The following is a 576,716-nucleotide window of genomic DNA, read 5'->3' on the forward strand; positions in this document are numbered from 1 at the left end:
CACTGCAGGCTGAGTGCTGGAGGGAAGGCCTCCCAGAAGACGGAGGACCTTAGCTGGACACTGAAGACAGAGGTGGTACCAGATGGCCGGTAAAGATAGGACAGGGAGTTTTAATCAGTAAACATGGCTGTATGATTGTGAGTGATAAAGACTGGGTACAGTAACATAAAAATGAAGTTTATTGAGAGTTAGCACAAGGTAAGTTTGGGGAAATATACTGCAGTCTGACTAGGATTTATCCATTCTCCACTCTTTAGTGTGAAAAATCTCAAAACAAAGAAGCATGCAGTGCTCTGTGGGATGAAGTCATTCTGGCAATGGTATTAATTGCTTATGTTTGTAATTTTCTAATTGTATTATGGATTTAAAAGAATATAAAACTGAAAAATCAGCTTTCATGACATTTTCCATTTTGGGTATTTTTCCTACAGTAAATAAATGCTAGCTTTGTATTAATAAAACCTCTTGAAGTACTGGACAACATTAAATATCAAATGAAAATAACTAATAATAATTTTGTACAATATTATTAGTCTGACAATCAACAAATATTCATTTGGCACCTACTATGTGCCAGGCTCTGTGGTAGGTGTTCGAGCAGATACAAACAAATGCTTTTGGCTGGAATAAGAAACACTAGCTTTCAAACCAAGAATAACTCAGTCAATTAAAATATATAAATAGGCCTTTCTGATAACTAAAGGATGTTGCAATTTATACATATTTCATCCCAAAGAAACCTGAAAATATTTTTAAACTTGATTTATTAATACTGACTCTGTCTTGAGATATAACAATTAATTCCACTAAACATATACGTTTTTATACTCATCAATACAGGATATATATGTAAATTATGTTAATTTTTCCTAGCTTAAGAGATGACCAAAGTTATCATGTAACTATTTCAAAATAACCACTGATTAGAAGGAAAGAAATAAAAGTCTCATGAATGTCTGAACTCCTTTTCCCTCATCCCCAAAACAAGAAGCTGGTGAAGGAGTTCTGCCATACCCTGCGAGAAAATTTTATATCATAAATTTGACAAGGCATAAACCCAATCCCAACAATTCTCAGAGTGTTTTTGGATTTTTCTCGTAAAAACAAAAACTACAGCTGCAGGCACACCCAAGGCTAATTGCAACAGCTCCTTCTCGGGGAAGAATTTGTTAAAGGCAATAGATTCTTAGGAAGACATGGTCCTTTGGCTTCATCTTCACATCCCTTCCCTCCCTCACCTCTCAAGGACTTTTCTTCTGCCATTGTACTCTCTCAATCAACAAAAATGTCCATCGGTTTTCTCTTACAAGTGACTAAATGTTCAAATTCTAATTATTTAACCAAAATGTTTAATATCAATCATCAATAATGGTGACTACGTGTAGGGCGGCGGGCAAGGCTAGGAAGATGGGAGAGAAGGGTGCAGACTAGAAAGCTGAGGGACAGAGACCAGAGAGAACTGCTCACTGTATATTTTTCCAGTGCTTTTTGGTCTTTGAAGTACATAACTAAAGGCCTTTAAAAATCCATCCATCCATCAGTCAATCAATACTCAACAACAACGTACCTGGAAAGAACAAAATTTGTTCTCCAATCTCCGAGGATTATTGAGAGGAGCTCTGTAAGAGCTGTTAACATGAAGTAAAAGTCGCTGATTAAGTGTGTAAATTAGACACGATACTTCAATTGTGGACTTTTTCCATAAAATATTTAGCTTCTGCATTTAAAAATTTTCTGCATATTATGGTTTTAAAATCTCTAGCTTGCCACGTCAACAGCATTAGCCCATCTTTTCCCATGTGAAATGCCTCAGACCATACTGCTGTCCCTCTTTACATTTACATGAAGAGCGCCAACCCGATTCGTCACAGCTTGAACTACGAAGGCTACTCTTCATTAGCTCAAGGTATTGCAATCATGTATCGCGTTGCAAACTTAATTGGTATCTGGATTCAGGTGGCGGAGCGGGAGGGGACCGGGATGAGACGGGCCTGCGTGGGCAACGGGCCGGCCGTAGGTCAGGCCCCCCGGGACCATGGGGCTGAGGCCTTGAAGACAAGGGGCTCTCTGTGTCCATGAGGACGAGCGACAGCTCCGGCGGCCCTACCTTCTCCAAAGTCCTGGAGGCCACGGGCCTCACGCCGCCCCAGTCTGTGCGCAGGTGACTTCAAGCAGACGGCCTGGTCCTCTCAACGGGCATCCGGGCTTCGAACACGCCAAGCCACGGGCCCCTCTGCGGATCGGCCGGGAGGGAGCAAACGGGCAGAGCCTGCTGTCTCGGCGCGGCTGCCCGGCTCACTGGGCCCCGGGCCCAGAGCTGTCCGGAAAGCCGGCTTTCCACGTCCACCAGCAGCTGCCGCGAGCTGGGCCACGTGGCGTCTGCGGCAGAGAAGCGGCCTGGCCCCTCCCGGACGGGCTGCAGGCCCCAGGACCTCGCTCGGAGAAGCCAGCGCTGTGCGGCGGCTGCGCCCGGGCGAGCATCCTTTGCTTGCCGCTGGCCGCCGTCTTAACCGGGCCTGCATGGAGCGCCGCTTCCACCATCGCCTCGAGGCCCCGGCTCATGGCCTCACCGTCGGACTCTTCACTGTCTAGGCCTCTGACGCCGTCTCCTCCTGCTGCCCCGCCTTTGTGCCCTGAGCGGAGAAGGTCCAGCTGGGAAGTGTGCCCGAAGAGGCCGGATGCGCAGGGCTTCGCCGGCGCCCAGCTCTCCCCGCTGGAAGCCGGACTCCTGAAGAAGGTGACAGAGAGATGCCATATGACACAGGCCGGGCTGGCAGGGCCAGAGGCAGCTTGGAGATGCCCCAGAGCTTGGAAGGATGGAAACTGCCTGACCCGTCCTGAGGGCCAGAGTGCTTCTTAGCCTGAAGATGCCAAGCACAGCCGTGTGAGGATATTTTCGGGTGTGTGTGTGTGTGTGTGTGTGTGTGTGTGTGTGTGTGTGTGTGCGCGCGCGCGCGCGCGCACTGTTGTACAAAAGGAGGGCAGATGGACACAGTCCTGGGTTTTGGAGGGAGCAGGCACCCCCATCTCATTCTGAGGACCAGCTGGCCCCTTCCAGGGTGAGACAAGGGTGCCCAAAAGGCAGGAGATCCCGCAAGCTTCTTATGCTTCTCTGCTCCAGGGAGGCTTGCTCTCCGGGCTCCCTGGACTCTATATTACACCGCGTTTAAAAAACCCACCCCGAATGAATAAAAGGACTCCTTGCCTGGGAAAAAAAAAAAAAGTTCAAAGTCAAGAGCATCCATACATCAGTCAGGCATGATTTTGCATATGATAATTGACAAAATCAACGTTGTCAATGCTTGCTTAAAGAAGAGAGGCATCCTTCTCATCATATTATTACATACTGTTTTTCTAGTGAAGAGAATATTTTAAGGACTTTTGCCACTTATGGCCTCGAAGAAAAGTGCTTGATAAAAAGGACTGGGTTGGTTAATGTAGCTGCTATCATGCTTCACATCTCTAGAAAGCCTACATATGAAACTTCAAATACATCACATTTACAGTGTTGTAATACTATAACATCCACCAGAGTCAGTAGGGAACTAAATTCTCAGAGAGAACCCTTATTCAGGCACTTTGCTGATGACATCTGACCACAGCGCAGAGAGAATGGCTTCTGCAAGTATGGAAATGAGTTCATCTATATAGGATTAGTCAGTCATCTTACTATTTGAGAGGTTCCCTACTCAAATACACATCTTTCCAGAGCCTCTGCTCAAGCTGAATCCTATGGCTGGTCTGCCTTCTCCCTGGTCATCATTTTCCATTAGGTACCACAGGAACAGTGCTTGGAGGCTATGAGTTTTCCAAGAGCCAAAGCAAATGTCAATGGGGACAATATATCATACCAAGTATATGAAAAATAATCACAAAAATGAATTAATAAACATTTCATTCATTGTCGACAAAATGTACATCTTGTCAAATACAATCCAGCTCATGTGATTATGTAGAAATTATAAAGTGCACTTTAATGTCTGATATGGGCATGTTTTAAAAATGCTTGATATGACATTAAGCACTTCAAAGAGTATCGAATTTATAAAGAAACTCTTCCCCAGGCCTACCTTGAGACAATTATTCATCTGTCAAATACCAGCTTAAGTGCCACTTCCTCTGAGAGGCTGTTGGTTATTCTGCATTTCTGCTTTCTCTAGGCTAAAGCAGTAAACACTTTTTTCTGTGTCCTGATGATAATTTGTTCGTGTTACTAATACATTGGTTTATTAGAGTGTTCGATTGTTTGCTGGTTGGTTGGTTGCTTGGTTGGTGGGCTTTAACATGCTGCCTAGCTACAGGGACCAGGAGTTACTCATCTCTATATCCCCAGTATTAAGAACAGCACAGGTAAGAAGGCAGTTGCCCTGTAGCTGTTTATTGATTTAAATTCCTTCTCTGTGTAGAAACCAGAGCATCGACTGTTACAGTTACACTTTAGGGGTGGGCAGGAATGCTTCTCATTAAATGCACATTATTTTGGGACTTACAGTGGGAGTGTTTTCCCTGGATCACTTTGCATACCTGATAGTTTTTCCTAGAATGGAGCAGATGTAGAATGTTAGAATATATTTGATCATTTAATTTTTCCTCCAAGTATGACAGCTAGCCTGAAACTTCCCCAAAGTGCTCCTCACTTCCATTCTCTTTTTCTGTTTCTTATCTCCATCATGTTTTTTTTTTTTCCTCTTTATTCCTTCCATTTTGGACCTACCAATAAACATTTTACTTCGAATCAATTTTCTTGAGGGTTATTTATATAACAACTCTGAAGACTCAAGCTTTTCTTTTCTATAAGCTTTTTCATAATTTACTGATACTTCCAGGATGTTTGTTTTCTCTTTTAGTGGAAGGAGGGGAAAAAGAAAGAGAGAGAGAGAGCGTGCTTATCTCGTCTTCATTCTTAATATTTTTACACTTTCCCATTCTTGATTAATTACAACGATACGCTGCAGATGCCCAACATAAACTGGACCATTTAATGTGTAATTACACCTTTTAGATGAATCCCAGATCTATTGCTGTTATTTTCCATGGACTGGAGCAGTTATGTGCCTGAACAGAATTAAGTCCCCATCATCCTGTGTCATGGGATATTATCTCATGAAAGACAAGAGTGACAAAGAAACTAGCTTGAAGAGAAATTGTTCTTATAATAGCAAAAGTAGCACTTTGGGAACATTTTGAGGTTCCTGAAAGACAGGAAACTGCCAAATGCCACTATTAACTCATGTAAAAAATAAACTCCGTTTTACAGATGATGAAACTGTTCACATGAGTAGTGAATAATGCCACTAGAGGGGTAGGTTTTCAGGAAATGATGTATCATGCACTTGGTGGCAAAATACTGTTCCTGTGCTTAACTTTCTTCATATAACAAGAATACTTATCTTTAAGACCCAAGGGGGGAAAATGTAACGTGGAATGCATAAAGGGGTAAAAACAAAGTCTACGTCGTATTTTTTTGCTTCATTTTAAACTTTATCATATGGCATAGAGCTAACTAGATGTGTTTTTCTTTAAGGGTAACTGTTACTCAAGACACTACTGAACATGTCTGGCTAAGTTCTTAGAGATAACAGTAACCTTTGAACATTTTGATTGATTTAATATCATAACAGCATCAACACCAACTCTGAAAAAATTCAACACCTGTATCTCCAAAATATTTAATTGAATTGTGTGCTTAACACCTAAATTTGGTTGTAGATTATGAACCTTTGTCTCCATCTTGGAGATTTATTTTTGACGAGAGTAATAAACTACTGATATGCTTTCAAGGTCAAGAAGCTTGTTCATCAGAGCTGCTTTCCAAATGCAGTATTTCATAGAGCTATTTTATTGAGGTCCAGGGTAAGTTCCAAATAAGATGAATGTTGAGCCACTGAGTGGCAGATTTGATGTGGGAGAGCCGCAGGCTAAGAGTCAGAAGCCAGACCTGCAGGTTCAGATCCATAACTATAATTTGTGGCTGATCCTAGGTAAAGTCATAAGCCTTATAAAGTTGGGATGATAATACCTGCTTCAAAAGATGACTTTCTGAATTTTACAAGATGATACATGGGAAGGTACTTTGAAAAGTGCAAAATTACACAAATTTCAAACTCTAGGGTTTCTCCTGCTCTGCTGCGCAAAGTATCAAATTTAATCTGAAGTTGAAGTGGTTTGTTGTTGTTGTTGTTGTTGTTGTTTTTGCTGACCCACAAAAATGTACCTTGAAGCACTCCTTTGAACTTAACTTCAAATACATTATATACTCTCTCTGGATGATCTAATTCATTTCTGTTAATCCAAATAACTTTAAAAATAAATAGCAACATAACTGTCATTTATTCAGGCACTGCATATATCTCATTTAATTGTCCACTAAAGACTATGAGGTACTAGTATTATCTGAGTTTTAAAAATGAAATTAAAATAACTTGCTTAAGAAAACCAGTATGTAAATTTTTTGCTTTCAACTTCACATTGTCCTGTATTACCTGCTGTTTATTAAAATCCTCACTGGGATATCTAGGTTATTCAGATTTAATATGTTTAAATCTAAATTGTCATTTTCCTTTCCAGATCAGTTTCTTTCTCTTGCATCCCTAATTTAATTGATTATATCAATATCTACTTCCCAAGCCAGAAACCAAGGGCCATTTTACATTCCTCCATTTCCCTAACCTATCGTAGCCTACTAAGCAGGAAACTGGCAATTATCCCATAAAAGTGAGTCTTAAAATTTTTCTATCCACAGAGCCATGTTTTTTAGTCCAAGTCCAAATAACTGTTGATACATATGACACCTTTCACATTGGTCTCACTGCCACCAGTTATTCCCTATCTAAAACCATCTATTGCACTGAAACCAGAGTTATTTTCCTAAAATAATAATTTTTAAAATGTGGTCATGCCACTTCCTTGCTAAAATAACCACCATGAGTGTTCTGGCTAATATAGGCTAGAATCCAAACTCCTTATCAAGATGCAGTGTCCTTTATTAATTTGCCATATCTTATGATTTCAAAACAATTGTATAAAGTAATATGTATATAATGTACTATTGGGCTTATAACATAAAGAAATGTGCCAATAACAGCACAAAGGATGTGGGTAGGAGTAAAGGTGTACTGGGCTAAGGAAATGACTAGATTGTAAAGTAATCATTACAGTAATGTATTGTTGGGTCTGTAATATTAACAGACTTAATAAGTGTAAAATTAATACCTCAAAAAAGTAAAAGCAAACAGAGCTGTACAGGAGTAATATTTATGTATATCACTGGAATTAAGCTATTATAAATAAGAAGCTGGTTTAAATAGGATATTTATGGTAAGCTCTTAGCAGCTACTAAAAACAAAAACAAAAATAAACCCCCTCAAAAATGTAGTGAAAAAATAATTGAAGAAATTGAAATGCTACATTAGAAAATATTCACTTAAATGTTTTTTAAAAATCAGAAGAAAAAAGACATAAGAGATATAAAAAACAAACATAAAAATGGCAGATGTAGGTCTGTCATACCAGTAATTACATTCAATGTGAGTTAAACTCTCCGTTTAAAAGGTAGGGATTTTCAGATTTGTTTGAGAAAACTGACACAGTGAATATTCAAAGATACAAACAGATTGATAGAAAAGATAAAAAGATATATCAAATAAATGGCAACCATATAAAAGCTGGAGTGGCTATTCTGCTATCAAACATAATAGACTTTAAAATAAAAAATACTAGAGATAAAAAGAGATGTTTTACACTGATAAAAACAGTCCATCAGGAAGATCTAAGGATTATATATATGCACTCAATGACACTTTACTAAAATATAAGAAACAAATACTGACAGAAATTAAGGGAGAAATAGACAGTTTAACAATAGTAATCTGAGACTTGAGTATCTCATTTTCAATAATGGATAGAAAAATTGGACAGAAGATGAGCAAATAAACAGATTTGAACCACACTATAAACCAACTAGACCTAACAGACATTTATAGAATACTCTCACGCACCTCCCCCAACAAAAATAACACACTATACATTCTTCCCAAGTGTACGTGGAACATCCTTCAGGATGTACCATATGCTAGGCTGAAAAACAAAGCTCAAAAAGTTTAAAAGGAAAAGAAATACAAAGTATGTTCTCTGGTCACAATGGAATGAAATTAGAAGCCAATACCAAGAAAAATTTGGGAACTGATAAATATTTGGAAATTAAACAACTCACTCCTAAATAACCAGTGGGTCAATGAAGAAATCAAAAAGGAAATGAAATATTCCGAGTTACATAAAAAGGAAGACGATGTACTGAAACTTATTGGATGACACTAAAACAGTGCTTAGGGTAAATCTGTGGTAATAAATCCCTATAATAGGAAGAAAGATTGCAAATCAATAATCCAAAGTTTCACCTCAGACACTGAAAAAGAAAGGCAAACTAAACCTAAAGCAAGCAAAAAAAAAAAAAAAAAAAGTTTAGAGCACAAATGAATGAAATACGGAATAGACAAACAATAGAGAAAATCAATGAAATGAAAAAGCTGGTTCTTTGAAAAGATCAATAAAATTGACAAATCTTTAGCTAGATTGACCAAGAAAAAAAGAAGACTCAAGTTACTATAATCAGAAATGAAAGAGAAGACATTACTACTGACCATATAATAATAAAAAAGATTTTAAAAGAATACTATGTACACTTGAATGCCAACAAATTAGATAATTTAGATAAAATGGACAAATTCCTAAAAATGTACAAACTGCTGAAACTGACTCCAGAAAATAAAAGGCAATTCTACTAACTTATAAAGAGACCGTAGATATGCAGGTTAACATCTGAACTCTGAATCCACACAAAAAAGCCCACACCCAGTTGGCTTTGCCACTAAATTCTGCCAAACATTCAAAGTTAGAAAGAACTAATCACCAATTCTTCTAAAAATTAGAAGAGAAGGGAAACGTTACAACTTTCTATGAGGCCAGTATTAACCTGATATCAAAATCAGATTTAAAAAATTACAAGAAAAGAAAAATGCAGACCAATATCTCTTACGAATGCAGACTCAAAGGCTCTCAATAAAGTACTAGCAAACTGAATCCAGCAGGATGAAAAATGAATTGTGCACCATGACCAAATGGGGTTTATCCCAGGAATGCAAGGCAGGTTCAACATTTGAAAATCACTGAAAATACTATATTACAGTAATATAATAAAAAATAAAATTTAAAAATCACAAGGTCAGCTTATCAGATGCAGAAAAAAGTTTTGACAACTAATACTTTTTGATAATAAAAGCACTCAAAAAACTAGGAATAGAAGGGATCATTCTCAACTTGACAAAGGGCATCTATTGAAAAAACCACAGCTAATATCATACTTAATGATAAACAACTGGATACTCTACCCCAGATCAGGAAAACATCAAGATGTCCTTTCTCACTATTTCTGTTCAACATTGTACGGGAGGTTTTAGTAAGGGCAACTGGGCAACCAAAAGAAATAAAAGTCATCCAGATTACAAAGGAAGATGTAATACTAAACACTCTATAGTCAAAAAGCTAAAAGTCAATGATAAGAAGAAAAATCTAGAAAGCAAACAGAAAAAAAAAAATACATTACATAGATAGGGACAAAGATAATGACTTCACCAGTCTTCTCGCTAGAAACTCTACAACCCAAAATAATATGGAATGACATATTTTTCACTCTTCAAAGTAATGAAATTTCAAAGTAATAATAGAAAATCTTTCAGCACACCTTTTTTTGTATTGTCAACTCAGACTTTGATACTCAGCAAAAATATCTTTTAAAAAATGAATGCAAAATAAAGACTTTTCCAAGTAAAACACAAGGTGAAAGAATGTACTGCCATCAGGCCTATGTTAAAAGAAATGCTAGTTACTTAGGCAGACAAATAGGATGTCAGACGGAAATTAAGATGTAGCTAAAGAAATCGTGTATTGAAAAGGGTAAAAATAATGGTGTTCATGTATAACTGAAAAATTGTGCTCTACGCTGGAATTTGACACACCATTGTAAAATGACTATAACTCAATAAAAAAAGTTAAAAATAAATTAATTAAAAATGAACTTTTTAAAAAGAGTGTCATTACTATATATAAAATAGATAAAAACGAGGACCTACTGTATAGCATGGGGAACTATAATTTCTTATAGATTGGAAAAGAATATAAAAAAATGTAAATTATAGTAGATGTTTTTCAGAATTTTAATTGCTTTAAAAGATAATGCAGAAGTACTAACAATGTATTGGCATGCATAGATGTAAAAATTACAACAAAAACAGCATATAGGATTAAGAGTGAGGAAATGGAAAAATGCTATTGTAAGATCCTTATGCTGTACATGAAATGGTATTTGAAGGTTGGCTGTGATAAGTTAATATACATTCTATACTTTACAGCAATCAATAAAAATACAATTATTTACCTATATAATACAGGAAATCTCTAGAATAAAAAGTGCTATGCTTTAAAAAAAGCCTTGTTAATTAATGAAGACCTGATGTTCTCTTCTTATAAAACATTAGTTATAAATTGAAATTACAAATTTATTTTAATATGCTTCATTCTAAAGTCAATAAACATCATCCGTTTTTCATGCCATAGTCTCTCTACAAATTCAAATATAAAATAACTAAGATTAATATAGTAAAGAATCCAGTGGACAAGGTAGACAATATTTTGTTCTATATATAGTCTCAGCAATATGAAAAATAATAGTAGAAGTTTTAAAGTATTTTATTCTATTTATTCAGCCTTAAAAAGGAAGGAAATCCTGACACCTGCTACAACATGGATGGACCTTGAGGACATTATGCTAAATGAAATAAAACCAGTCATGAAAGGACAAATACTGTGTGTTTCCGCTTATATGTGGTACCTAGAGTAGACAAATTCTTAGAGGCAGAAAGTAGAATGACTGGGGCCAGGGGCTGAGGGGAGGGAGGAACGAGGAATTTAGTGTTCATGTGTACAGAGTTTCAGTTTTGCAAAATGAAAACGTTCTGGAGATTGACTGCCCAATAATGTCACGATACAAAATACCACTGTACTGTATGCTTAGAAATGGTTAAAATAGTACATTTTATGTTATGTGAATTTTATCACAGTTTTTTTAATTAAAAGGTTTTAATTTTTAAAAAGGTATTTTATTCTAAACAACAAGCAATTAGATGAAATCTTCCACTTTCTATTCCTTGCAATGGTAAGGAGAATAATAAATTGGCACTATAAAATCACCTTCCAGGGCATCATGTTTCAAAATATACCACTGAAAATTTACAATCAGTGTGGCGCCCCAGGCAAGAAGTGGAATTTTTAATGCAGAGCTTTCAATGGGAAGAACACTGCTTAATTTGTTCCTAATACTTTTTGCTTCATTTTCACTTACATTGATATTTTGGATCCAAAGACATAGGGAAAATAGAATATTTGTCTTTTCAGTTGCTGTAAAACACATTCCATTCCAATAAAACATATAAATAAAAGAAGTTGAGATTTTAATACTAATGTGTTCCTATTTTTTCAACTTTCAAATTATAGTTACTGGTATAATATGGTTGATAGAAACACATCCAGCATGGGCCGTTTTCTTGCATTAATTGAACTCATTCATTCTCATCTTTGGCTTGGTGATGGTTTATGCTCCACATGGGAATGAGCAGCACTGGGCTGGGTTTCTGAAATCTCCTTCCATCCCCCTTTCTTTCTTTTCAGTTCTGCCTCTAGATGCTGCAGTAGATCAAAGCTTTTCAAATGCAGCAACGTGCTCATTGTCTTTCAAGTCATGGTGTGATAGAGAGTGACGAAGAGGAACAAGGATGTTTGGAGCAGCTACAATGGTATCTATTATGCATCAATCATAGAAGGACGAGCTGAATTGTGCGGAATTGATATGTGCCTATTGTCAAAGCTTTTTCTGTAACATCAGATAGAAATAATCATTCAGAGGCAGGCTTTCCTTGGGAAGATACCCTCTCTCTTTCTGACATACATTTCAGTATGGTAGGTGGTGCTGCAGTTAATGTAAAGCACATCAAATGAGTAATTCAGTTTCAAAGAATTGATTTTAATGACTGTGGCAATACCAAATGATCAAGCATTGAAATGTATTATACCAAGCATGGAACTGGAATTCCTTTGAATTAGAAATTGTCTATTTTCATATTTATATCTGGCAAGCAATTTGAGTGTGGAGAAATGCAGATGCTTCAAGGAACTGCAAATGGGTATCTGCCAAATAGGTATCCATTGAGAGCAAAATGTCTAGTGCTCTTGAGAATCTTGAAATTCTTTTTCAGAAATCTCTAGGTCATGATAATCCTGCTTGGCACAGGCATAATTTGTCTTGTCTTCATCATACACAGGGCAGAGGCTACTTTGCACCATTTTCTTCTGCTAACATTTATAATTTTAAATGAAAATTAAATATTTTATTCTATTTAATTTTATAGTATAATATCTCTGATTATGATGTACTTCATCAAAAGTCCTTCAAAAAGTGAAATTCCAATCTTTTTCTGATAAAAATTTCCCGGGGGATTCATGTGGTAGGAAGATGTATAAATTAGTCACAAACTAAGGAGATTTTTGTAGCTTTCTAGGCACTACAAAAAAAAATACATTTTCTAATGGGCACATTATTAAGTACGTAAAGTGACCGATATTGAATTAAAAAAGAAAAATCTTTTGAGAAGTTGTTTTTAGCTTCTGTGTAAGTTCCTTAACATTTTTTACATGGAGGGGAAAGATCTGCCTCTAGACTGTTACCGTGGGTTTTCTTGAGGAACAGAGTGCCATGAACCTAAGAACTGTGCAGACATAGAAGTGGCCACCAGACATTCTGTCTTGGCTCAGCTGACCCTGTGTGGAGAGATGACCTCTTCCCATGATGGCCATGGTCAAGCTGTCTTAATTAGACTAGAATGGATTAAAAAGAGGATAGCAAAAGAAAGGACTTAGGACTCAGTCTTATAATTTAACACAAACTAGAACAATATGCTCTCTCTCTTTCTCTCTCTCTCTATTATGTGTATATATGTGTATATACATGTACACACACACACATCTATATACATGTGTCTATATCTACAGCTACATCTGCGCCTACATCTATATCTATGTATTGTTCTTAAGAGCCTAACTTGTATCAGTAGCTTGTTTGCTCCACCATTACAAAGCTCTCTGTTGGACTGCACATTGTCCGAACATAAGGACTTTTCCTTTCTCTCCAAACAGTGCAACATCTGTGTATACATGTAGGGTAGGATGATACATGAGTCTGAGTGTGCTACTTACCTACCTGGACAGAATTAATGCCATTTAAATGAATACATTTCCTAGTTATATACCAGGGAGCTCTCAAAATTAAAGAAAAAGAACAATCAGAACGTGTGAAAGATTTGAAGCAGAGTTGCTTTGAGCATCGTAGTGGCAAGAGTAAGATCACCATCTTTCTAGGCATTTCCTTCAGATGTCTCAGTTTCTATTGCCTTCAGTCCAGCCATCTTCCATTTTCATGTGTCTTTGCTTAACATGCAACTTCCCATCAGAGAGAACTTGGCTTGCTTGGGAGTTGGTAAAATTTAATGCAGGATTTTTTTTGTTGATTTTTATAAGTACATGAGTCCAAATTACTTTTTTCTTTGCCATTTTCTAATTTTGTTAACATCATAATGTAGGTGTTATGATTAAAATTGGGAATGATGGCTTAGAATAGTTTAAATAGCATAGAACTCTGTTTCTATAAGATTTGAAATAATTTCCTTTGAAGCCATCCAGCTTTTTGAGTTCTCAATTCCTCCATAATTATTACTCCATGTTTTCTGTCATCTCTTAAATCAATTTTTGTAATTGGCACTTCCCTAGAAAATCATGAATTTTATCCAGATTTCCAAATTTGTTAGTATTCAGTAATATAAATTACTTTTTTATAATGAAGAATTATATTTTTAGTTTTATCAAAATATAATTGACATATAACATTGTATTAAAGTGTATAACATAATGATTTGCTATATGTATATACCATGAAGTGATAACCACAATAAGTTTAGTTAACATCTATCACCTTGCATATTGAGTTTGTTTTTCTTGTGATGAGAACTTTTAAGATTTACTCTATTAGCAACTTTCAAATGTACAATACAGTATTGTTAACTACAGTCACTGTGCTGTACATTACATGTCCAAAAATTACTTGTAACTGGCTTCTAAAGCTTGATATTGTAGTATTTTTGGTTGTAAAGATTTCTGTCTTTTTTTTTTTTAATATCATTATCCTCTTACTATCTGTAGGATCTGTGATGATTTTATCATTTACATTTCTGACATTGGCTGTATATTTTTTTCTTTGACTTAGAGCTTTTTTATTTTATGATTTATTTCCCCAAAGTTTTTTGTTTGTTTGTTTCATCAGGGGTTCATTACTCTTTTTTAAGGGCCAACACTTAGTTTTAATGATCCACTTTATTTTATAAATTTTTTATTTTATTAATTTCCTACTTGGTATATTTGAAGAAGCTGGGGAGAAGAGTTTTGAGGTCAGCAGCGAGGGGAAGACAGAAATCCCAGGTGGGACGAGGCCACATTACATAGCGTGTTTGTTACTCAGATCTCCTCTCACTGTCTCACTGCCTTGTCTCACGTCTTCCACTATAAATATTTCTTTACAAATATTTGTTGAACAAATTAATGACAAATATAATTACCCTACAGTGACTAATTTTTTCTTTAGCCACTAGTTTATGGTTAGTGATGGACTAAATGGTCAATATCTGTTTGGGGAAAAAAAAGCTAGCTAGACAAACAGCAAGCTAGACAAATAACAACCTTGTTTGTTATTCCTGATCTGTTTTGCTGCATTTCTTTTACTGGCCCCAAATTATATACTGACTGGTAATTCCCTCAGCTGATTTCTCAGTAACACAGCTCTGGGCAAATACTATAAAACTCCAAGGAACTTGTCTTGAAAGGGACTAGAACTAGGACTAAATAAATACTTCAAAAATTAGGAAAATAAAACTGGTCTTTATTATTGCTTCCATGTTCTAGAGAAAAAATGAGTTCTTTTTTTTTTTGAAAATGAGTTCCTTTAGAGCATTTCACTCTCTCAGGATGTTTAATGACATGTACCAGAGTGACTTTTAAGTGGATCCTTAAGTATTATAATCATTAATTCATTTTTTTTCATGCATACTTCAACTGATTCATAGTTAGAGTTTTTTAATTCAGGGTGTGGCATGTAACCAGTTTCACTGAAATTTCACAAAGTGGATGATTATTACAAAGTGGTGCCTTCACTTGTAATTATTTAAAGAGCAAAGTCTTGGGTTTGATGATTCTTATTTTAGATAATAACACTTGCATTGGTTTTCTAGACATATCAGCAGTGAAATCCCAGGTGTTTTGCAAGTTGACAGAAAAGGATAATAACATGAAGACTTAGCAAGCTGTCATTGTTGACACAGTGAAATATATACTTGAAATCTTATTTTTTAAAATGCTTTTTGGAAAAAAAACACCTCAGAGTCCTTTTATGGATTTCCCCTGGTTTTTATTTTTAAGAATAAAGTTTAAGACTACTTATTGAGGAAGACATTGGCATGAATATAGTAGTTGGTTTACCTAAAGTACTGCCCTTTAAGGCTAAATAGAAGGCAGTTACTATTTAAAGGATTCATGAATCTTTAGTTCTTGGTGTGCTAAAGGTGAAAAATGACTGACAGTCAAGAAGATGAAAAAGGAAAAGCAAATTCTTACACATTTTTTTCAAAATGCCATCTAAATGTAGAAAAAAATAGGCAAAGATGATTTGGGTATAATAGAATGATATGTTATATTTATATGCCAAGAAAGCACTATTAAAATAAACTTCTTTATCACATTTGCTAGTTTGCTTATAGCTAAATATGCCTTGTCTTATTTATAACTTACTATCATCACCATGCTTAAAGTGGCTGATTCTAGTTAAAATACACATCCTGAGAAATATTTTTAGTGCTTATTAGATTTATGGAGATTACTGCTCTACTATTTATAGGAAAATGTTTCGACATTGCTCTAAACCAGTGCTTTCTGAGAGAACTTTATGTGATGATGGAAATGTTCTCCTTGTTACCTAACACAGTGGCCACAAACCACATGCGGCTGTTGAGCACTTGGAATGTGGCCAGTACAACTGAAGAAATGCATTTTAAAATTTCAGTTAATTTTAGTTAAATTTCAGATTAAATATCCACATGTGGCTGTCTACCATAATGCACAGCACATTATATCCATGTTCATGAGAGAAGACACATGGAATACTTAGAACAGTACTTGGCAGATAATCAGTACTTATTAGTTTGTTACTAATATGCTTAAAGTATATTTTGGGAAAGAGAAGGTTGGTCATGTGAATCCAGACAACAATAAGATGCTGTCTTAAATATTTGTGTTCTTAAATCCCTGAGAATCTGTCAGCACAACTCACTGGTATCCATTCTCCCGACATTTGCCAGCTTAAAAAAAAACAAAACAAAACAAAGCAAAAACATTACTTTCAGTAAATTATCTGTCCATTGTAGTATTTGAGATATTTTCATGATTTAAAGCTGAGTTATGTAATTTGTGAATCCTGTATGCTTCCTGTTGTTCCTTCCTCTATTTTTCTTCTTTTGCCTATTTTAAAAATCACAATGGTACAAATTTGGACTTACATCAGAAAGTTTTCAGAGGAAGAAAGATGCAAATAAAAATACATTTTTATTGCTAAATCTCACATTACATTATGAAAACAACACAGGCACCTACCTCATCTACTTATTGAATAAGAAAAATCAGTTTCATTCTTTCAGTTTCATAGAATTGCTGTGTGTATTTATAAGACCTCACAAATGTTTGATTTAAACATTTTAGAGGACATTTAGCTTGCACCTAAAGAAAATTTTAAATACTCTTACGAGTTTCTTAATTTCCATCTTCTGTAGATTTTCCGTAATTAGTCGCAGTCAGGAGCTATGTGTATGTTATGAATTCCTTCAATGTGCCTGTGAAACATGCCAACTTAGGTTGGATTATCATTTTTATTATTTCTTTTGTAAGAAAGTACACTTTCTCTACATGTTCCATGCAGTAGGTTTGAGGTCTTTGCTAAAACTATACCTGAATTTTAATTCTCTGCTTCTTTACAAATCCTGTAAGGTTACACAAAGATCCTCAACATATTTCGATGATAGTTTTAAGCTACAATAAGTGAAACATCCCAAAATGCATATGTCCCACAATGCCAGGGGCATGACTATAAACAACAAAACAACAGCAACAACAACAACTGATGCTCTTGGGTGAATTTTTCTAAGGTCAGAATTTTGTTGTTAATAGAAAAGCAGCAATTAGAAAACAAGATATTCATAGAAAGCAAAGCTAGAATGCAGTTAATGGGGCTGAAAAATTCACTTGGATAAAATTTCAGATTAAGTTTATTGCAAGTTTAATGAAAAGTAGTATTTCTCTCCAGTCTGTATTCTCAGAAAAGGCACTAATGTTGGTAGTGAAACTTACAGTGTACAACTTCCCCTATAGTGAGCTCAGAAAAGTCCCAAACATAGCGAGAGAATTGAAATTGTAAAGAATCAGAGTCCTTGCTGAAGGCACAAAGCTGTTACAATAACTAAGCAAACAGATGCCCTAGCTCCCAGTAGCCCAATTTGTGGGATAAAAATTGCCACATTGTTTAAGCTGTTTGAGTAAGGAGGTTTCTGTTTCTTGCAGCCCAAAGCTGCTGCTTTAAAAAATTGTAGATTTTACGCCACTTAAAATTATTACAAAATAATGTCTGTATTTCCCTATGCTGTGCAATATATCCTTGTTGCTTATTTATTTTATGCATAGGTAATTTGTATCTCTTAATCTTCCATCCCTATCTTGCCCCTCTCCCATTCCCTCTCTTCACTGGCAATGCTAGTTTGTTCTTTATATCTGTGAGTCTGTTTATTTTTTGTTATATTAATGTCTTAATTTTTTAGATTCCATATATAACATAAAGCATTCGTCTTTCTCTGTCTGACTTACTTCACTAAGCGTAATACTCTCTGTCCATGTTGTTACAAATGGCAGAATTTCATTTTTATGGCTGAGTAATATTCTATTTTATATATATATATAAAAATATATATATCACATCTTCACTATCCATTCATCTGTGATGGACACAGGTTGCTTCCATATCTTGGCTATTATAAATAATGCTGCTATGAACAATGGGGTGCGAGTATCATTTTGAATTACTGTTTTCATTATCTTTAGATATATGACCAGGAGTAGGATTGCTAGATCATATGGTAATTCTATTTTCACTTTTTTGAGGAATTTCCATTCTGTTTTCCATAGAGGCTGCACCAACTTACATTCCTACCACCAGTGTACTAGAGTGCCCTTTTCTCCACATCCTTGCCAACATTTGTTACTTGTAGACATTTTGAGGATAGCCATTTTGACAGGTGTGAGGTGATCTCTCATTGTGGTTTTGACTTGCGTTTCTCTGATAATTAGTGATTTGAGCGTCTTTTCATGTGCCTGCTGGCCATCTATATATCTTCCTTGGAAAAATGTCTATTCAGGTCTTTTGCCCATTTTTTAATTGGGTTGTTTGGGGTTTTTTGAGTTGTATGAGCTGTTTATATATTTTGGATGTTACCCTCTTACTGTTTGTATCATTTGCAAATATTTTTGGCATTCAGTAGGTTGTCTTTTCATTGTGTCAATGGTTTCCTTTGCTGTGTAAAAGCTTTTAAGTTTAATTAGGTCCCATTTATTTTTACTTTTGTTTCTTTTGCCTTAGGAGACAGATCCAAAAAAGTATTGCTACAATTTATGTCAGAGTGTTTTGCTAATATTGTCTTCTAGGAGTTTTGTGGCTTCAGGTCTTCCGTTTAGGTCTTTAATACATTTTGAGTTAATTTTTGGATATAGTGTGAGAAAATGTGCTAATTCCATTCTTTTACATGTAGCTGTCCAGTTTTCCCAGCACCATTTTGTGAAGACACTATCTTTTCTTCATTGTATATCTTTGCTTCCTTTGTTGTAGATTAATTGACCGTAAGTGTGTGGATTTATTTCTGGGCTCTCTATTCTGTTCAGAACAAGAAGCTTCTTAACATATATTTTAGCATTATTTTTATATCTATGTAAAGATAGATGTTAAATGTTTATTTTTGTATTTATATTAAGATAGATGCTAAATGATTATTTGAATGAAGGCAAGTTTAGGATGGTAATTTGTCACATTTTTTTCCAAAATGCAGAAAAAACTTTTACTCATGGTTATGTTGATTAAAATTATGTGATTAGTTCACTCCTGCTAGTTTGTATACTAAATCAGTTCACTTTTATTTCTAAGCCCGATGGCATAGAAATAAGCATTTTTAAACTTCTTTATATTCAGGATCTGAAACGATTTGATTCACCATTTAAAAAATAACCATAATAAAATCAAAGGAAACCAAAAAACTTAAGTGGAATATTTTATTAAAATATTTGGATATGTAATGAACATAAGGTTCTGATTCACATTCCATGAAAACATTCAGTATACTCAGTAAGAAAAATCATTTGTAAATGTAATAATTAGAGTGGTATTCTGAATCCCTTCTATTGTTACTATTGCGTAAGATGAGTTTCTATCAGATTTCACGGACTGGAATTTTCTGTAAACGATACACACGAGATCGTACTTGATCTTGATGGCGCTATTTGAGATGATTCGATATGGTCTCCGGGCTTCTTGAAGTTGCATCATATAATGCATTTGAGAAGGAGTACACAGAACTCTAAAGAAAAACACATTGAAAAAGTTACAATTTTGCATGAAAATAAGAGACTTCCTTACTTGCAGGATGCAGTGAGTTTTTAGTGGATTTTCACTGGAGGAATAACTAGAGCTTCCCAACTCTCAGTTCAACACCTCAGTTCACACTGTCTGCACCCCTGACACAGGCCTCGCCTCGCTGTCTGCTCAGCGTCCTCTGGGCATAGGAGCCACTGCCTCCTCCCTGGCCTGTGGTGGGCTGGGGAATGCAATGCAGTGGCCGGGATTTTGACTACTTCCTTCTATGGTGCTGATTTCTCTAAGTCTGCTATTTTGATTATAGGTAGGTTAAACAAAGCAAAACAAATATATATATATTTAAAAACCCAACAGCTTTCATTTGGGAGAATTATATTTTGCAGTGTATATTAGAAAATCTAAAATGTGGTAAGTTGTACAGGATAACCAACCTGATTCCTTCAGCAAATAAATTGCAAGGGAGAAATAAGAGAGAATGAAACCTAGAGATTAAAAGAAACTTAAGAGACGTGTCTGTGGATGCATATACCTTATGTGGATCCTGATGTTTAAAAACAACAGTAACAAAGTATAAAACCTGCTATTACTTAAGAGATAACTGGGGTAGGCTGAACCCTGACTGCATGTTTGATTTTGTCATGGAATTACTGTTAAGTGTTTAACTGTGGCTTATGGTTTTTAAGTTCTTATTCTGGTACAAGTGAAATCTTGACTGGTAAAATCAAATGATATCTGGAATTTGCTTGAAAACACTCTGGTTGACACCAAAAATGAACCATAATGTAAACTGTGGACTCTGGGTGATAATGACATGTCAGGATAGGCTCATCCATTGTAAGAAATATACCCCTCTAGTGGGGGGTGTTAATAATAATGGGGGAGGCTACGTATGTGTGGGGACAGGGATATATGGGAAATCTTTGTACTTTCTGCCCTGAACTGAAAACTGCTCTAAAGAAAATAAAGTCTGTTTTGAAAAATATCACCACCATTGTGGTGGGTGGAGGAAATGAGTGGCAGGAGAGGTGAAACAAGAATGACTGTGGGTTGATTATTGTTGAAGTTGGATGATGGGTACGTGTTGGTTCATTGTACTAGTCTCTCAATTTCTATATCAGAATATGAGAATTTTCTCTAAGACTGTTTAGAAGAGTATTTTTGAAGAAGTCTCTTTCTCTGTTATAATGTCAGGGAAGGTGCACTTAGTTTAATTAATACAAAGTCATTTGTTTCTGAAACAGTAGAAATCAAAATAGTGACAAAAGTCAAGTGATATGACAGGATTTCTTCTCAAGCCATTCTTAATGGAAGGAAAAAGCATATAAAAGAGGAATGATTAATAAAAAAAAGTGAAATTTAAAACATATTTTAATTCCTTACATCATTATAACTTTCAGATACTAAAAGTTAAACTAAGCTAAAGATTAAATTTTCTTTTCTTTAGTAAAAAAATGAAAATAGGTTTACATTACACCTTCCTACTTTGTCAAGAGGATACATTGCATTTGGTTTCTTAAATATGCATTTCTTTCTTTATTATCCAGTAAGTAGAGCTACATTTCCATTTTCACTCTGTGTCTTGACTGAATTGACAAAAAATCATCCACATTAATTCTCTCTGTGCTCTGGGAAATACCTTGCTTCTTGTCTTCATTCCCAGTGAAACAATACTAAAAGTGTGTATGATGTCATTATTGAAGATGTAACCCACTTTAATTTCTCCTTTCCTCTTCTAAGTTATCAGGTAACAGAAAGCAGAAAGTCAAGGGTTATGGTCGACTTCAACCACATCACTCAAAAATACTAGAACACACCTGATCTGACACCTTTGCTACTCATTTCCAGGACCAGTAACAACTGTTTATGGCCTATTTTTATTTCTAAAAAATAGGGGAAGATTAAAACTAGCTTTCTAGATGCTGACTTTAACAAGAGAATGAATTTGATACAATATTTCTAAAATCAGATGGAAGGAAGCTTTCAGACATAAGGAGCGGTGTGTCATGACTACGCTGTTTTATACCCAGGTGGAGGCCACGTTACCCAAAGAAGGGGAAGAGAGGTTTTGCTTCCCATTTTCTCTCTTGCCTACTTCACACCGCACTGATAAGGAGGAGCCCTAAAAAAGGCCATGCAAGACGCAACGCACTTTGGTTTCTCCTTTTTCCTTCTAAGCGATAAGGAGGTGGCCCCCGCAGCCCACACCCGGATTGAAGTCAAGCACTGAACGTTATCCTCCTTTTTGTGTTTGGGAATAAAGCATGAAGAACAGTCAGTGAAGAGTTACGGTGAGCAGCTGACTCAACTCTGTGGGTTAAACTGATACTTCCCAGATTTGTCAGCTCTCTTCGGGGATAAACAGTGACCACAAAGCCATTGAACAGTGAACTGTGTCTACAAGCAGACTGAAATGGAAACTGCTCATTGCCTGTTTACTAGAGACTGAAACTCTTTCCCATCCCCAAATGGAATACCTCCACTAAAACCTATCTCTGAGCCGTGATGTGGGAACATGTCCAAACAACACTCAGTGTGTGTGTGTTTGTGCACATTTGTGTGCTTGTGTTCCCCATTCTGAAACAATATGGTTGCCCATTACCACTTACCTCTGTTTTCTCTGGGTTGCTCCCGTTCCCGTAAACTGGATTAACAAATGCACAGTGAACACTTCTTTTCCTTTTCCTTAAAACACACAGGGCCACAAAAAGAAAAATAAGTACCGTACTGAAATGCACCAGAGGACATTTTCAGGTTGTTATCTGGTGGAAACCTTTGAGAGACAAATTGTCTAGCGAGTGTACTTATTTTTATGAAGGCATTTCCGTAAGTAAAGACTTTTTTTTGCAGGACACCAACGCAACCACGTTCCAGAAAGCAAATGCAATTTGATCTCTGAATATTTAGATCCAAATGAACCCAAGCACGTAAAAACGTTATTCTTAAAGTTGATTTCTTAAATATTACTCAAGTAATGAAAAGGGTACAACATTAGAAAGAACAATGTAACATAAAGCCGAACAGGTTATAAGGAAAGGCCACGTTGAGGTCCCACAGACTTGAAAAGTGTCAAACTGTCTTGTGTATTGTGTGGACTCTTCCACGACAGGGTCCATCATAAAGATCGTAGCACAGGAGTCATAGTAGTTAACATTTTAAACAGCAGGTTTAAACATGAGTGTTTCTAAGAGATCTTTATGTTAGTGTTTCCTTTCATGAATCACAAGGAGACGTGCCCTTGGTAACTGCACACATTGGTCTAGATCTGTGTAATTTACTTTGATTAACTGAGCTCCTAAATGACCATTTCCTTCCTATACTTTAGTTATTTACGAGTCAACAGACTTATTGGAAGACAACGAGCCCTGGCATAGTTGGTCACAACTGATGAAGAAAAAAATGCTCATCACAGGAACGAAATAAATATAACCAGATAACTACATACACCCTGTTGAAGATACAAGGAAAACCCTACACATGCACACGCACACACACATGCACACACACACACACACGTACAAATACACATAGTAGAGAATGGAGGACCAATTCCAGAAAGGTTGCCAGTGTCTTGAGGAGGCAGCCAGGAAGAAAATAAATACAATGCATGAATATTTTTGCCTTATTAGAGTATAAAGACAATATTTGTTAATAACATACTCTTAAATCCTAAAAGAATAGGTGGTAAAGAGGAAGCTCTTACTGATGTACTCTTTGAAAAGAAATTATCAGAGATATGACCTCTTATTTCATCTACCAAACTCCATGGTCCGCTCCTAAAAAGTAACGGTATTAGCGAGCCCAACAGCGTAAACCTGGGTTATTGGGTTGGCTGGCAATGCATTCTCCCTGTAGATTCAGTGTCTTCTAAGCTTCCTGACCTCCACTGTTTCTATGCAATTGGCTTAAATATTTAATAGCTTAACCAGTTGGCCCTCATTGCATCTACATTTTGGTTAATGATGAAGAGGGTCATAGCAGCCATTTTTGTGTGTTATTTTGTTAAAAAAAAAAAAAAAGCAGCAAGGATATAATTTTAATTGGATGAGGCAACAAATAAATTCCTTAACAACTAATTGAAAGTTTATGAGTTGCTCTAATTAAATTGAATAAGTGGTGTTTGATTCTTGGCCTTTTCTCTCTCCAAGACTAGTCAGCGTTCAGGTCTCAGAGCAGGAAACTCAGTATGTGGCAAAGTTAGGGCATGAGCCTAGACGGGGCTGCTCTCAAAGCTGAAACTGGGTGGTAGGTGAAGGGCCATTCTGAAATGTGTCAAGATGTGAAAGCAAAGGCTGGGACAGGAGAGACTGAACATGGAGGGAGGATTCAAACAAGTGGAAACTGGGAAGGAGTTAAAGGTGGGACAGCCACAGACACCGACAGCTCAGAAAAATTAATCTCGACTGAAATCAGGAAGCAGAAGGAAACCCAAACCATAAGACGAGACAGGACAGATGGTCCAAAGGCTGGGCAGGCCACCAGGCACTGAAGGGACAGGCTTGGCTGTCAGCTGGATAGAAGTGAGGCACAAGCAACACAAAAGATCTTGATGTGAGGTGATTATTTTTGCCTTGAATTGCTGGGGCCCCAGATGACCTAAACCAAGATTGGCAGGTGGAAGTCAAGTAAATTGATCAATTTTCCAATCCTATTAATTCAGTATGGAAGCTACTTTTCTTCCAGAAGGATTTTCAGTCTTAAATAACTTTCTATTAAAATGAAGTGGCCAGCCTTTAGGGACTGGGTGACTATAAAGAAAGAAGGGTGATATATAAGTCTAAGGACATGGAATTGTCATAGAAGAAGAAAGGGTCATGGGATGAGTAATGGAAGGTGAGCAAATTATGTTTACTTCAAGTTATGTTTATTGGCGATCTCAAACTTTTATTCTCCCAGGTCACGGGTATGTCTCCCAATAAAGGAAATCTCTGAATTGTTGGGCTTGCTTATTAATGTCTTTCCTACTTAAAAGGTAAAATATTACCTACTACCCATAGATCGACTAATTTCTCATGTCAACTCCATACATTTATTATTTCAAGTTCTATGATATTAATTTTCCACCTTCATCAACTATATAAAATTAATATTCAAACATAAACAATTTTACTTAAAATGATGGATCCTGATACGCGGAAAGCAAAAATGTCTGATTATGAAGTTTTCCTGCCAGTTCTGTGGTGCAATGATATTAGGCTAAAAAATGCTATGTTCAACTTACTGTACTTGTCATTAGGCAGATGGCTCTTTAAGAGCTGGGATTTCCAAGAATGGAACCACCTCCTAGAATGAGCAGGGCACTGACTTAGAAGTTCAAAGGAAAGGAAGCTGCCTGGATCACCTGAGTTTTCCTCACTTAAATTATCAGTACCTTACATTATGATTAAGCTCCGGCTACATCCAGTATGTGCAGGCACTGTGTAAGGTGACATCTTTAGGAGGCTAAACAGAGATACATCAGTGCAGAACTAGGATAATTCCGATGTGAGTTTCCAATTTAAATTTAGTGTGCATTTGGATACCTCCAAAGGAATTGACTTCATGGCTTATTAACTAACAAAATTGTTTTAGCGTTGATTAAAAACATGAAAGTATTTACAGTAGATATCTCAAATTATTGTAGATGGGCAATGAAGAAAAACAAAAATAAGACAAATATTCACCTATGTTGCATTCAGTAAACATGGCTTTGAGGTAAATGCTTATATTTTATATGTTATAATAGATTTATTAAATTATAATTCACACACCATACAACTCAGCCATTTAAAGTATATAATTCAAAGGTTTTTAGTAATATTAATTTTATTAACTTAATTATTAATTTAAAAAACTGTGGTTTTATATATATATAACAAAATTTGACATTTTAACCATTTTTAAATGTTTACAATTCAGTGGCATTCATTGCATTCACAGTGTTGTGCAACCATCACCATTATATATTTCTAAAACATTTTCATCACCACAAGCAGAAATCCTATAGCCATTAAATAATAGCTCCCCATTCTCCCCTTCCTAAAGCCCCTTGTGACCTCTAATTCACTTTATATCTCTATGAATTTACCCAGTCTAGGTACTTCATGTGAGTGGAATCATACAATATTTATCTTTTTATGTCTGGCTTATTTCACTTAGCATCATGTTTTTAAGATTCATCCATATTGTAGCATGTGTAAGAAGTTCAGTATTTTTATGGCTGAATAATATTCCATTGTATGCATGTGCTACATTTTGTTTGTTTATTCACCTGATGTTGGACACTTGAGGTGTTTCCACCTTTTGGCTGCCAAGACTAATGCTGCCATGAACAGTTGGCATGTAAGTATCTGAGTGTCCATTTCAATTCCTTCGGGTAAATAATTAGGAGTGGAATTGCTGGGTTATATGGAGATTATATTTTAGGTCATGAGGAAGCACCAAACTATTTTCCATGGCAGCTGCACCATTTTACCTTCTGATCAATAAACTATGTGGGTTTCTATTTCCCCACATCCTCACCAACACCTTGTTATTTTCTATTTCATTATTTTTGCCATCCCAAAAGGAGTGAAGTGGTATCTAACTGATAAACATTTTTATCTCTAGTTTCGTGGAGCTATAAAATCTTCACTAATTAAAACTAAATTATAATGCTAGTGTATGAGAAAAAATATTATGCCAGTGTTTGGTCAGTTTTAGGGTAGGAGTCCAATTGCCATTTAATGTAAACTTCTTTAGATGAAATAAGTGAATAAAACTTTATCTAGGTTAAAAGAAAAACAAGGTGACAGTGAGCATAGATATCACTCTGAATGTTGATGAATGGCTATCAGGGGAGTGACAAAGCAAGAATGACAAGACAATGCCTGAGTTGTTTTTATTGACAAGTCTACACTTCAAAATAAACATCTACTTATGTGCTTTGCAAGTTTATTAATTAATAATTTTAATCTACTTTTATAATTTGCTTAATGAGTATATCTTATTAATTTTATTTACTAATTAATTGTTATTTTTGGTTGTTCTTAGTGGTTTACTTTCTTTTTATTAACAACAGACATGTTTTTCTCTAACTTACTAGTATGTCATTTTTGTGTGCCTAAGAAACTGGTCAGGCTTCACAGTCAAATCCACCAAACACCCAGTCCTATATTATTAACACCTAGTATTGTAAAATTCTACTGTAAAAAAATCTGTCTACTAAAAAGTATGAAGAACTACACTTTCTGAAACTGGGCAATCATAATGCAACTATCAAGGTGATTTGAAGGGATAAATATGATCACTGATTTCCCAAAAGATACATGCTGGGCATGTGTGTATGGCAGAATTTGCTCTCATGCTTCCACTAAAGAATTGATTTCTATATTTGTTTCTAAATGCTGAAGAACATTCTAAGGTCCAAGAGATAACTGTCCTAAGTGCCTGAAGGAAAATGATGTCTATGATGTGCTGACCCACTCCTTAAGACGGCGGGATGCTAGAATGCTGATTATGTTATTTATCACTTATTTATTTAAATTTATCCAGCATTTCTAGGACATGTACTATCTATCGACCAAGTACTGTGTTAGGTCCTGACTTACAAACTTGATCAGTATATGATTCCTGCCTCTAGAATTTCTTTTTTAGGGGGTCAGCTTACCAGGTTTCTGTCTCTTAGATGAAATTACATTTTTTTTAAATGCCTACCACAAGTAGATGCCCACTAATAGTCCAGTGGTGTTCTCTTTAACTTCTTTTCCCCCCTCCTTTTGCCATTTATATCTTCTTTTAAACTTCCTACTTCTTTCTCTTGACCCCAAAGCCCTGGATCTATGAAAGGACAGTGGGATAAAGGAAAAACATAAGGAAGTGGCAAATAATATTCACTTAAAAAATAGATTTATTTATTGAGAGTTAGCAAGGACCTTTGTGATCATCCTATTCATGACTTTTTTACAGATGGGGCAAATGAGATTCATTCCCCATTAGACTGTAAGTCCTCCAGAGGAGAAAGACCTTGTCTAGTTTACTCTTCTCTCCATCACAGCACCTAGTGAAATGGGAATCAACTGAATGTTTATACGAAGGATAACTTAATGAATGCATATAGTCCAAAGACTTAATGATGGAACAAAATCCACTAACTCGCTCTCTGCCCTGTTCCTCCATGCCCAGCAATATACTTCATCAACACCCAGGCAGAAAAGACTTCCATTTTCACTGTTGTTATCGTGGAGTCACATTTGTGTTTAGATCTCTTTTCTGCTTAGCCCAAGACTTTAAGTGGGCTGGGAACCTACTTTCGCCCTCTCTTTCCATTTTTTTTTTTTCAACTAGTTAAATGTCAGCCCACAGGAGTAGCTTGGAGGCTTTCCTGAAGATAAGCAGAGTAGAACAGAACAGGGATGGTCCTTTTATCTATTTTATATAAAAACAGAAAAAGTCATATTATTGGAGAAAAATCTAATTGGTTACAAATAACTCATTTTACAATATTTGAAGGATAAAGGCCTGTGTTCCTAATATCTCATACGTATCTCTGAAAAAATGAGAGGTTTGAAATATGCATGTATGAGTATCAGGGTCTTGACATGAATTTTTAGACTATGAAGTATTTGAGTTGTTACTACTGGGGAAAATGTTTTCCAACCATAAAAGTACATGTGACTTTTAAAAAAAAAAGAACAATCCATCTAAATTATGAAATACAATCATTTGACTAGTGGATATGGAATTCATTTATTCTGGGAGTCATGCCTATTATATTAAATTTTGCTTAGCCTGATTATGGTGAATCTGGGGTGTCCCAGAGAAGCAAATCTCAATTCTACTCTACTCATTGCTACCTCTGTCATTTTAAACTCTTCAATTAGTTTTTTCCAAATGTTTCCAGTCCTAAGACTTTCTATGAAGTCTTTGTGAGTGTGCTAATCTTTCAGATAAAAGGAAAATGTATTATAAAATCCTAATTAAAAATAAAATATTTCTGGTTCCTACTTGTACTCATATCTATTTTGAACGTTCATTAAACATATTCCTCTCTGTCAAGAAGACATATTTTTAGAAATGTTTGTTTCTTAGCCAGAGTACTAACAATGTTTTTCTCTGTCTCATTATAAAACTTAATGAGTGATGCTCTTTTTTTTTTTTAATTTGTTTCCTGATTTTAGAAACTATAAAAATGAGTTTTTTTGGTTTGTTCATTTTTAACTTGTAGTAATAGGAAGAGACTGGTGTACCGTGTGTCTTGTGTAACTGTCGATGCCTCATGATTCACATAACCATCTTTCTTTTCTCAACCTTAGACAAGTTTTATTTCACACCTGGTCTCTGATCATTTCCAGTCCAAATTTTAGCCTGTTTGAATAGACTGTTTTTCAAGAGAGGTATCATGGATTTTAAAATTTAGACACTATTTTGTTCCTTTAATAATGAGGATAGATTTCTGGCAGTTTGCCGAGATAAGCACATAGAGGAATATAAGACAAGATGAGAAGTAGATAGGAAGTTGGAGAGAGGCACTCTGAGGACTGGGAAACAGAGCTGAGCCAGAGGTGACAGTACAGGAAATGGGTATGCAAATCTCCACATTCATTTAACATAGGACACAACTTTGACTTTAAGAATCTCTAATGCAAATTGTAAAAATTTAAGCAAGACAGTAAGTTACATTTCAATTTCACTTTCAAAAAAGCAAACATAAACAAACCACGTGCTTAGACGCACACCATCTCCAATTCAGGTGAGAACACCTTTATGATATGCATTCTGTCCCTACAACCTAGGCTAATAAAGTAACAAATCCCCACAGCATTATTTTGGAGAAAGCAGCCATAGATTCCACTAGGTTGTTTCAACAAATATCTTTGAAAATATCAGACTGAAACTATACCAGATGGCTGGCTCATCAGTAATAACTATCTAGGTGAAGATGGGAGCAAAGAGTCGGGGGTGGATGTAATGGAACCCCCGAAGTACCACCGTGTCTTAGAAAATTTGATTGGGGGGGCATTTTCAATATGTTTGTGTTTTTCATAAAAAAAGCCAGCACTAAGATTACAATCTGTGGTGCATAATTACAGCATGGCACATTAAATCTGTTTTAAGAATCTATAGATAGAATAAAATTGCACAACATCATGAGGCATTATAAGAAAGAATAAATTGAGTCTATTAAATCAGTCTTTTCTCATTGAATGTATACTCCTGTAAAATACTGTTATTATCTGACCACTATTAAAGAAAAAAGGGAAGAAATCATGAGGGGTAGTAAACAAAACTATTCAGATCTATAATGGTCTCTACTTTTGGCAAGATAAAGACTTAAAAAATAATGAAAACAAACAATCTGTAAGAAAGGAAAGAAAGAAAAGCAGCAAGCCAGCCTGACAAAGCAGGGATAATTTAGAGGGCATGTCCATGAGCTCAAGTTTTCATTTTCCAGTCCTTAAAAAAACAAGCTGAACCAAATGTTTTGGGTGAAAAAGTTCAGAAAGAATTGGGTTTGCAAACATAACCAGAAATGCCACAAAAGGGAGAGGAAAGGATTAATCATCCAGGGTCACAAAACCAAACAACTGGGACACCAAATTTTGCTAAACTCATTCACATGATACAGCAGCTGCCCTGTTTTTCTCCTACTCTTTTCAGGCAGGAAATAAATATCACTGACCACAAAAACCTGTCACTGTTAATGCGATCTCACTGTGGCAGAGTGCTTAAGTGGGAACATGCCCAGGAATATGGAGGTAATTAGTATGAATAAAGCTGACCCAGGTTCCCGTAGCTTAACCCCGAGGAGACCCCATGCTGTCAATGGGCGTGCCGTCTCCACCGGCCTCTCCTCCTCTGACTGCAGTGTTAGCACATTCACAACCACTTAACGTGACCCAGATGCAGAGCTGCAGCAGCGCTTTGGAAATACATTTGATAGCACACTTTGAACATTTGTCTTGACCTGGCAAAACTACTAGGAGTCAATCCTTAGGAAATAATTAGAGAGGAAGACAGAGATTTATACAGAAAGGGGCTCATCACAAATTATTGATAATAAGGAAAAATTAGATACAACCTAAATGTCTAATAATAGGAAAATGGTTAAATGATGATACATGTACTAGAAAGAGTATCAGACCGCCCTTTCAAGTAAAGCTTTAAGAATGTTTAGTGGTATAAGGACAGTGCTTCTCAAAGTGTGGTCTGTGGATTGCTGGAGATCCTCAGACCTCTTCAAGTAGTGTAACAATTTAAAACTATTTTCAAATAACAAAAAGACCTCTTGGTCTAAAATCAAAAGATCACTCCTAGTGTAAGATAGATCAATTAATTTTTATCATGACAGCCTTTTTCAGTGTGTTGATATTTGCACCAATGGTGCCAATGCATTGGTAGGTAAAAACTGCCAGTCCCTTAGCAGGAATCAAGACAGTGCTACCAAAATGTACATTGCAATCTTCACCATGTGCTTGCAGTTAAAATTTTAAAAGGTCAGTTTTGCTTCAAAATGGCCTTGAGGAAGCAGAAAAAATTATTATAACTACTACATATAAAGTAGATAAACGTTTCTTCTGTATAGCACAGGGAACTAAATTCAATATCTTGTAGTAACCTATTATGAAAAGGAATATATGTATGTATATGTATGACTGAAACATTATACTGTACACCAGAAATTGACACACTGTAAATTGACTATATACTTCTATTTTTAAAAAGTAAAGCAAATTTAAATCTCAACTCCTCAGTACAAGTCTTTTTAATATTCTGGAAAGCATACATAAAGCATTTTTGTACCATTTTAAAGTACAAGTTGTCTTGTGAAAACGCATTGTGAGATTGAGTTGTTTGCTAAACTAGCCACTTTTATATGGAACACCATTTTTATTTGAAAGAATGACTGGCGGACAATCAATGGTTATTCAGAACAGGGAATTTGGCAGACATTTTCTTAAAAATGAATGAAGCAAGGCTGTTAACATCAAACACCTGGCAATATCTCTTGCCAATGATAAAATTCAAACTTCCAAACAAAAATTGGAATTTTGAAAACCTTGTGTTGTTCACCAGGAGCACAATAGCTTCCCAGTACTTTAAAGATTTATCTGATGAGTTTTTTTCTTATATTGCATAATGAAGTGTTTCAATAGTTGACAAGCTGCATAACTCACCAAATCAATATTTTCTAAATGAAAAATGCAGTATTACCAAATTAAACATGAGTAAATGATCCATTCAAAGTGGAAAATAGACCAATGAATTTTTAATTTAACAGAACAAAAATTTTATTGATACAGTTTTAGATCCCACAGTACAACTATACGTTAGAAACTACCACAGTGTCATGTTTTGGTGTAATATAAAAAAAAAATCCATGATTGCCTGAAAATCTATGAAAATGAACTTCCCTTTTCAAAATGCATCTCTGTGAAGTTGAACATTTTTTTATTATACTTCAATCAAAACAATATAGCAAAAGTGTTAATGCAAACATAGATATGATTACCTAGCGCCAGCACTCACTAAAACATCACTTTCATTTGCATATCTCTGGTCCACTAAACACTGGTCCTTTAAATATGAGTACCTACTCATTTACCTGGCTAACATATACTTTTCTTTAATAAGTTTTTCTAGCTACTTCTTCTGAAAATGTTTCTTTTCTTTTCCTCTGTGAATGTGATACCTTAAAATTCCATAATTGGTAAAGGTCATTTCTCATGAGTTTTTAATTTTTTATATTACACCTATATATAAAATACATTTTCAAAATATATGTTGGTTAAGATGTAAATTTATTATTATTTTAAATGAATTAAGCAATATAATTTTAAGTATTTCTTAGTTTTAATTTTTAATATGTTAAATTTTAATAGTTATAATCTTAAAAAGCTCTTTTCGGGTTCTCAACAATTTTTAAGGGTAAAAAGTACCTTGAAAGCAAAAAATTTGAGAATGATTAGTATGGGGAAACAAGGAGAAAAATATTTCATAGAGAACAATTCAAATTTCAGGATGGAAGGTATGTGTATGTTTGTGCACACTGATAATAATTTGGAAGAAAATTTATCAAAATGGTAATAGCCTGTACCTCTGGGCAGTGACATTAAACATAATTTTTAATTCTTTTCTGGCACTTTGTTGTATTTCCCAAATCCTATTCATTAGGCTGTTGTGTATCAGAATCTTGGGGGGTGGGGTGATGGATTTACAATTTTGAAAAGATCAAAAGGCATTTCCCCTGCATCAGTGCCTCACCTCCACCCTGCCCTGGCTCCTTGTAAATCATTTGCCTAAAAGATAAGTTCCCTGCCCCTCACAATCTTCACGTTTCCAGTCTCCTCTGACTCCTCTCTTTTAGCATTTCTTCTCAATGTCTACCTGCTTTCTCTGCTGCACTGTTGAGGGGTTTTGAGTATATAATATTTTCCCATAATTCCTGCTCCTGCTTTTAAGTGCCCTCCTCATTGGTCAGTGCCTTTGCTGTCTCTGGAGTCAGATAAACCACTTCTCTTTGCACTCCACTGGGCACCATGCATTTCACTACCAGGATATATGATGGTATTTTTGTTAATTGGAATGAAATATTTTTCCACATAAATTGTTTCGTATGAAAACTCACTCTAATCTTCTTATTGAATTCCCTTAGACACATAATCTCTTTGCTTAAAAACTGATTGCAGTATTGAAGTTAATTGTCAGACTTCATGATTTCCCTTCACATCACCTAGCAACTGGCGTCTTTTCTAAATCTTTTGACAATTAAAATAGACAACACTATGTAAGAATCTGTCTAGAAAAATGAACTTAGTTGCACTTTTATTTATATTCATGTCTCTCCCACTTGAATGTTAACTTACTATGGGCAGAGCTAAAATATTTATTTTACAATTTATTTAGGAAAAGTTAGTTGGGTCCCAAATATGTACCATGTACTCTTTTACAGAGCTACTGAGAGTATGATTTATGTATGGTTATGGTCTTACTCTGTTCATCTTTCCATGATGAGGTAACTACAAAAATTGAGAATAGGTGTTTAGAAATGTTTGTAGCTGTTGAGGCTAAGAATGAGAAATTTGGACTAGCATTTTGTGTGTCTTTTAGCTTCATTTTTCCCAGTACTTCTTACAAAAGCATTGGTATGTGATGGATTGAAAACAAAACAAAACCAAACACAGCTGGTCCTTCATCACACATAGTTTGGATGGCTCTGTCCTGCTAACACTAGGGGTTCAAATATGAGTGAATACACATGAGAAGCCTGGCTGATTTCTACTTTTCGTTCACTAACTTTTTACTAGCTGTCTCTTTTGATAATATTTTCTCTTCCTCTCTCCTTAGGAATGTGATATCTCAAAGTCCCACAGTTGGAAATGCCCAAGTACTATTTAAGTTTTTTAGATCAGAATGAAAATGTTTTTTCATGTAAATTGCACTATATGAAAACTCACTCTAATTTTCTTATTGAATTCTCCTAGACACATAATCTGTTTGAAACTGATTGCAGTGTTGAAGTTAATTATCAGTCTTCGTGATTTCCCTCAGCAATTGCCTAGCAACTTGCGTCTTCCTAAATCACTTAAGACAATTTAAAGTTGACAACCCTGTATGACAATCCATCTAGAAAAACTGACTTATTTCATTATAACTCACAAATACCTACAAATTCTTTTAAATATACCTTATTTTGCATTTATTAATACATTTACTTAAAGCTCTCTTGGATCTATGAATTAGTTCAGTTTATAAATTTAATATAAATATAAACTTAAAAATTGAAAAAAGCAATAAAATTGTATTTTCTTGTTGTGTTTGTAAAACAACTTATTTTTAAAACAAAAAGAGAAATTATAAGCATATAAGCAATTAGCATTTTATGTAGATCTCTTTAAAATAATCTCTCCCTGTTGACTCCCAGTAAATTTCCTGTTATTGTTTCTTGCCTGACCTATGTTTCATTCACACTAACCACACCTGTTCTCTGTTACAGTTTGTATCTTGACACAAGTTGTTCTGTCTTCTTGAGTTGTTCCTCCTTTTCATCTGGGGATTTCAATCCATAAATCCAGACCAAATCCTTCTACAACCTCCCCACCAAATCCTACTACAATCTCTCTACCATATTATTTTCACCTTTGATGCAGACTTGACCTCTCCTTTCCTGTGTTTCTCCAGTGCTTTGTAGGAAGTGATGGCATGTGCTTCATACATGCTTGTTGAAGAATTGATATTTGTTTGTCAATATGCCTTTTCCACTAGAGTGTAAATTGTTGTTTATTTCTATATTACCAGCCTAGCATAGCACTTACCTAGCATATAAAAGATACTTAATAAATGTTTGCCGAATACACGAATGAATTGCTAAGAGTTTCTGACATGTTGTTTCTTTTTATAAAGATGAAAATAAGCTGGTCTTTCAAATTTTGTTGTCATTCTGCTGTTTGATTCATTAGTGAGCTAGAAATTCTAACACAGTAAACAGATTGTTGAACTTGTAAGAGTGTCCCTAAGGATGCTTTTAAGGGGAAAAATCGTGGGCAAGACGATTTGAAAGCAGAAAAGAGCCTGTGAGGAGGATGGCAAAGCAGTTAGTGAAGAAAAATTATGAAGCTGGTCCCCTCTTTCAAATCCCCTGCCCTCTAGTAACTTTAATAAAGAACAACAGTTTAGAATTCTGATTCTCCAGCAAAAGGGGCTGAATGCCACAGTAGAGCTAAATGACTTACTAAAATAGCACCCACCTCACTCATCTTTACTGCCTTCTGGTCCTTCCTCATTTAAACAGGTTACATCTTTCAAGGAGCAACTCTGATTTTCCTACAACTCATTCTTCTGCTCTAATTGCTTGGATACAAAGAAACAAATGCAACGTAGAAATATATCAGAGACTGAATTGCTGTCTTACGGCTAATGTAAGATTTATAGTGAACAGAGAGAAGATGCTAAAAAGTGCCTTGAATCCCACCCTGGAGACTATTTCTGCCAAACAGTCACCTGCATTAAAATGGCAAAATGGCTATCTTCAGATCAAATAATTAGAACATGGGACTGTTACACAATAAAGTGCTCTCTCTATCTATATATTTTTAAACAGATTTTATCTATTAGAATATTTGGAATCTGTATCCAATGACAATAGATTTGAAACAACTTGGGACAGTTAGCAATGACAACACACATACATACACACCATGAAGCTTGCATTATTCCAGACTTATATTCCTGATATATTGCATGTAAACTGACTTTGCATAGTTAAATAATATCGTAAGTGCTTAGGGGACTGGTTAAAGAGCTACTGCTAGTTGGTAAAAACAGCAGATCACTTTGAAATTCATGTGCAATTTATAAATTGTTCATTTGATAAATATGATTCTTACTTTCTTGAAAAGAGTTAATCTAGATACTCATTTGGAAATGATTTCTTTAAGAAAACAGAATGAGAGTAATAACACCCCTATAGGTAAAACTGGTAATTAGATTCCCAATTAAATTGAGTAGGTTAGGTTAGGTTATCAGATGCCAGGCATTGTTTTCAGAAACTTCAGAGTGAAATCTGTCACACAAATAGATATTCAAATTAAATGGTATAGTGTGAGGTCAATGTTGGGAAGCGTGAACACAATTACTCTTTTAAGTAAATTCAGTTTCCTGCCTCCCTGAAATTTTTGATGCTTGGTTTCTTCCTTGGATTATGAATGTTCATACCTGTAGGTTTTTGGTATTCTCTAATGTCCTTCCTTAATACTCTAGGATTTAAGCTTCTGTCTATGGATTAACTTTGCAGACCTTCATGGGCCCCAATCACGACTCTGCTAAGAGTCTTCCATGTAGGCATCATTTGGAATTCCTTCATTTGCTTTCAGCTTCTATAGAATGGAATGAAGGTCAGTTGAGTTGGACTGAACTTCTTCAAGAATATCCAAGTGATATCTCAACTTTTAGAGTCATCTGTAAGGATTCTGGTATGAATAAATCCTGGAACATTAAGGCCAAAGAATCTATTTCTTAGAAGAGAAACCATTCATTTGGGCTCAGACATCCTACTGCAGACAAGCTGAGAAATCTAATTTAACAAATATTTACTAAAATGAATTTCTAAGTGTCATTTATTGAGCTTAGATATAGAAATATAAATAGGACAAGGATCCTGCCATCAGGAGGCTCACAATCTGTTACGGGAGACATCAAACCAAAAGTCAGCGTGGCTAGTGAAAAACAAGGCTGAGAACAAAGTGGTTTGTAAGCTCAGAGGGAGGATAGGTGTGCTTTCTTTCATCCAAAGTGACCTAGGAAGCTTCACAGATGTCACAACCTCTGCGGGTAGCCTTTGTGAAAGTTTTCCCTTTCTCTGTTTTATTTTTACAGTTAAGGAAAAAGTAAACCTAGCACTTCTGAAAGTTTGTTCTCTCTTCCTTTGACCAATAAGTTCCTCTTGGCCATTACAGTCTTGAAAGATGGCAGCTGGCATCACTCATTCTATGTCTTGGGCATACTCAGCCCATAGAGACTGAATTTCAAGACTTTGATGTATTTCTGCAAATCTGCAGATCCCAGCCATCTTATTTTTCATCTGCCTACATGTTATTTATGAAATGCACAGTGTGTTGGGCAAGGAGCAGCATAAACAACACTGCTCTCTCTGCTTCCCAGAGATTCATCAGCAAATGGAATTACAGCTGAGGCCCAGATATTGCTGCTTTCAACCATCAGTCAGTTGCACGGTCAAGACCACCATACAGACAGACTCGCCAAATGTCTGGTCTATTGAATTGTAAGTTGGACACTTAATTTTTAAGAAAAATAAGCATTAACTTTCTTGGGGAATTGCAATGCAAAGATAAAGGTCGGACACGACTCAGTCAGAGAAAAGGCACTCTGGGAGCTGACAGGCTTCATGCAGTTACATTTCAACCAGGGAATAACTCTGAGCCCAAAGGACCAAACTCTAAAATCTATCTAAAGATAAATAGATTATGAAAAAAATAATAGTAAACATGCAGAGTCATGCCCTAAATTGTAGGGGTGACCTATACATGACAGATGGTTGGGAAAACTGATTTGGTTCAACCTCCTCATATAAGAAAACAAATAGTTTCAAAATAGTTTTCTTTCCTATCGCCCAACCTGTTTTTCCTCCTGGGTTTTTGACTCTCTGTTAGTGACATTACCAACCATGCAGTCGCCCAAGTATAGTACCCTCTGATCAACTTTGACGCTTGCTTTTTCCTCACCTCCTATATTAGGTCAGTCTCCACTGCTCAAGTTCAAGTTCTCATTGTCTCTCATCTAAACCTCCGAAATGGGCTTATATCCTCTAGATGGCCCATCTCTTTCCGAATCTTCCCTAATCTGTTCTCATGCTCTGCCTTCTCTTTTAAACCACAGACATGATCTTGTCATTCTTCTTACATCCTTAAAACACTTCTTGTCATTCTTAAAACACTTTCCGGGCTCGCATTGTTTCAGGCCCTCGCAGGAGAGAGCTGACATACTCAAATTGGAAAACATGAGGAGTGTTTGATACAGTGACAGTTTGCAAAGGTAACGGTGAGACTATAAAGAAACCATAAGGGATGCCATCAGGCCTGTTACCACCCTCGGCTGGAAGGAGGAACACCAAGAAGGGCAGAGCTGTAGTGTACACAGGGGAACCATCACTGCCTGCAGCCGCTGAAACTGTGCTGCAGGGCGGAGCCAGCGTTATGAATACCCAGCCCCCATCGCTTTCCTCCCTCAAGGCGCTCCACCTTAGTCAAACATAATACAAATTCAGATGACAAGGGAGCCCATTAATGCAATCCATAAAGGTCAAGTCTTCAGATCCACCTTCTACCCTTTTCATTCTGGTTTGGTGGAGAAGGGTGGAGGGTGATCTGGGGGTCAGACAGAAGGTAGCCAGCACTCGGCCCTATTTTTTTTTTAAACAAATCGTAATCTTAATAGGTATTCAAAACCCTTAACCACCTCTCTAACCACCACACAATTTTATAAGTATAATTGGATTTGTTTTCCCTACTATATTCTATAACTATGTCAGCCAGTTCAGAACCATAAGCTTCCACATTTTTCTTAATTTTTTGAATCCTCTTTCATCATCTCTGCCTGGTTTCTTCATCCTTCAATTCTCAATTCAGATGCTACCTCCCCTTTGCAGGCCTTTTCACCCATCTGAATTGCTGGCTTCCCAGAATACGTCACCTCTGTGTGACAGACGAAGGCTTACCCTGTGCACCACGCTCTCCACTCCCAATCAGAGGAGTTCTGACTTCCTGAAATCCCCGGCCGCAGGGCAGAGCATGGGGCTCTTTTGAGGGGACCAGAAATGTGAACAACCTGGGGCAAGTGCCGTTTTTCCCTTAAGGCCTCTCTCATGGCCTGTTCTGCAATCTCAGGATGAAAAAACTAAGGGGAAGATTAAGGGAAAAGTAACAGGAAACAGGCTGCGTAGGGTTCTCTTCAAAAGAGAAGAAGAAAAAGAAGGAAGAGGAGAAGATGGAGAGAAGGAGGAGGAAGAGGAGGAGCAGAAAAAATAAGCGGAGGAGGAAGAGGAGGGTCGAGGATCATTATCACACGTGGTCCAAATCCATTTTAAAGGGGACGATTTCAAAACCCTGTTCTCAATTTCCCTTTTTAAACTCAAAGTAACCACTTAGCAGGGCTGGCAGAGCATGGCCAATATATGTACAAGGGTCTGAGGTTGGGGAATAAGGTTCATGGATCTTAACAGCTGTACTTCTTGTGGGCAAACACACACGTGGAGACAGCAAAGGTTTGCATGCATTAAGAGATGACCTGAGTCATTGCCTCTAGTGGAACTCCAGTTTGCTAAGGCTAAGTATTCATTTGTGGGACCAAGGCAAACTCACTAGTGACACTCTAGCTGCAAAAGCAGCTGAATGCCTTGAGGCATAGAGTAAGTATGGTTTGGAGTTTGGTTAAGGATAAATATTCATTGCTGGGTGCACGTTAGGTCTGTTCAAGGATCTTAAACTAGAAGAGAAGAAAAACTTCTGCCTCCAAAGCACCACATTATCCTACAAGGTATCAGCAGTGGGAAAGGGTCTGGGAGGAAGGATAGTGATACAGAGATAGATATTTCATTTGGAGGTCAAGGGCACTCATTCGTGAATCTCAGCCAAGAGCATCTGTACCTCCTGTGGGCAGCTTTTGGGATCCTCATCGCCTTCTTTCTTATCAGAAATATACACAACGATCATTCTCTTGATGAGCCTTTCCTTCCATTTTCCCCCCAAAGTATTTTGATTTGCATTTCTACCATTATACTTGCCAGAGTCAGAAATATATTATAATGGAGTATGAGTCAGAAAGCTTATACGATGCTAATCTTATGGATCTTTGAGCTCTCTCAAGACTCACACACAGAAAGTCTTCATAAATGTTTGTGGAAGTGAATCATGAGGCAGCCCCAAGATCACTTCCAGGTCTCATAATTTCCCACCATTGCACATACTTACTTACAATCCTATCAAATTATATAGAAAACTTTTTAGAAAAGACAGACACATCTTATTTTTCAGCATAACTCTATGAAACAGGTTTGTTAATTTTTCTCAGTGGATTTGTTAAATTAACACCATCTTTTGGGAGTAGTGCCACAATGCTGCATGATAAACAGCTATTTACTGCCTATTTTCCCCCAGGCAAAAATGATATAATTCAAAATAGGAAAGCAGTGAGTGTTCTATTGCTTCAAGTGAGGTAAGAAAAAATAGTCCACTATTTATTTGTATTTTTTAATCTTGACTTCGAGGTGTAGGTTTGATTATCACATCTAGTTTCTGTTAACTACAAGCAAGTCTAGAAGGCTGCCATATTTGTTGCTTCCTCTAAAGTATTAGGAGGAAAAACCTGGTGGATTTTGGACCACAGGGACAGGTGTAGTAGACACCTTTCGGAGACCTTTCACGATGACCACCATCCCCACCAGCACAGTGCCTTGTATGGGGTCCCAGCAGCCATGTTTGTCTACTCGTCCTGCCCTGTATCTCACCCAGAGTTAATATGACCAGAAACAGGATCTTGACCCAAGTGGGCTAATCAGAGGGTCTCCCTTTAGAATATGGAATAGAGTCATAAAGACAAAGATACAGTCTCTCCATAGTCTGAGGCCATGACGAGTAAAAACATCCATCCTGCAGGCAACACCTTTTTGTTATACAGACAGAGAGGAAAGGAGATATGTCTTCAGAGGCAGAAATGCCAAACAGAATAAAAGCAGCAGAGATGAGAGGCAGATGAAGAATACAGCTGGGTCCAGCCCTTCCTGAGGCTTGATCTCTTTATTCCTACCCTTGAGCTCTAAAAGACATGTGCGTTGTTAGACTAAATTCTTTATTTTGATTAAGGCAGCTTGAGATGCTTTCTTCCCCTGCATTCAGAGTGTGTAATACATTCGGTGGCAAGTACCTAACAGAAAGGTCACAGAATGTATAATAAAATCCAGGAAAAACAACTTTAAGAGGCTCGTGGCTGTGCTTTGCCTTGTCTGAGCATGCACTGCTCCTATGTTTTTAAAAAATTAAAACAAAATGTTTCTTTCCAGTCAGTGAAAGGCCTCTTGTGCTAGATTCTTTTTACAAAATCTAATGAAAAAAAATCTTAAGGTTAAGGTTTATTTTGAGAGAGTGATGAATTTCTTGCTTCCATTAATTCCTGCATATCTCAAAGTTTTGGTCTTATTTTCAAGGCGAGTCACTGTTATTTCTTTTAGCCATCCCTCGGCCAAATATAACTTGCTTTTAGGGCTTAAAGGATTTCATGCAAAAAGATTTTTTTTAAAAAGTTGATGTGCGACATTTTAATGTAAATGTAATCGGCAGACATAAGCAATGTTTTGGGTGATGCTCAGAAGTATTGATAATATTCAGTAATGTATAGATAGTCTTCAATAGTCATGTTTTGGGTATAAATTATGCATATGCTAGAAACTGGAACTGTAAAGATAAAGACTGGTTAATATGGAAATTGTTAAGTAATAACACTACATAATGCAGCTATAACTGTCTTCTTGAGGACAACATTCTGACAACTCTGACTAACCTGGAAGGAATGCCAGGATATTTTTGCTTAGTATCAGAAACACACGGGCTTGGGTAGCTCTGCCAGACAAAGAGTGTGAAAAGCCACGTGCTTTGGGGGCATGGTAAGATTTTCCCCAAGGGTAGGGTGTGGAGTGGGTGGGGAAACTTGGTGCAGTGGTCTCTGAACGTTGCCGCGTGAGTTTTTCCGAAAATAATTTAGAAAACCTATGCATCTCCTTTTATATTTTTAAGTTAATATCTAAAATGTTTATGGTAACTTTGGTTTTTACAAAGAATATATATGAAATATTTTTATTTATATTTGGATTTATATTTAAATATATCTGAAATTTTTTATATTGCATTCTTTAAAATTTTGGAATTGGTCTGCCATCTCATCTAAATGATAAAGCCAGTCCTGCTAGCCATCCCATCAACCAAATCAAACTTACATTTCCAGAAACAGACTGACTTCGTTGTTCAACTCAAATACATAGGTTAAAATGTGTCCCCGGGCAATCAACTAAATTAATCGTAATTTCCAATTCTATGTGAGGAAAGAGAGAAAGAGAATGAGAAAGAGGGAGGAAGGGAGGGAGACAGAGAAAGACGGTGATTGGGAAATTGGGAAGATAAATCTGGCAAAGATGTATCTCCTGCTCCCTTTTCAATATTGCTGCTCTCAAATCTCTTCTTTTGCCATGTGAGTCTCATGTGGGGGCTGCAGTCTCAGATTCTTCCTCCGTTGCGGCCCCGAGGGGTATTCCCCAGCCCTTCCCCTTGCAGCCTACTTCGGTAAGTTTCAGGATGGGTGTGAGGTGGTGAGGACACCTGTGGAGGAAACAGTCAGAGAGAGGAAGTCCCAAGACCCGGGCTGAATGCACTTTTCTCCATCAGGAGAGAATCCATGAAATTTGAGCATCTGCAAATTGACTCCCTTGAAACTATTTGCACCACAAACGTTGGAGAAGTCTCTGAGGCCTCAGGGTCCTCCTCCCCTTGTCTGAAGAGCCCTGGCAGAGGGAACGGTCGTAGCTCTGGGTTTGATCTGCCTAGTACTGGCCAAGGCAGGTCTGGTTCCATTGATGGGCCTCCTCTGTCTTCAGTCCCGATAGTGAGAACTTCCTCCCCGTGGCCTCCAGGGCTGGGTGTGCAGTGAGCAATTCGGGAGATCACTGACAAGACTGAGAAGACAGTCTTGAGTGATACTTGTTTTGATACTTGTAATAGGGAATAAAACCTCTGACTCGAGATGGTGGAGATCAGAAGAGAAGGTATTACGGAGACGGGAGAGGACAGGGCAGCAAAGCAGAGGTGCTGTCTTGGTCTCAAGCACTGGGCCTCCCCACCTCTGTTGGGAGGAGTGACTAAGGCTTGGTAACTGACTGAGGTACCTCAGGAAGGGAGTTTAAAAACATGAAAGTGTTTCTCTCTCTCTTTGCAATCATTTATTTCTACCATGTTCTATCAACATCCTTCTTTCTTGGACCACTTCCCCTATCTTAGGCAAATTTCAGAACTGTATTGCCACTCAGGATGATTCAGTTAGTTTTTAATGATTAAAACACAGTCCAGCCCACTTTAAAGCTCTGAATAGTATCAGATTCTAACCTCTATTTATCTCCTGCCCTTTTTCCCCTTCAGACTGGAGATCTGAGCATGGCTGCTGCTTGGAGTGGGGAAGAGGATGAGGTCGTGATCTCATGATCTGGCTTTTTTTCCGCCCCCCCACCCTGCCCCCCACCCCATTCTCAGGGCTTAGGTCTGTGGTGCAGACACAGAGAGAAGGGGATACGAGAGGCTGGAATCTTTGTGTAACGAGTCATCTGTCACGGTAGCCAGGTGCCCCCCCTGCACAGTGGGGGTGTGCAGTGCTGACTTTTCTTGTGGACTTTTCTCTCGCCATGGTCTCCGTGGTGAAAGCATATGGATTGTGTGTGTGTGTGTAAATCACCTCCATTTGGGCCCCTTCTATGACTGAATACCTTTTAAAAGGAAGGCAGCTATGTCAACCTTCAGCTCAGCCTTGCCCCCAGTACCCTTTCCAAAATGGGCATCACGTCACTGAAACTGGCAGCTGCCTGAATGACCTGACGGTTGAAATTTATCTCTATTCTCCATGCTTCTTCAATGAACTGAAGAAGGACAGTCTGGGTTCTCTTCTGGACCTGTGGAGGGTCCTGCATAACTGGGATACAGTATAATTTCCATCCCCCGCCTCTGCCCTGATGATACCACAGTTCTTTTAAGGCCAGCTGGTGCAGTTTTTTCCCTGTACTCTGCTCTGATGAGCACCAGGAAGCAGATTCTGCATGGTTTTCACTTTTTTTCTGGGATTGGGCATCGCCTATCTTAACTCTTGGTTTATGGGGGGGGGGGCTTCCATCATTTGGCTTGGGCAGGGCTGGTGGGATCTTCCTCCCCTTCCTCACTGGGAAAAAGGTAGAAACTTCTCAGCACAAACACTGCACTATTCCAAGGAAAATGACTCCAAAACCCTTGTCTTCTCTTTTCCCTCCAGCCCTCTCCTTACACACACTGAGGAGATGAAAGAAAGGGTGATGGCGGTGTGGATGGCTGTGCATTAGCAAGCTTCAGTGGGCTGTGTCTGACTCCAGTTATTGGTAGTGTTTGGCAATTCTTTAAAATGTATGGTACTTGGAGCCTCTTATTTGAGGAATGAAGCCAATTTTACTCAATTTCTTGTGAATTTTGTGCAAGAGGGGTTATGGTCAGATGAGAGTGCTAGTGTTCCGGGAGGATGAGAACGAAGCTACATCCAATGGCGATATTACCCTTTATTTCTAGGACCTCAAAGGGATGTTCGAAGATACGGAAATGACGGGCACTAACACCTTGTATGTTAAAGTCAGTGTATCTAGATAATGTCTACGGAGAAGTTGAGCAAATAGTTGAAAGCATGGTATGGATTTGGAGCTTGGGACAGAATTTCAGTTATGGAAAGAGATCATTTGAAGCCATTAACGTATGGATGGCATCTGAACCTTTGGGAACGAATGCCATCTCCCACAGATGACATGTAGAGTGGGAAGGGTAGGAGGTAGAGAGCAAACCCGAGGGAGGATCAGTAAGGGAGAGGGAGAGAAGAAGAGACTAAAAAAAAAAAAAAAGGCAGAGAAAAGGAAGATGAAGAGGAGATGGACAAAGACATAGGGGACAGGAAAATGAGAACAGAGTTTGTCAAAGAAAGAGGATGTGGAGCAACGAGGAAGGGAAAGTGTAAAATGGCAGAAGAATGACAGCAATGGAGGAGAGAAAGGAGAGGTGGCTCTGTCAGGCTGTGCCGTGGGGCCACCAACCACAGCCTGCCAGGCCTCCCCGGCCTCCCCATCGCCCCGATGGTACAGCTGTCCCACACAAGCCTGGACAAGGTGTGAAATTCAGGGTACTTCCTGGAGACTCTCGTTGGTTGTAGTAACATGACGACTTATTTATACACTGTGATGCTGACCTTCTGTGTCAGCTGGCTAGCTGAGGTGCCCAGGTGTTTGCGCAAACACTAGTCTAGATGTTGCCATGAAGGAATTGTGAGCTGTGATTAGCGTTTACAGCCAGCAAATTCTAAGTAAAGCGGATTACCCTCCGTACTGGGGGTGGCCCTCATTCACTCATTTGAAGGCTTTACGAGTGAAGACTGAAATTTCTCAAAGAAGAAAGAACTCTGCCTGAAGGTTGCAACATAGAAATCCTGCCCGTGTTTCCAGCCTGATAACTTGCCTGGCAGATTTTGGACTCAAGCCTGCACTGCCAACTCTTACTTGAATTTCCAGCTTGCAGGCCTGCCCTGCGAGATTCATGCTTGCCAGTTCCCACTAGTGCATGAGCCAATCCTTAAAAGAGATCCTTCTCTCTTAATATGCTATATTATTATTTTATTAATATAATTAAAATATTGATTATTTCATTACTATTAATATAGTCTGTGTGATTAATATTACATAAAATTATCAGTATATAATTCTTTACATAGATATATGTTAATTGAAGATATTTTAATATATTGTATATTATATACTGATATACATTTAAACATATTAAAATACAGTAATATAATAATATTTATATAATAATATTGTATTGATTTTATGTGTTTTATAGTATAGTATGTTAATACATTAAATATAAATACATTATGAATCTGATATTTAAAGACAGTTATATTCACAGAGAAACAACAGGATATCTAGCTAGCTAGCTGTCTTTCTTTATCTCATCTTTCTGTTTCTCTGGAGAACACTTACTAATACAAGAATATTCTAGCACAAAACCAGTATTTCATTTAGTAGCTCTGTGTCTGTTTTTCCCCAACTCGATTACAAACTCCTTTAAGTCCAGTCTGATTTTCATTCATGTTTGTATCCACGCTGTCTGGCATATTTTAGAAACATAAAAAACAATTAAAGAATTAACAGATGAGTAAGATCTTCTTAACAGTAATGGATTAAAATGTCATGTCTTTTTTCCTAATGAACACCATAATAATTCTGTAATAAATTTGCCTTAGTTGATGATACCAAGATTGGTATCTGCTGATTAACAAGACTGCAGGCTGGAAGAAATCTGAGGAGAATTCATCAAGTGGGAAGCACACACAAGTTGGCACCAAGGAAAATGCAGCTCTCCAGTGCTCTGTGACACCCCGGTGCTGCAGCCAGGCTGAATCTCTGACCACAGACTCAGGCGTGCAAGAGATGATGCATTTCTTTAATTTCTTAAAATTTCATTAAATCTCATTCTGAGCCCTTACCTTGTTCGGTCCCTGGGCAGTCCGTCACTTTCGTTATTGGGGTGGTGTATATCCCATAATGGGAAGATGGGGATTGCAGAGGAAGCCCCATGACCCCTAACAGCCCTGTGGGTTGTGAGGTCCTAGTTATGCACGAGCCCAGCCTGCAGAATTCCTTCAGGTGCAGCAGCTCTTAGCCTCTGTTCTGTTCATTGTCTAGAACACGGGCATCTTGGCCTAGAACACTGGTGCTTAGAGCCAGCCTCCCTGGGCACGCCAAGAAAGTATTGCTTTTGCAGTCCTGCTGCCTTCCCTGGGTGCTACCAGAAACTGGGACATCCATCACCTTGTGCCTTTTTAATCTGTGAAGATTGTCATGTCCTGTTTTCCAGTATCATCGAAAAGATTCCTGTTTACAGTGTGTCAATTTCTGGTGTCCAGCACAATGTCCCAGTCAAGCACATACATTCATATATTCGTTTTCATAGTTTTTCCATTAAAGGTTATTTCAAGATACTGACTGTACTACAAAAAAAAAATGTTCCTAACGTAACTGAAAAGTAAACTTAAGGCTTTTAACTAACAAAAGAAGAAAGATTATCATTAAGTAACCCCTGCTTTCTGCCCAGAAAAAATAAATCCATAAAGTTTGGAAAACTGAAGTTGTCTGTATGTAACATGGGATGAAAGGAAAATATAGCAAATGGAAGGTCTCAGAAAATTGGTCTGCCACAGTCTATTTTATCCAGCAATCCAAGGCATCACTTACCTTACTGGCACTTTTCTGTTGGCAAGGAAACACAAGACCGTTACTGTAATATGAGTCGTCAGGAAAGCTAATCCAACACCCAGGAGGGTCCATATATCTGGAATGTCAAACCAATGAAAAATGTAAATATTCACTAAAAAATATCAGAGGCTCCAATACTCAAATGATCGGTTTAGTCAAAATGTCACCTACTGTTCTGGGTGTTCATGAACTCAGCCGGCAGAGGGTTAACCTTGATGTGGCAACGATTTCCCTTCCATCCTGGTCCACATCTGGAAATAAGATAAAATGTGACAGTTGGCAGGAAAAAAAAAAAGAAGTGGAAACATATTTTAACAGTACCGTCATGGAATAAAATGATGAATGTCAAAAAACAATGAGATACCAGGAATGTGGGTAACTTTGACCAAAAACCAAAAATGTTAAACCAAAGCAAAAGCAAAATTAAATTTTATTATTTTGACATTATTGTATAAGAGATAAGTCTTTTCTCCCCCAATATTTATTCCCTTCTTGACTTTATCTGTAAAGGGGAGAACTTGGTTTCTTTATTTATAAAGTTCATTTCTTGTTTTCAAAAACTGACTTCACTTTTCACTAGTGTCCAATATTACTTTATTCCTTTGTCTCAAACTCAAAAGCAAGCCTACTTTTCAATAGTGAACAGATTTAATTTCTTTCAGATACCAATAGAGAATATTCAAATTACAGAATTAACAGGAATACAAATCAGAGAGCATTCTTATTTCTCATTACAAGGGGATGATCCTTCAAATTCATAGATATGGAATCAGGTTAGTAATCTCATTGGATGTACCATCCATCCTACAGGATTTCACTACCTTTGCTTTATTTTAGGGACATATGTGATGAAACTTGTAACACTGGGAACATCTCTGATATGGACAGCCTTCAGACAGTTCAGAATTGGAGTCTAGCTTGTACCTCAAAAGGAGATGAGGTTTATTTCTAAGCAGTAGGCATGTCACAGTTTCCCTGGTAGTATGTGTTTGCATGTGAGTGTGAAAGCTCATGTACACAGTCTTGTTTAGCAGAAATAACAGGATACAAATTAAGAAGGGTTTGGTTTAATTTCCTGCCAAGTTCAGGCTGCATGCTACAAAACAGGATTAAAAACTAGCTTTTGAGTGTGTGTGTTTGAAAGCTGAGTGTTAGAAGCAGCGCTTCCTCAGCACACAGTTAATATTTTTTTCTCAATCTCTCTTTTGAATTTGAAAATTTGAATGATCCATAGCAGTGCCTTCAAAAACGCAACAGCTTCTTTAAATACAAAAAGCTTAGAAATTCAAGGAGGTCCAAGAATGCCTTCTTTCCTTAGTAAATATTCTTCACAAAGTAAAAATGTAAGACAAATTGTTTTCATGTCTCTGACATTCAAATGAAAATAAATGAGAACTGTTTACGACTGGAGTATTTGTTTTTTCTTCTCATAACCCTTCAGATATATTCCTTGTCAGTTCTCAGGTAGCAGTGTGAATCCACGTGTATGTCTTTCACATTGTGCCCAGACCCCCTTAAAACCTCCCTGAGTGGAGTGGGTTCTCAGCCCTGGTCTTGGACCACCGAGACCAGCAGTGATGGTATGCTAGAATAGCTCACTGACGTTCCACCCCCTAAGAGCGACAACAGTGAAAGGAATTTCTCTTGTCGCATCTCCCTGAGGACTGAGAGCTGGAAGGGTAAATAGAGACTCCAACTGCTCTACAGTTTGGTGGGACTCATATCCTCCAAGATGACCACAGATCTCTACTAAAGATCACTGAGATGTTTTAAAAAGAAAAGGCTGGTCATTTTCTCTGTTTACAAGTGGAGTCTGGGTAGGGAGGCTTAGATCTCTCACTCAACTGTTTCTCATTAGCAAATCAGCAGTACTAGCCTACAAGTGAAAAATAAGAGCATGTCTATTCCTGAATAGGTAAGGCAAAGATTGTTAGTTTTAGTAGTAGGTGTTGGGGATGAAAGGTGAAGGCTCTTGAGATAGAGATCACATAGAGAAAGTGGATGAGATTTTGGGAAAAGTTGGGTATGCTTTGGCCAGGCAGGTGCCAGCCAGGGGAGACCAGTCCGGGTGGGGCAAGCTAGGCGCAGCTGGGAAGCCAGGTGGTTGTTACAGTGGGGTGGGTGTGGGCAGCGCTACATAATTATCTGATGCCAAGAGCGAGATCCATAAAAAAGAATAAAATACTGCCATCCACAGCAACATGGATGGACATGGAGATTGTCATACTAAGTGAAGTAAGTCAGACAGAGAAAGACAACTATCATATCCCTTATATGTAGAACTAAAAAAAAAAAAAACAAAACACACAAATGAACTTACTTACAAAACAGAAACAAACTCACAGACATAGAAAACAAACTTATGGTTACCAGGGTGGGAAGGGGAGGGTGGAGTGAAAAGTTGGGAATTCGGGGTTTGCAGATAATAACCACTGTATGCAAAACAGATAAATAATAAGGTCCTACTGTAGCACAGGGAACTGTATTCAATATCTTGTAATAGTCTATAATGAAAAGGAATATATATGTGCATAAATGAGTCACTATGCTGTACACTGGAAATTAACACAACATCATAAACTGACTATACTTCAATTTGAAAAAAAAGACTAGATATGCAGGAGAAAAGGAAGATTAATGAGTAGAATGTGGACTACTAAATGTTACAACATTTAATAAAACTATAATAATTTTTTAAAGAGTGAGATCCATAAAAGAACAGGGCAATGAGATTCACATTATTTGCTTGACCGTTGAGGACTAGAATAACCTTTTCCAGGTAATGTTTTAGCCATTTTATGACTAAACAAGACTGAATGCAACTGTGGTTTGACCTCTTGTATAATCCAAAAGAATCAATAAGGGTGATAAACTTTATATGATACTTGTGCTAAGACAAGGATACCTCAGTCTAAATTAGATGCTTGTTTGTTTTGTTTTAATGTCAAGAAAAAAGAAATGTCAGATGTGATGAAATTATTTTGGAGGTTTTGTTTTTCACAGTGAGTCATTAGAATCAGTTTAACCCATAAAATTAACTGTTTAGCTTAACAAAAGGGAAAAAAAGGACTTGTTTTATTCAGAAGGTATCCATAAGCAAAAAGCATAAGAGAAAAATCGGATTTCTTTTGGGTTAATCTGAGGCTGTGTGTTTTATCACTTATTTTCTATACCTAATGAGTGTAAGTCTAACACTGGAGCATTTCAGACTTATTTTTAGAAGAACAAAAGTTCAAGCTATTACTCAATTTTCATGCATGTTGTGATTGCCTCCCCCAAATTCAAGTAACCACCCAGGCTCAGTCCCTTCCCTCCACCAAATCATAAGCATTACTATGGTTTGGTTGAGACTGAACCCCAACCTGATTTCTGGGGTTATCTCATTTTCCCTGGTGTAGCATCACCCAGGACTCTGTTCATTACTGGATGGCATTTCTAGTCAACAGGGATTGGTTCATAGAGAGACATGGACATTAGTTTGTCCAGTAAGAATTTTGTCACCAAGGGGTACATTTTGATGACTATTTATGGTAAGAAATCTCCTCCCCCAGCTCTGACATGAGAACGGAAGGGTATAGCCCTATTAAGCTCAAGCAGGCCTCTTGTTACCACTTTGCTACAAAAGCCAACCTGAGGGTAAGGCAAACTAGTAAGAAGACAGAGCTTAGCAACTCATGGAGAAATGGAGGAACAACCTTAATGGCACTGCCAACTTTTCAGTCCATTCCTGTTTCAGGTCTGCTCTGCATTTAGACTTTTCAGATACAAGAGTCAATACGTTCCTTCATCATTTGAGCCAGTTTACGTTTGGTCTTCTATTACAGGCACACACACCAAACTAGTTCTCCTACTCTTCCGTTTTGATCCTTGAAGCTCTCCTGATTCAATCAACAATCCCTTATTCAGCAAATATTTATTGAATGTCTACTATGTACAAGGTAGTCTGCTACATATAAAAAAGATGGACAAGATATGCTTGAGAATTTGTAGAATAAACTCAGGAGATTAAAAAAGCCACATTTGAAAATGAATAGGAGAAAAAGTCGAACATAAAATATATGAAATATAAGAAAGGTAAAGAAAAATGCTAAAGGAGAAAATGAAAGAAATGCTTCAAGAATCTATTGTCCTGGACCCAGAGAGTGAAAAATGTGCCAACTTAATGAGACATGTATGGAACAGCTGATGTCTTAAATTGTATTTATTCCAAAGCATGAAGTGTTTATGTATTATATAACAGTGGTTCAGGAAAAAATGGTCACCTAAGTTTATAGAAATCATCTATGACTGATGGGATCTGGAGAGATACGTTCAAATTATGTTCAAATTGTCAACGAGATGCTAAACCGACATCTAGATCTCCCAACTCTTTACTGCAGTATATTTTTTCAGTCCTGCTTACTCTAATTCTGTAATTTTTAAGTCTGGTGAAGGGAAATCCCTTCATAAACAGCACACACTTTGAATATATTCCAGATTAGATTCATCACTTAGCCTTCTAGAAGTAGACTTGTTTTTCTTTTTATTAGGCATGTTTACAGCAACATGGTATGACTATTAAAACCAGGTACATCACTTTTGTTTATAGGAGCCAGTATCACTGTACATTGACATACATGCTTCAGAAAAATCACAATTTATTAAGCCGGCTAGAGATGATGATTGAACACCTGCTATGTGCTAACCAATATTCTAAGTGTTTTAACATATTTGTGTCATACAATAATGTTACAAGATGGGAGTTTTTTCCTCCATTCCATAGTTGAGGAAATAAAGGCACAGAGAGGCTGAGCAGTAAGTCACCAGAGGTACACTCTGAACTAGATTGTAGGGCGAGGGGATAGCTCAGTGGTAGAGCGTGTGCTTAGCATGTACGAGGTCCTTGGTTCAATCCCCAGCACGTCCATTAAAATATATATATATATATACCTAATTACCTCCCCCCATGAAACAAACAAATGAACAAACAAAAAAATGAACTAGACTGTAAACTACGTCTCTTTGGCTCTCAGATGATGCTCTGTTCACTACACGGTTTTGCTTCCCATGGTCTTCCTAAGATTGGAATACTGTTGCTTATAATGGCACTTAACTTCACAATTTTTGTCTGTTAGGAGAGAAACACTGGGATATATATCGTTTTGATCTTCTTGGTCTGAAAATGTCCATTTATCAGATGAACCTTTACCATGGAGACACCTAGGTGGAGAGGAGGCAGATGCGGTGCTGGGAAAAGAGGAAGTAGTTACAAGTCGGGGCACCTGGACTGCAGGTTAGCGTCTGCTACTTTCTAGCTATGTGGCTTTAGGAGAGTGAAATCACTTTCATTTCCTATTTATAAACAGTTACATTATAACTCGCTACTAACTACTACATATAAAATAGATAAACAACAAGGTCCTACTATATAGCACAGGGAACTATATTCAATACCTTGTAATGGCCTAAAATGAAAAAGAATATGAAAAGGAATATATAAATATATATATGTATATATCACTAGCCATACGTCAGAAATTAATAAAACATTGTAAATCGACTATACTTCAATTTTAAAAAAAAATACCTACAGGATGTGTAGGAGAATTAAATAAAACAATGCACGTGAAACTACATTGTTAACTGTAAACTGTTATCTCTCTCAGGCTTTTGGTACTGTCTTTTGTTTTCCAGTGTAAATCATGGTCATGGCTGCTTCCTGCCAACATTATGTGCACCTGCCCTAACACACTGGCCCTCCAGGGAGATGGCATCTGACATCCACCCTGTCTCCATCCTTGCCTGAGCATCAGTAAGACATAGGAAGCAGCAAAAAGCCACTGGCACAGCTTCTATTTTCATGACTTATTAATTATGCCATTTAAAAAGCCTTTTCGCATTTGAATATGCTTGGAGGTTCTTGATCCAGTTACACAAGCAGGGAAAGAGAGAGCAGGTGTTTGAGATGTTCAGTGCTTGCGATGAACATTTCTTCCCACCTCCATCCCCTGTGGTTTCTACCCATCAGAAGTGCTCCAAGGAGGCAGAAAGCAGGGCTGTTTCTCAGCTTCACATGAAAGCATCTGCTCAGACCATGTGTTTTCTGAGCCCCGAGTTCAGCCTGTACTAGGAGAAGGGGAGTGGGACCACAGAAGTAAGCCCTTAATGAGCCATCTTTATTGTCATGGGTGAATTCATTTTAACAGAAAACAAGAAAGCAGGAGAAACCACTAAATAATCTCTGAGCCACAAAGCATTGAAATTCCACATTGAGGACCAGTGATGAATTTGCCTGGACTAATTTCCTCCTTGACTAATTAGCTGCAGCACATTTTATAACATTTAGAAGGATTAGGTAGAGCCCACCTGAAAGAGAAAGATAAACCTCCCACTCCAGCCGTGCATAAAGGCCTGTTTTCTTAACACAAACAGGAGAAAGAGAATATAATTCAATTCTTTCAGCCGAAGCCAACACCCCAATCTTTACTAATTTCTAACAGGTCTTCTGCCATTAGCAGGTAGTAACCGAGGCATCATAAAATAACAACTTGTTTCTGGTGTGCTTGGTACCACCCATTCATTACGCATGAACACCTGGGACAAAAGAGCCTCCCAGCCTTTCTGTCACTTGTGTCCAGGCCTCAGCTCATCTGTCCCATCGCCAAGAAACACAAATGAGGAGCCACACACTTTCTAAGCATGTGTTCATGGATTAATTAATTTGCTGGGAACCGTCAGAGGGTTTACTCTGCTCCCCCACCTTTTTTAAAAAAAACTACTTGAATTGTTCAAATAAGTCTAAAGTAATAAAAAGACAAACTACGTGCTAATGCAGAGGCACGGTTATTTCGTAACAGGTTGATATTTGAGTATTTCAGATTAGAAGAGGTTTCAACCAGCTGGCCCGATCCAATACTTTACACTGATTTAGGGTAATGGGGGTTGCATTTTTCCAGACAATTAGAAAACCCCTTTAAAAAGAATCGTAACCCTATTGTGAAATATGACATTCTAAGCATCAGAAGTAAGAACTTTATGTTTTAAAAAAAGATGGATAGATTCAAATAGTTTCTGAATCCTCATATCCATTCCTCCACTTCATCTCAGTCACCAGAGTGCCATCAATTTACCGGCTGAACATCTCACACATATGCCCTCCTGGCCCATCCTGCTTTGGCCACGTGGCCAAAGGCCCTCGTGGCTCTACTATCATACCAGGCTCCTACCTGGATTTCCTGCCTACAGGCTGATGTCACATCATGGAACTTCCCCGACTCAAAGCCTTCACTGCTTTTTCCCTGTCTGGATAAAGTGATTTCACACAGAGACTCTTCTCTGATACGGATGGCACAGTGGGCTTGAACTCAATTCTCCCTTTGCTCACATACCCTTTACTCTTATTTGAAACCCTTTCACCTAAGATATATGATCTTTCACAATCCTACGACTTTCCAGGACATCTATTCTCATCAGCCAGAAGATGGCTTCACTCCTTATCAATCTAGCTAACTCACACTGAGCCTTAAGGACACAGACCAAATTACATGTCCCCCTGGAAGTCTTCCTTTGTGCCCTAATTTGAATTTCCTTATCAATCTTTCTAGACTATACATTTTTCTAAGGTAAGGACTATACCTGTTACACTCTCGTATGCTCCTGCTCATTAATGTTTCCTGAAAATATTCACTGTCATCCCAAAATAATGGGAGTTACCATGCAGATAAGGTACCACAGTTATTCAAAGCACGTTCATTTTGTCTAAAGAGTATCTTGTTTAACCATTGTTAACAGTCATTTACAACTTTAAAATGCATCAGAATCACCCGGAAGATTTGTTAAAACAGATTGCTGGGCCCATCCACAGAGTTTCTGATTCAGTAAGCCTGCGGTGACCCCAGAATTCCATCTCTAACAATTTTTCAGGTGATGCTGACGCTACTGATCTGGGGCCACACTTTATGAGAACCATTGCTTTAGGACATTCCTTGAGGTTAAATGTTATTGCTCCCAGTGTACCGAGAGGAAAATGAAGCTCAGATAGCAAGGGTTTTGTAAGTGGCGAGTTCAAATTGCTGAAACTGCTTAGCTTGTGTTCTTGTCATTGCACTAAATGAATATTTACAAAATTCTTACTATAGTCCACTTCCTATCAAAAAGCAGTGTAAACGTGATCAGATTTTGTCCTTTGGGGATGGTAACTTAAAAATGCAGGTCACCTGCTCCTGTGTGGCTTTTACTGCAGTTTCACTCAGACTGGTAGTCAAGCTGCAGAATTGCAAATGTATAAGAGAAGCACATTCGTATGTTATTTCAAATTATTGCAGCACAGAATAAACAACTTTAGTTACTTTGGAAACAAAGTAGATAAAAAGTGTTCTGTTTTCCTTTTGTCTACACAGGTCAGGTGGTAGTGTAGCCAATGTGATAACTAAAAATAACCTAGAGAATTCCTGAAATTGAAGTTTTGAGCTTCCCACTTCTGTTTTTTTTTTTCCAACTGTTATGAAGCAGTATTTCCCTGGAGTCAGATGGAAGGGGAAAGAAAGGAAGAAGAAATAGTGAAGAAACTAAATAATTCACAAACTGGGCAATTGAAAATGGCTGCAAGTCAATAGAAACTAGTCTTGTTCTAAGATGAAGAAGATAAAGGAGTTAAATTTTTGCTGTGGAGTGTAAACTAGCAAGGAATAGGCTTTTGAACTTTTTCTTCTGTCATCCTATGAAGTATGAAAGAATTTTCCTTTAAAACATAGGTTCTGACTTTAATTCCAGCAAGGCCTTATTCTTGTTTTGTCTCCTTCGCTGAGTATACACACATTGAAATACACACAAAAACACACAAGATGGTAAGGACTGAAAATTAGAAAGAACAAACAATGAATTGCAGGGCTCTGGAAGGAATGTCCACTAACCACAGGACCTGCAAAGGCCAGGGTGAGAGAATTCATGGGTGTTTAGGACTCATTTCGATCTTCTGGTGAAGTAACAAGGCCCCATCCTTGCTCAGTACAAAACAAGGAATCTTCTAATGACTTTCCACCCAACTGAGAAAAATGTCCAAACTCTGCACTCTTTGTTCAGAGAGGACTTACTGAGCACCTCCTATATGCTGGGCTGAGTTCCAGGTGCCATCAGCGTCTACTAGACCATACCCTGTCTGGTAACGCTCTTCCCTAAACACACTAAGCCTGCCCTTGTCTCAGGACTTCAAGTTTCCTGCTTTTTCTGACAGTTAAGTAGTTTGCCCAAATCTTGGACTATCACTGCCATTCCCTCTTCCTCATTTCTATCCAGCAATCTGCTTGCCCTAATTATTTTTCTTCATTTTATTTGTTACTACTCAAATCTGATGCACACGTAAGCATATATATTGTATAGGTATGTATAAAATATATTTGTAAGTATAACCATGAATGTATAATATATAGGTTATATATAACTGTACATAAAATTGATTTATTCATGGATTACATATACACATATTTATATATCAAACTATATAAAAAGAAGCTTGAAAACCTCATTGAAATGAATGATTCTGCAATGATACTATAAATTATACAATTAATGTAAGCAGTAGAAATTCCAAGTAGTTCAATAACACATGTGATATTGAAAAAGCCTTAAAAATGGCTTCAAGAGCAGGCTGTTTGGCTGTTCTGTACTTTCAAAGGCTCAAGAAAAGGTATTTCTCATGCTTTACATGCTGTTTCTGAGAATAAAAAGCTACCTAGTTTACTTCAGGGAGCTAATGCTTGCCTGGTAATAGAAACTCAAGAAATATTACTCAACAGAAAAAAACCTGGGAAGGGTGTCATTTATAGATGCCAAAATCCTAAATAAATTACCAGCAATCTGAATACAAGAGGATTTATTAAACACTTTCTTTTCCCTGGGTATATAGTTACAATCCACGAGGAAAAGGGAAAGCAATCTGTGTGACAGAAGTAGAAATACAGTAGAAAAATCTATTGTTTTATTATCCTATTATTATTTTAAGTCATCCACAGATTCCTTCCAATAATATTTCTACCTCTCAATCACTGTACTGATGAATTTTTCTCAAGTTCTTAACGAATATATAACCCTCCTGTTATATAAACTCTTCTAAACATATAAAGTGGTTAATCACAATAAAACCATTTTGTTATTAATGAAAAATCTCCTATTGTATTTCCCAGTTTAGATCAAATTCATGGTGAATTCTCTTAAGTGTTTAATAAATGGATAATTCCCAGGTTACACCTACCATTCTAAACATATGAAAAAATGAAGTTGAACTAATTTGTTCCATAAAGCTACGTATCTCTGCTACATAAATCAAGTATAGCACATCCGTAAAATTATAGATCAATCTCACTCAAAAGATGTGCAAAAATCCCAAAATACAATATGGGAAAATTTTTCTATTAAGGAGTCTAAACAGTAGACAGTAGTATAAAAAGTATATGTGTGTGTTCACATATATACACATATATTTCCACTGGTTTTTTGAAAATGGTATTATAACATTTTATTTCTATAATATGTTGTGCTTCCTCTATTGTGTTTTATGAAATGTGTAGCATTATGATGACATATAATTATATTTCTTTTTTAAAAATTTCTATTTTTTACATATCTTCATTCTTAGATGATCCCTTAAAACATTACACCCTTGGACAAAATGAAGAGTGATGGTCCTTCCTGTGTAACACCTGGTGAGGATGGAGCACCGGATGACCGGCTGGAGTTGGCCCAGAGGCGGAAATCTCTGGAATAAGAATAGGGTGGTGCGGCTAGCAATGGAAGAAAAATGACTCTGTTAGGGGCTATTTCACCCTGTGAAAACCTCATAAATTTTAAGTTTAATAGGTTGTTAGCCACCTGGCTGGGGAATAGTCTAGGTACATAGTGGGAGGAAAAAAACTGGAAGAAAAGAAAAAGAAAAAGTCAGGGCAGGAACAACCTGGTGGTGCTGATGAGTCTTTACTAAAGGATGGTACCTCATCTCTCCCTGGGTTTCAACAGTTTCTGCTACAGTAAATCCTGACATTAGATGATTTTTACCATACTCCATCTACAGAGCAACAAGCATTTCCCATTAAATTTAAAATATATAGGATTTTAATTATTTCTAAGCACCTTACTACATTTACAAGGAAATAAACATGCACAGAAAATTGGATTTGGGGCAGTTAGAACTGACATGTAGCATGTATTGACTGTGATTATGTTCCTAAATATTTAGCTATTTTTGCAGCATGTTTCATTTATATATATAATATAAACAGACTGGTACAAAATAGTTAAGCATATCTTTTCATTTGATTTGCATCACAAATTCGTATTAAGTCAATTTCTTTTTTAAAAACAGTATTCAAGTGATTGTCATACTGTGTGTTCTATATTGTGTAGTGCACGCTGTGTGCTAAAACATTAAAAACCAATCATTGCGGAGAGGGGAGTGTACAGCTCAGGGGTAGAACGCATGCTTAGCGTGCATGAGGTCATGGGTTTGATCCCCATACCTCCACTAAATCAAAAACATATAATAAATAAATAAACCTAATTACCTCCCCCAAAACAAAAAAAAAATTTTTTAAGCAAATCACTGTGTTCTTTTGAAATGAAGATTTTATGCTTAATTCATTTGTTTGAAGATATTTATTGAGGGCCAGGTGCTAAGTCCTAAGTTTATGGGAGAGCTGCATAAAGGCCAATTTCTGACCTCACAAAGTATACATTTTATTGAGGGATGGGGGTGTGGAGAAAAACCCTAAGCGAATATATAAGTAATTGTGTTCATGGTGGAATCAGATAGGTTGCAGTGCCAATGGAAGGACCCAGCTGGAGACAGTGAGTGTGGGCAACACTTTGAAATGAATAAGATGGACTTGTAGGGAGCTGGAACAGAAAGGGGGAACAAATGAAGGTTGTTTGTCTTTTTTTTTTTTTTTTCAAGGTACGGCTACAAGAGCATGTTTGTTGATAATTTCACAGATGAGGAGAGGCTGGTGTCTGATCAAGGAGGTGATGGGATGGGTGGGCGATGAACGAGAGATTCTTGGGATGAGAAGGAAAGGACCCCAAGGGAAACAGGGTCTTTTCTGGGAAAAGATAATAGAACATGAGAAACGGTCATTTGTTTGTGGAAAGACTTTCAAGTTCTCTGCTAATGAATCTTTTAAAGAAATTTGAGAGTAAGTAATTGGCAGAGCTGGTACTCTGGGGTGGAGGAGCCTGAGGAGAAAAGGAGAAGGCATGAAATTGGAGTAATTTCTGATTCAAAAAGCACTCAATCTGGCAACATATAACAGCATGTTTAAGAGTGCTGAGTGATTATTTGAGGTCATAAATGTGTGTGTTTGTTCGTGTGTGTGTCAAAAGGGCCTTTTTGCCATATTTATATTTTCATTAAAGTATTACATGCATATTGTCCAAAAACTTAAGTTGCACTAAATGTCTTAAGCTCCCAAGACAAATACTTTCAATTTCCTTAACTGTTTCTTCTAGTGTGAGCCTCCATTTTTATCAGAGATATATGTGTGGTGTTTCCTGATTTATCTATTTTATTGTTGTAGCTAAACATTCCACTGTATTATATAACCAGCTGCTCCTTACTCACTGCCTCTTAGAGCCCTCCTTCCATCACTCCATATAATTAAAGCCATACTCAGGGTTTATAACATCATTACTACATAAATGTTGCTATTAACCGTTAAGCCAATAGTGTACAATGAATAACCATCCATTTACTATTTTGCCTTTCTTCTGGAGCTAATTATCCAGTTTATTTTAACTTGTCTTCTATACTTTGTGGCTAATTCTTAAACTCTCCAGCAACAACTCAATACAATTTTCCACTAGATTAAAATATCAGACGGACTTTTAGGATACTATTTCTTTTGGAGACTCCGAAGTCCCCTTTGGGTTGATTCCTTTGTGCCAGCCTGGACCACTTACTCTCTCAATCTGCTTTTCCAAAACCTCTTGGGCTTTTCTTCAACATCAGCTCTGTGTCCTGGGCCGATGTCCCATTTTGTCCTCTTCCTCAGTTTTCTCCCTCATTTTGCTAGGGCACAGTGTGCATGGGACGTTTTGGGGTTTTTTTGGTTTTTTTGAGATCTTTTGTTTGAAATACTACACTCATATTCAATTTTTAGTTTGGAACTCAGGTTTGAAAACCATGTAATCTAGCGAATAAGCCAGAAAATGCATTATCTCTAGATATCTCCCTTATCTTCTAGTTTCCAATATTTCTCAGATTAGTCCTCATTCTTTGCAAGTGAACTGTTACATTCACAACTAGTGCCGTCATCCCAGGTTTTCTGAAATTCCCCTGGGGACACTCTTTGTATGATCCTTTTTTCATTCACAGTACCTAACACCTCATCAATCTGAAGAAGTTTTTTGCATTCTTTCTTTGACAATTCTCTCCCTGCTTTGTTTTCTCTGCTCTTTCTTTCTGAAACTCTTATTTCTTGGATATTACCCTTCTGAATTGATCCTTAAATTTTCTCATTTTTATCACTTATTTTCTTTGTCTTTATGTTCTATTTTTAGGACAATGCTCAGCTTTTTACTGCCAACACTTTTATTAATGTTTTAAATTTTTCAGAGTTAGGTTTTAAATTTCTTTAAGCTCTCTTTTCTCTATTTCTTTTTCATAGACATCAGGTGTAACTTTCTGAGCACAATAAATAGAATTAAACATTTTTCTTTAGATCCCTATGTTGTTTCTGTTTCATATGAATTCACTTTTCTATTTGAATCTTTGATTTATTAGTTTTTTCTGTCTTTTACATTAGTGCCTTTCTTCCACATTTGGTTATTCTTAGCTTTTTAGGTGTATTTAAGAGTAAAGCCCTAAGAAGATGATGACTGGGTCTATGGCATGGGCTGAACTGGTTGACGGATGGGCTACATTTTAAGGCAACAAACCTCCTTTTCTTGGCACTGCCCTATTATAGAATTTGTAGGTCTTAATTCTGGTGTCATTCAACCTCTCAGTTGAGGGAGACTTCAATCTTTCACTGTGTGGTGGGGTGGAAGTTTGGTGTGGGGAAGATGTAAAACTAACTGCTGGTGTGCTGGGGGCTGTGACGTAATGGGAAAAGAAAAATCGGCTTTTCACCCTAAAGAATGTAAGCCTGGCAGTTCTCGGAGCAGCACCTCATGCTGTTCTCTGCTGAACCTGCTTTTCTTGCATCTGTTGTGTTTGGCACAATTTCTCCAGCAAACAGATCTCCTGAAGGGGTGGGTGCAGTTGGGGTTTGGAGGGCTAAGAACTCCTTACAGGCTTTCAGCAAGTGGTTTTCCAACCTGGGGCTCCATTCCACCGCTGAGGTACTCACTACCTTCAACTGTGGGGCATTGCAGGGTGTCTATGGGGTGAATGCACTTGTACCTCATTCGAAGCCCCTTCTGCAGAGGCTTAAGTTTTAGCTTTGTTCCATTCAGATAAGTCATCCTCCACCTGTGTTTACCTCCTAAAATGTTATCAACTTCTCTTGTCCTTTGTCTTGATATTCATCACTGCCTCGCCCTTGTGGATTTATATGGCTTTTATTCTTTGTTGTTATTTCAGTGAGTCTGGAAAATAAATGAGGCAAAAGGCATATGCTCAACCTACCAGCTTGTGTGATTTTCTTCACCTTCATTTAGTTGCTCAGGTGTATTCACAGAAAAGACAGGCAGCTGGGTACATTCAGAAGAGGAGCTTTTCCCCATAAGTGACACAGAGAGAAATGTGAAAGGGAAATGATCATATTACCAAGAGAATACTTTTAATAATGGACCATGGAATTTAACTTTGGTAAGAATGCAAGTAAAGACCTGAGGAAGATGATAGAAAAACTAGTTCGGAGTCATCAGTTTGGGAATCTGAGTAAGAATGAATAACATTGCAGTGACTATGCCAGAGAGATTGTGCGGTCTGGAACCATGGGGCATGAGTCAGAAACAGTGTTGCTTGAAATCTAAGTAATGGAGCCGTAGGTGGTGATGATGTCCAGGACGTGACCATGAGAATGAGCAGATCTGCACGCACAGAATAAATACAAGCTAACTGGGGAGAAGTCAGAGAACTGAAAGGGCTGAGAGTATTCTGAAGATACACTCCCTGACCCCCAGGCCACTAAGAATGATTACAGAACTGGAAATGAATACAGCTGAAAGCCGCAATCCAGTGCAGGGAGGCAGATGCTTGGAACAAGAAGGAGTGGCAAATGTGACAGCCAGAGAACACAGTTCTCAACAGACACACTGTTTCTTTGTTGTGCCAAAGAGGTGAGGAAAGCCATTCTAGAAGGTGTTGAGGCTACGGGAAAGTTTGTTGACTACACGTCTTGAGATTGGGGGACAGAAGGAACGAGTCTGGGAAAACAGAGAGAGGTGGGGGATGGATCTAGATTTGCAAATATATCTTACAAAATTGGATTGAAAAATCCTTGGCCATAATGGCCTAGGAAGGAAAATGTAGAAAAACTAAAGTTTAAGCTGAGGCACCAAATGCCTTAGTTTTGATAGCTGCCCCATTCAGTTAAGAGGATGTGATGTGTTGCAGGAGGAAAAGAATTAATACAGTCAATCCTAAATAGATGCTTGTTTATCTACCAAGAGTCTAGGTAATGACCTTTGAATCAAATCCAAATGCTGGATGATATGTGAATAATTAATATTTTTAAAAAACAACTTTTGAAATGAAATGCCAAATTAGTTTATGATAAAATGGAGAGTACAAAAAGAAACATTCTGATGGTACACAGACAGTATGATCTTAATTTTTAAATGTATGTCAACATATTAATTTTGATTATTTTTGAGGTTTTTCTCGATGTATTTCTGGATTCTAAAATTTTTCTATAATAAATACATTAAAATGCTGCTCTTTTATAAGAAACAAAAAACAAAAATCTTTGAAAATATAGCACAACACTATAAATTGAATCTTTTCTTTTACTTAGATGTGTGCTTCCTTAAAAAAAAAAAGTTATTGTATGAAACCTTTAGATTAATAAACCAGTTTGCTTTGAGACACACGAAGGCCATGACACTTGCAGCCTAAAACTGAGCCACTCAAACCAATGATCTCCAAAGTGGATCATCATTCACTCCCTCTTCTGAGAGCCCATTAAACAGCCCAGCCATGTTCATCCTCCTCTTCTTGTGAGCTAACGTGCCGCGGAAGACGAGTAAGACCGCTTCTCTTGACTTTTTCATGAGCAATCTCATCTCCTCCACCCACTTATCTGCAAATTAAGGGCTATCACCGAGAATTTCCAGAGTAATTTTGACTCCCTTTCTTTACCCTCCCTGCTTTTGTGATGGAGGTGACTTTTCAGTGACAGACAGAGCTTCACCTTGAAGAGCCATAATTGGGAATCACCTCTTACTAAGTTTCATACAGAACTGTACAAAATTGTAACACATGAGCAGCACACTGACAACACGTGAGCAGCTGGAAATTTAAAAATCCGACTTTTCTCTTTCCTTGGATAACTGGATGACCTTGAGTAAATCACTTAAACTCTCAATACCTTAGCCTGCAGATACCCACAGCATACTCTTTAAATCTCAGAAATGCTACAGATACATAATTATTTCAAGAGTGGGAATATATTTTGAATTCTTCAAAAAGAATGATACTATATGAATGCAACAGGAATGCTTGATTTTGTTCAATAACAAGTGATGAATAAAAGGATTATTTCTCTTCGCTTCTGCAACCTGCTACTCTGAAATCTACTTGGTGTGCCTTGTCACTCTCTCCTCCAAAGAGCAGTTAGGTAGACACTCAATGAATACTTTCATCTTACAGGTCCTTATATTTCCATTTAGGCCTTCATTGTGCTGTGTGCACTTTGTTTCAAAGGATGTTAATCTACATGCATTCAATTATAAATACAATATAGTGCTGGTATTAAATAGTACCTAGTCAATAGTAAAAATTTATGATAATGCCTCGTCCAATTAACTTCTTCTCCCTAGGACTTAAAATAGTATGTACTAATTACATGCTTTCATATTAAAGGAGTCTGTGATTATATTAACAGATGCTACATTTTTAGATACATTTAAAAAAAGGGAAAGAGTGAAGGAATACACTGAATCCATTTGTATGTTGGAAAGTTAATTCAAAACCTCAAATTCTCCATCCAAAGCGCCTATTTTGTCCATTGTGGTGCTAGCCATGGTGTTGAATACACACATTGTTTCCCACAATAGCAAGTGAGGCAGTTTTGCTCACAGTAATTATATTTTTGTTAATATTAATCTGTCACTTGCTTTCCTTTTTACCAAAGAAGAAATGTTAGTGGGTTAGGAATAATGACACTGGAGTAACTGAAGGATCTACCGCCTCCTCCCACATGGAAACAAAAGAACCTGGGGAATGATGGTTTAACAAGAAAGCATGATTGCAGAACAGTTCTTCAGAGAACTATGATCACTGTAGCTAATTAGTTTTCTCTTTTGTGAAAATGTAAGGGAGTAGAAAAAACCTTCTAGAATGAATGCCACTCTTTTCATAGCGTGCTATTCTGTTTGGGAGCTTATGGGAGAAAATATTTGATGCTTTCAAGTGACTACAATTGCTGTGAACTCTCAAAAGCAAAGCAAAGCAATAATAATAAAAAAAAGAACTGTTTTTTTTCCCCACACAAAGGCAAAGGTAGCTCATAAACTCATATGGGCATTTTGAAATGATACCTGACTACCGCAAATACGCCCAGGAGTTTTTCTTCCACTTTTAGACACTCATCACACATACATAATAAATGGTTAAGGGCGTGTTTTCTCTCCTAATCTCTAATTCCATGAAGGCAGCAGTAATGTCTGTCTTGTTCACTGCTTTATCTGCAGCCTGAGACAAGAGGCACTTTGTGGTATACACATGTTGCACTAAACTACACTGAATGCTTATATCTTTGCGTATGGATATCTCTGATGATCCAGAAAAGAAGAAAACCCAGAAACCCCAAACTAAGATTGATATTCCACCTGTTGCCAGAGACCAGGAAAAATTTCTTCAAATAACAATTCAGGCAGATTAAAACAAACGTACCCAAGCTTCAACATCTCGTATGAGCAGATTTTAATTGTAAATTCACAATCAGTGCCCAGCAGAGAACAAGGAGTCATTTTTGTACTTCCAAGGTGTGCTTTCATCTCTTCATGTCTTTACAGTGGGAGGAACCCCTAAAAGCACCATGACCCAAAGATATTGATTTGGGGGCACATGACGTCCTGTGAGAGAAATTCCTCACAGCTCAAGCCACTGAAGGTGAGGATGGAATTGGGGTGAAAATCCTCACAAAAGTTCAGGCTGTGCAATGTATCTTAGACCTTTCAGCATCTATTATTCATCAGTTTGGCAGATCCAAGGACCACTTAGCACTGTGGGGTTAGAGCTGAAAATGGAATTGCTTGTTCTCATCACCCTTCCCACCGTTTGATTTGAGTTGGACTTCAAATCACCCAGGCAGAAGTGGAGTGGGGACATGGGCAACTTCTACACTCTGTTTATTGACCTCAATCCACAAGGGAAAATAAATGTGCCACCTTACACATTATGCTAGGAAAAGGTGAAAGGAACATTATCCTAAAGACCCAGAGAATGATCTACTGTAAGAAAAAATGGCTTCTATGAAACAGACAAATGGAGAGAGAGAAGAAATGAAACAGATATAAACAGGAATAAGAAAAGGAAGATTATGTGGACATTTAAAACAATAGAGGTGCAAAAATTAGAATTAAAATATATGTTGGTGGTAATGAACACAGAAATAGGCATTTCAAAAAATAGCTTATTGATGAAGAAAATAAACTTAAGACTCTCATCCAGGATGTAGAAGAGAAAGATAACTCCTTAATCAGTTAGTGCTTCAGTTTCCTCATCTATAAAATACATAAACTTAACAACACCTGTCTCTTAGGGCTTAACTCACTTAATATATGTGAAAGTGCCTTTAATTATACCTGATACATATTAAGTATCCTATGAATGTTAGCTATTATCAGAAACCTTTTATGAAGCTTCTAATATATGCAGTGTGCAGTGCTAATTATCAGAAATATAAAGGCTAAAGGAACTGACATATTGATGAAAAGTTCATCAAATGACTAGCAGAGCAAACACCAAAAAGACTGAAATAGATGGGAGGGAGTACCCCGTCCTAAAATAACAGTGATGGTTAAAGAACAAAGCGTAGGAAAATACACAGACAAGCCATTTTTATGATCAGTTCAGCAAACAGGCAGTTTTCGGCTTTGCCAATGAAAACATTTACAAGATAGCAAACCATTTGTCTTCCAAAGGAAACACTGGGCTCAACTGATTTTTCATTTCTTTTTTAAAAAAAACAAATGATTGTTTTTAATGGCATCCCTCTAACAAAGTCAGTGCAGTGATATGCTTACGTTCAGAGGTAAACCACCAAGAGAGACCCAGAGGTTTTTCATCTGTGGCCAACATGACAGTGAAAAATAACAGTATGAAACGAGAGGCCGTGCCAAGTGCCATGGTAGGAAAAGAGGAGAAGGTGATAAAAATCCACGCTGACATGGCCTTTATTAGCTCTTCTGGTCCAAGTCCCTGCCCCCATTCCCATTGACATAAGGAAACTGGGGCTCAGAGAAGTAAACAGACTGGGTAGAAATGAACTGGTTGCTGATGGCAGTCATCAGAGCCCATAACTCTTGACCCTCAATATCAGGGTCTCCGTAATTTTCCAAAATCTTGTGTTTTAATTACCCTTTGTTTGAAAATGGGATGCAAAGGGAAGAAAATTTCAATGACTTCCTCTAACACTCGTTATGGTTCATTACATGCCTATGTCTCAGAATTAAGCCTCTGTGATATGCTTACTCTCAGGTTTTGTTGTGAACTGGCCAGGATAGCAATCGTGTATGTGAAAGATTGAAAACTGACCACACACATATAATGTGGCTCTACTACTTTGATGGTGCCAATTCTCAAATCTCTTTTGATCTTTTGTAAAAATTCTAGTATCTTATACTTGGCCTGACTATCAAAATATAGCACTCACATACCATCAGTGTGAGTTTCATCAATAAATATTAGCTGAACACCATGAGAGGAGCAGAGTGGATCCCAAAGAGTGTAAGAAATAATCTCTTCTCTTTCAGAAACTATTTGATGCTTTATATTGAAGTAATAGAATTTACAAAGAACTTCTGTCCACATTACTTTATCCAGTTCTCAGGACAGCCCTATGAAGCAGCCAAGACAAACACTGTAATTCCATAATAAAGATGGAGAAATCAGTGTTTCTAGAAGTCTCACAAGGAATAACAGCCAAAGACAAGCGTCACCTAAGCTCTTAGTGAGGGAATCATGGAGGATTTTAATGACTCTCGACTTGTACAATTTGAAATTAGTGGTATATTTAACCAATTGTTGAATGCGTGTATAATCTGTAACATTGATTCCTCTCTCTTAATTCCTTTATTTCTAAAAGAAACAAATGAACAAATGAAAACAACTCTATTTTTGTCCTGGCAGGCATTTCTTGGTGACCAGATGGGGCTTCTCCTTGACTAGGTTTCCAGACCACCAGGACAGACGTCCTGGATGTGGACACTGGGAAAACGTTTTCATTGAGTTTTTCTGGAGAAGCCACCCTGAACTCTGATTTCTCAAGAAAGAAGAAAGCAAAGGCCTGAAGATTGTGTGGCAGAGTGTACACTGTTAGGATGTGGAAGGGAATTAATTCAATGAAAAGTAAAAATCCAATGAGAGTAAAGGCCAAATCAGTCAACAAAAGTTGAAGACAGGTTAAAGCGAAAAGGGATTGGATTAGATGATCAAGGGTGGCTGAATGACTGTGCCAATATATAAAAATATAAAGGGTAAATGTGTGAAAATGTCAGCAGAGAATGAGCTAGCAGGCTGGATGCACAAATGCAGGAATTGAGTAATGGAAGGTAGTAGGTTCACAAAAGCATCACTAACCATTTTGCTCAAACATCACTTGACCTATATATATACTGGTCTAATATACAGATTCGCCAGCAACTCTTCTCTGAGATCTTATAAATTAAAAAAAAAAAATCTGGAGAGATACTTCCCAATAGAATAGAACTCCAAGTGTTTTCGTAAGCAGAGCGAAGAAAGCCAACTGAGCAAAAAAGATTCAGGATGACATAAAGAGAATCCCAAAGGAAAATGTTTCACAAGAGCAGTATTGGGCAACCTGATGGACAAACCCAGTGACACTGCTGTCTGCTGTAAAGCCATCACGCTACTCCTAGAGCAAGAATGTAGCTTAGAAACATTTCCTAGAATGCCAATTTTCTATCTATTTGGGAAGCTTTTATAAAATTACATGGAGGTTACAGATAAACAAATGCATAGACCTGAAGGTTAGTTTGGTCAGACAGAAAGAACAAAGTTCCCTGGGTGAAATATCGCCAGGGTTCCCTGGGTCACAAAGAGCAAAAGAAATACAGAGAATGAATGGTGGCAATTCAGCAAGAAGTCACTGGCCCTTAATAGTGTTTTAAATTCTACTTAATAAAGAAAAACACTTATGGGTAGATTAGTAAATGGGAACTTTATGTGAATATGTCTCATTATTGTTCTCAAAAAATATTAGTTACAGAAGCTATGTATTGGCTCTTGTGAACAACATCAAATAAAGCATTCTAAGAGAACTGATCTCTTATAAATATGTTTCAAATATGAGATGAGAAGTGACTAGCATAATTAAACATAAAAATGACCTGGAATGCTTAGATACTCCAAGAGATATTAGATTTAATATGCTTGGGCCAAGACATCAGATACTCTCATTTTTTATAAGCTCTGTTAAAGGGTAGAATTCTTTCTTAGTGCCCATCCAACAAATAATCATGGCACCTGCAAGAATCTAGCACTTGCTATGTACTTGGCATCATTTTCGATGTTCTACCAGTGTTAACCCATTTAACCTTTATACCTACACTCTGAGGTGGGCTCTATTACCATCTACAATGTACACATGAAAACAGTGAAGAGAGAGTAATTAACTCACCCTAACTCTTATAGCATCAGAGCCAGCATATCAACTCAGACACCCTGAGTCCTGAATTCTATACACTTAATCATGGCATCCCACTGGCGTTCTCGAACCAAGCTCACACCCAGTGAAGGTAAGTGTTTGGCCCTCTAGCAGAGCAGAGGTGTGTGGAAACTGTAAGAAGGTAAATCAGAAATATGGTAATAAGTCTTCCTATTAAAATCACCACCTACCATAAATAAATTATCTTTATCCTACTGGAATTGTTTTCAGCAATTGGTATGCCATATGTCTAGATACACCTCACAGAGCAATCACTTTATCTCAGGTATAATGGGGATAATTTTGGATAACACCATTGTCTTTTCTCCACAAATATGCATGATTTCTTGGGGTCTTTAGGTTTTTGATATTAGGTGTATATTCCAATCATCCATAGTCACATTAAAGAAAGTCAGACCCAAAGTGGTAAATATATGCTGAAATCAAGGTCCAAAATGGTCTAGAAAATCTTTTCTCTTTTCCTGCATCCAAAGGGCAAACTCCTGAAACAGACCCTTCTGCCAAGTCTCACTGCAGAATTTTAAAAACTCTTCAATTTGGGTTTCACTTTTAAAATGAAGCTGACCAGAAAACTGCAGAACTACAATAGCAAAACCCCAGACTGATGCATGTGTTTCTTTCTGATCTCAAATGCAGTTTCTATAACTTTCATAGCATTCTTCTGTCTGCAAATCCCCACTGTTTGCAATTTTTAATCCCGCAGAAGGGGGCGAAATATTTACCAGCTGCATTGTTTTCCACTCTCTAAAATGAGTCTTAGGTCCGCATCAATTCTGTGATCATTTTAAAGTTATTATCAGAGGAGAAGGACTGATTCCTTTCTGTTAGATAAACAGGAAAAAAAAAAAAAAAAAGTTACAGTTCCTTACACTCTACAGAAGCCAAATACCTCAAATCTCCATAAGACTTTTATGTGGCAGGTGGGGCAGGAGGCTGAGCCAGTCCATAAATATTCAAAAACTCCGCCCCAGCACACGCTGCCATGTCTCTTTCACATTTCCTCAGCACATCTAAATCTCTTGATAGTCACTTCCTGATTTCCCCTCTGTATGGAGATATTTTCCTCTTTAATATTCATGCTATCTCATTTTCTCTCTTACTGTATTCCACGACAAAGGTAGTTTCTTTGGGGAACTTTGTTCCCTAACCTCTTTTTACCTTAAGAACACTGAATTTTAGATTCAACTGAAAATTATTTGTTTGCAATTGGGAGTACGTGCAAGCAAAGAAATGCAGACATTTATTACAGCAAAGGTTTCCTTTCCAAAAATATAGTGAGAACAAGAAACTGCAAATATTTAATATGACACTCCTTTTGGGTTCACCTATGTAGAAAAATGGATAATGGTCATTTGTCCCAGCCAAGAACATTTATATCTTTCTCTACTGGTGCTTATCTTATAAATCAGCAGAGCATGGATAACATTAAACAGGCCTTCATTTAAAGGTCTGAATGATGACTGTGTTTGGTGAAATGTGTCAGGCTACACATCTTGTTAATAAGATGCATAAAACCATATTTTTTTGTGATGAAATTCTTTTCTGTCCCTTTTCTTAATCTTGGCCTAGTCTTTTATCCATCAAAATTGTTTGTTCCCACTGAAGGGAGCATGCCAGGGGGAAACATTACTCCTGCCAGGTGGGTGGCAGTGCATATGGGAAGTGATAAATCATTTTGTCATTTTGAGGAAATCACAAATTCGTCTGCTCCCACAGGAGACAATATTATACTTTAAAGTCTATGCCTGCCTGTCCTTAATGCTGTACATGTCAGGAAGCCACTCAGTGTATCAATGATAACCCTGCTCATCGTTAACGAAGAGCTTAATTAAACTGTGAACATGTGATTATACTTCCACTTGGGTTTACCCATCTGATGACTGCTGGGTTCCAGAATCATTTCTCAGCAGCAAAAGAAGGCTCAAACCCCTCTCCATCAAGGTTCCAAAAAATAGAGGAAGGAAAAAAGACCAAAATGATATTTTGAGTTCCTTCCTATAGTCTACACAAGTATTTCTCTATATTTCTATTCCCCTGTTTCATTCATTATAAAGCTAATTAAACAATTAACTAACTAAACCCTGCACTATGAAATGGTGAAAAAATAAAAGAAGTAACATTTATCTTCATGATTAGTTAGTACTTCAGTGAATTGAGAGGCCCATGAGTAATGGAGTGAGTTACATAATTTGTAGAATATTCAGAGTGTCACAGTAAAAGAGACTAGCTAAAATCTTTAGACCATGAGAACTTTATCATGCATAAATTTGCATATATATTCATAATGATAATTACGAGTCACAAGCCACGGTATGGAATTCAAAAGTTTTTTTTTTTAAATAATGGAAAAACTATATTAAAATGGATCACCATGGGCCACCAAAGAATAACCTAGGTATTATTCTGAAGTTTACATAGAATATTCAGAAGTTGCCTTTGAATTATCTGCATAAAATTAAGAAGAACAAAGTCTTCTTAAAGCACAAAGGAGACAAACCCAAGTGAACAAAGGAAAACTTGAACAGAAGAGGGCAAATGAATGTTCAGCTCTTTCCCAAGAATTCCTCTCTGCTGCCTTTTTTTCTTTTTCATTTTTAGACCAATAGAAAATGCAACTTGGAGGAAAAATCGTATTCAGTCATTAAATAGGTTTACGTGTGCGAGAGATCAGAGGATTCTTTGCATGTTTTAAACTGAAAGTAATTTTCAGTACTCCCATCTTTAAGAAACATAAGTTCACTTCTAATATTTACCCCACATGAATTGTTTTTGAATCACTTGTCAGTCCTGTATGCTATGTACCATCCTAATTCACGGAGACTGTTCAAATTAAGGTTGCTGATAGCATCTTAGCTGTTCACAGCAGATAGTTTCCAGACCTTCCCTTGCTGGGCTTTTCACCATTGGAGAGTTCAGATGACATGGGCTGAAATTCTCTAGGATTCTCTGGCTGAATCCGCCCTAATATTTCATAACACCAACTTTCCCAGGTATTGTCCTTACTCATATGCCTTCTTATATTCTTTTATTCACTCTGCCTGTCCCTTGTATTTATACACTGATGATTCTAAAATTAAAACCTCTAGTTCTAAAGGTCAAGAACTATCTGCTTAATAGGTATACATTGTGATTTGTACACATTATCTTGTTCTTCATGCATATGAACCTTAGAAGTAGAAGTTATTCCCATTTTATAGTTGAAAAACTGAGGTCTAGAGAGTTTAAGTAACTTGCCCAGGTCATAGACATTGTACCTTTAGGCACTAGAGTGGTGTATCCTTTATAATACACCAGTTATAGCAAGGAAAGTGGTTTCCCAGGTTCTGTGAACTGTTCTAGCAAATTCTTGAACTTGAGGTGGGGGTTGTGGGAAGCCCTGATTTATAGCCAGTTGGTCGGAAGCACGGATGGCCCAGCACTTGTGACTGGTATCTGAAGTGGTGGTTGTCTTGTGGGACTGGGCCCTTTAGCTTGTGGGATCTGGTGCTAATTCCAGGCAGACAGTATTAGAATCGAACTGAATTGTTGGCCACCCAGTTGGTCTCTTGAGAGTCAGAGAAGAGGCTTGTATGAGGAAAATACCCACACGGCTGGTGTCAGAGGTGTTTTGAATAAAAATAGTTCAGATCTGGTTTCCTTGGAACAGTTTTGGGTAATTTATCTTACCTAATTTGTGCCCCCTTTCACATTCAAATATGTTCCAGTTAAAAGAATAAATTCTATGGTCCCTTACTTACCTATATATCCCCGCTCAGGAGCAACCAATTCATAATAGTGACTTTCCTACAGGAAGTTTAATTGCCATGTACTTCTAAGAAGACTGGACATGTGAACCATCTTTAGGTTGGTGTTATTTGAGCAGGTTGGTATAAAAATAGTATGCTAAAGAGTATGCAGAACATGATAGAAATGTCATACCTAATTTGTGGGCATCAGTTATACCAAAAAAGCCTTGAAAAACATTGTATATGTGGATGCACCATGTATACATTGCAGATTTTGCTAAGTTTTTAAAGATAAAACAGGAGACTATCAGCAAATTTCACCCTTGCAGCAATTTTCTTCAAGCTGAACTCCTAAACTTCTCCACGGATATGCCTTTGTTTCTTTCTGTTACTAGGGCTCTTTTGATGGGAGAAGAAAAAAAAAAGTTTGAGGAGCACTTACTTCTAGGTCACCTGAGGACATTTTTCAAATCTCATCCAGCTCTTAAAAATTTTCTCTGTGCCTTTCCTCTGTCCACCCAATCACCTCTCCTAGATCTTTTATCACAGTGCTCAGCACAGCTCTCAAAATTTTTCTGTTAAGAACAACATAAATAACCAGCACATTCTCTGTCTTAAACAACAAAGCAGTACATACTTATGTCTCTCTTACTCCTGAACCAGGGAGAGCAAAAGGCTGTACATAGGTTACCTCAATCAACACAAGAAAATAATTTTAAGAAAAATGTATTATCATTGGCTTTATTTTTTTTTTAAAGCACACATGTGCCAAACAGTGCCAGGGACACAGACTTAAACAGTACCCAGCTCTGTTCTTGAGAAACTAACAGAGGAAGCTTTAAAACCAACTTTAAACCTAAAATATTTTATATTCTACAAATATTTTGGGTCACTGGTTAACCAAAGTTGGAAACAATGTAGCAGCTGAGACAGTGGAATGAGTTTTCATATTAATAATCCCAGCCAGCAACCACATGCCAGCACCCTCCCTAATGAACGGCTGGAGAAGGAAATACTAACCTTTGGATGTGTCTCAGAGAAAACAGACAGAAGAAGAAACGGTGTCATGTTTTAAAAAGAAAAGAAAATCGAGGGGAAATTAGACCCACATTTAACCCAGCGAAACTTTGCTTTTCCATATTTACATGAGCTACAAAACTTGCATTTAGTCAACAACAAAAAAAATGCAAATAGAGGAAAAGCAGAACTTGTTTTTGTAGGGAAGAAGATACTTCGTTGCTTGATGAGCTATTTAGGAGCTAAGAAAATAATTTGATTCCTATCCATTTTTTTAATATACTTAATTCAGAGATCACTAAGATTTTACAAGATATAATGACTCTAGGAAACAAGTAAAAAAAGAGGAAAATTATCTGATAATGTCCTTTCATTAGAACTGATCCATAGTTTATTCCAAGTTATAATCAGTAAGAGATAATTGTTTATATATTGCTATCAAAATATAACTAATTTTTACTCACCAAATGGACAATGAACAGCTTTATAAATGGTTGCTTTTCTACATATGCACTAGGAGGCTAATTATGAGGGTTAACAGTTAAGAGAGTATTATTTACAGTCACAATGGGTTTACATTCCAATTTTGCTGCTTGCTAGCTGCAAAACTTTGTGAAAGATACGAAATATGTTCTAGCCTCAGGTTCATCATCTGAAAACAACATCCTCATGGATTTTTCTTCCTTAAAATGAAATGAGACAGGGCTACCTGACCCACAGTATTCAGAAGCAATGGTGATTTATAGTATGTCCACTAACACAACCTTTTTGGTCTTGTCATGGGATCTCATCATGAGATAAGATCTTCTTGCTAAGTTCTAATCTGTAAGATGATCCTCACTTAAGTACTCCATTTTGTTACTTAGCATCAGATGCTGTCTTGCATAAAAGCATAAAGGTTACATGTTAACATAAGCATAAATAGCCCCCCATCATTACGCATGAATCAGTTAAATGGACTGCTTCCTCTTGGCCATCTCTGATGCCCACAAATTAACTGGCGTGGCAAGTTCCTTTCGATAAAGCAGGTTGATAAAAGGCAGTTGTGATGAGCATCTGCTAAGCTTCGATCCAAACTTCCATGTCTCTTTCAAATGACTAAGTATAGAGTTTCTTTATCAGGTCAGGTATCTAAAATGAGTTTAGGAGGACAGTATCCCACAGAATCCCCGGTTCCTGTACTTGAGGGATCTCTACGCCTACAGAGCACTGCCGTTGAACCTTCTCTCTCCTTCAAATCAAGAGTTGAGAGGGGGATGAGTTCAGTTAGGGTTTTGGCAGAAAACAGACAACATAGTCCTTTCAGTTCACTGAGGAGGGTTTACTTAAAGAGATGCTATACAAAAATGAAGGGGAAGCTTAGGCAAGGCAACAAGCATAAAGCAGGGTGTCAGGGCAGGTCATAGTATGAGAAGCAGAACCAGAGCAGAGGAGGGCTCCCAGGCAGAAGCTGTGTTTTAGGAGGTACGGTCAGCCTGCCGCAGTCCTGGAGGGAGGGGTCCAAGAAAACAGCCTCTTTCTCCTTCTGCCCTCTGATCTCTACCAGTGCATCCTCCTGGCTGAATTCAGTCAGAAGCCAAAGGGCAAGGGAGCCTGCCGATGCAATCCGGGAAGGTCAGCATCCCGGGAACAGAGCGTGGGAAAAGAGAGCAGAGAATAGATGTGGGGGCAAGCACAATACCTGCGGCAGGGAGGGCCAGAATGTGCAGTGCTTCCGATCTTGAAACCGCATGCTAACAAAGACACCTCTTCTCAAAAAATCCTAATGTCAGACATTTAATTTGATCTGTAAGTGGAGCCAGGGGCTAAAATAAGAAGAATGAGTGCTGATTTTCCCCTTCTACTATCAGAATTAATATGAGGTTACATTACAAACTACATTAGAATTATTAGACAGTTTAATCAAGTACAATTCTGGTTAACTGAAGAAATAACACTCAGGCTTATCCATGAAATCTTACATAATTTTTACCTTATTTGAATCACTAGTAATTATCACACTAGTTGGTATGCAAAATTTTTCCTACAAGGGCGCGAATACACAAAAGAAATGCAAAGGGAAACTGAACTTGACCATCACCCGCAAGGAGATGAAAAGACGGCTATGTTCAAACTAACTACAAAATGGCTATGGCTGGTAAGTCACCATATGAATCAAGTTCAATGAGATCCTGAAAGAAGAGAGAGCTTTCTGGAGCCAATGGTACTGGCTTTGTTTGCACAAGTCTATCTGAGACCACCCCCACTCTAACCTCGCAACTGCACCCTCTCTCTGAGTAACACATGGATGCCAGTTACCTTAAGTTCTTTCACTCTAGACTCTCACACTCGAGTCATCTAACCTAGGACATCAAATTTTAAAAGACCCAGATCTTCTCACAGAAATGTTAACCTAAACTGATCTCTATGCAGATTGTATTTTTTGTTGTTCTTACTGTTCTTAGATCTTTCTAAATTATTCAGACTGTCGCACCTTGCCTTAGAAATAAGTTTGTTCAGTTGGATTATATGCATATAATGATTATTTTGATCTTTTTCTCCTGCCATTCAATTCAGTAAATTTCTAGCTTGTTTTTATATTGTTTATTCTACCTTTGTTTTTCCACTTTTTACTCAGGGACTGGAAGTAACGATATAGGAGAGTCAACTATGTAAGCAGGCTGAGTTTTACATTAAAAAAAAAAAGAAACCTCTCCATAGTCTTGGTTGTTTAGGCTTGCTCTTTGTAAGTAATTTCTATACCCGTAAGTGGATTTTAAAAGAAGGGGCACCAAGCCCCAGTCAAAAATGTACACATTTTGCTAACTCTGAAGATCACAGAGTTCAATACTCCTTCACAGAGGAGTGATAAGATGTTAAGCACTAAGACAGTTCAATAGATTTCCTGGAATAGTCTGTTATCCTGTTTCCACAAAGATTCAAGCCAATATAGGGGGATGTATAAATATACAAGTACATTGTTTCACTGACATGTAACCCTGAAAAACAAAGTATGTTGTAAGGTTTGAATAAATTTAGTTTGGGGTTGAGTTTGACATGTATTATTGAAAACCATCTTTAAAAATATGCCACCCATGACCAAGATTAGTTTTAATTTTAAGAAAAGTACACATTAACCTTTATTTACTCAGGGATGGTCTCCAGTTCCTGTCATTATGGTCTTATTTGTTATTATTAACAATAAAAGGAGAGGGTTTGGATGTATGGACTGTAACAAACTCAGGTCATTTAATATATGTTGAATTTACAATTTAGCCCCAAGGAGGTCATGTCTAGTGGCTGGGAAATATTTTGTAAAGTATACACATAATAAAAATTTGTACTAGCTATTAAATATCAACCAATGAGTTTGCCTAAGAGACAGGCAAGCTCATGTTAGATTGTAAAATAGCTACATTCTCTCCTGACAAAGGCTTTTCACTCCAAGAATGTAACGAATGGTTTCTATTATTCCTTGAAGGTCTTACTTTTTCCATAATTTGTCTGTTGGATCCTACAATCTGCAATGGAGAATTAAAGCACCATAAACAAAAGTTCTAAACAAAACCTAATACTGTACTGAAGAAAGAAAAGTTGGTCAATAAATAAAGCAAAATTATTAATCTGTCTCAAGATGATGTCTTTGCTTGCAAGAAACGTACTCTTTATAAAGTATTATCTGCTGCCGTTTCCTTTTGGTATTTCAGAAGGCACTTTTTCCTTTTGCACATAAAGCCTTTGTCTGATGATCAAAAAGTAGTGAGTATACATATAATTATTGCTTGGTACTCTAATACATACAGTTTCTTTATAATATTTTTAGTGAGATTCATTATTCACTTTAATCATTTTATCTAACAGACTTTGAATGTTAATTCTAGAATGCCCTTATATATTACTTGCTGTTTATCAGATTCATCATACCATATATGCTGTCATATAAATGCATAACCCACCATGGTGGAGTTTATATTGTACTACATTAAACATACCTTCAGGATGTTTAAATCTGATAAACTTATGATAAATATACATTTGGGAAGTTTCAATCTGATCATTTTAGCCTTTTTCTCTTAGGTAAGCCTATTTTTATCTTTCTTTGGGACCATTAGGAAAAATGAATGTCCAAGATAAAAGAATACAGATGGTATTAAGATGACAATAATATGAATAGAAAGCAATTCCTAGATGCTTTCTACTTGGATATGAAAACAAAATGAAAACCAGGTAGCACTAATTTTTTTTCAAAGACAAAACTCTGAAACACTCCTTTTTTCCTTTTCATTTGAGAAACAAAAAAATTTCCACATTTCAGCTCTTTTGCTGTGTGATACCATGAATACAGTTATTTCTGGATTGTGTAGAAAGGGGAAAGGAGGAAACTAGATAAATTCAAGAAACCAAATGACAGGAACTTTTTAACCACAGAGTAACAGTGACCCAGGGAGATACAAATTACAATTAGATGCTGTTGGGTACCACATTTTCCAAAATAGTCTAGAACTATGAGGCTCCATAAAGTATCTGACTCAGAATATGGTTAGGGTAGAAAGGAACATTAATAAAACGGCCAATGTTAAGTTTCTTTTTTTTTTTTAATTGAAGTATAGTCAGTTACAATGTGTCAATTTCTGGTGTACAGCATAATGTCCCAGTCATGTGTGTGTGTGTGTGTGTGTGTGTGTATTTTTTATATTGTTTTTGACTAAAGGTTATTACAAGATATTGAATATAGTTCCCTGTGCTATAGAGAAGAAAACTTTTAATCTTTTTTTGTATACAGTGGTTAACATTTGCAAATCTCAAACTGAGAAATTTATCCTTTGCCATCCCCAAGTATTTTCTTTCTTTCTGTCTGTCTTTCTTTCTCTCTTCCTTCCTTCTTTCTTTCTTATTGTATTATCTAATTATTTTATTTTGGCAGGGAAGGGAGGTAATTAGGTTTATTTATTTTTAAAGGAGCTACTGGGGATTGAACCCAGGACCTCTTGTATGACAAGCATGTTCTCAACCATTTGAGCTATACCTCCCCTTGCTCCAAAATAAAGCTGTTTCAATTGTGTTTTTTGAAAGACCGCATAGACATTTATTTATTTAAAAAAAGTCAAAAGCCTTTCTCTTCCTCCTCCTTCTTCTTTCTCAGAATTGGAGACACCCCTTGGTACCACAGTGGGACTTCAGGACACAAGGAAGCAGTACCCTGTGGTGGGCATCTGATGGGGGAATTACTGCAATACCTTAAAGTTGAGGTGGGGGGAGGTGACCAGAGCTATTTTCAATTTAATTTACCCTGCTCTACTGTGAAAATAACATTCATCTTCACTGCCACCATCCCTGAAAGAAATCCCATGTGTTCTGATATATGTGATACACAGACACAAAACCCCATACTGATTCTTCAGGGCAACGGCAACTCTGGGGTTTCATTGATGGTGATTCAAACTATATCCTGCCTTGTTGAGTTAAAAACATTCAAATAATCCGTGTCCTGAACGTGATACCACCATATCACTTAGCTGCTGCTGGAGACGCATACATTGCAAATATAGAGTAAATACTAATGTTCAATTATTATACACTCGCACTCCCTTATTTAATTCCTTCTGCCAATAAAATAACTTGTGTCTGTCGTTTCTCACACTGATTTCCCAGCAGAGGACTAGAGACGTAAGCTGGGGTTCCATGCATAAAAGGAGTGGAACCTGAGATTTCCGCGACCCCTTCCGAGACACTGTGGGGGCCAAACTCGATTTTGAAGTGTTATTTATTTATTTATTTTTGAACACTTCTCATAATGCATGGTGTGCACTGGGGGGGTTATTTTAAAGGGCACGGGAGACTCCAAGTGTGATGGGCAGAGAGTTAGGAGGCGACATGCCTGTTGAATCTGAGCTACTTCATTTCAGCCATCTTTCTAATCAAGATCATGTAGAGATTCCAACATCCTGCCAGCATCCTAGAAACAAACAAGCCCATGAGTTTCCCCATCTGTCTCTGTACAGCTGAACCCTATTTAGTGATGCAATGGATACTTTCTCTAAAATAAAAGCCCAGCGTCAAGACTAACTTTTTTTTCTTTGCTATACAATTTCTTTTAAGGAGAATAACATTCCACATTTTTGACATTGTATCTGTCTCTGTATTTGAAACCGTTCCTCACCTCAACTTCGTAACCTTTACCCTCTGTGTAGTTGTACACCGTACAGAGCTCTGAGAATTTCTCCCCTAAGATAAAGCAAAGTTTAAGAATTTAGTTTTCACGAGGCTTCAATTAAGAAGAAGGAAAAAAACAAAAACAAACAAAAAAAAAAAAACCCTATCCTTCCTGTTACTCCGGTCACCCACATGACAAAAAGGAAGTTAAACTGTTTGCTGACATGTCTCTTATGGTCTGAGTCTGGGCTTCCTTCTCTAGGAGTCTTGCCAAACACTCAGCTTCCACAGACAATCTTTTGTGGGAGGTGACCTCATTGGAATCTAAGAGCAAAGGCTAAAAAAAAATGCCATAATAATTGCAAACAAACCCTAGCTCTGGTGAAGGAGTGCTTGGTTCACATTCCTGAAGGAGCTGGAAATATACTTTCTGAAGAGTTGAACAGAATAGTAGGTCTATTCTCTTGAAAACAACTCTTCCTCCAGACACTTAAGTTCCTGTTTACGGTATCACCATGCCCCAAGTTATTAAAAAACGGTTAGGGTAATCTTTCATTCTTCCTTCTTCTTTCTCATACACCACTCATATTTAATTAAGGATTAAGTTCTAAATTTTCTTTTCCAAAATTAACTTTCTGCTACTCCCTTAACGCAGCATCACTTTCCTTTTAGATGCATGGTGTGCCTGTAGCTATTATGATTCATTTCGGTCTGTAAGCATTCTCTTCACTTTCATCCCCACCGAATTTTTTGTCCTGTGCCTTTAACACTTCACGTTGTCATAATCCGTGGAGAGAAATCCCCAGGGGGAAAAGCGTCCTCTGGCACGTGACCTTATTCACTGCCTCGGCTTAAACACTTAGTTTATACATCCTTGGCTCCCTTCTGTTGATCTTTAGGACTAAAACTTTCGCCTTCTCTCCTGAATTCTTTGATCTGTTATGTGATGCTGTCTTCCTAGTACCAAGTGGTTCCTCTCCAGGAAGGTGACCTCAAACTTGTTTTGGAGATTGCATCTAGGCAGACCAGTCCTGTGACTTAACCCTAGGTGCCCCCTGCCCCCAGCACATGGCTGGTATGTTTGCTCATTCATTTCTAATTTCTGCAGGGATGGGACACTAACCTTCCTAAAACAGAATATTGATCATATGACTAATGTGGATATAAACCATCAGTGACTCCTCTTTGACTCTGATCTGGGATCAGGGGGGTCTCTATCCAGTTTTGTCACTCACTGGCACAGTGGCAAGCTGCTAAATAAACCTCTCTAGGAATAAGTTACTTTATTCTTTCACCAAACTGGAAGTACTTCTGGTAATGATTCTTCTATAAGAGTCAAACATCTAGTCCAGTATGTCCTTGTTATAGGCCTTTTTATTTGGCTCTCACTAACTCACTCTCCGGAATCAAAATCTTATTAAATTTTTATAGCTTACCTACTTTTTAATATCATTTCTTTTTTCATAACTGTGTAGTCTTGTTTGAGGACCCTGGGTCCAGTTCATTCTGCTCAACCTGCAGACGAGGTCTATGGAAGAAACTTCTGGGCACCTACCCCATATCTCCTCTCTCCTTCTTCCTTACCAACAAAAGCCCTGAAAAACACCCAACTGAAAAACTATTAAACTAGTGCACTGCACAGACATGGCTTTTGGAATGCAATAAAAATAAAATGAATTTTGTCTTCCAGAGTCTTTACATTTGCTACATATAAATAAAAATTCCAGTAGGCCTCATGACTTCCCTGCTCACTTTAGGTAAATCAATAGCGTGGTGGTCTCTAAGTGACAGAAGTCTGCCCTGTTTTGGTGACTTGAATGCTTACTCTTATGTAATAATCAAAACCCCAAACTTAAACGTGTTTCTTCCTCTCCCTTAGCAGGGGCTTCAGGAGGGCTGGCCACCGTCTGAGAATCAGTCAATTGCATTTTCTTTCTTCTTCATCTCCTCCTCTCCCAGCTGCCTCTGGTCCACCTGGCTCTGGAGTCCAGGGAAGGCCAGGGGAAAGCAGATGAAGATGCTCTTACTTGAGCTGTTCTTCAGTTCTCTGGGCCTAGTACGTGTTTAAAGAATCCATGGATTTTTCAGAAGGCTGTTTTGGAGTCTTTTTACTGTGGGGTCCCCTCAACCTGCAGCAAAACCGCCTTGAGGAAACCTTTTTTAAAACCACTAGGCAGACATCATGAACATGATAGAACATTCTGTCTCCAGGATTTGTATACTTCTGACCTACTTCTAAGAGGATGCGTGCAGCTGTCTTCCCAAGCCCCTCTATGCTCACTCCGCCCTGCTGCCCGAGGCCAGCAGCTACCACCAACCACCTTTAGTAACACATGTGCGTGACAAACACCAGTCTGTGTGCTCTTAAACTATAGGAGACCTACCAGTGCTCTCTGAGGGGTCTGTCTGAAGCCAGTTTACTGTGCTTTGCTTTGAGGGATGGAGAAGAACTCAGCGTGGCCACGAAATCTTCATACATTCACTCCCTCAAAATTCCTCTCTCAACACTTTTAAAAGCCTCGATGCTGCACAAAGCGTCTTAAGAAATCACAACATCTTACAACTTGATAATTTTACTGATCTTTATTTCATTCATCTAAACTTCCACTGAATATCTTGTCAACAGTCCATTTCTTAGGAAAATGAGACATATGTGGAAATTGGTGGAACTTCTGGTTAAGTCTCTTTTTCCCTTCTATCCCACTTTTTTTTTTTTTTTTTTTTTTTGAGGTAACTGGAAGGGGTTACGATGGAATACCAGGTCCAGAATGTAAGGTCAAAAGAATGACGGGTTTAGTTTTGTCATCTTTGAATACGCGAATCAATGCCAGTAGTTACTTATCTCTAAAATATTACTATTAAGAATAATTTTAAAGTGACTGTAGCCAGGCCTGTATTACTAGAAGCTAGATGGGTTTTCTAATGGAAACGTACACTGTGGTAGAGAGAGGCTAGGAGATTTACCAAGGTCTCTCTGTCTCTCACTCCCTTCTCTGCCCTCATCTGGGGCCTGGGAGAAGCCTTACATATTACATCTTTGTCAGTGTTCCCTTGTTGGTTTTCCGCTGCGTCTAGCCAATGGGAGACAGGAGCTAGAGTCTGGAGGATGGGAGAAGAGAGAACGTGGATATGTTTGACTTGTAGGTTTCCTCCAGCTCCTCTGCCAGGGCAGGTGCCTCCCCAATGATCATTCCCTCTATGAGGTCCCCTCCCCCCCAGTTCCAGCTGTCACTGGGAACTGGGTGTCCACGACCTCCTCCTTGTCCCCTCAGTTTAGGCCTTCTACTTTTGCTGCTCTCTTGTTTCTTTACCTTGCCCAAACCTTCATTAAAGTAAGAGTTCTTGAAAGTGTTGCTATTTTAGCCATCTGGGGTGAATTACCTTTTCTGTTGGGTCCCCGGCTAATACTGTACATAATTATTAAGTGTGATCAAAGCAGATCTTCTAAGTCCACTCTTCCTTCTCTTGCATGTCACAATATTTCATATACTTGACGTTCAACAAATGACTACGTTTTATATATTGTGATGTTTTACCATAAAACAAATAAGGAAACTGAGGCAAAATACTTGTCAATGTGGATATGTATTTGTTCTGTATGGTGATATATCCTAGTGAAAAAATATACCTTAAAAGGATATATTATATACCACTTATCAATATATACCTTTACAGGTATATAACTTGTATTCACTTCACATCATAAAACCCACAACTAATAGGAAAAGACAATGCATTATAATTTACATTGCTACAGAAAAATTTCTTATGATTTTTAATTTCAACAAAAAGAATAATCTATGTAAAGCCTTATTTCCTGTTTGAAGTCTTTATTCAAACTAAACATATTTGGATTTTAACATTCTAAGAAGAAAATAGTGTTTTTCAGCTTTTATCTACAAAATGAAAAATGGAATTATTAGAAAGTATTCTTTTTCCAAAATTAGAACTCCCCATACATATTCAGAAAGCATGCCACTTTAGTCCCCTACATCGTCAGATAGTGGTGACACTAAAACAAAAGCTTTGCTGTGAAGTGATCTTATGTGTTTCTCTTCTGGATCCCCGAGCAATAAATTCAAAAGGGATGCACTTCTCTTTATTCATTATTTAAATGCATGTTCCCTCCTTTTATCTTTTTTTTTTGCTGCCTCCAATGCATTTGTGCGGTCAGTCATTGCCCACATGAGGAATGACAAGGTAAGGAGTTCTGCTAACACCATCATACTTTGCATAAAATTATTTTTCCATATTGTGTGTTACTTTTTCTAGTTTTCCTATATCTGACTCCCACAACCCTTTATCTTTCAATACACAGTAAACAGAAGGATAATGTGGACCTACAGCCTTATAGTTTATCTAAAATCTATCCACCGATCATGAGTGGTCATAATTTAATCCTAAACTTGGAGACAAACAATTTCCATCACCCCATTCTTCCTCCTGGTGAAAAGAAGAAAATGAAACAAAGTCTTTCTACGGAGTATGCAGAGCAATGCCCTACATCTCAGAGTCACAGATGGACAGCAGATTAAGGCAATGACAAACATAATCTAGGGCTTTCAGACAACAAGAAAAGTCCCAAGGGGGTTTCAAAATTAAAATGCACCAAACTACTCAGATCTGTCAACATTTCACTAGGAAGAGGGATAAGTTCAAAAAGTTCTACCTCATTTGCTGGATTGTGTTTCTGTAAAGCACAGATCAGCCACCTAGCAACGGCACAAAAGAGTCTCCTCCGACATAGTTCAACTCCTGCTGGCTGAGCAGGAAGAAAAGCTACGTAAGATCAGGGCAGAGCTGGATGGCCCGCGGCTCCAGCGCCACTAGGGAGCCTGGTTTGGGAAATTGTGAAATTCAGACTGAGGAATGACTTTCTGTCAGCATTCTCCGAAGCTCAGGTCTCCGAGCGCCTCCGCTGGGCTCTCTCCCCCATTCAATAGAGTGCATTGAACACATACACACACATCAACCATGGCAAAGAAAGAAAGGATGTCATTTCCAATCAGCAGCCACCCCATTAAAGTTCCGTTGTGCACAGACTAGGAAAAGGGATCAAGTGAAAACTGTAGATGAAAAGGGAACATCTTCTGATGCAGCTATTTTAGGACTGGTGAAGCAGTGAGCTTTTTCGAGTTCCTGATCTTTATAATATAGACAGTTATCTCTTGTTCTCTCTTTTCAAGCCAGTCCTTTGGCATTAGATACTGCCCCAGAAATAACCCACCACTTTTCTTCCAGGAGAAGAGAAATATCTACTTAACAGTCAGGTCATACCAGAGACTTTGGAAAATATCTGGATCACAAATCGCTGTCAGCAATGACCAGTGAACGGAATCTGGGCCGTGTCCTTCCTCGGAGGGTGCCCTCCCTGGATGAGGCAACAGGTCATTCAAGAGGCACTGACATCAAATGGTCAAAGCCGTGCAGTTTTCAGCCGCGAAAGCTTACGGCTGGCACGGGCAGTCTGAAAACAACCGGACAGTTAAGTGCACAAACACATCAGGAGGCTTTCTTTCTGGGAAAGAGGGAGAGAAGGAAAACTAGGCATTCCTGTGCTTTTGATTTTCCTGACGCTCTGGGCATGTGCGATCGGAGAGGAATCCAGCTCTGGGAAGGAGGCGGGGAGGGAGGCTTGGTGAGAGAGGCTATTTGCTTCATCTTCAATCGCATTCCTGGTCTGCCTGGCTTGTCTGATTCTGCACGAGGCAGAAAGTGTGTAATGCTTTCTGACAACAGGGGAGGAAAACCGACAGGCAGGCCCATTTCATCTCAGAGATGCTGTTAAAAGGTAGACAGTTGGCTCTGCCTTTTACTGTAAGAGGTGTTTTTATCTTTTAAATATTGTAACCATTCTTAAGACTTTTTTTGAAACATGCACTTCTAAGCTACAAAAGCAGCTCTTGTTAAACAAAAATGCAGAAATGAAAATATGAAATTGCCCTTTCTCCCAGAGCCAATCTCCTTCTAAAGAGGTCACTCACAACTCCAAAAACTGTGATGTGTCTGCTGCTACACTAGTTTTTCATTTTCACATACGTGTGTTTCACACACTTTCTCCCTTGCATCGGATTTTAATGTGCATGTTATTTTGAAATTTGCATCTTTCTCCTAACAATACAGATACTTTTCTATGTCAGGAATTATACTTCCATTGAAAAATTATTATATAATACCCCAATACACTGTTTTGAACATTTAAATTTGTTTTCAAAATAGTACTGCAAAATCCCCATATCAACACATTTATCTGTGTATTTCTTATTAATACGCCAGCAGGCTAGTTCCCTAGGATTGAGGTGGCTGAGTTTAAGACTGTGAATATTAAAAAATCTCGAATGCATACTGCACTTTACCTCTCCTAAAAGTTCATTTTTCTAAGTATACAGGTTACATTCCCATAATCTGTGTAAAAGTGGGCCAGTGTTTCTACATTGTCACAAAAAACAGATATTACTAAATTTTTTATTTAGTCACCTTGACAGGTTAAACCAAGATTTCAAAGGTTTAACTTTGCACTTATTTATTAAAGAAAGCTGACATTTTTCAGATATGGGTTGACCATTTATATTCCTTCTTTGGCAAATAATCTTTGTCTATCATTTATTGCACAATTTTTATTGCTTTGAGAGAACACCACATACGGTATAGCTAGTCCCTATCTATAGCATATATTGTATATCTTTCTTATGGCCTGTTACTGTGTTTTGTTTTTTTTTAATTGTTTATGGTGTCTTTCACCATTACTGCAGTTTTATTTCGGTTTAGGAACAATCAATGTGGTCAAATGTCCAAACCTGTTCATCTTTTCTTTATGGCTGCTAGGAAGCTTACAAATGACTTCCAGTCTTCAAGATTTAAAAATATTCCCTTGTTGTATATTTTCTGTAAGTATTTTTATAAGTTTTCCCTGTTTATACTTTCAATAAATCTGGGATTAATTCCTTGGGTATAATGTCAATGACCATTTATATTTTAAATAAATGGCTAACAAATTGTTCTAATACCAATTATTACACATCCAACCCATCCATTCTCACCAACTTGAAATTCTACCTATTTTAGATTAATTTCACATAGCTACACCAAACTTTGTGTAGGCTCCTCCTTTTGCTCCAATAGTCTATTTGTTTATTTCTGTCCAAGCTCAACAATATTTACTACCATGACTTTATAGCAAGCTTTGATACCGAGTACAGCAAATACCAATCCTTCATTTTCTCTTTAAATATTATACTTATTTTTCAGGGTGAACATTAAGATCCACTGGTCTATTTCAAAAACAAACATCTAAAACACTAAAAATGCCCTTTGCTATTTGTCACGTGTGCACTATTGAATATTGCTAATTCTAGAAAGTAAGTTCATTCACTTTTTTCTTATCCATTTCATCAAGTCTTTGAGTATTCTTCATCTGAGACTTCATTTTTTTTTTATGAAGGTCTTAAACATTTACTGTTAAGTATAGGCCTGAATGTATTATAATAACACTGCTATTTCAGAATGGAGCTCTTTTCTAACTATCTTGTTCAAGTATTGTTCTTACTGGTGAAAAGGAAATTTACTTAGTCTTGCGTATTTATTTTGTATCCATCTACCTTGCTGGACCCTTTTTTTTTATTATTATTCTAACAGTGTCACGGTTAATTTGCTTGAATTTCCTAGGCCATGAATATTTGCAACAGTATTTGTGTTTCTTCTTTTTCAATATGCTTATCTCTTACTTCTTTTTGCTTGTTCCTTTGGCTAAAACCTGTTGAGCAAACAGCATAATCTCAGTGGCTGTAGATTTTTTTCCCCCTTATCCCTAGCTTTATGGAAAAATATTTTCAGTTTTTTAAACAGACATACACACTCAAATTTTTGGAAGACAGGGACTACATCTTAGACTTTCAAAATTCTACTATGTCATTCAATCTACTCAACTTTAACACCTCTTCCTGGGCCAAATTTGGTGATTTGTATTTTCTCATAAAATTGTCTCTTCCCTGTGTTGGATATGAAAAAAACACAACTACACAGCCTCTTAAGTGTACTACACAAAGGATATCTAAATGCCCTCCTCTTTAAATTGACTTCTTAAAACTTTGAAATAATTTTCATTAACAAAGCCTTCAAATGTTATTACAAACATGTTAGCGTTTAACACTTGAGTGCTACATTTGAAAAAATAACAGAGGCCATGATCTTAAATTTTGATAATTTGTTCTGTATTCTACCAGTAAAGAACCATTGTTGGTTGCTATGGAGATAATTTCAATGATGTTAAATAAGAAATTGATGAACAGATTACTAGTGCTTCCCACTTAGATACATTTTAAAAAGTGTTCTTAAGTAAATAAAACAATTATGAATCATACATTTCAGCAGTACAGAAGTTCTTTTCAACTCATAGCTCCATCATGGCAGAGAATTTTGACTTTTTAACAAATGTTCATTTTTCTCCTCCCCCCTTAGAAAAAGGGTAGGTGATTTATTCAAAGTCATGGAGTTAATTAAGTGGTGAATGGAGTTCATGCCCAAATTCAGGTTTATCTGGTTTTAGGGTCACAACCCTGTCCTCTTTTTTTTTTTTCTGTCCTCTTTTGTCACTGCATACAGGATATGGCTCATATGCATGTGGGTTTAGAGATACAGAGAGGAGGTTCTCTATGAGCTGGGACGTAAAAGATGAATCTGAAGTTTTTCAGGTAGTCAAGCTGAGCAAGTGTAAAACAGTCAAAAAGGGACAATATGAACACTCATAAGAATGGAACTGCATGGTGTGTTAATGAACAAAAAACAGCCGAGCGCAAATAAAGCTTAGTTCTAGACTTTCTTCAGGCATTTGGTTCAGATCTGTACTCGGAACTTTGCAATCATAGAATCACAAGCCACCCAGTCAAATCTCCAAAGAGGCAACACACCATGAGGGTTGATAACTCAGGAGGGCAGAAGTACTGGCCAGAAGACTGAGGGCTACCATTTAAATCAGAATGCCAACACAATCTTTCAGAAAATTACTTAATGTCATGGCCTCATCTCCTTACCTGCCAAATTAGACACTATATCATCTGCCCTATAGGTTTATGTGAAGGCCAGTGGCATGCCAAACACTTAAGAGGTGCCTGACATGTGACAACAACACACCTCAGATTTTTAACATTCGATTCAAATGAAAGAAAAGCTGTAGACTAGTTCTAGAAACTATAACCACATATTTTCACTTTTCTTTAGCTTGCCCCACATCTGGCCGAAGGGACATTTCTCACTGCTCCATATTCCAATTATACTCTGTTGTATGGATGGACCATAGGTTATTCAGCCATTTTCTTATTTATGTGCATTTAAGTGGTTTCCAATATTTTAAAACTATAAAAATGCTTACAGCGAGTAACCTTGTGGTCATGCATTCTCATAGTGTTGAAGCTGTGCCAACAGTATAAATTCTAGAAGTGTTAGGTTCAAAAAGTAAATGAACAAGTAGTTTTGTTAGATATTGCCAAATTCATTTCCATAAAAAGTATATCAATTTGCATTTCCACTAGCAAAATGCTTGTTTCTTCACATCCTTACCAACAGAATACGTTGCTAATTAGACAGGCGGGAAATAGCATCTTAGTATGGTTTTAATTCATCTTTATCTCATGAATGAAGCTGAATTTTTTTTTCATACATTTAAGTACAATTTTATATATTTTTGAACTGATCATTGTCTAGTTTTTAATATGCTTGGGCTTTCCCCGTATTTTAAAATAGTTCTTTAAGTATTAGTGGTATTTATCCTTTTTCTGAGATATATGATACAGGCATTTTCATTCAGATTGCCTTGTGCCTTTTGATGTTGGACATGGTATTTTTTGTGCCATGCAAAAGATTCTCTTTAACCAAGTTTTTATGTAGTCGAATTTCTCAGTATTATATTTGATTGCATTTGGACATGTAGAGTATAGAGAAATTCATCATGTATTACTCTAGTATGTGGATGGTTTCACTTTGAATTCTGATCTACCTGAAGTTTATTTTTATGTGTGTATGGTGTGAGGTATGGTTCTAATTTTTTATCTTTTTCCAGATAGCTATCTAGTTGCCACTGATTGCAAGTCCATCCTATCAAGTGATTTCAGATGCCATCTTCATGTTTATTAAATTTCCATATGCAATTGGGACCTTTCGCTCTGGTCTGTTAGTGAGAAATATCTATAATGTCCTGTGCTGTATTATTTTAATAATGAGGCCTTAATTCTGTTTGTACCAGTAGGGCTACTCAACCTCTTACAGCTTCTCTTTTTCAATGTTTAACTAGTTTTCCTTTCCATGTTTATTTTTCCATATGAACTTTAATATCAAATTGTTTACCCCCACAAAAAAACTTGGGAGTATTTTTGTAGAGGTTGTGTTACATGTACAAATTAACCTAGGGAGAACTAAAGTTCTTAAGATGTTGAGTCAGCTACCCAGAAAACAAAATGTTTTTCTACTTGTTCAAGTCTTTTGGGATTGTTTTTATCCTATAGGCTTGCTTTTGTTTTTATTAAATTTATTTTAATTTTTTGTTTGTTTGTTTTTGTTGTTCATAGGGTTTCCTATTTCATTTTCTTCTTGAGTTTCGTTTGTGTACGTAAACTATTGCATTTTGAATAATAATTCTATACCCTCTAGCCTTAATTACTGAATTGTTTCTGATTTTTGAATGAATATTTATGATTAATTTTCTAGGGCTTTGCAGATACACTATCATGATAATTTAACTTACTTCCTAATTCTTATGCTTCTTTTTTTTGTTTTGTTTTGGTTTGGTTTTGGTCAAATTGTACTGCCTACTGCCTCCCATACAATGTCAGTGAAGACAGTGGTCATATTTGCCTTGTTCCTAACATCTTAATGGAAATGCCTTTTGTGATTCTCTATGAAAGCAGATCTTTTGCCCCTTTCCTGTCTGCCCATTTCTGTCCCCCTCTAACTGTGAAAGAACCTATTTCTAGGAATGAAATCATTAAGCAATTTAAACTAACTCCTGACTTACACTCTCCTGAATGCACACCATGCCTTGTCTAACCTGTTGATTCTTTCCCCAGATAAAAAGAAGTAAGAATATGAATTACTAACTCTCTCCCCCAAACAGATTCCTTAGCAATCCTACAGGCAGATCACATGGGCAAGATAATATCTGAAGAGGGAGTCAGACAGTCTTCATGCAATGGAGAATGATGCAGAACCCAACCTCCTGCCTCAATGACTCAATGAGATTCTTCCCCAGCTTTTTCCCTTTAAAAACTGTCATGGCTGAGCAGAACCCTCAGAGTTCATCTCAGACATGAGTCCACCTTCCCAAATTGCCAGCTTTTCTGATTAAAGCATCTTTCCTTTCTACTGACACTTGCCTCTCAATTATTGGCTTTTGAGTGGTGAGCAGCCAAACCTGTGTTAGGTAATATCTATTAAGATGCTGAATTTAGGAATAAGGAATTTATATTTTATCATATTAAGGAAGCAACAATTCATATTTTCCTTAGTGCTTTTTTAAAAATCAGGACTGGATATTGAATTTTGTCAAAGACTATTCTTTTTTTTTTTACAACTCTGGAGAAAATCACAATGTTTCTGTGTCTCTCTGCTTTCTGAAGTTAAATGCTTGACTAATCCCTTGTCCTTATTATTTGGTCTTTTTCCCTAGAGGCTACGAGGATATTTTTCTTTGGTTTAAAGCCTAATATTTTTACTTAAATATATATTAGAGTTGCTGGGTTTGTGTCAAATTTCCCAGGTAACTGTTGGCCCTTTCATTAAGTAAATTCAGGTCTTCTTTCATTTCTGAAAGTTTTCCTGGATTATATTTTTAAATATTAATTATGTTCCATTATTTTGTATTCCTCTTTAGGGACCGAAAATCCAGCTGACTCTTGAACAACTTCGGTTTTAGAGGCGCCAACTCCTGCACACTTGAAAGTCAGTGTATAACTTTACAGTTGGCCCTTCGGATCTGAGATGCCACACCAGGAATTTAATCAGCCATGAATTGTATAGGACTGTGGTACATCTTTATTGGAAAAAAGCTGCACATAAGTGGACTCATGCAATTCAAACCCATGCTGTTCAAGGGCCAGCTGTATATGCATGTTCTTTATCTTCCATTTCAACTACTTTCTTTTTGACTCTTTTTATTTTATATTTTCCTTCCTTGGTTATTTTCCCACCTTGGCTCACAATTCCTTAATAAATTTAATTTGAATATATCCTCCTTTGGGAAAATTATAATTTAGTTTTTCTTTCTTTTTTATTTACTTTTTTTCCTGAGTTCAATCAATTCTTATTTGATTCAGACTTTGAATTTCTCAATTAAGATTTTTTTTTCCCCATATCTCTAAATTTTTTTTTCTGACAATATTTAATTCAGTTTGGAGTTGGGATCTTGGAGTACTTTCTTCTTGGTTTCATGTTTCTTTTTTCTTGACTTTTTCCTTTTTTTTTTTTTTTTTTTGGTGGGGAAAGGAGAATGTTTATAAGCTGAGTTTTATTTTAAATAGTGGCTTTGTAGAGATAGGAACTGCATTTCCTCTTCACTTCAAGCCTAAGGTTGAGGATTTGAGACAGTTTACAAGATTCCTAGTTTAAGAGCACCCTCTTCTGTCATTGTAGTAGAGTTTCTTTAATGAGTGATTTTTTTTTTCTTTTTTTGTATTCATTCTGTCCTACAAACTGGAGAGCAATTTCTTTTTAGTATAAGAAGCACAATATACTTCTCACTGCCTATATAGAAAGTACCCAGCAGTTCCTTTGTGGTTGGTAGTCTGGGTTATGGTCATTTGTTCATCTCAATAATTTAAGAACATATTTAAAAGTACAGATACTTTTCCTTAAAATTTCAGAACTTTCCATTTATATTCATTCATCCATCCTTCATTGAATATATTATTCAAATAGCTCCTACAATGTCAGGTTTGAATTTGTAACTAGTCATTAAAAAGTATGGAAAACATGACCTTTATTTTCTAGGACAATGGTCTTCAAAAGTTTTGCTCACACATTTCCCCAAACATTTTTGAAAAACTCTGCAGTCCCTTTCATTTTAAGTCAAAGTTAATTTTTTTTTTATTTTAACTTTAAGCACTTGCAAAGAATATACTCCCCAGCCTACTATAAATAAAACTCTTAGACCATTCTTTTAAATGTAGACATTGAAATGTAAATTCTATGGTGATTGGATACACATTATCTTCCAACAAAAAATACGTGAAAAAGTTTGTCTTTAATAGCTAGAATTTTTAATTGTTCCTTTTCTTCCTTAAATACTATTTTGATTTCTCTTTCCAATAGATTTTTATCTTAATTTAATATATTTTAAACTGTAAAGCCTTTGATTATGTTTAAACTTATTATGCAGCAAAATACAGCTTTTAAAAATTTTTTTCCATAAAAAAACTACTAGAGCTGATAAAAGAATTCAGCAAGGTAGGAGGACACAAGAGTAACATACAGAAATCAGTTGCATTTATTTACACCAACAATGAAACATCAGAAAAGGGAAATAAAAGAACAATCCCTTTTAAAATTGCATCCAGAAAAATAAAATACTTAGGAACAAATCTGACCAAGGAAGTGAAAGACATATAAGCAGGGAACTACAAAACATTGACTAAGGAAATTAAAGATGACTTAGAGAAATGTAAAGATATCCATGGTCCTAGATGGGAAGAATTAATGTTGTTAAAATGTCCATACTACCCAAAGCAATCTACAGATTTAATGTGATCCCTATCAAATTACCTGGGACATTTTTCACAGAACTAGAACAAATAATTCTAAAGTTTATATAGAATCACAAAAGACCCAGAATTGCCAAGGTAACACTGAAGAAAAAGAATGAAGCTGGAGGAATGACCCTCCTAGATGTCAGATAATACTAGAGAGCTACAGTCATCAAAACAGCATGGTATTTGTACAAAAACAGACACATAGATCAGTGGAAAAGAACAGAGAGTGCAGAAATAAACCCACAACCTTTTGGTCAATTAATCTTTGACAAGGGAGGCAAGAACATACAATGGAGTAAAGACGATCGCTTTAGCAAATAGTCTTGGGATAACTGGACAGCTGCATGTAAAACAGTGAAGTTAGAACACTCCCTCACACCATACACAAAAATAAACTCAAAATGACTTAAAGACTTAACCATAAGACAAGATACAATAAACCTCTTAAAAGAAAACATAGGCAAAACATTCTCTGACATAAATTGTAGCAATGTTCTCCCAGGGTAGTCTACCAAGGCAATTGAAATAAAAGCAAAATTAAGCAAATGGGACCTAATTAACTTATAAGCTTTTACACAGGAAAGGAAACCATAAACAAAACAAAAAGACAAATCTATGGAACGAGAGAACATATTTGCAAAGGATGAGATACACAAGGGCTTAATTTCCAGAATATATAAATAGTTCATACAACTTAATAAGAAAATGACAAACAATCCAATCCAAAAATAGGCAGAAGACCTAAGTAAGCAATTCTCCAATGAGGACATACAAATGACAAATAGGCACATGTAAAAATGCTCAATATCACTATTTATCAGAGAAGTACAAATCAAAACTACAATGAGGTATCACCTCACACCAGTCAGAATGGCCATCATTCAAAAGTCTGCAAAAGAGAAATGCTGGAGAGGCTGTGGAGAAAAGGGAACCCTCCTACACTGTTGGTGGGAATGTAGCTTGGTGCAGCCATTATGGAAACAGTATGGAGATTCCACAAAAGACTAAAAAGAGACTTACCATAAGATTCAGCAATCCCACTCCTGGGCATATATCCAGAGAGGACCTTAATTCAAAAAGATACATGCACCCCAATATTCACGGCAGCATTATTTACAATAGCCAAGATACATAAACAACCTAAATGTCCACTAAAGATGACTGGATAAAGAATTTGTGGTATATTTATACAATGGAATACCACTCAGCAACTAAAAATAATAAAATAATGCCATCTGCAGCAATATGGATGGACTGAAGAATGTCATTCTAAGTGAAGTAAGCCAGAAAGAGAAAGAAAAATACCATATGATATCACTTATATGTGGTATCTTAAAAAAAAAGATAAACCTATTTATAAAACAGAAACAGACTCACAGACATAGAAAACAAACTTATAGTTACCAGTGAGGGGGAGGGGATAGGATGGCTAAATTAGGAGCTTGAGATTTGCAGATACTAACTAATATATGTATAATCTATAAACAACCAGTTCATAGTATATAACACAGGGAAATACATTCACTATCTTATAGTAACCTATGGTAAAAAAGAATATGAAAACGAATATATGTATGTCTATGTATGACTGCAGCATTATTCTGTACACCAGAAACTGACACAACATTGTAAACTGATTATACTTCAATAAATATATATATTCAAAAAAAGATTTTCAATGACCATAACTGTCCAAGAGTTACTCTTACGTATAAAACTAGTAAAAATTGAGCAAAACAGTTTTGATAGTCATAAAAGATAAAATTGTATTAGAAATATGTTTCTTAATAGGATAGACAAGGCAGGTTTTCTATAGGTAATTTAGTAAAACAAAGACTTGTAAAATAACGTAATGAGGGAAACAATAGAGAAGCCCATAAGGAACAATGAGCCATTCTCCCCGGTTGATATGGAAAAGGATTCCCAGAGAAAATGCCATTTATACTGGATCTTAAAGCATTAAAAGGCATCATTTGGGAAAATCAGGTAGAAAAAGAAAACTCTAGGCAGAGGAAACAGTGTGCGCAAAGCTTGGAGAAAGAGGAGAATACGGCCTGTCTAGGCAAAACCTTTTTGGACGTGTTAATTTGTGATACCTGTTAGATAGATACCCAGATGTAATCTGGTGTCTTCTTGGCAAGTGAGTTTAAGAATGTGGAATTTAGCGGAATAGGTCACTGATAAACTGTATGCCAAAAGTCAGTAAATTAATCCAAGCTTATATCATGCAGTAAAATGAGGGTAGGCAGAAAAGAGAATGATTTCAAGCACTGAGGATTGGAGCACTCCAATATTCAGACACTGGGGAAAGAGAAGGAACCAGTAAATAACAGTGAAGAGGGACGGCCAGTGATACCCCAGAGTAGGTAAAGAGAAAGAGGGACTCCCTACCAAACAGCACCATGTCGAGAAGTTGAGAAATGAGAAGTCACCATTTTTATTGTCTTTTAAATTCCAGGTTAAAGTGCCTTTCTAATATAAGAGTTTCCTATTCTACATTTTGAAATCCCAGTCTGTCCCTTCCCACCCCCACCCCCTTGGCAACCACAAGTTTATATTCTATGTCTATGAGTCTGTTTCTGTTTTGTATTTATGTTTGTTTTTGGTTTTGTTTTTTTTTAGATTCCACATATGAGTGATCTCATACGGTATTTTTCTTTCTCTTTCTGGATTACTTCACTCACAAGGACATTCTCCAGGAACATCCATGTTGCTGTAAATGGTGTTATGTTGTTGGTTTTTATGGCTGAATAGTATTCTATTGTATAAATATACCACAAATTCTTTATCCAGTCATCTGTCAGTGGACATTTAGGTTGTTTCTGTATCTTGGCTACTGTAAATAGTGCTGCTAGGACCATTGGGGTGCAGGTGTCATTTTGAAGTAGGGTACCTTCTGGATATATGCCCAGGAGTGGGATTCCTGGGTCATATGTTAAGTCTATTCCTAGTCTTTTGAGGAATCTCCATACTGTTTTCCACAGTGGCTGCACCAAACTGCATTCCCACCAACAGTGTAGGAGGGTTCCCTTTTCTCCACAGCCTCTCCAGCATTTGTCATTAGTGGCTTTTTAATGATGGCCATTCTGACTGGTGTGAGGTGATACCTCATTGTAGTTTTGATTTGCATTTCTATGATAAATAGTGATATTGAACATTTTTTCATGTACCTATTGATCATTTGTATTTCTTCCTTTGAGAATTGCTTGTTTAGGTCTTCTGCCCATTTTTGGATTGGGTGTTTTTTTTGTTGTTGTTATTAAGTCGTATGAGCTGCTTATATATTCTGGAGATCAGGCCTTTGTCGGTTTCATTTGCAAAAATTTTCTCCCATTCCATAGGTTGCCTTTTTGTTTTACTTATGGTTTCCTTTGCTGCTCAGAAACTTTTAAGTTTCATTAGGTCCCATTTGTTTATTCTTGCTTTTATTTCTATTGCTTGGGTAGACTGTCCTAGGAGAACATTTTTGAGATGTATGTCAGATAATGTTTTGCCTATATTTTCTTCTAGGAGGTTTATTGTATCTTGTCTTACGTTTAAGTCTTTGATCCATTTTGAGTTTATTTTTGTGTATGGTGTAAGGGAGCGTTCTATCTTCATTGATTTACATGCTGCTGTCCAGTTTTCCCAACACCAATTGCTGAAGATACTGTCTTTATTCCACTGCATATTCTTGCCTCCTTTGTCGAAGATGAGTTAACCAAAAGTTTGTGGGTTCATTTCTGGGCTCTCTATTCCATTCCATTGGTCTATATGTCTGTTTTTGTACCAATACCATGCTGTCTTGATGACTGTAGCTCTATAGTATTGTCTGAAGTCTGGGAGAGTTATTCCTCCAGCCTCTTTCTTTTTCTTCAGTAATGCTTTGGCAGTTTATGAATAACTGAAACATTGTGCTGTACACTGGAATTTGACACAACATTGTAAAATGATTACAACTCAATAAAAAATGTTAAAAAAAAAGTTTCCTAGATTTACAAAATGTATTCTTTCTTTTGTCATCACTCTATTTTTGATTCCTTGCTTTATTAGACTACAGTTAATAAAGTGACAGAGACATAACACCTAGGATTTTATTAGGGTGTTCCTTTTTGGTCAAATAACTGATTATATTGACAATGTGTTCCATAGAGTTAAGAAAATAACATTCTTTGTTTTAAACAAAGTTATGTGAAGTATAAAGTGATATATATATACTCACATGCATACATATAAATGTGTATATATGCATATGCACATAGTTTTCTGTTTTTTTAATATTAAATATTTTAAATTAAATACTCTCAGAATATTTAGAAATTTTTGATTTCTGTATTTTGTTACTGTATTGTTTGATTCATAGATTCTTGCCTGTTGTAACTTTTTAGAGTGTATCATTTTAATTTAACAATACACCCTTTTAAAAGTGTGCCTATACTATAATTTTGTGGTTTTTTTATATTAATAAGGTGATTACTGTTTATTTTACTTTCATTTGCCAAATCTTTTGTCTTAGCTTTTGTTTCAGTTCTTCTTCTAGATACAGTTCTTGTTTAAAACTAAATATACATGAAACATAAACATAATATATAATATTTATATCATGGAAATACATGAAATAAATATATAATATAATTATATATGTATTTTAACTTGATGCTGTTTCCTATTTCTCTCTTTTAGCCTGACTAACTTGACTTTTTTTTCTGTCTTGTAACTTCTTTCCTGCCCTCCATATTAGTTTGGAATTTATATTTATAGCCCAGTCTATTTTTCTAATATATTAATGTATCAAAATAGTATATAATCAAGCCTCATTAGAGGAGGGATAATTTACCTCCTTTGGCTCATGCTTTGCTTCTTCAGCCCTCAAAGATGCCAAACTGTTGGGAAGCAATGGGAAATCATGGTTCACCTAGTAGTTTCTACTCTGTGGATAATTATAGCTCCTAGCAACACAAATGACCTTATAAAGTCTCTCTTCTCTGGGTATAGATTAAAACCTGAAGGTTCTTTCTCAAGTCACCTTAGATCCCAAGAGGAAATCCAACAGCTTTTGTGATTGGCTTCCTTGGGGAACCATGAAATTCTTGTGTTCACAATGGCCTGGATGAGAGGTGAGCTTTGGTCTTCGTCCTTACTTCTTTGGGTGACAAAGATAATGAATTCCCACTCCTGGGAATGAGAGAATAGGGTTTGACATAAAGCCAACACCTTCCCACAGTGCCCGAGAGTTACTCTAAAACTGTACCCTAAAGCTGTTTTCATTTAATCTTAAATCCAAAAATGAGTGCCTGTAATTGACAAATGAACTGGACATGAAATGTAATTGGAAATGAATCTGACACTAAGTGCAATTAGAAATAATTTACACTGTTATTTGACAGTTTAGTAAGACATGTTATGCTTCAAAGAAGGAGTTGTGCAAGGTAAGTCAAAGGATGGGTATTGCAAGATGTGAAACAAAATATTTAGGAACCAAACAACCATTAGTAGGATTAATAGGGTTAATTAAATGATGACAAGCCTATATATTAAATGGTGTATAACACACAGACTAAAATCAGTGACATAATAATACTGATGGCTAGATTTTCTAGAATGTGTTTTATGTGTCAGAACGTCTTACACATATTAACCCCTTTAAATCTCACAATGACTTTATGAGGCAGGTGCTGTTATTTTCTCGATTTTACCAAAGAAGAGATGGAAACAGTCTGATGAAGAGTTTTACCCAACACTATACAGCCAGTAATCGGGGGGTACATGCCTGACACTACACAGCCAGTAAGCGGGGGTCTACACCCAACACTACACAGCCAGTAAGCAGTGGGGCTAGAGTCATGTTACTGACATGGAAGAACAGCACGATATTTCATGAAGAGATTAAAAAAAACACACAGTTCAAAGTGTATTATAAAGCATAATTCACATTTCTGTAAGAGACACGTGTGCTTACATGTGTTGGTGTTTGTGAAAGGAAAACCACGTGGATGGAAGGCATAAAACTGAAAAGTGGGATTTATATGCTGAGGTTTCTACTTTTTGCCTCATGCACTACTTCATGTTTTTAAAAGACTTGATTACAATGCACATGTATCACTTTTGCTGTTCAGTTTTAAAGAAACGAACATTTAAATGAAGAGACTACCATTTTACAACATGAAAAAGAATTTTCAAAAGTTATTTTTTCACCCCCATGTAAGTAGATAGCCCTCATTCCAGACAGTCTGTTTATATTGATGGCAATGACAGCTATTTAGCTATTTGGAAAGCATCATTTACTATCAAAAATAATATATTAAAATATTTGAGTAGCTTTCTGGCGAGTGAATTCTGTTACACATTTTGCTGCACTGATTTCCTTTCTTTAGTCCATTTTTCTCTCAAAAGTCCTGTCCCAGCTTCCTCTCCCACATTAGAGTTTTCTCACTTGAGAGAAACAAGTTTTGGACATCACCATCTGGATTTCAATTTTTAAAGTTTATTTAAATACACAAAGCTGTTGCCAAGAATGTAAAACTCTGCTTGCTCAGCTGAGCCTAACTACGGTCGGGAGCTTTCTTGCCTAGCAAGAAAGAAGACAAAAACATAAATAACATAAAGAAGACAAAAGTTCAAGCCTCCTTACTGTAAACAGTTGACCCTAGGTAACATTACCCACTCAGCTGCTGTTCAGTAAACATTATGCCAACATTCTCAATTTCTCTCAAGAGATTTTTAAAAATTAACATTTACGCATCCCATCTTTCCATCGAGTTATAGTTTGTGTTAAGTTTAATTCCCATTAAAAAAAATGATTCAGGGAAGAGTACAATTTCGTTAAGATGTTGTGGGATAAATTATGTCATGAATATGAGAGCTAAATACTTCAAGAAACCCACTAATATTTCCATTTCAACAGTGTTAAAACAATGTCTATCTCATCATAGAATTTTTGGTTGCTGTTTTAATTGGTAGAGGTTTTTGCTTTTTTAGGGATAAACAACTTTTCCTAAAATATGGTTGTTGACTCAGAGGATATAAGAATTTAAACAACTATTAATCAGTGTTTTCCAGAGACTTCTGCATGCTTTGTTACGACTTGTGTATCAATCTGCAACCATGCCTCTAATAAGCAAAGTAATATATCCACTGGTCGGCGAGATTAAAAAGTCATAAACACAAATATAATGGAATATGCATCACTTCCTTTGGAATTTATGACACTGCTTTGCACAATTCCCTAAAGGTGAGAGAACAAAACTCAAGCCATCTTTGATACGCAATATAAATAATTCCCAGAAGAAATCACAAAAACTGGTTTTTGTTTATTTTTGCTTTAAGTATGCAAATGTATTCCTTATCTGTACCTTAACTTCAGCTACTCATAAACATCCACTGAATAAACCTAAAAAAGATTTTATTTACGAATTAATTTTATCCTGCTCGTTAGAAAAGAAAAATCTGGAATTTGAAATAAAAAGAGAGAGGAAATACAGACGCTAAGTTCACCTCAAATAGGATGATACCCACATAAAATCTTTTTATAACCTGACATGAATATTAAAAACAAGGAATAATGAGTATTATTAAAACTATATATCCCGTACAATATAAAATGTTGGGAGACATAAAAGCATGTGAAATAATTGGTATTTTTGTAAAATACACTCACATCTTCCTTTCTTATTCAGGCAGATAAATGTAAATAGTGCCATTAGCCATTATCTTTACTTCAGTAACTGTATGTTCATTGATGTTCTGTTGTATCAGCCTCAAGAAAAATAAGCCAACTATAATAAATGTTAAAAAAAAAAAAAAAAAAAAAAAGGCAATGCTTCTTACCGACACATAGGACCGATTTTCTCCACTATACAAGTCCCGCCGTTCCTGCAGTAACCTCCTGGACACTCTAAAAGGAAGCATCACAAAAACCAGTTAATTAGAAATATTATTGGGAGGAATGGGGACATGTTACTGTTAGTCATTGCATTAAGTCCAATCACTGAGGGTAAATTGCTTCCTAGCTGCTAGAAGCACAAGAATTCAGGCTATTTCCTGTACCCCTCAAATTCATTCAATGGCCCCTGCTGTCCTGGACATGTTCATGTTCTTTACAACCCCAGTGCTTGATCACAAGAGAAGACTTTTTTTCTCTCCTGCATTAGGGACAATCTACTTATTTAGAATGTGTCTGCAGGACATATCTGTGATTATACTGAATTTTTTTTTCTTTACTGAAACATGTCTTCAGTTCCACCCAGCCGTCACTGTATCACGGCAGACAAGTGCTTCACGTGGGTGACTTGTTTTGATAAAATGTCACTCGTGTGCACGCACATGTCCGACCTCCACGTCCATGATGGACATCAGCACAGCTCAAATTGATCCTCTTTGTCTGGCCCTGCTTAGTCTGCTGCTTGTATCATTCTCGAGTTCTAGGTTAGCACAAACACTTATTTTCAAAGATGCTTTGTTTGTACATTAAAAAGAAGCTACATATTTTCACGCAGTTATGGCTGTAGAAGTGGTTAGTGATTTCTCCTCGTGGTGCTTTCCTTTACACTGTCTCTTTTATCATCACTACACAATCCCGACCCCCTAAGACCTATCAATTTCCCTACTCATTTAATCCCCTAGTTGCTCTTCTTGGCTTTTTTTTTTTCCCAACACCTTCTCTCTTGTAAGATACCAGTCTTCCCTGGTGGGACCATCATAGCATCAATATGTCATAGATACTTCTGCTGTTTTTGATTTGTAATTCAGCACATCTATTATGAGTCCTGATTCAATGTGTGGCACTCAGCTAGGCACTGGATACATCATAATAAATAATACAGGTAGCTTCCTTAGCTGTGAAGGCTGCAGGCACCAGAGCCAGACCACCTGAGCTGAAATCCCAGCTCAGTTTATTAGCTGTGTAATATACAGTAGGGTAGTTAATCTCTCAGCCCCTCGGGTTTCTCTCTGTCAAATGAGGTTAAAATAGGGTTGCTGAGATGAAACCAATCTCGTAGGGTTGTTGAGAATGTTAGAACGAACACCAAACTCACAGTATATGTTTAAGAATATGTTATAGTATATGTTTATACTATACTCCATGTGCCTGGAGGCCAAATAAACTCATAATTAACTACATGGAAACATTCTGGAAAGGATTCATGTCCAATCCCATTCTGGGACAATCAGGAAATCACATATAAGCTGGACAAGTGATCAGTATAAAATACAATAGTGACTTTTAAACTTAAATCTAAATAATTAGCAATGAGACACACACACTATATATATATATACATATATTTTTTTTCTTTCTCAATTGTATGAAGGCTAGGAAAGTGATGGCTATTCCGTGGTGGATTGCTGGGGAGACTGACAGCCACGTGAGTCCTGATGTTTCCCTCTGGGATACCTGGCTTAGTTAATGACTCATGTTGGGCTGGGTACTTTAAGTATAAAACTTTCCATGTTTAAAGTGAGGATGACCTTCTGTATAGGACTTCTGGGAGGATAAAATTAAGTTTATTTATCCACTAGCGAATGGTATGCGTAAAGTAGTACATGATTGTTCTCATCCATCTCTCTATATTTGGGGGTTCTTTGAGTTTACTGAGAAACCTAGTATCTATTACCATCGCTCTCTTCAAATTCTCCTCCTTCTTTTAATTTCTCCCTCTATCATCAAGATCACCATCACCACTACCGCTTTCTGAAGACCTGCTCTATGTCAGAGACTGCCCCAAGAGCTTTACCCGTGTTACTTCATGTAATCCTCATAACACTATCTGGTGTATTCCATATTTAGCCTTTTTCATAGAGGAGGAAACTGGCTAATGATATAATTTGCTCAAGTTAATAGCAAGGAAGGCAGCAGATACTGAACTAAATGCTGGTCCTCTAACTCCAAATCTTGTTAGTTTAAAAATGTCAAAAGATCTGCTATGCAGTTCAGAATTTCTATCACTCCTTGGATTTCTTAGTATTATGGGATCAGGAACCCCCTTCTATTGTATGGTATTTATACACTGTCATGGATTAAATATACCTATACACAATAAATTGCATGTTTCAGGAGATCTGTGGATTCTAAGAGTTCACCAGAAGCCTGTGCAGCAAATCAAATTCCCAGCGGGCAGAAATCATTTTCTTTGTCTGGAAATCTCAGCATAGGGACTGCAGAGGGGATTAACCATATTGCAAAAACTTGAAATAGCTCCATAGTACCTGTACGAGAAGTTTTTGTGTTATGTTTTGGTTTGGATTTCAAAACGTTCTGAACCTTTATCAAGCTATATTATTATTATTACTATTATTATTCATATATCCAATTAAATTCATAATACCCTGTCCTATAGTTACATATTTTAGGGCCTTTCCCTAGTTCACCTTCTAATATATGATTGTCATAACTATAGTATCACCTTAATATAACCTTTCTTAGCCTCTACTACTGCAAATGACTAGAAAAAGACTTTCAATTTAAATTAAAGTGGGCCTAGTCTGTTCAATAATTTTCTGTTGCATAAGCAACCAAAACTTAAAAATAACATGCCTTTCCAATGTAACTTGGGAACAGACAGGACTCACTGAAATATACTTAACCTGCAACACTCACGCATGGCCTGGACTTGATGTTTCTGGGAATGACTTAAACCTCGAGGTGAGGGGAGACCAGAAGCTCACCATATGTTATGTGACCACTGGGAGGATTACTGGATGCTGAAAAGACTGGACTCATAAAAGTCTAAGAAATGCTGACCTTAAAAGAATATGATGTTTGGAAAGAAAGAGAAAGGTATAATATACATTGACACATCTTAGCATGGATTAGGGTTAGACATTCTTGAAAACAGAAGCCTTGACTTTATCAGATTTGATGGACAATCTAAAAAGCATAGAAAACATAAGTAGAGAACACATAATATAATAATAAGGATTTTATTTCTGAAAACTGTTTCACTACTTTATTTTTACTCGGCAGTATGACTTGCACTTTGAAAATGAACTGCACGTGAATTGGTGAGTGGCTGAAATGGTGGACAACAAAAATGTGTTCTGTATTATTACCTGCAGGTTGTCTATCACACAGTATGAATGACAGGTCTTGTGTTTTTCTGACTGTATTTTTAGAGGTAGAACATGTCAAAGTAGACAGTGAACCATAACACGTTGCAATATATTTGTTCTCATATAGGACTGTCTTGAAGAAAATCTCACTTTTATGTAAATAAATTTGGGTACTAGACATAAGTGCTGTTGTCTTGACAGTTTCCAAAAATGGGACTATCTCATTAGTATCTTTCTTACTCTCTGGAGAGAGTAAGAGTATTTTCTTTTGCATGTCTAATCTGATGTATATAAGCATGCCTAGCAGAGAAATGATGCCAAAAAGCATTCATCTTTGCATATTTTATGGGATCGGATTTGCTCACTTCTTGATTTCCCTTTGCACTTACAAAATTCAGTGTTGTGCGAGTACTCGTTTTTAGCAGCATAAAAAAATAGATATTTTTGCAGTATGATTTGATTATAATCATCATACTTTTGTCACTTATTTTATAATGTTCTCTCTTGAAAGATATGAAGAATATGTTTTTTCCTACTTTTGATATGAAATATTTCCAATTTACTTAGAAAATATAATTGAATATATCTTTTATCACCAATTTATATTATCTTTTAGTTTACATTGCCTCTGTCTTTCATTTTATATATCTCCTGCATGAAATAAAAATTCAGTTTCTCAGCAGAGAGATGCTAACAATGGACTACAATAAATTAGAGAATATTAAAGCTGTTTTGATAAAAGCATAATCACAAAAACATATTATCTGTCCTTACAAATGTTCCAGGGTCAGAAAAAAGAAAAATGTTTAAAAGTTAGCCTAAAAATTTGATAAGTTGACTTTTAAACATGAATAGATCATGCAAACAGGGAGCTCTTATGAAGAAGTAAGAAATTTAATTTAAAAAATTAATAACAGATTATGTAGGGGTTTCCTTATTATAGAAACTAGCAATTTGCATAGAAGAGATTATTAAATACTAATAATCTTAAACTATATTCAATTGAAATTAAGTGTCTGATATTTATTTCATGAACATTGTTTATATAGAATCAGCATGAATTCATTATATTACATACTTGTACACATTTTATAAATGTAGTAAGTTAATGTTAACATTCTTCCTGCCTCCAAATCAATAATAATAATTCAATTATTCCATGCTTGTCATTATTTAGAACTTCAAGTTTTAATATCTTTATCCAGTGCAGGTTACGTTACCGGCTTATACTGCAAAGAATACGTTAATGATACACAGTACCCAAGCAGCTGGACTCATCAGGCTGTAAATCCAGGCAGTCAGCAAAACCATCACAGCGCTTGTGAACTGGGATACAGCTGTTGGAGGAGGTGCACAGCAAAGCTCCATCAGAACAGCTCTCATTGGCTGAAGAAAAAGAACAATGTCACCTTTTTTAAAAGAATGAATTTTTTCTAATAAAATAATAAGACAGTTTATTGCTTTACCCCTCATTTTCTAGCCCTATATTTAAATGATATATTAGAGCTCTATATGAAGAAAATGTAAATTTATTAGATTGGAATTTATTAAATTGAAATTTTTTTCAAAAAAATTTGTCAGCAGAATCATCTCCCAGCTGTGTGTTCTGTCATGTTATACACGTAGGTAGGGAAGTCTGTCAACACGGACAATAAGCATAGAGTCTGAGATATGTTTTAAATTTCAATGTTTCTAGAAAAAAGCCACTTAGCAGAGAGTAGGAATAAAGTCCACAGGATGGGAATCAGTAAGTTTGATATTGGACCAGTGAGTAAAGCAGTCTGCCTTTGGGGAGTTTGGGTAAAGAGGCAGTTCAGACAAATTTAAAAATGAGGCTGAGACCAAACAGTAGAAATGGCTAAGGTTCCAGGAGAAGAGATGATCTTTAAGCTATTCTAAAGAGTAAATAGTTTTAGGATATACGCTGACGAGGTAAATCATACTGCAGACCAAGTAAATTAAGACATAGAATAATTTTCCAACCCTTATAAGATGAAGAGATGTTTGTAAAAACACGAACGTGTAAATACATCCATGCATCTATATATCCATGTATGTGTGTATACATAATGTTTATCATTGTTTTGCACTGAAGGGGCTGAGAGATCATAGAAGGTAATAGTTTTATGGATTTAAATATGTTGAAATTTGTACACAAAGATGATAGATACCCTACTTGTAAAGCATTATTTTGGACCCTTCTCTCAGAAATACTGATTCATCCATATTCTTTAACACAATTTCCAGTGTTACTCTCGGCTTATTTTCAAGTTGACTACACAATGAAGAGTTCTAACATGTAAGTGGTATAAATGCTCAGCTTTGGCCCAAATAGCACTGAGACACATTTTTTAAAAGAATATAAGAAAATAAATGATTTCAATTTGTAAAAAGTTTTACGTTTTCCTTTTTATAGAAAGTTTACAGTTTAGATAGTTAAAAATTGACCTTTTCCTTTATGAAATCGGAAACTAAAATCTTAGTTTCTGTGGCATTTTAAATGGCATAACATTTCCTTTCAAAAGTAGGTGGAAAATAAATCCTGCATGCAGTTAATACTTCGTGACACTTAGATAGCAAAGGACTGAACGCAGGGAAACAAACTGGGTCATTACTTTCTTTTTACCCTCCATTATTAATATACAAACAACAAAAACATTTTCCAAAATTAGTCCAAATAAGCTATATATAAGATTTATAAGAAACTCAGGTTTCAAAATGTTTCTTTGGACAATACCCACTTTTGCCACACTCTCTCTCAAACACTGTATTTTAATGTCTATAAAACTACCTATTTAATCTGCTGTCATCCTAGAGGTCGATACGCCTCACCAAAATAAGCTAAGTAACACATAGCATTTTATGGCTTTTAGCTCATTTGCTCAGGTAGATGATACATTAAACAACTCATGAATGGTTCACTGGAGTTACTGCCCCAAAGCAAAATCCCTTTTGAAGATGATAGTTGCTGCATAGAACACATACACAGAAGTAAAGCAAGCGTGACTATGGGTGTGTATCCATTTCCTATTACAATGAAAATTCAAGTGTGGCAGATTAACATTTCTAACAGCAGAGGAACTACGGTCTTGAACCATGAGAAGGAAGGCTACGAGCCCTTCCAGGCATGTGCACACTTAGCACAGAGCAGGATGCATGTGTGCTCTATCCCTGACCTAAAACCCATCACTACTCTTATCGAAATAGCAGCTGAAATAATTCTGGTAAAACTAGAAAGATAATTTAATGGGGAAAGGATAGTAATTTATTATGTTTATATCATGCACTTTACCATATTAATTCATTTCATTCTCCAATACCTCTGTAAAACAGGCTTAATCACCCTAACTTTAATGTTGAATAAACTGAGGAACACTTTTGTAAGAAGCTGTCAAATGCAGAGGGAGACCTTTGCACTGTCACTGAGAAGCACCAAAGGATGCTGGGATCATAGCTAACAAATGGAAAGGTCAAAAAAATCAAAATGTTGATGATAAAGGTTGATCCCCAAGTCTTAAGGGCATGATCCATTCCCAGTCTTCAGAAGTGGCACTCAACTTCCTAAGACACTTCAGTTACTATTGGAAAATAAATTAAAATTGCGGAGCAGGAAAAATATCTACTTCCCTATCTGTTTTTCACTGTTGTATCTATCATGGATGGATAGCTTCCATGCACCCCTCCTGATCCATTCTCCCCCTTCTCTCCCTCAGAGGTTGAACTCTAAGGATACATCAATGTGCTTCTTTGCCTTCTAGCTTTAGTTGGGTTTGGTTGATGGGTACCACCACCAGGAGGTTAATGCAGAGAAAAGAGACTGTGAGATTACCTGGCTAGAGCTCCCCATAACCAAATGCCACATCTTTTATCAAGTAGCTCTCTTTGACTCTAGGTTCAGACAACTGATTCCTCCTCTTACATCCTTTGCTCTATGAGTGATAAAAGGCTCTGCTGTTACTATTCCTTGTGGTTTCCCTATGCATATTATTCCCCTAATGATAATCCCTTGATTAAAGCATTCTCAAATTATATAATACCAATGTGCCACCTATTTCTTGCCGGGATATTGATAGATACATCTGATAAAGTTGAAATCTTCTTGGTGAATAGATTGCTAACAGAGGAATATCAGTAAGAAGAATGTGCTTGGTTTTGTGTGATTTTCCCATATAATTAAATCATGCCTACTTTCCCACCTATTTTAGGGAAATGGGGCATTTTTGGTTAACAAAGTATTACTTCAGTTTATTTCAAAACAAGTTTCCAATAGAAAGACAATATTAAATATGAATTATTTTTAAATGTTGAACTCACTACAGGTTTGTTTAAACATTCTGATCATTGAACTTTAATTTTCGCAAGAATAAAAGGCCTTCACATATTAATTGCTATTGATTTTTCTGCTTAAAATTGCCAACATCTCAGAATTCTATTCCTGCAACACTAAAATATGTGCAAACCTCTCAAAACAAACCAACAACCAAACCTCTAATTTTGTCCTACCTCCCACTCTAAAAGCCAGCTTCTTGAAAAAGTTTTCTATAGCTGGATTCCCTCTTTGCCATCTCCCATCTTCTCCACAAAAGACCAACTTCACAACTCTGCCCTCCCACTCCACAGCATGTTCTCTCCCCAAGATCACCAGCAACCATTTTTTTATTTTTCCCTGTCTGTTTTTTTTTTTTTCTTCCTCATCTCACATGATCACTCAGAAACATTCGCACCTGTGAATACTCTCTGATACTTAATCCTTTTTCCCTGATTTAAGATCATAACTCTTCTGGTTGTCCTCCTCTGTCTATGACCACATCTCAGTGTCTTTTCATGTTTGGTTTTGCCTAACTGTCCTTCAAGTGTTCATTAGGGTTCTGCCTGCCACCTTATTTTTTCCCTCTCTCTGTTATCTCATTTATATCCACAGCTTCAATCATCATATGCTGATAGCTCTGTATCTTTATATATCTTGCTTTATCTCTTTCCTGAGCTCCAGACACCCATCTTTGAACACTTCCATGTGGATGTGTTACTGATAACCATAAACACATGTTTAAAAATGAAACCATGTTCTGATCCTAAGAGGTCCTTCTCCTCCTATGTTTCCCAGCTCAAAAATTGGAAGATCAGCTTTCTTACTGCCCAAATCAGAAACATGGTAACAATTCTTGATTATTTTCTTTTCCTTTTCACATGACTGTCTCTTACGTCTATTCATAGTCTTTACATCATGGCATTGATCTAATCAATTTCTTTATCTTTCAACTGTAATACCTCCTCACCAGTCCCTCTTCCACACTCCAGTCCATTCCATGTACTATACTTAAACACTTCTGTATCACTGGCTTGATGTGGGAGGACTCTTCAAGACCTAGTCCCTGCTTCTCTCCCGACTTATTTCTACATTTCTCACCACAAACTCTACTCTAGCTAAATGGAATATGTTTCAATCAAACTTCTTCCCTATTCTTGGAATATTCTTTACTGGAATCAAGAACCCCTACCCTACTTGCCTAATGATTACCTGCCTTTCCAAATTTGGCTCTGCAATCACTTTTCTTCTTAAATCGTATATGCTCACTAGCACCATTGTTAGGAAACACCCTATGTATTCTATAACGTTATGTTTATCTAGGTCACAGAACTTACCATATGGTGTCTCCAACCATCACTTACTAATCTCCTTCAGTAATCTGGAATGTATCTAGCAACCTGAGCTGGCACCATGCCATGGCCATCTGTATCACCCACGCCCAACACAATGTATGACACACATTACATCCTCAGTGAAGGTTTGTGAATGAATGAAATTAAACGAATGAATGAGAGCTTATAAACTACCACTCTAAATCAATAGATGAACCTAGAAAGAAACTCTTATGCTTTCAATTGTTTGGTCAATTATCACCATCAGATACTGCTATTCTCTTTTTTTTTTTTTAAACATTTTTTATTGACTTATAATCATTTTACAATGAGACACTGCTATTCTTGTAATTTTGCTCTAGCACTTTGTTCATAGTTTCACACAATTTTCCCTACAGAGTTATAACTCAATAACTATTTTAGAGATGGAGAGAAACAATTCTTTCATGATACCAGTCTATTCCTCATATGGACTTATTTCCTTTTAAGAGCAGAACTTTGTATATTACTATCTCATCAAACACCAATTTTCCAACATATGCCTAAAAGTATTAGGAGCAGTACTTTCCTAAGCTTCTTTTTAAATGACACTGGGGTCAAATATCATATGACTATATTGAACTGAATCTGATTTCTCTCAGCCAGATTCCACTAGAGCCTTGACGGGAACAGGGATAAGTAACGTGGCTTCCTCTTCCTCATTCCCCTCCATTTGTTGAACTTGCCTCTAAGAAAATATTATAAGATCTCCCAAATCAGCTTTAGTATAGAAAGAATACACATGTAGGAAAAAACAGAGAGATAGAAGTCAATTTCTAAACCTAACCCAGGAAATAAGCTCACTGATTTCAGGCTAAAACCTTCAAATATCCAAAAACCATCTTCCTTTTCCTTCATTCATCTTCACGTCTTTTCCAACAATTATAATTCTGGATACTCACTCCAAACAGGGAACTGAAACAGCCTTCTATTTCTTCCAATATCCCCCTCTTTCAGCTATATTCCAAACTGCTTTTTTTTTGCTCAAAAAAGTGGCCATAAACATATGGCTTACGAAGCTCTGTCACTGCGGCCCTTGACCAAATTTATAATACAGTATGATATAACATGAATCCAAGCCAACAAACAATTTAATAAAATGTTATTGGTGCTTTGACTCCACCATGATTATGGGCGCACCTTAAAGATGTGTGTGATTACTTAACAATCTTCCGCCCTTATCTGACACAGGCTAATTATAATAAAGGCAGAAGCGGCTGAATGCAGGACTGGGGGCTTTGCTGCATTCTCTCAAACCCTCACAGCCCTGGAAAGTAGGTATTACAGGGACGGTGAGACTGACTCAAGTAACTTTCCCAAGATCGTACAGGTAGTAAGTGATGTGGATGAGGTCAAGCCCAATGTCCTACAGATTTCCTGTTCCATCAACTCTTAATGGCATATCATCTACCCAGGGAGTTGTCCAGGTCCACCCGTAACTACCTCTGTTCATTAAAATGGATGTTGGCCCATTTGCTTGAGTCATCTTCACGAACACGTATGGTGGGAAGAAGCTGCAATTACATGTCTTCAATTCATTCCCACAAACATTTGTTAAAAAGATAAGACACAGACCATCCCCTATACGAATGACCCGGATGTAAATTAAGAAACGAAATCAGAGAAGTTTAACAGAGATCAGAGTGACTACAAACAAAATATTTCCAGAAATGCTAAGCAAGGAATTAGACTCTTTGTCTAGCAACATAACACAACTACGTTACTGATGATGCGACCATCGTAGGACTCCAGAGAACTTTGCTTTATCTGTCAAACTCTACCATTTCCAAGCAGTGCTTTCTTCCCTGGCACACTGAGCGAATGAAAATAACTCACAGCAACTGGATTCATCCTCATGAAAGTGACAGTCAGGCACTCCGTCACACAGCAGGAGGGACGGGATGCAGTTGCTGGTTGAGCACTGGAACTCCATTTCACCACAGAGCTGAGGAGAGGGGCTGGGGGAGCAATCCATTTCATCAGATCCGTCTACGCAATCTTCTTGTCCGTTACATTTCCCCGAGAGAGGGACACACTGGAGTGTGTAGACACAGGAAAATTGATCAGCTTCACAGGGCGATGGCTGTATTGTGACAGGACCTAGAAAGAGAGCAAGTCAGGTCATTTTCACATTAGGGGAGTTCTCTCACTCTCCAGGGTTGAAACATTAGAGGATGCTTTCATTCCTGCATAAACATGAAACATTTTGTTAAGTAAATGAATTTCCAATTGGGAATAATGTGAACCCTAAGAAAATATGCCAACTTGATTAGAGAGTATATCTTCTCTTAACCTCAGAAACAACATTCTTATTATAAAGGGCATCGTTGTCATGAAAAATGACACTTTCAAATTAAAGAAGAAATTTTGATTTGTGTTCTTAAATTTGACCCTCAGATTTTCTTTGAGGAGTAAAGATACTTTTATACAGTACTGAGGCACTTTATAAGTTGCACTCACAATTTGAGAGCTTCAGGAAAATTGGCATTTTGTCATTATATCATGAGACAGTTTATTAACTGTTTTTTCTTGGCCTCCACTTGGGGAATTTGGCTCCTGAGACCTTACGGAAGGCTGAGTCACAGAAGCAGAGGTCTGCTGTGGATCTGACATCTTGCTCCTTGTCCTGGGGTCTTGATGACATTTCAAAGGTCCTGTGTAGCCATATGTAAAGTGCAGGTGAAGTCATAGTTTAAGCCAAGATATCACGCTAATGGGAATCTTCAAGATAATGTGGTTCACACCCAACCAACCCATTTTACAGATGATGATACTGAGGCTCATAAATGTTCAGTGTCCAAAGACACGACGTAAATGTAATGAACTCTTCTCATGTGAAACTATTCCACAGCAATGGTTTAAGTCAATACTTAACGCATGAGCAAGGAGTGTTGGCTTACTGTTGTTTCTAGAGGTCAGAGAATATCTATGAATATACGGAACTACACTAATTTACTGGAACATTATTAGTGGAATGGTTCGTGTACTTCATATCATCTCTGTGACAGATTTTGATGGGCACATCAGTATATTAAAGAGAAAAGGAAACAGTCAGACAGTAGGGGGGACCAGTCCAGGAACAGTTTATTTTGTGTTTTTTACATTTCTAAACTACTTTCATCTATGTATTATGTGAGACGATTTGTTTTACACATAAATATGGAGTTGTGAATTCATTTCAGAAATGAGATGTAAAAGTTCCTCTCTCTCATCACTCACTCAGTAGTGCAGTGGCATATCTAGAATATACTTGGATTCAAACTTTGTGGTGGAAGCCATGTATCTGAGGGACTCTTTGTCCATGGAAACAAGCATATTTCAGTAGGGGGGTCAAATGTGTGACTTTGAGACATTAGTATCATGTTTTTATTGACCTTCCTAAGGTCACAGCAACACATACAAGTGCAGTGTTCTGATATAAAACATTCTGAATTGAACATTAGAAAATAAATTGGATTTAAAAGTTTATGCCTTTATATATATAATATATATCTTTTGATTTTATATACATATATATTTTGATATTTAACCATAGTCAAATAGTTTCTCTTCATTCTCTTTATTAGATTATTCTCACATTTAAGAGAGGGCAGACATTGTTACTTTCATTTTTTTCTCAAATATTTTATGGACTCAACTTTTATCTTTATGAATTCATCTCAAGGTTGAACCTCAACTCAAGGTTGAAAAGACTGAATAAACTTTTTGCATATAATGAAAATCCAGAACCACCCTTAGCAATACACCTGTAACTTTGCTAAGCTAAGGTACTAACCTTTTCTGAAAAAACATGAGGGAAATAATTTTCTCTATTTCAAGACAAGATTCTCCCCATTCAAAATGAGCTGTATGTGTGTTCTTTTATATTTTTCCTTATATTAAAGAAGAATAAAATTTTCTCTTATTTGGAGGTAGCAATTCCATTAAATTTTAGAATCATTTATATCAAAAGAGATTCAAATTCACTTGTTTTAGGTCCTTCTTTATAAGAAACCTGCTGGGCTTATACTGTCTACAGTGGATTCTGTCTTGTGCTGTTCAGATTTTTCTGTCATGATCAAGACCTTCATTCCCCCAGCTGCTGGGATGGGGTGGGTAGTTATCAGATGGCAGCTCACCTCTAAGTCTGGCTCTAGGCTTGTCCCCGTAAAGTTACACACCTGCCCAGGATTAGCTCCTTTCATTGGTAAACTGGGGATAAGATGACCCAGTCCCATGCCTCAATTTGGGACCAAAGCAGCTCCTAAGCTCCCTGCTGGCATCAGCATGAGGCCCCCTATGGCATCCTGCATCACAGCTCAACCCTCCCTCTGCCCAGTCCTGCTTTCTTCACTTCATAGGGATTGTTTCTGGGAAAATTTCCATAAACCTTCTGCACATGAATCTGTGCCTCAGAGTCCACTTCCTTGGGAACACAATGTGAGATACCATCCTTCCATCAAAATGTGTCTTGTTTTCAATTAAATGCCCTCTCCCCACCACCAAGTCATTTCTTAAATTTTCCACTGAAATACTGAGGCGAGAGGAACTCAAACTCGCATCCTAAAGGGAGTCTTGGCAGACTCTTAGGAGACGGCAGTTCCCCACAAGCTCAACATTTCCTGTAAGCCTCCTGCCTTAGCTAATGAGAAGTCTGTATCCTACGACGTAATGCACTCAAGCATCTTCAATACAAAAGACTTCCTCCAGGTTTTCAGGTAAAATGATTACGCCTAGAAGATGTACCCTGTTTGTCTTCTGAATTGAACGCATTCCCCCTCTTTGAGAAGTTGAGTGTCCCTAAAATTTTAACATCAATGTATTTATTCTCGGGTGTCACCCACGGTTACCTAATTATTATAGTTAACATCTTTCTCATATAATTCTCTGAAAAATGAACATTTTCTTTTACTAACCTGCAAAACGTTAGTACTACCTTAAATTACTGAGTGAAACGAGTCAATCTGGAAGGGCGACATATTGTCTTTCTCCAACTGTATGACATTCTGGAAAAGGAAGAACTGTGGATCTGGTAAAAGGATCAGTGGTTGCCAAGGGCTGGGGGAAAGAGAGGAGCACGGGGAGATTTTTAGGCAGTGAAACTCTTCCATGTGGCACTGGAAGTGGGGAGACATGCCATGCAACAGACTCAATGTTTGTGATCTCCCATATTTCATATGTTGAAACATAATTCCCAGTATGATGATATTGGAGGTGGGCTTTGGGGAGGTGACTGAGTCATGAGAGTGGAGCCCTCATGAATGGGATTAGTGCCCTTATAAAAGTGACCCTTGCCCCTCCCACCATGTGAGGACACAGCGAGAGGGCACTGCCTATGAGGAAGTAGTTTTCCATCAGACACCAAATCTGTCAGCATCTTGATCTTTATCTTGGGCTTTCTAGCTTCCAAAAGTGTGAGAAGTATATGTTTGTTGTTTGTAAGCCACCAAGTCTATGAGATTCTGTTATAGCAGCCTGAACAGACTAAGACATGCCATCACACATTTATCAAAACTCAAAGAACTTACAATACCAAGAGTGAACCCTAACATAAACTATGGACTTTGGGTGACAGTGATGGATCAGTGTTGACTGGTCAATTATAACAAATGTACCATTCTGATGCTGGACGGTTGATTAAGGGGGAAGCTGTGGGTGTGGAGGGAGACAGGTATATACAAATTCTATGTAATTTCCACCTAATTTTGCTCTACACCTAAAACTGTTTTGAAAAATAAAGTGTGTGTATGCATATATGTGTGTGTATATGTGTATGTGTGTATGTATGTATATATATATGTGTGTGTGTGTGAATCTTACCACCAATATCCCTTAGAACCTCAATTCTAGCCTGTAAGTCATGTTTGATACTTTTCTTTTGAAATTTCTACATTCTATTTTCTCCAAGTCTCTTTTAAAATCCCACATTAAAAATCCACAGCACTTAAATAAATGTAGTGTGCATTGGTCAAGCACATTGGTCCATTTTTCATCATGCCCAGTGAGCTGCTTAGTCAGGGTTTAAAACCAATGGAACTGAGGTGCAAGGGCAGAAATGCACAAGGGAAATGGCAGCGGGTCAGTCTTAGCCCCGGTTAGCATCCCTGGATGTGAACGTGATTGTTCATTACATGACAGTTACTCTGTGGGAGAACACACAATGATCAGAGCAAAATAAAAACCTGTATCAGGAAAGCAACCTGAAATATACTCCAAAGAGTATGGAAGGAAGGAAGGAAAGAAAGAGGGAAAAATAGACATGGAGGGACATCAGAAATGGTGACTGTGTCAGAGGGAGAGAGAAAAGGAGGAAAGAAAGACACTCCAAGAAAATGTGGGTTCATTTTGACACTATGTTTCATTCTTTAACTTAAAGGTGTTGTTTTAATTGTTGTTCAGCCAACATTTCTCAGACTGTATCTGATTAGGGAAATTGTGTAGACTTGAGGCTGGGAGCAGAAAGAAAAGAGACTGCTGTGAAAGCTTAGTATATTTGTATACACACACACACACACACACACACACATCGTATTAGCTTTAGGGGGATGTTTCTCAAATGAATCTCAAGTCTAAAGTGTGCTGGGTTCAACAATAAAGTGTATCTCATGCTGTAATTTGCACTGATTTGTTTATTCTTTGTATGTAGGAGTTGACTCAAAGCTGTACCAACAATAAATTGATGCTCACTCACTTGTATCCCATCCAATATGCTTTTCCAGAGGAGAATAAGGCCATGGATTTATGGCGATCATCATAAATTGTACACACGTCACTGCTCTCTTTTCTCTACTGTACACAGAGCATGAAAAGCACGTGACAATTAGTTCCCATGTGTCTCAACAGAAAATAGGTAATGAAGTGCTGCTTTAGAGTAGAAGGGATTTATATGTAAATTAGTTTTAAGAAAAGTGATTCTGAAACCAATAGAAAACCCCACAATCAAAGCCATAAGTAAGCACCGGCAAGAAATTACAGTTGCATCCTTGGAACAGCATCTTTCCCAGGTCTTTACTCATGTTTTGCTCACAGAATGTCCAAATTCAACATGAAGTCACAGCTAACTCAGTCAAAGAAGTTTTACCCTCCCTTTGATATAGTACAGTGACATCTTAATGCCTAACAGAGCTAATGGCATGAGGTATGTTTTCAAGGAATATTTCTTCTATTGATGACGAATCAATCAATGATTTAATTAGTCATTTTACTTTCCAGGATAATTCATATAGAGTTAAATAACCAAAATGGGTAAAATAAGGAATTTTTTTTTAAACATTTTTAAATTGAGTTATAGTAAGTTTACAATGCTGTGTCAATTTCCAGTGTAGAGCACAGTTTTTCAGTTACATGTGAACATACACATATTCATTGTCACATTCTTTTTCACTGTGAGCTACCACAAGATCTTGTATATATTTCCCTGTGCTATACAGTATAAACTTGTTTATCTATTCTACATATGTTTGTCAGTATCTACAAATTTTGAACTCCCAGTCTGTCCCTTCCCACCCCCCTCTCCCTTGGCAACCATAAGTTTGTATTCTATATCTATTAGTCTGTTTTTGTTTTGTATTTATGTTCTTTTTTTTTTTTTTTTGATTCCACATATGAGCGATCTCATATGGTATTTTTCTTTCTCTTTCTTGCTTACTTCACTTAGAATGACATTCTCTAGGGACATACATGTTGCTGCAAATGGTGTTATGTTCTCAGTTTTTATGGCTGAGTAGTATTCCATTGTATAAGTATACCACATCTCCTTTATCCAGTCATCTGTCAATGGACATATAGGCCATTTCCATGTCCTGGCTATTGTAAATAGTGCTGCTATGAACATTGGGGTGCAGGTGTCTTTTTGAAGTAGGGTTCCTTCTAGATATATGCCCAGGAGTAGGATTCCTGGGTTATATGGTAAGTCTATTCCTAGTCTTTTGAGAAATCTCCATACTGTTTAATAAGGAATGTACTGATGCTGACTATTTCCATTGATTTAATATGCCACAAAATTAATATTGCAGGTTAGAAAAACAGAAACTTGAAACTCTTTAAAAATATAACTTTATGATGTGTTTTAACATAAATGTAAAATTTACTAACTAAAGTTATCATTCATTCATATGGGTTTACCAATTATTTCTGAAGTTTTATGGGATTTCACACAAAGGACTTTTGCAAACAATACTGTATGTATATAAATGTGTGAGAATAAATGTGCCTTTTTATTTTATCATAAATCCTGGGAGAAAGAAAAGGAAAATATTTAAGAAAAAAAGCCCACCTGGGATAAAGGGGTTTTAGGAACTGTCTTTGCTCATATTCCCAGGAACCAAGCCATTGCTCTGATGTCCACATCCTGCTTTATTCTGTGCTATGCAAAGAGGCACAATTTCTGACGTTTATGGGTGTTTCTCTGCCCTCCTACAGGATGTTGAATTTCATTGTTCACTTAGTTTGGGCAGCAGTTGAAAAAGCTTCCTTATAGCAATAAACATTATTTTATACTGATAATTTATAATGAAATACAATGAAACAGTCTCATGAATTTCAAATAAGTTCAGTGAAAGCTTAAAGTGCCCAAGGAAAATCTGATGGATTTTTATCTCTATGATTAATATGTTTAGTGAAAGCAAAATTGACTGCCTGTTTTCAAAGGAAAAAAATATATAAATATGCACAGGGGAACTTCAGTTTTAAAGAGAGGGAATTAAGCTCTTGCCAAACCTTGTCACACTGAATGACATAAATGGTAAAATGCTCATTGTAAATTATAATAACAATCAGTTATAAATGGGTAATTGTTTGTTTTTGGCAAGTACTTCATTAATAATCCTCAAAAATGCCACAAAGGTGGGGAGGGTATAGCTCAGTGGTAGAGCGCATAATTAGCATGCATGAGGTCCTGGGTTCAATCCCCAGTTCCTCCTCTGAAAATAAGTAACTAAACCTAATTACCTCCCCCTCAAAAAACAAACAAACAAACAAATAAATAAATAAATAAATAATATTACAAAAAAAGCTACAGGAGGGGAAGAAGATGGTAATTTTTCCCCCCAAACTTCAACTCCTCAGAACTCTTGGTTTGAGGTTGTTTTAAATTACAATTTTAGTTTCATATTTTCATACATCCTTTTGTAAAGTACAAAAGCTCATTACCTTTTAAATTAAAAACAGTCATCTCTAATGTGGAGTCATAAGAGAGTCATTTTGATCTTCTTGTTTAATTGCAATATCTAAAAGCTTAAATATTCCTAGAAAGACGGGATGGGACTTAAAGAAGAGTCTGACGCTTCCAGAGAACTGTGGGGAGCACGTGGAGTCTGTGATGGGTCAGGAGGGCTGGTGCGGCTGCTCAGAAAGGCTACGCAGAAGAGCAAAGTCAAGTCGGACAGAAGAGATGAAAGGAAAGGAAATCTAAACGTTTCCAGGAGCTGAGTCCAACGTAGAAGCTGGTAAGTCTCTGAAAAGAGATGCTGGAGAGAAAGTGGTCATCATTTTCAAAGTGAAAAGCTGCAGCTAGTTAAGACCAAAGGTGAAATAAACATAGGAACAGAACGAGACACACAAAGTAAACAATCTTTTAGTCACCGTGGGGAAAGGGGGTGGGAAGGGGTAAGTGAGAGTCTGAGATTTGCAAATATTAACTGGTATATATAAAAACGATAAACAACAAGTTTTTTCTGTATAGTATAGGGCACCATATTCAGTATTTTGTAGTAACCTATCATGAAAAAGAAGATGAAAATGAATACATGTATGTATATGTATGACTGAAACATTATGCTGTACACCAGAAATTGACACAACATTGTAAACTGACTAGACTTCAATTAAAAAAAAATCTAGAATTAAAAAAATGATAGAAGAGAGCTGATGGAAATTCAAAATTGATATAGACATACATACACACACATATATATATATATATATATATATACACACTTATGTGTATTCATGCACCTTTGTGCAAATATTGTGTGTACATGTGGACGAGGATGTGCATGCACACAGAGACACACACACAGAGGTGGTGATGGAAAGGCTGGAGCAGAGAAGCTGGGCAGCAGATCTCAGTGAGAGAAAACACAAGGCTGGTGGAAGGCTGAATACCCTGATTCTCAGAGCTCCCCAACCCAGCACACAGAGGCTTCAGACTCCAAAGAAAATCAAGAATATATTTTCCATACCAGGGAAAATCAAAAGCTGAAGAAACAGATATTAAGAAGCCCCCAAGGAGTCATCATTTTAACTCACCATCAATATTTGCCACGACTATAGTGAATTCCTTCCTAACTGAAAATTGTGATACCACCACAAATGATGGAAATTGCACACATGAAGAATTTTCTGCCTTCATGTAACCTCAAATGATCAAAAACGTATGTGAACATGGAAGCATATAAAAATATATGAAATGTTAGAGCGATTGCTGGTCATTTCTTTCTTGTCATGAGGTCTGGAACTCAGGGAGACCCTCGTGGATAAGAGATACATTCCTCTTTAATCACTTCCAGGTGGAACTAAACAACAGTTCCTGGTCTGACACGTCTGTGCTGGTGAGGCCTCTATTATACGCAGTGTTGGACCACGTTATGTACTTGACCTGACTAAATGCTATATTTCGCTGACAGCTCTATCCCATATTAACTGCAACTTTATTTAATAGTCAAAGAATTCCCCAAATGTTGAATTCTTGACATCTAACTCTAGGGCTAATATTAGTAAATACAGTCCCTTTTTTTTTTTCATTGAAGTACAGTCAGTTACAATGTGTCAATTTCTGGTGTACAGCACAATGTCACAGTCACGCATATACGTACATATACTCTTTTTCATGTTATTTTCCATTAAAGGTTAGTATAAGATATTGAACATACTTCCCTGTGCTATATAGAAGAAACTTTTTTTTAAATCTACTTTTATATATAGTGGCTAACATGTGTAAATCTCAAACTCCCAAATGTATCCCTTCCCACCCCCTTTCCCCGGTAACCATAAGATTGTTTACTATGTCTGCGAGTTTGTTTCTGTTTTATAGATGAGTTCATAGTGACATCAGGAAGATCAAAGGAGAAACAGGTGATTTACTGAGGTGGGTGGCAGAGAGGACCACTCATAAGTTAAATATTATTCCTCAGTGGGCTTTCAGGGATCTCCCAGCTGTCATGCCTCCACTGCCTCTATGATCCAACCAGAGAAAGTAGCCGTGATACCAAAATACCCAGTTAACAGGGTACTGGCTCCAAAGAAAGACAAATACGTCCAGCTGTTTAACTTAATCAATATTGACTTTTGAGGACTATGAATAAGTAAGCAGCTTTACCTAAACCTTGGATATTCTACATGATTGAATTACTATTATTTTTAAAACCACATAATTCATAAGACTAATTTCTTCCTTTCTAATAAAGTAATTTAAATGATTACATTAAATTGTGCTGGGTTATCAAGGCCCACATGAAATCCCACAGGAGGCAAGCAATGTATTCATCATGGTACAATCAGAAAGAACAAAAAGGGAGAAAAACACAGTATGGTTATTTTAGAACCTGAACTGACCACCTAATTGATCAGTCATCTGCTCCATCCAGCAGAGATGACCAGCCATGACCTGTCATGCCACTGGACCCCCTTTTTTTTTTTTACCAAAAGTTGGTTATTTCTCCAACCACATGTTTTCTATTTTGAGCAAGTTTATTTTAGTGAAAATGGTAACTCATATATGTACACCCATTTATTTACTCTTGGTGAAGCCAAGAAAGTTGTTTTTGTTTGTTTTCTATTTTTCCATTTCCAACTATTTCCACAAAGAGTAACCCATCTTTTCTGACTAAAATGTTCTCACATGCCAATAAGATGCAATCAGACAAACTGGTCATTCTCTTGAAGTCACTTTTTTTTCAGTGAAAAAATAAAATCTTTTCTTAAAATAGATTTTTTTTGAGATGCAATGTCACATTTTTATCCTATTTTTGAGGCAAGAAACAAGCTTGTTTGCATAAAGTCTGGATGTTTTCACAGATAACAACGTATGTGTTCCAGGCAATCGAGAAACCGGTAATAGAAGTAGATTCTAAGAGCCCCAGAGAACAGAACAGGGCCAGAGCGACCTTGGCCATTGAAAACTTCCCAGAATCCCTCACAGTTGGCCTTGTAAAACAGTTGGCCTTCTGGGTATTTTTGAGTGAAAGGGAAAGAGCCAGCCAAGGTCATGATAATTTTCACAAGTGGTAAAGAAATAACCATATCACCACACCATGTTTTATTTTACATATAGATATATGTTTACATACTATGGATATGTAAATATATACGTTTATGTGGTGAACATCATATGAAAGCATTCCCCTTCAAGACAGAGAGTTAGGACAGCGAATTATGGTTTAGCTTCAGATTTAATACGAGGCACTTGTCACACCCAGGCTGACGGGGTACGATTCATACTGGGACTGACTTTTCTCTGGTTGTCATTTGGATTTCTTCCCCCTAATTCAACAAAATTCCTTCCAGCCTGAAGATCAGCAGGGAACCAAGTAAGAACCACCTCATGGTGTAACAGACAAGCTTCTCCAAATGTAGTTAAGAGGGAATCCAGCTCCTACTCCCTTAAGCCTGCTTGGTATTAGCTTTTAATGCCTTTTTCTGGTTCTTCTGGTTTTGGGGCTTTTTTTTTTTTCCTTCTAATCTAATATCCCTTTCAGGAATAAAGAGGAATTATCCCATCATTTGACAAATTGTGAGGACTTCGTGATCTGGATAATAGATTTAAAACCTAATAATATTCTATAAACCAATAAGTGAACCAGGACTGACTGATTATCACTTTCTTTCAGTTTCTTGTACATTCATCACTATTCATTTTTAAAGTAGGCCCATGAATCGCCAACTAAATCAAAATTATAAAAATGACCCAAGCTTTAAAACCATGTTATTTATCTAAAATTGCTATATCATTTCTGAAATAAAATGGGTATCTGTTCTATATCATATACTTACTTGAAATTTATATTTTTCTCAATCAACCCAGAGTTAAAGAGCACTGGTTCTCACTAAAATTTCTTCAAAAAAAAAACCAAGATAATGACAATGGAGAGTTTTTAGTGGAGAGGAACTGAAAATGACAGAAAACAAGTTCCATATATCACAAAGTATCATGTCAGATGTACTATAGGAGAACCATAAATTTAGGACTAAGATAATCTGGAAGAGAGTTTGGCTTCCTGTGGGGAATGTTAGGGATAAATTCATGAAGAAGGTGGCTTTTGCTCTGCCCTTGAAAGTCGAAAAGGATTTACACAACAGAAGATGAAGGGCAGGACATTCCTAGCCAGAGAAGCAGAAGATTAAAGTCAATGAGATGAGAGGAGAGAAGATGGGGCATGAACAGAGAAAGGCAAGAGGTCCTACTTTAAGGGATCATTTGATAACCAGAGAGAGATGGATAAGACAGGAGTTGCAATAAAGGATAAGAAATATATTTAGTAGGTCAGTGAGAGCCTCCAAGCATTTTTCTTCTTCTTTTTAACTTGGATGAATTTGTGTATTTTGATTAGTCTCCATTTTATTTCCTCTCTCACCACTGAAGCATAGACAGACAATTTATTGTTACTGGTCATCTTTATAAACTGGTCCATATGGTTGCAGAATATCCAAGTTGGATTATGATTTTTTTAAAAAAAGAAGAGCGATGGTCATTACCCAGAGATGGATGATGTGAAAATTAGACATGAAGGAGTAACTAAGACGACTTTGAAGTGTGAACAGATGACTTGGGCTTGGTCAGTAGTATGCTTCCAACCAGCTTTTCTAGTTCCAAGGGAGTGACAAAGGGACAATTAGAGATTACTTATAATGCTGGCAGGGGAGTAGAGGGCCCAGCTCTGAAGGAAGGATTCATAGGAGTGAAATTAGGCAATTTTACCATCTGATTTATCAGTCTGACTCGCTTCCCTCTCATTCTTTTTGTCTTAGATTCTCAGTTTCATATTTAATTTTTGGAGAGGCCCAATATTCTTTCAGTAAACTCATTTTCTGCCTTTACATTGGCCCGAGTCAGATTCTGTTGCCTGCAGTAAAAAAATTATTTTTTGTTATTAGGGTGATTAAGAAAAGTGCAAGGTCTACTTTTCTGGAACTTACACTACAGTAGGGACTAGAAGATTAATTTGGTAGTTACACGTGTGAGTAAATTAGAGAAATCAGTTATGCAGCCATAACAGAAATTCTGATGAGTTATAAGAAGACCCTGAACTAGAGTTTGAGCCGTACAATGGAACTGAGGGAGAAAAAGAAGGCAAAAGCGACAGCGTTTGCTGCCTGACGTACACCTGGAGTAAGAAAATGGAGCAGTAAACATACTGGTTTCAAAGTGGATATTTACATAAAGATAAAAGCACTACAAAAAATGATGGCATCGCTTTATGGTTTATTCACAACCAAGAGGTTTTTGAGTTTTTTTCCTTTTTTCTTTTTTAAAATCAACTCATACAAATGGTGCAAATATCCTTCCTATGGGGTAAGTTTTCATTAGCAATATTCTTGATCCATTCTGCTAAGTTAACGTGCTCATTCTTTGCCTTGAATTATAGCCTTAGTTTTAGCCCCTTTTCCAGCTGGAAGGAGGGTTGGCACCATGATCCCTGAGGCTCTGTCCTCTGGCCCGGGATGCGCTCCAGCCCGTGTACTGCTTCCCCAGAGCCGACTGGGCTTCTCTTCCCGCGTCCACCTCCAGTGATGTCACACTGGCAACGTGAAACCAACCATGCTTGGAGTATTTACACCAAGGAAATAGGGAGATGCTACCAATCAGGGCTATTTTCTTCTCCCTTGAGAGCCAGTTTACCAGCACATAACTAAGTATTTCTCATGAATATTCACTGACGGCTCAATCAATTCTGTATACTTGATGCTGCCTCCAAGTCAGATGAAGTCACCTTAGAACAACAGTTCTCAGAGCTGAGAGAGTTTCAAATACACTTTGTACCATTTTAAACTTTGACGCATGTATTATTATCCCAATATTTTCTTAGACTGGAGAGCTGGTGATAATACTGTAGGCGTAGACGACCTTCCAATCTAAATCCAGGGCAGCGCACAATAGAGTCTCAACAAAGGTAGACTAGATGAAGGGCAGACCTACTCAAGGTCACAAGTACACCAAGTAGTGAGAAATCTTCTGCGCCTTACAGCAATGACATTTCTACCCTCTGAACTTCCTGCTCATTCTCTCCGGACTGTCTTCAGTTCTCCATCATTTTCTGTGCCTTCCTTCTGTTTCCCTGACCCTCTTTTACAAAGCCAGTCCCATATGATCATAAAATGGTGGACCTGAAAGCGGCTTAAGAGATTGTCTATTTCATTTCCCTTGATGACAAAACATGGTTTGGGGAGTTTAAAATATTTTCTTAAATACAAGTATTTATTTGCCCAGTCATGATTTACACTCATCTCCAAAATTTTAGTCTAGTTGTCATCTTTCTACCATTCAATGCAGCCACACAGAATCCCCTGGAAATTCTCTTTCTTCTCTCCCAAACAAGTGTATTTGAGAACAAGACTGGAGGGAGAGTTCAGTGTTGGTTATGAAGGGAGGTGCCATATAAATTCAGCTTATGACTTTTACTTACTCATCTATTCATTTAACGTACTCATTTCTGTATTCATAGGACACATTTACTGAGTATCTACTATATAACAGGACTCTTCTAGGCATGTAGAATACACCACGGAAGATGATATAAATGATGAAGGTGATCAAAACAGACAAATATCTCCAGCTTTAAGTAATTTGCATTCAAGAGAATACACCTGTCCTGGAAATGCTCCAGAGTAGTACCTGCTGTTCAAATCCAGAGATGTGAAAAAAGAATGCGAATCTCTATTCAAGAATGCAGCGAGACCTACTGTCGTTTAGCGGTGATAATATAAATGACGAGAACTTGCGGCCGCCCATGCCCCTTGAATGCCTCATGAATCTCATTATTTTGTTGGGCACCTTGCTAGTTGCTGTCATTTTTTATTTATCAAGTCAAGATAAAAAGGATGCCCTATGATAATACTTCTTTTCTCTGGAATTGCATTCATTCTCTGAAGATCTATTTCCTTTCGATTTAACAGAAAAAAAAAAAGTCTAGTTGGAAAGACTACTCATAAAGTTAATCCCTAAAACTGGAGTTTTCTTAGCTTTTAAACACATAGCAGCATTCCTTGTTATTTACTGTGTACATCCAGAATGCAGCATCAGACTTAGCATATTTCGATTAGGAATGTTCATCCGTAGAACACAAGATGTTGTAGGTTACTTAAGAATTATTCTTAGGTTTTCTGAAGTTAATCCTCATTTGCCTGAAATAGTTAATGCAACTCTTTCAGAAAAGGCACGTGCCCTGCATCTTGACACTAATCATTTTATGGATGAGAAAAATCAGATCAAATGAGTACTAAATGTTTCAGTGATGATTTGAACTCAGTTCTTGATTGTAAAGTAGACCTCAACGTTTCCGGATGTATTCATTTCTCAGGGCTTCCATAACAAAGTGCCAAAACTGGACGGCTTAAAACAACAGACATGCATTCTCTCACAGCTATGTAGGCCAGAAGTCTGAAATTCAAGGTGCTGACAGAGCCACACTCCCTCTGAAGGCTCTCGGTGAGACACAAGTCCATTCCATTCTCTGAGCATCTGGTTTCGTGGGCAATCCTCATCATTCCTTTGCTCACTGATGCATCAATTCCATCTCTGTGTCCCTCATCACATGGTGTTCTTCCTGTGTGTCTGTTTCTGCGTCCCTTCTCCTCAACTTATCATGACATCAATCATATTGTGTTAAGAACCAACCCTACTCCAGTGTGACCTCATCTTAACTCACATCTTAATTACATCTGCAAAGACCTTACTTCCAAATAAGGTCATGTTCTGAGGCTCTGGGAAGGCCATGCATCTGGGGGAGGACATTATTCCGCCCAGAACACCAAGATAACCTGCTTCCGTCCATTTGTGTCTACCAGCATTTTGCCCCCTTATTAGTCTCTTGACAAAGCTATATAGATATTTACCCTATCTTCAAGTAGGTTATATTTTCTCATTCATTTTTGCTCCAAATACTTTACAACTTCTTACACAGTTTTAAAGGCAGCAATGTCCTATCAGCCCTGTTAAATGATTTTTCATCAGGGAAAAAAATATGTTCTCTTTGTGTCAAATTATAGAACAAACAGAAAACACCTTTCACCCTTGGAAACTCCCATGGTTCAGTAAGACAGACTCCGTGAAAATAAATCCATTTCTCCATGGACTCAGAAGTACTGGAGATGTTTTATTGTGTTTAGGATGTCTCTATTTAAAAAACGTTGCCCTGGGAAACCTAAAGCAGTTAAAAGAAGGATAGAGAAGTAATAATGCAGAAAGTAAGGATGATTGGGGAGCAGGAGAGGATGCTATTACAGAGCGATCTTCTAAATGGGAAGAAGACTACAGGTAACTTGTAGTGACAAGTGCTATGGTTCTACATCCCTTCATATAACAAGCGTGTTATTTTATTTGGGTGGGGGGACAGGGAGGGTGGCCCAAACAACACAAAAAACCAACAGGAAGTTGAAATTATATTGAGAGTTAACCTTATGATCTTAGGATGTTAACGTGGACATGAGAAAAAATGCTATGCTAAATAAAAAAATCTGATGTCTTATTATAAGATCTGGAGAATATTATCTAACTTAATTTAACTGCATTAGCTCCTTTGAATCTAGACTGAGTAAACTAAGAGGAAAAGATGGAAACAGCAAGTAGATTTGATGGTATATTATTTTTCACATTCTCTCAGCTGAATGAAGAAGGACACACATAGATGAACACTGGAAAAATCTAATCTTTCTCTAGCTTTGTTCAACAAATAATCATTGTGGCAGGTCCTGCACTATCCGAGTTTTTGCATTTTTAACAACTATACTCCACTGGAAAACTGTGTCCTATCCTGGGCATTTTTATTCAATAAAAATAGAATTATTTGGAGAGAAATTTATCAAAATTTGATAAATTTTAAATTTTATGTGATAATAATGCTTCCTTTATCCAGAATTAGTAGGAAATGAAGTTTTCGTTGCTAAGTGCTAACACTTAAAAGATTATTTTTATGAAATGTTTCTGAGACATAAATATATAATTGCTATTTTTTCCTTCTTGAAAATCTTTAAAGATTCTGCATGAGGAGAGTGACGTCCGAAAGGTAACAGAACAGGAGGTCCCTAGCTCACAGTGCCTCAACCCCAAACAACAATCTAGCAGCCACCCATGGACAAAAGTGCCTTTAGTGAGAGTTATAGGATCGTGGCAGGAAGTTGTGGAACTCTGGTGAAGCCCAAAACCAAGGTGAGCTTCTCTGAGAAAGCAGGCCCAGGCTTCGGTGGCAGGTTCACTGAATATGGTCCTGGCTACAACCCAAAAGTAGCCTCATCCCCCAGTGAACTCAGCTACAGCCCTGCTTGGCCAGCCCTACAACCAGCCCCGTCTGCCAAGAGACGTGGGAGGAAGCAAGACTGTCTGCGCCGTCATAATAGGCCAGCTGATTTGGACTTGACTGCAGACCCCGAAGCAGTCCTGTGACCCGGTTCCAGCCCCGCTCTGCTGCATTCCAGGAGTTGGTCCTGTGTAAGCATCTATTCATCCGTGCCCCTGGAAGGAGGCCCAGTGACATCAGTCCTAGCTGTGGGCCCTGGAGCATCTGTGACTCAGTTCTCACCCTGCTCTACCATGGTCCAGGGGCAGTCCTGCTCACTCAGGAGCCAGCGGGAAACATGCCTCTGTAGGCCTGCTGACCTCACGCTGACCTCACCCTGACCAAGGTCCTTGAGGCAGCCTAGTGACCTGGCTTGAATCCTGCATTATGTGATTCCCCGAGGAGGAGAGAGAAAGATAAAGAGGCAGAAAGCTTATTTTAAGAAATAATGGCCCCAAACATCCCAAATCTTGAGAAGGATATAGAAACCCAGATTCATGAAGCTTAAAAATACCCAACAGGATCAACTCAAACAAGTCCACCTAGATATACACTATAAATAAGTCACTAAACGTCAAAGAAAAGAGGGAGCAGCAAGAGCAGAGTAACTGGTCACATCCAAAAGAACCTCCCTAGAGCTATCAGCAGATTTCTCAGCAGGATTTTTCAAGGCCAGGAGAGACTGGGATGATACATTCAAAGGGTTAAAAGAAAAAAAAAAACTGTCAACCAAGAATACATTACACAGAAAGGCTGTTCTTCAGAAATGAAGGAGAGATAAAGACTTTATCAGACAAACAAAAGCTGGGGGAGCCATCACCACTAGACCTGCCTTATATGAAATGCTAAAGTGAATGCTACAGGTTGAAAGAAAGGATGCTAATCAGTGACGTGAAAACATATGAAAATAATAAATTCACTGGTAAAGGTCATTATACAGTCAAATTAAAAATATTCAAATACTGTAATGATGGTGACTAAATCACATTTAACTCTAGTGTAAAAGCTAAAAGTGTTAAAAAATAACTATAGCCACAATAATTTTTAATAGATATGCAATATAAAAGGCTGTAAGTTGTGACATCAGTAATATGAATTATGTGTGTGTGGGTGAAGAAGTATTTTTTGTATGCAATTGCAATTAAGTTGCTATCAATGTAAAATAGACTATTGTAAATATAAGACATTTTATTTAAGCCTCACAGTAACCGCAAAGCAAAAATCTACAGAAGATACATAAAACATACAGATAAAGGAATCAATGAATACCACTATCAAAAAAATCATAAAAATCACAAAGGAAGACAGTAATGGAGAAATAAAGAAAAAAATGAACTACAAAACACCTAGAAAACAATGAACAAAATGGCAATCAATAGTAAGCCCTTACCTATCCATAGATAAAGCTTTAAATGTAAATGAATTAGATTTCCCAATCAAAAGACATGGAGTAACTGAATAGATTAAAAAAATAATAAGACACAATAATATGTTGTCTACAAGATACTCACTTTAGCTTTAAGGACATATGTAGAATTAGACTAAAGGGATAACAAAAGATATTCCATACAAATGATAAACAAAAATGAGCAGGAGTGGCTATACTTTTATCATATGAAATAGATTTTAACACAAAAACTCTCACAAGAGACAAAGAAGGTCATTATAGAATGATAAATGAGTCAATCCAGTAGGGAGATATAACAAGTGTAAGTATATATGCACCCAATATTAAGATGCCTAAATACACAAAGCAAACACTGAAGATCCAAGGGGAGAAATAGATATCAATATAATAACAGTAGAAAACTTCAATACAGCACTCCTTATAATGAACAGATCATCCAGGCAATATGAAAACAGTGGACTTGAACACTACAGTAGACCCAAAAGACATACAGAATTTTCCACCCAATAGCAGAGGAATACGCATTCTTCTCTAGTGCACATGAAACGTTCTCCAGGATACAACAACAAATCCTTAAAAATTTAGAAGATTAAAATAATTCCAAGTGACTGCACTGAACCCAATGGAATAAAATTTGTGCAAAAGCAGTTCTATGAGGGAAGTTCATAGCAATAAATGCCTCCCTGCAGAAATCATCTCTAATAAGTAACCTAACTTTACACATCAAGGAAGTAGAAAAAGAAGAGCAAGCCAATTATACTCAATGGGAAAAGAATAATTTCTTCAATAAATGGTATTGGGAAAACTGGACAGTCACATTCAAAAGAATAAAACTTGATCGCTATTTTATGCCATACGTAATTACTTAAAAACAGATGAAAGACTTGAACATGAGGACTGTAACAATAAAACTAGAAGAGACCACGGGCAGTACGCTCCTTGACGTGGGTCTTGGTGATGATTTTTTTTTTGACACTAACACCAAAAACAAAAGTCACAAAAGCAAAAATCAGCAAATGGGACCACATCAAACCAAAGTTTTCTGCACAGCAAACAGTTAACAGAGTAAAATAGGCAGCTGAAAGAAACCCTGCCATTTGCAACAACATGAGTGAACTTGGAGGATTTATGTTAAATGAAATAAGCCAGATATAGAAAGACAAATACTGTATATGCTTACTTATATGTGGGATCTAAAAAAATTTGAACTCAACAAAGCATAGAGTAGAATGGCAGTTGCCAAGAGCTAAGGGATGGGGGTGGGATGGGGAGATATTGATCAGAAGGTACAAAGCTTCAGTTTTGCAAGATGAGGAAGTTCTGGAGATCCAAAGTACAGCATGGTCACTATAGTTACAAATACTGTATTGTATACTTGAAATCGGCTAAGAGATTTGATCTTAAGTCTTCTCACCACAGACACACCAAATCCTAATTATGTGAGATGACAAACATGTTATTTAGTTTGGGATAATTGCACAATGTATATCTATGTAAAAACATCATACTACACTGTACCCTTTAAATACATACAATTTTTAATGAACAAGTGTACTTCTAAAAAGCTGGAAAAATACGACATTAGTTTGTTGGCTGCATTCTGGAAACTTCAGGCAACTGGAAGAAAATTGCTAACGCATAACTAATCCTGGATGACTCATTCTTACACAGGATAACATTTTCGCCTTAGCACAGCAGGAGGAAAATCAGATGCTTCAACTACTGGAAGAACAGCTCACCCATAAAAGTTTAATCTGTCTGATGTTTCCTAACCCTGGCAAATAAAAAGAGCTAACGTGTAATACATTTTCACATTTCTAAAATAGTTTCAACAACTGGGTTATTACTTATTGTAGTGCTTTATTTAATTTACTGTTTAATTTATTGTAATAACTATTTGAAAAACTATGAGACTGAAAATAATAAAAGAAAAACAGCCTATACTATAGCTCTCATATTACTTCTGATAAATAATTCTAGTTAGGGAAAGGTTAAAGTAATTACTTTCCAAAAATAATTAGTTCTTAATCACATATATTGTGACCTTACAACTTTTTAAAATAAAGTTATGTTATTGTTGTTTTCCAATTACAACCAATATTGTTTTGAAGATACGTTTATAAAAACAGAAAAAAAAAAAAACCTAGAAGAAGACAGAACTCATGCACATTTCCATTTCCCAGAAATGGATGTATTTTATATGTTCTTGCAGCCTTATATTTTCTTGATAGATGATAACTTATTAAAATTGATTTCATACTTTATATATATATTTTATACATTGAACAATATATGCTTATATGATTTATGTCTTGTATTAATGATACCTTTCATATTCAACAATATTTTATGGATATTGTCAATTCTATGACACCATTTTTCAACGGTCCAATCACTTTTCAAAGCACTTCCCCAACTTTTCCATCATAGTACCTCAAAGCGCCATGGAGAAGGCATAAGTACTAGCCCACTGGATCAACATTTCTTTAAAGCTTTATGCTTAAGTCTGGACTTCCACTCCATAAATTAACTCCAAATGTGACACAATACTAAATTTAACTTCCCTAAATCTTCAAGGAAATACAATGAAGCTGTATCAGGTTTATTTGGCAGTATTGCCCACTCCCTGGCACATTACCATGGGGGTCTGCATAGCCCAGTTTGAGAAATACTAGTTTAACTGATAGTTTTCAAAGAGCTTCTGCCTGAGCCAACTATGAACCACGCCTGTAAAAACTAAGCTTGGGTATCCTGGACTTTGGGTGGGAGTTTGATGGAAGTATTTCTACATAAAATTAGGAAGAAAAGACAGTTCATGGTTTAATCCCAAGTCTTGCTGGTTTTTTTTTGTTTTTTTTTTAAATTATCCTTGACGGTTCTACAACATAGTGGGCAAAATCCAGCTTATACTTAGGCAAATGCTAGAGCTGCTACTCACACAATCAGTTTCAGTTGTAATTCTTGTTATTTAGAATAATAGTAACTTTTCAGCTCTAATTTCCTAGTCCTTCTGTGAGGTTCTGCAGATGAAACAGACAAGCTCCTCTTGCTTTTGAGGAGCTCAAAACTAGTGGGAAAATGTGCATGTGTGTGAGGGAAGAGAATGTGTAACGGAAGGAGAGATACTAAGATATAAGACAGAAAAGACTTTGATGGAAGAATGACTGGGAAGACTTGAGAATGGAAGTGACCAAAACAGAGACTTATTCTTGGAAAAATGGAAGGGTTTTTTTTTCCTGAGACAAATGGTGACAAGAAGATTTGGTTGCAGATACAGGCACATGGGGAGGAGAGAAAGAGAAAATTAAGGAAATTTATTAGGAAAAGGGCTCTTTTTTTTGTTTGTTTAAAGGATATAAAAACATTGGCTGAGAGAAGAAAGTTCGAGGGAGAGATTGGAGGATTTGAGGAAAGTTGTAGAAAAGTAGTGCCAGGGAATGATCCTAAATGTGAGTCTAGGACTCTTGAGAGTTCAGCTAAGGTGATAAGTTGAAATTTTCTGTGGCCCCAGTAAGTGTGACTGGCATCAGTTTGAAAAATGCAAATGCTTATAGTAAGTCAATTTCAAAAATAGATACAGCCAGTGTGACTGAACATAAGCCAGATAACTTCTACCTATCCTACAGGGATGGTCTGATAAATCAATGTGCTAATACATGCAAAGTACTTAGCAGAGTTCCTGGCACATAATTAGGACTCAAATTTATGTTAAAATGAAATAATAAAGGATGTAGAATTCAAAGTGCTGATTAAGAATGGAACTGAGGTGTTAGATCATTAAATCTGAGAATATTAGGGAAAAAAGTAAAAAGAGGTTGCTTTATAGAAAAAAGCAGGAAATATTGCAAATCTAGAATTATTTTTTTTTTCTTATTATGTTGACATACAGGTGTAGGAGGAGTGATCAGACACTAGAGAAAATGATAATTAGATCAGATTTTCAATCCTAAATTTTCAGAGGAGATGATAAGGTTCAGAATGTAACTATGGGAGCTGGTTCATGAGGAAAAACTATTTATGAAAGAGACTAGAATATAAGAGGTCAATGATTTACATAGGTTGATTCGCCTGGAAGTTGAGATTGCCCAGGACTTAGGATCCAGTGGAAAACTATGAGAAAAATAAGAACCCAGGTGGCTTTAAAAGAGAAGACATTTTTGAGCAAGGCTGTAAGAACAAAATTCTGAAAGAGGCCTGGAGTAGTCTGAAAGGCAGTGACCCTACCATCTAACGTTGAAAATGTGAAGACTTTACCAAAGAACGAACAGCCACTTAAGTGGAAGCATTTTAAGCAACAGAAATTCAGATTTCAGTTAAGGGGATGATTTCTTAGAAAAAGAGTTAAAGACAAGGTTTTTTTTTTCACTTACGCAACAGAATAAGAGCTCTAAATTGTAGAGTGGAAACAGAAGGAAAATGCCCCAGGGAAGGCGAAAGGCTAATATGGGTGGAAAAGACAGTCTGCAAGATGGTGGGTGACCAGAGGGATCTTTACCTGCTGCAATTATTATGAACCTTTGGAAATAAAAAAATGTAGACAATAAAGCTATATTGATGGAACTGAATTTCCTCTGGGTTTCTTAAAGAACTTTCATCAAAGTGATTTTGTTGCCTAGAGGACATGAAAATTCTGTGGTAAAACTTCCTGAGCAGAAAAACTTCACCTCCCACAACACACCCTGCTTTTTCTACAATGTATGAATAGGTCTGGACATGAAAAGGAATGCAATTCCTTAGAAATTCCAAATTCTTCTAAATTTAGATATTAAAAACAATACTTGCACATTCCATTTTCTGAAGGAATCGCTTACCTCCAAATGCACATTCTGGGGTAAAAGAGATGTCATCGAGGGCGATAAAGATGTTCTCATTTCCACTCAAATCAGCTTCAAAGGCCACCTTAAATGGACTGTTACTGGAGAGAGGTGTATGTCCATACAACCAACCAGTTCTTTCACTGCCAATCATGGACCACACCAGGATGTTTAGTCCAGATTCCTCAATAGTATACACCTAATAATGGGGAATAAAAACAAACAAAAGAGAAGAATTCAGCTTATTATATTCTGGATGTTTGAGGAATATGGGCAGCCAGGTTGTTGGTGAAAGAATGGAGTCTAGCAACACAACAGCTCGATTATAATAATTTCAAGTGTCCTTGACAGTAGAATCCGCTCTGTGACATAGGGGGCAAGATCCAGCTGACACTTGGGCAAATTGCGGTTATAAGTGAGCCTATGACTGCTGTATTTTCTTTGATGAATTAGACATTTGTTTAGTTTCATCATATTGGTTTCTGTGTATCAAACTGGACATGCCCCCAGATTGTAACTATCTTAAGTGTCTAAAAAGCTGGAGGAGGTGTACAATTAGAATTTTTTGTATCATTAACTACTGGAGAAAAAGGAAATCCTCATAATAAATGAACAGGAGGGTAACACAAGTCATTTCAGAAACCAAAGTAATGTGCAGCAAATATTTAACATTCTGACAGACAGAAAATCGACCTGAATTAACTAAAATCAGTGTTTAGGACTTTTTAAAGTATGAGGACTAGCAGGTTCAACAAACAAGAAACGAAATAGAAATGGACTTGGTTTTGAAACCAACCACCATGATGAGTTCTAATCATTTTTTAAACAGTAAAAACAGTTCAAAACAAAACAAAAACAGTCATTCCCTAGTGCTTTTCAAAAAAAGATCTGTTTGAACAAAAAATAAAAGTGTTGAAAAGATATTTTTTCTATATTTTTGTACCAAACTTTTATAATTACAATTTCCTTAGATGTTATGTATACTTATATATATAGATATGCTATATATGCTATATCACACCATTAATATAACAATTGTCAACATCATATACTATAAAACAATCATTGTTCTCATGATTTTCATTATAAAAACAAAAAGGTATTCAAAGAATATATAAATGTATATTACAATGAAGTTTATTATAATCAAGTATATGTTATATTCAAAGGGATATTATAATCTAAGCTTATAATGTAGAGCAGGAAAAACTTAAAGGAAACTTGCTAAATCAAAATATAGACAGTCAAAATAAAATAATACACCATTTAAATATAAATATTGTAACGTTAACCAGTTAAATTGATGTCAAGTATCTGAGAAAGCACATCTTCAGCATTTATTTAGAATGAACATTCCTCTGGAGGAAAACATTCAACAACAGATAATGAAGAGGTAATAGAAAATATGAGAGAGAATGATTAAATTCCATAATAGTATGGATGGTGGAAAACAGCTACTTCAACAATATCCACGTATCTAGGTTGTGCAGGTGAAAAATTGAAAGAACTCAGTCAGTAGCTTTTCCTGAAGTTCCTCTCCTGCAACTAGTCAGAATTCCTAGGTTCCCGAAACATTGAAGGCAGGTCACTAGTGCTGATTTAGAGATTCTGAATGGACACTTGTGGGTATCAGAAACATTTTATCCATTTCATTAAGTATTTAGCTTATTAAAGTTAGTATGTAAAATGCGTCAGTGAGAGGAAACAGACAGATGGACACTCTAAGGATGAATCAAAAGGAAACGCTAAAAATCAAAAAAAATTTTAAAAAAGAACCACTCTAACAGAAATGAAGCATGACTTTGATGGGTTCATCAATAGACTGGACACAGCAGAGTTAAGAATCAGTGAGCCTGAAAATATGTCAACAGAAAGCTCCAAATCTGAAATGCAAGGGAAAAAAACAAACAAAAAAATAGAACAGATCATCCAAGAACCGTGGAATGGTTACAAAAGGTGTGACACGCATCAGGTGAATTACCAGTAGGAGAAGAAAGAGAGAAAGAACAGAAGTATTTAAAGTGATAATAAGTGCTATTTTTCCAAAGTTAATGGCAGACAACAAACCAGAGTTCCTGGGAGATCTGAGAACACCAACAGAATAATTAACAACATTGGTATTTGTCTACACCTGGGCGTATGATATACAAACTGCAGAGAGTCAAAGACAAAGACAGAATCTTGAAAGAAGCAGAGGGAGAAAAAAAAAATCTCACAGTTGTTTGCTTTTTTAGTGAGGAATCTGTTAGGATATTTTTTGTATTTTAAATTGGGTTGCTTGTTTTCCTATTTTTGAGTTTTAAAAGTTCTTTGTTTATTTTGGTTAACAGTCCTTTTTCAGTTACATATTTTAAAATAGTTTCTCCAGTCTCTGGGTCACCTTTTCATCCCAAAGATTTTTTTCCCTTATTTCCAAAGGTTGTGAAAATCTCTTTTCACACAAAACCTGCACATGAATGTTTATCACAGCTTTATTTATAATTGTCAAAACTTGGACACAACAAACAGGTTTTTCAGTAGATGAATAGGTAAGACTGTGGTACTTGTATACATTGGAATCCTATTTGCTAATAAAAGAGAAATGAGCTCTCAATCTGCAAAAAGACATGGAGGAAACCTAAATGCAAATTCTCAGTGAAAGGAGCCAATCTAAAAATGGCTACATACTGTATGATTCCAACTATAGGAATTTCTGGAAAAAATAAAACTGTGGACACAGTGAAAATGATCAGTGGTTTCCAGGGTTAGGGCCAGGTAGGGGGAGGGTTAGGTTGAGCACAGGAGATTTTTTAGGGCTGTGAAACTATTCTGTATGAAACTAAGGGTACATACCATTACATAGTTGTGAAAACCCATGGAATGTACAGCATACAGAGTTGAACCCGAATGTAAACTATGGGCTTTAGTTAGTAATAAAGAGCTAACACTGGCTCATCCATTGTAACAAACACACCACAGCAATGCAAGATGTTAATAACAGCGAAAACTTGGCTTGAGGGGAGAGACACAGGAACTGTCTGAGCATCCTTGCTCAATTTTTTTGTAAACCTAAAACTGCTCAAAAAGACGATGTCCATTAATTTTAAAATTATTTTTAAAAAACCCAACATATACACAGTACAGAATGATAGAGCTAGTGTGGAATTTTCCTCATTTGCTTTGATCTACTCAATTCCCTATTTTGTTGGAAAAACTCAATTAATTGCCTCACTCTTTTCAATGCCAACTAAAGCAATTATTTAGTCACTTGGTCCTCTAAACACATTTACTCACTCTCTGTTCTCCCTACCCTCTTTCCATCACACTTCCAGTTCCAATTTAGGACTCTTAAAAAAAGTCAGGTGGCACACCATCTCTTACCTTGCCAACATCAACTACTTTTCCCAACTCCCTCTTTAGAGACCAAACATCTTTGCCTGATCAGAGGCAAGAATGATCAAAGTACCAGGCATATTAAGCTGTCAAAGGAGGCACTAAAGTAACTTAGTAAGCAAGTTTCTAGAACTGGGTATCGCAACCAAGATCATAAGAATGTTCTTACAATGGTATAAAAGTGTCAAGGTCTCTCCTTTTTCCCCTTTCCTCTGTGACTTTTTAATCTCTCCCTCTCTTTGCTCTGGCCACAAGGCTCCCTTGCCAGTCCTCCTAAATACCGAGAATACCCCTGACTTGGGTCTTGGCACTGGTTTTCCTGTCTGAAGTACCCTCCCACTTTGGCCCCTGTATCTGCATGGCTCACAGCCTCAACTTCTTCAAGAGTTTGCTAAAGTTTACATTCTTGATGTGGCCCACTCTGACCACACCCAGCTCCACCAACCTTCTTATACCGCTCTACTTTGTTGCAGAGTCTCTAAAAAGGCTACCCAAGCTTACTCACTGATGACATTTCCTGTTTGATTGTAACATAATTTCTATGAGAGCAGGGGGTTGTCTGTTTTGTATATTTCTGTATGCCCAGAACACTGCCAAGTACATAATAGGGGCTCAGTAAACATTTGCTAACGAATGGAAAAGTTAAAGATTTAAGAACTTTGAGGTTGGAGAGGATCTTGGAGATCTAGTCAAATACTTCACGGGGGACTGAGATCAAGTGACTCGCTGGTCAGTGATGGAAGTGAATGTTGCATCTCATGTTTCTCACTGCCCAAATTCTGCCTTAGCAAATTCACCATTTTATTTCGTAAAGAAATGTATCTACTGATAAAGGAATGTATCTACTTACAAAAGTCAGGATTTTTCAGGAACTGTGGAGAGAGCTAACAACACTCTAATCACTATTTTTACAAGTAGTTATTTGTTCACTCTAAAACATCAGCACAATTTTCTCTAGGTTTGGATGTCAGTGAATTACAAATAAGCTATGGTATCTTAAAATTAAAAAACAAATCACCATAGATAAGTAGGGGAATGAGTGATTATTAATAAAGGCTTGGAACAATCAGAATTAGGATTGATGAACTATCTATAGTTCAGCTCTGTCTTTAAAGGCTGAAGAAACAGATCACTCTTTTTTCTTTGCCTTTTTCACTTGAGATGGGAGAGAGAGAATCCCAATTTGCTCTGTAACATCTCCAAGCAAATTAAATGAGTTCATTCACATCAAACCCCTGCTCAAATATAAAGGACTAGCCAAGTTGGTTGGTGAATATTGGTGGTAAAGAATTATGTTATGGGCAGGGGCTAGGACCCAGATTCTAATCCTGCCTCTGCCAATACTAATTGGATACCTTTGGCTTAATTAGGTAATCTTCTAAAACTGATTCCTCTTCTGCTAAATGAAAGAAATATTGGTATCTTCATCATAGGCTTGTTACTAGGTTTAAAGTAAAATAATGTACATAAAGTAAGTACCAACACTAATACATTTCCTTTTTAGGATTATTCACGTGCTTGCTATTACGTATCATATATCATCTATTTTGGAAAAAGAGTTAATATAATAGGATGAGTCATGAAATTAAGAACGTTAACTGAGCAATTTCATCACAAAGAGCTGACACATTCCGGGGACTTAAAAAAATTATTTCAAGGAGCAACTTCAGGTTTTTCTGATGTTTTATTTTACAAATGCATTGCTAGGGTCCTTGTAAATAAGAGCAATAAGAACCAGAGAGCTTTAGAAATTCTCCAAGTTTCCAGTCATTAGTAACTTAAAAAGCTGGGTCCAGGACATAGGTTTCCAGTCGATTGCCTTTCCTGAACATCACTCGTTTGCAATAAACATCACTGGCTATCTCAGACGTGGAAGAGTTGAGAAAATTACAGCTACTATGCCTGTAGAAATTGAAATGGCTGATTCGTATTTAGCTCTATAACATTAACCTCACATTCTTTGAAAGAGACAGACTATTTAAGAGTAACTGGAAATAAAGCACCAACCAAATGTCTCTTAATAGCAGAATGACCTGTGAGGCAGTCATTGTTAGCCGGATACCTCTATTTTTTTTTCCTCCTAAAGGATATCACTGTACAGACTACCTTCAAAATGTCTTCAAGACATATTCACTCAAAATGAAGGAAATATTAAACTGTAAAACAGGAAACAGAAAACAAAATGAAATTGCAAAATGAAATTGTCATTTGATTGACTTTTCTCTTAACATAGTCTGCAAAATTGTAAATGTTTGGAAAAATGGTTTCTGGTTCTGATGGCTAACTGAAAACACATGTTTACCTATACACCTCAAGAATGTTCCACTGCAAAGACAGGAAAAATAGTGAAAGAAATCCACAGAAGTACTGGAAAATTAGGAGCACAGCCACCAACATCCAAAAATAGTAAAGACTTTCTGGAAGTTTTAAACCAAATGGAAACTGTTGGTTGAAATTACATAAATAAAATGGAGGAACTTGCAAATATCCACAGGTGAAACAAAGACCAATCAAAAAAAGTGACTGTTTACCAGCAGAATTCTGGAATAACTCAAAGAGCATAAAGACAGCATAAAAGAGCTTGTATGTGTCACACTAGTTCATAGTTAATCAAAGAACTCCATATAAAGCCAGGTCAGTCCCGTGTGCTGGGAGTTGCTGATGCTAACATGCGTACCCAGGACACAAATTGGGGGTAAATATTGCTGGAGTGGGAAATCTGACACAGGGGTTTTCACAAATGGGCACTGAAACCAGAGAAGTGAGGTGCTGGCCTTGTGACTGCCCTGAAATATTTGTACCTCCCTCACCAAATAAACAAGCTACCAGTACATCAGAAACGTAAGTCCACCAGAAACTGCAGCTCCTCCTTTGCACCAGGGCAACAAAACCTGAGATCTTCAATCAGAACATGTGTTCACTGCTTGGGAAATGAAATTGCTCACTTGGTCTGATGCAAAAAAAAGTTTACTAATATTACCCAATCTAGACTCATCCACATACTGGAGAAGAAAACCAACACTGAGTAACCAGAAGAAGAAAATTCTAAGAGAGAGACATTAAATTGAACAGAACACTGAACACCAGGAGAACAACTGCTAATAGAATAAATGAGGAAATAAATAAAGAAATAGAACTAATTCCCTCGAGAGACTGGAGTGGCCATCGTATCTATAAAATAGAACTAATATGAAAAAAGAAGCATTCAGAGTTCTTAGAAATTAACAAAAAGATTGCTAAAATAAAGCCCCTGGAGATGAACTGAATAGTGGAGTCGATACAGGTGAGAGTAGATAACAGTGAGTAAGGATATAGAGGTTATGGTTTATCTCTGTTTCTATGATCACTCTGTGCATCGATCTTTGTATCTAAGAAAGAGTCATTCTTTCATACATCTATAGAAAATCTACAAACGTCTATTTAGATTTAATATATGATAATGAAAGCAGGTCAGATCAACAGGGGGAGGACACAGTATTGAATCAATGGTGTTGGAAAAATCCTCTTGCTCATTGGAAAGAAAATCATGAGTTTCTAACTTCTCACCATATACACACAAAATGAACTATAAGTGGATTAATCTGTTATACACACAAATCAAAATTATATAATAACTAAAACAAATGAGAATAATTTGTAATTTTATGACAGGAAAGGGCTTTCTAGGTAAAGCCTTAAAGCCAGACTCTACAAGGAAGATAGAGACTGACAGTTTTCACAAAACAAAAATGTAACAGGAAAGTTGCTTTAACTATGAATATGTTAATTTTTTCTTTATTTAAGAAGTCATATTCAGCTTGGGACCCAGACTTCTAAGCAAATCTGACTTTTGGTTCTCTCTCAAGGTGACTTTGCACCTGGGCTGCTTGTAGGCAGGTGTAAGAAATTCCTTCTTTTGCAAATTCCCATGTCTCTGTCTTAAAACTGTGACTTGATTTTAATTTTTGGCAGCATAACTCTTCAATTTGAGGTCACTTTTCTTTTTCTGCTGTTATTATACTCTAAAGGGAAAGTGTAATTTGAAGGTCATATTCGACTAGCTCCTTCACCCGACTATCAACTTTTGCATTTAATGTAATGCCTTCTCAGCCAGCAAATGTATGTATACTTTAAGAGCAACTCATGGCAACATTTTTGCCATCCTGAGGTCTGTTTTTCTATTATCTACAATAAAAGATACACAGCACACGTCAGCAGTTTTCTCTACCTGTGTTATCCAAGTATCTTTGCTGTCAAGGTGTGCGCCCACCGTTGCTAAGCTGTTAACATAAGCCCACGATGCTCACGATGTGATGGATGATATGTTGTGTTCGATATGCTCTGCTAGGCATCTCCTATTACAGGGTCCTTAGTGTCATGCAAACTGCCTGGCTCACCAGATACAACCTTACCTTCCTCTTCTATTCCATAAGACCTGTCAGATTAAATATGGGATACTGATACCATATAGGGAGAATCTTGAATCTACTCTCAACAAGGGAGGAAATCAACAACGACAACAACAGAAACGCTTTGGTTCATTTTAACTATTGTTCTTGCATATCACCTGTGTCATATCATACAAATGATCACAACACACCGGTGGGAGTGACACCTTGAGAACAAATCCCTAGTACATTACTAGTCATGTTTCTGCTTAAAACAAATGTCGGGTATAATCCAGAGCTTCAGCAAGTCTGTTCGGCAGAAATTCTCTAAGCATGCTCAACGACTCCTCATGCTTTCTACCACTTATGCCTGGGGATGTTTGCATATGATTGTTTCCTCTCTTAAACACTGTCTAACGGTATTATCAAAAGCTGCCTTTAATAAGCAGTGTTCCACCACTTGTGGAAATAATGACCATGACGCTCAGCACGCAACAAGAATGAGAGAGAACTGGTTAGTCTGAACATCAGTAAAAATGCACTTTAAAAAAAATAAAATTAGAGACAGAATTCTGATAGCACCTCTCAGCAACTTTCACAAAATGTAACATCATACAAACGCGTTTTTAAATTCAGCATTAATAAGAAAGAAAAGGATTAAACAAAAAATCTGATTTGTAAATTGCTTTAAGCATAGGCCATACAAACTAGTACCTATTTAATCTTGAGTACATATTTTGATAAATACAAATATATATTCACCTTTTCTGAATATATTTTTTTTTCCGTTTTGAAACAACATTTTTCTCATTTCTCTTTTTACTCAACATATGACCGGAAGAATTTCTGCAGCAGTAGTGGTAATTAAAAAATGGGCCAGGGGGCCTCGTCTCCGTGGTAATATCTCATGGAAATATCCAGAGCCTTTGGGGCAGGTCATCAACACAGGTTATCATTTTGTAAGTTATTACTTTATTGCCCTAAGTGCTAGCGTAGTGCCCTGATTTAGTGAATGTAAATCTAAAATGCACCACCTTTATTACTAGGAACTGTTTATGCACACTATTTCATTGATTCATTAGTCAATTATTTCTGATTATATTATTATCTATGGGTGACGAGGGTAGTTGCAGATCGGTGTATCAGATGTCCTCTCCAGAATATCTCAAACTACCTGGGCCTCACTGCTGGTGCACGGTGTCTCTAGCCATACCCCAGAGGGCCCAAGGTCATCTTGCATTTAAGAAACAAGGCTGAACTGAAGTGAGACTCTTTTTCCTTCTCTGCCAGATTTCTTATCCTGAAGTTCATGGTTCTGGAAGCATCACAGGGAATACACAGAATTTCTTCCTGCATTATCCTAGAGAGGGTGACCCCCAGAACGTCCAGCTCTTCTAAGAAGACACCTACAGGTGTAATGACAAACCCAAGAGGACTGAAACTGACCAGAGGAGGCCTCAGTCAGTTTGAAAAAGAGGAGGTAGTCTTGGGGGCTCTTAACCTTGAATGGCTCATTCAAAAGTTAATCATCAAAAGCAGAGCAACAAAAGGATTAAATGATAGGCAATTACAGGAAAAACAAAACCCTGCAGCATCCCCCACACCACGTCACACACACTACACGTTTAGGGAGCGCATTCAGGGGACTACTTAAATAACATTACACCATTTTCTGTTGTTTTTGTGAAATTTGTAATTCAAATCAGATTTACACTGAAAAGTGCAATATGCAGAATGCAAAATAGGCAAAGTGCCTTTTAGAGAACCAGACTTCAGGAACTATTGATAGAAAATAAAAGATGATTTTGAATAATAAAAATATGGAAAATAAAATATGCCATTTAGAAAAACCCATCTAGTTATGGAAGGCAGTAAAGCACAGTAATTAAAAGAACAGGCTGGAGCCAGCAGGTCTGGGGACAGGGTGGCCTGCCATCTCTTAAATAGCTCTATGACCTTGAGCAATTTCCTGAGGCTTTCTTTATCTCATTTGCCTTATCTGTGAAAATGTAGGTAAGGTCATGACTTGTCTTACTGGATGGTGTGAGGATTAGATCAATCGATATGTATAAAGGACTTCGGTAATCCTCTGATATTATTTTCAGCTTTTTTTCCCCCCTCTGCTCTTACTGTCTTCCTAAATATCACATTAAAACAAAACAAAGCTAAATTCACAAGCCTGGGGGCCACGACAATAATGGCTTCCTGAGTGGAACAGTTACGGGCTGCATTCCAAGGGTTTTAGCAGAAATCATTTAGCCCTAAAACTCAACTCTAAGACAAAGACCATTTCAACGTGGTAGGCTAACTGTTCTGAATGTGAACAAAAGGCTTCTAGAAGCCCACTGAGATATCTTAACTCATTTGTTATCACTGAAGGAAGTTTTAGGAAGTAGTTCATTTTTTTTCCCCTGAACGATTAGAAATTCCTATAAATTACAAAAAGTGTTATGAAAAGTATTAATTATAAAAGTTCACTTCCTTTTCGTGTCTTTAAAAAAAATGAGTTCAGAGTAATAAAAGGATATTACTCATTTATAGAGAAATTCTCTTATCCTGGGCCAAATTTTACCTCTTTTCATAGACATTAAATAACTCACCTGAGCTTGCATTAAATATCAGTACAAGCCAGAAGCTAGGAAGCTGAACTACGCGAACGAAATAATCTCATGGGAAATTAATTTGGTTTCACTTAAGGCTCTTTTGGTAATGTGGATCAGAAAATGACGGGCACTATTTTAAAGAGTGCTTTTAATTTTATAGATAGGGAGGTAACTGAAAGATAGAAAGAAACTGACCTAGAAAATAAAGTATTCGTTAACATCAGTCATAACTCCTGAGCCTTTGAATTAAAAGATACTGATGTCTGCACAGACATCTCACTCTTCTGAACATTATCCTGAGTATCATTCATTCACTATCAGGTTTCCCAGTTCCTATAAAACGTTTCCTTCATTTTGCAGCTCTCTACTTTGCAGGCTGAGATAAATCTGAATTGTGTGGCTTTTTATCCCAAGAAAGAAATAGAGATCCCATAATGGAATTTCATTTTGCTCTTATCCACTATGCAAGTCTTCCTTGACTGCATGAGTTTTATATGATCCCTTCACTAATACTAATAAAATTAAAGTGTGTTTTGTTTAAAAAATAATCTTACTGCCAGTGAAGATCTAAGTCTTACTCCTTGTTTGTAGCAATGGCTTTCCAGTTTATCCTTACACTCCACTTTAAACCAAGACATATGTTTTCTGCCGGGGACTCCTGAAAATCATCTTCGAAGCCCCTTTTCCTTTTCCACATAGCAGCCAGACAGATCTTCTAAATTTTCAAATGAGGTGTTATTATTCCACAATTTAATACTCTCTGCTATGGGCTGAATGTGTCCCCTCCCCACCAATTCGTATACTGAAGTCCTAATTCCCAATGGTTTGGGTTTTGGAGGAGGGGTCTTTGGGAGGTAATCAGGTCATGAGGGTGGAGCCCCCATGAATGAGATTAGCGTCCTTATAAGAAACACAAGAGAGATGATCTTTCTGCCAGGTGAGCACACAGTGAAAAGCCAGCCATCTGCAAACCAAGAAGAGGGTTCACAACGGACACCAAATTGGCCCTTACCTCGATCTTGAACTTCTCTGCCTCCAGAACTGCAAGAAATAAATTTCTGTTATTTGAGCCACCTAGCCCATGTAATTTATTATAGCATCCCAAGCTGACTAAGACACTCACTCTCCAGTGACTTCTCATGCTTCTTAGAATAAAATCGCATCTTCTTATTATCCCTACAAGGCCCTACATGAGTTGGTTCTTACCCATCTGTTTGATCTCTCTCTTCTTTGCTATACTGGCCTTCAAATATCTTCCACCTTTAAGCTTTGTCATTAACTTGTTCCCTTTCCCCAAACATTCTTAGTCCAGTTAATCACAAGGATAGATCCTTCTGGTTTTTCTAATCTAAATTCAAATGAGTAATTCCTTATCACAGTAAAACTGATACGCTCCAGAGTATTGTATCACAACTTGAAATTGTCATATTTGTGTCTTTTTTTTTTTCAATCTTCCCCTACTAGATGGTAAGTTTTTAATAAGTTAAAATAAGGAGGACAAGTTTAAATTAACTAGTGCTCACTCAAAAATTTTCATTGTTTTACCAGTTAATGTCTTCAAAAGGTTTGTGTTTTCTTTGGGGTGGGCACTTAGACAGGGCCAAGGTAGACAAGGCAAACTACTGGAACATATTTCAAATTGAGGAAATTTGTACAACAGGCACGGAAGAGATGAGAAACCACCAAAGAAATTATGAGGCAACTGAAAGACTAGTAGCTACAGGAAGATGTTTCTTCCCCTAAAACCAGAGCATCAAAGGGAGGAATACTGAAGCTGAGTTGCTGCAGGAAGATGGCATTTGGCAGGCGTCCCTGGTGGGAGCTAGAGCTAAGAAGGCAGGGCTCGTCTAGGGGAAACTGAGTCACAGGTGAACTGGGGTACAAACTCAGCCCCAGAGAGAGAGAGACAGAGTGAGTGAGAGAGAGGGAGAGACAGAGACAGAGACAGAGACAGGAGGAAGGCTTGTCTCCTCTTCCTGCCCTCAGATCTTTGGCCAGTGCCTTCATTTGGCCAAACTTACTCAGTTATGCCAACAGCAGAGGAGTCTGGGAAGTGTAGTTCTCTGGGATAGAGAACAGAGCACAGGCGGACAAGGAATGCACAGCACTTAATACAATTTCATAAAATTTGTGCTGACAAGAAAGCATTATAGCACAATCTGCTAGTGGAAATCTCTTTTAGGACTGCCTTGTTATTTTTCCTGCCCCACAGACCCTCCATCATGAAACGGCACGTGAGATTCTTTGCCATGTCCTTTCTAAAGGATTTATGTAGTCAGTGTAAGAAACAGTTTCAGATGAGCAGTTACCATCTACCACGTGCCAGAACCACACTTGCCATTTACTAACTCCAGAAGGCACCTGTTTACGGCACATCCCAGAGCAGCATCTTTCAACCTTTTCAAATATGAAGACCCTTTAGAAAGATATATTTATTTCTTTTTAGAAAGATAGAAAATGTTTAATGTAGAAAAAAATTATAAAATAAATGAACATAAATGTAATGAAAAAAATCTTTTCGTCCCCCCACCTTGAGATAATTACTCATCATTTAAGTGTATAGCCTTCTGTATATTTCTTTCTATTATACGTATATGCACACACACAGATATTTACATAGATTAAGATATATAGATATTAATGTGTGTTGACACATGCAAAATTAGATATATTTTTAATGGTATTCTAGAATCTGTATTTCTTAATATCTACTTTGGTTATTAATGAATCATACTTATTTTTATCATTAATTATTCATTTACAGAATTAATTTCTCCATAGTATTTCACTGTAAGAGTGAACGTACTATCTTTTACCAGTTCTTAATATTTGACATTCAGGTGGTTTCAAGTATTTCTTATTATACATAACAGTGAGATGAAGAACCTTATAAATAAAGCATGGTGCATATCTATCTTTATTTCCTTATAATATATTTATAGATGTGGAATGTTTCAGTAAATGATATAAAAATTATAAAGCTTTTAATTTCCAAAATGCTCTTTATAATTGCACACTAATAGCAATGAATATCTGTTTCTCCACACCTCCTCCCTCAGTGGATATTATTATTTATTTTATTCTTTAAAATTTTCTTTTTAATATTAAAAAGAAGAGGTTCTTCCTCACCAAAATTCCAGATAGTATTAGTTGGACTCTCAGTTACTTTACAAAACACGTGCACAAACCCTTTGTAAGACCCTTTAAAGAAGCTATCTTTTCATCAGACTTGCCAATGCTGTAATGACAGATGATTCTTCCACATTCAACACATCAGCTGAAAAACCGCACCTTAGAAATTGTTGTAAAATGTGGCATTGTTATACCCAAATTAGAGATTAAAAGAAAGAAAGAAGTAACATGAGAGAAGGACATGTTGCTGGGAAGCCTGCATTTAAAGGGTGGAAAGAAGGGGTTTCCACTTCACTCTCAGGAAGTTTTTCAGTCTGGGAATAACCCGAGATTTTCCGAAGCAATAGCTGCGAACGTGAGACTTGCCACAGTTACTGTGATCCGTCAGAGACATAAAGACACATCACGAAAACAGTTTCTCCTGGGTTTCTGTAATAGTTTGGAATGTTTCAGTAGGAAGTAACAGAAAGAATTTTCCTGGCTCAGGCAAAGTACACTCCAGGATTTAAAGAGGAGGCACAATTCTGTTTCCTCCTCCTGTTTTAGTCCTGAGCCCCTCTGCGTGCTAGCTTCTTTCTCAGTCTCTCTCCCATATTGGGAGCGATGGCCCCCAGTAGCCCGGATCTAGCCTGCATCCTTGTAACTTGCAACACAGAAGAAAGAGAAAGCCTCTTCTACATTGTGTCAAATACTGGAGATGACTATGACTGGCCCTGCGTGGGTCACATGTGGAGGCAGCGAAAGAAAGCCACAGTGACGGTCAAACCTAGCAACACAATTTGGAGTAGGGGAGGGCAATTCCTCTACAAAACCTGGATGTCAGGCTGACTACAATTCCCCTCCACTGCTCTTTCCAGTAGACCTCTCTGAAGATAGCCAAGACACTGTGAGTCTCAGTTTCTTCACAGTAAATTTGGGGAAAAGATATTACCTCATTAGGTGAATGAGAGAAATTAAACTGACAACACATATAAAGTTATAATACACAATCAGAAAGATAGGAATCACTTAATAATAGCTGTTATTATTTACAAGGGACAATATTTAAGATAAAGACAAACATTTCAGTAATTGTATAATTTCAAGGCAATAATACATGTTGTGTTCTGAGATATAATCTTTTAATGAGAAATCAAGATTTAAAAATTGGTTCCTGACAATTGAAAAGCTCATTGATCTTTCATACAATAAGAAGTCTAAATGCAGCAACTTGTTTCTCTAAAGATATTTGCATTTGGTGCAGACTCTTGTATTAAACTAGTTAAAAGTAAAGCAGGCATGTTGTTTTCAGTGAGACCTGAAATACGCTTATGATCTAAGTGTGCTTTGTCTTTACTTTGGGGAAGAAAATTCTCTCCAGTATTACCCCTCGCATCACATTTCTTCATTGTCCCTAAGTTATCATCAGAAGATACATATAGAATCCGCCCATACTCTTGTATCTCTAGATAAGCTTTTAAATAGCATGCACCATAATTGAGTTCAGGTGGCAGCCGAGAATGAGCTAAATCTTGAATGAGATTAAGATGAATGATGGCACTGCCTGCCAAAGTCCCATTGCCCCAGAAAGAAATGAGAAATTAATAGAATCAGAATTGGTGTCATCTGACTACCAAAAAAAAAAAAAAGTTTAAACACATGCTCTGAATATTTCAGTGAAAGACAAATCTCTGTCTTCCTTTTGTACCTTTAATACGCCCATGCTGCTGGGATTGATCATGTAGAACCAGAACCGAACAGTACACATCCCGAGGCTTGCTGGGAAGTACTGGGAAGTGGTGATTCTTGCCGTGAATCCTTCTTTGGGGTCCGATGAGTTGACATATAGAAAGTGCTGGCCACTACCTTGAAATAGAGGGATATCCTTTTTATTTAATGAAATGATATATTTTATAGCATGTGGCAGAATATATTTAAATCATGTGCAAATTTCACTTTTCCCCAAACACACACACACATACAGAGAAAACTAAACACAATTTTTTTGTCAGTTATATATCAATCACACTTAATTCTTTGCACCAAAATTTTAAAAAAAGAGTGTCACTATGATTATGCGATTTCACAAAATTCACCTTGTTATATGTGACTTGTGCATAAAGTGATCAAATATTTGTGTTGACTCAAAGTGTATTCCTTTCCTCTCAATTTGCTCAAAACTATCTGTCAGGTACAAGTGAATAAAATACTTTGTATGCTACCTGGAGAACAGGTCGGGGGGGGCTGTTGGGAGCTGACTGATACTGTATCGCATTCTTGGATGCTCTGATTCCCACACTGAGCAGACTAACAGTGAATGGCAGGCAAGAACTGCAAAGGGAAATACAATTCTAAAAGTCACCACATTATTTTTCAGAGCAATAGATAACTTCTGTTTTCCTCAACTGCATTAGTATGTGAAAGATCTCTTCATTTAAACACAATTGAATTTTCTTTTTCTGCAGACATTGTCAAAATGAATCATAGCGACCAACTATTCCCTTGGTGGCTTTTACTGGGGGGAGAATGGAAAAAATATATATATATGAACACTTTCTTAGGCTAAATACTAACTTGTAGTTCTAAATTGAGACTGTTAAATATTTTCTAATCAAAAGTATTTTTTCCCTGTGGCATTTAAGTACTGTTACTGAGATACATATTTTAAATCAGAAATTGTGAGTTAATAGGTACCAGAGGCTTCTTCTATAAACGGTTGCTGTTTAAGAGCTTGTCCTCAGATACACTGGGTACCCATCGATTTATCAGCATATGTGTTAGTTACCTTTCTCTCTCCCAGCACGTGATTCTTCAATGTAAGGACGCATTATCCCCTTGAACAGAGTTGAAATCAGAAGTGGCCAGAGTCAATTGCAAAGGAGAGTGAAATGAGCCTGTTCACAGGACTGATGGCCTGGCTTTTTGCCTTTTCATGTTTATGAAGCACATTGTACACATAAAGGAGTGGTGACAACTGGCATCCTTGCCTTGTTCCTGATTCTAGCAGAAAAATATTTAGTTTCTCACCATAAAGAATGATGTTATTAACTGTATTTTTTGTCTGTAGATGTTCTTTCTTTCTGCTCTGTTGAGGTATAATTGACAAATACAATTGTAACATATTTAAAGTGTATCATGTAATAGTTTGGTAAGTGTGTATATTCTGAAAGGATTTCACAATCGAAGTTAGTTAACACATCCATCATTTCGTATGTTTGTGTGTTTGAATGCTTAAGATCTACTTATAGCAAATTTCAAGTATACAATACGGTATTGCGAACTACAGTCACCATAAAAATATGAAATATGTCACAAAAATGTCACACATGCTACTCTTCTCTGTACAGTTCCAACTTTAGTTGGCTCTCAGAAGTGTTCTCAGAGCACTGTAGATTTTTTTATCAAGTCGGGGAAGTCCACCTCAATCACTAGTTTACTGAGGGATTTTTAATACGAATGGTTGTTGTGATTTTGTCAAAAGCTCTTCCCGCATTTACTGATTTGATCATATGATTTTTTTTCTGCTTTATCCTGTTGATGTGATGGGTCTCACTAATTGATTTTCAAATATTGAACCAGTCTGGCATGTTTGGAATAATTGCCACTTCGTTGTGCTGCATAATTCTTTCTTTTCATTGTTAGATTGAATTTGCTAAGATTTTCTTGAGGATTTCTCTACGTATTTTTGATGAAAGATTTTGATCTGTGGTTTTCCTTTCTTGTAATGTCTTGTTTTGTTTTGTTTTGATATTAGGGTGACCTCACAGAATGAGTTGATATGTTCCCCTTGCTTCTATATTCTGGAATAGATTATATAGAATTGGTAATAATTTCTTCTTTAAATGTTTAGAAGAGTTCATCAGTGAACTTATTTAGGTCTAGTACTTTCTGTTTTGGAATATTCCAAATTATTTATTCAATTTATTTAATAGATATAGGCTTATGCAAATTACCTATTTCTTCCTGTGTGAGTTTTGGCTAAGTTGTGCCTGAAGACATTGGTTCACCTGTGTTACCAGATTGGTGGGCACATAATTGTTCCTAATATCCCTCTACAATCGTTTTAGCATCCATGGACCAGTAGTAATGGTCTTCATTTTATTTCTGACATTAGTAACTTTTTTTTCTTTGTTTTTCAGTTAACCTGGCCAGAAGGTTTTCACCTTCATTGATCTTTTCAAAGAACCAGCTTTTGGTTTTATTGATGTTTTTCTATTGATTTCCTCACTAAAATTTCATTAATTTCTGCTTTAATTTTATCATTTGTTTTCTTCTGCTTACCTTAAATTTAAGTTACTCTTCATTTTCTAGTTTCTTAAGTGGAAACTTAAATTATTGATTTTAGATCTTTCTTCTCTTCTTATATAACCATCCAATGCTAAAAATTTCCCTCTAAGCACAGCTTTCACTGGATTACAAAGATTTGTATAAGTTATTTTCTCTTTTTTTTTCATTTAATACAAAACATTTTAACATTTCTCTTAAGACGTCTTCTTTCAGCCATATGTTATTTAGAAGTCTTCTGTTTAACCTGCAAGTATTCTGGGGTTTTCCAGGTATATTTCTGTTACTGATTTCTACCTTAATTCATTGTCGTCTCAGATCAGACATTGTGTAATTTCTGATCTTTTAAATTTGTTAAGGTGTGTCTTAGGGCCCCAGATGTGGTCTGTCTTTGTGAGTGTTGCACAAGAGGCCGGGAAGAATGCGTATTCTGCTGCTGCTGCGTGAAGTATTCCACAGATGTCAGTTCTATCCGGTTGATTGACGGTGCTGTTCAGTACTGCTCAGTTCAATTACTTACTGATTTCTGTCTTCTGGTTCTATTACTGATAAAAGGTGTTAAAGTCTCTAGTGATAATAATGGATTCATCTATTTCTCCTTGAAATGCTATTAGGTTTTGCTTACGTATGTTGATGTTCTGATGCTAGATGCACACCCAATAAGGACTATTTTATTTTCACGGAGTAATTACCCCTTTATTGATATATATTTCCCCCCTTTATCCCTGATGATCCTCCTTGCTGTGGCGTCTCTTTTTTTGTTTGTCTGAAATGAGGATGGCTGCTTCCACTTTCTTTTGATTAATGTTAACATGGTATATCTTTCTCCATCCCTTTACTTTTAATCTATCTGTGCATTTATATTAAAAATAGATTTCTTGCTGCCAACAGAGATGGCCTCCCCCCCCCCTTTTTTTATCTACTCTGTCTCTGTCCTTTAATTGGTAAGTTTAGACTAACAACATTTAACCTGATTTTTTATATAGCTGGATTAACATTTACCATAAATGTTACTCTTTCCTATTCATTATTCTTTTCCTTTCATTTTTTTGTCTCTTCTAGCTTTAATTGAGCATTTCATATGATTTCACTTTTTATTGTCTCCTAGCGTATCAATTATATATTTTTAAAAACTTTTTCTAGCAGTTGACTTTGAGTTTGAAATATACAGTACAACTAAAATCCTCTTCCAAGTATCACTATCCCACTTCATGGGAGGTGCCAGAAACATATAACAGACAATTCCCAGGCAATCTGTCCTATTTCTCATAACAATGATGGAGATCTCTTCCCTTACATCAGTTAGGTTCTGGTAAACAGTTTCTCTTGAGGGCAACTCTTGGTACTAAGAAGACACTGCTCTGGGTAAATTTCAGAATGGTTACTTTTCCCCTCCACCTGCTGAAAGCAGAGGGAAGTTGTCTCTGATCTTCACTGTGAGAAACAGTAGGGCTTCTGAAGTTAAAACTTAGAGAAGTGTGGGGGTCCTCAACACTGAATCCCCTGGAATTTTTTTTATCTCCACATTGAGCCCACAGCAATTCATCAGTTAGGATTTCCTGCCCCAGTGCTGATTCCTTCCTGCAGAGTTTTCTGTTCCTGGGCTTCTGTCCAGAAAGTTGTAACTGTTTCCTTTTCCCCTGTTTGTCTCCAAATGGGGGGCAGTGGTTTGCTTTTGACCTCAATTGTCTAATAGATCTAAAAAGAGTTGCTGATTTTTAGATTATTCAACCTTTTCTCTTGTTATGAAGGATGGAAACGGTGACTTCCAAACCACTTACATGTCAGACCACAAACTAAAAGTGACTTGCATTTAAAAAAATGTTCCTTACAGAAAATATTTCTCTTTACCTAGAACCTTATAACATCTGGCAAATTTTTTTTTTCAAGAAAAATAACCAAGGAATATGACATGTGAATTTTTGCAAGATTTTCCTCAATATAAAACAGTGATAGTGGAAATGACTTTAAACATTTCCCTATTGCATCAAGGATCTGTCTTCTATCCTTATTGTCCTGTGAAATATATTTTATGCAAATACTGGATTAGGTCAATTGTACACAATGTTTTAATTCAGCAATGGAAACAAAATTTAAGTTTTCTTTCATGTTTCTTCGCAAGGATGTCACTTATTGGTTTTCTTATTTGGAAAATGAAGACATACATGTGACATACACAGCCAAGATACACCTGGACTCCATCTGTCAAACCTACTAAGAGCTGTGGCTTATTCACTAAGAACATGCATTCTTCAAATTCATGCTATTTTTGATTAAATAAGAACATTAAGGTTTTCCCCTCATCTTATCACATTTTACACCTTTGATGATTTCCAATACATTTAGACTACACTTTCTGAAATAAGCTTGAAAATATTATCCTAAATGATGAAATATAATATAATCCAATTAGCTATAATAATTACTTTTTATATAGTTGAAACTTTATTGAACATCTGGAATCACAATATATTGGATGTAAAGAAATAGCCTTGACCTAGTTCCAAGTGAGATAAATGCATATTAATTATGTTTGTATAAAACTATTTTCACATTTCATACTGTGGCTCTTGAATACTATGTCACACATGAGACTGATGAACTTCTATCTCAAAAGCAGACTTGTGTCTCACCCAGGCATCAAGTATCTTTCTTTCCATGCTTTAGTGCTGACCTGATGCTGAAGGTCAAATATTTAGGGCAGAGTGAAAAATAAAAGGAATTGTGTTCCTTGACACAAATTTAATTCCATCTTACAGAGTTAGGAATTCTGATTTAAAACCTTACATTTCAGTAAATTTATTCCTCTAACTAAAAAAGTACATTAAAATTTCACTAATAGGAGAAAAAAGAAGACACTAATGGAACTTATCTTACATAACAGAAACAAACTCACAGACATAGTAAACAAACTTACAGTTACTTGGGGGAAGTGGGTGGGAAGGGATACACTGGGAGTTTGAGATTTGCAAATGTTAACTACTATATATAAAATAAACAACAAGTTTCTTCTGTAAAGCACACAGAGCTATATTCAATATCTTGTAGTAATCTATAACGAAAAAGAATATGAAAATGAATATATGTATGTATATGTATGACTGAAACGTTATGCTGTACACCAGAAATTGACACATCTTTTGAATAATTTTAATCATATAGTAGTTAGTTTCCAAGGTAAGTTTTAGATTTGCCCAGCCACCTGAATTCAGTCTAACCAAGTTCTCCATCCTTAGCCACTGCCTATAGGCTCCTAAAGTATCTTACATCACAGCACCATTAGTGTCTCAGCAACTTTTACACAACACCCCAGGCGAGACGCAATATTGTAATTTTATTAAGTACTTAAGTCCAAACAACTTAATACTAATTAATGCTCTAACAATATTACAGGCATTTGAAAACTAAAACACATAAAACAGGGGAAAAATTATTTCATCCTTAAATAGCCACAATTACTTTCTATTGGAGTGTGTGCAACCGGGCACTGAGTATTCTCAAACCTTGAAACCAGACTGAACACCATCACCTTCATTTCCTATTCCACATTCATTTCCCCCAGATATGACATCATTGAAAATAACGTAGGACAATCTGGTGTTCGTATTTTAGGGCCATATCATGGAACTCTGTGAAAAAATAAACTATAATTCATTGGGGATGATAATAATCCATCACTTCACTGCAGTAAATTTATTTCAGTACAAGACAAACAATGTTACGTAAGGCTCAACGTCAAAGTTAGCAACTCCAATTATTAGTAAGAGGACTCTGGGTGAGCTTCAAAGGGTGCCCCACCTGGCCTCTTCTAACTTGCACGTTCCATTTCGGTCTTACAAATCCCACAGTGAAACACAAACATCAGAAAGTCAATTCCTGCGTGATGTATTAGTGCGTTAAATGTAAACCTTTATCCACTTAAAAATCTAAGATTGCCAAACTGCATGGCAATTTAGAAGCCACCACTGCAAATTTGGTCCCTGGGGATTTCAAATTGGGGAGCTCCAGCATATTTAAGGGTGACTTTGTAAGTGAAGTAGACTTGTTGCAATGCCATATTTTTTCTTGAGAATCATAAAGGGGAAAAGTTGTTTAGCCTCTTGAAATTAACAGAAATTTTTAATTATCCAGGAACTCTGTACTGTACCACAGAGCTCTAAAACCTTACACTGAATTATATTTTCAGTAATAGACTCATTCTTTATCTAGCAAGCTCAGACTAGATCCACTTTCAAACATTTATAAACTTCCAGTTGCTTCATTGACAACGACCTATTTTTAGCTAGCAAAATCCTTGGGGAAGGTCAAGCCAGCCTCCCACACACAGTTTAGAACTTGTTAAAGTAGAGAATAAAGCTTAAAAGTCTCAACTGCTACCACATAGTTAGAATTTAATGGTAAATTATTAAACCAGCTCACTTTATTTAAATGTAACTATATGGAATGGTCACCAACATTCATTCATTCATGGGACAGATTTCCACAGAAGCAGAATTTTTTGTTTGTTGGTGTGATTTTAGACAGTTGTACAACTTTCTATTGGGCATTTAAAAAGTTACTTCTCTCTTGTATATGAGATCAGATTCAATTAAGTTTATAAAATCTGTCAGACTTTAATTAAACACCACCTGATGTAGTAACTCTGGAACACGGACATTCATTAAATATTGTCTGAATTTTACCTCTCCCTATGCTCTCTGCCTCCTGATATTTTTGGCACAATTTCAGTTTAATACTTTAACTTTGCTTGTACAAGTTTTATGATTACAAGTCCCTAAGAGTCTCAGAGTACAGATTTTATATTTCACAGCTTAATTAGTTAAAATCAGGCACTGGATAGAAGTTTCTCATTAACACTCAATTTTTTACCTTAAAAACGCTAAAGAATTGCACATTTTCAAAAATCGACTTAGTGTCAGATAGGATAAATTCTGCATCAAACTGTACTTTGTTCAAATCATTGTTACCTGACATTAGAGGCCAAAATACACTTTCCGCATTCAGAATCCATCACCATGTTTCACAGATATTTTTTTTTAAACTTCATTGTCTGCAGAGAATAAAGATTCTAATTTGTCTTTCAGATGTTTTTAGCTGCAATTTGAGTTTTTGAAAATGCTTCATTGAGTTATTATGCCATAAGGTAATATATTTGACATATCTTTTGTAAAAAGATAGTTAATACTTTTAAAAGAAAGCTGTATTTTTACAGCTCCAGTGCCCTCAGCGGAATCACACTCATTTGCACTAGGGTCAAGTCATAAAAGACAATTTCCCACTTCAAGTGATCTGAATTCACTCCCTGCTTTAAATTGTAGGCAATTTTCATCTTTTTTTTTTTTTTCTTGCTCATAAAATAAAGCTGCCTAATTTTTTTTTTCTTAATGTGATGCAGTCTGCCTCTTTTTCAAAATAGCAAATTCTCCCTTTCTCAGAGTCACTTACTTAGCTCGCCTCTACATCCTCTGTAATTTCTACCTGTCCTTCATTCTAAAATAGAAGGATGCACAGTGACTATCAGTTGAAATGCCCTGAGTCACTTTTTGTACTTTCACTCTCCCCACCCCCACAGATTTTCAAGGTGTTGGCTATTTGCATCTGCAAGTTTTAAAGCCTGTGAAATATAAACACGCTCAGAGATAGAACAGAAATTTCCTCGGAGTTGTCAAAATGGTTAACAACAGACCCAATGCCTCTTAAGTAGAATGAAATTTTCTCATGGTATTTGATAGACATTATCTGTCATCACATGACTTCTATTTGCTGTTTGAAGGGCTGTGCAATGAATAGATTTAGCATTTCTTTATTTTTTCCCAACAGTTTATTCTTTAGGCATTATTTTCTTGAGAGTAATTATTCCTTAAAACAAAACAAAAAAACTTTTCAGCAGAATGTCTCATTTCAGTACTATTTACTCTTAGAAAATACAGTGCTATAAATTTTTCCCCTCAGTATGCGTTGATCTGATATAAAAATGAAGCTTCTAGTTGTGGCATGCCAACCTCAGGAAGATTCATCTTATTTTGAAAGCTTCTAATTTGCTCAGCAGCAAGTATATCTCAATCATATGAAGAAGATATATGAATGGAATTGGTTGGCACTTCCTCTAAGTCTAGGAATTTCAAAGGACTCTGAATTTCTTTAGCAAGACCCCTAGACAACCTCTTTATGTATCTTTTCTTGACAAGATGCCTTTGGAAACATGTATGGGCTTAATAGCATTTCTCTAACTCTGTTTCATTTGCCAAATTGAGATTAAAAAGGAAACGAATAAAATAAATCATAAACCCTTTTCTTTAGGTCAGTAAAATATGATAAGAACTTTGACTCTGATCCATCACCTGAAAGAGTGTGGAAAGCAAATAAGAACAGAAAAATATTTACTTTTATGGAAACAGAAAACAGTATTATCATATTCTTTCAATAAATATGTAAGAAGCAGAAACTGTGGGCTGGATTGCCCACTAGCTAAGTCTGCAGGTACTGGAGCTGAAGGCTTTGATTCAAACCCTGACTCTATGTCTTATTAGGTATGTGACCTTGGGCAGCCTATTTAAATTCTCCAGGACTCAGAAGCAGTAAGAGATAATTATAGCAGGTATTTTATCCTCATGAGGTCGAGGTAAAGACTAAATGATACACTACATGCAAAGTGCTTAGAACACAGTTGCAAATTAACGCTACTCTCCTGAGAAATTTAAAGACTAGATATAAAGATGATTCTAGCAGTGGAAGAAAGGGAATCAGTCATAAGTTACTGATTGAATAACTATTATATAGAAGACACCATGTCTTGCATTTGGGTGTTAGGGAGATGGGCAAGTTATAGCTGGGAAAATATGAAACATACTCAAAAGAATCTAACAATAAAAGTTAACAATATGTACTGTTTAGAAGACAAGCCCTGGGTCAGACTGTCTGGGTTCTAATGCAAATTCTAATCCTGGTGATCTTTATGACTTTGGGCAAAACGCTAAAATTCCCACTGTGTCTCATATTCATGATCTATCAAATGGGGATAATAACAATAATAATAACAAACAGCTCATTGTGGTTATTGTGAGCATGTAATACTATAGCTGTAGATTGTAACTGCTATGTAGATCAACAGATAAAAGATGAATTAAATTTGGTGGATGTGGAAAGACTTTTAAACAGATGGTTCATTATATAAGGATATTAAAGAATATAGTGGAGATGGTAGTGAGCAAAGAACACTGTGTAAGAGTGGGAAAAGATCATTTAAAAAAAAAAAAAACAATGGGGGAAGACGTCTTCTGGTTTCCAGTCCAGAACCTAAGGAGCTTGGAGGGCATCAGTTTCATCTCTACAACAACAAAACATCGAAAACTCTTCTTAGATCTTCAAAGAACAGAAGTCACAGGGAAAAGTGCTGCTCTCAGGTTGAAGAGACAGGCAGGCAGACACAGAGAGCCAACAACGTAGCAAAGCAGGACTCTGGGAAGAGGAACTGGCTGCGGCCAGTACTGGGTAAGGAAGAGGTACACTGTAATTAACAGACCGCTGGAGGCTCAGCGTGGGGAAGCCTGAGGGATATGCACCCTAGGGGGACCAGCTTTAAACCCCCAAATTTCACCTGCAGGAGCCCTACCAAGTTCTCACAGTGAAGACAGGAGGAAAAAGAAAACCCTCTGCTTCTTACAGGGGGCGGGGGAAAGTAGCCATTTTGACGTGTGCCTATTTTTCTTAACAAGACCTAGATTTCCTATCTCACTTAAGAAGTCTGGGGGTCGGGGGAGAGCAGAGAAGCACTGTGGGGATCCCAGGGAAGGGCACAGAGGCTGAGATGAAATCACAGGACTGCAGAATGCTTCCGTTCCCCCGCTGACTTTCCACTCAGCCCTCCTCCCTACCACCACACTCGCAGGGCTCCCGTATAGTAACAGGGGACCACAACCGAAAGAACTTCACCCCTCATACCTTACAGGAGAAGTCAGGAACACCAAAATACAGCAAGCGAGACAAAAATCAGGACACCAGAGGAAACCGTACATCTGACATCCACAGCTGCAGCAAACAGTGAACACAACCTTACTCCCAGGCAAATAAAACCTTACACTGCAGGTCTGTCTGCCTTGATTCCTTCAATTCATCATGTTCGCCATCAACACAAGATTATAAATCATGCTAAAAAAAAATGATATGGCTAAAAGGTGGTATCTGTAACACCCAAAGCACATATATGAGGGACAAGAACACAGTGTCTGTAGAAGAATAATGGATGAAGTCAGAAATTCAGTTGGGGGTAGAATATAGGAAGCTCTTCAAGGCAAATTAAAAGGCAATGCAGAATCTCTGATGACTGGGAGACCAGGAGTCACCACTTCGGACCATGAAGCCCGCACCAATGTAAGGAGTAGCCTGTTTAGGAGAATATTCTCACCGAGACAATTTGCCTTAGTATTGGCAACAGCCAGGAGTGAACTAAGATGACAGAGATGGAATCGCAAAGAAAGTTGAGAATGAAGAGCTGACAGAATTTGAAACTGAGAGAGAATTTACTGTGTTACTGATGATCATGTCAAAACAAGAATAGGATGAGAGGGTGGAGATCCTTTCTGAAAGGAAGGTAAGTATGAGTTTGAATACATGACTTAGAGATACTGGCAGTCACCCAGCTGGCAATTGAAAATATGGGACAAGGATGTGGGAATAAAGGTGTACATGCAGGAATTAGCAAATTTTGAGCATTGGGAGAATAAAAATTCTGAGCAAGCAAAATGTGTAGGACATGATGTAAAAAGGTCAAAGTCAGAATATTGGGTGAGAGTCACAATTAGGTCTTTGGAGGAGAAGAAAAAGTGCAAAAATGGAATATAACATTAATTAGGGAATATGAAAATGGATATATGTATGTATATACATGACTGGGACGTTGTGCTATGCACTAGAAATTGACACATTGTAACTGACTGTACGTCAATCAAAACAAATTTTTTTGGAAAACTTTTTTTAGGGAAAAGAAATCACAGTCCACTGTCGTGAAAACACAGATGAACACTTCAGGAAGGTGTGGACTGGTCAGCAGTGTCAGATGCAGCATTAGAAGAATCAGGTCATTATGATTATGAAATCAGTAAGGCCCTCAAAGACAGCTAGAACACAAGCTCCATGAGGGTCAGGGATGTGTCTGGTAAACAGTGATGTCCACAGGGTCCAGATGGGTGACCGAGAGTCCACGACCAATAATCATACACTGAAGAAATAACATTTTTGCAGAAGATAGATTGTAGGAAACCAAAGGAGATGTGTGTAGTGAGGGATTAAGGATTAAGGGGTGAGTTTTTTCCAAGCAACTTTACTGAAACCATACAATGGGGTGCATGTTTCTTTAAGAGGGTCTATATAATCATTTTCTAGAAAGTATAGCTATCTGTACTAATACTTTTATATGGAGAACATAGTGTCTTTGTGGTTTTAAAGACAACTGTGAAATAAAATTGTTTTACCTGCAGAAAAATAAAATAAAATAAAATAAAATAAAATGAGGAGATAATTAACCTGAAACATTTGCAGATTATTCAGGGTTTAATCTTGCCCTACGGAATTCTAAAAGAATTGGTTCATTCACATGCCTGTTACTTCATACCATGCCTCACAGATGGTACATTTTGGTGTTTCCGAGAAAGCAAGTCATCTGAGTCCTACTTGAGACAATTATTAAGTATTCTTGGAAGTATTTTAAACACAGACAAATAGACAAAATAGACAAATAAACAAAGACAAAGAAAAGAAAAAGAGAAATTAAGATATCATCTCCCGCCAGAGGCAGAAAAATTGGATAGAAATTGCTTCGGGTATCGATTCAAATGGTTCCTGTGGATGACTGGAAGGGGTCCATGGTTTGACTCTGGCATTGATTTTTGGCAACAAAATGGAAATCTCTGATTATGAGGATTTTTGACGAAACATGAAGGAGTTATAGATGCTCTGGGCTTGTTCTTTCGGTTTAACATCAAAGGAAAGTTTACCTCCCATCTCAGGAAAAAATAAGAGAAACAGGATGAACCCTGGGCTAGGTACTTCATGAAGAAAATTCATGAGGAGAATTACTTGTACTTTATTTCTGGCTAAAAAGCAAATGGCGGGTGTCATTTATTGCCTTTTTGCAGTGAAAAACTGTATCTGCAAGTCACACTGTGAGATTTACCAGCACAGAAAGCCTCCTGGTTTTCATCTTTGGCACTGCAGTGCATTTGGAGTGGAACATCTGTATCTCTAAAAAGTAACAGAGGACAAAGGGAAAACAGAAATGATACTGAACTGTGGTAAGAAAATGGCAACCACAGTAAATAAGAAATGGAGAAACAAAAAACATTTCAGCTATTTGATGTGGATAAAATGCCATCTTTTTACTGTAAGAAAAGTGATGTCACTTTCAACATTTCTGTGTTTTAGAAGAGAAGCTACTGAGTGCTCTTCATTTATACGTTCATCACATTTTACATTTCAGGAAGTTTTGAGGATGTCATGTTAAGCTGTCCAGATTGATGGTTACTAATGCAGGCTTTTGCTTCAGAGAGACACAGGTCCCGATGCCAGATTCAACAAGGATCTTCTGTGTGGCTGGGGGCAAGTTATTTATTCTCTCTGTGCATCAATCTCCTCTTCTGTAAAAGCTCCAAGCTAAGGTGAGGATTAAACAAGAAAGCCAGAATAAAGCCAGCGGCACGGTGACTGGCACTCAGTGAACACCAGCTACGTAGTCACAACAATTTTTGACAGCAAGACATTTTTTGTTCAATTTAGTTAGATATAAACATCATCAATTTTTAATAGTAAAAATGAACAAATGATAACCATTGAAAAAAAAACCCTCTCTTCACCTGTACTGGATGAAAGTAGACTATTTAGCAGTCTTTCATTCTAAAGTATTTACTTAATTGCTGAATAAAAATTATTTGAAAAGATCAGAGCCAAATTACTTTTAAAAGATAACATTAAAGGTCATCAAAAGATATAATACGGTCAGAAAAATATCACTTATGCTACTTATCGTTATTTATTTTGCACTAATATTCTATGTTATTCCCCTCGATAAGATCACCTTTTACCTAATGCTCATATGTTTTGGTGACATCACAGAAGAGAAGTAACAGGGAAAGAAAAAGGAGGCACAAATAGGGGGAAATGAGAAAATTACTAACATTCATAGCATACATACACGCTATGATGTATAACTTCAACATAATGAAAAAATATTGACAGTGAAAGAAAATGAGAATAACTACATAAATATTTTGTGGTTATGCTAAACCTAAAGGGAGCTGTCTAGGGCAAGTCAAAGAAATGAACAGCTCAAAAAATTAAGCAGAACAGAGAAAGCTTTCAAAATAATCTGAGATAAATTCAGAGATCTCCACGTGGTACCAGACCCAGTGAGGAGGATAGTGGTGTCTCATTCCTTGTTAAAACAAAGCACCCAGAGGAAATCAATGTACACGGCCAGCGAAGGCCCAGGTGGCAGTGCCAGCTATGCCAACAGTCACAGCTGCGGTGATGGCTGCGATGATGGCGGTGCGTGAGACTCACAACGCAGTGACTGCCACTAAAATGCAACTCAATTCGCAGTAAGGCCAAGTTCTTCCTATTCTAGAAGCTTCGGAACGTGGCTGTCTACTAGTGAAACAACTCAACATTTTACCGAGGAAGGCATCATTCTGCCGACAAGAATTACTGCATTATGTACTGCTTATGAAAAAATTTTCAAGTGATTACTTGAACATGTAGGTCCTACAAGAATTAACACACAATTTATATGTATAGATCTGGAATGCTGTTGGATAACAAATTATGTAGACAAGCCCTGCTGTCGTAAGGATGTTATCACACGGCCATAAATATTGTCCAACTGGTATTGTCCAACTCCATAATTTCATAAAAGTAATAAAATATCAACTTTGAACCTTAACTATATATTAGAAAAAGCAAAACATGTAAAGGATAAATTCAAGAAAATATGGAAATAAAGACATTGGCTCTTTGAAAAGTATGGAACAAGGAACCACCATATTTGGGCTGATACCATAGGAAGACTGCATGCTAAGGTTTAATTATTTGGATGTAATAGTTACAACATAATACTATGAAGATAACAGATTAGATTATAATCATCCCACTTTATTTTTAAGTACCTTTTGCTGAAAGCAGACGACATTAAATAGACAATTTGTAGTTTCTAGCAGCAAGTTTCTGAATTCATAAGCAAGAAATTGTCCATCTTCAAATATCTTCAGAGATGGATACTTTTCAGTATTTCTTTAGTCAATTCAAGGGTTATATTTGCTTGATAGATAAGAAAGCCTTCCCTAATGTGTACAGTGAACTATAAAACAGGACTGTCCGATAGAAACGTACAGGGAGCCACATACGTAGCTTTAGAATTTTTAGTAACACATTTTAAAAGGTAAAAGGAAATAGGTTAATTTTTAGTAATATATTTTATTTAACCTGGTGTTCCTAAAATGCTATCACTTCAACATATAATCAATGTACAAATAATTAATGAGATACTTTTTAATATTACGTTTTCCTTTGTGCTACATCTCCAAAGGGCAGTGTGTATTTTACACTTTCAGCACATCTCAGTTTGGACCAGCCACATCTCAAGGGTTCAACATTTCCATATGAGTAGTGGCTATCATACATGATAGATAGCGTAGGCTATAAAAACAAAGCCTTTTGAGTCAGAGTTCAATATCCCAGCCCCTCTGTGACTTGGTCACGTGTTTTATCCTTTGTAAGAATTTAGCATCTTTTACATCACGATGTTTAAAAAGGATTAAATGAGATAACATATGCAAATCTCTTACAGTTTCTGACTCTTGGGGAAACTCAGAACACATGTTACTTCTCTTCCTCTAAATCCCTCTGAAATGTCTCCTTATTTTGTTTGGAAAAAAAAATCCTTTTGTTTGGATTTTCATGAATGGAAAAGAAGAACAACTTTTCAACATCCATCCATGAACCTTTATAAAAACCGTACACAGTGTAGGCAACCTCATTCCAGTGGTTACACAGAAAAATGTCTTTAACTTACAGCCACCCCATAACTTGTAAGTCACTCCTCACTGATTCCTGGCTCCTGAGTGATGCTTCTCTGCTCCCCCTTTCCTTTTATTCTTGTGGTACTTGTCAACTTCCCACCAACTACGGAGTTTTCATTTCTGATGCCTGATACAAATTTTCCAGCCGCCCTCTGCTACAGTGGCAGCCATATGACAGCAGAGGTCACTTTCTGATTTCATTCAACATGTGTTCCAAATACCCAGAACAGTGGCTAGCCAAAAAAATAGGCTCAGCAACTATGGGTTGAATGAATAAACAATTGGAAAAACACTTTTTTCACCACGTCAATGTATATCATTTTATTTATGTGTCACACGCCTGTAGAAGAAACTTCCATTTTGTCACACGTATTTTTTAAGCGGTGGCTGAAGCATGACACAAATCACAGATGTCTCACCTTGACCCTCTTCTCCAACTGTAATGTGATGACGTGATGATTAGCAGTAATATGTTAGCAATTAACTCCCCCAAAGGCCATTTTAAACAGAAATCTACTCCGAACTGGCGCCATAACAAATTCCAATTGTTTTTCTAAGGATCAGATACTGGAGGTATGTATTTACAAATCATACACTTTGTACGACTGTATTTACCAATTTCATAATTTGACTATCATGAACAGGAGGTATGTATTTACAAATCATATACTTTGTCTATCATTTGAAAGTCTAGGGGCGAGATTATTTTCATTATGGTTTCCATGCCTTCACTTCTACCTTGTGTTCAAATCCCGTGGTGTTTTCTGCATATCCAGTTCTTATTTCACGCTAGATGTCATATTGCCAGGGCTTTTCCATTTGATTTTAACCACATTCATATTTTGCGGGAACTATTTTTTAAAACATCTTTGGGAACTTTCAAATTCATACAAAAGTACTAGAAATGGTATAATGAAATCTCCCATACCCAGGAACCAGCTTCAATAATTTCAACCTATAGTCATTTTGTTTCTTCTATATTACCATCCACATCTTCAATACCACTATACTGTTTGAAAGTAACCCCGGATACCAAATTATAGCATCTTACATACGTCAGTATGTATTTCCACAAGATTAGGACTCCTTTGTTTATAACTATGATATTATACATAAAGATTAACTATACTTCCTAACTATAATTCAATATTTAGTCAAGTGAAAACATTTTATATCTATGTTAATAGGAATATAAATATATTCATTGGTATATATGTGTGTATATATAGGGATATATATATATATTTATATATCCCCAACTTTTATGTAATGTGGCACAGAGAAATGGTTCTACCCCTAGCATGCTGCAGCGAATGGAGGACCATTGCTGCCTGCTTTCAAATCAAAGCCTTCCACGTGTGCATCTATCTGACTGGCAGCTTCCATCCTAAGCATGTGACAAGTTGGATGAGACGGGGACTCAAAAAGCTCAACAGTAAACAAACACAGCCACACGTTCCCAAAGAGCCATGAGAACGTGCAACACTTGTCCACCACACTGACTCATCTATTTCCTCCAAGGATAACTGTCTTTTTTCACGTCCTCATCTTTCTTTTCATAGCGCTGGCTGTCTTTAAACGCCTGGTGATTCTTAGTTATCCATTTCAACTTTTGAATGAAAGCCTTTGTTGCTTGGTATAGACAACAGGAGAGAATTTCTACTGCTGTTACACAGAAATGTTTCCCTCACCGAGGTGCCCTCTGATCGGAAGAATGAAGAGCAGGTGCCGGACAGGTGGGCTGGCCGTGTAGACACACAGACACCCCTGCGGCGGGTGGTTCTCAACCTCGAATACACGTTAGAATCTTATGGAAAGTGCTTTAGGCCCAGGCCACAACGTCGACCGATTAAACCAGAATCTCTGTGGGTGGATCCAGATATAAGTATTTGGTTTAAACTGTCCAGGCAATTCTCATATTCAGCCAAGACTGAGAACAACTGTCCTTAGTTGTGAGGCCAAGGGGTCGGCAGGCAGACGAACTGCAATGCTCCAATTTTTTATTCTTGGTTGGAGTTTTTCTTTCTGTATTTCCCCCTGCAAGCCCACGGCATTGATCCTGTGCAACCCCAAATACGACTCTGCTTCCTTTTCAGGTTATCATCTCATGATAATCCTTCCCCAGGCAGATGTCCAGCTTTCTTTAGATAACAGTTCTCTGATTTTATCCTGTGAGAAAAAAGCTGTTTCTGTGAGCAGCTGCACTTGGAAGCAGTGGTCCTGGGATGGAAATACAAGGTGTGGAGCCAAGTTCCTTCCCCCCCACCTCCCACCAGGTGTTCGGAGTGCTGTTTCTCAGTGAGTTCTCAGAAGAATTTTTCACGACCTTTCCTGGTACTTGCACTAGTCTGCTCGGGCTGCCGTAGCAAAACACCACAGGCGGGGGCTTAGCCCACAGCCAGTTATTCCCTCACAGATCGAGAGGCTCAGCGTCCAAACCCGAGGCGCTGGCAGGGCTGCCTTCTCCTGAGGCCACTCTCCGTGGCTCGTAGATGCCGCCCCCTCTGCGGATTCTCACGGGGCCTTTCTGCTGCATAGGTAGGTGCCTCCCTCGTGTCTCTTCCTCTTTTTACAAGGACACCAATTCTATGGGAGTTAGTCACCAAATTCATGGCATCACTTAACTTTAACCACCTCTTTAAAGGCCCTGTCTCCAAATGCAGTCACACTGGGGGTTAGGGCTTCAACATCTGAATCTGATGGGGACACAATTCTGTCTGAGACAGTAGTTCTTTTGTGTGTGTGTGTGTGTGCATGTGTGTGTGTATACACACACACATATGTACAAATAAAAGTGTAGTCAGTTTACAATGTTGAGTCAATTTCTGGTGTGCAGCACACTGCTTCAGCCATACAGGAACATATATTCATTTCCATATTCTTTTCCACCATAAGTTACTACAGGATATCAAATATAGTTTCCTGTGCTATACGGTATGAACTTGTTATTTATCTATTTTATTACCTTTATCAGTTAATATCTGCAAATTTCTAACTCCCAATTTATCCCCTCTCACCCTCCCGCCCCCTGGTAACCACAAGTTTGTTCTCTATGTCTGAGAGTCTGTTTCTGTTTTGCAAATAAATTCGCCTTTTTTTTTTTTTTTTTTAGATTCAACATATAAGTGATATCATATGGTATTTTTCTTTCTCTTTCTGGCTTATTTCACTTAGAATGACAATCTCCAGGTCCATCCATGTTGCTGCAAATGGCTTTTTTATGGCTAAGTAGTATTCCATTGTATAAATATACCACAACTTCTTTATCCAGTCATCTGTCAGTGGACATTTAGGTTGTTTCCATGTCGTGGCTATTGTAAATAGTGCTGCTATGGACATTGGGGTGCATGCATCTTTTTGAATTAAGGTTCCCTCTGGATATACGCCCAGGAGTGGGATCGCTGAATCATATGGTAAGTCTATTTTCAGTCTTCTGAGGAATCTCCATACTGTTTCAGGACAGCACTTTTGACTTTAATCTCAGAATATCTGTGTAGCTTCCTTGGGAAGATGGACAGTGAACCATGCTTCCCTGGACTGAGATTTCTCCAGTCATTCTGATTCCACCTGCTTGTTTATTCCCTTCTGGAATACCTCAAAAATTTCTGGTCCAAAGACTGGAATTTTTAAAAATGTGTTACAGTACGGACTGTATCTCACCTGCACAGGTGTGTACATGTGCCTGAGTATGTGTGTGAATAACATGACAGTGTGTGATCTGACAAACGTGAGAGAGGCTGACTTTTACATGTAACACCAGAGTCCTGACCAAAACTCAGCCCTCCCTTCAAGAAGAGCTGTGTAGAAGGATGAAGCAAACTATAGTAATGCTCTGGGAAAGGGCTTGGATGTGGCTCCAAACCCCAGGCGTTCAGTGCTGGCTTTGCTACTCAGTATATGGGCTGAGAGAAGGCATTTAGATTTTCTTGCTGCTCATCTCTAATGTAAGAATAATAATACCTGTGCCCAATAGGAAGTACGGTTATCATCTGCCTAGCCTGCAGGGCTCTGTCGACCAACTACCAAGTACATTCTATTTGTTGAACACTTAAGGCTTTAAACTGCTATTATACACATCAGAGCATCAGTACCCCTAAGATTGTTGTGGGGTATTTTCTGACCTTGGGCTGTGAGTACATTGCATAACAGGAAGCATGTGGGTTACACCAGGCTGCATATTCCATTCCAGCTACTTTCCCAACATTTACTTAATTCGTACATTCAGTCCCCAACACGTTGTGTGTGGTATTTAATAGGCACTAAGGAAATGCGCATTGCAGTAACTAATCCAAAATATTTGTAATAAATATCGAAGCAGATAGATCCAAATCACGTGAGACCTACATGAGTTTCCATCAACTGTTATTCAGTTTTAAATGCTGAAGGGAACATAAAAATAGCAAAAGATATGATTCTTGCCCTTCCGGAGTTTATAGTCTAATTGTGGAGATGGTTAATTACATTATAACATTAGAAAGAAAGTTATGAGGGAAGGGGGAAAAAAAAGAGACAGTGGCCTTTTGCATTCTACCTCCATTAATTCAGGTCATGCAAATGTCATTCTTGCCATTAAATCCTGTACATACTGAGTCTAAACACTATTCACGTGCAGACTGGAGAGTGGATTAATGTTTGTAGCTTCTCTCTCTAACTTTGGCAATGGCTCCAAAAAGATTCATAAATAGGCCTGTGATGGGCACTGAAAATGACCTCTTCATGTATCTAATTCTTCATCTTGGTAACAAGCGAAAAGGTCCATAAATACAGCTTTAATTAACAGCAAGGTTGTGATGCTTAGAAACAGACCACGGGCTCTTTGAGTCTGTTGGCCTTCTACTAAAGAATTTTGTTTTTCCCAGAGGGTCAACATCAATTAACATCCTTACAATCTATGCAGCAGTGCATTGTCTCAGTGATGCCTACATAAGTTCAGGGAGCCGTAGTGGTGTCACTGGGATGACATAATCAGGCTGCTTTGAACAGAGCACCCTGTGAAAATACATTGTGTCGCACAGTGATTAACAGGGAAGGTAATCAAGTATTCTGTCAGAATGAGTTTTCCTTATCCGTTGACAACGCTACTTGTATACCAAATTGCATAAATAACCAGATGGAAAACTTTTCATGCAGTCTTTAATGAGCTCACACAAGTTATAGAATTTCAAAAGAGAAAATAAACTCAGCCATTAATAGTCCTTAGTTGTTGCATTAAGAAGTATTGTCATTCTAAGTGAAGTAAGCCAGAAAGAGAAAGAAAAATTCCGTCTGATATCACTTATATGTGGAATCTAAAAAAAGACAAATAACTTATTTACAAAACAGAAACAGACTCACAGACATAGAAAACAAACTTATGGTTACCAGGAGAAGAAGGGGGTGGGAAGGGATAAATTGGGAGTTCAGGATTTGCAGATACACACTACTGTATATAAAATAGATAAACAACAAGGTCCTACTGTCCAGCACAGGGAACTACATTCAATATCTTGTAGTAACCTATAATGAAAAAATAAAAAAATGAATATATGTGTGTATATGCACGACTGAACTACATGCTGTACACCAGAAACTGACACAGCATTGTAAACTGACTGTACTTCAATTTAAAAAAATAAAGGATCAGCAGATCGCTCATGTTGGCCTTGTGGGACAATGCATGGAACCTTCTTGTGTCCATCAGTTAGACTTCCATCTTTTCCTAAAGTGAGCCTACAATATGTTGGGTTCCATTAGTAATATTATACAAGCAGGCATGCTTGGGAGTTTTCAGATACTGTCCTAAGGAAAGACTGCTGCAGATGTTACCTAAAGAACTCACCCGCATTTGTTATCTAGATGTTAAATATTCAGATCTTACAAGTAAAAATGAATATTTTTCATTTCTCTTAATTTCTCAAGGAAGAGAAACTAATATTTATCCTCCAGAATTATCTGAAAAGTAGAAAAAAAAAACTTTCATCTACATGTGTATTAATTGTGATGTTTATTATAGTGAAAATGTTAGGAAATAATTCAAGAATTTACCACTAGATAATTTTAGAGGCTATGATATATGCAACTAGAATACTATGCTATAATTAAAACTATGTTGTTAAAAATATTTCATGGCATACACTTGTTCACGCTATTTCTTTTGTTTGTTTTGTTTTTAATTGAAGTACCATCAGTTATAATATGTCAAATTTTGGTGTCCAGCACAATGTCCCAGTCGTTCATATATTTACATGCATTCATTTTCATATTCTTTTTCATTAAATGTTCTTACAAGATATTGAATATAGTTCCCTGTGCTCTACAGAAGAAACTTTTTTACTCTAGTTTTATATATAGTAGCTAACATTTGCAAATCTCAGCCTCCCAAATTTATCCCTCCCCACCTCCTTTCCCCAGTAACCATACAGTTGTTCACTATGTCTGCGAGTCTGTTTCTGTTTTGTAGATGGGTTCATGGTGTCCTTTCTTGCCCTTTTTTTTTTTTTTTTTTTTCAGATTCCACATATGAGAGATCTCAGATGGTGTTTTTCTTTCTCTTTCTGGCTCACTTCACTCAGAATGATGATCTCTAGGTCCATCTATCACATTACATTTTTCTAAGTTACTAAATCAACTAGAAAGTTTCTTTTTATTTAACAATATGTAACATTAAGATGGAATGCAGGACCTACAAATACAAAGCTTAATTAATGGTGTTTGTATTACTCTACTGGAATTACCAGAGAAATTCTCTCTTTTTGGCTTATTTATATTTTAAAAATTTAAGAAAAAGATGTATTACTCAGCAATGCAAAATTGATGAAAAAATATTGGAGAAAAAATAAATATCGAAAGAGTGAAATGCAATAGTTTAGGCTTTTTAAGGAGTAAAACTTACAAATATCCACCACATTTTCCACACACATGTAATTGTGCCACCATGGTGTATGTTAGCGTTTCTTTTGAGGCGTCATTCCTGGTTTCAATTATTTTCTTTTTTGGATTTATCCCCGCCACCCTCCAAGTCTATCAGTCTTCCAGGTATTTCACATTTATAAGCAAGGATGTATCTTTTCCCATCCTCTTTTCCATGTTCACGTAGTTATTCTGGAAATATCCACATATGGAAGTATACATATGCACAGATAAGGAGGGGGTCAGTCATTGCTTATTTTAGAAATATTAGATCATACCTCATAGTCATTTTGCAAACTGCTTTACTCCTTTAAGAATACTTTTTGGAAATCCCTACAAATCAGCCGGACTGCACTGAACTCTCTTTTCAGTGGCTGTGTGATACCACACACTATGGATTTAACCAGTTACATTGGCCTCCAGCCTGTTCCTCTCGGTTCTCAATGGGGCACAATTTTGGCTCCTTGGGGATAGTTGGCAATTTCTAAAGACATTTTGAGTTGTCCACAGCAGGGGGAGGTGCTGCTGGCATCACATGGTAGAGGCCATGGAGACCGCCAGACATCACACAATGCACAGGGCAGCCCCACAACAACCCATTAGATGACACAAAACCTCTCTAGTGCCCAGGCTGAGACTCCCACCAGGTACACCTTGATCTCAGGGCATCTGACACTGGCTGTCCCCCACTCTGGGGTATTCTTTCTTTAGTTGTTTGCCTGTATCATTCTCTCACCTCCTTCAAGGTATTTTTGGAATGGCATTTTCGCAATGCAGACTATTTTGACCAGCTTACTTAAATTGCATTCCTCCCCCACCAACTCCAAGACACACACCCATCCATTGGCCTTCCCAATCCTCCTTCCTCTATTCTTCCTTTCCCCACAACCTCTAACAGGCCACATAATTCATTTACTTTTTATGTTTATCTACTGTCTTTTCCCTCCTTCTAGGATGTGAACTCCAGTGTGGCAGTGATTTTTCTGTTTTGTTCACTAATGTGTCCCCAGGACCTAGAATGGTGCCTGGCATTTAATAAATGAATAAAACAAAGGATTGAATAAATGATTGTATTAATGATGGACATGCATCTTATTTCCCATTTTTTCCAACTACAAACCATGTTGAAGTAAATATTCTTACACATACGAGCCTATGACTTGGGTATTTCCATATGGCCATAATGCTTTCCAAAATGGAACATTTCCCATTACCATCAATAAGTATCTTTCTCTTGTCCCTTCACTCCATCTCTGTCATCAAAAATCCCTCCCCATCTTATTATTCTAATTTGTATTTTCCTGATAAGTTGTGAACTTGACCATCATTTAAGATATTGGTTGATTATTTGAATTTGATCATCTGTGAGTTGGTTATGCAAATCTTTCCTGCTGGTTAAAACTGCCATTTCTAATAAGTCTGTAACAGTTCTCTGTATATATCTCCTACTTGTAATATGCAAAGAAAAAAATTTCTAACCTATTACTTGTCTGCTGATTTTGTTTATGAAATTATTAGACCACAGCTATAATTCTACATCATTAAATAAGTATGTCTTTTTTTTTTTTTTTTGGTAGCTTTTGGGCTTTTGGAAGTTAGATACTGCCTTTATTAATTTATTTATTTTTAATTGAAATATAGCCAGTTTACAATGTGTTAAACTGGTGTATGTGGTGTACAGCATAGTGATTCAGTCACACACACACACACAAATATATTCTTTTTCATTATAGGCTATTATAGATATTTCCCTGTGCTATACAGTAAGACCTTGTTGTTTATCTACTTTATATATAGTAAGATACTGCCTTTAAATTGCAAGAGTTTTATTATTTTTATTTGTTACATTTATGTCTTCAATCCATCAGGAATATATGTTTGCATATGAAATATACAGAAGAAAAACCGGGATTTAATTTCACTTCCTTCCCGGCGAATAACCAGCCATGCCAGCACCATATTTATTAACACATCTTCTTCCCACTGAGTTGCCCTTTGTCATACCCTACATCTTCCTAATTACTCTGTCCTGTTCCATTAACCTATAACCTGGTGTATACTAATCTCATTTTTTTAAGGAAAAAAAACTTGATGAAAGGCAGAGGATATAGAGGTCAAAGGAAATGGGAATATAAAATCTGACACTCAATTATGAAACAGCTTTAAAAACAAGACTAAACCTCCATGCTGTAGCTGAACATGATGATACTTTCAACCCGCCTGGAACATATAAATAATAAAATGATTGCCTTCTTTTCATCAGACAGAAAATGACTGAGTCAATCTTGTATAGTTTTTCTATGAAAAGTTATTTGAATTCCACGTAATCTCGTTCTTTTTCATGGTGCCTATGCTTCCAATGTTTTGAGGACTATTATATTAATTATAGTTCCCCAGAGAAACAGAATTAATAATATGTGTACAGATATTGAAATACTTTTATTATAGGAACTGGCTCATGTGATTGCAGAGGCTAACAAGCCCCAAATGTGTAATGTGGGCCACCATGAAAGTCAACAGGGCAGATGAAGTCCAAAGGTAGTCTGTTAGTGAGTTATTTCTCCCTCAGGGAAGCTGGTCTTTTTTGTTCTATTTAGGTCTTCATCTGATTGGGTAAGGCCCACCCACATTAGGGAGGATAACCTGCTCCAAGTTCACCAACTTGAATGTTAACTTCATCCAAAAACACCCTCCAAGTTGACACAAAAATTAAGCATCACAGATATTTAAGATTATTTTTTAATCCTAAGGAAAGCTAGATTTTATCCTTCAGAAAAGTTATCACTAAAAATAGTTATTTTTTATTCTTAACAAAGTTAGATTCCTAAGGGAAAAAAAAGCACTGCATTTATCACACAGGACTTCAGGGTAAAAGTAAATAAGAATACGAGCTTACTTCTACTCTGACTCTATTAACTGTAAAACCATTTAAGATTATATTAATCTCAAATCACTGGCAGGAAGCAAAACATGTTCAGTTTGCTGATGCTCAGGCCTTCCATCACCACTTACCTTTTGAATCTCTGTCCCTGCACTTCAGCGGGTCTGGAAGGAAACTGGTGGCCAGCTACTGACCACTGTGGCAGCCCGCCAACTTTTGCCTACAGCACACATTAATCTGAACACCCTCTACCTGTCCCTGCCCCCACTGGGGACTTTTTTTTTTTTTTTTTTTTTTTGAGTTATAGTCAATTTACAATCTTGTGTCAATCACTGGGGACTTTAAGGTCACCTTTGTGTAGAGCAAATAAAATTTATGAGTCCCTTAAAATCTGAGTCCTGGATTTCCTTACTGTAGCAATATCAGTTCTAGGTCTACTGAAGAATCCAGGGTTTAAATAGAAGGAACTAACTCTCTTTTCATAAAGCCTACTGAGCTCCACCCCAACAAAGACATAAGGGAGGCATTCTGACATCCACTCGGATAGTTAAAGCAGGTTCCCAGCCCAGCAGACCACTGGGCCTGGCTACCTCTACTGGATTTACCTGGTGTGTGATCAGAGTCTGGACTCGGTGCTTCAGTAGGAATTCTGCTGCCAATGGCCCAGTCCAAGTCATCTTGAGAGTCTTGAGTAAGACTGCAAACTGTGGTCCAGTTTCCTGAAGTTGTTTCAAAATTGCAGCTTCCTTTTGTGCTTGTATACTGGCCTAAGGAAAGAAAAACACTGATGGCATGTTCTGGAAAGGTATGCCACCCTTGATATTACATTACATTTGTGATGATTTTAAATTGGTATTTGCATATTCTATTTATTTAAAAATTTATAGAACCAGGGTATTTGTACTCACTGGAAAGATCAGTTGTACACTGCAATTTGTTTTGTTTTGTTTTAACCACAGGGTCTAGAAGCAGTGCATGAATACTGCCTTTTAGCTAGTAAGGACTCATATGGACTGACTGATAACATTTCAGATGACAGGTAAAGCTGTGCCTACACGTGAACAATGTACATAACATTACGATCACACAGAAAATTCAGGTCAAATAAATCAGTATCTTCAGTTGCCTGGATGTTTAATTCAGCCCCTCTGTTCACTCTAGTGTCTGAACAACATGGACCATTAGAGAGGAAAAGTCATTAACCAAAGAAAAGGCACCTTTGGGAGAAGTTGTAAGCTGCACAGGGCACAAACCCTCTCAGCACACCATATCCACCACACACAGACAACACTTCAGAGCCAGTCACTAAATAATGAAAGAAGATCTCTTCTAAAAGTGTTGATTGATAAGTCATTAAAAAATTAAGCTGTTCGCAATGAGAAAAATTACTAGATAATAACTGAATGCCTGTTATCTAGTCATCAGTGAAATGTGCCCGTCATAATACCCTGATGTCTGCTTTCATTTTTCTTGTTTTTTTTTTTTTTGCACAGCCGTTATTATTTTTGAGCATCCACTGTGAAAACTGTTATACAGACAGAATGAATGATTGGATGGTTTAATCAGCATGAATCAACTGAGATTGTCATTGACAATTTCTTTTTTCTTTTTAGAAAAATGAGGTTTGTATTATTTTTAACATTTCTTCTCCAGATGGTTTCTCGTTCGTAACTTTTTCTTGACATAAAACTATTATTAGCATTTATAGAAACTTCGTCAGAGGAAAAACTTGCTGTTAAAATGGATGCCAAACATTTGGCAAACAAAGCTTGAATATTTTTATAGGAGATTTTCTGGATGCCTAAGAGTATATCTTCATAAAATATCAGCCTTTTGCTTTTCTGGCATGATTGCATCTTGTCCCTAAAAACCAGAATCAGTGTTAATTATGTGCATTTCTTTCCTTCATTCTACATGACTGTGACCCAGTGGTTTCTATATGTTTATTTATGGGCTGTATGTATTCCTTTTTATGTTTATCATGCTGGTTTTATGCACCATAAATAGGTTTATATCATGCTTAGACAATATGGATAAAAATAAGGAATTCGGTTCTCCAGGTGTTCAGTTAACACAACTGCAAACATGCAGAATCTTCCAATGTTACATACACGACAGCCATTGTGTGTCCTTTAGAATGATGTCCCGTACAGGTGCCACTGCATTTCTGTGTAACTGACTCCCTGACACGTAGGCCCTACAACAATTATTCTACATCTTTTCCGTTCGCTGCGACCACCCTTGTCCCTCCTCTTCCGCCTTATTTACTGGATGACTTTATCTTTGACTCTGAAGATACCTGTACAATCAGGGTACATTCTCCCACGTATCAGTCTCTCTAATTCACATTACGTCACTTCTCCTTTTCTCTTTTCCAGGGCTAATCCTGGCTTATGATCTCAACGAGTTATCAAACGCTGTTATTAGTCATACAACGTATCCCCATCTGCCAATCTCACATTCTACTAATCGATTTTGTGCATCTTGCAGATTTAGCTAGGGTGCCCCTCTTGTTAAAAATAATTGTATGTATAAGTTAAACATATGCTTTAATTTCTCACTCTATATATCTTCACTCATTGTTTTCCATGGCCTTTCACACTTTCATGCAGATGACCAATAAATCCACAGCCGCACTGCAATGCAGGTATTTATCTACAAACGTCTGCTGAACATCCCATTTGGAATATGCAATTGTCACCTCAAAACCAACAAGCCTAAAATGAACTCATCTCTCCAAATGGGTTCTTCTCTCTGAGATTACTGATTAATTTCACAGCATGAATCTTCTCTTTTTAAACATTCAATCTTTGAAGCTATCATTGACCCTACATTCTTTATCTCCATATCTAATCTATCACCAAGCCTTGTAAATTCTCCCTCTGGGAACTTCACTCATTTTCTTCTTTGCAGTTCCGTAGCCTCTTCCAGGTCCACTGGTTGAAGCCCCCAGTTTATGTTAAGAGCCCCTTTCTTTACTTTAATGTAGCCATATAAACTCAAATTACATGAATCTTCTTTAAGACTGCTCTTGTGTTATTTCTTTTGCTCAAAATATTCAGGTGTTCACATTGTTTGAAAATACTCTCCAAAACTTCTAGCCATGAATACCTTTCTTTTGATGCAAAGTGTTTTTGAGACTGAAATCTGTCTTGTCTTAAAAATTGCCTCCACCTCAACCAAATTTTTCAGAAAATTATCTCTTGAATAAAAACTTGCTTTTTTCCAAATTTGGTGTTGAACTACCTTTCTCTCTTTTGCATATTTTTTCTGGCAATGGGATGTTCATTTGTCAGTCATTCCTTCCCTCTCTTGTTCAGGACAGAACTGCAATTTTATTCAGGAATTTTCCTTCTTTCTCTCAGATATCTGTCTAAAGGCTCAAACAAGCTCCCACCATAGCTCATGAGTGGTTCCTGGTTTATCTAAGCATGAAATCATGATGCGATGTTCAAACTTCCCTTGTCTTGACTGGTTTAAGATCGTCTTGGGATGCAATTCTAGACAATGAGATTTACTAGGGGAAAAGCACCTAGGAAAAGATTTCCTTAATCTTAAAAATAAATCAAAAGGAAGAAAATCTATTTTTCCTTTCTCAGGATATCACCGCGAAGATGTGATGCTTGGGACTGAAGAGATTATATGGCAAGTTGACTATATGAGAAAGTCAGTTACCCGGAGACAGCAGAACATAAGGAATGAAGAAGGCACGTAGTTCTATACTTCTGATGAATTTCAAGTAGCTGAAAACTCAAATAATACAGTGGCTTAAATAGACGGGAATTCATGTACCTCAATTAACACTAAGTCAGGAAGGCACCCATTTAAGGTTGGCACTGGGGTTCAAATGTGCAGTCATGAAGCACATATTTTCCAACTTTCTTTTCTGTCATTTCATCATCCTCACACTCATGCACGGTTGCCAGATGACTGCTCTACTTCCCAGAATCACACATATTCAAGGCATTGAAAGAAATGGGAAGAGGAAAGAAGAAAAAATCTTTTTTTCTATTCTGGTGCTTTCGTTCTGAAAAATTTCACATATTTCTCACTGGCCTCTGGTGGTTATAAAGAAGTTTGGAGATGATGGTATTTGTGGCTGGTCATCATGCCGCCTCCAATAAAATTGGAGTTCTGTTTTTAAGAAACAAAAAGAAATGGACAGGCAACTCACAAGGACTGGTAGCCTGTTTACTTCAAGGCTGGAAATTCTGCCCCAAGTATCTTAATTAACATAGCATCTCCTCTTCATGCCACTTAGGAAACATACTCTTCCTTGAACATCCAACATTGGTCCTATCTTTCTCTTTCCAGATCATGTCAGTTCTCAGGGTGCTGTTTTACAACAGTAATCATAGTTGTTATTCTTTGTCTGGTAATCTGTAGCTTCTTTATTTTGCATCGCCAACTTAATTGTTGTTTACCATTGAATTACTATAAACATTTCCACGTGATAAAGAATTATTATTGAACTCATTTAGTCCTAAGTGGTTCCACACATAATTATTGAATGGTAGATTATATTGAAGATTTTGTTAATATTTATTGTTTAATTTTTAAAAAAATTTTTGGGGGGAGGTGATCAGGTTTTTATTTATTTATTTATCTTTAATGGAAGTACTGGGGCTTGAACCCAGAACCTTGTCCATGCTAGGCACACACTCTACCACTGAGCTATACCCTCCCCCTTGTAATATTTCTTGATGATTAGTATGTATCAATAGTTTCAAAATGTCTACTGGCACTTTCCATTGGTACAATTTTCAGCCATATGTTTGTATGGTGAGTGTAAGTATTAATCAACTCACTGATACTAAAGAGACGGCTCCATAATTCTTTATTTTTAATCCTCACATCCACACATCCACCTTATTTTGCCGTACCATAATGCATTACACCCTGGACTATTAAATAGTTCCTCTTCCTTGTGAAATGACTTCTTGGAAGGCTGCACTGAGAAGATTCTGGAGAATCTGGGTAAAGTGGGAAAGCGTGACATGACCAACGATGTTTATCACTGTGAGAGGCAGGAGAGAAAGTACCCATCCCATTCTGTGCATCCCTAGCTTAGAACACAAGGCACACTTAACATGTGTTTAAGGCAACAATTTCCTTCCATGAATAAAATGGCATATTTTCTAATTTAATTGTTTCTTTTAAAAAGAATTGATCTCATTTGTTGTCAACCATACATTTTTGCATCAAGAGGTAAGATGCAAAAGGAAAAAAGTTTATCTTTGCTCATAACCTACAGTAAAAATTTAGTCCCGAGGAATAGCTGCATTTATTGTCTGCTGAGTATAAAGCACATGTAAGTAGAGCATTCACAAGGACCGACAAATTTCAGAATATAAAACTAGTGAAATGGAAGAAGCTAACAGTAGTCCTAGAAGACTGAACAAATGTGTTTTTTACGTTATTTCATTTAATTCTCAAAGCACTCTACACGTTATTATATCTACTATGTAGATGAGAATTTACATAATTGCCCACCAAGTGATGGTCAAAGTTAAAATGAAGACTTCAATTTAACAACCCCAAAGGTCAATTCTTTCCATATATTTCTCCAAAGGTCACTTTGCAAATATTATAATTTATTCCAGTATCTACAATAGATTTCTCTCCCTGCAGGAATCCAGCCCTGATGCTTCCAATATATCCAGAAGACCATCAATATAAAATATTGATGAAGTCAAATGGAAGCATCAATATATGTGTGCTGTGAAGTGTTCCTTCTGCATACAAACACAGTCTACCAAGAGGCTTTAAGAAAAGCAACTACTTCATTTGTCAACATATTGCTTTTATTTTAATAAATTCAAATACTTCCTGCAGTTGTCCATCAAAGTCGTGGGTAACACTAACAGACGTGAGTATGCAACTGACTTCAGTTTCTGAAAACCGACACTGGCTGTGTGTTTTACATCAATATCTCAAGTAACTGTATGAAAAATAAAAATCGCACAAAGCACCCGGAGAAGGAAAAGGAGTGAAGGTAAAAATGGGCAGCATTTACAGGTAAAAAACCAAAACACCTATAACTCTTTCTAATGCTTTTAACCAATTTTACCTATTCTTACATTGCATATGCAGATGTACACTCACACACACATTATCCTTCTTAGGTTCCCCAAATGACTGTGATAACTTCATTCCTGATAGCACTTCTTACACTTAAAAATTAACTAGGGATCTTTTCATCTACTAACCATTTTTTTAAAAAAGCAAAGAACATTATATTCTAATACATTTTCCCTCAAGTTTTTTTTCTCACAGTAGAAAGTGAATTTTTGGAGCCTAACACAATATCTTGTTCATTTTTATACATTCAGTGTTCAGAAAGTTGCCCCTAGCCCAGACTAGAAAGGGAATAAATGGAAGAGTATAATTTTTATACAAATGTTTTCAATATATGTATATTTTTACATGAAAGGAAAATAATTTACTGTCAGTAATAACTTTTCTATGTGAGTGTGACAGCTGTCTTTTCCCCCCACTGGGTTATGTACAGCAATGCCATCTTATTCAAATTATTTTTCCTTTAGAATCTTCATAAATTTGTCCAAGTTTTTAGTTTTCCTGGTGATTATTAAATGCTCTTCTTGTTATGTCTTGTAGAAAAAATGGTGATCTCAAAATGCTTCAGAGCATTGTTTTAGAACACCTTTGAAATAAATTCCTTACAGTTAGTATCAAAAAATATTTATTTTTGATGCACTTAAAAGATGCTAGAAACAACACTAGGAAGAATTATTCAAGGTTTGATAAATTTCACTTGAGAATATATATATTACAAAGGAAATAAATAATATTTGATCAAATTAAGATTACAATACTGTTGTATTTGTAGTACAGTTTTAAAAGTGCCAATCATTTTCACTTTCTTTGATGCTTGATTTAAAATTAAAATATGAGATGAATGTTGAGGATAATATGCTAAGCAAAACAAGTCAGTCACAAAAAGACAAATACACTGTGATTCCACTTGTATGACGGACCTAGAGTCGTCAAACGCATGGAAACAGAAAGTAGAATGTGGCTGTCATGGCTGGGAGTGGGGAGAATGGAGGGTTAGTGTTTAATCAGTACAAAGTTTCAATTTTTCAAGATGGAAGAAGTCCTGGAGATGGGTGGTGACGCTGTCAGCACAACAATGCGAATGTACTTAATGCCACTGAACTGGTCAGTTAAAAACGTTCAAAGGATAAATTTCATGTTCTCTATATTTTTACCACAATTAAAAAATAGTGAATTCAAAAAAGAAACTGTCACCATAACATCTGCAGGAATAAAAATAATCTTGAGCTAAAAATGAACATTTAAACATGACGTGTGTGGTACTTTGCCTGTGTGATATTTTGCCACCGAGAGGTTGAGACCATTCCCTTTCTGTCTCTGAATCTAGGCTAGGCTTTGTTATTTGCAAGACCATTAGGAAGAGCCAGGAGTGACGTTCTGGAACTTCTGAGGCTAAGTCATAACTACTTTTGCTATTTTTTTCCTGAGGCTCTTGGAATGCTTGCCCTCGGAGCATTCACAGGGTAAAAGTCAATCCCATGGAAGACGCTGATTAACCTGTGACAGCCATGGTACCTAAAGCCCCATGGACTGCCCTGGAGGTTGACTCCGTGTTGAGCCAGAGAAACCAAACAGGACACGTCTGCCAAACATGGAGGGGATGAAGCCATCTTGGAAGTGATCCTCCAGTTCCAGCTGTACCAGTGAGAGCCATGTGGATCAGAGATAAAGAGTCTCGCTGACTCCCTCCTGAGTTACTGACCCACAAAATTGCAACCAAAATGAAACTTGCTTAGGCCACTAACTTTTAGGGTAGTTAATTATGCAGCAAACGCCAACTGCAACAGGTAGCTCATATGATAACAAGATTCCACGTGAATCCTCATCAACAAGATACATGAAAAAGTCATTCTTTGAATTTAAATAAGTGCTCATATTTTAAAATTACATACCTGGTTTTGTACATGACTTCAAATATCATTCGAATTAAAGTTTGAATTAAGTTTGAATTAAAAAAAAAACAACATGGCTCATCTAGTCCTGCAATGTGATTGATAAAATTAATCATTAAACTAGTATTCATTTAATATTTATTCAAAGCGCTCATTTTTTGGCCTCATCTATGAAATCAGTCTTTTTTTTTTTTTTTTTTTTGGAAAAGGGACTGGAAACAGTAATGAAACCAACAAAGAAATATGTAGACTGCTAGTTCAGTTTCCAACAATTTTAATCCTGACTCTGCCTACAGTTCTACACAATGACACTATGGGAGATTTCTGGAACATGATTTGCTATAGATTAGTTACAGTTCTTAGCACGGGGGCTGAAAGGGCTGCCATTTAAATATCTGAATAGAGAAGATGAAAAAATATTCTGGCTATTTCAAATCTACGGTAGTGCATGAAAAGAATCATTTCCTCTTAGTCATCGGTGCCAACAGGTTACTCTACTAATTAAGTAAAATTCTGTGCTGAACAGAGAGCAGGAGAACAGAGAGACAAACTTACTACAGTGAGCTTCATCGGATCTATCAGAACAGTCGGGTTTATAGTCGCAGACCAGGTGGGATGCAATACACTTCTTGTCATGGCACAAAAAATCAGTGGCTTCCGGGCAAATTTCAGAAGTCTCACCCACTGTGGGGGAAAAAACCAAAACAACAAGCAAAAGTGTTATTTTGTCACTTTCGTTAAATTTGAATACGTTTTCAGTTGTTTTAGAGATCCCACACTATGAGATGAATTGGCGATTTTAATAGTAGCCCAAGGTAGGCTTCTGGACGAATCCCCGTCTCAGTCCCACCTGGAGCTGTTTTCAGTTTTAAAAATAAAGGCTGACACAGACCTAAAGACCTAAACTGAAACAGGATAAACTGAAAAGTCCCAGAAAACAGAAAAGGCCTGCAAAAGAATGGACCCATAAGAAACGAGTGTGTAAATAAAAGCTCGAGAAATATACAGATCTGATCCACTATGAATCTGAACAAACCATCACCAAGCTTAAAGTGACACCAGCTGAAAACTGGCAAGATCCTTCTTTGAGACAGAATTTATAGTAACAAAATCTTTGACTATTATCAATTTGTATTTGGATTAAAATACTTCTGTAACACAGGATTCACTCCACAGAGCTCCATGCACTCATTCCATGGACCGTATTTGTGGGCACACACTTGTTTTATCATCTCCTTCAGGTGATGGTATTCAGTATGCATTGAGATTTCAGACAATGGATTTCACAGGAGCACACGTTTTTAAGTTCTTGTACTTTTCTCGCAGAACATGACCACAGGAAGGATAGAAAAGACGAAGACGCCGTCCTTCCCGCCGTTGAAGACCACGGTATTCGGTTGGTCTTGTCATCGCTCCTTAGACCTCTCTTGCCGGTGACAGTTCCTCAAATTTTCCTTGTTTTTGACAACTTTTGTAATTTGGACAGCACTGGTCAAGTGTTTTGCAGGATTTCTATTGGAATTTGATTTTCCACCCTTACGGTTAGCTAGGATTATGAGTGCAGGGGAAGAAGTAAAGTGTTAACTTTCATCACATCACGACCAGGGCACATACTATGACATGACTTGTCACTGGTCACGCTGACCTTGTTCACCCAGCCAATGTCACTTTTGTCTTGTTTCTCCATTTTAAAGTTACTTTTTTTTCCCTATCCTTTTCCACACTATGTTCTTTGGAAGGAAGTCACTATGTGCAGACCACACCTGTGGAACAGAGACCTAGGTTTCCCACCTTGGGGGCAGAGCATCTCCATAAATTATTTGGTGTTTTTACCTATAGAAGATCTGTCTTTTCTCTCCCATTTATGTATTTATTTAGCAATATTTTATATCAGTGTGGACTTAAGGATATTTAACAATTTAAGAAAAATGTAAGATTTTAGAACTTCTCTGATGTTGACACTATTACTGGGTTTTAGTGAAGAACAAGAGATTTTGAAATGCTGAACAAAACGATTCAGGCTTTTTAATTAGTTTGTCTTGTCTGTTATTTATGTAGTAAGGTCACTGAAGGACACTGTTACATAATTTTCAATTTATGTGCAAATTTCAGGGTCAAACAATGAATGATCAAGTTATGTTTTTTTCTGCATAAAATGAATACAAATAAACCTAATCACTGTACTGTATTATCTTTGACCCTTTCCATTGAACCCTCTCTTATATGGGTGATGTCTAAAAATTTAATTTGTACTGTATTTTTGATATAATATTTCATTCAAATCTTCAGAATTTAATAAGTTTTCTATGGACCAAAGGTAAATATTTTCATGTACTTTGTTTACAAAGAGTTTAGCGACAACAAAGAAACTCTTAATTATTTTAAAATACTTTAATAACATTAAATATAAATAAATTTTTATATATTAAAATTATTTGTTTCAAATTTCCCATATTTTTATGAGTATATTGCTCTAAAAAAGGAGTCATAAAATGGAAAAGTAGAAAAAATTATTAATACTGTCTTTGTAAGTCTTGGTAGATAAGTCTTTCTTGGGAATTATTCCCAGAAAATCAGAGAATAAATGATTCTACTATCATGTAATAAATGCTTTTGTAAATCAGGTGGTTTCTAACTTGTTGCTTCCAAAAATTTAAAGTGACTTAGTTTCCAGATTAGAAGAAAATCTTTTTTGATTATAAAATACTGTGGTTTTTGACTTATATTTTTGGCACGTAAGCCAGTTCAAGCACTTAAAGGACAATGCTATAACAAAATTAAATCTTAACAAACATCACAGCCTTATGTGAACAAGGTTTCTTAGCAATAACTTCAATAAAAACAAACATTTAGAAAGAGAATTAAACTCTTTTTCTAGGAATATTCATTTATGAATACATAATTGATGACATTAATGAATCACAGTTTCATACACAGTGAAGAAGCTCCAAAAATTTTAGCTAAACAAGAAGCAAGTCACCAAAAGTACATATAATTTTACAGTATGACTATTTATATAAAGTACAAAACCTGAAAAAAATTAAGTAATATAATTTTGGAATACAGTTTAGCCAAAACTAAAAATCAGTTCAAGAAGATGGTTCTCATAGAAGCAGGGTGATGATTTCTGCATGAGAAGTACATGACTAGAGAAGTGCACGGAAGGGATTTCCAGGTACAGTACAGGTGATACATTTAACTTGTACAAAGTAACTTGAGGGGTCATTCTATTTTAATATTAAGCCAAAAATATACACTGAAAATATACTTTTATACGTATAATGAAGGATCACGTATCTGACTGCACAGTAGAATTATCCGAAGCTTTAAAAATTATGGATGCCTGGAATCCATATTTAGAGATAAAAATGTAACTGGTCTGGAGTGAGGCAGTGAGGTCTGTGAAGAGATATTATATTAAGCTCTCCAACAAATTTTAGCATGAGGCTGGAGCTTAGGGGCACTGTCACTGATGCATCTCACAATAGGAAGTAAAAATTGATTTAAAAAAAAAAAAGGAAGAAAGAGTAAAGAAAGAGAGGAAGAGGCATTGAGAGAGAGAGAGAAAGAGGGGAGTCCTGGAAAGTTAAGAGATTTCAAATTTTTCAGATCTTCTGACACTGGGTTTGTGGTTTACCCCTTGTTGAAGGCTGCCCTATGCTTTACTGACCTTATGTTCTCATGGTCTCTCTCAGACAGTCCATGGCTTATTAGGCAATTGTATCTGATGCCCAAAGAAAGCAGTATTCCACTGAACTTCATTTCAATGAGTTTATACTTAATATGTCAGAGATAACGTTCTATCAGTGACTCAACCCATAAAAATATACTTAGGCATAAAATCAGTCATACTAATAAACATGATCAAGAAATACACTAACAAGAGTAAAAAAAATCAATTAATGAATAATAAGGTGATTAATTTCTTAATATTTTCATATTTTTGTCTTCTTTTAAAAATTAATTCAGCCAACATATTTAGCTTATTACAGATTAAAAGAACCTTTTAATATTTTGGACTATGCTTATGTTTAAAGCAATTAAGAAAATGAGAGCATCACCCTGCCAAATGAATTCCTACGAGTCCTTGATAATCAGGATAATCACCTAATTCCACATTTTAGTTTCCACCAAAGTGGGACAGTTAAGAGAATTCTAATTAGCCATTAAGTAATAAACAACTAAAATGAATGCAGGGTGTTCTCTCAGTGCAAAACACAACAGATTAAAAAAGAAAAGAGCAGATTACAATACTAGGAAAGAACAAGGTACCAGCATGTTGTAAAGGAAACAATTAATCTTACAGTTATTTTTTTTTTTTTTAGTAGTGGACTTGGGAAGAAGGATCAACCAAAAATATAAAGCATAAAGAAAGTTAAACAAAATCTGTATGGTGATGAAGTGTGGTTCAAGGACATTTAAATATAAGCACTAAAACATAAAGATGTAAAACAGAAAACAAAACACCATGAAGAATACTTACTTAGTCTCAAGGTGCTTCTTAAGCTAAATGACAAAAGCAAATTTATAAAGCAAAACCCTGATTAAATTAAGTTACATAAATTGAATGGGAATGTTTTTCATCAAAAGTACCACAAATAATATGAAAAGAAAACTTAAAAGTAACAGAAACATGTTTAAAATATATCTTATAAAATAATGTTTATATAAATCAGTGAAGAAAGAGCATGTCCAAATCAATACAAGGAAGCAAACAGCTCAAGAGAAATTTTTCACAAGGAAATAAATGGGCAATTCTCAGATGGAGAAACGTGCATGTTGATTTTAGAAAAATAGGTTTAACCGAATTATTCACCACAGATGTAAATTAAAACACTATTTTCACCTACTAAATTAGGGAGAATTCCTGATAAAAATTTAATGAAAGCCAATGTTGATGAGAATTTAAAGAAACAGATAAAATAGTTTACTGAAACTAAAAAGGCAAAGCAATCTTGATGGAAAAGGGAGGCATCTAAGAAAGGTTTAAGATGCTGAATTATGGAGACAGGGGAAGATAGAGAAATATTGAGAACTAAGTAATAAGCAATATTAACAGATGGCACATTAAGAAGCAGAGTAAACAGCACTGGACAAAGGGATGCCAGTGGCAATTTACATTTTAATAATCATTATAAGCAATATGTATTAAAGTCATAATTTTGTATACCCTTAGGCTGGAATATTACCTAGTAGGAACTTGTGGTAGGCTAGTGATTCTCTACACAAACATCCATTCCCTTCCTCTTCCTTAGTTTTGAGTAATAACATATTTCCTACATTTCTTTACGGATTGACAATGCAACAAAATGTTGGCTAATTAGTTGCAAGTGGAACAGATGTGCAACAGTTCCAATGAAACATTTTAAAGGACAGTTGGTATGTGCTTTTTGCTTTTTCCCTTCACCTAATTTTTTTCCCACCAGCTGGAAGGTAGCCTTAATGACTGGAGCTAAAGCATCCATCCTGATCTACTGTCTCCCTCACAATATTTCATACAGCTATCTCTCCCTCTCTATTCCTACTGCAGTACTCTAGCTCAGTTTGTTACTTCTTACCTACACCATTGGACTAGCCACCTACTGGATTAACCCACTCATCTGTGGAGGTACTGTGTTAGTGCTTGTTGCAGGAATACTGCTCTAAGAATACATGTTCAATGAGCCAAGAGTGGACTTGTCTACCCTACTTCCTTCATCTGACAACTCCCCCTCATCCACATGGTCACCAAGGTGGTGGCTCAGTAGACATGTTTGTACAACATGTCTCCACCACTGGACTAGTTAACTGATCTGAAGATGGCCATTCGACCCAAGATCAGTCAGTCAGAGTCACCTACCAGAGAGTTTAGAAATGTAACTAACGGGTTTCTGCAACAGTGTGTTGAGGTCCTTGAATCCTGTGGTGAAGTCATACTTTCTCCCTGTGTATGATGAAGCAGAGAGAAAGATGGTTCCACAGAGAGAGGGGACTGAAACAGATGTGCAGAGGGAAGCAGTTAAAAGAGACAAGAGGTACAGAAAGATCAGAGCTCCAGATCTCTCTCAAGTCCTTCCTGAAGTTGGACCGCACTCCTGGGCTTGAGTTTCCTGAGATTCCCCATATCCTTAAGTAAACTCTCCTTCTGCTCGATTCTACTGGTAATTAAACTAGACTTAATTAACCCAGAGACCTCCCAGAAATGATCATGAGGATGTCTAAAGGCTGAAAAGGCCAAAAAATAAATGAATGGGAAGAAATCCAAACCACACTTGGTTTTTTGCTGAGCTCTTTCCTGACCTCTGAATCAATAATTAAAAACTGTATTTCCCAACTCCTCCGAGGCAACTTTCCAAATAATTTGTGTGACTCATTTTGCTCAATTTCCTCAAGAATCCCTTCAGTATGAAGCATCCTTATCCCCTCCTTAAAAGAGATCATGTACATGCTGAGTCTAGTTTCATGATACCACCCACTATGGTAGGTGTTCAGTATATGTTAGTTTCTTTCTGTGGTCTTGATGATCACATGTGCAACGCAGGTTCCTGTAAACCAATGAGTTTGCGTGCATCTAATCAATGAGGAAATTAGCTCAATACAACACAGAACTTGTGTGGATCCCTACATGATTTCTCCTTCTACAATAATGTCCTGTGCCACCAAGGCAGAGCAGATGAACAGGAAGCACGCTAACACAGCTGAGCCGGAGAGCCACGGAAGAATGAGGGCTGCCGAGCACGCACTTCACCCTGGGCTGCTTCGCCCTGTTTCTCCAGGTTCTTGTTACTTTTTTTTCTAGTCTTTGGTTACTTTTCCTAAGTCTCCATAATTCAACAGCCTTAAAACTTTTTTTTACACCACCCTTTCATCAAGATTTCTTGCCTCCTACCTTACCCTCCTTTTTAGGTAAAGTAACGCATTTGCTGAAAAGTCCCTCTATTTATTAGAATTTTTAAATGCTTTAAACTGTGCCCGCATTTTTATTATGGTTGCTATTGTTTATATTAATTCTGTACAACTTAGTCATCAATGTTTATAGTGGCTTGCCTCAACCCAGTTTTCCTTTTGTGTGATTATTCAAAATGGGAGGCTTTTAGGAAACTCATCTATACCTCTGTGTATATGTATGTGTGTATGTGTGTTTCATCAAATATATAGGGGAAAAAATGGTTTCTGGCCCTGGCTGAATTATCTGTGCATGTATAAATACCTTTGGATTTTACTGAAACTTGTTTATATTTGAACGAACTGGATATAAATTTACTGAGTTCCACATCTATTTATTTTGAGTACACCTGTAGTTTGTATATCATATATCATGTATCTATATAGATATATAGATATAGATATATAGATATATAGATATCAGAACTGAAGAGCTTATCTTTCAATTTTGTAATGGAAAATAAATAAATAAAAAATAAATAAATACATTGGTGTAAAGTAGAAGTCTTATTGATAAAGATTAATATTTATTTTGATTAAAAAATAATTAGTAAACTACAATTCAGTAAAAACTGAAATGCCATATTGTCACAAATTCTCCATGCAGTAGTCTAACCAAATTAGGTGGGGGAAATGTTCATTGTAATTGAGACAAGTTCTAATTAGAAACTGCATGAATAGAGGATAATGTTAGTATTCAAATTTACAGGAGACTTCATTTGAACTTAGAGATCTTTCAAGGGCTATTTAAGGCTTACTAAGATGTATGCTCCAGTAATTATATTTTCTTAATATTATGAATGAGCCAAGTTATATAATTGTGCTTGATTATAATCACATTAATTATGATATTCGGTTTATCAATATGATATAATTACAATTGCATCTTTCAGTGTAGACCTTATTGACATTAAAATGCTAATTTTATCAAGTTTATTGAAAGATAAAGTAATATCCTGTATTTTCTAGGTATGTAATGAAAGGTTGACTGGAATGCAATGTTAAAGTAATTACACCCATTCATGGCTTTGATTTTTAAATTTAAAATAGCTGATTAATGATAGAATAAACTCAGTTACTTAGTCCTGTTGTCTACAATGTGGGCCTGGAACCAGGAAGAAGAATCTATTCTCCGATTTTACAAGAAGTAAATAACCTGGCTCTCAGGCTTAATGAAGAGCAACGTTGCTGGGTGACCATGACAAGGAGGCCCCTCCCCTGAGGCCCGTCTCAAATCAGCTCAAGCAGGAAGGCACAGTGAGGGCTTCAGCTGTCAGTGCTGGAGGCAGAGAGCTGATGTCAGAAGGGCTCCTCCACTTCCTGCTTCTACATTTTGTCTACTGTCAACTTTATTTGTCTGACAACTTTCCCCATAGGGTTGGAGACAGAGATGCTGCTGGACGGCCTTTCTTAACATATTTAAGTATCAGAATCTGAAAGGTAAATAGATATTTACAGTCCTAACTGTAAGTAACACTCCACTATTTAATGTAGGAAATTGCATGGTGTGTTAGTTAATCAGGACTAACTAGATTATATGACACTTAAAAAAAACCTCCAAATCTCAAAAACACCATTGAGGGGGGGTCACTCGCTATATATCTAGAACAAGTTGGCAGAGGGACTTTCCTGTACACATTTTTTTCTCTGTGAGCTACCGTAAGATCTTGTATATATTTCCCTGTGCTATACAGTATCATCTTGTTTATCTATTCTACATTTTGAAATCCCAGTCTGTCCCTTCCCACCCCCCACCCCCTTGGCAACCACAAGTTTGTATTCTGTCTATGAGTCTCTTTCTGTTTTGCATTTATATTTTGTGTTTTTTTTTTTTAGATTCCACATATGAGCGATCTCACATGGTATTTTTCTTTCTCTTTCTGGCTTACTTCACTTAGAATGACATTCTCCAGGAGCATCCATGTTGCTGCAAATGGCGTTATGTTGTCGGTTTTTATGGCTGAGTAGTATTCCATTGTATACATATACCACCACTTCTTTATCCAGTCATCTGTTGATGGACATTTAGGCTGTTTCCATGTCTTGGCTATTGTAAATAGTGCTGCTATGAACATTGGGGTGCAGGTGTCATTTTGAAGTAGGGTTCCTTCTGGATATATGCCCAGGAGTGGGATTCCTGGGTCATATGGTGAGTCTATTCCTAGTCTTTTGAGGAATCTCCATACTGTTTTGCGCAGTGGCTGCACCAAACTGCATTCCCACCAGCAGTGAAGGAGGGTTCCCTTTTCTCCACAGCCTCTCCAGCATTTGTCATTTGTGGCTTTTTGAATGATGTCCATTCTGACTGGTGTGAAGTGATAACTCACTGTAGTTTTGATCTGCATTTCTCTGATAGTTAGTGATATTGAGAATTTTTTCATGTACCTATTGATCATTTGTATGTCTTCCTTGGAGAATTGCTTGTTTAGGTCTTCTGCCCATTGTTGGATTGGGTTGTTTATTTTTTTCTTATTGCGTCATAAGAGCTGCTTATATATTCTGAAGATCAAGCCTTTGTTGGTTTCAATTGCAAAAATTTTCTCCCATTCCGTAGGTTGTCTTTTTGTTTTGCTTATGGTTTCCTTTGCTGTGCAGAAACTTGTAAGTTTCATTAGGTCCCATTTTTTTATTCTTACTTTTATTTCTTCTAGGAGAAAATTTTTGAGATGTATGTCAGATAATGTTTTGCCTATATTTTCCTCTAGGAGGTTTATTGTATCTTGTCTTATGTTTAAGTCTTTGATCCATCTTGAGTTGATTTTTGTGTATGGTGTAAGGGAGTGTCCTAGCTTCATTGATTTACATGCTGCTGTCCAGTTTTAACAACACCATTTGCTAAAGAGACTGTCTTTATTACATTATATATTCTTGCCTCCTTTGTCGAAGATGAGTTGACCAAAAGTTTGTGGGTTCATTTCTGGGCTCTCTATTCTGTTCCATTGGTCCATATGTCTGTTTTTGTACCAATACCACGCTGTCTTGATGACTGTAGCTCTATAGTATTGCCTGATGTCTGGGAGAGTTATTCCTCCAGCCTCTTCTTCTCTTCAGTAGTGCTTTGGCAATTCTAGGTCTTTGATGGTTCCATATAAATTTTATTATGATTTGTTCTAGTTCTGTGAAATATGTCCTGGGTAATTTGATAGGGATTGCATTAAATCTGTAGATTGCCTTGGGCAGTGTGACCATTTTAACAACATTGATTCTTCCAATCCAAGAGCATGGGATATCTTTCCATTTTTTAAAGTCTTCTTTAATTTGACACTTTTTGTTAATCAACAAAAGATACTTGCAAAAATGTAAACTACTTGCTTCAAGTAAGACTATTTTTTCAGTCTTTCCATGATGATTTGAGCCTACCAAGTCCTATAACACATGTACGTAAAATCTATTTTCTTTTCCCCTCTTCCCCTAAACTGAAAATTTTTCTGAATCAAAAATAAAATGTCTGTAACAATGAAGATGGGTTTAACATTGAATTTTTTAAAAACAGGGTTTACAATTGTCAGTGGCACAATATCATGTACACACGAAAACCGTTCAGAGAGAAGCGAAAAGTTCTCTATTTATTGATTCTTAGAAAAGGATTTATATAGAACATGCATGATGCCTCACATATCATCTAAGTTATAACAATGATAATAATTTTAAGCTATTTAGGTTCCCAGGCTCCAGGTTCCCAGGCTCCTGGAGTAGGCACAGGATGTTACATGATCAAGGAGAGATTGTTTTAAAGTTCGTCATGAAACTTCATTAAGTAGGCCATCTCTTCTCCAGCCGGCCGTGCCTGTCTTAGGTAGTCCTCCTCTGAGGATCTTACCCGTCGCTGGCTCTCCAGCTGTCCATACTGGATACATTAAATAGGCCATCACTTATCCAGCCGTCTAGGTGACCTTTCTCACAGCTTGTTTATCAGTTCAGCCCATCGCTAATTCTCTAGAGCCTTCAGGCAGGGGCCTACAACAATGTATAAAACATTTCAACTAGTGTTACTTAAACCCTCCACTGTTAGTCCTAGTGACATGTCTAATATCACCTGTCATTTTTTCAATAGTGTTTGAATTTATTAACAAACTGGATGTGGCAGGTGTTGTGCTACTGCTTTTACACCAAGGTACTCATGGTGATACTGACAGCATTCCATGCTGTTACGGCTAAACATGGCCGCTTCTGTGCCATTTGGCATCAGCAATCAACTTGGCTGTAGTATTCAGTGTGACCTCTGGATACCTCGATTTTCCAGAGCTGTAATGAAGATTAATTTAAACATGATGGTGAGGATAACGATGACAATCACGTCTAACATTTACTGAGTAGTTACCATGAAGAGTTAATGCTCAAGGCTCTTGGCATATATCAGCTTGTGAAATCCTCACAATTACCCTATGAAGCAGGTTCCATTTTTATCGCTATGAAGAAACTGAGGTAAAGTGTTGATAAGCACTTATTCAAGGTCACACAGCAACTAGGTGGCAGGGACAGGATGTAAGCCTAGGAAGGCTGATTCCAGAATCTGCTTCCTTAATCTCTGTGCCATGCCATGGTCTTTAGCACAGAGCAGGTGTCTCTGATGAGAAAGTTCCACGGCCATCGCCCCACTCTTACTTCCTTCTGCCCCAGCAATATGCTCCCTCCTAGTAAATCTGCCTCATTGGTCCCCAGGCCTTTTCCCTAGGATGTTTGTGTGCTTGCCTCTTAGTACATTTAAGGCTTTGCTCAACTGTAACTTTCAGAGACTATGCCTGATGACGCTAATCAGGGTAATAATTCTCCATCACTTCTTCTCTGTCATTCATAGCACCTGCCAACAAGACACAGATATTATATATTACTTTGTTTATTGCCTGCATCTGCCACCAGAATGCAACTCAATGAAGACTCTGTTCTGAATTTTCATACATGTAACAGGATTTGAATAAATCTTTTCTATTAATCCATTCCTCTGTCCATTTATCCATCCAGCCATCCATCCATGCATTTACCCATCCATCCTTATGCACCCTTACATTATACAGCCCTACATATTATCTACCCATTAGTTATTAAAATAAAAGTCACATTTAATTATTTCATTAGGGTGAGCCAACTAATTATTTTTTTTCTGACTACCATCTCTTTTTTTGTTTCTTTTCTGGCAACATTTACTTCCAAAGAAAATTGGGGGAAGATCTAAATGCCACACTTGGAACACTCATGTGTTGAGTGGAAATACAGATTTTCATCTAAGTTAAGTGAAGAAGGTAAGTTTTGAAGTTAAATTTTACTGGGTTCTGTTCATAGATGTATGTATTTGTGAACTCTATACAGAGCAATCACTGTTTTGTGATCTCTCAAGTTCGATTTGAATTCAGAGAGATGCTGCACTGAAATCATTATCATCAAGACACTATTTTCACTCCAAATCAATTACTGCTTAAAGGACACTTAGGAGTCATACAGACAGCTTTTAAGGGGGGAAAATGAAAGGTGTGAGAGTGGTTGTAGTAAGAAAGAAAGGCTTTGGAGGTTATGTGTGAAGACAATGTACTAGACAACTACAATTATAATGATGCTGTCTTCTCTTCACTTTCTCCCAAAGGTACTGCCTTCCTTTCACATTTAGGGTTATTTTGGGAGCCTGATGTGTTTTGCTCTGTATGAATTTAGAGAGAGGCAAAGTAGTTACTGTGCTACTGTCTACTTAGAAGAATTTATTGACTTCTGGAAGCATTTTCTAGTCCCTAGGTTATTTCTTCCTTTTCCCTCAATGGAAAACTGGCCATCATTCAATTGTATTTTTCAGTGGATAAGGCAACATCTTACAGTTACTGGCTCCCATCCTGAGGTCCTGGGTTTACAGTGTCTCAGAGATGGTTCCAGAGCAGTCCTCACAGCACAAGACTTAGGGAGACACATGGGGAAGGAGAGGAAATGCCGGGCGTCAAGAAAGAGGCACTGAAAGGGGACATGGAAACTCAGGAAAGCCAAATGCTGTGTGACGCAGGCGTTTCAGCCCTGCTCTAAGGAGACGCACACAATTCACTGCGGAGTTTTCTGTAGCCTAGGCAGTCGATAAAGATTTGCTTAAAGAAACAGAACCAGCTTCTAAACGCTGATATAAAAAGTGCTGCCCCTAGTACAGTGTCAAGGTTTCTGCTATTGTTCATCTATACTTGTAGCCAAGAAACATTCATTTCTTTCTACATCCCATGTTTTCTTCAGAGCATTTTCTATAACGTACATGATTGAATCCTTGTCAGAGCTCTTTAAGATGGAAATAGGATTCTTAACCATTTTATGGCTGAGAAAAATAAGACAAAGGAAGATTACATGACTTGCCTAAAACCTCGGAGCACAGAGCAAGGATTTGCACCAAATGCTCTTGTTGCAAGACTTGACATAAATGCTACTTAGTATTAAGAATAAACACAACAAGTATCAGCTGAATGTGTGTAATAAACGGATGTGCTTAATAAGTAACATCAATTGAAAACTGAATAACCATTTAAATTTAGAATTGGTACTTTTATAAATTACAATGATGGAATACTCCTTTCCCTTATCTATGAGTTCTCTTCCTAATTTTCTGTTCTATGGAGTGGTGGTTGCATTTTATAAGATTTTTGTACAAATCATTTTAAGATCAATTTTAATTTTAATTTTAAAATTCATAATCTGCCACTTTTTTTAATGAATAAGATACTTGCTTCCATGTCACTTTGTCCAAACAGAAGATATGCTTCTTTATGTGTCCCTGGACAGGACAAAGACATGCCTATTCTTTAATTTTCCTTTTTAGAAAAAATTCAAGAAATTTGGTAGTAAATTGGAGCTAGCACCACGATGTGTTTCAAATGCAAAGGAATTTTAAAAAGTATATATCTAGCTTTAGGTAGGCCGTGTGCTAAATATGATCTAATAAACTGAGTTATGTGTTTTTGAATGGAGAGCCAAAACTAAATATGAAGCTCAGATAGCTTTCTTATTTGCAGGTAAATGGATAACCACCAAATATATCTTACATCTACCCTCTACCTTCTCCAGTTTCACTCTTAATCAGTTTAATGCTTTGTTCTCAATTATTTTGAAATTTTAAAAGTATGCGTAGACACCAGAGTTGTCAGGAAGTCCTAGGAAAATCTCAAGAGATAATCCGTGATGATCCTAAAAAGGATTATAAGTCTACAGATTCTATGTAAATCTATACAAAATATGATAACTTGCTTTCTGAAATTTTCTGGCTCTATCTCCCTCCACTTCAATGCAGATCTTCTCTGTCCTCCATCTCTCCCTCATCTACTCAATTTTGATTCTACTCCCAGTGGTGTTTTTATTTGTTGCTCGTGTTTTGTTTTGTTTTTGAATGTGGGCTGCTGTTTTGGAAAGGAATCCGGGTGGATCCATTTTGTGTGTCCATGGAGTGTAGACTGCTCCAACCCCCCTGGATCTAACCACAGATCCCCTTGGACCCATCATTCTCAAAGTGGGTGAAATCCCTCTGGTTTAAGCTGCCCTCCTCAAACCACGTAACTGCATTTTCCAGTGAATCTCTGCTGACCCTTTCGTGATCCTCCTGGCTTCTCTCTCACAGACATAAGGACCATACAGATCTGTGGCTGTTGGCAGTTTGTCCCCAGCAGCTTGTATACTGGGTTGTGTAGGGATGTTTTTTCACTTAGTTTTGTTGCATGTTTTCCACAGCTTATGGACTTTGCTAATTAGGCTCTGATTTTTTTTTTTAAGTCTATTTTTAAATTTTTTAAAAAATTGAAGTATATTTGGTGTATAATATTACATAAGCTACAGGTGTACAATATAGTGATTCACAATTTTCAGAGGCTTATACTCCATTTATAGTTCTTATAAAATATTGGCTATATTCCCTAGTTTTGATGGTTTTAATGGGAGGACTTGGGATAATTCAAAAGCTATTCTGCCACCCCCACCACCATCATCTTTAGAGAATTTTCTCTTAAGTCTTTTTTATTTTTAACAGCTTTTTGGATATATAATTTATAATTTACATACCATTAAGTTCACCCATATAAAGTTTCCAACTGAATGGTTTCTATATAATTATGAAATTGTGTAACAATCACAATAAAATTCAGAATATTTTCATCACCCCATAAAGAAACCCCATATTCATTAGCAGTCACTTCCCACCCCTTAATCTTTAGCCCTAGGTAACCGCTAATCTACTTTCTGTCTCCACATATCTGCTCTTCTGGGCATTTCACATATATGGAATTGCTAGGCAGATAGCTAGATATGAGCAGAGAAAGGGGATGCAGGCCAAATGGCAGGAATGGGCAGAAAGGAGGGGCACAGGCTAAATACAGAAAACCACACATCCTGTAAACACCAGGGGTCCCTGGGCAGAGAAAGAAAAGCAGGAACCTCTGGGCTGATAAGTGGGGTCACACATTTTGGGGTGTCAAACAGCCTGCAGGCCAACAGAGAAAGGTGGAAAAGGGCAGGACTCTTCAGTGTCCAAATATAACCTTTTGCTCATAATGCACTCATTTCAATAAAATTAGCCTTGCAGATGAGAAGTACTGATGCCATGACACTTCCCATCCAGACTAAATAAGGACAAAAATCCCTCCTCCTCTCAGGAAGGTGGAGTTGGGATGAAAATCAGGGAATATGACCCCAAACCCTTCCCTTCCGAAGGAATATTCCACCCATTCATTTTTACAACCTGTGTAAATAACCAACTTGCCAAAAAAAACTCAGGAGAGCCGCTCACGTGAGCCTGCCTGCTGTCCCCTTGAAAGTATACTATCTACCCCTTAATAAACCCAAACTTTCCTTTCTTAACCTCAGCATCTTGTCTCTGAATTCTGGGACAGGACAAGAACATGGACACCGGCTACATCTGCCGGCAACAGTATCATATAGTGTGTGATCTGTTGTGATGGGCAGGATGTCACAGAGGAGGGAACATTGAGTCACTTTTTAAGTTATTCATCTCAAGTGGGGAACAGCAACAATTCCATTATAGATTTTATGGTGACCCATTTGCATATGATCTGAAGCTGGTCCCCTAATATGGGGCAATAAAAACACTGTCTGAAACTATGACATTGTTAATAATAATAATGATGGTTATAACAATAAAAGGCAATGCCTAAATTTTACTATGTGCTAAGACTATTCTGAGCACTTCACATATATTAACATATTTAATATTCACAGAAATCTATGATGAAAGTATGATTATTATCATCCCCATTTTATTGATGCAGAAACTGAGGCACAGTGAAATAGACTCAGCCAAGCCAGTTGGTGGCAGAGCCCGATTCCACACCCAGGTAGTCTGACTCTGCTCCTTGTTCTTAACCATTTTCTACAGTGACTCTGATTTTTAGGTATGTCGTCAAATACTATTCTCTCCTAAATTGGCGATAGTAGAACACAACCTAGAGTAACTTATGCTCTAATTTGATTCTCATTACCATTTTTCATAGCACTGCTATTCTACTGACATGTAATTTAAAACTAAAGGGACAGAAACATACTGTTTTTAGTTCCATACATGGTCTTTTAAAATTTCTTAAAATGTTTTCTTTTTTTCCTTCTATATTAACTGAAACATAATTTGAAATTCTTGTTCTTTGTAGCAGGCTCGTTATTTGAAAAACGGTTTGCTTTTTCCTAGGATATATTCAACATAAAATTGACCATATTCACTACAATTAACCAAAATTTACCTCTTTATTTGTGGCACAGAAAGCCTTAAAGCATTGTATCACTAAATATAAGATATTAACGTATTAGTCAGTAAGCTGAATGTTAAAACTGACTTGAACAAAATTAATTATAATCACATAAATTTTGGCAGGACTTTAAAGGAAGAAGGGAAAGAAACAGTCCACACTTCTACATGAAAATCAGCAAAGCTGGAATAGTAACTCTCAGTTTTCTTCTGTCCTGAATTAACCCATCTAGGAGTCATTCTCCTTCCCTTGGGAAGAAAGGAATCTCTCCTGTTTAATAAAAGCTTCTTTCTTTCTAAAATCCTAGCAAAAGCTTCGAAGAATTTTTTCTTTTCAACTTGCCAGAATCATTGATAAATTGAGTAATGAACTATAATAGAAATTTAACTAGGAAACTACTAGAAAACTTACTAGAAAAGAGCTAAAGAAGCACATTCTCATTGCTAAGATACCTTTTTATGATTATATGTTCAGAACCATTTTCTGTGGTCCAGGAACCCTCTGCCAAACATCTCCAAGTGCAAACCCTGTCCCTTGTTTGACATAGATACCTGGGGCTCTGTCCTCCCTAGATAATCTGGGGTACATGAATTATGACTTCATGTAACATGTGTGTGTGTGTGTGTGTGTGTGTGTGTGTGTGCACACGTGCATGTGTGTGAAACAGCTGAGTATCAGTTACTTTCCCTAGAAACATGTGGGAGTCAATCTTAAACTCTCAAAGACTGACTTCTAAGCAGAATCCTCTGAACCAGCCCTGGTCATAAAAGAGCAAATGTTCTAACATCACCAAAAGCCAAAGTCACATTTTTGAACTGCTTCGGTGAAGCGGTATTTTAATATGAGAGCAACGATAAAACGAAATAGAATTCAGGTTTCGTTCTTCAGTCCCAGGGGCTTGCCTCCAAGTGAATCAGTGTAGGAAACCACGAAAGGCTGGTCTTTCGGCCAGTATACAGCACACTGTGCTATTTTGGAAATCAGATGGAATAACTCTTCAGAAAGAAATTTTGCCAGCTGTGAAATTGCACAGATGTATTTACAATTATTTTTGACATTTTCTGGGTAGTTTTGTAAAGAAAATCCAATTGTAATTACACTTCACATTTAGAAGCGTGATAAATGATAGCAAATTTTTTCAAGTTACTGTTCACTTGCTAGAGTATCATTTTAAATCCCTTAAGCATAGCTCTCAATTCAAGTTCTGGTTGAATGTATTTCTTATATATCCACTAACTGCCAGCTTTCTAACCCTTTTCACTGGTTTGTTTGAAATTAATTAAATTAGATAAACATATGTAAAGATTAGGCTTACATTTTAGTTGGTGTTGAAAAGTAAATTCAAAGGACAGCGCCTCTCCATGTTAGAAAGGGGACGATACAGAAGGAAGAGAGGAATTACTTGTGTGATTGAAGGATGAAGAAGCTGTATTTCTTAACATGGAAGTGTAAGCTCAAACATCATGAAATTATCTCTTTCAGTTGATTTTTGTCTATGTACAAAATACGTTAACAGTAGAACATTTTATAAATGTGAAGCAAAGATAAAATGGCTAGATTATAAATGTGCTTCCAAATGGAAGTGCTTCCCAGATACTCACCAGTCATGCAGTTTTCAAATTCAATGTCATCAATTGCAGCTCCTCCTCCCAGGTCCCTTGTTCTGATACCTTGAAATATGACTTCGAAATTCCTTAACTTTCCTAGCAGGATGACAGCCTTCTGCCAACGATCCTCAGCATTCTGCTTACTTTCTTGCCATACTTTTGAGAGTCCTTTCTCTGTCTGAAGGTAAAGAAATTCACATTAGATAAATAATTAAACACAAAAGAAGAGACAACACCACCAATTATGTAGAACACAAGCATTTGATCAGTAAAAATTGGTAAAAAACAAACAAGACTCTGATAATATTCATGGTAATACCTTCCCTCATCAAAACATATTAATCTACTAACTGTTCCCAAAAGCAAAACTGGCAAGACTAGCAATAAACTTGCCTTGGTATTTTCAGAGACATCATTAGTAGAAAGTGGTCCAGTCGGTCAAATCCCCTCCGTGCTTGCACACACATTCTCAGTTGATATTTGATGGACTCTGAACAGTTTACAGAAGCCCTGGGTTGACTGCTCTAGGTACCCTCCCCACCAACCTTTTATTTACACCCCTTAGTCACTGATTTTGCACCTTCCTCTAAAGCTGAAGTAACTCACATAAGGGAAGAGAAAAGAGAGAAATGAAAGGAAGAATATGTGGGACAAATCACATATCCCTGATGGATATGAAAACAAACTGTGAAGTGCATTGAGCATGGAGGGAAAGTGATCATTTCTAAAGACCAGATTTCAAACATTCTGTTATAAGATTATATGATTTGGGCTATCTGTAAAATTCTACTATAATAATGATTATTATATGAGCACCAACAGTAACTATTTTATATCGAATTCTTCAATTGTAAAGGAACAATTACATTTCTAAGAAAACGTATGTAAATATCTCCTCTGAATGTCTCAGGTTGGTCTGCTAGGTGTCCAATATTCTAATGTACAAGTAATCCCAGGATAACTTGACATGATAAGACATGACCTGACATAGAGCGTAACTCTAACGACTGAATAAAAACGACACCAACAGTAAAACAGAATGTAAGTCAGCTGAGCACAAGGACAAAGCTTAGATTGTTTGTGTTGCTCTTGGCTACTCTGGGCCTAACCCTTATTGGGAATTAGAGGTTAACAAACTGTGATTATGACTATACAGCAGAGAAAGAGAAATACATCCACAGAGAATTATGTTTATGGTTAAGCCCCCCAAAATTAATATTTCAGGATCCAGTACTGTGTTTTCATGATGAAGTGAAAAGTAAGCATTGTCTCTGAAGCTTATAAATCAAACAGTGGAAGAGAGAATATTCAGTGGAATGGCATCTGGAAAATCAAGCAAGATGTCCCAACCGATTTATAGCGTACAATTGTAAAATATATAATTTATAGATTTTTCAAAAAAAAATGTAGACTCAAGGAAAAAGAAGTGCTTGCAGAGGGGATCCAAAGGAGTTACACATTCATGGTTTCATATTTTTGGGGAATTAATGTTAATAAATATGTCTGACAGCCTGTTATGCAGAGGGAGACACAGATCAATCAACCAAGAAGATCTTCTGTGGAATTACACAGAGAAAGAGGAACTCTGTATCACTTACTCTAAAATTAACTTTGCAAAACAACTGACAGTGCACAGACAGATCTTTCAACATCCTCCCCGAAACAACAAACACATTTTTACACCCAGAGACTCTCATGTGTAACTTCTGCACTGAAGGGGATGGGAAATTCGCACCTAATTAATGGAATTCCAAGGGTTTCTAATGACTAAGGAAGAAAAGCTTCTTCAAGGTTAGGCTTTGACTCTCAGCAATGTCTTAGTGATTTGGAATCAAAGGAATGATTAGTTAAATTAAAGATTAAAGTAGAGGGTGTCTGACACTTGGCAATGTAACAGGCACGGATGAGGATAAAAGTCTGTCTTAACTTACAAACTTAATTCACTTTGCTAATTTTTCCTATGAATCAGTTTCAGCAGGGTAAAGAACCACTCATACACTGTGCCAATCCCCAAAAGGGCTTTCAACGAATCAAAGGTTGTGTGATCACTTTAACCAATAAAATGCAAACCATTTGTTTCCTCTGACAACTGGCCTTCTAATACATGAGATCCGAATAATGTATTCATTATCATTTTATACGGCAGGAAAAGGAAATGAGGGATAAGTCTTTAGAAAACCAACCACAGATCAACCTAATGATGGGTGACTGTAGTATATTATTCTAATATATTTGCTATCATTCCACTTGGGATATAACATGTCAAATTGTATCCCCTAAAATTATCGAAAAGTATTCATCCAGATGTGCACTGGAGATTTAGTCACCTACTGACTTAGCCAGCCAGGGCTCCATTTACACAGCAAACACTTGATGCTCGCACAGCTCCCACACACTAAGTCAGACACCAGGAATAACAGGGTGAAAAGAAAGGGAGCCTATCCTGTGATGGTGATAATTTAATAGAGGAGAGAGTCATAAGAATTAATTACCATAAAATTACTATAGAAACATAAACAGAGCAACTATAGGAAAGTAGTTCTATACCAATCCCCTAATTTTTGTTCTGCATACATGGTTGCTTCATTTATTTACTTGATATTCTGATATGTATTCTTTCTTAACTGAGAAAGAAAAATATCTTACTTCTGACTCATGACTTTGCCGCTGTCTAAGGATGTATCTCTTGCATTCATGTGGATGTTAAATTCAAGAACCCAAGGCAATAAACAAATGAAAAGTAACTAAACACACTAATAAACAGGAAAAATTAGACCTTAATATATTAGTTAAATTATAAAAGTCAAAGAAAAAACTTTCTTCTTGTAATTAAACCTTTTTACCCAATTTTGAATTTATTTACCATGTACTCTACATATTGATCCTTTATCTTATATACTGTGTATTTGATTTTGCGGTGTGTTTGTCTTCCTACTTCATGCCTGTGTCCTTCTCTTCCACTTATGTGAAGAAAGGCAGTAAGAAGTGGTTAAAAGATAGAGCCACTTCAAGTTATACATATATATTAAAGTACAGTCACTTGGAATTTGTTTCATATGTTTGTGGTGAAGATATAAATTTCCACCAAATTATGAAGCAATATTTCCAAAACCAACTGATCAACAAGTCTTTTCTCCACTGACACATCTGACATATTCTTAATCTGTTTCTAGTATCTCTGTATCAATCTCTGATCTCTATTCCTCCATCAACAGCAGATTAATTAATTCACTAGATTTTCTTCTTCTGGGAAGATTTGAGTGGACTTCCTTTCCCATATTCCTCCTAGTAAGAACAATTCTAAGGCCACAAATTGGATAACCTAGAAGAAACTGGACCAATTCTGTAAATAACACAGTCTGCCAAAACTCATACAAGAAGAAATAATGTAAATAAGTCTGTATCTATTAAAGAAATTGAATCAATAATTAATAACTTTTCAAAACTGAAAGACTATGCCCAGATATGTTCATTGCTGAATTATAACAAATATTTGAGGAAGAAATCATACCAACTTCCTACTATCTTTTTCAGAGCATAGAAAGAGAGTATAATTCTTAACTCATTTTATAAGCCAACCAGCTTTACTCTAATACCAGATTCAGACAAAGGCATTGCAAGAAAAGCAAACTACAGACCAGTATCTCTCATATATTTTGATGTAAAAATCCTCACAAAATATTGGCAAATTAAATCCAAAAGATGTATGAAAAGAATTATACACTGAAACCACGTGGGATTTACCCCAGGCATGCAAGGCTGGATCAACATTTTAAAATCAATTGATGTGATCCATCATATTAACAAAGTAAAAATAAAAAAAAAAAAAAACCATACAATCATATCAAAAGATGCAGAGAAATCATGTGCAAAATCTAACAGCCATTCATGATAAAAACTATAGTAAACTAGAGACAGAGGGGTAACTTTCCAACTTGGTAACTACTACCTACAAAGAAATCTACAGGCAATGTTGTACTTACTGCTGAGAAACTAGGCGCTTTCCCACTGAGGTTAAGTATAGGGCAAGAACGTCCGCTCTCACCACTCCTATCAATATCACGCTGGAAGTTCTTGCTAATACAATAACGCAACTAGGGCTAATAAACTCAAAGGTATACAGACTGGGGAGGAAGACACAACACTGCCTTTGTTCACAGATGACAAAGCTGTCTATGTAGAAAATATGAAAGAACTGCCAAAAACACTCCTGGAGAGAAAAGGCAATTACAGCAAAATTGCTGGATACAAAATTAAACTACAAAGTCAACTGCTCTCCTACAGACCAACATTGAACATGTGGAATTTGAAATTAAAAGCACAATAACATTTATAGTAGCATCCCCAAAACTAAATCTAACAAAAATTAATTCTAAATGGATCACAAAGCTAACAAGTAAAATGTGAAACTGTGAAGCCCATTAGATAACATAGAAGAAAGCCGAGGTGATCTCAGATACTGATGCTTTTTAAGATACAACACAACACTAACGACACGATGCATAAAAGAAATAATTGGTAAACTGGGCTTTATTAAAATTACAAACTTCTAGCCCATAAAAGGCAAAATCAAAAGAATTAAAGACCAGTCACAGATGGGGAGAAAATATTGTAGAAAACACGTCTGAAAAAGGACTGTTATCCAAAAAATGCAAAGAAGTATTAAAACTCAACAATGAAACAAACAACCTGATTTAAAAATGGGTTAAAGACCTTAACAGACATCCTCACCAAAAAAGATACACAAATGACAAATAAACATATAAAAATACCCATTATATGTCATTAGAAAAAAAGGAAATTAAAACAACAATGAGATACCACTGCACACCCAGGAGAATGGCCAAAACCCAGGTCACTGACAACACCAAACGCTGGTAAGGAAATGGAACAACAGGAAGTCTCAAATCGCCAGAGGAAACGTCAAACAGCACAGCTACTCTGGGAGATGTTCTGGCAGTTTTTTTTTTTTTTTACAAAACAAATTATACTTACATGATCCAACAATCTTACTCTTTGGCATTTATCCAAAAGACTGAAAACTAGAAAGAAAAATACTGTATGATATCACTTATATGTGGAATCTAAAAAAAAAAAAAAAAAAAAAAAGAACTTATTTACAAAAGAGAAACAGACTCACAGACATAGAAAACAAACTTACAGGTTACCAGGGGAGGAGGGAGTGGGAAGAGATAAATCGGGAATTTGAGATTTGCAGATACTAATATATATATATAAAATAGAAAAACAACAAGTTTATACTGTATAGCACGGGGAAATATATACAAGATCTTATGGTAGCTCACAGAGAAAAAAACGTGACAATGAATATATACATATTCGTGTATAATTGAAAAATTGTGCTCTACACTGGAATTTGACACAACATTGTAAAATGATTATAAATCAATAAAAAATGTTAAAAAAAAAAAAAAAACTAGTCCAGAAAAGGCAAAACTATAGAGGCAAAGAAAAGATCAGTTGTTGCCGGGGGCGGGGGAGAAGAGATAAACAGACAGAGCATACAGGAATTTTAGGATTTTTAGGACAGTGGAAATACTCTCTATGATGGTTATGTGTCATTAAACTTCTGTTCAAACCCACGGAAAGTACAACACCAAGAGTGAACCCTAAAATAAACTATGGACCTTGAGTGATTATGATGTGCCCATGTAGGTTTATACCTGGTAAAAAATGTATTATTTTGGTGAGTGATGGTGCTAATCGGGGAGGCTATGCGCGTGTGGGGACAGGGAATCTCTGTACCTTCCTCTGAAGGTTGTTGTAAACCTAAAACTGCTCTTAAAAAATAAAATTTTTTTTTTTTTTAAAGAAACTACCAAAAATCTTCGGAAGTAATTGGAATGGGTCATTTGAGAACACGAAGGATTGAGGGCTGTTTTTAAAAAACTGACTTCAGGAAAAAAAAAACTGAACTAAATTATAGAATCGAGACTTCTAGAAGCCAAACATGAGATATGAAAGATGAAATGGAATTATCTCAAAACACAGTATGTGTCACAGTGATGTGCCTGCAGGCTCTGAAGTCAGACTGTCAGGTCTAAACCTGAGCCCTGCCCCTACTGGCGGTTATTTCATCTATAAAGTGGGGAGTAAATGTGTTTATGTCATAGTGTTGGTGTGAGGATTAAAGTAATGTTAATGGAGCAACTACACTGGTCGTTGATATAATATTGTAATAATGCTTATTATTAACAAAATGCAAAAAAGCAAAATGCAAAGAATTAAACATTATGAGTGAAATGACAAGAGATGTGGCTTGATTTAGAAAATCCACACTTAAATACAAAAGGTCTAGAATAAAGGGGAGACTAGATTGAGGAGGAGCAATAATCAGAAAGAATAATAAATGAAAATTTCTGAGCTAAGAACAACTCAAGATTTTAAGATCAGGGCACATCCTGCAGAAATCTCCAAACTCAGAGTTTAAAAGAAAATGCCTCAAGCTTCAAGATATAGGAAGCAGTTTACTTACAAAGAATGAGAATTATGCTGGTAACCAGGGTCCTCTCAATTAAAATATTAAATATAGAAAACAGTGGAACAAAATGTTCAGGCCTCTGAGGAAAACAAAGCAAACACAAAAGAAGACAAAGTGAAACAAAAATGGTGATTCTAGGACACACACCTTAGCCAACAGATCACATCTGTGTTAACTACAAAGATACAAGCATAATAATTGTGGTCTTGTCCTTCTGAGGTGCTTAGCATTTACTCCTCCATGGAACCATCTAGAACAAATCACACTTTCTTGGCCAATATTCATAGCACCTTTAATGTGAGAAGAACTACATTCACTCCAAAATACTCCTCTGGAATACAACTGTCATGACAATTGACATGACATTCTGGGAAAGCCAAAACTATAGAGATGATTCAGAGTGTTGGAAGGGAACTGAACAGATTAAGCACAGGGGATTTTATTTTAAGGCCATGAAACTTTTCTTGATAGCATTGTAACGGTAAATGTGAGACACTGAGCACTTGTCAAAACCCACAGAACTTCACAGCACAAAAGTAACCTTAATGTACTCAATTAAAAAAAATCTTTAGGAGGCTGAAATATCCCAGGAAGGAAGGCACAATCTGGCAAAACAGTCTAGAAGTATTACAAATGTACGAAACAATGTCACTGACACCAAGAAGGCTCACAACTATTTCAACAGAAAAATGTTATTAGGGAAAAACAGAAAATCTGAATAAAGTGTGGACTTTCAGTTACTAATAATCTGTAACACTGGTTTATTAACTGTGACAAACGTAAGATACTAATAATTGGGGGAACTTGGGTGTGGGGTATACAGGGGCTGAACAATCTTTACAACAATCACATAAATCTAAAATTATTCTAAAATAAAACATTTTAATAGATAATTTAAAATATGTAAATTCATATACTTGTATAAAATATCTTTTATGCAATTCTCAGGAGTAATGAAAAATTATCAAGTTTGAGAAAGTCAGAAAAAACAGTAACTATAAGAACTAATTGACCTTTACTCATTCTTAAGATAACAGAGCATAGCTTCCAAATATTCCAATTAAAAAAAGCTTTATTTCTATGTTTGGCATGTTCATGAATTATTTTTGCTATTTTTTTTCAAATTTCGTCAATTTTTTAAACGTAAACATACTGCTCACAAAAAAATTAAGTACATAAGTGATACATTAAAAAGATGCAATGTCATACAGGAGTCATTCTGAACCTAACTAATAACAACAAAAAGTCATTTAATACATGTTTGGTCGTAATCACTGACACAGCACGCTAGTTTGTCTTCTGCCTCCAGACAAGACTGAAATATTGAATAATGATGCTACATGGTATTAGAACCCTCCATAGCTACGATGAAATGTTTTTAAAATATCTTTTTAAAAATTGAAAGGAGTGGCTAGAGTTGAGTATAATATCTGTATCTCACAGATAAATACATATATTTCTTAAATCATCTAAATATTAAGTATTTGAAAAATTAAATACTACAAGTTTATGTTCTTTAAAACTCCAATGTTCAAAGTTTATATATAGCTTAACCCTAGGTTGAATTTTCAAAAATAAGATGAAATCAAGTATAGGCTGTTTTGAATGTCCGCAGAAATACCTTGCAAACAGCTACTGTACTGGGAATAAAATCTGTACTCAGTCAGGGGCTCTTGTGTTTATAGGAGGTCCTCTGCCCTGACAGAATGATTCTGAAGGTTAAACCAATATACTCACTGGATAGACATGTGTGGTTTTAGATGTACATTCCATGAACACATTTTAAGCAGTATATCCTCATGTTTTGCTAGAGTAATGTTCCTTTAAATCTAAAACATTTATTTCTTGATAATATTCTTTAAAATTGAAGGCAACCAGTCTGGGACATTGAGCTGATGAAGGCAGTTGAATGTAAAGCACAAATATCAATAAAGCTAAAATTGACTAATTTCTTAAAATCACTTATTTTTTTTAACCATTCCAATCTATTTCCCAGGGTTTCCAAGAACAGAATCACAACCTCATTTACACTGTACAAGATAGAAAATTCAGTTTCTCTGTCATTCATAGGCACACACAGATCTGATACATATATTTCTGTATATACATATGTGTGAGTCTTTGCCATATTGGAGCAGCCGCAAACCCTTCAAGGATCTTCCTGTGGGGTCAGGAGCCACATCTTTACCTGGACTAGAGAAGCCCCTGCGCTGTGGGTCTCCTGTCTGTTTACAGAATGGTCGCAAAGTCCCCGTGCGTGACCTTCTGTTGAGCCTTTCTCATTTTCCACACAGATGTTCATTTTTTTCTCCGTGTTCACTGGCCACTGGAAGTGACCTGGCCATCTCAGCACATTTATATGAAATGCACTTTTTCTTTCCCCATTTCTACCTCGTTAATCCCCAGTCACGCTTCAGTGGAATCATCACTTCCTCATGGCAGCCTTCACTGACCTCCCTGACAAAGTCATACCGCCCGGTCAGGGGCTCTGAAAGCACTACATATTTCTTTCTCCTCCTTAGCCCTCACCACACTTGCAATTATATACGCTCTCCATTAGTGTCAAGACTTGATAAATATCTATCTCCCCCATTAAATAAACAGAATCGAATGCTGGGCAAACTCCGATCAGCCGTACCTAGCACGGTGCCCTGCTTATAGTAAGGTCCCCAGTAACTAAGCACAACTGGAGTGCGTGTGTCCATGTCTACATATTTGGGCGAGTAGGAAATAAAAGTGCATTGCATGGCTGATACTAAACGTGTATGCAATACGAAGAGTGCAATCTGACAATGTGCTTATTATAAAACATCCAGAGTCTTCCAAAGTCCTTTTCAAACAGTTGGTAGGGGCCTCTGACATTACCGGTTTGGAGGAGAAACAACAGATCGTATCAACAGAACAACTACTGGAATTACAGGAATACAACGTTAGTGATTGTCCTTTGCTCTTCAAATGTCACCTTGGAGAAGCCTTCCCGAGACCCTTAGGGTGGGTTCCATCCCAACTCAATCCACGTCACCTTGCTTTAATGTTTCTATAGCACTTTTGCTTCTCATTTTCCAGTATCACTTTATGTTTCCAGTTATTTCAATAATTCTTCATTGTCTGTCTTCCCCATCACAATTCAAAGTCCATGAAGACAAGAGCTTTCTCCATCTTATTCCCCTCTGGATCTCCCATGCCTAAAACAGAGCCTGGCTTAGTGTAGGCACTAAAAAGGCATTCGTTTGATCAATGAATACATACTTCATATCTCAACGTGGTGACTTAAGATGTTGCATGGAATCGTTAGTACTGGCTGACCTTTGTCTCAAAGCGTCTCTATAAAACTTCTATTGGACTTCAGATTCTTTCTCTCATATAGGTAAAAACTAGTTTTAATAGGCTTAAATTGCACAGCCTGTCATAATACACATTTAAAAATTCACTAAAAGATATGTCCTCTAAACAGTAAGTTATTACATTTATAGAGATGATTCCCTGAGATGGAAAGTAATTGTTTTAAACCTTAGGTGATGTAAAAAGGAGTAAGAATTATTTATAATAAAGGACAGACCATGGAGCTGATTGTTCTGACGAAGTTACATTCAGAATTATTCTTGCAAGGTCTTTACTCATTTAAAGAGAAGGCTCACTAACCCAATTAAAATTCCCAATCTATGATATTCAACGTGATTTCCTACTTTGTGTTTGATGGCTTGTTTCTACTGTCTTTCACACTACATTTGGTTCCTGAAGGAGAAAAACATTCATATGGCCGAACACAGAGGAACAAGGGGGAAAAATTAAAATGAGGAGTCTTTTGGAGGCATCTGACAGAAAGACTAATAAGAGGAGGCAGCAAGGTCTGGAGCAAAATGTCAGTCATGAGTGACTGCGCCTGTCCCTTGGCACAGTGTCACTCGTGAGGGTGTCCTGTCGCTCTCTTTCTCCAGGGGTGGGAAATCGTGAGACGGAAAATAAAACAAATACATGTGTGCGAAACAGCAAACGTGTACAAAGGAATGACGAACTTCAAGTTAAGTTCCTTGTACAATTTTTTCTTCCCAAGGGGCACTGGTATATACATTTTTTAAAATAAAATATGAACAAAGAACCTTGCAGTAGAGTATTAAAAGTAAAATTTTCAATTTAAAATCCTCTGAAAACCAATACTGTCTAATTGGAAGCACAAAAATTAAATATATAAGGGTATTACTACCCAGAAAAGTATATATTAGGTGTGTATAAAGAAGGAGAGAAATTTCCTGCTTGAATAAATCATTGGATTTACCAAACTAGGAGTACTGCTTAGTATTTAATAAACAAGTGAAATATATTCAAACTTTTAATCTCAAAATATATTAGTAAAATAAAAAGATGCATTGATAAAAAGGACTACCAACCTAAAATGTACCTACTATGAATCCATTTTATAAATAAGAAAACTGAGGCTCAGAGTACTTAGAAGACTTGCGACTGTGAACACGTAATAAGACATAGAAGGATAGAGCAGAGACTGGCCCCAGACTTCTCTGATTCTAACGCCTGAATCGCTGCCCACCACCTGGAACTGGATGGACACACTGACAAGAGGCCGCACGCAAGCAGTGGTTTAGGACTCTGCTAAGCCAAATGCAATATTTCTCTTTAAAAAGGTAATAAAAACACTGACTCCATAATTTATTGTCTGGACAGTTTAACTGCTGAAATGCCAGGGTAAAAACTAAAAAATGAAAGTTTGATTTGATTTAGCCTTTCAATTTATTATGTATATAAAAAATCTGAGAGCCAGGCTCATTAAGGTTTAATATCATCAAGAGCTGTGTGTGTCTCTTGAAGCCTTGGGCAACAGCACCGAGACCCAAATGCCCATGAGTGGCAGATTAATTACTCGGCAATAAATGGTAAGAAGTTTCCTAAGGACAGCAATAAGGAATAATTATTGCATTTATTTATTCATATCCTTGTTCCAGGGATTAAAGATGGAGATACTAGAGTATAACAAAAGGAAACTGAGTGATGAAAATGTAGTTCAAGGGAAAACTCACTCGGTAAAAATTAAGCAAACCCTAGTACACTGACCTACATGTTGGCTGTAGACATTCCTCATAGCTGCATTTGTTAGTAAAAAGAAGCTGCTGACACAGACACAGACACACAGACACACAGACACACACACACACACACACACACACACACACACACACAGAGTATCTAAAAGAGGAGGGTAATTAGAAAAGGGGGAACACACTGAAAAGGATGAAAAGGATACAAAGTTCTATCCACAGATTTTAGGTGCCACAATTTCCTCTCATCTATCAAAGACTAAAATTCCAAAACTTAGCAGTAAATATTGTCACCAATTAGTGGTATCTTCCATGAGACTTGGACAGGAGGACCATGTCACTTTTTGTAGGTATTTCTCATCCCTGAAACCACATGGTAAATGATAAACGAACTAAAATCTCTCACTATTCACACACACACACACACACACACACACACACAAATAAAAGAAACTAAATTAAATATCTCACTATTTTCAAATTTGACTCATCTATCTTTATTTTATTTTGATCTCAGTGGACTGTAATGAAAATAACCCAGCTCTCTACTAATTAGATATGTTTTTTAACAACTATGAGCCTCACTTTCCTCATCGGAAAAGTGAAAACTGTCCTACCTGCCTTGAAGTCTTTTGTAAGGATTGGAGATCAAACATTTGAAGCTTCTAACACAATGCTTAACATGGAAGACACTCACATTTGACCAACATACGTTCACACATGAACATTAAAGTTACTAGAAAATTAAAAATGTGTTTCTAAAATATAAATCGTATTATTTAAACAGTATCATCCTTCATCCTATTTTTTTCCCCAGTGAGATGTTTTGGGAGTAAGATGAAGAAAAATAAAAATAAGAAAAAATATACACACACATATACATATGTGTGTGTATATATATCATATATACTCATATTTGTATATATCATATGTATATATGTGTGTGTATGTGTATATATATGTATATACATCATTCTCAAGGGATTAGATTAGTGCCTTGAGATTGGGTGAGGAGGGAAGACTAATGAATGAGCCGGTAGCTTGTGGCTAGAAGGAGACTCGAAGGACAAGGAGTCACCCTGCAACCACCCACTGCACAACCCTGGACCACAGAGGTCTCCACGTGAAGTCCCTCTGTGCTGTCAAGAAGCAGAGCCCAGTACCTGCTGGGGGTCTTTCCCTCCTACCTCCCTCTCCAGTTCTAAGCAACTCAAGTCAACGCATGCAGCTCTTTGTATACAACAGACAGAAGAGGCACCGAATCATTCAGTTTTTTTTTTTTTGTTACCCTTGCAATTCACTACAACCCACCAAGAATAATCATACCCTACTTCCAATTCCACACTTGTCAGCCACGACTTAACACATACACGTAGATGCGTAAGGGATACACATACATGTACACATACACACACACACTGTGTATACACAGACACATATGTATATCTGCCATAACCTACTGACTTCAATTATATCTTGAAAGTCACCAGAAGCCATTCTTCCCCCACCCCAGGGGTGAGTCACTAATGACAGTGGAAGGAAATGGGGGATAAATCATGAATAACAGGTAAAGACCAAAGAGAGATTAAAAAAATCAAAATATATAGCCAAAACTCCACTATAAAGGCTAAGAATAAGAAAAAGCCTCATTTTTAACGACTAATACAAAGGGCTGGGGTTTACTTCACACTGTCATTTAATAGCTATTTAAGGGCAGATCACCACTGTCTTGGAAAGGGCCCGTGACAGAAGAGAACATGGGGAGGAAATAGCCCCTAGCCGTTCTTTTAAAGATGTCATTAAACGTACAGCTATAATATCCGAAAAGACAAATCCCAAAATAATTCATGTCAGCCATTAATATGCTTTTTGGAAAGTGGTCCCCCTGTTGCAATACTGTCTTCTTCCCCTTTGCTGCATTTTCCTTTTTATTTTTTCTTTCAACCCTTTGACAATTCGATTTTAAAGAGCCAGCCTTTTGTCAGCTAGAGACCCGGACTTCACTGGTACCTGATGTTAATCTGGCTGCCAAGCAAACTCAGCTCAGAATTTTATAGCTTTTGATAAAGGCCATTTCAAGACTCAGCAAGAAACGATGTGATTTTTAAAGCAAATGTTAATACTTAAACGCAACATAATTGGAGAAGTTTCTGGAAACAGAAGCAAGTTACAGTGAATTGTCCATTTAACAAAAGCAACAAATGTCTTCCTGCAATACTTTACTTGTAGCCCTGCAAGTGGCTTTAGCTCTGTTTTTCTGAAGTGTCCCATGTGAAAAGGCAAATCTCACGGTATGGCATCTCTCTGTGTAGGACAGTCAGTAATACCTCTTTCTGAGTTTTGGTTGCGCTGGAATTAGTTACGAGGATGTTAAGGAACAATCAACATAATTCCAGAAATATGAGCTAGACTGCCAAACTCTTAGCTCAACTCATTTAATTGAGTATACATTCTAAACAAATTGTTTTTCATTTATTCTTCTGTTGGTTTTATTTTAGCGGTACATGTTACACCATCTATTCTACGATTGGTTTCACCCATATTTTTATGCCATCCCTATTAGATTAAGGCCCACCATAAAGGATTCATATGACAGAATCATCTCATGTCACTCTTATTTTCCAGCATGTTCCTACGTCAAACCATGTTCACTGTTAGCACGGTCATCCTTATGCAGATGGAAATCAGACTCCTGGTGCATCCTGGCCTTCATGAATGGCAGAAGGAAGTGCTCCAGGGTGACATGAAGCTGCCAGTTCAACAAGTTGTTTTTAAGAATTCAGTTCTGTACATCACGTGGGGAAGGAACCCACAACCTTCCTCCCAGGGCCTCAACCCCTTGATTTTTCCTCTTCATTACTGACACCAAGGTCCATTGTGTCATCTCTTTAAACACATGATGACCTGCCATTGGAGTCCCTCAATATTCTGATATTCTTCCATGAACACTCAAAGTGCCACCTGTACTATACTTCTTGCCAGCAGGATGACTCAATGCTTAATGCATTCAGTTCAAACCTTAGCATCACCATTTGCAGAGAGTACTTCATTGTAGGGTTGGGTTTTTTCGGTCATTTTAGTATTACATTAAACTTTAAAGCCTATTATTTCCAAATCATGATCGTTTTAGTTAAATTACATCAAAGAGAGTGGAAATAATTATATTTGTGCCTAGAGTAACAGTAAATTTCTATCTCCCAAAGAAACAGCTGTAGAGTAAAACTAACTAAGCAGGATTTCATCTTTACAATGGAATGGAGAGAGTCCGCCCTATCTAGATCCATGCTTTGCTGGAACAATATAAACAATTACAACTTGATAAAATCTTCTAAGCCAGATTGGACTGAACCTCATAGAGCACTCAGTAGGCTTCACAAAACTTCTTCAATTAGAATGAGTGCTTTTTTCTTTGGTTGAACCTCAGTCTTTCCCTTCTAAGGGGCATCTTCCAACCTGAAGGTATGATATGAGTACAGAGTGACTACCACACAGGCTGGAGCATCTCATTAGGGGCTCCACTTCCTCGGAGTGGAAGTTAAGAACACCCCAGTGGGGGCAGAGCCTGATTAGTGATGGAATTGCCCTAAAGTGGGACAGAAAGAAAGGGCAGACCCAAACTACTTCTCTTGGGGGCATGCTTGGATCACACGAGCAAAGAATGAAAATGCTATCCTTATTCCGTGCTTCACATTTCTCATAGAAATGTCCAGCCCAATTAGTGAAGCTTCATAAACTCCCCACACTGAAAGGAAAATGAAAATTCAGATGCATAAACTTCAGGAAAGCATTCTAGACAGACAGCAAATCTAGCTCAGAAGATTATATAAGGCACTCATTATTTCACATTGTTCTAGTAAACCACAGATCCAGAACATTCTGTGTCTCATCATTAAGTGCAAAAATGCAATTCTCATTTGTTAAATTTCACTCTGAATCTATAGCTCTGGAGCCAGAAAGCAATTACCAGTCCATGCACAAATATTATGGGGTAATAATTATCTCTGTCATTCCTAAATTCTCTCTAGCTCACTGACTCATAAGCCTTTAAAAGCTTTATTTCAAGACTTCTCCAAAAATTGTAGCTCTCCTGGTTTCAGTCTATGTGTTGCTCTGTTTATTTTCTGCATATGGCATCTTTAACATCTAAAAGATATTTATCTCGCCAATACTTTTATTATTGTTTGGCTTGAAATTCATTCCTCATACACTGATTACCATGTTCTGGTAGAAGGGTATTTTATTGATCATAAAATTGCAAAGACATTGCGTCGTGGCAGTCCATCTCAGGGCTTCAAAGTCAATTTCACTAAATATTATTAGTGCCAACCTGAGGTTAGGAAAAAATATAAATGCGATAGAGCCTGGAGAGAAGCTGCAGCCTTTAAAGGTTAAAGAAATGGATTTTCCTTTTCAAAATCTCTTCCTGGAAGAAATGCTATTTTGTTTTTCCTGCACTGGTATCTTTATCAGTCTTCCAGAGGGTTTTGTTCATTACTGAAATCATTCACCGTTCTCTGTTGTGTTTTAAGTAATTTTTGTTGCATCATCAAAGGCAATTTGCTACAGATGGGTCCAGTCATGTGCTCCTTCCACCCTTCTTCTTGGCACAAACACTCTAATTTTGGCTCTGATTTTTGAACTCCCTGTGCTGAAGCCAAACTCTGGACAAGTTAAGGGTTTTAACCCTGTCCTGGTAGGAAAAAAATGCAGTAATAGTTTGCCTTTGAAGACTGGAGAGCAATACAATGAATTATTAAAATCTTCTTTATGGATTACTGACAAGCCAGCACTCTGATAGTAGAAAAAAGCATAAATGGTATTTTTAACCTTATTAATTCCAGTGGAACATCCCGGATGCGTTAACTAGATGCCACAATCAATCACTGCTGCATTTGGTTAAATTTGCAAACATAAAATGTGTGTGTTTTATCTACTTACCTATAGAATCAAGCTAACGAGGTTGCTAGAAAGCTAGCTGAATGTATCTATCTCCTAAGCAGAAATACAGTAATAGCTTATCAGCAAAGAGTTATTTCTGAAGATCTACATTTATCCTAAGACTCGATATTCTTTGTGATGGTAATACTCATATGAGTTCATGGACATAAAGAGAGTTGTCAAGACCTTTCTTGGACCCATATGTTTGCCTTAAGAGAAAGGAATCCAGAGGGCAGGGGGCTGGGCACGTGTGTGCTGTTGTAACCCCAGTGCCGGGCACACTGCGGGGACTCAGTGAACATCTGCTGAGAGATAAGGGAATGGTATTTCCACTGCATCACACAGTTATATGATATGTAACACACGTTGCATTACGTATACATATATATCTAATATATACACACATATTAGACATACATTACCTATATTACATATACATTTTATATCTAAATCTATATACAGTCACTCTGAATTGAGATCTTGACACTCAACACTGTGGTGAAGGAATGACTAAAAACAGTACTCACTGCCTGCACAGGGCACACATGAAAATGAATGATGTCAGTCTAGAAAAAGCACATTTTATTCATTTAAGCATATGTATTAAAGCATAGTTTATCCATTTAGAAGAGTTACGTACGTATGATCATGTAAGGTACCGTTAGGTATTTCTGCTCGTGTCAATGACTACGGTAAGGTTAACTAACAACTTTACTTAGAAGTAAATCTGTTTCACAGCCTAGAAAGAACTGAGACTGCATTTATTTTATAGGGTGTATTTGTCCTGCCATGTTGATATATGCATTGAATTCAATGGGTATTAAGTACCAGATAGTTCCCTCTCATTGTGTTATGTGTCATAAAACAAACATAAAGGTGTAAAATGCATTTTTTTGAAACTCTTAAGTATTTACAACCACTCCGGGAAACATAAGTCATATATACATGAAGTTATTATAAAATCAGGGAACTTACGACATGCAGCAAAATCAAAGTTTCATTTGGTTATGTGAAACTTCCTGGAAATTCATTAAGTAAGCTGATGTTAAGACAGGAAACAAAGCGGTGGATATTTAAAACCATATGAAGGACAAGAGAACATCAGGAGATACTAAGACAAAAAGTGAGGAGGCAAAGATCCTGTCCTGGGGTAACTCAATATTTTATAAGTTGACCAGAGATGGAAGAGTTTGATATGAGAAGTAAAACGTGGAGAAATTAGAATAAAACCATGAAGGTATAGTATCCCATTGGCTAAGAAAAGAAAAAGAAAGAGTTTCTAAGCAGAGATGGCCACAGATGTCAAGTACTGCTGAGCTTTCAAGCCATTTGAGCCCAGAAAAGCGCCAACTGGCTTTGGTGAGATGAAACTGGTAACCTTTCCAGGAGAAGATTCAGTGGAGTTTTGGGAGGGTGAATCCAAGCTGGCTGAGGAGTGAGTACAAGCTGAAGAAGTGAGAGCAAGAATAACAACTTTTTAAGAAGTTTCACTGTGAAGGGAAGCCAAGGACAGAGGTGGTAACTGAAGCAAGAAATGAGACAGATGAAGGATTTTTAAAAGATGTTTAAAAGCTGGTGTGATGACGCAGTGAGAGGGTGAGACTGAAAAGAGGCGCAAGGGCAGCATGAAGGAAGCAAGCCCAGGAAACGGAACAAGGGGTTATAATCCAGAACATACACGGATGGCGACTGGAAAGGAACTGAACAGGCTAAAGATGCACACGTTGACTGGTACCAACTGTTGAGAGCAATATGCAACCTTTACAGATATGGATTTTTTTTTTTCAGCTGGGAATGAGGAGTTGCTCAATATATATGAGCAAACGAGAACACTCAGAATTTACACTAATGCTGTTTAAGCTGGGAGTGGTATCAAGATGTCCCGGTGACAGCCAGCCTCCAAAATGGCCCAAGCTCCATCTTCTGGTGCTTACTGCGTCCTAGCCTGACAGGTCTTCACGTAATCCCCTCTCACAGTGCTGTCCTATATAACCAAGGGTAATTGTGGAAACGGCAGTGTGTGAGTGCTGAGGCTAGGTTTATGAAGACAGTGTGACTTCTGCCTCGCTCCCTTGGGCAAATCCACTGACATGCAACCAGCGCTTTCTTATAAACATACAAATCATTTGTTTACAGCGAGACACAAGCTACAAAACATCCCTTGCTTAGATAAGATTATTTTCCCTTAAAAGCCCATTTCATTTAGTAAATAAATATTCGTGGGCTTCTCATTATCAAGCCCAATTCTCTATACTTGGAATCCATCTGTGAGCAAAAAAAACAGACAGAAATCCCCGATGACTTCAAAAAGAGGTTTACTGCCCAGAGATCACAAAGATCACAAGCACACTCTTTCCTACTGTCAGCATTACGTATCCAGGGTTTTCCACTTCGTAACACTCTTCTATTATCCCCATTAAATACAAAATCAATCCTAGGATCTTTATAAAAGATAAATATCATGTGGAAGTCTGCAGAAATAATCCATTTCTCTAGGATCTATTTCTTAAAGGAGCACATTCATGAATTTTTAAAAATACCCCACTATTAATGTGGTCTGATAATTTGTGTATGTCCTACAGGAAAAAAAAAAAAAAACCCTGCTTTCTTGTCTGGTCTACATGTAGAAATGGCATTTTGATGGCCATTTATCATGTTTAAATATGCTAATTAACTTAATTAGCCTGAAGACAGTGTAATAATACATTGTTTATGAAAATACAAATCATCTTAATGAACAGATTCTCAAGAACTAGAGAGATTATATCTTTAAAATATTGATTTTGTCTAATAACTCAGAAGGGGGAATCACAATATTAATAACTATTTTTTTTAAACTTTGTGCACCCAACCTTCATTAAAATGACTACAAACCTTATATTGTTCTGAAGGTGTGATCAATGCCTAAATAGAAAAATCCTTTTATGTCTGTCTTATTAGTATGTGTGCTCAGCAGTTTGGCAGTCTATCTGAGTGGCCACTGAAACTGTTACTATTCCTACCCAAGTTTTCCATACCCTGTCCATTTCCTAGTGGGCATCCTTTAAGGTTAGCTGTTTGACTCAGCAGACTGGTGAGTCGCCCCTTCATGCCCACAATCCATACCTGGTTTGGAAACCGTCTTCCCATTCCAATCATACTTCTTTGGTTTTGAAGATATGTTGTTTTTGGCAAGTTTCCATAGTGCTCCAGGACGACTTCCTAAGAGCAAGTAACTAGAGCTTCCACCATGTTTTAAGTTCTGGTTTAGTTCATACCCCTGGGGTGAAGACACTTAAACACGGGGTTGGGAAGTGCCAGGAGTCTGAATTTCTCAGGGAGGGACACAGCGTGAAGACCTGGGACTCAGCTCATGTAACTTCTGGTTAAAGACTGAGGTCTGGCCAGAGACACAAAGTAAAACAAACAAACAAATTGATAAAAGTAAAAAAGGAGAAGATGGATGTGTCAGAAAGGATCTTCCACTGAGGGATAAACAAAACAAAACAAAAATTTAAGGAAAATATAGCAAAGTAACAGAAAAAATCAATGCAAGGAACAAAGCAGGCATTTTTAACTATGAAGGCTTAGGGGAGGCAGTTAATTAGGAAAGTTTGATGTCTTCAAATAAAAATATTTCCTTCCATTAAAATCCAAAAAGTGAAGTGAACCTAATTGTTGATGTGGCAATATACCCATACTAAGGGGAAAAAAAGAAAAGTGTTGAAATACAATTAAATAAGCAGAGAAGGACAAGAAAATGTTCAAGGACTTTGAGATTGCTCATGAATTCCCCTCAGTCTCCATATCTCTCCATCTACAGCATCACTCCGAAAATAAATTTAATTTTTCTCATATGGTAACAGTTAAAAGTAAAACTAAAAACCCATCTTATCTAGGACATGTTTTCCATTTGGTTTAGTTATTTGTAATTTAACACACTGAAAAAATCATTGTATCTCCCAAAGATTTTTCTGTCTGTCCCATGTGCTTAATTATATTTTTGGTGTTTAAAAGAAAGAAAAAGGTGTTTTCTCTACCTGTTATTTTAATTTTAGCTACATTCTGGTTTTAACAGGGTTTTATAAACTATAGTTCATGAAACAAACCATGACTTACACTATTGTTTCTTCAGAAAAATGTGTTCCAAGTTCCAACCAGCTGGTTTACTGGTGATCTTTCGGGAAAATAAGTCATTCAACATTTGGGGCTGCCTAAGAACATTTTGAAGTGTTTGGTCTGTAGTAAAGAATTACAGTATATTCAAGATACTTTCTGCTCTTTTTATATTTATGTAGAAAACCATGCTATATATAAATTTTCAAAGAAACTTCTTAAGTCCCCAGTTGTTCAGAAAATTGCTCGTCTATAGACTTCTTGGGGGAATAGGGGATCCAAGATGCTGGTTTCAAGACTGATTATCAAGAGCTGCCATTGAGACCTTACTCTCCCCATGTCCACTGAAATATAATCACTACATCCTTTTCCACAACTTGAAAACATTTCTGAGAGCAACTATCAAATTTTTGTTTCTAACACCAACATCTTTCCAGCCACAACTACGTAATTCAAATTATAAGCTGCTGTCATATAAACACTAAAACATAACCAAACACTAATTCCTCATCTTTGTTCCCCAAACTAGCTTGGTCTTTTTCCAGATTTCTCTGTTCCTCCTAAGGTGTCATTTTTTAACCCAATCACTCAACCTAAAAATTTAAAATTACTATACTTCTCTTTACCTGGCTTCCCAATTCCAAGTCACAAATCACTTCCTTAACAATGTGTTTTCAAAAATGTATCATATGGGTTCCATCCTATTGGTGACAAAATGATTTGTCAATTATTACCTGCTGACAATTTTAAATTACACCTGAATGGGTTTTACTCTTTCTCCCTTTCAATGCATCCCATGTGGTAACAACATTAGAATAACCTTCTGGAAAAACAGTAGAGGTTATTTATCCAGAGTCTAATTACTGAACACAGCGTGCTATCATTTAAAGGTCTGTGCGGTCTATAATTCAGAGACCTTTACTGAAAAAAACTACTAAATGATGTCCTACATTTATAAGAAAATTGAACTCACAGAGAAGGAGTCAGAAGCAATGAAGAGGAAAGGAATTGGTAAACACACAATAAAAAAAAAAAACTTACTGGTTGTGGAGTGAGGTAGAAAAACAAGGAGAAAATACAGAATAATATGGGTGGAGGAAGTTGGACGTATACATTGATGTTTCCTAAAATTCTTACATTTGTCATGACTAAGAGAAATAGTACAATTAAACCGTACCCACTAAATAAATAAAAATTTAGCCTATAATTTTCAAAGCATAGGTAAGAACTTGTGAATAAAGAGAATCTCTCAAAATTTATCTAATAGAAAGCAGGAATTTAAAAGCAGCAGCACAGGACAAGCGCAGTACACTGAGCATTATTACTGAAGTATTTCTGTGCTTCCTCTGAGGGCATAAATCTATCAGCATCTCAGACCTAAATTTCTAGTGTTGCAAAATGATAAAACATTAAAGGCGTTTTATAAAATGTCAACGTAAAAGTATTAACAGCCCTTAAATTTCAAACCTATTTACTAGTAGTAGCTCATTGCCATCAAGGGCTATGAAGTCACAGAGACTCAAAACTTTAAGTGTCTCATTTGTAAAATGAATGAGATAACTGCTCCATAAAACTTCCAAGGGAATTACAATTTATCATGTATACGCCGTGCCTGTACACAGAAGTCACCCCACAACTGATATTTACTAGCACTTTCTTTTCAAAGGTTTGAATCCATGTGTAGCAAGTGAGTTCAACTTATAAGAATAAAATTATCTTCTAAAAATACATCATGGAATGACTCTTTTTTTTCTTCCCTGCAAAATGAAGGCTTTGATCTACATAGTAATAACTTTTAATTTACTCAATGCATTGTCTACGCTTAACATTACTATGAGAGAGACTAGAGGTGCCCAAATCATGGACTTCCCTACACAACTGAGTAGGGTTTTCATGGGGAAAATGGCAAGGTATCAGCTTAGGAGTAGAAATAACACGTTAATTCTTTGGCTTTCTGGTGGCCACAAGCCTCCTCATGGCTCACTTCCTCCTTTGATTTCTCATTTCTCACTTTGAGTTTATGTGTTTAAGTTGCAGATGGCTCCCTATGGGGCTTCAGGTTCAACCCTAAAGTTGCCAGTTGTCCTACATTTGTGTTAATGCTAATTTCTTAGCTCAGTATGTCTCCATCACACAGAGTATACATTGGGATTTCCCACTGAAGCATTTTACAAATCTTGGTTTTCAAGTTATTTCAGACACCTTTTAGCCCCCACACAAGACTGTTGAAAAATGGCAAACTTCCTTTTTTTTTTTTTTTTTTTTTTGCTGGTTGATGGAGTTTTTCTAGTTTTTATTAGATTCAATTTATGCAGGGTAATTTATGTGAGCCCAAACCCATTTGCCCTTCTTTAAAAGTGGTTTCCATTCTAATCTTTTAAAGACAGTTGTATAATTTGCAACACACAGCTATGCAATGATCAGTGTGAAGCCAAGAGATCAGAAAACACGTATGTACATTCTGTTCTCCCACAAAGCTCAGACTTTCTTCAAAATTCTTTAATACAGTTTTATAATTAAACAGAAGATTTTCTCATACCAAACTCCAAATCACTGCTACTGCTTAAAGAAGTCTAGGAAAGTACTAATTGTCCCCCTTTTGTTTGGCTGCTAGTTGCTGAGTGAAGGCTGCGTGTGGAATTCACGAATCTCTAAGTCCTACAAACTGAGTGGCAGCCTGAGGTGATGATTAAGAGCTGGAGTCCACAGGCTGGACTGTCTGGACCTAAACTCCAGCTCAATCACCTGCTCAGTTTAGCAAGTTAATGAGTTTTCCCATCTGAAGAAGAGTGTTACAGTAATACCCTTTTCATGGAGTTATTGTATGGAATAAATGAGATAACGTATTTAGTTAAAAGGATGCTTAGTTAGCAAGAAGAGGGGAATAAGACTTAGCTACCATTCACCGCTCTGTTAAGCACACATTTATCAATTGCTTATTACCTGTTAGGTCGTGTTTGGATAATATCAAAATTAGAGAGCCTCAGGTTAATGCTAGCAGCTGCTGTGGCTACCCGCTTTTAGAATTAGGCATACCTATTCACAATATCTAAATATTTTAATTACAATCTTCATAACTTAGCTGAAAGGATAAGATGATGGAGTATAAACAGTACCTCCTTACAGATCTGAATGTGGTACATTCAGGGCTGGTCTGGACATCATGGCAGACAACTGGTATAGCACACTTCAAAAAACGTCCATCTACCACTCGCTGTTGCCTAGAAGGGTGACTCAGTATTCAACTTCTTAACCCAAAAACTGTCCAACTTGATGTTATACTAAATCATGTCTTCATTGACAATACTTTTCTGCAAATTAAATTGTAGCACATTTACCAAAAAAGTCCAATTAAGACAGAATTTAATAAAACTAGCCTGGAAAAATATCTTAATAATCAGTATCAAGGGAGACTATGTTGCTAGTAAACACTTACACCAAGGAGATTATTTTTTTAATGTTCTTTTCCCCAAATTCAATTTTTTGATACAGTGAGTGTCCAAATCTGTAACCTCTGAGTTATCCCACAAGCTAAATAGAATTTTTAGAATAATAAATTATCTATTTGCTGCATTTGTGCAATATTTATTCCTAACTGTGCCTGGCTTAAAGCAGGTCCTCACTAAACCACAGGAAGGAAGAGAGGGAGGGAGGGAGGGAAGGAAGGGAAGAAGGAAGAGAGGAAGAAAAGAAGGGAAGACAGTTCACTAGCTTCTGTCTGTTCCTGCTCTCCCCGAATTTATTACCAAGGTTATTTCCTGAAGTGCACAATGTTCACACTTAGCTGAGAGATTTAATTTAGATTTCCAGAGGTCAAGAGCTAGGCTTGTACTATGCAATTCTTCTGATCTGAAATACTGACTACAGCTTCATCCCAAAGTGCAAATTATTTCATCTTAAATTTTAAAGTAGTGAGAAAAGTGTCTGTTTTCTAGGCTTGACATTCATGAGGACTGCTTTGAGGTCCACTTAGAGTGATTTGTAATGAGGTTAAAAAAGTGTAAACGGAACTTGGGTACAAAATACCAAAAAACATTTACCATTCTACCAGCTAAAATCTAAAACTTGGCATGGGATCATATAGGCAATATGAAAAGCAGAGAGTGTGAAAATAATACATTTGGAAACAAAGCTTGCTGAAATAAGAGCGCAAATGATGAGAAATTTAAATAGCCAGAAATATTTTCTGTGTATTAATTTCAGAACATGGCTTATAACAGACACAGAGCAAACTACTAATTAGCTAAAATCTGGACTAGGGTAAACTAAGACTATTACGGTGTCTATTTTGTGGTAATATCGTGAACTCCAGATTCCACAGAGTTAAATGTAATGTCATGATTATGAAGATGGAAATACTTTCAGACTGTATAAACTGCAGAGGAAGTTTAGCTGTATATAAGATGAAGCAAAATCGCCATTAGGATTTGAATCTAACACTTAACAATTATTTTTAATTAAACTTCTTATTCTGAGATAATTGTAGATTCACATACAGGTTTAAAAAATTACACAGAGGCACCTTTACTCAGCTCCCCCAGTGGAAATATCTTGTAAAACTATAGTACAATATGATCGCCAGGATAGTGACACTGGTACAGAACAATTCTCTCACCATGAGCATCACTCCTTCCCTTCACTGCCCTCTTGTAGCTACATGTACTTCTCTCCCACCTCCATCCACTCCTTAACTTACAGCAACTACGAATCTATTATTCACTGTAAAATAAATCCATCATTTCAAGAACGTTATATAAATGCAATCCTACAGTCTACAAACTGCGGATTCTTTCACTCAGCATAATTCCCTGGAGACACACCCAAGTTCTTGCACGTATCAATAACGTGTTCCTTTTTTATCCCTGAGTCAGTGTCCATGATGTGGATGTACCTTGTTCACTTACCCATCCCCCTACTGAAGGACTTCCATTATTTCTAGTTTTGGGCTGTCACGAATAATGCTGCTGTAAACATCTGTGTACAAGTTTTTGTGTGAACAAGCCTTCCTTTCTCTGGGATGAACGCCTGGGACTTCAGTGACTAGATCACACGGTAGTTACATGTCTACTTTTTCTGTTGTTTAAGAAACTGCTAAACTGTATTCCAGAGTGGCTGTACCAGTTTGCAGTCTCCTCAGCGACGTGTGAATGACCCAGTATTTTTATATCTATCTTAGCATTTGGTGTTGAGATTTACTTATTTATTTTCATTTTAGCCATTCTGATCGAGGTGTGTGATATTTCCTTGTGGATTTAACTTATGTTTCCCTAATCACTAATAATGTTGAAAACTTTTCCGTAATTTTTTTTTTTTGCCATCTGTTACAGTCTCTTCAGTGAAATGCTTCTTTGTGTGTTTCACCCGTTATCTAATTAAATTGCTTAATTTTTTGGTTTGTTAATGCATTTCACTAATGTATGGTTTTCACTGTTTGAACACACCACACATTAGTTAAGAGGGTCTATATGTGCATTAGGAGGATAAAACATGTGATTCCTTGAAAAGACTAAAAGGAGGGTCAAAACTGAAGTGAAGGAGCAAGGAAGAATGTGCTTAAGGAGGGAATCCACGTGTGAAAATTTGATACTTGTTTTTTTCCTTTTGTGCTGTAGGAACAGTCATATTCAGTTGTTCTTCGACTGGCTGACATTTGGGTGGGTCTTAGCTTAGAGCTTTTTCTTTTTTTTTGTCATGACTCTTGGATACACACGCAATTGTCTTTTTCTTTTTTTTGTCATGACTCTTGGATACACACGCAATCGTCTCTCCAAAAACTATACAAATGAGGAACACAGCTGGATAATGGAGTATATATATTTTACTTACTATATTTACTTACTAGTCTCAATTTTACTTGCCAAGTTATCTTCCAAAATCATGACACCAATTTACACTCCTACCAAGAGCGTACAAAATCTTTCACAGCTTGTTCTACTTTCTTGGCAATACTTGGTTTTTGCCTTTTTAATTTTTGCACATGCTGGATCTTAAATCTTGAGATTTAATCCAGGTTGATGTCAAGCCAGCTTCTAAGGCAGATGGTGGTGCAATCAAGACCAGAGATGGAAGAATTAGCCTTCATTAGGAAGAAAGAACCCTCCTCCTTTAAAATAGGAAGAAAAGTTGTACACGTATTTGGAGGTGGAAGGTAAACATGAGGGTTACACATGGAACACTAAAAAAACAAAAAGTCTTCTAAAATCATGTTAGTCATTAGATTCTCCTCCGCATAGTCAGCGCTTTTTTGGAGAACTGGCCCTCGCATAACAAAGTGTGGGCACTGGATTTTTTTCTCAGTACAGAGCTACTGAACGGGTGGCCTGTGGTCTGTATTGTGCAGCTGCTCTTCTGTCTGTGAGAGATGTCATTATCTGAATACTCACATGTTTTTTTTAACGAAGTATGCTGGCATATCTCAAGGCCCTTCCTTTACTTTAAAAATAAACATCTTAGTTTTATGTGGATATGCATTTGTCATGAATAACCCACCTCACGATAACATTCTGCTTTTCTAAACGTTATCTCCTAAATGACAGACATCCCCAGCCAGGTTACGGGAGGCAAACAACAGCAGCTTGTGCCCAGAGCTTAACGCCTGACAGAATCTCATCACGGCTCGGTTAGCAGCGAACACGGGCACAACGCTCTGTGCATCCAGATGACGTGTGAGAATAAACACAGATAATGAATTCTGGCATCAAAGAGAAGAACACTTAAGTGGAAACAACATGAAAACTCCCACTAGAAAAGTAATAGAACACACATTTTTGATTTTATGTACATATATTATATATATATATATAATATATATATATTCCAAATATAGTTCATTTTTAACAAAAGAACAAAAATAAATATTCTTAATTTACTACCCGCCATTCTTATGCTCCCTTTTCATTAGGAATAGAAAAAAATGACCTAAAACTTGTTAAATGCTTTATAGTTTCCAAAGCTTACTCTCATCCATTACTATGGCATTTGATGATCTTAAAACTATTTTAGCTCATGTTATGACTGTCACGTAATATTTTTATATCTATGTATCTGTGGTGGCTCAAAAATGCTAAGCAATTTGCCCAAGGTCATAAGTAATAAGTGGCTGAGCTGAGATTCAAATCTAAGTCCCCCTCTCTCTGGCTACATGTCCGGTGTCACAAATCCAAAGCCCACTATAACATTCTGTCAGCTAAATACCTCACATCTTGGGAAATGAGCTGAGATAGGTCGTGGTGTCTTCTGATTACTCTGGCAAAAAGGAGGAAAATATGCATCCAAAGTCAAGGCCAATGGCTGTGCCTAGGGGTGGTGGCATCTGGAACTGGACTCTATCCATGCACTGGAGGAAGGATCATGCCATTCCTTGGAAGACCCCAAGGAACGTCAAACTGAAGCAAAGGAAGGAAGACTAGAGACTAAATTTGTTTCCGTTCCTACATTCTAAAATTCTGACTACATCCAACCCTTCTGTAAAACTGACATACACCTTAGCCTTGTGTTGGTGGTTTTATTTTGAATGAGTGGATAAGACCGAAGGGGGACGTGGGGTTTTTTTTCCCCTTTGTTGAGAACAGCAAGCCAATTGTAGCAGGGCCTCAGGTCAAGGGTCTCAGAGTCCCAGACAGCAACAAGAACAGAATAATCAATGGCCGAAAATACTGTTGAGAGTTTCAGGTAAAAGCACACCATGGTGAGAAGTAGCTCTGGGTAAACAACTCAGTGGTGGATATGCAAATAACCTAAAAGTATTATTAGATGCTGGGGACCCTTCAAAGGGGAGAGAAGATGGCCTTTCTGGTGAACATAAATTCCCATAAAAGTAATGATCTTGTTCATGCAGTTCCTTCTATGGTCTACTAGTAGCTGTCACTTCCATCATTAGAAATAACAAGGAAGATGTTTCAAGTATTCTTCACAAATTCAGAAATACAAAGAAAATCAGAGTAATGTGAATATGCAAAATACTACCAATGCTTCATTTCAAATTTCAATTATTTTCACAAGTTTAACCTTTTGCACAATTGATTGTGGTCATCATGAAAGATCTACTGAATAAAATGCTAACTATCTTCACGAATACATATACAGACCTTTTATTCAGGTGGATATACTCATTGGTAATTACAAGGAAAAAATTAGTAGGTTTGCTTTCTCTTCACTGTATATTGAATTTCATATATTTTCAAAGCAATGACCATATATGAGAAGATTCAAGTGGCCTGATTGATTACTGTGCCTTGTATGATGGGTCTGACCCGACCGATTCACAATGAGGTTATTAAATTTAACAGAACTTTTGGGAAGTGCTGACTTAAAAAAATTTTAAGTAATTCACATTATGTGTGTGCAAAAACATAATATAGAGCTATCACTTCCCCAGAGATCTAGGAAAATAAAGTAGATCTATAGTAATCCATCAGTCATTCTGAACCACACACTGCGAGTTCTTTGGCTCCAGTTCACTGTCCAACTATGTCTGCATTCATAAAACTGTCTTAGAAATTTAAAAGTGTCTAAGCTACTCAGAAAAAGCTCACATATTTGGGGCTAGAAAGTTTGGAGAAAAAAATGGGAGATTTATAATGAAGCGGGATTTATCAGAAACTTCTAACCATAAGAGAGAAGGAGCTATATCTTAGCTACAGATAAATTATCTGAAAAAAAAAAAAAAAAAAACTTATCCGGTGCTCCAGACCAACAGCATGCCTTTAATCATTTTATAAATCATAAAAATATTTTTCAAGTACTGAGGTATCTGTTTGAAAGTATTGTATGAGTTTTCCCAAATGATGTTTATTACTTTGTGGATAGAGTAATAATCAAAAAGCAAAAATGCATACTAAAGTCACTCCTAAATGTATACATGTAAAAATAAAATGGTGCACAATCTCTCCTCATCTAAGTAAACAAAGTAAACAGCAAAAATTCATTTCTATGTTCCCATCGTATTTGGTGCTCAAATGTAGAAAGAAAATGAAAAAGAAAAAGTTTCCTCTAATTTTGACTATTTCTTTTTCTTAATTTATCTTCTGTTTAGACATCTTTTAGGGAAAAAAAAAAAACCTCTCAAGTGGAATAAAAGTGCTTTGCAAAAGCTAAGCTGGTTTAATGCCATTTAAGTATTATTTTCTTTCAATATATGTGTGTTTCTGTATGTTCTTTTCAATATGAAGAATAATTAGCTCTGATTCTAAGGAAGCTACAAAAGTTATTATATTCAACCTAAGCTATAATTTGGAATTTTTCTCAAAAATAATTTAAATACCCTTCCTGCTCCAAAAAAATATTAAGTCCTCCTCTTCTAAATGAAACAACTTTCTAACCATTCTGTCATTATTCCTGAACCATATGCACCTCTAACTTCGGTGAGATTTTCTTTGCTGAATGACCCCCAGTGAAGTCAAAGAGTCAAGTTAACTCATTAAAAATATGACCCCTAAAATCCTGAGGGCTCATGAATGCTGATGAAAAGAAATACATAAATTCACAGAAAATATTATTTTACCCTTCTTGATAACCTCAAGTCTCTATGTCACTTCAGTTGCTAGCACTCAGAATAATGATCCCTCAGCTCATAAAACTGAAAAAACTTCTTTTGCCATCAGGAGGTTAGCATAAAAAAGGACATAGTGATATACAATGACCATCTACAGGATACTGGTAAATGGCACACGTTGAATTGAAAATAAAATTGATCTGCATTTGTAATTTACAACAGTCTTCAATGAGTCAATCATGGAAATTTGCATGTTAAAGTCTTGACATATGGATATATGATACGTGAAATAAACTGTTGAATTCTTGATCCATAAAGTAACTCTATAAATAAATGATCTAATTCATAAAAGAACAGTAATTTGGCCAAGTCCTTGCTTAATATCTATTTTTCCATTCCTGATAGAATAATACCAACCACAACATGATATAGGGCTTTCATTTAGGACCACAAAAGTTGTAGTTTTACAAAGAACAGAGAAACGGTCTAGACTGCACAGGTAATTCCATCTTCAGGTCCCACCCAAAACTTTCCCCCAGATCTTCCATTTTCTAAATTTCTTTTATCACGTTTATATGTCATTCTCCTTGTTTATATTTAAGTTCATTGAGATACTGGGAATCTGTCTTATTGTTTCTAATAAGTATTTTATGTGCCTATGACGAACAATTTCTTACAGAGGAAACAAAAATAAATTCTACTTGTAGCCTGCCTTCAAGATAATGATAGCAAGTGACAAGTGTCCAAAGAATGGAGAACAAGTCACTGATTTTAAAAATTTATGGATGATGAAAAGGCATGGATAAGAGCACAGAAGATAAATGTGAGTGGATAACAGGTGGCAATATGTGCTTGATGAGAAATATTTTAAGGGAAAAAACTGTTTAGTAATGGCGTTAAAAGTTGAAAAGCTTGCCATGGGAAAAGATGAAGAATGATGTCCCTTGCAAGAGAAGGAAGGTTCCCAGAACACCACAAACGGGACTTGCAGAAAGACAAATAGGAAGATATAACATGCATTTTTAATGGGGTTAAAAATTGGTCCTTGGCAAGTAAAATCTTACATGTTTTACTGATCTGTGGCCTTCGAGAGTTCAACATTACCCAGAAAAAAATCTTCTTCTTCAATATTCAGTTAATCTGGTTGTGTTTTTGACTATCACATGAGCAGCCTTAACAGAAAGTTCTTAAAAATTATGTTAAATGGATGCAAGACAATTGCTACCAAATGCTGGTGAATAGATGGCTCTGACTGGAGAAACTTCTCTTGACTGATTAGTTGATCTTCAAGTCGTATCATGAGAAGCGACCATTGTGGGCCAACTGGTTGCCACTGACTGTTCGTCAGTGCTATTTATGTTTGAGCCTAAGTGATTCTGTGTATAATCTGGGCCATAAGAACTAAATTAAAAATTTATATATTTTATTTAAATCTACAAAATTTATGTAACCTATCATGTAAATTGACAAAAAGAAAATGTCAACAACGTATGAATGACTATCTAGCAGATAAATTGAAATTTGTTTTCTCATTCAAACAGAAGTTAAAAGTCAAGTTCATTTTTAAAAATCTTTAAGAATTTGATTTTTCAACTGTTCTTTTGGTGTTCAAAAAGCAGCTTGGGATTATTATTAAATGTGATTACACTATGACTAGTGTTTATACAAATTGCTAATTTGCATTTAAAATCTGTTATAATTTAATATAAATATATTACAAGTTAATAAATATGGTTATGAAGTTAAGCTAAAGCTAAAGATAATAAAAAGTCAGAAACAACTGAAAACTACAAACACAATAAAAGTAAGCAACACTGTGTTTAATAACAAAAAATAAATTCACAGTATCAGATAAACAAATGCATGCTGTGAACTTTCAAGGGTCAAATAAATGCTTACTTTACTATCATCATTAATATTGTACCTTTAATTACCGCCTCTGTTGGGAAGTCCAGGATCTAGGTTTCTCCGCCTTTATGCATTCTGCCATTTGAAACTTTCTCCCTTCTTTCCTCTATTTATCCAAATTCCTCTCTGCCTTTCAAGATTCAGTTCAAATGTCTCTTATTTCCTCTAAACACTTTCACTCTACAAATATTTTAATAGCTTTTGAATCACTAGAATATCAAACGGTTTGTCCTCTACTGTTGGTATTTAATTATATCTGGAAAGCCTGTACATCCACTCATTCATTTCAAATACTTACTATAAGCTGTATGCTTGGCACTATGCTACATGCTGGAGACAAGACAGTAAGCAAGGCAGAGACAGTCCCTGCATCATGAAAGCTCCCTAGTCGTCAGAGAATAGAAGTTTACGCGTAGACAGTCAGTGTGCAATGCGGTGGGGCCAGGAGACAAAGACTCAGTGGTATGTGAACGCATGCCGCTCAGTTAGGACCCAGACCATGAACCTCAGAGAGGTTCCTGTTCCAAGAATGCAGCCCAGGAAGTCAAAACTCATCTCCTCAGAAAGAGGATAATTTCAAAAGAGGATAATTAAATATCAAAGAACACTCAGTTTTAGTGGGAGAGCTCTGACTGTTTCTGACTGGCTGAGTAACCACCCTGCTGCTTTTTACAAGAAGCTAAGTCCACTCTATAAACTCACAAGTTCCATGACAGCAAGGAAGATATTTAGTAGAAGCTCACTGAAGATTTGTTTGAATGCATGAATGGAAGCAAGAGGTGAAGAGTTGGAATTGAGCTTGTAAAGAAAGGCTGTAGTCCTCAACTAGAGGGATTCAAAGTTAGCAATAAACAGTCTAAGTTAGGACATAGTAGATCCAAACTCGCCAGCTTTTTTTTTATTTATGTCTCCCACTAATGCTACCTACAGAGGTAGGGTCACAGCAGAATCTGCCACAGAGCTCTGCTGACTCAATTCACAGATGATTAGAAAATAGCCCTGATTGCTTTACAAGGTGTGGAGAGATGCTCCAATCTGGAAATGTATCTTAAATCTCAGTATTTCTTCACTGTTAGAAAAACAGGTTTTAAACACTTGGTTTAACTAAAATTCACCAAAGATTACAAAGAGGAATGCGTTATACATTCACCTCTTACAGAGAAAAGATTAGTAACATTATTAGGACTTTGTTTTGATAGTACATAAGAAGGTCAATTAGAGGGGTTTTTTTCCTACTCCAACTCTCCGATCTATAATTAGTTTAAAAAAAAAAAAACAACAAAGTATCCCCTACTTTGTAGCAGCTTCTGAGTCAGGGAGGTGATTCACTTGGAACAAATAGCCCACAGATAAGCAATTCTAACTTATTATGGTAGAAGCGTGTTGCAAACTCCAGAGAAAATGACAGAGTGGGCATTAAAGATTGGTTGAGGAGAACTTTTGAGTTCCAGAAAGAGTTACTCTCATGCACTGAAGACTATTTTGATATGTTCAGGCAATGTCCCCCAAAATAAAATGAAAGAAAAAAAAGGAATGTTTTGCCACGATACATTGGTTTGAAACAATTAAAATACAAATATTATCAGGAAGTAAGCAAAAGCTGAAATGAAATTAACTGGCCCTCAGGATTCCCACACAGGGCAGTCTATTGCCTCTGACTTTCTGCTCACAGATGAAGAGTAACCACAGGAAGCGACTGGCCAATAATATCTTAGATTAAAATTAATTTAAAAATTAAAGTAAGGGGGAGGGTACAGCTTAGTTACGGAGTGTGTGTCCTGGGTTCAATCCCCAGTAACACCATTAAAGATAAATACAAATCTAATTACCTCTCAATCAAAAAATATATATAATTTAAAAAATTTTTTAAATTAAAGTGAGATTTAAAAATGAGGTGTGTTACAGTATCACTTTTCTTCTCTGCCATCTCCCAGATCTTACATGACATAAAAAGCCAATAGCTGTGACTATTTATGACATGTGAAAAGACATTCCTCAATATTTGAATCCGCTAGCCGTCAGTCTGGAAGCTGCTGACTCTGGCTGCAAGCCTGTCATCCAGGGGCTGAAATAGCCCTGGGCTGCGGCAGCTCCCAAGCCCGTTTACTTATCCTGCTCGGCACCGGTTCAGGCTGAATTGTTATCTTCAGCACCTTAATGTTTCCATCACAGGGAACTGGAGCTTGTTTTCCATGTAAAGACTTCCTCCTCAGATAAAGTAGGTTGATTTTTCTTAACAATAAATAAGTGTAAACACCGAACATGTAAGATAGATAACTTTATAAAATTAAAAATTCTCAAGGCCCCTTATACACAAAATGCTGGTTTTCAAGAGTGTTGGAACATGAGTAGAGAAGTGTAACTTTGCTCTGACTTCAACTGTAATTTGGCATTTTCTTTAGCTGTGAATACAGGCAACAAATCATAGTACCTGTGACTCTCTATCAGTAGCACATTACAGTGCTGTGAATATCCCCAAAATATCACTTATGCTTATCAACCCTTTGAAATAATAGCAGTTATTCCACTCTCCACTAGATTGTCATTTAACACAAATTTACTAAGTCACAAACTCAGATTAAACACAAAATATTTTAGTAATTGGTATTAAGTTAATTTCTTTCCTTTGTAACTCTAGTATTTTATCTTCTATAGTTACAACAGTATTCTGAGAAGTAATTTAGAAGTTCAACGGTCTGCCAAAGGGGTCTGTGACACACACCAGCACATGCACACACACTTAATTAAGAACCTGTGATCTTGAAGAATTCTGCTTTTAATTTAGAGTGTCACCATTTTCAAAGAGGAAAAAAATGGTTGCCAAGTTTGATCACACTAGAAAGCAGAGAAAGAGACAAAGAAAGAGGAAGATTCTGAAAGAAGAGATGTTTCCAAGATTTCATCTTTGAATAAAAATACAACTAAAAGATTTCACCTAACTGGTTTTGTTCTTATAAAAATCAAATTGCATTGCTTCTAATTTGTTTGTTCCTTACCAATTTTAAAATGCAGCTATTAAATTCGATTTTGAAATCTTTAATTATATCAGATATGATGTAGACTGATTGAGATAAACATTGTTACTGTGACTAGATGTTGACAAGCAGTTGGAAAATAAAGCTGCAGAAGTTGCTGAACACAAAACAATCCCCTCCCTTCTCTAACTTGTGTGGGGCAGGCCTGTGGATTTATCAATATGCAGCATGGAAATCTCTAATTTGTATGATCTCAGAGCCACTGGAAAACTTTGATGAGCAGGAATATCTCGGTCTTCCTGGGTATGAGAAGGTTTTACATTCTGACAGCAGGAGTTGAATGACGTGGTTTAGAGTATGGATTTTGGGGTTAGAATTGGCTTTAATCCTGACAATACTACTGACTCTTTATGTGACCTCGGTCTCAATTTCATGTTCTGTTAAATCAGGATGTAATATCAACCTTGCAAATTTACTCTGAAGATTAAGTGAGTTAATAGGTGTAAAAGACTTAGGACATTGCATGAAAAGAGAAATCAGCCAAGATATGGAAGCCACCTAAGTGTCTATCAATAGATGAATGGATAAATAAGACACACTATATATATGCAATGGAATATTACTCAGCCAATAACAATAGAATGAAATTTCGCCATTTGCAACAATATGGATCGACCTGGAGAGTATTACGCTTAGTGAAGTAGAGAAAGACAAATACTGTATGTTTTCACTTATACATAGTATCTGAAAAATAAAAACAAATAAATATAATAAAACAGAAACAGATTAATAGATATAGAGAACAAAACTAGTGGTTACCAGTAGGGAGAAGGGTGGAGGGAGGGGAAAAGAGGAAAAGAGGATTAAGAGGTACAAGGTACCAGGTGTAAAATATGTAAGACACAAGGATGTAACATATAGCTCAGGGAATATAACAAATATTTTATAATAACTTTAAATGGAGTATAGTCTATAAAAATATTGAATCACTATGTTGTACACCTGAAACATACAACTCTATATATCAACAATACTTCAATTAAAAAAAAGAAAAAAGAAATTGGTCAATAACAAGAGGCTGATCACAAGAGTAGCAGCAGTAGTGAGGGCAGAGATAGAAGTAAAATAACAACAGGAGTGAGAAGAATGTTCTTTAGGAGGGTCATAAGAGTCGCCTGAAAAGCAAAACTCCTGGGGTCCATCAAACTAAGCTGTTAGCATCTTAATAGAAACCTTAACAGAACAGACCCCACCGGCTGCCTAAAGCCCTAGTGGGTAGCAGTAGAGGAACCTGAAATGGGTAAAGGATGTGACTAAAGAAGCAAAAAGTTTAAAAAAAAGTCTCACTTATTCAAAAATACCCCTGGGAACAAACATGGTCACATTCTCCAGGATGGTTAAAAAGGAACATTTATTTTACATAAATCAGCACATTGTGATCATGTGGCAACTAATTTAATAGTAACTCTGGGTGTGTCAGTATGTTGCATGGCTATGGCTTGAAATGCAGAGATCCACGCTGGTCCCTTGATTTGGTCAAGGTCAGTAGTACAACAGTGCAGAAACTACGCAGACTGAGATGTTCACGGGCTGAAACAATTCCAGAACAGCAAATGAAGTTCTGGGACTACAGTTTAGTTTAATGGGATTTACAGCCCGAAATCCATTGACAGTCTTTGAAAAATCAACCTTCTATATCCAGCTGCTCTGTATCCTCTCTACCCATATTCTCAGAAATAATGACTACGATCCCAACAATGTGACTGAAAAAGCAGCAGATATTCAGGAGGATGAAGAGATCAAAACACACTGAAACACAGAAATCTGTCTGACACTGCTCTTAGGCACATTGGTATTAGCAACAAGCTGTACACACCTCACAGCAGCACTGCGGTGGCTGCGCCGGGGGTGAGGGAGTGGGGGGTGAGGAAGGATGGAGAAGATTCACTCTTGTCACTTGACCCTGACCGACAATGGAGGCCTACTGTTCCCTAGACTGTGGGTAAAAACAGACCCAGCCCTGCCAGTCTTCTAAGTAGGCAAAGGAATCTGGCCTTTCACTTGTTAATCTGACATTCTACACTACCTATGGAACAAAATCTGTATTTCCATATTGAATACGATCTTTAGGTAGAACTTCCAGGGAGTCAAGCACGTAAGAGCTCTGAATTTAAAGCCAGGAAAGATTCACGTCTTAACTTTTTTCTTAAAGTATCATATAAGCTGGGACAAGAAATACAACCCTGATAATCTTAGTTCCTTCATCTGCAGAACAAAGTTTAAATTAAACATATTTCAAAGGAATCCACCATCTCTACAATTCTTTGAATCACTAAGCCAGATAAAGCAATAAACTAATTTAATTACAGTTTTTCAGCACAACTGGGTTGCTATAATCAGGAGGGCTCTCCTGAAATGCATTGTTTTTCTCCACCTCTGGCTTGAATACATTATGTTTTCTATCATGATAGCATAATGGGTAGTCCTGAATGCCTTCAGGCAAGTAGATTCAAATTCCCTACAGCAGGCAGTCATCTCAATTAAAATATCAACAGCTTATTACAGATGGAGTAGTTCCAAAACATGATAATGGCCTTCAGGTAGCAGGTGTTCCTGCATTTTTTTTCACACAGAAATGATGCAAAGTTCTTTTGTTTCCTGATGAGGCTAGAAAGGACTCTTTACCTATGAAAACAAATGATCAAACACAAGTAAATTTTAAAACTACTCCCAATTTCTTTTTAATGTATTAAATGGATGTATTACTCATCATTAACCCCATCAGAAAACAAGTGACCAGAAAAATATGTTAAATTAAATGTATTTATAAAAACAAGTTAACTTTTCTGTTGTAGAACTTTTACTCTACCCCTGAGCCCCTATTTCATATTTTGTTTTAAATCTTACATGGTTTGAAAAACAATACATTTAAATCTGATGAGAGGGGAGTGTATAGCTCAAGGGTAGAGCGCATGCTTAGCATGCATGAGATCCTGGGTTCCATCCCCAGTACCTCCTCTAAAAATAAATAAATAAAATAACCTTCCCTCCAAAACATTAAAATGAAAAATGAAAAAAAGAGAAATTAAAAACTAAATGTAAATGAGTTAAAAGGTAGGTAAAAATAATAGATGTTATCAAGAACATGTCATTTTTAAAATGAATTGTTACTATATTCAGTAAAAGACATGACTCGTTTTTTAATTTAGATTGTCAACGTTCACTCTTCCTCCATAGAAAGACAGAAACCAAACAGGTGGTTTAACTTGCTAATCTTAATTTTTTTTAATACCTGAGTTCAAGTCCTAGCTCATCCAGTTACTTATAAGCCTGGACTTCCTATTTAGTACATCTGAGTTTTGGCTGACTCACCCATTAAATGAAGGTAGGAGCATCACAGCTAATCCCCGTGGACTGGATCCCACTCACAAAGTGTCGTGGCCAAGCAGTGAGGGATCGCTAGTAACCCTTCTACCTGGCAGAGTCTTCCTTCTCATTAAAAAAAATAAAAAAACAAAGAACTTGCTGTATTTTAAGAGGTAATTTATCTTGAAAACGTTTAGCTGCTTCATTTTACTGTGTGTGTTCTACATTTATAATTGCAGCAGACTTCAAAGGAAAGAAAAAAATTAATTTTGCAATAAAAGTTTTTCCATCTTCTTATAATTCACTGATCACTTTAAGACACACACATTACATTTGAGTCAATGAAATCCCTTTGGTGAAAAGTAGTCTTCATGTGACTGAAAGCAAGGAATATAGAAGAAAAATATAATATATACAATATGTAAAATAGTATCACTCTTTACTGAGTGTTTCCTAAAGCAGGAGCTGTGCTTTGTTGTGGCTCCCTGAATTTACTCCTTTAATACAGGGTAGTTTAAGAATCCTGCATATCCTTTATAAGAATTATTATTCATTTTGTTTTCCTTAGGGCAAAAAAAAAAAGCCATGCAATAAATATGGCTCCCAGTAAAACAGAATCTCTCCATTTCATTACGAAGAGTGGAAGACTCATTCTTATCAGTGAGGAACATGGTGGGGGTGGAGGTGAGGAATGAACACATGAGTTTAGGATGTAAACATACTTAGATTCAAAGTCCCATCTGTCACTGACTGGCTATGTGGCTCTAGGATGGTTAGATTATTTCTATAAGACTTCTTTATCCCCCTTTAATAATATGGGGCTCACTTTACATAATTCCAAGAGTTGTGCTAAGAATTACATAAAGTATTATGTCTTGATGTTCAATAAATGTAATGCTGAGTGTGTATTATTGTGCTTGTGATCTGTAATCAATACTACCCTTTAAAACTATAGCACAGGGAACTATATTCAGTATCTTGTAGTAACTTATGGTAAAAAAAGAATATGAAAACAAATATATGTATGACTAAAGCATTATGCTGTACGCCAGAAATCGACACATTGTAAACTGTCTATACTTTAATTAAAAAAAAAAACTATATTGTCACTATTTCTCAGTGGTCACATGTCTTTTGCATCTGATTGCGTGTATACATTTCAGACTTAGATTACAAATTCTCCAGATTAGACCTGAATGTCCTGTATGTAATGAATAACAGCCTTTCCTTTGCAAAGATTGTTGCAAACAAGAGTTGTCCTGAGCCCAGCCATGGGCTCTGGGAGGGCACCACTCCTTTCTTGCAATCCCTACATCCAGCAGTCCCTTCTCTGAAGAGCTGAGGGAGACACAAAAAACTAAAGGCTCAAGCTTTTTCACAGCAAAGGAAACCATAAGCAAAACAAAATGACAACCTACGAAATGGGAGAAAATTTTTGCAAAAGATGAAACTGACAAAGGCTTGATCTCCAGAATATATTAAGCAGCTCATATGACTTAATAAGAAAAAAACAAACAATCCCAATCCAAAAATGGGCAGAAGACCTAAACAAGCAATTCTCCAAGGAAGACATACAAATGATCAATAGGCACATTGATGCACAAAACATGCTCAATATCACTAATTATCAGACAAATGCAAATCAAAACTACAGTGAGGCATCACCTCACACAAGTCAGAATGGCCACCATTCAAAAGCCCACAAATGACAAATGGTAGAGAGGCTGTGGAGAAAAGGGAACCCTCCTACACTGCTGGTGGGGATGCAGTTTGGTGCAGCCACTGTGGAAAACAGTACGGAGATTCCTCAAAAGACTAGGAATAGACTCACCATATGACCCAGGAATCCCACTCCTGGGCATATATCCAGAAGGAACCCTACTTCAAAAAGGCACCTGCACCCCAGTGTTCATAGCAGCACTAATTAAATAGCCAAGACATGGGAACAGCCTAAATATCCATCGACAGATGAATGGATAAAGAAGAAGTGGAATATATACAATGGAATACTATTCAGCCACCAAAAATGACAACATAACACCATTTGCAGCAACATGGAAGTCCCTGGAGAATGTCATTCTAAGTGAAGTAAGCCAGAAAGAGAAAGAAAAATACCATATGAGATCGTTCATATGTGGAATCTAAAAAAACAAAACAAAACAAAAAAAAGAACGTAAATACAGAATAGAAACAGACTCATAGACATAGAATACAAACTTATGGTTGCCAAGGGGGTGGGGGGTGGGAAAGGACAGACTGGGAGTTCGAAATTTGTAGATACTGACAGGCATATAAAGAATAGATAAACAAGATTGTACTGTATAGCACAGGGAAATAGATATAAGATCTTGTGGTAGCTCACGGTGAAAAATAATGACTATATTATGTTCATGTATAACTGAAAAATTGTGCTCTACACTGAAAATTGACACAACACTGTAAAGTTAACTTAATAAAAAAAAATTTTTTTTAAACACTAAAGGCTCAAGACTTTGCCTTCAAGACTTTATAATCGATCTATTGAAATGGAATAAATATAAATGAACAGGTAGTAAGCAGGAAGAATTTCTGGAGCTGGGAGGGACACTCAGAAAAGAAATAACCATGGTAGGCAAAAGTGGTCAAGGCAAGTTTTATGAAAGGCTGAATCTACCAGTTTGTGTTGGACTTGGTATGAAGGGAAAAAAAGGGAACACAGAAGGAGGCATTCCTGAGAAAAGGTAAGGGAGACTGGGCTGGGGGGGGGGGGTGCGCACACACAAACTGGGAACATTTTAAAAGATGAGGAGGAAAGGAAGAAAGAAAAAGCAGCATCCTTGCCCCTGTTGTGTTTGGCATCTGCCTAGGACAATGTCCAACTAATAAGCGGAGTAAAATCCAGGTTGGTTCCACAGACAGAGAAACCTAAGAAGTATTTTGTAATGACGATCAAAAATATGTATCATGTTAATTACCAAAATGAAACAATTGCCCTAAAATTCGTGAATATAGAATCAATATATATTATGAAAATCTTCTCTCCTTTGTAACAAATGTCACTAAACAATAATAGGCAGGTATTTTTACATAAGTTATTTTTTTAATACAATAGGAAGACTGGTCTTTAAAGTGTCATTAAGTGTCCCTAAGAATCAACTGGAGGAACCATGGGACTTCAACCTGACTTTGTAGGAAGACTTACACCTCAGAATAGTTTAATTTTACATTTCGTAATAATATAAAGTTTCTCACTATAATGTAAGAGAGGTGAAGAGTAAGTATGAGTGAAGATAATAATAAAAGCAAAATCCAGCATACCAAATCCTTCTTTTTGAAAAAAGAGACATCAGGCTCAAAATGGAGTCACTTGTGCTAAGGCCTCATGGCAGGAAACCGAGATTTAACACCTAATCAAACTGCAGTTTCCACCTCCCTCAGGAATGTAATCTTAACTTATCCACCTCAGGAGGGCCACCTTCTCTGAAACAATGCATTCTTTGCTAATAATTTCCTTTCTCTGTCCCCTTTCTGGCTTTAGAACCCTCTCCTTTCCCACAACCCTGCGGAGCTCCTTTCTACTTGCTAGATGGGGTGCCACTCAATTCACGAATCATTCAATAAAGTCAGTTTGATGTTTACATTGACTCAGTTGAACTTTTGTGATTTAACAGTACACATCATATAATCCAGCATCACATTCAATAGCAGACTGGCAAAATACATCCATTAGAACTTTAAGCATTTGAATTCAGTAAGTTTCCATATTTAAATATAAGAATAAATCCCTGTGGTAATTGCTGCCTGGATTTTATTGGGGTGGGGGGGCTTTTCTGCAGTATTATGGAAGAGTCCTAAATTATAAAGTTAACTCAGGTTTCAGAGGAAACACGGCTGATGCAGCCATTAGCGATTCAGACATCTGAGGCCTTTGGTATCTGGTCAGGCATTTTCCATCTGTGCTGGGACACTTCACCAAAGCTCAAGTGTGATAAAACAGCAGTGGCCTCTAGAGCATCTTTTTAGAGTAAGCTCTCTTGGAATTCTAACAAGATTCCTGAAATGAACGCACGCTGTTCGCACAGTGCATGCACACATACACACACACACACTTCTCTCCTTTTTGCTGCTGTTGTAACTTGCCAAAGAGTAAAGGTATATGAACCAAGTCTCATTAATATTACTATATATATACTTTGTTATCTTGCTCCCCTGAACACTGTCACTTTGTTAAACTAAATTAAAGCCATGATAGAAACATCCAATTAATCCACGGTAAGAAAACGCATTACCGTGTCATCATTAATAAGCGGTTCAATGTAATCATACCTTGATCATTCTCCTGAGCAGTTCGGTCCTTTGCACGGTGTGCTTAGAACCAGAATGTCTCATATGAATTCCCTTAAGGACTGCTCACATAAAATTAAAATGGATAGCTGCTCTCCTTTCAGAGGTACAGATAACCTCATCTCTTTTACTGGGAAGGGTAGGGAAGGAAATACTTAAATAGAGTGAAGACACTTGTGTGTGTCTTAGGCTAACTGTTATCATAAAAGGAGTCTCCGGGGTTCAGTCATAACCACAGGGTGTGATGCCGAAATCAAAGCCAGTTCCCATGCCCGGTTTACCAAACTCCACGGGGCACGTGAACCACGAGGTGCAGCTCCCTCTGGTGATGGGAGGTTTCCTAGGGCCAAGTAAGCAGAGCTGTGATAAACTCCCTTTGGCCACGTGCTGCCCGCAGGAAACTTGGCTAAGCTCAGAGGCATCACAGGCCGAGGTCCTACCTTAATGAGGATCTGAATGGAGCCCGTGGCTTTTGCAGATATGAAATACCAGAAGCTCATGCTGCACGCTGCGCTGGATTCGTGCCACAGACCACTCTTGAGGTGCGCCTCTTCGCCCCGAAGGCCCATTGGGGTAGCCTCCAGATACAAGAAGTGCCCTGGGAAAAAGACGGGATTCAGATGAGGCAAAAAAGTAGCATTCGGGGGATTATTTTAACTGTTCCATCTTAGTTAGGGTTTTTTCACTGCACTTCATTACGATCGGAACTGCCAAAAGTATTTCCACTTGAAAGAGAAAGGAAATCTCTTAGCCTTGCCTCCAGCTCACTGACTGAACAATTTCCAACTGTCCGGGCTTTTAGTGAAGTACTTCATAGTATGCAGATTAACTGGTCTGCAGGATATTTATGCCATGGAATAACAACATAGTTATAGAAATCATTTCCATGGACTCCCTAAACTACCCAGTTATTGTAAAACAATGCAAAGATTGCCTATGAAATATGAACACAGGAATATGACATACTTTCAAAAATGCAGTCATCTGTTGAGTGCATAAATAAAATGTGGAAAATTTTAATACACAGCATAAGAGAAAAGACATTGTGTTTTCTGCTTGTGTATCCAAATTTCTAAAACATTTTACATATGTCAGGCTGAGTTTGAATGGGACTCAGACCTTCCTCTCTTTGGTTTGGTTGGTCTGGCTTGGAGAGCTTGGCTTGATCATAGGCCTGTGAAATTTCAGTATTTAGACACCCTTTTCCTACTCTGTAGCATCCAGGAATTCAAGCTCCCTCCTTTATTCTGCTAATGTCTTTTGTCCCTTGACTGATGAATCTGAGGCTAGACCTCAGCTTAATGTAAAAATGAACCATACCCAGCACCTTTCACACAGGTGATCTTACAGCTACATCTGCAAAACACCCTTACAGCTGTCCAACTGCTTTCCCCTTCATACACACCACCTCATCTGATCTCCATAATCCCTGGTTGGTGTGCAGGGAAAATTCTATGATTTCCATTGGACAGATGAGAAATTTGAGAACCTGGAAAGTTAAATGACTTGCTAATGATCAAATGACTGGCAGAATTCAAGGTTATTGATTATAAGTGTGTATCATTTAGGAACAGTACCTGATGGCAGAGTATAGTATCATCTATCTTCAATTACCAAAATAATACTAAATTTTGATCACTCACTGCTATATGTTAAATTGTGTTCCCTAAAATATGTGGAAGTCCTAATTCTAGTCCCTGTAAATGTGACTTTATTTGAAAATAGGGTCTTTACTGATGATCAAGTTAAAATAAAAGTCATGAGGGTGGGCCTTAGTCCAATAAGACTATGTTAATTAAAGTGGGGGAAATTTAATCCAAAAAAAAACCCCAAAACAATAATTTGAAAAGATACATGTACCCCAAAATTCACAGCATTATTATTTACAATTATCAAGATATGGAAGCAAACTAAGTGTCCATCAACAGAGGAATGGATAAAGATGCTGTGGTCTATCTACCTATCTATATACATACACACAATGGAATACTACTTGGCCACAAAAAAGAACAAAATTTTGCCATTTGCAGCAACACAGGTGGACTTGGGAGGGCATTATGCTAAGTGAAAGAAGTCAGACAGAGAAAGACAAATACTGTATGATATCACTTATATGTGGAATATTAAAAATACAACAAACTAGTGACTGTAACAAAAAAGAAACAGACTCACAGATACAGAGAACAAACCAGTGGTTACCAGTGGGGGAAGCAATCTAGGAGTGGAGGGGTGGGAGGAACAAACCACTAAGTATCAGGCAGGATTCGTGCCACAGACCACTCAGGGATGCATTGTACAACACGGAGAATAGTGCCAATATTCTGTAATAACTGTAAATGGAGTGTCACCTCTAAAAATTGTATGAAAAAAATTTTTTAAATAAGAAATACATTATACAGGAAAAACCACCAAGGTAAAACAAATGGAATAATATGAAATAAAAGGCATGATTTTTAACATAAATAAATAAAATGAAAAAGGGAAATTTAGACCCAGAGATAGGCATACACGGGGGAAGACAATGAAAGAGAAGAAAACCACATACAAGCCAAGCAGTGACTGAGGCTATTGGAAGCAAGGTGAGAGGCGTGGACCAGATGACTCTCCTCACAGCCCTCACAAAAAGGAACCAGCCCTCCTGACACCTTGATTTCAGACTTCTAGTCACCCAAACTGGGAGACAATAAACGCCTGTTGTCTTCACCACCCAGTGTGCAGCGCTCTGTTGTGCAGCCCTGGGGGACCAGCACACTTGTCATGGCACCATCATGGTGGTCCCTCCAGATGCTCTCCGGGAGGACAGTGTGATGCTCGCTGTGAGAATGACTGAGGGACTGTACCAACCTAATAACCTACCATTTTCATTTCCAAGTGTGTGGTCTCTGGGAGGTCTGAGGCTTTGGGGAGAGCCAACTCCCAAAATCCAATCAAAGTTTTCAGCCAGGGAGTTCTGCCAACCGCACCAGCCTTTTTCGAAAGTACAGGAGCCACCACATTCATTTTCATCAGTGTAATCTCCACAGTCATCAACAAAATCACAGCTCTGCTCCGGTTTATAACATTTCCCATTCTGACATTCCCGATAGCCGTGTGGACAGGAACCTGAAAAACAAATAAACAAAAAAAAAGAAGAATGAGGAAACCCTCCTAACACATTAGTGAGGTTAAAAGGGAGTAAGAGTAGATTCATTTTAATACATAAAGAAACATAGTGTTCTTAGGAGCTTGAGATGACTGACTCCTTACCTCTCCCTGCAAATCCCCTCCAGGGTTCTGGCCAATAGATCACCCACAGGATCATTCAACACAAAAAGAAAAATTAAGCAGTATTCTGTTGATTTAGCAAAGTGCCCCAAGTCTCCTAAAATACAGCATTTCTTGTAGGGTACATTCGAGGATGTGAACTAAATCTGAAAGTCAAAGTGAGGGTTTCAATTCTTTACCCTGAAACAAAACCTTTAGGGTAATAAGAGCTTATGTATAATGAGGTATTGGAAATACGTTCCATCTGCATCCACGCACTCCACTTAGACGCCAAATGTATATATGATACTTCCTTAGAAGCAGTAGCATGAATATACAAGTAATATTCAACTTTCCAACAGATTTTTCTCTCCAAAATGAGTGTGTGTCAGTTGTTTGGAATCTTAGAAGAAATCTCCCTATAAAGTGATGTTAACCATAAAGATGTTTTCACAGCATTTAAGATAAAGAGCAGTGCTTCTGAACACATGGATTTGCGCTTATGCTGATATTTAGTTTTGTGACTTGGATCTACACCTACACTTGATCTCCCTCTCTGAAAAGAGAAAAAATAATAGTAAAACCTAGAAAAGTTAAGCTAATTAGAAAGACCATTGTTTGTATCACCAAGTGCCTAGGACAGTGCCCCCCCCCCCCCCCCCCGTGGGTAATCAGTAAATCTCGTCAGATTAGACCAATGAGTGAAAGTGCCTTGGAAATGATGAGGCAGGTCAATACAGCATGGTCATGGCATTAGTGTTAGCCTGCTCCAGTTGTACAATAGAATGTAACCACCATGGGTGACAATAGTTCAGGAGAAAAAGTTGTTCAGAGATCCAGCTTGGGACATCAACATCACGTTTGCTCTGTCTTCCTTCCCATCTTCGTCATCTGCCAGACAGGAGAGCTGGTAACTTCTCCTTCCTTTCCAGATCACTTCTTACTTCCTTTCTACATGCTGGCTTCCATGGCCTGAGATGGACTGTCTGCTGGTTGAGGACTGGTGTGGGTAGAGGCAGAAGACAATTCGGGGATGGACTGGAAAGTGTTCTGGGCGTTGGAGACACCCACGAATAAAATCTCACAGAGAAGCTTTTATGTCCTGGATCAGTCTCACATTTTAGAAAATAGAAGGCTAAGAGGGGAGAAGTGGAAGGAGAGGAATGGAAGGTCGTGTAGAAACCATTGGGGAGGAGGCTGTGTTCTGAAGGTTCCTACCATTTTGCGTGCTAAGCTGTTCCTGGACTGCTCATTCGAAATTGCCTAATTAAATTGCCCTGACACTTGCAAAGCCTCTGAAAGTAAGTTTCAACCATGCATTCTGCTTCTAACAAAACTTTCTTGTCTGGGTTAATTGCTACCATTTTCTTTTCTTGCAGTATAGGATTAACCAATTTTTATTTAGTTGCCCAGTTCAAGTAGCAGATTGGGGATAAAGCAAAAGACCTTTAATGTTCCAATTACAGAGCTTGACTTAGCATCACAACATTAAAGCATATCTGAGCTACACAGAAATGGAGATCACTTACACTAACCCTCTCACTTATAAATGAGAAAAATGAGAATTATAGATATTAAATGACATGATTTTTCAAGAGCAGAAATGCAATTTGGACCCAGGTCTATTGTATTCAGAATTATTTTTTAAATCCATTGACTTGAAGAGCAGGAACAGGTCAACTATTACAAGACATAAGACCACGGAAGGACAGAAATGGTGGTGTTGACTACCAGATGCATTATTTCTCATGAATCTGTTGAGAACCTGAGAAATTACTAGATCATTTAATTTTACACAATTGACATTTGTATTGATTCTGTCCATTCCAATTTGTTTGGGGAGTAAAAACAAATTTACTGGTTTTAAAGATGCTCTTCTACAAAGCCGAGTGAATCAAGTTCAAATCTAATTCTCTTAAAACAAACAAGAAAATAACTTGGACATGTTCCTAAATGGAAGTGTAGAATAGAGCCCAATATATTACACAACCAATATAGTTAATAGTTTAAGATAGTCACAATGATTAAGTTTTACATTTCAAAAACACAAATACCTGCATAATTTTAAAACATACTATTTCAAATATTGCACACGATTCATTTTGAACAGAAAGCCCTCCACATCAATAATTTCACTACTATCATGCATTTTACCCAAAAAATAACACATTTTTTGATAAATATCAAAGGAAACTACCAACCACTGTTACTTACCTACTTCTAAATTATCTTCTCTGTTGTTTTGGCCAAAGAAATCAACTACCTAAGAGTAGAGTGTATATCTTTATTTTTTTAACTGTGTTTTGTTTTATTTTATTTTATTTTATTTTATTTTTAACAGCTTTTTAGTGAGTTATAGTCATTTTACAATGTTGTGTCAAATTACAGTGTAGAGCATAATTTTTCAGCCATACATGAACATATATATATTCATTGTCACATTTTTTTCACTGTGAGCTACCACAAGATCTTGTATATATTTCCCTGTGCTATATACAGTATAACCTTATTTATCAATTCTGCATATGCCTGTCAGTATCTACAGATTTTGAACTCCCAGTCTATCCCTTCCTGCCCCCTGCCCCCTTGGCAACCACAAGTTTGTATTCTATGTCTATGAGTCTGTTTCTGCTTCTGTATTTACGTTTTTTTTTTTTAAATATTCCACATATGAATCATCTCATATGGTATTTTTCTTTCTCTTTCTGGCTTACTTCACTTAGAATGACATTCTCCAGGAACATCCATGTTGCTGCAAATGCCATTATGTTGTCATTTTTATGGCTGAATAGTATTCCATTGTATAAATTTATCACTTCTTCTTTATCCAGTCATCTGTTGATAGACATTTAGGCTGTTTCCATGTCTTGGCTATTGTAAATAGTGCTGCCAAGGTGTATATCTTTAAATGGTTCTGATATTAAGGCTGTTATGAAATTATGTAACTTTGATTCTTACCAAAAAATTATTTAAATTTAATTAAAATTAAATCTTGATGGGCAGTTTAATTCTGTAAGAAACTATAAAAGTAAAGAACCTCCCAAGTAAACATTAGAGATATCTGAAACTTAACATGCTTAAATCCAAACTCTGATTCTTGGTCTCCAAACTTTTTCACCAAACATCTATGTTTTCTATGTTAATGGCATCTATGTTAATGGAAATCCTGTAACTCTACTTATTTAGAGAAAAAAAAATCTTGTAAGGAGCTCTGTGCTAAATCTGACTCCACTTTAGATGTAGGACTTGACTGCTGACAGCTCTTCCCCACTGTGCCACACATCTGGGACAGCTGGTAAGAGGGGAAAGGTGCTCCCCATTAGTAGGAGATTAAAAGCACGCAAGCCTCTTCCTGTGTACAGGAACATTCAGCCGGGTCCCAACCTCTAACCACCATAAAACTCTAAGCCTGTTTCCTTTCCTTGCTCTATAAAACTAGTTTCGGACATGCCTGGGAGCTTCCTTCAGTTCCCAGAAAGCCTCATTATGTGAGTAATAGACATTCTTAAACCATCTTGATGTGTATGTGGTGTCATCAGTCTTAATATCTGAACAAATTTTGGATGGAGGTTCATTTGGTAACTGAGGGTGGTCCCAAGTTCTAGGAACTGTAATAGTAATATATATACTTTTCCATCTCATAACTCATATGTAGCATTTCATCGAATTCTGTCAACTGTCAATCCCACCATTAGAATATATCTCATCACCTCTACTGTTACTATTTTGGTTCAAGTCACTATCATTCTTTGTGATTTTATTGCAATGCTTTCCTTCCTGATCTCTGTACCCTACCCATGTCCTGTATGGTCCATTAAACAATAAAGGGTCCTGGTAATATCTTATATAAATTGAATGTCCCTTCTCTGCCCCAAAATTTACAATATTTAAATACTATTCCCCATTAAAAGGAATGAGGTTTTCTTGCAAAAATTGTCTATTTGGGGCTAAAAAAATAAAGTCCAAGATGAGACTGGAAGTTTTTTTTGTACCAAAATAAAATGATGTGCTCAAAAAATTACAGCATTATGATGAAAGGTTGAGTCAACTTAGAGAAAATTAATGGTCAAATCAGAAATAATTTCAGCATCAAAATCAGTAACAATAGGACTTTTGCTCCTAGCACACAGAGTAAGAAAGAGTAAGAAGGTATAAAATTATCCTTCAGCCATAAACAACCAGAAACCTGGGGAAAATCTATTCAACAAGTATCTTCAGACACTCAACAGAAAGCACAGGATTGTAGTCCCTTAGAGAAAGGGAAAAAAGGGAAGTCCTATCTAGGATTACCCCAGACTTCCTGGAGGCACTTTCTAGACTGCAGACCAGCAGAAGTGAGGTCGCACTGAATTGAGGAGGTAGAGGCTGGGACAGCTAGAATTTGTAAGGCAGGGAGGAGGGAGAAAGGAAGGTAAAGCGATCCAGGGACATGCTTAAGTCTCTGCTGAATCCTAATTTTCGTATTTGTAGTTAAATCCACAAAGAAAGACAACTCCTAAGAAAACAATGACTAAAATATAAACTGAAAAATTACCAGAGTTTACAGAAAGCCAAGTATCTTAGTTTCTGCCACCCAGAGTGGAGAATCTTTGGTAAATAAACAGGACATTCAGTAGCAACTCCAGAAAGGGTACAATTTAATAATGGGCAAAGTAACTGTAGAAGGAGGTAGATTCCAGACCATGGATTGGAACTACAGTCTCAGGACCAAATGTGGCCTTCCACCTGTTTAAGTAAACGACATAGCACTGAGCCTTAGCCACTGCCCACTTGTTTGCATACTACCTAAGGTCACTTTCACACTGAAATGGCCGCTGAGTAGTTGCAATCAAGACCATACGTCCCGCAAAGGTGAACATGCTCGCTCTCTGAACATATTGTTCTCTTAACCTCAACTTGTTTCTAAATTTGATTGCTTTAAAAAGAAGACTAAATAAAGTTTCCCTTAAGTTAAAAAAAAAAATTTTGCAGTAAAAGGTTGCTGACTTCCATCCTAAACCTGTTTTTCAAAAAAACTTAAAAAGAAGCCTGAAAAGGACCACACAGAACTGTAAGCAATTTAAGTGCCCCTAGAACAAAGTTTATAAAGGACTATACCAAACTTCAGCGCTTAGCAACATAGAATTCACAGGGCCCAGCATCAAATTAAAACTTAAAAAAGCATATGAGGAAGCAGGAAAATAGGATCTATAAACAGAAGAAAATTAGAGTTAAAAATAGAGCCTGAAGCAAGTCCCCTTCACCTCTCTGTCAGCTTCCTAACTTTTCTTAATGTTTTTCTTCATGTTTGTGTGTTATTGTTTTTCATTATTTTACTATAAATTATCTGTGTTTATAGTTAAGATAGATCTCTGTTAAGAAGTATAGATTTAGTTTTATTTTCTTCTTTTTTTCCATGTATCCTGACAATCTTTGACTTTCAATTAAACCAATTACTTCATGCATATCTAATGTAATTTCTGAGATATTAGGATTTATATCAATCAACTTACTATTTTCCCATCTGTTTTAGATTCCCTCTTTCCTTTATTGCCTTTTGTGATTAATCATTTATATTATTATTCCCTTCCCTTTGCTTATTAATCATAAATTCTTTCATAATTATTATTTACAACATACATCCTTGACATGTTAAAAATCCATGCTATCAACTTAATATAGTTTAATCTATTTATTTTTGCAAGGCTTTCTGCAGAACAGGCGTGGGGTGGAACTGTGGTTTTCTGACTGTCTTTCCTTTCTTCATCTGCTTATCACTCAGTAAAACGTCTCTTATAAAACTGTAACCCACCCCAACGTCTGTAAGGACTAATCAAGGCAAATTTTCTAGCAATGTTGCTGGTGGTGTTACTGCTATTTTTTCCTCCCCCTTTTCTTCTCACACCATTCTGCTGGGAGTGGGTACCTGTCTGTTATGAAGTAACCCAGATTTCTCCCATTTAGTTGTCTACAAGGCCTCCAGCTGTCTGAGGTCATCACCACAGGAAATGTTTATAGTTTTTCTCAGGATTTCTCTGGACTATAAACATTTCTAATTAGTGGGTTCTGCACGCACATAAATTCTACCTCTTCTCTCTTCCTAGTAGTAAAATTATAACACCATTGTCTTAAGCCAGAAACCGAAACTTTGTCTTGATTACATCTCAGATTCTACCCACCTCTACATCCAGTTGCTTCTACAACCCTAAATAACTCTTCCATCCATTCCTCACCATAGTGGGAAATGGTCAACTCCTCTCTGACCTACTGAGTTACAGAATATTATCTAATACTTAAGAATAAAACACAAAAAAGGACTGTATGTCTTTCAGTATCATACTGGGACATTAATGAGACCACCCAAAGACTCTTTCATTTTTTTTGGACAAAGTACCACTTTTGGCTTTGCTATTTGCTAGTAAGAGATAAGACCCTAGGAAACACTTGGTAACTGGTAGGCTTGTGACCAGTAGAGATACAAAAACCTGACCAAAAACAAAAAAAAATTCACCACCAACAAAAAAAAGCCCAAAAAGTAACCCCCAAAGTTTAGACTATTTTGTTCTAAAAGAAATTAACCAAATTTCTCTCTAAATTAAAAAAAAAATTCTATTCAGTTCCTCAAATGCAATCCATTGTAAGATCTTGCCAAGTTGCTCATTAATATTCTGGTTAAGTCATTTTGACATTTATTCTTTTTTTATTTTCATAAGTTATGTTTTTAACTTTTGAAAATTATATAATACTAATTACTATACTTAACATAGATAGACAACAAGTTTCCACTGTCTACCACATGAAACTATATTCAATATCTTGTAGTAACCTGTAATGAAAAAGAACATGAAAAGGAATATATGTATGAACATGTACAATTGAAACATTATGCTGTACACCAGAAATTGACATGTTATAAACTGACTATACTTCCACAAAAAAAAAAAGGAAATTATACCACGCTGCCTGTAACAATCTTTGCTGTTCATCTTAATGTGCTTTCCACACTATTGCTGGAGTAATAAACTAAGAAGCAAATCTCATCATATATGTGTATGCATATACACTTCAGTATATACGTTACTTAAATGCTGCCTCAAATTGCTTATAAAATAAGATGCAATACTAAATAAAAACATTAACTGCCTCTAAAACTTTGCATAGAGCTTCAGAAAATATACTAACTAGGTTTGTGCTGCCTCACGGGAAACAGCCTATACCATTTGTGCTACTGGGCTTTGTACCAATCTTCAAAGCTTTAATATGAACATTTATCATGAAGGCTATTACATTGAAATTTTTAATTTATCTGAAATAGGCTACAGTATTAATGGAAATTGAAATCTGAGCTGTGTACTCTGGCAAGATTATACAATATAATTTCCAGGATATTAAAATGTTCTCTGTAACACAAGAAAATGGATTTCTACATCACTACTTTATTGTACCGTGCATGCACTCTAAATGACAAAAAGACTGAAAAAAACAGAAGTGTGTGTTTACATAAGCAGTCTAAGTCATCGAGAACAGTTAAAAAGTCGCTAACGTATGCACATGTTTAAATGAACTTTCTTCGGAAAGGCAATAAAGATGCCAGAATTAAAGTCTCTTCACAAATACCTTCTCAAACAATTTCCCAATACAAACAATAACTCATGCTAAGTGAGCAGTAAAGAACTGCACCTCATTTGGTTCAATTGCTTTCACACGATCCACTGGGAGAAGGAAACAAGCAAGTCACAAATTGTTCTGAATTGATAAATGTGCATTCCTGTATATTCACTGCAAACCTAACTAAGAGAAAACTGTAAGTTTTCAATGTTCAGGCTCACCTGTACTTTCACTCTGATGCCTGGGTCATAGCTGCAACACAGTGGGAAAACAGCCAAAGCTTCTTGGCAAATTGACCTTCGTAATTTTTAGGAAAAATTGTGAATAATGTCAAGCCTACAGATCCGAGGGCAATTAATTCAAAGTGAGGAATAACACACATAAAAGTGTGAGAAACTGAGAAGAAGGCATTTCCTTTAAAAGTCTTATCAAGAGGTTCTCCCTTGCTCTTTCCCTTGTCTTTCTTTCTTTCTTGGATGGGTGTTTATTTTATGCTACAATGCAAGAGGTAAACTTTCCAGAAAAAAATTGAGATCAACTTTTGTCTGTCTGTTTTGTCTACTGAAATAGCAGAAATTTCAGCAATGGCTTATTTCTTTCCCCCAAAAGTATAAATGTACAATTTCTAAGAATTTTAATATTTAAAAGTCCACTTGAGAAAAATCACTTGGCCAGGGAATTTTAATTCACAAGAAAATCTCCTTTTTTCATCAGGAATGAACTTTCAGATTATATATGGAGACTGTAATCACAATGAAAAATACACAACCTGATTGAAAATCCCAGGCTTCAGAAACATGATTTTTAAAAAAACAGAAGTCTTATCAATTCATCAGATATAACCTCTCTTATCCAAATAAAATTTCCTTTAAATTAACGGTAACTTTTATTAAAAGAATACACAAATGGACTTTTAAAAATTGAATTCTACATCAAGTAGTCCGTGTCTCATCCAATACTCATTATATTGCCTTACTGGATACATTCATTTTTAACTATTTTACCTATTTTGATGCATTTTCTGATGTGTCTAAATAAGATATTTATAATGCTAATTCTTGATTTTTTAATTTTAGGTATAATCCACTGCCTTTGTTCTAGGGGAATGAGGACATAAGTCATATACTGCTCCATTCTCCAATGCATATATTTCTTTTCATATATTCATGAATTTTTGTAATTTTTGGTTATAAAAAAGGACACTATGAACTCATCTACAAAACAGAAACAGACTCAGACTTAGTAGTCTTATGGTCACCGGGGAAAGGACCTGGGAAGGGATACATTTGGGAGTTTGAGATTTGCAAATGTTAGCCACTATATATAAAAATAGGTTAAAAGAAAAAGTTTCTTATGTATAGCACAGGGAACTATGCTCAATATCTTGTAATAACCTTTAATGGAGAAAAATATGAAAACAAATATGCGTACGTATATGCAAGACTAGGACACTGTGCTGTACACAGAAATTGACAAAGTAATTGACTATACTTCAATTAAAAAAACTTCATAGTGTTCATACTATCATAACTATACAAATATTGCCCTTAACTTAATCACATATATATTTAAGTTTATAATAGTTAAGTTCTTAAACAATTGTTATTTTTCTTGCACTTAACTACTTCCCATTTTTCTTTCACTTGATTGTATAAATTAGGTATAAAAAATCCTCTAAACAGAATCAATCTATGAAGTAATTGTGCACTTACACATTTTCTTGAAGATGTTCCTATTGCAGTTTATGGTCCTGACCCAATCTTGATGGACTGCCTTGCAGGCCTCCTGTAGTCCCATATCTGTGGGAATTCCCTTTGCATTTCTCACTAACCTACTTAATAAACAATTACTGAGCTCCAACTATGTGAAGGGCAGTAAAAAAAAAAAAAAAAAAAAAGCAATTCAAAAATGCTTTTAAAGCAATTTAAAAAAATGCAACTTAAATTTCTGTGAGAGGAAATACAAAGTAAACTTATGTGATATATATTCTACCACAGAAAGATGAGGTCACCACTCAAAGATGAGGTCATTATAAGAAAAATTACAAAAACAGGAAGTTACAGAACAATGCTTGTCACTAATATAAACACAAAGATTCTTAAAGAAAATTATCAGCTAAACTCTAGCCATCAGGAAACAGGATAATACATCCTAATCAAGTGGGGTTAATTCTAAGAACTCAAGGCTTAAGATTTGAATATCAGTTAATGTAACACCCACAGTTTAATATTAAAGGACGAATATCACAGATTTTCTTCAGATTCAAAAAGGGCATTTGAAAAGATGTAATATCCAATCATGATTAAATCTCTTAGAGGATTAGGAATAGAAGGGAACTTCTTTAAGCTGATAAAGCTGTACATAAAAAATGCACAACAAGCATCACACTTAATTTAGGAGAAATACCGAATGCTTCTCCCTAAAATCAGACGCAAGGCAACATGCATCTGACCACCACTTATTCTCGACATTGTCCTGGATATTCTAGCCATCAAGAAAAATAAACAAAAGCTTGAAGTTTGGAAAAGAAGAATAACAGTTTTTTTTAATCACATGTCCCATGACTTGAAGTCATAAACAATGACTACTATCAGAACTAATTAGAAAAAGCCTAATATTAGAACAAATATGTGAATTTTGCCAAGATATAAATTCATCATACAAAGGTCAATTATGGTTTTATATACTAGCAATGAACCTCCATGTACAATAAGATAAAAACAAAACAGTACCACTAACAATAGCACTGAAACATATAAAAGTTGGAAATTTTTGAAGTGGGTAAGAGCTATGCAATTAAACTATTAAGTACTACTGAGAGAAACTAAACAATGGTTGAATAATTGGAGAGGTACGCCATGCCCATGGTTAGGAAAAAGTCAGTATTATTCGTGTATCAATTTTCCCCAAACTGACAGATATGATGCTATCACAATCAAATAACATTTACATTAAAATACATAGGATGTAGAACAGGTAGTAAGCTAAGACAAATAAATCAACAGAAGAGAACAAAGCGCTAGTTTGAGATCTATGCTTATGTGATTGATTAATTTTTGACAAAAGCTTCCAAGCAATCAAATAGGTAAACAAAAATCATTTCAACAAATGATTCAAACATCAATGATGTTGGAACACCATATATAATACTGACAAATCAGAGACCTAAATATAAAAACTAAAGCCCTAAAACTTACGAGAAAACATAGAATAATATTTTTGTGACCTTGGGTAAGGAAAGATTGCTAGTGAGGCAAAGAAAGCAGCAAACATTATAGAAAAAAAAATGATAAATTGGGCATTTCTCATCATCAAGACACTATTAAAGAAACAGGACATTCATTGAGAAAAAACTTTATGACACGTATATATGCTGAGACTTACATCCTGATTATGTAACAAATATCTATAATTCAACATTAAACAAAGTAGATTAAAAATGGAAAAAAAAATGCTTAAACAGGCAGTCCATAAAGGAATATATATAGATGACCAAAAGCACAAGTAAAAACCATCAGGAAAAAATAAACTGAAACCATAATGAGACGTCATTTAATACCCACTAGAATTGCTAATATTAAAAAGACAGACAAAGCAAATATTGATTAGAACGAGTAGCAACTGGCAACCTCATACAGTGCTGGTGGCATTATTAAATGATATAATCATTTTTGAAAACTATTTGGTTGTTTTTTATAAAGTGAGACATACATCTGTCCTATGACCAAATATTAGCAGTCCTAGATAGTTACAAGGAGAAAATATATTTCCACAAAGAGATGTGTACACAATTTTTACAGCACCTCAATTCATAACATTCAATAATTTGAAATAATCATGTTTGTCAACAGAATGAGTAACACATTATGATATATTTGTACAATAGAATCCTATTCACAGATAAAAATAAACAAATCAGTGACACTCTAAATATAAGTAAATTTCAAAAACCTTATGCTAAGCAAAACAGCCAGACACACCACTGATGGAAGCCAAGAGCTACCAGCACACACACATACAAGACTGCTCATTAAGTAACGAGAGAGGCAGCTGTTTCACCTAATACACAGAAACAAACACAGAAAATCAAACAAATTGCAGAGACAGAGGAATATGCTTCGAACAAAAGAACAAGATACAAATGCAAGAAGATGTAAGAAAAATGGAGATAAGCAATCTACCTGATGAAGAGTTCCAAAGAATGGTAATAAAAATGCTGACCAAACTTGGCAGAGAAAAATGGATGAGCTCAGTGAGAACTTAAGCAAAGAGTTAGAAAATAGAAGACTCAATCAGAGCTAAAGAATACAATGACTGAAACGAAAAATACACTAGAGGGAGCCAACAGCAGATTACATGACACAGAGTAACAGATAAGAGATCTGGAGGGCAGAAAAATGGAAATAACTTGATCAGAAAAATGACAAGAAAAAAGAATTTTAAAAAATGAGGTACCCCTGAGACAACATCAACTGTACCAACATTTATTTCAGGGGTCGCAAAAAGAGAAGAGAGAGAAAAAGGGACAGAAAACTTACTTGAACAATATCCAGGTCCAAGAATTTCAGAGTCCCAAAAAAGATGAACCCAAAGAGATCTACACCAAGATATTTTATAATTAAAATGACAACAATTAAAGATAAAGAGAAAAATCTTAAAAGCAGCAAGAGAAAAACTACTAATCACATGTAAGGAAAACCCCATAAAACTATTAGCTGATTTTTCAGCAGAAACTTTACAAGTCAGAAGGGAGTGGCAGGATATACTTAAAGTGCTGAAAAGAGGGGGGAAAAAAAGACTTACAAACTAAGATACTCTATCAGGCAAGGTTATCATTCAGAATTGAAGGAAAGGTAAAGAGTTTCCCAGAGAAGCAAAAATTAAAATCCGTTTACCACTGAACTGGTCTTACAAGAAATGTTAAAGGGTCTTCTTTAAGTGGAAAAGAAAAGGCCACACTAGAAATAAGAAAATACATGAAAGAAAAAATTTCACCGGTAAGGCAAATACTTAGTAAAGGAAGGGTATGCATGACCCACTTAGAAAGCTAGTACAAAAGTTAAAAGACAAAATTATTACAATTGACTACAATTAAAATAAGTAGTTAAAGGATACACAGAATAAAAAGATGTAAAATATAACATCAAAAACACAAAATGTCGGGGATGATGTAAAAACACAGTGCTTTTAGAATGTGTTCAAACCTAAAACCTTATACTGCTACGTATAAGGTCAATATATGTGAACCTCATGGTAATTACAAACCAAAAACCTACCACTGATAACACACACACAAAAGAGAAAGGAATCCAAACATAACATTAAAGGTATTCATCAAATCACAAGGGAAGAAACCAAAAGAATAAGCCATTTTCCCATTATTTAAATGCAAAAAATTATAATGCATTATGTATCTACCCATTTAACCCCAACTAAGTTCTAAAAATGCAAATGAAACACAGAGGAATACCAACAAAAGTATTATGTTTATCACTGTATTTACAAGAGCCATAAATTCTTTTCGGCTAGTGATGTCTATCATTTTGACTAGCTGGTGCTTTGGGTCTTAGACTATCATTACATGTTTACATGAACAAACTTGGTAGTGAATCCTTCAATGTGATAGTCTAAGAGCTCTTCAATTATTTTTTAAAATCTATCTCTGCAACACATGAAAACGAATATACGTACGTATATGCATGACTGGGACATTGTGCTGTACACTAGAGACTGACACATTGTAATTGACTGCACTTCAATTAAAAAATAAAATAAAATAAAATCTACCTCTTCAAAGCCAGCTCTCCTTGGTTAACATGTTACATTCTTTTATCTTCTTTTACATTGTAATCTGTCTCTCTCTTTTTTTTTAAGTTGCTTCCCTTTCCTTGCCACAATTTTCTTCAACATTTCCTCAATTTCTAGGGGAATTCATGGTTCAAATTAGATAAAAACATGATTGCATATGAAAGACACTGGAGAAACATATTCAGGACAAATGCACAAATGAAATTATGGCTTCTAGTGCATATGCTACCACCATGCTTCTCCTCACCATAGCAACGGCCGTGATGAACATGCTCTGGCCACTGCACGAAATTTTCAAAATATTTTTGTCTACCGATTGTATTTGGAATGGAACTTGAGGTTTTTTCCTGTATAATACATTGCATAAACATTATTCTACTGAGTTTGGAGTGATTATCTTTTTCACATAAATTTTCCAATATTAATATTTTCCAATATAAATATTAACCCCCCCCAAAAAAAATAAAAAGCAGAGTAAAGAGAGAGAGAGGCATTCCATGAATTTGAGTACTAAAAATCAAGAGATATTCTACTGGGAGAATATTGATTTGGAATATATTCTGTGGAGAAAGCTTGTATATGTAAAATGAACTTTCCTCTTCCCTACCCACATCACATGCAAGTCACCAAATCCTGTGAATCTCGGTACCATTTCTTTCCTCCCCATCACGTATTATGAATAATAAGTGAAACTAGCGAATTTAGCATTTTGGGGCTTTGTGAGAGCAATTTCTTCGAAGGGAACAGGAGGGGTAAGGAAGGTCTGAACCCTTGCTTTAAGCAATGAATGGGACAAGATGCAGGAAAAACAGCAAGTATACAATATGCTTTTAAGAAATTTCAATTTATGTACAATTTAATTTCATAATCTCCCAGCAGGGAAGAAGAGAGGTGGGGGAAAAAAAGGGAAATAACATTAACTAAACACCGACTGTCTACCAACTACCATTTAAAACATACTATATATTATGTCAATTATTTTTCAAACCACTCAGACATAGATTCAAATAGACCCATTTTTACAGGTAAGAAAGGTAAGAATTAGAGAAGTTAAGTAGATCAGATGACAGTACAGAGGCAGTAAGCAGTGCAAAAGTCCAATTTCATGTATCTCTTTAAACTTCAAACACACACACTTTGCACTATGCATATATAGTGCAAACAGTATATATGCATGTAAATATATAGTATAAAATAATAGTATAAAACAGTTCACTAAATTAGAGCGTCAACTACAATCAGACAGATCTCCCCACCTCAGGACTCTTAGTTACTATGCCAGCATCCTCATGAGTGGGTACCAGCCTTTGAAACTACCGCCAAGAATTTCAGGGACATACTTGACCTTAAAGAGAAGCTAAACCACTCAGCCCCCATTGCCTTACATGCATTTTTTTAAGCAAAAGTTGATTGTCATGTTATATTCCAAAATATATTTGTTGTATAACTCATATTTGGAAATTACTGGGAGGATTTAAAACTCACATTTAAAACACACACAAATTAATACTTGATCCCTGTCTTTATTACACTTAAAATGTTTATTAAATTTCTGCCAATAACACAGAGACTATGATACTGGCTAAATTTGCATATGAATATTTAGAAGAGGAATCTTGGTTGTCTTTTCCTTATTAAAATTCATTAAACAATTATTTTTATCCATCATCATTTAGCAATTAACAAAATTGCCATCGAAATAAGCTCTTAAATGTAACTTCTAGAGATGCAATAATAACTTAATATTACTTTTGCTAATAAAGCTCTGGGTCTTATTTGACTAATTAGAATCGTTGATTCCAGATTCAGTTCAAAAGCATCTCCCTAAATAAGTATGTTTTTGCCTCTTCTCGTGTTTCCTATTTTAAGCTGTCCTTGACAAGCGTTGTTAGCCTATGCATGTGAATAGAGATGAAAAGTGTGTGTGAACTAAAGTTATTTCCCAAAGTTTAATGGATATAGACACAGCTTGTGGAACATAATGCCATTTACTCTCCTTCAACCTGCGAAAGTCCCGAGTTAAGTGTTTTTACACTATTGAGAAACATTAAGCATTTCAAAGATACACACATCCATTACACATCATTCATGACATCAAAAATACTGAGTGAAAGAGATTTTCAGTAGGTAAGACTGAATGTTTATAATGTACTATAAAATAATCACATGCTTGTGACCTCTGCAAGAAAGATAATTTTGCTGAAACACACGTTGGAAATATATTCTTAATAAAATGCAAATAGTAGAGGCTTACTCTTGAAAGTCTACACCATCTACAGAATACTGGCAAAGATGCCCGAAATAGAGGATCATGTAAGAGGATGTGATTTTTATTGAATAAATGCCTACCACATACCAGACCTGAGACCAGGGAAATTATATAGCTGATGACCTCATTTTATTTTTAAGGGCCTAACGACCTAAGAAATAGGTTCTCTCTGCTTTACAGACAAGGAAATTGAGTCTCAGAGAAGATGTACAACACATAGCTAGAAAGAAGAGTCTGGAATTAGCACCTAGTCCACTAGAACATGGTAACTTTGCTTTTTCATTTAGCCTGGGGGTATGGGGTATTTTTCTGTGCTTCTATTTAAATAAGAATACAACTTTAATTCTTTGGAATTCACAAATTTTACCCTGACTAATGGAACCCCATTGTCAGGGACAGACCTGAAAATGCCCTACGTTCTTCATTTCATCTCCTGGGCTGACTAGGGTAGGCGCCATGAGTGGCTACTGAGCATTCAAAATGTGGCTATCCAAATTACGATGTGTTGCAGGTATAAAATACACACTGGATTTAAAGATTTAGTATGGAAACAAGAATATAAAATATCTTATTATCACACTGCTTTTGTGTTTAAATGATAATACTTCGATATAGTGAGTTAACACACATATATTATAAAAATTAACTTCATTTTTTAAAAAACATAACTGCTAGCAAATATAAAATCACACATGTGGCTTAGATTTGTGACTCACATTAAACTTCTCTTAGACATCCATGACATCGCTGAATTCTCCTACCCACATTCATGAAGATCAAAAAAAGCAGTTTGGCTTTTTCTGTTCATTTGTTCAGGATACTGCCCCCAGTATATATAAATATTTATGTATATACTTACATCCATATATGTGTACTTCCTTTAAAATGTCAGAGACGCAAACTGAGTTCTCTGTGCTCACAGTGAAGTCATAGTTTTTCTGAATTACTTCACAGTTTGAGTCTAAAAATGTTTAGCTTTTCGCTTTTACCAAAAGAAAGGCGTATACTTTTAATTTCTGGACACACAATTAAAGGTACATCAAGTCGTTTATAGGAATGCTAACACCATAAGCATGCTGTTCCCATTTGCTGCTTTTGAATGTAAGCATCAGAGCTGACACAGCTGTGAAAACATTAAATTATTTTGCCTCAATTTTCAGAATGCTCCTAATGATATAAATAGTTATCTGGGTTTTTTGTTTGTTTTTCAGTTTTGATTTGGGGTTTTTTGTTGTTGTCTTTTGTTTGTTCATTTGTTTTGTTTTGATTTTGCTTGGAACCCTTCTACTGCAGACATCCCTGCCAGTTATCGCACCTTCTATGAATAAATACGGTTTCTCTTTTTGGCTCATTTTGTGTTCATTCATTCTTTCTTTTTTTTGTGGGCTTGTTCTCTAAGACCGTTCAATATACGTTCAGTGTATGTGCATTTTGGGAAAAAAACAAAACCAAATTAACACTCAAGGCAGTCCCAGTGCAGCTCCCAGCTCAGGCCCAGGTTAGCTGTACAAAGGATAGTATCTCAAGTGCTTCTACAACAAGTGCCTGCTTTAGTCAAACTACCGCCCACAGTCCACGCCCACAGTCTTCACGACATGGTCTCGGCTGTGTCTCTGACCTCGGGGCCTGCCCGCAGTGCGCTCCCACCACATTCACTGTACGGCCCCACTGCTCCCACTTGGTGTCCCTGTCCTTCAAACTGAGGGGATCTTTCCTTCCTTATGAGCTCCAAGTGTGGTTCCAAATTCCTGCCCACCCTGTACAGCAGCCTCAAATCAGCTACCCTTGACTGGATGTTTTATCCTCTTTGCATCCTCCTAAAGTTTTATACATATATTTTCCTGGCACTTAATTTTATACCCAATGTACTATAGAGTTATTTGAAATGTTTTTTCCTGGTCTCCTTTACCATACTGAGCAGCGATTCTCTTATTTTCTATTCATCAAAAATTATAATAGAACACCTCAAATATCATAAGTATATACAAAGAACTCTAGTGATACTAATACATGTCCTTAATTTTATAATTAATATCTAATTTGTACCACTTAAATGTACATATTTTAAAATTTCCCTTTTTGAGGCCTTTTTTTTTTTTCTTTAAGTAACTTTATTTCAGATTTCACAGATTTCAGAGTTTAAAATTTGCAATGAGATTGGTTTGGTCCTCTGACATCCCACTGAGTAGCTGTTCTTTAAAGTTTGAAATGGTTCAACATAAAACTTTTGCTCCCTCACTACTTGGATGCTACGAGATTACCTCTTATTATGATCAACATTTACTAGTCAAAAGGCAGATCTGCACAAGAATTAGTGGCTGCCAGGAAACCTACACAGAACGGAAGGCAAAGCCTTTCTCAAGGACGTAGATCAGTGCGACGTGTCTGAAATGCTTTCACATTAAATTCACACAGGTATACTTATTCCTCAACAGTCTTCAATTTCAACGTCTGCTTTCCTCTGTAGGATTCCATACAGCGCTGGAAACCCAAGGTGAAGAGCCTGGCTTAACTATTCATCAGAAACTTCCTCTAACCAATTTAAAACACTCCTTTTGAAACGAATGAGGAAGTCAAAGCAGAAACAGAAATACTCCCCATTCACCCACCACGTTAAAAGCTAAAGTTAGTTCATTTTTCCTAAAGTACTTTTGTTTTTGTTAATTATGAAATATAATTTAGATACATAAGGAATGGCACTTTTATTTTCAACACTAAACCCATGGCTTAAATATTAATATGTGACGTATTATCAGCTGATAAAATTTGCTCTTTTTTGTCTTAATAAAACATACCCCATTTATTTTCATCTCACATCTCTAACATATTCTATGAATTACTGCTACTTACTATTTCCACTTCTTACAACGTCACTGTGTGTATTGCACTGAACATCAACCAACTCAACATTTTAATATAATTCTTTAGACAAATTACCAAAGGAAATTTTAGGCGAAAAGAGTGGATGCATATATTCAATTATCTAAATTATTTAAATACATAAACTCAACTCTTCAAATGGGAATGTCCAGGGGTCTAAAAAGAATAAAGTAAACAATGTAACCACAGTAACGTCTAATTAAAACTGAAATAGTCTGTTCATGATATTCTTATATTTAACTCAGAGTGAACTGATATTTGTTAAGGATTGAATTTTGCATCAGACTGAAAGGAAAAGGGGTCTTATTTTACTGATCTAAGAAGAAATTGACTAAACTAAGAACTCAGGAACTGGTAAATAGCTTGGAGAAAATGTTGGAAGACAATTTTAGAAGTAAAGACTTAAAAGATAACTTTTTAGATGCAAAAAGAGTTTCTCTTTATGAAAACAATGATTTCCTAGGTGTTTCCGTCACTTCTTTTCCATTTCCTTCCTTGCCACCTTCTACTCTGTAAAAACACCAAACAAACAAATTAAAATGTACCTGTTGGAAGAGGCACTGAGAGTTCTTCTTTCTTGATGTGATGGGATGATAGACAGTTCTTTGTAAGCACGATGTCATCCAGTGCAATGTCACCACCATGGCCTTTCCCAACTCTGCCTTCAAATTTGAGTTGGAAGTCCTCATCACCAGACAGTGATAGCTCCTCCCGCTGCCAGAAATTGCCTTGTTCTATAGTGAGGTTAAGCAGGACCTTCGTTTGGTTTGAGACTGATACCTGGATCAAAGTGAGGGCTCCAATGCCATTTCCATACATGTGATAATGAAAAATGATCTGTAACCAAGCAGAGGAATATTATAACTTAATTCATACAATCAATTCCATCTTGTTTTCAATTATATCCTATTGCCCTCTCCTTTATTAACAGATTCCAGAAGGAAAAATCTAGATCTGTATGTTCTATTGCTCCAGGAGTCCTCTACCAATGCATGAAGTTGGGCCAACCTTAAATCACATGTTACAATATACGAAAGATGGTACGGCAAGGATCAAATAGAAATTCAGTTGAAAAAATGAGCAGCGTTTACTGCCTTCCTGTGACTTACAGAAGTAGGATTCCTCCATAAACTCTTAAAATCCAAAGGAATAAAAATATCATTAAAAAGTTATGTGTTATATATAAAGACTTCATGATTAAGAAGTATCAGGTACTAAAGAAAATAATTTCCAATCTCATGAAACTTCAATCATTTTCTTTCAAAGAGCAGAGTGTCCTATTGATGATTCCAACACATCCTTGCACTTGAAACACATTTTCGGTTTGACAAGATCCTCAGGGCTCTACTATATATAGCAAAGCCACCAGAACAGCAATTTCTAAAATTTTACTTGAAATACTTTAGAAGAGCAGACTTGGGAGTTTTTCCCCCAAGCAAAAAGTAATAAAAGCAATTCCAGGAATTAACATTTCAACGTTACAAAGAGGGAATTTACCAGATGTTCAGTGATTGTTACACAGATGGAGAAGGTCAGGGGAAATTCTAGGAGGAGGAAGAGTATGAGTAGGAACAACAGGAACTCAGAGTGTTTTTAAGCTTTTGTCTTCTTATTTTTATGAATGAGGGGAAACAGGAATGGTGGGTGATCTTCACACAGGAAAATGACACTTCAGAAACATTAGCACTCATGGATATTTACTAAATTCCAGAGAAAGAAAAGCGAACTTGTTTAAAGGGTAAAGAATGGAGATCTGACATTTGTGGAAATAAATATGGAGCATACTTTCCGGAGAAATAAATAAAAATAAAAAATAAAGGGTAAAGAATGCGATTGAACAATATAGGCCATATACACTTCAAAGGGCATCCAGAATCAGGAGGCCACTGGAGTGACTCCATGCAAATTTCCTAGCTGATGAAACCTTCAAGTATTACTCCATGATCGAAAAATGGTTCTTCTATTGATTAACCCATTAATGTTGGAAAACATGAGCTCTACGACCACTGTGACTTGTCCGGGGAGGACTGGTCAAATCTGGGTGGCACACGGTAAGAAATAAAAAGGATGAGAGGCCAGGCTCTGGAGCAGTGTCAACAGGCAAGAAAGAAAATGGCCCAAAAGGCACAGCACATGTCTCTCTGGACCCCCTGCAGTCACAGACTGAGTTCTGCCTTGTTTTGTCTTATATGTGCAGAAATCATAAGGCATATGATTTATGTCACAGTAAACACTTCGACTTTTTTTTTTTTTTTTTTTTTTTTTTTTTTTTGGCAGGGGCAGTTATTAGGTTTTACCTATTTATTTTTAGAGGAGGTGCTGGGGATTGAACCCAGGACCTTGTGTATGCTAAGCATGCGCTCTACCACTTGAGCTACACCCTCCCCCACAGTAAACACTTTTTTATCTTCTTGAGGCCATTTTTTTGAAGGATGCCATCTGGTTAACATGCAAACATCTAACCACTCCAATTCTTCAGAGAACACTTGATGACAATGCTACCTAGTCACAGGGCAGCAGGAGTGAATAAAATCTGTTAAGTACCGAATTCTTCTAAAGAGGTATTTTCACTGGAAATTTCAGAGTTACTCAGAGATTTGATCTCTTCCCTCATTCGTGTCTGCATTCTTCCCTACACCTTACCCTCCCCCAAAGGAAGAAAAATCTCCAATGTGACTTTTTTTTTTCTGCCTGAAGGTATTCCACAAGGTCAAGTGACAAGGTCAAGGCCACTCTGCTGACCTGATAAACCCATTTTTATATATGAGAGACCCAATCATTTCCAGCATGACCTTTCCTTACTTCTTTGTATTCAATCTATATCATAAATATTTATAAAATGAACCATTTATCATTAATTTTTTGACATTTCTTCTAGACATACTTCATTATTCTCACACAGATGTTTAAAACAGTGGGGACTATAGTTCTGGGACCAGGGAAAAATAGAGATGAATGAAATCCTTAGTGACTACAGTATAAAAAAAAAAAAAGTCTTTTGAATATTCTCAGAGGAACTGGAATTTTACATATTTCATGTTCAATTTTTAACTAGCTTTCTAAGACTAGAACAGATTTGCAAATTTCAGACTATCTTTGGAGGTATAGAGATAGATTTATAGATATGGACTCAACACATACAAATTCTAGTGTGTTAGGGTTGTATTTTCAGGCAAATATTGAATAACTTGGAAGACATCAAAAATAGACATCAAAAATATATTTGATTAAAACGCAACTATTTGTCAAACTAACTAAAGTTTAATATAATTTTGTATGATTCGCTATATATCCATCCTGGAGTACTCAGTTACGTCTCTCAAACTCTGACTGTGTCACTTTCTTGCAAAAGATCTAACAAATGTGCCTGAAGAGGGAAGAGAGATGAGATCAGTCCCTGAGAGTTCAACAATGAAATCAATTTAAGAAGCTCCTAAGACAAACTACAGGCTCAACATGTATCAAGACTGTGACAATGGCAGGATGCAGATGGGGCATACAAAACACCCGTAACAAGTACAGGTACTGCTGGGGAGTCCCTGAGCCTTCCCGGGCTTAGGGCTCTCTCTCTGCTGCGGAGACAGGTACACAAGAATATTATAATTTGAAGACAATAAAGATTTAAATCATGTTATTGTCTCCCAGCCTGATACTTTGATCTGCTAGCAACTTTCTAGGTGTAATTTATTTTCCCTTCACTGTTCAGACGTAAAGGAATACATCAGTCAGAATCCATGCATTCAGATCTTATGGTGATTGCATTTATCGCTGCAAATATAAATAAATGGCACATTTATTCACTCATCAGTCTCTCAGAAGCAAGGTTCTGTGGAGTCATCTCTGAGCGCTTAATTTATATGTAAAGTTAAATTTAGCTCCTGGTCTAGCTGACTTGAATCCTTTGGGGAATAGAAACAGAGGACCATGAAAACAGTAAGTAAAGGAAAGTGAAGGACCTTGCAAATACATAGTTATCACATAAAGATTCATTTAAAAAAATGTGTATGTTTAACACGTCACAAATGTTTTCTTCAGATTTCCACAGGACAATGGTCAAATCATTTTTTCTTCTTGGTTCTAGAAATTCTACTTTTTAATGGGTCAATTTCAGTCTTTCCTTTCCCATGAAGGTATGGTACCAACTACGACTAATACTGCTTTTTGGAAATACTTAACTATATATTACTTTTTATTGTTTCTCTTTCTGACGCTGAAATTCCCATAAATCCATTAAGGAATAAAGTCTTTGAGTGAAAGCAGCCAATATATCCCTTCTTTTCTTCTATCCATGGTTATGGATAATAACCATGACATTTTCCAGTGCTTTCCAAAATTCCAGCATTGATGGACTTTATCCACAGCATGCATTCTTTCAACAGCTCTGACAATCCTTACCTGTCATCCTTAACTTCACTTTTTCCCTCCCTCACATATTCCAAGATGAACACATTCAAACTCATTTTTTGGTCTGGTTCTGACCATTCCATTTTATGTCTTTGACTCTATCAGAAATTGCTCGTAATACTTTTCTGCATTTTTCCATACCTTGCAGTTTTTGCTTCTTGCACTTATGACTGGGCTTGAAATTCTGGCTGCTATCATGGGCTGCTGAGGGAACAAGCTCTTTATAAAGACATAGTGACCAGATGAATTTCGCAAGGTGTGGTCAGCAGCTGGCTCCGTGCCCATAGCAGGGATGCTGCTGGCCTTCAGATTCCAGTCAAAGTCATCATCCTGCTCCTGCTCCCAGGAACAAAGGTCAAATTCAAAATCACAGCACCCACTGGAGGTACCTGGAAAACATTTTCCAATTCATGGTGGAAGACAAAGAGGAAATTAATGGCTAAAGTAGGCGATCCAGAATTACAGTGATCTTGCGACATCATGTACTATTCAAAACCGTATGACAATATTATCCTGACAGTAATACGAGAACAGATCAGTTTGTCACACACAACTACTTCCACAGCTTATGTAAGTTCATTTCTCTGTAAGTCTGGTCTCAGAGTCAAAATGGGTGAGAAAATATTTTTGCATTACACACATTTCCTCCAAACACCTATTTGGTCAAGGTAATGTATTTCTTCTCTCTTCTCATCCTTGCTTCTTAGATTTTGGTAGGGAATTTAGGAAGTTTATTATTCTGGCTTGGGAAATGCTGCCTAAAGCAAAAGTTACTAATCATTCTAATTATTTTTTAAAACATACATTCATTTTAGAGATAAAAAATTGTGAAACAGAAAAGTAAGTTTAAAACTATAATGATCTGACTTAATTTATTATAATCAGTTGCAGAAATGAAATGTGTTAAGCTGCATTAAATAACAACTATTTCCCAGGTATTTAATAATACTTTACTATTAACACTGCTTAGGTTTTCCTTCAATTCCAGGATAGTTAGAATTTGGGGGTTCAACTACGTCCTCACTGATTTTCCGCATGCTGGATCTATCCTTTTCCAAAGGTAGGGTGTGGAAATCTCCAACTGTAATACTGGATTCATCTCTTCTCTTTGTAGTTCTGTAAGTTTCTGTCTCACACAGGTTGACATTCTGTCATTAGGTACACCCACAATAGGGACAGTCCTGTCTTCTTGGAGAAATGACCCTTTACTGTTGTGTAATACCGTTATTTATCCCAGATAACATTCCTTGCACTGAAGCCTGTTCTGTCTGAAATTAAAACAGCCACTCTTGCTTTCTGTTGATTAATGTAAGCGTGGTATATATATTCCCCATATATTTACTTTTCATCTATAAGTATCTTGATATCCAAAGTGGGTTTCCTGCAGACAACATGTAGCTGGGTCTTATTTTTTTATTCACTCTGACAATCTGTCTTTTTTTAATTGGTGCATTTAGACCACTGTCATTCACAGTAATTATTGATAAATGTGGATTAATATCTACTATATTTGTTACTGTTTCCTATTTGCCCTTATTGTTTATATTTTTTGTCTTCTACTATTTTTCTGCCTTTTCTGGTTTAAACTGATCATTTTATATGATTTCATTTTTTCCCCTCCTTTCTTAACGTATGACTTTGCGGAAATGTTTTACTATAAATAACAGATATAATCTTATTTAGATTTGTTTCAGTTTTGGCCTTTTTAAGTTTTTGCTCATTTCTTCCAAGTGGTTGAATTTGTTTTTAGAATGAAGTTATTATTTATAATAGTTATTCCTTACTATGCTTTTAATGTCAGTAGGGTTGATGGTGATATTTACTTTGATTCCTGACATTAATAACTTGTTTTCGCTTTCATTTTAATCAGTTTATTCAGGGATTTACTACATTTATTAATCTTTCAAATAAACAATTTTTGGCCTTTTTAATATTCTCCTTTTGTTTTAATATCTAGTATTTTTATTTGTACTCGGATCAATGACTTTAGAATTTCTTTTCTTTGTAATATAGAAGCTTAACATTATCGATTTCCTTTTAACCGCTGATTCAGCAGTAACTGTAACCATTTTTTGTTCATCTGTGAATATTAATTATCACCCATTTTGAAATACTTTCCTCTTCACTCCTGTAATTTCTTCTTGGAATGCATTATTTTTCAGGGAGTTATTTAAGTGTCAAAATTAAAATTTTATAGCTATATATTATTATTGCTATGTCACTTAATTATGGTATGATACCAGATCACATCCTCTATTAACATTTAATCCTTTGGTATTTATTGAGACTTGTTTTGTGCCATAGAATGTGATCATTTTGGGTGAACATTCCATTCACACTTGAGAAGAATGTGTTTACTGAGGATTGAGGTGGAGTTAAATTAGATAAAGGTAGTTGCTAGTACAATTCAGATTTCCTATATATACATACTTTTTTTTTACTAAAAGCTTGATTTTTATTAAAGTATTTCTAAGTAAAGGAGTAAAGCAATAATATTAAAGATAGATGATTTTCCAATAGTACAGTAATACAGAATGGAGGAAAAATAGTACAAAGGCACATAGAATAAGAGAAAACTATTAAAACAGCTAAAAATGTGAAGCCTAAGAATTAAAGTTTCTAAAGTTCAATGACTAAGAATCCTGTATATCTCCAAGTAAAACCAAGATACTGTAATAAGAGGGACATTTGTTTTTTGCCTCGGATTTCTTCATAGCAATACCTAATGCCGTAAGGCTGCAGAAGCAATGTCTACGAAGTGCAAAGGGAAAAGTACATGTGAACTGAAGCTACTATAATCAGCCAAGTTGCTGTTTAAAAATAAAGCTAACGGGGGGAGGATATTGCTCAAGTGTAGAGCACAGGCTTAGCATGCACAAGGTCTTGGGTTCAGTCCTCAGTGCCTCCTCTAAACGTAAGTAAGTAAACCTAACTCCCTCCCCCTCTCAAAAAAGAAGTAAAATAAAAATAAAGCTAACGGGCAATTCTCAAGCAAGAAAGTGAACAGAGCACCCAAGAGGCACGCTTTGGAGAAGGGAAGCAGGAGCTGCAGACTTGCTCAATGGCTACATTCAACCAACTAAGTGATCAGTCAAGATAAACAACTCAAAAATAAACTGCCATGAGGACTAAAAGCATCCATCTGAATGGTGCTTAGAGAATAAAAATGTTACAATGTTAAAAAACTAACAGAGTAAAGAACAACTGGAAAAAAAAAAAAAAGAACAACTGGTTGCTGGAGGTTTCAGGGAAATTTTAGTGTAAGAATTTCCTCATTTTTCGCAGTGGAGAGTCAAAAGATTCTTACTAAAAGTGATGATGAGTTTAAAAAACAAAAAGAACCAACTTGCTCCTTTTAGAAATGAAAGTTAGCTATGTGAATCTATAATCCTGCAAGTGTTTTTTAGTACTTTCTTGTATTAGTCATCATTTGTGTTTTATAGTTCACTCATGTTTTAAAGAGTGGTTTACATCATTATGAAGAATATGATGAAAGGATTATTCTGTAGCTAGTAAAAAGAATAATATAGTGTTACACAGATGTATGGAAAACCATGGATAACATGGAAAGATGCCTACAGTACACCCTGCAATGAATCACAGGTCTCAAAGTCTCCAAAGACCTGTGATTGTAATCAAATGTAGTAACTGGTTTTTTTTTTTTTTTCCCCTTTTTCTTAAAGTATAGTCAGTTTACATTGTTGCATCAATTTCTAGTATAGAGCACAATGCTTCAGTCATAAATGAACGTATATAGATTTGTTTTCATATTCTTTTTCACCATAGGTTACTACAAGATACTGAAGGTAGTTCCCTGTGCTATACAGTATGAACTAGTTGTGTATCTATTTTATATATATTAGTATCTACAAATCTCAAACTCTCAATTTATCCCTTCCCAACCCCTTCCCCACCCCCGGTCACCATAAGTTTGTTTTCTGTCTGTGAGTCTGTTTTTGTTTTGTAAGTAAGTTTTGTAAATAAAATACCATATGATATCACTTACATGTGGAATCTAGAAATAAAAAAGAACATAAATACAAAACAGAAACAGACTCAAATTCCAGTGTAGAGCACAATTTTTCAGTTATACATGAACATAATACATTCAATGTCACATTTTCTTCTCTGTAAGCTACCACAAGATCTTGTATATGTTTCCCTGTGCTATACAGTACAATCTTGTTTATAGGTTCTACATATGCCTGTCAGTATCTACAAATTTTGAACTTCCCGTCTATCCCTTCCCACTCCTCTCCCCCTTGGCAACCACAAGTTTGTGTTCTATGTCTATAAGCCTGTTTCTGTTTTGTATTTATCTTTTTTTTTTTTTTTTTTTGATTCCACATATGAGTGATCTCATATGATATTTTTTTTCTGGCTTACTTCACTTACAATGACATTCTCCAGGGACATCCATGTTGCTGTAAATGGTGTTATGTTGTCATTTTTGATGGCTGAATAGTACTCCATTGTATAAATATACCACTTCTTCTTTATCCAGTCATCTGTTGATGGGCATTTAGGCTGTTCCAATGTCTTGGCTATTGTAAATACTGCTGCTATGAACATTGGGGTGCAGGTGTCTTTTTGAAGTGGGGTTCCTTCTGGATATATGCCCAGGAGTGGGATTCCTGGGTCATATGGTAAGCATATTCCTAGTCTTTTGAGGAATCTCCATACTGTTGTCCACAGTGGCTGCACCAAACTGCATTCCCACCAGCAGTGTAGGAGGGTTCCTTTTTCTCCACAGCCTCTCTACCATTTGTCATTTGTGGACTTTTGAATGATGTCCATTCTGACTTGTGTGAAGTGATAACTCATTGTAGTTTTGATTTGCATTTCTGTGATAATTAGTGATATGGAGCATTTTTTCATGTGCCTATTGAGCATCTGTATGTCTTCCTTGGAGAATTGCTTGTTTAGGTCTTCTGCCCATTTTTGGATTGGGTTGTTTGTTTTTTTCTTATTAAGTTTTATGAGCTGCTTGTTATTTTGACAAGTTGTTATTAATTTCTGAGCTCCTCAAATACAGAACCAGATGGTAGGAATTACACAAATGTTTTTTTTATAATTCTCCTGGTAAATTATAAAGCTAACAGTGTTAATTAAGATGTTCTAAAACTGAGCATGTTTTTAAGGACTCATATCTTATAAAATCATATATTTAGGATACTTTTCATATTATTTATTTTTAAGTAAATAGATATGATGCAGCATAAAGCCAATGAGTGATTAATTTGATGAAGTTAAAAAAAAAAGTACTGCTTAGGATTATGTGATAACAGTGATTCTCTATTAAGTTCTGTTTGAATATTGCAACTGAAAGTGAAATTCTGCAAAATCATAATTATATGTGAAATAGTGTCCAAAACTAAAATACTTGAGAAGAATCTAAGTTGCAACAGGTCAAGGTGTATTTAAACACAGATTTAAAACACATTTGAACAATTGTTCAAATATTTTTAGTCAATTTTATCAAAATGAGAGCAAAATGATTCTGCTGTCAAAACTCTCAGGTACCTACTTTAAGTGCACAGGACAAAGGATGGCAGGTAAACATGGATAAAGAATCTACTCTATTTTGTTACACAGGACTTTTTAGGAATTTTCAAATTGTGTGAGGTATCAAAAATCTGTTTATTTATGGACATAGTCTTACAGTTAGCATAGTTCAGATAAAAGTGTTTAAATACACAAGGTAAACTCTATGCTCTTTGTAGTTAAGTTGGAGAATATTAAAATTATATTGTATGTATATATATAACTGAATTCCTTTGCTGTACACCTGAAACTAACATTGTAAATCAACTACACTTCCATTTTAAAAATTACACAGGTTTTACCATTATTTCTATACTATTTTTGGAGTGTTTCAGACTACTAAGATGGAATTATCTTACCACCCAGCAAGAAACTTGTCAAACAATGAAGAATGGCTTAAAAGAACCACCTGTAGTTTTCGAGAGAACTTTAAAATGATAAACTTAAGAAAGTATCAGGACCAATATGCTTTTTAAAATGGCTTCATTCGTCAATAAGGCTAACACTGATTTCTAATATTTTCAAGGATAGAGAAATTTTCCTGTCATCATTTCTGTTGCCAAATAAGCAGGGTGGCATTTTCTCTTCAATTGCTAACTTAGTTTTAAAATTACATGTGAAACTTACTTTCAAAATTTACTCTGTCCCCAAATAGACTGTAATTCCTACAGTCTCTTTTAGTTCAGGTTGCTAACGTTCTCTTAAGTACCCTCTCAAAGGACTGGGAGGTGTATCTCACTAAAATAATAATGAACCCCAACTCACCATCTTGCTTATAATCGGAACTCTTGTCCTGGTTAAGAATAAAAAATGAAGTAATTCAGTTGCACTTTTGTTGGAAAATTTAGCAGCCCATGAGGACCAGATTCCCACACAGACCAGCATCTAGAAAGGCCATTAGTATAAAGAAATGATGTGTGTTGCTGAAAAACAGATTTGTTAAAAAAAAATCATACAGATATTGCTATGTGAATCTCTATAATGTAAATCATATTTTGCTTTTGATATTTACTAGAGTTTTGAATGAAGATAGGAAAGTTTAATTCTAAAATACCAGTGGGGAAAACACAAGTAGGTATAAGTTGTTTGAATTTCACAGCACTGTGGTACGAAGGAGCAGCTCAGAATTGCATTTGCCACTATTTCAGCAAACAGTCTTCTGTGCAGATGCCATCTCCTGGCATTTCATGGAGTAATTAATGCCAGTGCCAGACAGGTGTGCCACCAGGAAGAAAATGATCACCTGTCTGCAGCTATGTCATCAATCACACCAGCTTCTCACTTTCTAAATGTTATCATTTTCAATTGATCAATATCTTTATAAGTATAAAATATGAAAATATATACAAAATATACAAATATTGAATCATTGTGCTGTACACCTGAAACTAACATGTTATGTCCATTACAACTCAATAAAAAAGAAAATAAATATAATTTGGTGGTTTTTTTAATTTCATGTCTTACATAGCGACCAGAACCAAAAGAAGAGTATAAAAAGTAATAGTAGGAGTGGATATTCTTGACATGATCTTGATTTTAATGGAAATACTTCCTTCCATTGCTCCCTTCTTCAATTGATAGACTATTTTTAACATGTTAAAGTAACACTATTGTATGTATATTGTAAGAAATGATTGCTGAATTTAAACAAATATTTTCAGCACCTATCAGTTTCTCGTGACTTACTTGGTTAAATTAACAGTCTCTTATATTGAAGTATTCTTAAAACGTAAGATGCTCATCTCAAAGCGTATGATGTAATTATTACATTACTGAATTTAGCTTGCTAGCATTGTAAGTTTTTGCACATTTATATTCACAGAGAGTTCAAACTATAGTTTTTCTTAATTTTCTAATTTTTGGAAGCTTCATTATCAGTGATATATTAGCTTCATAAAATAAATTCTATGATTTCATATGGTTGAAAGTTTCTTTGAGCATTATCAGTTTATTAAAATTTGATAAAAACTCAGCGGTATCTACCCCAGGAGACAAAATTGGACATTTGTTGATAACTTTATTTGATAATGTCCTATTCAGGCTTCTTGCTTCATTAGTTAGTTTTGGTCATTTTTCTTCCAAAAAAATTAACTATTTCATTGACATTTTCAAATGAGCACAGTTATTGGTCTCCAAATGCTTATTAATTCTTTAGCAAACCTACATTAATCTGTGTTTTCCTCCATTTTATAAATTAAAAAATCGGTATTTTGTCTACTTTTAAAAATAATATACTCTTGTATTTACATTTGAATTGTTTTCTGTTTTCCAAGTTAGTATTTTATTCTTCTGATTTTCTTAATATGACTGTATTCTTTAAAATGTTTTATTTTGAAATAACTTCAAACTTACAGAAAAGCTGCAAGAACAATAGAAGTATTTTCCAGGTACTCTATAAATTTTCAAATGTTTGTATTGGCTCCATTTATTCTATCTATATATGTATATGCATATCTATAGATGCATTTTTCAGAAGGACGTGAAATAAGAGATACAGTACCATTTTATCAGCACTTCTGTGTTTCTTTCATATAATCAAGGATATTTTCTTGTATAACCATGGCAAAAATCACAAAATCACAGAACTTGACAGTAATACTAGTATCTAATCCACAGTTCATATTTAAATTTGTCCCATGTCCTACATAAGTCCTTTATATAGTGATCTTTTTCCCTTGGTTCAAGATCCAATCCAAGATCACACATTGCATTTAGTTGCCATGAATCTTTATTTTCTTATCTGCAAGAGTTCTTTCTTTTTCTTCGTTTGCCTGGATATAGTCCATGAGGACAGGCCAGTTATTTTAGAAAGGACTTGAATCTGGGTTTGTTTGAGGAAACCTTATGGTTAGATTCAGGTCATGCGTTCTAGCAGGAGTACCACACAGGTGATCGTGGATCCTTCTTGAACACAGTATTAGGAGGCATGATATTAACTTGTCCTAGTATCCTTCACATTTACTTTGAACGACTGGTTAAGGTGGAATCAGTCACATCTCTTCACTAAAAAGTAACTGTCTTTCCTTAAATAATTATCAATTTGTATGCCAATACAGGCAGCTATGAAAATATGCTGCCCTTATCAACTATTTTAGCAACTAGTTTTAACTCCCACTGATGACTGTCTCCCTCCCTCCCTTCCTCTCTCTCTTTCTTATGATAAGAACACTTAACTGAGATCTACCCCCTTTACCAAAATTTTTAGTATATAATATTAACTACAGACAGTACGTTGTACAGGAAATCTCTAGAACTTCTTCATCCTGCATAACTGAAATTTTACACCCATTGAATAGCAACTCCCCGTGCCCCCTCTCCCCATCTCCAGGCAACTACCACTCTACTCTCTGCTTCTACGAGTCTGACTACTTTAGATGCTTCATATAAGTGGAATCACACAGTGTTTGCCCTTTTATGACTGGCTTATTTCACTTAGCAAACTCCAGGTTCGCTCCTGTTGTCATAGATGGTAGAATTTCTTTTGGCTGAATAATATCCCATGGTACGTATTTACCACAGTTTCTATATTCATTCATCCATCGATGTACATTTAGGTTGTATCTCTATCTTGGACATTGTGAATAATGCTGCAGTCAACATGGGAGTGCAGACATCTCTTCAAGATTTGATTTCAATTCTTTTGCATATACACTCAGAAGTGGGGTTTCTGATTATTTTCTAACATCTTCATTCCACGTAAGTTGGTTTTCTAATGTAAAGAAGAGCTTTGCCTTCACTTTGCTTAGTAGTTATTTGGTTATTTAGTTATATCATTATTACTCTATATTCAGCCTTAGGGTGCAAGTATTTAGTATTTCCCCTCTAAGCATGATTTTAGCTACATGTTCTTCACAGCTCTCCTTTCTCACTCCCTTCTATTCTTGGTTTACAAAAACTTATCATGAAAGAGTATTACACTTTTTATTGCTGCCTTTCCTGAACCAAAATGAGAAGACCACATGGTTTTTCTTCTTCTTTCTGTTAAAGTGGTGATTTTTTTTATTATCTGATTTTTGAACAGTAAGTCAAATGTAAAATGTATGATTAAATATTTTTGCATTTATGTTCATCCAGGTAATTGATTACTAAATTTCTTTTCTTATAGCTGCTTGTTTGACTTTGGCATCAGCATTAAATTGGCATCGTAGAAAGAGTTGAGGGGTGGTCCCTTTTCCTTTATGTTCTGAATGAATTCTCTGTAAGTTGGTATTATTTCATCCTTACAACTTTGATAGATTTCACCCGTGAAGAAGTCATCTGAGATTAAATATGACTTTGTGGGAAATGTTTTATTATAAATAACAGATATAATCTTATTTAGATTTCTTTCAGTTTTGGCCTTTTTAAGTTCTTGCTCATTTGTTCCAAGCTGTTGGATCTTTTTAGAATGAAGTTATTCCTTACTTTGCTTTTAATGTCAGTAGGGTTGGTAGTGATATTTACTCTTTTATTTCTGACATTAATAAATTGTGTTTTCTGTTTTAATTTTAATCAGTTTATTCAAGGACTTACTACATTTATTAATCTTTCAAATAAACAATTTTTGGCCTTTTTAATATTCTCCTTTTGTTTTAATATCTAGTATTTTTATTCGTGCTCAAATCCTTTTTTTCCCTTCAATAGAATTACTTTGTGTTCAATTTCATTTCCTTTTATCTTCTTAATTTAGAAACAAAGATCAATGATTTTCAATCTTCTTTGTAATAGAAAAGCTTAACATTATGGATTTCCTTTTAATCACTGATTCAGCAATAACTGCAACCATATTTTCTTCATCTGTGAATTTTAATTATCACCCATTTTGAAATACTTTCCTCTTCACGCCTGTGATTTCTTCTTGGGATGTATTATTTTTCAGTGAGTTATTTAACTGTCAAAGTTGTGAAAATTGTATAGCTATATATTATAATTAATATATCACTTAATTATGGTATGATACCAGATCACATCCTCTATTAACATTTAATCCTTTGATATATATTGAGACTTGTTTTGTGCCATAGAATGTGGTCATTTTGGGTAAACATTCTATTCATACTTGAGAAGAATGTGTTTACTGAGGATTGAGGTATAATTAAATTAGACAAAGGCAGTTGCTAGTACAATTCAGATTTCCTGTATTCTCATGAATATTTTGTCTAGGTGTTCTGTGAATTCATAAGAGAGAGGTGACCAATACTCTAATTGTAATAGTGAATTTTTCTATTTTTACTTTAGCTTTGTCAGATTTTATTTCAGGCATTTTGAAGCTCTGTTAAAAATACACATTTTTTTAATTGTTATATCTTCTTGATAAATTGACTTCTTCATTATAGTGAAATGTTCCTCTATCATTGGTAATGTTCTTTTTCCAAAGTCTGTTTTTATATAAATTTAGACATATGAAGGCCTTATACTTGCTGTCTTCAAGAGAAATATTTTAAATAGAAATTCAGGCATAGGTTAAAAGTAAAAGGATAGAAAAATACACACCAAGCTAATTGTGGTATCTTGCTTTTTTAAAATCCATTCATAAGTCTTGGCATTTTAATTGGTGTATTTAGGCAAGTTACATTTGACATAATTTAACGATATGGCAAGATTTATATCTGTCATTTAGTATTTTTTCTATATATCTCATTTCTTTTTTTATTATTCTCTTCCTCCATTTCTTCCTCCTTTTGATTATTTTTATTCTTTATTGGGTTTTTATCTGTATCTCTTTACATTACATTTTAGTGGTTGGTCCAATGATTGTAGTATGACCACTTACATGTCACAGCCAAAAGTTAATATTGTTCTTCAGGCAAAGTTTAAGGACCTTGGCACAGTTCAGTCCTGCTCACCTCCTGTTATTTGTGCTCTTTTGTCATGTGTATCTACATGTGACATAAAAGCTACAATACTGTACATGTTTTCTTTTTTAAAGCATGAGTTTTAAGGAATTTAATAAAAGAGAAGAATGTAGTCTCATATACTAACTCACATAACTATAAACTCTAGTTCTCCTCATTCCTTCCTGAAGATTCAAGTTCCAATCTGGTGCTGTTCCCTTTCAGCCTGGAAAACTTCCTTCATCACTTTTTATGGTACATGCTGAAGTATGGCATCTCTTATTTTTCATTTATCTGGAAATGTCTTTATTTTGCCTTAATTTTTGAGAAATTATTTTCACTGGATACAGAACTCCATGTGCTGACAGGTCCTCTCTCCAACCCCAGCTTAGCATTTTAAATATATTCTTCCAATATCTCTGGGCCTTCAGTTTTCTTCTGATGAGAAACAAGCTATCAAGCATATCATTTGAAAATTCACAATGTAGGATCCAGAGAAACCCCTCACACGCAATCTTTTCTTCCCTGATAACTACCTGATTTCATCCTTTGGAAAATATTACTCTAACGCATGTCACTTACAACACTGAGTTCACAACAGCGAGGACCAGTGTTGATAATTTTGGAAAGACTGTGAAAGCGTTCTGAGCCCGTCACCAGGCTACAGCCTGCAGTAATGAATTCCTGAAGCTTAGGACAGCGGATCCTTCCCAGGAAGACTGGTTTATTAACATTGTGATTCCTGACCTACTTTTTAACAATCTCCAAAGAGTCCATGATTAATAAAGTCTCTGAAAATATGCTAGTTGTTTTCAAGGTCATACATACATACATACATACGTGTGTGTGTGTGCGTGTGCGCACGTGTGTGTGTATACACACACACATACATACATGCATATATAGATATGCATACATATATATATTCATAATGTGAATGTTTATGTACCTATCTTTTTTACTAGACAAAAAGCACCACGATTATTCAGGTAATCATCTTGTTTCACTTTGTTTTTGCTCCAGGGCCCCTTCTTATATTAGCAATGCCCAATGTTTACCAAAAAGTAAATGAAAAGGAAATGTCCAGTATGTGAGGCTAAGTCAGTGATTTCCAGTGCACAGGGTGATGTACACTGGCTTCCTGTTGCCTTCCCACAGAGGCACTGCACACCATTTGTGCCACATTCATTTTTGGCACAACTGACACAAATTCTGAAATGCTAAAAAGTTTCAGATGGAGCACTGGATAAGGTAGAAAAGTAACATAATCTTACTGTGAGTAAAAGGTGCATAGCATCAAAGGATAGCACCTTCTCCCACCAAAATTCATTGGTTTCCTGAAAATGAGAGAATTCTGCTATCACAAATGAGAAAGGACAGTAAAGTTGTGAACAAATCAACTTAAATAAAGTAAGTAAGTTAGTACTGAAGGATAACTAAGAGCTTAGGGGAATTAAAGTTATGCACACACATAAACCAAGTTATCACTTGACTTGACCTACATTCTTCCATTCTTTATTTAAATGTCAATAAATATATGTTGAATTAATTTGACATTTTTGTCTTCTCTATTTCTATTGATCATTCTTAACAGGGTCTTGAAATTTTTATCAGTCTTTCCAGAACCTATCTTACATTCATCTTCTATTCCATTAATTGGCATTATTAGCTAATTAATTTCTACAATAAGGATTTAAGTATACAAATTTTTCTCCAAGCATGTTCTTAGCTAAATGCCACAGGTTTTAAAAGCATTATTTTTATTACTTTGTATTTCAAGTATTTTATTGTAATTTTATTGTAATTTGGGGGGGGAATACATGGATTATTAAGTTTCTTTTTTCTAACTAATAGGGATTTTCTAACTTTTGTCTTAGAACTAATTTCCAGCCTAATTCAAAAGATGTATTCTATGTCACTTTAATCCATTTAAAATTATTGAAATTCGCTTCATGCTTAATAATATATATTCTGTGTGTATTTGAAAAGAATAAATAAATGCTGTTGGGAAATACAGTGTTACATGTACCCATTAAGTTCAGATTACTTACTAATTATGTTAATCAAATATCCTGTATCCTTACTAATCACAGTGGAGAATTAAATTATTTTGAGTGTGCCTTCAATACTCTAATTGTGTATCAACAATAAATATGCTAATTAGAACATACAGGGAAACAAAAAACATGGTTGTTTTCCAAAGGAGCCTCTAGACCAATGGCAAAGACATGTATGATTAAGATTTTAGGTTTCTTATATACACAAATCCGTTTTTTCTTTGACTATGGCTTATATTTTAGACATGATATTTATATTACAAAGCAAAACAACATGTTAATTTTTCTGCCAGATTGTGCTTTCTGGGTCTTTATTAATCTACCCAAAATTAAAGTCACAGGTACCTTCTTTTTATAAAGGTTTTTTTTTTCCCTCTGTCAGAGACAGTCTATGCCTGTAAAAAGAGTTCATTTTTTCCATTTTTTCTGCTATTCCAACAAAAAGGGAGGTGTATTTCTACTAAGAGATATTTCAGACGTTCTCTTTGAGTTGTGATACATGTTCAGCCTTTACTTAGAATTCTCCAAAACAAACAAAAACCCTCAAAACAAACATACAAAAAAACCAAAAACCACACAAGTTCCCAAAGACCATGGAACTTAAGCCTAAATTTTTGGTTGGTTGTCAGCCAAACTTCTGAGAGCAGTTGCTATGGTGATTTTTAATAAGTTTTTCTTCCTATTCTTCTGGGTCTAATGAAAACATCAAAGTTTATGTATATGCAGCAAAAATAACATCTCTCATAATTCTTATAGCAGGTTCTAACCACTACCCTGTAATTAAAACATAACATTTAAGACCATTAATGCAGAAATAAAATTGAATTTTTAAAATACATAATAAAATAAGTACTGCTATATAAAAAGAAATCATATTCAAATAATAACAATTATCAAAATGTGGGTTACTTTTAAGGTTTCGTCTATCTTTTTGGCTGTTTATTTGTTCCAAGGAGCTCAAAAAGTTTTCTTCTTCCTATGTAGTATCTGGAACTAATTCATCTTTCATGCTCCAGTATTACTGATATCATAGCCCCATTCAAATCTTAAAGTGATTTGAATTCAGTTCAAAAAGCACCTTCTGATACAACTTTCCCTCCCAAGGCTTATAATTACTTTTGCCTTTATCTTCCAGACAAAAGAACACCAAGACAACAAACTTCAGTACACTTCTCCGACCCTCTTAGTATATCAGCAGCCCTTCCCAGACAGACAGAGGCTTCCTAGAAATATTCACATTAGAATCTAAAAATGAGTTCAAGGAAAATTTAGCCAGAAATAAAGTTATACTTTAAATACTGAAAAAATTGCATTAAAACATATCTTCGGAAAGAGATAAGTTGGCGATATTACAAATAAAATTTAAAAGCATAATATCTGTTCTGTTTGACTGATAATCTAATAGATTTGTGAGATGCTCAAATGAAAACAGTAATGAAGAAAATGTAAATGCATTTGATGCAGAAAATAACTAAAATGCAGCAAAATATTCATGAGGTAAAGACAAATACTAATTAATACAGAATTCAAGATTAGCCAGTTTTGTTTGGTTCCTATAATAATAATAATGGAAATTACAAGATACAATCCACACTTGAAGAAATAAATAGTTATTGGATATAAACAGGATTTTTATGTCTACAGATTTGTTGGTTTTCTTAAGATTCAGTTGCACACAGGTGGCATGGTAACTTGGGCAAAGCATAAAATCATAAATCAAAGTGCTTGGGTGCTGGGATCAACTCTGTCAGTACCAGTTTTATGAACTTTGACCAAAGCTGAGCCACTTTTGTCGGCAGTTTTATCCGTGGAATGCACTAATAATATCTGTCCCCCTTACCCCTGGGGTTTCTGTGAAGATCAAGTAGAGATTAGAAGATAAAAAAGGGCTTTGAAAGTTAAAAGTTCTGTACAAATGGAAGCTCTGATTATACTGAAGTGGTTCCTGTTATTCCACATTTGGTTTCAAGAGGCAAAAAAAAAAAGATCAAACTGTAATCTGCTAGCATAGAAACTATCACTAATAATAGTGGAATAATTTATCAACGTTCATTTTGACAATTTTTATTCACCTCATTTGCAATGAAATGAGGCAACAAGTGGACCGTTTGCATGATTTTACAGACTTCCCTGGATGAGCACTTATGGCCCATTTAGCTAAGGATATTTTAATAGGTGCTGTTTATTATGAGTTCATCTCCTACAACATTGCATAGCCGATACGCGTTTCCCTTAGATCACTTTGTTTATTTTATACATTATTTGGTTATTGAAATTTTTGTTTGTTTGTTTTTTTAACTATTCACTCCAGCTCGTAATTGACACAAAGGAATGAAAACTCCCTGAAATCCATCAAAGCACAAAAGCTTGGCAAACACTGCATGAATCAGCTTTGACGAATGTTTTGCTTGTCTTTTTTTCCAAAAATGTCTTTCCTATGGAAAATACTTGCTTCCATTCTGTTTGTCTTTGGCGACACCTGTTTGCCACTTCGTCTCCAATTCTTCACACACAAACACCAAGCCATCAATTAGTTTTAAATGACTTATGGTTCTAAATTAAGTCTTGAGAGGGAGAAAGGCATGTATTTAAATGGTTAAATTTCCTGACTTGCCTTGGCTGCTGAGTTATACATAGACCGCAGGCTTCACGGAAGAACCCACCGCATAGAGGAAGGTTGCAGGAAATAAAGGCAGAAGTAAGGAAGCAGAACACTTCCACTCACCGCAGATGAAAGCATTCTCATCTGAATTATCAGCACAATCATTCACAAAATCACACAGCTTGTCCTTGGCAATGCAGTGCTTGTTAGCACACGTGAATTCCTGAGCTGTGCATGTTCTCTCTGCGCTAAGTAGAGGCAAGCAATCTTGAAAGGAGATATCGTCCACTGCTACATCTCCTATGTAACTGATACCACGTTTTGCTCTGAAGACAATCTTTTAAGGAAAAAAAAAAAAGGCAGTATCAGTGGAACCATCCAACAAGAATTCAAAACTTGGGACAATCAGCAAATACAGGACACAGGGCTTCAATCTGATAAAAATGCCCCCAATCATCCCCATAATGAGGCTGACCCAGGAAGTTGTAGGGATATCTGAGGTCGGCACCACACTCCACAGGCAAGAATGCGGGAGTGGCACCATCACCACCTCTTGTTTAGATATTTAGGATAAGAGGCCTATGAAACTGATAGGCGTCACCTACCACTGCTGCATCTGCAACTCTCATACCCAAAACAAGACCTGCTCACTTCTGGGCACCTAATCACATATGGAAGCAGGAGGCCAACCAGGAGGCATAATGTACCACAAGAAAGAAGATGCAAGCATATCTTTTAACTCTATTTTGTCCAGGTCTTGCCATTCCTCTGATCTGTCCAACTCAACCATTTGAAATTGAAAATATGTCAAACCTCAATACCGTGAGTTGTTTTTTTATTTTAATTGGCCACGTCTTTGGAATTGAGACAACTGTGACTTGCCTTTGATGAGTGTAGGTGATGAACAAAACTCTCATGTGTGTCACTGTTGAACAGTTAGATCCCACTTCTACGGACTTTGATGGAATGAATGAAAAATAGTAACAGGAGTCGTTTAAATGAAACTAATGCAGGTGGCTTCTACTAAATTTGTCTGCAAGCTGAATACGGATCTGTGTGTTAGCATAAGAAATAATCATGTATTTTAAAGTGGATTTAGGACAATCAGAGATGAGTTAATCAGAAATACCTATTTACCTCCATGATTTTTAAACAAAATATTTATTGTCATCTAACTCCCATCCATCTTTTTACCAAATCTAAACAAGTGTTTTTCTTGAAAGAAATAATTAGTTTTTCCTTAAGATGTGTTCTGCGTTTATATGATTGTATGAAAACCTAGGTGTTTTCCTTTTAACATGTGAGAATAACTGAGAATCATGTCATTCACATTACAAAAAAGGCAAAATAAAAGTACAATTTTTAATGTAAATTCATGTGTCAAATTTACATAAAAGAAATACATTATTATCCTTCATAGTAGATGTGCTGGAAAAGAAAAATAAATGTGTAAGATAGATTAAGAGCTCGGATGTGATTAGGAAGAGGTGAAATTAGAAAGAACCAAAATTAAGACTTTTCATAAGGAAACTGAGCCAAAGAAACATTGATACACAAATTTTAAAAGGTACTCTATTATCTGGATATATCTGAACACTTAAATATGTAATGCAATGTTTTGTGATTAAGAAATCAGATAATTCAGTAAGTATCTCAGTATTAGTGGTTTTTTTGTTTTGTTTTTTTGTTTTTTGGGTTTTTTTTTTTTTGTCATCTCATAGACACAGTATAGTTGCCTGCCATTTCCAAATAGTCAAATACTTCAATGCTCTGGACAATGTTGGTTAAGATTCCACAGACTTTACTGTTGAATGTGATTAAACGTTTTTAAAGAGCAATTATGATATTTTTTTCCCAGTATTATGGACTTGTAGATGACCTGACTGTGTTCAAAGCCTGCCACTGGCACTTTGTAGTTAGACTGAGTGGGGAAAGTTACCCAACTTCTAGGTACTTCTGTAACCTCATCTATAAAATGGAGATAATCATAGTATGTACCTCATACAGTTACAGGACTAAATTTTTTTTAATTCATAGAACAGTACTTAGCACTTAGTAAGATCTATATGTGTGATGGCTCTAGTTATAAAAATTATTATAATTAAATTTTTATGTGTAACCTGGGGGTTCCCAAATATTACTCTGAAAACTACCCACTGCTGACTCAACAAATCATGTCTAAAAATATCATATATTTTTACCCAAGGGTTAGAGGCACTCATGTTTCTGAGGCCAAAGGGAAAGATCCAGTAAAAATGGAAGAAACAGGGATAGTATGCCCGTCTCATCACTATTTCTCCCGTGCACAGTAATGTGCTTTGCACATAGTAGGCCCTTGATATGTTTTTACTGAAGGAATGAATGAACCACATTAAACATCAAATATTCACAAGCCACTAATACTTTTTCAAGATTCAAACAACATGGGTATATTTCTCCTCAAATTTCAATATGTGAAAAAAATTAAATTTCCGAGAGGCTAAATTAATAATTGATTCCTTTGCTTAAATCCCTTTTAATGTGATTTTGAACACGCTTTTACTATGCAAATACACCACTTGCACAGACTAGTTACGAATTCACCGCCTGAAGTGGAAAGCCAGGGTCTGGCAGCAGCAAAACCTCCTCCGTGTTCTTGCTGATGATTCTTCCTGCCTCTGGTAAAAGGTCTTAGAGGCTGAACGCATGGAATCCTCTTAATAATAAATTTCATATTGTGCAAGACCACTCAATTGCTGTTCAATCTTTGCTCCTTCAGGTTGAAATTACTTCTTAACCGTTTCCTAAGTTATCCACTAATGACCCATAAGAAAGAAAGAGGTTGAAAATACATGCATTTATTATACCTAACATTCTAAGGAATTGGGGATAACTCTGTATCAACGCTTTTAAACAGCTGTATGTAGCCTGTCCTTCCACTGGAGCTGAAAGGGGCTGATCTATTAGACACAGCAGATGATTATAGATAAAGCTACTCAATATTCACAGCCAATTTGTCTACTCTTACTACATATACAGAGGACTGGAAGTGCAACAATTAGCAGAGATATTGTATCTTCTATCTATATATAAGCAGCTTCCAATTCATGGACTAAAGCCCTGTGCATTTAAGACTAAGAAAAAAATACTCTCTGATATAAATAGCTCTGGATTCTTATTCTCTTACCCAATCTTGACAAATCTTAATAGCTAAGTTTTATTTTCCAGGAAACACCCATTCTGACAAAAACACCCGAGAAGCCAAAATCAAAACACACTCCCATCCATGGAGCTCTTGTTTCTCTGATAATCTATTAAAATGAAATAAAATTCACACTAGATATCCTGGAACATAATTACTTTCAGTTTAAACCTTTGAATCTAAGTATTACTTGTTCTTTTCCTGGATTGTCAGGGTTTATCCTCCTCACGTTATTGTAACCTACATGAAGACAAAGCATCACACAGTTTTGTGCCTCCCCAAATATTCTGCAATTAAGTAAATCTATTTTCTCTAATAAGGTTCAACAACTGAGTGTTCCTTTCAAAGGTTTCTTTAATCAGGTCTGAAATAAATTAATGTGATTATTCTACGGTCTGTGGGAATACATTTGTAAAATAGAAGGAGGTTTTCTTTATACCTGGGAGACTGTGGAGGCAGGATGGTTGTCACTAAAATTAAATGTTCCTAGGAATACAGTTGTCTGATGGGAAAACAATTAGCACACGCCAGAATTGTTAAGTGGAAAATGCCATATGCAGTGGTAAGCACACAACACATCAGAAAGGAAACGGGAGACAAGAAGACAAGAAATCAAGGAAATAAAATAAAGTTAAAGGAAAAAACTCAACAAAACTCAATCATCAGCTAATTATTTGGATTACAAACCTGTATATGGGAATGAACGCCTAAAAACACCTCCACTTTTTTCCACTGTGCACCCTGCTGTCCACTTTGAGCCCACAATTTAGAAGTAACATTGTCTTTCTTGCTGAGTACCTGCAGAGATAAATCAAGTAAGAAATGCTGAAATATTACCTTGATACATTTTAAACATGCAGAATTTTCCCAGTAATTTTTTAAAAATTTAATATCAACATGAATCCCTAAGAGAAAAGCTGAGACATTGTTCATTCGATCTCTTTGTTTCCTAGAACAGCCACTGTGCCCCCAGGGTAGCTCACAAGCTTTGTGTAATAAAGTGGCATGTGAATATCTGTCAGTCAAGTCCGAAAGTACCTGGGCACTATTTAATTAAGAACTCTTAACTACCTCAGCTTTTGAAAATCTGACAGCAGGAACAATGGAATTCTCTTATGTTAAATAATATTCATATAGTCATATGAAAAGCACAGAATTACTTACTAAAACATTCTTTTGAGAATGACCTTGGGTTCAGTGGGGATGATGTTACAATGGGAACCCACTCGTTTCCAACAGCACATATGGGTAACATGAGTGGTACCCACTCATTTCTGCCAGTGGGAACTCCCTACCCAACAGTCTCACCTGTACTATTGGACCCTCATTCAAAAGAGCAATTCAGATTCATCTTAGCAGACAAATGATCGCGGCTCTTCTTTTACAGTGATGCAAAAAGAGCCATCCAGAGAGTAACTGAAGAGAATTGGGAAGAGCAGTACAATTTCACATTTTAAAATAACTGCCTTATCCAGTTTAAGTATGTCACAACATTGCTTGTTAACAACACAATTTGTACAACCATTCAGATAAAAGGTTTGGGGAGTTCTGACTTTTGAAAGTGAAGGTAACTTTTAATGCTTTTATTATTCTTTTTTTTAAGTTAAATGCAAATGGTTATTTTTATAGAGCTAGAGTTTCTAGAGTCATATAAAAAGTGATATGTGGCTAGCACAAATATCACCAAATTCTTGGTCTATAAAATTCAAGTTAAATCAACATATCATTAAAATCAATAAAATATAATTTCTACAAAACATAAAAATAATTTTTGAAGGATACTAAAAAGGATGTCTAGGAAATAAATCTTCCCTGCGTGAATACTGCTCTATATACAAATCACAAAGGAAAACTGTGTTCATGCAAGATGGAAAAGCAACATTTAGTGTTATTTTATTCAGCCAAGCACAAAAACAAGGATCATATGTATTACCATTTTAATTATTAGATAATTAATTATTTGTAAGCTTTTAATGTTGTTTTATAATTTTTCATCTACTAATACAAAATCTTATCCTGAAAAAACTGAAAGCGTATTTCAGATAATTAATCTCAACCACAAAATACACCAGGTAAATAATTCTCATTTTTCTGATTCAAACCCTGCAGTAAGTTGTATCGATTATTTTGCCTAAAATCATTTTTTAAAACTCCAGGCAAAGCAAATGGTAAATTGTAACTTCAACCCATAAGACAAGCTGGATGATTTCAGATTATTAAACACACACATACATATATACAAACAACTTAACTCTTGAACTGTTTTTGGTAAGAAGTCTCACCTATTATAAATGAAACTATTCTTCCAAAATTGATCTATAAATGTAACATTTCCAATTAAAAAAAAAACAAACAGCATCTTATTTTTTAGCTTTTTAAAAATTTTTTTCCAAACTGTGGAGGTGTTTTTTATTTTTTCTTTATGCATTTTCTCCTTTTCCATTTTTTTAATTGAAGTATGGTTGAGTTACAATGTTGTATTAGTTTCTGGTGTACAGCACAGTGATTCAGTTATACATATAAATATATACATATTTTTTCACATTCTTTTTCATTACAGGTTACTATAAGCCATTGAGTATAACAACAGCATTTTAAAAATAAGATATATTTGACCTATTTTTTTTAGAAAAAATAATATTTAATATGGCCAGTAAGCAGTTGATCTGCAGTCCATTTCTGTTTATTGAGGGAAAACAAAGCAGTAGCTCAAATGTAATCTCTGTAAATATACTAAACATAGACTTCTTAGAAAACAAATTAATCATATTTAACAGGGGAGAGATCTTCTACAAAAACATCCCTGGTCTAAAATTGATAAAATTAATTTTAAAAATCCTGGAATTTGGGGATTTATTTTTCAGACATGGCTTCTTGGAAAATGTTACATAAGCTATGAAGTGGAGTATAAATGAAGATGCTTCAAAATGGAGGTGGCTTATTCTGTGTAAATGATGTATCCATACATACACTTACAAACCTTATCTATTATATAAGGCATATATCAGGGAAGACCTAGGGCTAGTCATCAAAATTCCAGATTCTTTCTGTTTTGCCTGTATAACTTGGTGTTCTAAAAGAAACCAGGAGCCCCTGAAAAAAAGTTAACTCCAGCAATGGAACAGGATAACAAAAAGATGAGTCTAGAACATCTTTTTGTCCAGAAAGAAAAGAAATGCTTTAAAGAATGATGGATTTGTTGAAGAGAAATAGAAGTCAGTTTAAAGGATCTCCTAAGAAAAAAATCGGGTACAATTGAAGAGCTAATGAATAATAATAATGGATGAAAACAAATTGAATAAAATAGGAATCCATGAGTCCACACTGATATAAATCAATAAATGGAAATAAATGGAGAGATTATTTTTTAACAATAGAAAACCAACCTACAAAAGTAGACAGAATAATGGAGTTAGAAAATCACAGAGACAACCATCATAGTAAAATTAATTCCAGCAAAAAAGACTAAAAGGAAACAAAAACTAATGGGTAAAATTGAGTTGAGATTAGATTTTATATACTTACAAGATATTTCCTCACAAAATATTTATTGATAACAAAGGGAACAAAAGTCCTGAGACCAACAAACACCATGTACTAACCAATGGGATGCAATAAAAAGAACACAATATTGGTGATGATATAGAAAAAAAATGCTTAACACTGAACAAATCCAATTTGAGGGAAATTCTACAAAATGATTGCATCATGACCTTTTAAAATATCAAGATCATAAAAGTTTAGGGAAAATGAAGGAATTATTTCCATTTAAAACCATGGAATGTGGAAGTAATTCCATATTGAATTGAATTTTTCCTAAAAAAGATGCTACTTAAAAACGGATCTCTGAGTGGAAAGTATGTTGGAGTTATCTGTGAGATTCTTGCAACCTTTTGTGAGTTTAGAACAGTTTTATATTTTTTTAAAAGAAACAATTAGGAAGAGACTATTGAAGAATGTAGCACCATTACCATCAAAGACAGCAAGAACTGCACACTGAAATGCCACCAAAGTGTATATATTCAATTGTGTTCTTCTCAGAGATTGATACTGAAACCTACATAGACCAGTGTTACACAGAATTATATTTTATTGTCACCTCACAATAAAAGCCATAATCATAAACTTAATAGCTAAAAAAAATCCCTATTAGCCTTTCAGGTCCAATTCTACTAAAGCTTTTTTTTCCCCCCCAATTATACCATTTTAAAACTAGTGAAGTGCTGATCACTGTCCATTTGCATTCATTAGCAGACTATATATTTTAATAACAGTAAATTATACAGTAGGAATTTTTGTAAAACAAATTGAGAAACTGCAATCGCCTACGCAGTACCTGAAGAGAGCCCACGGTAGCACCATTCATATGAGTCCAGAACACCAGGGTACACTTTGGTCCTGTGCGTGAAATAACAGGAGTGAGGATGTCAGCCTGGTCACCAAATTTTCCATTTGAGCTATCAGCATATAGGTACCAGCCATTGGTGGTATTTCTGGGGAAAGAATGATGTGCTTATCAGATAAATGAAGAAGAAAACCATAAAATACTGTTTGTCATCAACCATATTCTGTTGTTCTAAGTTTATCCTAAAGTACAATAACGTTTTACAGCACAAAGATGACTCTACCTTCAGTACAAAACAATTCTTCTACTATTTTTATTTTGAATCCATGTGTCCATTGGTACAATGTGCAAAAATTACAGTAATTTTTGAATTACCGGAAATTACCAGGTCTAATACGTAATAACTTGGATGATTTTCTTTTTACAGCAATACTGCCCACACTCTGATTGGTTTTGTAGAGTTTATTTTTATGTGGGTAAAAATGAGAACTTGAAGCACTAAATGTGTTTAGAAGACGCATAAAAAACATATATATATATATATATATATATATAATCAGAGCACAGAAAAGAGAAAGGAAGCTGTCCCACGGTTCTACTCACTGGTCTAAAAGGTTTCTATGTTCAAATTTATATTTTCTTATGAACTTAGGTCAGTTTTACTTAAACATATCTTAATAGGTTGGCAGATAATTTTTAAAGCACCTTTTTTTTCCTCCTATTTCCAACTCAGAGAGGAAAAATAATGACAGAAACAATTAAATATCAATGTAGTTTTGCCATAAAGGACAGATTTTAGGCCGTTACTTTAATTATCAATTCAAAAAAGAGATAATAAAACATTAAAGACACGCTAGGTAACACAGAGCCTCCTGAAGTATTAAAGTGATTCCTACACTCTGGGCCCCCTGGCGCTCTTTCTCTAATTTCTTTGATCAATTAGATTTCATACCACTTTATGACCAAATATGATTCTACTACTACAAACTTTAAACTTGCTACTTATTAAAACCATTTTGGAAGTTTCATCGTTTTGAGGGAAGAAATGTGAATTATTAATAGGAAATGGAAAGAAAGACAGCAGTGCTCATTCAGTTACCACATATCCACCGAGTCAATCTTTCCAGTCTTATTCGTCCAAGGCACTGGGAATGTGACTGGGGGCAAAAGACATGGCAGGGTTTGGCCTCTGGTCTCAGCATTTACTAGATGGTCAACATTTGGCAGGTTATTTAGCCTCTCTGAATGTATCATTTTCGCTATTTATAAAAAGGGATAGCTCCATGTACAGTCTTAATAGGAATTATAAATTAAAATAAGTGGAAGACCTAACATAGTACCTGGCCCATCTAACATACTCGATAAATTGTAGTTGTGATTTGCGGTTATGTTTATGTCATCAGTTGCTGCTAATAGAATAAAGAGTTTAGTGTCCTATGAGCGGCAGAGGGCATGAATTAAGATCATTTTTAAGAGACAGGTTATTATATTAATTTGTCTGAATCATGTGTCAATGAATAAACACTTCCAGCCTTGTTCCTGTGTGTGCTTAATATCCCAGGACCCCAAGGATCCTCAGAACAAAGATGAATACATGAATTATTCATCAATTCCTATGATTCACTGAGATCCAGCACAATTTCAATAGATGTTTTTTTCCCAAAATTGATAAACTGATTCTGAGCTTAATACAGAACTCCAAAGGACTAAGAATAGCCAACTTTGTCATAAAGAAGAACAAAGTTGGAGAATTGACTCTATCAGATATTAAGATATTTTAAAGGTAGAATAATCAAGACAAAGTGGTATTGGAGTAAAGACAAGTGGGCCAGAGAAATGGATAAAAAATCCTGAAAATTCTACATATATTTGTACATCTGATTTATGAAAAGCTTAGCTCGTTAGAGCAGTGAAGGAAGGGACAGTCTTTTCAATGCAGATTGAATAAATCAGGTAGCCTTGTGGGGAAAAACAAACCTTGACTCGCTATTTCACAGCATTCAAAAAGAATAAATTCCACATAGGATGTTCCTGAAATGTGGAAGGTAAAACAACACAGCTTGTCTAAGATAATACAACAGTATCTTCGTGATGTGGGACTGAGAAAAGTATTTTTAATAAAATGTAAAGATTATTAACCATAAGGGGGAAATACTGAAAAATAGGCCTATATTCAAGTTAAGGATTTCTGTTTATGAAAGATACCAATGTAATGATCAAAAGGCCAACTAGTGAGCTGGAGAAAACATCTGTATCACATTTAATGTGTAACACGTACTGATTACCTACTATGTATCAGGCACCACAACAGAAGTTCAACAGTGTGTGTGTATGTGTCTATACATATACATACACAGTATGTTTTTACACATACGTGTTATATAACTACTTACACACAAGCAAGAACAGGAGGAAATATTCTCAAATGCTATAATGTTACTATGCTTGTGTCTTTGCTTGGGGCCATGACTGTGTTGTTTCCTACACAGTACCTAGTTCTTAGGAGACCCTCAAAAGCAACCTGATAAACAAAAATAAACAAGGTTGTTCAAAATCAGTACAGCACGTGTGAAAATAAAAAGACCAAGGGAGTGACAGCACTGTGGGTTCAGATGAAATTACACAGGAAAGATGATAATAATGTTCCAGGCTGGGGGGGGGGGGGGCAAAAAACCATAAAAAAATGAACAATGTTAATAGATCTGGAGACCATGGGAGAATTAAGTGACTAAAAGTCACAATTCTAGTAATGATAAAAGAATCTAATCAATGGTTCTTCAACTGAAGGCACCTGTATTAACTTCCCAGAAACTACACAATGAAAAAAATATTAATACTTAATTTCCCCAATCCAATATACCTTGAGAAAATTCAGTCACAAAAATAAATACAAAATAAATTATCAAAACAATGCTAATTATGACATCCTTTAAATATCCCCTCACTTGCAAGGAAAATGAATAAAGGGAGACATGTCAGGAGATCAATTTTGAAAAATGCAAACAGCATTCGTGTTTTTACACTGCCCTATGAACACACTACAGCAGTATATCATTTGCTCACCAGTCTTAAATGCGTATTAATTGGGGTTACATGATGTATGTACAATTCCTAATGGAAAAATGAAGGATTACACGAACACTCACCTGTGTCTGAGATGAGATTATTCGAGCACGTACCTGCAAAGGAAATCAACTCCCCTCTTGGAATGAGTACTGCAGTGATAATCACACCTAACACTGCTGACATTCGTAAAATATTAGCATGTCTCTACCAGCCTTTAAATCGTCTTTTCTCATACAGATCGGGGAGTGGGATGTTTTACAGAAACATCTCTTTTCTAATAAAACATATCATAAACCACACAGTAGTAAAGGTTTAAAGAAAGTAGAGTTTTATAGCTAGATGTTGCAGAAGTAAAGATCCCAGGTGATGATGCACAAGTCATTAAAAAACCGTTACAAAAAGAGATCTGATACACAGTCCATGCTATTTTAAAGAAAGTCACTTAGGCATCATAGGATAATAGCTTCCAAAGTCTTGGTATTACAAAGATTAAGCAATTTAAAAGCTGACTTTTTCAGGGGGGTGGTAATAGCTCTGTGGTAGAGTGTATGCGTGCTGGCTTCAATCCCCAGTAACTTCATTCATTCATTAATAAGTAAATAAATAAATAGACATTACCCCACCTTATTTGAGAATCTCTTGGGTATTCACCCTAATTAAATTAGTAAGAAAAAAATACCCTTGCATGGACAAATTAAAATATTTTTGAATCAGATCAACTGACCTTTAACTCTGTGCATGTACAGTAAGAGAGACACACTCTTCAGGCTTATCCTCTGAGTTGAGATACGTTCCTTGACTGATTACGATTCTGTAGGCTGTTGTAACATACCTGATGGGATGTGAGCTACTCAACGTTGTCATGACCTTTATTAACTTCATGAGTAGCAGAAAATACAAAGCGTTCAACAGTACCATTATTACAGCAATTTCCATAGCACCACCCTGGTGTCTGTGGTGAACCACCCTTGCTATGAGGAAGTGCTCCCTGCCCCTCCCACCAGCTCCGCTGTCTGACCCACTGACTGCTGGAGTAGGCTTCTTAAATCAGCCAGAACACTCAGAGTTCTTGTGTGGGATTTTTAGAACATGAATTAAGAGAAAAGGAACATCCCTTTTTGGGTATCAAGTCACCCCCTTACTAGCTAACCCCTAAAGGTTTCAAACCAACTCTGTCTGACTCTAAAAATCCCACGTATGCCCTCTATTCTCTGCTGTAGTATTGCAGAAGAAACTAAAGATAAGGTTCTGTTTGACTTACTGGTCCTTTATAATACCCATCTGATCCCACCATCCTGCTTAGAAATTTGCAATATACTTTTACTGACTCACAGCGCGGTCCTGGAACTAAACTCTATGTTACTGGATTGCAAGTAAATGAGAAGCCTCGGTAAGATACTCATCAATCCATTGCACACACTGTCCACTGGGGGTTTGTTTTGTTTTGTTTTGTTTTGTTTTCTCCATAGTGAGACTTTCTTGATAAAGGAAGCAGTGAATTAATTTGCATTCTGGGGCAAGCTCTTTTTTTTAATACTGTCATGTATCTGTAACTAACAGTCCACAGAGTGGCCTTTCACACTGCACTGGGAAATAACTGAGGTCAGAGAATTTTTTCTGCAAAGGCCATAGAGTCAACATTTTACGCTTTGTAGGGCATACAGTCTGTCACAACTATGCACCTCTCCATCTTTGCAGCATTTAAGCATCCATGGACTGCTTAAATGAATGATAGCCATGTTCCTACTAACAGTATTAACAAAAACCGGCATCGCCCAGAATCGGCCCACAGGCCACAGTTTGCTCACCACTGTTCTATGAATAAAAGTCTCAACTTATTAGGAAATAACTTTCTTTAACAATATATGGCTTCAACTTTCATATATTACTTTACTCAAACACCCAGATTTATACCCATTGTATGTGTTCATGCAGTTACCTGAACACATCATTCTTTTCTGTCTCCCTTACACTGGTCTTTCTTCTGGGCACACTTATAACCTCTGCTCTTGGTCTTTATAATACTTTGATTTACCCTCCACAACATATCTCAAATAGACTCTCATTTCCAAGCCTTCATAAATTCCCAGACTCAAAATTCCTTGATTCAAAATGACTCCCTCACCTAAGAATTCCCTAACATTTTATATGTAACACTTTAGATGCATTTTTCATATTCAATTTTAATTCAAAGAATATGAAGCTATAGGCCCACTAGATCATAAACATATCAATGCATATACTTATTTATTACAGTATCTAAAACACCTTGCAAATGGGCTTAAACTCTGGTACTCAATAAATATTTCCTGAATCTGTTGCTAAATGAAAGCAGTAGACATCTGCTTTTCCATACCAAAATTCTCCTTTACAAATCCAAGGCATCTCACCTTTGAAAAAGGACTTACAAAAAGGACTGCTTTTGGAGTTCTCTTTCCTAGACTTATGAAACAAAAATGAACTAAGAAACAACACTTGTTGAAATTTTAAATAACCACCTGGAGGTTTTACCAACTCAAAATTCAATAACAAAGGTGTTACAGCCAACAATTTTAATTAGGAGCATCCAAGTTTTCTGTTTCAATATTGTATGACATTCACTGGAGAATAACTCTTTGTGAGGCAAGTAGAAACACGTTTTAAAAATAACTGATACATTTAAAACTCTAAGATACTACACAGAGTAGCTGTATTTTTTTGATCATCTAATTCCAAACTATAAATTGAGAAGGCTCCTTAAAATAAGTATCATCTTTATTAGGCCAAAGAATCAGTAGATAAATACCTTCTGAGAAGTATAAAATACTGGAATTTTTCAGGTCAGTCTTTAAATCAGTATGCTTTTAAATTAGGGAATATTAAGTAATAGTTTGCTATTTGGTATTCCCCACAAACCTAAGAAGGTAGGATTAGACATTACTACTTCACATCTGGGATAACTAAAATTAAATGATTAGCCATGGTGATTCCCTTGGTAAATACTGAAGCCAGGACTGGACTTAGATCCATCTCCCCATGTTTTATACTCTAAATTAGTTGTCTTCTAAGTATGGCGTCTGAACCAGCAATATCAGTGTCACCTGGAAACTTGTTTAAAATGCCAGCTTTTGGGCCCTGTCTCAGACTTGATGAATCAGGAACTCTGGGGGCAGAGCTCAGCAATCTGTTTAACAAAATTCTCAGCTTATTCTGGTACGTGCTAAATTTTGAGGCCCCATGCTCAAAACCACTTACACTAAACAGTTAAAACAGTATTTACAATTCCAAGTTGCTAAATCAAGATGCTAATCCAAAAAGAATACCTAGAAAAATAAGATACTCAAGCTCTATTCTTCTTCCTAAAATGAACACTCTGCAGAAAATGACTATGAGATTAAAGAGTTTTTGACAGTTGTTATCACAACACCTCATTTCCCATTATGTAATATGTAGAAAGTAGAACCTACGTTTTAGTGAAAGAAAGGAAGAAAATGTTTGGGAGAGGTACAGGTTGAAAATCTTAGTCAAGTATATTTAAGAAACATAAGGCACAACCTCAGGGGTACCATTTAAACACAAACACACACAAACATACACACACACACACACACACACAGAGAATTTGATGCAAAAAGTTCTTCAAAAGTTATGCAATGAATTGCCCATTATATTCTTTTTTCATTAAAACTCACACATCCCTAATGTACTTGATCAAAATAAAACACACACACACACACACACACCCCAGTCTGGCACACTGTAAGTACTCGCTAAGTATTTATTAAGGGAGGAAATGAAAAATAGTAATTATTGTTTTCGAGGTTCACTAGGTAAATACATCCCAATCAAATTTTTTGACCTAGCTTTCAAAACAAGTGAGAATAACTTAAATTTTTGAGAATTTTAAAATAATTGTTTAAATTAAAAAATGCATCATAATTATCAGAAATGACTCATATTAATGGAAGAATTTATTCACATGTGTTTGTGAATAAAAATTTCATTTGCTCCAGACAGAACAGACATCAAAGTAAAGAAAGTTATCAGGGATAAAGAAGGTATTACATAACGATAAGGTGTTCAGTAGTCCAAGAAAACATAAAAATCCTCAATATATATGAGCCTATCAAACTATGTGAGGCAAAAACTAACAGAAATGAAAAGAGAAATAAATGAACCCACTATCATTGTTAGAGACTTCAAAAAGCCCTTTATCAGAAATTAGCACATATAGCAGGCAAAAGATCAGTAAGATACCCATTTGCAAAACAGTGAAGTTGCATCTTTCCCTTGTATCATATATAAATATTAACTTAAACAAAATCAAAGCCTTAAACATAAGAGCTTTAAAACTGTCAGAAGGCGGCCTAGGGGAAAAGCCTCGTGACAGTGGATTTGGCAACTATTTCTTGGACAAAACACCAAGAACAAAGGCAACAGAGGAAAAAAGAGGTAAACAACTGCATCAAAACTAAGGCTTTCTTGCATCAACAGACACTATCAACAGAGTGAAAAGTCAACTCATAGAACCTGACAATATATTTGCAAATCATACTCTGATAACAGATTAATATCAAGAATATATAAAGAACTCCTATAACTCAACAACAACAACAAAAAACAAAAGCCCGATTCAAGGTGAGCCAAGGACTTGAACAGATATTCATATTACCAATCAGCACATAAAAAGATGGTCTATGTCACCATCATTAGGGAAATGCAAATCAAAAACACAATGTGGTATCACTTCACATCCATAGGATGGCCACTATCAAAACAAACAAAACAGAAAATAAGTGTTGTCAAGAATGTGGAGAAAGAAATGCTTGTTATATACAGAACATTTTATATTACATATATTTTATCATTTAAAAATTCAAAAAAGATTTATTTTAATAGGAAGCAAATTAAAGATCTTACTACCTTTGGAGGCAAAAAAAAAAAAAAAGCATTAGCACTGTTCAAACCCAGTATTTAATATTAATCTTCCAATGCTTTATTTCTCTTACCATAATTATATAAAGAAAACATAAAGACTTTTTATCTTAAACATCCTATATAAAAATACACCCTCAAATTCCCTCTAACTTACCCAGTGTATCTTACCAATACTATCATTTCCTACAGGTTCCATGTCATGAAAAAGATTGAGAAGCCCAGCTACGGTCAAGCCACCTTTCCTGTCTATTGGCCAGTTAATTTGCTTGTAGGAGTATAGGAATTGAAAGTCAGAGAAGCAATGAAAGTGGGCAGAAGTATAGCACTTGGTCTCAATAAAGCAGTAACTGTAATGGAGAGAGAACTTCTTGGAGATACCTTCCTTTAAAAAGCAGCTTGGCTTTCTCTATAATCAAAAATCAGCATAAGCCTGGTGGTGCAGAGGGGCAATGAAATGTACAAGGCATCTGCATTAACACGCAATAGGCTTGCCGGACGTAAGTGACACTCACAAGTATGCAAATGAGTCAGGTTTTCCAGTCACACTCTTACTCCTTCAACATGACCAGGGTCTGACAAACATTGAGCAGGTGTCCTCTGCTCCAAATTTAAATGATTCCTGTATTTGAATACTTTGCAAGATGATAAAAGCTATGGTGCCTTGAGATGAAACATATCTGCCTTTGCACCACTTAAAAAAAAAAGCCACACTATATTAAACTAAAGATTAAATTAGTATTAAAGAGAGTTAGGAACAGCTATGATGTCTAAAAGTACCTACTCTCCCGTGTTATATATACACAGAGGGCTGACCTTCAGGTCGGTGCATTTGTTGAGAGAGCACATAATTTGGTTCTGGTTCTTAACCTCCTCACAACCACATTTATGAGCGGGGATTCACATTGTGCCGTTTCTTCCCTGCACGTTGCCACCAGAGTTCAACCTCAGTGTTTTAATGCCTTGTATACTCTGTTAAGGACGATCGTGAATTATCATTCTCTGACCTTTATATTATGCTACAGGCCTGCTCATCAGCAGTCTCTGTGACCAGTTATTTACAGTTATCACTAGTCAGTGATGGAAAGGGCAACCTAAATTCTGAATATACAAAAAAGGCAGTTCATGTTAGAAGTATTTGAAAATGTAAACAAACACCACCACAGTGTTTTGTGGCTGGTGCTCAGTTGTTCTGATAATGTGAATACAGACGGTCACAACTGGAATCTAAAGCAAGGCAATGCTGGTAATGAAATGGAAATGTACAAGCTGTAACAGTTAAGCACTGTTAAAAGGGACATCTTTTCTGATTTGAACATGCACAGCGAATGGGTCAAATCCAGGATAATTTAAGAGCAGATTTTTCCACTCCATAAAAAGCTTCACATGGTCTTTGCTTTCACACTGGGCTTTGAAATAGGCTGATTCTATGGATTAGAACTATTGGATGTTCATATTGATGTTTCAGAAATTTTGTTGATAAAAATAGAATACTAAATTTAATAATTTAAAAATAAAAAATAAAAATCATTTAGTTTTTTAAATCCACATTTTCTAATTAACTCCCTAAAAGCTTTCCAAGAATACTATTTTGAGTTCACGACATCCTAGCCAACAGTCTAATTGTGTTTGGCTAGAAAACTTTATATTTAATTTAAAAGAGACTGAAAAGTAATCCTTGGCAGGAAATGTAGATCCCTACTTTAAAGAGAATATGAGAAAATTTCATTTTAAAGCTAGTGCTTTCCCCAAAGAAATTTTAGCTCAAGATATTTTTCTGTGTCTTTCCTCTCTTTTACAAGAAACTGCATACATCTCAGGTAAAATATATCCAAAGTTAATAATAATATATCTGTGCATATGAGTTAAGAATGTATCAGGAAATAATCCATAAAACCACTAAAATTCTGTCTACTGCAGCTTAGAAAAGAGAACTAATTTTATCCTCCAAATGTTATTGTCACCAATCTCCTCTGGCTTTGCTTTCAGCTTCTCTTTAAGGACTCCTCCTTTGGTCCAAATAGTAAATGTTTCAATTTCGCTGTCTTATCTTTTCATCATCCGTCTTTTCTCATAGTCACTTGGTACAATGTTGACTAAATTAAATCATCAGCACGCTTTCCCTTGAGATACTTACAGTATCATGAAGGAGTGAGACAAATAAATTAGTATTGATGGTATTCTGGGCCATATGCTATATAATACAGCTAATACCCAAAGAAGAATGATTTGGATTAGACTGGAGAGAGGGACCAGGGAGAGTTTCCCAGAAGAACTGACTTTCATCTAAGTTTGAAAGGATGGCATGGAGATTGTTGAATGAAAGTACCAAGGCATAAAAGAGAGGCACATTTGGAGAATAAATAGATTTGTTGGATGAACGGGAGAGGGTGCTAATGATGATGAGGCTAAAACAAGGAGCCTGAGCCAGACAATAAAAGATCTTAATGATTATGCATTAACTAACCTTACTCTGGTAATCAATTTTGCAATATATACACACAAAGAATCATGACATCCATTACTCTGTACAACTTAAGCTTATACAATGTTACCTGTCACTTATATCTCAATACAGTTGGAAACAAAACCAAACCAAAAAACACATGGTGAGACCAAGTTAAGGAAATGACTATCTTAATTTTGTCTTCATCTTTGAAGAATTTTTCCTATTGAGTACTGAATTCTAGGTGTAACGTGTTTTTACACATTGTGCCTAGAAATAAACAGATCATTTGAGGCTCTAGATAGCATTTTCCTCCAGAGAAGATAACGTTTACTTCTGGAAGGCAAATGTCTAGCAGCAAGTCACTGCAATTCAAGCATGGGAGTAACTGTACTTCTTCTTAACTTCTCAGCCACCCATGCTGCCAAGCAGCTCGGTCTCTTTGCAAGATACTGGGTACTTTTCTTTCCCTTATCTGGTCCCACCACACCCAAAGAAGATACTCTTCCAGGTTCAAGAGTCATGTTCTTCTCTCACTAACTGACTCATTGCATCACTCCCTTGGCATCAGTGATTTCCAACAGTCACAGTGACCCACCACCACCACCACCACCACCACCACCACCACTACATACACACACAGTCTTGATGACACTCTACATTTCTCAGTAAAGTAGAATGTTCCATCTCAGTTATCATTTTCTTTCTTGTCTTTCTTATCTGTTTTCTTGCAAATCATCTCCTTCTCATGACATCTTCATTTCTGTTTTTGGTAACATCACTCTTCCAGCCAGTAAGGCACTGAATTTGGAAACCAAACATTTCCCTGCCAATCATTTACTCTGGGTTACTAAGTTTATTACAGCACCATGATGGGTATAGCTGCTATTTTATCTTTGCTTGGTGAATTTCTGTGCAGCTCTTTAAAGCCAGCTCAAAAAATTATAGCTCTCACAATGCTTTTCTTTTTGCACTATTAAGCCTCCTTCCTCTGTGCCCAAATAACACTGTATCTTCTTCATGGTCTGTTTTAAATGATACATAATTTTAAAATGTTTTCTTAACTGTATTCCTAAATTTTAAAATCCTTGCATCTCCAAAAATTTTTTAAAATAAATAAATAAAATAAATTCCTTGTATCTCCTTCTGTTACTTGCATGAAGTATTTCTCATAACTATATGCAAAAATCTCTCAAATTGCATTATAACATGTCTTCAAAAGTAACACTTCATAGGGAACATAAATGATGTTATGAAGACAGTGTATACATTTATGATTCTCTGTATGAAGTCACTACATTCTTATAAAATTTGACCAGATATATAGAGACAAATCTGAAAAATAACGATGATACAGTTTTAAAAATCTAGAATCTGAACCTAAACCTTATTATCCCAGAATCTCTGTTACTTATACTGTTATGCCACAAATAAAATATCTAAATATTTTAGTTGCCTAAAAAAAAATCAAGTATATATAATCTCTTTTAACCTTATGATTATAGAAAGTTAAGAACTCTGTTTATTTTATGCTGAATAATAATGAGGAAAATGGAATTACTTTAAAAAAATGAAAACAACTATAAGTAAATAATAAATTATTCCAATGAAAATAAAGTTCACAGAACTAATGCATTTTAATAAGATCATTAACATTGCTTACATTTCCTTAATTTAATTTTTATTGTTTTAAATCTCACCTTGTTCTCAAAATGTACTTCTAGTCACAAAAATACATGATACAGTATAACATTATAAACTAAAAGATACACACATGTACACATAAATACGTATTTATTTTGTTCTTACCATAGATATGAAGTAAGAACAAAAGAAAATAAGAGTTCAGATGCTAAACAGAGTCTAGATCACAAAATGCATTCTATGTGTTTCACAGAGGCACTAACATTGGATCAAAATTTTGATTCTAAGAGTTCTGTGTGCCAATATGAACAGTGAAGGAATGAACAGCCATACAATTCAGAGACTTAAGAAAACACAAAGCCAGTGACTGGATAAAGAAGAAGTGGTATATTTACACCATGGAATACTACTCAGCCATAAAACCTGACAACATAACGCCACTTGCAGCAACATGGATGTCCCTGAAGAATGTCATTCTAAGTGAAGTAAGCCAGAAAGAGAAAGAAAAATACCATATGAGATCACTCATATGTGGAAAAAAAAAAAAACATAAATACAAAACAGAAGCAGACTCATAGACATAGAATACAAACTTGTTGCCAAGGGGGTGGGGGGTGGGAAGGGACAGACTGGGATTTCAAAATGTAGAAGAGATAAACAAGATTTTACTGTATTGCACAGGGAAATATATACAAGATCTTGTGGTAGCTCACAGCAAAAAAAAAAAGTGACAATGAATATATGTATGTTCATGTATAACTGAAAAATTGTGCTCTACATTGGAATTTGACACAACATTGTAAAATGACTATAACTCAATAAAAAAATGTTAAAAGAAAACACAAAGCCAAAGTGATTGCATTACCCCTTTGACATCAATGATTTCTTATAGTCACAGGGAACATATATACACACTCTTGATGGTCCACATTTCTCAATGCGACAGTTGAATGTTGATAAAGGTGGAAAATAATCAAAGTTAGAAACTCATTTTTGGAGACATTCTTGTATAAGAAACAGGGTAAGAAATAGTCCCTGACAGTTATGTTTTGGGTTAGCTGTGTAAGACCTGGGTATCAGTATGTTTTAACTGTGTCTCCTGGTAATTCCAATGTGCTGTCAATTTTAAGAATCAGAGCTGGACTAAACAAACAGGGTCTTCAGAGTGTGGGTCCCAGACCAGCAGCAGGAGCAGCAGCACCTGGGAACTTGTTAAAGATGTACATACTCAGGTTCTACCCCAGACCTGGTCACTCAGAAATTCTGGAGCCAGCCCAAGATCCCTGTGTTTTAACAAGCTCTCCAGATGACTCTGGTGTGTGCTTGAGAACCACTGGACTAAAACAAGTCCCAAGCAAAGCAGAACAAGATCACCTTGACTGACTTACATCAATAACATTTGGGTTCCGGACATTAAGAAAAAAGGCAGACAAAAATGGGTTTGGATGCTGGACATGCCTCGATTACTGTTTTCTCTCCAGGTTGCCATCACTCACACTTCACCCACCTTCCACTCTTCTTTTTTTTTTTTTTAAGAATTATTTATAGAGAACCAGTTTTGTTTTTTCATTTCCTGCTGCGCAAAACCGCAATCAAATTGTGTCATAAATCTTTCAGATGCTTGATTTTTAAGCAACGGAGTTTCACAAAAAGATGCAGGATAGGAGAGATCTGAGCATCTGTGAGATTTTGATTCAAAGTTTCCAGCTCTCAGGCTGACTAAACAGTGTGCACGAAGGCAAGCTGCTCAACATCATTAAACCTTGGTTTGCCGACACGTAGAACAGGGATAATTGCTCAAGCCTCGAAAGTTCACTGGGAGGACTTAATGTGACTATGTATGAATGGCATTCACATAACGCCTAGCACATAATAAACACTCAATTAGTATTGCTTTCCTTTCTAAGGTGCTCCACTGTATGAAAAACCTGCAACTGCTCATTTATCAGACCTCCCTGTTCATTTTGTGCAGTCAAAGAGGACGTGCTGAGGAACACATACCACATAAATGTCAGAATTTATGAATTTATAAACTTGGCATTTCCCCCCTTATTCATGCACAGCCTCCACTTACTTATTTAGATATTCTTTGAAATAACAAAATAAAGGTAGGTTTTAAGTATAAAATTAGACCTAATTTTTTATTCTGTTTAAAATTTATTAATGATAAATCAAATTTTCTAGAGAAAAATGATTTAAAGAAGATATCACTGAGCTCACATAACTTCTTTCCATTAGCCAATACATTGCCTATGAATTGGTGAGCACACTGGCAGTAAGTACCTATTAGGCACAAAACTATGCATTTTTTTTAAATAAATACATTTAAAATATATTGGCAGATACTTTTAAAATGAACACTATGGAGCCAATCTATAGAGAGAGATTGTATGAATTCACCTGAGTATGAAAAGAAAAATAGTTATTCTATATTCTTATGTCACCCCTCAAGCTTCCAGCCTTTGGCTACTTGGCCATTAATACAGAACAAAAATACAAGCAAACATTGTTGTGAACTAGTTTTTAATAAGCTATTTTTGGTCTGATCGTTCCCCCTTGATAACTAAGGCAAAACCATTCTTCATGGATAGGAATGTCAGAAAGAACTTGAAGGAACTTCGTTCTAAACTGCAAATTTACTGGAAAAAAAAAACCCATGAGATTAAGGAATTATTTTGAACTTCATTACGACCGCAGCTCTAAAAGATAGATTTTGTAAGATCAATGCAAATAATTCTTTGGAGAAAAGGTCTGTGCCAGATAGGATTGCTAAATAAAAACCACCTTTGCCCATAGTTTATGGATGAACTTGAATATCATATAAACTCTCAGGAGTAATTTATGTTCTTAATGCCAGATATATCTGAATGGCTGCGTTAAAGTCATATCATCCTGTAAATAAGTATCTTTTTTTTTAATGTGCAAACACAAGCATCGCATTTAAGCAACACCCTTCACACCGAAAAGAAAATGCACTCTCCTCCATCCTCATATTTTTCCGTCTACTGAATGAATCCACAACAAATGTAGGACATGACAGAGCTTTCATTTTTTGCTCTATTAACGCTTATGATACAGTTCTTCTATTAAGCCTCATGTAGACTTTGGTAACTTTTGTTCAATTTATTGCAGGATCTCAAAGTCCAGAGGAAAGTTTAAATTCAATTCAGTAAATTTCTTTTAAGTGGACAGAAATTTAAAAACTCACTTTTGCGGTAATCCTTGGTGACTGAAAATATTAAACTAAACTAATTATGGTCATAATGAAGTTTAAAACGTCAAACTGAAAGTTGAATTAAATCAAGCAGGTGCAGATGAAGAAATGTCTCCATTAGAATAAAATTATCTAAGAAGTATGAATGCAGATTACAGTCAGAGATGAATTTAGGTAAACAGAAAGCCACTTAATCAAGTAAACTCAAAAGAAGCATTTTCAAAGCACTGTTCTTAGTGCTAGGATTTAGGAAAGACACAAAATCAAAAATATTAAGGCAACTGGGTTCTAATGAATGAGACTTACAACCTAGCTGGAGAAAGATAATAAACCCAGATGGGTATATGTGGAAAACTCAGTTGGTGGAGTTAATGCTAAGTATCTGGAAAGTGGGGATAGCTACAGGGTGTTACTGAAATAAATTATAACCCTGAAGTCAGAAGGAAGGTTCTCTCTTTCCATCTCAACCACTCCTACCCTCCACCTGCAGTTATAGTTTCCGTGACAAACATTCTAGGAATGTTTAGAAAAACTAAAATTATCCTATTTCCTGCCTGGCATCTCGACCGCAGCCAAAAACCAAAAAGTTGTTCTACACTATCACTATCAACTTCTAATCAAGGTTCTCATTTGACTTAATTTCAATATAAGCACTCAGTGCCCTTAAACCTTAATAAAATGGCACTACTTTGGGGATCTGTAACATTATTTCCTACACATATTTCTGCCCATAATATTTTTTTCACACTACTTTCCACTGCCATCAAAGATAGGATGCCAAACGCAGAAACAGGTTACTTTTACGTTTTCTAGAGTGATAACTTGTTTGCATCTTTTCTAAGCAGCATCCTTTATTTTTGTGAATTTCTCTATGTCATTTTAGAGACCCATCCTCTTCCCCTTATGCTTGATGGTAATTCATGGTGCATTGGGACTGGAATGTGTCACAAAGGGAGCAGAAAATATTTCTCGGGTACCCTAGAGAGGCAATCACTCATCACCCATGATAAGCAAAATGGCATTGCTGCTGCCCTCCTGAACTTGTGGTCCAAGGAAGACATACCAGGTCTTTACAGAAATACTGTTTCTCTCTAGTTCATGTCAATAAAACTCCTTCAATAATCTGCAACTAATTTTGTTACTTCCAGCTATCTTTCTTTCTTTCTCAATCCTGTCTATATACACAGATATCAGAATTAATGCTCAATGCACTTCTATCACCTTCTGGCTCATTTGCACAAAGAATCTGAAATGGCCCCTGGATGCCCTAACTCCCCCACCCCTCACCCCTCCACCAACATGAGGCTCCTTAGCACAGTACTTCAGGCTCTCTGCAATTTGACCCAATATATCCTTCCAATCTTATATCACAGTGTAAGGCTAGCATGTGTTGCATTATGAAACATCTACTTTGATCACTGGTTGACAATAACCATAAGAGATATGTATTCTTGTGACATTTTTTCCAGACAAAGAAACTGAAATGAAGAAAGCTTACACAATTACCTAAACCCACACAGCCAATGAATACTGGATCGGAGTTAAATATAGTGTTATTTGATTTCAGAACTTAGGCTAAATGATGGTCCCCAAAGACAGCAGGTCCTAATCCCCGGAAGCTGCAAAAATCTGTTACTTTACATGGCAAAGGCTATGTGGATGTGATTAAACTGACCATCTTGATTTGGGCCATTATCCTGGATTATCTGCATGGATCCTAAATGCAGTCACAAGTGTCTTTCTGGGAGTGAGGTAGAGGGAAGTTTGGCACAGACCAAAGAAGAGGAGGCTGTGTGACCATGGAGGCAGAGAGCGGAGTGATGAGGCTACCAACCAAAGAACACTGGTAGCCACCAGGAATTAGAAGAAGCAAAGAACAAATTCTCCTCTAGAGCCTCTGTTGGGGGAGTGGCCATGCCAGTATCTTGATTTTTGCCCAGGGATACTGATTTCAGACTTTAGCTTCCAGAATTGGTAGAAAATTAATTTCTTTTGTTTAAAGACACTTATTTTATGACAATTCCTTACAGCAGCTATAGGAAATACAGGCACTGAAACGCTGCTTTCCACTGCCACCTCTAGGCAAAGACCTGGGTTCCTAAATCAGAACTGATTTGAGCAGGAATTACAGAGTGCTGACCACAGGCCAGGGTTCAAGGGCACTACTGCCCAGTCGGTAGTAGCTTGGATGGAAAAACCAAAAAACCCAAACCTAAAGAAAATGGGGTGCCACAGGGAAATATACACAAGATCTTCTGGTAGCTCACAGAGAAAAAAATGTGACAATGAATATATATATGTTCATGTATAACTGAAAAATTGTGCTCTACACTGGAATTTGATACAACATTGTAGAATGATTATAAATCAATAAAAATGTAAAAAAAAAAAAAAAAAAGAGAAAGAAAATGGGGTGCCAAAGTCTGACAATACTCCTTAAAAACAAGGTACCAAGTCAGAGTCAGAGAAGCATCAAAGAAGAGTTAGGCTGTGAGTCATACTAAATACTCATGAGGATAAAAACCTACATTGGCTTCATTCAGTTTTCAAGTCCTGAGAGAAGTCAGCTGTTGAACTTGGCAGGGTTAACTCTCCAAGATGGAGATAACGGGTTGTGCCTGAAGGGAGAGATGCCCAGATCACGGCAGGCTAGTAAGACAGGCTGGATGAAGGGAGTCCCATGGATTCAGTACTGGGTGAACACACGTGCAGGCGGGTACATAACTGAATGAAGTAACAACATAAAAGCAGATCTCTAGCTCCACATGACAGGGACAGAGCTTTGTCTTTGATTAAAGAGCGGGATCAGCGTGGAGACGTCGTCACCTAGAGCGATGCATCATTCGGCGACAAAAGGTCGTTAATTAAACCAGATTGCATGCACTGAAAAGCACTGAATAAACGGATTCATTATTAAGAAAAAGGGATTTTTTTAAATCATAACATTCGCTGAAATAAACTGTCAGGTGAATTAAAGACATAACTGTAAAAACACCGAAAAAACCAAAGCACAGTAGAAAATGCAAGTAAAGTTTACGTAAACTTGGAGGAGCGGAGGCTTTTCTGAGAATAACAAAATGAGGGAGTAACGACAAGATGGTGGGAGAGATGGTTCTTTTCCAGTTCCCTTTGGAGAAAACCCAACTATTAAATATCCATAGAAAAGATGTCCTTGTGGGAATCCCAAAACCAAGGGTGAAGCTGCAGCACCACCCTGGATCACAAAAAACCTTGAAAAAACATATTTGACGGGGAACAGAAGTAGTTTGACTTTGAACCAACTAACCCTCCTCAAGGCGAGCACAGCCATGCTTATGGACTGAAAGAATCAGTACTCTTAAAAGGCCCTTACTACCCAAAGTAATCTACAGATTCACTGCAGCCCCCATCAAAAGTCCAAAGGCATTACTCACAGAAACAGGAAAGCCAATCCTAAAATTTATCTTTACTTAGTTAACGTATTTTTTCCTCCAGATTTTGTATTACTTCAACACAAATAAATTTACTTCATCTTAATGTGGTTACAGGAAAAGCACATTTTAAAATTGTATACTAAAAATGAATGTTTAACTTTCGAATGCAACTGTAACCATATTATTTTATTAAATAGTGATCTTTGGTAACATAACATAAAATCATAAACCATTATTATAAATGTATCCTTAAAATGTTACCCTGCAGAGTAAATATACTACCTAAGCATGGTATATATGTTAATTATGGTTTACAAGTATTATTTTCAACATAGATTTCTCTTAAATTCCATGTTTTCAAGCCACTTGAAATTTTTAATCTTAATTTTTAATTAATGGTAGTTAATTTTTTTAATTATTATGAAGCTAAAATACACTGAAATAAAATTAGAATGAAAGCGATTTAATTCACTTAGTTAAAATAAACTATTGCTATGTATAAAAGCATAAAGAGCAGATGCTTAATTCAAGGTCAGTGTAAAATGAAAGCGATTTTTCTCGTGTTATAGAGGTACAATTATGCTTTATATTTAGTTCTGTGAAAATGCTGCCAGAAACACTACTTCCCACAATATTAGAACAGTTAAAATTACAACAGTTAATTTTGATTTTGCCCGTTTGCATTTTTCTTTCAGCAAAACTGTTTCTAAAGCCTGGCATTTAACCATTATTCTAGATTTATAAAACTGGGTATCTTAGAAATTACGCTGGGAGAGTGTTAAGGCATCTAAATTGGCCTATTAAGTATCCATTCTGAGAAGGCAGTCATTGTGGCATTTAATGTCTAAGAAACTAAAGCTTTGAAAACTGTTACTGCAGAGCAGAAAACATTAAAATAGTTTCAGTTTTCCTGAAGCCTTTAGCCACATCTATATCTAGCACTTAAGATACATTATGATCTGCACAGTTATGTCACAGAGACAGCTTGCATTATTTATGTGGCCTTTGGTTTATAATGATGTCAAGCCTGTAAAAATGCATAATAAAGATATGTAGGTGTATCTGCAACAGTGGCGACTGTAACTCATTTCCAATTGAAAGACAATTATCGGTTTTATGGAAGAAAAAGAAAAATCTAAGAAAAAGTACTTCTGCTTTAAAATCAAGCAACACACTTAAGCAACTGGGTTCCATCTAATCTGTATTTTGAATGAGATGGGTCATAATAGTTCGACAGTTCCTCAATAATCTGAAAGCAAACCATAAGATGCAAAATATTTAAAAGTATCCATCTTTTCCAGATGAACATGAAATCAGCATGTTTGGTTTTGCTTCAAAACAAAGACGGATCATCTTGATCAGAGGTAGGGAAGAGAACACACAAGCACAACGTTGTCAGAAAAGTTGGGTACCATACGATGAATGAGGCAATGAAGAGGGTGCCTTGAAATGACATGCCTTTGGGATTGAGCAGGGTAAAGAGTTTGCTTCCAAATGATTTCCCAATTATAATACTTTATAACATAAACACTTTATTTTATTTTTGAATAAAATCATCTTAGAATATTTTTTGTTTCTTGTTTTTTCCTAAAATATTTTGTACTAGTTTTTTTTTAATTAGTCACCAGATTTACAAAGAAATAAATCTGCTTTGATCAAAACTGGAATTAGAAATTAAGAAAGCCCCCTTCCGACTTTTTGCAATACCTTCCCCACTTCCTGCTATGGAGGGCTCCTGAGAATGACGTTCGAGAACCAGCTAGGAAGTACACTAAAAATACAGATCCCCAGCTCTATTCCCAAGATTCTAATCCAAGTGTCAGAATCTTCATTTAAATTTGTTACATGTTGAATATTAATATACAAACCAACATTTCAGAGGTTCTTTATCCACACTTCGGAAAACTTCCCTAAAGCTTCTGTGGGCACAGGGAGAAACCACTAAACTAGAATGTGCTTAAGTCCTCCACTAGGCATCGATCCATATGAACGATAAAGGGGGAAGACTTAATCTTGCTTGAGGGGATGATCTCAGATGCCTAAGAAATCTTAATATTAAACCTATTTAACCAATAGATGGGCGTTCACTGTAGTCAAACAAAATGGATTTGAGGGTCAAGGACTCAAAACTTTGTTTTCCTTGGCTTCCAGCAGTGAAAATGAATTAACTGGGTAAAACAAAGGCTCTCCTATGAGATAACAATGATCATAAAATTTATGGTACTTAGCTATGAACCAATTTACCCATTTACATACTTGGTAAAATTGCCTGGGCTACAGTGAACTAAATATGGAGCTCAGAGTACAGGATTCTGAGATCTTTTGAAATTATAAAATGGGAGGAATCATTACACAGCACTTTCAAATCTTCAATATGCTAAACATATTTAAATTTGAATTAGCTACAAAGCTAAGAAATTAGGTGATCCAAACATCCTGATTCAATGATCCAAGCATTTCTAATTCATATCCAAATGGGGAAGGAACCAGCTGTATGGAATGCTGTTACTCTCCCACAAACAAACGAGTAAGAGAAAAATAAAGATGTAACCCTTATTTTAGACCACAGAGTTTACTTTAGATCCTTAGGTAGAAAGATTAGTCCGTTAACATGTGAACACAAAGCAGTAGAATGTCACTTGGAATAGCACTTTGCTTAGCTTTTTTTTTTTTTACCATTTCATTGCCATGATGAAAAACACAAGTTAAGAACTTACTGAAGACTCAACTATATACTGAAAACTTCCCTACAAATTCCTACCCCACCATCACCTTTCTGGACTTTATCGCTTCATTAGGTGTATGAAGTGAGAGAATACTTTGAAATATATTAATGTGCTTTTTTTTTTCCCTTTCGTGCTTGCTTATGAATGATCTTTACCAACCTTAGCCAGAAGCAATCTTTGGCCTGGAGAGAGGTGGGATCGTGGAATGTGAAGAGCTTTGTCATGTTCAAAACTGATCATGCAAACTCAGACACAGTGAGTCTTAAAAACCTGGCCATAAATGTCTAGAGCCAGACAGCTGAGAGAGTAAAGCATTTTGTAAATGAGAGAAGCTTCCCTTTAAATTAAAAAAAATAGAATTTGGAAAATGGAGCATGGAGTTCTACTGTAAGCCATGGAGCAGGATACAAGATGCATAAGAGCTATTTCTTACCACAAAGTAGAAAATGTCAAACCTCCCTTGGCTGAAGAAGGAACCAGATACAAGGGGAGAGGACGGCTAGAAAAGATGGAGGCCTAGGGACCACTCCCTCCCCCGTGATTCACGGTCACGGAGAACACATCCATTAAACAGTATCTGACTTGTAAGCATTCCTATTCAAAACATATTTAATTTCGTGCCTTGTAGACTTGAATTATAAAGCATAAATATATGGATCCTAATCATCAACTAATTCACTCAAATAATTATTGAGACTTAATATACATCGAACCTTAGAAAAAATGTACTAAAGGGAATCAGAGTCCCTGCGATCCCTCAGGGAACCTGCAGTCCATGTGAGGCAGTGATGGGTTGGGGGACAAGACAAACAAGTTAAAACCCAACTATATTACTGTGCTTATAATCTGTTGCTGTATTTCTGTTTATCCCTTTCCCACTTAGAAGTGAGATTCAGGTCTGCCCTTTTCTTCACAGGAATACAGATTATGAATGAAGGCTGACTTATCTGCATGAGCCAAAGAAACTTTCTGAAATGATCCTTTGCTTTATGTTGGAAGCAGTGCAAAGAAATTCTGCCCACCAAAATTTCAAAAATTAATGGCCAACTGTCAAATGTGATCAAAACAAAGCAGCGCTCATATCTGCTACTGCATATACTTGGGGCAACCTGGCTGCCACTGTTTAAATCAAATGATGCTAAAGCTGGAAGCATTTTAACAGAACAAAAACAAAAACAAAAGAGAGCTCAGAAAACCAGGGTGAAAAAGTCAGCCCAGGAAAAGAAAATCATTGTACACCCAAGATACTGTGGTCCCCTTGACTGTAAGGTCAGGTTGGCCCAGGCAACGAAGGACCGGCCAGCGGGCACACCCGTAGTTTTCTTTGAAGCAGCAACCTCAGATGCTGGGGGACATGAAGCTTTGCGCAGAGGAGTGAAGGCACACAGGTTTTGAAAAGATTCTCTGTAATAGAAAGGGGGATTCCTTTGTTGTCTTCAGTAACAGTCCCTTATATCATTGAAAGGGAAAAGGAAGAATGGGCTCTTGTAGGCAGTGAGCATTCAATTTATTTGTGGACTACAAAACAGGGGAAAGGTGGGAATTATTAAAGCCTGAAAGAAAAGACCAAAATAGATGATGATAAAGAGCAAAGACTGGAAAAAGAGGAAAAGGGGCAAGGCGGTGGAGGAGAATCTAGAAAAGGAAGAAAAGGAGAAAAGAAATTTGAAGGGGATGCAGTGAATGGATGGATAATCTGAAAACAACATATTCACAGAGCTTTTCCAACTATTTTATGGTTTTAATTTTAGTTTATGTTTTATTTATTATTTTTTCATCTTTTTTTTGGAGGGAGGGTAATTCGGTTATTCGTTTTTTAATGGAGGTACCGGGGATTGAACCCAGGACCTCAGACATGCTCGGCACGCATCTACCACTGAGCTATACCCTCACTCCCAACAGTGCTTTGATGAGTGATGATATTACACATTATTTTCCATTACTTACTCATGCGTGTCTCTAGTTTTTGTGACTTTTACAAGAGTATTCGTTACCTTTTTAACTGAATTTTTTTCCATTTTGTATGAAAGAACAGACTTAGCCCACTTACTCTGTAACTGAAACATCCATCTTTATAACAGCACAAGCGTAGGGGAAGGCGGTGTGGCAGGAGTTTGGGAAGTGTTTAATACATAGTTCCTAAGAGACATGTTCCAAATATGTGACTTACGTTGTATGGTCCACTGATGGCCTGTGGTTTTCCTCCCCGTGATGAATACTGAATCCATTACCAAGTCCCCACCTGAATATGTTTGAATCTTCCATTAAATTTTCAGAGATTGGCTGGTACCATTTACACAGGTTTCTTTTTTCAAAGCTGCAAACTTCCATAGCTTGAATAGAATGGAACAGAGACAGGATGAGCTCGTCACAATCTATGTGTCAATACATGGTGATTTCCATCTGCATCAGCACTTTCTTACTCTCGGGTTTTTTTAATTAAAATATAACTTTTAAGCGTAAGTAAAATAATTAAGCAAATGGTCTATGTAATCCCTAGAAGGGTTTTAAAGAAATCGAGGTGTATTAGATTCAAATAAGTGACAGTAACCAAAATGTGGAAGTAAGTGCACATACTAAAGAATCTGCTTTCATAAGGAGGAGATACTTCAATTAGCTCCTCAAGCAGCCATTTAAACCTTGCCAGTCTCTCCTGATATAACATTTGCATCCCTTATACGACCTCCAAGCTCTGATAAGTCCATTCTTTTTTCATAGTATCACTACCATGCTAAACTTTAACTCAGCCTCTGAGAGGGCTATTGCAAATTCTAAACTACTTAAGTTCAAAGCTATAAGATGTACAACTTTTACATTGGACCTCTTTCCTTAAAAGTTTTCTAAATGTTTGTAATGACTGCATTCTAATATCAAACAAAATTAAAAGTCCAGTGATTTTTTTAAACACGTAGATTATGTGTGAAAACAAACACTCTCTTTTTTCCTTCCTCCCTCACTCCCTCTCCCTCTGAATGTGTTCATGTGTCTGTCTGTCTGTCTTAAATTCCCTACTACCTGAATAAAAGATTCAGTTCAATTAGTTTTTGTGTATACCATGGAACGCCTGCCTGGTGTGCACTCCAGCTTTTAAATGGCATAAGCCGTGATGGCGCAGGCAAACCACTGCCACCATTTAGAAACTTGGGTTCATGATTTAAAGTAGAATTTGAGAAAGAAACACTCATCCCAATAAAAGTGATTTTTAATCATGAAATTCCAGTGTCTTATTTCATCTCTGATATTACTATTGATCATATAATTATACTTATTTTGTGAAGAGATTTAGGATTCACTAGATTCCTGTTCTTTGTATCATTGACAAAGATAAAAATTACAGATTTTTTAAAAATTAGAGAACACAGAGTTTCAGTCAAGCACTAAGGTCTGCTGTGGAACACTGTACCTACAGTCAACAATAATGTACTGCACACTTAAAAACTTACGAATAGCATAGATCTTATCTTGTGTTCTTACCACAATAAAAAAAATTAGAAAATGTAAGACTGTAGATGACAGGCAGATTTATCACAAAAGTTCATCTTACAAAGAGATGACAGAGATGGAGGAGGCATGATCACATAATTTGTTTAGAAATTAAACAATTTTTTATAATTATAAAGTATATATGAATATGTATATATGTATATATAAAATATAAAGTAATAATTCAACCATGTTTATTCAAAATAAGTAAATATCCCTATGATATTAACATAATTTAATAGTAGACATTTATTCAAAACATGTAAAGGACTTACCAAAACCTCCTACCCAATCATAAATGACATTACTAAAATCGCAAAGTTGAACTAAGAAGTCATTATTCACTAAAGATACTCATTAGGCATAATTAACGAGATTTTGTGTGAGCTGTTACAAACATGACTTACGTGGGATCACAGGAGGATTGCAGTGTCTTCCCACAAGGAAGTCTGGACACCACAACATCTTCCATTATATTATCTTGCATCTGTGATTCACAGCATATGCTACTGACCAGCATGAGCTCATTGCTGTCCCATCTCACTCACAGAGTGAGTCAGCTTTCATTTTATAAGTTTTTTGGTCTAGATTAATTTATTGCATATTTGTATATTCATGAACATTTTTTCTGAGTTCAAAGAATAAATACAAACTCTATTTGATTTTTTTAAGTTTTAGAACCCCTTGAAGAGGCTGACATAAGACAAATTAAGACTTTCATTATACACCGTGTTACCTGAATGTTCCAAAACCTTTAATATTATCAAGGCACTGGGGAAATATTACAGTAAATTCATATACTACTTAATATAGAGCAAGGAAGGGAAAACCATTACAAGCATTTATCTTTGCCCATTCAGACAAATTCATTTTCCTCCTCAGTTTGTATCTTTGACCGAGAAGTTCATTTTTAAATTAAATAATCTGCCTTAATCCATTTAGGAAAACTGTAGATTGGCAAGTGCCAATAAATGAAAACCATCTTTCAATCGTACCCAGCTGCAGAAGGGGCCATGAGTGTTAGGACTGGTTTCTTATGAACTCTGCACATTTGACATAGCATTTATTTTATACGTGCATCTTGACAGTGGCAACATTTGCACAAATTCATCTAATTTGAGGCTATTATGCTTCCTCCCTAAGGAGACAAACAACGGGATTAATAGGAAAGACTGGTTCTCTAGATAAGTTCATTAGTCTTTTTTCTTTTTTCAGCACATATGAGTGCTTTCTCTTTCTCTTTCTGGCTGACTTCACTTAGAATGATGATCTCCAGGTCCATCCATGTTGCTGCAAATGGCATTATTTTATTCTTTCTTATGGCTGAGTAGTAGTCCAGAAAATGATACATTGTAAACTAACTATACATCAATAAGAAAGAAAGAGAGAGAGAAAGACAGAAAGAAAGAAAGAAAGAAAGAAAGAAAGGGAGAGAGAGAGAAAGAAAGAAAGAAAGAAAGAAAGAAAGAAAGAAAGAAAGAAAGAAAGAAAGAGAAGAAAGAAGAAAGAAAGGAAAGAAGAAAGAAAGAAAGAAACAGAGAGAAGAAGAAAGAAAGGAAAGAACGAAAGAAACCAAACAAAGAAAGAAAAAGAAAGAAAGAAAGAAAGAAAGAAAGAAAAAGAAAGAAAGAAAGAAAGAAAGAAAGAAAGAGTGGGCGGGCGGGCTGGAAAATAATAGCCCTGGAATCAAGTCTATGAAAATTAGTGTTTTGAATCTAAAATATTAATTTAAAGCCACCTCTTGTTGGACATGATACAAGAATGATGGCTGCTTCTTCTCCTATAATTCTCTATGTAAAGTTTTTATGTTAAGAAATTGCAGGGGGAGGGTATAGCTCCATGGTAGAACATAGGCTTATCATGCTTCAGGTCCTGGGTTCAATCCCCAGGACCTCCATTTAAAAATAAAAAGATAAAGAAAGAAAGAAATAAACTGCTCTAAGCCAGGTTGAAAATTTCTAACTAGGACAGTAGGCCATGCTACTTGATATGACACTGGAATTTTCTTATCTGATTTATATTTAATGAAAAATTTAGGAAGTCACTTACCGCAGGATGATTCATCCGATTTGTCAGGGCAGTCATATCTAAAATCGCATTTCTGGATGTTTCCAACACACTGGCCGTCAGATCTGCAGACAAATTCATTGTCTGTACAGTTGTGTGGAGGTAATGTTACTGGAACTGAAGTTTCTGGTGGAGTTGGCAGGTCCACTGGCAAATTACCTTGAAGTAAGAGACAAGCGTCATTTTATAGATTTTTCCATTTCTTTAAAGATTTCACACAATAAGCTTTACGAAGTATGCTTCACATTCAACTTTGTAAAGAATATTTGATAGTATTAACTAATCTGCTGAACTTCTTTATGTCAGTATGTAAGTTGGGGTTCATGGTCTCGGTGATGGCAAATGGCTCTGGATCTCTTTGATTATAAAAATAGGTGAAAGTGCAGATGGAAATTACTGAAAAACTATTCAGAGCTCACTGAATAAATGGGAGGCTCAGGGACAGGGCTTGGAAGATCAGCGGGAACTAAGGGACTTCCAGGTGCTGGCACTAGGACCCAAAGTCTAGGTCACGTTAAACTTTCTAGGCCACCAGGTAAATAAGGTTTGTTCCACCACTGCCACCATGACTCTAACATCTCATCTTTGTCCACATATCCTCACGTAGTCAAGATCCAAAGTCACATGATAGACCCAAACCAAAAGTATCCACCCAGAAGTATTTAATTAAGATAATAATTTCTGAAAAAAATAATTCCTGATATTAGAATTTAGAAGAAATGTACAGAATTTGATTTATTTATATATAGTAAGCTATTCAATAAACATTTATTTTTAACATCCTTGTGTCAAGTACATGGTAGGTGCAGTGGATTTCAAGCCAAAGACTTCCAGAAAATAGTTTAAAGATGAGTGAATAAGGCAGTCAGAAAATTCTTTCATTACAGTTTCATGGGGTAAGTTTATGATAGAGATTATAACACCATGGAAGCAAGAATGACACCTATCCTTTCATCCCTGTATTCACAACACAATTCACAGACCATGATACATTGTGGATACACTAACACTGCAAAGTGAGTAAACCGATGCACAGGTGGATGGAAGGATAATGGATGGATGGACGGATGACAGACTAAATGAATGAACAGATGTACAAAAATGCAAGATTTTACAACAGAGTAAGAGAACACAGGAAAAGCCTGTATCAGATGGGAGACAGAAGACATCCTGGTATGGCAATGTTTAATTTTCCAGTGTTAAAAAATGATGTGCTGCTGGCTAGATGAAGAAGGGTACAAACTCTTTGGGGGCAATGAGAACAGTCTAACATGAAAGCAGAGAAATCTATTTTCCTGTTGGTCTTTGGAAACCTGTGAGAGTTTGGCAAGAAGAGTATCTTGGGGTGTAGTAAGAATGCACAGGATGGAGTCTTTAGATTCAGGGCTAGAGAGGAGACAGTTACACAAAGAGCTACGTGGGACCAACTAGGAGTCTGAAATAAATACAAAAAGTTGTGGAGAAACGCCAAGATATAAAATTTCCACTTCGAGAAATGCTTATCAGGCGTAAGTGTGGAAAATGAATGCAGGTGGCTCCGAAATGGGGAAGAGGGAACAGCTGAGCTCTTAACTTCAATTCCAGGCAACTAATGAACCAGAGCAGAGATTGCTTGGAGGGGACAGCAAAGACCAGAGCAAGATCGCACACCCAGTGTCTAGAGGACTGGGAATTTGGGTGCTGCTGGAAATTCGAGGAAAGTCCAGTAAATAGCACTGTATTTCTTAGCTCCAGTTTTGAAATGATAAAGAACTAAGACTGAAGTGGATGGCAGGTAGTAGATCCAAGTGTCAGCCTTTTATGGATGAAGTTGATACTGGAGAAAATGGGCTGTATCTGTAGCTAGGTAATCTTTGCAAGTGTGAAACTCAGATATAAACAGACTCTCTTAAGTCATACCCTGTGCCGGAAACTTCCATACAGAAGGTTACCACCGTGAACTACAGCCAGGAGGAGCTGAGCACATCTCAGGCTTCCCTCGGCTAACTGGCTCCAAAAAAAAAATGAGGAAACTCCCCAATAGTCTGTACCCCCCACTCCTCCACCCTGCATTGCCCCTCCCTGCCACACACACACTGGTAACCACTACTTTGTTCTCTGTATCTGTGAGTCTACTTCTTCTATGATTTATTCACTAGTTAGTTGTATTTTTCAGATTCCACATATAAGTGATATCATACTGTATTTGTCTTTCTGACTTATTTCACCTAGCATAATACTCTCCAAGTTCATCCACGTTGCTGCAAATGGTACAACAAGGCAGATATAGCCAATATCTTCCAATAACTGTAAGTGGAAAGTAATTTTTTAAAAAAGGAAACTAAGAGACAAGGTATGCATGCTCAGGCTCTCCTTGCAAACTCAGCCATCCATTGTTGCTTTTCCATAGTTTATATTAGGGTTCACTGTTGGGGTTTCATATTCTATTGAGTTTTAACAAACACATAACGACATGCTTCCACCACTAGAGCATCACATAGAATAGTTGCAGTGCAGTAAAAACCCCTGTGCTCTGCTTATCCATCCTTCCCTTCTCCTAATCCCTGGCAAATGTTAACCCTTTTACTGGCCCAAGAGTTTTGAATCCTCGAATGTTTCCCAGCAACTTGATATTTTTTTCAACACTGTTCATTCATCCATCCATGTGAATGTATGTTTGTCAAGTTCAGTTAGGCTGACTGCCGTATAGATTTCACTATATGAACATATAACATATATTCACATAGTGATTTTACCATCGATGGTTTTTGAGTTTATTCTGTTTGAGGTTTTATTTTGTACATTTCTCCTGATGTGTGGAACTGCCTAGTCACAGAGCATGCGCAACTTTAACTTTACTAGATAATGCCAAACTAGTTTTCCAAACTAATTTGCATCAATTTCTTTACCTCCGAGCAGTGTGTAAATACACTGGTCACATCACATATTCAGTATCCACTGGTATATCCAGAACCACCCATGGGTTTGCCATTTTCTTTGCTGTCCATTCCCCTTTGCATTGCAGCCCTTATTGGGATCATTCTGTCTTTCTCTAATGTTCATATTAGCATAGTTCATTTGGTAAGAGTCTGGTGCAATAAAAATCATTTTCTCTTTGTTTGTGGATATTATCCTCTGAATGCTCTTTTTTCCACCCTCATTCCTGAAAGAGTTTTGCTTTGATCTGGACTAACAGTTATTATTTCTCAGAACTTTGAGAATAATATTCAACTGTCTTCCAATTTCCGTCATGGCTATTTCTAAGTCAGCGATCAACCTCACTGTGGTTCTTTTGTAATTGTATTTTAATCTCCAGCTATTTTTAACATAATCTTCCCTTTTCTTTATTGTTTTTCTGATTCATCTCCGTAAGCCTAGACCTGGATTTATTCTTATAATATTTTGCACGAGGTTCAGTAGTCTTCTTAAAATCATGTCTTCTGTTCATTCTTAGCCATTACATCTTTGAAAATTGCTTCTCCTCCATTTTCTTTATTTTCTGTCTGGAATTCCATTAGCTTTTACGAACTATCCTTCAAGTAAATCCACCTCTCCCACTTTCCTTCTCTATAGCTCTCTGCTGCTCCCAGAAGTTTCCTCAGCTATTTTCCAGTTGACTAATCACAACAGGTGATATTAGAAATGACTCTGTATAGTATATGGATAAAGCCTTTATTTTTTTTAACGTATAAATGGTGAACAATTGTAATGGTAAAATCTACCTAGAGCAGTAAGCCCACCTCCGTCAGCTTGGGCTGCTAGAACAGAACCCCACAGAGTGCGAGGCTTCAACAACTTAATTCTCACAGTTCTAGAGGCTCAAAGTCCAACACTGGGAGGCCAACACGGCCAAGCTCTTGGTGAGGGCTCTCTTTCTGCTTATACCCCTACATAGCCTTCCTCAGTGCAGAAGGCAGAGAAAGAGACCTCAGCTTTCTTCCTCTTCTTACACAGCACTAGTCCCATCATGAGGACATCACCTTCATGATGTGTAACCCTAATTACCTTCCAAAGGCCCCACCTCCACATACGATCACACTGGGTGTTAGGGCTTCAATACAGGAATATGGGGGGGACACAAACATTCAGTGTATAGCAAAACTTACAATTTTTTAAATCTGTAATTGCTTAGAAATGCTCATGCTGGTAGCAATGACAGAGTTAAGTCATTAAAGCAAAAAACACTCAAAGCTTTGCAGATGAGACAAAACTGCAAGGGCGACGTGCAAGTAACTGGTTTGCACTCACTAAGAAGCAGAGGCTAGTCTAGCTGGGCCTGATTTTCTTCTCCATCTCTAAGTGAAAGGGAAACCAGCTCACCTGCAGAGCTGTCACCCTAAGCAGATGACTCAGGCTCCAGATGGACTCTACGTGCTAATTCCTTGCTCTGTGAATTCCACGCAACAAACATGACACACTTCATGCTAGCCTAATACAGTCTTTCTGATAAAAACAGATTTTCCAACTTGTTTTATACAAGATTTCCCTCCCTACAGGTATTCCCACACTGGTAGTTAAGCAACTAAAACTGATTATTTTAACATACCTAGTCCTTGATAAGGTATTTCCAGCTTTAGACATGCCACCACTGTGTCAATTACTTGATTAATATCCTTAGTGGTTCTTTATCTCCTGATAACCATGCATGTTTTTTTTTTTTGTCACTTCTGATGTTAAGAAATACATTTAATTTAAAAATCTAAAAGTCTACTTGAGGTTTAAACCTAATCAATCTTCAGAAAAATGAAAAATTTGAAGTCTCTATAGCTCCAGGGGAAAAGCAGAGTTTTCCCTGTTGCACTGAATACAATAATATGGAGTTATATCCACAAGCTGAAATGACTGTGTTTAGCGTGATCATACCAAAGTACCTGTGTTAGGTCTACTTTCTAGGAGAGTAGGTTTTACTGAAACATAGCTATTCTTTGGATATGACTTATTAACAACTGTGATACAGTGATGTATTGGTCACGTATTATGCAGCACATTTTTTTTCTGTCTCCAGTAGCAAATCAGCTCTTTCTGAAGTGTTTTTGCTGTCACACATGGATTCAATGAAAATTTCCAGGTAGCACAAGATATTTTCCATCTTGACAGACATTCTACTCTACTTGAAAGTAACTACAAACAGACTTAAATTTTAGCTTGAAAACTCCCACTGCTAATTCAGTATTTTGACAGTCTTCTCCATTTTTGGTACTTATCATTTTCCTCAACTAAAAGATAACAACATTTTAAAGTTTTAACTTTAAGATAGATTCAGTCGGTTATTCCATTTTATTGTCTAGAAATGCAGTAGAAATACTAAGTTGCATGGACCATAGGCTTTGGGCTAAAATTTTCCCTAGGTATGTGTTAAATCACTTTGTAAGTTTACATACCAAAGACACAAAAACCAGAATACTGAAGATTACAATCACTGAGTCTCAAATTTCTTCATTTTTGCCTTGAAGTCTTTCATTAAACTACAAATATTTCCAATATTTCCAACATTCCTAAAATTTTCTTGATTCTATATCTCCTTTAGAAAAATACAGGAGAAAGGAGAACCTCAAAACAAAGTGCTTTGATGTAATTTATTATCCTGAGACAACAAAGAATGGATGCACCAAATAGCTTAATGTTAGTAGATGAAAAGCTGCAAGTGGTATCTTAAAAGTGCTGACAAAAGCATTCACACCGGCTCCCTTGCCATTTTATTTACACTGAAACACACACAACTCTTTGCAGGAGGGAGACTTGATCAAGCAACAATAAAGCTGCTGAAATGTTCAGGCAAAAGAAGGGTGTCAAAAATTCAGTCAACTTAGATGAGCAACAACAACAAAAACCACTTGGTGGGCGGGGAAGGACATCATAAAACATTGTTGCTAAACATTCTCTAAAGAGTTACAATGCTTTCTCAATTTTAAGGTATCATTAGTTGGAAGATGCTCCACTGACTTAGTCACAACTTCCCAGGGAAAAATAAAAAACTAATACTTTGGATAGTGATATTGTGCTAATAATTTGTAATTCTAGTAACAAATAACTCTAATATGCAAGCTGAATTCTGAGATGTTAAATTTGATGAAAACTGCGCAGGTAGTTTTTCTTTCAGTTTGCGATCAGCAGGTTATGATGCCATGTGGTCATAGATTTATTTTTCCAAATAACCCAGCAATCTCACCAATAATCTTTGATGCAAAAAGGAAAACCCCTGTGGCATGTGTTTAGCTAAAAGAAACACACTTCTTATTTTCTGATGGAAGATGGAAAGAATAATGTGAAACAGATACTTCCTTGGGGATCATATTTTTAAGTCTGAATGCCTGGCAACAATTCTTACTAAATAATCTACCCTGAAGGTCTAATTCAAGGTGAAGGGAAAGCTATTTGACTTTACCATCACCGCTCATCATTATCTACTCTGGGAATAGACAAAATCATCACACATGATGCAAAGAATCACAGTATTCTATTGCGCGGTTAAGTTCATCTACTTTCCCTAGAAATGTAATTAATCTTGCCTAAAAAGCTGTTTCTCTAGTACTCTCCTGAATTCAATTTGAAATGAGAATTTGTATCATCAAAGTATTGAAACAAAGGAGATAAAATCCATAATTAAGGAGGGCTTTGAAAACTGTTAGGAACAACTAGAAATTACAGCTCAAGTGGTAGAGGGCATGCTTAGCATACATGAGGTCCTGGGTTCAATCCCCAGTATCTCCTCTAAAAATAAATAAACCTAATTTCCTCCCCCACCAAAATAAAGTAATAAATAAACATTGAGGGAAAAAAAAAAGAATTGACCTGGAAGAGCAGGTAATTATGGTTGATGACAAAGTGAAAAGAAAGTTTATGGTATTAAAAACTACTGGGCGTAAAAAATTAATTAAAGTTTATAGTTAAAAGGCTTAACCATTCGAGTCAACACTGTTTTGAACCAGGGTCATGGCAGAGGTAATGGAAACATAGAATAGATGTGAGAAACATTTTGGAGTTGGAGGCAGTGGGATTTGCAAGTGGGAAAGCCAAAGATGACTGTGGTATTTTCAACCCTGGGGTGCTAGAGAACACTTACATCATTAAAAGGAACAAGGGAGACTTGAGGAAAAGAGAGGATTTTGAGGGAATAGGTAAAATGAAATAATTTCCTTTTTAGTCACTTTCAGTATAAAAAAAGGATACAAAGCTTCACTTTGGACATTAGGTCAACATTTTGTATTTGTGGGCTTTTTAGTGTTTATTCGTACTTTTATTAATCCAGGAAACACGCTGTAGGTAACATTTATACTGAAAGCAAATCAGTGTCTGTACGTGAACCTCCATGTACTGATCTCACCTCGGCTAACATGTCATGAAAAATAAAGCTGACCGATAATCATCAAGAGCAGTATTTTAATTAAGAGCCTAATTTTGATTTTGATTTTCATCTTATGGTAAGATTACATCAACTTCCTTTATGAAACCATTGGCTTCAGCAGGCTTTGTGGTTTCCACCCCAAGTTTCTTTTGTTATGAAGCCAACAACTAAAACCACACAGTTTGGACATTTTTTTAAATCCCATATTTTTCTTCTAAAACTTGAACCAGAAAATCAGGACTAATGGTGTGTAACTGATATATCACGTCTCTGTCCTTGCTGCTGGCAGCTCTTCTGCCTCCTCCCTGGAAACCCAGCGACAGACTGGACGGAGCAGGAAAACTGAGCAGCCACAGTATCAACGGTGACCCGTGTTCCCTTTCTGCATCCTTTTTTGTTCTCCTCCGCCACTGGGGTCATAGTGATTCTCCTTAAGCTCAGAGTGAGACGCAGTTTGGCCACATGTCAGACATCTGAGGTGAAAATCTCATTCCTGCCCTCAACTGCGCATCCTCATCCAGATCACCTATGTTCTTGAAGCTTAGTTTTTCATATCTGTAAACTGGAAATTGTTTTCTCTTCCTTAGGAAGTTGAGGTATTTAATAAGTAATATAATAATGGTGGTAAACACTATGATCCAAAGAAGCAGACACTGAGACACCGTCTTCTGCCACTTTATAGCCTTGGGCAGGCTATCTCCTTCTTAGTTTGCTTCATAGAATTGGGCTGATAAGGCATCTATCTTGTTTATCATTCAAGATCTCTTTACTTGTGATGGACCAGGCACTAGTCTAGACTCTTAAAAGGTTACAGGATTGTATAAGATGGTACACAAAGTGGTAAATGATATTATCATGCCCATTTATCAACTCCTTATCTTGTAAAAATATTCTGTACTCCCCACCTTTGCCAAGCTCTGTCTGTGGCAGATACTTCCCTGCTTCGTTATTTGGCTTGACCACCTGACTTGCTCTGACCAATAGATGTAAGCAGACATGATGTCCCAACAGAAGCTCTAAGTGTGCCTGCTTCTTCTAGTCCTCTGACTTAACAACAGAACGTGTTGTTAAGACAACAGAATTTCAGTCCATCAGTCTGGGTCCCAGATAGACAGGATACACAGAACAGAGATGCACAGTTTGGAGCCACACAGAATTATACAGAGCTATGAACAAGAAATACATATGCTTGCTGTTATTATTCTATGCCAACCCACACACTTAAGAGTAGGAGATAAACGTGGTTGTAAGCCACTGAGATTTGGCTTTCAACAGACATTGACATATAACACAGTATCTTCTATATAGAAGTAACTAATATTTTAGCAATAATAATAATAATAAACTAATATATATAAACACTTAAAGAGGTACAGACCTGTCTCCATCTATCCAAAAGATGCTGAGTACTATTATGTGCCAGATACTGTTGGAGACGTGGCAGTGATCAGATAAAACCCTTGTTCTCATGCAGCTAACGTTGTTGTGGGGGGAAATCAAATTTGATTATACAGTGATAGGTGTAGGTGAATGAGATAGAAAACGTCAGACAAGGAGGTATGGAAGAGACTCTGTGTGTGTGTGTGCACGCACTCGTGTGAAACAGGTTGAGGGATGGTTTCACTAAAAAAGAAATTTCTGAGCAGAAATCAGAAAGGAGGAAGGAAGGAAGTCAACTGGCTGTGTGGGGGAAGCCCACTCCAGGAAGGGAGAACAACAGGTACGACGCGCCAGTGGGTTGGAGGGCTCAAGGACCAGCTGAGAGGCCTTGTTGTGAGAGACGTTGAGGAGAGGCACGCTGCTGGAAGGGAAGTCAGAGAGGTACGAGCGGGCCAGTCACTTACACCTTGGAAGTTCCTGGGAGAAAGTCTGACTTTTGCTCTGAATGAGATGGGACACCATAGGAAGACTCTGATGACAGGGTGACATGAGCTTGGCTCAGTTTGAAAGGGATTTTTCTGGCTGCTGTTTTGAGAACAGATTGCATGCTTCAAGGGGAGAAGAAAACAGAGCATCGATGAAGCAACCACAATAGTCTGTGTACCGACAATGGTGCCCTGGACCAAGGGGAGAGCAGCCCAGGTGAGGGGAAACTGGGGACTCTGGGTACACTTGAAGCCAGGGGCTGATCAGATTTGTTGGTGAAGAAGAAGCAACTAGAGATAAACCATCATTTACTGAGACAGGGAGGCAGGCAAGAACCTTAGGATTGAGGGGGCAATGGGTCATCAAGAATTTACTTTTAAACACTGAAGGATGAGGGTAAACTTGTTGAATTCCGATTTCCTTCTTGTTCGGTTTCCAGAGAGAGAGAGAGAGGTGTCACTTTCTGCAGAGTTCCATGGAAACACTACCCAGAGTGGTTAATGTCATTAATCCCGCCAGAATGATGAGCGGAGAGTCAGAGCTGTGTCATGTAGCTACAGCTGAAAGAACTGGAACCCAGCCCTCTGGTTATGTCTGGGGAGAGGCTGGTACTCCTCACCAGTCACGCTGAGGTGATGCACCAGGGCTGAAGGTTAAGTTTTCAGCACATGAAAGTGTGCTCCACATGGATTACTGCAATTGATTTATAAATTACCCAGTTTCTGATCACTCCAGGATCATTCTCAGGCAATTAAAGAGCCTCCAGCTTCAGTCCCAAGATCACCCCCCAAGGGCTTGAGATTCATTCCTACCAGATCACCAGGCACTGCCTGGAATGACATCTCCCTGGGCTGCATTTGTTTTAGGTTATTTCCCCTAGTTATTTTTGAGATGCCTATTACATCCAAGTTGGATGTTGAGTAGGTGACTAGTAAGTCTGGATTTTGGGGGGAAAAGTTTAAAGATAGAGATATGCATTCATTTTGTAACGGAAAGAAATCTCTAATATGGAGAAGAAGTAGCTGGCCACACTCCTCAGAGATATTTAAAGCATAGATGAGAGTAAAACATCACTGAAGGTAACTGAGAGGTTATTAAATTCTCCAAAACAATGTAATGACAAAGGAACCAGTTTGGTTATTCTAACCCCCCAAAAGGATGGAATTATACAGTTTAACTTCAGACACAGTTTCCTAATATTCTGCATGTGTTGAGACATACAGACAACTGACTCAAACGTCTTTACTATGTGTGCAAAGACTTTAAGACTAATTCACAACAATCTTTTCCAGGGTTAATAGAGTAACAGAACAGACCAGAAAAGAGTTCCTCGGGATACTTGTGGAAATGAAATACTGATTTCTGTGGCAGTTTTCCCCCAAGTAAACAGGCTTGAACAAACTCATATATTGAAAGTCTTCCTTACCAGGGTAGAGGGCACAGTCCATAAATGACAAATCATCAATGGCAATGTCTCCAGTGAAGCCATCTCCCACTGAAGCCTCCACCGAAATCTAAGAACAACACAAGAAATTTGTTGATATTGTGAAGGAAATTAACTTATAGAAACTCACAGATGAAAAGGGATTCATAACATACCTGAAGAAAACTCTTTTCTCAATCGTTAAGAAATTCCTTCATAAGGATTTCCTTAAGTAGGCATCTTGTCTCTAACTGAATAACAGGAAGCCCCCACATCTTATCTGGCCCATTAAACCCATGAAGTCCATTCTGTTTTGGGTGAGTTTCAGTGTTTTGAAATTTTACTCTGTCAGATTGATGTCCACTTCCCTATAATTTTCAGCCATTCATTCTAGATTTGCCCTGTGTTCTTCTGATTCTTTAAGTACCTGAAGGCAAATTATGGTCCCCTTTTCCCACCTTTGCCCCAGGAGTTCACCTGTCTCCAAGGTAAAACCTCTCCATCCTTCAAGAAACCCAGTCTGTTGCCAGAGGTACTGGTTAGAATGCACATTTTGAAGAGCTTTAAAATTGTTCTCACACCGGCCTTATTCTGTAGCACTTTATGAAACTGGCTAATCATTATTAGATCTCCCTCAGAACCACATTAATCATGGTGAACTCAGATGACATTGGAGCTGTTACAGAAGCCACAATCCCACCACAATGCCAGTAAAATATGAAATACTGACAAGCCACTATAGTAGGTGGCAGATTGTGATTAGGGCTGAGATTTGCTGTAATAGAATTAATCATGATGAATTATTTTAATACTCATGCAAATATGCTGCATACTTACTAGGAATCCAGCTGTAATTTAATAATGAAGAACACTGGGCAAATCAGGCTTAAAATGAAAAACAAACACACATTCCCTTTTCCCACTGTTGTACAAATATATGTTTCTATTTCATTTCTCCTCCCAAATGCTCTAAGTGGGAGCTGAAACTTTATTTTATTTTTCAAATTCTATCCTCTATTAAAAGCTGTTTCCCACATTACTTAGTAATGTCCTCACTAAATAAGATAATTAAAAGGTCAAATTACTGACCTTAAGCCTCTTCAACTCTTCCTCCAACTTTCTAGTTTTTCTTGAGAACTACCAGAATTTTCTCCCTGATTTGTCACTAAGAAAATCAATCAATTTGGAAAAGGTTCATGCATTTAACTAATGGGCAAATATAGAGCATCTCATATTGCCTGAGGAATAGGGAGTCCCCTGCTGTTTTATTATGGTTCACTACAAATATAAAAGGCACCCTTCTTTCCCCTACCAGTGTGATTAAAAGAAATATTACAGACAGAGAAAACAAAAATGCAGAAAAAATACTCAGTACAAAAATCATACCATTATTCTAATAAACAAAAAGCCAGCAGTCAGAATTTGGCAGAACATAATAAATTATCTTTTGTTCCTATACAAAAAAAGAAGACTGAAGTTGGGTGAACAATAGGAAAAAGGTGTAAGCAAGAATGAATTAACTACTAACAGATGAATTAATTACTAATACAGTCCTTGGCTAAGTATTTATCTACCCCATTGCAATACAACGAAAGGCTCAGAAGAGGCGAGAAAAAGGAAAACTAGGGTAAATAACAATAAAAACTATTGACTTGGCTACACTGATCAAGATTATCTTAGTTTATTCAATGAGAAGGGGTAGCAAATTGATATAACCAAATCCCAAAGTCTATGAAAAGCTCACTTGTTGTACATACAAATATCGGTAAGCTAACTTTAGGGACTGATACACAGACACAGCTCCATTTAAGTGTGTGTGGGCTCCACTTTTCCAAAGTATTCTTTTCATTGTCTTTATGTAGTCACAAATTAAAGAACTGGACATTTGCAGAAGTTACGAATTTTCTCATTTATGGGTCATACCAGGTAAGTTGCATTTCTGAGTGGATGCTGTCTACACAAGGGGCATCTGTATTGGAATTTCATATCACATGACAGACATTCTGAAATTGCTTCTATCAGGGCCAATATGGAGACACAGAAATAGCCCAAAGCAGAAGACAGTTAGGTCTTGCTCTACAATACAATTTATTCATAATTTGTAGCAAAGTATCTTCGATCTCCTAACACCAAATATAATAGAAAAGAACAAACCTGACTCCATATTAGATCTGTTCCTTTGGCTCTAACCCTGTGCTCGGCCTCCTGGGCTTAGTCTTGCTGGCTCTGCACATTTTGTAACAGAATGTTGCCTAGAGACTGAAATACACAGGAGAGCCCATTCTCAAGACTCTGCCCTTTAAGGATATTAACACTTTCCCATGCACATAGAGACTAAAAGTTGCAGAACAAGGAATAGCGTTTGTCTTGCTGGAGGCTTACAGGAACATCATGACCTGACCTAGGGGGACAGCAGCAAGAGCAAAGGATTCAGACACCAAGACGTCTGCAACAACCACACCCCTGCCCCTTTTTAGTATAAAAGGAGCCTCAATTCTGACTTGAGGAAGATGTTCTCCACAACGTTAGTCTGCCATCTTCTCAGTCTGCTGGCTTTCCAAATAAAATCATTATTCGTTGCCCCAACACCTCGTTTCCTGATTTATTGGCCTGTTGTGCAGTGAGCAGAACGAGTATGGACTCAGTAAAATAAATGTTAGCATTCTTGAGAAATAATGAACAATAGTTTCAAGTTGAGATACTAAAAAATGTCAACATGTATATATAATTGCAATCCAGTCTCTTTTGAATATTTAATTAAGCCAGTCATTAAAAAAAATAATAATTCTATTTTCCCCCTACATTTAATTTAGTGTTGCAAAAAGCTTTGCAAAGGATCCTGAGAAATCAGACCAAAGAAAACAGTCATACACAAAAAGAGCAAACCCAAGTGTCTCTGTTCTGGAAAATTCACTTTCACTTTTGGTGTTTTTCCCAGAATAAATGGAAAGATATTAAAACACTAATGTTACAGTATGCCAGGCAATATTGCCATTCTGGAGGTCAGGGAAGCCACATTTTACTCCTAAGTTTCATTAACACCTTACTGAATGACTTAAAGGACACCTGAAAATTCCAGTTTGGTCTAAATGACCTGCATTATCTGCAGAGGCCAATCCTACTTACATTAGAACTATTACCGGATGAGAAATTTTATAAAATAATTCAGGTCTTCTAAGCTGTTCTTTTCACAGGCTGCTGCATGCTCCAAATAAAGATGGAATGGCCTTGTCAACTAAGTTGGAAATTTTACTTCTAATATAACCGAAGTCTCAAATATTAATAAGGCTTTGAAGACATGTCTGTACAGATTTTCTTCTATATTTAGGAAACACTGAATTATTCACCAAACTTTAAAATGTTATGAAAACTATTATCATATATGTGTAAGACATAAGTATAATTTTTACCAAAATAACTTCAATTTCCAAATATATATCACTAACTCATATAAACATATAATATATACATATAAATAAAATAGGATCTATTAACTCATACGAAAAAACTGAATTAATCTAGCCTGCCAACTACTTTTTCCACCCTATGTTCAGAAAAAAATACAAAATTCCAGCATAATACATCAATTTTTAATATAATGAATCTTCAGAAAGACTTGTAAGAAGGAAACCTAGGAATTCTTGTTTAAAATTTATAAAAAGCATGTGTCTTATGTGAAGCAACTGGAACTCCAATGCCTTGCTTGTGGGAATTCAACATGGTACAGTCACTTTGGAAAATAATTTGTTCATTTCCTACAAAATTAAACATGTACTTTCATATGACACAGCAATCCCTCACGTAGGGATTTGTTTACCCAAGAGAAATGAAGACTTGTCTAAGCAAAATCCAATTTACAGAGTTTACAGAAGCTTTCTTTATGATCTCCGGAAGCTAAAAACAATCCAAATATCCCTCAACTGGTAAATAGAAAAGCAATGTGTGATAGACGTATACAATGCACTACCACTGAGCAATAAAAAGGAACAAACCAATGATACATGCAGCAACATTTGTGACTCTCAAGAGCATGAAACTAAGTGAAAGAAGCCAGACTCAAAAGGTTACATACTTTGTCAACCACTTCTGTAACATTCTAGAAAAGGTAAAGAAATCAGATGAGCGTTGCCAGGGATGAGGGGACAGGGAGAGGATAGATGACCCAGAAGAACTGGGAGTCTGGCGGGATGATGGTGATATCTTTAACCTTGGCTGTGGCCATGGTCACACGACTGTGTAAGTCTGCTGAAATTCAGAGCCGCTCACCTAAACAGGATGCATTTCACTGACAAATTATGCCTCAATAAACAAAAAAAAAACATACTTACTCTATACTTATTGCCATAAATCATCAATATCTCAACTATTATTTTCACTGTTTTTTAAATGGCTAATATAATGCATGGCATTTCATCATCAGCATACCTTGAATATCTCAGTGCATTTTTCAGTTCAGCTGTGAAACACTTTCTCTCTCTTGCTCTCTAGTAATAGTCTTCCAGAGAGCAAATATTTATCTTTTCCCTTATACTTCTTATTTTCATTTAGTATTCCCGCAATTAAAAATACAGAAACAAAGAAAATGACATTCTCTTTAAGCCTATTTTTACAATGGACTAAAAGATGAAATAGTCAAAACTCAATATAAACATATTCAGATAGCTATCCAATATTTTACCATACAACCTACAATTTTAGGGGCTCCTAGAAAGTCAGCTTAGAATCTCAAACTTTCTAGGTTAATACTTAGGAAAATATTTGCTAGCTTCAAAATAGAAATGCTTTTAATCATCACTGGAATCTTTTAGGCAATCCTGAAACCAATCTCCATGAAATAAAACTCAAGATTTTTGACAGCCAAATTTTATATTTCTAGCTCGCTGTCTCTGGCCATTTCACATGCTAAAAAGGGCAGAGTAGAGTTTCCCCATTATTATACCACACATATGAGAACCACTGATCATTAAACAGGAGCAATAAAGGTCATATCTAAACCGTGCATACACTGAGCACAGAAATGGATAATAAAAATAAAACTGTGATACTAGTAGAGGTGAAATAGAATGCTGGGACAGATAAGTACAGCAAGTACTATAAAAGGATCACTTAAAAGAAAAAAAAGTCTGATGTCTATCTACCTCATCTGACTGCGTTCCTATTTGTGAAAAAGTCACGGCAAAATTTTTTGCTCTTTCCACATTCTACTGTATTTCTTCTTAGTGCCAGGCTCTATAATACATGGACTGCTAAGAACTTATGATTCTTCAATGAGGGCCTGCTATGGTGTTGTGCCAAGTGTCTCCTTGGTTACCAGGAAGGAAAAATGTCTTCCCTGGCCTGGAGTTTCTCACCATCTAGGACAGAAGAGGCTACACGGTGATGACCCAGCGCTCAGGGTTTTAGTTTGACCCAAACAGTGCTTTCAAGTAGAAGAGGCTGCCAAATATTTTTGAAGTAGGAAGTTTCTGAAGAAGATACTGTCCTGTAGTTGCCACGGTCCCCACTATTCCCTCTTACACCTAACGCTAAGGCAGAGTGTCAGCTGCCATTAATTCTTTTACACCTGACCTCCTTCTCCTAATTCACATCCCCAACCCGGTTCCCGTGGGCATTTGAGTTTGCAGTTCTTCAGGCATGTTAGGTCAGAAACCACGAAGGGTCTGACACTTCACCCTATGTGCAAGCTAACAAGTCAGCCTCCCACTGTTTCCCATCCATACGCTGACGGAAGCCCCAAGATCCCTGATTCAGGGAGACAGCAAAATGCGTCAGCCAGAGAAAGGCCTTCCACTGGTTCCCCAGTTTTCTGCAGGGCACCATGCTGAGTGCAGATGTGTTCCTGCACGGGTTCTGGGCTGCAGCACAGAAGAGGAACCCCCACAGCAGGAGAGTCTAGCTGGTGCATGGGAGGGAGAGGGGGAGGGCAGGCGGAGGGGGTGGCGGAGGAGGAGAAGCCAGAGAAGCAGGACTGCTACAAGTTACTCGGGAATGAAAGCAAATGTCTCAGGGTGAAGTCTATGTAATGCACTCTTCGCTCAGAGGCTGAACTCTGCAGAACACAAGAAATGCCCGGAGAACTGTCTCCCAGCAGAGAAGGTGGACAGTGCTGCCTGGCTGATATGCTTGATGTGTGGAAGCATGACGTCCCCTTCACGTATGTGTAAACTGAGATGTTTATATAAAGTCGCCTCCTTTTCCTTCTACACCTCATTTTATCCTGTTCTGAACTTCATGGGTGTAATTTGCTAGGGTCTCTCAGAGATGGCCGCTCCCCTGTTGCTAGCCCAGTTGCTTTTCCACCCACAAAATCTTTTCCCATCAGGGCTTCTGCTTTACTGAGGGTAGAGATTAAAAAAAGAAAGAAAGAAAAATCAAAGCAGGAAGGATGTGGTTGAAGAAGTAAGGTCATTCACGGTTTCATTCATGTTTCTTTATTTAGACAGAATTCTTTCTGTTATTCTTGAATGAAAGAGACGGAAACCTAAAAAAAAACCTCTCTTAAGTATTCAGGTCATAATAGATTGATTTGCTTTCTATCGTTTTTTAAAGGCTGGCAAACCACAAAGGTTATTTCTGCTACTTTTCTATGTCATTTTAGATGAACAAGAAGGGCCAAAATTTGGGCAAGTTGTTTTTGTTTTTGTTTTTTTCCCCACTCCAATACTTAACAGTGTCTTTCTGAAACCTACCTAAGTGGATTTTAAAAGGGATAAAGGTAGATCAATTTGAAACTAATTTGCTACTTGAAACTCTACAAACTCACATGCTATTTTTAAAGCATCCTCCAGAGACTCATAGACCACATAACCCATTTCACACCTCATCTATTACATGAATGAGGAAAAATAGTTCTCAATTTCTCCAGTCCTAAGAATTATATGGAACCTATTCGATTGGCGGTTACAAGGAAACATTTAATTGAAAAAATCCTGGTCAATATTAGAGAGAGAAAAGAGAAGCAGGTTTAGAACTATTGATTTAAAAGTTCAGAAAACTGTGCTTTTATTATTTTTAAATGATGCAATAAGGTATAATTGGATTCTAATGGAATACAATGTAATACTGTTCGAGCAATTGGTTCACAGGTGCGAAAACTAAATTCTCATTTAACAAGCATAATTCTAAAACTCTTAAATGTTACCTTTTTTCAATCAACACTCAATTTTTTTTTATCCTTCACACCATTAAAGATAATACTTAAAGGAAAAGGAGTGGAACTGAAGTATTTTAATGTCTTTTACAAAAATAGTCACATTCCCCTCATTCTCTTTGTGAAACGAAGTTCCAAATGGACCCCTACATCTATGTGGGTACTTCTCAAAACTGATCTAAACTGAAAGTGAGAAAAACCAGGTCATACATTTAAACCCAAACAATAACCTACATTTGTCCTTTGTTCTAGTTTAGTATCTCATAATATCCACCCAGTGATTATTGTGAATTAAAAATCCCATTTCAAGCCTCACTGCAGATGTTACTTCCTCAGAGATGCCTTCCTTGATCACTCATGTGAAGCAATTTTCCTTTAAAAATTTCTCACACTTTGTAATTATATCTGCATATGTACATTTCAATGTTCATCTCTTCTAGGAGACATTAAGGACCAGCTACATGAGGATGCTTAAGGGACACAAAACAGTGTACCCAGCACCCAACACAGTGATGAGCACATAGTGAGCACTTGACTATTTTAGGGAAAAACGAAACTTCTAATTGCAACTAAAACTATAGACGTCACTCGATGTCACACCTCACTGCCCCCGTGTCACCTGGAAAATGATTATCAAATAGACAGAGGCACAGAATATACTGATGTGTCCCAGTATTTCAAATGACACACCTAAACTGCTGACAAATTCTGCTTCCTTCTTCTTTGACAATTCCAATTCAATGTCTACTTGTATTTACATGGTTTTGCTATCTTCTTTCCTCTTTTTCTGTTCCTAAATATACTTACTTCTACATTTCCAGACCCTTCCCTTCAATCTTCACCCATTTTTCAAACATATTTTTACATTTTATTATCATTTTTAATGGTAAGCCCTACTTCAAATAGGTCCTCCTTGCAGCCAACAAAGTGGTATATCCAAGAGTCACTTCTAACAATAAGGTCCTACTATATATATAGCACATGGAATTATAGTCAATAATTTGCAATGACCTATAAAGAAAAAGAATATGAAAAGGTATTTTATATAAATATATATATAAAAATCACTAACCTATATACCAGAAATTAACACATTGTACATTGACTATACTTCAATAATAAATAAGTAAAATGTGGTATAGTCATACAATAGAATACATACTATTCATCCATAAGAGTAATAAAGTAGTAACACATGCTACAATATGCATAAACCTTGAAATATTACACAAAGTGAAAGAAGCCAGACACACCCAAAAAAAAAACCAGAAACAAAAAGTCACTTCTGATTGGCTCCCTTAACTGATTAAAACCTTTGATGGGGCCCATCAGCCACAGGTCAATGTGCTCATTCATGACCATGACAAATGAGTCGTTCCCTGATCAGGCTTCTGTCTACCTTTCCCAGCCTCAAATTTTATGCACCAGGAATTACAGAACTGCTTAGAGGTTCTGCACATCAGCATGCGGCTTCTCATCTGTGTAAACGTGGCACCGGTCTCTGTGACCCCTTCATCCTGACCCCAGCCCCAACATGATACAGCTTCTCGCCTCCAGACACTTTAAGACCTAAGTCATACAACACATTCCTCGATACCACCACACCTAGTCAGATGTCACTCCTTGCTTATTATAATTATTCGCTTCTGTGTCTCTGTCTCATTGTCCCCTTTAGCATGTGTGCTCCAGCAGGACAGCGATCATCTACTGTCCATGTTTGTATCGCCACCAAGTGACACAGTACCAGGGCCATGGAGGCCCTGATTTCACTGACTACATCAACAGACATGAATTAGCACTTTTTAAAAACAGTTCCCTTTGAACTAAGTTAAAATTTACACAGGGAGATTATACTCAAAAGTTAATTTTCTGTTTATCATCCATTTCTTTCAGGCAATTAATACATTTTATTGGCAATATATCAGCACTTTTTTGCTGATATGAAAAAAAGAGATGAAGTAATGGCCAACTCTAAAATACACAATAGTAGTTTGTTGTTACCTATCAGTAAAAGATGAATTATCTCAATGGAAACTAAAAACATAAACTACGATGTTAAATGCACCTCAGGGGCTCAAAAATAACTGGAATTCATGGTAGCTTATTGTAAAAGTTAAGACAAGCTTTTTTAAGATACGATAAAAACTAAATTTCAGTTTCTTAATAAGCATTTTTATGACTCTTACAACATAAAAGAATTATAGAGTGCAGTCTACTGTGAATTAAAAATGGAATTTATAGAATTTTATAATTAGAAACAATTTATAGATCATTTCATTATTCTGATGTGAAATTAGGTCATTAGAAGATTAAGTAACATCTATAAATTCACTAGATCCCTTAATGAAAAATTTAATCTTTAGAATCCAGGTTGTTCTAATCCCTGACTTGATGTTACTTCATTTTATCATATTGCTTCCCAAGTACTGTTTAAAAAAATAAATTTGGGAAATTATATTTGCTTTACACGTACAGCAAAAAATAAACTCAGCATAGCAGCATAACTAACATGTGTATCTATTAAAAACAGAACAAGGAAATTCCATATAAAAAGCGCCTCAAAATAATAGACTATGACTAATCAGGCAATCAGACTATGACTAAACAGGAAAATCTCTGACAAAGGTATTTTGCCCCCCAAAAAGAGAACAAATTGAAAAAAATAAATTATTGGTAAACATGATGAAATATAAGCTAATTCATTTTAATCCAAATGCTTCAATCTGAAGCAAATTGACTTTAGAATTATTCTCATTTTTCATTACACTCTGGTTTTTCATTACATTGCACTATGCTTCATATTAACTATAACCTATTTTTCATCTTAACACACGCTGCAAATATGAAGGGTCACCATGCTAGAAATAAGTAGGAAGAGTATTTGTTTCCAACTAATTTTTTTTTTCAGTTTATTGGAAAGCTTTTTTAATGGAACAGTCTTATTTGAACACAACAATTCTTCCTCATCCCAAAGACGGGGGGTCTGTGATGAGAAAGCAGCATGCAGCTTAAAGATGGCAAGGTGTTCAGATGTTGTTAACTCAATTACGGGGGGACAAGCTGACTGCCTGAGTCATTCCATTGTATTTTTAAAACAACTGAAAAAGCAAGAGGGAAGAGAGTATGCTTCATATATTCATTTATTTGGGTATTGGCACAACTGTATTCACTGAAATTCATCTTCATGCTTGCCTAAGTGCTTTTGATTCTGGCTGATACAGTGAAAAATTATGAGAAACTGATTCCTGTTTTTCAGGTAATTATAATCGAAGTGCTAATATTAGACTGATAATTTATATAAAACTTATATCCATAACAGACTATTTTAGTGAACTGTTGTCTGAATAAACATCCCATTTTACTCTGTGCAAAAAGGCATAATACAATCATGTAACTTTGCTCTGGTTTGAGTTCAAGAGAACTTTTGCTTTAAAGGCAATTTATGTTAGTATTTAAGAACTTGAACTTTGAAGCCACAGTGCAAATCTTAAAAACCTGGCTCTGCTACTCAATGTTTTCAAATTCCTTTATTTTGGCTTCATTTTGAGAATGACAGAAAAGATGCAAAAATAACACCAAGAGCCCCCTTATGCCCTTCACCCTATTTTCCCTAATGTTAACATTTTACTAAACAATCCTCATTTTCTCCAGGAAAGAATAGAACCCTCCTCTTAGTGTTTTAGGGTGATTACAAAAAATACACAAAACACAACACCCACCCATAGAGAGTGCTAACATTAGCCATGGTTAGATACTTTGTTTCATAGCTACATGAGTAAAGCTTTGGTAGAAGTGGAGGATGAAAGGAAAAACAGGAGGATAAATTCCACAATCTGGTTTTGGGTTCTTATGATGAACTAGGCTTATGGCCAGGACTCCTGCGAATAGTCTCAGGCCAGATTCCCTGTAAAACCAATCTGAGACAGAGATTTGGGTACAGAACCTACCAACAACTGTAGGGGGGTGAAAGAAACAGGACTGAGCAGAGGAAGGAATTGAGATGCGGTCATCATGGAAGCCTCAGCCAACCACAGCGGGAGCCCAGGCACGGGGATGGCCCTTCAGAGTCGTCCTACATTGAGGCAAGAGTTCTGAGCACTGAGATGCTGCGCTGGCCATTCTGCAGGTATGGGCTGTCTCCCAGGAGAGTCGGCACCTTGGAAAGTCAGCTCTCTCGAGGGCAATTTCTAGAGAGAAAACCATCTGAGAGGCATTAGCTGCTGGCACTCCCAGCAGCTGGAGGAGGAGCACTTTGGTCCTGAGGGAGACCTGGGTCCTGGACCAGCGACCACGGCAAACTATTCATGAGAAACTTTGTGCCGACAGAGCTAACTCATGGCTAGTAAATCAAAACTACATCATCTGTTCTGTTAAGTAATAGATACTGAAAATGTAAATTAAAATCTGTATGTTAATCCTCAAAGTCTCTTAAAACATTTGTCTTTTGCTATGTTTTGCTTTCCACTAATGACAACACTTTTGGGCCAAATATAGACAGGATTTCTGTTGATGGGCAGCTGCAGTCCTGAGGGTACACCAGGAAGTTTTGTGAATGGTGGATATAAAGGTTGGATCCAGATATTTAGAACAAAGTAAATCACATGTGGGGAGTACAGACAAAAGCTGGGTTTTTATTTTTACTTTTTTTTTCTTTTTTTTTTTTTTAGTCATGTGAGGACTAAAAAATGAGGGGTAATAATATGGGGAGGGAGAAAAAGACCTGCTTTTATGCAGGTGGAAGCTACAGATCAGGAGGCTAAATGTGGACTATACATCATAATGCAAGTGAGGCTAGAGGCATGAAGGACAAGGATAAGGCCATAATTAGAACAGATATCAGTCAGATCAGGAAATGGCCACATCCAGAAAGACCAGGAAGGTCCTGGAAACAGTCACCTTTTGCCAAAGCTAATTAATGAAATGCAACCCAAGGAAACATGCTATCAAATACAGGCAGGGCATAAGCAAATTTTGAAATAATTTGGTCATTGATAATATATTTTGGTATAAATTTCTCCTCAAAATATTTGAGAAATATGTCATGCTAAATTAAATCCCCTTCTAAAAAATAGATAGCTTTCCTATACCAGTTTATTGTTTTGGCATAATATTGATATATATATATATGTATATATATATATATGTATATATATACACACACCAATGCTATGCCATATTGCTTAATGCAGCTTTAAAAAATGTCTTGAAATTTGGGATGGTAAGTCTTCCAACTTTGTTATTTTTAAAACAATGCTTTGGCTATGTTAGGACCTCTGTATATCCATAAAAATTTTAGAATCAGCTTTGCAATTTCTCCAAAAAGGCGTATATTTTGGGATTGCACTGAATGTAGAGATCAACTTGAGGATAATTATCATCTAATGAGTATTAAGCCTTTATCTGTCAACTTGGCCTGTATTTCTACCTATTTAGGTTGCAAACTCACACATCAATGTTTTATGAATTTCAGATCTTCATATCTTTCATTAAAATTATTCTGAAGTATTTTATTACTTTTAGTGTATTACAAGTTGGTTTATATGACGTAATTTCCCAATTGCTTACTGATTGTATATATAAAATACAATTAAAATTATTAACCTTTCATCCTATAACTTTGCAAAATCCACTTATTAATTCTAGCGCTTTTGTGCTGATTCCCAGGGATTTGCTATGTAGACAATGACATTGCCTGAGAATAAATATAGTATTTTTCTTTCTTCCCAACCTGTGTGCCTCTCCTTTCTTCCTTCTCTTCTTCTTTTCCTTCCTTCCCTCTTTCTTTCTCCCTTGTGCACTAGTTTGGGCCTCCAGTGTAATATTTTAAAGAACTGGGGAGCAAGAATATCCTTGCATTCTTCCCAAACTTACGTAGAAAGCAGTTAAGTCTTTCACCGTGACCTATGCTGTCAGCAGATTTTTTGTAAACACATGTAATCAGTTTGAAAGTGATCCCTTGTATTCTTAGCTTGTTGATATTTCTTATTATAAAAGGGTGTTTGTTGCATTTTGTAAATTCTTTCTATGCATCTGTTGAGAAGATCACCTAATTCGGCACCTTTTTTTTTTTCTTATTAACAGTAGATTTTCAGATGTTAACCCAAACTTGCATCACTGAGATAAACCCCATTTGGTCATGATATATTACCATTTTTTAACATTGCTGAACATTGTGTTAAGAGCATTGCATCTAAGTTCATAATAGATATATTGGTCTGTCATTTTCTTCTCTTGTGACATCTCTGGTTTTGGTATCAGGGTAATATCAGCCTCAGTTGGAAAATGTTTCCTCCTCTTTTTTTTTTTTTTTTTTTTTTGAAATACGTTGCTTAATGCAATTAATCAGCACATATATCTGGGCCTGGAAGTTTCCTTGTGTGAGGTTTTAAATGTGAATTAAATTTCTTTAACCGAGACAAAGCTCTTTGACTTCCTATTTCTTCTTAAGGTCAGTTTTGTTAATTCATATTGATTTCAGCTAAGTGGTCCAACTTATTGGTATAAACTTCCTAATATTCTTTGATTATTATTTACATTTCAGTAAACTCTGTCATTATGATCCTCATAACTATTATTCAGTAGTAAGTAGTATTAATACACTGACCTTTGACTCAGACATAGAATACAAACTTGTGGCTGCCAAGGTCGGGGGGTGGGAAGGGACAGACTGGGAGTTCAAACTTTGTAGATACTGACAGGCATATGCAGAATAGATAGACAAGATTACACTGTATATAGCACAGGGAAATATCTGCAAGATCTTGTGGTAGCTCACAGTGGAAAAAAAAAAAAGGTGACAATGAATATATGCATGTTCACGTATAGCTGAAAAATTGTGCTCTACACTGGAATTCGACACAACATTGTAAAATGACTATAACTCAATAAAAAGTGCTCAAAAAAATACACTGACCATTTGTCATTCTATTGCTAAATAAGAGAAAGAACGGGTAGTTTGCTCTGGCTACCATGAGGGGGGCAACACCTTTCTGTATTTAGAATAACTAGGTATCGAAACGGAGGAAATGGCTTTTATCTCCTCAACCACTTAGAAAGGAGACAGAGGTCATACAATGTTTGTTCTAGTTCAGTGACACCTTGATTTTTATTTTTCAACTTAATAATAATACCTATTATATTTTTTATTATTGCATATTTATTATTGTCATTATTGCTAGCCTTTGAGTAATTACTGTACACCTGGCTATTCTAAGTGCTTATAAGTATATTAATACATGTAATCTTCACATAAACTATACAAGGTAGGTACTATTACTGTACCCAATCACAGGTGAAGAAACTGGCACAGAGAGGTTACATTTTTTTCCCAAGGCTACACAGCGCATAAATGACAGAGCCAGGATTTGAACTTAAGCAATTTTACTCTAAAGTCCATATCGCATCTTCAACAGCTTGAACTCACTCTACAGTGGAAAACAGTTAAATTCATTGTGCTAAAAATACGACTTTAATCTGAGCTACTTAAAATGTAATGTAAAATGAACTCATGTTTTATACCAAATAGCAGTTCCAAGTCGAGGTACAGTCAAGTGGTGCTGCAGCAATGGTGGCTGCTCTGCAGCACCCTGATTTGTAATGAAAGTGTAACTACAAACTGTATTTCCAAGATGTGCAAAGTTGACTTAGATAGAATGACAATCACGTAAAAACACACACCTCCGTTATTAGCAGTTATCTGAGCAAGGATAACGCCAAGGGTTACAGAGTGAGCTGTCATTACCTGTGAGGGCAGAGACAGCAGAGAAGCCATGAAAGCAGCAGGAATAAATCTTCACATGCAATCAAATCGAGAGTCCCAAAGCCAAGGACGACAACATAGGAGGAATCACAGAGTTTCAAGAGGTCAAAACAAGAAGTTACACACTGTACTTGACAAAGAAAAATAAAGCCTCATCCTAAGGTAGAGCCTAGGTGCTCTCTAGCTTTTATTTTTTTAACACTTCTTAGTGGATTTTAATTGCTTTTGACTGTGTTATAATTAAGATGAAGCTACAGACAGGGACACTGGGCGAAGGTCTGCTCTGTACTGAATGAGGCAATAATCGGAGCCCTAGAGTTCAAAGGGTAATTGTACGGATGACACATACAAATGAAAATCATACTAATCCTGTTAACAGAGAAGACATTAACATTCACGTACATGCACACACACACGTGTGCACAGATCAGTGAATTCAGGGACACAGAAGTATAGAAACAGCCTATACCTTATAAGGAGGTGTTTATACACAAGAACACGTTCCAGGTTTTCCAGAACAATCCCCATTTCAAATAGCATAAGCAGTCTCTACAAGTCTCTCAGATGTCCTAAAATTTTCCAGTGGTCCCAACGGCAAATAAAAATTTTCATATACAGCAATTCACAGAGAAATTGGGGAGGAAAAAATCCTTTGTCAGACACTCAGTATAAATAAAGGCTTTAGGTACAAGACTTCTCTCCATCTTCTTTCTCTACCCTTAACCCTCCCGGAGAACGATTCAGAGGTCACTAAACGTCTTTAAGCTTACAATCTTTTAAGAATTGGATTTATCCATGTTTTTCTCCCTCTGGAAAAATGCTTTATGTCATAAGATGTAAAGAACATCTTCTGTACAAGAAGGAAACAGGCCTAATTTTTTTTTTTTTAGGCCTAATCATTTTTAAGCTCAATAACAATTTCAAGATAGCAACAATGAAATATTGAGACACAAGTAACCGCATGACAAGGCAGACTAGAATGTGTGTTTGGGTAGGGAAAAAAAGTTACTCAGAAGATGATTTCTTGAATTCTACTTCAAGAAATTAGCTTTCAAGAGTTTAAAATCAGATTGCAGCTTGGCCAGACTTGACAATGCTGTTTTGCAAACAGACCCTAGAGCAGTTCCAAATGCAATCCGGATAAAAGAGAGAATAATTTTGTTAAGACCAGGAACACTGAGTTTCTTTCTAGACCCTGAAATTCCAGGAAACAGGAAAATAATAATCACCTACAATCTCCTTTTATCTTACAAAGGAACATTTTTACTAAAAATTTTAATATAAAAATGTGGATATGAATCAAAATCATCAATCTGACATACTTAAGAAGGAAGAAGGGAGGGATCAGGTCCCGAATCTACTGTGAGCTGGTATGTTCCATAAACAGCTCTGCAAGGAAGCTGCTGTCAAAGCATAAATTGGTATAGATCGCTTTGCCCTCACAGATAGCGACACAACATTTTCTGCTGAATGAGAATAAGTTTAAAGGCATAAATCAAGATAAAGCAATCATCTGACAAAGAATTACAAAGAGGTCCCATACCTTTTTCTTTGAGAACACTATGACACATTGATTTTTCTCCTGAAGATTAAAGCCAAAATCATGTGTCCTCAGTATAAGCAAGCAAAACTATTTGGTTCAATATGTTACACGGTTAAAGAAAAAAAATCAGAAGTCAAAACACTTGAGGAGAAAAGGCAAATTCGAAATGTTAAACGTGATTAAAACGAGCTTGGATCAGCAGAGAAAAACATATCTGAAAAACCTTTCAAAGAGTTTATTCCTAGAGAGTGAACAATACATCAGAGGGGAATAAACTGTTACTTTTGTTTGTCTAGATAAATACACAGACACTGTCTGAAGAAGATTCATACCCCAATGTGCTACTTAAGAGTTTACTTTTTAGCAAAATAATTCAGCCTTGAAAATCCAATGCACTTTTCCTCATATTGCAGCTTCACACAAGTGCAGTTAAATCCTTTCTTGTCAGGAGGCCAGCATGGCAGCTGTTAGCACATCCAGCACTTTTGCACAGATTCCAAAATGGCAAATCAATCCCACAACTGAGATTTCAGCCCCACTCAGAGGCCCTCAGCTGTACAGCCTCTCTGTGGCAAAATCTGCAAAATCAGACAAAGCAACCCGCCCACACTGGGTCTGCGTTTTCTCACTGCATTCTACCATTTTAGCCAGAAGGGAGTGTAAAAGGGTTTGGAAGTATGATGAACAGAAAGGACCCACGTGGCTCACATATCCAACACCAGGGACAAAAAGAAACAAACAAACCAAAGCAGTTACATGCAGTTTCAAATAAAGCACAGACTGAAAAGGGGGAAGAGAAACAGTGGAATTAAAACATTCATCCATACTTAAGTGTTTTTCTAACCCTTTTTTACCAGCCAACTGGCAATTTTTAAAAATTCAACTCAACAACTCAAATCTTTCTCCTTCTATTCAACATGAATTATACATTTGGATACTAACAGAGTATTATATAATTTTTATGACTTTTCAATGCTTAATAAGCCATAATATACATATTACTAATAATATATTTACAGTTTATTTCCATTGTTTACTGACCCATATTAATATTTTACTGTAATTTTGGAGGGTTGCAAATTTTAGATAATATTTTGAATTACTGAACCCATAACAAGAAGAGTAGGATTTAAATGATGGGTTTATTATGAGATTTGACTTGTTTTCTGGCTCTCGCCTTCCTATAATATTCTCTCCCAAATCGTTTCTTCTCCCCTTTTCTAGTCACCTATTCTTCACAGTGGAAACCAAGTTCATCACTTTTCATCAGGAGGTGATGAAAAGCTGACGCAGTAAGCTGTGGATATATTTGAATTCAGCAGAAAAAAGACAGCCTATGAGAAACCTAAGACTGTGAAATAAGATTTAGTACACTGCTCAGTAAGCAGCAAACCCGAGTGCTGCTTACCCAGGCTCCAAGCCAACATATTCTATCCAAAACCTTTCAGTGCAAATTCTAGCAAACTACACACCCTTGGAAGAAAAATGTTATACGAGGCCACATAAATAATTTATACTCTTAGCATCTCTGTATTTAATTTCACGAAAAGTGCGATCGAGATAACATTATTAAATATGGTCCTACCGAATTTGCAACGTAACTTCCAAAAGATGTTTTCCCTAGTACTGAAAAGTGAAGCACCACTTAAAATTTAAAGATAACAGCCCACAAATGAAAAAAATAAATTATGATTATGAATAAGATTTTTGAAATCTTTCACAAAATCCACTGGGGAGAAAAACTCTTTTCCTTTATTACTGGAGGATGTTACCAGAAGCTACAGAATTCTTTCAGATTGACTGAGAAAGTTCTGCGATGTTAACAGGTCTAAATGAAGAATCTTTTCTTTGAAAGCCCATGCCCTCTTCGCAGGCCTACGTCATACACTAATACATATTTCAGAAAAAGAGGTCATGTTGGGAAAAAGTGAGTGGAAGCTTGTGAGTCCTGGTTCCCGTGGTGTCAAAGAATTAGTAAGTTGAATTAAACTAGGTTTTGGCGATACTTAATCAGTGACTACTGCTGATACTGAATCCACGCCAAGAAACTCAATCCTCCAAGAGAAAAAGCAAAAGGGAGAGAGATTTCAATTCTGTGTAAGAATATGTTTTCTGTCAGTGTGTCCTGAGGACGTACAGAAAACCTCATGAAGTCATAAATTCTTATCATGAGAAGTTCAAGAGAACATGTGTGGCAAACACTTGCTGAGAAAATGCTGGAGATAATTTTATTGCTACATAATTCCAAGTGCAGTATTTTATGATTCTGATTCAACGGTTATGGTGCACCCCTAACAAAGGCTACTGAAAACATTAGACGCTAAATAGTTATTTCGAATTACGTGCCTAGATCCTCATGTAAGTGTAAGTGAACATGTGTCATACAGTGAGAGCAGGTAAGATAAAGAATCTCACTGTGTTCCCCTTGTTAGAAACTGTCCTTGCAGAAGGTCACTGCTGTGTTCAGCATGACAAGAGTTGAAGGGTTGTGAGCAAGTGTTCCTCCTCTCTTAGTTTCATTCAACAGCCTCTACAGCGACATTAGGTATGGCTCAAACACCTTTCCTTGTTGCCATGGGAATGTGGCCCCACACCTAGCGCGCTTTACAAGGTGTTCTGATGTACTGACGTTTCATGACAATTTCATGCTGACGGTATAACCTCAGGAGAAAGAAAGGTGTCTATCCCAAAGTATGCTAGGGAAAGGAACTAAAAATGAGTCCTAAGCAATTCCATTTAACATTAAAAAAAAAAAAAAGCAGCAGCAGCAGCAGCAAGTCTTACTGTTTAGATAAAGTGATGAGAATTCTTCCAAAGGAAAAGATAAATAAAACATCTTGGTTTTAAGACTGTCAATCCAAGAGCAGTCTAGGATGACAAGTAAAGTCATCTGTCTTGGTCCCACAATTCTAGTGATAGAGTTAGTTGCATTCTGCAGGTGGTAATGTTCTGGAGTAAATGGACCATCTGTTTGTCACACCTGAATGTATTTCCCAATGTTAGCATGTAGGATCACAGACTCACAGGCACTATATCTCATCCTCCCATCCACCCTTCCAAGAGTACATCAACTGAGATGGGACATACCCAAGAAAATAACTTACGGAAAAGGAGACATTATGTTGACATACCCTACAGAATCCACACACAAACCATTTCTCTGCAATATTCTGTATGATTTCATTAAGACTAATGTACCATTTAATAAATCAAGACTAATGTACCATTTAATAATTTAGTATATTGTATTATTAGCATTATACTACATTATTGTATAATTAGTATAGATGATCAGTGTTGCAGCAACCAAACACATCCTAAGAAGTACTGGGATCTCTGGAAGTTACAATGTCTGAAGGCCATCACTCTCTTTCATAAGGCTATTAACCGTAATTTTTTCTGTATTATGAAAATCTGGACATGCCCTCTAAAATATATTTAGGGACGGTGTGGGGAAAATAGGTACAATTTCACAACAGTCATATATTTTGAAAATTGGCCTTTTGAAATAAATAAATCATTCTCCATGGCACATAAATAAACACACTTTTCAGACCATGAGGGTAGCATTTGAAGGAGTCAAAATTTTTAGATTACTAAATTGAGACCTTACTGAAAGAATTTAACTCAAGGAATCACTGTAATTATTAATCTTTGAGTTGTTACATACTGAATTTGAAAATCAAAATATTCAAGATAATATCATAATAAATTTGGGAGTTTGAGATTTGCAAATGTTAGTCACTATATATAAAAATAGGAAAAAAAAACCCAAAACACAAATTTCTTCTGTATAGCACAGGGAACAATGAGAAAGTATATGAAAATGAATATATGTATGTATATGCATGACTGGGGCACTGTGCTGTGCACCAGAAATTGACACACTGTAACTGACTGTACTTCAATTAAAAAAAAAGAAAAAACATTTACAGTACTGTACTGTATTTATCAAGGGAAAAAATATTATATTTTTCAGTGTAATATCTCCTTAGTATTTTTGTTTCTCATTTAATATGTAATTATGTTTAATTATGTGAATAATGTTAATCCAGGGTATTAAAATGTCAAGATCATTGGGCTGGGACACAGGAAACCTGAGTCTCTCTTCTTTGTTCTTAAATACATGTTAAGACATTAAAGACAACAGAGCTTCTGAATCTTAATTTCTTTGCCAAAACAACAAAAGAGTTGGACTAAATAATCCCTTTCTGCTTATAAATTTTCTAATTCTATGACTGAGCTTCCACCTGGAAAACAAAGTCTATCTTCTGAACCAATTAATGATGGAAATGAAGGCTGTCATGTCTTGTGAAATTAACCACATAAATATTATGTCAACTGCTCTGAGGGACTTAACTGTATGTGTCACAGGGATTTTGAAGTACTACAAACTAAAACTAGGAAATACAACCATCATCACATTGCCAAAGAAGATTTAAATCATTTATATGAACCCAGCAGCCTGTTCACACACAAAAAAGGAAGGAATAGTCTTGACATATTAAAGCACCATTTAAAGCATATTAAAGCACCAGCACTCCACTACTTCAATGTAAATTGATATTCCTCTATCATAATGAACATGAGTAATTTTCAGATGAAACAGTTATGATTACCTATTTAAAAATGTAAATAATGAGCCCAAAGAATCGATAAACTGATTATTGAATCTAAAAATAAAATTCAAAATTATTGAAGTCTTATGTATGTAGATCAATTATTGTTTAAATAATCTAATACAAGAAGAGCTCCTTAATTTTAAACCATGAAGAAACTATTATGAATACACAATAAAGAAACCAAAACTTAGTACAAAAGACAATGATCGGTAAAGTAGTCCTAGCTTTCTACTTACTAAATACGACTTCAGTCATGCACTCAAATAGTCATTCAACAAACATTTGCTGCCCATCTACATCCCATACACTGTGCTAGACGCTAAGGCAACAGAGACGTGATCCTTGCATTCAGAGGTTTCATAATCAACTAAACCGGTAACACATTAAGACTATATGAAAAATTGGATCTAAAAAGGCAGAGGAGAGTGAGAGGCCAATTCCCTGAAGGCATACAGAGCTATAAGGAACACTTCATAAAAAGGTGAAGCACGTATCAGTATAACAAAATTTTCCTCCTTCTTTTAAGTGTGTTTTTGAATAGGTTCAATGTATTTCCTCCATCCTCTAAGAATGAACTCTACATTGTTTTAAGTCTTTTGACCCTTGCAAAAAAGTTATTCATTGAAGAGCTGGTTATATATATAATTTTGCCTATTAACACATTCAGGTCTAGCATAAGGTCCTACAAGTGCTATTGCTGGGTCAAAATACATGCACATTTTTAACTTTGGTAGATAATGACAAGTTATTCCTCCAAGAAATTGTGTCAGTTTAAACCTTCACAAATAATATATGAAAATACTTTTTCCCACAACTCTGCCAACATAATGAATAGTTAAGATTATAAGTCTTTCCCGAACTTCTAGTTGTAAGCAGTACAATAGTATAGTTCCAATTTGTAATTATCCTATGATAAGTGTTACTGAAAATTTTTTCATGCTCATAAATCATTTGCAATTTCTTTTCTGCTCACATCTTTTGTCCATTTTTTTCTTGGTTGATGGAACTTGTCTTGATTTGCAAGAGCACGTCAATCAGTTCAAGATTTTTTTTCAATTTGTAATTTGCTTTTCAAAATTTTTATTTATGTATTTATTTTATTGACATATAGTTGATGTGCACTACTATATGATACAGGTGCATAATAAGTGATACACAATTTTTAAAGGTTCTACTCCATTTATAGTTATTGTAAAATGTTGGCTGTATTCCCCATGTTATACTATATATCCTTGTAGCTTTTATTTTTAACCTAATAGTTTGTACCTCTTAATCCTCAACCCTATATTGTCCTTCTCCTATGAAATAATATAATCAGTTCAGTATAAATACAGTGTTCTATCATTTGTATAAAAAAGCAAAAAAAAGGTAGCAATATCATTTGAATTCTGAAACACATGAATGTATTAATTTTCAAATAATAAATTAATAATAAAATCCAATATTAAGGGGAAAAAATGGGAAAACAAAAAAAGTGAAACCTAACCTGAATCTGAAAAAAAAGATGAATGGGTATTTTACAAGCACGTCTGGAGAGGGAAAGGTCCAGGATGGAGAAGTCTTCCCAAGCACAGGAAGAGCATGAGCTCAGTGCTCTAAGGACAACTTCTGACACACAGGAAGCAGGTGGAGACTTGGGCATGGGATTCAAGAAGAAATATGAGAAGACACATAGGAATTTGGACATTACCTCATAAATTACGGAAAGCCACTAAAGGGTTTTTGTTGTTTTTTTCATTAAAGGGTTTTATGGCAGGAAATACCAGGACCAGATCTGCATTCTAGAAAGATGAATTTTCTTCCGTTGAGTAGGTAAAAGAATGTGACGGCAGTAAGACGAGTTAGAAACCACTGTTACAACAAGCTCGGGTTAGACATGACCTCAGCGAAGGTAAAAGTATCACTAAGAAGCAGCAGGAGGGGATGGACACAGGAGCAACAGACTTAGCCTCTGCACACTTCTACTTCAACTTCGACATCTCTGACATGGGATTTAAAAAGCCTGTAATTTGAACCTGAGCTTCTATTGTGCTCTTACTGAGGACTAAATAAATAACATTTTGTGACAACATCTGATGTTCAGGAAATATTCACTAAGCCTCAAAATCAGGAAAGGAGGAAAGGAGAGAGAGAGGGAAGGAGAGAGAAAAGGAGAAGGGAGAGAGGAAGGAAAAAAGGAGGAAAGAAACAAAGCACAAGGAGGAGGGGGAAGGATAGAGTATCTCATAGTCAGCAGAGGCTACCCCAAGGAGACTGCATTTTTTTTAATCCTCTGCCTTTCTTACATCAGTTGATATGGAAAGAGGCGATTAAGAATTGACCAAAGTCAGTGACAATGAATATATGTATGTTCATGTATAACTGAAAAATTGTGCTCTACACTGGAATTTGACACATTGTAAAATGACTATAACTCAATAAAAAAAGTTAAAAAAAAATAAAAAAGAATTGACCAAAGTCAAAGACCACAGGAGAAGCACTACGTCTGTGGAGACCCACAGAAGGATGGGAGATGACAGTCCACAGGCTCTAGGAACAGCACCTGTTTTCACCAGGAAAGTTCCACCAGGAAACTTTTAGAAATGAAGTATATTCACATTTTAATTATCTTGATTGTGCCGATGGTTTCAAAATTTTTGATATGTATAGTTTATAATATGTCAATTATTTCTCAATAAAGCCTGCAGTAAAAATTAGTTAGAAGGTTGACCTGAAGTTTTAAATGCAATGACTTTCCTGACCATGCCACACACAAAAGCCGTGGCTGATAATTTCAGCTGACATTAAGAAGTCAAACAGTTCCTCTATCTGGTCCTGTATTTCATTTTAAATGGATGATCCTGAAAATTCTTTAAATTTTTCTTCTAAACCAGTATTTAATGGGTCCCTGTCACCTGGTCAACATGATGCTAGGTGATTTCACCTACGACACCCCAGCTAATTAAAATGCTGGTTGTTGCTTACTCTTTCAGTAACACAGAAACTAGGAATGTTCATCATTCAATGAACAAAAATACCCTGTTGCTTAAACCGGACCCAATCCTCACTGTCTTAAATGATTAATCCACACCGCATGCAGAGTCTCTGATTTCATCTTTTCATGCCTGGAATTCATTTTTTAAAAAGAACTCCTGTATAAAATCAAGCAGAGCACTGTGCACGACCCAGGATGGGTCTCAAACCTGAATTTTTATGGTTTAGATTCAAAATTGAAGGATTCCTTACTTAGCTCCATGGTCATCTGACTGTGAAACTGCTCTCCTGCCAAGGTTATTTTCCCTGGAAACCAATTCTTGAGTAAATATCATAAGTGGAGTTTATCCACTAAATACCACTTAAGTCCATATTAAAATTGATCTGATTAGACATTAAGAATTCATTTGACGTGGATGACTTATAAATAAAGTGGACTTTTAAATAGAAGTCAAAGAACCCTCTTCAATCTCATTTCACATGGTTATATGCATCTTACCTTTGTGGCCGAACAGCGAGCTATCACCCTACACATGGCCAATTAGTTCTTCGTGATTTCTACTTCTATCTGGACAAGTCACCGATCCCAATGTGCTCTCTACTGAGCCAAGTACAGTTTACACCTATGATTGTTAGAAGCTCTCAAAAGGTGGCCTGGAACTAAGTTCTTGGCCACAAAATTGTTAACTAAAGATATTTAGACAGTGCTTTAAGTTTGGGTAACTGAGAAATTTAGTATATGCCAAAAAAGAAAAAAAAGAAAAATTTTAGCTAAAATAGGTAAGAAGTTTCTTTCAATATATTATATGTAGATGTCTTTGACCAGAGGGAGACAACAAATATTCAGCCATCCTATGTGTCATAGGCTGAATGATATTTTGGAATGAATGTGAATTAACTAGACACTGTGGGTTCCAGTCCACGTCCCTCTTTTCCTGCCCATCATCTAGTTGGTAAGGATAAACAACCACCTCTCTTTCTCCTTTGTATCTGTAAAACTGGCAAAAAGGATCCCTGATCTACCCACTTCAGGGAACCGCAGAATCAGATGGATAATATATATGCAAAAGTCCTTTACAAAACTGTAAAAGCCACATGAGCATCTGAATTTGCTACTGCAAGTTAGACTTTTAGGAGAAGGTAGGTTAAGATTTAGAGTAAAGAATATTCCACCAGGAGGAAGGGAACCTAGATTCAAACTCTGGTTCTACCCCAGAGTAGCTATGTGATTTTTCCAACAAGGCATGCACTCTTCCTGGATTTTTGTGCTTACTTATAAAATGTAAAAAAAATCAAATAATATATTCAAAATAACAGATTTAAGAGTCCAAATTTTCTTCAGAATACCACAGATGGCGCAAACTGTTTTTCCTCTACGTTTTTCATTTCAGTACAACAATTACTTAAAATCGGCGGGACCTGCAGCTGTGTCTACATGTGTCCACCTTTAGAGATTTTAATCACACATTATTGGGGGTAGTCAAGGAAGAAAGCAACCTAACAAGCCTTGGTACACCCTTAATTAAATGATAAATGTGTGCTAAAGTAACTGATCAAAGTTCATTTACTTTTAATTCAAGACTATAGCAATCCTTCATATTCCTTAGACATTCTGATGCATTCCAGATACACCTTATGAAACCCCTTATTCATACCCGAAAAGGCCGCCTGCTGGAAATGTTGAGGTGTTTCCTTATCCATCTGTTGCCTTGATCCCCAAATAAATGCCACAGCAGCTGTCCTCTTGTGTTGTTCCAGGTTCGCTGGTAGACAGCCAACCTGTAAATGTGCTTCCCAAACATGTGGTAAAAGAAACGGAAGGTGCAGCCCTCTGCATCAGTGGCGTTAAGGACCGGGCTCAGTAAAGCAGCTCTGTGCTGGAAAACCTGTGGCTCAGAAGATTCTATGTAGAGATAGTGTCCTTTAGCTGTGCCCAAAGTATTATCCTTCATCGGCCCTGTATTAAGTGTAGATGTTGAGCCCTGGTTCCTGGTCCAATCGAAGTCATCTTCTGTATCTTGTTCCCAGTTACAAATTCCATTTTCAAAGTTACACTGAAGTTCAGGTACTGAAATTGGCATCAAATAAAAGTAAAAGATGATTAAGGACAAAAAACAATTAACAATAAGAATATTACTTGATACTTTGCTCCTAAGGGTAAACCACTTTAAAATTTTTAACTACAAAATTAAAGTTCAAAAGAGAGTATAAATAAATCCTAGATGACACAATCAAGTAATAATGTTTTAGAGATGGAAGGTGGGATTACTTTGGCCATTATGTCCCAAATGCCTTTGATAACCAACCTTGCCCATTACTATTACCACAACTCTAGGCAAACGATGACTACCCATGGCTGGCTCCCTGCAACAAATTTCTGGCTCAGTGGATTTCAACTTTAGCTTCCAATCACCAGCGAACAGTGAAAAAACAAAAACAAAAAACAAACCACCAAAGCCCAGAATTCATCTCCAGAGATTCTGATTTAATTGGTCCAACTGCTGCAGCCTAATATCAGGATTTTTTACCAGCTACCTCGGTGACTGTAACACGCAGAGCTGACAAGAGTCATAATTTAATAGGTCTCCATCTTTCAGAATCACCTGGGGTGTGTGATAAAATTGCTTACTCTATGGTAAAGTCCTGCATAAATACAAGTTTTTTAGGTATGGAGAGAAGCCCGAGAATCGATATTTTTAACAAGCACCCAAGATGACTCTAATGCAGGTATTTTCCAGACTGCGTTCTGAAATCAAACTTTCTCTCTGGTTCCCTCCTGCCCCAGTTCCAAGTATCCCTCCACACTTGTATCAGGATGATCCTCTTTCCTTTTTTAAATTTTTAAAATTTTTTAGATTTTCTTAATTGATGTATAGTCAGTCACAATGTGTCCATTTCTGGTGTAGACCATAATGTCCCAGTCATGCATATATATACAGAGATTTGCTTTGATTTTTTTTTCACTAAAGGTTATTACAGGATATTGAATATAGCTCCCTGTAATATACAGAAATTTGTTTTTTATATATTTTTATATATAGTGGTTAACATCTGAAAATCTCAAAACTCCCAAGTATATCCCTTTCTACCCCCTTTCCCTGGTCTGTTTCTGTTTTGTAAGTGAGTTCATTAGTGTCTTCTTTCTTCTTCCTTTTTTTTTTTTTTTTTACATTCCACATATGAGTGATATCATAGTGGTATTTTTCTTTCAAGAATGATCCTCTTTCAATGGTAGTTTATCATTCTCCTCTATCCAAGATCCTTTAATATTTACTCATTGACTCTCAACTTAAATCTAAACTCTCCTCTTTCAAGCTTCACCTTTCCCAAATTAAAAGAACTTCCATAATTTTGCCATTTGCAGCAACATGGGTGGACTTGGAAGGCATTATGCTAAGTGAAATAAATCACACAAAGACAAATGCTATATGAAACCACATACATGCAGAACCTAAAAAATACAACAAACTAATGAATTTAACAAAAACAAAGCAGACTCACAGGTATAGAGAAATTAGCAGTTACCAGTAGGGCACAGAAGGGGGTGAGGGGTAACACAGGGGAGTAAGTGATACAAACTATTAGGTATAAAAGAAGCTACAAGGATGTACTGTACAACATGGGGAAGACAGCCAACATTTTATAACAACTATAAATAGAGTATAACCTTTAAAATTGTAAATCACTATATGGTACACATGCAACATGTAATATTGTGCGGCAACTATACTTCAATTAAAAAAAGTTTAAAAAAATGTTACTTCCTGTTTGTCCCCAATCATCCTTCCCCTTAGCACGCACCACCTTACAAACGTGCCCTGAACACCCCTCCCCTTTCTCCATCTCTATGCACATCACATCTTGAGCCCTCGCCAGCTCTTAGCTGGATCTCCTCAGTGGTAGCCTCTCCTCACTGAATTGTAGCTCCTTTGAGCTGAAGCTTTTAAGCTTCTAACTCCCTTCAGTCACCAGAAGTATTCAAAGCACTTAAAATAGCTGACTAGTTCCTTCTCAACTGAATATTCTATTCAATTTGTAGGGTACCAAGCACTTGTTTAGCATAAATGAGACAGAACACACATCTGACCATTCTCGGGCAGAAGGGCCAGGATTTAGAATTAATGAGGAGTTCCACATTTAAACTTCATTTACATAAGCTAATATTTTTGAAAGACAAATGTCAGCTGTCCCCTAACGAGCCATCTTAGTAACCGCACTCGGCACCAAAGATGAACAAATGCCCTGAAACAATAAATAAAAGCACGTGCGAATAAACGCAGCAGGGTGGGAACACATCACCTGTCGCTGAAGACCGCAGAACAGGAGCTCAGACCCGGCGAAGAGAAGCCGGTGAGCAAATGTCAAATGGGAGCTGAGCTTTCCTCTGATATTTCCTCACGGGTGACTCAAGTACCTGCGGCCTGGGGCCTGCAGGTACTCACCAGGTGTCCTGCTGAGTTTTCTGACATAAAACTGGCACCAAAACTGACAGGCTTTTATATGGCCTGTCTCCATGCCGACTGCACGCTCAATCTTTATTTCAAAAGGGAATGCGTGTAGCTCCATCCTTAAGTAAAAGCCCATGTTCTAAACATGCTTCAGGAAATATAGTGTCTATCTCCGGATGCCTAACACATCCCTGCTAATAAATTCCACTGTATCTGGATGGAAGGCTGTGGGAGAAACGGACAGTCCAACGCCAGCTGTTCTGTCATTAATACTGAGTCACAGGAAGTGTTCTGGGATGACAGTCGTGCCCCCATAATCCCATTCTACTGAGTTAACACTGAGAAGTCTGAACGATAATTTGCTTACTTTTAGTAACAGATCAACATTTTTTAAGGAGTGGGATGTGAAGTGCATGAAAAAGATGAAAAGGCTTCCTAAAATTGCAAAGATAAATTACCCTTAGGGCAAATAACACTTCTTCTAACAGCCACTGTCGAAATCATCAATTTTATTTATACGCACTAAAGGTGTTAGTTGTGTAACAAGCTGAACGGTAATTCTGACTTGAATGTGCCTGACTGTATTAAACATCACTTAGGTGCAAAGCTCTCTACAGTGATTTATATGGAAATTTCTTAATGTAATGTTTTCCATGATGTACGAAGCATTTGATGGCTTTCCTTTGGTTTATGATTGCCTTCGCAATGTAACAGACACAGAGCTTGAATTTTAAGAATTGTTGCTATTTCTGGACAAAGAAAGATGTGAGCTTTTTCCAACTGATTTTGGTAAATTAAAAAAAAAAATCCTGCACAGGGAAATATAGTCAATACTTTGTAGTAGTTCATGGTGAAAAAGAGCAAGAAAATGAATAATCGTATGTTCATGTATGACTGAAGCATTGTGCATTACTCCAGAAACTGACACAACACTGTAAACTGACTGTACCTCAATTAAAAAAACAAAATCCAAACACCTCTTAGCTTCTGATTCATTTTCAAGAGCCAGCGCACTAGACACTACGATGAACCAGGTTTATTAAACTGTAAGACATACATAATCATCAGATACCATAAACTTTTTGGTATTTTAAACCAGAAACTCAGGACTTATCTCTGACACCTCACTCTCTGCCCCCTATAGCCAAAACATCATCAAATGTCCCCTCCTAAATATTTCCTCAAACTTCAGTTCCTCCCTCTCCATCACTGTCACTGTGACACAGGCTGCCAGCGCCTCTCCTGGGGACTATTGTGACGGTCTCTTAATAAATCCCCAGAATCCACTCTCCTTTAATCCATTCATGATCCTGTATCCCCAGTGACAATTTTAAATCTGCCAAAATCTTATTCTATTACCTTCTATCTTAAAAACCTTTCAAATGAAGGAAAATTTCCTTAATACGATCTACAGAGATCTGCTAATCTGCCCCCCCATATCTCCATCCTTCTGTTGAACCTTATTCCCCCTTCATCGCCTTACTCCAGCCATACGGGGTAGCTTCCAGCTGCCATGCAGCTTTGAACACGTGCTTTTACTTATTATTTGTCAGATCTCAGATAAGCCCCCACCTCTAGAAAGTCCAATGCCATTATTATATAAAGTTACAGCACTTCCATTTATAAGTCCTGTCAAAACTGTCCTTTTACACTTATTTTTTTAATATGTGAATAATATCCATCTCCTCAACTAGACTGTAAAACTCCATGAGGTCAGGGACTCTGTGTAATCCAGCTCATCACTGTACCTCTAGGATCTAGTTCATAAATCTACGTAATAAATACTGATGGTTTGACTAGTGAATTACTCACACACATTCACCAACTTTGGGACAGTGCTGAGGGTCTTTGGCTTGACTGACCTGGAAACAGGGAGCTAACCAAGATGGTCACCACCAAAATGAGTAGGAGGGACCAAAAAGAAAAGCACTCACCACAGTCAGCCTCATCCGTATGATCGCCACAGTCATCCACCAGATCACATAACTGCAGCTTCTCTATGCAAGCCTTGGTGTGCAGACACCAAAAACGATCTGGCCCTTCGCAGCTCTCCACGGCGGGCGGCAGAAGGCAGTTTTCAAATCTGACATCATCGATGGCTGAGACCCCATCATAAATGCCAAGGCTGACTTTATGGAGTGACAAATGGAAGGGCTGAGCAAGGCGCCCAAGCTGAACGGTGGCCTGTGACCACTGGTCGCCCTGGTTGTATAAGACCCTCCAGAGCACCGTGGACTCACTGGCTTCTTCCATGTGGAGCTGTAGCTCAGCTGCTCCCACGGAGAGGCCACAGTTATAAAACCTGCAAAAAAACAAGCACAAGACACAGAAATGATTGATGGATTGATGGAACAGCCTACATTTCTAACTTTGAGACTCTTCCACTCACTCAACAGGCAATTAAAAATGACTTATCATAACGGACTGCCTTTATTTCTCGCAGTAATTGCGGCCGCCCGCTTGCAAGAGCTTATCTGCTGTGCTGCATACTCTGACTCTCAGGACCCTGGGCACCTTTCTCAGAGAGTTCAATCCGGAACACAGGAAGCAGTGTTAATTAAATTATAATCCATTGTTGGAGAGAGAGTCCCTTTCATCTCAAGAAAGAACATAACAAATGCCGATAATGTGCGCCTAAGTAAAATGCTAATTGTGGGGATCTAAGGCCATAGCCATTTTTAAAGCAAAGCCAGGAAAAATTACAATGTCTGCTAATTGCAGGGGCATGCCTGCAACCACTGGGATGCTAGGGCAGCTGATCACTGGTTTTAATACTTACCAGAAGGAAAGTGTGCATCCGGTTCCTGTCTGGCTGAAAGTTGGGCTCTGGAGTTTGGCAAGTTGTGATAGGCTGTTGCTCTTCTTCAGAATGAACATAAAGTGCCCTATTGGGATACAGAAAGAAAGTGTAAGTTAGCCTACTAAATTCTAAAACGAGACCTCCATCTGTCAACCCTACATTGAAGACTATACAACAATTTAAAAAATCAATGAAAGTGATTGTCAAATTTGTTCTTATAAATATTAAACTATTTATTATCTAGAGCTAGGTCAAAATGATGCCAAAATCAACTGGTAATCTCGGTTAATTTCGTCAAAAATTCATCTATACTCCATCCCCAAAACCCATAAAAGAGAGGTTCTATATTGACAACATATGTATAATTGACAATATTCATGGTCCTACTATTTGTTGTAGTAATGTGGAAATGTACTGCTGCTCGTTCTCTTCTGAGACCTGGGCAAAGGTAAACCAAAGGACAGATCTCCCTTGAGTTAAGAAGTTATGTCTGATAAACCCATTGTAAGCTGAAAATATCTAAGTCCAAAATGCATTTAATACATCTCACCTACCGTGCATCACAGTTTAGCCCCACCTACCTTAAACATGCTCAGAACACTTACCTTAGCCTACAGTTGGGTATGATCATCTGACAAAAAGAAGCCCATTTTATAAGACAGTGCTCATCAGTTCATGTAATTTATTGAAAACTGCATTGAAAATGAAAAAGGGACTGGCTGTAAGTGTACTGGTCATTCACCCTGGTGATCACATGAATGACTAGGAGCAGCAGCTCATTGCTCAGCATCCTGAAAGCATCACTGGCAGACAGCTAGCCCAGGAAAAGGTCAAAATTCAAAACACAAAGAACAGTTTCTACTGAATGCATGTCTTGTTGGCACCATCATAAACTTCAAAAACCACTGAGTCAAAAGGTCCTACGTTGGGGGAAGTCCATAGGTTCGGAGCACCCCTGCATGTGTCTTACCTTGAATTGTGTTGTGGGTGTGATCCCTGAGTGGGGCCTGCAGCTCAAAACTAGCAGAGAGTTTACTTGGAGAGCCCCATGTCCAGTCAAAATCATCACCAGCAGCCGCTTCAAACCAGCCACAGCTGTCTGCCTCAAAGTCACATTCGGAAACTGAAGGACAAAAATGTGGCTTTTAGACCCCACACTTTGAAAAGGGTAGACGGAGCTCAAAGGTCGTCACCTTGTTAAGCTTCCCCAAGAACAGGAAAGGCACATTTGAGTAAAGGCATATCTGATTCCTGCCAAGTCTCAAAAAAAAAAATCAGAATTGTGCTTTTCAGACTGGAAACTGATATGGCAGAATCATCAATTTTAGAATACTTTTCAAATATTCTTTCTAAGAAACAGCCTCATTCAGCCATATTGCTGACAGAATTGCCAAGGGTGCCTAATTTACTCTGATGCTCAGTTTCTCTGTGCTATTACATCACCTGGAATTGTTCTGACAGCGTATTTTACACTAAACCATAATAAGCAGCCACTTGTAAAAAAAAATTAATATTTGAAAAATCCAGGCCCATTATATTTAATATTAAGTTCACCTCTGATTTTTCTAGAGCTTAATATTTCCCAAAGCATTGAATGCATCACCTAACTTGCACAAGGCAGAATAATTTGACCCACTTTTCAGGTAAATATGCTGAGAAATAGTTAAGTTCCACAAAGACATTCTGGAGGAGGAAGAGAAGAAAAAAAGGGAGAGAGAAAGAATGGGAAGTTATAATCACATCAGTGTTGAATTATAGCTAATACATGGTCAATACCAAATGTAGAAGGCCCTGTACTGAGGGCTTTATATAAATCTAATTCTCACAGCAGCTCTTTGGAGATGGCATTATTATTGTTGTTTTTTCAGAGGAAAAAAGGGAGGTTTAATGAAATAATTAACTTAACCAAGGTTACATAGTTAGAAAGTTGTAGAGACTGACTGAAATCCAAATATTCTGACTCCTAGTCTAATATTCTTTCTGCAACTATTGACAGTAACTGTTAACTGTCGTTACATTGGGAAAAGGATAAACCTTTTTCGCTTATCTGAATTTGCTTAGTGTGAATGTCCAGACATCACTACAGACCCCAAATTTACTTTAGAACAAATTTTATCTAATAATTTGTTGTCATTTTACAATAAGCCTAGTAAACAGCATACACTGTAGTCATGGGGGCTAAGTCCCAAGCCAGTGGATGCCTGAAACTGCTGGACAGTATTGAACCCTACATACACTATGTTTTTCCCTCCACATACGTATTTTTACCGATGATAAAGTTTAATTTATAAAGTAGGCACAGTAAGAGACTAACAACAATAAATAATAGAACAATTCTAACAATATAGTATAATAAAAGTTATGTGAATATAAAAGTCAGGCACACAAAACCATGCAATAAAAGGGCATTATTAAGAATTGATACATGAGAATATTAATAAAACTGGATTTGACTTACATCTTAAAAATGGGTAAGACAACAGAAGTGACTCAGAAGTGACTGAGGAACGGGATATCTTGTGTAATGAAAGGTCCCTATGAATTTAATTAAATAACCTGAGCTTAGCCCCACAGATAAAACTGGGCTCTTACCGAGAAGTACAAAACATCTAAAATCATTTGGTTAGTGTGAGGAAAGAAATATATTATCTACTCCAAGAAGATACGAATAAAAATCTAACAGGATAGAAAAATAGTTAACCCTTTTTTAAAAAGTCATTATTAATCTCTGCCTATTCTTGGGCAGAGAACAGTAAGCCCTTTTACAAATCATATTTTCTGTTCATCTGTATTACTATAGTACACATTTCATGTGATTATTATCTCAAACATTCTTCTTCGAAAGTTCAGGTTAGGGAGGTGAACATGAGTTTATAACATGTCTGTGCTATGGTTCAGTCTTGTTCTGTGGTAGCAGACACAAAATGAGAGGTTACTGGACATTTTCCCACATAAATAGAATGAAGCAGAATTTCTGTTCTCATTCAACAAAATGTAGGGAGTTCTCTGTATTTCTGAACTGGTAAGGCCTTGTGATATGCTTGAATTATTTAAGACAGAGCTAGTCTCAGACATGATTATCCTAATCTGAGATTATGTTAACCTTATTCAAGTTTAAAGACAGTTAAGGAATAAGAGAATATTTTCCAAAAATAATGACAAAATTCAGGAGAAAACCAAGAAAGGAAACCTGCACGTTAAAACCATCCACCGACACAGTAATAGTCTAAAGATGGTAATAAACAAAGTTAAAAATTTTTAAATAATGTCATTTAACAGCTTTCTTCTCTTAACTAAAATAATGCTTTAAAAAAAAAAACACTGATGCCTCAGATACTGGCACCTTCTAAAATGTATATGATTAACTGAAAAAAAAGTGATGAGGAAAACTTGAAGTTCGCTTATTCTTTGAAGCTGAAGGCTAAACACACAGAATATTGTCTTTATAATGGAACTGTCTACAGAATGTCCTCTTCCAAGATTCATGACACACAAAAATCTTTTTGTTCAAGAGGAGCGCACAGCAGCCCTACAGTTATTTCCAGGCAGATTCTCCACTCCTCTAGTTATTCATGTCTGAGTGCAGGAAGGGTACCGTGCAAATTCAAAAACTGCTCAAGTACCCTACTCACCAGCCTGGCATGAGTGAGACGACAGCATCTTCACCGATCACAATGTTGTTCTATTTCCCTCACCTCCCAAATAAAATTTGCTTAGGCACGCAATCACAGAATGACCCTGTTTCTTGAAGACACTCAATCCAAGTAAATTCCCACTCACTTGAACTCTCCTCCAAATCACCCAACACAAGCCTAACCCCTGTAACAAGTTTCTCCTAATCCTCTCTTGCTGAGATGCCCCAAAGGTCCCCATGGTAAGTCACCTTCTTTGCTCAGCAAGTACCAATAAGCCTCACTTTCTTACAGGCATTTTGTTGGTGTTCTTTGATTGACGACCATTAATACCCTCCAGTATGTCCTCAATATAGCAAGCAGTCCCTCTGTTCAGCCAGATTCTGTAAGTCCTGTCTTCAAAATGCCACAACGGCTCCCCATCTCACTCATTTAAAGCCAGTGTCCTTGCAATGACCCATAAAGTCTTAGCTGAATGGTTCTCAAACTTGGTGGCATGTTAACAATCACATGGGGAGCTTTAAAATGACTAATTCCTGGGTTCCACCTCCAGTGATTGCAATGTAATCGGCCATGGCATTGAGAGCTTTAGAGGCTCTCCAGGTGTTTCTCAGATGCAGCCAAGGTTGGGGACCACAGCTCTAGGTGGGTTGCTTTTCTCTGATTTTATTTCCCTATTATTTTTTTCGTATCATCACTCCCTTCCAGCCACATAGGTCATTTGCTATTGCTCAGACTCACCAGGTACCCTCCTGTCTCAATCCCCTAATTCTTTCTTTCTGCCTGAAAAACTTTTCCCTGAAATCCCCTCAGGGTTTATTTCCCTCACCTCTTTAAGTCTGCTTTAAATCACCTTGTCCTTGAGAGCTACAATGACAGCCCTATTTAACATTGCAAGTCCTTCACTCCATCATTACCCTATTGCCTTTACACTGCTATTTTTTTCAGGCTCCACTCTACTAGGAACCAAGCTCCAAGAGCAGAGGGATGGCTGGCTGTTTTATTTACTGTAGAATCTATACGCCTGGCATATAGCAGGCATTCAGCACCCTTGTTACAAGCATCAGTGACCTTCCTTTTTCCAAAACAAAATTTTCTCATTTCTCATTTTCCCCCAAATTCTTGATTAGATTACAAAGTTAGGCCTACTTAGCTGGTACCCCAATACAAGCGTACATAGCAGCCCATCCACTCCTAATTTTTTTTACTAGGTTTCTTTTGTCATAGTTCCCTAATTGTGTGTTTCTCCTTAGGTTCAATACTGGACCTTTTATTTTTCCTTATTTATATTTATACTTAATTGCCTCTCAAAGGAAAGGTAATTAAATATCCTACTTGATCTGGAATGGAAAACTTCAAATGCTGTCACCATACTACAGTTTCAGTTTAAAACAATGGATCTTACCTACACCCTCTCTGTGGTAAACTCGTCACTATCAAAGCTTCAAATTATCTTAAGTCAATAAAAATAACCCAGTAACTACTTCTCCAAGTTACTGCCCTCTTGTTAGTGCCAGAACTGTCCAAATTACAGACCATCATGATCTCCTCCCTCAACCCGACATCCCCTCTCTCACTCAGTCTATATTTAAGGACTCCAGATAAAAATTAGTATTACTTAAAACACTCCTTTTCCCTTTCTTTCAAATTCAATCATCAAGTGTTTCCTTATTCTATCTCATAAATTTTTATTATGACATATCTCTTCCTATCAGTTCAGTCCATGATCATGTCTCATCTTCAGTCTGAAAATTCTTCCAACTGAAACCATTACTTCCACACTCTCTCTTTCAATTCATTCTTCACACTGCCACCAGAGTGTAAAAATGTAAAGATCTTAAAAATTCAAAACTGATCATGTAACTGCTTAGACATCCTTACATGGCTTGCCTACTATTTAGTATGATATCCAAACTCTTTAACATGGGGAGAGGGTACTGCTCAGTGGTAGAGCACATGCTTAGCATGCACCTAGTCCTGGGTTCTATCCCCAGCATCTCCATTAAAAAATAAATAAATAAGTAAACCTAATTACCTCCCCCCAACGAAAAGAAAATTTTTTTAATAAAATTTTCTAAAAATCTTTAACATGATTAATCTGGTTCCCAACAATCTTTGTGCTTCTCTAGCCATTATGCTCAAGCTACAATTATTACTTCAGTTTCTTTAGTAGATCAAGAATACTTTCCTCCTCAACATTCTAATGCCTAAACCACAGTCCCATTTCTTCCATTTGTAATCTGCCACTTACTTTTACCTACCTACTCAAACTCTATCACTTCCCTTTAAAGTGTAATGCAAGCCACATAAATATAGTCAACTGATCTTGACTTGACAAAGGAGCAGACAATACAATGAAGAAAAATAGTCTTTTCAGCAAACAATACTGGAATAACTGGACATCCGCATTATAATTTATTAACCAAATTTGAGTGGCAATAAATTATCATGGTTTTTTTTTATGCACATATGTTGAGGCTGTCTCACTAGCTTGCTTTTGCCCTCAAGTAAAAACTCCTTTTGGTGTTTACCATATACACCTAACAAAGTGTTGGAAATGCTCACTCTTAAAACAACAGGCACCGGGCATTAGGAGATAACTAGTCTGTTTTAAAGCTTTTCTTATAAGCGGTGAAGGCATTCTTTGACAACCTTACAAATTTAATCTCCCTGGGAGACTCAGCAGGTAAAATGAGAATCAGCCCTGAGATCCAGTTTGCACTCCCATCTCTACCTCTACTGAACTGTGACCATGACCGGAGGAAGGGCCACTGTATTCATTCCCCGTGTGCCTTTCTTTTCTTAGCTCTAAATTAGTCAATACATATAAACACATGTCAAACAATGTCAGATACAAAATAAGTGCCTTGTACATGTGTAACAGAATTTATATTATTATCATACAATCTTTCAGGTGTCTTTAAATCTATACCCCCAAAGACAGGAGTTACATTGACAATGGAAGAAAATGTAAATTTCACTATCCCGTGGTAAAGTTGTGCAGGGCAAGGTGCTAAGGGAACTTGGTGCTGAACACGGAGGATCATTACATCTCCTTATACTTCTTACCACAAACATCACTAACGTGGAAACAGAAACAAAGGGGACAAGAGTAGAAGAGGAGAGAGAAAAGACAGGGACTGGAGTAGGTTGTGTCTACAAGCGAGCCACATTTACTTCTGGTTTATAACTCAGAGTGAAGAACAGTGATCCTGCTGAAAAAGGAAATCCATATAAGCTCAAAGTAATGACACACACAAAATCTCTCCATAGATACACTTAATAATGCAATTTATTGAAATTTAATCTTAAATAATCATAGGAAAAGACTTTCTTATTAAATTTTTATTCTCACATAGATTTCTATTTTTTTATTTTGATTTTTTTTCTCAATAGATTTTTATTATCAATAGAGTTTTCACCTGACATTTATTATCTACTCTATCACCTATTTTATTATTTTATCTCCACTGTTCTGAATTTCTCTAATCTGACAACAGAATTATCTGCAGGTAAGACTGATCAAAACATCATGGGTTATTTACCAAATGTTACTTGTCTACAGCAACATTTTTCTTTTTTCCCCCTAGTGATTACTGTCTCCATAAATAAGAATGAATAGACTTTTTCTCCACTTCGTGGTTTGATGTCACAGAAATGATGAGCCTTCACCAGGAACAACTTCCCATTCCAGTATTTTACAATTATCTCTGTCTAGGGAGGTTTTTTGTTTTTGTTTTTGGGAGCTTTTTTGCAGTGGAAACAGTGTCTAAATTGTAACTTGAGGATAACAGGAAGAAAAGAATGAGAATCCAGCTTACTAAGAAAAAACAGCAAGATAGCCTTCTTCCTGCAAGGACTTACGCATTGATACACATTTAATGAAAAACAAAGTTGCTAAATAATTTGCAAGTTTAGGTTTATTTTGAGACAACTTTTTCTCTTGCAGTCAGGCCTACAGGAAAGAGCCTAAGATATAAAACACAAAATAGCAGCTTATTTCCCCATCTTTTATTAAAATAAGCAATTTGTGGTTACACAGAGCCGTGCATCTTAGGAAGCCTTTAATTCTATAATTAAGTTTAAATATGTTCAGTCTCACAAAAAAAAAAAAAAACCTTCTCAAAAACATCTTGTTTTAGAAAATAAGCAGAAAAAAGCATAGCCCTAATTAGATTGTTTGCTCTCACACATGCGCAGTGCACACACACACACACTCTCTCAATAAATACAGAGCAGAAGAAACACAACTACGGAAAATTCAAGCTTTCTCCCAATGCATTTATATGATGAAAGGACTTTGTAAGTCTCAATGCAGAAGACAACAATTACCACTAGAAGGTAGTGTGTTAGTAAAAACACACAGAGACGGCTTTCAAAGCATCAACACACACTCTCCCCTCAGCAGTGGAAATGCCTGTGTTTAATGCTCAGATTTGCACATTTAGCAGATGCAGTCATTCAGGAAAAATAACCAGTATTTAAGTTTGAAAAAGTAAATCAGAAAAATAGCAAATCACTCCTTTTTCCTATACTATTCAACCTGTCTTTGCTTAGACTTTACTGAATTCAAATACTAAGTATTGATGTATGTCTGAATGTGGTCTTCCCCATGAGCAGAGAGTAAAGCAGAAAATGAGAAATTGTGGAGGTCTATTTTTAGGGAAAAAAAGCATATGCACTTCCAACAAACCAGTTTTTAGGCAGAAATAAATTACAGTGCTCAGAAAATGTTTGGGAATATTTAAATATCTTTATAACACAGAGTTGTTGAAAAAGAATGTGCCTTTCTCATTTAATTATGTGTTATAGATTAGAATAATTTATACATATACAGACATATATATATACCCTGTTTACCCAGTGCGGACATGACAAAGCATATCGCTGATACTATCTGACACTTGAAATCTTCACTTCATAATATATAAGTTATTTTTGAGAACTACAGCCAAGTTCTATGTAAAGTATTATCACTTATTTTAGTCTTCAAGAAAAACTAAGTATTTGTTCACAAAAATGGGAACTTCTGAATAGTATCTTCATGACCATGAGAGAAGTTAAAGCAAATTTCAAAACGAACTCCTAGCACAACGAAACTGGAACCCTTCTAAGTTGCTGACTTAGCTGTTTATTAACATAATTTGATCCCCCAAAATTGGCAAAATGCACCAAGTGTCATTAAATAACCACTTAAACCAAAACTTCTACTTTTTAAGAATCTATCCTAAAGAAGTAATTGGAAACAACACTTTTAATCTAAGAAAACTAAAGAGATGTCCTTAAAAATGTTGCCAGTGGCATACTGATTTCAATAACCTGTGCGGGGGAAGTGGACTTCCCAGAGCACTGTGAATGTCTGAGCACTCCTGGCCCTGACTCTCCTCTCTGCCTCCCACGCAAACCCCCAAACCCTATTAGGACTTGCCTTACTGATGCCAAATTGGGCTTGAGAGCTATCTGCATAATTTTAAACATTCTCTTAAATGAAAGTACACAGATTATTTACCAAAGATTTTTCATAAATGTCAACAGGAACGCAGATACACAATCGCTCTGGCATGAACTTTTCTGATTTGTTGTCAGTCAGTCAGTCAGATGCACAGTAACAACCTGGGCTTGTGACTGTCGTCCGAAGTACAGCAGATGAGGGGGGACAAGGCAGTGCCATAGGACTGAACCGTTAACCTGTGGAAGCTGGCAGAATCTCTGGGTAGACAGTGCCAGAACTGGGTTGAACTGCAGGACACCCAGCTGGTATCCTGAGCATGGCTTGGTGTTGGGAGCACCCCTCCCTACACCAGAACTGAGTCCATGGAACACAAAAGATGGAAATTTATCTGAAGACAACAAAACCACTAATAATTTGAAAGGATACATGCACTCCCATGTTCACTGCAGCATTATTTACAGTAACCAAGATATGGAAAAAACCCACGTTTCCACTGATGGATGAATAAAGAAAACGTGGTACATATACACAATGGAATAATATTCAGCCATAAAAAAGAAGGGAATCTTTGGCCGTTTTGGGTAACATGGATGGATCCTAAGGGCATTATACTAAGTGAAGTAAGTCTGACAGTGAAGATAAATACCGTAAGATTTCACTTATATGTGAAATCTAAAAAACAAACAACAACAACAAAAACCAAGGTCCTAGTTCAGGAAACAGATTGGTGATTGCCAAGGGCAGGGAATTGGGGGATGGGAGTAGGCAAAATGAGCAAAGGGGGTCAAAAGGCACAAACTTCCAGTTATAAAATAAGTCATGAAGATATAATGTAGAGCATGGCAATTATAGTTAATAATGCAATATTGCATATTTGAAAGTTGATAAGAGCAAATCTTAAAAGTTCTCATCACAAGGGAAAAAAATTTGTATAACTATGTATGGTGATGAGTGTTAACTAGACTTACTGTGGTGATTATTTTGCATTATAGATAAATATCAGATCAGTATGTTGTATGTCTGAAATCAATACAATGATATATGTCAATTATACCACAATAAAAATTAAAATTCAATAAAAATTGGAACAACCAAAAAAAGAAACATTCTTCATCAGACAACTTAAGTAGTACACACTGCAAACAGAGAGCACACACGTACACACAGATCTTAGCGGAGTGAGTCAGGACTGCCACTCACCACAGCTGGCTTCATCTGCTCCATCAGGGCAGTCAGGTGTAAAATCACAGACCTTGCTGGATGACATACAGCCTGCGTCCTCATGGGTCACAAATCCAGCTTCAAAATTAAGAGATGGAGACACGTTTTATAACATCTTCTTCTCCAACAAATAAATGGAATGCCTAATCATTTCATGAACACTAGTTTTTTAATATGCTGAAGATGAGGAACTTTAAAGTTTTAATTCAAGCACAGAGTCTCAGTAAATCTCTGGGCATTCTGCCCCACAAACAACATAATTCACAGTCATAAGATGTGGCACATTTTTAAACTCCTCTTCCCCCCCCCCCATCCCTAAACTCCTGCCCAGTAGTAATACTAAATTCCATGAAGGAGATCCTATAGCTGCCTGTTAGATAGACTTGCAAAATCAGTAGGAAAGTTTTTTTTTTCTTCATTGTGTAAAACCATTGGCCTTTCAGGAATAATGCATATAATTTTGGCCTAATGAGAATTATGTTCTAATCAACTAAGCTACTGTTTGGAGAGAAGCACACATAAATGAGTTTTGAGTTAATTTGTGAAAAGAATTCTCTGTGAGATCAAGTATTCACAGAGACTTCTGCTGAGGTTAATTTTAGTGATAACTTAAAACTTTTAACCACACTTCAGCTTCTAGAAACATTCTCTTCAATGTCAAGTTTAATGCCTTCCTGCTATTCCAATTCTGGTGATCCAGTATTTGATTAGGAGAAGGAAAATGTTTAATTAAATAACAGAAATAAGGTAATTCTGGTTAACCCTCCGAAACTCATTAATGGTTAAATCTGCTGCTTTGCATTCTTTAATGTCTATCAAAACCACACACACAGCTTAGAAAGGTTTATTATAAATTCAGGACACACGTTCTGAATCCTATAAATGCATGTTAACACAATATACAGTCAGCACATAGAACAGACAGCCTCACCAATGAAAAATCTTTTAAAAAGGGCCTTTAATTAAAAATTCTTTAGCTCAGGTCTCAATTCAGAATTGTTTCTCCTGTATCACACCCTTGATTTAGCTCCTGTTAAGAATGTAACTTCTCCTCTCACTAAATTTGTTTAAGGAAATGTAACTTCAGGAGGTATGACATGCCTGTTTTCCACAACTAATTGTTTTTCACATAAAGAAATTAAGAAAAATGAAGTGTGACAGGTTTCAAGTGACATTTTTTAATATTTATTCCTATTTGTTAATTGAGACCTGATTGTGGGGGTGTCAGAGAGAAACATCAATTAGTGTAAGCTAACAAAGTAACTGCAGACACAATGTATACCATTTCAGCATCCTCTCAGAACCCAGTGGTTAGATTTTGAAAAATGCCCATTTAACTATTTGGGATCCACTTTTAAGACAATATACCCATCTCTTAATTGAAATTCTCTACAAAATATTTAGCTGAAACAATTAGTCCAACTTACATCTGTTTCTTGAAAAGGCTGTTTCAAATTTAAACACAGAATTTTAGGATCAAATGTGAAATTCTTCATTGGCCTTAAGTCACTTTTCCAAGCACAATTTTTTTGAACTCCTGGGTGATCCTGAAACATGACTTTAGTTATCTATTTGCTTGAAGTGCCAAACAAAATTGAAGTAGAACTGAATTTCTAAAGAGGTGTTTTTAAAACATGCAAAACATTTTTAACTTCTTTCATAATTTTTGTAATTTAAAAAATCTGTATATGACAGTTCTAGCCACACATGTAGAAAGTTATTGAAAGACAGTCTAACACCTGGACTGTGATATATCATATTTTTTACCTTTTTTAAAAACAAAACAAAAACATGTTTTAGTTTTCAAGGACAAGTGACACAATCCACACCCTGGTATGAGGTATTAGTGTAGTTAGTGAACGACCTTATTGAAAGATTGAAATATAGTTTATATTTGGATATCAAGAACTGATTATTTCACTGTTCAATATTGCCACAACCACAAGAAAAAAAACTTACCTTTGCCTCTGGACGCTGCTACTTGGAAGGCGCTTGTATGAAATTTCACATTCCCGGGATAAACTGATGTCGTCAAGAGCAACGGTAGCATTTGGTGATAAAACAGTAGCTTCTAAGATCAACTATAATTACAGAAAGGTAAGTTATTAAAAAATATACTACAGAAGTGTTGAAATAACGTTCTAGGCCAAAGATAAAGCCACTTCTGTCCTGGGCTCTACGTCAGTAAACAAAAACTTGGATAACTTGCATGTCCCTTTAAATGCTCCCTTGAAAGGATACAAATGAACTCATCTACAAAACAGACAGACCCACAGACACAGTAAACAACCTTATGGTTACCAGGGAAAGGGGGTGGGGAGGGATAAATTTGGGTGTTTAAGATTTGCAAATGTTAACCATTATACATAATAAAAATAGATTAAAAAAATAAACTTCTGTATAGCACAGGGAACTATATTCAATATCTCATAATAATCTTTAATGAAAAAGAATATGAAAACGTATCTATGTACGTATGTGCCTGACTGGGACACTGTGCTGTGCCCCAGAAATTGACACATTGTAACTGATGGTACTTCAATAAAAGATAATAATAATAATAATAATAATAATAAATAAATGCTCCCTTGACCAGAAATGCAGTATATTCAGTCAGTCAACCCCCAAATTTCAAGCCAACCCTAGGCTCTGTATTTATTTCCTTGTTCCTTCTCACACCAAACAAGATTGGCTATGTGGCCCCAGCCGATTCGGTATTTTCTGTTTTTCTCTTCCTCATTCTTTATTCTTTATCCTACAAAGCCTCCTGCCTTCCACCCAATTTTGAAGTTCTCCAAACAGGGGCTGCTTGCTGCATGATGCATTGAATAAACCTCATTTATATCATCTCAATTGTCTTCTTTAATCATTTTTTAACAAAAGTAAATGTCTTACAATCATACTCCTTTGTGTTAGAGAAGTCCATTTGCATGTGTCCCAATCTTCCAATCTAATTTTAGAAAATTGTTTTGACCAGAACATTCAAATTAGGAATTTATAAAGTCATAACTGCTTTGACAGCATCTTACGCAACCTTAACATCTTAGGTAACCTCGTTCCAATTAGAAGTTGTAACATTCATCACTGCTGAAGGGCCGTCTTCCCACTGGAGCCATTAAGAGTCATATGCATTTAAAATGAGCTCTTTGGGGTAATCAACTGCGTGGTTTACAACTCAATTTAATTGAGATATGAATTCATTTATAATGGGTCTGCCGGAGGCAATGATTCATTGCCATATCAGAATATTTAAATACTTATTATACATATTATATATACATATGCAGAAATCTACTCAGTGAGGTAAATAACCACATACAGTGGTTAATAGCATTCATATGCTAAAGTACTTGGAGGCATCTATTTATGTTTAATTTATTCTAACACTGTGAATAATGACTGATATAATTTGTTTTCCCTTGTTAATCACTCACATTATTATGTTGTTATTCGGAAGGAAGGAAGGAAGGAAAAGGAAAGAGAGAGGAGGGGGAGGGAGAGAAGGAAGAAATTATGTCCAGGGTCTTAAGGACACGTAGCAGGACCAGTCCAGGACACAGCTAGTAAGATATCCATGTTACCAGGGCTATAAGGATCTCGGATCTTAAAGATCTCACAGTTTACTTGACATGATACATTAACAACTAAACTACACCGTAAGAGCTATATAAGAGATTTGTATAAGATGCTGTGAGAATCAAAGAAAAGCACTTCCATTATTCCTGCCAAAAATTTAAGACAGAATTTGATAAAAACATTTAGTAAAGAGGTAACAGTAAACTTCAGCTTTAACTGCTGCCTAAGACTGTTACTTTGAGAAACTGGTAACGTAACAGGCAAAAGCAAGGAGGTGTGAAAGTGAGAAAAAAGGGGGTTGTAGGATGATGGCGTGCAGGACATGCTACCCCCAAATACGGCACCTCTGTGCATAGTGAATGAACTTGAGAAATGGCATGTGAGGAGGGATGTACTTTCTGACATTCCTCCAAAGCAGATCCATCACACCCTCGCGTGAGAAGGTGGCCTCCCTAGGCCAGGATATCCTCCTTGCCGGAGACAAAAGGACACAGGGGAGAACGTGAACAAACAGACCTTGCTAAGTTTCCCCTGGTTTACCACATGTGGTATCTTAGCTTTCTACAACTGTCCAGTCTTTTTCAAATCCAGTATAAAAACACCCAGCTTTAACTACTTCCTCAGGTCTTCATTTCCTTACGAAGGCTCCCACGTCAGGTAAAACTAACATAAAATAACTTTATACACTTTTCTCCTGTTACTCTGCTTTGTCGGTTTAATTTTGAGACCCAGCCAGGGACCCTAACACAGGTCAAGGAAAACTGCTTCCTCCCCTGTATTAGGAGTACAGGATTTTTTTTTTTTTTGCCTAAATGAATTATTGTCTAAATATTTGTTAAGAGAATAAATGAACTGAATAACAGATGGACAGGACTGATTGCATGAACAGATGCAACCCAACTGGAGAGCAATTTGATGGCATTTATTCAAAGGATAAACAGCACAGCCCACAAAAATTGAGCCCACACCTCAGGGTTCACCCTAGAGAGACACTCACAGGAACACACACACGCAGGCCTGGGCAGGATGCTCACTTCAACGCCGGTTTCCATAGCAAATGAATCAGAACGACTTAGATGTGAATTAATAAATAAATGGTGACATAGGCCACGGACTACTAAGCCAGTTAAAAAAAAAATCTATCTCTAGGTACTAACATGGAAAAAACTTCAACATGAGTTTCAGAGTAAAAAATTGAATTACAGGAAAAAATTTATAGCATGATACTACTTAGGCTAAAAACACACAGTGATTTAGATTTCTAGATACAGGAGGTACACACATACATATTAATAAATAGAAAAAAGTCTAGAAGTGAAAATAAACTAATGTTTACTGTCGTCCAATGGATAAAGACTATGATGGAAGGTCAAGGACTATTGCTTTATCGGAAATTTTTGGTATTTTATTATGAGATGCATACAATATTTACAATTTTTTAAACTCTGATTAGAGCTAGTTTCTGCAGAGTCTTGGCCAAGAAGTTTGGCCTTCATACAAGGGGCAGAAAATAGTAACAGGTTTTAAAGAAAGATGCTGATGAAATATTTACAAGCATTGTCATTGAGAAATAAATTACACTTAGCATCATTAGGTTATTGTAATGTATTTGGACAGCTTTAATTGGGAAAGATTTTTCCTTTTATTCATTATTATAATACATCCTACATTGCAGTTAACTAAAATACAGATGTTTAATTCTTCAGACTCATTAGACAGGCATTTCGTGGCAGGCCATATTTGAAGGACCGCACTGCTCAAAGAAAAGCTGGAGAAGAGACAGAATGTGTGGGGCACTTCTATACCCCTAGAGAGGTACTTGCTCCTGTTCTGTGAATGGAGTGGGTGGGCTGTGGGATGGCTGAACTATGGGATAGGTCTTTAAAATATGGATACATCATTTTGTCCAAAGAAAACCTACAGGCTCTTTCAGATACTCACACTAAAATGTTAAGTACAAAACAACTTCCGAAGCAAAATAAAGATGGCATTAGGTCATCTACACCTTTGCTTGCTTACTTCTGTATAATTAAACCCAGGGCTATTTAATAAACAATTATAATTCGACCATGAATTAAAATCCTCCAAGTTTAAACAGAGAAAAATGTTATGGGAATTAAAAAAGAATGTATCTTACATATGTAAACAGTATCACCTGATGATTCCAAAATCATCTTAATTCCTCCTGTTCTGCACTGCTTGTTTTCACCAAGCCGATCTTTTGATTTGCCACCCACGGCACTTCCTTTGGGAAGCTACGGTATCAATTGATAATCAGTAAGTGAGCGAAGAGGTTGCTTAGAAGGGATGTTTTAAACCACAGATAAAGGAAGAGTGGAGACCTCATTTTATAAGATTCTCAAGGTATTTTGAGAATTCAAATTTCGAATTATACACAGATACCCTTCCCTTCTAAAAGTACTTTTCAGGATCTTGCTGATTTTTGTTTTATTCAATGATGTTGAATTAGCACATTATATTACTTCCTGAGGGAGCAAAATCATTTCTCGTTTTTGCTTTCAGGAACCACAGCAACTTGTGAATATTGTTTACAATCAAGTGACTACTTTTACACCTGCAAAACCGAGAGAAGCTTTTCCAAAGAAATACTCGGCTAAAATTTTGGTTCTTTGATATCTTGCTTTATAAAATGGGAAGAATGAATAAATATGGATCTAAGAGGAAATGGAGACAATAGGAATATAAGAAGTAAAAATTGGATGAGAGTGATTTTTGAAGAATGATGGTGGTATTAATACTAAAATTGACAGCAGACTTTCACGCAGCACTAACTACGCACCAGGCAGGCTTTACTTGTCTTAACCCTGTGGACATGGTGCTACTTTCATCCACCTTTTAAAGCAAAGGAAACAGAAGCTTAGAGAGTTGAAGCTATTGGCTGAAGGTCACATACCTATTGAGAAAAATGTGTAACCTGAGCCATGATAGATGATGCTGCCCTGTATCACTATAATGAAATAAAGAGATAAGTGGTCTTTAGCAGATGCTGCAGACAGAGCTACCTGGCCAAACAAGATTTAACTGAAGCCCCCGATTAAGAAGACCGAGGACCGAGCAACTTTACTGAGACCAGACCCGCTTTTACTTCATGTTATAAATCGCACCCTTCACTGAATCTTCAAATAATGTCAGGAAATGGTTATTGATTTGCATCATTGACTCTGATAAAAAGTGAACGTGGTATCAGTCACTGTGGGGAATTTTGCAAGAGGGTCATTTTAAGATGAAATCTAAAATATGATGCAATTATGTTCCAGTAGCAAACTCAAAGACAGCGGATCAACTAGAAATCAATGGACAGTATTCGGAAAAGTACCACGTCCAGATATTAAAACTAAGAGCAGTTGGAAACAAAAAAAAAAGAAATTGTAAATTCCATGAATAAACAGGTAAAACCTGAACATATAACATGAGCAGACCAACTTAAGACAGAACAAAAAATTACTATTAACTATTCGACTTACAGGCTTCTAATAAAAACTGCACAGGAAATGGAGAGAGTATTGAAATGTCATCAATTTGCTGTCCTTACAGAATAAACAGGAAGCCTCGTCCTTTTCCACAAGGAAGAACGAGAGCCCTATCTAACCAGAGATGCTTATTTCCTAAGGAACTCAGAGCAATTTGCATTCTGTGGTCCTGTGTACAAGAGACACCAGAAGGACCACACTGAGCGTGACTTTCATGGCTACAAGAGAACACAGAAATCACAGTGGTCACACAGTCCAAAGCCTCTCTCCTTTCCAGTGTTTGGACTGGACTGGGCGATGTCATATAAATAGGATCAGAGTTTAGTCACACTGAACTGATGGCCAGGCAATGACTAAGGTCACCCTTAAATGATTCAGTCCCCTAAATGTAAAGTGTCAAAGGAGCCTGTTTCCAAGAAGATAAATGTTAAGTATTTGAATATTTAAGAGCTAGACTGACGGTTGGTAGTTGTAATATCTTTTCTGTTTTGTTGATAAAAGAATGAAGTAGATTTGCACCGAGCTAGAATCTGCATGTTTCCATAGTTTTGAAAAGACACTTAAAGAAATATAATATTAGCATTTTTGTTTCCTGTAGAGGACAAAATCTGTATCATTAGAGATAAACATAAACCACAGAAGCAAACAAAATGTTCATATTAGTTAATTCTGAGTTGTGAGGACATGGGTGTTTGCCTCTCTCTGTATCTTCTAGTGTTTGAAATAGTTAATAATATATGTTATACCAATATATTAAATAATACTGTGTGCATCTGTGTGTATTTATAGATCTTGTGTGTGTGTATCTGTGCATAAAACCTACACTGATTCCCACCAGAATGTTGACACAGGTCCGCAAGTCCTTATCCAAAGTCGTTAGGTCCAGCTGGGTTTTGAAACTTGAAAAGTTCAGAGATGAAAACGTTCATCTAAAATGTATCGTGTGTCTTACATGCTCCCCTCCGAGAGACTGGGGGCCGCACTCTGTAATCGGCTCACCATCACTAAAGGAACTGCCTACCCCTGGTTCTGGTCAGTTTAAATTTTGCCTCTAAACTTGTTTTTCAGAAGCTCATTGTTTTCCAAATTGCTGGTTAGAGGCTGTGGACCTGCAGCAGCTTTCTGGATGGCAAAACCTGGGAGAAGAGTTTTTATTTTTCTTTGTAGTCAACTGTGGTTTCTAAAATGAGCATGTACTTCAGCCAAGCGTTAGGATTACGGATGACGGAACACAGGTGCAGAGTAAACTCCTTACCATCTCAGGGGTGAATCAAACATGGCTGAGGCTTAGCTAGAACCCAGGACCATTCAATCCCCTTGAAGGTCAGAACAATGAAGCACAGGCTGACTGGTGCCAACTGGGAGCCCCCAGTATGAAAGAGAAAAGCCAACATGTGGAGCTAATCAACCGCAAAGGTGGGTGAAGGGAGAGAGCAGAGCAGCAGAGCCGAGCTGTTCAAGAAAACATCACCAAGTCGAGGCCGCCAAATTATGAAATCCCACCAAACCACCGGTCAGTGTACAAACCAGTTAATACACCCCCAGCGAATGAGAGCAGTCTCGGTCTGCCCTGCAAAACAAAGCAAGACCAAGATCCCCAAAGAAGAAACATGGAAGAGAAAGAAAAATACACTGTGCTGAAATTCTTCAATCATAGTGACAGGTTAATGGGCCCGAGAAAGGAACAGCACGAGTTTCAACGCCTATTTCTCATAGTCAGTTCTAACAAAGGACATCCTGGGGTTTTCTGGTTTTTTATTAAGACTTTGAGAGCAGTGTTAGGTTCAGTGCACGACTGAGGGGAAGGTGCAGAGGTTTCCCTTATACCTCCTGCCTTCACACAGCCACCACCTCCATTATCAACACCCCCCACCAGAGTGGGACCCCAGTTACACCTGAGAAACGTACACTGATGGACCACAGTCACTCACAGTGAAAGGTTTCCCCGAAGTGTGAGTCCTGTATTCTCTAGCAGAGTCAGCTGTTCTCTGGGGCGGGGGGGGGTGTGTGTGGTTCAAATACCTGCCTGCACACTATTTACAACAGCCAAGACATGGAAGCAACCTAAATGTCCATCAACAGATGACTGGATAAAAAAGTGGTGGTATATTTATACAATGGAATACTACTCAGCCATAAAAAAGAATGAAATAATGCCATTTGTAATAACATGGATGGACGTGAAGATTGTCATTCTAAGTGAAGTAAGCCAGAAAGAGAAAGAATAATACCATACAATATAACTAATATGTGGAATCTTAAAATAAATAAAAGAAGAAAAAAAAAGAGGACACAAATGAACTCATCTACAAAACAGAAACAGACTTGCAGACAAAGTAAACAATCTTATGGTTACCAGGGGAAAGAGGGTAGGAAGGGATAAATTTGGGAGTTTGAGATTTGCAAATGTTAACCACTGTATATAAAAATAGATTAAAAACAAATTTCTTCTGTATAGCACAGGGAACTACATTCACTATCTTATAATAACCTTTCATGAAAAGGAGTATGAAAACAAATCTATGTGTATATATATATATATACATGACTGGGACATTAGGCTGTACACCAGAAACTGACACATTGTAACTGACTATACTTCTATTAAAAAAACTTTTTTTTTAATACATGCCTGCAGATTCTAAAGGCATCTTCTCCAAAATATTTTGCTCTCCATCCATTGTATTTATCTCAGTTGGTTCGGAAATGAGGACCAGATGAGATGCGTTATTTTTCAGAGGCTCCTAACACCCCAACAATGACCTTACCTTCATGTCCCCATTTACAGAGGAAGAATTGGAAGCACCGAAGGATAAAGCAACTTTCCTGCCAGGCTCCAGAGCCCGTCTTCAGAGCTACCAATTTAGCTACATTCTCTTTATCACTCAGATTCCCCTCAAGTATGGTTTCTATTATCACTGTGGTTTTCACAGACTGGGAAATTTGAAGGTCAAAGATACAATTTATGCAATCACTTAGCAACCTATGGGTTGAGCAGAGATCAGAACTCAGACTAGCTACTCTAAAGACAGTGAGTTTTCGACCACGTTCATTCCACCACCCAATCTAGTTTCTAAGCGACATCTTTTCCAACATCGAGAAGGGACTCATGTCCAGGAGGGTGGAAGCTGGGACATCCATTGGACAAGCTACAGTTGCCTTCTTTAATTATTAACCAAGAAAATGGCATAAAAGTGTGATAAAATCCTCAACATGAAGGGCAGCAGAAAATGAGGCAATAGGATTAAAATAAGAGTGCAGCTCAGATTTCTTCCACTACCTCATGTAATCCACCATCCTCACCTTAAGAAAACAAGTATTTTCTCCTAAATTACTCTTCCCTCCGCCATCCTATTCAGGTCTTATCTCCACTTTTGCTTTGCTTCCGCAAGTCAGAATAACCTTTCTACCCATCCCTGATTCTGAATACACTTGCTTTATTGATATCAGATAAATTTATGAGATGTTATGTGTTATACCACTGTCTGGAAAGATTAGCATCTTCTCCTGAGTTGTATTAATTTCTCATGTGCTCACCTGAAAAGGCAGTGTAGACTCTCCAGCCTTCGCAAAGAGATCGATTTTTGCTCGTCTCCACTGAGATTCGGAGATTCCGATTAGATCACCTTGCTTCTGCAAGTCCTCATCCAGCGACGTTCTCGTGAAAACCGAGAGATGTGAATGCTGAGACAAATAGTACCAAAACCGCACCTGGGGGGAAATGTGTTTGAATGATATAAATATTCCATTTCCCAGTCTCCAGTAGCTCTTCTGTAATTAAAAATACCCCCAACTACTTTGGTTTCAAGTATCTTTGCCTTCATTCACTTCTCTCCCAAACATGCAGGCCTAGAAAATGCTAAGTTTCTGCCAGCCTGTGTATTCCCTCCTTAAGAAAAGTAAGGAAAGAAATACCTATATTAACTGGTATTTTTAACACATGCCACAGAGATGCCTGAAGAAATGGGACATGAGCATCCTGCCAAGACAAGCCTGAGGACACACATCAGTCCACTCCATCATGGAAATTTCCCAAGACCTCTCTGTGGCTCCTTATGAATCTGGAAAGATACACATTCTGCATCTGATTCAAATATTACAACACCATGTATTACTATTCATTCTCCCCAAGATCTCAAGGCAAGGAAAAGTTTTCTCAAAAAAAAAAAAAAAGATTATCTTCTCAGGTAAAATAAAACTGCAATGAATTAATTCCTTCTCTGTTGTGACATCATCAGAGAACTTGGAAGAGCATATGGTAATGCTCATTGACAGTTTAATCCAAGTCAGAAAACATTCATTTGGAGATTAGGGAGCCTTGATCATTCTGCTTCCTACTCACCATCAATGAGGACATAATCTAAAGGCTGGACAGGTTAACTCAGCCACAGAGAAACAAAGAGAAAGGAGTATCTTAGGTGCCGATACCACTAGCTATAATGTGGCATTCAGCACTATCCTTTATTCAACCAATATTTACTGAGCGTTTACTAAGAACTGGGCACTGTGCGAGGTGAAAATTAATTCCCTCAGTGGTTGGATGGTCTACTCCACAAAATATGTCAACAAAATCCCTACAAAAGCAAGTTTAGACACACAACAATTTTTTTCTTTTGATTTTGCCATAGAGAGTCCTAATACTGCATGTTTCAAACACACACACACACACACACACACACACACACACAGTATAATTCATTCAGAAATGAGGCCCCTCAGAAATGAAATCATTCTCTTTGGATTCAAAGTGACTCTTTTTCAGTTTCACTACATTTTAAATTCTTGGTTTTTTTCCTTCATCGTTACGTGTTTATTTTGTACATGGACCACTGTTATTACATATACAGGCTGCCCATTTATTTCACTGTTGGTACCAACTTCAATGGAGATGAAAGTTGATAATTTTTTTAAATGCTCTTGAGAAAAACTGTTCAAAACATCATTCTCTGTTCCAATGCAGTGCACGTTTTTTGCAATGTTTACCTAACTGCCACCACCTGATTGAAATATTCTTTCTGGTCGTCCATTTCATTTTAGATTTTACTACCACGCTCCCCTAAACTCAGACCTTGACAGGTGAGCGAGAAACCTAAAGTCAAATGGAAGGGTTTAATTAAATTCTTTGGAAAGGGAGGATATATGTTCTGCAACTACAATTAAATTTTAGATCCCTGCTGTAGTTTCATTACGTTCCAAGCTGGTAAATATGCAAAACAGAGCTTTAAATCCACTTGTACAAGAGATGTGCATGCCCGCTCAGAATTTCAAGCTGTCAAACTGGCACTCAGTACCCTACCAGTGCAAAGTTATTTTAATAGTGTATTAAGAGTAAATACCAAGGGGACCCATATGCAATAGGATAAGAGCTTAGGACTTATATATAATTTACTTTTTTTTTTTTTTAGCAGATTTGGTATGTAGAGACTTAAGAAGTCTTTAGTAAAGACCAAGAAACCTTCTGTAGTCTTTTCAAAGTGAGTATCGGTGAGGTAAGGGTGAGCCCACTGAACAACAGTTATTAATACAGCTGTGGTTTTAGATAGGCGCTCAGATAGCCAGCATCCGAGGCTCTCACTGTGACACAAACCAGTACTGGAAGCCTAAGCCATGAACTCAAGATCACGATGCATGTCTTGAATTCCTCACAGAACCTATTATGGTAAATTCTATTTACTAGGTATTCAGTTAACAGGCATTGAAGAAGGAAGGGATGAGTGGGACTCTCAGCATCAGTGCTTAAGTACATGTCTATACACCTTCAGAGAGAGAGAGGGGAAAGCTGCTCCGTGTCATAAAATGTATAAGGAATCAGGTGTCCTTAGGGACCTCAGAGTTTTACGGGAGAGAGTAAAAAGGAACAGTGAAGGATAATGTGCATCATGACAAAAGTATGAAAATAGTGTGGCTATCTATATCCTTATTAATTAAATTAAACAAAATGAACATTTCACTTTCTCAGTTATAAACACAGCCCATTTCAAGTGCTTGATCACTACATGTGATCGCTACATGTGATAGTGGCTTCCACACTGGACACAGCAAAGGAAAATTTCCATCACGGAAAATTCTATTAAACCAAGCTGCAAAGTGTTTATGTTAAAAATTACACCCAGCATTTAAAATCTATTTACTACTTATCATTATAAAAGAAATTACTGTCTTGATTCATTAAAAAGTGGTTAAATAAAATGTTAATATTAAAGGCTTGCTTTTATCTCTCTTTATGTTTTCACTGCATTGCATATATACAACTCTGGTTGTATGCACAGGGTAACCCTGAAATCATTTTGTTCAAGAGAATTTCATGTGGTTAAAGAAGCTTCCAACAAAGAAGTTCCTTTAACAGCAAACTGGAGAAAGAGAGAAGTGAATCTCAGATTCTTTTATTGTTTTTAACTGTATTCTCTGGTTTTATATTGTTTGTATATTTTTTCATCTTAAATCATTCATTTTACTATAAAAAGAAAGGACAACTTTTCAGGTACCTGATACTACCAGTCACTGAGAGTAGGTGGATAACTAATCTTGCCCTCTAGTTTCCACAGTCCTGTGCTGTTCCCAGACGAATGGCCAGCTCTACAAAGGAATGTAATTAGCAGCAATTAGTACCTGCTAATTGAGTGAGTCAGTCTCCAAGACCAAATTCTGCGAAGGACATAACAGGACACTGTGAAGAAGTTCAAAATGACACCTTCCTTATTTCTCTGTTCCCTGTTTCATTTGATTTTGGTTTGTCTCCAATCAGAACTCTACTCTGCAAATTTTCTGCTTTTTTCCTCCACTTTTGCATGGTCTTTTTTTTTCTTTTTAACGTTTTTTTATGGAGCTATAGTCATTTTACAATGTTGTGTCAAATTCCAGTGTAGAGCACAATTTTTCAGTTATACATGAACATACATATATTCATTGTCACATTTTTTTCGCTGTGAGCTACCACAAGATCTTGCATATATTTCCCTGTGCTATACAGTATAATCTTGTTTATCTATTCTACATTTTGAAATCCCAGTCTGTGCCTTCCCACCCACCGCCCCCTTGGCAACCACAAGTTTGTATTCTATGTCTGTGAGTCTGTTTCTGTTTTGTATTTATGTTCTTTGTTTTTAGATTCCACATATGAGCAATCTCATATGCTAGTTTTTTCTCTTTCTGGCTGACTTCACTTACAATGACATTCTCCAGGGACATCCATGTTCCTGTAAATGGCGTTACGTTGTCTGTTTTCAGGGCTGAATAGTATTCCATTGTATAAATATACCACATCTTCTTTATCTAGTCATGTGTTGATAGACATTTAGGCTGTTTTCATGTCTTGACTACTATAAACAGTGCTGCTATGAACATTGGGGTGCAGGTGTCATTTTGAAGTAGGGTTCCCATGGTCTTTTTTTCTGATTACTTCCCTATCAGGGAGTTTTTAGGTCAACTTTTCATATCTTTTCTAGGCTGGACTTTAAATGCTCAGCCACCCCTGCCTTCTCTCCCTCACATCGGCCCCTGGCTGGTATTTGCTACACTTGCTATATCCTCACCATCTAGAATAATAAAAATAGAAAAAAAATAATTTAAAAAATCAAAAAACAAAGGTAAAAGAAAGAAATTAAGACATCTGTAGTGCCTCAAAATTCATCTGGAAATGAGTCCATGTTGGGGAGGGGATCATTCATCATGTACACACACACACACAGACATACACACTAACACACACCCTCATCATTACCATAGTAACTCTTATGACTCCTACTCATAATCATGTTTTTGCCTGAGTATTTTTATTATGAACAAGCTTAAGTAGAAGCCTGGAATCTTCAATAAAATATAATCTGTTTTTCTCCTCTAAATCATTAAGCTCCATGTGTTCTGATGCAGTACAACTGGAGAGAGGACCTGCTCAACCTTTCCCCCATACACCGCTGCTTCCTCTAGAACCTACCCCATTCTCCAACTCTCCTTGGACTAAGTAAAACAGGGAAGAGATAATGATTGCACCATTCCAAGCTCCAAGACGTATTACATTTTTTTTCTAACTTTTTTTTCTCTGATACGAGCTCACTCTACTTGAGGTACGCTACAAGACATGGCCTTTTAAAATGCACTGAGAGAGCTGTTATATAGGTGGGCTTCACTGTTACAGCTTATATTGTTATATATTAGATATATTTTATATGTTATTATGTATAACTCACACAATACACACTGTTACATGTTATGTATTATATACTTACACGTTACATATGTGTAATTTTACATCCACTCTCTGTACCACTTAACACCGAACCGCTGTCATTACTCCTCACTAAATTCTGTATTTTTTAATGGAAAACACGCGTTTAGATTGTCCCTACTGTATTCTCAGCCTCGAGGGCTGTGGTCAGCACAGAGCAGGCAAAGTCCAAGTGTGTACAATCAGAGAAGGAATATTTACATTGGTGTGTGTGCACTTAGGGAAGTGTGCACTCGGGAGAAATCGCAGAAGAATTATTCTTGTTTGTTCGTTTTTCTTTTTACTTCCTTGAATCTGAACCAAATGATGACTCATGCTTCTCTCTCTGCATTGGATGCTGGAAAACTTAAGATTCCAATGTGTAGCTGGCCCTCATAAACTTTATTTTTGGAGCCAATCTATCTTTTGTTTCATCTATCTTTTCCCTGATATCTCCATTCACTTTTTTAAATTGTACAATTGTTTAACTAAAGAATATTAGAACAGCAAAATGACTTGGGGAATTAAAAACATACAAACTATCATGGAAAGCAGAAACTTCACATTATCAGTTTTGCTGTATTTAACTGAGAAGTCCTAAAAGTGAGGTATTATGTCTTTTAAACAATTAACATATATGAGAGCTCAGAAAATATTAATAGCCACATAAATCCATTCAGATTTTATATTTCCTAATTTACCAAAAACAGTAGCAGTATTTCAACAGCAAAAGAAAGAGTAGCTTCTGTTCCCACATGTTCTGTTTGTCCTATCTCCTGGCTATTCCAAGGAAAAATGTCAAATTTCTACCAGTGACTAAAGGGACTTTTGAAGCTTTTGAATTAAAGTCCACATCTTAAACAATGAGTAGCTGCAGGAACAATTCTGCATGCAAAAGGACCCTGAAAGTCTGCTGTAAAAAAAAAAAAAAAGACTCAAAAGAAAGCTTCATATTCCTTTAAAGTCCTTTCAGAAAAATATTCTTAACTGTATTAGCCTGACATGATTATATAGAGGGAAAAAATCATGTGTTTTCACAAAATGAAGGCTTTGAGCCTATCAAAGTACTGGCTTCAGTTACCTCACCGGGCCACGTTATCATTTCCTAAAAAACAACACTTGCTGTTGTATGAAAACAACTATTATCAATATATTCCAGTTAGGAAGATCAGCTGCATCTTCTGATTACACAAGAAAATAAGAATTTGGTTTCTTGGCTTACTTTGTAACTTTTATGAAAGAAAGAATCACACATTACCACAGACTTGTAAAAAACAAAGAAGAGTAATTGTATATTCTTAAAATACTCCCATGGGAGAGAATGTTAGCTATGTGTTTCTCAGACTATAAATAACTTCTAACAAATAATACATCCTAAACTGGAAAGCATTATAAAGTAATCCAAATATCCCTTTCCTGTAAGCCAAAGATGACTAACTTTCAAGCAAATGCAGATAAAAGGGAAGAGCAAATACCTCTTCTGGCAGTCTGTAACACTTATAAAATCTAAAGCAAACCACTAAGTCAGTATCCGAGGTCTTAGAAAGTTGAGGACTTGGTTCCAAAAGAGAAACCATCATCTAAACTGCCCACTGTTTTCACTGAGGCTCTATCTAAAGAGGTGCCATGGGTAAGCTCCAAACATAAGCAACAATGGAGAAAAATGTCCTCAAGTGGAAACAATCATAAACTGAAACACAATCCCAATGACCACAAATTACTGGCTAGCCACCAGCAACAATGAGAAATGTAGATCATCTTTAAAAAGAAAAAAAAAACTGTATGATTTCTCTGTGAGTCTCGGAATTTCTAATAAGCTCTTAATGTTAGGTTTCAGATTTCTGTAAAAGAGGCATAATTAACACATTCTGTTCCTTTGTATCCCATGTCTTTAATGCATTTAACAACAGTGACTGCATTACTTTGATATTTGACCTTGAATTAAAGCTAAATAAGCCTGTAAAGTACTTTAAAAGAGGAAGTAAATGCTTCAAGAGATCTCAAAAAAAAAAAAAAAAACTCTATCTATCACGTAGGATTTAATTAAAATCAACCAAAAGTGGGAGAGTACAGAGCCCATTCGGGTGAGGTGCTAGTGGACTCCAGGCAGTTGTTTTAATCTGAATTCCCACAGAGAAATGGGCAGCAAAGACCAAGGGGGAAAAAAAAGAGGACAACCAAGAAGAGTTCTGGGTACTCCCATTCAGACTTACATCAGGCTGAAAGTGTAATTACATTTACCACTCTGGACAATCTAATTAATCACCAGGAATGCCTGTGTGAACTGCCGTTAACCCTGCATTTCCAGGCGATGAATTTAGTGTGAGGCACTATTGATCCCTTCATTAAATTCTAATAAATAAAGAAAAAATAATTAAGCTGAAAGCCATAGAGCTTAGGGACAGGTTAGAACTCCCCAAAGGACTGAAAACGAGGCGAGCTGGACAGAAACACCTAAGGGAAGCATTCACATTATGGAAAGTGAGGGGATTATCTCTCGTGAACACCTACTAGGGGTCAAATACTTCGCTAGGTGCTTCATTTAATCACGCCTGAATTCGCAAAACCTTGTGGGGAAGGTATGCTAAGCCTTATGCCTCCAGGGGAGACACTGAGTCTCAAAGCGAGCACAGAACATGCCGCGGACCTGAGATTGCAACCAGGTCCGTCTGACTCCAAAGTCCTTCTGCCTTCTGTTGTGCTGTTGAGATGGATGGTTTTATCCCTTGGTCTGTGTTTACCTGGCACTGGAAGGTCTAATTGAAAAACTAAAATTTCAGAAACATGATTATTTCTTGCACATATTTCTCTTCTACTCATCCTTTCATCTTTCTTTCCACAGAACTTACTTAACTGATTTTCCCCAGTTAACACGGTTGGCCCAAATAACAAAGCCGTTTGGGCAACATGTATGCACAGCTTTAAATTACTGAAAGAATGATGTGGAAAGAATACAAAAGGAGAGGAATATTATTGAATACACCCCCGAAAGGAAGGGTGTAACTGACAGGCTGCAAATGTCTTTTGGAATGACATGATATTTCATGTTGAAATAGCTCATAAGAATCTCTCCAATCACCATGAAAATAGTAATAAAACAGAGCGGGCATTTACTAGCTGGAGTTACCCAATTCTAACACTTTACAACCACAGAATGACCAATGGAAATTCCAATAACTGGTTACCTGACATGGGGCAGAAGCAGTGAGTGATTTTCTAAGAACAGGACTTCCGAGCTTGGCCACTGCAGGTGACTGATGTGCCTCCAAATAAATAAATGATCCTGCAGAAACAAAAGTAAAGTCAAATGGATACAAATTCTACTGCTTTACATTTAGCAAATCTTTGCTCTAACAGCTCATCTTTGCATACATTCAACTGTCAATCAGATGAAGAAAATTACATTTTTACTTCTCTACCATTAAGCTCTGTAGATAACCAAGAAGTGCTTTCATATGGATAACATCAAATATCTAAAATAAAATCCAACTGATGAAAAACAAGCTCTTGATCTAAATCCTCTCAACAAACATGTTTATTGGCTTAATTCATGCCACAGTTTGAAATCAAATTAAATAAAGCTTCTAAGCTTACCATTAGACACTCAACATGCCCTTCTAAAATTCACAGGAGACCTTTATTTTTAAGTTTTTTCATGATGTACTGAAGGATGGGAGCCTATAGAATGAGTTTGGTTTCTCCTGAGGCTTACATGTTTGACATTGTTGTCTGTGCTAGTGGGGATGAAAGCTTAATTAAAGATCTAATCTGAGTGTTAACAAAATAACTTTTTAGATTTTATTTCAGTGGATGTGCTCATGGCAAACATACTAGGGGGATAACGTCTCTTCGCAGCTTGAAAGATCACACATTCTGAGCAGCTGTCAGGGTAAATTCATTGAGTATGGGAAATTTAAAAGGAAGGCTACGCTGAACAATGTCAAGGTCTGATCCTGCCCTTTGATAATTATGGAATGATGGGCAACTTGGAAAGCCAACTATTTTGATGAAAAACACCACATTCAGAAGGTGATTTTCTTAGACACAGTACAATGCTGACTGCACAGAAAGAAAAGGATTTCAGAATTAAAACAGATCACTTTACAGATACTACCACATGTTTAACCAAACAACCAAGGCTGCAAGTCAGCAGTGCAGTCTCGGAGTAGGAAAAAGAGAGTCCAGTTTATACGGGCTTTAAGTCTCAAAGCCAGTTGGGAAGGATAAAGACTACTGCTCCCAAATTCCAAGCTAAGAGTAATAAAAACAGTATACTTAAGCTCATTAAATTCTCTATTTCACCTATAAAGAGTAGAGTAAGAAAAGATGATTTTTTAAAATTATTCCAGCTAAAAAATTCTCAGGTTTAAATAAAACTTAACTGAATATTTTTAAAAGAGTAATTAAAATTCTAAAAATTAAATATTCAAAGATCTTACACCCTTGGTCATTTAGAACCATATGGACACTTTCAAACAAGCAGTTAATGAAGTATAGAACAGGTAAAAACCAAAACTCCAACATCTACAAGCAACAAAGGGTTTGAGTAAATTGGTTATGCCACAAAAGTAACTGGAAAAGCGATAGGAAAAAAAAAAACTACCAGAATGTATGTCCCCACAGCTGGGTTTTACTTAATTTAAAAAAAAAAAAAGTATTTGCAACATTACTTGAAAATATTTCAGGTTTTAGGAAAATATGGAGAGCTCCCTGACTTATTTATGATGCCAGAGAGCTCTAATGTTAAAAATGATGAAAACAGTAACAGCATGATTTATAATAGCCAAGACATGGAAGCAACCTAAATGTCCCTCAACAGATGACTGGATAAAGAAGATGAGGTATATATGTACACACAATGGAATACTACTCACTCATAAAAAAGAATGAAAATACTATTTGAAGCAATATAGATGGAACTAGAGCTTATCATACTAGGTGACAAAGTCAGAAAGAGAAAGACAAACGCCATATGATATCATTAACATCTGGAATCTAAAATATGACAAATGACTTACAAAATAGAAACAGACTCACAGATACAGAAAACAAACTTATGGTTACCAAAGGGAAAAGGTGGTAGGGGAGGGATAAATAGGAGTTTAGGATTAGCAGATACAAACTATTATATATAAAATAGATAAACAACAAGGTGCTACTGTATAGCACAGGGAACTATATTCAATAGCTTATAATAACCTATAGTAAAAAAGAATACAAAAAAGTATATACGTATACATAACAATCACTATACTGTACACCAGAAACTAACACATTGTAAATCAATTATACTTCAACTTAAAAAGTGATGAAAATAGAATTTAAAAAAAAAAACTATACAACAATGTCATTCATGATCATAGATACAAAATTCTAATTAATAGGTTTCAATTCCATTTGAAATACTTATCAAAACAATAATATGTCCTGACCAATCCTAGCTTTCCAAGAACAGAGATTTGGTTTAATTTATCAGAACTATCAACATAGTCAATCAGATCAACAAATTAAAGGATAAAATCATACATTCATATCAACAAATATTAAAAAGTGTGCCAAAAAAGCCAGTCACTCCAAATAACAAACCTTAATAAAATGTTAAAGGGAAACAATAAAGATTAATGACCAACCTCAAAATAAATAGCATGTTCAATGGCAAACAACAAAACTATTTTAATTAAAATAAGAAATTACCTCGAGATTTCTGTCACCATTATTAATTAGAGGAAATATCAGATAATATTAATTACCTTGGACTAATATTAGGTCTAACATTGTGGAAGTCGCGCAAATAAAATATTCTAATAAACATAATAGAAAAGAAGAAATAGATTTTTGCATGTTTTAGCAATAATATAGCTGTAAAAATAGAAACCCCAAGGGATCCTATCTTCTAATAAAGATGAGTATTAATAAGAGAATTTAGTAAGGTAAAAGGAATTAGAATAATACTTGTTATTTGTATTTATTTTAGCAGTAAGACCCCAGATATAGAATGGTGAGGAATATTCTAATCACAGTGACAACAATCATACAAAATAATTAGGAATAAACGTAACAAGAAAAGGACAAGACTTACATGAAAAACAAGACAAAACTCTGTGGAAAACCATAAGCCTTCTGATTAAATGGAAAGAGACAAGATATTTTTATCTGAAAAGGTGATGTTATGAAAATATTAAGTCAGTGAAAACTGATGTGAAAGCCAAACACAATCCTGAGAGAATTTTAACCTAATATTTGAAAAACAGATAATATTGTTGTAAAATTTTAAAATCATCTCTCAGCCAGAACTACCTACATCTTTCATCCTTTTTCGATGTATTTCCTCTAATCAGAATACATTCCCTGCCACCTCTCCTTGATTCCTTCCTTCTGCCTTCCTGGCTACTTTTCATGCCTCTTCAGTGCTCAGGTCAAGAGACACCTCTTTCACAAGGCATCTCAAGTCCAGCTGAGACACACTCCATCCCCTATAAAAGTATTTATCACATCTTATTGCAAAGTCTTACTTATCTGCTTCAGTTACCAGACTCAGAACACCTCAAAGACAGGGACCATGGCTTGCATCCATGTGCACCCAGGTCTAGTATATGTCAGGTACTCAATAATTGGTTGGAGAAGGAGAAGAAAAATTATATGAGCTTGGAGGAGATGTACTAGTAATATATCTAGTTCCCATTATTAAAAGTCTCCTTTCTATTTTAAACTTTAAATTTAATACAAGCTGGCACAGAATCTTACAGGAAAAATAAAATTCATTGGCATAAAGGCCAAGATTAAGATTTTACTCCACTGGCAAGTAACAAGCTGCGTTTATAGTTTTAGACAACAGATGGATAGCTGAAGTCTCCCTCCCCATCCCAGCATCCTCCCTGACTAGTCCCAATTTCCATTGACTAAAAACACGGTCAAAACTGTTAGTTTTGGCATACTTCTTTGACAATCTCAAAGGAGTAACAAATATAATAATGTCCAGTGGGGTTCTACGAGCTTAAAGAGACTCTAAAGTTATAATAGTTGTGTTATTATAAAGTTAACATAATACTAATGTACCTTTTCAATGGCATCCAAACAAAACAGAGAAAAACAGAACAAAACCCTTCTGCTTTCCTAGGAGTTTCACAAACCCTTACTGAAATGCTATATGTAGTTACAGTTGCTGTATTTAAAGGGCATATATAAAAATTGTACTGGTGGTTAACAATATAAATGAGGAAGAAGTAAGACTGTAACAAAGAAGCCTAAAGAGTGATTAAATTGCATTCAAGTATTTGTAGATTTATTTTACAGACAGTGCTAAATCTCCGTTCTCTGTTCCTAGAAAGAAGATTAAACTATTTTTCTTTCTGCTTTACAAAAACTTGGACTGGTCTAAAAAGAAGGCAAGCCTACTGTATGATTCCTGACAACTAGAAAAATTTATCAGGGAACTTTTCCCCCTCTTCAGACCTTCAAAAACCAATCTTTTAAATAATGTAACAAATTTTTTTATTATTAAAGCAATGCTCCTTTCAGGAAACTCAAGTAACCACAAATTATTAAGTCGATCAGAAGATCATAGGGCAAAACAAAACAAGAGTTCCATGTATGCAGTCTGTAGATAGAAATGAAAATACACAGTATTATCACTCCACAGCAGGAAAGACAAGACAACTATTTAAAACAAAAAAAACAAAACAAAAAACAGAGAGGAAAGCATCCTACCATGATCTGTATTTGCGGCAGGCTCAGCGCCAGGAAGACGGGGTTCTAGGTGGGTTAGCCCTTTCACGAATTCCCAGCGTGAATCTTGCATGAGAAATGGCTCCCAGCCGCAGAAACCAGACTCAAAGTCACACCTGAGATCATCTGCTGTTGTACGTGGAAAAGAAAACAGGGTGTGAAGAAATGCAGGAGGAGCAAGCAGGGAAAGGCTGACTCCACGTCAGCCGATCAACGGAGGCGATCAGAACAATCACTCTACTTTGTAAAGGGTGTTTTCTGATTATCAGAACAGTTGTTCTTTTCCCAGCCTCACAAAGTTTTCCACGTGCTGTGTGAAGCATCACCCTTCAATATTCTATTTGCAAGTCCAGCACATTTCGTCCTGGTTGGACACCTCCATTGCATTTGCAAGGTGACACTCTAGAGGTTTTCAGAGAGTAACTAATTTACCTGCCAAGATGAACAAGATTCACCGGCTGAGATGGTCAAAAACAATTTGAAAGGATCGAATTTAAATTAATTCTGGACACCTTGAAGAGCTTGAGGTCAGCACTTTAGTACACATCCTATTAGCTATTTTAACAGTTAAAAAAAAAATCCCTAGCCACTTTGGATTGCAGGTAAATGAGGTATTTTGAACTTCAATTCCCGCCACCCATTTAATATACAACAAAAAGTTAAAAAAAAAAAAAACTTAAGATCCTGTATTTACCACAAAAGAACTAGTTTTAGAGAAAGTCAAGATTTGAGGTAGGCCTCCTAAGCACCTTTTAGTCAACAAATTAGTGAGAAAAAAAAAAACCAGCAAGTTTCAGAGGACTGGGCAGTAAACTAGAAATGCTAACATCTTGATGTGTGCTAACAAAAAATTCATTTTTATGTGCTTAAATTTTCTTTTCGTAAAATAAGACTCACAGTGTCCACCTATCTTAGTAGTTTTGGGGATAAATTAATACAATTAACTTAAAACTTATTTTCAAGTATTTCTCTTTATGCAGAGGCATTTTCATAGCAGAAGGGAGGACAAAATAATTCCTGGTCAGAAAACACCTAAATTTTGACAAGCTCCCTAAGATCATAATCTATTCTCTTTAATAAAAATAATAATAGATGTGTTACCACTGACCTCCAAGTATGTATCAAGTATTCTGCATATATTACCATCAGTGCTCACAAATACCCTCCACAGTGAGTGCAATTATCCCCAAAAGACTTTCTTTTGGAAACGTTAGCACTGTGCAACTTACCTATGGTAAATTTCAGTAAATGGAACACCCAGCCTTTGAATTGTCTGATATCAAAGCTTATCCTTTGAAGCCTCCCTACACCAGGGACACTGTCTCGTAATTAAAAAGACTGCATCACCCTATGCTTGTTCCTAACCATTATTTTCCATTTTAAATAATATGACCAATTTTACCAATATACTGAATAAGCTCACTCTATTTGAATAATCAAAGGGTCTTCAAATGTCTATAAATATGGATGGATGCCTGGTTTCATCAACAGGTATTTCATTGCTAACATGTTAACTCTTAGCAACACTAAAAGTGCATGATATGCAAATAACAATGCCACTTAAATTTCTCTGCATGTAAACTGAACGTTTTGATCTTAGAGCTATGCTTGTTTTGATAGTCATATAATGGACATATAATGAAAGATACTTTACAAGTAAATATTATTGTCCCCCTTAAATCAATTTCTCAAAAAATAAAACCAAGTGAATTAACTACATGTTATATAGATATGTATAACTTCATATATTTTAGTGTAATAATGAAAGAATATTGCACATTATCTAATGGTTAATCAATCAATCAGACAGGGAAATGCTGCTCACCCATACAGTACCCAATTGAAAACCTGCTGCTTCTGGACCTTTATCTTTTCGGAGCTCTGGTTACAGAGTTGATACAATACTGGTATTGATAAAAAGTTACTCCTTCCAAGGGGAACTGCTTCTGGCTTTTGACACAGTCTTAAGAACCCCCTCCCTGGGCTTCCAGAAGATCCTCTAACCTGGTTCTTTGGTCCTCTGTGAACTTTGCCACCTGCTAAGTTACCTCCCAGCTCTTCTACATCAGTTGGTGGGGTGTCAAAATACACACTTGACCTCTGAAATGTGCTATAAAGTTCCAAATTCTTAGTTGTGAACTTGGTCAAGTAATACTTCTACCTCCCTCCCCCAAGGGTACCCCCAATTCCTAAAGAATAGAAAATCTTCCATCTGGGTTGGCCTAGATTGCTCTACTTTACGGCTTTTGTGCTAACAGAAGAATTAATACATATCCTCTTTCCTCTCAACTGACCCTGTTTGGGCAATGAATTCAATACTGCCCTGTTAGGGGAAAAACTGATATATTGATACACAAAGGAAGCAAGCCCATACATATCAGTCTTATTCACTGCAGGTGGGGAAGTAACCATCCTCACACCAACTAGGCAATGGTGTGAAATGGCTATAAGGACCAGTGAGTGCAGAAATGGAAAGTACAGTGACCCAAGCATCACCAGACACTTCCACAGACACCTCACAACTGCACGTGCATCACTCAACTGCAAAGATACTAAGATTTCCAGACAGTTACTTCGAATTACATCAATGTTGAAATTTGGCTGTAGGAGAAAAGTTCAAACCATTTCTTTCATTACCTGATGTTTTATCAGTTCAAATGTCCATCACTGCTCTTTCTACAGAACACTAAACACCACTGTCCTCTGAAAAATGAAGACCAATTTTTGAAGTCCATCACCATACAGGTTGTATGAAAGCAAAATGGTTCAGTCACCTCTGTAAAACTCTTGGTGAACCACTCAGCTGTATTTTACCAATGACATTCGTTCCAGTACACTTCAAAGGACTTTTTTAAAGCTGAATATCCTAGAACTTAACTGCACTATAAGTCAAATTCCAGTCACCAAAGTTGAAGTCCTTCCATTAATCTTTCTCTTACGTAATTCAAAATGTTGAAGGTGAAGTTATAAATATCTGAAAACCAGGAGGGCCAAATACATTCTGGCAGCTAATAAATGTGTTATGATACCATATGTGTTAAACATTAAATATTTATAAAATCTAAAAAATCATCTATTCATATTATAAGCAAAATGTATTCATTACAAACAGTGATTCTGATTATGTGGTTGCTTTTATTTAAACTTCTGTGGCTACAGAACACATTTCACCATTTCTAATCAGAGATATGCCACTGTTCATAATTTGAGTGAAATTTCACCGAGTTCATCAGTTAGAGTAATATTTTTATATTATGACAAAGCTTTCTCTTGCATATTTAACCACCGAAGCATATTGGCAGAAGAAAAAGAATTTCACTGTGGCAGCTGAGGAAAATTCTGGATCATGAAAATTGAAATATTTCTGAATCCACCAGTTCAGAAGTAAATCAGTTCTCTATTATAGAAGAAAAAAAGTCTGTGTGGGAATGAATGGGAATGTTCCATCCAATAAACATAGATTTTAATATGATTATATTATATAAACACTTTGTTAATATTTATTGAGAGACCACAAGGATCTTTCCTCTGCAAATACACATATATATATTTCCCTTATAATTCAGGAAGTATTTTAATATTCAATATTTTTTCAAAGTATGAAAGACATCCAGAGACAGTATCACAGTGAAAATTAACTGCATTGCGTTGGATTCTTGATTTAATCTGGAATATTGTACTAACCTCTCCTCTGAAGCATCACAACTTAGAGTAGCATTTTAAATGCTCTAAAAAGTCCTATATATCCAATTAAAAGAACATTTTCCCATGGAATTTCTAAGCTGTTCTGATTTGAACACAAATCTATCCATCCTTCCATCTTTTTTGGAACACACACACAGTCTTTTTCTATGTTATGACTGAAAAGCAGATATGCATTTTTTCAACATTTTATTGAGATACTATGTGCTTAGTATAAATTTTACCTCTTAACCATTTTTAAGCACACAGGTGAGTGGCACTAAGTACGCTCACACTGCTGTACAACCAACACCTTCATGTGTCTCCACCACTGTTCATTAGCCCAAAGCGAAACTCCACGCCAATTAAGCACATCCTCCCCTTCAGCACTGGCAACCACTCCGCTTTCCACTTCTATGAATTGGATTCCTCTAGGTAGGTGCCTTACGTGAGAGGAATTACACAGTACTTGTCCCTTTGTGACTTGCTTATTTCCTTTAGCATGACGTTTTCAAGGTTCATCCACGTTGCAGCATGTGTCTAAAATTTTGATATATTTGATATGTAAGTTGTTAAGCTAGCCGATGTACACCTTTAGATATGTTTGCTACATGTTATGTTTTATTTTATTAGAAATGGTTTTAAAATATATTGCATATGGGGAGAGGGTTTATCTCAAGTAGTAGAGCGCATGCTTATCATGTATGAGGTCCTGGGTTCAACTGCCAGTACCTCCTCTAAGAATAAATATATAAACATAATTCCCTCTCCCCACCAAAAAATATATATATATTGCATATGTGTTTTATTCTTAAATGTCCCTATTTTATACAGAATCATGTTAATACCATCAAAAATCTATTGTTTGGAATAGATGCAGGATGTGTCTTTCTAGGACTGGCTTATTTCATTCAGCATAATGATTCCACTTACATGAGGTTGTCTCAAATACTCAAGCTCACAGAAGGAGAGAACAGAACAGTGGTAGCGGGGACTGGGGGGACACGGAAATGGCAAGTGCTTGTTCAGTTGGTATAAAGTTTCAGTTTTGCAAGAAGCAGGCTCTCCTACTGTCAGCAATACAGCCCTGTGCACCTTTTTGTCAAATGCTTTGCAATACTTTTAAAGGCTCTGTCAAAAACACATCCTTTTATGAAGTATTTTGAGAAGGGAGAGGCAGAAAGGTGGGGGAGCTTGGGAAAAGCTCTCTTGCCTGCTCCACTGGCACCCGTCCGACCGCTCATGTTCACTGAAATGATGTATCTGAGGTGAAAGTGCGGTGGAGGGCAGGCATTTGTCTGTGCATCTCCCACATCAGTCCTGAGGATGGAGCCTCTTAGGTGCACGTGGCAAAGTTTTCCGGGGCCAGTGCACTAAGCTGCTTACAGTTTTGACAGGTGACATCCTCTACCCGCTAAGAGTCAGAAGACTTTGGACAAATTCTGCAAAACTGCTCGAAGGCAGGCTCGTCACACCAAGCGTGGGCACGTTCCCATCCTTGCAGTGATCACAGCCACATTCCTGATCTCTCTCTCTCTCCCTCTATATATATATATATATATATATATATTCTACACTGTCCTAGAGACTCATCCTACAGTGGGATAAAAAGAAGATACAAAACCATTTTTCTTGTGTTTCATGAACTTAAAAATCCTATTTGTAAAAAAGTTTCATTTTATAAATTCAAATTTGTAAAAGACAAATTTAAAAGTATGTGTAAAATGTTTCAAAGTGTTTTCAGTTTCAAAGGAAAGCCTCTCTTATTTAGTTCTAACGTATATAATATGCATGTGTATATATGCACAAATGCGTTAAATACTTTAATTCAGAAAATAGTGTAACATGTATCAGTTATGATAATTCAATGGCTACATAATTTCCTCCAAGCAAAACGGACAGCACAAATATTTACATGAAGAACTCATGATGGCATCAAAGTATACAGATGTTTTGTAATATGTTAGATAGCACATGTTTAGGTTACATCCCCTTTACCAAGTTGATCTCAGTCAAGCAAGCATGCTACATTTTCTTTGGCCAAATAAGTTGACATTATTTGGAAAACTGAACAGACTAAGAAGTAACACTATTTGCTGATGAGGATAGACATCTGTCCCCGAAGTCACACAAAAGAAACAGAAGATACACACTATGGGGAAAATGCCAGACAAGTAATCAATACAATTTCAATAAAGGAAGATATATGGGAAAATACATCCAAAATCAAATGCTAAAATATTTACTAATACTCTAAGTGGAATTTGATTAAGAAAACCAATTTTAAAAAGAGCATAAAGACCCCTTCCGGTGTTGGGGGGCTAAGTTTCAATATGTCAAATTGAAAAGACAATAAATATAGTTACTTTGTTATTGAAATTGAATAATACAAACCATTAGAAAAGTGAATTTCTCCAAAAGAAATGAACTACACTGTGTATAAAAAAATTTTAATGAAGCATAGAAAGGAATATGACCCTCACATTAGAGAAAACAAATTGCCCTCACATTTTTAATGACAAAAGGAGAGCACCCAAAAAAAATCAGTCCAGGTCATGTTGGTAAGTAGCCTATTTTGTTCAAATCTAGTGTTAAAATCAGGTGTCTGAGGAATTAACTGAATTGCAGTTTATGAACAGGCAGAGGACTCCCCCTTGCTTTCCCATCTCCTTTCTCCTGCATCCCTGTCCATTGCTCTTAATAAAATCCTTCCTCACCCATTAACAGAAGCTTACTGTACAAAGAGCTTTTCATGAAAAAGGTGACATTTATCTTAACACAGTATTTTCCTCTTGTTCAACAAAGCATATGACTAAAGTAAAACACTGCAACAAACTTTCCAATTTTTGATGATTAAAAAACCCTCCTGTTTGTGATACAGAAATTGATGCATTGGAATTCATTGTTCCTAAGAGACTTAAATATTTTAGTTGCTAAGGTACATCATATAAGAACCATCATGTAGGTTGTAAATTGAATTCTATTTCCTTTCTAGTATGAATTGGTTTGAATAATAATGGGATTTCTTGTCACTACTCCTATCAAAGATTCTCCATATAAGGTCTGAAACAAAGGTGTTGGCTCTCTTTTGCCCAATCATGAGTATGCATCATGGCTGACATGATTTCCATGGTCGTCATGGCTGCCTGGAAGGCAGTGGCGTCCTCCTCACCCCTCCCCACAGTTTCCTCTATTAACTGATCAGCATGGGAAAGTCCTACATTTAACCAAGGTTAGCAATCTATATGTAAGAGAGAAATACAATGAGGTTCCCTCTCCTGTCCACTTTCCTCTTTAACCAAAACACATACACATTTACACACACACCGCCCCCCACTAATCACAACTATGCATTTGTTAAACAAATACATTTTGCAGTGTTAGCAAAAAGCACCAAAACAGTAAGTCAGCACAGAGACCCCCACAAGGAATAGTACTACTAACTTCAGAGTGAGACTGCTTCATCTCATTGACCTTACTTCATCTATATTAACCTCACCGACCTCAAAACACTCTTGTAAATCCAACCACCGTCATGAATATGAGCATATGAATAAGTAAATCATTAATTCACTTACGGCAAGTCACTGGGTCCTCATCACTCTCATCAGAACAGTCCTGCTGAGAGTCACAGACCAACTCCTGGGCAATGCACTGCCCACTGGCACAGGTGAATTCATCTGCAGAGCAAAGCCCTCGGGCTGGGGTCTGTGCACAGGCATAGACCCAGAGCTGATCGAGCCCAATGAAACCGTTCTGGCTCAAGACAGCCCCTTCAAAAATAACCTTTGGGGAAACAAAAATAATTTGTGAGCTTATAATCTCTTCTAAAAGACAAAAAAAAAAAGAAAGAAAGAAAGAAAAAAGAAAGTAGGAGGAGGAGGTGGAGGAGGAGGAGAAGTATAATCTAGATTGAAGAATTGTTGAGAAAAATGCCAGCTTAAAGAGCAAGTAATACAACTAACAAACAGGGTCCTATTTGATAAGCCTGACCCACACACATAAGACTGATGGGCATATTAGAAACCACCCATGAGCTAATGAGAGCATCCCACTTAATCACTGACAACGTCCCTAACAGCAAACTTGTTACTTAGCCAATTTTACAGCCCTCTTTCTTTCATGTGCAAGGAAAAGAATGTGTTGTCACCTGCTTCTACGATGGGAGTTAACAGTGCACCCGGTTTTTGAACTACTGAAATTACTTACTGAAATGCATAAAGAGAAATGTCAGGCAGATAGTAAGGGACAAAACAGAAGAAGAGAATGTTTAAAATGATAAATTTTAAAAGCCATTCATTTTTATAAGAAAGAATGTAATCATCTAAGAGGTGCTAATTAAAGGAAATAAATCTCATTTTCTCCAATCAAATTGCTAGCTTTCTGAAAGTATGCAACATTAGCAAGTGAAACCACCACACACTGCTAGTCTAGTGTAAGATACCGTTCAAGTAGTAACATTCCTTGGGGCTCTATCCAGATCAATGTTTAGTCAACACCAAGAGTGCAGGAGAGAGAGGAATCACTGACTGAATAGCAAATAACTAATTCTCTGCTATCCACTATGGCAGTCACTAGTTATATATGGCTATTTCAATTTAAGTTTATTAAAATTAAAATAAAATTCACTTCCACATTTCAATAGTTAACATTTCAAGTGTTCAGTAGCCACATGTGGCTAGTGGCTACCATACTGGAGGTCACAGAGATAGAAAATTTCCATTAATGCAGAAAGTTCTATTGAATAGCACTGGTCTATATATTGATAACATATAAAAAAGATATTAGAAATAAAGACTGACTTCTTTTCATCTCTTTCAGCTTAAAGTTTCTGAATAGATCTTTTTTCTTTTCAAAAATATGAGTGATACATATTTGTGAAGAATTACTTAGGATCAAGTTTGCCTGTAAATTTAACAATTTATAAAATAATGTTAAATTTAAATCATATTTCATAATAAGAAAACTTTGTATCTTTCTCTAAGATGAATATCATATACATAAAAATTAGGGGACCTACAGATGTGTATTTTCATAGCAGCAAATATCAGATATGCAGAAATGATACCAGTTTGGGTTTCAAAAATTCATGACTTTAAACTTGGATCTCTGCCATTAGTCAAAAGCTAGTTACATTTAACGTGCACTTGGAAGCCTAAAATAACTCCAAAATTGTTTTCTTTATATTTTTTGTTTTATCTTGGAGATAAGTACTAAAACAAATTTCATTATTCAGCTTCTTAAAAACAGTACAAAGGTCCAATTATTTAGTAACTCTTTCAGAAGCTAAAAAAAGGACATCAGCTTAGAAAAATTAAAATAGTGCCAAAATGTTAACTCAATGGGCATATGATATAAAACTCAACTTTGCTGAGAATGCTACAAAAATACTATGATTCAGAAATTCCAATCCCCCCAACCCCCACAGTAAATGGGAGTCTAAAAGTCTTCATGGTTATAATTCAGTTACCAGTTGGGTTCTCCCTTTTAACACCTAGAAAAATGTATGAGTGTGGTATTACCTTAAAGGAATGAAACTGGTTCCATAAGCCACACATACAATCAGTCTCATTATTTCACACTCACACTCCAGTAAAAATATATTTATGCTCTCTACACACAACACAAAATGGATGAAATCTTAAAGTACTGCACATCAAAAATAAAAATCTAAACCGCAATTAATAATACCAGTATTGTGTTGACCCCTCTGATGTTACTATACTTTGTAATATTGCCATGAAATCAGAAAAAAAAATAACAGGCAAACACTTAATATGAAAGTTAAAAAAAGTTACCAGATATGTGTTTTTTCTGCATAACCTCAGCTCTATAGACAACACAAAGTCCCAAGATAATATTTTTGAGACAGCACTCTCACTGAGCAATGTACATTTCAGATGTATCTTTGTACAAGTAGAGTCTACGCATGTGTAATGAAGATGTGAACTACTGCATTCAAATCATTTGCATAGACTCTACTGATTTTTCAATACTGATTTGTCAATACCAGTTTATTATTTATCTCCTTCTAAAAAAAAAAACATAAATACTATTCAGCCATAAAAAACGACAACATAACGCCATTTGCAGCAACATGGATGTTCCTGGAGAATGTCATTCTAAGTGAAGTAAGCCAGAAAGAGATAGAAAAATACCATATGAGATCGCTCACATGTGGAATCTAAAAAAAAAAACAAAAACAAAAAAAACAAAAAAAAACCCATCTCCTTCATAATGCAATTGGCTTCCCTGGTTGCACTGCATGGTGTTGGGGGTGCTAGGGAGGGAAGCCCATGGAAGATGAAGCTCTAAACAACAGTAGTCACACTCCTGCTCCTCCACTCAGGAAAACTTGACCTGAGTAGGGCTAGGCACAAGGAAAAGAAGTAGGTAATTGCTCTCCCCAAATACACAGGTCTACATCCCTAATTTAAATGCTAATTTAAATTTAGCAATGGGTGATACATTCACTACTGCAAGGCTAAAAAAATTAAACTTGGGATAAAAATACTTGTTTTTTGCTTTTATACCTTAAATGTCTTCCGTCCTTCTGGTATTAACACATCCGCTTTCACCCATCTTCCATGAGTTGACGTGTTGTATGTCCAAAATATTTCTTCTTCCTTTGATTCAAATATTCCTTTGATTCACATATTTATATCTGCTCTCTTAACTGCATTTCAATACATTTACGCTACCTGTATGATATTAAGTACTAAGAAATTTCAAGTGTTGGTTAAAAAGATGTATAATATTTTAAAGGAAAAATAAACTGGAGAATGGGGGGTGGAGAAGAAAAGATAGAGCACAGAGGGTTTTTAGGGCAACAAAAATACTCTTTAAGATATTTAAATGATAGATACGTGTCATTACACATTTGTCCACCAATTTGCAACACCAAGAGTGAACTGTATATGTAAACTAGACACTTTGAGTGATCCGGATATGCCAACGTAGGTTCATCAATTGTAACATGGGTACCACGATGCTGGAGGATGTTGACAATGAAGGAGGCTGTGCATGTGTGGGGCGGGGGGGGGGGGTATATGGAAAATCTCTGTATTTTTTTCTTGATTCTGCTTTGAATCTAAAACTGCTCTATAAAAATTAAGCCTAAATTCAGGAAATAAAGCATGTCTACATAATAAAGCTGCTTTTTTATGATGGAGAATAAGGACAAAACAAAAATTTGAATGGGATCTTAAATAAAATACTGCACTTCAAAAACAAATTCTAAATAACAATTAATTAGCAATTACCAGCTATTTAAATGTTGATCCCACTGATGTTACTGCATTTTGCAATACTGCCATGATATTAAAAAAGAAAAAAATGGCAGGAAAATATTTAATATGAAAGTAAAAAAAAGTTACCAAATACATTTTCTGTACAATCTGAGTTTATATATTTTTCCTATGGAAGAATTCGTTCCAATTTCCCAATAATAGTTGTTTTCTGGAGATTATACTTCTATTTGACTCTCCAGTCATTCAATCAAAGACCTTTTCATGTCTTCAAAAGCATGTTATGTCATGCATTTGTATAATGATCATCTTCCAGGTAGCAAAGTGTATGCAAAATCATGTTACTATATACTGTGAGGTCAGATACTTGCTAAAAGTCCATAACGTACTTCACAAATCTGCCTGTGGTACTGGGCTTTATGATTTATGACTATGCTTTTATCATCTGAAATAATCCTATTTTTCTTTAGACTTTATGAAACATTCAAGTTAATGTGACATTTCCCTGGTAAAGACAGACCAGACTGTTCACAATGTTCACCCATGGGCTGCATTGCTTTCCCACATATCCATAGAGTGAAAGTGCAGAGTCGGGGTATAAACATGTCTCAGGCTGAGCTCTGAGACTTACCTCTGTGTCCTCCTGTGAGAGAGGAAGCAGCACTGGAAGGTGGCATCTAGTTGTTAATTCAAATGACACATGACACATGCTTTTTCACTCTCATAAGCCTTTTATCTCCTCACTCAGTTTCACTTATTTCATTCATAAGCAAGATTTTTTTTAAATGAGTCTATTGTTAACTTAGTCCTTTACTCTCTGTTGTGTACTCCAATTTCCAAGTCTTAAATATTTCAGGAGATCGTCTAAACAAATTAAAATGTACTTCATTTCATCTCTTATTCGTATCAAAGGTGAAGACTTCCACAAGACAAGGAAACATACATCGTGGATGTATTTCCACGAATCGCTCCTAGGTCACATCACAAGGAAATGAAGTAATAAAAAGCTGAGAAATGAAGCAAAACTTTCTCTCAATAAGTTTTATGCCATTCAGTTATTTAGCATCGAGGCATTTAACATCCTCCACAGATGCTTTTAGTGACACTGCCTGGTAAGCTGCATTCATCACGTCCCCTCACTTCCATTTTATGAATAATTTACAGCTCTCGTGTTCTTTTTTCACACTGATTCCCCTCTGTTCTACTGGACGAATGCATTTACATTTTTTTTTAACTGAGCAGCGTTCTTTCTAAATTCAAACAGTTTTTCATACACTAAGTCAGTGGAATACTGTGTATGAAATCCAGATTTTTCTACCACCTTTTCCCATCTACAAACAACAATGAAAAGGAAAAAGGATTTACCCCAAACTAAATGAAATCAGCTTTTATTTTATTTTTACCCGTACTCTCAGACTCTTACCTAGTTACTTTCAACAGATGCCAATGTAAAAAAAAAACTCTCAGCTCGGAAAAAGTCTTTCAAATGATGTTCTAATTTTCTATTAACTTAAAATCAATAAATCAATCAAAATTAATTAAGTATCTTTACTCTCCTAGACCAGGATCAATAATGCCTTTTTACCTTTCAGGAAAAAATATTTATCACTAGACCTCTTGCAGATCCCTGCTCATCCTTCCCTCTTCCAGTGAAAAAATCACAGGCATCAAATCCAAGGGGTTTTTTTTTAACTACTTTTAAATTGCATGTGGGGAGAGGACCATGTACTCTGGCAAAAACCTTCCTTCAAGGAAAGCTTTTTATAACTTGAAACCTTGTATCATACAAGGAAAAGATACTTTCTAAGGCAATTTCCTTCCATCCCAACTGTGTTCTTCCTATTTACTTGCCAGTGGGAATCTTAAAAATATGTTAAAGGCACCACAAGCTGGGAACCCCACTACCCTTGGCTCAGTGATGTGGAAACTGTCCTCAGGAAAGAGATAGACTGTTGCTATGATTATTATCTTACAGATGATGGGCAGAGACTTCATCCAAGAATAGTTACTTAGATGCCTTTAAAAGTTTCAATTTCTTTTTTAACCACTTGCCTTTCACCTATGTTTTCTACTTCTCAAGTTCTAAAGTACACTGAAAATAAAGAAAATGACCCTAAGCATTCTCATTAGGTATTTCTTTTTTTTTATGGTATAGTGTAAACATAACTTTTTTTTTAACTTTTTTTTATTGAGTTATAGTCATTTTACAATGTTGTGTCAAATTCCAGTGTAGAGCACAATTTTTAAGTTATACATGAACATACATATACTCATGGTCACATTTTTTTCTCTGTGAGCTACCGTAAGATCTTGTATATATTTCCCTGTGCTATACAGTATTATCTTGTTTATCTATTCTACATTCTGAAATCCCAGTCTGTCCCTTCCCACCCCCTGCCCCCTTGGCAACCACAAGTTTGTATTCTGTGAGTCTCTTTCTGTTTTGTATTTATATTTTGTGTTTTTTTTAGATTCCACATATGAGCGATCTCATATAGTATTTCTCTTTCTGGCTTACTTCACTTAGAATGACATTCTCCAGGAGCATCCATGGTTGCTGCAAGAGGCGTCGTTTTTATGGCTGAATAGTATTCCATTGTATAAACATACCACTTCTTCTTTATCCAGTCATCTGTTGGTGGACATTTAGGCTGTTTCCATGTCTTGGCTATTGTAAATAGTGCTGCTAGGAACACTGGGGTGCAGGTGTCATCTTGAAGTAGGGTTCCTTCTGGATATATGCCCAGAAGCGGGATTCCTGGGTCATATGATAAGTCTATTCCTAGTCTTTTGAGGAATCTCCATACTGTTTTCCATAGTGGCTGCACCAAACTGCATTCCCACCAGCAGTGTAGGAGGGTTCCCTTTCTCCACAGCTTCTCCAGCATTTGTCATTTGTGGATTTTTTTAATGATGGCCATTCTGGCTGGTGGGAGGTGATACCTCATTGTAGTTTTGATTTGCATTTCTCTGATAGTGATATTGAACATTTTTTCATGTGCCTATTGATCATTTGTGTGTCTTCCTTGGAGAACTGCTTGTTTAGGTCTTTTGCCCATTTTTGGATTGGGTTGTTTGTTTTTTTTTTCTTATTAAGTCATATGAGCTGCTTATATATTCTGGAGATCAAGCCTTTGTCAGTTTCATTTGCAAAAATTTTTTCCCATTCCGTAGGTTGTCTTTTTGTTTTACTCATGGTTTCCTTTGCTGTGCAGAAGCTTGTAAGTTTCATTGGGCCCATTTTATTTTTGCTTTTATTTCTATTGCTTGGGTAGACTGTCCTAGGAGAACATTTCTGAGATGTATGTCAGATAATGTTTTGCCTATATTTTCTTCTAGGAGGTTTTTTGTATCTTGTCTTACGTTTAAGTCTTTGATCCATTTTGAGTTTATTATTGTGTATGGTGTAAGGGAGTGTTCTAGTTTCATTGATTTACATGCTGCTGTCCAGTTTTCCCAACACCATTTGCTGAAGAGACTGTCTTTATTCCATTGTATATTTTTGCCTCCTTTGCCGAAGATTAGTTGACCAAAAGTTTGTGGGTTCATTTCTGGGCTCTATATTCATTAGGTATTTCTTGATTCATCTGCATATATTCTAAGGGTTGTTTTCTTTATTCTACTCATGGAATATGTAAATGATCATTTTCATCAAGAGCTAATGTTTTAAATGATAGGTTTGGAGTCCTTTTAAGTTGGTGATAAAATATCAACTTGTTAAAGTAAGCCAAAAAGAGAAAGAAAAATACCCTATTATATCACTCATATGTGGAATCTTAAAAAAAAACAAAAACAAAATGAAAAAAGAAGACACTAGTAAACTTATCTACAAAACAGAAACAGAATCACTGACATAGTAAACAAACCTATGGCTACCAGGAGAAACGGGGTAGGAAGGGATAAATTGGGAATTCAAGAATTGTTAAGATTAACTAAATAAATATATAAAATATAAATATAAATAAATAGATAAAATAGATAAAAAATCAGATTTCTTCTGTATAGCACAGGGAACTATATTCAATATCTTCTGGTAACCTATAATGAAAAAGAATATGAAAATGAATATATATATGTATGACTGAAACATTATGCTATTCACAGAAGTTGATACACTGTAACTGACTATATTTCAATAAATAAAAAAAAGAAAAGAAAAATATACCAACTTGTAACTTAAATGTACTTTGATGCAGATTTTACTTTGGTGACCAATGTGTTACCTATATCAAGCACAGCAAATAGTGTCAGAAAAGACTGGACATTGCCTTGCAGAATATTGGGTAAACTAAAGGATCAAACATCAGTCAACACTAAGATGTATACCCAGTTGGTTCTGACTAACACACTAGATCAGTTCTCCCTGATTAACTTCTTATTTTCTTATAATATGGGAGATGGACTCTCAATAACATACTCTTATTATATGAGGAGCTATCTGAAGGCAATTTGTTTTCACTCTTTTCTTGTGCAGCCCCAAAGCCACCAGAGCAATGAGATTGCTCATTTTCAATAATCCATAACTCCATTTACACATATTGAAACTTAAAATCCATCAATGATGTTCAGCATAGATTAAAGTAATCCTTAGTATTAGAAGATTTATAACACAAATTCCTACTTGAGCTTAGGATAATAATTCATTCAACATTTAATGAATATTAATTAATCTACCATGTGAAAAGCCATTATTGTAAGATCATATATATTTTTAAAGCATCTTTAACCATAATATAAGCTCAACAGAATTATTCCAGATTTTTTTTACTATGCCTTTGTTGAAGAAGGAGTTGGAATTACAGAGCATTTCAAATTGCATAGAAACTCAATGGGCTTGGTTTACATGGCACAGGTGACAACTGAAAGATGCTTGAAGTTTTAACAGTACAACATATATGGATAAAGTTATTTTATGAAATAACATTGTGAAAATGATCACAGTGACTTTTGCACATGACAATGTCTCCTAAACATTTCTTTTTAAAGGTAGTAAGTCAAGTTAAAGAATGCCTACAGCCTACACACATATTACCAAGAATCGAAATTTCATCTATTCAGTGAATTTGAAATCAATGCAAGTTCCTTCTCACCTTATTATCACAGAGTCCTACTCGCAGAGCACTGTTTTCCATTGAGTAATAGAACTGAAGACGGCAGCTCTTGCCGGAGCAGTGACACACAGAGCTATTCAGATAAGCCTTGCTGTCTAAATGGTTAAGAGCAGAGGCATGCTCAGCTCCCACCCACATATAGTAACCTGAAAAATAAAGGGGAAAAAAGCAATTTAGAAAAAATTACCTGCTGTGTGTTTGAACAAAATTACTGTATTTCTGGAGTTTCCAAAATCAATCTTGAAACACAAATATTTTATTTAAAAGGATAGGGTGTTTTAAAATGCTCACATCAACTAGAGTTTATAGGTTTTTATTTCTGTCTTTAATTTCTAAAATGCATTGAAATCTCCTCCTAATTCCTTAAATCAGAGTTTGATCATACCCTTAATATGAAAATTCAATATTCTTATAAAAAGAAATCTATTGATATAAAAATCTCTATGCAACCAAATGATTATTTTCTTTTAAATGTTACAATGCAATCTTTCTTTAATCAAAAATTCCTCATCTTTCTTCCCAGAATTCTTTTCCCTTTTGATGAATATCCAAGAACTGTGGGAAATCAACAGAAAGTGTGACATATGCATATAACAGGGATTTGAGAAGGAGAAGGAAGACAGAAAGGAAGAGAAGTCATATTTGAAGTAATAATGACTGAGACTCTTCCCCCAAATTAGTATCAGACACCAAACCACAGATCCTGGGAACTCAGAAAACACCAAGCAGGACAAATGTCAAAAAAAACTACACCCAAGCATATATCCAAAACTGCAGACAAAGACAAGACAAAATCTTGAAATATGCCAGGAAGGAAAAACATCTTACCTACAGAGGAACACTGGTAAGAATTGCATTGGACTTCCCTTCAGAAATCATGTAAGCAAGGAGAGAGTGGAGTAAAATACTTAAAAGTATCACAAGAAAAAAAAAAAAACCCCAACAAACTCAACCTCGAATTTGATAGTCAGCAAAATTACTCTTCAAAAATGAAGGAGATATACTTTCTCAGACAAATAAAAACTGAGGGAATTTACTGCCAGTACATCTGCTTTGCAGGTAATGATAAAAGGCATTCTTCAAAGAGAAGTAAGATGATATAGCTCAGAAACTCAGCTCTACAGGGGTGGAGGGTATAGCTCAGGGGTAGAGCACCTGCTTAGCATACAAGAGGTCTTGGGTTCAATCCCCATCACCACCATTAAAAATAATTAAAGGAGCCTAATTACCTCCTCTCTAAAAATAAAAACATTAAAAAAAATTTTAAACCCTCAGATCTACATAAAGAAATAGAGAAGGAATGAAAATAAAATAAAACCTTTTCAATTTGCTTAGCCGATCCAAAAAAAAAAAAAAATGAAGTCTATTCAAAACAGTAATACTCTTAATGTATTTGATAATTGTAGTTAATGTGTAAGTGAAATGAATGACAGCAATAATACAAGGGTAAGGAGGGAAGAATTAGGAGTGTTTGATTTCAGCGCAGCACTCGCACCACCCATGAAGTACCGAGTTATTTGAAAATGGACTTGGATTCGTTGTAAATGCATTTCCCAAATTCTAGAGCAACCACTAAAAAAAGTGAAAAAGGAAGCATATGTACATAATTTTTCTTTGCTACCTGCATCGTCACTACTTTGATCCTGCTGCGGTGCAAACTCCAGGGCAGGAACTTCTCTTGCTTTCATGCGCATCCAGGAAATTTGCCCGGCAGATGGTTCTGACACCCAGTCACACGTGTCAAATTCAAATCCACAGGGCTGGCACACTAAAGAGAGGAGAAGAAGATGCTAGTGGATCATCAGAGTCCACTAGGTTATAGTTGCGATCATGGTTATAGTTGCAATCAAGGCTTAAACACACACACACTAACGCATATTTGGGAATTGTGAACCAATGAGCCTTAGCATGTACTCTACTTTTTAAAAGCTATTCAGTTGATCAAGATGGACATCCTATCAGTGAGAACCATTAACATTTAAAAAAAAAAAAAAAAAGGAAGAGGTTTCCACTTTTTCTTAGACCACGGCTTCAGCTGTGTTTTTTTAAATGGCATACTATCTGACCCTACTCACTGAATGGAATTCAGTTACTTAAATCATTTGCTATTCATAATCACATCGAAATTTTAAAAAAGACTCATTGTATATAATTCCAAGATCTTTAATGGAATTGTTTTACAAAACAACATGATCTTAAACTGATATATTTATGATCTTTAATTTTTAGAATAGATCATGGACTTCCAATGACACTTTAAGCTAACACTAGGACATAGCTAACAACAGTTTGTCAAGTGAATATTCCTACTAGTGGTCTGATATTCCTCTTAGGGGTCTAAGTCTCACAGAAGGCCTAACACTAACAAGGCAGGCAGGACACTTCAATTTAACACTTACACCTCAGTCCTTCATCTATAGAATCAAATCTGCAGAGACTTGCATCCGGATGGCACAGTTCCTTCTCACTATTTGATGCATCTTGACATGGTAAATTTTCATCTGTTAAATTTAAAGATTGGCAAGAAGTGAGAAAGCATTGTCACTAGAAAGAATCGTGTATTTCTCAAAATGTCAGCATTTGTTCTACAAAGCACGCACCACCCAACTCCTCACCCCTTACGGAGACTCATTACACAGAGAAACCAACATAGATTCCAAGACAGAGAGAATGAATAAAACAACCAGGCCGGTGCTTCTGGATTTTAATCAGATCTCTGTGGTAATTGCCAAGCCCCTCAACCAAATTCTCCATGTCTCCACTGAAAGAGGTAACATGCCCTAACATGGAAACAGTTGGCCCACGATCCAATGGATATTTGTACATGTGTCAAATATAACATATGGAATCTTCCTTAACTAGAAGCTGGGTGTGCCCTGGACCTACTTTCCCTGAGGGGCCCATTTCCACCCACTACAGACCTCCAAACACAGGATGTGAAGGTGAACGAAGCAACCTTCTTGCCCCTGTGGCCACCACCCAAGTAATTCTCACTCACATTTCCCTAAATACCTGAGCTTTGACTCCTTGGCATCACATGATACCTGTGTGCCCACTTGTTGCAGTCATCCACAGACATCCAGCCCCCAAGTCCCCGAGGAATCAAGCCCTTGGATCAATGTCACTCTTCCCTATTTCTTTTTTGTTGTTGTTGTTTATCTGGGGGAGGCTCGGTAATTAGGTTTACTTATTTATTTTCTTTAAGAGGTACTGGGGATGGAACTCAGGACCTAGTGCATGCTAAGCACGTGCTCTACCACTGAGCTATCTCCTCACCCCTTTGTCATTTCAATATTCGCTTCCATCTTGCCTCTTAACTTCTTGATGTTTTCCTTATTGATGCTCAGGAGGGGAGAACCTTGATGTCAAACCACCTCCGCCACCCCTCAGCTGAGGATTAGCAGGCTCTCCCCCTTCCCTCCTCCTCCCCAGCTTCTGGCAACCACTAGCCTGTTTCCTGTCTCTCTGGATTTGCCTACTCTCGACATTTCATATAAATGGCAGCACACATCACACGGCCTTGTGCTTTGGACTTATTTTACTTGGCAGAATGCTTTCAAAGTTCATTCAGGTTGATGCAATATATATCAGGTCTTTATTCCTTTTTTTTTTAATCCCTACCACTCTACTATTAAATCTAATATTTCATTTTTCCTTCCTAACACACCTGACATAGGAATATTGACATAGGTGATCACTCCCTTTTCCTCGAAATGTTTTCCTATTAGACTCTGGTACCTAACTTTCCGCGGTTTCCCTTTTGAACGACTAGCTGCTCATTCTGTCTCCTTTGCTGGTTTTCCCTCATCTCCCCAACGTTACACGAGGTAACTTCAGGGTGCCCCAGAGCCCAGTCCTTGGATCTCCTCTCTATATTCACAATCTTGTTAATATTGCCTAGTCTCATGCCTTTAAAACATTTCCTAAAAGCCAGTGACTCATAAAATTCAGATCTTCCCCTGGACTCTGACACAGATACCCTGTCGCTGACTTGGCCACCCCTCTTTGGATAAATGACACGCATCTCAAAAGAAATATGCCAAAAACTAAACTTCCGATTTTCTCTGCTGAAACTTCTCCTCCCACATGTTCCCCATCTCCATCCATGACAACTTCATCTTTCTAGTTCAGGCAAGAAATCTGGAGTCATCCATGACTCATCTCTCACTGAACATACTGTCCTTAAGCAAATTTTTGCTTGATTTATAAAACACATCCAGAATCCCACTATATCCTACCTCCTCCACTGCTACTACCAATTTTGAGTCCAGGGAACATCAGTCTTTCTGAGTTATAGTAAAAACTTCTTATTTTGCCCCATTCTGATCTCTAAAATCCTCAGACCAAAATAAAATTGAATGACATATCTTAGAAATCCACATTTATTTGGAAATCAAATTGTACATTTAAGTAAAACAGACTTTGAAATGACCAGGTATTTTGATCTGAATGAAGATGAAAATATAACTTACTAAAATTGATACCATTTAACTGTAGCAGTGCTTGGAAGGAAATTAATAGATATAAGGGTTTTTGTTAGGTACAAAAAAAGACTGACCTCAAATCCTGTCATTTAGCTGCCCATATAAAGAAAGGATGACAAGAAGAACACGTTAAAGCTTAATCAAGCAGTGAGTCAGATCACGTCCCCCTCTTTTCACATGGGTGTCCATCCCACAAGAAATAAATGCAAAAGTCCTTTCCATGATCTTCCTCACACAAACCAGGCTTCCTCTTGCCTCAAGACCTCAGCATTTGCAGTACCTTCCAATAAACACGTGGCTTTACCCCTCAACTCCTCGGGTTTTTTATTTTGTTCTGTTTTTTTCACTCAGAAAATAGATTCTTCACATGACCATGCCTGACCACTCTATTTAAAACTTCATCCCTGCCTCCCCTGTGGGACTCTTATCTCAGTTTCTGCTTTATTGTACCAATAGCACATATCACTACCTGACATAAAATACATTTTTTAAATTACTTGCTTAGTATCTCTTTCTGACTAATATGTCAGCTCCATTTACTCAGGGGTTACTGTTTTCTCACTGCTGTCTCCCTAGTGTCTAGAAAAATTCTTGACATAACATAGATGCCCAATACATACTTGTTAACGAATGAAAAAAATAAATGACCTAAGACCAATTTACATTATTTACTGGAAATAAAATGGAAGTTTTGGTTATGAAAATGATATACAAATAGTACCCAGAATGTGGTTTCTTATAATGGGAGCTACAAATGATGACTATGCCAAGCCTCCTAAATGTAAGACTCACTGAAAATAAAACTGCAGATGCAAATATGTGGGCAATAAATGAAGCTGAGACCACACAGTAATGATTATCATGAAACAATTAAAACTGTAATTTTTATAGATTCGTATCATGGCTACCAATCTCCTGCCCCTAGAGCTGCATAATTAAATATTTGCCAAAGTTCAATTAAATGTTGTATATTATCTTTAATTTTTCACTATACAAGACCCACAAAAGTACTATAAACAAAAACAGCAAAATAATCAAGTATCAAATTACATGGAACTTAAACTTTAGTTTGTGTCAGTTGGTATTAAGTATCTTTCAGCAATGTTAACTATTTTTACTACCTTTGGGCCCCCTCAAGCTGGAATTTACAACCATAAAAACAGAGGTATGGGGGGGTATAAGTTGTCAATCAAGTAAACTCCCGGGCAGCTTTTTATTTTAATGCATTCAATCCCAGAGCTCAAAGCTATTTAAAGATGTCCTATTTATAGTCATATTCATTTTCTCTCCCTCCTTATCCCCCCCTAATCTTACACTGCACCACAATCCAGCTGTAGAAAATTATCTTTAGCATTTTAAAATTCCCCATCAATGATGCACAATCAGCAAGATGAAACTTTGCCCAAAACTGCAAGGTCTCTCCACCAATGAAGCCACACATGTTGAGCCTGTCATCCTTCAGATCTTATCTTGTGGAAACAAGTTATGTGAAGTTGGTCAGACCCTCTCACATGGTGGAGGATAAAGTCTAAGCCTGGAGGCCACTGCAGCAAAAGATATTGACATCCACTTTTTACTCCAAGGGCTTTTGACAATTTCTTTATCATTCTCTTAAATTGGTAATGGATTTCAATGAATAGTCATTAGATCTTAAAAGGTAGCTAGAAGTTAATACGATTTAAAAAAAAAGGTAAAAAGGTCCTCACTTACTTACTGGATAATATATATATATATGCATTATTCAGGTTCCCATTAAGGGATAATTTGTACATTTGGAAACATTATAAATGAGACAAAGGCAAAGTCCTGGCAAATCAATCTAAAAATATTCACAGAATATTCATAATATTCTGATTATGAGGCACAGCATGCAATCTTTGTTTAAAAAAAATAGCAAGTAATCTATTCAAGAATCAATGTTATTTAAGACTCGGTGATTAAGCACATTCTTATTTAGTCCATCACAAACTTTGACCTTTTTTTTTCATATTTCCTACTTTCGTAAAGTCTAAACAGATCTTCCTTTCAGTAAGTGTGCAGTAAATGCCCGTATCTTGGGAAGGGCCGTAGTTAGAATGATACTGTTTGAAAGTGTGGAAATAATCTAAAATGTTTCTTTCATATTTAAAAAGAATTTAGTTGTATCGTCCAACTAGAAAATATTCAGAAACCATAAAAATACTTGTATCTAGAATTTTTACAGAGTTGTTTATATTTCTATAATAAAGGGCAAATAGAAAAAGTTAGATTTTTTTTCCCTAAAAATAATACTACACTTTAATAATTTGTGTGGTAGCTTCCTCACTATCAGAATTTTTCCAATTGTAAAAAGTTACTGTTTCTTTTTCAAATTTCTTTTTAAATTTTTAAACAATAAAATTATACTTTTGCGTATTTATTTCTATGACTTTTGACATAGAGCCATGATCTGCAAATCCATCAGTATCTCATTTAGTCAAGTTTTCTTGATGCCCTCCATCGTGTTTTGTAGTTTTCAGAATACAGAGGCAGCATGTATTTTGTTAGATTTATGTTAAGATTTTACACTGATTGTATTACAAATGGTTCCATTTTTCTATTCTGTTTCCAATTATTCATTGCCACTACATAGAAACACAGTTGATTTTATATTGATCTTATATACAGTTACTATAATAAACCCATTTACTAGTTCCAGAAGTTTTTTAAAAATAAATTCTATGTATAAACAATTATGTTATCTGCAAACAGGCATAGACTTATTTTTTCCTGTTCCAACTGTATGCCTTTACTTACATGTCCTGACTTCCTGCACTGGTTGACTTCCAGTAGATGGCTAGACAAAAGTGGGTAAGAGTGGACATCCTTGCCTGGTTCTCAGTCTGAGGGGCAAAGCATTCATTCTTTCATCATTAAGTATAATGTTAGCTGTAGGGTTTTGTATATGCCCTTTACTTATTTTTTTTACTGAAGTATAGTCAATCTACAATGTTGTGTTAGTCTCTGGCGTACAGCATAGTGATAGTTACACATATATATATTCTTTTTCCTATTCTTTTTCATTATAGGTTACTACAAGATACTGAATATAGTTCCCTGTGCTACACAGTAGGACCTTGTTCTTTATTCTGTATATAGTAGTTTGTATCTTCAAATCCCAAACTCCCAATTTATCCCTCCCCTCTCCTTTCCCCTTTGGTAACCATAAGTTTGTTTTCAGTGTCTGTGAGTCTATTTTTGTTTTGTAAATAAGTTTATTTGTGTCATTTTTTTAGATTCCACATGTAAGTGATATCATATGGTATTTGTCTTTCTCTTTCTGGCTTACTTCACTTAGTATGATTATCTCCAGCTCCATCCATGTTGCTGCAAATGGCATTATTTCATTTTTAATTGCTGAGTAGTATTCCATTATGTGTGTGTATACATATATATATATATACACACACACATCTTCCTTATCCAGTCATCTGTCAGTGGACATTTGGGTTGCTTGCATGCCTTGGCTATTGTAAATAGTGCTGCTATGAATATTGGGGTGCATGTATCTTTTCAAATTAGAGTTTCCTCTGGACATACGCCCAGGAGTGGGATTGCTAGATCTTGTCATAAGTCAATTATTAGTTTTTAAAAGAATCTCCATACTGTTTTCCACGTGGCTACACGGAATTACATTCCTACCACCAGTGTAGGGCTGTTTTCTTTATTTTAAAATTCATAGTTTGCTGAGGTTTTTAATCATGACCCTTAAGTTGAATTTTGTCAAATGCTTTTTCTGCATCTACTGAGATTATCATGTGCTTGTCTTCTTTAGTCCATTAACATGGTGAGTTAATACTGCTTGCTTCTGAAACACTGAGCCAGTCTTACATTCCCTGTATAGTTACGATGTATTATCTTTTTTATAAATTCCTGGATTCTATTTGCTAACATTCTGTTGTAGATTTTTTTTGTTATAGAAACGTTGGTCTGTAGTTTGCTAATATTGTCTGGTGTCGGTGTTGGGACAAAGCTGCTTTTATAGAATAAAGTGACAAGCCTTCTCTTCACTTAGATTTTCTGGAATAGAGTAGAAACTGGTATCATTTCTTCCCTAAATATTTGATACAATTTTCAGTGAAACCATATGGTCCTGGAGTTTTCTTCAACAAGCAATGTTCACCATGAGTCCTATTTCTTTAATAAACATAAAACTACTTAAGTTATTACTTTCTTCTTGCGTGGCTTTTGGTCATTTGTGACCATTTTGTTTTGATCTCAGCCTATCAATACCACTACTATTGGCTAGAATTGTCTGAGGGCACTCACCTGGGCGCCCCGTGAGCTCCCCACAGACATCTCCCCTTTGAGAACCAGCGCTGTGGCTGGAACAGCTCAGGTGGTTCTTCCTATGACTGCAAGATGCCCTCAGTAATAACTACCAGGAAACTCTGAAAGACAGAGATTATGACTCACAGGCCCTAGAGAATGCACAGCACATCAAGGCCACACAGTGAGGTCCCAGGTAGAGAGAGAGAGAAAGAGCTTGGGTGGAGTCCTGCTTTTATTGGCAGGATGGCAGACCTAGGGTTTTGTGGGTTTTCTCTTTATTGGTTAATTTAAAACATAAGAGCAGCAAGTAAAGCACAGGAGGGGGAAAAAACAAGTGGCAAAGGGTCAGATATTTAAGTCAACCAGAGATCTCTAAAACAAAAGGCAACTTCAGGGAGGGGCAGCCTGGCTCTTTTATCTAGTAGCGCGTTGGTAATGTGTTTATGTGAGATACACATCTTTGAAGCAGATGCCTTGACAACCAAGAGCTTAAGTCAGACACTTGCATTACAGTTTAAAAATAAACTGTCAAGTGCTTATACCACAGTGATTTTCAAAAAATTTGTTCATTTCATATAAATTTTTAACTTTTCTTTTGTATTCCTTTCTTACTATTATCTTTTTATCTGCAGAGTACCCAGGGTTCGCCCTTATTTCATCACTGATACTAGCAATGTATAACTTCTCTCTTTTATTCCTGGTCAGATAAATTTTACTTATCTTTTCAAAGAAGCAGCTTTCAATAATTTTCTCTACCATTCTTCTGTTTTTCAATTCGATTCTTCACTGCCTATTTATATATCATTTTACTGCTACTTGATTCAGCTTTAACGTGTTATTCCGTCTCTGCTTCTGTCAAATTACTGATTTTAGATCAACCTTTTTTTCTTTCCTAATAAAAACTTTATATCTACTAATTTTCTCTTATATCTATTATTTTCCAAGCACACCTTTAGCTATATTACACATATTTTAATTAGTTATATTTTCATTTCCATGCAGGTCAAAATATTTGGCTATTTCAAAGTATGTTTTATATTTAATGTAGCACTTAATTTCCAAGTCACTGTAGATTTCTCACATTTGTGGTTTAATTTCATTTTGGTCCGAGGACATAGTCTACATGATTTCAGTTGTTTTAAAATTCTTAAGATTTGCTTTGTGGCCTCAGCAGTGTAATGCCAAGCATTATTAAAGCCTGAAAAATTCAGTAATACAGATCCAGTCCTTAGCATTTTTATATTTCATTCATCATCGCTGTGTTTCATTATGTTTGATTTTTAATAGATTGTATTAAAATATTATTTATTTATCTTCATTTGTAGGCATTTTAGTCTGCTTGGGCTGCCATAACAAAGTGCCACAGACCACATGGGGTAAACGGCAGACATTTATTCTCTCACTGTCCTGCAGGCTGCAAGTCCAAGGTCAGGGTGCCAGCATGGCAGGGCTCCCATGATGTCCCTCTTCTTGGCCTGCAGGTGGCTGCCTTCTCGTGGTCCTCGCATGGCAAAAGGAGAGCCCTCTCTCTCTCCCTTCCTCTTCTTACAAGGTCACAGTCCTAACAGCTTAGGATCCCACCCTAACAATTTCATTTAATTTTAATTACCTGTCTCCAGATATAGTCACATTGAGGGTTAGGGGTTCAACATATAAAATTTGCTAGTATTTGTCTATTTTAGTCCTAAAAGTTTTCCCTTTATGTATTTTGTAGTACTGTATATAGTTTAGGGTTGTTCCATCTTCTTAGTGAATATACTTTCTCTGTCCCTATTAATTTTGCTAGTTCTGAAGTACACTCGATAACACCATAGCCACTCCTCCTTTTTTTGGCTTATTGTTGCACAGTACCTTTTTCAATCCATTTACTTTTAATTAACCTATATCATTATAGTCTAAAATCGTTTTTTAGTCAGATTACAGTTAATTCTTATCCTTTATTCAAACTGACAGCCTTGAACTTTTGAAAGAAATGCTTAGATCACTTTTATTTAATGTAATTGTTGTATGATTACAATTAGGTTAGCAATTTTATTTTCAGTTTGTCTCCTCTATTTTTATTACCTTTTGTGCCTTTCACTCCCACCCGCATCATTCCTGCCTTCATCATCTATTTCCCTTTGCTTGCTGGTGGATGATTTCAACATTTCAATATTTCTATGTGTTCAGAGTTAATGTATCCACGGTCCTTTGCTTGTATCTGTTTAGTGTTTGCACTAGGGATAATAATACGAACAATTCAGTTTGACACTCTACCTAGACTTTGTTAGCATTTCAAATAAAATGCAAAAGTCATAGAAGTAATAAGAGTTACAGAACCTCCATGCTCGCACCTTCATATTATAATTACCATTTGTGTCATAGCTACAAATTTTGAACCCAACACAGAAGTACTCAAATATCTGCTTTCAACAATCATATGAATATTAAAGAATCTTTAGAGGAAAAATATTACATTATATTTACCCAGATATTTATGAACCATGAGAAAATAAATTCCGATGCTTAACCCACCCAGCCCATGGTACATTTTTAAGATGGCCCTGGAAGACAAGCACTGACCCCTGTGCAGTGATGAGCTCAGGTACACGGTGACCCAGAGTGTGAGAGCCTGAAGGGGGGGCTGGGGTGTGGGCTCTGGACTGGTTGGTTTGCATTTTAAAAATATGCTTTAGGGTGGATGGTTAGTTCACAATCTCTAGGAACTGGCTCACTCTGGAAGAGATAGTTCCTCCAGGGTCAGCAAGAGCCCAACATCAAAGCATCAGAACACAGAAAATCAAAAACGTGGTAACAGAATAGCTCCCTAGTCTCAAAACAAAACAAAAACCAGAACCAGTTTTTGAAAGCACACCAGTTTGAAGAAACAAGAAAATAAAGAAGTCTTGTCAGGAAACCTATGTATCTTAATCAGAACCATTTCTATAAACCAAAATGACCACCAAAAGACAGATACATTATAGCATTCATTTCCAAGGAGCACTCCTTTCCAAGTAGCTTTAAAACTCATGCCCTATCACCAGTAAACTCGATTCCCACAACACCTCAAAACAACATGGTTGTAACATTAACACAGAAATTCTAGACACCGATGTTTTTCTATTTGACCACAACTTTTCCTTGACTGTCCAACTTTCCAGTGCTCGCACTCCCACTACTATTGTTTATTTCTGTCAATAGTGATTTTAAGGAGCTCTTTTAAGCGCTTACTAAAAATCTGGCATTTGTCTTCTGAATAATTACCATGGCCCTTCTCCACTGGCCTTTGTCCCAGTGTGTGGTCATTAGGGAAGTGGCTTTGGTTCCGAGGAGTAAGTTTGTATCTTAAAAGACAGCAGAGCTCTCTTACAAACAACCCCAGCTCCTACACACGCCCCAAGCATTCTCCTGTGTAAATCTGTAACATAGGCAAAGTTCCGATGGCAGCAGCCAATTGCTAATTTCCTGAGCCTTCAGAAAGTCCAGCCAATAGCTGATTTCATTGCTTAATTCTCCTTTGAGGGTGATTAGCTAGACTAGGCAATAAATCAAACTACTTAGAGATCATTTTGTTTGGCAGACCTCAATTTCTGCAGAAACTGTAAGATCGAGAGGTATAAAGACACATGGTAAAGTGAGAGGGGTAACTCCAGCACAGGAGGGCTGTGCTCTGGGCTCCGGAACACCCTGCAGGGTAACAGAAGAGGGATTATGAGGGGAGGTTTGATGGGCAGATCAGTCGGTAGTCGAGTCAGCTTTGCCTGGAGTTAACAACATATCCTATACTGATACAGTGCTTCCCTTCTGATAAATCTAATAAATCCTATCTACTTTTAGTGAAAAGGCATCGAGGTTTATACTTAAATTATTTATTTCCAGGAATAAGTGGACGTTAGAGTCTGTTCCTTTAACGTTCTCAATTTCAATTTATTTGTACTTCAATTTATTATATAGTGATTTCTTACTAATACACACTGAGAACTGAATACAAAGGTGAAAAGAGACCTTTATGTGTTCCAGTGTTTAGAAGGGGCCATCATCAGCTTCTACAAAACCCTCTCTTGGTCTGAGTGGCAAGAGACACTTATCTGTATGCTTATCACAAGAGCAGGAGTGCTGTTTAAAAATCAAAGCACAATATAGACACCCTTTATCAAGATTCCTTGGTTTCTCTTAGGTGGACCCATGTCTTCTGTTACTGAAATATTATTTGTCACAACTACCATATCTTTATACCAAATTAGAACTTAAAATTCTCTCCACAAAATAGCTATCAGTATAATATTATGTCATACTATAGCATAAAAAAAATTTCAAAGGGAAAAAAATCTATCAACTACCTATAATCACATATATATGATAATTGAAATATTAGACAAAGTTAATTTCATCTTTACCAACTTATCATTTTAACATTGAACCTTTCTGTTGAGAACAGTGTGAATGGTGAATTGATTATACACTTAATATAATCAAGGAACCAATGTGGATAATTTTTTAGATCTGACATATGTTGTTTATTGACATAGTTGTTTCAGTGTAAATAGAAAATAGATTATAACTAACATATTTCTTCATTTGCATTTTACAGTAGAATAGTCAAACTGATTCTCCAAGAAGGCAGTTTCAAGTTTATGGAGGCCAATTTTCTCCCAACCTTGTAGCAGAATCCCATAGTTTCCTTGGTAAGATTTAACTAGGCAGTGTAAACACTGCTATGAGATTCCAACTCTGACAGTAAATTACCCCTTTCAGCTCTTTATAGCATCAGTGAAAAACAGCCTAGCTTCACCTCTAACATTGTTACACAGTGTATCAGAACAACGGGAAAGAGCTCACCCTAAAATACCAGGCAAAAATAAAGAGCAGATCAAAGTCATTAAACAGTGTTTAAAGTGCGCTGAATTTATTATACAGTAAGGATCAAAATGAGAAAAAAGTTCTTACCATGCGCAGGCAAGCAGCCTGAGCTGAAAGATATATCATCAACCGCTATGACTTCATCCTGTGCATGAGTTGGAATCATTTGGCCTTGAAAAACAACCTGTACAAGAAAAACAAAACAAAACACAGAGCAAGGAACATCACTGTCTCACCGTCTCACTGCACAGAGCCTACAAATAAGAAACACGCAGCTCCCTAGAAGCACTTGGGTGACCACGCCAATTCCAAGGGGGAAAAGGATTCAAACATACACTTTGAAGGACAAGAAATATACAGTCATCTCTGCATCCGACAGGTCTGGTATAGGTTAGGTGACGTGTCTGTAAAATGAAGCAAGAGTCGCCTGGTTTCTGCCCTATATCATCTTGTCTTGGGCTCCCATGCATTCAGAATTTATCAGTTCTGGGACCCACGTTCCATCTTGAACTCTGGTTTGAGGCATTTTGCACCTGTACTCCATTTGCACCTCTGGTTCTCCCATTTTTCTCACAGTGTGGATGTCCTGGTGTTATCCTCCTGCAAGAACTTCCTGCCATCATCCAAACCTTGCCTGGGACACTGACTGGAAGGAAATCATTGTTCAGTGACTTATTGTTAAAATGACTGAATGTTATATCGTGAAGTTAAGCCAGCCCAAGTCTCCATCAAGAGGAAATACTCTGCTATAATGAATCTGAGAAACTTGGAAAGATCAAGTAATCCTAATGACTTACATCAATAGAAAATTGGTGAGTCGGTGGAGAACATTAGCCGAACCCTCACACTAATGAATACCAAAGATGTGTAACGCTTAGTTCACAGATGCATTAAACTTGTATGCATAGCTCCACTTGTTTATAATAGAAACATTTTATGATTTCAAAATGTCACACTGCTTCTTAGCCTGACAATCAGTCTGTAGAGTAAACCCGAGATCATTTTGCTGTGCTGCGTTCTTTTGTTCCTGCACAACATGATGTACTAACATATTTCCTCTCAAACCAGAGGTCATCTTCTGGTCTATTAAAAATATGATGAGAAGCATCCACAGTGTTTCCAGCAAACTGTCAATATGGAGCCCTAAGAAAACCGTCTTTTCTTCACATGAAACAGAATAACCATGTGACTACGTATAAGTCAGGACCATGTTGGCAAAGGTCTATCAAAGGCTGTTATGGAGGAATAGTTTCAACCGAAGGCAGTATGGCATAGTGATGCAAGTGTCTATTAGGAATGAGACTGCTTGGATTTGGAGCCCAGCGACACCACTTAATAGCAAGAAGACCTTGGAGAAATTACTTAACACTGGTGTGCCTCAGTTTTCTTTTTTGTAAAAAGGTACTTATAAAAACAAGTCACTGGAGGGAGAGCATATAGCTCAGTGGTAGAGTGCGTGCCTAGCATGCACCAGGTCCTGGGTTCAATCCCTAGTACCTCCATGAAAGATAAATAACTTTCTTTTAAAAAAAATTGAATTACCTCCTCCCCAAAAAAGAAAAAAAAGTAATGAGTTATTATCTATGATAAAGTTTATGCAAGGATAAATGCGTTATTACAGGTACAACAGCACCGGGCCTCTAGTTGGCATTGAGTAAGTGTTAGCTATTATTATAAGGAATTATGAAAATATTTAAGCAATTATATGAATAATGTGTTTACCTATAAAAAAAATCTATTCTCTACAGATTAATTTTTTATTTTTCTTGAAAGCCTTTTCACATAGATACATTCCTGAGTTCTTGCTGAGCTAAGCATATACCTGGAGCACTTATGTTTAAAGAGAGAAGTAGAAAAAAGTGTTAACTAAATCCCCAGTCTCTTCCTTTTTCCTCCACACTCTCCCCCCAGATCCATTCATCCTCAGGGCTTTAACTGTCACCAGGGCTGATGAAAGATGAACTTACGTCAGGAATGTCAACCTCTCTCTTGAGCTCTCCTCCCACATCTCCAGAGCCTGCTGGATAGTTTCACTCAGATGACACAAAGTCACTTCTAACTCAGAATGTTCTCTCCCTTCAACCTGACATCTTCCCTGACTCTCACTCTCCGACAATGGTAACCAGAAGACGGCCACCATCAATGCTCAAAACTCCAAAATGACCTTGGGAATCACATTCTCCAGTCACAGGTCCTATCAGTCAAGACTATTAAGCCCTCTTTCCCTTCCATTCCAATTTCCACTCCTCTATCTGCACACATGACCTAACAAAGTAGCTTTCAAATTACCTTCTTACCTACAATCTTCTCCTGACGAGAGTTTGCAATGTATACATTTATTCGACTCAATTAAATCACATGCCAACTTGGTACAAGTGAAGAAAAGTTAGTGTGAAAATTGGCCATCATCTGCGCCCACTGGTGCAGCGAGAAGAAGCACTTTCTTTATGGGAGGAGCTATTTCTTTCACTATTTCGCTGCTGGGAAATTTACTAATGGTTCCGGGTAGCTATGAAACACAAGACCCACCGGCCATGATGGGACACTTTAGTTAAAGACATTTAAACAAAAAGACTTTCCAGGGCTTTGGGTTGGGGTCCTGAAAAGAGAGATGAGTAGAACCAGCTGAAGAAAGTGGAACCTCTTGATTGTTTTTTCAAAAGCCAGGCCCCAGAGTCAGATGCTGTGTTTGCACATGGTAGACGAATCTTGTATAGGGGAGCTGAAAAGTGATTAACACTCCCTGTTTTCTCCAAAACTTTGGCCAGTAAGGTTTTCCCCAAACTCCCACCTCATTCTTTCTCTGTTAGGCGAAATAAAGAACAGAACAGCAAAAGCAGCAAAATAAAAGCAGATCGCAACACGGACAATGGAGCTGGGAGTTGGGCAACATCAAAGGAGTCAGGGGTGGTGTCCCCAGTGTTCGTGACAGCACTATTTACAGTAGCCAAGACATGGAGACAGCCTAGATGTCCATCAACAGGTGACTGGATGAAGAAGATATGGTATATTTACACAATGGAATACTATTCGGCCACAAGAACCGACAACATAATGCCATTTGCAGCAACATGGATGCTCCTGGAGAGTGTCATTCTAAGTAAAGTAAGCCAGAAAGAGAAAGAAAAATACCATATGAGATCGCTCATACGTAGAATCTAAAGAAAAAAAGAACATAAATACAAACAGACTCATAGACATAGAATGCAGACTTGTGGTTGCAAAGGGGGCGAGGGGTGGGAAGGGACAGACTGGGATTTCAAAATGTAGAATAGATAAACAAGATTATACTGTATAGCACAGGGAAATATATACAAGATCTTGTGGTAGCTCACAGGAAAAAAATGTGATAATGAATATATATATGTTCATGTATGGCTGAAAAATTGTACTCTACACTGGAATTTGACACAACATTGTAAAATGACTATTACTCAATAAAAAAAAATTTTTTTAAAAGAAGTCAGGGGTGGTGTGCAGTGATGGGACAGGAAACATGAGACCAGTTCCCTTCCCCTCAGACATGTGAAGAGAAGATGGCCCGTGAAGGGAGGTAAGGGCTCAGTGCTCAAAACACTTGACTTAAATCTTAGATGAAGTTTTGATGGTAGGTGAATAAGGGACATTAACTGACTTGGATCACACTAGTAACTGCACGGACAGAAACTCGTGCAGCTACATTCATCGTATGAGAGTTTTCTCAGTTAGCAGTATACGCTCAATACTATTTCTCAAGCAAACATCTGAAACACAAAAAGGTAACAGGAATCTTTTCCCCATCATGCGTTCACACAGTAAATATTCTTGACTTAAAAGATAAAGTGGCTCAGAATGTGATTTGGAGAAGGGTGAGAGTAGAACAGTGTTAGAAAATCATATTTAACTGAATATCATAGAAAACCCTAAAAAGGTCCACACAAAAACTACTAGAGCTGATCAAAGAATTCAGCAAGGTAGCAGGTTACAAGATTAACATTCAAAAATCAGCTGCATTTCTTTACACTAACAATGAATCAACAGAAAAAGAAAGTAAAGAAACAATCCCCTTTAAAATAGCACCCAAAGTAATAAAATACCTAGGAATTAATCTAACCGAGGAGGTGAAAGAATTATACACAGAAAACTATAAGCCATTGATGAAGGAAATTTAAAAAGGCTTTAAAAAATGGAAAGATAGTCCATGCTCCTGGATTGGAAGAATCAATATTGTTAAAATGGTCACACTGCCCAAGGCAATCTACAGATTTCATGCAATCCCTATCAAATTACCCAGGACATATTTCACAGAACTAGAACAAATCATAATAAAATTTATATGGAACCATCAAAGACCTAGAATTGTCAAAGCATTACTGAAGAGAAAGAAAGAGGCTGGAGGAATAACTCTCCTAGACTTCAGACAATACTTATCAAAACAGCATGGTATTGGTACAAAAACAGACATATAGATCAATGGAACAGAACAGAGAGCCCAGAAATGAATCCATAAACTTTTGGCCAACTAATCTTTGGCAAAGGAGGCAAGAATATATAACAGAATAAAGACAGTCTCTTCAGCAAATGGTGTTGGGTAAACTGTATTGCACAGGGAAATATATACAAGATCTTGTGGTAGCTCATAGCAAAAAAAAAAAAAAAAAGTGACAATGAATATATGTATGTTCATGTATAAATGAAAAATTGTGCTCTACGCTGGAATTTGACATAACATTGTAAAATGACTATAACCCAATAAAAATATATTTAACTGATATATCAATGTATCTTAATATATATGAACTTTACTTTTGATCCATAAATTTAAAACTGTTTGAAACTGCCTTTTAGGATGACTGGGTGCCCCAATTTCCTCGAACTGTCTGGGTTCAGCCCTTGAAAACGCTGGCAAGTTCCTCATTCCTCAGATAATTGAGATGATAAGTCAACCTGCTTCTAACTTACCCAAACATCTGTTCTTTATCATTTCTCCTTCAAAGTCAGAAAATACAACACACATACCTGAAATCTCTGGGAGCTCTGGATTTTGATGACATTCCTCGCCCACTGATTTTGGAGCCCAGCTGTGTTTTGCCACAACTGCTGAATAGGACCGCCACACGTAGTCTGAAAGCCAGCCGTTAATGTACCATTTACTTGGCTGGAGAAGTAATAAAATGTAACCTGTAAAAAATCATCAGGGTCCAAACAATTATAATAAAGAAGTTCCCAAATGTGAAAAGCATTTCAAATGCTGTGCGCTTTCAAATACCTGACAAGCAAATTGGTTGTCTGTTGGAAGAAAGACTCGGCTTCTTAAGTTTGCAGAAGCAGAATCCACGTTGGAGACCAGGGAGAGGAAGTGGGCTGTTAGAAACAAAAGTCAGCATGTTAGATTCAGAGCAAGCACTGCTAAACCTGTTTAATATGCCAGGCAATAATTCAGGCCTATATCCACATTAGGTCAATATATTTTTGTTAATAGAATGAAACATTTAACCCCATCATTTGCTTTTTTTGCAAATTGTCTGAGTGACATTGTGACTTCCTTATACTCCCAAGTGAAATAACTAATTGTGAATGTACCCCTGTAACACTGCTATGGGCTACAGTTCACAACTTAACTTATCGCATATAACAGACAAAGTTCTAACCCTGCAAAGATGGTATCCAGGGAAAACATCATATTGGGACTGCTCGCCAAAATAAGCTTCAATGAAGAATTCAAAAGAGATGATATTTTGTTCTGCTTTTCTCCACAAAGAATTGGATCAAATGGTCCCAGCTTTGCCCAGAATTCTGGAAAACAATACTGAGCTCTGATTCTCTCCTGTATGCTGGAGAACAGACTGTGCCAGGGGACTGTTACAGTTTAGAAGCCAATAAGATAAATGTGGGACATTCCCTGGACTTTCATAGATTTTTTGCGATGCTTGATAACGTTATAGTGTATAGTCTGGGAACCGCTGTTTCCTGTTACTCTATTTGGTTTGCCACTATTGGTCCAAAAAAATGAAAAAAATGACAATGATGATTATGACGGGATAGCTAGCCAAGTTAGTGATATTTGAAAGCTGTCTCAGAAATCAAACTTAATTGTCACATTATTGAAAGAATCAATAGTCAAATTATGAAATCTAAAGAAACCTCTTCTTCCATATACCTATTCCAAAATTTTACCCTAATTAAGGAGGGAAAAAAGACATTTAATGATTGCTTACATGGTCAGAGGCATAAGTGAAATCTCTGCAATAACAGAAAATTGAGAATCTACTACCTGGGGTACTTATATAAACATAACTTGCATGAAGAGCTGGCATCATGGGGACACAAGTGGACTATCATTAGTTTGCGCTTTCATTATAATCAGCAGGGAAAGCAGACATTAAGCAAGTGAATAATCAAATGACAAAAATGAGCTATACGGGTATACTGCTTGAGGTTTAAGTGATAATATTAGCAATACAAGTGGTAATAGTATTCAACAGGCCAGAAATTGTTGTTTATAAATATTCAGCTACTAAAAAGCATTTGTGATACATACAGGAAAAATTACTTTTATTTGTCAAGGAAATTATTTAAATCAGTCATATTTATTTTTGAAAGTTTGGTCTTAAACATCAGATTGCTACATTAAGCTATTAAATAACAAAATATTATTTTCAATAAAATCATAAATTACATATTTCAGCTACATGTTTTATAAACCATGTCATTTGGTACATTTTATGACACTCAATTTTTCTGTATTTTGTCAACAATTAAATAAAGGTTAACCTTCAGGTTATCATAAAAAGTAAAGTTTTAAATTCAGAAACAACTTAAGATCCTTTGGCATCTGCTCTAGTAATAAGAGTTCTTTCCATGGGGAAAAAAAAAGCGTTGAAAAGGCACCCAATAGCAATATCTGTGTATTACTTTTAATTCCAACTTAGTGACAATAGCAAGCATTTTTTTAATGCACACTCAATTTTACTCTGCTCCCTGTTAGTATATAGAATTTCTTTCATTTAAAGTTGGAGATGTTCCTTAGAGAGTATCATCTTAGGGAAAGTTCTCTTGCTTTCCCTAGAACTTTAATCATCCCGTCTATGAGTATAAAAAATGAAGCAGATCCTTGGCAGCTTAAGTTTTTCCCACATGCCCATTCCCTCATCTGATACCCACTCCTACTGCTGGTTCTAACCATCAGGAAGAGATTTACAAAGCTGATAAAAAATACATCCAATGTTCTCTCCACACACCCTTCTTGCTCCTAGAAGGAGCCTGGTAATATCATATCACACACACATAATCGTCATCATGTCTCCTATGAATCTCGGCCATATTCACTTCAGTTTGTTTATATGATTCATATGTTCCCATTTTTATGCCTACATCTGTATAAGCCACCACACAGCGTATCTTTAAAACATATTTAAAATAATCTTGTGATAAAGTTTAACTGTTAAAAGTACAAAGTAAGAACACAGAATGATTTCATTTATAATTTTAAATGTTTACATTACACTCTCAGTTGCTGGGTAAGCCAGAGAGTAAAATCCCAACGTAAACTAAAATTGATGACAAAAAATACAAAATATATAAAATATGAAAGCAACCGAAACCATGAATCAAGTTTTGAGGGCTAAATTCAATAACTTTGGCAGTGAATTCCACCAACCTTGATCCTTGTAAAAGAGAAGTTAGATTTTTTCAGTCTCACTTTCTTCAACTATTGATAGGCAGTCCTGTGTTTCCCCCATTTCCCAAGTTCTAAGTGATTAACAGGAGTGAATGTGAGCAGGAGAAACATAAATCCTATTGCATGATGCAGAGTAACCAATGAGCTCAAAGCAATGCAAAAATCTGAGTACGTTAATGTAAGCACTCTCTGCAGCAAACTGCCCTGAGCAGGAAATCTCTTCTGCCTTGTTACTTGAGCAAAGCTACACTGTAACTAACTTTTAAATCAGGTGCCCGTATGCTTTTCAAACCTATTGATCACAAAATACCTTGCCTAACTTGTTGGTTTTCTCCATAGAGCAAAGAAGTAGGAATGAAGAATAATAAATAGGTGACCAGATTTCTTCCCTGCCTTCCCCTTCAGTGATCTCACGAACAAACTGCGGGGGTAAGACAGCATTTAAAGAAAAGATCACTAGAAGTCGACAAGCCTGCACACAGGCTGGGATGGCAATGACTCTAACTCCCTATCTCTATGATTAACTGCAATCATTTCCCCTTTAAAACTTTCACAGCTGAGCAGAATCTTTGGAGATGGTCTCTGGAAGCCACTGAGTCCACCATTTCCCCAGACTGCTGGCCCTCTGATTAAAAGCAACTTTCCTTTCTATCAACATTGACTCTCTTGAGTATGGATTTTTGAACGGTGAGCACCCAAACCTGAGTTCAGTAACAAAAACAGTGAGATAATACCCCCAAAAAAATCAGGTTGCAGGAAGGCATCATCATGGCAAGGTCCAAGGCCTGAAGCAAAGTTTAAAACGTCAAAACTTTTGGAAAAGTGAAAGCGTGCCCCTCTATGACAGGAATATGGCTCAGTTCAGATAACACAGAGGAAGTAGCAGTCTTCGATGCAAGTTGCTTCAAGTTGGTAATTTCTGTTTACTAAAGTCCATTTCCACTGAATCACAAGTTTTGTCTCATACTTGTTCATTAATCTAACAAGCTCAACATAACCACATAGTATTTGCTAAAACTGTACGTCTTAAAGGATACCCTCAAACAGTAACCTCTTATAATTGCTAACAACTTGTACATAAATGTTGCTGTATCAATTTAAGTCCACTTCAGTGATAAAAGGCTATGTGAGTCACTTTAGGAAACCATAAAACATACAATAAACATGAGGATGATAGTAACAAAAATGTCAACGTGAAAACCACTAAAAGTCTTCTCCATATGAGCAATGAAAGTAATCATAGCAAACCTAATGGTAACCGGAGGGCTTTTAGCCAATACATAACTGAATCTCAGTTAAAAAAAAAAAAAAAATGAATTTCAGGGGTTTTTTTTTTCTTCCTTATTCCCACTGCCTACTCTCTCCAGCTCCACAGCAAATTAAAAAAATAGCAGTCCACATTCCTGATGTACCATGGCCACCACAGGAATGAGCAGAATACAGTTAGAACTCTTCCAAGCCTCATTACCAAATAATTATCATTATTTGACAAGTCTGATGTTTCCTGAAAGACACCACTTATAAGGCTGTCTGAAATAGCCCAAAGCAAATAGCCTCTTCACAGCAGGCATGTGTTGAAAACAATTACTGGCAGGTTTTAACTTTACAGTTGCCTGAGGCAGTATATAACATTTGGGGCCAACAACAAACTAAACAAAAAGCTTAAAGCAAAACTGCAGACTGAGATGTCCCACAAGAGCTTAGAAATGTTCCAACACATTCCTGCAAGTCTACAGGCACGCGAGCATGCACAGAGCTATGCACATGCTCTGGAAAAACCTGAAAAGGCACCAAGATCTCATCTCTGGCTGATGTTGAGACTCTGTTAAAGCAGGCAAGAAAGAGTAAGACAGAGTTGGCAAATGTCTCAGTGAATACTGCAAGTGTACCACAACAGAGTCCCTCAACAAACACTGGGAGATTTATTAGTTCCAGTTTTAAGAAACTCTTTCCAAGCATTTACTGACCACTAAGCTGACCAAGCAGACAATTCAATGGCCACACATGACAAGAATCAAGACTTCACAGAATTACTCCGGAAAAGTCATTAAACTAAAATACAGCAAATATAACAAACTACAACAACAAACTGTGAAAGTGAGGGGAATCAGATTTCCACATTTGCCCCATTAAATTGTTTTAAATGTCTGTGTTTCAAAAGAAATTGTGAGAAATTCAAAGAAACAAGAAAATGTGACTCAAATACAAGAAAAAAGTAATCAACAGAAAGTGTCTCTGAGGAAGCCCAGACATTGGACCTACTGAAAAAAAGACTTTAAATTAGCTATTTTAAATATTTCAACGAACTAATGGAAACTATGTCTAAAGAACTAAGAAACGATGAGAATGATGTCTTACAAAAGACATCTTATTAAATTCTTTTGAATAGTGTGTGGAATAGTGTATATGCTCAATAAAAAGGTTTTGAAATAATACATAAAAAAACATCAATTTTTCACTGATTTCAAAATGAACAGATATTAATGACTATAAAGTTTGCAAAAACTAGATCTAGAGAGTAAGAATGTGAGATTTTTTTCTATTCTTTGTCTTTTCCTGTTTCTTCTTAATAAAATAATCCAACTCACTGTCTAAATAACGCAGCCTGCCAGGGATTAAGGATTGGATTATGGTTCCTATGGACCTTCAGAAAGGGCAGCATAGAGCAGTTTAGGACATGCTGGTGTTAGAAAAACCAATGATAAAAATAATGTTTATATTTAAAAAAAAAGAAGAAGAAAAATGTAAAAGCTGGAAACACAGGAGGATTTAAAGAAAAACTAAAAGGACAAATTTTTATGGTAACAGAAACTTTGAGGAAGGAATCAGAAGAAGTTAGATTCCCTCAGGGTTTGGCCTGAATTTAGGCTACAGTTCCAGCTGGCTTGTGTGCCTAAAACTCTGATTGAAACGTTCCTCATCTCCTTAGCCTGAAGAGTCATGGAAAGGAGCCAAGGACATCAAGGTCCACCATAAATAAAGGGAATAATTCTAAAAAGAAGAAAGCCAGGAAAAGGGGTGGCCCATGTTTAATGAAAAAAACTCTACCTAAGTTGCTGTCTAACATTGAAACATCCATATGCAGAGAGCACTTCTAGTAACTAAAACTAAAAGAACTGAATTGATATTTGAACTGCTACCCACAACAAACAAAACAGAGTTTTCAATTTGAACCTAAGCAAGTTAATCATCTACTTAAAAAAAAAACAAACTCTCTCTTAAAGAATGTAACAGAATCCAAAGACTCCACAGTATTAAATTTAGAATGTCAAAGATATAAACCAAGATTATTTGACAGACAAAAGAAGAGGGTTTTGACTGTACTGTGGGAAAAGATAGTCAACAGAAATCAATTCTGAGAGTATGCAAAGATTTTCAAACTACAGTTATATTTATGCTCAATGAAGCAAAGAACAATATGTTCATAATGAATAAGGATAATAAATCATAGAGATATTAACATAATTTTAAAACAGTCAAATGAAAAATTGTACACAATATCTGAATTTTTAAAAAAGTCATTGGATAGGCTTATAAGCATAGTAAAGATGACAAAAGAGAAAAGTCATAGGGCTTGCAGATAGATTAACTGCAATTGTTCAACATGAAAAAAAGAAAACATAAGGAAAATAGAAGCCCCTCAATGTGATAAGTCCTGCTGTCTAACGTACTGAAATCCAAGGAGAGGATGAAGAGAACGAGACAGAAAAAAAATCTGAACAAATCAGAGTGGAACACGTTCTAAGATTGGTAGGAAAACATAATGTCACATTCATGAAGCTTATTAACCCAATTAATATTTTTCAAAATCTCATGGCACATCATAACCCAGTGACTGAAAGCCAACATAAAAAATCAAATCTTGAAAACATCAAAAAAATAAAGATTTATTAAATACAGCAAAACAGTAATTTTAATAACTGTGAGTGTCACAAGGCAAGTAGGGAGGCCAGAAGACAGTGAAATAATACCCTTAAAGCACAAAAAGAAAAAAATACGTCCATGAAAAATTCTTTATCCAATCAGAATATGTTTCAAGAATGAAGGGAAAATAAAGACATTTTCAGAGAAGGAAAACTAACATACTTAATTTATCATTAGGAGACCTGAAATACAGGAAATACTTCAGGAAATTTTTTGAGCTAGAAAGAAATGATACTAAAGAAAAACTCAGATAGTCAGAGGGAATGAAGCTTATTGCAAGTAATAAACATAAAATAATATTTCTTTATTTTTCTTAATGTTTAAAGATAAAATTATAATACTGCCTTGTGAGATAAGTTACATAGGTTATAGATGTACTGCATAGGATCACTGTATAAAATAAAGGACCATGAGAAAGGGTAAGTGACGTATGCTTTTCGAAGTTTCCTATATTACAAGTATAGTTTTGCAAGATCAATTTTAAGCAGACTGTAAAGAGTGAAGAAATATGCCATAGACTAACCACTAAAATCAAATGTGAAGACATATAACTTACAAGCCAGTTGAGCTCTCTGGCTGCTGGTTCCAGCCACTCTTGCCTTAAGTACTCCCCTCTGTGGACCAGGCCACCGTCCCGTCTTATGCCTTCAAATCCCAGGGCTGTAGGCCGACCAGGAGGGAGAAGAGGTCCTTGGGTGCATCCTGTGACTCAGAACTGAGGATGGGCAGGGCAGGCTGGCAGTGCTCCCTCTCAGGGGCATGCCCCCCACTTCTGGAAAGGCTTCAAGGCAGACTTACAGTGGCGGCTTTGAGAGTTGGACATCCAGATCCCTGAAGTGATCTCTAGGCCCCAGCCCTAATGCGCCACCATTCCGTGCTGCGGGGACACCATGGCTCCAGAGGAAGATGGTGGACGGGAGGGCCTGGAGGGCAGTTTCTGGGAGGCCGGCAACTACCGGAGGACAGTGCAGCGGGGGGAGGGTGGGCATCGGCTGTGCGGGGACCTGGTTAGCTGCTTCCAGGAGCGCGCCCGCATCGAGAAGGCCCATGCCCAGCGGCTGGCCGGCTGGGCCCGCAAGAGGAGGGGCGCGCTGGAGAAGGGCCCCCTAGTATGGCACACTGGAGAAGGCCTGGCACGCCTTCTTCACGGCGGCTGGGCGGCTGGGCGGCTGGGCGCGCAGCACCCGGAGGCGCGGGAGGGGCGGCGGGGGCCGGACGGCGAGCGGGGGCGCGCCTGGCGGCGGCGGGCCTCCCAGCGGCCGGCGCTGCGCGGCTGCCGACAGAGCCGGGCTGCCGAGGATGGTTTCCGGGAGGCCCGGAAGCCCTGGCTAAAGAGGCTGAAGGAGGTGGAGGCTTCCAAGAAGAACTACCTACCATGCAGCCCGGAAGGAGGAGAAGACGGCGCAGACCCCGGAGAGCCACGCGAAGGCGGACCGCGCTGTCTCCCAGGAGCAGCCGCGGCAGCTGCAGGAGCGGGTGCAACGGTGCTCCAAGGAGGCCGAGAGGAGGAGAGCTAGCGGAGCTGCATCGCTATGCCCCGCGCTGCATGGACGACACGGAGCAGGCCTTCGGGGCCTGCCAGGCCGCCGGGCGCCAGCGGCTTCTCTTAAGGATGTGCTGCCTACGTTACACCAGCACCTCGACCTCTCCAGCAGTGAGAGATTCCAAGAACTCCACCGAGCCCTGCATCAGGGCATATCCAGGCAGCCAGTGACGAAGAGGATCTGCGCTGGTGGCGCAGCACCCACGGGCCAGGCATGGCTATGAACTGGCCACAGTTTGAGGAGTTGTCCTTGGACACACAGAGGACAATCAGCCAGAAGGAGGGGGGGTGGCCAGAGCCCTGATGAGGTTACTCTGACCAGCATCGTGCCCACAAGAGATGGCGCTGCACCCCCACCCCAGACCCCTGGGTCCCCAGGCGGCGGGCAGGATGAGGAGTGGTAGGATGAGGAGGGTTCCCAGAAGGCTGCCACTGGGGTGCGGGTGCGGGCACTCTATGACTATGCAGGACGGGAAGCTGATGAGCTGAGCTTCCAAGCAGGAGAGGAGCTGCTGAAGATGAGTGGGGAGGATGAGCAGGGCTGGTGCCAGGGCCAGCTGCAGAGCGGCCAGATTGGCCTGTACCCTGTCAACTACGTGGAGTGTGGGGTGGCCTGACCTGTCCCGACAGCCCTTCTACAACGTTTCTCCAACCTGAGTCAGAGCCCAGCTTCTTCTGGACAGCCGGACCTAAGGGCCCTGGACCATCCTTCCACTGCTGCCTCTCTGGCCCTTGAGGAGGGAGAAAGTCCTGGGACCCAGGGAGGGAAGGGGCCTGTGTCTAGGCTGAGGGGAAGACGGAGAGGTCAGGAGGTGACAGAAAGGCTCAGTGGTGCCTGGGCCTTCCTAGGTGTCCTCCAGTCTCGCCAGGAGCTGTGGACCCATGTCCTGGTCTCTGTGTTTTGGGGTTCCTGGGTTGGTCTTGGGGTGAGTGTAGCTCTGGGTTAACAGCGCTGTTTTGTGGCTTGTTCTAGTGTGTATTTAACTTGGGGGAAAAAAAAACCCAAACACTTTAAAAAAAAAAAGCCAATTGAAATAGAATTATAAAAATACTTAAATAATCTAAAGAATGTGGAAAAGGAAAACAAGAGGGATTAAAACAAAATGCTTAATCAGAAAACAAAGAATAAATCTAACAATATCAATAACTACATTATATTAAATAAACACTCCAATGAAAAGAATTATCAGAAAGGATATAAAAGATTCACCTACATGCTGTCTACAATAGACAGCTTTGAGTATAGACAAGTTGAAAATAAATGATAGAAAAAAGTATATCATAAAAACATCATAAAAGAAAATAAAAATAAAATATCAATATCAGATTTAATAGACTTTAGCATAAATTTTATGAGAAGAGATAAGAAAGAATACTCCATCATAATAAAGGGTCAATATATCAGGAAGGCATAAAAATATGTATTTACACCTCATAGTAGAGCTTCAAAATATAAAAAAATTGACAGGAAGGGCAAATAGATTAATGCACATTGTAAGAGATTTTCACATCCCTCTGTCAGCAGTTGATAGAACAACTAATCAAGAAATTGGTTAAGACTTGCAGTTTTATTACCTTAACCTAATTGTTAGTTACAGACCACTATATCCAATATGTGCAGAATACACATCCTTTTCAAATTCAAATGGTATTTTCACCAAGACAGATTATACACTGTAGCATAAGTCTCAAAAATATTTAAAAGATTGAAATAAAAGAATGTATTACACCAAAATGTAATTAAATTAGAAGTCAATAATGGTATGTAGAAAACCCACAAATATTTGGCAATTCAACAACATACTTCTAAATAATCCATGTATCAAGGAGTTAGTCACAAGGGGAATTAGAAAATATGTGAACTGAATAATAAATATCAAAATTGGTGAACCGAGGTTTCCACCTAAAGAAGTAAAAAAAAGAATAAAAAACCAAAAAAGAAAGCCCAAAGAAAATCCTAAATTGAAGAGGAGTAGAGAGGGAAAGAGAGGAGATAAAAATCAAACAGAGGGATTGTTGCTACACATTCTACAGTCATTGAAAGGATAACAGATATTTTTAATTGAAATATAGCTGACATACAATACTATTTAAGGTACAGAGAAATACACTGTTTCCCAGTTTTTAATGGCTATGCTCCATTTACAGTATTATAAAATATTAGCTATATTCTGTGTTGTACAATATATATTTGTAGATTGTTTTACACCTAATAGTTTGTATCTCTTAATCCCCTATCCCCTTATTGCCCCCTCCCTTCCCTCTCTCCACTAATTTGTTTTCTTTATCTGAGTCTGTTTCTCTTTTTTTATTTTGTTATATTCACTAGTTTGTTGCATTTTTGATTCCATATATAAGCAATATCATACAGTATTTGTCTTTCTCTGTCTGACTTATTTCAGTTAGCATAATGCCCTCCAAGTCTATCCATGTTGCTGCAAATGGCAACATTTCATTCTTTTTTATGGCTGAGTAGTATTCCATTGTGTATATATACCAAACCTTCTTTATTCATTCATCTGTTGATGAACACTGAGGTTGCTTCCATATTTAAGCAATTGTAAATAATGCTGCTCTGAACATTGGGATGCAAGTATATATTTGAATTAATGTTTTGGGTTTTTTTAAGATATATACTCAAGAGTAGAATTGTTGGGTCATATGGTAGTTCTATTTTTAGTTTTTTGAGAAACCTCCATACTGTTTTCCACTGTGGCTACAGAAATTTACATTCCCACCAACAGTGCAGAGGGTTTTCCTTTTTCCCATATTTGTTTGCCAACATTTGTTATTTGTGTTCTTTTTGATGATAGTTATTCTGACAGGTGTGATGAGATAGCTAATTGTGGTTTTAATCTGCATTTCCCTGATGATTAGCGATGTTAAGCATGTTTTTATATTCCTGTTAGCCATCTGCATTTACTCTTTGGAAAAATGTCTATTCAGTTCTTCTGCCCATTTTAAAATCAAATTGTTTGTTTTTTAGTGTGTATCTCTTCTTTATAAAAAATCTTTTATTGAAGTATAGTTGATTTACAATGTTTTGGGTGTACAGCAAAGTGACTCAGTTTTATATACACACACACATATTCTTTTTTATATTCTTTTCCATTTTAAGTTATTACAAGATATTGAATATAGTTCCCTGTGCTATATACACTAAGTCTTTGTTATTTATCTATTTTATATATAATAGTGTGTATCTGTTAATCCCAAATCCCTAATTTATCCCTCCCCTCTCGCTTTCCCCTTCAGTAACTATAAGTTTGTTTTCTGTGTCTGAGGTTGTTTGTATTTTGATGTTGAGTTATATGAGCTGGTTTTGGATATTAACTCCTTGCCGGTCACATCCCTTGCAAATATTTTATTCCATTCTGCAGACTGTCTTTTCATTTTGTCAATGGCTTCTATTGCTGTGCAAAAGCTGTTAAGTTTAATTAGGTCCCATTTGATTATTTTGGCTTTTACTTCCTTGCCTTAGGAGACAGATCCAAAAAGATATTGCTATGATTTTTGTCAAAGATTGTTCTGTGTATGTTTTCCTCCAGGAGTTTTATAGTTTCTGGTCTTACATTTAGGCCTTTAATCCATTTTAAGTTTATTTTTGTATATGCTGTCAGAGAACATTCTGATTTCATTCTCTTACATGCTGTTGTCCAGGAATAATTGACTATAAAGAACAACCTTCATCTCAACAAATTTGACATAGTAAAACAAAAAGTGGGTCTCATAAAAATTAAAGGCTTCTATTCATTAAAAATATCAATAAGATTAATACATATTGCACAGAGTTGGAAAAAAATAACCATAATTCTTACAAAGAATCGGAATATATGACACATAAAAACTGGTGCAAGGAGCTCTCTTTCATTGCTAATGGAAATCAAAATGGTACAGCCACTTTGGAAGACTGTAGCAGTTTCTTACAAAACTAAACAGACTTTCACCGTACAATTCAACAATCATACTCCTTGGTATTTACACTAAAGAGTTAAAAACTCATGTTCACACAAAAACCAGCACCTGATGTTTATGGCAGCTTTATTCATAGTTGCCAAACTGTTAGAAATAGCCAAGAGTTCCTTCTGCAGGTGAATGGATAAACTATGGTACATCCAGGCAATGGAATATTATTCACCACTAAAAAGAAATGATCTATCAAGCCTTGAAAATACATGGAGGAAATGAAAATGCGTGATACTAAGTGGAAGAAGTCAATCTGAAAAGGCTACATATCATATGATCCAACCAAATGACACTGAAAAGGCAAAACTCCATTGAGACTAAAAGCATCAGTGGTTTCCAGGGGTTAGCAGGCAGGGAGAGATGAAGAGATGAACGGGCAAAGCACAGAGGATTTTTACAGCAGTGAAACTGTTCTGTATGAGAATATAGTGGTGGAGACATGTTTTTATACATTTGTCCAAATCCAGAGAACATATAACACCAAGAATGAACCCCAATATATAGACTTTGGGTGATAGTGATGTATCCATGTAGGTTCACTGATTGTAACAAATGCAGCCGTCTGGTGTGAGATTTTCATAGTGGACAAGGCTGTGTGTACATCAGGGAAGGGGACATATGGGAAATCCCTGTGATATCTGCTCAATTTTTTGGTGAATCTAAAACTACTCCAAAATTAAAAAAAAAAAATACAACTAATTCATGAAAGACAAGTAGTCCAATAAAAATGAGACAAAATATGAGCATAAAATTCATAAAAGAAGGTACATTAATAGCCAATAACCCATGCAAAATGGATCAATATTGAGTCATCAGGAAAATTCAAGTTCAGATTACAATGAGGTACCACAACACACCTCACAGAATGATCAAAATGAGAACAGTAAACAGCAAATCAATACCACCTCTTAATCACTCTGCCCCTAGGTTTCATAGACTTCAAACACTGACAGAGTGATGTTGTTAATGTTCTGATAGGTTTTCAAACTTAGCTCTGAAAACTTAACAAGGCATTGACTGCCTGATCAAAAATATTATTCTGGAGCACCGAGAAATTATTTCAAGTGTAAGTTAATCAAAAATTGTATTAATATTCATGAAATCAGGATTTTTGAATGGAATTCAAGCATGACTATTTTTCCACAAGCATTTCAAGCACCTAATGTCTGAAGGCACGATATCTGCTTACTTAAAATTATCTCTAGGGAAATACGCATACTTTAACATTTAATTGTAGTTATAACAGATGCATCACTATTATTAAAAGAAAAAGAAAGAAAAAAATTCAAAGCATTTACCAGACATATCACCGTTGTGATCATAAGATGGAGGAGGTGGACCATTTATCCCATTTCTCTTTGTCCAGCCAAGCTGCAGACTCTGATTTTGTGTCATACCACAGAGCCCATCCTCAAAATCACATCTTTCATAATCTGAGCCTAATGAGAGAAAAAAAAAGTAGCTTTCACAACCCTATTTGGCTTCTTAAGAAATAAGACAATAGTAGGAAAAAACAAAAAACAAAAACAAATGACAAATACAGATTAACATCAAGATGATTTTTCACATTTTAAGTCTACTTTATCAATGCAAAAGCCTTTTTGCATGTAACATTTGAATGGTCCAGTATGGCCCAACAGGAAGAATGCCACAGAAGGTCAGAAAACTGAGGACCCAATACTGGTCTTGTCTCTATTTACTGAAGGCAGCGAGCCGTTTTTTCACTTGTAAAATTACAGCAATGACATCCTGCCCTGTCTCCTTCAAATGATTGCTACGAGGATCTAATGACATAATGTGTGTAAAAATATAACTCTTAGGCACCATAAAATATGAGGGCTTATTATTAAGGGGACATCTTCAAATCCACCTCGATGTTCCAGCCATTCAAGCATATGAGAGTTTCAGATTTGGGCTGACCAATTCAGAGAGGACCCTCTGATGGAAACTCAGCCACCCATGGCTGGGATGGACCCCTGGAATTAAGCATAGCACCTTCCTGTTGAATCTCAATGTTCTTGAAATTCTTGGTGCTTTTACCACAACAAAGGCATTTTCTGGCTCTTTTTTCTTTCTTTCTTTTTTTTTCTGGGTATAAGCTATCTAAGAGGTTTGGGAGAAGCAGAAGGACTTAGACACTTGGTTTTTCACAATAACCATCCAGGGAGGACTTTATTCCATTATTCAACATCAGCAAAATGTCACTCTCTAAAAAATAGATTAATTCAACTGCAAATGTACCATACTTGGGTTGTAGTTCTTAGTAACTGTGGAGATTCTCCTTTGACAAGTTTGTTTTTGTCCTAACTGGTTGTATTAGCTACGGTGGGAATAAATGTGCTGTTTAACAGGTAGACAGGGCCTGGCAACCTAGTCACAAAAGCATAATTTTTATTTAATCACATTTTGGGCAATATTATTTAGTAATAGTACATCTGGCACAGGTTCTTGAGATCGTCCATGTGAGCACTGAAAGCTGATTTAGAAATGATGCTTTTAAATGACATTAGCTAAACCTGCTTTATGACCACTGATGGCTTATTTTATTAATTTTAGTCCTGGATTCCTTATTTTGAAATGTTTTACAAAGCAGCTGTGTTCTGTAATATTATTGGGCATCTTAGTTCTGTCCTAGGCATTCCACTGCACTCTATTTATTCCTTACAGCAACCTCACAAAGCAGGCATTTTCCTTACGAAGAAACCTGGATGATGGTGTTGGAGACATTAAGTAACGCCCCTGGGATAAAACAGCTCATAAGTGTAGGGACCAAGATTTGAACCCAGGTGTTTTGGGGGTTTTTTTGACTCCAGAACATGAATTCTTAAAGTTCTGTTCTAATGTCTCATTTTGAATCCACTGACCCATTTTCACCAAAGATCCAGAATTAGAGGTCCATCAGAGTTTCTAGTTAGCCTGAGGAAATGTATTTCCAGGCAGAATTGATGTCATTCTATCTAAAAGCTAAGAAACTTGATTAGTCTATGAGTTGTACCACGGTGAAACTGACAATTGCCTTAAGGCCTTTGAAATATTTAGAACAGTCAGAATATCCCAGTCATTACCTCATGGACCCCTACTGGTCCAGGGAGTCTGGCTGAACAGAAAATGAACTAAATTATATAGTTATTTGTATATAAATGTGTGCGTGTCATTTAACTAGCTATGCATGTACCTGCATAACCATGTATCTGTTTTCAAGGCTCTTTTGGTTCTCAGCAATATTTGCAATCATCTATTTGTGATTACAAAATATTCTAAATTATTCTTATTATATTTCGTGAAATTTATGAAATTTACACACATTCTCACATAGGTGTCAAACAGTTTTTAAATAACAAGAAACCACCTTGCATTACAATTACTTAGTTGAGGTCTGTTTCCAAAGTTCTTTGTTCGCTTTTATACACAAGGATAATGATGATGTATTCTGGAAGTATCAGACCTAGAAAAATAGCTAAATAAAACATTTTTACTTCCGAATAGTCTCAACAGGGGTTCTTTTTGTTACAAAATGAATCTAATGAGCATACATTTTCCAACTAATTCTTATTTTTAAAAAAAGCAATCATGAGCTTCTAATAACTGCTGGCTTATTCAAAAAGGCACCAGAAAATTTTCTAAGTATTCATTTGCTCCCAATAGAGAATTGTATATTTTAAACCATTTGAATGATTTGTCTTGAATCGTGGTTGATTTGCCTTTTAATTTCATAGGCCACACATTTACATTCAAATCTGATAGAACTTGCTATGCTAAAATCGGCCTCCCTGGAGGTTTCCCTGCTACCACAGTGGTGCTGTAGGCAGGCCATGGAACAATGACGCGTGTTATGCAGAAACTTATCAGTAGAATCCATGTTTCCTGGGCTTTCTGAACTTGTGAAACTCATCATTGTGTTTTCAATTTTGCGATCCCAAAGGTCAGAAATACTGTAGTCAACAAGGGAGAACTGTCTCCATGCTGTGATTTGAGGTTGATTGGAAGCCCCAATTATCTCCTGAATTGGCTTCTTCCATGCCAGATTCTATCATTAAAAATTCACTGCAGTCATTCATAGATTCAATCATTAACACCTTAATTGGAGAAAAATATTAAGTTATATCCTCAAGTGATAGTTAACATAGGACAAGCTTCTGAGAAAATGGGCAGAGATAGAAGAAAGTTTTAAACATGGTAACGTCACAGAAATTGATTGCAGAACTCAGGATAAACTCAGTAAAGTATGGTAAGGGTCGATCACCACAATATAAAGTTCTTACAAGACAAAGAAAATATAAGAACTAGGGAAAAATCTAAAAAGAGAGAGGTAGAGGTACTAAAAGCAAGCTATTTCACAATTTTGCCTGGGCCTAATAATAAGTCATTAATTAATATATTAAATATTAATATATTAATATAATATAATGTTATAATATATTATAACACTATAATATATTATTATTTATTATATAATTACTATTATATACAATATAATATTGATTATGATTAATATGGTTATAATAATTAATATCACAATATAATTATGGTATATATTATTTTAATATAATATTAATAATTAATAATGTACATTTCTTCTCCTCCTGAAAGCTCTGTGAGGCACAGTTATGTCTTTCCTTAATGATAAGTCCTGCTCTTCCCGGAAAACTGAGCCAAAACATACATAACATTTATCATTTTTAAATGTATAGGTTTGTGGTAATAAACACATTCACACTGTTATGCAAGCATCACCATCATCCAACTTCAGAATTTTTCATTTTCCCAAACTGAAACCCTCCCTCCCTCCCTTCAGCCCTTGGCAACCACTGATCTACTTTCTATTTCTGTGAATTTGACCACTCTAGGTACCACATACAAATGGAATCATTGTCCTTTTGTGACTGGCTTAGTTCACTTAGTATAATGTCCTCAAGGTTCATCCATGCTGTAGCATGTGTCAGAATTTCTTCCCTTTTCAAAGCTGAATAATACTCCATTGTATGTATCTGTAACATTTTATTCATTCATTGCTACAGGATACCTGGCTTGTTTCTACCTTTTAGCTTTTGGGAATAATGCTGTTATGAACATGGGTGTACAAATATCTGTTGGAGTCCCTGCTTTCATTTCTTTTTGATATATCTCCAGATTCAAATGTCTGTATCATATGATAATTAATATTTTACAGGATTGCCATGACATTTCCACAGAAACTAAGAGGTTTTACATTCCCATCAACAATGTGCAAATGTTCCAATTGCTCAACATCTTTGCCAACATTTGCCATTTTCTCTGATTTTGTTTATAATAGACATCCCAGTGAGTGGGAGGTGATACCTCATTATGGCCTTGATTTATGTTTTATGAATATTAATGATGTTGAACTTTTCATGTGTTTATTAGACATCTGTATATCTTCTTTGGAGAAATGTTTATTTAGATCCTTTGTGAATTTTTTTATCAGGTTGTTTTTGTTGTTCAGTTGTAAGAGCTCTTTATATATTCTGCATGTCAATGTCTTACACACATGATTTGCAAATATCTTCTTCCATTCCATGGACTGACTTTTCATTCTGACAGTGTCTTTTTTTTTTTCTTTTTTTAACATTTTTTATTGATTTATAATCATTTTACAATGTTGTATCAAACTGACAGTGTCTTTTGATACACAAAAGTTTTTCATTTTGATGAGCTCTAATTTATCTAGTTTTTCGTATCTTGCCTGTGAGTGCCAAGAAATCATTGCCAAATCCAGTATTGTGAAGATTTTCCCCTGTGGTTCTTTCAAGAGTTTTGTACTTTTAGATCTTACATTTAGGTCTTTAACCCATTCTGAGTTAATTTTATATATACTGTAAGGCCTTGGTCGAAGTTTAATCTTTCTGCATGTAGATAACCAGTTTTTGCAACACTTTGTTGAAAAGACTGTCCTTTCCCCTGTTGAATGATCTTGGCACCCTTGTTAAAAGTCATCTGACCATCTAAGAGAGTTTATTTCTAGGCTCTTTAGTGTATTCTGTTGGTCTATATGTCTGTCTTTATGCCATTTCCATAGTCTTTTAATTACTGTAGCTTTGTAATAAATTTTGAAATCAGGAAGTGTGAGGGCTATAACGTGGTTCTTTTTCAAGATTGTTTCACTTGTTTGGGGTCCTTTGGGATTCCATATGCATTCTAGAATGGATTTTACTATTTCTGCAAAAAATATTCTTGGCATTTTGAGGATTACATTGAATCTATAGATTGCTTTGAGTAGTAATGACATGAAAGCAATATTAATTCTTCCAATCCGTGAACATGAGATGTCTTTCATTTATTTATCTTCTTTAATTTCTCTTAGCAACAATTTTTAGTTTTCCACATGTCTTTCATCTCCTTCGTTATGTTTACTCCTAAATATTTTATACTGTTTGATGCTGTTGTTAGTAGAATTTTTTTCTTAATTTCCTTTTGAGATTATTCATTGTTGGTGTATAGAAGTGCAACAGATTTTGTGTGTTGTTCCTTTTTCCTGAAACTCTGAAGAATTTATTTGTTCTAAAACTTTTTCATGGACTTTCTAGGATGTTGTACATTTAAGATCACATTTTCTGTGAAGAGAGATAATTTTACCTGTTCATTTCCAATTTCCATGACTTTTATTTATTTTTCTTTTCTAATTGCTTTTGGCAGAGACTTCCAGTATTATATTGACAGAAGTGATAAAAAGAGAGCATTTTGTCTCATTCCAGGTCTTAAAGAAAAAGCTTTTAGTCTGTCACCTGAATATGATGTTAGCAGTGTGTTTCTTGTATACAACCTTTAGCGTGTTAAGGTAATTTTCTTCTATTGCAAGATTGTTAAGTGTTTTTATCTCCTTTTCTTTTTGAGGAAAGCTATGTATTATTTAGTCACAAAAATTTACATATGCATTTTACTGTTTAGAAAATGATTTCCTTCATGTAGATAATGTATAAAAACATTTTCACAAAGAAGGATCTCCTCTACTATCATTTTAATGTAAAATTTAATGGCCACTTCTTGCAAAGGATGAAGTGAATTCAAAATACTCCAATTAAATGAGAGTAAAATTTAATTATTCTCAGAAGTGAATTTCCATGAAAGGGTGTTATTATTTGGCCTGGCAATTTGAAACCAGTAAGTAGTTTTTATCAGAGAAATGTTTATCTTTCACATCGAATCAATTTTAATATTCCGATTAAGACAAAACCAGGAGAAACCTTAACTCAGAAAGGAATATGTTAGCAACTGGACTTAGAACTTCCATATCTCACACCAGAATTACCCAGTATTACTTAGGTTGGAATTTTGTCATACAGTTGTCTTTAATCTCAAGCCATTGAGCATTATCTTTGGAAAGAATTATGTCATTGATGGTATCTATCTCAATGAGAAAAAGATTTCCAAACCATATTTTGGAAATATGAAGTTTGGTAAACTTCAAAGAAATTCTCCAAGTGTTTGTAATTGGTAATTTCTGCAGAAACACTGACAGCATGTGGCTTTCATCCTACCTGCAGCGGTTTTCACCCGGTACCATGGATGCTGCACGGCTGTTTACATACAAGTCTCTACTTCAGAGTCACATCCTGGCCAAAAGATCTTATGACTTTTCACTAGTCTTTCTAATGGTGAATTTCAGGTCCTTTAATAGAAAGTTCTCTCTCCTGTAGAGAGAAACCTTCCATCAAGCAAACTAATTCAGGAACAAATGAAGTCCTGTCACTGTTTTTTTCCTTAACAGGCTTTCAATTTCTCTCAAAGTAAGTAAATTTTTTCTACTAAATCCAATCAAGCATTTTAATACATATTCACTTGAAAACCACAATTATTTCTGGGTAGTGCAGAACATTATATTCTATTCTTACTTCTTTGGTTGAAACTTACTTAAAAGCTGTGATTCAGTCTTTGCCTTCATTAATTTGGTAACTTAGACAACACAATGCAAGCCTTCTCTCAGGATTCCTAGCCAAATCTTTAGTGGCAACATGTACACATAGAAAAGATGGTTACAGACAAACAGAAAAGGCATAAAGGATGACAAAGATGGTAGGAATTCTACCTATACATAGATTGGCTTCAGAAGACACTTTCCTTGTGGAAGAAACAGCTGACCATTTGACATCCATTATTAAGTGTCTGATATTTTCAAAGTGAGCTCACAAAATGAATGTCCTTCTTGGATTATGCCAAGTGGCACACTTAAGCCACAAAACATAACCAAAGTGCATCTCAAGATTGAGTAGTTCTATCCAATTCCAAGGAAAAAAGAAATAGTGCAGATGAGAATTCAGCTTGTTGGTAAGCCAGTAATCAATCAGTCTATCTAGTATTTACTGACACTCTGTGCCACGCAGTCTTTTAGAAAATGGGGAGAACCAGGTAAATTTCCTGCCCTAATGTTGCTGTTATTTTGCTTTTTCATGACCTCCCTCAAAATATTAAAGGTACTGTTGGCAGCTCTTAGATGGACAGCATCACTTCATAAAGGCATGACTCCAATGAGTTTACCCTAATTGTTACATGACATCCTTTGTCAAAATCACAATAGAAACCCTCTAAGCTGGGTCAAAATAAAATTCCAAACACTAAGTCCATAAATGCCACTCTGGGCTAATTTAAGAGAACCCCAGTTTTTACTTTTACTCCGTGGTGAAACTGGTTGCTCTCGTATTTTACGCAAAAAAAAAAAAAAAGATTTTTTTAACCTTCATACATAGAAGCAAAAATACTCTAACTGCTGTAAACCTTCAAAAGTTAATAGAAATGAGATCATAAAAAAAAAAAATTCCAGTAAAGTTTTAGCTTCTCCCTTGTGAGAAAGATTTGCCATCCAGGCAATTTTCAGAATGCACTGAGAGTGCTGCTTTAGTCTGTCACCTTCAGGTTTTCACAGGCAAGAAGCACTGCTACTTTTGTGTAATGTCACTCAGAGATGAAAGGACAGTTTGCCTCTTTTCTTTCACATTTCCATTGCCCATTATGAACAAACACAGTCCACAACTGCGGAACAAGTCTAGACATCAAACTCTATTCAGGAAGATGATTTATGTTACATCACTGTGTACAACAGCACCCCAGTCTTCCAGCAACTGCCGAGAGTGAAAAGTTCCCGACAGCGTTATTTGACATGAAAAGTATTTTATGAAGATTGTTTTCAAAACAGCTGAAGAAATCTAACAGACACATACACACACACCAAAAAAAACCCAGTTCAAGGTGTCTCTGAAGTCCATCCTTTAGAGTAAGATTAAGATCATCTCTCTCACAAGAAAAATATTGGTGGTAGAAAGAGAAAGTTAGCATTAAACAATAAAAGCCCTTATAAATATGTTTATTTGAATTAAAACAAAGTGATAAAATTCTAAACAGTCATGCAAATTAAGTGGGTACTTCTAATTTTTATTTGTTATCCCTCGCTCATTGGAAAATGTTCAAACTCTCCATCAGCAAGTTTCAACAAGGAGTTTGTAAATTCATTTTCTTTGCATACCAAGATATGCATTTTTTTGGTTGAAATACTCCAAGCCTTCTGGAGTTGGTGACTCCAGCATTCTTGACTCCCTAAGGCTTATCTTTTACCCACTCTGGTTTTGTCTCCTCCCATTATTTTTAGGCATATCTCACAGACATTTCATCTTTAACACCAAAACCAGTGTGCAGTTCTGTGGGCTCAGGTTTTATTCCATCTTTGTAAACACTTGTACTGCTCTCCATTTGATCTGATTTTTCTATTCCATTCCATTCTATGGGATTTTTTCTATTCTATTCTCATAGTTCTCTCCTTCGCTGGTTCACCTCAACAGAAGTATTCTGCAGTTTGTGCAAATCAGATCTGAACAAATCTGTTACAGATTTCAGATCTGAAATTACAGTTAATTACAGTTAATTAATTACAGATAACAGCAAGGCTTAATTTTCATATAATTTATAGTCAGCCCTCCATATCAGCAGATTCAACCAAGCAAAGGCCCCTTCATACTACAATATTTACTCTTGAAAAATACCCATGTATAAGTGGTTTAGGCAGTTCAAACCTGCGTAGTTCAAAGGTCACTGTATTTGGTTGACAATTAGATAAAGATAAATGAACCTGCCTACACCCAAATTTTATGGAAAGGAAACAGTATGAAAGAGATTTAAGTACATATTCTAATATCAGTAACTAATGGGTCATTTTATTTAGAAATATTTAATATATTTTATAATATCCCCTAAGTTTTTTCAGTGTTACAAACAGTAACAAAACTGTCATTATGAAACTAGGTTTCTAAAGTTTCGGGTTATTCACATTTCAAACATGGTAGGATGGAAACTCCTGGTCTGAGTCTCTAGTCACTATTAATTCAAAAGATCTATAGAAACATTAATGCAAATGGTACTAACAGGTCTGCCCAATGCAATAAACAAAAAAGATATTTTGCTATTTTTCATTGAGCACTTGATTCAGTGTGCTTCAGTTTTTCCGTGAAATCAGGGTAAATGTCCTGGGACTCCAAACCATGGCACCCATGTAGGTAGAGACTTAGAGTCTGTGAACATTTTCCATGTTTTTGTATAATAAGCCTTATGGACCTAGAAACCAGAATCCTCTTTGGTCATTTTAGGGACTGGAATCCTAGAATGAGAATCTGATCCCTTTTGAAACCAAATTATTTTATCCAACCCAAGAGAAATAAAGATTTCTCTGGGCCTTCCTAGAAGTTAGGACCTGAGTTCCAACTTTCAGAATTAAGAAGACGAATCTTCATAATCTCACTGTTTGCCTCGTCCCCACCAGCAGCCACCGGGGCAGGATCCCCACCCAGGCTGTGACTTGCCAGCTCGACCACAAGTTTGTACGTTCTGGAGAACTCCACAATTATGCCTTTAGTGTCCAGAAGACCTTGAAGATGTTTTCATTACCAGAAAAAACAAAAACAAACAAACAAAAAAACATTATGAGATAGCATGAGGACATGCTACATACGGGTGTCCACTTTTCTTATCAAATGACCTTCCAGGCCATTCAGAGTCCATCTTCAACAGTCCTTTCTCCCTCTGGTCTCCCTTTTCCTTTTCCCTCCATCCTTTAGACCACATGGGTGCTGCGTGTAGTGACTCCCCTCCAGGGTTCTTACTCCTACTGAACAAACTTGTAGGGACAGCATCACATTCTAACTGTACATCATACGAGCCTGCTTTGGCACTTTCAGAATCTTCAGGGTAGATCCCTTTGGTGACAAATCCTGAAATCTTAATAACTCTTTTTTTTCTTTAATTACTTCCTTGTATATGACCCCTTTCTGACCATTACCTCTAGGAAAGTTAGAGCTTTTATAATTGGAATGTGAAGAGAAACAGACATTGAATTCTGAATTAAAATCTTGCTACGGTGAATAGAATTTTTAGTTGTTTCATAAAAATATGCTTAAAACATTTTGCATCCAATGTAGTGGTAAGATACATATTATACATGAAATCTCATTTTTAATTCTCTTAATGCTTATCTTCAAGTACTTCAATGAACTTTTACAATTCTTTTAAAAGTACTTAACATTTACAATTCTTTTAAAAGTAGTTGACATTTGTCATCCTACTGCAGAAACAATGTTTAATATCATTTGATTAAACACTGTCACCTCTCAGATTTTGAGAATGCACCTTTAAGGTAATTTTCACACATTTCATATATTAATTTAGATTTATATGAAGTAAATACCTTCTGCAAAAATCCTCATTCCAAAAGCCAAAAAAGTTTACAACAGAAGTTAGGTAAAGCTTCAAAACTTTATGATATATTCTATCAAAGCAAAGCATAAAAGTAGATTCCTATTTCCTTACAAAAATCCTAGGCCAAATGGAAAAATTCTTAAACAGGACATCAAGGTAGGAGAGAAATTGTCAGAATAATAATATGTTTTTCCCTTTTGAGTCCCAATAAATTTAGCTCTAAAAATAAACATGTGTAACAGTGAACTTGAATACCAACTTCAGGTATGCTAAAGTAACTGAGAACATTTTCGGGCAATACTCCAGTGGCAGGGATGCACCCACTTCATCGGACGTATCTCAACGCCGTATCGATAAGTACAGTTTATATAATCTTATGGTTGACTTGGATCTGAATGATAGTAACAAGTGTAATATTATTCCCTTAATTGTTAAGTAAAAATAAAACAGAGTAAAGCCTTCGCACATCAAAGAATTTGGAGCAAATGCTGGAAGAGAAGCTAGACTATTGCTGTCCTTAATAGGATGAGGAATACCAGGCAATTGGGATCCACACAGAAACAGACAATGCAACACTAGACACGTGATTAAAACATACCCACATTCATTTCCCTGGCTCAGGATATCAATAAAGTTCTAACGAAGAGAGATTCTTGTCAACACTAGAATCAAACAGTTGTTACACCTCAGAATTATTTTTTTGCTCCCGATTCATTGTGTTCAATATTGTATGAATATAGGATTTATTCCATTTTGAAGATCTAGTCTTTCTAAACCTAAATCTTTTAAAAATACTGAGTTTAAAAAATGTTCAAAAATTCTGAAAAACAGGTTCATCATGTAAAATGAGAAAATTCTCAAAAAAAATTAATAGAATCAGTTGCATCTGAAACTCAACTTCCACTATATGCCAATTTCATTTTAAAAAGTCAACATATTTATCTATTTCTTTAAAGGTCACACCATTTAGCCATTAAAGAGGGTCACAGAATTTTTTTTTTTTTTCAAAATGACTTTAGCATCATTATAAGGTTAGCTTTGGGGAAAAAAAAATCTTGTAAGTTTAGCATCACAGATTTTCAAGAGAGAAATTGCTTGGACATCGATATTCCTTCACAATTGTTTCCCCCTAGTGGGTGCACCAAAGAAACTCACGCTTTAGAACGATTCTCAATTTTATCTACAGGTTACGGTCCACATTTTAAATAAAACACCAAAGTGGAAACTTCTCAGAAATGAAAATGAAAAGTCAAAAGGTGATCTCCCAGTGCTGACATTTAAAATGAAATCTGTTTATTCGGCAGACCTGTTTCTTCACTTTCCTCTAAGGCTGGCATTATTAGAATCTTTCATGCAGCCGAGACCTTTCCCACTCAGCGGCTCTCTCCTTTTTTTCACGTTAACCTTTTCCCTGAAGCAGGACCATGCGTGTTATCACAGCAACCATGCGAAAGGAAGCTTCGTAGCGACTAATAATGGAAGGGACTTTGCACTTCTTGTCAAACCGCGCAGTGGTTCCTCTTTGCTGCTCACCAAAGAACAGCAAGGACTATTCCCCGACAGGCCGGAGAAAGGGCAGTCCATCCACGTGTAGCCTCTCTGGGGAAACTGGACAAATATAAATGAATCCCTGTCTTTGGATGTGTTTTGTATTCGACAATGACTTGTCAGAAAGGGAAAGTGAAAAAACAATCCCTTTCAAAATCACACCAAACAAACAAACAGGAATAAACCTGACCAAGGAGGTGAAAGCCTTATATTCTGAGAACTATGAACATCAATAAAGAAAACTGAAGATGATTTAAAGTGATGGAAAGATATCCCATGCTCTTGGATTGGAAGAAATAATACAGTTAAAAATCACCATACTACCCAAAGCAATGTACAGATTTAATGGGATCCCTACCAATTGCCCACAATGTTTTCCACAAAGGTGGAACAAATAACCCTAAAATTTATATGGAACCATAAAAGACCCAGAATTGCCAAAGCAATCCTGAAGAAAAAGAACAAATCGTTCCTAACAGCATGATGGCTACCCCAAACTATGGGAAAAACATCATTCACCTGGTTCCTTCTAGAGAGAAGAAATTTTTCAGTAATCACTTGTCTTGTTTTAACATCATAACAACTGAATATGTGAATAAAAGGCCAAAAATAGCAAAATCAAACATGTAGAACCTCATGTAGGAGAAGAAAAGAGTTCTGGAAGCACTGATTAATATTGTATCTGAATATAAAACAGAAAATACGTTTGAGTCAATTGCTCTAAAATGCTAGACTTAGCACCTCCAGATAATTAAGTCAATGTTATTGTACACTCTCTGAAGCTTTTACTAACCCCCCTACCCTCAAATCAAAGGATCCAAGTCAGAGTTGTGCTGTGTACAGTAGGTACCAACTCACTTGGTGGTAGCAGCCTATAAGCAAAAATAAAGTCTTCTCACCCAATCTAAAATTCATTTAAAGTATTTCCAAACTGAATTCCAACTTAAGCTCACAGTTTCCATCACTGCATTTTAAAGCTGCAGTAATAAGCTTCTTTTGAATCTTGATTCACTAATATACCATTAAAAGCTTCCTTTCTGCATTTCACTCCTTTATAATCAGTAAAACTTCATTCAAAATGCATTCCATCCAGTTAGAATCTTAGCCATTTGAAGCCATTTCATTACTTTGTGGATCTGTCACTTTATTTAAAAGAATATTTTACTTTCTGATTGACACCAAAAGCATATGAATGGCTTCCGTGCCCGGCCAGGTATCTACATGAACCTCCCTGGGTGGCTCAGCCACCCCTGGATTTGAGGTGGCCAGGACCTGGAGGAAGGAGAAAAATCGAACTTACACTGCCGCTCATCGCTCATGTCACCACACTGATCTGTGAAGTCACACACATTGTCCGGAGGCAAGGAGACCCCATTGTCACACTGAAAGCCTTCCGTTCCTTGCTGAACCCAGACAGAGATGAAAACACAGGAAATCCAAAGGACACAAAAAGCTTCTTTCTTTGGGGAAGCTAACATTCTGGCCAAGTGGAGGAGGACACCTTAGTATGTCTACTAGAGATCAGGCCGTTGTAATGGCTGGGTCCGAAGTTGGAAACATTTTGTTTCTTTTCTCTATTCTTCCAGTTCCAGGTTTGCCTCTTAGGAATGGAAACTGTTGGTAACTATCTGCAAGTCTGAGCAAATGGGTCTAAGGCAGTCCATTTACTCTTACAGAGGAGTGTCTTTAGAAAATATTTAACCTGAGCAATTGCACCATCTCTCTATCTAGCTAAGCATGGCTGTTTATTGCCTTATGTATACATCAGGCTTAAACAATTGAAGCCCTTATGATCATGCTATCTCCTGCAATAAAATTTTGAAAGCAAAGGGCAGGCACTTAAATGGAGGGGAAACCACAATAAAGTTATAAGTAACATGAAAATGCTCTATGTTAATTCCTATGCTTACTTAATCATGTTCATGTCACTTTTAACATTATTGTTACTAAAACTTATTCAAATATTTCAGTCCCAGTTATTAGAATTGTTTTTTTTGAGAACGAAATGCTTGTCCTCTGTCACTAAACAGAAACTTTGCATTGTTTGTTTAGATAAACTGAGAACCATAGGATTTTAAAAGCTGAAGGGAAATTGGAGATCATTATTTTCCAAATCACATAAATTGGACCCAAGAAAGTTAAGGAATATTTATGAGAAAACACAGTAATTTGGTGTTAGAAACTGGAATTCAAATATACTGTGGCTGAGTGCAGTGTTCCTTCTTCTGTAGGACATGGATTCTCCTGCCAATTCATCTTAATTTGATTTTACAAGTGAAACATATGCTCTCAGGATGCATATTCAGAATGAACAGTATTCTAAAGTTCAGAACATGTGCTTTATAGTATAAATAAAATTCTGTGGTGCTGAATAATTATAGAAATTATATGAAGGTTGAATATCCAAAATATTCCCTTATATTTGATCTCTTAAAGGCATAAATTAAAGTTCTATTCCACTACTTTCTTTTAATTTTGGCAATTTAACAGTCAGAGATGAAGACATCAGAAGACTGCAAGAAGCAATTGGAGAATGTAGAGTAGAAAGAACCATAGATCAAGGACAGAGGATGCATCTCCACATTTAAAGAAGATATAAGGAAAGCAAGATTTTTCACATATCCTAAGAAAAAAGACCCAATTAAAAAAAATATCAAGTTCTAAGATATTCAGGATTCAGGATTCTAGGAGGAAGATCCATAATTTGGCCCTAATATTGAAAACAATCTAGCATTTTATTGCTCTGTGAATCATTCCAGTTCAGAAATATTATTACCCTTACCACTCTGCTTTGTAAATAAGTAATCTGTTGCCTACTTCTCTTTGGATGTCTCTTAAATGTTGATTGTCCTTAGAGTTCTATGTTAGTCTTCTCTGCTCAGATCGTACTTTTTCTAGGCTTTCTCTTCATGCTCATGTTTCAGGTATTATCAATTACATTGCTATCTCTCAAATCTATATCTGAAGTCCTGATACGACATGCTATCAAACCTGTATCTTACGTCTCCTTCCTGAGTACACACACAAACACACACACACACACACAACACAACACATAGACAGACTAACTGGCATGTCTATTTGAATCAGAAATGAACCTCATCTTTCTTTCCCCAACCCAGCCAACCAGCCTTTACTCCCATATTCTATATTTCAATGAAGGCACCTTCTTCTGTCCATCTTCCCAAGCCAGGAACCCATATGTTGGTCCTGGACTATTCTCTCACCCACTCAACCCATCAATCATCAAGTCTTAGGCATTTTATATAGATGTCAGTTCTCATCTCAGCAACACCCTGAACCCTCCCCACAACTAATTTTCCATTCTTCAAGCAGAGTGATCATCTTAAAGCATAAAGCCACACCTGCATATCTCCATCTGCAATCAGTATAAATGCCACAGTCCTTCGCATGGCTTCGCAAACACAGTTTACCTTCTGAGATTCACTGCTGATGATCCCTTCCCTTACATTCTCAGCTGCAGCCTGACTCCACTCTTACACTGACAGCTTTCTGAACATGCCACCTGTTGACTCCAGAACTGAGATCCCTTCCCCATCCCAATCACCAGATTAACACAAATTATTCTGTATCTTCTAGCTTCGAGGACTATCTCCAAAGTATCTTGGCTTATTCCCCCAGGCTGAGTTAAATTTCACTCCTGGATGCTCTCACAGCCTTCTGTTCTCACTGATCTTAGCTCTATGGGGGTGGTTGCAGCCTGTTTATTTCAGCGGTTCCTCCACTAGCCTGTAAGACTGCAGATGGTTTGTGACTTTCTCACTATCTGCACTCCCAGTCACTAGCAACATTGCTGGTAGATAATATTGCTCAGTAAGTAGCTGCTAATTGAATGTAACCTATGAAGGGGTTCATGATCATTTCAACTTTCACTCGGCACATGTAAATAAATGCAAGATCTGAAATTTTAAAATGCCACTACATGAAAGAAATATAGTTCTTGCATTCAATATGCCTTTTCTATTTATAAGTCTCATGCTATTTTAAAAGGCCCTTTAGGTTTTGAAGTTGCAATTTTGTGTTACACTGGCCAGGCACTCAGCCCACCCCCCACACTAAATGAGTAGAGGATTGTATCATGTCAAAGCTCATTTCAGGTTTTAGCTTTTAAGGGAGGCAGAAAGAGAAAGGAGAAAGTAAAACTGAGAGAGAGAAAGAAGAGTGTAAAAAGGCATGCAAACATAGAAACGTGGCGCTTTTATATCCTGATTCTGAATTCAGGTGCCGCAACATTTTATACGTTCACTAGTTTCCATTTAGGAAAAAAAAAAAACCCACGTATTTCACTGCCGTCAGGGCTGTTTATTGCCGCGTTTCAGCTGGGAAACTCCTTTATTAACAGCTACTGCCTATTAAAAATAACATTACCTTATACTGTTTCAAGTGTCGTTCATCTTTTAGACAAGAAATGAATTGGAGTGGTGGCAACCAAAGTAAATCAGTACAGTCCAGTAGTGTAATATTTTATAAAGCAAGATTTTATTTTGTTGCCAAAAGATAAAATTATATTCAACTAATAATTTCTTTATCACTTTTTCTCTACATACGCCAAAAGGGGAAGAAAATAACCTGGTAATGATAGCAACCAGGCTTGTTTTTATCTGGTTTATTGAGGAAGGGGGAAAAGTCTTACAGATTCAGTGCCCTAACGCCAGACTGGGTGCATTATACACATCGTCTCATCATGTCCAAAACACACCTTGCACTGTTCCCTACTTCTACTTGAAGATAAATATTACTCAGTGGTCCGAGATCACATGACTGTTAAATGATGCAACTTGGATTAGAACTCAAGATAGAAAAAAATGACTTTACAATATGATCCTGTAATCCCATTTCTGAGTATATATCCAATAGGAAATGAAAACAGGATATTGAAAACATATCTGCATTCCATTTTCATTGCAACATTATTTACAGCAGTCAAGATATGGAAGTAACCCAAGCATCTGTCAACAGATAAATGGATAAAGAAGATGTGGTATATGTACACAATGGAGTGTTACTCAGCCATGAGAAAGAAGTAAATGGTGCCATTTGTGACGACATGGACGGACTTTGAGAGCATTATGCTAAGTAAGCCAGACAGACAAAGACAAGTACTGTACATAACTTACATGTAGAATCTAAAAAAGGTGAGCTCATAGAAATAGAGAGTAGAATGGTGGTTACCAGGGACTGGAAAGGGGGAGATGGGGAGAAATTGATCAAAGTGTACAAACTTCCACTTAAAAAATGAATAAATGATTGTGCTCTGATGTACAGCATGGTGATTGTGCTTAATAAGGCTGCATTAATAATACTTGAAAGTTGTTAAGAATGGATCTTAAATGTTCTCACCACAAAAAATAAATGATATATGATGTAACAGAGGTGTTGGCCTACACTATGGTGGTGATCATTTTTCAATAGTAAGTGTATCAAAGCAACACAGTTGTACACCTTCAGTTTGCACAGCTGTATGTCAATTGTATCTCCAAAAGCTAGAAAAAAAATTTAATGAGCAAAATATGAACAGATACCTCAACTAAAAAGATATACAGATGGCAAATAAGCATATGAAAAGATGCTCAACATAATGTGTTCAGGGAATCGCATGTTAAAACAATGATACAATACTACACTCTTATTAAAATGGCAAAAATCCCCCCCCAAAAAAGCAGGAACCCACATCCCCTGTTGATGGTAATGCAAAATGGTACAGTCACTTTGGAAGACAGTTTAGCAGTTTCTTACAAAACCAAACATACTCTACCTTATGATCCTGCAATCACACTCCTTGGTATTTAGCCAAATTGTTTGAAAACTGTATCCACAACTTCTTCACATAAATATTTATAGCACTTTATTTATAATCACCAAAAACTGGAAATTATCAAGATGTCCTTCAATAGTTGAACAAATAAACAAATTGTAATACATCCATACAATGGAATAGCATTTTAGTGATAAGAGGAAATAAGCTATGAAAAGACAGAGGAAATTAAATGCCTATTCTAAGTAAAAGACATATGTCTGAAAACTATACATTGCTTGATTCCAACTGCTTGGCATTTTAGTAAAGGCAAAACTATAGTGAAAGTAAGATAGTGAAAAGATAAGTAGTTGCCAGGGTTTCCAAAGAAAGAAGGAACTGATGGGCACAGAATTTTTAGGGTGTTGAAACTACTCTATGTGCTACTGTAACAGTGGTTACATGATGTTATGCATTTGTTAAAACCCACAGACCTGCACAACAAAGTGAACCCTACTGTAGACCACAGATCTTAGCTAATAATAATGTCAGTGTTGGTCCATCAATTGTAACAAACATACCAGACTAATGCAAGGTGCAAACAACAGGAGAAACTGTGGGGGTGGGGCAGGGGAGACGGGCTATGTCAGAACTCTCTGTACTTCCTGTGCAATGTACAATTCTCTGTAAACCTAAAATTCCTCTAAAAAAAATAGAGCCTATTAACACCAAAAAATTTGGCATGAGTCCAAGAACTGAGCAAGCTTGTTGGGTTAGCAGCCCTCAACCTTCTGCATCTCCATTTTCCCCTTTTCTACTGGTAAACGTGAAGCAGCGCCCTCATTGGTTGTGCATCTGTGGTTCCCCTTAGGATGCCAAACGCTGATAACCATATCCACAACTCCCTGTGGGTCAAGGCCATTTGGCTGCCCCTCTGACCTTGAGGATCATTATGATCCTGAGTTACAGCCTCCTGGCTTCTGGCAATTAGAACCCACCACCTGATCCAAGGCCCCATCATCCCCCTGGATAAGAATGAGCCCAGTTCTTCGACCACCTATCCTATCAAAAGCTCTAGCCTACTGAGGAGAGTCACCACTGAACTTGGTGGTGCTGGCGTCAAGTTCACCAGCACATCCCCCTCATGGTCTTGGTTCATGATGGATCCTCCGGGCTTCCCCACCTGCCTCTAGTGTGTGTCCCTCAGCTCTACCCTCTGCCCAGAAAACTCAGGCACATCCACTTCACTTGCCTCTGCCAATCACTTTCTCTAGGCTTATAAGAGCCATCCAGAAATGAGTTCCCCCTCATCCCCTGGACTCTTTACTGGGGTTTAAAATCCTGTGCTGTGAAGAAGTTCTCCCAAGTCCATGAATTATTGCTAATTCAGCCTAACCTCCTGGTACCCTCATAATCCAGCCCTGGGGTTCTCCTTAGGCTCTGGATGGTGTACACATACACCTGATTCTTGCAACTTCTATGGTGCATAATTTCTTTTATCAAGCCCAGCCCATCCACAGCCAAGGTAGGCTGGGGTTTAAGTCTAGTTATGGGCAAGGCCGCCAAGGCACAAAGAGCTAATTAAGGCCTTGTCCCAGCTTCACGGGAATAACAGTAAATACTCCAAGAAGGCGCATACAGATTTATTCTGTAAAGGATGTATTGTAATGGACTCAACCCGTATTCAGAATTCATCTGGAATTGAGACAAAGAACGCTTCATTTAGAAAGATATTAACAAGACTATAAGTAGCTGCTACCCCTGCAGATGGTATTGTGGGCAGAGGTGAGATTCTCATTTCTATCTTTCAGTATTTCCTCCAAATGGTAGGTTATAGATAATCTTCTCTTACCTTGTGTAATTTTTAACACTTATCAAATATTAATAAATACATTTTAAAACAAAAAGATAGAATAAGTTTAAACTTTCACATTACATAATGCAGCTAAAAGCACACTATAAAACCTAATCTAAAGAAAGAATAATTATTGCAATAGGGAAATTCTGTTAGTACTGAAAATCTGGGTTCTGAAATAGGACGCTTGAACAGTTCTCTTAATATCAAAATGTTTTCACTTTCCTTATCTGTCCCATTTGTTTAACTCAAACAGAAAATCCATATGGGTAGACCTTGTTTTATTGCCCTTTGCTTTACTGCAGTTTGCAAATACTGCAAAATTTTTTTTTTTAATATAATGAAGGTTCCTGGCAACCCTGGGTCAAGCAAGTTTATCAGCACCATTTTTCCAACAACATTTGCTCACTTTGTGTCTCTGTCACATTTTGGTAAATCTCACAATATTTTAAATGCTGTTGTTATTATTACATTTGTTATGGTGGTCTGTGATCACTGCTCTTGGAAGTTACTATTAGAAAAAGATTACAACTCACTGAAGGCTCAGATGATGGTTAGACCTTTTTAGCAATGAAGTCTTTTCTTTTAGTAAAGTTATATTCATTGGCTTTTTTAGACACGATGCTACTGTATACTCAATATACTATAATATTGTATAAACATATCTTCCACACTGGGAAACCAAAAAATTCATCTGACTCACTTTATTGTGATAATAACTTCATAGCAGTGCTCTCAAACTGAATCTACATCTCCAAGGTATGCCTGGACTCTGGTCGTAGAATTCAGAACCACTATCACTGTGAGTTTTTTTTTTTAATTAAAATGGATCAGTCTATACTTTTACTTTTCTGTTCACTCCATGTAAGTCTAAGACTTCCATTCATCCATAAGTTTAGCTCTGCACTCATCTGGTAGATGGCAGTGACATACTTAGTGCCCCTAAACCAGTTCAGATCTTCCTTGGGACAACCCAAGGAAGACATCCCAGTCAGTCATCTGTGCCAAGTCTCAAGGCTGGTAGATTCCTGAATACAGCCACCGCACAAATGAAACCCTGCCTCGTATGAATTCCATGCTAATTATCAGAGTGCATTGTAATGGCCCATGTGTCTGCTCCCCAGTAGAACTGACAGGGTTGAGATCTTCTTCATCAATGTATCCCAGTGCACAACAGAGTAAGCCCACAGGAAAAGTACTCACAGAGAATAAACAATGGGGACTCTGCAAATTGCAGGCTAGGATTTGATACCTATCCAGGAAACGATTTTAGAATAGTTCAAAGAAAGTATGTGAGCTATCAAGAAAGAAAGCAGCTCTGTTTTCATCTGCTTCTTCAGTAACCTCTGATATTACTGGGATTTCTCTGGGAAAATGTGTGTTTGATGTAATTCCAGTTATTTACAATTCAGTGCTTGTTAAAAAAAAAGTTGCCAATAATTCCAAAATACATGATGACAAAGTGAAAGCAGGTAGGTAATTAATTGCACACTACTGTCCTCTGCTTCGACCTCACCAATGGCTTGGTTGAGGGACTTCTGAAGACATTTTCCCAATAACTAGAAGCTGTGTAGAATAGTGAATAATTCAGATGACAGAATCAGGTTCCTAATTTAATGTCTTATACTGAGCTTTAAAAAAAACATTTTCAATCTGTATCCAAAAAAATTAACCCAGCAATTCCACTTCTGGATAGAAAATAATCTTTCTGTTCATGATGAGGCTGTCAGAAAAAGCACATTTATTTTTAGGCACTTTAGTTCTCCAAGGATATATAGGAGGTTGAAGGTGAGAACCAAAATTGTCAACCCCATCACTCAGCCTGGGTGTCCAAATCAGAGCCACATCCTACCCTCTTCCTTAACACGGCTCTACCATCTTTTACTGTCTTCATTAGCAATGCGTGACTCTTCCAGGACTGTCTTGGGTTTGCACCATAAGATTCTTTGAATTTCTGCCTCAAAATCTTCACCTTGCTGTGTCTAATCAGCCTGAACTATTATATCATGATTGTTACCCAGTCAAGTCCTTGCACTGAAAGACCTGCCTTCACCCAAATTTCCAATTTCCAATGCCAAAGCTTTGCGAGGTGGCCTTCTCCCTTGCGGTGGTAAGCAATAAATTCAGCGACAAATCTGTCTTATCAAAAGCTTTTGTTGTAATGTTTGGGGAGCCAGCTTTTGACAAAGACAGCTAGAGAAGAGTGGCACCAAATAATAATGATCACAGACAGAAGGAATTAGATCACGGAATGACGAAAGTAGTACGAACAAGGTGGCAACGAGGATGGGCAGTCTGACGTGAAGGTGACCAGTTCAGGAAATACGTGATTATAAATAAAGAAAACTGATCGCGTGGGAGTCCATATGTGCTTGTGTTTAGAACAGAAGTGGAACGTGGGTCACGCTACTTCTGTTACCTAAAAATGACTAGAACTTGCATCCCTCCAGATGACACCCCAAAGACCCGGCATTGGAAGCTTAAAGGCAGAAGCGACACAAACAAATTAGACCTGAGATACGCCGAATATTTTGACTGAATCTTAGTGATGCATGATTTCTTGACATTTGCTTTTGTACTTGCCCTTTACCCTTTATCCTTCAGCGAGAATGCAGAGGTAGGAGTGGGAGGAATGGAGCCAGCGGACAGGCTGCTTGCTATTAGTACAAAACTTCACGGAAGGGAGCTGCCAAAGTTTGAAAGAGAACAGGAAGATGTCTGAGTGAAAATAAAGGTGTTTTTTTTTTTTTTTTCTTCTGTTTTTGCTCTTTAGTGGCAAACAAAGACACATCTGGTGTTTCTCACTCCATTCACCATTCTCTTCTTTCTTTTGAGCTACTTTTGCTTCGGTCTTTTAAAGGCTTGTGTTCAGAGGTCTTTGGATTTTATTCAACTGTAGTTCTGAGTCAGAGAATATAAGATGTGTATGATATGGGGTTGAGGTGAGAAATACAGGTCAGAGACTTTTACCACAAGGCACGGAAAGGTATGTTCGAGGCAGGTGATTAACAAAAGCAAGGAGGGCTGGGAGAAATTAGAAAGATTCACGAACTAAGGTAAAGAGAAGATCAAATCATTTTTAGAAGTTGGAATAGCACCTATATGGAAGGCGAGATAACTGGAACTATTTCACCAGAAAGTAGGGAATAAAATTAGTAAAGGAAAATAAAGCTCTCATTTATTATGTGTGGGTACATTACAGAAAGGGAGAAATTGCTTATGAGACAACCCAAAGGTATACAGCAAGTACAATTTAACGCAGTAGATAGATACAGAGCGTCTGACCTGAAGATCGTAGGATAGGATTGTTGTGGATGGCTCTGGAATCTAATGAAGAGATGGATTTTTGTCAAGGCTATGTTCAGAGTATTGACAGGAAAAGGGGAAGTATATTCATTGCTTGCTCCCATTCTTAGAATTGTGAAGTTGTAATGAAAACTAAAGCATCAGGGGATGGAATAGCAAAATTGGCCATGATAGGGGAACCAAAAAGTGGAAAAGAGGAATTTATCTGCTGGACCTCATGCCCTGGTGGTGTTAAGCCTTGGTTGCACAAATGGGGGTGGGTCCCACAAGCAGGGAGGTCTCCAGATGGCGATGTCTCAGTCCATTTGGACTTCTGTAACAAAACACTAGACTGGGTGGCTTACGATCAGAACTTATTTCTCCTAGTTCCAGAGGCTGGGAGGTCCAAGCCAAACGTGTCGGCACATTGAGTGTCTCGTGAGGGCTCATTTCCTGGTCCACAGGCAGCCATGGTCCCCGTGTCCTCACATGAAGAAGAGATAAAGAAGCCATCTGAGGTCTTCTTTATAAGGGCACTAACTTCACTCACCATGACCTGTTCACCTCCCAGATCTTGGGGATTTGGTTTCAACATCTGAATTTTATGAGGACACAGTCTATGGCATGCAGGGAGCCCAAAACAAAAGACGCAGATGTGCACGTTGAAGGCGATGAAGAGCTGAAGCAAAAGGTAGTCCAATGGGATCTGAAATGGCCCCCGAGAAAAGCTGACACAAACAATATTGAAAGGCATGAGAAAGGATGGAAGCCCTGAGGTTAGTGCAAAGAGAAAAAGAAACTCTGAATCCTGGACCACTCCAGCGTTTCAAGGTCAGAGACATAAGGAGCAAAAGTGGCAGAGAGGCAACAACCAGGAAGGCAGGGAGAAAGCCAGAACAGCGTGGCCTTCCAGAAACTGAATCAAAGCAGGAACTCAAGATGCCAAATGCAGCGGAGACATCGACTGAGAAAAGAAGGAACCGAGGGATACGGCCCCAGTGCGGAAGTCAGTGGTGACTTTGTCAGGAGCTGCAGACAAGTGCTTACTCAGAGTTCAAAACTGAATGGGGAGGAGAGGCATTTGGGGAAGTGATTATAGGTAACTCTTTCTGAGAGTTTTATCATAGTGGGGAAGAAAGTGAGAGAGCAACTGAAAAAAAAAAAAAAGGTGTGAGGTTAGTATCTGCAAATCTCAAACTCTCAATCTATCCCTTCCCATCCTCTTCCCTCTCTGGTAACCATAAGTTTGTTTTCTATGTCTGTGAGTATATATATATAAAATAGATAAACAACAAGTTTATACTGTAAAGCACAGGGAACCACATCCAATATCTTGTAGTAACATGGTGAAAAGAATATGAGAACGAATGTATGTTCCTATGTGACTGAAGCATTGTGCTGTACACCAGAAATTGATACAACATTGTGAATTGACTGTACTTCAATAAAAAAATATATTTTTTAAAAAGGTGTGAGGTAATAGCTTCTTTTTTTTAAGAAGAGAGAAATGAAAACATGCTTGTATGTCTCTGAGACTAACCCGGAAGAAAGGGTCAAATTAACGATGCCAAAGAGCAGCAACCTGTTGCAGGAGTGTTGCTGTGTGGATCAAGGCGGGCGTCCTGTAGTGTCCGGGGCCAGTTGAAGTGGGACAGCTGATCCACAGTCACTGGAGAGGTGGCAGAGTATAAACACAGATGCGGATTTAGGAGGGCAGGGTGTTAACAGTGCTGGAGCATACGCAAATTCTCTTCGGATTACTTCAGTTTTCTTACAGATATCTAGAAAGCAGTCATGAGCTGAGAATGCACATAGGAGAGGAGGTACTGGACGCTCCAGGAGAGAGATGTTTAAATAGTCCCACTGGAGAGGAGGAGAGATGACGTGCACCAGGGACAAGTATATGATGGGGGTGGCATTCAGAGCCCACTGGGAGACGACATGGGGCTTAGGGGCCGGACTCTGGAGCCAGAGAGCATGAGTGAGAACCTGACTTCCACCAGCTTTTACCTACATGATTTGGGCAAGTTAGCTAACCCCTCTCTCTGACCCTCCGTAAAACAAGAATAATAATAATACTTTCTCAAAGACTAGAGGAGTCAATGATTAGATAAATAAAGAGAAAGATAAAGAGATACATACACAGCATAGAATTGTGCCTGAAACAATGTTTTATGCGTTAGCTATTGTCTTTATTGATGTTAATGACCATGAATTTAAATCCAAGATAAATACCAAAGATCAACATTGATCAAAGTTACTTAACTCCTTCCTGTTTCACCACCAAAAACAGTAAGTTACTAAGGCCTGTTCATTCTAATTTAAAAAAAAAAAATTAAACTATCATGTGTATCAAATAAAGTTGCTGATATGCAGTTGCTGATTTTCTACAAAAACTATATACAGTTCAACGTATTATGTTCCCTAATTTGTGTCAGACCAGCTTTAGATGAGGAACCATGGGGATTTCTGTCCTGCTTCTTTGGAAATTTCCTTCAAATTACAAAGTTCATCTGCCTTTGCAGCCAGTCCTGTATTTTTTTCTGTATCTGTTCCCATTCCGATATGTCCTATTCTGTTCTTGAACCTCAGGGTGTTAACAGACCACATACACTCCTTCTAAAAACTTTCTTTAAAAAATAAATCACTGGCAAAAGTTGTTTTTCTAAATTGAAGAAAGAGGCATCTCAGCCAGTCAGGAGGAAAAATGAGTGATGATCTCTCAGGAGCTGAGCAGGAAGTGATGGATCCACTGAGCAGAAAGATCAATTGAGCCCTGGAGGGAGGAAAGGGAGCTTCAGTGGGGACCACCCCTGCTCCACGCCTGAAACAGAGATTTCCCGAAAAAACATGAAGATGAAAGACGAGGCAAAGTCCTGAAAACAGTAACAACCAAACTCTCTAAAAAGTCAACTCTCATTAAAAACACACACACACATACACACTCACACACAAAATCCCTCAAGGCTGAGAAAAAATGACTTGCATTGTTTTTCCTACAACATATAGTGCACCAGGTTTCAGTCCATCAAACATCCATTTCATCTTGAAAACGTCCAAACGATAGGACAGTTACTACAGCTTCAACCCAAAGAGTCAGTTTTAAAAAGGAACTTCAATTCTTCTGAACTGGATGACACACCTGCTGGATAATAATTTACCTTTAAAGAAAACATGGTTACAGTTTCTAAAGAGTTGAAGGATATCATTTACATTCAAGCTGCTGCTTGGATGGTAAGCGAGTCTGTGTTTGCCGTAGCCCCAAGCTGCCTTCCTTTCCACCGGAGAGGATGTGGGCCAGACACACAGGATGCAAACCCTCCTCGCCCCCCGAGCTGGAGGACAGCATCCTAGCAACATAATCACTCTTAAAATATGCAAACTACCGCCTATGTCTACACAGGGACAATTTTATTTTCTAACTTAAATAGCAAAGATAAGTTCCATTTCCAGGAGGAATACACTCCACAACTTCTTCATTTTGAAGCGGAGATGCCAAGATGCATAATGCATGTGTAATCTGTGTGATTTCCACACATTTTAATTGCCAAATTCAAATGGAATGAACTGTATTGATGAAAACCCAAGCAGTTGCAGTAACCCTTGGCTTAATCCATATTTAACAAGTATTGACAGGCTTTTTTTTAATTATTATTTTTTAGGAAGGCAATAATCACACACCATCTGCTGCCAGTTAAATGGAACTGATTCAGTTGTTAAGTTACAAATGTAAAGGACTGAGTTATAAATATGTTTGATTCAAATGGACGCAGGGCAGATTTCTTTTGGTCGCATCTGGTGCAGCCAACTCTGAATCACTGAAGGGTGGGTAATTCACCCCCTTCCTTTCTTTCCCTCCCCTGCTTTGCAATTTCAGTATATGAGCACTTTTGCCAGAGAATGAGCAGAACAAGAGGTGATGAATGTACATATATCCCCCCCAGGTATAGAACGCCATGTTAAAAACAGTAACACCACTCCTCGTTTTAAATGACAAAGAAGTGACCAAAACACTATACAATGATGAGCCACCTATAGGGTAACTACAAAGCAGTGTTTTTTCATTGTACCATATAGTGTCCAGACTCATGAATTTCTAGGCAAGTGCAAAGCAAAGGACCACTAAGATTTTAAGGAGGCTTAGTGCTAGATACTTGCCACTTGTCCCTCTAGAACCCTCTCCAGAGCCACCCGCTTCCTGCTCTACACTGCGGTGTGACCCAGGAGGCCGCGACCTGGAGACTAACTCCCAGGCTCCTGAATTCTGTCTCCCGTGTGGATTCGGTGACGGGGGGGAGACATCAGCCAGAGACGGCAGGTGGAGTCAAATCTCCCTCTCTGCTGGGCTGCAGGCTGTATCAGTAGCAGCATTCCCTTATTAAACAATATAGTAGCCTTTTGTGTCCTACAAGCCGCCGGCGGCGGCGGCGCCATGGAGGGAGGGGACGCATCTCGGCACGGCGGCGCGGCCCGAGGCGGCGGCGGAGGAGGAGGGGCCGCCCGCGGCCCCCAGCTCACCCCGGCTCTCCTGGCCGCTCGGCCCCCATGCCCGCCTGCCCGCCCTGCCGGAGCCCCCGGTGACCAGCGCCATGTCCCTCCAGGTGGTGGGCATTGAGCCTCTCTACATCAAGGCAGAGCCGGCCAGCCCTGACAGCCCAAAGGGTTCCTCGGAGACTGAGGCCCCTGTGACCCTGGCCCCTGGCCCAGCTCCCACCCGCCGCCTCCCAGGCCACAAAGAGGAGGAGGATGGGGCCTGGGCCTGGCGAGCAGGGTGGCGGGAAGTTGGTGCTCAGCTCCCTGCCCGAACGCCTCTGCCTGGTCTGTGGGGATGTGGCCTCCGGCTACCACTGTGGGGTGGCATCCTGTGAGGCCTGCAAAGCCTTCTTCAAGAGGACCATCCAGGGGAGCATCCAGTACAGCCGTCCGGCCTCCGAGTGCGAGATCACCAAGCGGAGACGCAAGGCCCGCCAGGCCTGTCGCTTCACCAGGTGCCTGCGGCTGGGCATGCCCAAGGAGGGGGTGCGTCTGGACCGTGTCCGGGGTGGGCGACTGAGGTACAAGCGGCGGCCCGCGGTGGACCCACTGCCCTTCCCAGGGCCCCTTCCCCGCTGGTCCTCTGGCAGTGGCGGGAGGCCCTCGGAAGACACCCCGAGTGAGTGCACTGGTGTCCCACCTGCCGGTGGTTGAGCCCGAGAAGCTGTGTGCCATGCCCGACCCAGCGGGCCCTGACGGACACCTCCCGGCCGTGGCTACCCTCTGCGGAGCGGCTGCGAGAAGCTCTGCACGAAGCCCGGCTGGAGTCTGAAGCTGGCCGGGCGGGCCCGGAGCGGGTGCTGAGCGGCGGCGGGCAGGCAGGCTGCTGCTCGCATTACCGCTCCTTAGCCAGACAGCGGCAAAGTGCTGGCCCATTTCTATGCGGTGAAGCTGGAGGGAAAGGTGCCCATGCACAAACTGTTCTTGGAGATGCTCAAGGCCATGATGGACTGAGGCAAGGGGTGGGCACGGGTGGGGGTGCTGGCAGGACCCGCCCAGCATGGAGTCAACCCCTAGTGGGCAGAGCTGGGGTCTGGGCAGTGCCACAGCCTGCTGGCAGGGCCAGGGCAATACCATCAGCCCCTGGGAGCAGGCCCTATGCCCTCCTCTCCCCCATCCTAGGGGATGTTAGAAGCTGGGAATGTGCGTGTCCAGGCTCTGGGCACAGTGCTGCCCTTCGCAAGCCATAACGTGCCCCGAGAGTGTAGGGGGCCTTGCGGAAGCCATAGGGTTCGGCAGGGGACGTGGGAGGGGGCAGAAGCCTGATCTCAGGGAGGGAAGGGGGTGGAGGCCAGTCTCCCAGTGGGTGATGCTTTTGTTGCTGCTTAATCTGACTTCCTCTCTGGAAGAGTGGGATTTGGAGAGCAAAGCCCCCGCTCCCTTCACTCCTCTCCTCATCATTTGCATTGGGCATTACTGCCCTCCCTTGAAGCAGTAACTCCAAGCAGCTCCAGCCCCTGGACCCCTGGGGTGGCCAGGACTCCCCCATCAGCTCCCACCCAGCCTCCTCAGGGGGCAGGGGAGAGCACTGCCTCTATGCCCTGCAGAGTAATAACACTGTATTTATTTTTGGGTTTGGCCAGGGAGGGGGCAGGGACATGGGGCAAGCCAGGGCCCAGAGCCCTTGCCTGTACAGAGACTCTATTTTAATGTATATTTGCTGCGAAGAGAAATTGCTTTTGGTTTTGAGCCTTTAATGAGAAAAAAATATAGTATCGAGCTCAAGAAAAAAAATATATAGTAATGATTTTTTTTTTTTTTAGTAACAACTTTTAGGCAACCCTCTCCTCCAGCTATGACTAACCAGTGCTCTCTCCAGGTCCCAATAATGTCTTGCTCCATAGCCCTTTGGGGCAAGGGGCAGTAACTGCTCTTTGCTGCTATAAACTTCTGCTTTTTCACCATCCCTTGTTCACCCTTAACCCCGCAAACATCTCTTCCTAAGTGTGCCGGCTATTACCTGCCAGGATCCTAACAGATACAGCCTCTCACTTGAAACAGACAGATCAACTCAAACAAGCAGAGATACCTTTTTTAGAAATAGCTAATAACATAGTAACAGAAGATACCAAAAAATAACATTAGGGAAATAAGCGACGATATTAAGATAGCACATCTGATAAACAACAGTAAGAACAGATTGCTAGAGCAAAGAAACAGAGAACCAGAAAATCCTTGGAATTAAAAAAAAATTTAACTAACTGAAATAAGAAAATAATAGAGGTGATAAAAGATAAAACAAAATCTACCAGGAAGTGGATGAAAAACACCAAAACAGGAAAATGGAAGAGAAAAGAAAATTTGAGCATTGACCCAGGATATCCAATATCCCACTAACAGGTGTTCCAAAAAAAAAAAAATTAGGAAAAATAGAGTAAATGTCTAAGAAAATAATTTAAGAAATCTAGAATCTGAGTGAGGGATGTACAAGAATTATTTGTACTATTTCTATGACTTTTCCATAGTTTTTAAAATATTTCAGAATGAAACATTTTTATACGTGATGTATGTTCATATGTATATTATACTTAAAATTTTATTTGGCTATATATTTATGTAAGAAAAAACATGTTACATAACAAAGAATCAAAATGGGCCTGGATTTCTCAGCAGCAACAACAGGGATATGGAAGCAATGAATCGATCATACCAAAATTTTGAGGGAAAATCACTTGCAACATAGAATTTGAATCCAAACTGTCAATCAAGTTATAAGTTTAAAATGAAGAGATTTCAGAACTTGCAAGGACTGAAGAAAATGTATCATGGATGCTCTTTTCCTTAGTAAGCTACAGTAGAATGTGCTAGAACAGAACAAGGTAGAAAAAAAAAAAGAGAGAGGAAGACAGGATTCAAGAGACAGGATTTCTAAGGAGGAGGAGGAAGAGGAAAAAGAGAACAGACAGAGACAGAGACTGTCATTAATTCCAGAAGAAAAACAAAAAGTTGTGCCAGAAAGAAGGCCATCAACAGTGTTCACATGAGAAGTTGAGCACTGACTGCTGGCAAAAGTAAAAACCAAAGACAATTCATCAAGACAATGGGTGTGATGGGAAATGAGTAAGGCAGTCTAAGAGAGGCATGTTGTCAACTACCATAACAGGAAGTAACTAAAGTCTAAAATCAATCATTAAGAAATAACATTTGCATGTTGTTTTAAAATATGGATGTAAATGACAAAAAATAGCAAGAGAATTAAAAGTTATTGCCTTTGCTTAAAGAGACTAAGGGTTGGAGGGGGTTAGGGTGGCAAACCTCTCTTACTTTGGGTAAGCTTGGCATTTTAATAAGTGCATATATTACTTTGATAAAAATAAAATTAATTTAAAAATAAAAATACAATAACCAAGTACTCCTTATATGTCCTATCATTTATAGTAAAACATGTTTATGTTTATATTACTTATATCTCTATCTATAGATAAATTTCATTATCTTCAAGGGGCTTTGTGAAATAAATAACCCATGAAATGGAATTAGTGATGCACCTTAAAATCATGTAGACCCGTCTGTTCATACCTCCTTAGATTTTCTAGTCCTTCTGTCCTGAGAAGTATGTTTATGCTTTTCAGATAGTGTGACCTAATTTTCTGCTTGAAAACTATTGTTGCTCTTACTATATCTTAACCTATCATTAATTTAACTTATACACATCAAAGAACTTACTGCTGGATTATCGTAAACCTTTTACACCAGGTAACAGAAAAATCTATTCCCTCTTTCTTCAGTGTGATAAAGGTCACCTTTATACAAAACAATCATGGTGCTGTTTTAGCCTTGGCATTTAAAGAATTACAGCTACCATTCTAGAAATACAGATCCGTTTTGAAATCACCTGTCACAGTTTGCTTAACCTTTTCAGATAGCTAAATCATAAGGTGTGTTGCGAGTAAAGTGAAGAGCTTTTTTAAAAAAAACAAAGTTTAAAATATATATATATACTAAGTTGGTATTAATCCATAATGGTAGGATCTGGGTAGATATAGACAGCTGGTAGAGGCAATGTAATCAAGTTTTTAAAAATTTACTCAATTCATATTTCTCAGGCCACTAGCATATAGGCACTGGGTTAGGGATATGGTGACATAAGCATGTGTCTTTGTCAGGTTGGGATGCTATAACAAAAATGCCATAGACTGGGTGGCTTCAGCAACAGACATTTATTTCTCACGGTTTTGGAGGCTGATGTCAGAGACGAGGGTGCTGGCATGCTCACGTTTTAAGTGAAGACACCCTTCTTAGTTTGCAGATGGCTGTCTGCTTGCTGTGTTCTCAACCGGCAGACAGCAGAGAGAGGAAGCAAGCTCTCAGTTCTATTCAGTCTCTTTTTATAAGGCACTAACCCCATTCATGAGGGCGGTGCCCTCATGTCCGAATTACCTCTCAACATTCCTAATAGTAACACTTTGGGAGTTAGAATTTCACCATATGAATCTGGAGGGGACACAAACATTCAGTCTATACTAGCACACGCGGAGCTCGGTCTTTGCACTAATGACATAGGGAGAAAATTCACCCTGGGTCACTCATGACTCCACACATCTTGTGAGCAGAGACACCGTGCCGTTTTGTTTCAGACTATCTTTTCAAAGATGGATTTGCAGAGTGAGCAGGTTGGAAGATAGAACAGAGGGCAGGTTTGTTGATTGTCCAATCTAAAAATACAGTGTCCCTGTTCAAAGCGAGAGAGTCTAGAAGACTTATTTGCAGCCCATTAAAAATATATTCAGATTTGTGAGTTTGGGGTTCCTCAACTGTGACATAAAGCCCCTGAGTCCACAACATCCACCTGGGCTTCCTGTGTTACTCCCATGGGAATTGGGGAGCGAGATGAACCAACAAAACACAAAGCTCATGCTGCCTGCTATGTCACAGGTACCCAAGTCCTTTGTCTTGACCCAGGACTTTCATGTCCTCTGCCAGGACCCTTGACATTGCGAATTGCTAACTTGTTAGCATGCAATTAGGATAAATCCTCAGACTGTTCATAGTACTTGACAATAGGAAATAGCACAGTGTAAACTAACATATAGCATACACCTTGGAAAATATAATAATAAAATGGCACCAGAAGTGAGAGGAAGAAAAAAAGGTCCTCAGGAGCATGTGAATGGGATCTCAAAAACAAATGTTTAAATGTACAAAGAAAATAAATTTCAAATGGGAAGAAATGTCATGTGTCGAAGTACAGAATTGAGAAATATGATACAGGTCTAGAAAGTGACAGTTATTTTGGCAGGACTAGAGAGGTAATAAAAATAAAGCTAAATATAAAAGCATTGCTTTCTGGCACGTAATATTTATTCCAGGGGCTTAGAGTGGAGAGTCAATGATCTGTTGCCTTCAGAGGGCAATAATCTAGACTGAATGGTCTAAATTTTGCCCCTTCTGCTTTCGCCTTCTCTGGGAATATCCTAGGCTGGTTTCAAAACAGAGACAGCTGCATCACTGACTTTCAGACCATATCAGCTCTCATTTGAAAGATGCAACAACCCCCTAGCTGGTTCCCCAACTTCTACATTTGTCCTACTCATCATACCACATTCCTGTCTCCATAAGTTGATCAGAAAACCTTTTTAAATTGTAAATCAGATCCCATCACTTCTGATTTAAACCTTCTAAGAACATCCAATCATATCTGAAATAGAATCTAAATTCCTATCAACCTAGTCCTGGTCTACCCTTCCCTCCCTCCCTTATTCTGAAGTTGCTAGAGACTCAGCATGGACAAGCCTAAGAGTTAAAAACTCCAGGGGGATCCAGTAAAGGGAGAGGGGCTCACACTTTTGTCACTTTTACCTCCTGGAGCTCTACCAAGTTCTCCCAGTGAAGATGAGAGAAAAATCTCTTTGGGCTTCTGGGAGAGGAAGGGGAAAAGTAATCTTTCTGAAATCTGCCAGAGCATCTTGTTCTTAACAAGGTCTGCCCTCAAGAGAGACTATTTTATTAGAAACTATTTCACTCAATTTATAAGCTAGGATTTTATATATGCAAATATTTTCTGCCTCTTCTTTTATTCTATTTAAAACAATAAGATGTATTTGTATAAAAAGAAGAAACTATTTTTAACATATTAGGGTTTTTTAGAGTCAAACCAACCTGACAGTAAGGGGAAATACCCAACTCCCATGCCTGTTGGCCGTCCTCTACCACCTAAGGGAGGGAGGGCACCTAAGAAGCACTTGTAAGGTTCACAGTCCAGCAGCACAGGGTCACTGAAAGACTAAGACCTAATCAGAGGGTCATAAGATGCTTCTCCTACCCCCATACCTTACCAGCATATTACTAACAGCTTATTTACTGCAGTTCTTTTTACCCAATACATCGTATCTGGCTATTAGGAAAAAAATTAAAAGGCATAATAAAGGCAAACAGCAACAACAACAACAACAACAACAACAACAACAACAAAACAAGAAACAGAAAACAACCCACAGCCTGAAAAAACCAACAAGCATCAGAACTAGAGTCAGATACGGCCCAAATGTCAGAATAACCAGACTGTGTATCAAAACAACTGTGATTAATACTCTAAGCACTCTCATGGGAAAAGTAAACAACATGCGAGAGCAGATGGGAAATGTAAGAGCGATAGATTCTAAGAAAGAATCAAAAAGAAGTGCTAGAGATCCAAAACGACATGGCACACTTTTTAAAATCCCTTTAATAGGCTCATTAGTAAACTGGACGAGGCTGAGGAAAGAATCTCTAAGCCTGAGGATGTGCAAATAGAAACTCTCAAAAATGAAAAATAATGGACAACAGTTCCCCAAATTTGATGAATAATGTCAACTTCCAGTACCAAGGAACTCACCCAGTCCCAAAGGATAAATACACAGAAAGCACAATTAGACACATAATCATATGCTAATGTTTCATGTCCTGAGAAAGGTGTGCCACACTTAAGTGTATATTTTTGTCAGAAATTGTAAAGATTTGGGGGAAGGGTATGGCTCAGTGGTAGAGTATGTGCCTAGCATGCACAAAATCCTGGGTTCAATCCCCAATGCCTCCATTAAATCAGTAAATGATGAACAGGAGCACATGAATTAAAAAATTTTTTATTCCATTCCCCAAAACTCTGACTCCTAAATGCAGGTCCTGTCAGAGCAGGACTGAGAACCTACGTAAACTGAAAGATCCAGGCTTATACCTCCGAAACTGCAAATAGGAAATCAATGGGAGTAATCATGTAAAGTTTGAAGCAATTGCAGTCTTGGTGGCAAGTTTCTCCTCCAAAGTGTAACTATTCATGAGAGCTAATGAAAATTAGGTCCTGGAAGAAGAGGGAGGTATTATCCCTGCTACAGGCCCTAACCTTCAATAAGCCACGTCATGGCCAAAGCTAATTTCACAGCCATCGCTAATGCCCTTTCTATATGCATGTTTAAACCACTTCACCTATAATCCCCAAACTTGGTCCCCACTGTTAAATTTATATATCAGTTGCTGGCAGCAGCTGAGTTTTTTAAGCATGGCCAACCATATTTCATATGGTTGGAATTTAAAACATTTGAAACTAATTTAGTGGTTATGTCTAGCATTAGATATTTTAAGTGCGGCAATAAACTCTTATTGCTTTCCTGACTGATGGAACATGTAATACAATTGCCACTGTGTGTTTTGACTGTCAAGATGATACATTCTATTCCCTAGAAATGTTTTTTAAAAAAAGAGAGAGCAGGTTACGTCAAATAATTTCAAGAAAAGTTTAAACCCAAGGTCATCAGAGAGCTTGAGACTCCTTTTAGAATGAATTGAAATTCAGGTACATTCTCTGAAGTGATTCAAAATCTCTTCCCAAATATACAAGTTGTCTGAAAGCAACAACTTGTGGCTGTGTTAACTGAGCTGTTAAGCAATTATCAGTGACAGCTGTAACTCACGGAGGCACCAACCAAGACCTGCACGCAGCCAACTTTTTAATTCTTTCAGCTGACAGCTACTGGATTAATATTTGACACAGTTCAATCAGCTCCACTTTATTTGTGATAATGGGACCCCAAGATGCAAAATCCACCGAGAGCCTACTAAGTGCCAAGCTCTGTGCTGCAGAAATTCACGCTTATCATCTCTCACACACATTTTTTAGACTGCAATTCAAAGAGGAAACTGGAACCCAGAGAAGATAAAGAGCTTTACCCTGACTCTGGGACTAGGGATATATAAATTCAGATGTCTCTGACTCCAGAATGCTTCTTCCTTGTATAGCACGCATGGTATGGGGTGTGTATAATTATTTGCCTAATTCTTAAAACCATTTTGTGATGTGAAGTGGCTGCACCCTGATGTGCGAGAAACGTGTTTTACGGTGCATTTTAGAAAGAGCTGTCCCACTGTAAGCCAGTCCTCAACTAAACCATAAGTGGTTACATTAATCTCCAGAACCCTCCCACTTCCTTCTGTGGGGGAAAGAGTAGAGAAAGAGTGACTAAGAGAGATAGGGACCCAGGCACTCACCCAACCCCTACCATGGTGTCTGATCATTTATGCACATGTTAATTCATTTAACATTATTCACCCCACTCCCCAGTGAAGAAAATGTTGGTTCCAATGGTGACACTGAATCTGAAATTGGTGAGATAATCTGCCCAGAGATTACAGGACTACTCAGAGATGTGAATGGGATTCAAACTGAGTTCTGCCTAATCAAAAGTAATTGCTTTCCCTATTACACCTTTAAGATACGTGCACTCTCTCCTCTCTCAGTCCCTGGAAGAAAAATCTAATAAAAGACTTTCAGACAACAGGGCAAATCCCCTATTCCCCACTGTAGACAAATGCCTCCTTTTAACCAGCCTGGCTCTGGTCCTGATTAATACCAAAAAATATATGCCTGCATCACTCAAAAACTTCATCTTTAGCCAAGCACTCGAACTGCTCTTCTTTCTTCACCTCTTTGTTGCTGAACTCTGCAGAAGGGTTTCTCTATCTTTGATTTCCCCTGAGCATCTTCCTGATGGATTCACTGTGAACCAACTAAGGGTTGAAAAGTGGAACAAAGCCAACTGAAGAAGAAGTTTACAGCATTGTGATTGGAAAATTAAATGCAACTCCCTTACAAAAAATACTTTTTATTTAAAATGCAAGTATTCATTACAGATTGATTTACTATAAATACTGCATAGACATTTTCACTAAGAAACTGCTGGATTATAATACTTTAGTTTGTTACCAAACAGGAAGTTTTCAAAACCTCGGATGCATTAAAGTGCCTACTTTATATAACAGAGTAGGAAAATTTTCATTGTAATATTTTCCCTCATTTTAATGAGAATTTCAGCATTTCTCAGGGTTGTATTTATCAGTGCACATTTATCAAAAGAAAAAACAGTTTAGATCTGCACGTACAGTTAATCTGCAATGATGGTCAAATGTATTCTAATTGATTTAATGCCCATTAAAATTCTACTTTGAAATATAAAATCTCAGACATGAAATAAATGATCAGTCATCTAGTACAACCAGAAAAAATCACATTAATTATAAATTATTCAAAGTGAAATAGTATCTCAGTAAAATCTTTAGACCATCTCTGTCTGAAAATTAGCTAAATAAGGAAGAAGAAAAATCAAGGTTTTAAATGGATTTTAATGATCCAAACATCCAGTAATAGTTACTAGAAAAAATACTAAAATAAGCCTAATATTTGTACTGCTGTTGCTATATTCAAAAGACAAAGATAAAATGAAGAATGTTCCACTAAAATTATGAAGATTATTCATTTTGAGGTTACATGTTAGAGTAACTGCTTTTCCAGGAATCTAATATACTGTTAAATGAATCTTGGTAAACCTGAAGATATTGTCAGGAAAACACGATGAATTTAGTGCTTATAAAAAAAAAAAAGAAGATAAAAGAAGTCACACAAAGTTGAACAGAGTGTAAATAAATAAATAGATATAAACAGATTATGTATCTATATTGATTTATCAGAGAGAGGGAGTGAAGGAGAAGGAGAAAGCATAAAATCTGGAAAGATATCAAAGATGTGGTATAATTGATCACGTGAAGTGTGGTAAGGAGCTAGTCTGATGATAATTTTCAGAACTAGATGGGATGAACCTAGTGGCCATGTGAAACTGGATGTGTACTTGCCAGATCATAACTTTTCAATTACCAGCTTCTCTTGGGTTATGCTAAATGCACAGGAATATTCAGCAAAAATCAAAACACAAATCGTCTGGCACAATGTATCACATACTCACATACAGGAACTGATGAAAACCCTGCATTAACACACAGTGTTCATTGTAATTTTGTCCAGCATATTTAACTATTAATTACTTTGGACAAACTCACGACCCCTTGTCCTTTAGGAATGGTTTAGCCATACCTCCATGCCTGGTTCAAGATGTTCAATCTGTATCTGAGGTTTGGGTTAATAAGGTTATAGTTATTAGTTCAGGAAAGGATGAGTGACTCACTTCCTGTCACTAACGTGCAAGAATTTACTGTCGAGTCTAAGAAAGATGTTTAGCCACTCTGAGAGAACTCCTAGAAGGGCCATCTCTCTTCCTAGTATTGACAAGAAAGCATGTAGCCCTGGGGATGGCTGGCAGCATCATCAGTTAAATAAGGAAAAATGAGAATAAAGCTGACATTGTCAAAGGCAGGCTGGAGAGATATCCATGAACTTGATCCATGATGAATTGAATAAGCCACTATGTCAAACCAGACTCAAAGACCTTTTCACTTTTGTACTTTTCCTGATATGTGAACCAGGGAACTCTCCTATGAGAGTTTAGGCCAGTCTGAGGCAGTTTTTTCTTATTTAGAACCAATCCATTAAAAAAAAAAAAAAGATATACTCACTTTACAAAGGATTAATTCCATCAAAATATTTATTTAGCTTCTACTTTACAAAAAGGAACTAAAATGTATGAAAATAAAAAGGGCCATACTTCCAGACTACATCTAGGCAATAAAACAGAACTCTGCATCACTCAGCTCATATTAAGTTACATAATGGCAACAAACTACCCAACATCTCCATGACTTACAATAAAAGGTCATTTCTCACTTCTGTTACATGTCTGTTACTGTGTGGATCTCCCCCATATTGTTTTCATTCTGAGCTCAGAGTGGCAGTGGTACCACCCAGATGCAGAATCCAGCCTACAATCCTATCAAGCAGTGGAGACCAGGATACTGCCCTGCCTGATTGCTAAATGCGATATCCAGACTCAATCAACAGTGGGGTTCATTTGAAGCCCCTCCCCAATCAGAGAGCCAGACCAGTGACCTCAGCCAAAGGCAGAACACAACATATGGTCTACTTGATCACAAAGCCCAGACTCTAGCCCTGCCCAACTTTGCGGCATAGCCTGATATCCTATCTGACCATGAAGTCTGATGTACATCCCTGCCTGCACATGGAGTCCAACCAGTGGAAACATCCAGTCAAGGAGCACAGCCTAAGGCCTCTACTCAAGAGCAAATGTGGAGCATGACCCACAGCCCTGCCCAATTGTGGAATCCAACTACAGGCACCACCTTGCTACATAACACAGCCTGCAAACCTGCCTGACCAGAGATGACTGCAGAGCCCAGTTAGCGGCCCCACCCAGTGACAGAACGTAGCCAGCAGCCCTGCCCAATCAGAGAGCCCACGCAACAGACCTACTTGAAAACACAGGCCAGCTAGCAGGCCCACCCAACCACAGAGTCCGGCTAGCAGCACTCCTCCCTTGAAATCAGAGCACAGGCTGTGGCCTTGTCCAACTAGATACTCAAATAGCAAGACTCACCTGCCCACAGATGTTACCAGGTAAACAAACCTGTACCCCAAGCTGAGTTAATGGTGAGGGTCTTTCTCTGCTGAAATGAACCTATAAAGTCTGGGGTGTGGGGAACCACTTACTGAAATGCAGATACCAATGTAGAGACATAAGATCATGAATATCAGGTAAACATCACACCACCAAAGATAACTAATAAACCCCCAAAAACTGACCCTAAAGAAATAAAGATCTATCAACTGAAAAAGAATTCAGAATAATTCTCTTAAAGAAGTTCAGTGAACTACAGAACACACAAAAAAAACTAAACAAAGTTAGGAAAACAGTGCATGAACAAAATGAGAATTTAAACGAAGAAATAGAAATCATCAAAAGCAAACAAACAAAAACTCTAGAGATGAAGAATACAATGGCTGAACTAAAGAATTTCAACAACAGACTCAACAAAAAAGAGAGTCAGTAAACTGAAAGACAGATCATGTGAAATTATGCAGAGGAGCAAAAGAAAATAAAAAGAAAGAAAGAAAGAAAAAGAATAAAGAAAACCTATGGGATTGATGGGACATAACCAAGTAACAATATGTGCATTATGGGAATACTGGAAAAAGAAATGAGAAAGAGACGGTCAGTCTATTTAAATACATAATGAATGAAGATTTCCCAAACTTGGAGAGAGAAATGGACACTCAGATTCATGAGGCTCAAAAGATCACAAATAGGTTGAACCAGAAAAATTCTACATTGAGATACATTATAATTAGTCAAAAGCCAAAGCCAAAGAATTTTGAAAGCAGCAAGAGAAAAGTGACTTGCTACATACAAGGGGGGGGGGGTCCTCCATAAGATGATCAGTGGCTTCTCAGTGGTAACTTTGCAAGCCAGGAGAGGGTGAAAAGATGTACTCAAAACAAAACAAAACAAAACAAACCTCAACCATGAATTCTTTTTCTGGAAAAGATGTCCTTCAGAAATAAAGGAGAAATAAAGACTTTGCCAAACAAATAAAATCTGAGAACATTTATCACCACTGCACCTGCCTTACAAGGGTGTTCTACAGCCTGAAATGAAAGGATGCTACTGAACATTGTAAAAACATATAAATGTGCAAAATTCATCAGTAAAGGTAAATGCAGTCAAAGCCAGGTTCTCTAATATTGTAACTGTGGCATGTAAATCACTTAAAACTCCAATTTAAAAATTAAAAAACAAACATAATAAAAATAACTATAGCAACAATAATTTGTTATTATATGCACAATGTAAAAAAGATGTAGATTGTAACATCAATTTCCTAAAGTGCAAGGAAGAAGAAATATTGTTTAAAGTTTCTGTATGCCATCAAATTTAAGTTACTATCAGCTTAAAACAGGACATTATAACTATAAGATACTTAATGTAAGCCTCATGGTAAACACAAAGGAAAAACTTGCAACTTACAGATGGGAGAAAATATTTGCAAGCCATACATCTGATAAAGGGTTAATATTCAAAATATATATGGAACAAACACAACTCAATAGAAAAAATACATAATCCAATTTTTTAAATGGGCAAAGGACCTGAATAGACACTTTTTCCAAAGAAGACATACAAATGGCCTACAGGTCCATAAAAAGATGTTCATTATCAGGGAATTATCACCAATTATCAGGGAAACACAAATCAAAACCACAGTGAGATATCACCACACACTAGTTAGAAAGGTTATTATCAAAAAGACAAGGAATAACAAGTGTTGGAGTAGATGTAGACAAAAGGAACAGTTATGCACTGTTGGTGGGAATGTAAATTGTTGCAGCCGTTACAGAAAACAGTATATATATTCCTCAAAAAGGTAAAAATGTAACTGTTTTCTGATCCAGCAATCCCACTTCTGGGTATTTATTCCAAAGGAAAGGAAAATATTATCTCTAAGAGATACCTGCATCCCTCATGTAGCATTATTTATAATAGCCACGACATGAGAACAACCTAAGTGTCCGTAGATGGATAATGGGTCAAGACTCAACACACACTCAGTGGAATATTACTCAGCCACTAGAAAGAAGGAAATCCTGCCATTTGCATCAACATGGGTGAAACTTAAGGGCATTATGCTAAGTGAAATAATTCAGACAGATAAAGACAAACAGTTTGTGATCTCACCTAAACATGGAATCTAAAAAACGGAACTCACAGAAACAGAGACTAGACTACTGGTTGTCAAGGGGGGAGGTATGGGTGAAAGTGGTCTAAAGGGACAAACTTCCGGTTATAAGAAGAATAAGGTTTGGGGATCTATCATACAGCATAGTGACAATAGTTAACAATCCTATATGAACAATCCTGTACACTTGAAAGTTGTTAAGAGAATAAATCTTAAAAGTTTTCATTACACACACAACACACACATACACAAAGATAAGTCTATGAGGTGATCACGAACTAAAAAAAAAGGAACAAAATATGAAAATGAATATATGTATGTATATGCATGACTGGGACATTGTGCTGTACCCCAGAGACTGACACATTGTAATTAACTGTACTTCAAGTAAATAAACAAACAAACAAACAGGAACAAATTTTCAGAATACCATAGATATTTAAAAGGTCCCACAAGTCTTTAGAAGACACACACACACACACACACACACACACACACACACACACACACACACACACACACACGAAGAATGGCATGAGACTTCTCAGCTGGAACCTTAGAAGGGAAAAGCAATTGTATCAGTGCTCTGGAATCACAAAGTAAAAATTTTAACCTAGAATTCTATCTAACACTAAACACTCAGTCAAAGGTAAGGGAAAAAATAGGATATTTTCAAACACATGAGGTCACAAAAACTTTGCTTCCGAAGCAACCTTTCTCAAGGTGTGTTTGATTATATTGAGAAGAGTTTTACCAGGCCAAAAGCCAAAAAAAAAAAAACCCAAAAAAACTTCCAAGAAAAAAAAATTGTACATCAAAGCAGATATTATCATTGATGCAGTATAGTTCATTTGTCAACAATATTCACATATTATCAATATTATTGTATTAACAATATTATCAGAGGGCTGGGACAAGGGATTGCTTTTTAAAATTATAATCCTTTTGATACTATTTGACTTTTAAATTATGTCCAGCTATTTCTTTGATTAAAATTTTTAACTTAAATAAAAGAAAGTAGGGGAAACAATTTAAATGCTTCAAGTTCTTTCCAAGGTTTTCATTTTATTTCAAGTGAGCTTAATTCCTTCTAAAATGAGAAACTGGAGCAAATTATTGGTGTCCTTTCCCGATTCTGTTTATTCTCTGAGTCTTAAGGGTCCACAGACACAATTCATTTCACCTTGCTGGTGGAGAATTATGAGCGTGCAAAGAAATAAAGTATTGAACTCATTTTTGAGCTATTTTCTAGAGTTCACATTTGCTGAATGAATAGGTTGTTTTCAAGAGCCATCTCAGCATCATCCTTAGATTATTACTTGTGTCATGCAGCTAATCTTCATCTCTGCATTACCACATTTAAGAAGCAGCATATCCTTAAAGGCTGATGAATGTCTGTGAATTTCATGGTAGAGTGATCATTTAAGAAAGAGATGGCTTCCTGGGATACCAGATTGTTCTCATTTTCTGTACTTGCCCATATTTTCCAAATGACTTTAAAGACATTTTTCTTTTTCTGAATTTATAGAGTTATATTTTTGAAAATGAATTCTGAGCTAAAAACTAATGCTATCGAGAGATCCCTGACTGGTTTATGACAAGGTGAACTCCACAATCAGAGCAGCATGATTTGCTTTTTTAAATTAAAGGTCAAACTTACAAAATGTCTCTCAAAGGCACAGGTCTGCTTGTCAACTTTATCAAATAAGAGCTAGATGTATTGATTAAATCATCTTGATTGGTAACTGAAATATACAGCAGAGACCCTACCAGGAAGATTGCTTAATGCTATATCACATTCTCCTAACAGGTACTAAAGCTGAAAAAGCAGAACCAATTTTGTATAGATACATACGAAATCTTTTATGGTACAGAAGCTTCAAGGCTTTTTTTCAGCTTTTTTGAGGTATAATTGACAAAACTGTAAGATATAGTTCGCCCTCCATATCCGAGGATTTCACATCCACACATTCAACAAACCATGCATTGAAAATATTATAAAAATAAATTCCAAAAAGTTCCAGAAATCAAAACTTGAATTTTCTGCATGCCAACACTATTTACATACCATTTATATTGCATTTACAACTATTTATGTGGCATTTGCTTTATATTAGGTATTATAATTAATCTAGAGTTCGTTTAAAGTATATGGGAGGATGTGCTAAAGGTATATACAAGTACCATGGCATTTTATATAAGGGACTTGAGCATCTGCAAATTTTGGTACCCAAGGTACTGCAAATGTCCTTTGAGGACATTTGATCCTGTCCAAAACATTCACTGAAGCATTTGATCTATAACAAAAGATCTTCAGTATTTGGTCCTATCTGAGACATCTGTCCACACCAAACAGTTCCTTGAAGTTTGGCCCTGTCCAAAATGTCCAATGGGATGTTTGGATTATGATTCATTAAATAATACAAACATTTAATTTCATTAAAATGTCCATTGAGACATTTGGTCCATGATTCATTAAATAATACAAACATTTAAGTTCATTAAATTTTTTGTAATTCATGATGGAGTTGGGATTTCACATTAACTCTTCTTCCTTGTCATGAAGTTTGGCAGGACTACTCAAGTTGATGACCAATTTCTTTCAAATATGTTTTCACTTGATTATTGGTTTCATATTTGTTATATCTGATAACAATTTGGGTTATATAAATTTGATTTTGTCAGTATCATTGTGAAGTTGGAAGCTTCAACTTTCATCTATAAAGCATCTTAGAACTCAAGAGCAATTATATCTGAACCTTCCCACTGAGACAACTAATGCAATATTATAGACAAGATCATTTGATTTTTGCCCATACAGTTTATGGCTGAATCAACATATTTTAACTTAATGAATGGAGATGCCAGCATTTTTTTCTCTCAAAACAGAAATGAATTTTTAAAACACAGTGGAACTGCATCTGATGTATATTTGTAGTCAAAATATTCTGAGGTGAGATGAGAAGAACTAGATTTTATTTGAAAGATTTTCAGCATTAAAAAGAAAATCAAGCAACCAAAAAAAAAAAAGTGAAAGCTAATATTGAAGTAGTATTTGAGCATCTCCTTGGTAATATCCTATGATGAGTGAGCCTTTATAGGGTCCACATCAAACTCTGCATAAGGTCAGGAAGGATTCCTAGTACATTCCTCCTTCAAAAATAAATCACTGCCCACTTCCTCCTGTATCATGCTGAGCAAGGCAAGATGTGAGATTTGATGCTGAAGCATTCATCGGCTCTGAAATTTGGGACTTGCAATCGCTGGGTATCTGTAGCTATTAGAACTCAGATGTAAAAGAAAAAAAATCTGAATAAAATTGGTACTTTTTATTTAAAAAGAAAGCTATTGTTTAGACAGCCTTAAAGTCCAACTGTCACCGGACTCAGTTTCCTTCTCTCAGTTCTGTCTCTCTCTGGGTTGGCTTCATTCTCAGATTGTATCATTGGCTAAGAGAGCCAGTCATACATCCTTCTTGATGGAGCCAACTGGAGCAGTGAAAGCACTGCTTCATTCCTCCAATGGGCCAGCAGACATGCCCTTGGCTCTGATTGGCTTCAAGTCCATCATTAAACTGATCCCTTTGGCCAGTGAAATGCAGTGCTCAGAGGGGTCAAGACTGAGTTACAGGTCTACCACCTCAGTACATAAGACTCTGCCCCAGTTCCTAAGAATATTTGGTCTTTGATCCTGTTTCCTAGCATAGAGCTCCTAAAACCCTTACAATTTCCTGAATGATAGGAGTGTCTGACACAGAGCTCCTGTATCTCTTGGCATTTCCTTGGTATAAGAAGCATCTTTTGTCCCACTGAGGTGACTCTCAGGGGGCTCTTGGAAGAGGACTGGTCATCAGAAAGATCAAGCCACGATTAAAAGTTTGGAACTTGGCAGCTCTCTTCCCCCCATTTCTAGAGTGGGGAGAGGCCAAGAAATTGAGTTAGTAACTGATCATACCTACATAATGAAGCCTCCGTACAAGTCCCCAAAGTATGGCATTCAAAGAGCCGTCAGGTTAGGGAATAAATCCACATGCCAGGAGGCAGCACACCCCAACTCCATGGGGACAGAAGTTCTATGTTGGAAACTTTCCAGACCTTAGCTTATGTCTCTTTTCATGTGGCTGCTCATTTGTATCCTTTATTATAATAAACTGGTAAACTATAAGGGTTTCCTTGAGTTCCATGAGCTGCTCTAGAAAATTATCAAATCCAGGATTCCTAAAGCCTCCGGTTTATAGCCAGCTGGTCAGAAGTACAGGTGACAACCTGAGACTTCAGTTGGCATCAGGAGTGAGGGTAGTCTGTGACACTAAGCTCTTCCTTTGTGTGATCTGACGCTAACTCCAGTCGACAGTGTCAGAAATGAGTCAAATTGTAGGATACCCAGCTAGTACTGAAAAATTGGTTGATGTGGGGAAAATGCCCACAAATTAGGTGATCAGAAGTAAAATAATAAGTGTAAAGGAGAGCACAGTGAGTTTTTTTTTCTAGGCAGAGAGGACTATATGGTTCTCCAGAAGAAAACAGGAATATTCTTCCCAGAGAAAAATAGATACTCAAGGGCAAAATGAAAAGTCATTTATTAATGTCCCCATCTGCTATTTTCATTTATTTTCTCCCTAACTATGACTTCCAATTTGCCCCATTAGTCAAGGAAAAACTTTGTATATGTATATATATACATACATACATATACATATATAGTGTTGTTACATATATTGTAGATCCATTAACATCAAACTCAGAGCCAACAGGCGAGTCATTAACACGAGAACTCACACCTGAATGAAGCTCTCCTAACACACGTTTCCTCCATAAGGCACACCACTGCTTTCTTGTACTTGGGTACAGCAGGCAGCCTGTCAGCACTATGCTTGGGGTCCATTTTAAACAACCAAGTCACCAACAAAAAGCACAAAAATGTGGAGAGTCCATACCATTCCATAGCAGCTGCACCATTTTGCATTTCCACCGATAGTGTACAAGGGTTCCACTTTCTTCACATCCTTGCCAACATTTGTTGTCTTTTCTGATTTCTTTTCTTCTAACAGTCATCCTAATAGGGGTGGTATTCATTTGCACTTCCCTGATGATTAGTGCCATGGATTGAAACATGGTACCAAATAGACCATGAAAAGGACATTTGTTTACAGTATGAGAGCAGAAGCAAGAAGGCACAGCATCACCTGTTCAACTTCAGTTGAGAACATGAGCTTCAGGCAACTCAAATATCTCACTTGCTTTGCATTCCAGCAAATGACTGCAAAGGCATAGTGAGTGTTGATTTGGGGGTTACAGACTTTAGCAAGTAGGTTAATTTGTGAATATGGTATCTGTGAATCATGAGGGTTGATTTTATCTCCTATTGATGACTTTTTTGAACCCCTTCTATAACATTTATAAAGTCCTTGTTTTGTTATTCACAATGTAGGCCAATATTTTATTTATTCTAAATTTATTTCCCTCAAAGATTTCACAATCATCCTTTAGTTATTCCTCTCTGCTACTATTAAGGTTGAATGAGACAGGTTTTATTTTTCACTATTTTATATTCCAACTCCATTTTGAGAAAACTAGAAAAATGCATATTATCATATTGGTGAATAGGTGACATACCATCTCATTCCAGCTTTTTAGATGCCATTTGCTCTGTTTCTGTATTAATGGTTCATTTCATGTCAAAAATTGGACATAGGTTAAAATTTTCAGGCTTCTCTAAAGTGACAGCTTCTGGGTGCTTGAGGCTAAAATGAGGTTTGCGTGATATTGCATTCACAGATTGGAAACTAAGCTGGATTTGAAAGCTTATTTGGGAGGGGCTTCTGGAGCAGTCTTTCTTCTAAATCTAGACTGAAGATAAAATCAATAAGATACCTGAAACTAGAAATAGAAGGCCAAGTACAAACTCTGAAGTCTTTCAGTCCTCTCCATAATAAAGATATTTTTTCTTAACTTTCTATTTTAGGATTAGAGAGTGTCACCAAACTATTAGAATCTTTAAATTGAGTCCTCAAATCCATCTTAACACCTGCTCTGACTCTTTCCCAATTGCCCATGCTAATGGAGGATATAAGAGGGAGAGGAAGAAAATACTCAATATCTTAATTTTCAGTAAAAAGTAACATAGAATTTCAAATACTCTATCCTTCCTTTTTACCAAACTATTTACTTGTAAAAGATTAAAATAGCTACTTTGTGTACAATCTAGATTATACTTTGAAATATTAACTGTTAAGAGATGCAAGGAAAGAATCCTTTGGCTTGGTGTTAACATGATTTCTTAAAGTTTCTTCATAGCTCCTGACTGTTTCTTAATAGCTTTCTTTTATCCTTTCTCCCTCCCACTGACACATGCCTTTTTTTTTTCTTTCTTCTTTTGGGCCTGGTGTCATTTACTCGCCACTTAGTGAAACTCAATTTTTATCACCAAGAAGCAGCAACAGATCAAAGTTCAAATTTATGTTGCCTTATCTTTGTTCCTTGTGTCTGAACCTTGGCCTAATAATCCACAGCACTAACTATAACCACAGGGAAGATCAAAATGAGGGTAAGGGCTGAGTTAGTGTTATAAGAGATAAAAGAATCAAAAACAACATTGATAGTGACTTTCATTTTAAAGTATTCAGTCAGTAGGTGGTTCTTACCTAAGCTGCAGTGGACCAGTTATTAAACTTGGATGTTCTCTTTTCACATGGTTGACTATTTGGGGAAACTAATTGTTCTCTTTGCTGTTGAAAACTCAATCTTAGGAATTACAATGGAAATGATTATTTTAGATTTCAATAGTTGCAGTTAAGGAAGCCAAATAAATTTGAAGTCAGAATGTGTGCTGGTCTGTATTATCTACTAGATAAAGGTCCTCAGAGTTGAAGGTAGAGAATCATAAGGACAGAAAATCCAAAGAGGTCATCCCACTCATCTTTGAACCCTCAGTCGAGTCTCTCAACCGTCACAGGAAGATACTAACACAGGCGGTGGTACACTGAGACTGACTCACAAGAGCTCAAAGGTGCACGTCTCTTCCCAAGCCCTCCTTTGTAAAGTCACAATGGTAGCTTGAATTGGCTGATTTCTGAAATTTACAACTCAGAAGCCAGAAAATGCTACAAATCAGGGTTTTGTTTTATTTTCTTGGAAATTCAATTGTTAAAACTGTTAAACATTTATCAGTGCACCACTGATGTCACTTAGTCTAGTGTTCATAAAGGGAGGAAATGTCCATCTCCCAGAGTAGCTGGTATCAGCAGGGAGTAAGACCATGGCTCAGTTGATGCATTTCTTACGTGTTAATCCCTCTGATTTTCCCCTTCAGTCTACACAGTGCAAAAGTTACAAATTGCCCCACAGGCTACTAAGTAATTTTATATCCAGTACCTAGTCTTCTGAGACTTGATTTTTTTCTTTCAAAACTATACTACAAATTTTACCTACACTGTTATTTATAGCTGAAGTATTCACTAGTGGAAACAGTGATAAACACAATTTATCACTATTTGATGAAAAATAAGTTTTTTCCCCCAATTTTTTGCTCTTAAGTCTAAGAAGATTACTTTGTATTTCTCCTGGAGCATGTGAGTAAAATTTTCTTTTGAGTATATACTTAGGATTGGAGTTGCTGCATTATAGGGCAAGTGATTAAAATAGAATAGACAATATTTTTAAGTAGTTTTACTAACAGCATATAAGCCACCAGTAATATATAAGGCATCCAGCGAATCTGTATCTTTAGCACTGGCAACTGTCAGCCTTCACAACTGTTGCCAGTATGAGTTTCTCCTTTGGCAAAATAGTCATTCATACTTTTTTCCCATTTATATGTTCTGTTGTTTTGTGTTTTTCTTACTGATTTGTAGTAGTTAACAAATCTGGTTACTAGTACTTTGTCAGATATTCATAATACAAATGTTTTTTCCTAGGAGTAACCACCCTTTTCAGGCTTTTCAAGGTGTTTTCAGTCAAAAGAAATTCTTAATTTTAATGTAACAAACGTACCTCTAATTTCTCTGCTGGTTGGCTTTTTCTTTGTCTTAAGAAGGGAAGGCTATAGCTCAAGTGATAGAGCACATGCTTAGCATGCATGAGGTCCTGGGTTCAGTCCCAGCATCTTCATTAAAAAACAAACAAACAAGCAAATCTAGTTACACCCCCCCCCCAAAGAAAGAAAGAAAGAAAGCAAAAAACAAAGCCTTTCTAACATCAAAGCCAGAAGAGCATTTCCTTAGATTTCCTCCTAACAGTTTTAACACTTCCCTTTTCATATTTCTGTCTTCAACCCTTAGGGTTGAATTTTTAATCCTGTGCAATGTGAGGATTCAATTTATTCTATGTTTTCATATCATTAACCAGTTTTCCCAACCTCATTTATGAAATAGTGTCTCCTCCTCTGTGGACCTACTTTGTCATCTCTGCGAAATATCAAGTTCCAAATATGCAGGTTCTACTTCTAGTCAATTTTTTTTTTCATTATTCAATTTGCTCATCTCTGCACTAACACCACAGTGTCACAGTTACTATAGCTCTAAAAGAGTCTTGACATACAGTAAGGCAAGTGCATCTTCATTCTTCTTCTTCTTCTTTTTTTTTTTTTTTTTTTTAATTTTTGGAGTGTTTTGACTTTTCTTGACCCTTTGTTCTCCCTTACAAATGAGAAAATTAGTTTGTTAAACACCATGAATAACTCTGCTGAGATATTTACTGGCCTTGCATGGGCTCTGTAAACAGATTTGGAAAAACTGAATTATTAATGATACTGTCTCCTCATTCTTGAATTTGGCATAACTCTCCATTTTTGGAGGCTTCTTCAATATCTTTTGTAAAGTTTTACAACTATCTATCTTGCACCTTTTGTTAGATTCATTTTTATGTATTTTACAGTTTTTGTTGCTACTATAAAAGGTGCTTAAAAAACTATTTGCTGGTGAATGAAGACATAATTCATTTGTTTATACTGACCTTGCATCCAGTCATCTTGCTAACCTTGCCTTTAGATCTAATAATTTGTAATATGTTGTTAGATTTAAATTTTTTTTCAGGTAGACAGTTATATCAAGCAAAATCAACAACAGATGTATTTCCTCCTTTCTAATCTTTATGCTTTTAATTTCTTTTTCTTGACCTACTGCATAGCCAAAACTTCTAGCAAATTGGTTACTATAAATAATGACAAGGGAACAGTTGGCTGATTTTAAAAGAAGTGCTACTGACATTTCTTCACTTAGAAAGTTGACTGTTGTGCCCATATAATAAGTGCTATCCAAGTATTAGCAATATTTATTATGACTTTATTGTTAGCTTTTACTTCATTGACTTGGTTTTACAGAATAGTATTCTACTTTAAATAAATAATTTGTATATTTTTCAAAAGTATTTATAGCAAATAGAGTATTTATATACTAGAATTTTATAGTATAATATAGTAAATACTATACATTATAATATTTCTTATGCTCACCTATCATCCCTCCTTCCTTCTGCTGAAAAGTGAACACTTCTCTTTATGAAGAATGCACTTTAAGTGGTTTAGATGGGGTAAGCATCACCCACTCCAAACACAGGCCTGAATGTTCAGTTCTTCCAAGCCATAGTGACTGCCAGCCCAGTCAGAAGCCACCTGAGCTGGAGCAACAGAGAAAGGAATGCTTCTCTCCTTCTGAGATCATAGGTGCCAAGGACTATGTAACCCTGCAGTACAAGGAGTTATCTCAGCTGAGATGTAGGAAAAGCCTGGTAACACACTACCCAAGGGGTGAGCAAAGCTGGAAAATGGAGAGTGACAGGTCCCTGGTCCAAGACTGCTTGAAAGATAACCTCCACCTTTCAAGGGAACACTCCTACACTGCTGGTGGGAATGCAGTTTGGTGCAGCCACTGTGGAAAACAGCATGGAGATTCCTCAGAAGACTAGGAACAGACTTACCATATGACCCAAGAATCCCACTCCTGGGCATATATCCAGAAGGAACCCTACTTCAAAGTGACACCTGCACCCTAATGTTCATAGAAGCACTATTTACAATAGCCAAGACATGGAAGCAGCCTAAATGTCCATCAACAGATGACTGGATAAAGATGTGGTATATTTATACAATGGAATACTATTCAGCCATTAAAACTGACAACATAACGTCATTTGCAGCAACATGGATGTTCCTGGAGAATGTCATTGTAAGTGAAGTAAGCCAGAAAGAGAAAGAAAAATACCATATGAGATCGCTCATATGTGGAATCTAAAAACAAAAAACAAACAAACAAACAAAAACAGAACATAAATACAAAATAGAAACAGACTCATAGACATAAAATGCAAACTTGTGGTTGCCAAAGGAGGGAGTGGGAAGGGACAGACTGGGATTTCAAAATTTGTAGATATTGACAGGCATATGTAGAACAGATAAACAAGATTATATGGTATAGCACAGGGAAATATATATAAGATCTTGTGGTAGCTCATAGCAAAAAAAAAAAGTGACAATGAATATATGTATGTTCATGTATAACTGAAAAATTGTGCTCTACACTGGAATTTGACACAAAATTGTAAAATGACTATAAGTCAATAAAAAAAGTTTATAAATAAATAAACAAATACCAGATTAAAAAAAGATAAAAAGAAAAATAACCTCCAGTTTTCAGTTACATGTGCCAAAAATTCCTACTGATATCTACCATTTTTATCTCCACCATGTTAATTTTCCATTTCTTCTGCTTACAATGAAAAGAATCCTAAATATCACACAGATATTTATTCTCTTTACATCCCAGCAGTCCTCAAACTATGAACACAGAAGCCATATCTTTTTTTATCCACCATTGCATCCAGAGTACCATCACAATGGCTGGCACGTGGCAGATAGTTGATTTTTGAGTGCATTAGTGATGGGACTAATAAGCATGTAAAATTGTATTTAGTTTTATATACAGCGTATGAGCTGACATATTTTGTCACATCAGTTTAAATTTCTTTTGACAACTTAATCTTTTATGCACAACCCAATAATGATAAAGAATTATTTTTTATGAATCTTTTCCCATCATTTTAAAATTGTCACTCCTGTCCTTTTTCTCCTCCTTTTACTAAAAGGGTATAAACTCTGATTGCTGGTCTTGTTCTCCTCTCCTCCAAGTATTCACTCAACAAGCATGTACCCTGTGCCTATATGACACCAAGTTAGATATTCCAAAAGACTCAAGATGAATAAGGCATGATCACCAACTTCAAAAACCATCCCATGATCTTCCCTGTGAATTTCAGATGTCTTCTGTGTAATTCACAGAAGCAAAGTACAAGCAGGGCCGAGAACTGTGGTCACTAAATGGCTTTCTAGTAATCAAAAAAATTAAAAAGCTTCAGGTATATGATCTTGCCTGAGACAAGTGCAAAAGTAAAGAGGAAAAATAAGAGCAAGAAAAAAGGAGCATGACGAGGAGGTAAAAATAAAGAGAAAGGGAGACAGCCAGGAGCATGTAATTAGAACTGAAACAGATGCTGAATTACCAGCAGCATCTTTAAAATCGCATTTCACAAACAACCAATCATTTCTAAAGTTTTAGTCCATAAGCATTATTTTTCATACAAATTACCTACATTTGGGTGTAATCTCGGGAGTCTGCATTATGCCAGGAGACTCAAGGAAACAAAGCTCTTACACAGCATTCAAACTGTTGTCACTGCCAATATTAATTTGGTCATTTGTATTGGTGAAGCAAAATACAGCCTGCAAAGTATTGAACGTCCATTTCCTCATCTGTAAATGTTAAGATGCAGAAGTTCCAGCATGCTATTTCACAGTGATGTTGGGGAAATTAAATAAAATGATGCATTTGAAAGTATAGCGTACAGTGGACTTGATGCAGTTAGTGAAAGCTGCAAGGTCACTACATCCGCAGACATATTTGCCATTAACACAAAAGAAGTGTCCTAGGTTCAGTGTGCCAAGCAAGACTCACAAGTTACCATCAACCCTAGTGGCTGCTTCTTTCTTCTCCAAATCCTACAAACCCCTCCCGCTGGCACAGCACAGATCAGACAGTTCACAGAGCAGAGATCAGACAGAAATCCATGAAGGAGAGAAAGCCATTCCCAGGATAACAGGCTACAGGTACTTCCCAGGAAATCTAAAGAAGGAAAAAGAACCGTCGTATAAAGCATCTTTGCTCAGAGAGGCACAAGTCATTAGAATGAAGGCAACACCTTTAGCTGACTCTTAGCAACCTGCAGAGAACCCCAGGCTCAGATCAGCACTGTGCTTCCCAGTGGGGCCGCCCCACTCTCCTGCTATGGGTGCCCAGTCTGGACAAGCTAAAGCTGAGCTTTCCTGTACTTGTATTTTTGACAAAAATAAGGGACAGTATGATATGAAGAGGATCAGAGGACGATGTCCCAGAATCAGGACTGCAGAAATGGGGCCAGCGCAAAGGCAATACTGCATGCTCACTGGTTATGAACATATTAGATATTTGTTATGTATATGATTATGCGTATATGCATATGTTCATATAATATCCATATGCAAATCACACACGTGTGCGTATTCATACACACATTCATATTCATGCTTCAGCCGGTTGATAATGAATAAATAAACTAATTGACAAGTAAAAATAAATAGAGCCTATTTCATCGAGTGGACCCTAATTCTAAGGATGGTTTTTAAATGCCTACGTTAAGAACATCCCTATATGTTTTTCTTCATTTGTCCTATGTGGGGTGCTGAAATTTAAAATGTTTGTGTAGGCATCAACTCTTCAGTTGTCAGATCTGGATGGTGAGAATGTTCAGGAGGGTCTAGACAGCTTGGAGGGAGAGGGACGAGGAAGAAAGAACACCTAGGAGGATCAGGGAAGCAGCCTTTCAGCAACCAGTTCAGAAGCGTTTGAATATTTCAACAACCAGTATGACTGGGCCAGTATGTACCCTAAAGGCACCTCCAGTGAGCAAGAGCGGTTAAGATCCTGGCGCCCAGAGTAAACCAACCAAGTAAGCAGCCCCCCTTACAACACGGAGATTGAATAAGTCCTGCCCCTGCTTGGGTGGATTCTGTTATATAAGAGAGTCTGTTATATGACACAACAGAAAAACAGTGAAATATTCACTGTAAATACACATGCATTCATTACAAACATGTATGTATTGCCTGGGTGTTGTGGGAAAGAAAAATATATATATACTGTTAACCCACCAAGGACTAGAGCTTAATCCTGTGATTAAATCTTTTCCAACAATGTTGATGCCCATGTGCTTGTACTCAGGCTCCCACAATTTCCTCCATGGCAACCAGCCACATCCTTCCACTAAGAGGCCAAGAGAAGGTTTCAGCATGTCTTGTGTCCCAGCAGAAGTAGACCCTGAGCAAGGACTCAAGTACCAGCAGTTTGAGAAGCACAGAATATTCCTATCAAGGAGCAGGGGTATAACAGCAAAGGGAAGGCAGCCAAAAAAGGCCGCATCACCAGCCAGCTCCCACTGCAGGTAATAAATGATATAGAGCACACCCTCAGAGTCATCCTCCAGGGGTCAGGAGTCAGACCCCATCGGCCAGTTGCTGAGAGCTCTGAGGGTGGGGAGAGTGCTGGGTAACTTCTTGGTGCTTCATAGGCTGCAGACACACCTGCCTTTGGAGTCTTCAGAGAAATCCCTCAGACAAGTTACAGACAATGGCTACTGAACATGACCTTTGGGCAATGACACAGTGCTTTAGCTCAGACTTCCTTAACAAAATACCATAGACTGGATGGCTTAAACAATAGAAATTTACTGTCTCAAAGTCCAGAAGTCTAAGATCAAGGTGCCAGCATGGCTGGTTTCTGAGGAAGGCTCTCTTCCTGGCACCTACGTGGTCAACTTCTCCTGTGTTCTTAGATGCATGTCCCCAGTTGGCAGAGAGGGGAGAACAAGCTCTATAGTGTCTCTTCTTCTAAGGGCCTTAATCCCATCATGAGGACCCACTCTCATGACCTCATCTAAACCAAATTATCTCCCAAAAGCTTTGTCTCCTAATACACTGGAGGCTATGGCTTCAACTTATGAATTTAGGGCAAACACAATTCAATCTATAGCATTGGTAAGGTCCTCAGGACAGGGAACAGGCTACTAGCATATTTCCAGACCTAACCTGGCCATATGGAAACAGGCTAACATCTTGATCCATTATCATTCTTGTCTAACCATACAGAGTCATCAGATAGCAACCTTTCCATCAAGGGCAGACCGGAAAATTAGCCCTCTCTAAAGAGATTACAATCATATTTCCTCAAGAATATTTTACTTACAATTATTCAAGGAGTAGGATGAACTGAATTACAATGTTTCCAGTTCCCTAGGCAAATGTAAACTTCACAAGAATTAAGTGGAATTTTTAAAAAATTTAATTAGTGAAAAACACTGTCTTATCCTAAAGAGTATTCCCTTTTCTGATAAAACAAAAACTATGTAAAAATATCAATGAATGTTGTTTAAATTGGAAGATCATTCACCGTGTAATAGAAGCACCAAATGGATTTGTAGATGGAAACTAAATGAGCTGGAAATGAAGGAGTGAGGCACGAGGGACGCTATTCTTTATATAACACATTTCTGTGTCTGATGGAATCAGAATTGGCCACCTCTCCAGCATCTCATGAGATGGAAATGCCATCATAGAAGAAAAATGCTAGAACTAAAATTCTGATAGTCCAGGGTATTCACGGAATTCTTATCATATGAAGCCTTAGAGCTTCAGTTATCTTTCTGTGCACACGTGGATTATCTTCCTGCAACTAAACTAAACTGAGCTCCTGCAGGACTAAGGCCGTATCTCAACAGATCATACTTTTTTTTTTTTCAAACTGTAAAATGATTCAACTTTAAAACAATTAAACATACACAATGATGACTGTTAGTGCAACCAACCTAACACTTGGACATTTTTCTGTCTTCCTTTGAATATTTTTATCCATATTCACACAGTTTCATAGATATCATGATATCTCAGATACAATTTCATGTTGCCCAGTAGCTATAGCATCTTCAAAATATTCCATCTAGTTTAATCTTGTCCAAATTTTTCCATTACAAGTAATTTTGCAACAAACCGCTTCACACAAATAGACTTTATTTTAAATTACGTCCACAGGATACATTTCTTGAGTGGGAAACATTTTCTAAACCAACAACAGGGTCTGAAACTGCTTTGTATCAGTAAATACAAATAAATATAAAAGACAACATTGAAAATACTCAAGGAAAAACATGGAGAGTAATTAAGATCTACAGATCAGGAAAACTAACCAAAGTATGGAGTGGCATCTAAGATCTTAAAAGTCTACTAATTGAACTCAGCAGATGAAAATAAACAGTTTGCATTACCAGGAGAAAAAATATAGGGTAATTTAATAAAATTTAATTTAATTGAATGCGGAAAATTAAATTTAGTTTGAAAATTTTAAGATTGAATCTTTGCAGTGGTTTTTACAAGGTCATACAGTGTCATGTGGGTTTAGGACAACCCGCTCTGCAGGTTGTTTCCTCTGGCCCAAGTCCTGACCTTCCCACAGTCTCCCTGAGCTTGCACTCTGGGGGCTCCACCTCCTCAGTTGGCTCCCCAGTTTCAGGATTAGTGGCTGAGAATTGCAGTCAGGTTACAATTAAATCTTATCCTTCAGGGGAAGTTCTAGTTTCTTCTTCCCCATTTAAGAAGAATTACCCCCCAAAATAAGCCAGTAACATTTAATAACGTCTCATACCTTGGCTATTTTGGACTCTGCTAATTGTAATTACAAATCAGACAGGGTAAAAGATGATAATTTGATAGGTCAGTAAGAAAAATATGTTTTGATGGGTAAGCAGGACCTCTTCCATGGAACCTTTCCAAATATGACTTACAGGTGATGGCATGGCCTACCTAATTATGTATAAAGGCCCCTTATCATTATGAAAAGTCTATTTAGTATCTCATAAACAATTCTAAGTCACTTGCTTAAAAGAAAAATAGAAACCTCTCTTCTCTTTTTTTTATAGTCTTTGTACTTACAGGCAGATTAAAGAGGCAGACTAAGAAGCCACCCAGAGCAGGGGGACTTCAGGCAGGCCCGGAGGCCCCTGCACAGCACAGCCAAGGAAAATGGAACAAGAAAGCATATAGGCTGCTGAGCAGTGTGCATGTGTACACCCCTTTTGAAAAACAATTTGTTACTAGCTATCAGACATTTAAAAATGTTTTCCCATCTTTTGATCTACTAAATTTATCTCAAAGAAAACTCCTACATAAATAATCTCGTACAAAAGAAGTTCCATGCTCAAAATACTCTTCTTGGAAATATATGTAATGGGAAAAATAATTATCAATAGCTTAAATGTCTATTTATAGGGACCTGGGTATGAATCTTGGTTCTTCTACTTTCTGGCTATATAACTAGAGACAAATAACTTCTCCTGTGTCTCAGTTTCCTTATCTGTAAAATGGGGACAATATTACTTACCTCACAGCCTCATGGAATTATTGTGAGAATTATATGAGCTAATTAATATAAAATGCAAAGAAGATGTAAAGACGGCAGATAAGCACATGAAATGATGTTTGTCCTTATTAGTCATTAAGTACATGCAAATTGAAACCAGAATGGGCTACAACTTCACGCCTATTAGGAAAACTAAAATTACATTTAATACTAAATACTGGCAAGGATGCAGAGCAACTGGAACTCTGATGCTTCGCTGCTGGGAATGTAAAATGACGCAGCCACTCTGGGAAAGTCTGGTGGTTTCTTACAATATGTAAACATTTAATTATCCTATGACCCAGCCATCCTGCTCCTGGGAAGATGAAAAATCATGTTGGCAAAAAAACTGGATGTGAATGTTTAGAAAAACTTATTTATAATCCTTCACCAAACTGGAAATGACACAAATGTCCTTCAACTGATGAATGGATAAAAAAATTGTCGTCCTGCCATACAGTGGAATATTACCCAACAATGAAGAGATGCAAACTATCAACACACACAATTCGCGTGGTTACCAAAGACATTATGGTGAGTGAAAGAAACCAGTCTCAAAAGGTGATGTACCATGTAATATCGTACACATGACGTCCTTCAAAAGACCAGACTTCGGTGATTGAGAGCAGCTCAGCAACTGCTGGGATTGAAGGGCAGAAGGAACACTTGACCACAAAGGGGTGGCACAAGAGAGGTTTTGGGGAGGATAATGAAACTATTCCGTATTCTGATTGTGGTGGTAGTTACATGAATCTAAATAAGTGTCGAAATTCATAGAACTGTGTACCCCTGCACATCCACAGCCTCCCCACTGTCACCATTTCCCACCAGAATGGTACATTGTTTGTTTCCTGCATGCATTTCCAGGTAAATGGCCTTATTTTATTAAATATGGAGAATCAAATTATGTCCCTATTTCTAATAAATATAAATTTTAAATATTTACCTTAATATGGTATTAAATAAATTGTCGTTCCACCTCTCTTCAGAGTTACTTGAAAACCTCTTGCTATTTTTAATCCCCAAAAGGGCACATCTATTAAAGCGGGCCTTTTTATTTTTTTTACCCCCTTCACTTCGTCTTTATTGCTTTATTTTTTCCTTTACGTGTAAGTGTGGGCTAGCTGATAAGATAGCTCAAGTGATGTGTGTGTGTGTGTGTGTGTGTGTGTGTGAATATATGCTATTTGGGTAAGGGATAAGTAAAATATAATTCAACATTAGCCTTAAGTAATCCTTTTTTTACTTCAGTAAATTCTACATAGATGCAAAATACAAACGACACTTAGTTAAGTCTGGTCCTTTTATTAGTCTAAATATCTACAAAGACATTAAGAACATAGGTACTGAATAATTTACTTTGAATTTTTATTGGAAGAAAAAACCTTTTGGCCTAGATATAAATATATATATTTGATTATGTTATTGTTAGGTTATGAAAAAGAATTTGGAATTTGTTAGAGATATTTTATGGGCATGTCTTTGGGTGCTACCTCAAATGATTCCAGTAACTCTGAAAATTTTGAAAAAACATTAGAAATAGAAGAAAATTAGAACTTCTAATATCATAGAAAACTGTAGTGAATTTCAATTAATATTGTTACAGGCAGCTGAGCAGAGCAAAATTATAAACTTCACTATGTCCCTGCCCATATTTGACATACAAAATAGTAAGAAACATAGCAGATTATTACTTAGAAGGATACTAAAGCTTGAAGCACATGTATTAAATTTGGGCAGTCTTGGTGAAAATGAGATCGGGTTTCCTCATTATACAATCTGACATCTTTCATCTAAAACCAAATGAGATAATAAAGTAAGAGAAACGAGATATATTTTCTGCATAAAGAACCATATAATCCTTTACCTCATTTAAATAATACTCATAATTTTATTCCAACTAAACTATCCTATGAAACCAAAACTTGCTTGATGTCCAAACCATACACGATATTCTTGTACTCTTATTATGTGCAGAAGAATTCACGTTTTGATTTTAATCTAGTCATTTTTATGGAGTATTTCATGTGCCATATACTAGAAACTATAAGAATATAAGGTAATAATTTTCCAAAAATAAGATGAGAAATAGTTTTTAATATAAAGCTGACAGTCAAAGAGGCTGAACTGACATTATTTAATGCCCCTATGAAAATGTTAAAACAACTAAAGTGTACCACCCTTTCTTCATACATTAAAAATCTCTTCCATATTCTGAAGCAAAGTGGGTAATGGGATGAACATCATGTGCCTAATTATTCTCTATATTTTTCTGTACCCTTGAAATTTTTCATTATATAAAAATAATTTTTAAATACTTCAAAATCTTTAATTTCACAAGTACCAACAAAATCTCTAAAACTTAGAATGTTATAAATGATTATATCTCACATTCAAACATTTAATACAAAAATGTAAATGTCAATTTCATGTAACAGTATATTATGCCCAGTATAATACTATATTTCTAAGTATGAACTAGCAGACACATCCCAGTCCCATCAACCCTACCAGTTTCTCCCTAAATTTCTTACAAGTAGGAAACATAAAAATTAATCCATTTTTCCAAGATTATTGCATAAAAAGGCTCTTAAAATGTAGTTACCCTAGTCACAAACCCTTTATGAAGTCACAAAACACAAATTCCTTAATTCCGTTCAACTAACAACACAGAGTAAAGATAGGAACCTTCTCTAAAGCTAATGGGGCTGTCATAATAATATACCAGCAGATACTCATGGAAGTGTTTTCATTAACTAGATTTTATACCCAATAACTCACATTAAATAGAGTTCACATTTCTTGAGCTATGCACTCTAATCAAGTTTTTAAAGAAAAATTAACCAAATCCAAAATAAGGAGGAACGTGGCTCCCTAGCAGCTGGAAGTTCTCACGGCTATAGTTGCCAGGTGGGGATGCTGGGCTTCTGCAGAGCAAGAGTAACACTTCCCATCTTCCTTCTTCTTCCAGCCTGATCAGCGTCATTGGAATGATGTCCAAATTCAATCCCTCTCTACTCAAAATACCCAGAGTGGTTTCTTGCGTGTGACTGGACACTGCTGACTGATAATACTAACATGAAATAGATCCATCTGTTTTATTTTCAATTTAGCTGGATAGCTGGTATATGGGAGAGAATGCAGAGAAATACCAACTGTGTTCAAATTACAGATTATTCTTATCATCATCATTTTATAGAAGCTGCATAAATATAAATAGAAGAATTCAAGGTCAAAAAAGAGTAAAGTCTGATAGAAAACAAACTTATGGTTACCAAAGGGAAAAGTGGAGGGGAAGGATAAATTAAGAGTTTGGGATTAACAGATATACACTAATGTATATAAAACAGATAAACAACAAGGACCTACTACATAGCACAGGGAATTATAGTCAGTATCTTGTAATAACCTATAATGGAAAAGAATCCAAAAAAGAATATATATATACATATATATATGTGTGTGTGTGTGTGTGTGTGTGTGTGTGTGTATAACTGAATCACATTGCTGTACACCTGAAACTAACACAACATTGTAAATCAACTATACTTCAATTTAAAAAATTAAAAAATAAAGAGTAAAAGTCTGGAATAAAGGGCAGTTACACAACAGGCTATATTCCAAATAATGTATCCTCATACTCATAACCGACAGCCCCAGCACCTATTATCTGAAGAGAAGACAATGTGCACTGGAGGGCCTTTCCCTAAATAAGCTTTGGGTAGATATCCACTCGCTGACCCACAGTCCTTCAAACAAAATCCTCATCAATCAGAATAACTGTAAAACACTCAACTCTTCAACACACTGTGTAATAGCTGCCAGAACAGTAAACAAATAGCAGATCTAAATGATTTAACATGTGTAATAAAATTCCATGATAAAATAGGGTGGAAAAAAATCAATATATTTATGTAGGCCACCAAAAGTTAATGCTGTATTTGAAAATTCTGATGGAGTGTGCAAACGTAGAATGAATTCTAACTCTATGAATTTTTCTGATAGAAGTTTATTAGCTAAGAAATACTAAGATCACATTTATTATTTTAATAATACATTTAATAACATTAGCATTCACTGTCTGTTGATCTAATGTAATATTTATCAATTTCCTACTATGAGCTAGGAATTTCAAATATAAAGACAATTAGAATAGTACACCCATCACCTTAAGAACCTCAAGACCTAATCATTTTTCCCTTTAAACAATGGTCTTCCTAGCTATGTTTGAATATTCAACTTTGAAGATATGACACTCATTTTTGAAGCAGAAGATCTTAGTTTGTTTTCAAAAATTAATATTTTACTTGAAAAATAAAGTTTTAACTTACCCAATAAATTATGACACTTTAAAGAAGAAATCTATCTAAATTAAAGTGTCCATATAAAAACTATATGACATTAAAATAATGTGTAAAGTGATGCAACAATGAAAATCCAATGATCCAAATTATCCTTCACTGCTTGGAAAAGATATTTACAGTAAAAAAAAAAACACTATCTGGAAAATAGACATTTTTGTCTTTTTACTATGAGCCAGACACCGTGTTAGACACTGGAGTAGAAAGGACTTCTAATCTAAAGGACTCAAAGTCCAATCTAATCCAGCCTTACATTGTAAAACTAGTCACTTAAAAATACCGCAGACAGAGGAATGCAATATACTTATAAGAAGAATAATTGACTATTATTTCCCTTACAAATTCATTACCAGATATGCCTAAAACATTGAAATTTGCTATTTTTGTTTTAATTCAACAACCTACAAAAGCATATTTTCAATGTAAGGAAAAATATATAATGACTCTTTACTCTGGTTAGTTTATTTCTTAAACTAATACATATTATAAAGCTCAGTTCATGCAAATTACAGCCTTTTTGGCAGAAAAGGCAAAGAAAATTTGATTTAAAAGAGAACAAAAAGTCACCTTGGATGCATCCCATTTTCCCATTGTTGCCAAACTTTAATTGCCTTCAGTGTCATGAGAAAGGAAATACCTGGTCATTTAACCAGGAGTTTTGAATAACTTACCTACACTTATAGTCAATTTCCATATAAATAAGCAGTTTCAGAACAAAACACTTTTCCACACACCTAATGCCAAGTCTCTACAATCCGTGTTACCACTGACACTTTTTTTTTACATGTTTTTAATGATCGATGAACTGTCAAGTTTACGTATAACTCTAGCTATTGATAAACCAGTATTAATCACAAGATTCCACTTTACTACAAATTAGTTGATCAGCCTTTGTTGATTTTCTCTAAACACACAGTGGTTACTATGCATATGTCAGGCAACAAGCTAGAATACCTGTAACTGATTTATTTCTCAGTGTGAATCAGGTGAGTTGCAGATAGAAAACATTTCTTGTTTGATTGGTTGTTCACTTTTTAAAAAAATCTGATTTCAAAAACGCTTTTTGGCTTTTCCTTCCCAAGATACCTTAAGACACATTCAATAATGTATGGTTGCTTGAGCATATTAAATTCTGTACAGACTCTCCTTCTAGTAACAGCAGAGTGGATGACCCCTCCATAGATAACAATTATATAAACTCTAAACAAAACAGGTATATAAACAATCATTCTAAGTTAAGGTACTAAAAACTGAGCAAAACTTTCCGAATTTAAGGAGAAAAGACTTTTGAAAGAGTAATTGTATTGCATGAAATTCGTGTTCACGCAGCTTTTTCTATGAGGGCACTTCCCAGTCTGGGCAGCTCTGTACCTTGTGAACTCAGAAAACTGAGTTCAGGTCTGAAAGAGAAAACTCCCAGTGAAGAGATTTATAAAGATGAGAGACCAAATCTGCTTGTAGATTCTACCCAACTCCTTCACTGATCCTGAACTACACATACTCCAGGGCAGCGGGTGAAATTAACATTTGGAGGCTCAAGGAACTGAGAGGAGATTTCAGCTGCTTGCTCACCAGAGAGATTATAGAGTTAGGAGTTGAAGTTCAAGTAAGTTAACTGTCTGCTGGGACAAAAGCCAAGATTGTATATGAAAGACAACAAAATCCAGAGCCCCTACAATACATCAAACATAATGGTCATTATACAACAAAAAATTATTTGACATTTAAAACCAGGCAATATGGCACAGGGAACTATATTCAATAGTATATATATATTGAATACTATATATATAGTATATATATATATATTTAATATACTATATTCAGTAGTAACCTACAATGAAAAAGAATATGAAAAGGAAAATAGGTATGCATATATATGACTGAAACCTTATGCTGTACACCAGAAATTGACCCAACATTATAAACTGACTATACTTCAATTAAAAAAAAAAAAGGTTAAAGAAAAAAAAAGGCAGAACAAAACCAAAACTTGTCCCATAGTCAAGAGAAAGCCCAGCCAACAGAAACCGCCTCTAAGATTATCGTGATACTGGAATAGCACAGAATTCAGAGTAGCTATGATAAACATGTTCAAAAATGTAAAGGAAAATATTTTCAAATGAACAGATGAAAATGTTATCAGAAGTTTGGAAACTATAATACTGAACCAAATGGAAATTATAAAACTGAAAAGTACAAAAAAAAATTTGCTGGATAGTCTTAACAGCAGCTTTGTGGCACAACAAACTTGAAGAGAGATAAAATGAAATATTCCAATCTAAGGAATAAAAAGGAAAAAATATTTTTAAAAATTTTGTAAACAGGCCAACCAAGTTAAATGTTAAAGGGTAGCGAAATAAATGTCAGATAAGCTCTGACTGCATGTGTTTGAGATTCCACTGACCCATCATTAAAAATAAACTTAAAATAGAATTATCCACCTACCATCCCAGAAAATATCATATGATGCTTCCAGTTTCTATAATAAACTTACTGAGAAGGGACCCTGTGTAACTGGTATTTCCTGCAGTGCTTCTAGCTCATTAACACCCAGTAAATATGTAACAACAAAAATCAAAGAATAAAATGCCACGTGGAAGAAGTTAAACAAATCTGGGAAAGCCAGGCACACAAAGGAGAAAATGTAAGCAGACTGTAAATCTGGTTTGTATACTCAACTGAAATACCAGAAGCCCTGCTCTGGACTTCCTTCCACACCAAGAGCCAATGAGACAGAAAACTTTCTGCCCTTCTGATCAGCAAAATAAAATAAATATTTCCCTCTCCTGTCCCAGTGTTTTGGTCCATATGAATCAGATGAATATATAGACCTAAATCATTGTTCATGGTTTTGGGCTATTCTAACCAAACAGTCTCAGAAGCCAATAGATAATGTCCAGGCCTGGATGGATGACATTTTTTACATAAAATTTCCCTCTAAAAACAATTTCTATAATAGCAATGACAGATGTGTCTTTTCTAAGGATGTGCTTGGCTTTGATTTCTCTGTCCTTAACGCAACTGTGTCTTGTCTGTTTCCAAAAAAAAAAAATAATTCAGAATACGCTTTAGGTGTCCACTGATGAAGCTTCTCCCATAAATTCTGACAACTAGATGTAAAGCAACCATTACTGATTATACCAAATACTCTGGATAAGTAATAATAGAGTAGTTCAGAATTCAGGATCGGCAGTCGGAGAGATCTTGGTTGGAATCCCCACTCTATTTTTCTATTAGCACTATGATGTTGGGCAAGGTACTAAGCCTCTCTAATCTGATCTGTTTTTATGAGGGTTAAATTGCATTAAGTACAGAAACAATTTTGAGGATTTTTAAAAATTTACCCAAATCAAGAAACAGCCCAATGATCAATAGATTATGTCTCTCTGCTCAAAAACCCTTCAATGACCTCCCATCTTAGTATAAAAATCTAAGAGAACCACAGGGCCGCCCCCATAACCGTGCCACCTGCTCCTCTTTGACCTCCCCTCCTTCTGTTCTTCCTTTACACTGGCTTTTTCCAAGATCCTCTAACCTGCCAAACCTCATGGCATGTTCCTCTGCCCAGGACACTTCCTCCAAACGGATAACTATGTAGTTTATGCCCTCAAATTCCACAGATCTCTGGTCAAAAGATCATTTATCAGAATCGCCTCCCTTAATCACTCAAAAATGGTAAATCTCTCTTCCCTACATGTCCTTACCCTGCTTTATTTCCGAGTATATGTTTACCTATATCTACCTAAGTGATATACTGGGTTATTGGTTTACTGATATGTGATTGTTGGTTTATTATCTGATTCCTCCCACTAGATTGTAAGCCCCTCGAGGTCAGGGCCTTTGCCTATTTTTTTTTCAATATTATATTCTCAATGCCTAGAACAGTGCCTGGAGCATAATACTCATTGAACAAATATTTGTTGTTAAGTAGGTGAAGATGAGTTCCATACACTTCCTCGTGGACATCTTTGTAAGATTAACCAGGAGGTCTGGACACACGTCCTACATGGGCTGAGTAAGATGTGCTGTGCTCTGCTTAAAAAAATGAAAATAAAAATAAAGGAGGAAAGGAACGTAGCCTGTAGTTCTCAGAAGAGAGATGACAAAGGACAGAAAACCTTATTTGACTCTGAAACAATTGTTCTTTAATACACATTTGTTTAATTAACTTTGTTTTATCAATATCACACATTTTGTTCTTTTCATTGTGGCAATAGGTCAAAATGGCAATTTACATATTCTTCCTATCATATTTAATATCACTTTTTTCTCCCTCAGAAAACAACCAATGTTTGTAATAATTCGCTCATTCATAATCCCATTTAGTTAGTGTTAAATGTGGAAAAATTCATCCTCTTAAAAAAAACTTATTCTACAGACATCACAAAAACAATTTCAACATCTAAAATGAGTGCAAATTCAGCAAGAAGCTTTCTTTCAAATTCAGTATTTAATTCAAGCATATAGTATATGTTTTCATGGCAATTTTGTATTAAAATGCCTGGTGTGTTCATTAACCCTCACCAATAATGTATTTTTCTCAGAGCCAAATTTACTTTTAACTCTCATGCTCTAAATAATGATGCATGACATAAAACAAATGTGTTCATATTTGACAGTTCCTTCCAATTTTCACCAACCCCGTAAGGATGCATGATACCCCCATCAAAAATAATTTTAAGAGGGATCCCGCTACCAGCGCTGGTACCCGCCGCGGCTTGCGAGCCGGCGCGGGCGGCGGCGCCACGGCCCGGGCTGCGGTTCCGGTCGCGGGAGCTTCACGGCCGGGCGGTGCTGGCTGCTGCAGATGACGGAGGAGCAGTGAGCATCGCCGCGGCCTTGTGGAGTTCCAAAAGATTAGTCGTGGACATTCAGAAAACAACAATTTCCTGAACAATAACAACCAAATGGTATTGGACATGATCCTTTATCCATCAATTGGAATCCATCAGACCATCAACTGGGAAACTGTGGCAAGGCTTGTGCCTGGCTTAACACCCAAAGAGTGTGCAAAGAGGTTTGATGAACTGAAGAGCAGTGGAAGCTCACCTGTCGACAACCAGTATAGCCCCCTAATGGCTGCTGGCGAGAGCCCTGTTGAAACTTTAGCCACGTGTATCAAGTTCTCACTTCTTAACACACAGGGAGAATTTCAGGAGACTCCAGTTGGTCAGGACGCAGTTTCTAAAACAGGCCAAACGCGGTGATCCACGTATGTGATGAAGCCAAAAACTTGAAAGATTTTATTTGCTCATGAGATCTTTTGATATCAGAAATGAATTACTTTGCTTTATCTTTATCTATGGATGCCCAGTGCTGGAAAGAGGTGAACATTTCAGTTCATTGTGACGTTCACATTTTCAACTGGTTGATAAAATATGTTAAAAGGAGCACTAAGGAGAATAAAGATTGTGAGATGCCCACTTTAGAGCCAGGAAATGTCTTTTCAATTCTTATTTCTTCAGAGTTTTTGAAAATGGATTTATTGGTTGAACAGTGTATTCACAACAATATGAATGCCATAGTAGCTACCCCATGCAACATGAACTGTATTAACGCAAATCTTCTTACACATATAGCTGATCTTCAACACAATGAAGTTGACGACTTAAAGGACAAGAAAGGTAAGTTTAGGAGTAAACTTTTTTGTAAGAAGATTGAAAGACTGCTTGATCCTGAGTATTTGAATCCAGATTCTCGGAAAAATGCAGCAACATTATACAGATGCAGTTTGTGTAAGAAGCTTTTAACAAAAGAAACAGAAGAATTCCTTGCATTCCTGGAAAAATCAATGTGGATCAACGTGGAAATATTATCTACATTCATATAAGTGATAAGACTTGGGATGTTCATGAGTATTTGAATAGTCTTTTTGGAGAACTAAAATCTTGGAAAGATATATATTGGTACTTGTGGGGAACAGTCAACTGGCTAACTTGTTCAAGATGTTATCAAGCTTTTCTCTGTACAGAATTTTCACATTGTCAGTATCTCTCAGAAACAGTGATTTATCCTACTGCAGGAAGTTCACTGAGTACTGTTGGCACTGGAATTTATCCCTGCTATAACCAAAAGGTTCTTTGGTTTGACCCCACTCAGCTTACAAAGTAAGGGACCACATGGTTGCTCTTCATGATCAAGGTGAGGGTAAAGATTTGCTGTCCTGTCCAACTGCTAGAATCCTGGATGATCTGCACAAACACAAAGATGTCATTCTTGTGCCTTTTGCTAAAGACACAGTTAGTGATTCTGGGGTTGGTCTCCGTGATGAAAAAGGTCTAGACTGTGATGTTTTACTGGAACCAAATACACCATGGGGCCCCAAAAGTGGGGAGCTCAAAGCTTTCTGGTCACTGAAAAACTGGACTCTGCAACTGAAACAATAGTCATTATTTTCAGAAGAAGAATATACCACTGGATCTGAGGTCACTGAAGTTGAAGTTGGAGATGAAGAAGAAGTATCCAAGAAACAAAGGAAAAAGAAAAAGCCAAAGAAGTTCACTAAACAACCAAAAAACAGATGTCTTCACCCTGTGGTCAGAAGAAAGAAAAGGCATTGGAGAAGTCAACTTCTAGAGATGTGTCTCCTTTCACTGTGAGTATGCAGAAGAATAAGTGGGATGCCACAAGATCCTTGAGGTTCAGTCAAGATGCACAAAGAGAAGATGATCAACGGCAGATGTCTGAAATTACCAGGTACCTAATAAAGATGAGATTGGGTGACCTGGACCAAGTCAAGTCAAAAGAAGCAAAAGAATTTGCAGGAGGCATTCACTCCAGGTTTGAAGCACAAATCAAGGCCTCAGTGCCAGTCACTGCACGGCAGAGCAGCTCAGAGAAAAGCACAAGGTCTAAAAGTCGTTTTGGTCAAGGTCGTCCTGTGTAAATCACCTTAAAATATACCTAAGATGAGAGAAGACACACCTGTGGATGTCTGGAATTGCGTACTTCTTAAAGATCTTCAGAACAATGACTTCTAAATATTTTAAGTTATTTGTTAATTATTCTTGCAAGTCACATAAGTCATAGTGCTAAGGGAGATACATAGTTAGGTCTTATGAAATCTAATTATAAATATGAAACTTCTCAAATCTAATTTTCCTTTGGTGTGATGATAGGCTATGTTAAAACTAATAATATTTGTTATCTTTATTTATTTGAAAGAGAAGAAGCCTAAACTCTCAAAGTAGCTAAGAGATTTTAGACTGAATAATTAGGGGAACAAAGCTGATTGTAGTACTGTGCATGTGCACTGATGATAGTGTCTTTTGGGCTGTAAATCTCAGGATAGCACTGAGAACTGCAATTTGTGTGATGAAGTTTCCAGTGATGCTAATTTTAAGTTTGCATGACTGTTAAGGAGCAACAGATCTTAAGACTGCATTAAATAAAGTTTCAAGGGGAGGTAAAATAATAATAATAAAATAATAATAATAATAATAATAATAATAATTAATAATAATAATAATAATAAATTTTGAGAGGAATATAAGTTAGGGAGTAGAATTATCTTCTTCAAATTCAATTCTGAAAGGTTTGAAAAGAGTAGAACATTCTTCAAAGAAATGATTTCAAATCCTGAAATGATGCAAACTAACACAGAATTCAAATGTGTGGCTAAGCCAACACACGTCCAATGGGAATGTTTCCTACTGTGTAAAATTCCTATTGCCCAAAGGTCATGTATAAACTTGTCAAATATAGTAATGAGCTTCACGCATCTGTGTACATCACAAACTTAGCAGGGCACTTACAAGTATATAAACCATTGGAATAAATTATTTCCTTGACTTCTTGGATTACAGTGTTATTAGAACTTGGCATTCGAGGGAATTGGAACTTAATGAACTTCAGATGAACTGGGACATGGGCAGTTGCCTCTAATGAATCATTGTGACAGAGGCTTCTTTCCTTCCCTTTTTCTTTTCTTTTTTATTATTTTTTAATAGGAAAGTGAGCTGGGTGAGAGTCACAGTTTATTTCCATCAAAAGCTCACTGAGAATCTGCAGGGTGAGTGGGGATATGAGCCTTTGTTTTGATGAATAGCTGAAAGGCTTCACTTGCTGAACACGAGTTATCCAGCAGTTTGCCAAGTGTCTAGAGGACAGGTCTTTCCACTGTGTTTTACAAAATCAACTTGGAAGCAATTTAAAGCACAACGATTCTCCCAAACAGTTCATCACTCAAAAGCCACCTAACTTCCCACTGGCACACTCTCAGCATCAACCCAGGAGACTGCCCTTCGGTTTTCAGGCATGAAGAAGGGTTTGCTTCTATTTCAAAGGAGGAAGTTCCAAGGCAAAATAAAAATGATGCAATTACACAATTCGGAAACTCAAATCAAAAGACACGAATGCTGACATCAACTACCCCCCCAAGAAGAATTTCACTTACAAGTGATTATTTCCATATACCCAATGTCTGACTCAGAGTGTTATGCTTCTTAACAAAGAAGACAAATTTGAGCCTACCACATACTCACTTAATTTTCCCTCCCTCTTCTCCTTTCTCTCCTCCTGCCAACCCCACAGCTACATGTAAGTTTGCATCCCTACCCATTTGCCTATGAACTTCGGGGCAGCAGCTACCATTTTAGTCCCTAGAGCAGGCACATAAATCACAACTAATCACCAAGCAATTAATCTGAGTGTAAGTTACACGATATCCTGAATAACAGTGGGGAACCAGAAAAATAAAAAGGAACATCTTCTTCCTGATGCAACTTTTTTTCTCCTCTCTACTCCAGATGAAAGAACAATGCTTATTAATGACTGAGATATTATATAATTTAAAGCAACACGATGATCAGGGGGACATGCTTCAGGCAGAGCCCAGCTCCTCTGTGTTCGGCTTGGCTAAACAAGGTCTCACTGGCAATTAAAAAGCCTCCACCTTTATTCCCCTGAAAGGCTTTTCAGAGGCTGATGCTGCCAGTTTCTACCAACATGCTCAATCAGACACATCGTTAGGTTAGCAGCCTCTTAAACTCAAGCAGGTTGAAGTCTACCACTAACTTCAGAATTTTCTCTTTGATTCTGACGGAGCTGCACAGACTAGGAGAGACAGACCCAGATAGGCACTGCCTCCCAGAGGTGTTGGTGCTGTCACAAATGTCTGCTCTCGTGGTGATGGAGGTCAGAGGGAGAGAGGGGGCCAGCTGGCTAGGGAGACTAGAAGGTTGTACTTTCCGTGTCCTTTTAGCTCATCACCAATCAAACTATTTACAGGCTGCTCTCTTCGTCAGACTGTACTGGTTCTGAAGCCAGACCATCAGGGTTAGAATCCAGTTACACCACTCCTGGGCAAGTTGCTCGTCCTCTCTGTAACTCAGTTTCCACATCTGTGACATGGGCATAATACTTCCTAACCTCATGGGATTGTTGTTCTGTAAGAACTGATTTAGTTCATCATTATAAGTCTATCAAGTACTTGGTGGTGGTAATGGCAGTGATTATGTTGAAAGAGACCAAATCTTCTTTGTATCTGTACTCCCAATGGTTCACCCAGTGTTTAACCAGTAGGAGAGACTTAAAAGCATGCTAATCATGTAGCCTTGGGCAAGACATTTAAATTCTCTGAGCTGGAGGAAGGAAAAACATGCTGGGGGGGGGGGGGGCAGGAGAGAAAACAGAGATGAAACAAGATTGGCAAGTATCTGTAATTCTTGAATCTGGGTTTCACGGGCTTTCTTGACACCGATTTCATTATTCTTACGTATGCTTGAATATTTCTATAGTAACATCTAAACAAAAACTATTATCTGAGCCTCATCTCTTTCACCTGTAAAATGAGGATAATGATAGCCTTCTTGCTGGAAAGGATTAGAGACAGGTGAAGTGTGAGGTGGAACATGGTAAGGGCTGGACCGACAGTAGCTGTGAACCTTATTCCTCTTACTAGCACATCAGCCCAACTGCTACACCAGCAACACCAAATGCAGGCACCATGTTCCTCAGTCTATAGCTTAGATTTTTGAAAGTCTAGAACCTCTGTTATATCAATGCACTCAAATAGTTTCTCAAACCATGATTCAAGCTAACCAAACACATAGAAGTTAATAAATAAACCTGCGCACCAATTTATTGACTTACTCTGGAGCTGCTTGGGAGACTCCAATACTAGTTGGAAAAGGCAAAAATCAAGATCAACAGGATCCCAATAAGCATTTCTTTTGGCTAGAAAACACATAATAAAACCAGAATTCTGATAAGCTCATGCCAGCAATTGAGCTATGCTTGTATCTCAACGCTTAGTCTCTCCCAGACTGAAAACAGGAAACCAACTAAAATCTCACCTCAACCCCCTCCCCTTTCCACATACTGTCTGTCCCACCTTCCCTCATGCTTCCCTCCAAGCCTCATTTCTTGAGAAAACATTCTATGTGTGTCTCCATTCATCATCTCCAACTCTTACCCTTATTCTAATTTGGCTCCTACATGTCTTCAGAACTACTCTCCACCTCAGGTCACCAGTGACCTCACTGCCTATCTAATGTCAGTCATGCAACATTTTAGCCTTAGGGTTTCATTGCCATAGTTCACACATCGCCACCTCATTCTACATGGATGACCCCTCTTTCCTTTCTAAAGCCCTCTTTTCACTGACATCATGCTATTCTGGCTCCTTCTCCCGTGTCTGGCCTCACCTTTACAGGGTCATCACCCCTTCATTGCCTTTAGAGGGTATGGCCTGGCTCAGTTCTACCCCTTTCTTTCATCATTATATGCTCTCTTCCTAGGATCACCCATATTCCCAAAATGGACACTTTCCACCCAGAACTCTCCTCTGAATTTCAGAACCACATAATAAGCACCAGTTGACATTGCCTTTTAAGATGCCACAAAGTTACTTTGTAATATGTAAAAAATTAAAGTAAGACAGCTTAATCTTTTTATTTTATTTTATTTTTGTGTGTTGGGGGTGGCTAATTAGGTTTATTTAATTTTTAGAGGAGGTACTGGGGATTGAACCCTGGACCTTGTGCGTGCCAAGCATGCGCTCTGCCACTTGAGCTGTAGTCCCCCCCACTGTAAAAAAAATTGGATTCATCATCTTCCCCTCAACCCAGCTTGCCTCCTGCATTCCCCACAAGATCTAGCTCTACATGTCAAAAGGAGTTACACTGTTGGATCATAAAATCTATGTTGAGTAGTAGAGAAGTTAATATTAAAGTGAGCAAGGACTGACAGAAATCATGGCAAGGTCAACGGATTAGAGGTCTCCAGGGGTGGTCAAAGAAAATGAATGGAACAGGCTGGAGATCATCAATGAAATGCTTACAACTGAGGAACAGACAGGCCAAGTTTTGATGAAGGGAAAGAACTACATTACAGTCACTGCTAACCATGACAGGGGAAAAAGACACCTCCAAATTAGTCTCATTCATTCGTTTTTGCCACGGCTCCCCAGTACATGTCACTATGTATGGAAGTGTCCAGCAGTCTTCACACCAGGTTATTACAACACACGTCACAGTTTTTATATTTATTTCTATGGGCAGGACCAGAGTTATTTCTAAATTACTTATAACAGTATTTTTCTTAAAAAGAACAATAATAATAAAAAATAAGTAGACCTACTGAGGATAATATCAATGTTCACTAGAGTCTTATACAAAAAAAAATTAAATTAAATTAAAAAGAACATTACAGAGAAAACATAGCTATAATAGGCACATTAGTAAAATTCTGCACATACAAAAAGTCTGGGAGTAATACCTAAAACAGACATTGAAAAAAATTTTACTTCTGTAGTAATGGCTTAAAAGGTAAATGTGGATAAGCAAAATGAGTCCCAATATATTTTATTCTTCAGAAACACCTTACACATGGCATTGTAACAGAATGATACTGCAGCTAAGGTTAAAAAAATAAAAGCAAGAATTTGCATTCCTAGTAAATAGCTATGACACAGGAGATGTGACTCAGTGCTTCTTATAAGGTGACAGAAACAATGAAGTTTACATTATGTTTCTTCTTTAACCAAAAATATCCAAGTCAGACAATGAATGAATCATGTAGTAGAAAGTCTATGACAAAGTTGGCTAAGATGTTCTGACACATTGTAAAGACATTCCAACTGCTTGTAACTGTTATGATTTCTGGGCCCTACAATTAACACTTTTATTTTTAAAAGACCATTTGGGAAGTAAATATGTTGTGTTATATATAACAAACAGCATTATTTCACAACAATTTTTAAAAACCACAATGAGATGTATGTCAGATAATGTTTGCCTATATTTTCTTGTAGGAGGTTTATTGTATCTTGACTTATGTTTAAGTCTTTGATCCATTTTGAGTTTATTTTTGTGTATGGTGTAAGGGAGTGTTCTAGCTTCACTGATTTACATGCTGCTGTCCAGTTTTCCCAACACCATTTGCTGAAGAGACTGTCTTTGTTCCATTGTATATTCTTGCCTCCTTTGTCGAAGATTACTTGACCAAAAGTTTGTGGGTTCATTTCTGGGCTATTCTGTTCCATTGGTCTATATGTCTGTTGTTGTATCAATAACATGCTGTCTTGACTACTGTAGCTCTATAGTATTGTCTGAAGTCTGGGAGAATTGTTCCTCCAGCCTCTTTCTTTTTCTTCAGTAATGCTTTGGCAATTCTAGGTCTTTTGTGGTTCCATATAAATTTTATTATGGTTTGTTCTAGTTCTGTGAAATATGTCCTGGGTAATTTGATAGGGATTGCATTAAATCTGTTGATTGCCTTGGGCAGTGTGACCATTTTAACAATATTGATTCTTCCAATCCAGGAGCATGGGATACCTTTCCATTTTTTAAAGTCTTCTTTAATTTCCTTCATCAATGGTTTATAGTTTTATGTGTATAATTCTTTCACCTCCTTGGTTAGATTTATTCCTAGGTATTTTATTACTTTGGGTGCTATTTTAAAGGGATTGCTTCTTTACTTTCTTTTTCTGTTGATTCATCGTTAGTGTAAAGACATGCAATTGATTTTTGTACATTAATCTTGTAACCTGCTACCTTGCTGAATTCTTTGATCAGCTCTAGTAGTTTTTGTGTGGAGCTTTTAGGGTTTTCTATATAGTAACATGTCATCAGCATACAGTGATGCTTTTACCTCTCAAAAATGTTCTCCTAGGACAGTCTACACAAACAATAGAAATAAAAGCAAGAATAAAAAAAATGAGACTTAATGAAACTTACAAGCTTCTGCACAGCAAAGGAAACCATAAGTAAAATAAAAAGACAACCTATGGAATGGGAGAAAATTTTGCAAATGAAACCAACAAAGGCTTGATCTCCAGGATATATAAGCAGCTCATACGACTTAATAAGAAAAAAACAAACAACCCAATCCAAAAAAGGACAAAAGACCTAAAAAGCAATTCTCTAATGAAGAAATACAAATGATCAATAGGCACATGAAAAAAATGCTCAATATCACTAATTATCAGAGAAATGCACATCAAAACTACAATGAGGTATCACCTCACACCAGTCAGAATGGCCATCACTCAAAAATCCACAAATGACAAATGCTGGAGAGGCTGTGGAGAAAGGGGAACCCTCATACACTGCTGGTGGGAATGCAGTTTGGTGCAGCCACTGTGGAAAACAGTATGGAGATTCCTCAAAAGACTAGGAACAGACTTACCATATGACCCAGGAATCCTGCTCCTCGGCATATATCCAGAAGGAACCCTACTTCAAAATGACACCTGCACCCCAATGTTCCTAGCAGCACTATTTACAATAGCCAAGACATGGAAATAGCCTAAATGTCCATCGACAGATGACTGGATAAAGACGATGTGGTATATTTATATAATGGAATACTATTCAGCCATCAAAACTGACAACATAACACCATTTGCAGCAGCATGGATGTTCCTGGAGAATGTCATTGTAAGTGAAGCAAGTCAGAATGAGAAAGAAAAATACCGTATGAGATGGCTCATATGTGGAATCTAAAAAAAACAAAAACAAAAACAAAAACAAAAACCATAAACACAAAACAGAAACAGACTCATAGACGTAGAGTACAAACTTGTGGTTGCCAAGGGGGCAGGGGGTAGGAAGGTACAGACTGGGATTTCAAAATGTAGAATAGATAAACAAGATTATACTGTATAGCACAGGGAAATATATACAAGATCTTGTGGTAGCTCACAGAGAAAAAAAGTGACAATGAATATATGCATGTTTACATATAACTGAAAAATTGTGCTCTACACTGGAATTTGACACAATATTGTAAAATGATTATTACTCAATAAAAAAGTACTAAAAAAACCCACCACAATGCTTCCCCATAACCTCTAAAGAACATTTTGTTCTAGTAAGAACACAGTTACACAATTCAGTTGTGTTATTTCATACCCTCTTCAAGATTCTCTAAATAAGTATTAGACTGAGATTCAGAATGTCTTACTGTCTAAATTACTCAGCAAAGCACACACTCAAACCAACAGTAATAATTTCATACTTGTGATTATATAACATTTTAAGCCTGTGATTTGTCTACAAAATGCTTCTAAAGAAAAGGAACTATTCAGTTACCTTATAAGCATATCCTTTTATGTAGAACCATCCTTTTAAATTGATGATAAAAATGCCAGGCCAAGTCCTACCCATACAGATAAACTCTTCAAATACAGGTTTTGTAGTGCTTTCGAAATTTTTAGTTCAACGTAACTCACAGACCAAGAACAGGTGTGAAATCCAAAGATGTGAGAACCCTGTCTTATTGCTGATTTCCTCGAAGTTTAATTACAGAAACAGCACGGGGAGCACATAGACTGGTCCTTCCTACTTTGAGACTACATGAGAAAAAGGCACTTTTCCAAGGTAACGCAAGTCCAATCATAACACATTTCCATTTAAACTCAACATTTCAAATTGCAACCTGGAGGTGAATTGCAAAACTGCTATAAATGCTGATGAGCCTCATATTTCAAGCAGCTGAACCAAAATGTCCAATTTTAAGAAAGCAGAATATTTCCCAGGTATCACGAGGCCCTTGCCTGAACAGAAAGGAAAGTCTTAAAATGCAAATAGTACTTCGTGAGATTTTTTTTTCTGAAGCACCAAAAAAGGGGTTGGGGGGGCAAACTGCAGAGATTCTAGGAATGAGAAAATAATTAAAGTGATTTGTCTTCAGATGTCAGGTGTTAACTAGCACTGTTGAAGACAGAGTATCAATCGTTCCAAAAATTCTTTTTAAAAATATATTCTAAATTTTTAAACATAAAACTGAGAGAAAAAATAGTATCTCAGAAGTGGTAATTGTATTTTCCCTCCTTTTTCATGATTTTGCTACTCATTATCAGAGAACAGATTGAAAAAAGTTGGGGATCTCAAGTCAGAACACTTCTGCTACTTGCTCCTAGTTCCCAAGACTGTTTTGGTGGCTGTGAGCACAATGAGATATCAGCTCACACCTGTCAGAATGATCATCATCAAAAAGAACACAACTAACAAACATTGGTGAGGATGTGGAGAAAAGGGAACCCTCATACACCATTGGTGGGAATATAAATTGGTGCAGCCACTATGGAAAACAGTATGGAGGTTTTACAAAAAACTAAAAATGGAACTACCATGTGACCGAGCAATTCTACTCCTGGGTATACATCTAAAAAAACCCCAAACCAACCAAACAAACAAAAAACCCAGTAATTCAAAAAGATACATTCACCCCAATGTTCATAACAACATTATCTATAATGCCATGGTATGGAAGCAACCTAAGTGTCCATCAATAGGTGACTGGATAAAGAAGATGTGGTACACACACACACACACGCACACACAAATGGAATACTACTGAGCCATAAAAAAGAATGAAATTGTCTTATTTGCAGCAAAAGGGACTTGAGGGGCATTACGCTATGTGAAATAGCTCAGACAGAGAAAGACAAATACTGTATGATATCACTTATATATAGAATCTAAAAATTACAACAAACTTGAATAAAATAAAAAAGAAGCAAACTCAGATATAGAGAACACACTAGTGGTTACCAGTGAGGACAGGGAAGGAGAGAGGGGCAATATAGGGTAGGGAGGAAAAAAGGGTTACTATGGCATTATACAAAATCATGTGTGAAAATTTTGAATGTTATAAAGCACTACAGAATTTAAGGAATCTTTCATTCAATAAAAAAAATTTAATTTAAAAATTTAAAAAGTTAAAATAAATAAATAAGGAAAAGATCTTATGCACTGACTGATGCAATTATGATTTCCAGGGCTCTTTTATTCTTTTGCTTGGGATCTGCAGAATTTTCCAGCTCTCTGTCTACAGCTTTGATCAAATTTGGAAAAGTTTCAGCCATTATTTTTTCAAGGTTTTTCCTACTCACCTGACTTGAGAAATTCCAATTACATGTATATCAGGTTACTTGAAGTTGACCCTCAACTCAGTAACTTTTTAAATTTGTGTTTCATTTTTGACTGTCTATTCCTATGCCTTCGAATTCTCTAAACTCTTCTTCTGTGAAATTAAATCTTCCATTAATCCAATCCAGTGTAGTTTTTAATCTTAGATGTTACAGTTTTCATTGCTAGAAATTTGAGTTATATTTTTATATCATTCATATCTCGACTTAATTTTTTGAATATTTGAAAGTGTTTACTTTAGGACTAATTATTTCACACTACTGAGTCAAGAACCTCTGAGTACTCTACCCGGGGCTTCATAATTGTGAAGTTTTCCAGTCTAGCTGAGGAGACAGGCACTATTTTGACCTTGATCACCACCTACTGCTCCAGCTAATCCTTTCAAAAGGTTCCGTCCTTGGACTCAGGCCCATTGGTTTCTCACATGCATGTGCCGAACTTGTAAGACCCTCTTGCAGATCTCAAGGACTCTTTCTTTGTACAGCTCTCTTTTCCAGGATGCTGGCCCACAGACTCAAGCTGATCTGGTCACCTTGAACTCTCAGGTCCATTTCTCAATTCAGGGAGTCTGCTGGATTGTACCAGACTTCCTTCACCCTGCACTACAGCCTGGAAATTCCCTCAAGGCTGCTGTAACAACCACAGGGCTCACCTCACTTGATTTCTGCCTCTCAGCCATCACTGTCCTCCACACACAATGTCCAATGCCTTTAAAACAGTTTCATATATTTTGTCTAATTTTTTATCTGTTTGTTTCGGGAGGGAAAGTAAATCCAATAGGCACAAGACATTTTTAATTTTAGAAATTTATGACCTAAGTGATGGTAGGATTTTTATTTCTTAAAAGTTATCGGATAAGGCCCCCAAGGGTTTTCAGCCAGGGCACAAGACAAATCAGACCCACCAAATAAATGTGACTATGTATTAGTCATTAGCCTTTATACAAAGGACCATTAGATAAAAAAATAAAATTACCTTTTCTTTATACTCCACAAGTTATTTTTGTTCATTGTACCGGTTATTCCACTACAGGAAAAACTTCGATGACTCTGAGTTGTAAATGGGATTCATTCACTCATGAAATCCTTCACTGCCATTCGCATAACTCCAACCACCTTCTATCAATGATAATTGTTGAACTTTCTTGTAGAATGAGGCATTTACTTTGTCCTCCGAGAGTTTTCAGTCCACATTTCCTGCCCATTAGCTGTCAATGGAACTTAAAACCTGCTGCACCCTGGTTATATTCACTGCTCACACGGAAGGACCTGACCATGGGATCAGACTTCACACAGAAAGCTGTTTCTGCAGTCACAGATCTGGGAATCTTTGGATCCTGGATTACTCGCCCTAATGGCAACCCTGGGCCTGGGTCACTGGCCTTAAAGACACACCCTGGGCCTGGACACTGGCCCTGAAGACACACCCTGGGCCTGGACACTGGCCCTGAAGACACACCCTGGGCCTGTGTCATTGGTACGGAACGCACATCCTTGGCCTAGGTCACTGACCCTGAAGAACCACACTTATCCTGGGTCACTGGGCTGGAAAAACACCCTGGACCTTGGTGTCTGGCCTGAAAGTTCATTTGTGTCTTTTTTGTTTGTTTGAGATTCCACATATGAGTGATGTCATATGGTATTTTTCTTTCTCTTTCTCTGAGCCATGATTTCTTGCAGGTAAAATAATGCTGCCTACTTCATGGAATCAAATGAGATAACATTAAAATGCTTTCCTATTCTAAATTACTACAGAAATCGCAGACATTATTAAAGTAGAGCAGAAGCAAATTCCTTGTCAATTGATGATCATTTGTCACCAGCCAGAGATTGATGAGGATTTTTTTTAATGGAAAAGGGGAAAAAAAAAATTCATGTCTTGCCTTGGAAGCTGAATGAAATCTCTTTAGAACATGAACTGTTATTTGGGAGTTTAAAATAATTCAGTGTTTGGAAAATGGTGTTTAATCTGGAGTCCTGTTGATTTAAATTTATTTGGACTTTGGGGCTTAATTGAACCCACCCACACAAGAAACTCCTTAGCACTTGATGTCCTGATGAGCGAGTGTAAGGCACTGAGAAGTCCCAAAGTCAGACATGATGATGATGATGACAATGATTATCATTAGCATTAATCATTTATACAAATTTTTAATTAATGATTAAAAAAAAAGAAAATGCACAGAAAAACCTCAGACTGGGAGAATAAATAGTAATCAGTTGCACTTTTACATACCAATGTATATAGGAAGTACAATGAAAATAATATTCCATTTATATAGTGTAATACATAAGATATCTGTATTCCAGACATAAACTTCTAATGATGAAATAGCAGGAAATAATAATTGGAATGTTATACCTTATGCCTTGTATAGACCATAATAAAGATGACAACAGTTTGTAATTTGTAAACATATTGCAATGTAAGACTAGTTAATTTTTCTCAGGATATTTTAAATAATATTTTAAAATGGGATTTCCAAGCCAAGACAACATGCCTTTGTTTTTAGTTTATAAACTATTTTTAATAGTGCATTTTTATCAGATTGGATTGGGGCAATAATTCTGTAATTGGTCTTTGATTTGTTAATGGCTATTCAAACGAACTTAAAAAAAAAAGGTTAAGAATACAGGAATAAAAATTAGGCCATGAGCAGCTCCAAATACCATAACAAGAAGCATAATCTTAAAAAATGTCCTGAAGACGTATGCTTTAGCTGCAGATAAGGCACACACCCCTATTATTGTTGAAATTGCACTTTGTAACACGGGGTAGCCTAGCAGATACAATGCCTCGATGGTTTTTTGGTTTACTGAGGGCTTTGAACTGGAAACAAACGCGTAGGAAATGTGCGCAGAAAAATCAAAAGAAAACCCTATACAAATGACAAGATTAATCATGGATATGGAGTCAAGGTTGACATTCCAGAACGCCATGAAACCTGTTACTCCCACAATCACAGAAGCAATAGAGAAAGTTACCCACAAGCAACAGAGAGGGTGTGGAATTAACAATAAGGAAACAATTAACATGGCTGCTGATGCAACAATTACATTTTGAATCGTGTTTTCTAATATTGCAGCATACTGATCAAAATATATGAATGCCTGGTTATACACCATTAGGGGAATTTCACACTTTTCAGCCAAATCTCGGAACTGGCGTAACATCAGCTTCTTATTGGTTGAAGAAGAAATACCCATGGTCTGAATGAAGGCCCGGGAGCAAATGATTTCATCTGATGTAATATTAATATCATACATAAAAAGTGGAAAATCTGATTCAAAACTGGGAATATTGTGTATAAAAGAATTCTTATTATTTATATCTTGGTGGTGACTGTCCATAAATTGCACATAGTCTCGTAACCAAAACTCTGTAAGATTTTTATCTGCATAGTCACTGTTTTCAAAATCTGCCAGACAGTTTTCCAGCTTTTGCCTAGCATCCTTATCCCAGTAGTCAAGAGGTTCAGTAATGATGACCATAACTCTGGGACCGTAACTTGAAAAATTCTCTTCTTCCACATTGAAATATGGTGCGATGTAGGAGTCGTCGCTTGCTAAATTCCGAAGGTCTAAACCTTCCTGCACTTGGAAACACCCAAGTATACCGCTTACAATATACAACACGTATGTAAGCACTACAAAACACTTGGACACAGTGTTGGTGAGGAAAGGACCAAAGTAGTCTCTAAACAACAGACTCACTGGGTGGGCACCTGTCTGATGTTCATCTGGGAGAGAACCATATGGGAAACAACAGCACTTTTTTAACGAGGAACATTTTTGGTCAGGAGTTTCTGGCTTCTTCAACCAGTGTAGACAGACCACATTTCTTTTACTATCCAGGGCCATAAATGCTCCAAAACAGGTGATGTTATATAAATAACAAAAGAATAGGGTTGTTCCCGTGTAGATGCAAAAGTATTGTACGGACCTGAAAGAGGTCATGATCCCTGTATAGAAGGCCAGGACGTTGGTGACAGTGGTGATTGTAATGGACACTGCCGCTTCTGAATAGACATCAGACATCCGCTTTCTTATGCTATCCGTGACGCTGGTCTTCCACCAGGCAGAAATCATGATAAACATGTCATCGACCCCAACACCTGTTAAGAAAAAGAAATTTCATCTTCATACATATTAACATCCATTAAAAATTAGCCAGATCAACTCAAACCACTTTCTTTGTCCATCTCTTCAGGTCTTACTGATCTTGCCCAGTCTGTGTTTGACACTAGTTTCTCCGAGGCTTTCTTTTTTCTCTGAATCCACAGGAGAATTTCTCTCTCCTTGCTCTGTAATAACTCTTTGCTTTGCTCACACTCCTGTTTACACACAGCACAGTGTACTGTACTCCTTGTCTTCACTTAGGGTGTTTCAATGAGTGCGGGAACCTGGCTGACTGGATGTTAGACGTCAGCAATGTATATTTGCTTCCATTAGAATAGTCGAGAGACCATTTTCTCTCCTAAACCATTTCACTCTTATGTACTAACATCAAACCAACATTCTGTTGCTTAAAATACAAGCTGTATTTATCTGTTCTCCAGCTAGCATCTAGCTGTTCATGTGGTATGATTTTAGAGGTATCACATAGTTTATACACACACAAGCAGTATCCTGATAGCCTGTTTTTGATACCCACGTTGCTGTCATTCAGGATTCACTTGCCCAGGTGAAGGCATTATCTCAATAAAATGCAAGTGCTCTTGGGATCAGAAATATGTACCAAAGTAAATCTTAAGAATCCACCGCACATTAAGTGCCTGTTAGGTAATCAGTCTTTCCCACAATGATGTCATGACTGGTTTTGGAATAAGGAGGGCAGGACAACATTTGAGGACTTTGGAGTCATCACTGAAATCTATGGAAGGAGGTCGACAAGATCAGAAAGGACAGCGTGGGCCTGTTGCGGACAGAGTTCACCCCCCTCGAGCTTTCTGCTGCTTTGACGCATACACACCCTTGTTTCTGTGTCTGCTGGTACAAGGTCAACACTTGGAACTGAAACGCTCGTCTCAATTTCAACTCAGGGGGTTTTCTCCATGGATTACATGGGAGGGTACCAGGAATTTCACTCTGCCTCTAATTCAGGTTTCTATGTGTGTGATCAAGGTCAAGGGGTCTGCACTGACACAGGTTTATGTAGTCCGACATAAGCTTCCTCCTGAAATTCCCCTGCTGCCAGCTTTGTGGATTTCAGTTGCACCCAGCTGGACAAAAGGGAAGAGAGAGTCAGAAGTACTAAGGACCACAAATGAACTCATTGATATTTATTAGGTATTTTAAAACCAGTTTTATTATGTATAGAACATCATTCAGAAAGTCAGGGGGAGGGTAGCACTCAGTGGTAGAGTGTGCGCTTAGTATGCATGAGGTCATGGGTTCAATCCCCAGTGCCTCCATTAAAATAAGTAAGTAAGTAAGTAAGTAAGTAAGTAAGTAAGTAAGTAAGTAAATAAATAAATAAATAAATAAATAAATAGAATGAATGAATTACCCACCTAAAACAAAACAAAACAAAAATTAGAAAAAATTAAAAATTCCTTGCTTGAATTGCTGAAATCAAACCCCCTCACACACACCCCCTCATACTTCTATGAATACACAGACAATGCAAAAATGGTTTGTATTAAGTCAGTTATATATACTTTAACTATAGTTATGTGTGCCTGTGGGGAACACTGAGTAATTTAACGTGAGTATGTACTAGGAATGTGAATATCCAGTGTAACATTTCCTCTACGATCTCCCCCAGGAAACCAAATGTTATTTCTTCCAAGTTGCTTACTTTCCAAAATATAAACACCTTTGTCTTCTCATGCTTATTGTAAAATAAATTCTGAAAGTATTGAAAATTACAAAGAAAAAAATTAAACAATGGTAATTCTACCTTTCAGGATACTCCCTGCTAATATTTTATGTATGTCCAGCCAGAACTTTCTCTATACAAACATACACATAAAACTGTGTCTCTCTATTTCAAACATCTTGTTTCATGACCAGCATTTTTCATTTACCCTTGTATATTTATCTCTTTTTAAAGACTGAATCGGATTCCAAACCTTTAAAATGCTGTGTTTGAGTCTACCAGTCCCATGTCAATATGGGATGAGGTGGTTTTGTTTTTTCCTATTCTCAATCACACCGAAATGAACACACTTCTACTTTTTGAGCACTTGTCCAATAATTCAAACAAATTCCTAAAAGTGGAGTTGGTAGGTCAAAGGTATTTCCTTTCAAATTTTGAAGTCTTTTGATTTGTTTCAAAATTGGATTTAAAAAGTGTATCAACTTACAGTTTTCCCCCAGCAGAACATGAGTGTTCATCTGCATACAACCATCCCTAAACCTTATAAGTCCTTCAGTCTTGTTGATACTCATTAATCTAACAAGAAAACAAGGTGTCTCACTTTTGGTTTAATTTGCATCCCTTGCTTAATTGAGAGGTCACATTTTCCCCCCTGTATTTTCAGTGATTAGTATTTTGGAGTGAGTGAGTGAGTGAGTGAGTGGGAGAGAGAGAGAGAGAGAGAGTGTGTGTGTGTGTGTGTGTGTGTGTGTAGACTGCCTATTTATGTATTTATGTCCCTGGTATGCATTTTTGCATTTGGGGTACTAGATTTTTCCCAACTCTAAAGGCACATAATTCCATTTGACTTTCTTCTTTCATCATTTTGGATCTGTAAAACTGCCCAAATGCAGTTATTTTGCTTGACCCAGCACAAGCTCCCTCCTTGATCTACCCCCCCCACACACACACACACACTGTGTAGCCTCATGCTTTGTTTTACTCACCTAGAACAAGAAATGGTGAATTTGCAACTATGGTCACAAATGGCACCCCAATGAACAATAACAGGCCGAAGCTGCTCACCACTGCCAAGACGACAGAAATCACTCCAAAGGCTGCCACCCACATTTGGTTTCGTGCACAGTCACACCTGTAAATTTGGAGGGAAAAATCATGGAATTTGTGGTGATAGCTTCCATACTGAAACTCCATCAATTCCTAACATTCCTGACTTGGACAGCTATTCAGAAACCTCTCAGACAGTAATTCCCACACCCGACTGCCAGAGAACTTTAACTTTCAGGTACTAGCCCAGACCAACTGAAAAAAGAAATAAAGAGGGAACAGGAAAACTGTGCATCTGTACTTTTACCAGACTATCCTGGTGGATTCTTCTGCAGCTAGCCAAGCACTAATCCACTGAATGGCGTTTCAGAACCACAAAGATACACTAAAACATCGCAGACAGTTAATTCCGCTCTGATCATCAGAGGAATGCAAATAGAATACAGCAGCAAATGGAAGGCAAGCAGCAAGAAAGTACAAACATATCCAGTCATCTTCTCACCCACCCCTGACTCCAGTTGGCCATGAGCACAATTGTAAATAGCTCCTGCATTTCAAAGCTGGTTCAATATTATCATGGCTAGCAAAAAGTATGAGAGCCTCCTTCTAAAAGGTATTTGAAATTCTCCTCTTCTGGAGAAGTTGGCTCTAGAAAAGTGGCTACAAATTGCTAAAAAAAAAAAAAAAAAGAAAGAAAAAAAGTTAAGCAGGATTTGGGGGAGGCAATGGGGGGGTTATTGCTTAAAAGTCACAGTTTCTGCTTAGGGTGATAGAAAGTATTTGTAAATAGTTGTGATGGTTGCACAACAGTGTGAATGTAATTAACACCACTGAATTGTACACTTAGAAACAGTTTTTAGAATGGTATATTTGATATATATATATTATATACACACTAATATAACAATAATATGTTTTTTAAAGTTAGAGTTTAAAAAACTAATAAAAGCATTTTTACCTGTAGCATGATGTGATTGCAAATAGTACGATTAGAAGGTATGCCATGTAAAACAGAGGGATCACTGTCCTAGAAGTTGCCTCAAATTCCAGTTGTCTAGAAAGTGACGTAAAGAAGACCACCTGCCATGGAAATGCACTCAGGTTAGTTTCTAAGTCCGATATTTGTGTGTGAGTTTAAAACGCTATTGAAACACCAGCTTCTTGACTGAAATGTTAAAATTCAGTTTAAAAAAAATCAAAATACGTGGATTATGATTTTAGAATAAAAGTAAGAAAGACTTGCTTCCTCCCACAAATCTCTGGCATGCTTTCCAAAGTTTCTTTCAAAAATCTAAAGTTTAAAACTCCCACATATACAGAATCTGAATCTTACATAAACCTGTGTAATCGTTAGTAACTGTAGACATTTTGGCTTTTTCTGAACTTCTATCAGGATGTTATCTTTTACTGTTTTAATGGCACAAGGGTCATTTCAGAAGGCCTGGGTACTTGAAGGCGTTTTCCAGTAGGTGTCTCACTCTCACCAAGCTTATCCAGCATATTAGATTTGCCAGCCCAACGATTACTGAACAGCTAACTGCGTGGCACTATGTGGTAATTTACTTTAAAAATACTCAGGTATCTTTCTCAACAACACCATGGAATTTTTGCTTAAAGATTTGTTTCTTGATTCCAATGAACTCCAAATCAATTGTTAGGGGGCTCCCAGGAACAGCAAAGACTTTAACCAAATGTAAGAACTTCAAAGTAATCTGACTAGGAAACCAAACCCCAAAACTAAACTTGAAGGTCAGTGTCTGCACTGGACAGACCTCCCTTGAGGATGTAGGATTTGTGTTTTCCACCAGAACGTTACCAAGGACTTAAGATGTGTGGCATCCTTCAGTGTGTTATTTTAGGAAACTGTTAAAAGGACCAGTTACAGCAGAGCACAGCCAGCTTCAGGTCAAGGACGCCATCACATAATCAGAGAGTGCTATTGCTATGGTCCTTGGAACACATCTTCTTACCCCTCCCCCTTCTCCTGGCCCTCCCCCATGCGCTGGGTACCTGGATCTTCTTCAAGGCCAGACTCTTTTCCATGTTGCCGAACTCCTGCAGGAAATGCATCAACCACGCCTTGCTGCGCTCGTTATCCCCTGCGTCCTCGGTTTTCAGGTAGTACTGCAGTCGCATGGCTTTGGCCTCCAGAAGTAACTGGCTCCGTCCCACACTGTCGCCTAAGACAGTTCCTCCAAGAAGATTGGCCAGGTAGAGGACCTGATAGCCTAGCGTATAGATGGGAAAGGTGATGTTTCTCAGGTTGAGGTTACTGTTCCTTTTCCAGGCGAACAGGAGCGGGTTGGAGGGCACGCAGTGGCCCTGGTTCGAAGAGCACACCTGTTGGTAGTGGATCTGGGTTCCATTTTCGTTGGTCAAAGACAAAGCCTGCACCATCTCGTCCAGCTGACTGATTTCCGAAAGGACGTCTTGTTCCAGCAGCGAGTTGCTGTTGGAGACCACTAGAATTGATGCGTAACTGGCCTCGGTGCTCTGCCTGGAGACGGAGAAGTGGTCATGGTCTTTGGCGATGAAGTGCTTCTGCACAAAGCGCCGCTCGGCCTTGGCCGGGCTCCCTATGGGGGTGTAATGCTCCTCGAGGTTTTCTTTGCCCTCGGGCAGGTAGATCAGGCCAGTGCCCAGGATGGCTGTTAGAATCACAGGCAGCAGCAGGAAGATCCAGGGGTGCGAGCCCACCTCCCACCCCAGCCTTCGGAAGGCCCGGGAGAGAGGCGCCTCCAGGCAGTTGGTGTGGCAGCGGGGCCCCCCCAGCAGCTGGGTTTCTGACTCTGTCGCTGGCAGGGGTTGCTGACTTGACCCCAGGGGGCTCTCACTCTCCTGCCGTGAGGCCACGACGTGCTCCGGGTCCGGCCCTTCGGGCGGTTGCGACCCGCTCCTCTCAGAGTCTGGCCCAGGCCCTGCCTCCATCTCCAGGACAACCTTGGAGGGTTTGAGGCCCACTTTCCGCAAGGAAGGGCACCACATTGGAAAGCAGCCACTGGACAGAGCGGCCATCTCCACCCCTCCTGACAGTTTCCTGCAGGAATTCCAAGGGAGTCCGTTGGAGCTCCAGCTGCTCGTGCCCAGATGTTGGAGCTTCCGTTGGCCGAGCTTCCGTTGGCCGAGCTTCCGTTGGTGGAGCTTCCGTTGGTGGGCATGTGGTTTGACCCATAGCCTACCCAGCCCCAGATTTGTCCCTGGCGCCCATCCCCCCAGGATTCAGTTAATACAAGAAACACTTCTTGAAGGCGAATGAAATGTGTGGCCATCCTACAGGACTCACAGTTTACTGGGACAATTTGACTTGTTCATGGACACGCGCGCACACGCCCCCCCACCGGCACAGGTATCACATGTGTTCTGAGAGGTACCTTTTACCTCTGGGGGATCAGCTAGGAGCATGGTTCTTAGCTAAGACTTTGGTCTAATTCAGTTTCTCTCTCTCTCTCTATTTTTTTCTTAATTGAAGTATAATCGGTTTACAATGCTGTGTTAACTTCTGGCGTACAGCATAGTGTTTCAGTTATACCTATATATATTCTTTTCACCTTCTTTTTATAGTATAGGCTATTACAAGATATTGACTATAGTTCCCTGTGCTATACAGTGGGACATTGTTGTTTATTTTATATATAGTAGTTTGTATATGCAAATTGTGAACTCCCAATTTATCCCTTCTCACCCCCTTTCCCTCCTGGTAATTTGTTTTCTATCTCTGTGAGTCTATTTCTTTTTGGAAATAAGTTCATTTGTGTCATTATTTTAGATTCCACATATAAACGATATCAATGGTGTTTGTCTTTCTCTTTCTGGCTTACTTTACATAGGATGACAATCTCCAGGTCCATCCATGTTGCTGCAAATGTCATTATTTTATAACTTTTTATGTCTGAGTTGTATTCCATTGTATAAATACACCACAATGTCTTTATCCAGTCATCTGTTGATGGACGTTTAGGTTGCTTCCATGTCTTGCCTATTGTATATAGTGCTGCTATGAACATTGGGGTGAATATATGTTTTTGATTTAGAGTTCCCTCTGAATACATACCCAAGAGTGGGATTGCTGGATCATAGGGTAACTCTAATTTCAGTTGTTTAAGAAATTTCCACACTGTTTCCCATAATGGCTGCACACAAACTACATTCCCACCAACAGTGCAGGAGGATTCCCTTTTCTCCACAAACTCTCCAGCATTTATGGTTTGTAGACTTTTTAATGATGGCCATTCACACCAGTGTGAGGTGATACCTCAACGTAGTGTTGATTTGCATTTCTCTGATTATCACCGATACTGAGCTTCTTTTCATGTGCCTATTGATCACTGACCCAGGCCAAGGATGGGACTTCAGGGCCACTGATCCATGACAAACATGTGCATTCTGCATGAGTGATCCAGGCCAAGACTGTGATTTCTACGGCAGTAAACAAGTCCCAGGGTGGGTGTTCACAGACAAAGACCGAGGCCGAGGTTGTGCTCTGAGTCAGTGACCCAGACCATGGTTTGCCTTTAGAACCAGTGACGCAAACCCAGGGTGTGCCTTCTGCACCAGTGACCCAGGACCAGGGTTTGGCTTCTGCGCCAGTGACCCAGGCCCAGGGTGCTTTTCCGGGGCAGGTGACCCAGGCCAAGTATGAGTCTTCAGGGCCAGGGACCCAGGCCCAGATTTTGCCTTAGGGCCAGTGACCCAGGATCAGGGTGCACTTTGAGCACCAATGACCTAGGCCAAGAGTGCCTTGAGCGCCAGTGACCTAGGCCCCGTTGTGCGCTCAGTTACAGTGACCCAGGCCCATTGTGTGTCTTCAGGGCCCATGACCTAGGCCAATGGTGTGTCTTCAGGGCCAGTGAGCCAGACCATGTGTGTGCCTTCAGGGCCAGTAACAAAGGCCCAGGGTGTGCCTTCAGGACCAGTGATACAGGCCCAAGGTGTATCTTCGGGGCCAATGACCCAGGCCCAGATTTTGCCTTAGGGCCAGTGACCCAGGACCAGAGTGTGCCTTGAGCAGCAAGGATCCAGGCCCAGTGTGCGTCCTCAGCCTCCGTGACCCAGGCCAACGGTGTGTCTTCATGGCCAATGACCCCAGCCCAGGAGGTGCCTTCAGGACAAGTGACCCGGGTCCAGGTTGTTCCCTCAGCACCAGTGACTCTGGCCCAGGGTGTGCTTCAGGGCCAGTGACCCAGGCCTAGGGTGTGCCTTGATGGTCAGAGACATAGGTCCAGGGTGTGTATTCAGGGCCATTGAACCAGAACAAGGGTGTGTTTTCAAAGCCAGTGACACAGGCCCAAGTTGTGCGTTCTGTGCCAGTGACCCAGGACCATGGTGTGCCTTCAGGACCAGTGACACTGGGCCACGGTTTGTCTTCAAGGCCAGCGACCCAGGCCCAGGGTGTGTCTTCATGGCCACTGACCCAGGCCCAGGGTGCTAATTTAGAGCCAGTGACCCAGGCCAACTCTGTGTTCTAGGGCCTGTGACCCAGGTTCAGGGTTTGCCATCAGCACCAGTGACCCAGGTGCAGGGTGCGTCTTCAGGCTTAGCGACCCAGGCCCAGGCCCAGAGTGTGCTCAGCGCCAGTGAACCAAGCCCAGCATGTGCCTTCTGCGCCAATGACACAAGCCCAGGTTGTGCCTTCAGTGCCAATGACCCAGGCCCAGGGTGTGCCTTCAGGGCCAGTGACCAAGGCCCAAGTTGTGCCTTCTTCACCAGTGACTCAGGACCATGGTGTGCCTTCAGGGTCAGTGACCCAGGCCCACGGTTTCTTCTCAAGGCCAGTGGCACAGGCCCAGACTGTGTCTTCATGGTCATTGACACAGGCAGATGATGTGTCTTCAAGGTCAGTGACCAAGGCCAAGAGTGTGCCTTCAGGACCAGTGACCCAGGCCCAGGGTGCTAATTCAGGACCAGTGACCCAGGCGAAATGTGTGCTCAGGGCAAGTGACCCAGGCCCAGGGTGTGCCTTCAGGGCCAGTGACCCTGGCCAATGGTGTGACTTCAGGACCAGTGACCCAAGCCTAGGGTGCTAATTCAGGGCTAGTAACACAGGCCAAGTATGTGTTCCAGGGCCAGTCACCCAGGAGCAGGGCCTGTCTTCAAGGAGAGAGACAAAGGCCCAGGGTGTGTCTTCAGGGCCAGTGACCAAGGCCAAGAGTGTCTTCAGGGCCAGTGACACAGGCCAAGTGTGTGTCTCCAGGGCCAGTGATCAAGGCCAAGGGTGTGTCTTCAAGGCCAGTGACACAGGCCCTGGCTGTGTATTCATGGCCAGTGACCTAGGTAAATGATATGACTTCAGCATCAGTGACCCAGGCCTAGGGTGTACCTTCTGCGCTAGTGACCAAAGCCCAGCGTGTGCCTTCTTTACCAGTGACTCAGGTCCAGGGTGTGCCTTCAGCACCAACGACTCAGGGCCAGGGTGGACCTTCAGCGCCAGTCACCCAGGCCCAGGGTGGGACTTCAGGGCCACTGACCCAGGAAAATCATGTGTGTTCTGAGCCAGTGACCCAGACCAAGGATGTGACTTCTACGCAAGTGACTCAACCCCAGGGTGGGCATTAACAAACAAAAGCCGAGGCTCAGGTTGTGCCCTCAGCGCCAGTGACCCACGCCAGGGTTTGCCTTCAGTGCCAGTGACCTAGGCCCAGAGTGTGCCTTCTGCACCAATGATCCAGGCCCAGGATATGTCTTCTGCGACAGTGACCCAGGCCCAGGGTGTTTTTTCAGGGCCAGTGACCCACGACAAGTGTGTGTCTTCAGGGCCAGGGACCCAGATCAACTGTGTGACTTTAGAGCCACTAATCCAGACCAAGAATGTGCCTTAAGGGCCAGTGACAGAGTCCCAGGCTGTGCCTTCAGTGCCAGTGACCGAAGCCCAGATGTGCTTTCAGCTAGACACCCAGGCCAAGGGTGTGTCTTCAGGACCAGTGACCCCGGCAAAGGGTATGCATTCAGCACCAGTGACACAGGCCGAGGAGCTGCCTTTTACGAAAGTCACCGAGACCCAGGGTGTGCTTTCATGTCCAGTGACACAGACCAAGGGTGTGCCTTCAGGGCCACAAAGCAAGTCCAGGGTTTGACATCAGTGCCAGTCACCCAAGCCCAGGGTGTGCTTTTGGGGCCAGTGACCGAAGCCCAGATGTGACTTCAGGCCAGATACCAAGACCCAGGGTATGTCTTCAGGGCCTGTGACCCAGGCTAAATGTGTTTCTTCAGTCAGTGGCACAGGCAAAGTATATGTTCCAGGGCCATTGACACAGGCCAAGGGTGTGTCTTCAGGGCCAGTGACCAAGGCAAACTGTGTGTCTTCAGGGCCAGTCACCAAAGCCAAGTATGTCTCTTCAGGGCCAGTGAAAAAGGCCCAGGGTTGCCATTAGGGTGAATGATCCAGGCTGAGGGTGTGTCTTCAGGGTCAGTGACCCAGGTTGTGTGTTTCTTCAGGGTCAGTCACCGAGGCCAAAGATGTGACTTCAGGGCCAGTGACTCAGGTCCAGGGTGACAGTTTAGCACCCGAGACCCATGCCCAAGTATATGCCTTAAGGGCCAGTGACACAGACCAAGTATGTGCCTTCAGCACCAGTGACACAGGCCGAAGGTGTGCCTTCTACGAAAATGACCAAGGCCCAGGGTGTGCTTTCATGCCCAGTGACAAAGACAGAGAGTGATCCTTCAGAGCCAGTAACCCAGGTCCAGGGTGTGCCTTCAGTTCCAGTGATCCCGGCACAGGGTATGTCTTCAGGGCCAGTGTCCCAGGCCAATGCTGTGACTTCAGGGCCAGTGACCCAGGCCAAGAGTGTTTCTTCAGGGCCAGTGACCCAGGCCCAGGTTGCTATTTCAGGGCCAGTGACCCAGGCCCAGGTTGCTATTTCAGGGCCAGTGACCCAGGCTCAGGTTGCTATTTCAGGGCCAGTGACCCAGGCCCAGGCTGTTTTTAGGGGACCAGTGACCCAAGCCAAGAGTGTGTCTCTACGTCCACTGAACAAAGCCAAGGGTGTGTCTTTAGGGCCACTGACCAAGGCCAAGACTGCGTCTTCATGGCCAGTAACCCAGCCCCAGGGTTGCAATCAGTGCCGGTGACCCAGGCCGAGGGGATGGCTTCTGCACCATTGATCCAGGCCCAGGCTGTTTTTTCGGGGCCAGTGACGCAAGCCAAGGATGTGTCTCTAGGGCCACTGACCGAGCCAAGTGTGTGTCTTTTGGGCCACTGACAGAGGTGAGGAATGCGTCTTCAGGGCCAGTGACCAAGGCCCCCGGGGTCTTCCCAAGGCCACTGCCGCAGACCCAGGGGATGGCTCTGCACCAGTGACCCAGGCCCAGGCTGTTTTTTCGGGGCCAGTGACCTAAGCCAAGTGTGTGCGTATTTAGGGCCAGTGACCAAGGCCAAGAGTGCGTCTTCACGGCCAGTTACCCAGGACCAGGGTTGTAATCAGTGCCAGTGACCAAGGCCCAGGGGATGGCTTCTGCGCCAGTGACCCAGGCCCAGGCTGTTTTTTCGGGGACGATGACCCAAGCCGAGTGTGTCACTTGGACAACTGACCAAAGCCTAGTATGCATATTTAGGGCCAGTGACCAAGGCCACAAGTGTGTCTTCACGGCCAGTGACCCAGGCCCAGGGTGTGTATCAGGGCCAGTGATCCAGACGGAGTCCGTCTTCACAGCCAGGGGACCCAACCTCAGGGTTGCAATCATTGCCAGTGACCCAGGCCCAGGGTATGCCCTCAGCCCCAGTGACATAAGCAAGGTATGTCACTTTTGTGCCAGTGACCCAGGCCAAGTGGGTGTTCAGGGCCACTGACCCAAGCCAAGTGTGTGTCTTCAGGGCCAGTGACCCAGTCTAAGTGTGTTTCTTCAGGGTCACTGACCCAGGCCAATTGTATGCGTGCAGCACCAGTGACATGGTCCCTCAGTGTTCCTTCTAGGAAAGTGACCAAGGCCCTGGGACTGCTTTCATGTCACGTCACACAGTCCCAGGGTGTGCCTTCAGGGGCAGTGACCCAGGACCCTGGGGTCTTCTCAAGGCCAGTGACCCAGGCCCAGGGGATGGCTTCTGCACCAGTGACCCAGGCCCAAGCTGTGTTTTCAAGGCCAGTGACCCAAGCCAAGACCGTGTCTCTAGGGCCACTGACCAAAGCCAAGCGTGTGTCTTTAGGGCCAGTGACCAAGGCCAAGAGTTCGTCTTCAGGGCCAGTGACTCAGGCCAAGAGTGTATATCAGGGCCAGTGACCCAGGCCCAGGGTTCAATCAGTGCCAGTGATCTAGGCCCAGGGTATGGCTTCTGCACCAGTTACACAGGCACAGGCTGTTTTTTTGGAGGTCAGTGACCCAAGCCATGAGTGTGTCTCTACATCCGCTGACCAAAGCCAAGCGTGTGTCTTCAAGACCAGAGACCCAAGCCAAGATTTCTCTCTAGGGCCACTGAACAAAGCCAAATGTGTGTCTTTAGGGCCACTGACCAAGGTTAGGAGTGCGTCTTCAGGGCCAGCGAACAAGGCTAGGAGCGCGTCTTCAGGGCCAGTGACCAAGGCCCCCGGGGTCTTCCCAAGGCCACTGACGCAGGCCCAGGGGCTGGCTTCTGCACCAATGACCCAGGCCCAGGGTTGCCATCAGTGCCAGTGAATCTCGTCGCCCCCTCACCGGGTGGTCCCACGACCTTAAAGTCGCGGGTCGGGGTGTCCCAACGCTAAGAGGACCTTAGGCGGCACCTGAGTGGGACCTGGAAGGACTGCACGGGGCGGAGACCGATGCAGGGGGCCAGCAGGTAGCGCCAGAAAGAAGACAGGCCCGTCGGGCGAGCCGAGCCCCTGGCGAGCCAGGCCGGGTGAGCGGAGAAGTTTCTTCCCAACTTCCCGACTCTGAGCCGGCGGGGGCTGGTAGGGGTGGCGCGTCCGGGCGCCGGGGCCTAGCGCTGCGGGGCCGGGGCCGGGGCCCGGGTCGGCCGCCTCCGCCCGCGAGTTGCGTGGAGGGGGCGGCGAGCGAAGGCGAGGCCCACGGGCCCTCTCCCTCCTCCATCTCGTAGCCCCGGACACCCGGCCGCGGAATCTACTGCACAGCCGACCGCACAGTAGCTTCTTCATCGGGAGTGAACTCCCGGGCTCTGCTCCTTTGCGGGGAGGGGCGCGACGGGATTCCGGTTTGTGAGCCGGGCGCGCGCGCGACTTCCGGTTTGCGGTCTGGTCGCGCGCGCGACTTCCGTTTACCCTCGCGCGCGCCCGGCTCGCAAACCGGAAGTCCCTCCGAGCCCCTCCCCGCGAAGGAGCAGAGCCCGGGAGTTTACTCCCGGTGAAGAAGTTGGTTCGCGGTCAGCTGTGCAGTCGTCTCCACGGCCGGGTCTCCGGGGCTACGAGATGGAGGAGGGAGAGGGCCCATGGGCCTCGCCTCCGCTCGCCGTCCCCTCCACGCAACCCGCGGGCGAAGGCGGCCGGCCCCGGATCCCGGACGCACCACTCCCACCCGCCCCCGCCGGCTCAGAGTCGGGAAGTTGGGGAGAAGCTTCTCCGCTATCCCGGCCTGGCTCGCCAGGGGCCCGGCTCGCCCGACGGTCCTGTCTGCTTTCTGGCTTTACCTGCTGGCCCCCTGCATCGGTCTCCGCCCCGTGCAGTCCTTCCAGGTCCTGCCCAGGTGCCACCTAAGGTCTTTCTGGCATTGGGACACCGCCACCCGCGACTTTAAGGTCGTGGGACCACCCAGTGAGGGGGCGGCGGGGTTCACTGGCGCTGATGGCAACCCTGGGCCTGGGTCATTGGCGCAGAAGCCATCCCCTAGGTCACTGGCCTTGAGAAGACCCCGTTGGCCTGGGTCACTGACCAAGAAGACGCATTCTTGGCCTTGTTCACTGGCACTGAAGTAACTCGCTGGACTTGGGTCACTGGCCCTGAATCCACACCCTGGGCCAGGGTCACTGGCGCTGAGTGCACACACTGGACCCAAAGGTACACCCTTTGCCTCGGTCACGGGCACTGAAGGCACAGCATAAGGCTGTTTCAGTGGCCCTGAAGGCACACCATTGGCCTGGGTCAGTGTTCCTGAAGACACACCCTTGGTCTGGGTCATTGACCCTGGAGACATACCCTGGGCCTCTGTCACTGGCCCTAAAGACACATCCTGGGCCATGGTGACTGACCATTAAGACACACATTTGGCATGGGTCACTGACCCTGAATACAAATCCTGGGCCTGGGTTACTGGCCCTGAAGGCACATCATGAGCCTGTATCACTGGCTCTCAAGGCATACCCCTGGCCTGGGTCAATGTTCTTGAAGACACACACTTGGGCGCTGAAGGCACACACTGGGCCTGGGTGACTGGCACTGAAGGAACACCCTGGGCCTGGGTCTCTGGCCCTCAAGGCAGACCCTGGGCCATGGTCACTGGTGCTGAGGGCACACCCTGGGCCTGGGAGACTGAAGGCACACCTTGGGCCTGGTTCTCTGGGTTTGAAGGCACCCCCTGGGCCTGAGTGCATGGCCCTGAAGGGACACCCTGGATGTGTGTCTATGGACCTCGAGGAGCACCCTGGGCCCGGGTCACTGGCCCTGAATACACACCCTTGGCTTCAGTCACTGGCTCTGAAGACAACCCTTAGCCTGGGTCAGTGGCCCTGAATACAAACCCTGGGCCTGGTCACTGGTCCTGAAGATGCACACTTGGCCTGGGTCACTGGCTCTGAAGGCCCACTGTGGACTTGGGTAACTGTTCCTGAAGGCATACACTGGGTCTGTGTCCTTGGACATCAAAGCACACCCTGGGCCTTGGTCACTTTCGTAGAAGGCATACCCTGGGCCTGTGTCACTGGTTCTGAAAACACACCCTTGTCCTGGGTCACTGACCCTGAAGAAACACAATTAGCTTGGGTCACTGGCCCTAAACACACCCTGGGCCTGGGTGTCTGGCCTGAAGGCACATCTGGGCTTCGGTCTCTGGTGCCGGAGGTACACCCTGGGCTTGGGTGACTGGCTCTAAAGGCAGAACTTGGGAATGGGTCACTCACCCTGAAGTCACAAATTCTGCCTAAATAACTGGCCCTGAAGGCACATGCTTGGCCTGGATTACTGGCCCTGAAGTCACACCTTTGACTTGGGTCAGTGGCCCTGAAGGCAATCACATTGCCTGGGTCACTGGCCCTTGAAGCCACACCCTGGGCCTGGATTGATTGAGGCACATCTGGGCTTTGGTCACTGGCCCTGAAGTCACACCCTGGACGAGGGTAACTGGCCCTGAAGACACACCCTGGGCCTTGGTCAGTGGCCCTGAAGACATACCCTGGCCCTGAGTCATTTGTGCTGAAGGCACACCCTGAACCTGGGTCACTGGTCCTGAAGCCACACCCTGGCCATTTGTCACTGGCGCTGAAGGCACACCCTGGTTCTCATCACTGGGGCAGAAGGCACACGCTGCGGTTGGGTCACTAGAGCTGAAGGCACACCCTGGATCTGGGTCACTGGCACCGACAACAAAACTGGGCCTGTGACACTGGCCCTGAAGACACACAGTTGGCCTTGGTCGCTGGCCCTGGAACACATACTTGGTCTGGGCCACTGACTCTGAAGAAACACACTTAGTCTGGGTCACTGGCCCAGAAGACATACCCTGGGCCTGGGTGTGTGGCCTGAAGGCACATCTGGGCTTCAGTCACTGGTGCCAAAGGTACAACCTGGGACTGTGTCACTGGCCCTGAAGGCACATTCTTGGCCTGGATTAGTGGCCCTGAAGTCACACCCTTGACCTGGGTCCTTGTCCCTGAAGACACACACTTGTCGTGGGTCACTGGCCCTGAAAAAACACTCTGGGCTTGTGTCACTGGCGCTGAAGGCAAACCCTGGGCCTGGGTCACTAGTGCAGAAGGCACACCCTGGGCCTGGGTGACTGGCGCTGAAGGTACACCCTGGCCCTGAGTCACTGGTAGAGAAGGCACATACTGGGCTTTAGTCTCTAGCCTGGAAGGCACACCATGGGCCTGGGTCACTGGTGCTGAAGGCACACACTAGGCCAGGGTCACAGGCGCTGAAGTCGTACCATTTACCTGGGTCACTGGACCTGAATACACAGCAGGGTCCTGGGTCACTGGCCCTGAAGACACACCCTTGGCCTTGGTCACTAGCCCTGAATTAGCAATCTAGGACTGGGTCAGTGGTTTTGTAGACACATTCTTGGCATGAGTCACTGGCCCTGAAGTCACACCATTGGCCTGGGTCACTGGCTCTGAAGTCACACCCTGGACCAGGATAACTGGTCCTGAAGGTGCACTCTTGGCCTGGGTCACTGGCCCCGAACAAACAACCTGGGCCTGGGTCATTGGTGCAGAAACCTTACCCTGGGCCTGGGTCCCTGGTACAGAGGGCACACACTGGGCCTGGGTCACTGGTGCAGAGGGCACACCCTGGGCCTGGGTCACTGGTGCAGAGGGCACAGCCTGGGCCTGGGTCACTGGTGCAGAGGGCACAGCCTGGGCCTGGGTCACTGGTGCAGTGGGCACACCCTGGGCCTGGGTCCCTGGTCTTGAGGCACACATTTGACCTGGGTCATTAGCACTGAAGACACACACTTGTCTTTGGTGACTGGCCCTGAAGACACACCCTCTGCCTGGGTCAATGGCCATGAAGAAACACCCTGGGCTGGGTCACTGGCCCTGAAGACACACTCTTGGCCTAGGTCACTGGCCCTCAAGTCACACCATTGGCCTGAGTCACTGTCCCTGAAGACACACCCTGGACTTGGGTCACTGGCCTTGAAGGCACACCCTAGGCATGAGTCACTGGTGCCTAACGGACACCCTTGGTCTGGGTCTTGACCCTGAAGAAACACTTAGCCTAGGTCACTGGTCCTGAAGACACACCCTAGGGCTGGGTATTTGGCCTGAAGGCACATCTGGGCTTTGGTCAATGGCCCCTAAGGCACACATTGAGCTTGGGTCACTGGCACTGAAGGCACACCCTGGGACTGTGTCACTGGCCCTGTAGTCATAACCTTGGCCTGGGTCTCTAGCCCTGAAGGCCCATGCTTGGCCTTTAGTAGTGGTCCTGAAGTTACACCCTGGGCCTGTGTCACTGGTGCTGAAGGCAAACCCTGGCCTGGGTCACTGGTGAAGAAGCCACACCCTGGGCCTGGGTCACTGGCCCTCGAGTCACAACCTCGGCCTGGGTCACTAGCCCTGAAGGCCCATGCTTGGTCTGGATTAGTGGCCCTGAAATCACACCCTTGACCTGGTCACTGGCCCTGAATATACACACTTGCCCTGGGTCACTGGCCCTGAAAAAACACCCTGGGCCTGGGTCCTGGTACTAAAGGCACACTGTGGACGCAGGTCACTGGCTATGAAGACAGTTCCTGGTCCTTGGTCACTTGCCATAAATACACACACTGGGCCTGGGTCACTGGCCCTGAACGTACACCCTGGGCCTTGGTCAATGACCCTGAGTGTATAACCTGGGCTTGGTTCAATGGTACTGAAGGCACACCCTGGTCCTGGGTCACTGCCGCTGAAGACAGACACAGGCCTGGGTCACTGTTCCTGAAGACACACCCTTCGCCTGGGTCACTGCCCTAAAGTCACACCATGGACCTGGGTCACTGGCCCTGAAATCACGCCATTGGCTTGGTCACTAGCCCTGAAGACACACCATGGGCCTGGGTCACTGGCCCTGAAGACACACTCTTGTCCAGTGTCACTGACCCTGAAGTGACGCTATTGGCCTGGGTCATTGGCCTTGAAGATACACCCTGGGCCTGGGTCACTGGCCTTGAAGACAAACCATGGGCCTGGGTCCCTGATCATGAAGGCACACCTTTGACTTGGGTCACTGGCGCTGAAGACACACAGTTGTCCTTGGTGACTTGCTGTGAAGACACACCCTGGGCCTTTGTCTCTCTCCTTGAAGACACACCCTGGTCCTGGGTCACTGGCCCTGGAACACACACTAGGCCTGGGTCACTAGCCCTGAATTAGCACCCTAGGCCTGGGTCAATGGTCCTATAGACACACTCTTGGCATGGGTCACTGCCCCTGAAGTCACACCATTGGCCTGGGTCTGGCCCTGAAGGCACACCCTGGGCCTGGGTCACTGGACATAGAAGCACACTCTGGGCCTCAGTCACTTTCGTAGACGGCACACACTGGGCCTGTGTCACTGACCCTGAAGAAACACACTTAGCCCGGGTCACTGGCCGTGAAGGCGCACCCTGGGCCTGGATGTCTGGCCTGAAGGCACATCTGGACTTCGATCCCTGGTGCCGCAGCCACACACTTGGCCTGGGTCACTGGCCCTGAAGTCACACCATTGGCCTGGGACACTGGCCCTGAAGACACACCCTATGCCTAGATCACTGGAGCTGAAGGCACACCCTGGACCTGAGTCACTGGCCCTGAAGGATCACCCTCTGCCTGTGTCACTGGCCATGAAAGCACACCCTGGGCTTCAATCATTTTCGTAGAAGGCACACCTTCGGCCTGTGCCACTGGCGCTGAAGGCACATACTTGGCCTGTATCACTGGCCCTTAAGACACACACTGGACCTGGGTCTCTGTTGCTGGACGCACACCCTGGACCTGGGTCATTGGCCCTGAAGTCACATCTTTGGCCTCGGTGACTGACCGTGAAGAAATGCACATAGCCTGGGTCACTGGCCCTGAAGACATCTCCAAATTCAATTTTACTGCTCCAGACACCATATTTGATGTTCCTTTATATAAATAAACCTACCCTGGTCTATGTCTTTGATTTCCTGGAAACCCTGAATAAAAGGTTTCAGTCCAGAAACTTTTTTTTTTGTACTGCAGCAATAAAAATGTTTCCAAAGGCAAGAAAAACATTGACTAGTAGGCTCTTTATTGTAGAAATAGGAACCACTGAGTACTTTCCTTGTTTCAAGATTTTCAGAGTTTTTATTGTACTTAAAGCAGCCTAGAAATGTTGAAATACTTGATGCTCCAATTAAAATACCTATTATCTGTTTAGTGATGGGCACTACACTATGCACTGAGAACACAGAAATGAAGTAAATCAGTTCTGCTCTTAAGATGCTTATAGTCTTGAGTGGGTCTCAGGGTTACATAAGTAAGTGCAAAATTAGAAAAATTTGTTTTGTTGCCATAAAAAGCCAAACTCAAGATGAGCTATTAGAGAATTTTAAATTTCAGAATAATCAAGTTTAAAAGAAAAAAAAATCACAGAGACAGAGCTCACTTAGTATCCTCTCTCTTAAATTCCACCAAGCAAATTTTTAAGTCTTCCACAGGAAAGTGGCTTCAGACTACAGGGCTGGCAAACTATGGCCCAAGGCTCAAATCCCACCTACATCTTGTTTTTATAAATAAAGATTTATTGGAACACAGCCATGCTCATCATATACATATTGTTTAAGGCTGTGCCATCTGACTACATCAGAGTTGAATAGCTACAGCAGACGTCACATGGTCCCCGTGTGAACATATTTACTATTTTTTTAATTAAAGTATAGCCAGTTTACAATGCTGTGTCAATTTCTGGTGTACAGCATATGAACATATTTACTATTAATCCTTTATGGGAAAAGCCTGCTAACTCCTCCATCAGATGATTAACTTGGCAGTCCTGTGTCTAAGCAACAATCTGGACCCAAAGGTTAGTAGTTGGCTGCTTTGAAATCAGTATTAAAGGAAATGAAACAACCCATGAGGCAATTTTGTGTTCAACAGCTTGACAGTGGCTTTCCCTGCGCTTAGCCCATGTCTGTCTGGTTTGCTTGGATAATGTCAATTGCCTGCACCTGCAGGGAAGGTGGTGCACACCTGACCATCAAACTATTCATCATAGCCCTCTATGTGTTTTTTGTGTGTCCCCCTTTTCCTCAAAACCCAAAATATTTTGAGGTCCTTTGAGTCATCAAAATGCAAATGGCACAATGAAAACCTTGACCCTAGTTCCACCTGCCACATGATTCCCCAATACATGATCCTCAGCAAATCCTCTTCTTTGTGTTACCCTGATTTGGTAAATGTCATTAAAAAGTATCAACTATTTTCTTGAGAGATTTTCTTGTAGTCTTTGTAGAAGGGAATTATTCCCTCAATATCAATGTCTCACATTCTGCTTTTCTAATTTCGCCTCCTGCCAGTAACAGGTGTTCTCATTTGTTTACAAATACTTCCTTGTGCACCTTAACAATTTCCCATGAGACAGCAGATTCCTTAGTGCCATTTAATTTGGAATCACTTACATGAGGTAGACCTGCATTAAAATATTATCTGTTACTCCCAAATAGATCATTAGGCAACTGAACAAGCTATAATAACTTTTTTTTAAGTGGGGGAAGTAATTAGGTTTATTAATTTATTAAATGGTGGTACTGGGGATTGAACCCCGGACCTTGTGCGTGCTAAGCATGCGCTCTACCACTGAGCTTATAATAACTTAAAAGTACCCAAAAATCTAAAGGTGTTCAAAAGAAAGTAGTTTAGAATGATAAATAAACTTCCTTAAAAATAAGAAGTCAGCAGTGTTAAAATAGGTGTTTCTCATAGAAGTACAGGATAAGATAAGAAGATACTGGTATGTCCTAAGTGAATGTTGGTTCTGGGGTGGAGGGACTTGACTTGGTTTGGGGCTTGGTTTACGTTTGCTGTTTGTTGTGTTTTGGTTTGGTTTGAGAGAGAATACTTTGTTTGATTGAGCTATTCCTTCACCCCACATTTATAAGCTTCCCGCTGTGACTACAGGTTAAACCTGGGCTTTTGAACAAACTGACCCCAGTGGTCTGCTTGCTGATCCTCAATATCACTTTGACCTTTGTGCTTTGATGTTTTAAAGCCAGAATGGCTCTGGGTCAATCAGAAACTTACCCCTTCATAAAAATTGTTCCTTCCTGACATTTTCTAATGATACTTCCCAGCTTTCTTGACATAAATTAATCCTGGCTTATAAATGAGTTTGAGCCCCAAGAAGCCTCTAATATAAATCTAACCCTGATGTTACACATTCTGACTTTATATTCAAAAAAGAGTCAGGAAGAAATGGTGATTTTTCTCTGGAGTATTTACCTGCACCTGTGTCATCCATAAGTCTTCCTAATGACCTACAAATTTGCTTTTAAAAAATGTCTCCAAAGGGAACAACTCAAAGTAAACACTAATTCTTTTCTTGAGACACTTTGGAGAGTTCGCTCTTATACAGTGTTTCTTTTTCCTTTTAACTTCATCTGAGCAAGGCCTTGTTACAAGTCGATTGGAGAGGTCCTAAAAGCCTGCTGATGATAGCTGTGAGGAAGAGAAGGAATTAACACACACTTCAGAAAAACAAGCTTAGCAAACAAGTCCCTACACTTAACAGAGGATGGTAAGCTCTTCTACCAGAAGTGCTGTTTCATCTGAGACTTTTAAGGAAAGGATATTTTTACTAAAACACAAGAAAAAGATGTTGTGAGCAGACATCCTTTGTTTAGATTTATGGAATTTAAGAGAACCTACCAAGTGGGACAATCATAATTAACAAAGCCTGCCTGTCAAAAAATGTTGAAATTGGGTGTGATTTCTTTTTTTTTTTTAACAATAAGAAAAGAACTTTATTGTTTATTAATGTTTCTGTGTAAAACTTAAGCCTTTTTTTTTTTTTTAAAGAAACCACCAAAAGGAGATTAGCTCAGTCCATCCCTTCCTCTGTCGTCGTCTGCTTCCCACCATCCTCCAAATACTATTCCAAAACATTTTGGAGGAAGGGAGGAGTGGGAGGCAGTTAATCAGAATCTGAGAGCACAATGATCTCCTCTGGGATGATCTCCTCTGGATCGCACTGTGTGGCCACACTCATAAATACCAGGCCTGGAGGGTTGTGACTGAGGGGTTTGGGACAACCAGGGTGGAAATGGACTACAGAGGGAGCTGGTCACCAGGCTATGGCTAGGAGAGTCCACCCTCATTGAGGAATCAGCAACTGGAGCCATGGAACCCAAGGGGGAAGGTGGGCTGTGCAGCGTACATGTCTTCTTCTCATTCTTCCCACGCAATGCCCTTTGCCTTTCCACGTAGCTATTTCTTAATGGCCCTGCTTCTGTTTGCTTCTCCATCCGAGATTTCTTCTGGCATCTCCCCAGGTGTGAGGAGAGACACCTCCGTTGAAGGAAGTGGAGGTGACCATGGCTGCTCCATTCTCCAAAACAGTGGTGAGGGGTTCCTCTGATTGCTTCCTGGAAGAGGAAACATCCCTCTTCTCAGGAGAAGGGGTAGTATCCAGGAGCAAGGCTTCAATCTCTAGCTCAAAGAGATGAGACATAGGGCTCTCTTCCCAGGGGCAACTCCTCGAGGTGTTCTCCACTGCTTTCAGCATCTGTGCTGGAGAGGGCTGGGGGCTCTTCTGACAGTGAAGATGGTGACACTGCAAGTCTTTTGTTTTGCTGCTCCCCTGAAGACCTGCTGATCCCTTTGTTAGGTTCCAGGTTCTTTTCAGTGGAGATCTGTAGTGGGGACATGGGGCTCTTATCTCCATCCTTACTTGCTTCCTCCTCCTCCTCTTCCTCCTCCTCATCAGTTTCCTCATTTTCTTCATCATCTGTCTCAGCCTTGGAGGTGATAGGGCATTCCTGGGATGCCATCCCACTAGGGCCCTCACCAGAATCCAAGGAGGCTTTGGGGTGATCTACAGAGCGGGAAGAGGTGGCTTGGGGGAGCTGGGATCTTCTCTTCTATCTCTCGCCCTCCTCACTCTGGTCTTGCTTCATTGCATATTTAGAGATGGCCTCATCCAGACAGCTCATAGCCAAGCTCCGGTTCTCCCGCAGGTGCTGGGTGAGGACAGGATCTGACAGTTTGGGATCAATGCCTGGCCTATAGTCATCTGTGACGTGACAGCCAAAGTTGTAGATGAGATCAAGGTGGCAACGCTCCTGTAACCTGATGCCCACATCTCGGAAGGCATCCTGAGCCATCAGCTGAAGCTGCTTTCGGGGGAGGCCAAGACTGTGCTGAGCAGCTGCCTTCTCTACGGCCCGCAGCACATCTCCATAGTCAGGGAAGGTGTCAAGCCCTGGTTTGTTGATGAGCCGCTCAGTGGGCCTGTTCACCTCTGGGTAGCGGGTACCACGGTAGGGGATGCGCTGCTCTATGACCCGGCCTGTCAGTGAAGAGCAGTCTTTCAGCTCACACAGCCGCCCAAAGAGGCAGATCAGCTTATGCTTCAACCTTGCCTCCTGCAGGTAAATGGAGTCTGGGTCGTCTAGTTCTGAGAGATCCAGCTCCTTTTCCTGCAGCCGCCGGATCTCCGCTACATAGAGTGCTAGCAGCTGCTCCAAGTGCTGGATCTGCCGCTGGGGACCACGGGTCCTTGGGGCCTCAGAGGCAGTGGTCTCAGCATTTGTGGGGTCCGAGGAGGAGTCTGTGGGAGGGTTATTCCCAGAGGACCCACTAGAGGTGGCGGCAGCAGGGGCCAGATTCAGCTTCTTCTTGGCTGATTGGGTCTTGAGGACAGTGCAGAGCTCATTAATGTAGACATAAAGCTTAGCTGGTCGGCTCTGAGCCCAAGAGAGGACCCGAGAGAGGATGTTGCAGAACTCCGCTGAGGCCAAAAACAGAGTGGGCACGCTGCTGCTGGTTATAGAGGAATGGGACCACCTCCAGGTGGTCCACTGTCTGCGTCTTAGACAGTTCAAGGAACTCTTTAAACAGCTTCTCATTCTCCAACTTGTAGCATTTCTTGCCACCTGAACTACTGCTTCCTCTGGCCACATGGGGCTGGGAGGAGCCAGGGGCTTCTGCCTTGGGTGAGGCCGGATTAGGGGGTGGGTGGGAGGGCCCTGGCTGAGCAGCTGCTTCATCTCATCATCATCATCCAGCACAATGATGCTGTTAGCAGTGGCCATGGGGGATCAAATCCCCCTGAGGGAGGAAGTGTTGGGGATTTTGTAATTCCTGCTGGAAGGGGATGGGGCCTCAGAAAGAGCCCCTCCAGCACAGCCCCATCCCTTCATCTCACACATTTTCCAGTCTTCCTGGGTTTCAAAAACACCCAGCCATGCTCAACAGTGTCCTCACTGCCTGTCTTCAGCAACCATTAGTACCATATGTTTTTCTGGACCTTTACTGTGGGAGCCCCAAACTGTCTGAAAACCTTAAGTCCCACTCCCAGCTCTACCCCTCACGTCGCCGTCTGGTCTTTCGGTTGCGTTTCCGTACTATTTCTCATAGTTGGCAAGTTGATTCTTCCTCCCTGAGCTGATCACACCCCACAACCCTCTCCCTCATCCTGGCTTTAAAACACCCTCCCTGAAACAAACTGGGGACTTGTCAGTTCCTGCAATAAACATTGCGCTTTCTTCACCGCAACCCAGTGTCACTAGATTGGCTGTACCACGCTCGGACAAGGGATCCAAGTTTGGTTTGGTAACAAATGGAAGGAGACTGGAGTGAAGGTCGCAAAAGCTTCATATGCTCAGTAGTCTATGTAACGACTTTTTAAAACCTTCATCCCATACGGTCTGGGGGAATCAAAGGGAATCTAAAGAAGTGAAGATTAAAAAAAAGATGAAAAACATGTAAGAGGTATTTACACATCTGACTATAATATGTGATGAATTGTTTAGTTTCACAACAAATATGACAACATTTATAAAATTAACACATCTTTGAACATAGGTACATTGAGGCTTTTTTCACTCTTGATGGTGAATTTCATTTAAAACTATAAATTTGGGGATGTTTTGGAACAACAAGTGACAGCTTCCATGTCTTAAAGCTAACATTTATGCATTCAGTGATAAACTTTAAGTGCTTCTGTCCTTTCATGCCTATAGTCTATCTCGGTTCCACATTTTTATGATTTTAGCTTCTGACTTCTGCCAGCACCCTACTGCAGTCTGGCTTGAGTGGGTCGTGAATCATCAATCTTTCTTAGCATCACCTAGAGACTTCCTCTGTGAGGCAGTTCATGTGAATGTCAACTGAACACTCTCCTAAAAATAAAATAAAAGTACATAAATATGCATTGAGTGCTTTAAAAATTGAACTGTGAACACCCAATGCAAAAACAGAACAGAACTATAAAAATGCAATTTTGTAAGGGCCTTTCAAGTTCTTAGAGAAGTAATTCTCATAGTATACAGAGTGATAAAATATATATATATATATTTTTTAACTTTACTTTTTCTTTAATCGAAGTATAGTTGATTTACAATATTGTTAGTTTCTGGTGTACAGCATAGTGATTCAATAATATATTTATATATATATTTTTTCATTACAGGTTATTACAAGGTATTGAATATAGTTCCCTGTGCTAATACAGTAAGACACTGATGTTTATCTATTTTTTAAAACATTTTTATTGAGTTATAGTCATTTTACAATGTTGTGTCAAATTCCAGTGTAGAGCACAATTTTTCAGTTATATATGAACATACATACATTCATTGTCACGTTCTCTTTTGCTGTGAGCCACCACAAGATCCTGTATATACTTCCCTATGCTGCACAGTACAATCTTTTATCTATTCTACATCTTGAAATCCCAGTTTCTTCCCACCCCCTGTCCCCCTGGCAACCACAAGTTTGTATTCTATGTCTATGAGTCTGTTTCTGTTTTGTATTTATGTTTTGTTACGTTTTTAGATTCCTCATATGAGTGATCTCATATGGTATTTTTCTTTCCCTTACTGGCTTACTTCACTTAGAATGACATTCTCCAGGAATATCCATGTTGCTGCAAATGGCATTATGTTGTCAGTTTTTTATGGCTGAATAGTATTCCACTTTATAAATATACCACATCTTCATTATCCAGTCATCTGTTGATGGATATTTAGGCTGTTTCCATGTCTTGGCTATTGTAAATATTGCTGCTAGGAACATTGGGGTGCAGGTGTCATTTTGAAGTAGGGTTCCTTCTGGATATATGCCCCAGAAATTGTTATTTATAATTATATCTAGACATAGAAATGTACTATGAATACCATCTGGAGATAATCAGACTTTTTTGGGTTTTTGGGCTTTTTTCTTTTCTTGCCTCCAGATAATTCTAGTGGCTTTAGACCCTGCAAATAATTAGTCCAGAGTTTCATCTCCCAGCAAAATACAAAATTGATATCTGGAGAACATAAATGCCTATCATTTGAGAGGCATTTGAATAAATAGATTGACGTTATCTCTGGTCTTTTAAAAGCAAGTCAAAGAAGGAAATTTCAAATTCTATCTGCCATCATTCTATTTTGAAAGCATATTGTCTATCCTTAACTCAAATGATATGCTATGTTGAAGAAACAAATAAACATGGTCCAAGGGATAGAGATAGCACTGCTTTCTTTGTATATGGTACATAATTTCCGAATACTATCTAAATTTCTTCATAAACACACCTTGTACCCACCCAAGAGGCAACAGGATTTAGCAGTTAAAAGCACAGACTGTGCAGTCATGCTGGCTGGTTGGATCCAGTGTCTACCACTTAATTGCTGTGGGCCATGGAGAAGTCATACAACTTTTCATTGCCTCAGTTTTCTCATCTGTAAAGTGGGGATGATTATAACACATACCCCATAGGGAGTTTTTGCAAGGAGTAAATGAGTAATATAGTAAAGGACTTAGAGAGGTGTCTACCATGTCACAAGTGCTATATGTAAATTTTTTTCTGATAATTTCTGTTCTTGTTGCCACAACTTTAATTCTAGAATACTTAGTTTCCCCCAAAATTTCTGGGAAGCCTCCCAGATGACCTCCCTGCCTCCTTTCCTCTCTACATCTAATATACTTCTTATATTTGAGAAATTAACAAAGAAATTTATCTATTCACAAGTCCCCTTCTCAAATAACTTCCCTAGTTCCCAATTTTCTCCAGAATAGAGAAAAATCTCATCTTCGTGTTCTCCCACAATTTACCTCTAACACGATGTTCTGACATTATCTGTCCCCATCTGCCATACAAGTTGGCTCAACCAGTCCCCTCCCTATCTTCCTTCAGCCTCCCAAGACTCTACTGTATTGTTTCTCCTTTTGGAATGTCCTCCAGTGACACCTCTCATCCCCATCACTGCAGAAACTGCTTCCTCTCCTGCCTCTAGACAGCCCATTCTCCTCAAGACAGCAGGAAGCATCTTCTAAACTGCCCACGGGATTATACCTCTCACCCCCTCCCACCCCCTTAGGGATTCTGTTCTATTAGGTTTCAACTCTGGCTCCTCACCGTGGAGGCCTCCAGCGTGTGGTCTCAGCTCCAGCCTCACTGGCCTTCTCTACCCATTGGTGTGAACAAACCAAGCTCCAGTTTGCCTGAGGCTACCACACCCGCTTAAATGCTGCCATCCCAGAGCAGGGTCCCTGATGGCTGCATCTAAAGTCGATGCACCTTCCCTCTCACAACCGTCATTTACCCTCAGAGCACTTATCACAAGATAACCATGTGCCAGGTCATAAGCACCACGGGGACTCTGTTTTTCTTTGTCCACCTTTCAGTCTAGAACAATGCCGGGCACATAGTGCCAAATACATGGAGAAGTAAATCCAAAGCGCTTTATTGCAAGCACACAGTTTATGATAAAGCTCTTCAAATTGATTATGAAATGGGAGGGGAATAGTAAACATAATTAGAAAAGACATGAATATCCAGATGACTTGGGGCAAGCCATCTAACCAGCTTGGACTTCGGTCTCCTTGTTTGCAAAATAGGGCATGTGTTGTTCTGCACATCCCACAGGGCCAAGCAGGTTGGTGACAGGGCATGGGAGGCACTGTCCCCAGGGGCTGGGCCACCATTAGGCTTCCTGGACTTTGCCTGGGGGTGAGGGGCAGTGGATAACAGTTTGTGCTTACTTCCAAGTGCTGCAGATTTGGGCCTTTGAGCTGTCTGTCCTCCCTGCCCCAGGCCAGAACCAGAGACCAGCTTGGCCTCTCCCCAGCCCCAACTTCTCCCCTCCCTCCCTCTCTGCCTTCGTCTCTCTCCATCTCTCCCCTCTCCTCTCCTCTCCTCCTGTCCAGTTCCCAGATCCAGCTGGGAGTTTCTTCCCACCTCCTTCCTGGGAGACTCAGAGCCTTTGAAACAAAGGTGCTGGGTGCTGGCCCATCAAACACAGCTGGAGGAAGAGCAGGAGGTGGTTTAGGGGAAGGGCCACCCTCTCCTGGGGCCTGAGGGATGGCATTTCAGACTCTCTGGGTCCTGCCCCTCCCCTGGCAGCTCGGTGGAAGCACATCCCTTCTCCTCCCGGATCATCTCTCTGATTCCTTGTCCACTGGCCTACACCCCTGCCACGCCCATCACCTCCCATCCCCTCCCTTTACTGGCAGATAGGGACTTCCCTTCACAGGGTTAGGCTCCTGGGGAAACAGCAGACAGCACTGCCTTGGGTAGGAGGGAGGCACAAGGGCTGGGAATGAGTTTCCTTTGGAAAACATTCCCAGATGCTAATGGTTTCTTCTTACATGACCCCCATCTCTGAGCAATGGCCTCTGGGTCTGGGAGGGGCCCCCAGAATGTGGCCTGGGGGACAGCCCGGCTCAGGTAGCATCCCTCATCCCACTGCCGCTGACCAGTCCCTGAGGAGTGATTCTTGGTTTGTCTGCCTGGGTATCAGCCGATGCAGCCTGAGGCTGAGAGGTAATGGTGGGTCAGGACATGGGATCCACTGGTGACTGGATAACCTCAGGCAGGTCACTGTCATTCATGGGTCTCAATTCTGTCTCCTGGTAAATGAGGGGTTGGAACTAGAGGCCTTGGGATAATGTTTGCTCTAAGAAACAAAAATCTGATGCAGAGTTAAGGTGCTATCGATTGTTCCTTGTCAGACTCAAGTGAGCTGTTTCCTGTGCCCAGTGCCCGGCTTCCTGGGTCCCTGCGTCTCAGTCAGTGCAGGCAGGACCTGCTCCAGCTCAGCAGAAACCTTATCATCACTGTCAGCATTGCTACCATTTGTCACAAAAAACTCTGCTTGCTGGCTGTTCCCATGCCTTGCCTCACTCCAGTGTGCAGCAGATAAAACTTGCTTTCCAGAGTATGAAATAGAGCTGCCCTTAAACGAGGTTGGAAATGACCAAGCCAGGATTTGTCCTGCCGCCAAGGCCCTGCTCAGCCGCCAAGGCCTTGCTCAACCCACAAGGCCGGACCGCACCCTCGTCCCCTCCGGCCTCCAGCCAGTGGGCAGAACTTTACATAAATGACCTCCAGCAGTGGCAGAAGATGGGGGCCCTTCCCTAGACACCTCAGGAAACAGGGTGGGCAGCTCCCTTTGCCTCTCCTTGGACAGTTGGCCAGAGCCCGCGTGTTTGCAAAGACACTGGCGCCGTGATGGAACATGTCCTCAAAAAATGGACTTCCTGCCAGTGTGGCATGTTTCTTAAGAAAGGCAAAGGGCTAGCGAGGCAGGCATGATCCAGAAACAGCCGCAGGGGCAGGCCCGAGTGAGGATAAACTACATGCTGCCTGGTGCCGCAGGGAAAGTGAAGTAAAGGGATGGGTAAATAAGGAGACAGCCGCTGAGCATGGGGCCAGGGGGAGGCGTGTGGGAGGCGCTGGGGTGAGGAAGCCGCCTGTGTACGTGGTGGTGCCTGACAGACCAGGGTGGGTGTGAAGGGGCAGTGGGGCAGCTCCCTAATGCTTTCATTCAGCTATGAGGCGATGGGAGTTGGAGGCTCTGAGGCTGGTGGGAACCATTTTTGTTTCCAGCTTCTTGTTCTGAAAAGCCCGGGAACTAGAAATAGCCTGTGTGCCCCTTGCCGGCTGAGGAAGGGTCTCAAGGAATCCAGCTCTCTCCTGCTCCCACCCCCTCACAGGACAGATGCACACTTCAATACCTAAAGGCAGAGGGATAAAGAAGGCAATAAACTGATCGGAAGGCAACACGCCAGTCTGATGGTTTCCTTCTAATGCCGCCTTGCAAATAAGAACACAGCATGCCACCTAAAACAAGTCTTCTTCACCTGCCCTCTATGGGAGAGGAAGAGGGTTTCAAGGCACTGAGGGGGCCTTGTCAGCCTGGCAGAGTCTAAGGAAACTTAAAACACACCTGGGGATGCTCCTAAGCACCAGCCCCTTCTGCACCTTTGGGTCTGATGTCATTCTGGCTGACACACTGCCCCCAAGACCTCCCTTAGGGCTCTAGTTGGAAACAGCAAAGGCCAAAACAGAGAGCATATACCCTCTTTCAGATGGCCCCAGGGTTCTGGGGAGGGCAGTGCCACTCAGGGCTCTGGAGACGGTCCAGGGACTGCAGGCTGGATGTCAGCAGAGGTGGGAATCTACCTGCCATCAGCTGTAGATCTTGGGAAGACACATCCATCTGATAGCACGCTGGCTCATTTGTATCCATTTGGTGTCCTCCTCAGATGCTAGGATTCATCTTCCTTAGGGAGGGGAAGACATCTTCTGATAAGATCTGAGGGATGACTTCACCTTCATCCCGCCTCACCCCAAAGCCAGAGACCTGGGTGGGGTGTTTTTCTGAGTCCTTACCAGGGGTTGAGCTGTTGTCTCTCTAAGAGGAGGAAAGAGTCTGGACAAAGGGATTCCTGGGCAGAGGATCTCTGGCTTCATGCCCACCCCAGGTAAGGGACCCTGGAAGAAATTGAGGGCTATTCAGCCCGCAGCCTGGGGAAACTTTGTTCTGAAGACAGATGTATCAATTATCTGCTGCTGTGTAACAAATCATTCCAAAACTTAGTGACTTAAAGCAACACGAGTCAGTAATCATCCCCCATAGTGTATGGTGCTCAGGGGCAGCCTGGTTGGGCAGTTCTGGCTGAGGGCCACTCATGAGGCTGCAGTCAGGATGCTGCTGGGGCTGCAGTCGTCCAGAGGCTGGGTGGGGGCTGAGGCTGTCCTCTCACATGGTGGGCAAGCCAGTTCCTCTCCTCTGGGCTCTCAGCAGGAGCTGCTTGAGTGTCCTATGAATACAGTGGCTTTTCCCTCTGGAGCGAGCCATGCAAGAGATGGAAGGTGCGATGCTGTCATGACCAGTCTTGGAAGTCACACGTCATCACTCCCACTGTATTTTATCAGTCACTTGGCCCAGCCCTGATCCAGTGGGAGGGGTCTACACAAGGCCTAGTTCCAAGAGGATCAATGGGGACCATCTTGGAATCTAAGCACCACAGCAGAGATGAGAAAATGCTTGGGGTAGGGTTGGCTTTGGGGTGAAGGCAGCTCACAGGACTGGAAGCCTAGGGAATGGGGAGGACAGAAAGAGCACTGACCTCGGAGTCAGAAAGATCTGGGATTGAATCCCAACACAGTCACCTGCCTGCTGTGGGACTTTGGGCAAATAACCTTGCACTTTGAGCCTCAGCTTCCTTATCTGCTAAAAGGGATCACTTTAGCATAATGTTCTGCATTGTACTCTGCCCAAGGCATGATGAGGGTGTGTGACCCGTGGTCAGGCTCAGAAAATGATCATTCCTTCCTTCCAGGACCTGTCCTTCCAATGCCAGACAAATCCCGTAAGCTTTCTGGTCGCCTAACATCCACCTTCTGGGCCACTGACAAGGACAAGGAGGTTCATTAAGGTTCCTGATTCCACTGCCCACTGTCTCCCCAGGCTCCTAGAGCTCCACCCACAGGGGCCCCAGGGCTGAGGGCGGAGGAGACGTGTCTTCTCCTTCTCCTGGTCTGGTCAAAATACCCATGCTGGCTCATGGGCCCCAAATTCTGCCTCCTTTGCTGGCTAGGTGAGCCCCTTGCCCTCAGTGATCACAGGCCTAGGGATGCAGAAGGCTACAGTAAGTAGCCAGTCTGATGTGTCGGGAATATAGTTTGTGGTTCTGAGAGATGACACTGGGAAGGCAGATGGGAGTGAGGCTGCAAGGGACTTTACTCCCCAGCTAAGCATCGCATCCTTTGTCTGGGGGTTCAGGGGAACTATAGGAGGCCACCACAGTCCAAGCTCTGCTTTAAGGCAACCAATATGAGGAGGGCCTGGTTCCAGCTTCCTTCTCTCCCCACTGTCATTATTGTCTTGTTCGCAGCCACCACCCAAACCCACCACTTCCGGGAAGGGCTGAGGGAGCTGAACCGTCAAGTTAATACTAAACCCCAGGCCTCGCTGCTGCTCCAGCCCAGGAGGGAGGCAGCTGTGACAAGAGGAGAAATGGCCACAGCAAGATGAAGGGAAGGTAGGGGCTGGCAGAAAACAACCAAGGTGTCAAGGCAGAATCAATGACCATCACCATGGAGAGAAGATGGGATTCATTACAGAGAGGGTAAAACAGACATTACCCGGCCTGCCCACGTGGCTCATTGCACAAATGGGAGAACTTTCAACTCGGCAAGTGCTGATGGTGGAGATGCTTGACAACACAGTGATGCAGGAGAAGCAGAAGGGAGAGGAGGGAGACAGAGGGAGGGACAGAGAGCGAGACCCACAGGGGGGCTGGAAGAGACAATGGAACACATAGAGGGACAAATATGGGTGGAGTTGGGTTGGTTTTGTGCCCAGGTTCTTCAGCCTGGGGTGCAGAGGGACAGGGACCTGTGATCCTACAGGGAGCTGGGAGAGACCTAAACCTGTCAAAAGTGAAGGAGGAAGATGAGGCATGGAGACTGACCAGACCAGTGATGCAGGGACCTGTCGGAGGAGAACCCACGTCTTGGATGAGGGGCTGAAAGATGAGCATGCTCACGTCAGCCACCTTGTCCTGTGCGAAGAGAATAGGACGATGACTCAAAGGGTGGGGCTCATGGGAATGTCTTAGAAGGACCAGAGTCTCTGTGTCCCATGCCCCATGTCCTGGGGCTTATGTTCCCCCCTCACATCCGTCCTGGAGGCAGACAGGACAGAGCTTTCCCCCTACTTGGGTAGGGACACTGATGCTTAGGGAAATTCCAAGTCTTCAGGCCACTGGAAGTGCAAAGAGGGAGCTGCTGCCAGGTCCCAGAGGAGCTGGATTCCAGGGCAGCATCCTCTGGACTAGGCAGTGGGGCAGGGCTAGGGTCCGGGGGGAGGCCACCCCCGGGGTGGGTAAGGGAAAGAGACTGAGTGTTAGCGCCAGCTGCAGGAGCTCAGGGAAGGTGGGCTGACAGGCAGGGGTACAATCTTCAAGCCCAAGTGATGACCATGGGAGATGGAGTTGCAGCTATCCTGACAGGTGGGCAGAAAAATGAAGGGGTCAGCAGGCAGCCTTGGGGTGGCCTGGGGCTGGCCGCAGGGTCCTAGCCCCAGCAGGAGGTCTGACACTAGCAGGACGGAGATCCGAGCTGGAAAGACCAGGGTATCAGCAAGACTAGAAAGAAAAGGCCTTAAACAAAGCAGATACAGAGCAAAGCAGACACTACCTTATCAGTCCCAGGGTCCATGCTGACCAGCAATGGGGACCATGATGAGCATAACCATCAGGCCAGAGCTGCTAAGATCCCTCGGCCCTAAGGCTGGACCTGGGCTGCGGCAGAGCCCACTGATGGGGTGTGGGAGGAAGGGTAAGAGGGTAGAATGAGCGATCCCAGCCTCAGGACCAGGAGGGCTGTTCAGGCCAGGGCCCAGCCAGGTCCAGGGACCACGAAGCCTGTCCTCAGGTCTGCCAGGACCTCCTCCGCCCCGGACGGCTAAGGCTGGCAGGTTGAGTGCTGGCAGAACAATGAGCAGGGCAGCTGTGGGCGGGTGTGTGGGTGGCCAGGGGCCAAGGGACTAAGGAGGAAACGCTGGCTGGCACCCCGTGCCCCTAGGCACCCTGCACCCAGGGGGCGGGCACCCGATGTGGCTTGCCTGGAGAGCGCTGGAAGTCGCATTTGGTGCTGGTGTTTAAAGCGTGTACCTGTTGGGGTCAATCTGGAGTGTGAATGAGAAGGGAGTTGGGAGAGCATCCAGGGCCAGTGCGCTCACACCTCAAGAGGACGGGCCTTGGGCCACAGGTCATCTGTTCAGTCATCGCTCTTTCCGACCGGGAGACCAGTGAGTAATAGTATCACCAGTGGATGGTTCCTCCGTACGGTGTGCTTACTGCATGCTAGTCACTGAGCTCAGTGCTGCATGTGCTTCATCTCATTTGAACCGCACAGAGCTAATATTATGTCCATTTTAAAAAGGAGGAAACAGGTTCAGAGAGGTGATGCAACTGGCCCAACGTCACACAGCCTTGAAGTGGTAGAACCAGGATATCAAACCAGGCAGTGTGGTTCCTTAACCTCATTATCTTGTCTTTGTCTAAGAGCCATCTCTAAGCCCTTTAGATTTCTCATTTGTTTTCTTTTTTTTTGAAATATAATTGATTCACAATGTTGTGTTAATTTCTGGTGTGCAGCATAGTGATTCAGTTATACATATGTATACATATATACATATTCCTTTTAATATTCTTTTTCATTACAGGCCGTTACAAGGTATGGAATATAGTTCCCTGTGCTCTAGAGTAGGACCTTGCTGTTTATCTATTTTATATATAGTAGTTAGCATCTACAAAGTCCAAACACCCAATTTATCCCTCCCCAACCCCTCTCCCCCTTGTAATCATGAGTTTGTTTTCTATGTCTGAGTCTGTTTCTGTTTTGTAAATAAGTTCTTTTGTATCATTTTTAGGTTCTACATATAAGTGATATTATATGATATTTGTCTTTCTCTGTCTGGCTTACTTCACTTAGTATGACAGTCTCTAAGTCCATCCATGTTGTTGCAAATGGCATTATTTCACTCTTTTTCATAGCTGAGTAGTATTCCATTGTGTAAATGTACCATAACTTCTTTATCCGGTCATCTGTTGATGGACTTTTAAGTTGCTTCCATGTCTTGGCTATTGTAAATAGCACTGCTGTGAATATTGGGGTGCAGGTGTCTTTTCAGATTAGAGCTTCTTCCAGATGTCTGCCCAGGAGTGGGACTGCTGGAGCTTGGAGCAAGTCACTTTCAGTGCTTTAAGGCACCTCCGTACTGTTTTCCATAACGGCTGCACTAAACTGCATTCCCACCAACAGTGTAGGAGGGCTCCCTTTTCTTCATGCCCTTTCCGGCACTTATTGTTTGTGGACTTTTTAATGATAGATTTCTCATTCTTAAAGACATCCCGCCTCTGGTCTCTGCCCCGGTGGGCCACAGGGGTCCCTTCACCCACCTTCATCTTGGTCTCTCTACCAAAATCCCGGTTTCTTTTTCCTTTAGGTCAATCTTTCTATTTGTCTCTGTGTGTCTCTCAGTGCCTAAACCTCCCTTTCTGTCATTGTCTCTTGTGTTTTTTCCCCATATTTTGCTTCTAGCTTCCTATATTCATTTTGTGGTTTCTGCACGTCTGGCTCTGCCTCTGCTTCCTCCTGTCTGTCATTCTCACACACCTTGCAGAAAAGCCATGGCTATTCGGGAGGATTTGCTTGGCAGATCTCCTAGACTCAGGTATTTCCTGTGGGCTCTGCCCTCCTCCCATGACCAGCCCCTTCTCTTTCCCTGATCCCAGCTCAGGGCTGGCTTAACAGGCGGGAACAGTTCAGCCCGAGCAGACAGAGGCAGCCAGAGCCTGGGCCCCTTAGAGCAGCTTGCAGGGCAGGCACTCAGCATGGAGACAGCACCCTTAGCCCCTGGGGAGGCTGAAATGATGGGCTGGAGAGGAGCAGGGGGTAGTTTAGTTGAAAACACATTGATACTGCCAAAGAAATCTGGTTAAAGCAATTAAATTGGTCAAATATAACTATTTTCACTCCCTAACATTTTGGGGTGCCACGGATGTGCCCCATTCTATCCCCAGTAGACACTCAAGCCCAGCCCTCCTCCAGCCATGACTGCCATGAGAGCAGCAAACCCAGACAAGCCCCTCCCCATCCCAGGTCCCGGGGCCCCGGGCCTAACGAGTGTTTGCAGGGGCTGGGCCAGACTCACTGGCACCTCAGGGCCTCTGCACATGCCCTTCACCTGCGTGGACCACTCCTCCCCAAGGTGTTTGGGTGGCCGGCTCCCTTAGTTCCCTCAAGGCCTTTGATGGGATGTTACCCTCTCAGCCACCCATCTTCCTCACCTGCTGCCACGCACTCCTCTCCTGCCCCAGTTTATCAGTTTTTTCTGTTCCTCCACTTGCATGTAATCCCCCTGGGACAGCGTCTGTCCGTCTGACTTACTGCATCCCCAGAACCTCCCCTGCAGCCTGGTACATACCGGCACTCAGTAAATATTTGTTAAATAAGTGGTTACTCTTTTTCGCACCTAGAATAAAAATTTTGCTGTGCTGAGGGAATGGCTTTGTGGTCTTTCTGTGTTTTTAAACATTTTAATCTATTTTTCAGAAGTTATTTCCTTTTGTGTTTTTTATTTCAAATTTGCACTCAGCCCATTCTTCCAGCCCTGTAACATTTAAGATGATATGAATGGTAATAAAAAGTTGGAAATAACCTAAATGCGCAATTACAGAGATTAGCTGAAAACATATCTGGCATGACAAAACAGAATGTATGATAAGATTCTATTTTTGTCAACTGAATGTTAGGATGTATAGATTTTTAGTTCTCATTATTTGCTGAAATGTTTTGTCAGAAATACATATTAATAGCAGCCAGATGAAACGGGGACTCTGGTGTCAAAGAATTTAGGGAACAGCAAAGTTGAAAAGGTTTCTTAACTGTGTATCTCTCCAGAGCTTGCAACTCATTTACCCTGCAGATCACAATGAATATTCATTGTAATGAGTATTAGGAAGCTCCAAGAAGAAAAAACAAAAAGTAATGCTTTTCAAATTTAGACCAGGTTTGTTGTTGCCGTTCATGTTCTTGTTTGGACAGCACCAGGAACTGAAGTTCTGGAACTTTCTCTGGGATGTGGTAAAATGTGTGTGAACACACACACACACACACACACACAGAAGACTCCAGAAGTGTATACACCAAGATATTCTCGGTGCTTGTGTCTAAATGGGTGGACTTGTAATTGTTCTTTACATTCTTTTTGCTTGTCTGTATTTTGTGTCATTGGCACTTTTTTTGATAAGACAAGAAGTATAAACAACAAAAAGCAAAACTATGAGACAAACTATTAAGGGAAAGCACTGAAATTTTTCTATTTGGGGCCCTCTCCCTCTTTTTAAACATTTCTAATTTGTTTTCAACCTGCTCTGCTTTTTTTCCTCCTATGTTTTTATAATTTTTATTTTGAAAATTAGTTGAAAAATGAATGTTTCCAATGAACAGCTCATTTTTTTTCATGATCCATTCATTATCTTGACCAAATAGTCATCTCTGGATCAAATCAGGCAGGGAGTTGGGAGGAGGGACTCAGAGTGGGAGGTAAAAGAGAGGCTAGGAACAGACCTGAGCCAAAAGAGAGGGAGTAAGGCCAGCAGGGCAGAAACGCAAGAGGTGAGGAGTTGGGGAAAAGCAGAGTTGGAGCAGAAGAGAAAGAGTGTGGTGGACTCAGCAGAGAGACAGAAGGGTGGGCAGCCGTGGAACATTCCTTGGACCGCTGCTCTAGGCTGAGCACATCTGGGGTGGAGAGACCCAGAGAGGCAGCTCTCAGCACAGTGAGAGGAAGCAGCAGCCACTGCCCACCTGAGCTGCCCTTTCTCTAGAGAACAGAGGCCGGGTCCCTGAGCTCCCGGCCAGGGTCTCCCTGGGAGGGGACTTGGGGTGGCCACCTGGTTAAGCTGGGTGTGGGTGGGGAGGCCTGAACCACTTGTCTTGTCTCAAAGCTGCACATGCATCTCAGGCAATGCAACTTGTTTTTACAGAGATTATTTGTTACAAATGTAAAAAAAAAATATATATATATATATATATATATATGTTTAGAAACACTCATTCACATGCTCTACATAAAACTGAGAGATGTCGGCTGCCCACACAAGAGAACACGTATTATTGCTGTACTTTAGAGACCGGTAGAGATTACGCAGGGGTTGAAGCTGCCCCCGTCCTCACCCCAGGGCACAGCCTGTGTCAGGAGTTGGCGGATCCTGTCCTGCTCCAAGCCAGGAACAGGGTGAAAATGTCCTCCAGGCGTCTTCCAGCCCGCAGGTCCCTTAATCTGCACAAATTGGTGACGGCCAAGCATCTGCTACACCCCTTCCACGCCCAGCCTTCCTTGGTCCTCATCACACTTACTGGACTGCACTCGTGGTGGGAGGGCCAGCAGCTAGTGGCTGATGCCTGACTCATACCTCATGCTTCTGATGGAGGGCGTGGGGAGATGACGTGGGCTCAGGGAGATGACGCAGTCTTGGGGAGTTGATGCAGACTTGGGGAGATGATGTGGGCTTGTGTAGATGTGGGCTTCGGGAGATGATGCGGGCTCAGGGAGATGATGTGAGCTTGGGGAGATGTGGGCTTGGGAAGATAATGTGGGCTTGGGATATTATGCGGGCCTGGAAGGTGATGAGGGCTTGGGGAGATGTGGGCTTCGGGAGATGATGCGGCTTTCGAGAGATGATGCAGTCGTGGGGAAACGTGGGCTTGGGGAGATGCGGGCTTGAGGAAATGATGCAGGATCGGCAAGATCACTTGGGCTCGTGGAGAAGATGCGGTCTTGGGGAGATGACGCAGCCTGGGGAGATGATGCAGCTTGGAGAGATGGCGCGGGTTCGCGGACAAGACGTGGACTCATGGAGAAGACGCGGGGTTGGGGAGATGACGTGGGCTTTGGAGAAGATGAGGTCTTGGGAGATGTTGTGGGCTCCTGGAGATGTGGTCTTGGGGAGATGATGTGGGCTTGGGGAGATGACGTGGGCTAGGGGACATGACGTGGCTTGGGGACTTGATGTGGCCTGGGGCCGATGTGGGCTTCGAGAAATGATGTGGGCTTGGGGAGATGATGGAGGCTTGGGGATATGTGGGCTTGGGCAGAAATGGGCTTGGGGAGATGATGTGGGCTTCAAGAGATGATGTGGGCTCAGCAAAATTATGTTGGCTTGGGGAGATGCGTGCTCAGGGAGATGACTCAGGCTCGAGGAGATGACGCAGGTTCGGGGAGATGACGCAGGCTCGTGGAATGACGTGGGCTTGCAGAGATGACTGGCGCTTGTGGACATGACACAGGCTCGGGGAGATGATGCGGGCTTGGTGAGATGCGGGCTTGGGGAGATGATGTGGGCTTGGGGAGATGTGGGCTTGGGGAGATGATGTGGGCTTGGTGAGATGTGGGCTTGAGGAAATGACGCGGGCTCGGCGAGATCATGCGGGCTCACAGAGAAGATGCGGTCTTGGGGAAATGACGCGGGCTGGGGAAATGCTGGTTGGGGACATGATATGGGCCTGGGGAGATGTCGGCTTGAGGAGATATCGCCAGCTTGGGGAGATTATGTGGGCTTGGGGAAATGTGGGTTTGGGGAGATGATGTGGGCTTGAGGAGATGTGGGCTTGGGGGATGATGTGGGCTTGAGGAGATGTGGGCTTGGGGGATGATGCAGGTTTTGGGACATCACGTGGGCTTGGGGAGATGATGTGGCCTTGCGAACATGCCTCGTCCTCCGGGACATGACGCAGGCTTGGGGATTTTACGTGTGCTGGGGGAGATGTCGTGGGCTCGGGGAGTTGATGTGGGTTTCAAGAGATGTTGCAGGCTTGGGGAGATGATGTGATCTTGGGGAGATACGGGCTTGGGGAGATGATGTGGGCTTTAGGAGATTATGTGGGCTTGGGGAGTTGTGTGCTTGGGGAGATGACTCGGGCTCGAGGAGATGATGCTGGTTCGTGGAAATGACGTGGTCTCACTGATATGACATGGGGCTCGTGGAAATGACGTGGACTTAGGGACATGATGCGGGCTCAGGGAGATGACATGGGCTTGGGGACATGACTTGGGCATGAGGACATGATGTGGGCTCGGGGACATGATCTAGGCTCAGGGAGATGTGTTCTTGAGGCAATGATGCGGGTGGGGAGCTGATGCGGGCTTGGGGAGATGTGTGGGCTTGGGGAGATGTGGGTTCAGGAGATGCAAGTTTCGAGGGAGATGAGAGGCCATGCTACTCTTGGGGCCTGATCTTAGTGTCTGAAGAAGACGGAGACCACCGTGGGCTCAGAAACTCCAGAGGCCATCCCACCAGCATTGTCTAAGCCTGGGCAGAGGTGAGTGGGATTTAGCATGGGAGACACCCCAGCACCACTCACCTCCCTGCACCCCCCACCATGGGAGGACTCCTTGATGTCTTGGAGCCCAGCAGGAAGGTTAGATAAATACAAATCTGACACTGCCAGTGCTGAGGGAGGGAAGCATGGTGGAGGGTGCCAGATGAGAAGAGGAGGGGGCTACGACTCCTGGGGCCAGGTACCCAGCCTGGCCACTGAGGAGGCTCTGTGACCATGGAAGGGCACTGAGGGTGAGACAGGCAGGCATGGAGCCAGGGAGGCTGGGAGAGCACTAGGCAGAGCTGGAGGGAAAGAGGAGAAGCACACTGCGTGTGCACATGCATGTCTGGGTGTGCACGCAGGTGTGTACATCCAAGTATGTCCCCCGGGCCCCCGCCTGTGGCAGTCAGTAGAGTGTCTAAGGATCCAGGGCTTGAGACACACACTGTTTCCCCAACTTCTGCCCCAAGCTTCCACTCTTTTCTGCCCAGTGCAGAGCATTAGCTGCAGGTGCCCTGGGGGCACCAAAGAGGACAATGGAAGCATCCGATGCTGCAGGGAATGACAGGGGACAAAGGGGACAAATGTGTAGCACCCACCTCCCTGTCCTACCTGCAGAAGCCCCAGCAGCAACCCGTGACAGATGGCGGTGCTTTGAGTGACTACTTCAATTTTAACTCTTTTTGATAATCCAGCACCAGAAAGCCACATACTTTAAAACTGTCCCTGGATCATAGATCAGTCCAAAGAGGCCAAGTCCAGCTCACTTAACCTCTGGAAACACCATCAGTCACTGGGGGCAGCCCCTCCTTAGTGCTCTCCACATGGACTCCTGGCAGAGATGGATGGGCCACTCCTCTCGGCCGCAACTCTTGGCTGGTTTGCATCTTGCCTTATTGCAGCCGGAACTTGAACTTTCCGGGGCTGAGCCCAGGGTGGATCTAGGAGTCAGGTAGGGTGGCAGGACTGACAAAGTCGCTTGGAAGAAGGAAGTTGGCCTCTCCCTGCCCCTCTCAGGGGACTCGTCTCCTTCCTGACCTCTCGTGGGTTCACCCTGTGAGCTTTGCTTGGCCCCCTAGTGATGGGGAGGAACCCCAGATGGGCTCAGCCTCTCTGGCAGGAGCCTCATAAGAGTCTTCTCACTGGAAATGATTGCACAGGGGAGGACAGGACTTGCATGAACACGATGTGCTAGAGTGATGCCAGCTCCCCGTTAGGTGGGAGCCGCAGTCTGCTGACAGCGAAGCCTAGGACTATTCAGTCCTGCAGAGGCTGAGCCCTTCCCTGGAAGCTGTCTGGCTAGGGATAAAGTCCTTTTTGATGGGGTTACCCTGAGGCTTGAGGACTCCTCCTTCCTGCTGTCTTTTATTTTTTTTTTAAATTGAAGCATCGTCAGTAACCAATGTGTCAATTTCTGGTGTAGAACATAATAGTTCAATAATACATATAAATACATATATTCATTTTCATATTCTTTTTCATTATAAGTTAATGCAAGATATTAAATATAGTCCCCTAAACTTGTTTTTTATCTATTTTATATATAGTAGTCAGTATCTGCAAATCTCGAACCCCCAATTTATCCCTTCCTATCCCCTTGCCCCTTGGTAACCATAAGTTTGTTTTCTATGTCTGTGAGCCTGTCTGTTTTGTAAATAAGTTCATTTGTCCTTTTTTTTTTTTTTCCAGATTCCACATATAAGTGATATCTTATAGTATTTTTCTTTCTCTTTCTGGCTTGTCTTTAATACCCAGCCTTGCTGCCACTTGAGGACCTGTCCACCCCCAGACTCCATTCTACCAGCCCTCCCCACATGCCTGCCAAAGGCCTCTTGGAGTTTAGATATCATTTCAATTACCTCCTTCCTGCGCACAAAGCACATTTTCAATAGCTCCCCACTACCTAGGAAATAAGGTCCAAGCTCCTTAGCCTGGTGTTCAAGCCCAAACTGACTGCCAGTTGATCCCTTGGCCAAATGAGTCACTCCTCCCTCACTCATCACCACCTTGTACATTCCAGTACTTACTCATAACACTGGTGAAGACTCCTCTCTGTCCCCTCCACCTATTTTAATCCTACCCATTCTATAAATCCCAGGTCAAGTCTCACCTCCTCCAGGAAGCCCTCCTTGACTACTCCAATCTCCAATTCTGGCGCTCTGTGGCATTCACTGTCCCTGACACAGCCCCAGGCACTTGGCATGGGCAACTCTATATTGTTGGGCCCACGCTGAGTTGAAAGCCCTGTCTTATACTTCTTTGAATTGTGCACAGGCATCCCTGTCTCCACATCTCTGATCCCAGGCCTATCTCACACAGTTTTAAGAGGGTAGATCTCATGTTGAATGTTTTTTCCCCACAATAAAAAAAAGAAAGAAAAATGTCTACAGAAATTAAAACAATGAATCTATTTTTTAATAAAAAAAAAAAAAACAGCCCCTCAGCCCCATCTCACACTGTACCCCTCTTGCCCCAGTATCTCCCCAGTTCTTTCTGCCTAGGACCAGCTGCACACTAGCAGACCTGTGTTCCGGAGAGAGCTTGGGGTTATGACATTTCGAGGAGAAAGCTGGGAGTGGGTGGAAACCTCTTGGTGACAAACCCCGCAGGTGCTAGGAGCTAAAGATTAGGGAGTTGTTCCCCCAGATGGCCTGCAGCCTTCTCTTGGGCTGGAAGTGTGTTTGCTGCCTGGATTCAGAGACCTACTTCTACATTTCAACCTTGGTTTATTTACCTATAGAATAGAGGTAAGGTTCCCCATTTCCAGGTTTGTTGAGAAAGAATGGGGAAAGCCCTGGCCCAGTCCAGCCATATGGCAGGTGTTCAATCAGCACCAGTTAGAGCTCATCCTGGTTTTGTACCAGAATGTCCACACCTGGGCATGTGTTCCTACCAAGAAGCAGCCCCTCAAGGGCTCCCCCCATCCTGTGAAGAGGAAGGCTGGGTGAATGTTCTCCACAGGCTCCCCAGACACCCAGCTTCCTGGCCCCTGGGGTCCCCCGTCTCTTCACAGCCTGCCCTAAGGATGCGGACTTGCTGGCTGCCCCCTCCACCAGTTCTCCTCTGGGCTGTCACTTTGCACCTCTCATACTGATGTGCAGTTATTTATCTACACATGGGTCTTTCCTCCAAAACTGGGAGCAAGAGAGGGCAAGCTTTGTGGCTGTGCTTATCCTCAGCACCCTGCACAGCACCTGGACACTCACCCCCAAATTCAAATGCAGCAGATCTAACCCCCAGTGTGCTGGTATTTGGAGATGAGGTCTTTGGGAGATAATTAGGGTTAGATGAGGTCAGGAGGGCAGGACCCTCATGATGGGATTATGCGTCCCCCACCCCCCACCCCACATGTGAGCACATAGCAAGACAGCAGCTGCCATCAAGTCAAGAAGAGAGGCCTCAGAATGAAACCTACCTTGCTGGCACCTTGATCCTGGATTTCTCAGCCCCGAGAACCATGAGAAATAAATTTCTACTGTTTAAGCCACTCAGCCTATGGTATTTTGTTATGGCAGCCCTAGCTGACTAAGGGCTTAAAGAACGTTTGTGGGTGAGTGAATGAGTGGTCCCAAGAAGTTCAGCCCTCCCACGCTGGGGTGAGCAGTCAGCTGGCTGAGTTCCCCTGTGAGGCAGTCATGGTGGGGGGTCCAAAGCTGTGGGTTCTGCCTACCCCTCCCCCCAGGGTGAAGTTTGGGGAAATTGGCTGTGTAACTTTTACCCTCTCATCCACCTGAAGGGTATAAAGATGGGATGTGGAGAGGCTGGCAAGGCCGCTGGGTGGCTTTCCCTAGAGTGAGCTGTCAGTGGGCTGGGTCCCACCCCCGGCCATGGGAGAGGGAAGGAGGCTGCTTCCCTCCCACCCAGTCTGACAAAGGAATTGGAAGAGGGCCATGCAAGAGGTTGGCTGAGGCCTGAGAAGGTCTCAAGGTGAAAGGCTGTGGCTGGCGGGCCTGAGGAGGCTGGGCAGAGAGGGCTAAGTGACCCTTTCCTAGAGTCCGGCAGGGCATGGAGGGACCCTCCATCCTCTGGGCTGGTGTGGACCGCACAGAGGAATGCCAGCAACCCTGAAGGTATCATGTCTGGAGAGGCTGGGATGTGCCCTCAGTCACAGGACTGGAGGAGATGGGGGTTCTAAGCAACTAGCAGAGGAGGTGTCACCCACATCAAGGAAACTGCAGGTGAGAGAACACACGTGAGCTTCTGACAAAAGAAAGGCTTGGCATTTGGAATCTGCCACCATCCTACAAGTCACGTGAGACCTTCCCTGGCCTTTCTGCTCCCTTCTCCACCCTACTGCCCTTGGTGGGTGGGGGTGGGTGGGTGGCCCCAGCACTAGCCAATGACTAGAGGACGAGGTAGAGTGAGAACATAGTGAGGAAACTGCCCACCCCTGCTCCCCACTCCTCAAGAGTCCAACTGGAGCAGCCCACACTGGGGGATGGGAGTCTTCAATAGGATGAGAACTGGGGGCTCTAGTATTAGATTGACCTGGATTTTTTTTTTCTTTTAATCTGATAGTTACTTCCCAAACTCTGAGGTTTTTCTGAGAGGTTCTCCAGTAGCTGGGACAGAACATGCTTAAAGGAGCTATAGCAGAATGGAAGCATGGAGTTGCTTTCTGCTGTCACCCCACCACGTCCCGCTCCCCCACTGCACAGGTGATGTGGGGTTCTGCCCGTGTGGTCCGGGGAGCCTGAAAACACAGCAGCTTGAGGAAGTGAAGGTAAGGGAGCATTGATAGCGCTCCTGACAATGTGTGGGGAGAAATGTGTGAGCCTTCCAGCACCAAAAAGTCTGCCTTATCCGGCCTAACTCAGAGTTCAGCAGGAGAGGGAAGGGGGCCTTTAGATTTCTTCCTAATCAGGACGTGGCACATTTTTATCCTAATTAGAAGATAAATCAGACACCAAGGGGGTTCAGAGGGGTGGAGGGCACATCCATTTAGGCTGTTTCTTTACATGATTCTTTGCCTGGGGTCCCCTCCCAGCATGAAGTGGGGCCAAATAAGAGTGAGGAAAGAACCTTTGGAAGATTAGCTTTTGAGTCATGACTTTATTCTTTAATTTATTATTTATTTTATATTTAATGTTCATTTTTCATTTTATTTTAAACATTCAGAATTCCCAGATAATCTAGACACCTGACTGTCTTTTCACTCACATATGGCATGACTCCCAACTCACTCAAAACTCAAAGGAAATTGTCTTTGAATTAACCACAGTTTCAGATTAGATGCATGGCTCACCTCTTGAATTCGTTCCAGAAAGTAAGAACTTGCAATATTTATTTTGTGGTTTAGTTTAACCCCTTCCAGTCCACCCCTTCCTTTAATTCTCCACAATGAGGATGCTTTTGGGTGGGAAGAAAAATAAACACAGAGAGGGCTCTGGCAGTGGATGGCTGTGCATTCAAATGGAAATGTGTTTACGGTGTGAGAAAAAAAACGGTTTGGGGCAGCGAAGTTGGCAAAAACAGATAAAGAGAATTTGGTTAGAAGTGAGAGTTAAATGATAGTAAAGGCCTAGAGAAGCCATGATCAATAAAAATAAAGTTCAACCTCCTTGCTTTTACGCTGTGGAGAAGGGTGAGCCCCGCCTGCTCCCCGCCCCGGGCCTCGGGCTGCAGACTGTGCTGGTGGGTTCAGCCGATGAGGCCCTCAGATTCATGAGGTCTGAGGACAGCTCTTTCCAGCAGCTGCACACAGAATCCCTGCCCCTCTTGGCAGGGTGAGTACAAGGCAGGTACCTCTGCCAGTTTCCGGGGTTGCCCCCCAAGCAGCCCAGGACTTCCTGTCAGGGACACTGTCCGGAGAACCCTCAGTTCGACGTGACACACAGTTTTCAAGATAGAAGAGCTCAGGCCCAAATAGGGACCTGTTCATCATCAGCATAAATCCTGGAGCCCGCAGCCACTTGCTTTGTGAACAAGTGTGTATTTTGGACCAAAATGGAGTGAGAGGTCCTCAGAAATGGCCCATGAGAATCAATGCAGGGCAGATGCCCACTTATTTCCCACCATCATAATGAACCCAGGGCCATGTGTGCAGGGACAAAAGTGCTGGTCCCTGTCTAGACCAGCAAGACAGGGTTCTGAACCTGAGATGCTCAGGAGAGTCCATGTGGGCTCGTCAGGCGTGCCTGCAGTCCTTCTGTGGAGAAAATGGGGCTTTTGTAGATTTTTCCAAAATTCTCAATTTTCTTTCTACCCTCAAAGAGGCTCCATTAAAAGGAGGAAGATATTTGCTTATCAAGTCACATAATACTTGGATACATGTAAATATAGACCAACACGGTTATGAATGCTGAGGGAGTGAGACTATTACTTCTTAGAGGACAAGGATGAGCTAGGGAGGTTTTCCTTCCTTCCTCCATCCCCCCATCCCCCCATCCCCCCATCCCCCATCAACGAGTATCTAACATGTGCAACATTGTGGTAAGGGTAGTGGTTTTAGATACAAATGGCACAACTTAGTTGAGGAGATAGCTATGTGGCAAAAACTGAAATATTGTAAGTTCTAGAAATGATGCGTTCCTAGTACAATGGGGGCACAAGGGAAGCGGGACTCTAGGGAAGGAGGGGGGCTCTGGTGGGCTTCACAGAGGCTTCATGCTTGAGCCAGCTCTGAAAGGTCAGCTAAAGGTGCGAGAAGCTATTTTCTTGGAGGCTTTAAAATGAAGGTAGAGAGGGATTCAGGTGCCCTCCTGACCAAATCCCAGAGCAGGATTTTGGAGCTTCTGACCGCAGGTGCGTCCTGGCTCGTGTGAGTGCTTGGTTGCACACACTGCTGGCTGTGTGCTTTATGCCTGTCTCAGGAAGCAGACAGAGGAGGGAGGGCAGATAAGATGGAGAAGTCTTGGGTTCAGTATTCTTTGGCCTCCTGTTTCCCTGGTCCCAGGCAGAGATAGAGAAGAGCTTGGGGCTCACAGTGATTGACGTGTTTTTCGGAGGAGAGCGACAGGCTAATAAATGGAGAGGAGCATAGCAGAGACCACTTGGGCAGGATATTGCTTCCCCGTCTCCAGTCTCCATCCCCAGCTGCATCTCAGGAGACAGGGGACAGTGACCTGGCTGGCCAAAAGACTGGGAGCAGCCAGAAGTGGCTTTCCAAACCCGCCTGCTCCATCCCTACTCTGGAAGCAGGACCTGGGAGTGGAGGTGGGAGAATCTGAGTGGTTTTCTCCTCCCCCAGGAGCAGGTATGAATGAAGGCCTGGGCCCAAGGAGTAGTGGGGAGCAGTGTCTCTAAACATCTGTTCTTTTTGGTTTGGTTTGGAAGACATTTCACAGCTGGCTTCTAGGAAGCAGCTGATCCCTTGCTAACAAAAGATGGAGAGGGACCAGCCCAGAGCAGGCAAATATGGGACATAGGAATATTCATTCTCTTTAACAGATAGGAGAGTAAGACTTAAAGAGGCTAAGTGTAATGTCCACGGACAAAAGCAAAATTAAGCCCCAAGGGTCTTGGACTCCACACTTGGTGCTCATTTCTCTGCACTGGGAATGAGGAAGAAGTTAAGTCTGTGACATCAGAAGTAGCTGCCTGGAGGGCTGTGTTGAGAAAGACAACGAAGCTGAGTACGTGCTCAGCAGGAGGGCTGGCACCATCGATTAGTGATGTCTGTCATGGGTGTGGGTGTGGAGCTGACGTCTGTATGCCATCTTTGCTTTACACAGTGCTCTGCTTCTTTAGACCTTCCTGTTATGCAAAACTGAGTTACCAGTCTTTAACGACAGGAGAGTCGAAGCCTTGATCTCTGGAGGAGCGCCCACAGGGTGCCTCAAGTTGGTCTCCCCCATTTGATGGCTTCTCTCCAGCAGGATTTCATGCCTGCACTGTAGCTGCTGTCTGGGGGCTGCAGTTGTGAGAGTCTCCTCACATCCTCTCTCTAGCCTTTTCTCTGTAGGAGAGTGTCACTGGAACCACCATTCCAATCATATATATTTCAATAATATATATCAAGACTATACCACCTACTGTTTTTAGCACTTGTTTTCTCTTCTTCACTACTGTTTATTTTCCTGTTGGCTATCTATAGCCCCTTTATGTCCTTGACTTTCCTAATAGTTTTGTACTATAACTCATTTCAGGAACAATCTCTTTTTCTCTCCCTGTGAAGACCCAGATGGAAGTGGAAAAAGGTGACTGTGTCCAGCAACTGGCCATTATGTGACAATAAGGAGGACATTCAGCCTCACAGGAGGCCTGCAGGGAGTCACTGCAGAGCAGCAAATGCAGGAAGGAGGCTGAGCTAGCCTCAGCAGGGATGAAAATTTCATCTCAGTGTCATGTCGAAAGAGATGTGCAGACCAGCCGGTGAGGCAGGGGCCAAGAAAGTTGTAACAAGAAGTCTGATCACTCCAGGCGATTCATATGAGGTGATCAAAGCAGGATAACAGCCACTTTCTGGAAGTGGAGCTGGACAGAGACCACACAACCCTGCCATCTGCCAAGTCATCAGGCTCAACTCCCGACTGCTGCTGGGTGTTTGTGCCCTGGAGATGGGGAAGAGGAAGCACCTGCTCCTTCATGGACTCAGACCAGGCAGCAGCCTGGCCACCCATAGCAGAGATTCAGGGTAAACAGCCTGAGCAGTGTCCATCCTCCAGCAACAACATCAAATTATTTTGTGTCCTCCTGGTCCTGTGCTTTTGCATAAGATACCTCCTATGCCTGGAATTTCTCCCTACTCCTTAAACTGGGGAAAGTGAATTTATCTTTTAATCTCAAGTGTAACCTTCTCCCTCCACCACGTGGGTAAGGTGTCCTTCCTCTGTGCTCCTAAAATAGTCATACTGTAGTAAAGTTACATATATGTGTATCAGCTCAATGGACTGAGCATCCCTTGAGGACATAAATTCTTTTTCCATCTCTGTATCCCCAGAAATGCCTTACACCTTGTGCTCAGTACATAAATGTTGATGAGCAAATATGTAAATCAATGAATAAAAGAATGAAAGGATGGATGCGTTCTTGAGTATTTGTGGTTTTGACAGAGACAACCAACTATTGGGACCCTCCTGGGACTAAGGGCTTTGGCCAGTGGGATGAACTGATGATGTGGAATCCTGCCCTCTGACTGAGCCTGAGCAAAGGACAGGGCTGCCTGCAGGATACCAGGCACCTCAAAATACAGGGACAACACCTGGACAGATGCAAGTGTGACACCACCTCTGATAACCATGACTTCTCAGAGAACCAACATCTCTTTCCCTTTCTTCTTATCTTCAACCAGATTTAAGGGATAAGGAACCACATTCTGTTGACATTTCCCATTTAAGAGTTTTTCACACATGGAGTGGTCTTTCCTGCTTAGGAAGTAAGCCCTTTGGGAAATGACCACAACCATTTTCCATTCAGCAGAAGGAACTTTATCATCATGCAGATAAGAGCGATGCCACCTCTAAGGCTAGTGATAAGAAGGTAGTTTAAACTTCTCAAGAGAGCCGAGATTAAAGACAAGAATAATTACAATCTGTGGGCACAAATCTGCTCCACAACTTTGAATAAGGGAAAGAAAACATCTCAGGCCATAAGCTTCTTCAGCCAATGATTTCATTGACTTTATGCATCCTTATCAGTGAGTTTATTCTTACACAGCACTTTGGGCTATATAAAAATGATTGTGTTTTATAGTGAAGGGAAGGGAAGATTGCTACCACAAAGCAAGGATCTGATTTTTCTCACTACTAGT

At 37.9% G+C, this 576,716-nt stretch overlaps 3 protein-coding genes, 1 long non-coding RNA gene and 4 pseudogenes across 5 annotated transcripts; 4 read left to right on the plus strand and 4 right to left on the minus strand.

The window, feature by feature from the left end:
* Positions 1 to 19,505: 19,505 nt before the first annotated feature.
* MALRD1 (MAM and LDL receptor class A domain containing 1) lies at positions 19,506 to 384,821 on the minus strand. The gene is made up of 30 exons (XM_032474166.1): positions 384,749 to 384,821; positions 384,371 to 384,544; positions 375,726 to 375,847; positions 373,746 to 373,844; positions 364,432 to 364,584; positions 363,441 to 363,546; positions 362,596 to 362,963; positions 357,869 to 358,281; positions 332,170 to 332,257; positions 321,536 to 321,712; positions 318,174 to 318,336; positions 294,572 to 294,728; positions 290,923 to 291,033; positions 287,178 to 287,391; positions 271,177 to 271,424; positions 267,177 to 267,468; positions 247,701 to 247,946; positions 245,285 to 245,442; positions 202,188 to 202,371; positions 184,517 to 184,645; positions 176,597 to 176,758; positions 150,580 to 150,737; positions 135,416 to 135,617; positions 112,566 to 112,829; positions 106,311 to 106,436; positions 101,829 to 101,895; positions 47,544 to 47,623; positions 47,352 to 47,448; positions 22,438 to 22,513; positions 19,506 to 19,814 (listed from the first exon to the last, which is right to left on the minus strand). The coding sequence occupies exons 3-30, from the start codon at positions 375,814 to 375,816 to the stop codon at positions 19,734 to 19,736; spliced, it is 4,710 nt and encodes a 1,569-aa protein (XP_032330057.1). The 5' UTR covers positions 375,817 to 375,847; positions 384,371 to 384,544; positions 384,749 to 384,821; the 3' UTR covers positions 19,506 to 19,733.
* On the plus strand, positions 190,656 to 216,660 carry LOC116661620. 2 transcript variants are annotated; one of them, XR_004317570.1, is made up of 3 exons: positions 190,656 to 190,716; positions 196,039 to 196,125; positions 216,372 to 216,660. It is a non-coding gene; the product is annotated as an uncharacterized LOC116661620 (long non-coding RNA). The 2 variants fall into 2 exon arrangements; XR_004317571.1 differs by lacking the exons at positions 190,656 to 190,716; positions 216,372 to 216,660 and adding exons at positions 191,522 to 192,325; positions 208,027 to 208,158.
* A 7,328-nt stretch (positions 384,822 to 392,149) lies between the features above and the next one.
* Positions 392,150 to 458,333, minus strand: LOC116661438 (MAM and LDL-receptor class A domain-containing protein 1-like). The gene is made up of 12 exons (XM_032473564.1): positions 458,049 to 458,333; positions 444,805 to 444,945; positions 431,662 to 431,756; positions 431,412 to 431,573; positions 426,501 to 426,597; positions 415,200 to 415,301; positions 414,422 to 414,568; positions 412,780 to 412,946; positions 406,976 to 407,068; positions 404,021 to 404,228; positions 396,744 to 396,890; positions 392,150 to 392,319 (listed from the first exon to the last, which is right to left on the minus strand). The coding sequence occupies exons 1-12, from the start codon at positions 458,224 to 458,226 to the stop codon at positions 392,150 to 392,152; spliced, it is 1,707 nt and encodes a 568-aa protein (XP_032329455.1). The 5' UTR covers positions 458,227 to 458,333.
* On the plus strand, positions 438,684 to 440,542 carry LOC102523227 (annotated as a pseudogene).
* A 13,608-nt stretch (positions 458,334 to 471,941) lies between the features above and the next one.
* LOC116661619 lies at positions 471,942 to 473,764 on the plus strand (annotated as a pseudogene).
* Positions 473,765 to 511,547: 37,783 nt separating this feature from the next.
* Positions 511,548 to 513,784, plus strand: LOC102505850 (annotated as a pseudogene).
* An 11,253-nt stretch (positions 513,785 to 525,037) lies between these two features.
* On the minus strand, positions 525,038 to 533,156 carry PTCHD3 (patched domain containing 3). Its single transcript, XM_006176894.2, has 4 exons — positions 532,152 to 533,156; positions 531,100 to 531,221; positions 530,081 to 530,226; positions 525,038 to 527,388 (listed from the first exon to the last, which is right to left on the minus strand). The coding sequence occupies exons 1-4, from the start codon at positions 533,154 to 533,156 to the stop codon at positions 525,884 to 525,886; spliced, it is 2,778 nt and encodes a 925-aa protein (XP_006176956.1). The 3' UTR covers positions 525,038 to 525,883.
* Positions 533,157 to 548,602: 15,446 nt separating this feature from the next.
* Positions 548,603 to 550,952, minus strand: LOC102524224 (annotated as a pseudogene).
* Between the last annotated feature and the right edge of the window lie 25,764 nt (positions 550,953 to 576,716).

This window comes from Camelus ferus, chromosome 35, assembly GCF_009834535.1.
Source record: "Camelus ferus isolate YT-003-E chromosome 35, BCGSAC_Cfer_1.0, whole genome shotgun sequence".
In the NCBI taxonomy this organism is placed as follows: Eukaryota; Metazoa; Chordata; class Mammalia; order Artiodactyla; family Camelidae; genus Camelus; species Camelus ferus.

What these genes read in the sequence shown, in the direction of transcription:
- PTCHD3 (XM_006176894.2), bottom strand. Translation starts at nt 533,156, where the DNA reads ATGGCCGCTCTGTCCAGTGGCTGCTTTCCAATGTGGTGCCCTTCCTTG. An exon ending in TGGCCTTGAAGAAGATCCAG is followed by an intron (nt 531,222 to 532,151) that starts GTACCCAGCGCA and finishes TTTCCATGGCAG; the next exon opens with GTGGTCTTCTTTACGTCACT. An exon ending in GCAATCACATCATGCTACAG is followed by an intron (nt 530,227 to 531,099) that starts GTAAAAATGCTT and finishes CCAAATTTACAG; the next exon opens with GTGTGACTGTGCACGAAACC.
- MALRD1 (XM_032474166.1), bottom strand. Translation starts at nt 375,816, where the DNA reads ATGCTACCGTTGCTCTTGACGACATCAGTTTATCCCGGGAATGTGAAA. An exon ending in TGAGAATGCTTTCATCTGCG is followed by an intron (nt 271,425 to 287,177) that starts GTGAGTGGAAGT and finishes AATGTTTTCCAG; the next exon opens with GTACCTCCAGTGGGTGCTGT. An exon ending in GCAACCCAGAGAAAACAGAG is followed by an intron (nt 19,815 to 22,437) that starts GTAAGTGGTAAT and finishes GTTTTTCTTTAG; the next exon opens with AGTTCTGTGTACTCCTTCTC.
- LOC116661438 (XM_032473564.1), bottom strand. Translation starts at nt 458,226, where the DNA reads ATGTTAGCTTCCCCAAAGAAAGAAGCTTTTTGTGTCCTTTGGATTTCC. An exon ending in TCACAACGGTGATATGTCTG is followed by an intron (nt 431,757 to 444,804) that starts GTAAATGCTTTG and finishes TGTTTCTAACAG; the next exon opens with CCCACTTCCTCTCCCTGGTC. An exon ending in TGCCGCAAATACAGATCATG is followed by an intron (nt 392,320 to 396,743) that starts GTAGGATGCTTT and finishes TTGTTTCTGCAG; the next exon opens with GATCATTTATTTATTTGGAG.